The 576,716-nt window shown below is 41.6% G+C and overlaps 2 protein-coding genes and 1 non-coding gene across 4 annotated transcripts in view; 1 reads left to right on the forward strand and 2 right to left on the reverse strand.

Annotated features, from left to right (window-relative positions):
• Window positions 1-119,237: 119,237 nt before the first annotated feature.
• PID1 (phosphotyrosine interaction domain containing 1) lies at window positions 119,238-383,421 on the reverse strand. 2 transcript variants are annotated; one of them, XM_070773353.1, is made up of 4 exons: window positions 383,134-383,421; window positions 291,979-292,185; window positions 261,810-261,956; window positions 119,238-121,376 (listed from the first exon to the last, which is right to left on the reverse strand). In XM_070773353.1, exons 3-4 carry the CDS (start codon window positions 261,942-261,944, stop codon window positions 120,900-120,902), a joined length of 612 nt encoding a protein of 203 aa, XP_070629454.1. In that variant the 5' UTR covers window positions 261,945-261,956; window positions 291,979-292,185; window positions 383,134-383,421; the 3' UTR covers window positions 119,238-120,899. The 2 variants fall into 2 exon arrangements, with proteins under 2 accessions (XP_070629454.1, XP_070629451.1); XM_070773350.1 differs by lacking the exon at window positions 291,979-292,185 and having other exon boundaries at window positions 383,134-383,420.
• An 89,074-nt stretch (window positions 383,422-472,495) lies between these two features.
• DNER (delta/notch like EGF repeat containing) overlaps window positions 472,496-576,716 on the reverse strand; it is a 393,179-nt gene continuing 288,958 nt past the window's right edge. The window contains exons 8-13 of the mRNA XM_070773355.1: window positions 569,283-569,507; window positions 527,526-527,648; window positions 513,615-513,728; window positions 497,552-497,683; window positions 482,509-482,755; window positions 472,496-473,520 (exon numbers count right to left, since the gene is read on the reverse strand). Of these exons, the coding sequence (XP_070629456.1) occupies window positions 473,409-473,520; window positions 482,509-482,755; window positions 497,552-497,683; window positions 513,615-513,728; window positions 527,526-527,648; window positions 569,283-569,507 (953 nt within the window). The 3' untranslated portion in view covers window positions 472,496-473,408. The remainder of the gene's footprint in view (window positions 473,521-482,508; window positions 482,756-497,551; window positions 497,684-513,614; window positions 513,729-527,525; window positions 527,649-569,282; window positions 569,508-576,716) is intronic.
• On the forward strand, window positions 509,149-509,257 carry LOC139179017 (U6 spliceosomal RNA). Its single transcript, XR_011563454.1, has one exon. It is a non-coding gene; the product is annotated as a U6 spliceosomal RNA (small nuclear RNA).

Below are 576,716 nucleotides of genomic sequence, written 5' to 3' on the forward strand. Positions count from 1 at the left end.
AGACAGTAATGTTCTTTCCCTGTACTACTCAGGGGATGCATCAGATCTATAGCCCTATGTTAAAATCCAGTCCAGAGACACTTTATCATCCTGCATTGCACAAGAGATGATGCAGTTCATCATACTGATGATGGAATGCTGATTGAATGTGCCGAGGAGGAAGTACAAATATCCTGGCGAAACACATGCATACCAGAGAGTGGGAAATAAACCCAACGACATTTAAACAGCCTGCCACTTCAATGAAATTTCTGGGGCTCTAGAGGTTGGAGGCGAGTTGAGATACATCCTCCAAAGTTGAATATTAGATGACAAGTTGTTGCATCTAGTATCTTTTTTCACTAAGGAGGAAGCACAATATCTAAAGGACTGTTTGAATTCTGGAAGCAACATACACTCATATATAATGACTATGAAGCAAGTCCACTTACCAAGTACTCTGTAAGGCTGTTAGTTCAGATTGTTCTAATAAGGCCCAGAGTAAGAGAAGTCTTATGACAGGTCCACACGACTGTGTAAGCTGCCCAGCCATTTGCATTGTAAAACCCAGCAAATGTAATAGAACCTGACTGGCTCAACTCAAATTTTGTGAACATGATAACTAGAGAGTTGGCCTTAACTTTGGTGTATGAGATCTGTTATTTCCTTATTATAGAACTCTGGGTAAATTATGTGACCTTTCTGTGAACCTCAAGTTTCTCTTATCTAAAGAAAAACTGAAGTACTTGGCAAAAAGAAAGCTGATATGAGAATGAATATAAGATAATGCACACAAAATTTCTTATACATACTAGTCTCTCAAATTGGTAGAATTTATGGAGTCTTTGGAATAAATAAGAAATGGCCAGCATCACCATTGAGGTGGTACCAAAATGAACAATAGTTTTCCTTGTTGGTTAGGTATACATCATGGAAAATACCCAGTAAAGAACCCTGCTGCTGCTGCTGCTAAGTCGCTTCAGTCGTGTCTGGCTCTGTGTGACCCCATAGACAGCAGCCCACCAGGCTCCGCCGTCCCTGGGATTCTCCAGGCAAGAACACTGGAGTGGGTTGCCATTTCCTTCTCCAATGCATGAAAGTGAAAAGTGAAAGTGAAGTCGCTCAGTCGGGTCCAACTCCTAGCGACCCCATGGACTGCAGCCTACCAGGCTCCTCCATCCATGGGGTTTTCCAGGCAAGAGTACTGGCGGGGGGTGCCATTGCCTTCTCTGGTAAAGAACCCTAGGATGTGGAAAGCACCATATCATTACTATTAGTCCTTAGCGTGAGAGCACCAGCAGCAAGAAGAGATCCACCAGTAATCCCCAGAAGACTCAAAATGTGAGTCCAAACAAAGGGGCCCAAGCCTTTGTGGCTTACAAATACTTTACAGATAATAGTGATAATAATAATAATGCTGAAAAGAGAGATGTGTTTTAAAGCCAGAAGGTCAGTAGGGTGCCAGCAAATGGAAATTTTATTTTTTGAAAATAAAAAATTAAATGTTGAGGAAAATTCTCTTAGCATTGATACTGTACTTAGGGAGACCAAAAGCATCACTGCCCAATTTGACACTGCAGGATACACTGTGGAAAAGTTTCATGAATATGTTTTTGGTACATTCTAAAAAATTTTTTTAAGTTTGAAAAATGAAAGACAACTGATGCATTCAAATCTACTGTTAGAAAAAAACAGCTGCTGACAATTTGATAAATTATTCACCCAAGAGTTTCAATAATCTAAAACAACTTCTCCCACATATGTTGACAGGGGAAGATCTAGCAAAAATGATGAAACAGGATAATTTTAGGGTATTTCGAAAGTGATTAGAAAATCTGTTTGTCTTTTAAGCTTCCTTTGTTCTAAATTTTATACTGAAATGATTGAACATTTCTGACAAGAACTTGATGTAGCTTTAAAAAATATTTGTTATACACAAAAATACTATTTCAGCAGTACAGCAGAATTTAACATATATTGCAGTGATTTTTTGTAACAGATACAGAAAATCTGGATGACTTAGCAGAATATGATCATGATATTGCCTTAACTGACATTTAGGGGAAAAGAACTTGTGAAAGTGAAGTCACTCAGTCGTGTCCGACTCTTTGCGACCCCATGGACTGTAGCCTATCTTGTAGAAACTCAATAAACACCGAGTTTCACAGTTCAGGTCCCCTATAATGAAGGACATCCTGTCACGTCCTGAAGAAAGCCAATGGGTCCTGGCCACACCCTTCACATGCTGGCCGAGGTCCAGTGACTGACTAATGAGAAAGAATTAGAACGGCTGGGCCATTTCATCCTAACATAGGACAACCCTGACAGGCCATTTCAGCTTCAGAGCTCCCTGTAGGTTTGGCTAAGTTTATCACAGAGTATATATCCCAACTCAATTCTCCCTGGACCCAACTCCACTTCCTCCTCCTCCCTTCCAAGGATACTCCCTAATAAACATCTACATACTAAATTCCATCTTCTAATCTGCTTCCCAGCAAACAATCTGCAACAGGGAGCAAAGGGCAGAAGTGAAAAATCAACTTTTCCATCATTCAGTAACTTGACAATCACTAATTGAGTGCCAGTAATAGAGCAAATTAAATTGCAATTGTTTGCAAGGAATGAAAGGGTCCCTGCCCCAACTACTTTGCAGTCCAATGAGGATGACTGAAGTACAATGGAAACTGTGAATCACAATAAAATACGTGCTGCTGAAATCAACCCAGGCAGTCCTAAAGGAAATCAACCCTGAATGTTCATTGGAAGGACTGATGCTGAAGCTGAAGCTCCAATACTTCGGCCACGTGATGCAAAAAACACTCTGTGAAAAGATCTTGATGCTGGGAAAGATTGAAGGCAACAGGAGAAGGAGGCAGCTGAGGCTGGAATGGTTAGATAGCATCACTGACTAAATAGACATGAATGGGAGAAAACTCTGGGAGACAGTGAAGGACAGAGGAGCCTGGCATGCTGCAGTCCATAAGGGCAGCAAAGAGTCAGATATGACTGAGTGACCGCACAACAGCAACATGAAGTCTTTATGAAAAAGTCTGTCAAGAACCTCAGCTATATGTGGAAAGACCTCTAAAGAATGGACGAACTTCAAAAACATGCTAGGTGAAAAAAGCCTGACACAATAGCCTGTGGCGTATAGGATTCATTTACATGATACTTCCAAAACAGGCAGATCTATAGAGAAAGAGAGTAGATTAGTGGTTGCCTGGGGTTGAGGGAGGGTATGAGGATCAAATGCAAATAGAATTTGGGGTTTTTCTGGGATGACAGTTATGTTTGAAAATTTATTGTAACAATGGTTGTACAACTCTATAAAATTGCTAAGATTCATTGGCTCCTGCTCTTAAAATGGGTGAATTTTATGATATATAAATAGTACTTCATGGAGTTGCTTCAGGAGGGAGGAGGGTTCAGGATGGGGAACACATGTATACCTGTGGTGGATTCATTTTGATATTTGGCAAAACTAATACAATTATGTAAAGTTTAAAAATAAAATAAAATTTTAAAAATTAAAAAAAAAAAGGTGTTTGGCATTTTTTTACAGCATGATGCAGTAAGTCAGATGACTTGCAAACAATTTCTCAACTCCTTTATCCAATCCTCAAAAAATGATCAGGAGAAAAACTTATTTATTCCAAAGGATGACCTGATATGGCCATGGTCTGGGACATCTAATAAGAAAAAGAGCAAGAATTATGAATTAATTTGAAAAGTCCCTTTGCCTCAAACTTTTGAGCATGTAATTTACAGAGAGCTAATTTTCAATTAGTAGAAAATACAGCTTTAACATGGTCCAAACATGAAAACAGGCATGCTGTCCTCCCAGATTAGTTCTTGAACAGAGATTGCTTATTCATTCATTTCAGCTGCCATTTCTTTCAACATCTCATTTAAGACCACATGTACAAAAAGCCTGTGTCTTCCATGAAGAAGTTTTAAATGAAAAAATTAAACCTGAAATATTAATTCATCCCACTAGTAATCATTCAGGATTCCCTGGGTGCCTGTAATTTAAATCTAATTTAAATCCAATGATGGCTCAAAGAAGAGAGAACACTCTTGTATCTTTAGTTGTCAGACATTTTGTTACTAGACTTGAAAATAGCTTCAGGGACACAAGGATAAATTTTATCACATCAGAAAGAAATGTTCATACTATCTAGTATGTGGCTTTATCTGATAATTCTCCCTTTATCTCCCTCCCTCTCTCTCTCTTTCTTGCTCCTCCTCTACTTTTTCCCTCCCTCTCACTCATAAATACTATTTAACAGACCAGCATTGATATATTAAATTACTTCAAAATATTTACTGCATTCCTACTATATGTGAGGTCATTTAATACTGAAAACTTAACAAGATACCTCTGACTTCAAGGACTTTTCAATGTAATAATTTAAGTTTTAACCCAAACATTGCTAGAAAAGTTTCCTGGAGAATGCAGGTAAAACAAGTCAATTTGAAATGCATATTCATTGGAAAGTGATAAATGATTTTTCATGTTGCTGTACTTATAGGAAAATCCAAAGATTATATATATATATCCATGATATTTTTATTAAAAAAGTGTTTCCACTTTGTTTTGTATATATTTTATCATTAATAATATTTGACATCAGTATTACATATTTTTTTCATATTGCAAGAGGATTTAATACCACTTATATTGCAAAAGGTTTTTTTTTTTTTAATATTTTTCAGATGAAGAAGCTGAGGCTCCAGGAATTAGTGTCTAAATCCTTGTCCTTGTCCAAGGACTCTGCTGCTCTTCACTATTACATATGTTCTATGCCTTCTTCACTCTCGGTTGATGACATGAAAAATTGAAGCAATCATTTAAGCAATTGGGAAAGAATGTCGACAGATTCCACCACCACATCTGCAGGCTTTTCAGCATCTGTCCTCAAGAACTCACCATCCCTTCTGTTATCACAGATGAACTACCCATGAGCCTACTTAAAGCAAATCCCCCAACTCAGGCACTTGATTCCATCCCTTCTCGAAGTCCCAAGCATGTTGTTCTAGGAGGAGTTCTCTTAGGTATCTCATAGGAGTTTTCTATGGTATCTCTCTTTACCTCTCTACTTGATCATTCCATTAGTACTCAAACATGCTACCATTTTTTTCATTATTAAAAAAAGAAATATTTCTACTTGACTTCTTTTCCTAAATATCATTCCATTTCTCTTCTCCCCTTTGCTGCTGCTGCTGCTGCTAAGTCCCTTCGGTCGTGTTCGACTCTGTGCGACCCCATAGACTGCAGCCCATCAGGCTCCACCGTCCCTGGGATTCTCCAGGCAAGAACACTGTAGCGAGTTGCCATTTCCTTCTCCAATGCATGAAAGTGAAAAGTTAAAGTGAAGTCGCTTAGTCGTTCCCGACTCTTAGCAACCCCATGGACTGGAGCCTACCAGACTCCTCCGTCCATGGGATTTTCCAGGCAAGAGTACTGGAGTGGGGTGCCATTGCCTTTGCAGCAACCCCAAAATATAGTTAAATATCTAATACATTGGGGCTTCCTAGGTGGCGCTAGTGGTAAAGAACCCGCCTAACAATATAGGAGACATAAGGGACCCAGGTTCCACCCCTGAGTTGGGAAGATCTTCTGGAGGAGGAAATGGCAACCCACTCCAGTATTCTTGCCTGGAAAATCCCATGGACAGAGGAGACTGGAGGGCTATGGTCCATAGGGTCGCAGAATCAGACATGACAGAAGTGACTTAGATGCATCTAATATATTATTGTACATACTTCATATTCATAATACAATATACTCTATAGACTTTCTATATATTATTGTATATACTTAAATATCTAATTTTTCTATTCCAAATCACTCTTTATTGTCCTCATAGATCCACTAAAACCCCTTCAATCAAAGTCAGCAATGACATATCACTAAGCCAACAAATTCTTAGCTCGAAGCCAACTTGATCTTTTACATTTTATACAGTTGAGAAACAGCTCTTCTTGGAAGCACTTTATTTACCAGGATATCAAGGATGGACATACATTTAGTTTTCCTTCTATCCCACTGACTGTTCCTTCTATGTTTCCTTTGCCCCGATCCTCCCTAACCTCTCACATGGAGTCTCCCACGGTGTGGGGCACTCGCTACACTAACTCTTTGGTTATTTAGTTCCTGGGTCTCATCTTCAAGCTATTCTTTTATACCGGACTTTGTGATACAGAGCTTGGGATTCTGGAAACCACATTCTCCTTTGCCAGTTGGTCCCATTTAGGTTCTGCCAATGGGGGAAAGGGTCTTCCCAGGTGTCTGAGTAGTAAAGAATCTGCCTGCCAATGCAGGAGATGCAGGTTTGATCCCTGGGTCAGCAAGGTCCCCAGGAGTAAGAAATAGTAACCCACTCCAGTATTCTTGCCTTGGAAATCCCATGGATAGATGAGCCTGGCGAGCTACAGTCCACAGGGTTGCAAAGACTCAGACACGACTGAGCACACACAAACACACACACACTCACACTCTCACACACACTGACACACACACACACACACACACACACACACACACACAGTGGGGGTGTAAGAGGTAAACTGGAAAATTAGGGAGAAGAAACATGAATGGCCATGGAAGAGACAGACCCTGGAAGAACAGTTGATTCCAGCTACAGCAATTTGTCCCAGTTTTTAGAGTTCCCTCCACATCATCAGGATCAGTCCTTTCTGAAATACCAAGCAAATGATGCCACCTCCTCAGAGGTCTGAGTGCCATGGACCCCTCTTTCAAGACTTTACATTAATTATTCCCAACCTCTTCCCTTTGCATCCCCAGCAAAGGAATGGTAACTGTTTCCTGATACTGTGTCTTCTTGCTGTCATTTCAGCTCTCTAATACCTGGCTACCATTTCTTTATAATACATCTTCTTGTTAAGAACATTCATGTGGTTTCTGATTCCCAATTGAACCCTGACTTATACAGTGATCTAATCTAGTCACATAGCTTGAAATACTGCCTTTATACTGATGATTTCCAGAACTTTTTTCCAAACTCCAGACTTGTATGAAGTCCAATGATATGCCATTTTCACAGTTGAACCAGCTTGAATATCAGCAATTTCATATGATCCAATGCTAACATAAGACTAACAGGCCCCTCAATTTTAACAATTTCATAACAGAATTTCTTCCCAGTATCTTCCAGTGACTCCTTCATCTCAGTCTGATGCTGCATTTACACCTTTGATTAATCAGGCCTAAATCCTTGCCTGACCTCTTCTCTTTGTCTATACCCTGATTTCAAATTTAAAGCAAATACTGTTGGTCCTGCTCTAAAAATGCATGAAAAATCTAGTTATTTATCACTACCTCCAACCTTAGTCCAGGCTGATTCCTACTGAGAATTCCCCAGTGGTCCTGAAGTTAGGACTCTGTGCTTTCACTGCCAAGGGTGTGGGTTTGTTCTCTGGTCATGAAACTAAGATCCTGCAGGCTGTAGGGAATGTCCAAAAAAAAAAAAAATACAGACTGAGTCCTTCTCAACCCTCATCTAGTAGTTTACTGTGATAACCTCCCAACTAGGTCTATCCTTACAGCTCTTCTCATCAAAGCTGCCAGAATGATCCTTTCAAAGCAATCTCACTCCTCTGATTATAACCCTACACTGGTTTTGACTTTACCCAGAATAAAAACTTTACCACCAGCTATCTCTCAGGTATGACTTGAACATGCCAGGTACACTCCTGCTTTGCAGCCATCATGCTAAAATTAGTGAAACACTCTTCCTTAAGGTATCAACCTGAATAATTTTCTCCCATCTTTCAAGACTGAAATAACACCCTCCCAATAAGGGACCTACCCTAAGCACTCTATTAAAACAGCAATGACCTCCCTCACGTTTTGGGCAATCCATGTCCATTGACCTTGCTCTGATTTTCAATTTATTTTTCTCTTTGTAATGAATAATTTCAAACATGCTGCTGCTGCTGCTAAGTTGCTTCAGTCATGTCCAACTCTGTGCAACCCCATAGATGGCAGCCTACCAGGCTCCCCCATCCCTGGGATTCTCCAGGCAAGAACACTTGAGTGGGTTGCCATTTCCTTCTCCAATGCATGAAAGTGAAAAGTGAAAGTGAAGTCGCTCAGTCAGGTCTGACCCTCAGCGACCCCCTGGACTGCAGCCTACCAGGCTCCTCCATCCATGGGATTTTCCAGGCAAGAGTACTGGAGTGGGGTGCCATTGCCTTCTCCAATTTCAAGCATACTATGTATTTATTTTTCCCAAGACACAATGGACTGCAGTACTGCTGCTGCTACTGCTCCTAAGTCGCTTCGGTCGTGTCCGACTCTGTGCGACCCCATAGACGAGCAGCCCACCAGGCTCCCCATCCCTGGGATTCTCCAGGCAAGAACACTGAAGTATGTTGCCATTTCTTTCTCCAATGCATGAAAGTGAAAAGTGAAAGTGAAGTTGCTCAGTCATGTCCAACTCCTGGCAACCCCATGGACTGACTGCAGCCTACCAGGCTCCTCCATCCATGGGATTTTCCAGGCAAGAGTACTGGAGTGGGGTGCCGTGACCTTCTCCACCAGACTGCAGTATAAGTAAAGCCAAATGTATCTAAGAGCCAAACACAATAAATTTTCTATGTCACACATTAAACAGATCAGAGCAATATTTCTTATTAGAGGGAAGTTTTTTTTTCTTTTAATTGTAATTCAGTGGTTGGCTACTTCTATTCTGTGGTTCCATTATCTGCTAGGGACCTACTGTTTTTATGTATTCAATCAACAGAAGATAAAATATAGGAGTATATGGAAGGCTGTATCTACCTCGGCCAAGAAACGACACACATCACTTTGTATGTATCATGTAGGCAAGAATTTAGCCATATAAGCCCACTTTGCAAGGGCACCTTGCTGCCCAGGAAAGATGGATAATAGAATTCTAGTGGGCAGCTAACAGCCTCTGCCACAGCTAGCTAATTTCTTAGGTATATCGTTCAGTATTTGTTCCCCTTACTACTTGCAAGGGTTTCCCCCGTGGCTCAGACAGGAAAATAATCCACCTGTAATGCTGGACACCTGGATTAGATCCCTGGGTTGGGAAGATTCCCCTGCAGAAGGGCATGGCAACCCACTCCAGTATTCTTGCCTAGAGAATCCCCATGGACCGAGGAGCCTGGCTAGCTACAGTCCATGGGGTTGCAGAGTTGGACACAACTGAGCAACTAAGCACAGCACAGCACTAACCTGAACTATCCATGAGGGCAAGAGATTTTGTTGATTCCATTTATTGATTTATCCCATGAATATAGACTGTGCCTGACTCAGAGTAGTCACTTAAAATATTTGTGTAATGAATGAAGACAGATTGTTTCATGAGACAGAAAAAAAGAAGGGATTGTCCATAAAACTGGAGAATTTGTTCTCTTTGGGGGGTAAAACATTCCTATACATATACAAAAAAAAAAGATGAAAAGCCCAAATTGACAGTAGTCATGGGACATACTGTATCCATAAAGGTTGAGAGAGTGTACAGCCAAGGGAAAAGCCCAACTTTGGCTTGGGTCAGAAAAGGGATGTTGAACTTCGGTTTAGATTACCTGAAAAATATAAATGTTACCATGTGGTCTTCAAATTGCTCTGAAGAATTCCAGGGCTCTTAAGAGACTACTTTATAGGTTCCTAAAATAATAAAGTATTTCTATAAAATTTATTTAAAAGCTTCTGTTTCTGAGTAAGTGTTATATAAAAGAGTCTTAAATGATTTTTATATAGTACATCATTTAATCCTTAAAAAATCTTATAAAATTAGTATATTTATTTCCTTTTTACCTATGAATTTGAGAAAATAGAACTTTCAATTGCAGCCATGAAGTTCTATAATTCTCTCAATGAAGATTTGTAAGGATTTATTGCTAGATACCTCACTATTGGTATTGTAAATTAGATCTTTTTGTACAGCAGCTATATTTTAAATTCAGCTATGTAAAAGGGCATATGTGTCCTACATATGTATATTGATTTTGTATCCGGAAGCTCTTTATTCCAGTTTATGCATTATATTAATTTGGCAATATATCCTCTAACATTTTTCATGCAAATGATCATATATCACAAAAAATAACATTTTTGTCTCTTTCTAGCCAATCCTTCTATTTCATTTCAAATGCATTTCATTTCAGATATAGGATGAGAATATTCGTTAAAATATTTAATACAAATGAAAGGAGCTGGTTGTCATTCTCGATTAGTTCCTCAATGCACATTTTAAGACACTAAGAATTTTGAAGGATTAAGTTCATCATGTTAATTTCCTTTTTTCTTCCCTTTTTTTAAAGTGATTTTCATTGTTGTTACTTTTACCCAGGACTTAGAGTTGAATTTCATTCACTTCTTGCTGTAACTACTAAATTAATTTCACGTTTTCCTCTGTATGTGTTAACACTGCAGGCTATACCCAAGCCAATATCCAGGTCGACCTTGTTGTTTAGTCACTCAGTCCTGTCTGACTTATTTGCTGCCCCATGGACCGTAGCCCTCCAGGCTCCTCTGTCCTTTGGCTTCTCCAGGCAAGAATACTGGAGTGGGTTGCCATTTCCTTCTCCGGGGGATCTTCCTGACCCAGGGATGGAACCTGCACCTCTCATGATCCTGCTGTAGCAGGTGGGTTCTTTACCAGCAGTGTCACCTCCTACCATGAATTTTGATTGTTACTAAAACTATAGTAAATCTAGTATCTCTCCCAGTGGTTGATTTAAACATGGTGGAGTGATGCAACTGTAGCCAATAACACATAAAACATATTCTGCTTGGGGAACTGGCAAAAGGACATGACAGGGACTCGCCTTACTTTTCTGATTCTTAGTATTTCTACTACCATCTTGTACCTATGCAGAGAACCATCCACACATTGAATGTTGCAGAGAGAAAGGATGAGCGGAATCTGATTACAATGGTGCTCCAGAATTAACTCTGAAACTGTTCAACCTCTGGATCTCATGTTTTGTGAAATAATACTTGCTACATTTTGTTGGCTTCTTTGTTACTTGACACCAAACTCATCATGACATGTGTTGATATACTTTTCTAGGTTTCCTAATGTTAAACTTTTGTGACCCCGTGGACTGTAGCCTACCAGGCTCCTCCATCCATGGGATTCTCCAGGCAAGAATACTGGAGTGGGTTGCCATTTCCTTCTCCAGGGGATCTTCCGGACCCAGGGATCGAACCCAGGTCTCCCGCATTGCAGGCAGACACTTTAACTGCTGAGCCACCAGGGAAAGACCAATGTTAAACCTTTCTTGCATCTCAGAACACACCCTACCTGATCTTGATGTGTTTTATTTTATATCATCCAAAATTCAGGTTGACTTAACTTTATTTAAGCTTTTAAATCTATATTCCATAGTAAGATTGTCCTATACTTTCTCTTTTTATACAGTCAATATCCAAAGACACAGTAGCGTCACAAAAGGAGATGGAAAAAATCTCTCACTCACTATTTTTCGAAGAGTTTGTCGCAAACTTGAATTGCTTGTTCTGTGAACATCTGCCATAACTTGGCTTACTGTCTGGGGCTGCTGCTTCCTTTGTTTGTTCTGTTAGTAAATGTGTGTATTTTTGTGCATGCATTTCACGGGAGGAGGAATAGGTGTTGCTTTGAATGCTAATATGATTTTTAAAGGGTTATGATACTATTAGAGTTTCTATGCTCTCCTGAATCACTTGTGGTGGTAATGTATTTTAATATTTTTTAAAAAAAATATTGCTTTCTTCCAAATGCTGAATGCATTGACAAAGAATGCTCTAATAGTAAAACATTTCTCTGTTAACTCTTGTAATGTCTGTTATGTTCCTAATATTCTTAATTGTCTATAGCTCAATCTTGTCATACACTGTTGCATTTTATCCACATTTTAATACACTCACTTTGAGCTTTGCTGATCCTATTTTTTGTTTCTAATTCACTAATGTTTGCTCTTTTTTATAATTACTTTTTTCTTTTCTCCAGGGTTTTGCTGTTATTTTTTGACTTGGATTCTTAAATTATTAACTTTTAATCTTAATTTCTAATACGTAGATTGAAGACTAGAAATTTCTGCCTGCGTAGCACTTTGGATGCATCCTGCTCAATTTGATATGCAGTGCTTACATTTGCATTCATTTCTAAGCATAGTGTGTTCCACCTTCCATTATGCTATCTACTTTGACCAATAAATCACTGAGAAGTTTGATTTGTTGTTGATGTTAATATTAGATTGAGCCACTAAGTGGCAATTGGGTTTTGGACCCAAGTTTTCTGGCCCAGAGTCTGTGTTCTTAACCATCAGACATACTTCCTCTCTATCATTCTGGCTTTGCTTCTATCCTAGTCTATGAAATACTGGGCTTCTATTTCTTTCCTTGAGATGAGATTTGCAGATATTTTTGTTATAACTTATCTAACATTTCTATGTGTATGGAGTGGCAGATAAATTCCTGTTAACTCATGCACCATGGTGAACCAAACTAGAAAACTAAAATAGATTCCTACAGTGAATGAAACTAGAAAACTAGAAACTAGAACTTTCTCCCAACATATATCTTACATACTAATTTTTCTGTGGCTTGCAGAACTTACTATAGTTCTAGATGATCAAATATTGATAACACTCTATGATGCTCTTGTCTTGAGATAAATTAGACGGACTCAGTGGAAATCCTGAGGAAAACATAGAGACATTGATTCTCACCTTCCATTTTGTTTAGATTTCTCTGGAATCTAGGCTATCTTTCTGTAAATTGGTATTTCAACCTAGTGTGGTTGAAACTCAAAAAAGGAAGATGGCCTAGGTAAGTGTGTGAAGGCCCAAGGCCAGTTTTGCAGGTCAAATAAAATTTATTGGATCCACTGTTTTTTAAAAAAACATCCATAAGATTGATTTCAGATGACCATTCTTTTCTTCCAGGAAATTAAAATATGCCTACAGACCATCTCATTTCCCTTTAGAATTTTTCTGTAAGCAGGCACTTTTCCCACGTTATTTTGAAAGAATCTGAAGCTCAGTATCTTAAACCTACTCCTTGATGAAGAATCCAAGGTGCCATTTAAAATGCACCTAAATATATGGAAAGTATCATTCCAATACTGTGTTTTTTTGTTGTTTCTTTTGTTTTTTTTATAAAACAAGACATTCTTCAGAGATATGTATGTGAAGAGGCAGCATATTTTTGGAGCAAAATTTGAGCCTCCTTTGGGTTTCATTCCTTCTTCAAATAAGATGCAAGTTTAGCACAGGGCTAGAGAAATGTCTAGCCCTTTCATCCTTTCATCTCATTCTATACCATATCTTTCTGTAGTAGTTGTTTTTGTTTTTGTTTTTTTATCATGTACATTTATGTATCTATTGGCGTATAGTTGCTTTACAATGTTGTATTAGTTTCTGCTGTAAACCAGTGAGTCAGACATATGTAAGTAGTTTTAAATGACATTGTTGGTAGTCACACAGACAGAATCTAGAATGATGAATATATTTTTCCTCTTATTTTCTCTTCCATTTTTACCATGAGGATGAAATCATCTTCTGTTACAAAGAGGAGCAATTACATACTCAGAGAAAGTAGTTTCCAGGTGGCTCAGTGGTAAAAAAAAAATTCTGCCTGCCAATGCAGGAGACGCAGGAGACATTGGTTCAATACCTGAGTTGGGAAGATCCCCTGGAGAAGGAAACGGCAACCACTCCAGTATTCTTGCAGGGAAATCCCATGGATAGAGGAGCCTAGCAGGCTTCAGTCTGTGGAGCCACAGTGAGTTGGATACAGCTGAGCAGCTGAGCACACGCACAGACATACATAATGAGATAAAGTAGAATAATGGCCTATCATCATTTTCAATATAGTAAAATCTCAGTTTTATTGCCTATATGTAGAGAATTTGATAAATTGACAGTACCTAGCCTGATGTTTCTTATTCCCAATGAATCAGGAATAGTTTTCATAAATAAGATGCAAACTTTATGTGGAAATAATATTTCAAATCTGCAGGAAAGCATGCTGCTTTCAAATGCTAAACACATATATAATTGACACTCTAATTGTTAAGTTGATCAGTTCAAAATTTACTCCTTTAGAACTATGGTAGTCTGGATTTGACTTTATGGCTATATTTAGAAGCAAATAATTGGAAGTGCATTGAAATATATTATACTTCATTTGTCTTTTGAATTTTAACTGACAGTAAGTTTGTGAGCTTATATTGTATTAAACATTTTCCTTCAAAAAGTGGCTATTCCTTGACTTCTCATTGCTCAAGAGCTCATTTGGGGGAAGCTAAAGAAAGCTTGGGCCCTCACCCATTACCTTCCTCCAGCTTCTCTTCCTGTTTTCTCTCTACACAGAGTTCAGAATCAATATCTATTTAGATCTAGTCAAGTCAGCAAAACAGCAAACACATCATTTCTGCCTTCTTGCATCAAAATGACTCTAAGCACTCTGCAAAAAAATAAACCATCATCTTCTCCATTACTCTAAGGATCTGTTCCCTGAAAATCAATATCTGTAACTAAGGTCTTTATACTCATTAATCTTTTAATTACCTCTGGAATGTGTAAATACTCTTAAAATAAGATAAAAATGCTTTGCTCTTTATGTGTGAGTTTACTATGTCTCCTATGACTTCTTTTTGGCAAGACTCTGGCTTTTCAATAGAATTTCACATAAAGAACCATTTAAAAATATGAACCATTTGCAGCCTTTGCAAAGAATGCTACAAACCACAGAGCTGCTGGGATTTGGGAGGGGTATTTTATGGCACAGAGCAGAGCTTTTCATGCTAGTATAGTATTTGGACACATGGCTTATGCCAGGCAGTGCTGAATAAATAAATCAACACTATTGACAAGAGAAAGATTATTGTGACTAAAATCTCACACTAGTGAAACTGCTATACCTCAGCACAGTAGAGTCAGTCTATTCTGTAAGTATTAGTAATGTCCATATTTCAGTCTACTTGAGTATTATTCTTATAACTTCAACCACTGTTTCAGGAATTATGGAAGAAACAGTTAGTAGATGTATTTATTGATCTGCTTAGATGACTCATTAGGAGGCCATTTATAAAACAATTACAAGGAAGAAATCTCAGTCCCAGACAACAAAGATTATCAGTGCTCCACTTTGTGTTCTAATCATTTGCACAACTGTTTTCTCTGTTTAAAAATGTTTAAATGAAGTACTCCTGTTTTTTTAATTGGAGTATAATTCCTTTACGATGTTGTGTTAGTTTCTGCTGTACAACAACATGAATCAGCCATATGTATACATATCTCCCCTCTCTCTTCAACCTCCTTCCCCACACATCCCACCCTACTGGGTCATCACAGAACACTGAGCTGAGCTCCCTGCGCTAAACAGCAGCTTCCCACTAGTTTATTATACTAGTATATACATGGCATTGCTACTTTCCCAACTCTTCCCACCCTCTCTTCCTCACCCCCCAGTGTCTACATGTTCATTCTCTATGTGTGCATCTCTATTCCTGCAAATGGGTTAAATGAAGCTACTGCTTCTGCTAAGTCACTTCAGTCGTGTCTGACTCTGTGCAACCCCATAGATGGCCTCCCACCAGGCTCCCCTGTCCCTGGGATTCTCCAGGCAAAAACACTGGAGTGGGTTGCCATTTCCTTCTCCAATGCATGGAAGTGAAAACTGAAAGTGAAGTCGCTCAGTTGTGTCTGACTCAGCGATCTCATGGACTGCAGCCTACCAGGCTCCTCCATCCATGGGATTTTCCAGGCAAGAGTAGTGGAGTGGGGTGCCATTGCTAGTAAGCTCTTGATAAGTCTCTCCCCTTTTAAAACATCCACTGTCCGCATTTATCTACTGGATTTATATTCTCACTACTCAAAGAAATGCAAATCATGTGCACACTCAACCAGTGGTATTGCAAAAAGAGAAACACCGAACTTGACTCACCCAGCCAAAGTGAAGGTTGCAGTTTTCTGGAAAGTATGTATGTTTCCCAATGTATGGGTTGGGTTGCTTTTATTTGACTTTTTTAGTCTATCAAGAGTCATGGCTAGATTAAGCTATATAACTGTAGTAGAAAAAAACAAGGGAAAAATGATCTTTTGTTTCCTGTATCATAACACAAAAAATTTTGATACATTTCACATTCATCCATGGAAGAGAAAGAAGAGCCAGTTCTATATCATCGCTGGAACTACTGATACCACCAGATGAAGTCATGGAGGGCAGGGCTATTTGCTTCAGTGAACAAGTCACTCTTCCTCTGGGAAAGAAAAAAAAAAGCCACAGCATTGCATCTGTGCATAACTCCCATCCCCAACCACAGATTGATTTGGAAAGCCTATTCAAAATCATTAAAATGAAGAAGAATATAGAGGAGAAATCATATAAAGCAACGCACACACAACAAAAAAAGAAGTTGAGAAGCATTTAATGATAAATTAGATGCATTTGTTAACTGGGATGAAGAATTGAGGAGGAAGGAAAGGAGTGCCTACTGCAGGAAGAGCAGCATGGATCACCTCTTTAAAGATTGTTTCCTAGACTGTAAAGTGGGGATGACACTGGTACCTCTTCTGCTATCACTCACCCACTCCTGAATATGGCAACCACCCCCTGTCTCAGGCTTATTATGCTTTTATTCCCTACAGCATGGAATGTTTCACCCCTATATTTTCTTCAATTAATGCTCAGATCTCTCCATTTCCTGAATTCCAAATTTGTTTTTTCCATAAGATTACACATCTATTTCAGTTGCCTGTTTTCTCCACTAAAACATGAGGACCAACGGGACATAGACTTAATATACTCACTGTTGGAGCATCACATGTGTGCTTGGTACCTGTGTGCATGAATGAATGAAAGGCTAATGGGTGAATGAATGAATGAGAAGAGAGTTGTAGAAGAGGAGAGAGTAACTGCTCTGAAGCCTGAAGAAATCAAACCACACAGGCTGTGTAGACCAAGTCATGGAATTTATCTTTCATTCCCCAAAACAGAGGGATGCAATTTCCAAGGGTTGTTTGAAGATTAAGTAACAGAGGGAAAGCAATTTAGCATGGAATCAAAAACATCTTTACTAAATTCATACTGATTACTTATATATTATTAAGGAATGGCCCAATTAATTCTTTGGCCACCTGATGCGAAGAGCTGACTCATTTGAAAAGACCCTGATGCTGGGAAAGATTGAGGGCAGGAGGAGAAGGGGATGACAGAGGATGAGATGGCTGGATGGCATCATCGATTCAATGGACATGGGTTTGGGTGGACTCCGGGAGTTGGTGATGGACAGGGAGGTCTGGCGTGCTGAGGTTCACGGGGTCACAAAGAGTTGGACACGACTGAGCAACTGAACTGAACTGAACAATTAACCTGTGGCACAACAGAATCTTCATTCAAGTGTTTGTTGGAGTTGTTGCTTTCCCTCCCAGAGCTTGACAGTTTTCATAAGTAAATAGAGTATGGAATCTTCAGGTCAGTTGCCATACATAATGATTACCCAGACCCAGTCTTCTAGATCAGCTCACTGGAAAAAGAGTTTTATAAAATCTGCCATCCAGGGTGCATAAACTCTCATATGTCATGGTCAGTTAGAAGAAGGATTCTACAAACATGAAGAGACAGTCACCTTATTCTCTCTCTTGATAAAACAGAGTCTGGTGGCTTGAATACGTGAATCAGGGACCATTCATGGCTCATTTACTAAGTTTCTGCCACCATGTTAAGCATTTATATAGAGTATTTGATTAATAAACATAAGCCTTACAAAGACCCTATAAGATAAGCATTGTTTTTCTCTGCACATTAGAGATGAGGAAACCAAGGGCCAGGGAGTCTCAATGAAACAATTTGCCCATGGTGCCACAGCTGGCCATGGTACAAGGCAGACACAGGCTTTTAAGGTGGCTGTGTGTTTTAGTGCCAGCATTCACGAGTCCTCTATTATTTTGTCTCTAAGTTCAAGAAAGTGAGGATCAGAGAAGTTAAGGAAGCTATTGAAATCACACAGCTGTCAAGAGATGAAGCCTAAAATTAAGCCCAATATCCTATACCCAAGCCCATGTTGCCAAATCATCTCCTGACTATCCCTGTGTTTTTCATTAATATTTCATGATTTGGATGCATTCGTTGGCAATCCCTCCCACTTCAATGCAAATCAAGATGTGTCACCCTTCAGAGCTATACAACATGCAAATCTGTCTACAGATGGACTGTGGGGTCAGAGAGTTATGAATAAACTTTTGACTTGTATAATCTAGCAGGATTTCAAGTTCTGCCTCCTCTAACATGATACAAGGGCTTCCCAGGTGGTCCAGCAGTAAAAATCCACCTCCCAGTGCAGGAGACACAGGAGACACAGGTTAAATCCCTGGGTCAGAAAGATCCCCTGGAGAAGGAAATGGCAACCCACTCCAGTGTTCTTGCCTGGAAAGTCCCATGGACAGAGGAGCCTGGTGGGCCATATACAGTCCATAGAAACACAAAGAGTTGGACAGGACTGAGCACACACGTACATGATATAAGGCTTGGACATACATTCACAGTGCAGCTTATAAAAAACTCATTAGTGCTTCATAAGATGGGATTTCTACTTTGAATATGATAATTGCAATTAATCCTTAGCACTGTCTTACACAGCACCAATAGAGCATGAAAAAAGAAAGGAAAATGCCACTATTGAGTGACAGAAACTATTAACTTGAGTAGGTCTTTTACTCATGGAATGAGAAAACTTGAACCTTCGTGACACTTATTTAAATGAGCTACATGATAACAGCATTTGAACATTACCTTGCTAGCATGTGAAATGAGCACAACTGTGCAGTCGTCTGAGCATTCTTTGGCACTGCCCTTCTTTGGGGTTGGCATGAAAACTGACATTTTCCCGTCCTGTGGCCACTGCTGAGTTTTTCAAATTTGCTGGCATACTGAGTGCAGTACTTTAACAGCATCATCTTTTAGGAGCTGAGATAGCTCAGCTGGAATTCCATCATCTCCATGAGTCTGACACGAGTCACCAAAGAGTTGGACACGACTGAGCAACTCAACAACAACAACAACATAACAGCATTTAGGGATCTAGGATGAGAAGTCCCCTTGGAACTTATCTAGTAAAAAAGAAAAATTGCAAGGATCTAGTTTCTTCGAGAAATTTCTTAACGCGAGAATTGGCTCAAAAACATGATAATTGTGGTTCTGTCATTTCAAGCCAACAGAAATGGCTTATAATCTTAGTATCAGCTTCTCAAACACATGTGTTTTCAGCTTGCTTCACCAGCCCCATCTGGTCCCTATTGGATAAGGTATATCCAATCCCTACTGTGAAGCATCCTAGAATTACAAAAAAAAAAAAATTTTTTTTTTTAATATATATATATAAAGCCAAGAGGAAAGGATTCTGGTCATTTTTTAAATGACACATTACCTCTCCTTTTGATATAACTTTCTAGGCTCCCATCAAGGATTATTAAACTAATATCAAACCACACCAATACCTCAGAAATTTCCCAGCCATAGGCTAACAAAGAAGAACTGGTCCTCTCATTGCAAATAACTGCCATTACCTCATCCTTGTCCTAAATAGAATGTTGTCTCTTCCTTTGATTAGTGTCAAGTATCCTAGTCCAGCAGATAACACAGTCTTTTCACTGTATCAACTGAGGTAATTCTCTGCTAAAGGGAGTTTGATTTAGATTTGAAAAACTTTGATATATTTAGCCACCATTGAACCACACAGCCAAGATGCCATTTGTATTTTGAGCCACAGAGACCCTCTGTCAACCTCTCAATGTCTCAGCTTTCCCCATTACACCTTGAATACTGTGGGAGGTTCGTGGTAGCAGAAAGGAAGAGAATATGGAGGCATTCTCTATGCATTCTCTCAAACATAAGGGCATGTTTTACTGTCTTGCAAAAAAGATCTTTCCACACTCTTAAAAAGAGGAACGTGAACAAAGGAGCTGAGCTTTAATTTTTCTTTTTGGAAAAATCTGGAATTCTGGACTGTTTTTTTAAAAATGGGTATTCCATCCGCCTTAATGACTGTTGGAAATGATTCTATTGGAACTACTTGGTAATTCAATACAGAGTTTCTCTCCAGACCACCAGTTCAGAATTGGCTCCAATGAGAAAGAATTCTGAGTTATTATCAGATGGTGTCTGCCTGCCAGGATGAGTAAGATTAGGGGAATGGATCAGTCTCCATATAGGGGTGAATATGATTCAACTCCATGTGAATCAAATGTCATTAGTATCAATCCTTCATCACGCATCCCCTCCCCTCCACCTCCCACTGCCTTCAGCAGCACCAAAGCCAAGAAATGGGTTGATATAAAGACTAAATCATTATTTTTGTTTCATGTGTGGTCCTATCTTTCAGAGATGTCTTCAAGGCCAAGAGAACTAGTGTTAACAGTTATCATTGATATGTAAGTCCCAAGACTTTATTTCTGCCAAGCCAGTATATTGGTACATGGAAAGGTCAGATGTTTATATCTCTGGATCTTTAGAGAGTCTAAGAACTGAAAATTTTATGATGCCATGCACACACATAGTGATCAAAATGAAAACAGACTAAACTATTAAAGTAAAGGAAGTTTAATAAAATAAAACTGAAACATTTGTGGCTGTTCAGTCACTAAGTCATGTCTAATTCTTTACGGCCCTGTAGACTGCAGCACGCCAGGCTTCCCTGTCCTTCACCATCCCCCGGAATTCGCTCAAACTCATGTCTATTGAGTCAGTGATGCCATCCAACCATCTCACGGCCCTCTTCTCCTTCTGTCGCCCCTTCTCCTTCTGCCATCAATTTTTCTTAGTATTGGGGTCTTTTACAATAAGTTGGCTCTTCACATCAAGGAGCCAAAGTATTGGAGCTTCAGCATCAGTCAAAAATATCTATTTCCAAATATTTTTCTCATTTATGGGGGATTCCTGCTTTGCTGCTGCCTCAAACACGTACATAGACTGCCTGATGGATATTACAACAAAAGGTGTGAAACAACATACTGAGAAAGTTCAGAATACGCAGTCCAGAGAGTTGTGTTCAAGGTTTGACTCTATAGGTCAAGAAATAGGGTCCTTGGGAAGTGAATGAACTTCATGACACCTCTATTTTCCAATACCTAACCTATTGATAATATATACCTCTTAGGATGGTGGGAGTATGATGTTACTTATAGGGCACATTATTTGTATATAGTATGAAGAAGTGAAGAAGTTAAGTCGCTCAGTCATGTCTGACTCTTTGCAACCCCATGGACTGTAGCCTACCAGGCTCTTCAGTCCATGAAATTTTCCAGGCAAGAGTACTAGAGTGGGTCACCATTTCCTTCTCCAGGGGATCTTCCCAACCCAGGGATCGAACCCGGGTCTCCCTCACTACAGGCAGACACTTTGCCATCTGAGCCATAGTGCCATACAAATGTTATGTCAATATTTTAGTTAGAATATAGGGCCTTCTCTGTCTTATTTTGTAATAATTAAAAAAAAAGATTCTGTTATTTTCCTGTTCATTTAAGTATAAAATTGCAAACTATGTTCAGCCATTTTGTCAATAAACTTTTGCTAGATTCATTTTAGTATAACTCACTAATAAAATATTATTATTGAATATTATAAATATTATTAATGAAGGTTAATTTAATGTACACTCTAACACTTAGTTGACTGTGTGCTACAGAGTATTCTCAGTTTGTTACTTATGATAACTCATGTGATTCTCATGAAAACCCTACAAGGTAAATATTATAGCTTTTTTTTTTAATATAAGAAAATCAAAGTTCAAGGTGGAGCCTAAGATTATGTAACTAGTAAATGGCAGACCTTGGATTTCAAATCAAGCTACTTGTTTCAGAATATATATTAATTACTCAGTTGTACTGACTTTCCATAAAGTGTGAATTTTTTTCTTTAAAATCAAGTTAGGGAGACAATGCTATTTCATGTTTTCATTTTAATGTGTTCATCCATTTATTCAGTTTTGCATTATGCTAACACTGAAGATACACAGTCATATTATCTTTAGTGAAAGAGGCAGACTAGAAATATTAAAAAAAAAAAAAAAAAAGGGCAGCAGCAGCAGCAAGGAAACAAGAGATGTTACCAGGAAAATGAATCCAAATTAAGAGTGATTTTTTAGTAAGGAAGATGTCCTTAAGATAATGACATTTGATCCAAGGTTAGAATGCCAAGGACAAGTCCACCATGTGAAGATATGAGTATTCCAGGAAGAGAGAACTGCAAGGGCAAAGACCTTGAGTTGAGAATGAGCTTGAAAAATAATCTCCAATGTAAGTAGAAGTGATTCAGGGCTGAATGCTTGCATCCCCCCACATTTCCTGTGTTGAAAACCTAATCCCAAGTCTGATCATCCTTTGAGGTAGGGCCTTTGGGAGGGAAGCAGGTTATGAATGAGATTGTACCTTTGTGGAACAGTCTCTGAGAAACCCCGTGTCATCCACCATGTGAGGTTATAGTGAAAAGACATGGTCAGTGTTGAAGCTGGGCCTCACCAGGCAATGAATCTGCCAGTAATTTGTTCTTAGATTTTTCAGCTTCCAGAACTATGAGAAATAAGTTTCCATAGTTTACAAGTCACCTAGTTTATGACAATTTGTTATAGCAGCCTGAATGGACTAAGACAGTAGGGAAAGGAGGAAAGTAAAGGGAGATAAGGAATAAGAATATAGGCAGTGTGGCTGGAGAGTAAGAGTAAGGATAAGAAGAGGTTGTAAAGGCGGATAGCAACAGACAAGGCAGAGCCTTTAAGGCCATGACTTAAGTCCTGAAGAACAATGGATGGCCAAAGTAGAGTTCACAGTATTTAGATAATACAATCAGATATGTCTGATGTGTTTTGAAAACTTACTCTGACTGTCCAGAAGATAAACAAATGGGAATCATAAGAATGAGAGAAGGGAGAGTAGTCTGGAGACTATTTCAAACAGCAAGAGATGATTTCCGGTTTCCTTGACTAGAGTGGGCAGTGATGGGCATAGTAAAACATGGATGGATTTAAAATACATTCTGGGTTTCCCTGGTGGCTCAGCTGGTAAAGATTCTGCCTGCAGTGCAGGAGACCTAGATTTGATTCCTGAGTTGGGAAGATCCCCTGGAGAAGGGCAAAGCTACCCACTCCAGTATTCTGCCTGGAGAATTCCATGGACTGTATAGTCCATGGGGTCATAAAGAGTCAGACACTACTAAACAACTTTCACTTTCTTTTGGAGGCAAAATTGATAAGACTTTGCAGAAGTGAGAAGAAGGTATTAAAAATGACTTCCAAGTTTCTTGTTTTTATTATGCAATTCTCTGAGTATACCAAATTGGGTTGAAAAATTTTGAGTTTCACTGTGGACCTTTGAGGTCAAGAAATGTACATTACTGAAGGATAAAAACTAAAACATCTAGAGTTTGATAAATACTTGTTGAATGATTACAGTAATTTTCTCTCCAATTTTTCTGACCACAGATCATCATCATACATGCACAAGCAAAAAAAATGTTGCGGATGGAATGTCTGTGTTCCCCTCAACCTGACAATTCATATATTGGAGATTTAAGCCCCCATGTGATGGTATTTGGGGATGGGGCTTTTAAGAGATAATAAGGGTTAGAGGAGGTCATGAAGGTAGAGCCTTCATGACAGGATTGGTGCTTATATAAATATAAGAGATACAAGAGAGCTTGTTCTCCCTCTTTCTGTCCACATAGAGAAGAGATCATGTGAACTCAGAAACATGATGAAGCTAAGGGAAGAGGCCTCAAAATGAAACCTAGCTCTCTGGCACCGTAATCTTGGACTTTTGGCCCCCAGAACCATAATAATAATTTTTTGTTGCTTAAGCTACCCATCCTATGGAATTCTGTCATGGCAGCTGAAGCTGACTAAGATACGAAGATAACTTGTGAAGTGGAATTTAATGAATTGACAAACTCCAGATGCCATGTCAGTTCTGACTCATCCTCAGGTGCTTTTATTGAAGATATCATCTGAAACCCCGTGGAAGTGTCTCTACGTCCTCTCTACATGGCAATATTCAGAAAATTTCTTCTGCCAGTCTATTGGTCCCTAGCTCTGGAAATGTCTCAGAACAGAATTTGTTTCTGAAATAAGAGTGTGAGAAAGAACAAAAATTCATCGTAATGAATTAATCTCAGTTTACCCAGATAAATCTAAAGATAGATTAGCTGTAAGATACATTCCCATGTCAATTACCTCTGCTGACTCAGATTAATCAACTGCTTCTTCCTGGTCTTATTTACTAGTTACCTATTACTCAATTGAATAAGAAAATCTTTCTAATAGAAGAGCAATCAGAAAACTTTTTCTGTAAAGGACCAGAGAGTAAATATTTTTGGCTTTGTAAGCTAAACGGTCTCTATCACAGCTACTCAATCTGTTGTAGAGTAAAAGCAGCCACAGACAGTAAAGGAATGGGTGTGGCCATGTTCCAATATGACTTTACTCACTAAAACAGGCAAAGAGTTAGGTCTGGCAAACTATAGCCCATGAGCTATAGTTTGCCAATCCCTATAACTGAACTTTGTTTTGGTCACATATTATGTTTTCAGATACTTTCACAATTACTTTATACATATCATATGTACAAAGAACAAAAGCTAAAATCACAAGTGCCTTTGTAATCATTATAGGACACAGCACGTGTATATAAATATGAGACTGTCTGTTACTATCACTCCCAGAGTGTCATTTGCTATTAATCTGCCAAAAGTCCAGTCTGCCTTTGGGATACCACTCCTTTCTATTACATGGATCCTGAAGTGGTTCTCATAGTTTGCCTTCCAATAAATCATAAGCAGCCTATTAATACATAGGCTAATTAAAGCACTCCATTCTACTAGTTAAAAAAATTAGCTCAAAGACAAGAGGAAAAAAAAAAGATAAGAGCAAGTTACAAAACTTTGAGTATGTATGCATGGAGGGAGTGATAACATTGTTCTTCCTCTGAGATATGAGGCCATAAAGATGATGTAACTCGGGACTCTTTAGAATTATCTTCCAAAGCTACATGAATGAAATCATCAATAGTATCAGCAAATGAGATCAATGAAATCAAAGGACAGAACTATCCAGCATTGAAATGACAGAATCTGAGGCCCAGGATCATGCCTTCGGTTACAAAAACAATAAATCCCTCTTTTTAATATCTACGGGAAATTAGATTCCCAATGCTTGTAAACAAATGGATTTGGAAAATAAAATTTCACTGCAAATATGACAAAATCACAATGAAGTGAGGCAATTTCAAAGAGTATGACATGCCAGTATCCTAAATTGTTAACTTGATTAAGAAAGAAATAAGGAACAATTTGTGGACAGAGGCTTGCCAGAAAAATTACAGAATGTCAAGCTACTAGGAAAAAATTTCAACATGTTCTGACATTGCATCTGCATTAATATTTAAAAGCACAGAATACTTCATAAACACTGTGGATCATAGATATATGGATCATTCCATAGTGTAGTATAACTTTATGGATAGGCATAGAGTGAAAGCTTTGGAAGTATTAGTGAAGTATGTAAAACATAAAGGAAAATAAAAGTGCAAATGCATTTTAAGAATACAGAAAGATTTCAGATACCAATGTCTCCAAGGTAGCCTGATTGATTTTACTGACAGGTTTAAAAGAAGAATGTTTTAATCAATAGGGAAATATGTTAAGCCTGGGAAGCAGAGTAAATGAAAATAGCAGAGGGAAAACACTGTCAGCGTCCACTGAAGGACAGTATAGAGAAAAGGAAGATTTAACCTTGTCATGATCATGTTCAGGTCCTTTAGGCAGGCATTGCAAATAGTGAGACAATGACAAGGAGCTACAGCCCAGGGACAGTGTAAAACCACCCCTATTATGACATAATGAGATGAAGCCTAAAGTCACTGTGTACTCAGGCCATCTAATTAATTCCAATCAATCACACAAAATATTTTTCTTCTGTTTTGGCTTACTAGGGAGACTTCCAGAAAAACACAAGAGAATCCCAGAAAAACGTCTGCTTTATTGACTATAGTAAAGCCCTTGACTGTATGGATCACAACAAACTATGGAAAATTATTAAAGAGATGGGAATACAAGACCACCTTACCTGCCTCCTGAGAAATCTGTATGTAGGTCAAGAAGTAACAGTTAGAACCGGGATTGGAACAATGGACTGATTCCAAATTGGGAAAGGAGTATGTCAAGGCTGTAAACTGTCACCTTGCTTATTTAGCATATATGAAGAGTACATCATGTGAGATTCCAGGCTGGATGAAGCAAAGCTGGAATCAAGACTGCAGGGAGAAATATCAATAACCTCAGATATGCAGACTGCCCTTATGGCAGAAAGTGAAGAGGAACTAAAGAGCCTCTTGATGAAAGTGAAAGAGGAGAGTGAAAAAGCTGACTTAAAACTCAACATTGAGAAAACTAAGATCATGGCAACTGGTCCCATCACGTCATGGCAAATAGATGGGGAAACAATGGAAACAGTGACAGACTGTATTTTCTTGGGCTCCAAAATCACTGCAGATGGTGATTGCAGCCATGAAAATAAAAGACACTTGAAAAAGACACTCCCCAAAATAAAAGCTATGGCAAACCTAGATAGCATATTAAAAAGCAGAGACATTACTTTATCGACAAAGGTCTATATAGTCAAAGCTATGGTTTTTCCAGTAGTCGTTTATGGATTTGAGAGTTGGACCATAAAGAAGCCTGAGAACCAAAGAACTGATTCCTTTGGAGAAGACTCTTGAGAGTCCCTTGGACTGCAATGAAATCAAACCAGTCAATCCTAAAGGAAATCAACGTGGAATATTCTTTGGAAGGACAACTGCTGAAGCTGAACCTCCAGTACTTTGGCTACTTGATGCTAAGAGCCAACTCACTGTAAAAGACCTGATGATAGGAAAAACTGAAGGCAAAAGGAGAAAGGGGCAGCAGAGGATGAGATGGTTAGATAATATCACTAATTCAATGCACATGAATTTAAGCAAACTCCAGAAAATAGTGAAGGACAGAGGAGCCTGGTGTGCTACAGTCCACAGGGTTGCAGAGTCAGACAGGGCAGAGCGACTGAACAACAATAGCAACAATAGCATTTCTGTCAATATAATTTCTTTAAAACTTTGTGGAGGTTCTATGAATTATCTTTTGGTGTTCAAGCCACTTGAAAAAAACTTAGTATCCACAGATCTCTTTTGAGATACCTTTTGTTTTTCCACGGCCCCTCATGAAGCTGCAGTGGGATAATTTTCTTAAATTGTTTAACAGAGAGTGTGTGTAAAGTATGCCTTTAGATGCCTAGGAGTCCGAGGCTGTATGAATGGACCCCTGAGGCATTATTTTAAATCCTTTCTATAGTTTACAAAAGGTTTTACAGCCATACCATTAGCCATTAGCTTCAAGCTTACTCCAAGGCTATATTTTCCCAACAGTGCTCTGAATTTGATCTTTGCCCCCATGTCTTTTCTTTGAGAATCTTTTGTCATTTGGAGAAGCTGGGAATTAAAATCAGTTAAATTTTTCAGCCCACAAAGTCATGGGTTTTATTTTTTTGTTTGTTGTTTTGAACATTTTTACTAAATTTTGCTTGAAAACTAAATATTTCCTTTTAAACCTTATGTCTCTCTTTCCCTACATCTTATAATGTACTTAGAGAAGCAAGTTGGTAATTCTGCTTGGAAATTTCATTAGGAAACCCACCAATTTATTAGGCTTATTTTCTATTTTCTATATCACCACATGATAATTTGAATACTCAACTGTGTTGTCCAACTTTTTTTTCCAATTTCCTTAATAATTATTTTACTGACCTTTCAGCATTTGTTAATACCCTCTTTGACATCCTTCCAAATTTTCTTAGCAGAAGCTGCAAAACCCTTTCATTTTCCATTTGCAATCTCATCTCCAAGACAGTGATAAGTTTTATGTTTTTGTTACGGGAACACTCTGTTCTTGGGTGAATTCTGTTACAATTATCTATTGTGACATTAAAACCAGTCATAGAACACTGTGGTGTAAAGCAAGAACCATTTGATATGCTCACAGATTCTGCGGTCATGAATTCAGAAAGGGCAGAGAAGGGATGATTCTTTACTTCTCATGATGTCTGGGCCACAGTGGAGAATATTCAATTGACCAGGCATGATTCAAATGGCCAAGCACAAGAATCATTTGAAAGTTGCTTTAAATAGATGCCCGATACTATGCAGGAATGACCAGAAGCCTGGCCTCAGTTGCAATTGTTTACCAGAACACTTACACATGTCCTCTCCATGTGACTAAGGCTTCATGAAACAGAGAAGCTTTCAGTTCAGTTCAGTTCAGCAGTAGCTCGGTCGTGTCCTAGGTTTCAACAAGAAACTTCAAGAGAGGAAACATTTCAAGAGACCCAAATGGAAGCCCTAAGACTTTTCTGACCTAGTCTTAAGAGACATAAAGTCTTACTTCCACCATGTCCTGTTGTCCATTGTAATCTTTAGTTTAGTTCAGTTCATTCGCTCAGTCGTGTCTGACTCTTTGTGACCCCATGGATTGCGGTGCACCAGGCCTCCCTGTCCATCACCAACTTCCAGAGTTTACTCAAACTCATGTGCATTGAGTCAGTGATGCCATACAACCATCTCATCCTCTGTTGTCCCCTTCTCCTCCTGCTTTCAATCTTTCCCAGCATCAGGGTCTTTGTAAATGAGTCAGTTCTTCAATCAGGTGGCCAAAGTATTGGAGTTTCAGCTTCAGCCTCAGTCCTTCCAGTGAATATTCAGGACTGATTCCCTTTAGGATGGACTGGTTGGATCTCCTTCCAATCTTAGATCTCACATATTTTCCTGATATTTCTTTTCTGTAAATAGGATTTAAAGTGAGTTTCTGAGTTCAGTCCAATTTCAAGGGGAATGGATTTTGAGTCCACTCATTAATGCAAAAGTAGGAAGCTCTCATCACCAAAGAGGAGGTCAGATGGAGATATTTTAGATATTCTTTGGAACTATGTCATAGACCATTTAATTAAATGACTGAATAAGAAGGAAAATATGAGAAAAGTAATATAAATGCCATAAGCTTATGAAGAAAAGAAAAGCTACTATAGAAACTAAAATGAAGCTTAGCATTTTTGGAGAATCACATTCCCTACATCTTGCCACAATATTCCATCCTTAGGGAACAAAGTAAAATAACATACTAGTGCTACCACAGGATAATGTTTGATACCTCATTTCCCACAGGTCTAAATATATTTTGCCTTCAACAAGAGATAAGGAAATGTAAATTGAGCTGAGTTAACTCTCTGTTTTCTCTTCTGCTATTTGTGTGATAAGAGGACCCTGCTTTATCTTCCATTCAAATGGCACATCACATTTCAAGCAAAATCAGGATGAAGTCCTTGAAAGAAAGGAAAATTAATTTGGTTGATCAGGCACAAGTCTGGTTAAAATGCTACAGAATAAAGATAAGACAATTCAGTGGAAAGGATTGGGGAGAGTATTCCAGATGGCACTAGTGGTAAAGAACCCTTCTGCCAATGCAGGAGATGTAAGAGATATGAGTTCAATCCCTGGATCAGGAAGATCCTCTCAAGGAGGGCATGGCAACCCACGCCAGTATTCTTGCTGGGAGAATCCATGGACAGAGGAGGCTGGTAGGCTACAGTCCATGGGGTTGCAAAGAGTTGGACACGACTGAAGCCACTTATCATGCAAGGATTGGGGAAATGTTGGAAATGACCATCAGTCATGGCAACACTCAAATCTATGTGAACACATAGATATTTACATTAAAAATTGCTTATAATGCCTTCCTAGTTGGTGCTTTTAAGAGCTTTAAAGAAGCTAACCATATGGCAAATGAGTACAGAGGAAAGGCAAAAAATTCCTAGGATTGGAGAAGTTTGCCACAATGTGTCTTTTGTAACTGTAGTGTAGTGCTTACTTAATTATTCAGTTGTTTATTATTAATTATTTAGTTTCCCAACTTGGTGTTTCCACTGAGCTAAAAAGATAAAAGTTGGATTATCCATGAAGATCAGATCAGATCAGATCAGTCACTCAGTCCTGTCGACTCTTTGCGACCTCATGAATCGCAGCACACCAGGCCTCCCTGTCCATCACCAACTCCTGGGGTTCACTGAGACTCACGTCCATCGAGTAGTGATACCATCCAGCCATCTCATCCTCTGTCATCCCCTTCTCCTCCTGCCCCCAATCCCTCCCAGCATCAGAGTCTTTTCCAATGAGTCAACACTTCGCATGAGGTGGCCAAAGTATTGGAGTTTCAGCTTTAGCATCATTCCTTCCAAAGAAATCCCAGGGCTGATCTCCTTCAGAATGGACCGGTTGGATCTCCTTGCAGTCCAAGGGACTCTCAAGAGTCTTCTCCAACACCACAGTTCAAAAGCATCAATTCTTCGGTGCTCAGCCTTCTTCACAGTCCAACTGTCACATCCATACATGACCACTGGAAAAACCATAGCCTTGACTAGACGAACCTTTGTTGGCAAAGTAATGTCTCTGCTTTTGAATATGCTATCTAGGTTGGTCATAACTTTGCTTCCAAGGAGTAAGCGTCTTTTAATTTCATGGCTGCAGTCACCATCTTCAGTGATTTTGGAGCCCCCCAAAATAAAGTCTGACACTGTTTCCACTGTTTCCCCATCTATTTCCCATGAAGTGGTGGGACTGGATGCCATGATCTTTGTTTTCTGAATGTTGAGCTTTAAGCCAACTTTTTCACTCTCCTCTTTCACTTTCATCAAGAGGCCTTTGAGTTCCTCTTCACTTTCTGCCATAAGGGTGGTGTCATCTGCATATCTGAGGTTATTGATATTTCTCCCAGCAATCTTGATTCCAGTTTGTGTTTCTTCCAGTCCAGCGTTTCTCATGATGTACTCTGCATATAAGTTAAATAAACAGGATGACAATATACAGCCTTGACGAACTCCTTTTCCTGTTTGGAACCAGTCTGTTGTTCCGTGTCCAGTTCTAACTGTTGCTTCCTGATCTGCATACAAATTTCTCAAGAGGCAGATCAGGTGGTCTGGTATAAAGGCTTTGGCATAGTCAATAAAGCAGAAATAGATGGTTTTCTGGAACTCTCTTGCTTTTTCTATGATCCAGCAGATGTTGGCAATTTGATCTCTGGTTCCTCTGCCTTTTCTAAAACCAGCTTGAACATCAGGAAGTTCATGGTTCACATATTGCTGAAGCCTGGCTTGGAGAATTTTGAGCATTACTTTACTAGCGTGTGAGATGAGTGCAATTGTACGGTTGTTTGAGCATTCTTTGGCATTGCCTTTCTTTGGGATTGGAATGAAAACTGACCTTTTCCAGTCCTGTGGCCACTGCTGAGTTTTCCAGATTTGCTGAAGGTTCCTCTAAATCTAGACCTACATAATATCTGAGGAAGGAAGCTTGACCAGTCTTTTAGTCCTTGAGTTTTATGCTTAATAACTCTAAATAATGAAATCTGAACTCAAACTCATTCAGTTTCATGCCCACTTGGTCAGAACTTCCCACCAGTAACTACTTCTCCACTGTTTATCCTGCAGTATAGCTCTCACTCTACTCTTTATATTAAAAAGTTGATGACCAGAGCAATGCCACAGATGAATGAAGATTTAGCATGGAAATCTGAAATTGTATGTTTTTTGTGGATATTCACTTATATAACAAGAATTTGAAAGACACTGCTTGCCGTAATACTCTGTTTCTTTTTCCATTACATCTCTGAGATTACAATTGGGTTTTTTTGTTTGTTTTATTCTGATGCCAAAACAGAAATGCTTTACAAAAGAGCCTAGCAAAGTATGCTAGATAGATAAGTTAGCTGAGGTCACAAGTTCAACAGCACACAAGCGTGACTATGCCAAAGAAGATGTTTAAAAAATTACACAGGACTGCCCCAAAGCTATTAACCTCATAAATTTGCAGAAGATGAAAGGCATTCTCACCAATAAACTGATTATAAATAATCTGTTCTCTGTTATGAGGGAAAGAAATAGTTTGTTCCTGACAGCATCAACCAGGCATCAAGAATTTTATTAAGAAAATGGTTATTACTTCCACAAGGTACTCACTACTATTTTTAGGATGCATGTGTTTCCATATAAACACCAGTGCTCACTGGAGTAGGTTCAGATGAAAAAGAAAAAGGCATAGAAGAGTGTACTGCTATAAGGACCATAGCATTCGAGCACATATGATTGATGTAAGTCCACACAGATGGAGATACTGACCAGTGAGTTCTAGTATTCATGATCAGTTTATAAGTGCTGTCCTCCACAGATCCATCATCATTTTTGCCTTTGCTAAAAAATAGTCTCGAATGAATGTTTTAACTAAATAAATAAAATGTCTCACCTCTAAGGTAAAAATGATGGTTCGAGGTTGTTAGTATTGGCAAGGTTTCAATGGAAATGAAAAATTCTTGTCAGTTACAAACCATCTTGTTACCAAGTCACAGGTGTAAAGAATCAAAGATACAAAAGAGAAATGTCCAGAGACTCTTTTTAAAATCATGATCAAGATGATTATGTTTTCTAGATCAGATCAGATCAGATCAGTTGCTCAGTCATGTCCAACTCTTTGCGACACCATGAATCGCAGCATGCCAGGCCTCACTGTCCATCACCAACTCCCGGAGTTCACTCAGACTCATGTCCATCAAGTCAGTGATGCCATCCAGCCATCTCATCCTCTGTCGTCCCCTTCTCCTCTTGCCCCCAATCCCTCCCAGCATCAGAGTCTTTTCCAATGAGTCAACTCTTCGCATCAGGTGGCCAAAGTACTGGAGTTTCAGCTTTAGCATCATTCCTTCCAAAGAAATCCCAGGGCTGATCTCCTTCAGAATGGACTGGTTGGATCTCCTTGCAGTCCAAGGGACTCTCAAGAGTCTTCTCCAACACAACAGTTCAAAAGCATCAATTCTTCGGCGCTCAGCCTTCTTCTAGATGTATCCTTAAATACTTTTGATAAGGTAGTCCAGAAACATCAGTTTAAAAAGTTGACAAGCCTAAAGAGTAGCAAAACTTAGGGCATATCACCTATGAAAATGAGAGAGAAAATGAAAAATGAAAATGAAAAAGCAGAGAGCTAGACTATGTTGCATGGTATGTTTTAATAAAGATATGGCTTTTACTCTGGATAAAATGGAAGCATTAAACATTTTTGAGAAGAGACACTCCATAATTTATCAAGTTGTTGAAAAGATATCCTTGATATACCATGTCCTTTCCAGAGAATAAAATAGAATAAGCCATTTCCTTGGCTTTGGGAAGGACAGAAGCTGGTTGTGAGAGAAACTGGTTGGGAGGCTATGAAATAAAACAGGTAAGAAGGTAGAACTCATAGGATTTGCTGATAGATTTTATATGAGCCATGATAGAAAGAGAGAATTAAAGAATGACTCCAGAGCTTTTGGTCTAGGCAACTGGCAGGTCAGAGATACCAGCAACCATGTGAGGAAGGACATGGATGGAGCAGGTGTGAGGGGATCAGGAACCAGGAATTTAGTTTAGGGCATCTTGAGCTCCATACATTCATCAGACATTCAAGTACAGATAATGAGTAGGCTGACATTGCGTAAGGTTGAACTGTATTGTATTTTATCTTTTCATAGTTGTGTTAGTGCTCAGAAATCATAGCTCAAAATATCTTTAATGATACTTAAACTTTCTCAGGAGTAAGGAAACAGTTAACTTGGTTTGTATTCCTACTGCTGAACAAAAGCATTGGGAAACCTTATCCTAAAGCTAACATTGCTACTAACAACAATAATGGTAATAACCATGATCTTAAAAGCACACACTATGTACATTCCATAGTGAAAGTGTTAGTCACTCGACTGTGTCCAACTCTCTGCAACCCCATGGACTGCAGCCCACCAGGCTCCTCTCTCCATGGGATTTCCCAGGCAAGAATACTGGAGTGGGTAGCCTTTCCCTTCTCAGTAGATCTTCCCAACCCAGGTACACAACCTGGGTCTCCTGCATTGTAAGTGGATTCTTCACCACTGAGCCACCAGGGAAGCCCTACACTTCATAGACATCATGTCTAATTCAACAGTTCCTCAGGAAAGTATTAAGATGCAGAAAATAAGTTACTAATCTTGCTCAAAGACCCAAAACTAAATGAGTGGTCAAGCCACAGTTTGAAATGTGAAGCCATGAAACATTGTCCAAGGCCCCCAGCAGCACTGAAATATATTTGAGAAGCTTGCCTTCTAGGCCAGAATCTTCCACCACTCACTTGAGTGGTCTTGGCCAAAAGTAAACTTTTAGACACTATAAACCAAATCCTCAGCAATAGGTATAAAAATAAGTAATTCACTGATTTTTCTGGAGACTGTTTGTTAAACATAAAGAAACTGCTTTGAATTGATTTTTAGCGCTACTCATGTCCACATTACATTCACTGAACTCATTGACCTAAACAGCATTGCCTCGGGTGATGCCAACAGCAAGACACTTCTCTGTTGAAACATCTGTCTCTGCTGACACAACAGCTTTGTGTTGTAAGGAAAAAAACTTAAGAACAGCCAGAAACCTTTTTTTTTTTTTTTTTTTTCCATTTTATATAGTGAATGATGATGAATAACAAATAGAAACCAAGACAAAGTTTAGGGAAAAGAGAAAGCTTAGCAGAAAGACTGAAGACAATCTGCTGATTGAAGCATAAAATTAAGTATAAAGTAATAACCTATTTCAGGAAAAATACATTGATTTTCAGAGAAAGATTTACACCAATTTAAAAATTATCAAGAGAAATATTTAGGCTACTGAAGATTTGAAAATTAAAGGAAACTGGAGACCAAGTGTTACAAAGTTAACATACCAGAGCAAACTTAAACCCAGCGAACCAGAAGGGTGAAAGAAAAATTAAGAAAATAAAATAAAAAAATGTTTCTTAGCCTTGAAAAGACAGTCAAGAAGAAGAAAAGAGAAAGGTTTTAAGTCAAGAGATAATTTTAAAAAAGACAAAATTAGAATAATAATTAGAGGCTTCCCTGGTGTCTCAGATGGTAAAGAATCTGCCTGCAATGCAGGAGACCCAGGTTCAATCCCTGGGTTGGGAAGATCCCTGGAGATGGAAATGGCAACCCACTCCAGTATTCTTGTCTGGAGAATTCTGTGGATAGAGGAGACTGGTGGGCTACAGTCCACGGAGTCGTAAAGAGTCAGACACGACTGAGCAACTAACACAAATGACTATTTCCCAAAGCATATGTGGTAGTTTAAAACATTACTTTAAATAATGATTTAAATAATTTGCTCTTTAAACAGCTCTTAGTGTTTATCTGGTGATTCTCTTTGAAAGTACTTCAAGCATGTCCAGGGACTGTGGAAGACTTTGCTTACAAGCCTAGCTCCCACACCCATCTCCTGTGGGCACTGGACTTCTGGGTATCTGCTAAAGAGGATCCATCTGACATTTGGTTGTATGGTTTTAACATTTATTTTTTTGCTAAGTAAAATGCAAATAAATCATCTCTTGAGCATGACAGGCCTCCTAGGATAAATTTGGCCTATTATACACTTAATTGATTCAATTTGCCTTTGATTATTTGGCTGGCATTTTCACAGAAAACGAGTCTAGTGCACAGATGACCCAGTTCTAAAAAAATTCTTGCCACTTAATATAGAGCAAGCTGACAGAAGCCATGCTTTCAAAAGGCCCACATTGTGGTAAAATGGTAGAAAATTTAGAAAAGATGTTATTGTTAGCTTCACATTGTTATTCGATGATGGTTGTGATAACTTTACTAGTATCTGTTGGGTTGAACCAACCCCTTCCACCTTGCCTAATACTGTGGTGCGCAACTGCTCTTTTCTGCTTACTCATGGATGAAGTTAAATCTCAGATGTCTACAGGCATCTCTCTGAAAGGTGACTTAAGTATAGCAGGCAATTAACTTTTTTAGCAATGCTGTTATAAAAAAACAACGTCAGCACTGGCTAATTTAAACAGAAAAATAAGTTACTGAAATGCTCTCAGGATAATCTTTTAGTCAAATAGAAAGTTGTACAACTAGTTCTGGGAAAATCAGGTCCCACCCAGAGCGGCTTAGAGGTCTAAGTCTCAAAGTCTTAGGAAGAGGATGTAAACGGCCAAGACTGGGTTGTATGCCCAACTGCGGAGGGGGCTCAGGAAAGGGCACTGGTTCTGGAATGCTCCTCCAATCCGTTTCTCATTCATTGTTAGGATGTTCTTTCTCAACTGAAAATCTCATTTTATCCCTTTTTCAAACTCTCTTAAACATTCCCTACAGGGAGGTTGAAGATCAGTTTCCTTAGATAGCACAATCAGAACCTGACTAATTCTCCAGACTTGCCCTTCCTGGTATAAGACTTCATGCAGAGCTTGAAGTCTGCATTTGAATCTACTCAACATGGTTTTCTGTAGGAAAAGGAGGCTGTGTTCATTACCTAGCTAGAATTGCTCTGATGGTGGCATTCATGTGTGCTCAGTATCTTCAGCTGTGTTGAGTCTTTGCGACCCTATGGACTGTAGCTTGCCAGGTTCCTCTGTCCATGGGATTCTCCAGGCAAGAATACCGGAGTGGGCTGCCATGCCCTCCTCCAGGGGGCCCTTCCCAACCCAGGGATCGAAACTAGGTCTCCTGCATTGCAGGCGGATTTTTTACTGCTAAGCCACAAGGGAAACCTGATGGTGACATGTCCTATGAAAATCTCTAATCCATCCTGAGAATTCACACTCCCTCTGACAAGCCAGTGACGATTATGCAAACTAATCAGAGACCCATTCTCCTTTTTGGCTCCCAGACAATGCTCATCAATAGTGAAATCACCCAAATGAAAGACACAAAGGAAAAAAAAAAAAAAAGGAAAAACAAGGCATCTTAAAGATCTACTCAACACAGATTACCTGCCATACACTGTTACAAAGACAACCATGTTCTGGGACAGCTCTGAAATGGGGTTATTGAATATCACTCTAAACTCCATGCTCACAGCTGAGGCCTGGGCTTTGCTTGTCAGGAGAGATTTCCATTATCGTGGTGTTGACTGTGCTATAATTTGATTTGTGCTGTGTGAACAGGATACTTAAGTTATAGGAATTGCTTGATAAAGACTTACTGGCTAGTGACTGATACAAGCAAATAGTGTCTCATGGAAGAAGATACTCATGCCCCAAACATTACCCAAATGAGTGATATGTCTGAAACATCTTAATTTATACCATTACTGTAGTTGTTCCATCGATAAGCCATATCTGACTCTTTACGACCCCATGGACTGCAGCACGCCAGGCTTCCCTGTCCTTCACTATATCCCAGAGTTTGTTCAAATTCATGTCAATTGAGTTGGTGATGCCATCTAACTATCTCATCCTCTGCTGCTCCCTTCTCCTTTTGCTTTCAGTCTTTCCCAGCATCAGGGTCTTTTCCAATGAGTCAGCTCTTTACATCAGGTATTGGAGCTTCAGCTTTAGCATTAATCTTTCCAATGAATATTCAGGGTTGATTTCCTTTACAATTGACTGGTTTGATCTCCTTTCTTTCCAAGGGACTCTCAAGAGTCTTCCCCAGAAACCTAATTTGAAAGTATTAATTCTTCTGTGTTGAGCCTTCTTCATGGTCCAACTCTCACATCCATACAATGCTACTGGAAAAATCATAGCTTTGACTATACAGATTTATCACATATCCAATATCAAACTTATTTACAGAAAGCAAAAATTCGGTGGTATAAAGCTCCCATCCTTCATAAATGCCAAGTATACGGTTCAAGTACAATAGTTAGTCTTTGCTGGAGTCTTTTCCTCTGGGGACATTGCTTTTGCCCATCTCCAGGTTGGCGCTCTTGAGTCCTAGGGTCAGTCTTTCATCACAGGGTAGGTCCATGGCCCAGTCAAGTCTTTCTTATGACTTTCCTTAGATCAATAAGGAAAGAACTGGTCATTTTAATCTGAGATTGTATGTCAAAATTCTGCCTGATAATTAAGTCAACCAAGAGAATACCAAAAGGAAGTAGGAGAAAGGGCAATTGGTGCCATTATTTGGCTTTTGGATTCTGGCCTGACCTGAAGCCCAGGGCCTTTTCGAACTTTGCTTGAGTTCATATGAGTTGAGCTTCCTATAACTTGAAATTAGAAGTAAATATTAACTGATATATATGGATTAAATACTACTAATTATTACAGAAAAATAACATTTACTCTAAAACAGTCTCATTTTAGCTCTTATTCTTTTGTGATATGAAAGTTTCTTCTAAGCATTTAATGTATAAATTTGTCTTTAATATAAGAAGTAAATTTTTTTCAGCTCAATTCAGTTCAGTCACTCAGCAGTGTCTGACTCTTTGTGACCCCATGGACTGCAGCATGCCAGGCTTCCCTCGTCCATTACCAACTCCCAAAATTTGCTCAAACTCATGTGCATCGAGTCAGTGATGCCATTCAACCATCTCATCCTCTGCTGTCCCCTTCTCCTCTTGCCTTCAATCTTTCCCAGCATCTGGGTCTTTTCAAATGAGTCAGCTCTTCACATCAGGTGGAGCTTCAGCTTCAGCCTCAGTTCTTCCAATGAATATTCAGAATTGATCTCCTTTAGGATTGGCTGGTTTGATCTCCTTGCAGTCCAAGGGACTCTCAAGAGTCTTCTCCAACACCACAGTTCAAAAGCATCAATTCTCTGGTGCTCAGCCTTCTTCATGGTCCAACCCCTCCATCCATACATGACTATTGGAAAAACCATAGCTTTGACTAGATGGATCTCTGTCGACGAAGCAATGTTTCTGCTTCCTAATATGCTGTCTAGGTCTGTCATAGCTTTTCTCCCAAGGAGCTAGCATCTTAATTTCGTGGCTGCGCTTACCATCTGCAGTGATTTTGGAGCCCAAGAAAATAAAGTCTCTCACAGTTTCCATTGTTTCTCCATCTATTTGCCATGAAGTCATGGGAGGTGATGGAATGGTCTTTGTTTTTTGAATGTTGAGTTTTAAGCCAACTTTTTCACTGTCCTCTTTTACTTTCATCAAGAGGCATTTTAGTTCCTCTTCTGCCGGGGTCCAGCCCCAGTGGATCCAGGGACATTCGAAGGAGAGACAGCATCAGCGAATACACTGGCTTTAATTAAATATTAATTAGAGATATAAAGAGTAATAGAATAAGGATAGTTCAGTGAGAAAATTTAGTGGAGGAAAGAGGCTGAGTATCTTGGTTTACGCGGAAAACCAATAAAACTTCAAGCCAAGAAGTTTGCACCACTTACATAGGCCTCAGGCGTCCTTCCGTTCTCCCATGGGAGAGGAGACACTGAGGCCTCCCCGGTCGGATCTTAGAAGCCCAGGCAAAATTAGTAAGCTTGGCGGGCCTCCGCACTCCAGATGGAAACTCAGCCAGAGGTTGAGAGAAAGAATGACATGAGGAGACCAGTATTTCGAGGAACTGATCCCATTTTTTATTTTTCCAGGGTCTGTTTTTATACACTGAGATGTTATACAAAAGTCACGCGGGGTCAGCAGTCCTGACTTTTATTAAAGTCAGGTGCTTCATACAAATGTATACAGAGGTCTTAGGGGTGTGACATCATCTTCTGGCCAGGGGGCCTGCTGACAATTTATGACCCTCTCCTTGTGACAGCGGTCAGTCAACTAGAATACTTATTTCTCCAGGGGTGATCATTCTTAAAACAGACACCACCTTCTGAAGGTACCAGATAAAGTTACATTCCTATAGGGTGAGGGTGTAGGGGGTTTTAATTAAGGAAAGAATTTGCTTAGCCTAAGGTCTAACATGATTAATATCAAAGGTTAATACTTATTTCTTCTATATATTCATTAATGTGTATAAGGGCAGGGGATGTGGAGACTTAGCAGCAAACATTGGCTCAACAAATGAAAAACCCTTCACCAATACAATTTCTAATCAGCCCACTATACTACACTAATAATTTCCTAACTTCTTAAAAGAATCTGTTTTTAGAAAGTTTAGAGCATCTCGTGCCTCTCATGGTTGGGAGGCTGTGAGCAATCACATGTGGCCAGACAAGCCTGTCAGGCAGGCTAGAGAACCTTCAGAGGAGTTTGTAGATTGAAACACTCCTGTCACGCCCAGGAATTATTATTAACTGGAGCTCTAAGTTAATTTCTTCTCCTAAAGAGGTGGTGGGGGACAGCCCCCCGTAAAGTCAGAGGTGTAGGTGAGAGCACAAAGTAGTAAAGTAGGCAGACTCTGGTTTTGGGGGTAGATGCTCGAGAATTTCCAGAGGGACTCCTGAGGCTCAATCCCGCCTTTGTGTATGTTGAACCTCCTTCCTCATGACCTTTGCCACAGGCAGAGTTCCTCACGCTGGCTCCCGGCACTCTTCATGTTCTGGCATAAGGGTGGTGTCATCTGCATATCTGAGGTTATTTATATTTCTCCTGGCAATCTTGATTCCAGCTTGTGCTTCATCTTACCTGAAGCACAAGTTGTATAATGTACTCTGCATAGAAGTTTAATAAGCAGGGTGACCTTATTCATCCTTGATGTATTCCTTTCCCAATTCAGAACCAGTCTGTTGTTCCATGTCCAGTTCTAACTGTTGCTTCTTGACCTGTATGCAGGTTTCTCAGGGGGCAGGTCAGGTGGTCTGGTATTCCCATCTATTTCAGAATTTTCCACAGTTTATTGTGATCCACACAGTCAAAGGCTTTGGCATAGTCAATAAAGCAGAAGCAGATGTTTTTCTGGAACTCTTTTGCGTTTTTGATGATCCAATGGATGTTGGCGATTTTGATTTCTGGTTCCTCTGTGCTTTCTAAATCCAGCTTGAACATCTGCAAGTTCTCAGTTCATGTACTGCTGAAGCCTCACTTGGAGAATTTTAAGCATTAGTTTTCTAGACTGTGAGATGAGTGCAGTTGTGCAGTACTCTGAACATTTTTTGGCACTGCCTTTCTTTGGGATTGGAATACAAACTGACCTTTTCCAGTCCTGTGGCCACTTCTGAGTCTTCCGTATTTTCTGGCATATTGAGTGCAGCACTTTCACAGCATCATATTATAGGAGATGAAGTAGCTCAGCTGAAATTTCATCACCTCTACTAGTTTTGTTCATTTGTTCGTTAGTGATGCTTCCTAAGGCCCACTTGACTTCACAGTCAGGATGTCTGACTCTAGGTGAGTGATCAAACCATTGTGGTTATCTGGGTCATGAAGATCTTTTTTGCATAGTTCTTCTGTCCAATCTTTCCACTTCTTCTTAATATCTTCTGCTCCTGTTAGGTCCATACATTTTTTGTCTTTCATTGTGTCCATCTTTGCATGAAATATTCCCTTGGTATTTCTAATTTTCTTGAAGAGATCTCTAGTCTTTCCCATTCTGTTGTTTTCCTCTATCTCTTTGCATTGATAACTGAGTAAGATGATCTAATCTCTCCTTGCTATTCTTTAGAACTCTGCATTCAGATGGGTATATCTTTCCTTTTCTCCTTAGCCTTTAACTTCTCTTCTTTTCTTAGCTATTTGTAAGACCTCCTCAGACAACCATTTTGCCTTGTGACATTTCTTTTCTTTGGGGATGGTCTTGATTCCTGCCTCCTGTACAATGTTATGAACCTCCATCCATAGTTCTTCAGGCACTCTATCAGATCTAACCCCTTGAATATTTATCTCTTCCACTGTATAAGGGATTTGATATACGTCATACCTGAATGGTCTAGTGGTTTTGCCTACTTTCTTCAATTTAAGTCTGAATTTGGCAATAAGAAGTTCGTGATCTGAGCCACAGTCAGCTCTTGCTCTTGTTTTTGCTGACTGTATAGAGCTTCTCCACTTTGACTGCAAAGAATACAATCAGTCTTATTTCAATTTCGAACATTTACTTTACTGTCTCTTTTATGATCTGACACATGGAGATTTACCAGACTGCACGATCTCAGACAACTAGTCGTGTTCTGAACAACTAGTCATGTTCATTCCTTCTTGCTTTTCTCTGCCATGCAAATTTGCCTTCCAGAATGCCATCCAAACTCTGACCTCTTTCCAGAAGGTCAGCAGTCACTGCTTCATTGTGCAGTGGTGAAAATTTTCCAGTTATTCTACACTCATGTTCCACAAACAAATTCCTATAATAGTCACAGGAATGTGAAGAACTGACTCGATGGTCTCCCCAGAGTTCATTAGATCTGGGTCGAAATTCTGACTTTGCCCTTTATTAATTGCTTTATGTAAACCAATGTCTCACTTTCTTTTTCCTGAAGAAAATGCCATAAGCCTATTACCCTTCTCAAAGAGTGGTCGTGAGAGCTAAATGAGCTGAAGTGCAGAAAGCATGGTTCACACAGGGCCTGGCACACGGTAAGTGCACGGCCAATGCCACAAACAGGACAAGACTGTTTCACACCAGCACAGCCCATCTCTTAGTATGACCCACTACACCTGCTCCTATTTTGATACTTTTAGTAATCACCCCGGGCCAGCATCAACTCACTCCTTCCTGAAGTCTCCGGGTCCATTCTTCTCATCTCCATCAACTACCAAACAAAACTTGAATCGTTGTATTTGCTGGAAGAATGCCCCAGAAGTCTGCCCACCACATCCCTCAGTGTCTGCCATTGAATCCTCAGAGCTGCTAAGACAAGAAGCTTGCTCCTGAAGAGCCCATAGTGTTCCTCCTCTCATTGTTTATTATCTGAGAGTCTGTTTCTCTTTTGTCAATCACCTCACAAATATTGTATTAAATATAATCTGTTCTTGTTGTCTAGTCACTAACTTGTGTTCAACAATTTGTTGTAGCCCACCAGGCTCCTCTGTCCATGGGATTTCCCAGGCAAGAATACTGGAGTGGGACATCATTTCCTTCTGTGCTTGTATATTTCTATAAAGCAACTATATAATAATCATTATATATGAATATAATGAGTGTCGAAATAAAAATAATTTATTAAAATAGAAAATAATTATTTCATTACATAAAATATATTTTTTAAAAATAGTATTCCAAACATATGTATTTATTGATCATTCTGAAAATACTTTAAAATCTTTCATTCTCTCCTTTCCATTAATTTCTATAATTAATACCAACAGCAGTGACATATTTAAGACTGTTACTTTATTTTCCTCTGTACTTCCAAATGCTTTTAGTGAGTTTGAACTATGGACTTGGATACTATTAACATTGGTAATGAACTGCATTAGTGCATATTATGCTGACAAAGTATATATGTAATGAGAAGACTCTGAAAGATTTATGGATGTGGGTTAATGAGTAAACAAGTGAATGGATGGTCAGCTGACTGAATAAACAAACTAGTAGATAAACAAGTGAATGAATATAGTCCCCCTCTCAATAGCAGCCCTAATTAGCACAAGTTCTTCTGCCCCACGCACATGCTTAGTGAAGCCAAACAAACTGAAACATTGGTGTTTGGAGCACAGGAAGGTTTATTGCAGGACCATGCATGAAGATGGGTTGCCCATGCTCTAAAAATCCCTCCAGCTCCCCAAAGAGTTTCAGCAAAGCACTTTTAACAGCCAGGTGAGGGAAGGATTTGCAGAGTCTGTGATCAGCTCATGCACAGTCCTTTGATTGGCTGATGGTGACAGAGCGATGTCACAGGGGTTAACTTTATCAGTCCTTAGGCTCCAGGAGGCCTGGGGCTATGTACTCATGGTATCAGGTAGTTAACGTCTTCTATTTGGTGGGGGGTTTTCTCATCAGGAAATCTGCATCAGATAAAATCAGTCCTGAATATTCATTGGAAGGACAGATGCTGAAGCTGAAGCTCCAATAGTTTGGCCACCTGATGCGAAAAGTTAACTCATTCGAGAAGACCCTGCTACTGGGAAAGATTGAAGTCAGGAGGAGAATGGAATGACAGACAAAGGGATAGTTGGATGGTATCACCAACTCAACAGACATGAGTTTGAGCAAGCTCCGGGAGATGAAGGGCTAGGAAGTCTGGCATGCTGCAGTCCATGGGGTCACAGAAGTCAGACATGACTGAGTGACTGAACAACAATATGTCCATTGAGTTGGTGATGTCCAGATTCTGTTATCCCCTTCTCTTCCTGCCTTCAATCTTTCCCAGCATCAGCATCTTTTCCAGTGAGGTGGCTCTGGTTGGATGACATCACCGACTCGATACACATGAGTTTGAGTAAGCTCTGGGAGTTGGTGATGGACAAGGAAGCCTGGTGTGCTGCAAGGAAGTGTGGCTGCATGGGGCCACAGAGAGTTGGACCTGACTGAGTGACTGAGCTGAACTGAACTGTTATCTAGATTCTTCAGAGAGGAGCTAAGCAGAGAGAAGGGAGAGGTGTCTCCCCTGGGAAGGCCCCATAGGATCCTGCTCAGTTACACCCACACTAGGTGACAGTTTCTCTATTAATGACTTATGTGGATATTAACTCAATCCCTCCTCACATCAACCCTAGGAGGTGAGAAAATTTAATTGTGTCTTCTTATACAAATAACTGAACCCAGTTCATTTAGGTTACTTGTGTGAACTAAAAATGCCACCTGCCATATTAGGAAGCAAGATGTTGCAACTGTCAGTCACTACAGCCACCTCCCCACGCTCACCACCCTCATGCCAACCCCCTCCTCCAGTGACCCCTGGGGGAACTCAGGATGGAAATATAGAATCTGCCATCAAATTCTCAGCCACTACCTAAGGTTTTGTTAGCCAAATAAAACATAACTCTCAACTTTTAGGTTGTGCCTTTTTTTTCAATAGACACTTGTAAAATGTTACAGCAAGAAAATGACTTTGTTCACATGATTTATGTGACTCAAAAGTCTTTCTTTTTTCTGCCACTTTAGTGTTTTTCCCAGTGTTGAAACATGATATATATCTCCACCCCCAGTACACACACACACACCACACACACACACACACACACACATATTCCATTTCACACCAACAGAGAGTGACTATGTCTCTCAGAAACAATAGCAGAATAGCTTAATGGAACGAGCCTCAGCTTCAATTTCCTTTAAAGACTAGTTTACTTAATAATCCATGTACATTTTGCCCTATATTCCAAAATAAGAATGTATTTCATTATCTATCAAGAGAATGTGTCTTTGCTCTTGTTCTTATTTTTTCCCGGATAGTCTAATAAAAATCACCACCCCTCAAAGAAGGGCCACATTTATACTGTGCTTCTACAGAACCCTCTCACAACAGCCATACCAACCAGATGCATTCCAGGTGACGAGCATGATCACTCACCTAAAGCCAGACAACTTGAAGTGTGAAGTCAAGTGGGCCTTAGGAAGCATCACTATGAACAAATCTATGGGAGGTTATGAAATTCCATCTGAGCAATTTCAAATCCTAAAAAAAAATAATGTTGTTAAAGTGCTACACTCAATATGCCACAAATAGGGAAGACTCAACAGTGGCCACAGGACTGAAAAAGGTTGGTTTTCATTCCAATCCCAAAGGGCAATATCAAAGAATGTTCAAACTACCACATAATTGCCCTCATCTCAAATGCTAGCAAAGTAACGCTCACAATTCTCCAAGCTACTTGTAGATGTTCAAGCTGTATTTAGAAAAGGCAAAGGCACCAGAAATCAAATTGCCAACATCTGTTGGATCATAGAAAAAGCAAGAGAATTCCAGAAAAACTTCTGCTTCACTGACTATGCTAAAGACATTGACTGTGTTGATCACAACAAACTGTGGAAAATTCTGAAAGAGATGGGAGTACCAGACCACCTGACCTGTCTCCTGAGAAATTTGTATGCAGGTCAAGAAGCAACAGTTAGAACTGGAAAAGGAACAACAGACTGGCTCCAAATTGGGAAAGGAGTATGTCAAGGTTATATATCATCACCATGCTTATTTAACTTATATGCAGAGTACATCACACAAAATGCTGGGCTGGATGAAGCACAGGCTGGAATCAAGATTTCTGGGAGGAATATAAATAACCTAAGATATGCAGATGACACCACTCTTATGCCAGAATGTAAAGAGGAACTAAAGAGATTCTTGATGAAAGTGAAAGCAGAGAGTGAAAAAGTTGGCTTAAAACTCAACATTCAAAAAACAAAGATCATTCCATCACCTCCCATCACTTCATGGCAAATCGATATAGAAACAATGGAAACAGAGACTTCATTCTCTTGGGCTCCAAAATCACTGCAGATGGTGACTGCAACCACTAAATTAAGATGCTTGCTCCCTCCTTGGAAGAAAAGCTGTGACAAACCTAGAAAGCATATTAAAAAGCAGAGACATTACTTTGCCAACAAAGGTCCGTATAGTCAAAACTGTGGTTTTTCCAGTAGTTATGTATGGACATGAGAGTTGGACCGTAATGAAGGCTGAACACCAAAAAATTGAGGTTCTTGAGCTGTGGTGTTTGAGAAGACTCTTGAGAGTCCCTTGGACTGCAAGATCAAACCAGTCAATCCTAAAGGAAGTTGATACTGAATATCCATTTGGAAGGACTGATACTGAAGCTGAAGCTCCAAAACTGTGGCCATCTAATGCAAAGGAGTCAACTCATTAGAGAAGACCCTGATGCTGGGAAAGATTGAAGTCAGGAGAAAAAGGGGATGACAGAGGAAAAGATGATTGGATGGCATCACCAACTCAATGGACATGAGTTTGAGCAAGCTCTGGGAGATGGTGAAGGGCAGGGAAGCCTGGCATGCTACAATCCATGGGGTCACAAAAGTTGGGCATGACTGAGCAACTGAACAACAACATGGCCATTGAGTCAGTGTTACCATCCAATTGTCCCCTTCTATTGTCCCTTATTGTCACCTTCTATCCTCCATTGTTCCCTTATCCTCCTGCCTTCAATTTTTCCCAACATCAGCATTTTTTCCAGTGAGGTGCCTCTTCGCATGAAGAGGCCAAAATATTGGAGCTTCACCTTCAGCATCAGTCCCTTCAATGAATATTCAGAGTTGATTTCCTTTAGGATTGACTGGTTTGATCTCCTTGCTATCCAAGGAACTCTCAAAAGTCTTTTCCAGCACCACAACTGGAGGGTCTATTTTGATAAAGGGTCAAGGAATATGGCATCACTTTCCAGGGATAACTGGCCTCTGTGGGGTGCCACATTCAGGGGCTGTATATATCTAAGATACAGCCCAAGAGTCCTGATGTCCTGAATAAAATGAGAAAGCACAGAAATGGAAGACGAAAATAGCTAGTGTGTGAAATAGCTAGTATTTTTGTTGTTGTTGTTATGCCATTGGTGAGGTGTAAGGATGGGGTGTGTGAATGAAAAGTTTTGCCTCCACATCAGCAAGCAAAGGATACTGTAGCCATCAGCCATTGCTGCTGGCCCCACTGGTGAGCCCTTAGGGAACTCAGAATGGGAAAGAAGCAGGCTACTGGCCCTAGGTAGCTAAACTGCATATCAAAGGAATGATCTCAATGAGCCCAAACTCTTGCATCTTTCCATGCATAGAAAAGTGCTAAATTCATTAACTTGAGATATCTGGTTTTCTTTAATTAACAGTAATATTTTGGTGTTCTGACTACCTGGTCTTTGTTGCAAAACTCCTTTGTATCTCAGCTCTTCTTCAGCGCAGTCCCTCAGAGCTATCTGAGAGGCTGCCTCCTAGGCTTGAAGTCCTTGGAAAGTCTGCCAAATAAATCATAACTCTCAACTTTTAGGTTGTGCATCTTCTGACTGTCAACAGATAATTGCAAGAATCTCTTTCCCCCCCAAGGCCTGATGGGCCCTTCCATGCAGAGGGGCTTCCTTACCATGACATTCCCACCTCCTCCTTTCTGGAGGGAAAAAGGTTTTTACTGATGAAGTAAACAGAGGAATAGGACATGTAGAGCCCTCCACTTCCTTTCCTTTTGCTCTCTGTAACCTCTGTGCCCAGGAAGCGTGGGTTCTGGTCTGTTCTTTCATGCTATTAGTGTTACAGTGACAGTCTCATGATGTGAGGGTACCTGTGATGGTCCAGCCCTCCTGTAACTGGTAACAAACGAATGCTTTCTGAAAACTGTTCTTTTCTGGAAGTAAGCTATATGGAGAATTATTGAATTTCTCCTATAACAGTAAGTCTTAGTCATGTCCAACTCTTTATGACCCCGTGGACTATAGCCCACCAGGCTCCTCTGTCCATGGGTTTCTCCAGGCAAGGATACTGGAGTGGGTTGTCATTTCCTCCTCCAGGAGATCTTCCTGATCCAGGGATCAAACCCATTTCTCGTGTGTCTGCATTGCAGGCAGATTCTTTTATGCTTGAGCTATCAAATGGGTATACCTAATTCAGTGGTTCAGTTTGACAAAGTTCATTTCCCGCTAGGTACATGTCACATTCTTCAAAATCAACATTATTGTAAATTAAGATAGTATTTTGGTCAGCCATCTGCCTTATTCCCCAGCTGGTTCAGAACTTGGATGAGAATATGAGCGCTATTCATGGTTCCCTCCCAAGCTCTAGCTTCTTTGTGGAGAGTCAGAAACTTCAAGAAAGAAAGAATGGATTCTGTGGATCAAAATAGCACATAGAGAGATGTGGATGAGTTTGAGCCACATGGCTTTGGGCCTTGAACTTCAGTACGTCATGTATGAGTGGGATGTTTTGACTTTGCAGCTTGAGAGCCTTGTATTGGACCATTAAGTTGGTAGCAACCTGAGTTTGCAATTGACCTTTTAGTCTTGAGGTCTGATAGACGAGTACAAGTTCAGTTGTGTGTCACTTGGAATTCTTTCCTTGACAGAACACTGCAGTTTGATGGTGATTCTGTTCACAACCAAGCAGCTGTTGATAAAAAGTAAGGGCTGTGCTTGTTAAGCTGAAAGCAAGTGGTTTTTGGATCTTACCTGTTTGTGACAAATCCAAGCACTTCAATGGAGGCTCAGGCCCCAGAGACCAGGCCAGATGTTGACTAGGAAATTGACCCTTGTAAGAAATAGCCTGACTTATAAAAGTACACAAGTCTTTTCTCAAGCTTTTCTTCAGACGGCCTAGCTGAGACAAAGATTTATTGTAGAGAAGAATTTTTTCCCCTATATGAGCCTTTCAGACATTAATTGAAGAAAGAGATAGATGGACTCCAAGTTAGACAATTTACAACCACCTTCCCTTTTACATTTTCATTTAGAAACAAGGACAGAACAGGGTAAACAGCTGGACTTTGCCTCCAGTGGATACTGGCAATGGCAGGGGCAGAGCGGAGCTGAGCCCTGCCCATATAGGAGATAAGGAGACCACATATTTCTCATTCTAGATATCAAGGAGATCTTCCTTACTCAGTTCAGTTCAGTTCAGTTTAGTCACTCAGTGGTGTCCGACTCTTTGCGACCCCGTGGACTACAGCACACCAGGCTTCCCTGTCTGTCACCAACTCCTGGAGCTTGCTCAAACTCATGTCCATCGACTCGGTGATGCCATCCAACCATCTCATTCTCTGTCATCCCCTTCTCCTCCCACCTTCAATCTTGCCCAGCATCAGGGTCTTTTCTATTGAGTCAGTTCCTCACATCAAATGGGCGAAGTATTAGAACTTCGGCTTCAGCATCAGTCTTTCCAATGCATATTCAGAATTCATTTCCTTTAGGATGGACTGGTTGGAGCTCCTTGCAGTCCAAAGGACTCTCAAGAGTCTTCTCCAACACCACAGTTCGAAAGCATCAATTTTTTGGCACTCAGCTTTCTTTATGGTCCAGCTCTCACATCCATACATTACTACTGGAAAAACCATAGCTTTGACTATACAGGCCTTTGTCGGTAAAGTAATGTCTCTGCTTTTTCACATGTTAAGTTTGTCATAACTTCTCTTCCAAGGAACAAGTGTCTTTTAATTTTGTGGCTGCAGTCACCATCTGCAATGATTTTGGAGTCCAAGAAAATAAAATTCCTGACTGTACATGTCCAAAAGGCTCCTCAAGGATCAAAAAGGGAGGGGGTGCCACCCCATAGAAAGTGGTATTAACCTACCCATAAGCCTCTTCACTAGAATTCATCTTGGTTAAGAGATGGGTATGCACACAGAGGAGGACCCTGAGTTAAACCAAATATGGACCCAAAGCCAATCAAGGCAGGATGATTGGCCAGAGGGAATCTGGGAAAAATGCCCCTTGTAAGTGATTCAGATTACCATTAGGCACAGCTTTCTGAGTCCACCCATGTGTCTATCCACATGTACACTTTTTCCTCCTAATATATGCTTTCTTTGTTTCACTGCTTCCATCTCTGTGGAAACACGTCTCCCCAAAGCTGACAGGCCAGGGCCTTGTCACCAGCCACTGACCATCATGGTCTAGTGGCTAGGATTCAGCACTCTCACTATCGTAGCTGACTTCAGCTTCTGGCAAGGAACCAAAATCCTGCTTCAAGCCACTGCAGGCCGAAGCCACCCAAGATTATATTGAACAGAAAACTACGTGCTTTTTTCAAATGGCAAGGTCACCAAATACTCTGTGGCCTGTGATGCATTAGTGAGAATCAAGTTAATTTAACTCTAGGTCTAGGAGTCCCAAATTCCATTCTGCTTATAGAGTCAAGGGAAAGAATTATGGTAAGATCAACCTCAGATTCATGTGGCTTCTCCACAGGTTCAGAAATTGGGAAACACTTCAAATCAAAAGAAGCAGGTAAGGAAAACAAGGTAGTCATTCCACCAAACAACTTCTGTGCTGCAGAAGTGGGAAGGCTACCTAACCAGTGGGTTAGCTGTTACCATTTCAGCTGGATCATTCTGAAGACAGAAAAGCAGTGTGGCTGGGGGAGCTCTGAGGACCCGGCTCTGAATGTCAGGAGTATTAAGAGTGATTTCAACTCAGGAACCAGGAAGCAGCCATCCCTAGCTGAAACACAGGTGAGATTGAGGGGAAACTTCAGAGAGAGGCAGGTTTCACAGGCCTATCCTATGTGGTAGAAGGAGAAGTCTAGGACTTAAGATGCTCACTAATGGGCTGAATTTTGTTCCCCTAAAATTCATATGTCAGTGTGCTGACTCTCAGTACAGCATGATGTGACCTTACCTGAAGATAAGGTCTTTACACAGGTAATCGAGTTAAAATGAAGTCATTAGGAAGGGACTTGGTGCAATATGTGCATGTGTGCTAATTCACTTCAGTCGTGTCTGATTTTTGTGGCCCTGTGGACTGTAGCCTGCCAGGCTCCTCTAGTCTCCAGGCAAGAATCCCAGAGTGGCTGCCATGCCCTCCTCCAGGGGATATTCCCTACCCAGGGATCAAACCCCTGTCTCTTATGTCTGCTGCATTGACAAATGGGTTATTTACCACTAGCACCACATGGAAATCCCAGTTCAATATGACTAACCTTATAAAAAGAGGAAATTTAGAAAGAAAAATGCATAAGCAGAGAATACCAGGTGAACACGAAGTTGGCCATCTAGAAGTCAAGGAGAGAGACCTGGAATAGATACATCCTTCTCTCATAGTTCTCAAGAGGAACCAACTCAGCCAGTATTTTGATTTTGGACTTGTAGTCTCCAGAACTGTGAGACAATACATTTCTGTTGTTTCAGTTCAGTTCAGTTCAGTCACTCAGTCGTGTCTGACTCTTTGAGACACCATGAATCAAAGCATGCCAGGCTTCCCTGTCCATCACAAACTCCCAGAGTTCACTCAAACTCATTTCTATCAAGTCGGTAATGCCATCCAACCATCTCATCCTCTGTCGTCCCCTACTCCTCCTGCCCCCAATCCCTCCCAGCATCAGAGTCTTTGCCAACGAGTCAACTCTTTGCATGAGGTGGCCAAAGTATTGGAGTTTCAGCTTCAACATCAGCTCTTCCAATGAACACCCAGGACTGATCTCATTTAGGAATGACTGGTTGGATCTCCATGCAGTCCAAGGAACTAGCAAGAGTCTTCTCCAACACCACAGTTCAAAAGCATCAATTCTTCGGTGCTCAGCTTTCTTCACAGTCCAACTCTCACATCTATACATGACCACTGGAAAAACCATAGCCTTGACTAGACAGACCTTTGTTGGCAAAGTAATGTCTCTGCTTTTTAATATGCTATCTAGGTTGGTCATAACTTTCCTTCCAAGGAGTAAGCGTCTTTTAATTTCATGGCTGCAATCACCATCTGCAGTGATTTTGGAGCCCAGAAAAATAAAGTCAGCCACTGTTTCCACTGTTTCCCCATCTATTTCCCATGAAGTGATGGGACCAGATGCCATGATCTTCGTTTTCTGAATGTTGAGCTTTAAGCCAACTTTTTCACTCTCCTCTTTCACTTTCATCAAGAGGCTTTTTAGTTCCCCTTCACTTTCTGCCATAAGGGTGGTATCATCTCAATACCTGAGGTTATTGATATTTGTTTAGGTACCCAGTTTGTGGTACTTTGTTGCAGCACTCCTAAAGGAAATAATGACTTTACAAGGATGTATGGATATTAGGTCACTGGATCAAGCCCTTACTCCATCCAATCTTCTTGAGTGCCGAGAAATAAAAATTAAGAGATTTTGGATAAAGAAAAAATAAATAAATTCAAATTAAATCTTGTGATTGGCCCTTCCACTATTGCAAATTTCTGAGCTTTGCAAGAAGGTATCAACATTTCTAATGTGCTTTGCAAGTACACTTGTAGAGATTTCCTACTAGATAAGGTAAATGCAAAGTATCTAGTATTACCTCCTGCTGAGAAAGTACTCCCAATTCAGTTTAACTTTACAGGTCATGGAGCCTGGCTGGTCACTGGCGTAGGCTGAAAATCATCAATGGAGAAGCTAAAAACAGATTTTGTCCTTTTACCCTCATTTTATTGTTGTTCAGTCGCTACTGCTAAGTCACTTCAGTCGTGTCCAACTCTGTGCGGCCCCATAGATGGCAGCCCACCAGGCTCCCCCGTCCCTGGGATTCTCCAGGCAGGAACACTGGAGTGGGTTGCCATTTTCTTCTCCAATGCATGAAAGTGAAAAGTGAAAGGGAAGTCGCTCAGTTGTGTCCGACTCTTAGAGACCCCCTGGACTGCAGCCTACCAGGCTCCTCCGTCCATGGGATTTTCCAGGCAAGAGTACTGGAGTGGGATGCCAGTAAGTTGTGTCCAATTCTTTGTGACCCCGTGGACTGCAGCACGCCAGGCTTTCCTGTCCTTCAATATCTCCAGGAGTTTGCTCAAACTCATGTCCATTGAGTCAGTGATGCTATCTAACCGTCTCATCCTCTGCCGCTCCCTTCTCCTTTTGCCTTCAATCTTTCCAGCATCAGGGTCTTTTCCAATGAGTCAGATCTTCACATCAGGTTGCCAAAGTATTGGTGTTTCAGCTTCAGCATCAGTCCTTCCAAAGAATATTCAGCGTTGATTTCCTTTAGGATTGACTGCTTTGATCTCCTCGTTGGCCAAAGCATTCTTAAGAGTCTTCTCCTGCATCACAATTTGAAAGCATCATTTCTTCACCACTCAGCTGTCTTTACGGTCCAATTCACATCTGTACATGACTACTGGGAAAACCATGGGTTTGACTATATGGACTTCTTAGGCAAAGTGATATCTCTGCTTTTTAATATGCTATCTAATTTTGTCATAGCTTTCCTTCCAAGGAACAAGTGTCTTTCAATTTCATGGCTGCAGTCACAGTCTACAGTGATTTTAGAGCCCAAGAAAATAAAACCGGTCACTGCTTCCACTTTCCCCCTTTTTATCTGACATGAAGGGATGAGACTTTCATTTTATTCTTTAATTATTATTATTATTACTCTACCTGCGAGACAATTTAGGGTTTCCACAGGAAATTAACAAAAGTGTAAGTGAAAGTTGCTCAGTCATGCCTGACTCTTTGTGACCCCATGAACTGCATAGCCCACCAGCCTCCTCTGTTCATGAGATTCTCCAGGCAAGAATACTGGAGTGGATTGCCATTCCCTTCTCCAGGAGATCTTGCGGACCCAGGGATCGAACCCAGGACTCCATCTTGCAGGCAGATTCTTTACAGTCTAAGCCACCAGGGAATCTAAAGCTTGAGACATGTAATATTGCCACTTTAAAATTGGAATATACTTATTTCACGACTTCTTTCACAATCTCAGAGAGGTTGACTTGCCTCGATGTATTTTTGGATCAGAAGTATAATAAAGAATAAAATTTTAGCCTTGAATAACAAATGACCATAGGATTTAATCTGCTTAATACACTGCATTATCCAAAAAGTTCTGGGGTTGGGGAGAACTACACCACTCCTCACAGATCTAGGAGAGTAACAAAAAGCAGGAATTGGTATTGGGAAGGGGACTCATGGACCAGCTCACTTCTTAGACCACACTGCACTAGGAATAAGCCAGCCTTTCTAGATTATTCAAAAGGCACTATAGTATGCATTTAAAAAACAGGAACGAATTCCATTAGAAAAGATTGTCTTTAAAGTGACTCTATTACTGGGAGACAATTAGATTAGACATGCTTCTCTACGCTCTCCACAAAACAATGGCAATGGTCTTCCCAGGAAGCCAGATTGACTCTGTCAGCCTCCTGCAGGCACGGCAGCTGTTTAAATTCACAGCCAGTTTTTAAAGAAGAATTATAAGATACTCCGCATTGCCTGTGATCAATAAAGAGGGAGATGAGTCACATCTCTGGAATTACTGGGCCCAAATCGAAGCACATCGCAAGAAACATGAAACACCATTTAATGCAAAGTCAAGTGTCCCCACTGCTCACTGAAACCATTTACTTCTGGTTACAAGTGTTCATCTTAAGGAGACCTGCTGAGGTCAGCTGCAGTTCTACAAAAACTTCTGTTTGCACTGGTCGACAAGGGGGAAGATAACAATCTGTCTGAAGTGTAAAAAGTTACAAAATGGTCCCTGGATCTAAATTCGGCCAATATAGTTCAACGGAGCTACCCAGCATCCGCATGGTATGCCCATGAAGGCTTGCTGCCCCAGCACCAGTCTGTCCTCCATGGAAAAGATCGTAACTGTACAGATGTGCTGTGCATTTCAACCACCATTTTTCCCAACACAAATCAGACCAGAACATGAGTCTCAAAAACACCCAAAGTGTTGATGTTTTTGTGTCTGAACAGTGGGAAAGGTTGAAAATGGATGAAAGGAAAGATAGAAGAATAAAATGAGGCCATCAGCTTTCAGTGTGGCAAATCCAAACCCTTTCCTTAGCAGAGTAAAGCAAACATATGGGATAAAAGCAGCAAAAAAATTGCATTTCAAAAATGACTTAGAAAACAACTGCAGATATGAGGAATCCGATTATGTAACAAAAAATAATGCTGTGAAAGTGCTGCACTCAATATGCCAACAAATTTGGAAAACTCAGCAGTGGCCACAGGACTGGGAAAAGTCAGTTTTCATTCCAATCCCAAAGAAAGGCAATTCCAAAGAATGCTCAAACTTCTGCACAATTGCACTCATCTCACATGTTAGTAAGGTAATGCTTAAAATTCTCCAGGCCAGGCTTCAGCAATACGTGAACCATGAACTTCCAGATGTTCAAGCTGGTTTTAGAAAAGGCAGAGGAACCAGAGATCAAATTGCCAAGATCCGCTGGATCATTGAAAAAGCAAGAGAGTTCCATAAAAACATCTATTTCTGCTTTATTGACTATGCCAAAGCCTTTGACTGTGTGGATCACAATAAACTGTGGAAAATTCTTCAAGAGATGGGAATACCAGACCACCTGATCTGCCTCTTGAGAAAACTGTATGCAGGTCAGGAAGCAACAGTTAGAACTGGACATGGAACAACAGACTGCTTCCAAATAGGAAAAGGAGTATGTCAAGGCTGTATATTGTCACCCTGTTTATTTAACATATATGCAGAGTACATCATGAGAAACTCTGGGCTGGACAAAACGCAAGCTTGAATCAAGATTGCTGGGAGAAATATCAATAACCTCAGATATGCAGATGACACCACCCTTATGGCAGAAAGTGAAGGGGAACTAAAAAGCCTCTTGATGAAAGTGAAAGAGGAGAGTGAAAAAGTTGGCTTAAAGCTCAACATTCAGAAAACGAAGATCATGGCATCTGGTCCCATCACTTCATGGGAAATAGATGGGGAAACAGTGGAAACAGTGGCTGACTTTATTTTTCTGGGCTCCAAAATCACTGCAGATGGTGATTGCAGCCATGAAATTAAAAGACGCTTACTCCTTGGAAGGAAAGTTATGACCAACCTAGATAGCATATTAAAAAGCAGAGACATTACTTTGCCAACAAAGGTCTATCTAGTCAAGGCTATGGTTTTTCCAGTGGTCATGTATAGATGTGAGAGTTGGACTGTGAAGGAAGCTGAGCGCTGAAGAATTGATGCTTTTGAACTGTGGTGTTGGAGAAGACTCTTGAGAGTCCCTTCGACAGCAAGGAGATCCAACCAGTCATTCCTAAATGAGATCAGTCCTGGGTGTTCATTGGAAAGACTGATGTTGAAGCTGAAACTGGAAAACTTTGGCCACCTGATGTGAAATACTGACTCATTGGAAAAGACCCTGATGCTGAGAAGGATTGAGGGCAGGAGGAGAAGGGGACGACAGAGGATGAGATGGTAGGATGGCATCATTGACTCAATGGACATAGGTTTGAGTGGACTCCGGGAGTTGGTGATGGACAAGAAGGCCTGGCTTGCTGTGGTTCATGGGATGGCAAAGAGTCAGACACGACTGAGCGACTGAACTGAACTGAACAAAAAGTAAATAGGGCAAGTAAACATACATTTGACAGAGAGTGTGATGGTCATGCCAAGGTGATTCTGCAGCTGTGGTTCCAGAGCTGGTCTAATCACCTAAAAAGAAATAAAAATGATTTCACTAACCCTGAATCCTTATCTGAATTTTCTTCCAATCACTTTGATCTGCTGCTGCTGCTGCTGCTAAGTCGCTTCAGTCATGTCTGACTCTTTGAGACCCCGTAGATGGCCTCCCACCAGGCTCCCCCATCCCTGGGACTCTCCAGGCAAGAACACTGGATCAGATCAGATCAGATCAGATCAGTCGCTCAGTCGTGTCCAACTCTTTGCAACCCCATGTATCGCAGCATGCCTGTCTATCACCAACTCCCAGAGTTCACTGAGACTCCCATCTATCGAGTCAGTGATGCCATCCAGCCATCTCATCCTCTGTCGTCCCCTTCTCCTCCTGCCCCAAATCCCTCCCAGCATCAGAGTCTTTGCCAACGAGTCAACTCTTTGCATGAGGTGGCCAAAGTACTGGAGTTTCAGCTTCAACATCAGTTCTTCCAATGAACACCCAGGACTGATCTCATTTAGGAATGACTGGTTGGATCTCCATGCAGTCCAAGGAACTAGCAAGAGTCTTCTCCAATACCACAGTTCAAAAGCATCAATTCTTTGGCGCTCAGCTTCCTTCACAGTCCAACTCTCACATCCATACATGATCACTGGAAAAATCATAGCCTTGACTAGATGGACCTTTGTTGGCAAAGTAATGTCTCTGCTTTTCAATATGCTATCTAGGTTGGTCATAACTTTGCTTCCAAGGAGTAAGCGTCTTTTGATTTCATGGCTGCAGTCACCATCTGTAGTGATTTTGGAGCCCAGAAAAATAGAGTCTGACACTGTTTCCACTGTTTCCCCATCTATTTCCCATGAAGTGATGGGACCAGCTACCATGATCTTCGTTTTCTGAATGTTGAGCTTTAAACCAACTTTTTCACTCTCCTCTTTCACTTTCATCAAGAGGCTTTTGAGTTCCTCTTCACTTTCTGCCATAAGGGTGATGTCATCTGCATATCTGAGGTTATTGATATTTCTCCCAGCAATCTTGATTCCAGCTTGTGTTTCTTCCAGTACAGTGTTTCTCATGATGTACTCTGCATAGAAGTTAAATAAACAGGGTGACAATATACAGCCTTGACATACTCCTTTTCCTATTTGGAAGCAGTCTGTTGTTCCATGTCCAGTTCTAACTGTTGCTTCCTGACCTGCATACAGTTTTCTCAAGAGGCAGATCAGGTGGTCTGGTATTCCCATCTCTTGAAGAATTTTCCACAGTTTATTGTGATCCACACAGTCAAAGGCTTTGGCATAGTCAATAAAGCAGAAATAGATGCTTTTCTGAAACTCTCTTGCTTTTTCAATGATCCAGCAGATGTTGGCAATTTGATCTCTGGTTCCTCTGCCTTTTCTAAAACCAGCTTGACCATCAGGAAGTTCACAGTTCACATATTGCTGAAGCCTGGCTTGGAGAATTTTGAGCATTACTTTACTAGTGTGTTGGCTTCCCTGGTGGCTCAGATGGTAAAGCGTCTGCCCACAATGCAGGAGACCCGGGTTTGATTCCTGGGTCGGGAAGATCCCCTGGAAAAGGAAATGGCAATCCACTCCAGCACTCTTGCCTGGAAAATCCCATGGATGGAGGAGCCTGATAGGCTACAGTCCATGGGGTCGAAAAGAGTCGGACACGACTGAGCAACTTCACTTTCACTTTACTAGCGTGTGAGATGAGTGCAATTGTGCGGTAGTTTGAGCATTCTTTGGGATTGGAATGAAAATTGACCTTTTCCAGTCCTGTGGCCACTGCTGAGTTTTCCAAATTTGCTGGCATATTGAGTGCAGCCCTTTCACAGCACCATATTTCACAATTTGAAATAGCTCAACTGGAATTCCATCACCTCCACTAACTTTGTTCCTAGTGATGCTTTCTAAGGCCCACTTGACTTCACATTTCAGGATGTCTGGCTCTAGGTCAGTGATCACACCATCGTGATTATCTGGGTCATGAAGATCTTTTTTGTACAGTTCTTCTGTGTATTCTTGCCACCTCTTCTTAATATCTTCTGCTTTTGTTAGGTCCATACCATTTCTGTCCTTTATCGAGTCAAACTTTACATGAAATATTCTTTTGGTTATCTCTGATTTTCTTGAAGAGATCCCTCGTCTTTCTCATCCTGTTGTTTTCTTCTATTTCTTTCCACTGATCACTGAAGAAGGCTTTCTTATCTCTTCTTGCTATTCTTTGGAACTCTGCATTCAGATGTTTATATCTTTCCTTTTCTCCTTTGCTTTTTGCTTCTCTTTACTATTGTGGGCAGGAATCCCTCAGAAGTAATGGAGTGGCCATCATGGTCAACAAAAGAGTCTGAAATGCAGTACTTGGATGCAATCTCAAAAACGACAGAATGATCTCTGTTCATTTCCAAGGCAAACAATCAATATCACAGTAGTCCAACTCTATGCCCCAACCAGTAACGCTGAAGAAGCTGAAGTTGAAAGGTTCTATGAAGACCTACAAGACCTTTTAGAACTAACACCCAAAAAAGATGTAGTTTTCATTATAGAGGACTTGAATGCAAAAGTAGGAAGTCAAGAAACACCTGGAGTAACAGGCAAATTTGGCCTTGGAATACGGAATGAAGCAGGGCAAAGACTAATAGAGTTTTGCCAAGAAAATGCACTGGTCATAGCAAACACCCTTTTCCAACAACACAAGAGAAGACCCTACACATGGACATCACCAGATGGTCAACACTGAAATCAGATCGATTATATTCTTTGCAGCCAAAGATGGAGAAGCTCTATACAGTCAGCAAAAACAAGACTAGGAGCTGACTGTGGCTCAGACCATGAACTCCTTATTGCCAAATCCAGAGCTACCCCACGCCCCTACGCCCGAGGCCAAGGGTGGCGGCCGAGAGGAGCAACCCCATGCCCGAGGCCAGGGGCAGTGGCCGGGAGGACCAACCCCACATCCAAGGAGCCGTGGCTGCGTGGGCACAGGAGGGCCTAGAGGAGCTATCCCACGTTGAAGATCAGGAAGTGTGGTGGTGAGGAGACACCCCTCATCCAAGGTAAGGAGCAATGGCTGTGCTTTGCTGGAGCAGCCGTGAAGAGACACCCCATGCCCAAGGTAAGAGAAACCCAAGTAAGATGGTAGGTGTTGCAAGAGGGCATCAGAGGGCAAACACACTGAAACCATTCTCACGGAAAACTAGTCAATCTAATCACACTAGGACCACAGCCTTGTCTAACTCAATGAAACTAAGCCATGCCCGTGGGGCAACCCAAGACAGGCAGGTCATGGTGGAGAGACCTGACAGAATGTGGTCCACTGGAGAAGGGAATGGCAAACCACTTCAGTATTCTTGTCTTGAGAACCCCATGAACAGTATGAAAAGGCAAAATGATAGGATACTGAAAGTGAACACTGGAGTGGGTTGCCATTTCCTTTTCCAGTGCGTGAAAGTGAAAAGTGAAAAGTGAAATTGAAGTTACTCAGTCGTGTCCGACTCTTTGCGACCCCATGGACTGCAGTTTACCAGGCTCCTCCGTCCATGGGATTTTCCAGGCAAGAGTACTGGAGTGGGGTGCCATTGCCTTCTTCGACTTTGATCTGAGATGATCAAATAATTAATCACTGAGAGAAATAATTAAAAAATAAAAGGTCTAACAAATTGTCCTTTTTCTTATTTAATGAGAATGATCATGAATCATTCAATATGAACATTAAATTTTTAAAAAAGAAATACCTGGGTTTTTTTTTAATTCAAGAAAAATAAATTTAGAAAATAAAAAAAGATTCAATTTAAGTAATGGATAAACAACCTGTTTCAATAATCAGCAATTAACACTGACATAAACTTCCACTTTTTTCATATGAAGAGAAAATCTAGTGTATACGGTGTTATTTGTGTAACACACATTACCATTTGTATTTTTGCTTTTTATTTAACATTATATTATTGGTATTTTAATGTTGTCTTCCTAGCCACTATTTTTTAATAGCTACAGAGAGCATCCCTTTAATAGATATATTTAATTTCCCTCATATCATATTGACTAGCTATCTTTTCTTTCCTTATTGTTTTTCCCATTAGTATTATAGTACTATTGATAAATTTATTAGTACTATTGACATTGTACAGGAGACAGGGGTCAAGACCATCTCCATGGAAAAGAAATGCGAAAAAGCAAAATGGCTATCTGAGGAGGGCTTACAAATAGCTGTGAAAAGAAGAGAAGTGAAAAGCAAAGGAGAAAAAGAAAGATATAAGCATCTGAATGCAGAGTTCCAAAGGATAGCAAGGAGAGATAAGAAAGCCTTCCTCAGTGATCAATGCAAAGAAATAGAGGAAAACAACGGAATGGGAAAGACTAGAGATCTCTTCAAGAAAATTAGACATACCAAGGGAACATTTCATGCAATGATGGGCTCGATAAAGGACAGAAATGGTATGGACCTAACAGAAGCAGAAGATATTATGAAGAGGAGGCAAGAATACACAGAAGAACTGTACAAAAATCATTTTCATGACCCAGATAATCATGATGGTGTAATCACTGACCTAGAGCCAGACATCCTGGAATGTGAAGTCAAGTGAGCCTTAGAAAGCATTACTATGAACAAAGCTAGTGGAGGTGATGGAATTCCAGTTGAGCTATTTCAAATTGTGAAAGATGATGCTGTGAAAGGGCTGCACTCAATATGCCAGCAAATTTGGAAAACTCAGCAGTGGCCACAGGACTGGAAAAGGTCAGTTTTCATTCCAATCCCAAAGAAAGGCAATGCCAAAGAATGCTCAAACCACCGCACAATTGCACTCATCTCACACGCTAGTAAAGTAATGCTCAAAATTCTCCAAGCCAGGCCTCAGCAATACGTGAACCATGAACTTCCAGATGTTCAAGCTGGTTTTAGAAAAGGCAGAGGAACCAGAGATCAAATTGCCCACATCTGCTGGATAATGGAAAAAGCAAGAGAATTCAAAAAAAATATCTATTTCTTCTTGACCTGCCTCTTGAGAAACCTATATGCAGGTCAGGAAGCAACAGTTAGAACTGGACATGGAACAACAGACTGCTTCCATATAGGAAAAGGAGTACGTCAAGGCTGTATATTGTCACCCTGCTTATTTAACTTATATGCAGAGTACATCATGAGAAATGCTGGGCTGGCAGAAGCACAAGCTGGAATCAAGATTGCTGGGAGAAATATCAATAACCTCAGATATGCAGATGACACCACCCTTATGGCAGAAAGTGAAGGGGAACTAAAAAGCCTCTTGATGAAAGTGAAAGAGGAGAGTGAAAAAGTTGGCTTAAAGCTCAACATTCAGAAAACGAAGATCATGGCATCTGGTCCCATCACTTCATGGGAAATAGATGGGGAAACAGTGGAAACAGTGGCTGACTTTATTTTTCTGGGCTCCAAATCACTGCAGATGGTGATTGCAGCCATGAAATCAAAAGACGCTTACTCCTTGGAAGCAAAGTTATGACCAACCTAGATAGCATATTGAAAAGCAGAGACATTATTTTGCTAACAAAGGTCCATCTAGTCAAGGCTATGTTTTTTCCAGTGATCATGTATGGATGTGAGAGTTGAACTGTGAAGAAAACTGAGCGCTGAAGAATTGATGCTTTTGAACTGTCGTGTTGGAGAAGACTCTTGAGAGTCCCTTGGACTGCAAGGAGATCCAACCAGTCCATTCTAAAAGAGATCAGCCCTGGGATTTCTTTGGAAGGAATGATGGTAAAGCTGAATCTCCAGTACTTTGGCCACCTCATGTGAAGAGTTGACTCATTGGAAAAGACCCTGATGCTGGGAGGGATTGGGGGCAGGAGGAGAAGGGGACGACAGAGGATGAGATGGCTGGATGGCATCACTGACTCTATGGAGGTGAGTCTGAGTGAACTCCAGGAGTTGGTGATAGACAGGGAGGCCTGGAGGTGCTGCTATTCATGGGTTCGCAAAGAGTTGGACAGGACTGAGCAACTGAACTGAACTGATAGATAAATTTCATAATAATAAACACATATACATTTAACCCTTGAACAATCTGGGTTAGAACTGCATGAGTCCACTTATATATAAAACTTTTGCACTAAATAAGTACTATAGTACTACACAATCCAAGCTTGGTTAAAGCCATGGAGGATCAACTGTGAAGTTATGTGTAAATTTTCAACTATGTGGAGGGTCATCACCCTTCGCCCTTAAGTTTGTTGCTCATGGGTCAGCTGAATACTGATTAGTATGTGAGATACTTTTTTTATATTAATTAATTTAACCCAAGGGAGGGGACCTTGTGAAGTGGATGCTTTTATCCCCATTTTCCAGATGAAGAAACTGAGGAACAAAGCATTCTCCAGGTACTGTAGTAGAATAAGTTTTCTGATCCAGGCAATCTGGTCCTGAGTCCATGCTTTTGATCATTACTGTATACTTACTATGTGTAGAAATTATTTTTTTTAGATTATTTTTAAGATAGACTTTTCTGAGAAGCATAATAAATAGGCAAGAACGAATGAACATTTCAAAATTCTCAAAGTATGATTGCTGAATTGCTTCCTCAATTGTTACAAATATTGTACCATCATTTTCTCCTAAATCTCCATGTTGTGAAATCATGTATTCAATTTTAGAGATTCAAGACTCTGTGTGTATGCGCTCAGTCCTGTCTGACTCTTTGTGACTCCATAGATTGTAGCCACAAGGCTCCTCTGTCCACGGGATTTTCCAGTCAAGAATACTGGAGTGGGTTGCTATTTCCTACTCCAAGGGATTTTCCCTACCCAGGGATGGAATCCATGTCTCCACATCTCCTGCATTGCAGGTGGATTCTTTATAACCAGCACCACTGGGGAGATTCAAGACTATCCTATCTTTCTTGTGTTTTCCTTTGATCAACAAGAAATAACTCTTCAATTTTTCTATCAAATATTTTTCTAATAATTAACTATACTCATCTAACTTTAATGCCATCAAGTTAAATTATTTTTTGTTATTGTGTGTTTTTTTTACATTTGCCTAGTTTGTATTTGTCCAGTCTTTTACTTTAGCCCTCCAGTGTCTTTTTGTTTTTGCTTTGCCACTTATAAGCAGTAAAATATTGAATTGATTTTAAAGGTCCTACAAACTCATATTGTTTTTCCACCACTTTTATACCACTATACCTCTGATATCACTGAGGATATCATCTATGTATTTATAATTAAAATTGATGGACAAATTGATGAACTTCCTTCTAATCTTGTCATTTTGGATACCTGAGTCCTATTTCATTTTGGATATTGAGTCCCTTGGACTGCAAGGAGATCAAACCAGTCAATCCTAAAGGAAATAAGTCCTGAATATTCATTGGAAGGACTGATGCTGAAGCTGAAACTCCAATACTTTGGCCACCTGATGCGAAAAGCTAACTTATTTGAAAAGACCTTGATGCTGGGAAAGATTGAAGGCAGGAGGAGAAGGGGAGGACAGAGGATGAGATGGTTGGATGGCATTACTGACTTGATGGATATGAGTTTGAGCAAGCTCCAGGAGTTGGTGATGAACAGGGAAGCTTGGGGTGCTGCAGTCCATGGGAATGCAAAGAGTTGGACACGACTGAGTGGCTGAACTGAACTGACTGAGTTCCATTTATTTCTTAAAATTAATCTGAAAAGTTTTCTGATTTCCTATGTTCTGGGAAGTTTAAATGTCATGAGAGTAATTAACTCCCTGAGTATCTGAAAGAACTCAAAGTAAAACTTTCTGGACCTGGAAAAATTGAAGGAGAGGAGAACATAGTACATTTTTTAATAATGAGTTTTGATGTATTTCATAGTTAACGTGTCAATTCAGATTTTAAAAATTCTTCTTGAAGCAATTTTACAAATTTGTATCTTCAATAAATTGCCTATTTAACTGAAATTAAACATGCATTAACATAAAATTTAAATAATACTCTTTCATAGTGGAAAAAAAAAGATTCTCTGCATTTCTGGTTATATCTACTTTAAGATTTCTAACACAGTGTATCTATGGTTACTCATTCTACCTCTCAGTTGTTAGCCCACTGTATTGAATTTTTCAGAGCACTGGGATTTTAGTTCATATATTTCAATATTTCTTTTCTTTTATTTATTTATAAACGTCATTAATTTTTGCTTTGATCTGTGGTAATGCTACTTTTTTCTTTTTTTCTCCCTAGTAGTGTGGTACTCTTGCTTTTCTAAGCTTCTTGAATTGAAAATTCTTCTTCGTTCTTTCTTATTAAATAACAAAGCATCAGCTACATTCCACAAATATTGATGTGTTATGTGATTATAATCATTGTATTTAAAACAGTTTAATGTGGTTCTTTAAAGTACTTTCACAAACTTTGTGACACTCTCTTCAAAAGGTGGTGTCTCATTTGCCTCCTGTTAGATGTGGCTGTTCTCAGGAAGTCATTTAGAATGAATAGAATAAGGTGGCAGGGACAGGGGGTAACTTCTAGACATAGGTCATAAAAGCTTCCTATTCTCCCTCGAATACTCCCTCTCAGGGTAATCAGCAGCCATGTTGAAAGCAGCCCTGTGGAAAAGACCATGTGGCAGGAAACCAAGGCTCCTGCCAATGCCATGTGAGTGACCATCTTGAAAGTGGGTCTTTCAGGTCCAGAAAAGCCTTTGATGACAGCAACCTGGGCTCCCACCCTGACTGCAGCCTCATTAGAAACCTTTTGCTAGAACCACCTAGATAATTCTGACCCTCAAAAACTGTGAAATAATAAATCTTTAGTGTTTTAAGTCTCTAAATTGGAGGGAGGGTAAGTAATACATCAAAAATAAATCACAGTTGTCCATTTTTTTTTGACATTAAAGTTTTTCTGACATACACAGCATTGGATATATTTTTATCATGGTTCTCATTATAAGCCTTTTTCTAATGCTTTCTTGAAAAGAAAGTAAAGTTTACACAATTTCAAATATTTAACATTTATTAAGTTTTCTATCCCATGGACAGAGGAGACTGGCAGCTACAGTCCATGGGGTTGCAAGTAGTTGGACACAACTTACACTTACACTTAGCCACTGACACTTTCACTTTTCTTTTCTTTTTTTTTTATATAAACAGTTTATTTACTCTAAACAGCAACACAGACAAACGCCATATAAACACAAAGGAAGTGATGCGGAAACGCGACGCGGGCTGGCTGGGGCTCTGGGGCTCTTCTATGGCTTAATACATAATCAAATTTTGTAAATATTATGTGGATGCTGAAAAAAGTAATGTGCATCTATGTTTATGATATATTCTGATAAATTAATATGATAAATTATATTATTCAACCCCTATGGAAACTCATTTATATTTTATTTACTTCAAAAACTGAGATTGCAATGATAAATGGTATTTCATTTCATTGCATTTTGATTTTGAACAAATTTTGATCAAATTAATGTTTTTGTGAAAAAGTTTCTTAGTAGTTGTATATTCATTTTAAAATTCAATTTAAGGGAAACTTAAGGGAAACTTTTGAAAAATTAGTGTAATGAAAAGTTCCCATTGATTTTTATTATGTTTATTTCATTCTTAATATTAATGCTGTAGTACTGTACTTTTACATTTTCCTGATAAAACTTTCCTCACTTTTCACACTTAACTTTTCTATCTCTGTTTTAAAGCTGTCTCTTGTAAATATCATTTAATTACTATACTTTGATCTGAGAGTGGTTGACTTTTAATTGGGGGATTTAATCAAATCACTTTTGCTTTTATAATCATGTAGTTCTAAGCTTTCCTTTTATTTTTAATTGTTCATGGATATTTTTTCTTCTTTTTGTACATGAATCATATTTTGCCTTTGTTGCTAGCCATTTTTCTTAAATTAATCAATGTTTTTGAGGGTCTCTATGCTAGTAATAATTTAAATAGCTCCCTTTAAATGTTTCATAAGCCCTCCTTAACTTACATTTATCTAAATATCAAAGACCAAAAATAAAGTGTTCATTTTTGGTTCTCTTTATGTGAGATCAATAGTTTAGTACACTTCCACTTTCCTTCATCTATTAATCTATTTGAAGTTTTAGATCAAGAATATTATATTTGTTCCATGACATGGAACCAGACTGCACAATGAGATGAAGTTTTAAAGAGTTTTTCTCCCTTATAATGAGTGTCACTTTTTTTATAGTTTAACTTTTTGTTTTAGACTTCTGAAATTTGATCTTTTATTTTTCCCATCAAGGATTTCCTAAGAGATATTATGAAAATCTGTATTAGAGACTGCCAGTGAGAGTCCATTTCTCATTTTCAACAAAACATCTACTTAAGACTATTTCAAAACTCCTCTATTCTTCTCTATCACATCTACACTCCTTCTTAGTAGATAAAACCTTCTCTTATTTCACACACACAAGAAATCATCAGACAGGAATGCTTTCTATTTCCTGTGAATACATTAGTCTCTTTGTTTTCTTAGTTGCTTTTTATTCTATCCTTAAAATAAAGTTACATTTTCTTTATCTTCTACAAAAAAATTAAAAAGTGAATTCCTCTTGGCATACATATTATATGTGCATAGTACATATATCAAAATAATGCATTTTTAATATCCAGTATCAAACTGGATGTTTGACATGATGTTTTATTGTGTTTTGGTTTATATAATTTCATTGTAAAACGAAAAACGAATGATTCCTCTCAAATGTGAACATGGCTTGAATATTAGATAAAGTTAAGGAATTTTGCTGGAATTATGTCATTACATGTATGGTTTGCTTTAAAAGTCCTTCTCTTTTTAGACATGCATACTGAAATACTTATTAATAAAGTATATGATCTTGGATTTTTTTTTTTTTTTTTTTTACTAAATATTTGGTGTTAAAGGATAGAAGTTGGGGAGGGTGGGTTGGAATACAGAAAAAAACAAATTGGACTTAGGTTGATAATTGTTGCAGCTGAGTGATGGGTATATGGAGTTCATCATGCTATTTTTTCTTTTTTATATATACTTAAACTTTTCCAACATGATAAGTTAAAAATAATCATTTGAACAATAATTTAAACTATTATACACCTATAATTACATAAACACATACAAAATTGATTTTAAAATCACTGCCAGTTCTTTACTGTAAAACTTCTTTTCTAAGTTTCTAATCATTTGGTGAACAAGTTTGGCTCTCTGGAAAATCTTTTTCAGGAATTACTACAGGTGGTATGTTTCAGACAGGCTGGTTAACATTAATAATATTAATATTTTAATATTAGATTAAAATATTTATTAATGTTTCAGTTCATTTCAGTCTCTCAGTCGTGTCCGACTCTTTGCAACCCCACGAACTGCAGCACGCCAGGCTTCCCTGTCCATCACCAACTCCCAGAGTCCACCCAAACCCATGTCCATTGAGTCGGTGATGCCATCCAAATATCTCATCCTCTGTCATCCCCTTCTCCTCCTGCCCTCAATCTTTCCCAGCATTAGGGTCTTTTCAAATGAGTCAGCACTTCGCATCAGGTAAGCCAAATACGAAAATGTGTCTGTTGTCTTCATCATTTGATCTGGATATTCCTGAACCCAGGAAAATTTTACACTGGCATCTGGTTTACTTTTATAAAGTTACTTTTGACTTGATAAAAATCTCCTTTGATTTAGAAGTAACAGGGACAAGCTCTTGACAATTGCTTTGAACAATTGTCCCAGTCCGAATTGCTAAATCAGGTCTTATAAATCACTAAAGCATATGCATTTTGACCTAGAATAGTTGTTGGAGTTACAAAAGTGCATTTACTCCTGTTCATAATCTCTGCTTGCTGAGCTAAAGCAAGTTGACATTTTTTCCTGTGAGGCTACTAAGACTTTCCTCTGATGACCCACAAATCTCAACACTTGAGTTGACTAGACCAACACAAAGAGTGGAATAGTTTTGTGAGAAGCAACATTAGCACACTCTACTTCTTCATTATCTTATTCCATAAAATCTTAGAAACCATAAGGTTTTTATTTTTTTTCACTGTCCTATATTAGTTTTGATTTTCTAAAGAAAAGTTACAGAAGTTGCAGATGTGGGGGGGGGGGGGGTGTGTGTATGTGTGTGTATTGTTGATGGTGGCCTTATAAACCTAGTCCTAGTAGATCTGCTAGAGGAGGATAAGAAGAAAAATACCTGGACTGAGAGGTCAAGCCTGAGAAACTCATAGCCAAGAGAAGGTTAAGAAGACATAGTGACTAATTGTAATGTGGTTTCCTAAAATTGACTCCAGAACCAAAAAACAAGGTTTTGAATAAAAACTAAGGAAATCTAAATAAAGTAAATCTAAATCTTAAAAAATCTAAATAAAGATGAGTTAACAATAATGCATCAGTTTTGGTTCATTCATTGTGTCAGGAGTACCACACCAATTTAATATGCTGATAGGAACACTAAGTGCAGGGAATGTGATCCGTCCTAAATTTTTCTGTAAATTTAACACTGCTCTAAAAATAAAATTTATCTTTTAAAATGACACCTGTTTAAATAATTTTGATTCAAAAACGTAAAAATAAAAATTGCCTTACATACAAAACAAAGATGCCCTTTTAGTCTCTAGAAGTACTTTCTGCAGAATCAACAAGGAAGTTTATCTAATTTGTCAGCAGTTTTACCTCCCCTCCAAATATCTGCCTAAATATGAAACTATTATTTACCAAATAACTTTAATTTTAATAAGATAAAATGTTTCTAATGACTATATAAATACTTTATCTTCCATATACATAATTGCCTAAAATCTTTCTAAACAGAGTCTAGATAGCAATTTCATAATTGTGGTTCCCAATTCCGTGTTGGATTTCAGGCACTGCTGGCAATGTCTGCTGGTAGACCTGCCTTTCCATTTCCCAACCCCAGCACTGATGATGTTTATGACAATAATTTAGCAGGTGTGTGCATCAAGTCATGAAATAAGGTTGCTTCTTGATCAGCAACAAAATCCCGACAGTATGAATAATCATGGCATTGCTTTTAATAGTAGCATTTCCAAACAGATTTTTCCAGAAAGAAGAGAGCATGTAAAGAATTTCAACTGTTAAAGTAAAAAAGAAACCCTTTGTGAAATGCAGTCAGAAATCCAAGCTGAATACCATTACCAGACTCTCCAGGCAGGGCCTTTGTGATGCTCATTTATAGGACTTTGTTTTTTAAGAATATCATCTTATGCTTCTGGGTCAGGAAGACCCCCTGGAGAAGAAAATGGCAACCCATTCCAGTATTCTCACTTAGGAAAATCCCATGGACAGAGGAGCCTGGTGGGTTATAGTCCATGGGGTTGCAAAAGAGTAGGACAGGACTTAGTGACTAAATAACAAGAAGCAATGGTTCAAATGGTTCAAAGTCCCTTGGACTGCAAGGAGATCCAACCAGTCCATTCTGAAGGAGATCAGCCCTGGGATTTCTTTGGAAGGAATGATGCTAAAGCTGAAACTCCAGTACTTTGGCCACCTCATGTGAAGAGTTGACTCATTGGAAAAGACTCTGATGCTGGGAGGGATTGGGGGCAGGAGGAGAAGGGGACGACAGAGGATGAGATGGCTGGATGGCATCACTGACTCGATGGACGTGAGTCTGGGTGAACTCCAGGAGTTGGTGATGGACAGGGAGGCCTGGTGTGCTACGATTCATGGGGTCGCAAAGAGTCGGACACAACTGAGCGACTGATCTGATCTGATCTGAATGGTTCAAAGAGAGGACAATGCTGTCTTTACTGAAAGACAGAACTATCATGGAAAAATTCACTGCTATTTTAGGATGCTTACAGATGTTTATCACTTAAACCTACCTGTAATGCCTTCACAATCTGTGACTAAATCTCATAGAAAAGAAATCTTTACATAATCTTTTCATTCATTTGCCTGGAGATAGCAAATTCTTTTTAATGAACCATAGAGGTCACTCTCATAAGAGTTTGTAAGACCAACATCCACTACTAATTGTTAATAATTTACTTCTTGTTACTGGCAAGTATGGCTGTAGGGTATAGAGTTCTAATCTCAGTTTCTCTGTTAGGAAATGTTGTGAAAGATCTGCTCATAAACATGATCAAATTGGCTTCTTGCCACTATTTTTTAGGTCCTCAGAAGATAATCTTGCCTGTTGTTTATTTTACAAAAGCAACTTTAGATGTGCAATATCACTGGGTTGTTCCCAAAGTTCATTCTGGTCTTTTGATACTGTCTTACTGATAAACCTGCATGAACTTTTGGGCCAACTCAATATTGCCAAGTGGGCTTCCCTGCTGGCTCAGACAGTAAAAAATCTCCCTGTAATGCAGGAGACCCAGGTTTGATCCCTGGGTTGGAAAGATCCCCTGGAGAAGAAAATGGCAACTCACTTCAGCATTCTTGCCTGAAGAATTCCATGGACAGAGGAGCTTGGCGGGCTACAGTCCATGGGGTCGCAAAGAGTCGGACATGACTGAGCAAACAACACACTCACACAATATTGCCACCTGAGAGAAAAAGCTGTCTCTTCAATATATTGATTCATGAAGTTGAAACAAAATTTTGTTTCCACAAGGAATGTGAGTTATAAGAGCCTTCAGGAAATGAACTGCTCTGTTCCTCAATTTACTTGGCTGAGTTTCATTTCAAATTTCTTACCATTAACTATGGAGAAAAGAGAGTTTGGGGACCAGAAGGTAAAGAAAGAAGAGAAGGAAAGAGGGAGGAAAAATAGAAAGTAGGGGAGGGAAAAGGGAAGTGATGTAGAGAGAGGCAGGAAGGGAGAAGTGTAGACCATGGAAGGCAAGCTGAGAGGGGGTGATCATCTTAAAATTGAGAAAGTCATTTCCTAGGCAGGTTGATAAGAAGTCTAGGGGTCCCCAAGGAGAGAGGGGTCTGGAATTCCCAAGGAGGAAGAAAGGACAAAGTTTTTTTCCCTCTACATTCCTTAGGATTATGTATCCTGCTTGAGGACAGTCTCTGGATTAAACCTTCTGGCTAATCCTATTATTTTACAATGTAAATTATGGGAGTAGTTCTGGTCTTTACAAGGATTATATAACAATAATATATCCTGCCTAAGGACAGTCTCTGGATTAAACCTTCTGGCTAATTCTGTTATCTTAAAATGTAAATTATGGGAGTAGGTCTGGTGAGGTCTTTACAACCTCCAGACATTCTTTAGATTCATTGGAGAGTATATAACTCCATTGCTAACACTAGCAATGGACTGCTCTTTCTAAGCCCTTCTGATATCTATGTCAGAAGCTTTCTCTATCTCCTTTATACTTTAATAAAACTTTATTACACAAAAGCTCTGAGCGATTAAGCCTCGTCTCTGGCCCCGGATTGAATTCTTCTCCTCCCGAGGCCAAGGATCCCAGCAGCTTTGCATGGTTCAGCAACAACCTTTCAAAATCATTACCCAATAAACTTATTTGCAAAGTTATTCAAACCAAGAACTAATATTTTTGCTCATAAAATTGATCTATTTCAGCCTCAGGAATATATATGGTACCATTTACTCCTGTGGCATAAATTCTGAAAAAATGAACTTACAAGATTCCAGACACAGACTTCAGATTCAAATACTTCAGATTTCAAATGCTCTAGCTGATTCTGAATGCTTATTTATTTTTTATTTGCAAATATTTGGCCGCCATATATATAATCCTTTTTCAGGAGGATATGGGAAGGAAATCCTTGCCTTTAAAAATAGTGTTATAATTTAGAGAACTTGTCTAGATAATAGATTTAAAAAATCACCAGAGATTACATGAAATCTTTTAACTTCTCTTTCTTAAGAATGTTCACCAAGGAAATTGGTTATAAAACCTGTCCTTAATCAGATTTACAAATTCAATGAAGCTAAATGATAACTGGATAACTGACCTTTTCCAGTCCTGTGGCCATTGCTGAGTTTTCCAAATTTGCTGGCATATTGAGTGCAGCACTTTCACAGCATCATCTTTCAGGATTTGAAATAGCTCCACTGGAATTCCATCACCTCCACTAGCTTTGTTTGTAGTGATGTTTTCTAAGGCCCATTTGACTTCACATTCCAGGAAGTCTGGCTCTAGATGAGTGATCACACCATCGTGATTATCTTGGTCATGAAAATCTTTTTTGTACAGTTCCTCTGTGTATTCTTGCCATCTCTTCTTAATATCTTCCGCTTCTGTTAGGTTTATACCATTTCTGTCTTTTATCAAGCCCATCTTTGCATGAAATGTTCCCTTGGTATCTAATTTTCTTGAAGAGATCTCTAGTCTTTCCCATCCTGTTGTTTTCCTCTATTTCTTTGCATTGATTGCTATTCTTTGGAACTCTGCACTCAGATGCTTATATCTTTCCTTTTCTCCTTTGCTTTTTGCTTCTCTTCTTTTCACAGCTATTTGTAAGTCCTCCCCAGACAGTCATTTTGCTTTTTTGTTTTTCTTTTCCATGGGGATGGTCTTGATCCCTGTCTCCTGTACAACATCATGAACCTCCATCCATAGTTCATCAGGCACTCTATCATCAGATCTAGTCCCTTAAATCTATTTCTCACTTCCACTGTATAATCATAAAGAATTTGATTTAGGTCATACCTGAATGGTCTAGTGGTTTTCCCCACTTTCTTCAATTTAAGTCTGAATTTGGCAATAAGGGGTTCATGGTCTGAGCTACAGTCAGCTCCCGGTCTTATTTTTGCTGACTGTATAGAGCTTCTCCATCTTTGGCTGCAAAGAATATAATCAATCTCATTTCGGTATTGGGAAACTGGTGATGTCCATGTGTAGAGTCTTCTCTTGTGTTGTTGGAAGAGGGTGTTTGCTATGACCAGTGTGTTCTCTTGGCAAAACTGTATTAGTCTTTGCCCTGCTTCACTCAGTATTCCAAGGCCAAATTTGCCCGTTACTCCAGGTGCTTCTTGACTTCCTACTTTTGCATTCCAGTCCCCTATAATGAAAAGGACATCTTTTTGGGGTGTTAGTTCTAAAAGATCTTGTAGATCTTCACAGAACCATTCAACTTCAGCTTCTTCAGCATTACTGGTTGGGGCATAGGCTTGGATCACCGTGATTTTGAATGGTTTGCCTTGGAAGCAAACAGAGATCATTCTGTCATTTTTGAGATTGCATCCAAGTACTGCATTTCGGACTCTTTTGTTGACCATGAAGGCTACTCCATTTCTTCTAAGGGATTCCTGCCCACAGTAGTAGATATAATGGTCATCGGAGTTAAATTCACTCATCCCAGTCCATTTCAGCTTGCTGAGTCCTAGAATGTCAACGTTCACTCTTGCCATCTCCTGTTTGACCACTTCCAATTTGCCTTGATTCATGGACCTAACATTCCAGGTTCCTATGCAATATTGCTCTTTACAGCATTGGACCTTTCTTCTATCACCAGTCACATCCACAGCTGGGTACTGTTTTTGCTTTGCCTCCATCCCTTCATTCTTTCTGGAGTTATTTCTCCACTGATCTCCAGTAGCATACTGGGCACCTACCGACCTGGGGAGTTCCTCTTTCAGTATCCTATTATTTTGCCTTTTCATACTGTTCATGGGGTTCTCAAGGCAAGAATACTGAAGTGGTTTGCCATTCCCTTCTCCAGTGGACCACATTCTGTCAGACCTCTCCACCATGACCCGCCCTTCTTGGGTGGCCCCACATGGCAAGACTTAGTTTCATTGAGTTAGACAAGGCTGTGGTCCGTGTGATTAGATTGACTAGTTTTCTGTGATTGTGGTTTCAGTGTGTCTGCCCTCTGATGCCTCTTGCAACATCTCCTGTCTTATTTGGGTTTCTCTTACCTTGGACGAGGGATATCTCTTCACAGCCACCCCTCCTGACCTTGAACGTGGAGTAGCTCCTCTCGGCCCTCTTGCGCCCATGCAGCCACTGCTCCTTGAATATTGGAGCGTCCAAGTTGGCTTAAAGCTCAACATTCAGAAAACGAAGATCATGGCATCTGGTCCCATCACTTCATGGGAAATAGATGGGGAAAGAGTGGAAACAGTGTCAGACTTTATTTTTGGGGGGCTTCAAAATCACTGCAGATGGTGATTGCAGCCATGAAATTAAAAGATGCTTACTCCTTGGAAGGAAAGTTATGACCAACCTAGATAGCATATTCAAAAGCAGAGACATTACTTTGCCAACAAAGGTCTATCTAGTCAAGGCTATGGTTTTTCCAGTGGTCGTGTATGGATGTGAGAGTTAGAGTGTGAAGAAAGCTGAGCACCGAAGAATTGATGCTTTTGAACTGTGGTGTTGGAGAAGACTCTTGAGAGTCCCTTGGACTGCAAGGAGATCCAACCAGGCCATTCTGAAGGAGATCAGTCCTGGGTGTTCATTGGAAGGACTGATGCTAAAGCTGAAACTCCAATACTTTGGCCACCTCATGCGAAGAGTTGACTCACTGGAAAAGACTCTGATGCTGGGAGGGATTAGGGGCAGGAGTAGAAGGGGACAACAGAGGATGAGATGGCTGGATGGCATCACAGACTCGATGGACATGAGTTTGAGTGAACTCCGGGAGTTGGTGATGGACAGGGAGGCCTGGCGTGCTGCGATTCATGGGGTCGCAAAGAGTCAGACATGACTGAGTGACTGAACTGAACTGAACTGAAATTTTCCATTGCTATGCTACACTAGGCCTCTCCCGGTTTGCTCATTTTTAATGATATGAGCAAATTTTTAAGATGTCTGCAGTGACTGCTTGACTTTTTTTGACTTATAATCTAGTACTATAGTTTTAGAAAACACACACATACACACACTCAAGTGCATACACACACTCACACACACACATTTGAGCATCTAAGCAGCTCTCTTTGAATAGATGTTAGAAAGATTCATGTGACTCTACTCATTTGCAGTAGGTTTCTTTGTTCTCACTAAAGATTTGCTAACCCCGCCCTGTTTCCGCTCTTTCATTGACTCTATCTCTTTTTTAAACTCTTCTTGTGTTAGTGCTTTTCACTTTAATTTTACTTTCACTTTCTATATTTAAACCATTTCAAATCCTTTTAGAAATAGGCAAGATATGTGTATGTACCTGTGTGCCTGAGCAAATGAACACAAACAGGGAAGAGCAAAGATTACAACTTGTTTACAAGACTTAATTACATTTACTTTTTATTGAATGATAGTTGATTTACAATGTTGTGCTAATTTCAGATGAAGAGAAAAGTGATTCAGCTATCAGATCTGATCAGATCAGTTGCTCAGTCATGTCCGACTCTTTGCGACCCCATGAATCGCAGCACACCAGGCCTCCCTGTCCATCACCAACTCCCGGAGTTCACCCAGACTCAACGTCCATCGAGTCAGTGATGCCATCCAGCCATCTCATCCTCTGTCATCCCCTTCTCCTCCTGCCCCCAATCCCTCCCAGCATCAGAGTCTTTTCCAATGAGTCAACTCTTCCCATGAGGTGGCCAAAGTACTGGAGTTTCAGCTTTAGCATCATTCCTTACAAAGAAATCCCAGGGCTGATCTCCTTCAGAATGGCCTGGTTGGATCTCCTTGCAGTCCAAGGGACTCTCAAGAGTCTTCTCCAACACCACAGTTCAAAAGCATCAATTCTTCGGCGCTCAGCCTTCTTCACAGTCCAACTCTCACATCCATACATGACCAATGGAAAAACCATAGCCTTGACTAGACAGACCTTTGTTGGCAAAGTAATGTCTCTGCTATACATACATATTTATCTATATTTTTTCAAATTATTTTCTCGTATAGGTTATTATAAAATATTGAGTGGAGTTCCCTGTGCTGTACAGTGTGTTTTGGTTGGTTATTTTATATATGGTAGTGTTAGGTAGTTAGAATAGGAAACAGTAGTCCAGAATGGCAGTGGATAAAAGACAAGAAAGGGAAAAGCCGGTGAAAATAGAACAAAGGGAGGTCCGAGGACTGGAGTGAGGACCTCAGGTAGGACAAACAGCACTCCTGGCTAGCCCAGTTTACATAGGGCAGGTCCAGGGGGAGGAAAAGACACATAAAAAGAGGAGCCAAAGGGGGCCGGGGGTCTCTCTCTTCCGCATACGCTCTCTCTCTCTCCACCTCTTTTGGGTCGGCATGCCCTCACGCCTCGAGGATGTATTTTCCTTTTTTTTCTAAATAAAACTGATCTGTTAACCCCAAACTCCTAATTCATTCCCTTCTTTTCCCCTTTGGTAACCATAAGTTTGCGTCTGTGAGTCTATTTCTGTTTACATATAAGTTCATTTGCATCTTTTATTTTTTAGATTCCACATATAAGTGATATAATATGAAAACATCTTGTTTTAAATAATCCTTCATGCATTAGATGCATTAAATGAATCTAATTTCTCCTTTCCTAATCCACTCTAATGTTTAGTAACCCTCAATGAACTGGAAATCCTTTTTTACACATCCTATTGTATTTTTAAAAATTACATTTTTGTAAGCAGAATGTCTTTTTAAGTGTATTGGTTAGAGACTCACCTTCACTTAAAGGAAGAGCTAAGGAACATTTAAATATTTATCACATCTTCCTCCAAAGCCAGATTCTTAGTTTCAAATATTTGCAGAGAGGCTTAACTTAGAGTTAACACAACTATAAGGTGACTATATTATTCCAGGTGGTGTTAGTGGTAAATCTGCCTGCCAATGCAGCAATCCACAAAAGACATGGGTTTAGTCCATGGGTCAGGAAGATCCTCTGGAGGAAGGAATGGCAACCCACTCCAGTATTCTTGCTTGGAAAATTCCATGGACAGAGGAGCCTGGTGAGGCTATAGCCCATAGGGTCACAGAAGAGTCGGACATGACTGAGTGACTAAGCACACACTTAGTATTCAAGGGGTTTAGTTGCAAACAACAGCAATTGATATTCCATCCACATGTAGCCCAGCATTATGACTATTCCCTATGATGCATTTTTTCTTTCTTGTTTTACAGATAGAGGCATTTCCTCTCCTGAATAGCATTAAGGCTCAAAACCTCCTAGCTATAGAGTCTGTTTCTATCCTCCCATATAGCTAAGAGTGGTCATGTGACTAAATTTTCAAAGATCAAATGCAAGAACAAATGGTCTTTATAACTTCTACAGCCTATTAAAATTTTTTAAAAAATCCCTTGTCCTCCACTAATCTCCTCCCCATTCCACAGAGTGGAATGTGAATACGGTGCTGGTGATCCAGCTTCAAAGACTAAGACTATAACACTAGAGATGTGAACATCAAGACAGAATCTAATTTCCTTCAAGAGGTTGGGGAGATGAGTTGTCTGATAGTTCTGCATTACATTCATCTCAACTCACATGACAAACGTTTTTGTGGGATTTTTTTACTACAATAGCTGGTTTGCATTATATACAGTAGTTTATTCAGACATGGAAGATTGGAATTATACTGGGTAGCTCACAAAATGATTAGAAATGTTCAAAACCAAGCTTGGGAAATAGTCAGTGACCAAGAAATACAGGATATGGCCAAAACCCTACCAAGGGTGGCTGACATCATTTCTCTCTGAATACTTAAATCTGCCAACCACAAATGCTCCTTGAATATCCTCAGATTTTAAATTACACATGATTCAGTTTAGATGCTGGGCACACAAAAATGACAATGTTCTCCACAATCTTACCTTTGCATATGGAACAGTCTCACAAATCATTTTCCTCATTCTTATGCTTAAAAAATAATCTCCCACTAAAATATAGCTGATACCCATATGCTGTATATACTATATATATATGCATATATAGATATATACATTAGGTATATTCATATAATACTCATACTTACCTCCTTCCCTGTGAATTGTGCTCTTCAATATGCTATTTAAATATGTCTTTATCCATGTGGACTTTATTTTGGCATAGCTTTTCAATTTCAGGCTTTCCACAAACTCCCCTATACTCATTTAATGCAGTTTTTCCAGAATAGTCTTTGTGTTACCCAAGTGGTAGCACAGTATATGCCCATCACTGCCTTCATTACTAAGAACTGTGGTGCTGGAGAAGACTCTTGAGAGTTCCCTGGACTGCAAGGAGATCAAACTAGTCAATCCTAAAGAAAATCAACCTAGAATATTCATTGCAAGGACTGATGCTAAAGCTGAAGCTCCATAACTTGGCAACCTGATGTGAAAAGCCAACTCATTGGAAAAGACCCTGATGCTGGGAAAGATTGAGGGCAGGAGGAGAAGAGGATGACAGACCACAGGTTGGTTGGATGGCCGACTCAGTGGTCTTGAGCTCCAGGAGATGGTGAGGGACAGGGAAGCCTGGCGTGCTGCAGTCCATGGGGTTGCAAAGAGTGGGACATGACTTAGTAACTGAACAACTATATTGGTAAAAGTCTTTGTTACAAATAGAACACTTACTCTATGAATCAGCAAAGGCATATGAGAATTCTCTTTGCTGCTCAGCGTTTGTATATTTGATAATTAGAAAAATAACTCTAGGATGAGCTCAAAGATGGACATAATGTGAGACAGACTCAGGTCAAATTTCCAATTATCATCTTGACCCTTCAAATTCTGAATATGAGTGAAGTTCTTTCTGGATCTCTCTGAAACTATTAAGAAGAATGCCAAAACTCTCAGCACAGTCTTGTTGAATGGCTACAAATCCCTTTCAGGTAGATCAAGCAAAGGTCCACAGTGCATGCGTGTGATGCTGCCATGAAATCATTCTTTGCTATTGCTCTTGTTTAGTTGCTAAGTCACATCTGACTCTTTTGCAACCCCATGGAATGTGGCCCACCAGGCACCTCTGTTCATGGGATTTTCCAGGAAAGAATACTGGAATAGGTTGCCATTTCCTTCTCCTGGGGATCTTCCCAATATTGGCAGGCAGATTGTTTACCACTGAACCACATGGGAAGCCCTGTGTGTGTTAGTCAATCAGTTGTGTCCAGCTCTTTGCTATCCAGTGGACTTTAATCTGTCAGGCTCCACTAAGGTCATTCTTTACGGATCCCTAAGTATTCACTTTACAGACTATGGATCTGGGAACTGACTCATATCTAGGAATTTGATAAGAAGTTGTGCACAGGCACAGGAGGGCCTAGAGGAGCTATTCCATGTTCAAGGTCAGGAGCAGGGGCGGTGAGGAGATACCCCTCATCCAAGGTAAGGAGCAGCGGCTGCGCTTTGCTGGAGCAGCCATGAAGAGATACCCCACGTCCAAGGTAAGAGAAACCCAAGTAAGACGGCAGGTGTTGCAAGAGGGCATCAGAGGACAGACACACTGAAATCATAATCACAGAAAACTAGTCAATCTAATCACACTAGGACCACAGACTTGTCTAACTCAATGAAACTAAGCCATGCCCTGTGGGGCCACCCAAGATGGGTGGGTCACTGTGGAGAGGTCTGACAGAATGTGGTCCACTGGAGAAGGGAATGGCAAACCACTTCAGCATTCTTGCCTTGAGAATCCCATGAAGAGTATGAAAAGGCAAAATGATAGGATACTGAAAGAGGAACTCCCAGGTCAGTAGGTGCCCAATATGTTACTGGAGATCAGTGGAGAAATAACTCCAGAAAGAATGAAGGGATGGAGCCAAAGCAAAAACACTACCCAGCTGTGGATTTGACTGGTGACAGAAGCAAGGTCTGATGCTGTAAAGAGCAAAATTGCATAGGAACCTGGAATGTTAGGTCCATGAATCAAGGCAAATTGGAAGTGGTCAAACAAGAGATGACAAGAGTGAATGTCAACATTCTAGGAATCAGTGAACTGAAATGGACTGGAATGGGTGAATTTAACTCAGATGACCATTATATCTACTACTGTGGGCAGGAATCCCTTAGAAGAAATGGAGTGGCCATCATGGTCAACAAAAGAGTCTGAAATGCAGTACTTGGATGCAATTTCAAAAACGACAGAATGATCTCTGTTCATTTCCAAGGCAAACCATTCAATGTCACAGTAATCCAAGTCTATGCCCAACCAGTAACGCTGAAGAAGCTGAAGTTGAATGGTTCTATGAAGACCTATAAGACCTTTTAGAACTAACACGAAAAAAGATGTCCTTTTCATGATAGGGGACTGGAATGCAAAAGTAGGAAGTCAAGAAACACCTGGAGTAACAGGCAAATTTGGCCTTGGAATACGGAATGAAGCAGGGCAAAGACTAATAGAGTTTTGCCAAGAAAATGCACTGGTCATAGCAAACATCTTCTTTCAACAACACAAGAGAAGACTCTACATATGGACATCACCAGATGCCCAATACCGAAATGAGATTGATTATATTCTTTGCAGCCAAAGAGGGAGAGCTCTATACAGTCAACAAAAACAAGACCAGGAGCTGATTATGGCTCAGATCATGAACTCCTTATTGCCAAATTCAGACTTAAATTGAAGAAAGTAGGGAAAACCACTAGACCATTCAGGTATGACCTAAATCAAATCCCTTATGATTATACAGTGGACGTGAGAAATAGATTTAAGGGACTAGATCTGATAGACAGAGTGCCTGATGAACTATGGAATGAGGTTCATGACATTGTACAGGAGACAGGGATCAAGACCATCCCCATGGAAAAGAAATGCAAAGAAGCAAAATGGCTGTCTGAGGAGGCCTTACAAATAGCTGTGAAAAGAAGGGAAGCAAAAAGCAAAGGAGAAAAGCAAAGATATAAGCATCTGAATGCAGAGTTCCAACGAATAGCATGAAAAGATAAGAAAGCCTTCCTCAGCAATCAATGCAAAGAAATAGAGGAAAACAACAGGATGGGAAAGACTAGAGATCTCTTCAAGAAAATTAGAGATACGAAGGGAAGCTTTCATGCAAAGATGGGCTCGATAAAGGACAGAAATGGTATGGACCTAACAGAAGCAGAAGACATTAATAAGAGGTGGCAGGAATACACAGATGAACTGTACAAAAAAGATCTTCATGACCCAGAGAATCACGATGGTGTGATCACTCACCTAGAGCCAGACATCCTGGAATGCGAAGTAAAGTAGGCCTTAGAAAGCATCACTATGAACAAAGCTAGTGGAGGTGATGGAATTTCAGTTGAGCTATTTCAAGTCCTGAAAGATGATGCTGTGGAAGTGCTGCACTCAATATGCCAGCAAATTTGGAAAACTCAGCAGTGGCCACAGGACTGGAAAAGGTCAGTTTTCATTCCAATCTCAAAGAAAGGCAATGCCAAAGAATGCTCAAACTACTGCACAATTGCACTCATCTCACATGCTAGTAAAGTAATGCTCAAAATTCTCCAAGCCAGGCTTCAGCAATATGTGAACCATGAACTTCCAGATGTTCAAGCTGGTTTTAGAAAAGGCAAAGGAACCAGAGATCAAATTGCCAACATCTGCTGGATCATGGAAAAAACAAAAGAGTTCCAGAAAAACATGTATTTCTGCTTTACTGACTATGCCAAAGCCTTTGACTGTGTGAATCACAAAAAACTGTGGAAAATTCTGAAAGAGATGGGAATACCAGACCACCTGATCTGCCTCTTGAGAAACCTATATGCAGGTCAGGAAACAACAGTTAGAACTAGACATGGAACAACAGACTTGTCCCAAATAGGAAAAGGAGCACATCAAGGCTGTATATTGTCACCCTGCTTATTTAACTTATATGCAGAGTACATTGTGAGAAATGCTGGGCTGGAAGAAACACAAGCTGGAATCAAGATTGCTGGGAGAAATATGAATAACCTCAGATATGCAGATGACACCACCCTTATGGCAGAAAGTGAAGAGGAACTAAAAAGCCTCTTGATGAAAGTGAAAGAGAAGAGTGAAAAAGTTGGCTTAAAGCTCAACATTCAGAAAACGAAGATCATGGCATCTGGTCCCATCACTTCATGGGAAATAGATGGGGAAACAGTGGAAACAGTGTCAGATTTTATTTTTTGGGCTCCAAAATCACTGTAGATGGTGACTGCAGCCATGAAATTAAAAGACGCTTACTCCTTGGAAGGAAAGTTATGACCAACCTAGATAGCATATTCAAAAGCAGAGACGTTACTTTGCCAACAAAGGTTTGTCTAGTCAAGGCTATGGTTTTTCCAGTGGTCATGTATGGATGTGAGAGTTGGACTGTGAAGAAGACTGAGCACCGAAGAATTGATGCTTTTGAACTGTGGTCTTGGAGAAGACTCTTGAGAGTCCCTTGGACTGCAAGGAGATCCAACCAGTCCATTCTGAAGGAGATCAGCCCTGGGATTTCTTTGGAAGGAATGATGCTAAAGCTGAAACTCCAGTACTTTGGCCAACTCATGTGAAGAGCTGACTCATTGGAAAAGACTCTGATGCTGGGAGGGATTGGGGGCAGGAGGAGAAGGGGACGACAGAAGATGAGATGGCTGGATGGCATCATGACTTGATGCACATGAGTCTCAGTGAACTCCGGGAGTTGGTGATGGACAGGGAGGCCTGGCATGCTGTAATTCATGGGGTTGCAAAAAGTTGGACATGACTGAGTGACTGTACTGAACTGAACTGTGACTTCTAAAGAGATTTCAATTTTTTTTCTTCATATTTTGATTAAGTTAATAAATCAAACAGTTGCTTAGTGAGTTACCCTTGATTTCAGTCCCTGGGACTCCATGATCTGAAAGCAATAATCAAAGCTCAGTTAAGAGTCAGGGCACGTAGTTTACCCCTCATTCTAAATGTATGAGTGCTTCTCCCACTGTTCTTCTAGTTGTCAGATGCTATGTATTTTTGTCTGACATTCCACATACCTTCATATCATTGAAATCAGAGAGTGCATTTCAACTTCATTGGCTTTTACCAGCATCAGCTTAGTGTCAGCTTGGTGACAATAAACATTAAAATATTAAAAATCATTTAAAAAACATTAAAATATCTTTCAGAAACACTAGTATTTCCCTTCCAAATGATTTCTTATAGCCTTAGGAAGAGCAGGTCTTCTGTACCTTCCTCTACACTGTAGATAGAAAGTGAGTGGTAAGAGGATTACCCACAATACATCTACTCCAGCAGGTCTCCTCTGTTGCACAAAAGAATTCATAACATCTCTAATTACATTTAAAACCACTTCCACCACTCTGATATTTTGAATCTAGAACTTCTTGCGCCTTCCATATTTTAAAATAAAACATGGTCTGAACTGTATTTTTCATCTTCCCTTTTCTTCTGGGCTTCCCTAGTGGCTCAGACAGTAAAGAATCTGCCAGCAGTACAGGAGACCTGGTTCAGTCCCTGGGCTGGAACTATCCCCTGAAGGAGGGCATGGCAACCCATTCCAGTATTCTTGCCTGGAGAATCCCCATGGACAGAGTATCCTGGAGGGCTACAGTCCATGGGGTCTCAAAGAGTTGGACACAACTGAGAGATTAAGCACAGGACTATTTGTTCTAGCATCCTGGGAATTCATTCCCACACATATTGCTCAGACTTTCTGCTATACAACTTAACAAAGAATAAGATATTCCTTGTGTGTGAGACTTCCTCAGACACTTGATACATACTGCAATCTGACTCTGCCCATAGGTTTGGATAGAACAAGAGATAGGAGACAAGGGAATGGAGAAAATGGACATGGGGTATCTTTAAGCCAACTGAAATAATCTCTTTAGACACTGAAAATGAGTTTGTTTCAGGTGGCTCAGTAGGCTCAGCAGCCTTGTGAAGTTTGAGGAACCCTAATTCTTCCAGATGCTACCATTCAAATTCCCCGAATCCCATTCTCTCTCAATGCATGCCCTAAGAGATTTGGAAATCGTATATTTCACCAACATGGTAGTTCGACAAAGCACAAAATCTTCTCTGCATTTGTTTTCACCTTAAGGCCTCAGCACTGCAGATAAAAAACATAATAAAACAGATTATTTTAGCAGTCATAGAAAGTTCTCAGTTTTGAGTTTGAGCCTTGAGACAAGAATATAATAATTGAATTTATGGTTCTTTGTAAAGTATCCAGTGCTGTTAGTATGAATACTCCACCCTGCGTTCTTTGGATAATGCATGTCCTTATACTAATCTATAGCAGTGGTCATTAAGTGGCCATGGACATTCAATTCCACTTCACAATAGGCAATGATTTAATAAATTATGTTGAGACCATATATCATAGGCTGCCAGATCCCTATCCTTTAATACTGGAAGACACTAGATTTACATTGCTTTCAACACTTTCAGTTCTATGAAAGCCAGATAATAATCTGAGAGTCCCTAAACTCTATAAAAAAATGAAACTCACTCCCTTAATAAATCTGCACTATAAATCTTTGCATATATATATATATATATATATGTATATATTCTTTGTTACAAAAAATAGAACTAAGTTCTAATTTAAACAAAATACCTTGGCTGACAGAATATTGAGGAACCTATCCATGGTCAATTGCTTTAACGTCCTCCATTCTTCACCCTTCCTTGTAGACACAGCCTTAGCCTTTGCAGTACCCACTCTCTGTGACTTGGCAGTTCTTTCCAAAAGAGGAGGTGTCTATTTTTCAGCACCACAGATATTGGGCTTAGGCACGTGATTTAGTTGACCAATTGAATGCTAGCAGATACATTTGTTCTGTGCTTGCTCAGTTGGGCCTGCTATCTCCTTTATTGCTCTCACCTTCTCAAAGATATGCATTCAATAGCTGCCTTTCAAGTGAAGATGAGGAAAATGTAGACTAGATCTGCACTTAAGCACAGCTTGGAGTCAAGCCCCATTAATTACAGCCAAGAAGAGCCAACCTTCTATCAATAGGAGTTTGAAACAAATGTCCATGTTAAATGCCACTGTTAAATGCCAGTATTTTGGGGGTGGAGAATTGTTCTGCAGAATTACTATGGATATAGTTGATAGAAACATCATAAACTAATTATGACAAAGGAACCAAGGTTGGAGTACAGACAAGAGCAACAGGAATTTAGGAATGACCAAGACTCCACTACAAAAAAGTCTAGGCTACTACTTTACGTTCCTTTACCACTGGAGACTGGCTGCTGTCTCACTATACTCCACACTCCCCAGGAACACATGGGGAGTCCACTGTGCTGTCAATTACACCACTGCTCCAGAAAATCATCTCCAGTGACCTCTGTTCTCATTTGCTACTTTTCTGTATTCAAAACCCAACCTGGAGCATTTAGTCAGCCAGTCAGTGTCACGTATCTCCACTCTAACACCAAGAACTTGGGAGAAGGAATATCTGCTTCCTTGTGGTTTGCCCCAATCTTGTGACCCATGCCAAATAGAAAAGGTATTTAAATTCTGGGTAGCCAAAAAAAAAAAAAAGACAAATGTCCATTATATATCTTTTTACCTGAAGGCTTCCCTCCTAGCTCAGTTGGTAAAGAACCTGCCAACAATGCAGGAGACCTGGGTTCAATTCCTAGGTTGGGAAGATCCCCTGGAGAAGGAAATGGCAACTCACTCCAGTATTCTTGCCTGGGAAATCCCATGGACACAGTAGCCTGGCAGGCTATAGCCCATGGGGTCTTAAGAGTCGGACACGACTTAGCAACTAAACCACAGATGGAAATGCAGTGGAACTCACAATCCTGTCTTCAAGCCTGACCATATCTCAATACAACAGCAACAAAGATAGCTGAGATATATTAGCTAGCTGTCAACCACTGTGCTAAAAGCATGATCCATACTTTTGTCATGGATAATATATTCTGCCTATAGAAATGAGGAAAATGAGGCTCAAGAAGTTTCCATAACATATTCAAAATCATACAGCTCATAAATATGGTAAAACCAAGAGGTAAACCAGGCTGATTAGTATAGGACTCCGACTCTTAACCATTGTGGTGTACTATTCCTCAAGTATTAAAGAATCATTTCTAGGAAATAATAAGTTCTCTTGTTTTTTTAAGACTAAGAGAACTGGAGACTCCATAGCATCATCAATATCCTATCCTACGTCTTAATTCCACAACTAATTATTAGTTTTTAATTTCATCCATGCTATATTTTAAGCCAGGTTTCTTTTTCTTCTGCTTACAGAGGAAATGGGGATTAACTGGTCCTACCTGAGTATCTGAAAACCTATTACTAAGCTTTCTCTCTACTTCTTTTACCCATATTGTTACAACTTATTCCTATCTTTAAATAGATACGATGAATTATCTTTACTTGCTTTAATTAATTCTGAAGGGTTAAGTCTATAAGATTTTTCTAGCGAGAGAAATAACTTTCCATTTTCCCTAAGTCCTGAATAGTCATGGAAGTTTCTTGAGATTGGTACTCTGTGCGTGTGTGTGATTGTGAGTGTGAGTGTGTGTGTATGTGTGTGGCATGCTCTCTTGTTCTATTGCTTTTGTTATTAGTAGAATTTCTGAGAAGATTGACCATTGGTTACAATGGTTTTTTCTACTGATACATTGACAAAGTACAAAAAAATGGTTACATGATGGAGAAGGAAATGAAAAAAACAGCCTCAGTTCAGTTCAGTTCAGTAGGTCAGTCCTGTCTGACACTTTGCGACCCCATGAATCGCAGCACGCCAGGCCTCCCTGTCCATCACCAACTCCCAGAGTTCACTCAGACTCATGTCCATCGAGTCAGTGATGCCATCCAGCCATCTCATCCTCTGTCGTCCCCTTCTCCTCCTGCCCCCAATCCCTCCCAGCATCAGAGTCTTTTCCAGTGAGTCAACTCTTCGCATGAGTTAGCCAAAGTATTGGAGTTTCAGCTTTAGCATCAGTCCTTCCAATGAACACCCAGGACTGATCTCCTTTAGAATGGACTGGTTGGATCTCCTTGCAGTCCAAGGGACTCTCAAGAGTCTTCTCCAACACCACAGTTCAAAAGCATCAATTCTTTGGTGCTCAGCTTTCTTCACACTCTAACTCTCACATCCATACATGACCACTGGAAAAACCATAGCCTTGACTAGATGGACCTAGTAGACCAGATTCTCATGGCTGAAATGCTTACTTGGTCATTAATTAACTGTGTGTTATTGACAATGCATACAAGTTATGTGACCATTTATTCCATTGTTTGGATAACAGGATAAAAAGAAGTAATGCCACATGGAGCTCAGAGCTTAATGCAAGTGGACATCAGTGGCAGCAGCTATCATCAGCATTGCTATTGTTTCTATATTATTCTTGTTTTTATTGTAATGGTGGTGAAAATAGCTGTGGATATTTCAGACACACTCACTGGAGCCCATTTCTTAGAATTTCTTTTCTAATAATAGTATCAATAATAAAAAATGTCACTTTTTTCAAGAAATTAAACTTCTACTAAAAGAATAATAGTAATATTTATTCCTGAAATTTTAAACCCATTGTTTTATAGCACCATTTTCAGAGACACTTTAGGAATAGATATATATACCAATAGATGGATAGATAGATAAATAGGTATCAGTGCAATCACTATAGAGTTAGCCATGCTGTCCATTCTTATATTACCATCAAATTACTAAGCTGGTTATAACCACTAGTGACTTAACTGGGATCTAGTGAAAGCCATGTCCAGAATTAAAATATTTCTCATAATGCTCTCTATTCTTGCCTCAGCTTGCTGGTGTTTCCTACCTTAAATTGGAAATCCTATTTTGAGGAGTTCCTTATAATATAACCACTAAATATAGCACATAAGAGGCAGAAATGAGTTCACAACAGTTGGGTGAGAACATGTGAGTGGACATCAGTGAGGAAACACTACTACGTGTTGGTTGGAACTATTTTCCCACATGTTAGTTCAGCAGCTGAAGCATAAAAAATATGATAGTTTCGGGACTTGAAGTCAATGTGTTTCCAACAACACTATAAATTCTCTTTCTGACAACCCATCATATTAAATAATGGAATTACTGAGTAAATAAGGGGCCAGATGACTCAGAGTGTTTTATGGTTAGGGGACATCATGTCATATTGTGGCAGTGCAGAAAGTCAACTTTATGCAAGTTTGAGATTTCTCCTCTTTAAGATATTACCTTACACTTCGACTGCCAAGTCACAAAGAGGCAGGGAATGAGTGATGTCAATTTGAAGAACTGGGGGGTGACTTTTCTTTGAATTTCATGACCTCCTCATCAGCTGCATAAGCAGGAAGTGAGATGATTTGTATTCATGGAAACAGACAGAATTCCATGTTATAGGCAAGGAGAAAAATGACCATGGTCTGCTTTTACACTAATAAAGGTTACTAGCTACCTTGAGCCCTTTCAGAAGCAAGTAGGATATAGATCTTTAATATTTTAAGAAGCAAAATGTTTTAGATACCATAGCTAAGTAATAAATCAGTAGTAATACTAAACTTTTTGAGTGGGGTTGGGAAGGGGACAAAAATATGATTAATTATTGAATCAGAAATAAGCTAGTTTGCTAAAGAACTTCCAAAAGGGCCTAGGGGGTTCATGCCTAGGATCAAAAATAGTCAAAGAGAGAGAATTATAAATAAAAAATGTTTGTTTTTTGTTTTTTTCCTGGATAACATTTTCTGACTCTCTGTGATTCTAAGGACTATAGCCTACCAGGCTCGTCTGTTCATGGAATTCTCCAGACAAGTGTAGTGGAGTGGGTAGCCATTCCCTTCTCCAGGGGATTTTCCTGATCCAGAGATCAGCCCTGGGTTTCCTGAATTGTAGGTGGATTCTTTACTGTCTGAGTCACCAGGGAAGCCCTTAACATTTTCACTTTGACTATATGTTACTATATACCTTCTGCTTTTATTTTTTCTGTAAAGTCATATACAGTAGAAAAGATGCTCTCAGATCCCATTTGTTTGTTTCCTTTTGCAATGTTAGTAACAGAGCTGAATTTGTGCAGCAAACAAAATAATTTTCCTCCAACACACATTCCATTAGACATCTGGAAAACATTTGAGGTCACACTTCATGATCCTCAGATGAAAGAATTGATATGAATGAGAAATGATCATGTTCCTCCAAGGAATGAAGGGATTTAAAAATGAGTTTTTATCTTCTTTCCTAGATGTATTTTCCAGTCTTTATTGAAAGCCAACAAAATGGGCTCAGGAACTCAACATCAGAGAACATAAAGAAACTGGGCTTATACTTCTGCAATCAATCAAATAATCACACTTTACCAGAAACTTCAAAGTGCTCACCTTTCAGTGTTTTACTCTCAGTTCTTCTGCACAGCCTTGACAGGAAGCAGTTTTGGTACTTCCAAAACTGACCTGAATTATAGGTCCAGCTGTCAATGACCTAAACCCATTCATCCTGCTATAGCAAGAGGTATGTCAGTCAAGTTTCCCATTGCACAAGAAACACGAGGAGACGAGCGGGGCTGTTCAAGCCTGTCCATCATGGGTCTACTGCTTGCATGCTCACTACTGAAGGGTTCTCAACTCTCAGTTGACCATGAATAAAATTACATTAATTTGGATGGCACAGATTGTCTCCATCTCTTGCTAACTTCTATTCAAAGTTTAACAATTCCTCCACTTTATTTTCAATCTAAAATATCATTCTAGAAACTTCTGAAAATGAAGTGCAGTCTATTTTATTTTCTCTCCCTTTTATGTTCTCTCTCCTTTTCTCTTCATTTTTTAATCATGTAATTTCAGCCAATTCAAGGGAACCCAGCCAGTTATGAATTCAGTTCTTTTCTGTACTTTCCAAGACAATTGAAATTCCAAAGCTTCAGAGTCATGTTCATTTTAAAAACCTTTCAGTGTGAAGGCTCTTGTTGCTTAATTCAAATAAGAACATTATACTGTGGAATGGTCTTTGACTAAACTCTATCCAAATATTGATCAACACATGATTTTAAGTAGGATGTACTGGAATGCATTGTAAATATTTGCATCACTGATATGATAACATATAGCTGAACTGGTTGGTAGGAAAGGACTATTGAGCATAGAGTCACTCTAGTTGGCTAGTTACAATGTACAAGAATCTGTAAAAAAAAAAAAAATTATGATTATGACTGTGGAGGGGCATATTTTAAAGACACTGCATATCATGTACTAACATGATAAAAATCATTCTTAGAAGAGGTCAGCAGTATTCTCCAGGCTCCCCCTAAAGAATCCATGGAACAAAAGTGATTAAGAATTCGTGCTCTGATTAAGAATTCCTGCTCACAGATAGTGATTTGCTCTGTGCCTTTCTTTGGTGAGGTAACGGAAGGGCTGGTGAGGCCAAGGCTGGATCAGGGCCACCTGATGTTACATGGACATATGACAAGTGCAGTCACGACAGGACCCCAAGCTCAAAGGAGAACTTTGTGTTTGGGGCTCACGCTCTGCAGTCACCATCTTGAAACTGTGGATTTTGATTTTGTAAAAGAAGTTCATTGGGAGAATGAAGCCTACACCAAGGACTTGGAGTCTTGGCTCAACAGATATGGTCTGTTCGACACCATATCTTTATCTTCCTGCCTCCCTGAGACAGATCCTTGTCCTTCCACCCCCTCCATGCTGTCTTGTTTTTAAAACAAGAGGTATCACATTTTCATTTGTTTATGTTAGAATTTGTGTATGTATTAACACATTTTATTGAAGTATAATTTATTTACAATGTTGTATTAATTACTGCTGTACAATAAAGAGATTCAGTTATACATATAAATATTATTTTTTTATATTCTTTTCCATTGTGGTTTATCATAGGATATTGACTAGTTCTCCGTGCTATACGTAGGACTTTGTTGTTTACCCGAAGCAGAGTACATCTGCTAACTGCAGCCTCCCACTCCACCCCTTCCCTCCTCCACCACTTGGCAACCGCCAGTCTGTTCTCCAAGTCTATGATTCTGCTTCACAGATACGTTCATTTGTGCCATATTATAGGGTCCACACGTAAGTGATATTGTATGGTATTTGGTTTCCTCTTTCTGACTGACTTCACTTAGTATGATAATCTCTAGTTAAGTTCTTGTTGCCGCAAATGGCATTATTGCATTCTTTTTATGGCTGAGTAGTATTCCAATGTATATACATAGGAGGTGCCACATTTTAAATAAATATTTCATTGTAGAATAGTTTTATATTTGCAGAGAATAGTTTTATATCTGAAGGAAATGTATAAGAATGGTACAGAGAGAACCCATATATCTAATATCTAGTTAATATGTAGAGGAGTTGGTATTTGAACCCAAGATGGGGTTCAAGATTCACAGTATGGGGTCCCAAGTTATATAAATCGATGGAGTCAGCACTTTATTTCTCACTGAGGGCATTGGGAGGCCACCTATATGTTGTAGGCCACCTAATTATCATTGGGGTTCCTGTAACTCAGCTTCCTCTTCCACCTAAATCACCTAATACCACACTTCTCACATTCTTGCCTTTGTAAGTTGTGTTTTGTGTTATTTTACGCATTTACATTCATAGCAGCATAAGATATCAATACATGCAGTGGCCCTGAAAATGTGATTAGCACCTTTGGCTTTAAAAATGAGTGCTAAGTTCTCTAATGCCACTTTTTTGGAAATTCAGAAATCTCCAGCATCCATCAGAGAAGGAATGTGGAAAGTCACTTTAAAGCAGGGATAGCTCTGGGTAAACCTTTCCAGAAAAGTGATCTAGTAGTTTTCTTATTGTTGTTGCTGTTCAGTCTCTCTCATGTCCAACTCTGCGACCCCATGGAATGCATCATACTAGACTCCTATCCTTCAATATCTCCTGAAGTTTGCTCAAATTCGTGTCCATTGAGTCAGTGATGCCATCCAACCATCTCATCCTCTGTTGCCCCCTTCTCATCTAACCATCTCATCCTCTGTTGCCCCCTTCTCCTCCTGCCCTCAATCTTTCCCAATATCAGGATGTTTTCCAGTGAGTCCACATCACGTGGCCAAAGCACTAGAATTCAGCTTCAGCAGCAGTCCTTCCAATGGGTATTCAGGGCTGATTTCCTTTAAGATTGACTGGTTTGATCTCCTTGCTGTCCAAGGGACTCTACAAATATCTAACTCTCCCAATCCAACTGGTTTTCTCTGGCAAGTTCTTCTTCTTTTCCAGGCCTCCTAAGTATTTAGTAATTTGTTTTATTGCAATAAGCAGTAAGTAGTGGTCATCAGTCTCATGTTTTGTGACTAGTTGACACCTGTTTCCATTAAAAAATTATATCCAGACTCACCAGAGTCTATAACCTCTCTTGAGCTCCCACCAGTGATCAGCGGTGAGAAGCATGAACAAGGCTGTCCACAGAAGCCCAAAAGCCCTGCTTGGCCTGTCCCCCTCAAGACTGAAGTACACATCCCCTGCCATGTGTCACTGCCACATGAAGAGAACTGTAATTAAACAATATGATGAAAACTCAGTTTGGCATTCATTCTGCATCCAGGATAGAAGAATAGATATCCATCATGTTCTACCTATAGACTGGTTGGAGGAGAGTTAAAAAGCAGCCCTAAGTACAGCAGTGGAAAAGTTTCTGCTAGGTTAACCATTCATTTTTCACCTGTTGCTATGGTTGAGTAAGGCTGATCTCTCTTACAGTTAGAAAAATAGCCAAGAGAGCTCAAGATGTGAGTTTGAACCTTTCTTCTTGGAGGTTTGCTTTGAAGTCTTTCTAGCATTTCATTATCCCCCAGGGCTCTGAAATATCTTGTGTTTCTTGAAGCTGCACTGAATCTGGAATCCATTACATATTCTTTTTCTTTTTTTAATTTGGCAGAAAGTCATTTAATAACAGGTAGGATGCAAAATTAAAGCCATGTTTGCTAAGTCTGAAACACCAGAAAAAAGCAAAGGTGTCTAGTCCAGGGAAGCTATTTTAATTAAACATCTTTATCAAAATCATCCAATTTTTATTTCCCCTTTTAAATGTTTCCAAATTATTTCTTTCCCATCGTTTATATATATCTTGTTGGGAGCAATGTGGCTGAGGTCAAATGAGTGATGTGATTTCTGGGAAAGAAATGGAGACATACCGCATGAAATTTACACTTGGTGACCTTGGAATGAAAATTGGGAGAAGGTCCCAAAGCTGATATCTTCAAGAGAAACTGTTTGTTTTGATGTGCTGTTTCCATAGCATATGTGTGGCTTGACCTTGTAGCTGAAAACACCTTAGATCTTATGTTATTCTTCATTCAGTAAGAGAATAGCATCAAGCCACAAATATCACTTAATTATAAGGGAAAATCTTTATATTACTCTTCCCCTAAGGTTTCTGTCTTTTCAGAAGTTCAAGCACATGTTCAGAACATGAAGATATTCTACTCCATGAGTTGTGTTAACACTGTTGTTGTTCAGTCGCCAAGTCGTGTCTAATTCTTTGAGACCCCAGGGACTGCAGCACGCCAGGCTCTTCTGTTCTGCACTATCTCTCAAAGTTTGCTCAAATTTATGTCCATTGAGTCGATGATGCTATCTAACCATCCCATCCTCTGCTGCCCCTGTCTCCTTTTGCCTTCAATCTTTCTCAGCATCAGGATCTTTTCCAATGAGTTGGCTTTTCTTATCAGGTGACCAAAGCACTGGAGGGTCAGCTTCAGCATCAGTCCTTCCAGGGAACATTCAGGGTTGAATTCCTTTAGGATTGACTTGTTTGATCTTCTTGTAGTCCAATGGACTCTCAAGAGTCTTCTCCAGCTTCACAATTCAAAAGCATTGATCCTTTGGGGCTCAGCATTCTTTATTGTCCATCTGTCACATCCATACATGACTACTGGAAAAACCATATCTTTTACCATAGGACCTTTGTCAGCAAAGCGATGTCTTTGCTTTTTAAGATGCTGTCTGGGCTTCCCAGGTAGCGCTAGTGGGAAGAACCCACCTGACAATGTAGGAGATATAAGAGACATGAGTTCAGTCCCTGGGTCAGGATGATCCCCTGGAGGAGGGCACAGCAACCCACTCCAGTATTCTTGCCTGGAGACTCCCACGGACAGGTTACAGTCCATGGGGTTGCAAAGAGTCAGACATGACAAGTGACTTAGCACACACCTATGCTAGGTTTGCCATAGCTTTTCTTCCAATGAGTGTCTTTTAATCTAATGGCTTCAGTCACTGTCTCCAGTAATTTTGGAGCCCAAGAAAATAAAATCTGTCACTCTTCCACTTTTACCCTTATATTTGCCATGAAGTAATGGAACCAGATGCCATGATCTTAGTTTTTTGAATGTTGAGTTTCAAGCTAGTTTTTTCACTCTCCTCTTCACCCTCATCAAAAGGCTCTTTAGTTCCTCTTCACTTTCTGCCATTAGAGTAGTGTCATAACATAGGGTTTGCTAATATTAAAACAGACTCCTTGGGACTTCCCTATAGGTCCAGTGGTTAAGACTCCAGGCTTTCACTATAGGGGGCATGGGTTCAATCTCTGGCTGGGGAACTAAGATGCTGCATGCCACAGGGCATGGCAAAAAATAAATAAAAATTGATGCAAAAAAATCGGTGATGAACAAAAAATCAAAATTGGAAAAAGACAAAAAACAAAACCCAGATCCATAGTCTTATGTAAGCAATAAAGATTTGTCCTTTTGTTTCCGACTTTCTTCTTGAAAACGTCCTAAAAGTGGCAATAAAAATGAGAGAGTGAGTGTTAAGATGAAATGCAAAATCCATCATTGATGAGACAAGATAAAATTGGTAACTCTGAAACACATTATAAGTGCTGCCAGATTCGGTGAAGATCAAAAAGGCAGTAAAAGGTGTGGCTGGGTGAGAAACCTCATGGCATGAAGTTTTGAGAAGCAGGAAAGAACATACGAATGAAGAATCACCTGGTACATCAAATAATCCCAACTCTATTCACCAAGGAGACAGCTGATGGAAAGAGACAGACCTTCCCCTGTTGAGGAGCCCTGCATGAGCTCATGTCAGTGAACTGGGAAGTAGCAAAAGCTACAGTAACTCACATATACAACCTTGAAGTATGAGGAGAGCCCCCACTAGCTAATGACAGGGTCTTTTGCTCTTTTATTAATTAAATTTCATGAAATAGCTGATCAAGAATGATTGTGTCAATCAAATCTGGGTAGTGATAATCATTAGTACTATGAATCACACAGTAATATGTATGGCTCATACTATGTGGAAGCAACATGCTAGGAGCGTTATCTATATTTAATCTTCACAATGACCCTGAAGTGAAGTGCAGTCACTCAGTCATTTTGACTCTTTGTGACCCATGGACTGTAGCCTATCCAGCTCCTCTGTTTGTGCAATTCTCCAGGCAAGAATACTGGAGTGGGTTGCCATTCCGTTCTCCAGGGGATCTGTCTGATCCTTTGATAAAACCCGGATCTCCAGAATTATAGGCAGATTCTTTACTGTCTGAGCTACAAAGCAAGCCCCTACACACAACAACTCTGTAAGTTAGGTATTCCTATTATTTCCATATGAGAGACGAGGAGACTGAAGCCCAGAGAGGTTAAATGACCGAGTGTGCTGTGTGCTCAGTAGCTCAGTCGTGTCTGACTCTTTGTAACCGGATGGACTGTAGCCCACCAGATTTCTCTGTCCATGGAGATTCTCCAGGCAAGAATACTAGAATGGGTTGCCATGCTCTCCTCCAGGGGATCTTTCCAACTCAGGGATCAAACCCAGGTCTCCCGCATTGCAGATGGATTCTTTACCAGCTGAGATACCAGGGAAGCCCTAAATGACCTAGTGGGTTTAAGTAAATTTCCAAGGGTTGAGTAGCTAGAAAGGAGAAGTCAAAACGCAGACCCAGACAACCTGGCCCCAGAATCCACACTCCTAACTACACAAGTTCAGTTTAGTTCAGTCACTCAGTCCTGTCTGACTCTTTGAGACCCCATGGACTGCAGCACTCCAGGCTTCCCTGTCCATCACCAACTCCCAGAGCTTGGTCAAAACTCACGTCCATCAAGTTAGTGATGCCATCCAACCATCTCATCCTCTGTTGTCCCCTTCATCTCCAATGTTTTGGTCTCAGGACCTCATTACACTTTGAGAATTACTGAGGATCCCAAAGAGCTTTTATTTTTGTAATTCATTTAAAATGAAAAATAAGCCCATTAAATGTTATCATGAATTTTAATGCAATGTATCTATCTTTTACAAACCAAAATAAAATAATTAGTGAAAAGATGGCACTGCTTTACACTTTTAAAAATCTTTTAATATCTGGATGAAGATATCTGGATTTTAATACATGTTTCTGCATTTAATCTGGTAAGATATGTTGCTTTGGTTGCACATATGAAGAAAATCTGGCTTTACACATTATGTAATTGGAAAAGGAGCAGTTATTTTAATAAACCTTTTCAAATAATTGTGTGTCTTCTTCTTTAATACTAAAAAACTTACAAAGTTGTAGTTTCTTAAAAGGCAGTTGCAGTGTGGAATATGAAACCACAACAACGAACATTTCTTACTCTATTGTATTAAAATCCATTGATCTAACTTGCACTTTGAATGACTCCTACCCATGCATGATTTTCTAACATGATGCACTGGTCATCTGGTTCATTGAGTAAGACAGATCTTTTCAACGTTGACTCATTTCATTGTGCAATATTAAGAAATCATATTGTTAACATTACTACTAAACTCATCAGAAATATTAAGTCTTGGGAAGCTGTCAAGCTCAGAATGACACAACAAAGTTTTTCCAAACTTCTAGTTTTTGCTTGAAAATCTGACTTTTTTATCAGCAACAAACACTGTCACTTATCTTCCTTCCTGTGACAGTCTCGATTTATTTTTGAGAAAGTATCTGCCAAATGCTCAAATCTGAATAATCTTAGATTTTCTGTCAGTTATGCTTTCATGTAAAGCTGGTGTTCCATGAAAAAGGAGCTTGTTTTCTTTGAAACAACCATCAGACTTCACACTCAGCAGAAGTACTCTATGTGTAATTCTCATTTCATTGTGCAGGATATTTTAAAGACATGTATTTAAAGGATAAGATTTAACAGAATTAGCAATTATTTATGCCTCATTGAAAACATTCTTCAGTTCAGTTCAGTCGCTCAGTCGTGTCTGACTCTTTGCAACCGCATGAACCGCAGCACGCCAGGCCTCCCTGTCCATCACCAACTCCAGGAGTTCACTGAGACTCATGTCCATCGAGTCAGTGATGCCATCCAGCCATCTCATCCTCTGTCGTCCCCTTCTCCTCCTGCCCCCAATCCCTCCCAGCATCAGAGTCTTTTCCAATGAGTCAACTCTTCCCATGAGGTGGCCAAAGTACTGGAGATTCAGCTTTAGCATCATTCCTCCCAAAGAAATCCCAGGGCTGATCTCCTTCAGAATGGACTGGTTGGATCTCCATGCAGTCCAAGGGACTCTCAAGAGTCTTCTCCAACACCACAGTTCAAAAGCATCAATTCTTCGACACTCAGCTTCTTCACAGTCCAACTCTCACATCCATACATGACCACTGGAAAAACCATAGCCTTGACTAGATGAACCTTTCTTGGCAAAGTAATGTCTCTGCTTTTCAATATGCTATCTAGGTTGGTCATAACTTTCCTTCCAAGGAGTAAGCGTCTTTTAATTTCATGGCTGCAATCACCATCTGCAGTGATTTTGGAGCCCCCCAAAATAAAGTCTGACACTGTTTCCACTGTTTCCCCATCTATTTCCCATGAAGTGATGGGACCGGATGCCATGATCTTCGTTTTCTGAATGTTGAGCTTTAAGCCAACTTTTTCACTCTCCACTTTCACTTTCATCAAAAGGCTTTTGAGTTCCTCTTCACTTTCTGCCATAAGGGTGGTGTCATCTGCATATCTGAGGTTATTGTTATTTTTCCCAGCAGTCTTGATTTCAGCTTGTGCTTCTTCCAGCCCAGCGTTTCTCATGATGTACTCTGCATATAAATTTGGCCTTGGAATACAGAATGAAGCAGGGCAAAGACTAATAGAGTTTTGCCAAGGAAATGCACTGGTCATAGCAAACACCCTCTTCCAACAACACAAGAGAAGACTCTATGCATGGACATCACCAAATGGTCAACACCGAAATCAGACTGATTATATTCTTTGCAGCCAAAGATGGAGAAGCTCTATACAGTCAACAAAAACAAGACCAGGAGCTGACTGTGGCTCAGGTCATGAACTCCTTATTGCCAAATTCAGACTGAAATTGAAGAAAGTAGGGAAAACCACTAGACCATTCAGATATGACATAAATCAAATCCCTTATGATTATGCAGTGGAAGTCAGAAATAGATTTAAGGGCCTAGATCTGATAGATAGAGTGCCTGATGAACTATGGACGGAGGTTCGTGACATTGTACAGGAGACAGGGATCAAGACAATCCCCATGGAAAAGAAATGCAAAAAAGCAAAATGGCTGTCTGGGGAGGCCTTACAAATAGCTGTGAAAAGAAGAGAAGCAAAAAGCAAAGGAGAAAAGGAAAGATATAATTATCTGAATGCAGAGTTCCAAAGAATAGCAAGAAGAGATAAGAAAGCCTTCCTCAGCAATCAATGCAAAGAAATAGAGGGAAACAACAGAATGGGAAAGACTAGAGATCTCTTCAAGAAAATTAGAGATACCAAGGGAAGCTTTCATGCAAAGATGGGCTCGATAAAGGACAGAAATGGTATGGACCTAACAGAAGCAGAAGATATTAAGAAGAGGTGGCAAGAATATACAGAAGAACTGTGCAAAAAAAAAAAAAATTCTTACAGAAAGCTAAAGCTAGGAGTTTTTTAAAACTGTGAACTTATCATTGTGAAAACTACAGTGACAAGCAATACATTTTGTTGCTTTTGCTAAGGACCAACAGATTCAGCCACCATTGCTTTGGCACCATTGGTATAAATAATGAAAAAGCAAGTAAGGTTTTAGCACTGTTACCAAATAGTTTCAACCTTGCAGAACCGCTAAAAGTTTTCAGGGACCACCAAGAGTCTGAAAACCAGTTGAGAAACACTGAGGCATATTATACTCCCTATAAAGTTTAAAATGAACAGGCATAGTGTACATACAAAGTATTCCAAAAGAAAAGAAGGAAAGTGTTATGAACTAAATGTTTGTGTCCCTTCAAATTCATGTGCTGAAGCCCAACTCCCCAGTGTGATGATATTTAAAGAAGGGTCTTTGGGGAAGTAATCAGGTTTAGATGAGGTCATGAGGGTGGAGGTTTCATGATGGGATCAGTGCCCTTAGAAGAGACATCAGAGAACAATATCTCTGTCTCTGTCATATGAGGACAATGTGAGTAGGTGCCTGTCTGCGAGTCCTGAAGCAAGCTCTGGCCAGACCTGGAGCATGTCAGCACCCTCATCTCAGGCTTCCAGGCTCTAGAACTGTGAGAAAATAGATCTCTGTTGTTTAAGCCACCCCGTCTATGGTATTTTGTTATAGCAGCTTAAGCAAGGAACAGAAAAAAATGGCACATGAATATAAACTCACCAGAATTATGCTTCTAAGCAGTAGATGAATATTAATACTATAGCTAAATGTATTATCATGAATTTAAAACAGAAAAACTTAGCTATTGCCTCTACAAAACAAGAGCTGAAATCCGAGACAAAAGAATTTAGGAAAAATATAGGAAGACCAAAAAATAAATAAATAAGTAAAAGGTGAATAAAACTGAAAAAAAAAAAAAAAAAGAAACAAAACAAGAAAAGAAGAACAAAACTAATCCTAGGTCCTTTCTGTAACAATAAAAGAAAAGAGAGTAAAATATGGACAACACAAAACTGAGAAAAACTAATAAAACAATATTGAGATAGAGACAAAGTTTTAAAAGTTTGATTCCCTCAAAGAAGAAGACCAATATGGTAAAACAGAAAAAAAAAAGTGTTTAAAGATATATTTAAAGAAAAATTTTCCCAAATAAAAGAAAATGTGTCTCCACAGTTTGAACGCATATACTATGTGGCAGTAAACACTGGACTAGAAGGTCAACATTAAATTTAAGGGTATGGAGAACAAGTTATCTATCTTCTCAATAAAGAAACTTTATGAAGCCAAGAAAAAATTTCAGTCACCGTTTAAAAAGAAATTTCATGGTCCATATATTATCTCATTCTGCATCAGGGTGTAGAAGAGAATCAGTTCAAGAAGATAGTTGAATACTCTCTACAAAGTTCTCAAGGAAAGAATGCATTAAAAACAAATTTTATATGAAGACACACTGCCATCCCAGGGTAAAGGGAACAAAAAATCTGGACATGTGAGAACTCAGAAATAAAACAGCTCTTCTTTTAAAAAAAAAAAATTATTTTAATTGGAGGCTAATTACAATATTGTAGTGGTTTTTGCCATCCATTGACATGACTCAGCCATGGGTGTACATGTGTTCCCCATCCTGAACCCCTCTCCCACCTCCCTCCCATCCCATCCCTCAGGGTCATCCCAGTGTACCAGCCTTGAGTGCCCTGAGCATCGAACCTGGGCTGGAGATCTGTTTCACATATGATAATATACATGTTTCAGTGCTATTCTCTCAAATCATCCCACCCTCGCCTTCTCCCACAGAGCCCAAAAGACTATTCTTTACATCTGTGTCTCTTCTGCTGTCTCACATATAGGGTCATTATTACCATCTTTCTAAATTCCATATATATGCATTAGTATACTGTATTGGAAAACAGCTCTTCTTAAAGGAATTTCTTGATTAAAAATATTCTTAGGTAAATAATCTATTTGAAGAAAAAAGTAATAAAAAAGTGATCCAAGGTGAGCTTCAAATATTCTGAATTACAGGACTTTGTCAAAAGCGAATTATTGCTGAAGAACACTTTGTACATCATAAACTTCAACAATACAGAATTAAAATGATTAGATAGAAACAGAGAGGAAGTTGGAGAGAAGGTGGGATGGAGATTATATGAATATGCTGCTTTCCAATTAAGTTATAGTCCATGTTCAAAAAAAGAGTATTTAAAACCAAAAAATCAAGTGATAGAGATAAAAGTGTATGTTTAAAGAGGAAAAGGTAAACATTGAAGAAAATAATATATTCCATTAAAATTACATAATTTTGAAGGAGAGAGAAAAAGGAGAAGGAACCAAATATTGATAAATTTCATTATCATTCAAATTAAGGAAAAAATTATGTGCAATGAAATAGATGTTTGCATTAGATAATATATTAAGAGAGAAACCAACAGAATAAAAAATAAAAACCTATTACAAAAAAATACAAAAATAAAGAGATCAAACAAACCTATATACTCAATATCTGATAACATTTCAAATTAGTAGGATGGAACTGGAGTTAGACTGGTGGGTCAGCTAGTAGCCATAGGGGAAAAAAAAATTAACATGAATCCCTACCTCAAATCTTACACAAAAATGAAATCTACTACCAGAAAAAGTTTATGTATAAAAAATAATAGTGCTAAAAACAGCTTGGGGAACTTTTTTCTTATTATTTTGGCTCAGAATAACCTTGCAGGGAGAAATCCAAGGGAATTAGTAACTGACATCACCCTCTCCCAAGCTCCAATCTCTGGCCAGTGATCCCCATTAGCTAAAACCAGATGCTGCCAGAGGGCAAGTGAGCAGATGGATATAATCCTTCACTACAGAGAAGACTAGAGAGTGGCTAGAACAGGAAATAGTCTTGGACAAGGGTGCCAAGAATACACAATAGTGAGTGGATATTCTCTTCAACAGATGGTGTTGATTAAACTCTATATCCACATGTGAAAAAGGAAACTAAAGCCTTATCTTATACCACACATACAAATCAAGACTGAAAAGTCTAGATTAACGACTTAAATGCAAGAACCGAAACTGCAAAACTCCTAGAAGAAAACATAGGGGGAAAGCGTCATGACTTCAGTCTTGGCAATGATCGCATGAATATGAAACTCTAAGTGCAGGCGACAAAAACAAAAATAAACAAGTCAGACTACAGCAAACTAAAAGGCTTGTGAGTAGCAAAGAAAATGATCGACCAAGTGAAAAAGGCAACCAACACTGCGGAAGAAAATATTTGCTTGAAAATATATAACTGAAAAGGGTTGATCTGTAAAGTAAAACATAAGAAACTTCTGAAACTCAATGCAAATACTTAAACACAGCTTTTCCAACCCTGCTTCAGATGGATGGATGGAAGTTTCCAGGTGATTATTTATTTTTCATTTTTATGATTCTTTCTTTCTTCCTTTTTCTTCCCTTCTTCTTTTTTTCTTTTTCATTCACCACTAGTATACCTAGAGCCAAGTATTTTGAACCTACATTTAGCCAAGTGTTCAGAAGATTTTGGGACATTGAACTTATCAACTTACTTTTCCCTTATTTATTCACATATTTTGTATGTGGTATAGTTCATACCTCTGTAAGATATTAAAACCTTCAGGAAGGGAGTAGTATATAAACAAATTTTAAAAATCCACTTTGTACATTTGTCTCTAAACCAAGTCAGCCTGAACTCTGGAGCCAGACTGCCTGGGTTTGAATCTAAGCCCTATCACTTAGGATCTGGGACACCTTGGGTAGGACATGTAAGTTTCCTGGGTGGCAGTTTCCCCATCTGTAGGATGAAAGTGTGAAACTGAAAATATTAGTCTCTCAGTCATGTCTGACTCTTTGTGATTCCATAGACTATAAATAGCCTTCCAGGCTCCTCTGTCCATGGAATTCTCCAGGTAAGAATACTGGAGTAGGTTGCCTTTCCCATCTCCAGGGGTCTTCCCAACCCAGGGATGGAACCCATGTCTCCTGCAGGCATTGCAGGCAGATACTTTTACTTTTTGAGCTACCAGGGAAGCAAATAAATATTAGTATTTCCCCTAAAATCATGGTGGGGATTAAATTAGTTACTATATGTTATACAGAACTGTGTCTATCACTTACAATATGTATAATAACTAATAAAAGCACTAACTGTGGCTAATGTTGAACTTCCATATTATACTCAGCAGTCAGGGCTTTGGTTTAGAAATGATGTCCAGGAAATCACAGTTTGGGAAGAGCAGAGGGTTGGTATAGAATAACAAATGTTCTACAATTCTGATTCCCTGGTGGTTCACATGATAAAGAGTCTGCTTGTAATGCAGGAGACCCGCGTTTGATCCCTGAGTTGGGAAGATCCCCTGGAGAAGTAAATGGTAACCCATTCCAGTATTCTTGCCTGGAAAGGCCCATCGTAGGAGGAGACTGGCAGGCTATAGTCATAGAGTCGCGAAGAGTTGGACACCACTGAGCGACTTCACTTTCATGACATTTAACATGGCCCATTCTTTTCTGTGTGGGAAATTAAAGCCTGAGAGCCAAAGAGGTTAAGTGCATGCTCAGGTCACCCTCCCATCTTCTAAGTGGCAGGGCAAGCCACCCATATGAGTGAGTGGCCCAAGGCATATAAGCAGTGGCCTTGCTATCATAAGAAGCAGGAGGCTAGCCTGATGGAAAGAATTCTGGCTTCCAGCCCTGACTTCACCACTAGCCCAAGGATTGTGGGCAAGTCACTGGATTTCTCTAGATCCCCATCTAAGAACAAAGCAGTAAACCATTTTGTGTTCTCACAACTTGTAACTCCAGTCATTACTGTTCTCTTTGGGTGCATGCCTGTAACTAAACTAGAAATAGTTGCAATTAGGTAGAAATAGAGCTTCATAAAGTCAAAACAGGAGATTTAACATTTCCTACAACCAGGCTTTGACCCTGCTCTGTACTCCAGCCCAAACTTTCCCATGAAGAAATCTCTTTGAAGTCAGTTTGACTCTGTTGATTAAGGAATCAGTTGTTCTAATCCCCAGACTTTGATCCCCAGATAGTTTCAAGCAGATGAAATCTCTGTCTCACGGTCACTGACCACTCTTAAAGACAGCCAGCTAAGACTGCTGCCCCATCAGCCATGCCTCGGCTGCTTTAGTGAAGCTCGCGGTGAACCTCAGCAAGGTGGTCCAAGGCCACAGTCATCATAGTCTAAGGCCAAATCCTTTATTCATTCAGAAAGTATTTACGGGTCCCATCTAAGCAACAGGCATTGCGGTAGGCACTTAGAGAACTTACAATCTAGGGAGGAAAAGACAGCCATTATTCATAGAGTCATGCCAATAAAAGCACAATAACAACCATGATAAACGCTCAGAAGAAAATACTCATGGTGCTGCACAACTAGAGTGCAGGACTTTTGACCTTTCCTTCAAAGGCTAAAGAAGGATTCTCTGTCACAGGGGATGGGTTTAAGATTGGAGTACTGAGGACAGGTAGTGGCCCTGCTCCAGGCAATGTGAATAACATGTGCAAAGGCCATCAGCGTCTGAGGAATCAGAAGACGACCAGGACCCTGAAGCCCGGAGGACTCTGAGTCAGTTCACTGTGGGTTTATTTAAGGATAACCCTACAAAACAGATTTCTCAGTTACAATAACACTCAAGTCTCCCTCTACCCTTATTCCTGTATCGTATCCAGCACATGGAAGCAGCCACATGGTCTTGGTTCGATCTCTCTTACTTTGAAATGCATGAAGCATTTGCCAGAAAACTTAACCAAAGGTTACCCATAATAGCTCTTTCCAAGAGCTTACATTTCTTACATTTCCTACTAGGAAACTACTTTGATGATGCAATTACCAACATCTTTAACCTAGGATAACACAATCATACTGACACACATTTCCACAAATTGTTTTGTTCCAGATGGCATATTTTCCAGTAGAAATGACTTGTGTATTACCTGCTGTTAGGGAAATAGCTCACACCATATTGTGTCTTCTGGGGAAAATTTTCACCAGGGAAACGAATATTGTGCTTTGTATATTTTTCCCCTTAAAATCAAAGAATTAAAGAGCAACAGAAAAAATTCTAAGGTGAATCATATGTGAATATGATTATACATATATATGCACAAAATATATAAATATATATGTATATTTATATATGTATATGAAAGGTATTACATATTTATTAGCAAGAAAACAAGAGTAAAATTTTGGAAGGAGCATCCTTTACCTGATCACATTAACTTGAAAAATTTGATCTTGACATAATGATATATTGAGACTATCAATTCTTTTTTTCTCTGTTATAAACATGTTTTCTTAGATTATAAAATGAAGTTGTAAAAGAGAATACTACTAGATAAAGCCAGAATCTTCCTTGGAAATAACAATCTGGTTGTAAATATCAGCATTCTCTTTTAAAATTGAGAAATCAAAGATAAAATGATGAAGAGCTAACACTAGAACAAGAGAGCCTTCTCAAGATTATTTGTACAAAATGCTAATCACAGATTGATATAACAGGTCCTAAAAATTGTATTTTTTTTTCCTGGCTATGCTGTGAGACTTGTGGGATCTCAGTTCCCTGACCAATAATGAAAACAGGCCCCATAAGTGAAAGTTCTAACCAATGGACTGCCAGGGAATTCCTCCCCAATTGTATGGTTTTAAAAATTAAACAGTAACTATGATACAAACAAAGCAAGTGGAAGTGAAGGAATTCCAGTTGAGCTATTCCAAATCCTGAAAGATGATGCTGTGAAAGTGCTGCACTCAATATGCCAGCATATTTGGAAAACTCAGCAGTGGCCACAGGACTGGAAAAGGTCAGTTTTCATTCCAATCCCAAAGACAGGCAATGCCAAAGAATGCTCAAACTACCTCACAATTGCACTCATCTCACACGCTAGTAAAGTAATGCTCAAAATTCTCCAAGCCAGGCTTCAGCAATATGTGAACCGTGAACTTCCAGATGTTCAAGCTGGTTTTAGAAAAGGCAGAGGAACCAGAGATCAAATTGCCAACATCCGCTGGATCATGGAAAAAGCAAGAGAGTTCCAGAAAACCATCTATTTCTGCTTTATTGACTATCCCAAAGCCTTTGACTGTGTGGATCACAATAAACTGTGGGAAATTCTGAAAGAGATGGGAACACCAGACCACCTGATCTGCCTCTTGAGAAATTTGTATGCAGGTCAGGAAACAACAGTTAGAACTGGACACGGAACAACAGACTGGTTCCAAGTAGGAAAAGAAGTTCGTCAAGGCTGTGTATGTCACCCTGTTTATTTAACTTATATGCAGAGTACATCATAAGAAACGCTGGACTGGAAGAAACACAAGCTGGAATCAAGATTGCCGGGAGAAATATCAATAACCTCAGATATGCAGATGACACCACCCTTATGGCAGAAAGTGAAGAGGAACTCAAAAGCCTCTTGATGAAAGTGAGAGTGAAAAAGTTGGCTTAAAACTCAACATTCAGAAAACGAAGATCATGGCATCCGGTCCCACCACTTCATGGGAAATAGATGGGGAAACAGTGGAAACAGTGTGAGACTTTATTTTTCTGGGCTCCAAAATCACTACAGATGGTGACTGCAGCCATGAAATTAAAAGACGCTTACTCCTTGAAAGGAAAGTTATGACCAACCTAGATAGCGTGTTCAAAAGCAGAGACATTACTTTGCCAAGAAAGGTTCATCTAGTCAAGGCTATGGTTTTATCCTGTGGTCATGTATGGATGTGACAGTTGGACTGTGAAGAAGGCTGAGCGCCGAAGAATTGATGCTTTTGAACTGTGGTGTTGGAGAAGACTCTTGAGAGTCCCTTGGACTGCAAGGAGATCCAACCAGTCCATTCTGAAGGAGATCAGCCCTGGGATTTCTTTGGAAGGAATGATGCTAAAGCTGAAACTCCAGTACTTTGGCCACCTCAGGCGAAGAGTTGACTCATTGGAAAAGACTCTGATGCTGGGAGGGATTGGGGGCAGGAGGAGAAGGGGACGACAGAGGATGAGATGGCTGGATGGCATCACTGACTCGATGGACGTGAGTCTGAGTGAACTCCGGGAGTTGGTGATGGACAGGGAGGCCTGGCGTGCTATGATTCATGGGGTCGCAAAGAGTCAGGCATGACTGAGCGACTGATCTGATCTGATGATACAATGAACCCCATTTTTAATGAAGTCATGAATATTAGTGGCCTATTATTCAAGATTTATTAGAATAAATGATATGTTTGACTAAATAGCAGTGCAAGTCTGTGGCTGATTCATGTCAGTGTTGGCAAAAACCATCACAATATATAAAGTAATTATCCTCCAATTAAAGTAAGTTAATTAGTAAAAATAAAGAACAGTGCAAGAAATGACACATTTATAATAATGTGTGAGAAACAAAGATCCCAGTTTTAAGATCCAGCTATGCCCAGTACAGTTTCAGCTTTAGTAGTTTTTTATAGTTTAATTTTATATAGTGTTAAAGGACAATAGCACTAGAGTCCTTAATTTACAATAGATTCTGCATTTCCCTGAACTTCTTGGATGAGAAATGAAACATTTTAAGTAAAAATGAAAAGAATGATGTGTACTATAGATACCTGTAACCCCAACAATTTGTAAAACATCTTTGCCATCTTATAGAAGATCCCCTTTGTACAAAGAATTGGGAAAATGCCATTTGCACCAAGAATTGAGTGTTGGTCTAGCTTTGTGTAAAGTGGGAGAAATTATTTTATATCTCTAGATTTCAAAAAGTTTAAAACCACATGGTATTAAAATAGATAATACGGAAATGTGCCCAAGACATTGGAATATCTTTCTTCTCAATCTTCCATCCTTGAGGAATAAAGCCTTTGAAGGGGGCTCCAAGGTGTAATTTACTTCACCAGGAAGAAAGGTGTTGGCCTGATAAAAATGGCCAAGAAGAGAGCTGCTATAGAAATACCTTTGTAACTTAACTGAATGGAAGATGCCCCATGCCAAGCCCTGAGCTCAGGGTCTTTACTCACCTGAGAATCTGGAAAAGACATGGAAACTCAGGAGTCAGACCACCTCCCTAGAATGGTGACATTAACCTCTCTAAATTTAACTTCCCTCAACTATAAAATAAGGATAATCTTATACTACACTCTGCATATGGGTTTTGTGAGACATAGCACTAGAAAATGATGGCGAAAATCTTAAATCTTGATACATGGTAAGCATTCAGTAAATGCTCACTTCTATTTTTATCTCACTTAAATCTCACATGATTCAGGTTCAGGATTCAGATTCCTGATGTGCATAGAAGGAGAGGAAGACAAATGAATTTTCTGATTTGGCCAAGGAAATATATTTGGGTGTCTCAGGGAAGAGATCAAAAAGAACCATCAAAATTGTACAGGGCAAGTTAGGCACTTTGGTTTTGTGAACAGGGTCCATGTTGGTGATAAGCCACTGCGGGAGCTCGCTGGTGGCACAAGTATTGAAAGTGAGACCATGAGAAGACACTAATGACTGAAGCATCAGCAGCTGAACAGACAGAGCCACTGGGTCCTCAGGTCTGAGCATGAGGCACCTGGATCTGTAGGAAGTTTGGGACTCAATCTGGGAGATCCAAAGCTGAGGAGGTTGGACTGTGCAGTGGAAGTGACGTGAGAGGGTCCTTGGAGTATCAGTGTGTTCTGACCTCAGTCCTAAGTCTGCTTTCTAGTAGCTGTGGGCTTCAGCCAACTTGCTGAAGCATATTCAAAATACATGCTTCATACATAATAGGGGAAGAAAAATTCTCACCACCTAGGGGTTCTGTGACGGAGAAAGCAATGGCACCCCACTCCAGTAGTCTTGCCTGGAAAATCCCATAGACGGAGGGGCCTGGTGGGCTGCAGTCCATGGGGTCGCTAAGAGTCGGACATGACTGAGCAACTGCATTTTCACTTTTCACTTTCATGCATTGGAGAAGGAAATGGCAACCCACTCCAGTGTTCTTACCTGGAGAATCCCAGGGACGGGGGAGCCTGGTGGGCTGCCGTCTATGGGGTCGCACAGAGTCAGACACGACTGAAGCGACTTAGAAGCAGTAGCAGCAGCAGGGGTTCTGTGAAGATTAAATGAGATGATGCAAAGTGTTTGGCACCTCATTTATGCTCAGAAGTATCAGATCTTATTATTTCAGTTATTTCAAAGTGCTCTTCACTCTTCAAACTCCACCTTCAGCCCTGGTAGAGTCCATGGAGCTATTAGTGGACAGTGTTGAGCCTGAAGGAGGTAACTTACTAATTACCACCTGGTACCTGACCTGGTGGCTCAGACGGTAAAGCGTCTGCCTCAATGCGGGAGACCCGTGTTCAATCCCTGGGTTGTGAACATCCTCTGGAGAAGGAAATGGCAACCCACTCCAGTACTCTTGCTTGGAAATTTCCATGGATGGAGGAGCCTGGTAGGCTACAGTCGAGGGGTCGCAAAGAGTCGGACACAACTGAGCGACTTTCCTTTCCTTTCCTTTACCTGACTCTTACTCCAGCAATGTGTTCAGGAAATGCATATTTCTGTGCTTTCCTTTCCTAGGGTATTCTGAGACTAAAAAAGAAACCCTGGAATAAATTACTTCCAATCCCAGGTCCTAATGCTTAAACGTTTCCTAAGACAATCACCAACTGAGACTAGCTATTTTACAGTGTCAGCTGGATTTGCCTAAAAACAAAGAAAAACTTTAGCACAACTAAACCCATTAAGTTGGAAAGAATTGCAAGGCTCATTAAATTTGCAGAGAAAAGGAGAAAGACAAAGCTTTCCAAGTCCTCTGATCATGGCCCATTGTGGAGAAAAAGGCAATTTATAAAAAGGGATCTTTAATCAAAATATAACAAAGTCTGACCTTTAAAAGGACGAATTGAATAATCAGCCTGGAAAATAATTTTTTGTAATAAATTCTCCCAGCTGCACAGAAGTCCTTTGGTTGTTGGCCAGTGGAATACTGGTATAGGCTTATCTTAGCAGAGTGGCATTGAGGCTGCTTTTTAAATACTGGGGAAAGGTGGGGAATCTGACTCTTCAGGTGGTACAGAGCACATGCTTACAAAAAAATAGAAGGGAGGCACAACCACATGACTTGGAGCTGCAGACGCTGAAATGCACCAGAGTCCCCGAGTTACTGGCAGATCCCAAATCCTGGCCTTCAAAGTCTTCTTCTTTTTGTGATGTGGGGATTTTAGTTGGATTACACTGAGATGCCTGGAAAACACCAATTCCCAATGAAAAACACAAGGGGCTCCATGAGGGCATTGGCTTAGACCAACTTTGGCCTGTAAAACTTGGCCTTAAGAGTTGGCTAATGTTCTCACACACACAGAAAAGGCCATCCTGCCTGTTTCAGACTTTCTTATTTTTTTAGTTTTCAAACTTCTTTTCTCTCACAACCTCATTTCTCTCAGCAGACAACCAAAACCAATGATTACCAGATACTGACCTAATGAAAGAAAACAATTACAAAAAGAAATGGAAGATGGGGAAGGACAAATACAGGGAAATTTCATCTCCATGAAATGCCTGTGTATTTAAGAACCATGTTAATTTTATTTCACAAGGAAATTCAAAGCATTTAAATGAAAATATACTTCAAAGAACTGTCTGCTCCGACCTTGATAACCCAACCACAACCCTAGCTGGCCAAGAGAAACCAAGCACAAAGTGGGCTTCCCACAGGGGCAGGAGGAGGAAAAGTGTTGAATTCAAAGTAGAGCAATCCAGGTTCTTCTCCTCTGAGCCATGAACTCCAAATACGACTCAATGTTATTACCTCCCTTATCATTATGGGTTAATTGTGCCCACTCCCAAATTCATGTGTGGAAATCCTCATCCCCAGTATCTCAGAATGTGACCTTATTGGGAAATATGATCATTACATATGTAATTAGTTAAAATGAAGCCCTAATACAATATGACCAATGTTCTCATTAAAGGGGGAATTTTGGAGACAGGTAGATAAACATACTGGAGAAGGAAATGGCTGCCCACTCCAGTATTCTTGCCTGGAGAATTCCATGGACACAGAAGCCTGGTGGGCTACAGTCCATGGGGTGGCAAAGAGTCGAGTATGACTGAGCAACTAACACACACACACACACACACATACACACACAGAGGAAAAAGACCATGTCAACATGAAGACACAGAGCAAGGTGATGGAGCAGAAGCCAAGGAATGCCAAAATTGCCAGGAAACCACCAGAAGTTAGAGGAGAGGCAATGAATCAGATTTTTCCTCACAACTTCAGAAGCAACCAACCGTACTGACACCTTGACCTCAGCTTTCTAAATTTCAGATCTGTGAGACCATAGTTGTTTAAACCACCCAGTTTGTGATACTTCGGTATTACTGTCTCAGCACATAAACACATGAGACAGCAAAAGAGACACTGATGTATAGATCAGTCTTATGGACTCTGTGGGAGAGGGAGAGGGTGGGGAGATTTGGGAGAATGGCATTGAAACATGTATAAAATCATGTATGAAATGAGTCGCCAGTCCAGGTTCGATGCACGATACTGTATGCTTGGGGCTGGTGCACTGGGATGACACAGAGGGAGGGTATGGGGAGGGAGGAGGGAGGAGGGAGGAGGGTTCAGGATGGGGAACACAGGTATATCTGTGGCAGATTCATTTCTATATTTGGCAAAACTAATACAATATTGTAAAGTTTAAAAATAAAATAAAATTAAAAACAACAACAACACACTTACATACCTAATGGAGTTGTGCAAGTCTTCTGATTAATTAAACCCAATCCACAAGCCCCTCTATGTGTCAGCCACTGAGATGGGCTCTGTGGATGCAGAGGGCATCAGGCCATGGTTCTCAACCTCTTGGAATATGTGATCTCAAACAACTGTATCAGGCAGGCATGGTTATTTAGCACTTGATATGCTGCTGCTGCTGCTGCTGCTACTGCTGCTAAGTCGCTTCAGTCGTGTCCGACTCTGTGCAACCCCAGAGACAGCAGCCCACCAGGCTCCCCCATCCCTGGGATTCTCCAGGCAAGAACACTGGAGTGTGTTGCCATTTCCTTCTCCAATGCATGAAAGTGAAAAGTCAAAGTGCAGTCTCTCAGTCATGTCTGACTCTTAGCGACCCCATGGACTGCAGCCTTCCAGGCTCCTCCGTCCATGGGATTTTCCAGGCAAGAGTACTGGAGTGGGTTGCCGTTGCCTTCTCCCTTGATATACTACAGAGTGTAAATTATGTACTGAAAACCAGAGTTTTAAATAAGAATATGAAATATCTCATTAATACATTTGTATTAATTATGTGTTGAAGTAATATTTTAGATAGTTGGGTTAAGTAAAGTACATTATTGAATTAATTTATCCAATTTATTTTCAATTTTTTAGTTTGACTATGAAAATATTTTCAATTATATGTGTCATTGTCAGGATAGATCTATAGGACAGCATTGCTCTAGGAGCTCCCAGATCAAGGGGTGGAGTAAACCCAGAACCAAGTAATAGACTTGTGTCAAGGTGGTTGTGAAAATATCTTTACAAGTCTGCAGAAGCCTGGAGGAAGGAATAAATCAACACAAAGAGGGTAGCAGGGTGTGCCAAGGCCCAGGTTCTGGCCCTTTGGGAGAACTGCAAAGAACTCTTTAGGCTATCCAATAGTTCTCTGTGGAGGAGTTAGAGGTGAAAATGAAAACCCTGAAATAGTGGCATCAGCTGAACACTCATGGGGTGCCAGCATGGGGCTGAATGCTTCATACATATTTTACTAGTTTAACGCTCATTGCAGCTGTGTGCGTTAGGCGCCCATTCTCACTTTGTAGATGAGGAAACCGAGGCCTGAAGCATTAAGTTCATTGCCCAGGGCAATGCAGGACAAGGGTTTAATTCTGAGCCTGGACTAGCAGGTAAGAACCATCTTGCTCTTGAAGGAGCTGTTTATCATACTAATGTATAAAATTAAGGTAGGTGCACATGAAGGAAAGGAAAGAGTGGGGACATTCATTCATTTCTCTCGTAGACAATGAAGAGGCTACAGAAAGATTTAAAGCAAAAGTCTGGCATGAGCAGATTTGACTTTGAGAACAGTAGGAGCTCTGGAGTCTGTGAAGAGTGGTGGGACTGGAGATTCTGTGTTCACCTAAGAAGCTGGTTCTTCCTCCTAACCCAGAAATAAGGTAATCCAGAGAGCTTCCTGTTACCATGGCCTTTGAGGGATATAGTGCCCTCAGGAGGCACTTGGCAGACAGAAGACAAAGTTATCTGAGGACACAGAGCTGGTCTGACTGAGGTCAATGGCAGGCGATGCAGAGCTCTCTCCTGTCTTCCTCAGAAGCTGCTGTTCTGTGGTATCAACCATCCCTGGATGACACTTCAAGTCATGGGAAAGGCTTGTATCAAGAGTAGGATAACAGAAGAAATAAACAAGACTTCGGCTTTGGAGGTCCACCTCAGCACCAGAGTGATGCTACGTTTTACCTCCAGGTTCCAGGCCTTTTTAGCGTCCCTGGGATCCCCCAAAATGTTTTTTCCCCATTTCTGAGGCTTCCTCATGTGTGGGATGTATCACATCTTTCCTCCAGGAGTAATAAGGAAGAAATGACTCTCAGGAAGCAATGCTATTGACTCTGTAAAGCACAACTTTTCATACAGTGGTGCTTAGAATGTGACGCCTCAAAGATCACAATTGTTTTAACTGCCCCCTGGTTCTCTCTACCACAAGCTCCACTCTGTGTATTCTTACCCTCAGAACCTCAGACACCACACTGATGGGGCAAATATGATGATCAGGTAGTTTGTTGATATATCACTGCAAGTGATACACACATTCACAGATCTGGAAAAAAAAAAACTATTAAATGTTAAACTTCATATACAAACCAGATGCTAAAGATAATTGGTAATAATTGACTTTTTAATTGACTTTTTATATGATCCTGATGAGTTACTGAGCTTCTTAAGGTGATTCACCAAGACTTAGCATCTTGATAACTTAAGGGGGAAAAAACTAGTAACAGTAAATTATTAAAGATTGTGATCAGAAAATAACTTCTATTTCAATTGTTTTGATACTGATGTTTCTGCGAGACAAAAGAGTCAGTCATTTAAGGATTTTTTGAGGGGTCATGGTTAAATCAAACAATTATACTAATTAAAGGTAAAGATATATGTAAGTACTCTGTATTTTTAAAAAATAGGCATTTTATTACCATCAAGTACTCTGAATTCTAGAATTGCATTAAGTATCTGTTGCTTTGTAGAGAACCCATTTTAATAAATAGAGAAGAATAGGTTGAAACCAGCAATCAAAGCCTCACTTGCAGTCATACCAGCTTCTACTTATGCTGAAATTATGCTATGTTTAGCAAATTGTTATTTGAATATGTGGAAGCAGTGTTTTCCAAAATAGGCAAATACTCTCAAAAACGTTAATTAATCTTATTTATTTATTAAAAATAAGCATAAAACTTGAGCTTTTCAAAGCCAACACCACAGACTCCTAATTGGTTTTGCTAAATTAATGAAGTTTTACTGTGCTAATTTCTAAATGTGTGGTCTAAAGCCTAGGAAAAGCTGTTGCAATTAAAACAGAGAAAGGCAAAAGATAATTTGGTGAAAGACTTGAATTAAAGGTCTAATTCCATCCTAATCCCCCAATTAAAATGTTTTTATAACAATAATAGCATCTACATGAAGGTAAGCCAATTATGAACATAATAACATTTATTATTATACTTTTTCTATGCAAAATTGGTATCAGAACCACTGTGTTCAGGCCTGTGATGAGCCTTAGTCTTATTTAATCCCAAGTTTACATTAAAAAGTTACCTTGGAATGGAGTCAACTCTTGGCTCTTCTTTGCAAGTAGGTGTTACCTTAAACGTTTCTTTTAAGCTTTGCCCTCCAAAGACAAAAAATTCTGGAATGGTAATCAGGCCATGTAATGACAGGGTTGAAATCAAGCAGGTCCCATGTAATGTCACATTTTATTTCACAAATCTGGTAACATTTTCAAATGACTCAACATCAGTCTATTATGTATGTTTAGATAAATGGATAAAACCATTAAGAAAACAGTTGTCAAATGAAGTTATAGAAATGAAAGTATGGCCCATTATTGGAGATTTTTATGAAGGACTTGAAATTACGTGTAATACATCACTAGTTCTATTTTCAGAATACATCAGCACTTTCTTGTAGCAGCCTCTAAGTCAAGTTATTGAAAAGCAGGAACTTGAGAACATTTTTGAATGAAAATCATTAAGTTTCCTAAGCAAAAAAAACTATTCAGATTCTGCTTCAATGCCTAAATTTGGGTGCAAAAGCAAAACCCAAGCTAATCTTACGAGGACATGCCATGAGAAACAGTTCCCCAAATCTCTCTGTGAATGCCACCTTTGCTCAAGTGTACAAGAGCATGTCTTAGATTCATTTTTAATAAATATAGTTTATTTGCAAATGTCCAAATGGAGATGGTTTAGATTTTTTCTTCCTCTTAGTGATTCTCTTTACCCATCAGTTGTTTTTCTTTCTAAGTTTTGTTTATGTAATAAACATAGTTCTCTGGTGACTATTATCAGCTGGAAACTCTTTCAAAAAAAAAAAGCAAGGAAAGTTCTTAAGTTGAACAAGGCATCCCATAAAATTACTCCAAAAGCCCAACCTTGGCATCTTAAGCTTCTTAAAGATTAAAAAGATCTTTAAAAGCTTCTTAAAGATCAATAAGAATATGACAATTAGGGGACTCTTTCTCTTTACTGCAGTTTAGTCTAAGGTATATTGAAGAGATGAGAAGATATCGCATTTTTAGGAATGCCTAAGAAATACTAGGCTATGGAGAATTGTCATCATGTTCCATATGACTGGGAAAAAAAAAATAATAAAAGCAGTTTAAGATCATTGGCAGGGTCTGACAATCTTGTCAAATTTTGCATCAATGGACCATGAACCAAAACAAGTAATCTCAGATGCAGAGCATAATATATGCTCTTTCCTGCTAAAATCAGAGACAGTCTAGGATGGTGTTATGTACATAATTTAGCTGAAAGGTAAGAAAGGAGGAGGGAGAGGAGGAGGAGAGCCAAAATGGAGAAAAGCAGATAGAGAGGATAAAGAAAAAAGTATTTTCTGAAGTACAAACTTGGGGGGAAAAGTTAAATTCATATGCTTCATACTATCAGAAAATTAAAACATCCTCCCCCATCACTCTCTCTCTCTCCTGACACAGAAATAAACAAAGTCAAATGTAAGACAAGAATTCTGTAATCTATTAAATGCAGGTGCCTCGAAATACATTATCTGTCCACTTCCCTGGGATAGTGTTTGCTCTATTTCAATCATACAGCTCACATTGGACATTCTTTATCTATAAGCAGCCACAAACTTGTTCTGGAATTAGGTAAGGAATGATGTTTTTGCCTTTAGTAAAAAGCCCATTTGCTCACCTTTGAAGGACATGGGCAAGCGTTTCTAGGATTCCTTCCAGGGTTTTGTGCTGGAACTTGCAAACCAAAGCCTCATACAAAGATTTTTCCTTCTGTCTATCCCTCCCTCCATCCTGCTAACAGAAACTTACTGAGTTCCTATTAGGTGATCAGCCCTGTGATAAAGCAAGGGATAAGATGTGAATAAAAGAGAAAAAAATCCCCATCTTAAAGACATTTCCACTCCAGAGGCTTATAAAGCTATTACATAATTATACAAATAAATGTATAATTGCAAACCTCAGTGAATGTCATGAAGGGAAATTCTAGGATGCTATAGAATCCTGTAATAGAAGGATCTGATTCAAAGTTACAACATACCCTAAGAAAAACAAAGGGCTTCCCTAGTAGCTCAGTTGGTGAAGAATCTGCCTGCAGTGCAGGAGACTCGGGTTCGATCTCTGGGTCAGGAAGATCCCCTGCAGGAGGAAATGGCAACTCACTCCAGGGTTCTTGCCTGGAGAATTCCATGGACAGAGGTGCCTGGCAGGCTACAGTCCATGGGGTCCCAAGAGTCGGACACGACTTAGTGACTAAAGAGAGAGAGAGAGAAGAAAAACAAAACCAAGAGTTCATCTTCGTTCTTTAGGGTAGAGAGAGTATTTCATCCATTGACCACAGCCAATAAAACATTTATGCAAAAAATATCATGTTATTCGTGCTCAAATAAAACGTCTCGGGCCTTTGTTTGCTTTTAAAACTTTTTCTGTTGCTATAAAAAATACTTCAAAAATGAATAGCAAAGATGTTTATTTCTAGTGGCTTCGTATGCTAATTTAAAATAAGCTGGAGGGTTTTAAAAGGAATGAAAATAAAATATCCAAAATAGAGCAAATGCCCTGGATCAGAAGTTAGTGGGTCTTAGTCCCCGTTAAACATGCCCGAGCTGGGCTGCTTTGCCCAAGGTATACAGTGTCTCTGAACCTTAGTTTCTTCATCTCTATATTGAATGCCATACCCACCAATAGGATCCTTCTGAGGGGCTTACGAGTTGACACTGAGAAAAATGCTTTGTGACCACTGGTATAGAAAGTATTGTACAAAAGTGGAGGAAACAAACGGTTAAAATATAACACAAGTCTGAATCTCCCCTCTGAGGGGAATTGGTATTGGCTGTCCCAGAAGACTTCATTAGTTATTTGAAAGATGTCGTCCTGTATTTATCTCTAAATTGCTTACTAATCGCTAAGCACATGCTCATGCCCGTGTTCTCAGAGCTGATTACATAGCACGTCATACTTGGTACCCTGAGAAAAATACCAGCAAATGCCTTCTGCAATAAATAACCATATGTGCCCTTACCATCCAAATTTTACTGAGAGAGGAAAATGGCATTGTTTGGAAATATATGCTGGTTGGGTTCTTTTTTTTTTTTTCTCCCCCTCTTCAAAGCATATTCAAGGACAATAGAGTGAACCTGGAAATGAGAAAAGTTCAACTTGAAAGAAAATGCCATTTTCCTTGGAGGAGTGAGGTAGTAATTCTTCCTTGAGTTCTTCTCATTAGCAGGCACCCATATTTTCACTTTCAAAGCCTTTATATTTGTGACTGATCCCATGAAGGGCATTGCTCAAGACACACAGGCTCCAGGGCCATCTGCCTTATTTGATTAATGGGGCTATTCTGAGAAATCATGGCCTGGAGGAGACATTTTTAACCAGTTCTGTCAGAAGGAAATCACTTCGTGTTTACCTTCCACGATTTCAGTGCAGGTTCTCCCGAGAGGTACGTGAGATTTTATAAATAGCCATCATTTGCAAAATGTTCCAGAAGATTCTCCTCTGAAATAAGACTATCACACTAAGTAACTCTTTCCATTGTTGACCTCAATGAAGGGGCAGTCATTATCTATAGGTATAGTATTCAAAAATAAAGCAAGATGCTTTTAAACACCATCAAGGAATAAGTCATTGATGATCAAATTTTAACACATGTTTAGAGAGAATTCCCTATTTATTCAATTTTATATATTTATCTTTAAATTGGAGTATAATTACTTTACTATATATAATTATATATAGTATATATATATAAAATTTACTATATATAATTCCCTATTTATAATTCCCTATTTATTCAATTTAATTTTTTAAATTTATCTTTAAATTGGAGTATTTAAAGATAAATATAAAAAAAATTAAATTGAATAAATAGGGAATTCTCTCTAAACATGTGTTAAAATTGGAGTATAATTACTTTACTATATATAATTATATATAGTATATATATATATAATTTACTATATATAATTATTAACGTGGTGTTAATTTCTGCTAAACAACAATATGAATCAGCTATATGTGTACATATATCCCTTCCTCTTGAGCCTGGTGGGATGAATTGAGAGAGCATCATAAACATATACACACTACCATGTGTAAAACCCACTCCAGTGTTCTTGCCTGGAGAATCCCAGGGACAGAGCCTGGTAGGCTGCCGTCTCTGGGGTCGCACAGAGTCGGACACGACTGAAGTAACTTAGCAGCATGTGTAAAACTGGGGCTTCCCTGGTGGCTCAGATGGTAAATAATCTGCCTGCAGTGCAGGAGAGCTGGGTTCGATCCCTGGATGGGGAAGGTCCCCTGGAGAAGGGAACGGCTACCCATTTCAGTATTCCTGCCTGGAGAATTCCATGAATGGAGGAGCCTGGCAGGCTACAATCCATGGGGTCGCAAACAGGAAGACGCAATTGAGAGACTAACGCTTTTCATGTGTAAAACAGACATCTATTCAATTTGATCTGTTTTGTCCCTCAGGTTTTCTTTACTTAAAAAAGGAACGCCATATACAATATGAAACTCCTCAGGTTTTTTAATGCAAACATATTTTTTATTAAAGAATGAATGCATTTATGCTAAAGAGTAGTTTACATTTGTCGTGAAGCAGCAAGCGGATCTCCAGAAGGTGTGCTCCCCTCAATACAACTCCATGCTTATTCTACATGCCTTAAGATGGGACCCACACTCGGGGGCACACATACACACACACAAATGCATACACGGACACACAGATACACAGACCAAAACACCAACACCACTTTTCTCTGGATTCTATAAACTCTCATTTAAGGCTTCTGTAAGGTGTCCCAGGGCCCCTGACATGGTTACCAGGATTCAAAACAGACTCTCAGAAAGGAGCAGCAGCACCTGGAAAACTTCCTCTGCTCTCGGCCTTAAATGTGTGGGTTTTCACCAGTACTTTCAATGTCACTCAGTGTTGATTCTTTGCATTTATGGTATTTAAAGATCCATCAAACCAAGAAAACTCAGGCTGTCTTAGTGAAAAGTTCTCATTAGAAATACCCAACAAACTGGCAACTCTGACCCTAAGAGAGCAATCCAATTAGAAGAGAAGAAGGTCAGATTCCCCTTGCGAATGGACATAGGTTCTCTGGATAAGTCTGGTTTATAGAATCCGTTCCCTACTCGAGTGCCATGTTGAGTGATGGGTCAATGCTTCCTTAGTGATACCAGCTCAGATATGAAGCTTGCCGTGAGAGAGTCATCAGATAGGATCATCAACTAAATAAGTTACCATAAATTGCAGTTGAAGAAAGGATAGCCCACATGGGCTTTGTATACTCGATGATTGCTCATTCCCTTTTTCTGGACTTTCTGTGGTGGTGGTTTGAAGCTCCCACATTGTTTGACTGCTTCTTTCATTTCCTTGGTTATTATTGTCTTCCCTTTTGGTGTCCTGCCATGTAGGTTGAGACTGCAATCCTGGAGGGATGGTGTAGTGGATTGGAAGGGCAGAGAGGGTGGATGGGGCAGTGGCGGAAAGGGGCTATTAGTAGTTGCAAGTATTCTAAGAAAATCGATGAAGTGAATACAATAAGAACAGGGTGCTACTGGATACACTATGTAATAAAAGCATTGCCTTTAACTGTGAATTAACTGCCAACTATCAGGTTGTTAGTTATAAAGCTCAATAAAGCTGTGCTGATTTGCTTACTGAGGAGAGAATCTGAAACCAGCCAGGGGAGAGGAGCTCTGCATTGTTCCTTAAGCCCAGAGGCCTCCTCGTCAGCATTAGCACTCACCATCTCCCCCCACAACCAGGGATTCTATAGGTGCATCTGACATTTTTGTTGGGTTTCATAAGGCAAGTTGGAATGGTGCATTGAATATCAACCGCAGTATGTTTACCAAGAGTGGGGAAAATCAGCATGGAGAACTACAATGGAGGCATTGGAAAATGAGCCAAAAAAAGAAAAAGAAAAGTCTAGAACTTCCCTCCCCATCCACACTCCCACCCTCCTCATAGTCACAGCAGCAGCAGATTTCAATGTAACGTAATTACTTTAATAATACATTTCTTTAGATTTAGAACTGCTCTTCTGAATTTAAAAAGCTTGGTCGGCCAATAATTTGGCAGTCTTTTCATCCCAAATTTGAATCATTGCTTATCCGTCTATCATCTTGAATTCCTTGACCAATGCTGCCTTTGCTGAAGCTCTCTCAGTTCACTCAGCCATCATCAGATTCTAATTCCTGGGATGCTTCTTCTGAGGAGCTGTTCCTGTGGATCCGGCCATCGCTCTTCATACTGTGGAAAGTCTTCTTGAAGGCCTCCATCATGGCGTGGGCCAGCTTCTTGGCCTCCAGCTTGCTCTCGCACTCGACAGCATGGCAGTCCATCTGGTAGGACAGGTCATCATTAATCTCCCTGTAAACCCAGGCGAAGATGTTGGGGCTCACGTTGTGGTCGGCGGTGCAGTAGGCGATGCGGGCCACCTGGAAGGTATCCATGTGTACCGTGGCCTCCCCTTTGTGGTCGAGGTGATGGAGCCACACTTGGAATGGTCGGATTTCCAGGAGGGCATTAGCCGGAAAGACGTCTTCTCGGGCTAGTGTGTGCTTCTTCCAGAGCTCGATGACTGGCTTTTCTGTGCAGCCTGACAAAAACTGCATGCCTGTGGTGGGCACCTTACCCAGATAGGTCACCTGCAGACGGAAGAGAAGAAAAAAAAGAGAGAGGTCAACAGTAGGCTCTTGATTCTAGCTGTTCACTCATGTCCCCAAAGAATCACAGTTTCACTCTAGAACAATGGAGAGATATCTTTATTGCCCCTTAAAAGAAGAACTGTTGGGACTTCTCTGGTGGTCCAGTGGTTAAAAATCTGCCATCCAATGCAGGGAATGTGGGTTCGATCCCTGACTGAGGAACTAAGATCCCACATGCCACAGGACAACTAAGCCATATGCCACAATTACAGAGCCTGTGCACCGCAGCTAAGACATGATACAGCTAATAAATATGTAGATAAATATTAAAAAATAATAACTGTTGTCAAAATTTATATTTTTTTCTCCCTAACAAGTTGACCCCTTGACAAAGGTACTGAAATTTTTAAAACAGGGTTAGATTTTTAAAATTTAATTTCTAGAGGACTACTCTCCCTCCCCCAATCTCCTTTTAAACTCAGAATGAATGATTATGATCTTTTACAGGATTTGGCATTTCTTTGAAATTATAAATCCACTTGAAGTTGATTTTTGACCAAACACACACAGACTTTTATGATAAGAAAGAGTCAAAGGAATGTTGCCTCTGAAAAACAAAATCTTTATTAAACTTATCTCCTAGACAGATTCTCTTTGTAAATCTCTCAATGTTTGATTTCACTTAAGCTACTTATTTCTTAGAAAATGCCAAGGACACAAAAACTGTTCTATTTAACTGATGGTCTAAAACATGACTGTTTTCTTGCCAAGGTAATGTTTAAAAATGGAGCAATAACCAGTTGTATTTCAACCCAAACAATTGTTTGTATCGGAGTATAATTGCTTTATAATGTTGTGTTGCAAAATATATTCTGCTGTATTGCAAAATGAATCAGCTACATGTATATGTGTGTGTGTGTGTGTATCCTCTCCCTCCCCTACACCTCCCTCCCATCTCCCCATTCCACCTCTTTAGGTTATCACAGAGCAGAGCTTTCCACTAACCATTCTACCCATAGTAGTGTATACATGTAAATACTACTCTCCCAGTTTGTCCCACCTGATAAAAATGAAAGACCTACAGATAGGTTAAGATTAAAACCCAGGTTTATCAAATAGCTAAATGAGCAGTACTAAAACTACCAGGCTCCTCTGTCCATGGGATTTTCCAGGCAATAGTACTGGAGTGGATTGCCATTTCCTTCTCCAAAAACAAAGAAAAGTAATTCCAAATGATTCAAATAGTATCCTTTAAAAATTGATTTATAATATACCAAGAAAAGATGTTCACTCTCTCACTTTATTTTTCACTCATCAAGATAGACAGACCCTCTATCACCTGGCACGTGCATTATGCAAACACATAACCTGGCCTGCTGCAGTCCATGGGGTCACAAAGAGTTAGATAAAACTTAGCGACTTATTTGGCTCAAAATAAGAGGCCCAGATATATATATATAATTGGCCAGATATATATAAATAAGAGGCCCAATTATACTCTGGTCTTTTCCAAATACTTTTTGGAAGAGACTAGAAAGAGGTCCAGAGAAATGGTGAGAACTGAGCAAGGACATTTGGCCACAATGATTCTAAATCAATGTTTCTGTTAAGTGGACATTAAAGGCCACACGCAAAAGGTTCAGGACACAGACGCTGAACCCCGGTGCATGTTTTTGTGCTTCACTTCTCTCTTAAACAAGAGTCTGTACTGTCCCTTTAAAGAGATGACTTCTTAGAAAAGAAGCACAAATGCGGCCCATTCTAGAAACATTTCTTAGGAACCTATTATGCGCAATGGCAAGGTGCCAGGTGGGCATGGGAGAAGGGGAAGATGGAGAGGTCCAAAATTAACGGGCAGAAAGTAGCTGAATATTTGTTCAGAGTGGCATCTTTGAGCCCAGTGAAGTTGAAAATAAATCCTAGCTCCTCAGTTCACTGAGTGGGTAGTTCTGGAGAAACTGCCAGCCCTTTGCACACACACAGATACAGCTATGATGTGAGGCAGATGGTGGAAAGGGCAGGCAGGCGGTACCACAAAGCTTCTGTTGTTGTTAAGTCATGTCCCACTCTCTGCAACCCCATGGACTGCAGCACAACAGGCTCTTCTGTCCTCCACTATTTCCCAACTTTGTTCAAATTCATGTCCATTGAGTCGGTGATGCTCTCTAATCATCTTATCCTCTGCTGCCCCCATCTCCTTTTGCCATCAGTCTTTTCAGCATCAGGATCTTTTACAATGAGTCAGATCTTCCCAGCAGGTAGCCAAATTATTGGACTTTCAGCATCAGTCCTTCCAATGAATATTCAGGAGTGAGATATTCCTTTAGGATTGACTGGTTTGATCTTCCTGATGTCCAAGGGACTCTCAAGAGTCTTCTCCAGCACCACAGTTCAAAAGCATCAATTCTTCTGGGCTCAGCCTTCTTTATGCTCCAACTCTCACATTCATAAATGACTACTGGAAAAGCCAGAGTTTTGACTATACGGACTGAGGCAAGGTGAAATATCCACTTTTTAATATGCTGTCTAAGCTTGCCATAGCTTTCCTTCCAAGGAGCAAGTGTCTTTTAGTTTCATGGCTGCAGCTACAGTCCACAGTGATTTTGGAACCCAAGAAAATAAAATCTGTCACTGCTTCCACTTTTTCCCCATCCATTTGCCATGAAGTGATGGGACTTCACGATCCACAAAATCCATGATCTTAGTTTTTTGAATGTTGAGTTACTAGCCAGCCTTTTCACTTTCCTCTTTCACCCTCATTAAGAGGCTCTTTAGGTCCTCTTCACTTTCTGCCATTAGAGTGGTATTATCTGCATATCTGAGGTTATTGATATTTCTCCCGGCAATCTTGATCCCAGCTTGTAATTCATCCAGCCCGGCATTTCACATGATGTACTCTGAGCATTTAACAGAGCCAGTGATGGCACTCACCATGCTTAAGGAACTCCTCTGGGAAGGAGTCAATGGATTTCAAGGCAACAGGGCTTCAAAGCTCAGACAGGAGCCCAGAAACTAGACGGTGAAGGGTAGAAAGGAGCAGGAAGGTAAGTGCTGCAGTGGGGAAAGTCCTCACTTTCTTGGGCACATGGGGCACTTTGGCCTGACCACACATTTGGCCTAGGACGGCCCTGAAGAGGAAACAGACGGTCTATGACCGCTGGATAAAAACAGGCTGAACTTTGAAAAGTGGTCTTGCATACAGTCTGAGGAGTGGGGCCTTCTCTGCTCTGGATGGAATGCCACTGAGGGTCTATAGTCCAATGGGTACCTGGATATGATGGAGGCTGTGAACTTGGAAGACTTTACGGATGCCAGGAAGAAAGACAAGTCAGGGGGCTGCCTAGCAGAAGACTACTCAGGCAGGAAGTGTTGCAACAGCACAACCAGGAAGCAAGGGTGGCCTGACTTAGGAGTGGAGGTGGTGGAAAGGACAGGGGAGACAGATGGGAACGATATTCAGAGATCAAACTGAAAACCCTTGGCAATACACCAAAGCGGGGAAATGACTCAGAAAGATCCTGCAAGTGCCTGCACTCTCCATGGACATGACTGCTGAACAGCTCTTTGTCACTCTGGATTTAAGTCACATTATAAAGAGGGCTTTGTGAGGAAACGCACAACATAAGGTTCTTGACTTACTGAAACATGCTTTCTGTATATGGTATTTATGATACCTTTATTATTCTTAACAACTTCATTATTTTAATTGAGGTGAAATTCACATTACATAATGTTAACCATTTATGATTCAGTGGCATGTAGCCATCAAACTGTTATACAACCATCAGCTCTGTCTCGTTCCAGAGTATTTTTATCACCACCAAAGGAGATCCAGTATCCATTAAGCAGTCACTCTTCACTTTCCCCTTGATCCAGACCATGGAAACCATGAATATGATCTCTGTTGCTAGAGATTTACTATTCTGGAGAGTTCACACAATCGGAATCACAAAATATGTGACCTTCTGTGTCTGGCTTCTTTCACGCAGCATAATGTCTTCAAGGTTCATCTAAGATAAACCGTGTATCAATACCCCTTTATTTTCTATGACATCTTTACTTTTGAAGTAGAAAAGCAAATGGAGGAAACTAGTATGAGAGCTTGAAGTGAAAAGCATTCTTTCTTACTGTCCCCTGAGACTAGAAATAGCTATGTTTATATCTGTTATATTTGATAGAAACATTCTTCAGATGGAGACAATCTCCTTTGATGTGCTTTCATCTCTCTCTCTTCCTCTCTCTCACACACACACAATTTTTAAAAAATTATACAGTGATTTCTATCATGATATAAAGAATACATTTTTAAAACTTTGTTACAATAAGTTGTTTATGATTCCTTCCAATGAAAAGCAGTAATAGTAAAATTAGTAATAATAACATTTTGACAACTAAGGAAAAATGTATTCCTCATAAATATTCATTATTTAAAAACTAAAGGTTTGAAGGAAAATAACGTTTTATTTTTGGAAGTTTGCTTGAGAGAAGCATAGAGCTGAGGTGATTAGCTTAAAGAGTTTAATAAGACAACAATGAATGCTCTGTAATAATATGTAGACATTTCTTCAAAAAACAATTTTAAAACACTGAGGTTCAACATACACACAGATATAATCTCCTGGTACTAAACTTACCAGGAAAGTAATCTCAGCGGCCTGTTTTTACTATCACCTAAACAACATGGGGTCGCTAAGAGTCGGACACGACTGAGCGACTTCACTTTCACTTTTCACTTTCATGCATTGGAGAAGGAAATGGCAACCCACTCCAGTGTTCTTGCCTGGAGAATCCCAGGGACGGGGGAGCCTGGCGGGCTGCCGTCTATGTGGTCGCACAGAGTCGGACACGACTGAAGTGACTTAGCAGCAGCAAACAACTCACTAAGCATCAAGTCCCACATCATTGTTTACATAGGTCTGCAGCCAAATCAAGTCACACACTGAACAGTAACAAGAAATACTTGCATCACATTTTAGGCAAAAAGCACTGTGTCTACCAGATCCATCAACAGCCCTGTAGGTAAGAATGGAATTTTATTATCACTAACCTGGATTTTTTTAATTGGAATATAATTGCTTTACATTGTGTTCATATCTGCCATGAAACAAAGTGAATCAGCTATATGTATACACCTATCCCCTCCCTCTTGGGCTCCTTTCCACCCCACCCCACCCCAACTGTCTCAGCCCACTAGGTCAGCTCAGAGCGCTGAGCTGAGCTCCCTGCGCTATACAGCAACTTCCCACTAGCTATCTGTTTACACATGGAAGGGTGTAAAGGTCAATTTTAATCTCCCAACCTATATTTAAAGACAAGAACTGCAGATCAGGTGGTGGTTCCGGGTACACAGTGTATACTACAAAGTGTTGGGAATTGAGCAATATTGTGATGATCTAGGAAAGCTGCACATAAAAGACAGCCTAAAAAGACACTCGTTCAATTCTTAGACCACTTTATTATTATATGAGAATCATTTCCATGTAGCTTCACTTTTCAGCCATTTATTCATCTTTCCCATCTTGGAGCTGTAAGAGAAATTTTAACATTGTATGAACACCCTAGAAACCATGAGTCTTCCCGAAGAAAGAATCACATTCTATTGTCTGGTGCTTTTGTAAATGACACTCCCTTCCATGCCTGGGCATTTCTTAAAACTTTGTTCTCGTTTTATAACTGCAGAAAATAAGGTTCAAAAACCCAAACTTCTCAGGTAAAATGGAACACAAAAAATAAGGAAATATATATTTATATGCATCATGTAAATATACATTATATACTTTTACAGATATTTATTATATATGATCTGTTTATAGTCCATGGGATTTCCCAGGTGAGAATACTGGGGTGGGTTGCCATTTCCTTCACCAGGAAATCTTCCCAACTCAGGATCGAACTCAGTCTCCTGCATTGGCAGGCAGATTCTTTACTGAGCCACCGGGGAAGCCCATGTATATATTATCTGGTTTCTAAAACTCAAACACATATAATCTATTTACAATGAAACCAAAGATTCAAGAGGGAGGGGACATATGTACACCTATAGCTGATTCATATTGATATTTGACAGAAAACAACAAAATTCTGTAAAGTAATTATCCTTCAATTAAAAAATAAATTAATTAAAAAAAATTTTCAATCTAAAGAGTTTCAGACTTTTGGCATCTTTCCAAAAGTTTCCTGTGAACAGAGAGGCATAAACATGTTCTAACAGCACTAATCCTGAATATTCCATTAGCTTCATCTCACAAAGTATCACTAAGCCTGCAGATGGAGACGGGCTAAGAGCGGATTATGCGATGACGCCTCTCAACTGCGATATTGACAAGGGCCAACTTTCACACCAACTGTTTGCTGGGGCACTGCAACTTACATCTACTTTTAACTGGGATTTGCCACGGAGGCCAGAGGCTGCAGTGAACAGACATGCCCTTCCTCCAAGCACAGAATTAGCAAACATACATCTACAACACCAGAGAAAGGCTGATTCTCCAGTGATGGCAGCTCCAGTCCTGCTGCTTAGCAATACCAGGGTTTCGGCAAGGCTCTTAGCTGTGTCCTCTCTTTGATAAAAACGCACTGCATGTGTGTATGCTAGGTCACTTCAGTGTGTCTGACTCTGCAACTCTATGGACTGTAGCCCACCAGGCTCCTTTGTCCATAGGATTCTCCAGGCAAGAATATTGGAATGGGATGCCATGTCCTCCTCCAGAGGATCTTCCCAACCAGGGATTGAACACCTGTCTCTCACATTTTCTGCACTGGCAGGCAGGTTCTTATCACTAGTGCCACCTGGGAAGTCCCCCCAAAAAATACACTGCTGCTGCTAAGTCGCTTCAGTCGTGTCCAACTCTGTGCGACCCCACAGACGGCAGCCCACCAGGCTCCCCCGTCCCTGAGATTCTCCAGGCAAGAACACTGGAGTGGGTTGCCATTTCCTTCTCCAATGCATGAAAGTGAAAAGTGAAAGTGAAGTTGCTCAGTCGTATCCGACTCTTAGCGACCCCATGGACTGCAGCCTACCAGGCTCCTCCATCCATGGGATTTTCCAGGCAAGAGTACTGGAGTGGGGTGCCATTGCCTTCTCCCCAAAAATACACTAACCCTGCCCAAACCTTCCTAAACAGTCCCAGTAATGAGCTGCTCTCCGCTTCCTATAAGGTGTGGCCAACACAAAGCATAAATTAGGGAGTGTAACTTATGCCCTGGGTAAACCTTGGGAAGTCAATGTAACTCTACTTTGTTACCTTTGGGGAACTGATAGCTTTGTCTGAAATCCCATGAGATTACATCAATTAAAAGAATATGTTAATAATTTGCGTGTGTGCTTAGTCACTCATTGGTATCCAACTCTTCGTGACCCTTGGACTGTAGCCTGCCAGGCTCCTCTGTCCATGGGATTCTCCAGGCTTAAGAATACTGGAGTGGGTTGCCATTTCCTCCTCCAGGGTATCTTCCCAACCCAGGGATCAAACCCAGGTCTCCTGCCTTGCAGGCAAATTCTTTACCACCTGAGCGTCCCTCGAAGCTCAGACGGTTAATAATTTGGTATATCCTTAGGGCAGGGATCCCCACCCTCTGGGATCTAATGCCTGAAGATCTGAGGTGGAGCTGATGTCACAATAATAGAAATCAAGTGCACGATCAACATCATGTGTTTGAGTCATCCCTCCCCCATCCATGGAAAAACTGTCCTCCATGAAACTGGTCCTTGGTGCCAAAAATAGTTGGAGATTGCCGCCTTAAGGAAATATAGGAAAAGAATTATCTGAATGTTTCCCTAGAAATGGAATAAAAAGAATTCTCTAAGTAGAGTTTCCTTGAAAATGGAATGCAAAAATGATAAAATGAGGCATCAAGACAGTCTCCCCTCAGAACGACCCCTTTAAATCAGCCCGGCTATCATCCTAACTGGCCCGAGTTCCGGAATTCTGTCTCTGAGCCCTTTCCCCTAATATGCCAATTATTTACTACCTGCCTGCAGATTTCCTAATTCTCCTATTAAGTTCCCCAGTGTCTGGCATTCACCCATACTGTTGACTATAAGTCAGTGGAAAAAAAAAAAAAAATTCAGGCTTTAAAGTGATTTTTTCTTTAATTTTTTATATTTAGTTTAACAGAACTGTGCCTTATGGCTCTGCTTTTCAAGGGAAATAAATAAAAAGTATTTTAAAAATTAATTCTCTCAAAATACCAAAGATTTAGTGATGCTCTGCATGCAGCCGCACCCTCTTTGCTTATGGGACCACAGAGAACATGTGTCTCAATAAATAGAAACCCTGAAATATGGGGTTTTAGCCAGGTATCCTCTTATGTCAACACTCCAGCAGGGATTTACTCTAAATATACATATAGAGAGATCCCTTCTTGCCCCAGTCTTCCTCGTGTGGGAGACTTGTTTGCACACCCCTCTCCAGGCACGTCCTCCTTGTGAGCGAGAACACAGGACTCAATGTGCAAGGCTGCCTCGAGGCTTCTACCACTGACATAGCTAAGCACCGATGGCGGGTCTGTGAATGAGTACCCTGTCATCTTGGCCATCTATGAAAGAGGTGAATGTTTTCTCCATGAATAAGTCCCTTCTGAGCCTCGTTCTCAGGAGCCGCAAGCTTCCAGAGTCGCAAAGCAGATGAGAAACACAGAGTCACGAAATTGTTCCCTAAACGTCCAGAATGGTAGACAGACATTTTTCAAGATAACTTCCCGAGGTGCTGCGACAAAGGGACTTGGAAGAAGACGAGAAGATTCTTCAGGAGGAGTCACAACCCATTGGAAATAAATGCTGGAATCTTTCCCATGGTTGCAGAAACAGGCTTTGGGCAAGAAACTTATTAAGAATGAATCATTCAGAGAGAAATAAACAAACAGAGAAAAAAAAAATGAAAAGTTTTCCCCTCTGTGTCATTCAATGGCATAAACCAATGCCCAGACACAGACGTCTGTAATGCGTGTGAATAGGCTTTGCCCAGTCCCAGTTTAAGTATTTGAGGATATTCGTGGCATGCGAAAATGTGGAGAGGCCATGGAGCCAAGGGGCCCGCCAGAGTGTCTGCATCATTAAGAGTGTCAGATCAGGAGAGACCAGTGTCCTCAGAATCTCTGCTTCCCACCCATGAGTTTTCCAACACCCCAGCCAGCTCTCCATTCATGAATCACTGTTCCCACCTCTGTGGCAAAACAACCCTGGTTTCCCGATGTGCATCCTACTGGCAGAGCCGGCACCATTCCATTCCTTCCTCTTGGTGGCCTGTCTGTATTTCATTCTGGCCTGAAACCGCCTTGGTGAGGACTCAGGATCATCTCCCCTTAGATTGTACAGCCAGACGGAAAGGGTGATAACAGAGGTCCCTGAAGGACGGTAGGAGATGGATGATGACCTAAGAAACCAAGAACCTGGTTTGCTGCAGTCTTCAACCTTCAAGGCTGGATAAGCCCAACTACCTGACTTCAGAGGCTCAACTTTGGTTCACTGTACTATGTGGCTTCTCTGAGAAGACACGTCAAGAACAAAGATTCTCCAGAGGCCTTTCTTGGGATATAAAAGATCTTTTTGTCCTTCGTTGTCTGTAGGAGACTTCCTTTCCCCTGCTAACATAAAACAACATGATACAAACACAGGAAGGAGAACACGTAACTGGGAATTCTAACAGCCTGTGGGTTATAAGGCGGAAGATGAGACAAAGAGCCGCTCATACTCCTGGGCCAAATTCCAGAGCCAAGCTCTTCTGTTCTCACATTAATTCCCTTTTGCACACTTCAGAGAAAAGGTAAAGGACAAAATCCTGAGATTTATGATGCAGGCTTGAATCTACTCCTTCCTGGCTGGTCACAGAGGAGCAAGGATCCACTAGGCACTCTGAAGAGTGGGGATGCATCCAACATGCCAATGACCTAACAATTCATAATGCAAGACCAAAGTGATGCTAACTATAACCTTGAACTTGTATAACATGCTTTAAACCACGAAGACAACATCAAAGGATTAATACTGCTCACAGTGAAATCTATGAAGTTATTGTGAGAAAAATGAAAGTGATAAGCTTTGGCTTGAAAAGTAGATTTGTTTATCCTGTATGTTCATTTGATAACTATTCATTGAACACCTACCAGGAACCAGGTATAAACTGATAAAAGCCCTCTGCCTTCTTGGGGCTGACACTCCAGCTAAACAGAAGATGCTTATGACTGAGTTTATAGAACTCAAAGTTATGTAGACAAGGCCGGTATCAGGGAGGAGAACACGTATGGGCTTCTAAGAGTGCTTCTGATGAACTGGAAAACTTCTCTTGGGTTTAAAAAAGCCTTTTCACTTCATACAGCATAACTCGGACCGAAAAAGTCCTCATTTAGATTCTATTCCTTGGCGCAAGCTGTGCCACATGCAGGGTTATTAGTCTTTACATTCACTGTGGTTTGGCTTCCTGAGATGCTACTGTGGTAGAGGATCAGGCAGGCTGATGGCTTCAGAAGAGTGCCAAGGGAGAGGGGAATCAGACGGGAACTAGGAAATCAAGGACTTAGGAGATATAAGGCCTACCCTGCCTCCTGAACAAGATAGACTGGCAGCTAGAATGCCGTGGATATTTTACATTGAATGGACAGGTAGCATACCTGGCCTCACTTGACACCTGTGTTTCATTCTCAGGATGACACCTGAAACATTCTCAGGATATTTCAGGCACATCAAACTGACTTGTCTTCATTGAAATCTTATAGTAACATTTAAGTTGCTTTATTCTACTTTTCTATTCTGGTATTCTTTGCCCTCTTCTTTTATTTGAGAGATCCAAACAAGTTTTTCCAACCTACTCACAATCATTCCAATAAATTTCTAATACATAGAATACACAGAAGAACTATACAAAAAAGACCCAGATAACCACGATGATGTGGTCACTCACCTAGAGCCGGACATCCTGGAGTGCAAAGCCAAGCGGGCCTTAGGAATCATCACTGCAAACAAAGCTAGTGGAGGTGATGGAATTCCAGCTGAGTTATTTCAAATCCTAAAAGATGATGCTATGAAAGTGCTGCATGCAATATGTCAGCAAATTTGGAAAACTCAGCAGTGGCCACAGGACTGGAAAAGGTCAGTTTTCATTCCAATCCCAAAGAAAGGCAATGCCAAAGAATGTTCAAACTACCACATAATTGTACTCATCTCACATGCTAGCAAAGTAATGCTCAAAATTCTCCAAGCCAGGTTTCAGCAATACATGAGCCATGAACTTCCAGATGTTCAAGCTGGATTTAGAAAAGGCAGAGGAACCAGAGATCAAATTGCCAATATACACTGGATCATCAAAAAAAGCAAGAGAGTTTCAGAAAAACAGGTACTTCTGCTTTACTGACTATGCCAAAGCCTTTGACTGTGTGGATCACAACAAACTATGGGAAATTCTTAAAGAGATGGGAATGCCAGACCACCTGACCTACCTCCTGAGAAATCTGTATGCACATCAAGAAGCAACAGTTAGAACTGGGCATGGAAAAACAGACTAGTTCCAAATGGGGAAAGGAGTACCTCAAGGCTGTGTAATGTCACCCTGCTTACGTATCTTACATGCAGAGTACATCATGTGAAACGCTGGACTGGATGAAGCACAAGCTGGAATCAAGATTACTGGGAGAAATATAAATAACCTCAGATATACAGATGACACCACTCTTATGGCAGAAACGGAAGAGAAACTAAAGAGCCTCTTGATGAAAATGACAGAGGACAGTAAAGAGCTAGTTTAAAATCAACACTCAAAAAATGAAGATCATGGCATCCAGTCCTATCACTTCACAGAAAATAAATTGGGGAAACAATGAAAACAGTGACAGACTTTATTTTCTTGGGCTCCAAAATCACTGCAGATGGTGATTGCAGCTATGGAATTAAAAGATGTTTGCTCCTTGGAAGAAATGCTATGACAAACCTAGACAGAATATTAAAAAGCAGAGACATTACTTTGCCAACAAAGGTCTGTCTAGTCAAGGCTATGGTTTTTCCAGTGATCATGTATGGATGTGAGAGCTGGACTATAAAGAAAGCTGAGAGCTGAAGAATTGCTGCTTTTGAACTGTGGTGTTGGAGAAGACTCTTGAGAGTCCCTTGGACTGCAAGGAGATCCAACCAGTCCATCCTAAAGGAAATCAGTCCTGAATATTCATTGGAAGGACTGATGTTGAAGCTGAAGCTCCAGTTCTTTGGCCACCTGATGCAAAGAACTGACTCACTGGAGTAGACCCTGATGCTGGGAAAGATTGAAGGCAGGAGGAAAAGAGGACTATAGCAGATGAGATGGTTGGATGGCACAACTGACTCGATGAGTTTGAGCAAGTTCCAGGAGTTGGTGATGGACAGGGAAGCCTAGCATGCTTCTCCATCCTCAGCCCTTCAGTCTCCTGAGAGTCATCCCTAAGAGGCCCAGATGATTGTGGTTAAAAACTAGGGTTTAATTCTCCAAAGTAAGTCTTGGGTACCATTCTGGCACCTATTTTTGGCAGCTCTGCCTCACCCTTATCAGGATAAAAGTAGACCCGGCTATCCTATGGCTAGACAAGGATGAGGACCAATTGTGGCCATTCCCCATAATACCTGCAATGTCTTTTGCCTTATATCTATTTAGCCAGGCTTGATCAGCTGACTAAGAGGGTGAGCAAGGCTGTCTAGGGGAAGCCTGCCTCTGACTTTAACAGAGGGGCTAGTGATGACCCAGAAAGGCTTACAGACTTATTCTTAATATTTTTTCCAATAGTAGCAACAATGCTGGCAGTAGAAGGTAGATTTTATAAAACGCACACCCTCTGGGGCACATTTATGCATATGCCTTTGTTTAGTGCTATTTACTTATTTCAGTAGCTTTCCTAATGTCACACATACTGAGAATACTTTCTTGTTGTTAAGCAGTTCTTCCCAAGTATCTGCATGAGTTATGCTGATAGAATCTATAAACATATTAATAAAAATTTTACTGGGAGATACAGTTTCTTTTTATTATGTAAATTTCTGTCATGGGAAAAAAACAAATTTACTAAGACCCAATATCAAGAAACAATTATGTGCTATTTTTGTACTCTAACAAAGAGATGAACACTGCTTCAGCTGTTAAATACAGCATGTGTCGTACAATTAGAAACTTAAGTGACAGATTTATTTCTGTTATTCATATTACAACTTAGTTCCACTGATGCAGAGTGCTTTGAGATGCGGGGTCCCATCTTGCATTTATCAAGCAGTCCCAGTGTGCAATTTGCCCTGTCAGTTGGCTCTTGGATGTGTGACGCTTGGAAATATTGTCATTGTCACTGTCAAAGACAGAAGCAATTTATCTGGAAGGCACTGAAGTGTGCTTCAGAAGACAAAGTCACTTAATAAAAACGACACCACATTAAAACATACATTCCCTCATCTGGCCCCTTCTGGTAAGCTGGACCAAGGATGGTTAAACCACTGTTCTACTCAGTGGCACAAGAACAATTTATTTTGTGACAAGTCTGATAGCTCCCCTTCTGCATTCTAATCAGTGGAATATACCAGAAAGAAATTCAGTAGAGCTCTCTAGGGTCTAAAATGTTCACAATGAGAAAATTCTCTAAATGACAAATCAATATCAAGCACACTGCTTGAGGGTTATCCTGACAAATGGATCCAAGGGACAAACACTGGGGTCCTTGTAGCACTGTATCAATTCATTTTCCTTAGCACACAATTGGTTGGGAATAGACCAGAAAAGGTGCCAAAGATTTAGAAATAATAATGTTGAGGCAACATGTGACTGAATAAAATAAACATGCCAATCTACTGGCTATAAGTCTAGAGCTCTTACTAGAAGGCCAGTGGAGGCTGGAAACAAGAAAGTCACTCTGAGGTTAACCAAACATGGAATTACCAAGTATTCCAGAAAAATGAAGACTTACGTTCATATACATTCACACACACACTCCTATTTCTCATCAACGACCACTGAGACTCTGTGAGCAGTGACATGCAAGTAGCAAGGCCCACGCCTGAAACCCAAATCCTTTTGCTAAATACCATTTTCTACTGAAAGGAACCAGCCCTCCTCAGAGGGAAAAAATAGTTGATTCCATGACAGGCACATGAAAGGTATGAGAGGAACTTAAATATCATACTGTGCCAGAAAGTAGGAAGTGGTCAGTTGCTCAGCTGTGTCCAACTTTTTGTGACCTCATGGACTGCAGCTTTGTCAGGCTTCCCTGTCCATAGCCAACTCCTAGAGTTTACTCAAACTCCTGTCCATCGAGTCGGTGATGCAATCCAACCATCTCATCCTCTGTCATTCCCTTCTCCTCCCAACTTCAATCTTTCCCAGCATCAGGGTCTTTTCCAATGAGTCAGTTCTTTGCATCAGGTGGCCAAAGTATTGGAGTTTCAGTTTCAGCTTCAGTCTTTCCAATGAACACTCAGGACTGATTTCCTTTAGGATGGACTGGTTGGATCTCCTTGCAGTCCAAGGGACTCTCAATAGTCTTCCCCAACACCACAGTTCAAAAGCATCAATTCTTTGGCGCTCAGCTTTCTTTATAGAAAAAAAAAAAACAAAACAAAACAGGGCACCAGCTTTTAAAGGGGTTCCTTTTCATTCCAATCCCAAAGAAGGGCAATACCAAAAAATGTTCAAACTACATTACATGTATGTATATATATGTATATATATATGCTTATATATATGTATATATATATATATATATAAAGATATAAGGATATATAAGAATGGCTACATAAGATAAATACCCAGTTTCTGAGAACTACACCCCAAAGTATGGGGGCATCACCTCTTATTACAAAATTGGGTTGGTGGGTGTTGCATGAATGATCAAGCAAATAAGCATTTGAGAAAGATACACTTCACTTCTGGGAAGCAAAAATGAAAAATGGTTGTCTGGAGAGGCCTTACAAGTAGCTTAGAAAAGAAGAGAAGCTTAAGGCAAAGGAGAAAAGGAAAGATATATCCATTTGATAGTAGAGTTCCAAAGAATAGCAAGGAGAGATAAGAAAGCCTTCCTCAGTGATCAATGCAAAAAAATAGAGGAAAACAATAGAATGGGAAAGACTAGAGATCTCTTCAAGAAAATTAGAGACACCAAGGGAACATTTCATGCAAAGATGGGCACAATAAAGGACAGAAATGATATGGACCTAAGAGAAGAAGAAGATATTAAGAAGAGGTGACAAGAATACACAGAACTGTACCAAAAATATCTTCATGACCCAGATAACCACAATGGTGTGATCATTCACCTAGAGAAAGACATCCTAGACTGTACTGCGAAGTTAAGTAGGCCTTAGGAAGCATCACTATGAGCAAAGCTAGTGGAGGCAATGGAACTCCAGTTGAGCTATTTCAAATCCTAAAAGATGCTGTGAAAGTGCTGCACTCAATATGCCAGCAAACTTGGAAAACTCAGCAGTGGCCACAGGACTGTAAAAGGTCAGTTTTCATTCCAATCCCAAAGAAAGGCAACACCAAAGAATGTTCAAACTACCGCACAATTGTACTCATCTCACATGCTAGCAAAGTAATGCTCAAAATTCTCCAAGCCAGGCTTCAACCGTAGTCAATCCTAGTCAATCACTAGTCAATCCTAAAGGAAATCAGTCCTGAATATTCATTACAAGGACTGATGCTGAAGCTGAAGCTCCAATACTTTGGCCATCTGATGCAAAGAACTGTCTCATTGGAAAAGACCCCGATGGTGGGAAAGATTGAAGGTGAGAGAAGGGGATGACAGAGGATGAGGTGGTTGGATGGCATCACTGACTCGATGGACATGAGTTTGAGTAAGCTTCAGGAGTTAGTGATGGACAAGGAAGCCTGGTGTGCTGCAGTCCATGGGGTCACAAAGAGTTGGACACGAGTGAGTGACTGAACTGAACTGAACTAAGAGAAATACATATAGAAATAAGTTATAATAACTTCATTTTTTGTCCTAAAATTATTTCATACTAAAAATTTTAGGAACATACATGAGTACATTTGCCCCTGGCTCAATGCTAATTTAAAAGGAAAACAGAAAGATCTTTATGAGTGAGCATTTGTAGTTGACTAAGCCATGTTCATATCCTGAAGAATAAACTTGTATTAATATGTACCCACTCGGGAACCTATTTGTGATCAAGATCCACTCCCTCAAGCTGACTGGATTTATCTGTCTTAGTGCTGCTGCTTAATTGCTAAGTCAGGTCCAACTGTTTGCAGCCCCATGGACTGTGGCCCATCAGGCTCCTCTGTCCACAGGATTTTCCAGGCAAGAATACTGGAGTGGGTTGCCATTTCCTTCTCCAGGGGATCTTCCTGACCCAGGGATTGAACCCAGGTCTCATGCTTGGCAGGCAGATTCTTTACCACTGAGTCACCTGGGAAGCCTATCTATCTTAGTGATATGTGACAAATTCTACTCTAATCCTCCTGGTGCATCTAAATTCAGGTATTTAAGTGGGCATATAACAAGTTAAATTATCTTCCATAAACAAGCAATACCTTTAGTAATCAAATCTGTGATGACTCAAGAGCTTTAAACACCATGTTTACCTTCTCTTTCCAAATGGAAACCAATGCATGATGGAAAGATAACTTTTCATCACTATCACCATCACAATTGTATAGTCTTAGTTAAAACTTATCTTGGAGACATACCTTTACTGCTCTCTAATGGATGTGAGAGTTGGACTGTGAAGAAGGCTGAGCGTCAAAGAATTGATGCTTTTGAACTGCGGTGTTGGAGAAGACTCTTGAGAGTCCCTTGGACTGCAAGGAGATCCAACCAGTCCATTCTGAAGGAGATCAGCCCTGGGATTTCTTTGGAAGGAATGATGCTAAAGCTGAAACTCCAGTACTTTGGCCACCTCATGCAAAGTGTTGACTCACTGGAAAAGACTCTGATGCTGGGAGGGATTGGGGGCAGGAGGAGAAGGGGATGACAGAGGATGAGATGGCTGGATGGCATCACTGACTCGATGGATGTGAGTCTGAGTGAACTCCGGGAGTTGGTGATGGACAGGGAGGCCTGGCATGCTGCGATTCATGGGGTCTCAGAATCGGACACAACTGAGCGACTGAACTGAACTGAACTGAACCCTTTGAAAATATTGTGATTTGTCTCCATATCGAAATTATCACACTGCAAAAAAAAAATCCTATAGGATTTTGGTACTAGATTTCTTTATAAGAAAGGATATTGCTAAGTCAGGTACAACTTTCTAAACTTCTAAATACAGAAATACAGAAACAAGTATTTATAAAGGTTTATGTATTGTAGCTTTGAAGGGTTTCTGGTTAAAGTCACCTCTGATGAATATGTTCTTGAGAGGAGAAAAAAACTGAAGGAAGTTTCTCTTCAAAGGTTCAACAAATCAACAGAAAATGCAGCCTGACAACTCTAGGAGGAGACCTGTGAATAGCATCAGGACATCTGTGTGGACAGATGGGAGGACAAAGAGAATGTCCTGTGCACAATTTCTGAAACCTTTGGCAAGGGCCTTATCTGACTCTCTAGACCCTGGAGAACACATGTACATGAAGCAAATATTACAGAAACCATGCTTCACAGATTCAGGCCAGGAAAGCAGGAGACCTTTTGAAAAAGAACTTAAATTCACTGCTTGAGTATATCCTTATAGCGGTGAATGTTTTCCCTGTAAATTCACTGGATCTTACATACAGGTCTTCTCTTATTGGTTTTTTTGGTTGAACTTGCTCTATTCTTCCAGTGGCTTCTATGTGTGTCCATGTTCTCACATTCTCTCCATCACCAGTCCCACAGGGAGGCTGAAATGCTTAATGTGATGAGACCGAGAGAGACCTAAAGGTCAGTCCATATATGTGCGAGAGTACAAAGCCCGGTCACTGACAGAGCTGGTGTTGGTTCAGCTCATCCCTCCTCATTCTACCAGGAAGATGATGTGACTGTTCATTTTCTACTCAAATGGGTCCTGGAGTGTCCAGATACTGGCTCACACATTATTCTGGACATTTTGTGAGGGTCTTTCTGAAGGAGAGTAACATGTGAATCCTTAGAGTAAGCTGATGGCCCTCCCCTATGTAAGTGCCCCCACACTGAGGGACTGAATAGAAGAAAAGGTGGAGCAAAAGAGAGTCCCTTGGACTGCAAGGAGATCAAACCAGTCACTTCTAAAGGAAATCATATTGAATATTCATTGGAAGGTCTGTTGCTGAAGCTGCAATACTTTGACCATCTGATGTGAAGAGCTGACTCACTGGAAAAGACCTTGATGCTGGGAAAGACAGACGGCAAAAGGAGAATCGGGCGGCAGAGGATGAGATGCTTAGATAGCATCACTGACTCAATGGACGTGAATTTGAGCAAACTCCAGGAGACAGTGGAAGACAGAGGAACCTGGGATTCTGCAGTCCATGGGATGGCAAAGAGTCGGACATGACTTAGTGACTGAACAGCAACAACAAAAGGAGAATTTGCTCTCTTTGGCTGACTGTCTTCATGTTGGAACATTGGTCTTCTCTTGCCTTCAGACTTGGACTTAGGCTCGAACTACACCATGGGCTTTCCTGGCTCTCAGCATGCTGACTGTAACTTTTGGAAATTCTCAGCCTCCAAAGTCATATAAGTCAAACTCTTAGAATAAATCTCTTAATTTTATATATGTAATACACAGAGGATCCCCAACCTGCAACAGTTCAACTTACTTTTCTTTTTTTTTTTGACTTTACGATGTTGCAAAAATGACATGCATTTGATAGAAACTGTACTTTGAATTTTGAATTTAGCTCTTTTCCCAGACCTGCATTATAATCCTGTTTCATGATGTTGGTCAGCAGCAGTGACCACAGCACCCAATCAGCCAGACAACCATGAGGGTAAACAACTGATATGCCTACAACCATTCTGGACCCAGGTAACCATTCCATTTTTCACTTTCAATATATTACATGAGACAATACACTTAATTTTAAAATAGTCTTTGTGTTAGATGATTTTGCCCAACTTCAGGCTAATGTCAGTGTTCTTAGCACATCTAAGGTCTGTAAGAATAAATGATGATGTTTAGTAGGTTTGGTGTATTGACCAATTGACCATTTTTGACTGACAACATTTTCAATTCACGATGGGTTTTTCAAGATGTAATCCCACTGTAGGGCATCCAGGTGGCTCAGTGCTAAAGGATCTACCTGCTCGTGCAACAGACACAAGACACATAGATTCAATCCCTGGGTTGGGAAGATCCCTTGGAGTAGGAAATGGCAACCTGCTCCAGTATTCTTGCCTAGCAAATTCCATGGAGAGAAGAACCTGGTAGGCTACAGTCTGTAGGGTCAAAGAGTCAGACACAACTGGGAGATTTAGCATGAACACAACTGCATTGTAAGTCAAGGAAGACCTTTATATAGATGAGTCTATTCATTACTCTATACCTGCTACATTCCAAAGGCCAGCTGGGTCCTGAGAGAAGACCACTGTGACTGACTCTGGGGGATGCTGGGATGAGCACAGCAGTCTTCAGTGTCATCACAGCCTAACCTATAATCCCTCTCCATGCTCCCTATGGATTCTTAGCTGGTGGTCCAAATCTTTCATGCCATGACAAGTTCTGAAGAAACAATCTGGATTGTAATAGATAAATAGTCTCTCTCCAAGGGTTGGGTAAATAGATCATGTGATCTAGATCTAGATCTATCTATCCACACACATACACACACAAACACATTCTACTGGTGCAATTTCTCTTGAGGACCCCAGTAAATAAAGTTAGGATTCACCAATTGACCACCATCTATCTGTTCTCTCTTTCTTGCTCACACCCTACAATTCTGCTACTCATTATCCCTTCTCTTTAGAGACAGCCCTGAATGTTCCTCAATTACTTCCAATTATTGTATCTCATTGAAACATCCCCCTAATGGATATAAGTCGTGGAGAGTCTCCTGACCAAAGGGTCTCTTTGGAATAGCACTATGAACATATCCCAACCCTCTTTACCACCAAGCTCAGTTCCTACTCATGTGGTCTTGCCAACTCTTTCTTGGCCCCGATGGCAGGCACTTGCTTAAGGGGACAGGTCTCTCAGTTGCAAAGAGGAATCAGATTCATCTTAGGCTGGCATGTGTTTATTCTCCCCCATAAATACCTCTTGAAGTAGGAAGGAAGAGGGAAGGGCACAAACTTTATAAGGACATGCCATAAACTGATTAGAACCAAATAAGTCCAAAATGGGCTTTCCAGGTGACTCAGTGGTAAAGAATCTGCCTGTCAATGCAAGAAGTGCAAGAGACTCGCATTAGGTCCCTGGGTCAAGAAGATCCCCTGGAGTAAGGAATGGCAACCCACTCCAGTATTCTTGCCTGGAAAATCTCATAGATAGAGGAATCTGGCGGGCTATAGTCCCTGGGGCTGCAAAGAGTTGGACACGACTAAGCTACTGAGCACATACACAGGTCTGAGATGGTGGACAAGCCAACTTCCACTAGATCTTGATCCTCAATATACACTCATTGTAACACATCAGCAAGCTAAATGACACAATCACAGGCGCCATGACTACTTCAAGGCTGACCACCAACGACCAAAAAGTGGATGGTGACCCAGTTCCTAGAAATCTCCACCCTTTCTCCAAAATAGTTGGACTAATCCTCCCACTCATTAGCCTATGAAATTACTCAGTCCATAAAAGCTGACCACACCATATTTTGATGGCACTCTCTCCTTCCAAGATGGCCCATGTTGTCTGTGAATTATGTTTCTCTCTAAATAAATCCACTTCTTACCTATCACTTTGTCTCTCACTGAATTCTTTCTGTGATGAGACATCAAGAACCTGAGCTTCATTAAATCCTGAAACCAGGTTTGTGGTCTCAGTTGGAAAACTATGGGTTTTGAGTTCTGGTCGAGGGGTTAAAGTCCCTATCTGAGTTACACATTTTCATCTTTGGTAGAAAGGAAAAGTGAAAGTGAAGTTGCTCAGTCATATTCAACTATTTGCGACACCATGGACTACAGCCTCCCAGGCTCCTCTGTCCATGAGATGTTCCAGGCAAGAGTACTGAAGTGGGTTGCCATTTCCTTCTCCAGAAAAGAGGAGACAAAACAAAACTTGCAACTCCAAGGCCTTAGCCAGAAGAGAGAAGCAACTCAATGACTGATCCTGAAAGTTCCACTCAGGGGTGCTAACCAGGGCAGGAAGGGGCTGAAATCCCACCAGTTCTGTGGAGTCAAAGGGAAGATCAGAAGCAGCAGCGGCTGATGACATAAGTTAAAAGGATAATTTGTGCTATGCTACATTTTAACTTTTATAAATGTAAATCTTTTAATTTTCTACATGAAATATACTTTAACATGAATTCTCACAGATTTTGTTTTATGGATTTCTTTATAATTTTCTAAAGTAACAGTATTTTGGTGTTGCTGTTGTTCTAGGCGCTAAGTCTTGTCTGACTCTTCTGGGATCCCATGGACTGTAGCCCGCCAGGCTTCTCTGTCCATGGGGTTCTCCAGGCAAGAATACTGGAGGGAATAGCCATTTCCTTCTCCAGGGGATCTTCCTGACCCAGGAATTGAACCCTGGTCTCCTGAACTGCAGGCAAATTCTTTATGACTGAGCCAACAGGAAAAGTCCTTTTTACATGTTACACAAATTAATATTGTCATAGACGGTAGTGCAACTTTGCTGGAGTTTGGCATTCACCACATGACCTGAGGAATTAAATGCAAACTTGATTGTACATTTGCATTTTTCCAAGAGAGGAGTCATCACTTTAATCAGATTCTCAAAGGGATTAGCAATGCAAAGGAAGACACTTTGCCTATAGTAAATTCCTAGAAGTAGAACTAAGGCAGCAATGAATATGAACACTTTTAAGGTTCTGATGTAATTTTAAAATGCCTTTCAGAAACATTTTGCCAAGTTTTATTCCTAATAGCTGTGTATGCAACTCTTTACACATACCAGACATTTCTCAACAACGGTGATGATCATCTCTAGCATTTTTGCCAATTTAACAGATGAAAAATATTATCCTGTTTTTTGCAAATAAGATTAATTTTTATATGTTTATTTCTTCCTTGATAAATGACATGTTCAATTTGTTGGCCCCTTTTTGCCTCTGCAGAGGGCCATCTTCTTTTCAATATTTGTATCTCACCTTGTTTTACATCGGGCTTCCCCGCTGGCTCAGATGGTAAAGAATCTGCCTAGAATGCAGGAGACCTGGGTTCAATCCCTGGGTCAGGGTGATCTCCTAGAGAAGGAATTAGCAACCCACTTCAGTATTCGTGCCTGGAAAATCCCATAGACAGAGGGGCCCGGCAGGCTACAGTCCATGGGGCTGCAAAGAGTTGGATATAACTGAGCGACTACACTACACTGCTGGTTTTACATCTCACTCCACTGGCCAATCTGTTTGGAACAATAATAGTAATACTGATGACAGTGGCAATCCTTGTCATTTATTTAAAATGCAAGACAATTCCAGAACACTAGAAACATACCCATGAGCAAATACAAGCAGCCAAAGGCATGTCAACAACTTCTGTGTTACCTAGTGAGCCATTATCAGTAACTCATACAATTGATAACCAAGAGTTACTACACTATAAGATGATACAAGAGACATCTTCTAATTTCTTTCCCAACTTTAACATCTCAAAAAACCTGAAATTCATTTTCTAGCACTCAGAAGATGAGAAAAAGCTTTCTGACTGTATACATTCTATTTTAAAATTCCATCAGAGTAGGGCTTCCCTGACAGTTCAGTTGGTAAAGAATCCACCTGCAATGCAGGAGACCCCGGTTCAATTCCCTGGGTTGGGAAGATCTGCTAGAGCAGGGATAGGCTACATGCTCCAGTATTCTTGGGCTTCCCTTATGATTCAGCTGGTAAAGAATCTGCCTGCACTGCAGGAGACCTGGGTTCGATCTCTGGGTTGGGAAGATCCCCTGGAGAAGAGGAAGGCTACCCACTCCAATATTCTGACCTGGAGAATTCCATGGACTGTATAGTCCATGCGGTCACAAAGAGTCGGACTCAACTGAGGGACTTTCACTTTCACATTCAGCAGAAAACAGTAAAAGTCATCCACAAAGAACACACAAAACTGTAGGAACAACCTGTTTCATTATAGGGACTTTCTATTGAATGGTGTTTTCCCAGAAGCACATAATTCTCTAACAGTGTAGCTTACCATGCTCTTAGGATAAAATCTGTGCACCAAGGTATCAGTATGAACACATATACATTCATATCTACATGTACACATGATGTGTAATTAAACTCGTGAGTCAAAATCCTATCAATATTCATTACAGAAGAGGGAAAATATGAAAGAATGCCAAAATAAGAAGTCATTTGGCTACAGAACTTTTCCAAGATAACAGCTCCTGTTTCTTTAGTTATCTTTTTTTGAGTCTCCAACAGAAGTGCATTCCCTGAAGTGAGACAAGAGATTGTTAGAACCAGCCTACCGTACAAAAGATCCTGCAGCCCTATCTGTGAAATTGCCCAATGGAGCACGTGGTCATTAGCTCCCAGTCTCCCACCCCCACTACAGTGCAGGATGAGGGCCATGACTGATGAAAACCTTTGTGATTTCTCTAGCTGTCAAAATGCAGAGCTTCTCCAGCAGAGTTCTAAAATGGCAATAATTCTAAACTGGGAAATCAAGGACTCAGAACTGCTGAAGCAACAAATCCATTATCCTGAGGTTAGACCGACTATATACATATAGAGTTTTTGATTCAGCTGAATCAAGTCACTGGTCCTTAATATTTTCTTCTAAAAAGTCCATCTTGGGACTTTACTAGAGGTACAGTGGTTAGGACTTCGCCTTCCAATGCAGGGAGTGTGGATTCGATCCCTAGTGGGAAAGCTAAGATCCCACAGGCCTTGGGGCCAAAAAACTCAAACTCAAAACAGAAGCAATACTGTAACAAATTCAGCAAAGACTTTAAAAATGGTTCATATCCAAAAAAGAAAAAAAAATCTTGCAAAAAGAAAAAGTCTGCCTTCTCAAATATTTACATAAACACACTTTCAGCGTACAGTATGGTAATTACCAAATAACAGTGGGTTTGGAAGAGTCCCATGAAGCCGTGGCCACACTACTTAAGTGCTGTGTGGATACTGGTGAATGTGCACAGTATCTCTGTACAGGACACTTACAGAGAAACATACCTGTCCCATCCCTAAGCCCATCAATGCCCCTACCTCAAACAAGAGTGAAGTTGCCGTTAAGCCACTGAAAGCTCTCTATGGAATAAGCCTCAATACCATGAGAAGCTGGGCAGTGGTCTAAGGGTTGTAACATAAAACCAAAAGAAATCACATTCTTAAGTGTCAATCACTGTGTTTTGAGGATCTCCTAATACTTCCTATGAAGAAAATAACCATTGGCTATGCAGAATAGATTAGAAAACCATCAGACTGGCTGGCAGTGCATATAATATGGGAGAAAAGACTTGAACAGAAACTAGGCAGGAAAGCCAAGTGAAACAGCAGTCTGATCCCAGTGTTCCTGGATTTCTAATTTTCTTTTAAGGTTCTCTACAGACACTCAATAATCACCAAGATTCCTGGGCTCTGTAGGAACTCTAGTCCAACTTAATGACTATTTGATGTGCAAACTATTTTTCCTTTCCATTTTCCTCTTACATGGAGGAAATAAATTCAAACTGTCTGTAAAATTTTATAAAAAGTAAAGGAAAAAAAAGGAAACACAGAAATTTATATTCCATTTAAGCTTCCTTGCTGGCTCAGAAGGTAATCTGCCTGCAATGCGGGAACAATCCTTGGGTCAGGAAGATCCCTCTGGAGAAGGAAATGGCAACCCACTCTAGTATTTTTGCCTGAAGAATTCCATGGACAGAGGAGGCTGGTAGGCTACAGTCCATGGAGTCGCAAAGAGTTGCACACAACTCAGTGACTAACAACATTTTATCCAAAAAAAGAAAAAGGAACAATAGCTTTTGGACCCTAAGATATTTGAATCCTTACTGTCATCTGAATCATGGATTTTATAGCAAGTAATTGGGCTAATTAACTGATGCACAGTCTTTAAAAACTGAAAATTACTCAACCTTGGTTTCATCACCTACAAAATGAGGATTAATTTAGCAAATGTTTACATGTTTATGCTGTCAGAGGTTGAGAATGCATCAATGGAAAAAAAGACAACTGAAGTTAACAATCATTTGTGGAATAAAAGAAATAATAATACCTATAATATAGGATTATGACAAGGAGGAAATTAAATGAGATGATGTGAATAAATGTACTACTGCTACTGCTGCTAAGTCACTTCAGTCGTGTCCGACTCTGTGCAACCCCATAGACGGCAGCCCACCAGGCTCCCTCGTCCCTGGGATTCTCCAGGCAAGAACACTGGAGTGGGTTGCCATTTCCTTCTCCAATGCATGAAAGTGAAAAGTGAAAGTGAAGTCGCTCAGTCGTGTCCGACCCTCAGTGACCCCATGGACTGCAGTCTTCCAGGCTCCTCCATCCATGGGATTTTCCAGGCAAGAGTACTGGAGTGGGGTGCCATTGCCTTCTCCGGAATAAATGTACAGTGCACTGTAAACTCTCAGTAAAAAAAAAAAAAAAAAAAAAAAAAAAGCAGGGCTAGAAGAGGTTGTCTTTATGACTGTTACAAACTGATGGGGCTTACTGGGCCAGCCTGGATTCTCCTCTAGTTCCCAAATTCTCTTTTTTCCTCCTTTCTAGGCCACTGGTAGGTAACATTTCCCTCCTGTAATACTGGCCTAAATCCTTCCCATGTTGTCTACAGACAGACTTGGACTAAATAACTTCCTTCAGAAAAGCTCTAGCTGTCTAGTGATAGGTTAAGAGCATCCTTCAGTTTTCCAGCTCAATGGAAGGACAGAGAAATGTATGGACTCAGAGTCCCTCAAAAATATGGAACCTTCCTGGCTTAGGCTCCCATTGCTGATCATGTCTGGAGGACACTGGTTCTCTAGAACAGTGTAGAGGTTCTCTGCAGTTCCTGCCCTCTGCAGCCATTGCTGCTGCTGCTGCTACGTTGCATCAGTCATGTCCGACTCTGTGCGACCCCATGGACTATAGCCTACCAGGCTCCTCAGTCCATGGGATTCTCCAGGCAAGAGTACTGGAGTGGGTTGCCATTGCCTTCTCCATCTGTAGCCATTAGCAAAGGATAATTTTGCTAGAGCAATTTGACAATATTATAATGTCAAAACACTCAGTAATAGAAATTAACCTAATGTAGAACTGTTAACACCTGTGGCTCCCAAGGTTACAATGGCCCAGAAAAATGTACACACAGGAAATCATCTTCTCAAGGCTACTGGGAGGGGGGAAATCACATAAAAAATATACATCTATGTGTGAGAGTGTTCATGTATGAGTGTTCCTGTCCAAGAAGTTTTAGACTTTTTTGTGATGCTGGATATGGGGAGAAAATCTCCAGTTAAATTTTCTATTTTAAATATTTTGTTGTTGTTCAGTTGCTAAGTCATGTCTGACTGTTTATTGACCCCATGGACTACAGCACACCAGGCTTCCCTGTCCTTCATTATCTCCCAGAGTTTGCTCAAATTCATGTCCATTGAGTAAGTGATGCCCTCCAACCATCTCATCCTCTGTCATCCCCTTCTCCTCCTGCCCTCAATCTTTTCCAGCATCAGAGTCTATTCCAATGACTCAGTTCTTCGAATCAGGTAGCCAAAGTATTGAAGCTTCAGCTTCAGCATCTGTCCTTCCAGTGAATATTCAGGTTTGATTTCCTTTAGGATTGACTGGTTTATTCTCCTTGCAGTCCAAGGGACTCTCAAGAGTCTTCTGCAGTACCACAGTTCGAAAATTTCAATTCTTTGGTGCTCAGCCTTCTTTATGGTCCAACTCTCATATCCATGCATGACTACTGAAAGATAATCCTATTTTAATGAACACGTTTAGCCACAAGATTCCATAATAAGTTCCTATTTCAACTTGATTAACCATTAAGACTTGATTAACCATTAATCAAGTTAATTAACCATTGACTTTAATTAAACATTAATTAATCAACTCAATTATTTAACCATTAATCAAGTTAATTCTTGATTAACCATTTCTACTTGCTACCAAAGGCATTCCATGGCTGGAATTTGACTTTGAGAGCCTCTTTTTCAACAAAGAGAAATCAATAAAGCATTTGCTACTTTGAAGATAGATTTATGTGTTGGGCCATTTTCTCCTCCAGAAACCCTCCTGCTGCTGCTGCTGCTGCTGCTAAGTTGCTTCAGTCGTGTCCAACTCTGTGCGATCCCAGAGACAGCAGCCCACCAGGCTCCCCTGTCCCTGGGATTCTCAAGGCAAGAACCCTGGAGTGGGTTGCCATTTCCTTCTCCAAGAAACCCTCCTAAAGGAAATATATTTATTTGGCTATCTATTCTCTAATTTGTCCTGTGGGAGATGCTTATCTCAAACAGGAAGAAAAAAAAAAAACTGAATTTAAAACTCCCTGGAGGTTACTTGGCATTTAGTTAATATGAAGGAAAAAAGAACTGATAATAATTTCAGGAGCTGGCACCATGAGAAGACTGATGGACTGCATGAACTAGAAAGGGCTTCACTGGGGGCTTGGTGGTAAAGAATCCTCCTGCAAATGCAGGAGATTTGGGTTCAATCCCTGGGTCAGGAAAATCCCCTGGAGAAGGGAATGGCAACCCACTGCACTATTCTTGCATGGGAAATCCCATGGATAGAGGAGCCTGGCAGGCTACAGTCCATGGGGTCACGAAAGAGTCGGACACAACTTAGCGACTAGAACAACAATGCTCTAGGAATAAGAAATCAGTAGAACTTTAAGCAAAATGAAAGTTTTCTTTATAAGTAGGAATTGTATTGGAGAAGGCAATGGCACCCCACTCCAGTACTCTTGCCTGGAAAATCCCATGGACGGAGGAGCCTGGTAGGCTGCAGTCCATGGGGTCGCTAAGAGTCGGACACGACTGAGCAACTTCACTTTCAGTTTTCACTTTCCACTTTCATGCATTGGAGAAGGAAATGGCAACCCACTCCAGTGTTCTTGCCTGGAGAATCCCAGGGACGGGGGAGCCTGGTGGGCTGCCGTCTATGGGGTCGCACAGAATCGGACACGACTGAAGTGACTTAGCAGCAGCAGGAACTGTATTTATTGGGATGGCCAAGAAGTTCATTCAGGTTTTTCCATAAGATAGAATAGAAAAGCCTGAACGAACTTCTTGGCTAACCCAATAACAAAGGGCTCTAAGACTAAAACACATCTTTGTCTCACACAACTTACATTTCTGGGTACCAAAAATAATCTTTGTAAAAATGTTCTTTCAATAAGTTAATGATTTTAAATGGCATTTTAGTCAACCATGATTTGAAGCAACAAAAACTTGTGCCACAAAAATCTAACAGGACATTTGTAAACACATATGTAATATGATCATTTCTAGGAAGAAAATAGATTTCTATCAATGAAAACATCTGTGAGGCATATAAATGTATATAAATGTGTAATATTTGCCATATTTTGGTCCAAATTGTCTTTTTCTTACTGGACATTTCTCATAAAACTGAGCTTCTTATTTGATTTTCTAAATCTATTAAGGGAAATAGTTTGAACACCACCAAAACGGGCTTCCCAGGTGGCACTAGTGGTAAAGAATCCATCTTCCAATGCAGGAGATGCAAGAGACAAGGGTTTGATCCCAGGTCAGGACAATCCTCTAGAGGAGGAAATGGCAACCCACTCCAGTACTCTTGCCTAGAAAATTCCATGGATAAGGAGACCGGAGGGCTATACAGTCCATAGGGTTGCAAAGAGTGGGACACAACTGAGCAACTGAGCACACATTAAGGGAAACATTTTGAACACCACCTGAAGAGAATTTTCAAAAACTGTAAAGTCAGAAACGACAAATACATTATACTGATTAGAAAATGAAAAACAAGCATTTTTTCACTCAAAAACAAATATTTCCTAAACATCTAAACTATGCCAGATGCTCCTGTAGGCATGTAGAGACAGAAGTGAATAACAGACAAAATCTCTGCCTTCAGGAAGGAAGAGAAAAATCACCTTCTTTCATCTCAGTTCAGTTTAGTTCAGTTGTTCAGTCATGTCCAACTCTTTGTGACCCCATGGACAGCAGCACGCCAGGCTTCCCTGTCCATCACCAACTCCTGGAGCTTACTCAAACTCATGTCCATTGAGTTGGTGATGTCATCTAACCATCTCATCCTCTGATGTCCCCTTCTCTTCCTGCCTTCAAGCTTGCCCAGCATCAGGGTCTTTTCAAATGAGTCAGCTCTTTGCATCAGGTGGCCAAAGTATTGGAGCTTCAGTTTCAGCTTTAGTCTTTTCAATGAATATTCAGGACTGATCTCCTTTAGGATGGACAGGTTTTATCTCCTTGCAGTCCAAGGGACTCTCAAGAGTCTTCTCCAAGACCACAGTTCAAAAGCATCAATTCTTCCACGCTCAGCTTTCTTTATGGTCCAACTCTCACATCCATACATGACTACTGGAAAAACCATAGCTTTGACTAGAAGGACCTTTGTTGGCAAAATAATGTCTCTGCTTTTTAATGTGCTGTCTAGGTTTGGCATATCTTTTCTTCCAAGGAGCAAGCATCTTTTAATTTCATGGCTGTAGTCGCCATCTACAGTGATTTTGGAGCCCCCCAAAATAGTCTTTCACTGTTTCCATTGTTTCCCCATCTATTTGCCATGAAGTGATGGGACCAGATGTCATGATCCTAGTGTTTTGAATGTTTAGTTTTAAGCCAGCTTTTAAATCATACAAATGGATGGTAACCAAAATCAATAAGTATATAATGGGGGGTTTAAATGCTCATAAGAGGCAAGGTGAGGTGTGACCAAAAAAATTTAAAAAATCCCAGAGTTTTCATACAATGAGGTACCACCTCAGACCAGTCAGAATGGCCAGCATTAAAAAGTCTTCAAATGATAAATGCTGGAGAAGGTGTGGAGAAAAGGGAACCGTTTTACACTGTTGGTGGGAATGTAAACTGGTATATCCACTATAGAAAGCAGTATGTGCTGTGCTATGCTTAGTCATTCAGTCGTGTCTGACTCTTTGGAACCCATGGACTGCAGCCTGCCAGGCTCCTTTATCCATGGGGATTCTCCAGGCAAGAATACTGGAGTAGGTTTCCATGCCCTCTTCCAGGGAATCTTCCCAACCCAGGGATTGGACCCAAATCTCCCACACTGCTGGTAGATTCATTCTGAGCCACCTGGGAAGCCCAGAAAGCAGTATCTAGGTCCCTCAAAAAACTGAAAGTAGAGTTGCTATAAGATCCATCAATCCTACTCCTGGGCACATCCCCAGACAAAATTACAATTCAAAAATATACATGCATCCTGATGTTCGTAGGAGCACTATTTATAATAGCCAAGATGTGCAAACAACCTAAATGTCCACTGACATACGAATATATAAAGAAGATGTGGAATACCTACAATGGAATACCACTCAGACACGTGTAAGAACGAAATAATGCCATTTGCAAGAACATGAATGGACCTGGAGATTATCATACCAAATGAAATAAGTCAGAAAGAAAAAGATACATATCATATGATATCACAGATATGTGAACCTAAAATGTGGCACAAGCGAGCATATCTATGAAATAGAAACAGACTCACAGATACACAGAACAGACTTGTGGTTGCCAAAGGAAGGGGAAGCGACTTAGGAAAGAGCTGGAAGTTTGGGGCTAGGGGATACAAACTAGCATATGCATACTATGAATAAACAGTGGGGTTTTACTATATAGAACAGGAAAATACATTCAATATCCTCTGATAAACCATAACGTAAAAGAATATAAAAAAGAGTACCTATGTGTGTGTGTGTGTAAAATATATGCTGAATTACTTTGCTGTACAGCAGAAATGCGGAGAAGGCAATGACACCCCACTCCAGTACTCTTGCCTGGAAAATCCCATGGATGGAGGAGCATGGTAGGCTGTAGTCCATGGGGTTGCTAAGAGTCGGACACGACTGAGCGATTTCACTTTCACTTTTCACTTTCATGCATTGGAGAAGGAAATGGCAACCTACTCCAGTGTTCTTGCCTGGAGAATCCCAGGGACGGGGGAGCCTGGTGGGCTGCCGTCTGTGGGGTCGCTCAGAGTCAGACACGACTGAAGCAACTTAACGGTAGCAGCAGCAGCACAGCAGAAATGAACACATTGTAAATCAACTATACTTCAGTAAGATTTTTTTTTAAAGTTTTCAATCAAGTTGGAATCAACAAACATGAAGTGATCACTGATAATACAAAACAAAAGGTAATTAAGTGATGGATTGTTATAATCTATCCATCCCACATGGGTCATAAGAGGCGAGATTTAATGAGGTTGAGGTAAGCTGACCTTGAACAAAGGGTTGAGTAGGTTTAAAAGGAGAGAATTCAGCAGAAAGTTTGGCTGAGGAATTAAACGTGAGCACATGTCGAGGGCAGAAGGTTGTCTGGCTAAAGTAGGGCTTGTGTTTTTGAGAAAAGCGGGGTGCAGTGCTGGAAATGTAAGAGATTATGAAAGAACTTGATGACCAGTAAGATAGATAGAACCAATGTTAGGAAGCCATAGAAAATTTGGCTGGGGTGAGTCAAATAATGAGAGCACTGCTCATGGAAGTTTAATCTGGTGGATGGGGTCAAAGTCAACCACAATGCGACCAACCAGTCAGAGAGAAAAATGCTGTGCCTCAGTGGAAAACTATGCACTGTCTAGACTCTCAAGAACAGAACTGGAGTTACCAGATTCTGGTACTGTGGGAGTCTTTTACAATTCTGAGTTTAAGTGATAGCAATGCAGAATAATTCTTGCATAAATTCTGTCCTGTTCAGAAGCAATCTGAGCTACTTCTATGCCCTCTGGGGGTGGCGGGAGGCAGGGGCGGGGAGCGGATTTTGCCTCCATTTGTACATTCATTTCAATATTCCTGATCTGTCAGTAAGCCTATTCTTCAGATTCTCTTTGAATTGGCTGTAACTTCTGCCTGGTCCCCTCACTGATTGATGAATATCATAAATTCTGAACACATGTTCATTTTATGCCCATATGAAAGTCAGCATTTTGCCTTTCTGGAAACCTATCCTGAAGAGTAAAGTCATAGCACAGGACAGAGGTGAGTATCACTGCAAATGGAGAGAAGGAGAGAAACAGACTTCAAAGAAAATGATGGACAAGGCATGGTGACTCAATAGAGACTGCGAGTAATTCCCCACTTCTCACTGTGGTCTTATCATTCATGATTGGCACTCATGACTACAAAATTTACAAATCCTCAACAAACTGTGAGACTCGGCACAGGTGTCAATACACCGAGAAGAGAGACAAAGCATTTTAAGCGCCTGGCATTTGTTACTTTTTGCAAGTCCTCCCCAGTTCCTCCCAGGTCCTCAAGAACAGCTACCCTCCTGAGACTGATGCCAAACACCAGTTTACCTATGACTTATCTCTTTGCTTCAACCTTCCCTGAGGTGGAAGAAGGAGAAATAAACAAGGGTAATTTAACATGTTTAAAAGGTTTTCCTTGTTTCCAGCTAAGACACAACTGGAAAGAGGGAATTAAAAAATAAGCAGAGGATAAATATTGTCGGGAAACAGGAAAAAGATAAGAGGTTAAGTTTGCCTCAGATATCTTCACATTTGATTAATCTGTATGGGGATAATTAGAAACTGACCATAACCACAGTTTCTCCTGCCCATAGACACAAACTAGAAGAAAACCAATTACTGGTGTCTTTTAAGTTTTCTATATATACTTAAAACATGTTTAATTCAATACACAAAGTACATCATGTGATAAATTGAAGACAACACCATGCTTATAGCTAAACAAGTAAACTCACCAACATATCTACACATTGTTTTAAAATCCAGGATAGGTTCTGAGAATATAGCCATAAATGCTGGATTAGAACTTTTACAAAAACACAGCCTGGTTTCAATAATGATAACTCACTTGTAACATTCTGAAACTGTGCAAAGTTTTTCCATATAGATTAATAGACAACTTTAACCTGTAAGTCAAAGTTCCCAGTTCACAAATGAGCAAGTTGAGGCTGAGAGGTTGGGTGACTTGCTCAAGTGGACACAATTTGTTAAGAGCTGGAATTCAAATCCAGAAAAACCTTAAATTCCAGCGAACTCCTTATTAACCACCAAAGGCACATTATCTGTGCTCTGTACACAGTCTGTTATTTTGAGTAATGAAGCATATCTATTCAGGAATACTATTCCTCACTCCCAGTGAAATCTCAAGGGCTGCTCTCAGGAATCCTTTTCATAATTCTTGAATCCAGATTAACCAAAGAATAAGAATATTATGGGAGTATGGAAGTCACAGAGAAAGAGTCAGCTTTTAGGAGACTGACTGATTCACGGTCCCAAGTAATAGCCAAACCCTTGGTCATGTATGACCACAATATTGCTGTTTAGCTACTGAGTTTGGTGAGATTTGTTACGCAGCAACACTGTGCAGCCATAGATAACTAATACACTCTGTCTTCCCTTAGGTACACTACCTTCCTGGCTTTGACCCCTGAATATATCTCTTTAAGAAGAAAGAATAAGTTGAACAATTAATTGATCTCTCTTTAGGAAACTGGACTCTGAAATGGTAAATGTAGCATATTAATATGGTTTCAGCAAAATATCATATAAATGAATCTTCTTAAAAAATAAAAATTTATCTCTGATTATAGCCCAGAATCAGAGAAGGCAATGGCAACCCAGTCCAGTACTCTTGCTTGGAAAATCCCATGGACAGAGGAGCCTGGTAGGCTGCAGTCCATGGGGTCGCTAAGAGTCAGACACGACTGAGCAACTTCACTTTCACTTTTCACTTTTCACTTTCATGCATTGGAGGAGGAAATGGCAACCTACTCCAGTGTTCTTGCCTGGAGAATCCCAGGGACAGCGGGGCCTGGCGGGCTGCCGTCTATGGGGTCTCACAGAGTCGGACACGACTAAAGTGACTTAGCAGCAGCAACAGCAGCATAGTCCAGAATTAATCTGTTTCACCTGATTTGCTTCTTTGTTTCCTCCTCAAGACAAGGACCAAGCAATACAACAGTCGAAGATGCTCACATGCCTCTTGCTCAAATCAATTTCCAAGGTAATAAATTGCATTGCCTGCATGATTAAAACAAATTCACATCAGTGACCCTAGTGGTCCATCCTCTAACATACTCCAGTACTAGAGACCCTTATTTCCTGAATGTTTATGACCTGAAGTAAAGAAAAGAGAAGCAGAATCATCTGTGTACCAGAAGAGGAGCTATTCTTTCCTTTGTAGGAAGAGGAGGCAAAATTGTGTATTTGGCCAAAGAATCACTGGCTTCACAGGACATGGTATTTTTCCAGGATGTTTTTTCCAAGTGGTAAGTAATATTAACATAACAGACAGAAATTATTATTTTTACTGACCTCAAGATGTGCTGAATACCACTGAGGCAAAACCAGAAACAAACAAAAACAACCAGCATGCAAAAAAATAATAAAAAAGACCCATTTTTTATCTTTGGTTCTGTTGATTGTTCCTTCCTTTTGCAAGCAAGCCTTTTTTTTTTTTTTTCCTTGCTTCATCAAAATAAACACTGAAAACAGAATTAATTTAAGGGAGAAAATGTCCTACACCATGATAACTAAAATTATCTATGCAAATATCAGGACTTAACAAGTAAATTACTAAATATGTTATAAATATCACTAGTGAATGACAGTCTGGTTAAAATTATATTTCAGCTCCATTAGTCAGTAGAACAGCTCAACCTTAAGGACTAACTATGCTTTTGTTTCAATGTTCCAGAGAGGCTGAGAAGGCACTTGAGAATTGACACGTATTAACAGAAAAATGCTCATCTCAAAACTATGGCACAGAGAATGGACACAGCATTTTCTACTCATATTCATCGAAAGCTGGAAAGGAGCAGAAGATATTTAAAATCAGTATTCAGTACGCACTGAAAATGGGACAGTGATATTGTGCTGACCTAAATGTTTACAAAAGAATTAAAAGGCAATTAGAAACGCAAAGCCTTTCTTCCTCCAAGGGAGGATACAATTATCAAGGTCAGTTATGCCATGATCAAAGGCTGTGTGTCCCCTTAGTAAAGAGTGGCCAGAATAAATATAATCCCCATGGGCTTGCCCAGGGCTTTGCTACCTGGACACCTGGACACCAGAGAACTCTCCCAAACCTATTTTCCATCAACCATCTCAGGAGAGTTACAATAAAATATTGCTGAATATCTTCTTGGGAAATCAATAAAAACACCTCCAGCATGTTTACCCACCACCTTCAGAGGATTCAGATCTGCTAGTGGAAAACACCACATTCTAAAAAAAGAGAAAAAGATGAGTTCACAGCAGGCGCTCTTCAATGGTCTCCCTTTATCCCTTCACTTGTTTGGGTTTCTCTTTAGCGGCTGTTTGTCTTCCAGCAAAGAAGGTACCAAGCCATATTACTAGTGATTGCAACTCAGTGAGAGCTAGTGGGAGAAAAAGGAATCTCCTCTGGCTAAATGAACGTTCACATCTATAAACTGGTTATACTGTGACGATGCCTAGACGTCAGACCCTCCTGCTGAACCACATCTGGAATTCTCCCGGTGGTTTTCCTGAGGGCGAGCTGCAGAACTCCAGCTCTTTGCCAGCCACTCATTTCCATTCAACCTCAGTGTTACTGCACCTTCCAAGAGACTCGACAAACATGCCAAGTCAATAAATGTGTTTTTGATCACATCCATTAAGTTAAATTGAGAGTAAGCTTTTAAAAAAAAAAAAGGAGGTAGACCTCCATGAGAACAGAGACTGAATCTGGTTTTTTCTACCATTGATTTGTATCATGTCCTTAAGGTATGTTTGTCAACCATGACACAAGACTACAGAGAAAAAAAAAAAATCCATTCCCACAGCTTCAAAAATCCGTGAAAAGTGATGTAGCCAAAAACGAAGAAGTGACAATACTTCAAAAAGGAGCCGCCTGTGAAATGACCTGTAAGTATATAACACTGGCTTTCTTCAGTGTCAATATAGTTTTTAAAATATAAATTTGAAGTTATTTCAAGATTCTTTAGCTCAAAACACAACAAAGGTAACTTAGAAACCTCTTCTTGTGGCTAAACTGAGCATTTTCTACAGATAAGAAAGGAGAAATGAATAAGAAATGAGGCAATGGATGAGAAACAGTAGAACTGATGAATATGGCGAGTGTGTGTGTGTGTGTGTGTGCATAGTTAATTTGGTTAAAGTTGTATTCATTTTTAAAGTAAAGAAGGACATAAAGGATAAGTAAATTATATCACTCACAATGATTGAATTCATGTAATAAATATTGAAGCATCTTGAGCAGAATGAAATGTCAGCATCTCTAGCTCTTACTCATGGAAATACATGAAGTTAACATGTATGGAGTACATACTATGTAGTCAGTGTCAAGCTAGGTGTTTGCACATGTGATCATACATGTACACTTCAGGATCATTTCACCTCAGAGAAGGAAAGTGAGTCTCAGAGAGGTCAATTAATTTGTCCAGTCCCCTACGGTCTTGAACCTAAGCATTTTCTGAATCCAATTTCAGTGTACTTTCCTCTAACCATGCTAAAAGGATGTAGGAACTGAACGCTAAATCAGACCAAGTGATCTCAGCTAACAAGTTTACTATGTAAGTGCCACGATACCTTCCCTTCACATGAGGATATCTAGCAAATACAATTCAGTAAACCAGTTGTAAAGTCTACTGAATGACACTTTTATCTCACCTTGTAACATCTCCCCAAAATGGAATTTCCTTCATTCAACAAGTATTTACTGAGTGAATACCATGCGCCAAGCATTTTTCTAGGTTCTAGGGATTTCACAAGGAGCAGATTTCCCTGTTTTCATGGAGTTTACAGTCCAGTGGATGATAGAGAGATAAGCATCCCCTTCCAATCAGTGTGCTGGGTGCTGTGTTCCAGGAAATACAAGATGCCCTGAGGCTCAGAGAAGAGCTTCAAACCCAAACTTGGGGGAACAGAGAAGCATCGCAGAGGAAAGGATTCAAAGCTGAGATCTAAAGAACTGGAAGAAGGGGAAGGACACATTGAGGCTGGAGAAGAAATTGGTGTGTATAGTCATATGGAGACATTTTCACTCTGTCTTGACCTCAATGGAGGAGGAAAGGGCAACCTCCTCCAGTATTCTTGCCTGGAGAATTCCACGGACAGAGGAATCTGTCAGGCTATACCATCCATGGGGACAAAAGAGTTGGACGCGACTGAGCGACTGACACATTTTTTACCTCAATGGTGTGGCCATTCAAGAGTTTTAAGCAGCCAAAAGGCACTCACAGATTTTCTTGTTTGAGAAGGATTCTTTCTATCATGATGGGATGAATGGATTTAAGGACTGGCAGTGGGCAGGCAAGTTAAAAGGCTACAGCAATAGTTAGAGAAAAAGAAGGTGGTGGTTTAATTGGGTGGAGAGGGGCTAAGAAGTTAGTGGAAGTAAAGTCAAGCTGATCATGACTGACTAGCTGTTGGTGATCATGAGGGTGAAGACAGTGAGTTATTCAAGTAGTGGGGGAGGGGGGCTAGTGTCACGCCCAGAAGAAAAAACAACTTGGCAAGAGAAACGGTGAATTACGTTTTGAATAAGCTGAGTTTGTGTATCTATCAGGCAGTCTAGAGGAGAGGGTATGGTCTGGGCTGCCTATAAATTATGGTTTTTAGGAAACTCTCTTGAATACCGTCTATGGGGTTGCACAGAGTTGGACACGACTGAAGCGACTTAGCAGCAGCAGCAGCAGCAGCAGCAAGCAATGAACTTTCTTTCGGCTTCCTTAAAGCATAACTAAATGCTTCCTTAAAGCAAAACTTCCATAAAGCAGAACTAAATCTCTGAATCTGTAAAAAGAGCTTACGTGTCTCGAGTTTTTGAAGAGCCACAGGGCACCTACCTACAACCATTAAAGGCTTACAATTATTTAAGCTGTGGCCATTCTCCCTTTGCTGAAGAGAAATTTTAGAAAGTCATGATCATAAGACATGATCATATTAGAAGCTTTCATTCTAATTTTTCACTTCTGGGACTCAAAACATAATTAAAGGGAAATACAAGTGACTTTACTCAGATGCTGATTCCAACAGCAGCCTTATAATAAGGTAAGCTTTATAAAGCCAGCATAATGGAGCTGGCAGGAGTCATGGAAGGGTATAGTGAGTCCGCGCTGCACACAGATGGTGACTAGGAAAACCGTGAAATGTACAGAACCTAGAGTAGCCTTTTAAGTGGACCAGACTCCAGAGAGCAGTAACCAGATCACTGGCCCCATATTGACAGTTTGCATTTTATTTTAACAGTCCTCACAGATGGACAACACATTCTCAAGATATTTGGAAAGAAAGATCTTGGCTGAGTGGTAAGCACCCGAGATGTTCAGAAACTGTTTTCAACTTAAACTACTCATTCAAGTACCCCAAGGGGAACTCTTCTGACCTCCAGCAAGTATCCAGGATTCCAGAATCATCCTCCTTTGGCAAATAATGTTAAGTTCTAGAACAGTCTTTAGTGAAATAGGAAAAAAAAATTTTTCCCCCCCAAAGCAGACTAGATGTAACATACACAATAAGCAAAGTTGGTGGCTGTTTTCCCCTTTCGTGACCAATTAGGTCTTCAACAGAGACTCCGTAAATAGTAGAAATGCTTGGCACGGTTGCGTGCTAGAGGTTTCTGCTGTCATAAGGAACAGGAGTTCCACTGGTACTACAATTTCATAAATCCTTCTCCACTCTACAACATCGGCTATTTAAGTAAAACACAAATACTTGCATGCAAAGCACACACACACACAAATGCATGCATATCAATCCTTCAATTCAGAGAATGAAAACTGTAAGTGTACTTTTCCAAGGTTTATTGAGATCATAATTTCCTCTTGCGAAAAGATTTGTTTTCACTGTATCTTTTTAAACTAAAGTTACAAATGGGCTTTTTGTGGTTTTAAAAAAATAAATAATAGCAAAAGTTAGAAAAATAAGAGAATTTTCTAAGACACTGGCCTGGATGGCAAATCCAGCAGACTGCAGCTACTGTCTTGACCTCTCAAAGTCTCTCCCAACACATTTCCAAGGGTTCCGCCCCAGTGGTCACATATATTAGCCCATGGTTGATGAAAGTAATTTGGGTGTTTGACAGTAAACTATTAATGTAAGCGCTGGCCTCAACTGAAATATTTCATGAGTACAAACACAGTATAATTTTCACTTTTTCATGTAGCCCAAGGAAATGCACATGATTCATAGACAACCATACTACCTCTAACTGTATTACAGCTGAAGGAAATCAAGCATTTAGAACTATGTTTTAAGTCTAGTGGCTCAGACAGTAAAAAATCTGCCTGTAATACAGGAGACCTGGGTTTAATCCCTAGGTCAGGAAGATCCCCTGGAAAAGGGAATGGCTACCCACTCCAGTATTCTTGCCTAGAGAATTCCATGGACAGAGGAGCCTGGAGGGCTACAGTCTATGGGGTCGCAAAAAGTTGGACAGGACTAAGCAATTAACTTTCATTTTTAAGCCATACACACAAGGGGAAAAAAAATCATAAAAAGAACTAAAGTGACAAAATGATCACAATAAGAGACAGCATCTGGTAGAAACCAAGATTCTGTGCATTCATTCATTTATCGAATGCTAGGCACTAAGTTTCCATTGTTTCCCCATCTACTTGCCATGAAGTGATGGAACCGGATGCCATGACCTTAGTTTTCTGAATGTTGAGTTTTAAGCCAACTTTTTCACTCTCCTCTTTCTCTTTGGTGACTGCAGCCATGAAATTAAAAGATGCTTGCTCCTTCGAAGAAAAGCTATGACAAACCTAGACAGCATATTAAAAAATAGAGACATTGCCAACAAAGGTCCATCTAGTCAAAGCTATAGCTTTTCCAGTAGTCATGTATGGATGGGAGGGTTGGACTATAAAGAAAGCTGAGTGCTGAAGAATTGCTGCTTTTGAACTGTGGTGTTGGAGAAGACTCTTGACAGTCCCTTGGACAGCAAGGAGATCCAACCAGTCCTAGGTCCTAAAGGAAATCAGTCCTGAATATTCACTGGAAAGACTGATGCTGAAGCTGAAACTCCAATACTTTGGCCATCTGATGCGAAGAACCGACTCAGTGGAAAAGACCCTGATGCTAGGAAAAGACTGAAAGCGAGAGGAGAAGGGGATGACGGAGGATGAAATGGTTGGATGGCATCACCGATGCGATGGACATGAGTTTGAGTAAACTCCAGAAGTTGGTGATGGACAGAGAAGCCTGGCGTGCTGCTGTCCATGGGGTGGCAAAGAGTCAGACATGACTGAGCAACTGAACTGAACTGGGGCACTAAATGACAAAAGCTCAAAACTCAAGAAGTCCCTGACTTCAAAGACCTCATGATCAATCAGGAAGACAATTCAATTTTCCAAGTGTTATGGGACAGAGGGGAAGTATTTCAGAGGGACTGCAGGGATCAAAGGAAGCCAATCAGAGGATATCACACCTGAGTTGCAATTTGAAGCCTACCCAGAAGCTACCTAAGGACTTAGAACAGTCACTTCTTGAAAATCACTCTTGTTTTTATATATAAAATGATGAACTAAAACAGCGGCAAAATAGCAGTGCCCTTGGTATCCTGGCTGAAGTCAGAGCCTGGTTCATGATGCTGAGCTCTTTTCTCCAAGTGTGAGGACACTTGGGCTAGATTTGAATATATTCAGAATTTTCCTCCCTGATTCACTGGTCCTTCGGAGACAGACTTTCGGAAAAGAGCAAGTTTCTATTTGGGGATATATTACATGCATACTGAAGACTCCTTTCTGAACACTATAAACCCCTCTGCACTGTGTAATCAGATGGCTACAGCTTCATTGCAGCAAGCCAATGGGGACATCGCTGTCCTAACACTCAGTGTGGTCTGCTCACCCACCCAAATAAGGCTCATTAGTCCCCACAAATATCTCCACAGGCTTTCTTCTAACGCCACAGGAACTGATGATAACCAATTCATTAATGTGTTCTATAATTACCTTTTGGGCTTCTCAGGTGGCGCTAGTGGTAAAGAATCCGCCTGCCAATGCAGGAGACACAAGAGACGTGGGGTGGATACCTGGGGCCTGGGTCAGGAAAATCCCGAGTAGAAAATGGCACCTTACTCTATTCTTGCCTTGAAAATCCCAGAGACAGAGGAGCCTGGTGGGCAACAGTCCATAGACCACAAAGACTTGGACGTGACTAAAGAAAAGGAAAGTGAAGTCGCTCATTCGTGTCTGACTCTCTGTGACCCCATGTACTGTAGCCCACCAGGCTCCTCCATCAGTGGGATTTTCCAGGCAAAAGTACTGGAGTGGGGTGCCATTTCCTTCTTCAGGAGATTGTCCTGACCCAGGGATCAAACCTGGGTCTCCCGCATTGCTAAGCACACACAAAATTACCTATAAATAACTCTTTTGCTTTTTTGGTTTCAAGTCATTGCAGGAAGGTCAGGCTTATCAAAGACCTGCAAGGGTTTGAATCTGTTATGTCAGGTAACAGAAGAGGAGGGATGGAGGGAAGGCATGTCAATTTCAGACTCAGTTGCTCATTTGTCAAACTGAGGCCACCCCCTTCCGGCCGCTGGAGCAAAAACAACCCTCTCTGCTCCCACTGCCCTACTCCAGGCCCTCGACATCCCTCACATGGGCGACAGCACTCGTTTACTAACTGGTCACTGGTCTCCTGGCTCCTTCCAGCTGCACCCCTTCCCTCGTGAATCCCCCATGAAGTCACCAGTGAGAGAGATTTCCAATGCCTCCTACCTACAGGATGAAGTCTAAGCTCCCAGCAATGGCAAATCAGACCTTTCCTCTCCATCCATAGCCTGCATCCGTCTCCCTCCAGGCTGTGGTCTCACACTGGAAGCTGGGTGATGCTCCCCTAACCCACCCTCATACGCTGTGCTGATCCCATCCTCAGGGGCTTTGATCAAGCTGTTCCACCTCCCGAAGCAGCCTCCTCCACTTTGTGCAACAAGCTCTCTCCATTCATCCTCCTGAAACAGAGGTCAATTCCAGAGCCTTCCCTGAAATCCCCAACAGGACTCAGTTCTCTGTGCCCTGGTAACTCCCCAGATTGTAGGTTTCCTCTGCACTCAGCCCAACCTGTGGACCATCTCTGCCTAGGCGCACTGCTCTCACATCTTACTGGGAACATTTAGATGGCAGAGTCAGGCCTTTGTCAGCTGAGAAGCACCCAGATCGACGACCACCATGCCTTGGGTTCTGACAGAGCCAAGCTGCCTGCTGGCTGGCATTGAGAAGGGGAGCAGAGTCGGAGACGGCTTCCTTCTAGGGAAGGGAGTGTGAGTGAGGAGGGAAGAGATGCAGACTGTCAAGAGAAAGTAACTCCAGGGTCGGGAAAATGCCGCCGCAGGGTCAGGAGCTGGAGGGCTTCAGGGCTTGTCTTCAGTGCTGGGGTGAGAGGCTTATCTCCCCTTTCACTTTGACTCCTCAGAGCAGCACAAAGCAAAAAAAAAAAAAAAAGATATTTTTCCAAATTACACTGTCCAGCTGTATTGACAACAGCACCATGGCTTCAATTCTCGAAGGACAAGTGTCCTTTATGAAAAAATTGACAAGCAACTGAATCAGGGTGTCATTTCCCTTCTGCTAGGTAATTTTTTCGGTTATAGGAATTTAGACAGAAAGTGTGTTTTTTGTCTCTCTTTCATCGGTGGGGAAACCGAGCAAAAGCTTTCTGACTTAGTTGAGGTTAAAAGCATGTCTGGGTCTGACCATGAGCTCAACCCACGATGTCAGGCCCTGAAGGGGTGACAATAGCTATGTTCTGTGGACACAGAGACCTGCTCGGACAGACAGGCTGCTGGCAGAAGACTCTGAAAATGGATTTTGTAGGCAACAACCATTTTTCTCCTCAGAACAATATTGCAGGTAAGAATTAGTGTCTCCTTGCAGTAGAGGAAAAGAGAGAGATCCACAGAATCTCAGTAACTTGCCGGCAGGAGGGCCCACTACTTCCAGGAAAATAAAGGCTGGGACTCCACCCCAGGTCTAACCATCTGCTTCTGAAATCTAAATACTCTTCACTGTGGCAGCCGGTACCAGCACCACCCTCTCAGAAATCCTCCTGGAAGCCTCATCTTCTGCCCTTTATCTCTTCAAGGAAAAATATCTTTCTCACACTAGCCAACCTTACCTCCAGTTTTAAAATGTCTTTTAAAGTTTATTTCCTAAACAACCATCATCAAAATTTCTCTCCTTTTTTTAATGAGAGGGACTGAGATGAGATGATTATGGAGAGGGATGTAGGGTGAGGCAGAGAAATTACATAATCTTCTCCCATATCCCATCTTTTTTTAAAAACAAAGGATTTTCAGGTAAGTTTATATAAAATGAAGCTGAATGCATTTGAAAAAATCTTTCCTTCAAAGGATAGCAAGCTTGGGGTTCCAATATCTCTTCATTCAATAGTAAGGCAGTGCGGTGGTGGCACAGCAGAGGGTATGGCCATGGATGTGATGCTGATGACCGGGAATGAGTCACGGTCCTAGAATTTACTACCCAAGAAATTTTAGGGAATGGAGAAAATAGTCCTACCTTCCCATCAGGACTGGAATCAATACGCATAAAGTAAATGGAACAGGATTACATCTGGTTGCTTGTTTAGTCACACAGCTGTGTCCGACTCTTCTGTGACCCCATGGACTATAGCCCGCCAGGCTCCTCTGTCCATGGTATCTTCCATGCAAGAATACTGGCATGGGTTGCCATTTCCTTTCTGCAGGGGATCTTCTCAATTCAGGGATAGAACGCACCGCTCCTGCATTGGCAGGCAGATTCTTCACTGCTAAGCCACGGCTGAGCTGGTGGCTATTTCCTTAAGGTAAAATCTATGCATTTCAGACATAGTTTGATAGTTATTGATCAATTAAAACAACATTTACTGAGAAATGCCCATGTGTGAAGGTCTGTTAGTGCAGTATGTTACAGAATTAAAGGAAAGGTTGGCTTTGAAATCTCAGAACTCACAACCTGGATGGGAAATTATATGCATATACAAAGAGGTGTCATTCCAGCTACCTGTAATACAAGCCACCATGGACGTACCAAGCATGAAAAGATCATTACTGCTTTATCAGGCAAATGACATATTCCTTCAGGTATGAAATGTTTTCAATTATCTGTTCTGTTATTCAAACTTAACTTTTCCTGAGGACATTTGACCCATAAGCACAAATCAATGATTTCACAAGAGAAGTCATGCGGAAAACAGAAACAACCAGAAGACTGAAACCTGCTGCTGCTGCTGCTGCTAAGTCACTTCAGTCGTGCCCAACTCTGTGCGACCCCATAGACGGCAGCCCACCAGGCTCCTCTGTCCCTGCACTCATTTCTAAATGCTAGCATATATTTCATTTCAAGAAACATCTGTGGGTCGTCTGCGAGGCACAGGACCCATGTCTGCTCAGGAGGAAAAGAGCTAGTTAAACCGGGTCCTGCCCTCAGGATATGAGGATTTCCTCAAGACCACGATAGGCATAGAGATTTGGATGTGTGCTGTCGTCTTTTTTAAAGATGTGAGGGCTGAAAAGAGGAAATGCAAGGATGACTTCCTCAATAAAGTACTTTGTGAAAACTGCATACTAGGTTTATCTGAAAGGGAAGATGACACAGTACTGAGGCACTGAACCCACACCGTCTGATCCCAACTTGGCCATTTACTAATTATCCGACCTGGGATTGTTATTTAATCTTCCTGGGCCTCAGTTTTGTCACTGAAAACTGGAAAATAAGGATCAAATAACTATAGTGAAGATTAAATGAGATCACTAATCCCTGTAAAGGATTCCTACTCAGCAGAAGGAAATAATAGAATAATAATAAAGTCCTTCTGAGAATATTTAGAACATACGGATAACATACACTGCAGATAAGAAGCTCTGATAATAAACTTTTTTTTCTATGTTGTGGTCATTCTGCAGGAAGAGGGTAAACCGCCACCCAGATCTGGTGAGAATGCTGAGACTGAAGATGCCACACAAGAACCAGGAGGGTATGAAACAGCCTCGCTGGGAGGGTAGGGCAGCTTTCAAAAGCAGGTTCAACAGCAGCCTGAGAAGGCAAGGAAGGGCACTGGCGAGAGGTTTCCATAATGGCGAGGGGCGGGGGTAAGCGGGTGAGGTTTCTGCATGTGGTTTCCTGTCTACACCAAAAGAGGGAGCACCTGGGCTTCCTTATCAGCTTTCCCAGATGCCAGAGAAGACTGAAAACTGTCAGGAGTCACACATCAAAAACTGTAGTCAGACTCTTCATTACAGGTATATACAAACCTTCCAGAACAACCCATATATAGCTCAATGAAAAGAATTCTGCAACCTACTACATGCTGCATACACTGTGATTTTCAGAAATCTACATCTATTTTGGAGAAGGAAATGACAACCCACTCCAGTGTTCTTGCCTAGAGAATCCCATGGACAGAGGAGCCTGATGAGCTACAGTCCACGGGGTCGCCGAGTCAGACTTGATTTAGCAACTAAACATCTATTTTGGACTCGTCTGTTCCATCGAGGAAGTCAATGTGGATATTTAATATTTCATTGCCTTGGGTTCATTTCTTGGAGAACAAGTAAATATTACTAAAACTAATGAACAGAAGAAAATTATATTATTTACATGTATATTCACTATGATTTTAAAAAAGAAAAAAAAAACCACAAACCTGAGAGTAAGAGGTATGTCTGAATTGAGGAGTTTTATCCATTGACTTGTAGATGGATTGTCTCTAAACTGACCAGGAGGGAAGTTACCATTCCTCCCTGCAAAATCCATTCTATTCCTTCAGAGCTCTTTAAGCAACATAACAATGAGGTGACAGGAGCACACAGGCTGCAGTGAGGATGCTTTTCGTTGTTGAGGTTTCATCCTTGTTGTTTTTGTTGCTTTTACTGTAGTTATAATTATTTAATACTTTCTGAGCATGTGCTAATTACCACTCTGCTAATGACTCTACATTCCTCAGTCATTTAATAGCAACCCTATGAGGTAGATGATATTATTATCCCATTTTACAGACGGCGAAAAACTGAGAACAGATGGAGTCCAACTGACCATTCTTTAATAGCTTCTATATATGTAACCGGAGATGTCTTTTTTTTTTTTTTTTTTAACTTTACAATATTGTATTGGTTTTGCCATATATCAACATGAATCCTCCACAGGTATACACGTGTTCCCCATCCTGAACCCTCCTCCCTCCCCAAACCATCCCTCTGGGTTTTTTTTTTTTTTTTTAAACATCTTCCTGTCACATATGGATTTATAGGCATGCCATCTTCCCTGGTAGCTCAGCTGATAAAGAATCTGCCTGCAATGCGGGAGACCTGGGTTCGATCCCTGGGTTGGGAAGATCCCCTGGAGGAGGGAACAGCTACCCACTCCAGTAGAATTGCCTGGAGAATTCCATGGACAGAGAAGTCTGGCAGGCTGCAGTCCATGGGGTCATAAATAGTCAGACACGACTGAGCAACTTTCACTTTCACTTCACTTATCAATAAGTTTTATTAGATGTGATTAACACCCCCCAGGAGGAATCTATAATTCTGACTTGGAAAGTACAAAGCGAGAAAAAAAAGAGGGTACTGAGGAAAAGCTACAGCACGAGAAAACCACAGTATCTCTTAGTTTATAACCACATCCAACTTTTTCAAATGATTAAAATCTATGGGGCAAAGGCTCATTGTTGAAGAATAAGTAACCACCCATTATAGGAAGCCCCTGTTTAATTTCTAAACATCATTTCTCAATAAATGGAAACATTTTCCACTGCACCCTTACAAAAGGCAATTTAATTTCTCTAACAGCCATAATATTGAAATTTTTAATTTGATATTCTCAAATGGCTAGATCACTCTTTATAGTTCTGAAGCCCCTGGGATGATACACCAGCCAATGCAAATAACAGTTACAATCTTCTCTTGACAGCTGAATTTGCCTTTTCAAAGGCACATATGTCTATCAATCTAGCACTAGAAATGTCAAGGAATCAAATAATATAGCTCACTATTTCATTATAAACCAAACATTTTTCTGTACTTTTAAAAAGTCTGTAAACAATAACAGGATAAAATAATACATAATTGGAAATGGTAGTTAATCTTACAAGTTGTACTATTATAATTTTAATATCCAGGTGTCTACTAACTTTGTATAAAGCTATAAATGTACACCTCAAATGTAGGGTGATAGACATTCAGGTTGTGGCTGTGGCTTTAAAGTTGCCACCTTAAAAATGTATTCTGCTTCTCTCTTTTCAAGCCAATATATTCACAAACTTGATGTAGGTTTTGAACAACCATGAACACTGAGACAGTAGTTTAAACAGGTGGGAAAGATGGAAAGAGGGTGCAAAAAGATCTTTTGGGGAAATAAGGGGTTTCTAAAAGGTATCAGAGTGCTTGCAAAATTGGAAACCAAGCTTTAAAGATCTCTTCGCCATGCCAGTGCTGTCATATGGACAGCACTATTCAGCAAGATGCTTAAACTGTAAGACTTAAATGGGGCTATCTTCACAAATTGAGTAATTGGGGCCATCTTCAAACTGGCATTTGACCAAATAATTATTGTCAGCTTAAAAGACAACTTATTGCAAAACGAAGCTTTATCCAAAAATGAGATAATTAGGTCATGCTTTCATGCATTGTCCCGCTCTATTTATTGATGGAGTTTGGAGCAAACATGTCTTCTTGCAAGATCAATACTCTCCTGTCTTCAGTAAATTTAACACCATCCCTTTAAGTAGGTACATGACTTGCTCTGTCCTGACTTGTAAATATTCAATAGGAAGTCTAGACAGCATGTGATATCACAGAACTGGAATCACCTTTTAAATAAATCAACAAACATTACTGCAGACCCAAACAAGTTTCTACTGGACTTAAGCAAAACTGAAGTTAGGATAAATTGTTCCAAGTTAATGAATAAATTTTTATTATTTAAGGTAATTTTGAAGGAAGTCAGAACATCTGGGTTCTTAAAGGCTTTGGCTATTGGGAATAGAGCTGAAAGAATAGAAGTTTTTTGTTTTTTTTAATAAAAACAAACTTTATTTTATTATTTTAGGGGCTGCAAAATGACCCAGAGAAATTAGTATGCATAAGTCCATATGCTGATGTTGATGCTGCTAAGTCGCTTCAGTCGTGTCTGACTCTGTGTGACCCCATAGACGGCAGCCCACCAGGCTCCCCTGTCCCTGGGATTCTCCAGGCAAGAACACTGGAGTGGGTTGCCATTTCCTTCTCCAATGCATTAAAGTGAAAAGTGAAAGTGAAGTCGCTTAGTCGTGTCTGACTCTCAGTGACCCCATGGACTGCAGCCTACCAGGCTCCTCCATCCATGGGATTTTCCAGGCAAGAGTATTGGAGTGGGGTGCCATTGCCTTCTCTGGTAAGTCCATATAAACCATATAATTTCCATGCTATTGTAAGAGAGCCGGATTCCCCTATAAGGCAGCTACATGCTCTTTCTGCATCATGCAAATTCAACACATTGTTCTTAAAGCTCCTCCAAAACAGGCATCATTAAAGCACAAATCAAGGGCTTACAGACTGAAAAACTAAGATCTATATCTGGGTCTTATAGGGCTTGTAAATGCCATGCACATAGATGGATACCAAGGGTTACATGGCATTTCTCTACTTTTAATTATTTAAGGTAGAAATAACTTGATTAAGACTTCCCTGGTAGCTCAGATGGTAAATAATTTGCCTGCAATACAGGAGATCTGGGTTCGATCCTTGGGTTGGGAAAATACCCTGGAGAAGGGAATGGCAACCCAACCCAGGGATTGAACCCAGGTCACATGCAACGCAGGAGGATTCTTTACCAGCTCAGTCACAAGGGAAGCCCAAGAACACTGGAGTGGGTAGCTGATCCCTTCTCCAGTAGATCTTCCTGGCCAAGGAATCAAATTGGGGTCTCCTGCGTTGCAGGTGGATTCTTTACCAACTGAACTATCAGGGAAGCCCAACAGACTATAATAGATGGCAAAATACACAATAAAATTTCATGATGATTTGAACTTGTTCCAGAGGAAATCTAAGAAAAAACAGGAATAAAACTAGTTCAACCATTACTTGTTATTTTCATTTTTTTTTCTCTCCATGTAGCTAAAAGCCTAGATTTTATAATTATATAATATATATGCATTGGGAGATTTTATCTATATTATTATTCTAGTAAAATATGCTAGTATAATATTTAGTTACTCATGTTTTTCACAAAAGCCTGGCCCATCTGTTATGCCATCACATATTAGTAAACACTGACAGATTTATAGATGGATGCTTTTATACAAAAAAAATCTCATTTTAAATGTTTGAATTTTGAAGCATAAATGCTATGAGACACTAAAAAGTGACTTGAATCATGTCTGCAATCAAGATATCCACATGGTTGTGCAAAAGGTACAAAAAAGAAGAATAAATGTCTTCTACGTACAAAGTCATAAAGACAACAATCACAGGGAAGTGCACCATTCGCTGCACTTTTTTCACATTTTCCTTCATTCACCTGGCACCCAAACTAGATGCCCAACACTCACTAAAAATCAGCTCCTAAGTTCTTCTTTTCCCAAGATATAACTTGAGGATGCTACTCTCATACATGTTCCTTTCCTTGCTGGTATATCCCTTGTCTTCCACCACTGGCACCTCTTTGAGTGTAAATCAGAATCTCTTCCCCCAGGGTGGTAACTACATCACCTCGCTGTTATTTCTCCCCACTGCTTTGTCTCTTGCCTTCCTTTCCCTGCTTCACTTCCAAAAAAATTATCAAGATACACTGGTTGGCCCTGCAGTAGTATTTCTCAAAAAGTGGTCAGCAGACCACCTAAAATTCAGAATCAGGAGGAATGCTTAGCTTAAAATGCAGGCCTATTAACCCATGCCAGACTTCCTGAATCAGACTTTCCTTGGATAAGGCCCAGGAACCTATATTTTTAACAAGCTTCCTGGAGTTCTTAAGTAAATTTTCAGTACCACTGTTCTCTTTCCTCAACACCCAGCCTCTCCTTAATCCTCCCAGGAATGGCTTCTATGCCTGAAAATCCTTTGGCTCTTTTCTTCAATCCTCAGTAACTTCCCCATGGCCAAGCCCTTAGCCTTTTTTTTCATTAACTCTCCTGGACTGCTCTGCTGAGCCTCATGTAATGAACTCTCTCTTGTTCTTATTTTTACAGAAGGCACCATCCTTGTTTTACTTCTCTTGTTCTGCCTTTGCTCCCACTCTGGGTGGTCTCTGTGGCTGAATTTTGCTTTTTCTTCATCTCTTTCACATCCTTTTTTGTCATTGCAACCTTCTCTCTTAAATAATTCCTCCCCTCAAGACTTCAAAGATTTTCACGTTGTCAACTCACAAAGATACATCTCTAATACATGCATATCTTTCCCTTAAACTCTAGCTCAGATGCCAAATGATCTGTGTGATCTTTGCTTGCCCCTGTTTAATCTGTTGTTCCCTCCTACTTTCTATGATCAAAATGTACTGTAACTCTTTTCTTCCTCAAGCTATTTCTTTCTCCCAAGTAACTGAGAAATCTACATATGCAACGCTAGGAAAATACATCTGTGAATTTCTCAAAGCAGTATCCCTGAGAAACTACTGGACCCAGAGCACCATGCTGACTGCAATCAGCTACCCAAAGAACCTTAAATCTTGTCCTTGAAGACCTAAGGTTAGAACAGGAGATAAGCTAAGCTATATAGATAATGGTACATACACTTAAGAAAGAAAGAAAGAAAGTGAAGTAGCTCAGTCCTGTCCGACTCTTTGCAACCCTGTGGACTGTAGCCTACCAGGCTCTTCCCTCCATGGGATTCTCCAGCAAGAGTATTGGAGTGGGTTGCCATTTCCTTCTCCAGGGGATCTTTCCAACCTAGGGATCAAACCCCAGACTCCTGCATTGCAGGCAGATGCTTTAACCTCTGAGCCACCAGGGACTTTACTAGTGCAAACTCTACTCTAGAGGCAAAATAAAGATCCAATCAAATAGTCCTCAATCCTGTAGCACAATAGCAAAAGGATTAATACCAAACCCAACTTTTTCCAAGGAAATAAAAAAAAAATCCTTCTTACTGGCTGGTTCCTATTAAATGTATTGGTATCAGGTCATAAGGAATTTTTACTCTTGTTCCCCAACTTTTTTGCAAAGAACAAAGTATCACTTTGCAGAGGATAATGAGGAAAACTGGATAAAATGCTGAGGTAAGTGTAGTTTGAATTAAAATGCTTTTATAATATTGATTAAAGAAAAGAAGCAATGTTAAGTTTCCCAGGTAGAACTGTTTGCAATATCAAGTACCTGTGGGAACACTAGTTTAAACTACAGAGGGAGAAACTAAATTGAAAATAACCGAGAACAGTGTATTTAAAAGCTGTCCTTCTGTTTTTATAGTTAAGTTACTATAAAACAGAAACCAAAGCACATTTGTAAATCAAAGCCCAAGCTGAGCCTGAGATTAAGTGAGGGGGAACAGGACTGGCCCCGAGATTGCTTTAGCTCAAGAAAAGCCTCAATGGGACATTTCTCATTTGCCGTGATTGTCATACAGCTTGTTTTATTCAAAATATTTATTCATTGCTTTTATTTTTCCCTATATAACAAGACTTTTCAAGGATTTGAGAGTGTTTTTCTTTTCAATTAAAAAAGAAAAGTCTATTAAGTTGTTTTCCAACTTACCAAGAACATATCCTCTGAGGAACAAAAGATGAGGAAGTGCTAAAAGGTTTCATGAAACCACTTCCTTTGAATCTTTTTCCTTTTGTTACTATACTACCCAACGTCTTATTTTCTCTAGTTCCGTTTGACTTTTATAATTTGTTCTCACTCAAGCACTGGTGCTTATTGAGTGCCTAAGGCACTCAAGTCATAGGAAAGAAGGTTGAGTGTTAAATGTTTCCTATCCTTCCCTTATGTTCAAGAACTGGATTTTTAGCACCTCAAGTTGTTCCATTTGAGGAGATAAAACAGTGGCGTGTAAAGATTAGACAAATCTTTCTCTGTGTTCTTTTAAGAATCAATAAATCCAGAAGTTGAAAGAATAGAGCCTTGGATCAAGTGATTGAATCTATCAAGCATTTATGGTTCCCCAAATGTACTTGGAGGGGGGAAAAGAAGATTTTGAAGCAGAAATTGCATCAGATAGTTAAGAATGGGCAGTGAGGTTGAAGCCATAAGGAAGCAAAGAGGAAGGTGACAGGTAAGGAGCCATCAGCACAGGTCCCAGTGGGAGGCTTGCCTAGGATTCTGCTGCTAGAGGGAGGAGGGTGTGGGGGCTGAGATCCAGGTGGCTGTGCAGACCCCCAGACAGGCAAAGGCAAGGCAGGGTCAGCCCTCTCCTGTCTCCACCACCTCCAGCCCATTCTGTGAGGGCTCCAAGGAGCACAGGTGCCTCCAGCAGGCTGTCTGGCCAGGAGGAAGACTCTGGCACATTCTCATCTTCTCCTGGCTCATGTGAAAGAATAAAGACAGTGAAATACTAATCTCATCATGTTACTTCCTGAAAAACCCTTTCATCGGTGCTCACTGTCTACCTGGCAAAGTTCAAAGCATTTGAGGCTTTTTCTGACCCATCCTCCACTTACCCTTACAGTCTTATTTTCATCCGTGGCTCTCACAAATTAGGCACATTACATGGATGGTACCACACCCTAACACACACAGCCTTATGCTTTCACACCTCCTGTGTTCTCCTCCCCAAATGGTTCCCCCATCTCCAGTCCTAGCTCCGAGGTTCATGCTGTGATGCCCTCTCATCCTAAGACACATTCAAAATCATCACCTCCTCCAAGTGCTTATCCAGCCTTATCCTATCTCATCAAGCAGAATAAAGTGCTTCGACTTCTGTGCTCATACATCACGCATACCTCGATTAGAACTCTTGTCAGAGAATTATGGAATCCGTGTCTTTCTCCAGGAAGCCAGGATCTTCTCAAGGTCAGATGTCACCTCTATTCATCTTGCATCTTTCTGTCATTAGCACAGTGCAGGAACATGGTGGGGACTCAATAGATAAAGTTTATGAAATAAACTATGGATCAGTGGTGGGTCAGTGATAAAGAATTCCTCATAATGCAGGAGATGTGGGTTTGATCCCTGGGTCTGGTCTCTGGGTCAGGAAGATCCCCTGGATAAGGAAATGGCAACCTAGTCCAGTATTCTTGCCTGGGAAATGCCATGGATACAGGAGCCTGGCAGGTTACAGTCCATAGGGTTACAAAAGAGTTGGACACAACTTAGCAACTAAACAACAGCAACAGTATATTCAAATCAGTTCAGCCAATGTTTACTGAGTACTTACCACATGGCAGCCCTATGCAAACCCGGAAGTTATAAAGGGGGGTAAGATATGGTTACTGCTTCCCAGGTGTTGCTAGTAGTAAAGAACTCACCTGACGATGCAGGAGACCTGAGACTCAGGTTAGATCCCTGGGTTTGGAAGATCCCCTGGAGGAGGGCATGGCAACCCACTCCAGTATTTATGCCTGAAGTATCCCATGAACAGAGGAGCCTGGTAGGCTACAGTCCGAAGAGTCTCAAAGAGTTGGACACGACTGAAGCGACTTAGCACACATGCATGTGGTTATTATATTTAAGAAGCTTAGAGTCTTGCAGGAAAGAAAAAGTATGTAAAACATAATTATAATGCAACATAAGATATATGGCACTAAGGTATATATTAGATTCAGAAGTAGTACATGGGAGAAAATATTAAGATAGAACTCAAGTAGAGCAAAGGCTTTAATATAGAAAACAGAGAAAAATAAATTTGTCCAGGAGGTACTGAGCCGGTTTAGCAACCAGCAGAGAGCCACTGCAGAGCTTGGGAGAGGAATGGCATGCTGATGCAAATGATATTTTAAGAAGAACCATTTGAGGCAGCAGGAAGAAATCACTGCAGCAAGGAGAAGGTGCAATGTGAGATCCCCTAAGCCTCCTTGTCCTGAATTACAAAATAAGACTTTCCACTTTATAAATCCACCTTAGTTTCTGCCGGGAAAAGTGTTCATTTCAGCGAGGGAAGGCAAGAAGTTCACGCTTCTCTCAGTTAAACACTGGGCAAACAAGAGGTGTGATGTACGCAGAAGACGGTGTATTTTACTGGGCATGACATTTACTACATGGCATTTACTGGGCCATGTAGTTAAAAGCACAAAAACTTGCCAAATAGCTCAGGAAAAATAGCATAGAATTCTCAAAGCCAGGAGAGTTCAGTGGGAGGAAACTGTACCAAGAAGCACTTTGGTACTTCCAGCTGGTTTTTCAAAGAAACTGTTTCATCTCAAGCAGTACTCAAATCAATTGAGGAAAACACAAAATTATAAGCTCAACCTCACAGAAAATACACAGAAAACCTCAGGATTCTTTCTTACGTCTCAAAATTGTACTTCCAAGTCTAGAGCTGCCAGAGTCAGGACCCACGAGTTCCTGAAATGTTGCCATGACATAATTAACTGCTTATGTCTATAAGAGATTCAGAGCATCTTTTAGACTCTGGAGGCAAAGAGGATGAGGCTGAAATGCAGACTGTGATGCTGAAAAGGATGAACAATATTGTGAAGAGGAATGCACAACCCTGCCAGTGAGTTAAAAGGAAAAACACACCCTTCTTTGCAGTGAATCTGGTATTTATTCCCCTTCACCTACCGTGGTTCAGCAGGATTCTAAGATGAATCCTCTAATTTTACTCCCTGGTGCTATTCCAGTGATTATGTTACATTACAGGATAAATGGGATTGTGCCAATGTCATTAATGTGACATATCAGTTGACCGTAAGGGAAATTAACCAGGTGGGTCTAATCATGTGAGTCCTTTTACACAGGATTTTCTTCCACTGTGACAGGGGGGAAGTCAGAGAGATTTGAAGCATGAGGAGCATCCCAATCCTGCTGCTGGTTTGAAGATGGAACGGGGTTTAATGAGAAGGAATGTAGGCAACCTCTAGGAGCAGACAGTGACCCCTGGCTAACAGCCAGAGAAGCAACAAGGACCTCAGTCCTACAAACACAAGGAATTGAATTTCGATTGAATAACCGTGAAGTGGGTTAACTGTCAAGACTTCCAGATGAGACAGCAGCTCAGGTGATATCTTGATTTTAGGTTTATAGACCCTAAGCAGAGAGCCCAGCCAAGCTCACCAGAATTTCAAATTGACAGTCTGTGAGATAATAAATGGGTATTATTTTAAGCCACAAAGTCTGTGGTAATTTGTTGGAGCAGTTACAGAAAACTAATAGTTCTTCCAATAAGTACTATTCAATTAATACATACATTAATTGATGTACATGAAGTTCCTGAATCTGAATAGAGACTTCATCCTAATTTCATAAGCAAGGCACAGGAAGTAAAAAATCAGAAGAGCACTGATGACGGCAAATTTGGAAACAGTACTGATGGGGAAATGTGGCCCCCACAGGTACAGTTTCTACTCTGCTGTTCAGAGAACCCATTCCTTCTGTAATCCAATTTGACATCTTATTTTCTGATAACATAGGCCCCATCTAGTCAACCATTCATTCTTTCAATATGCATTTGACCCAGTGATGGAGTGACCACCATACCCAGACCAAGAATGCTTGGTCATAGTAGGTAACTCTGCTATGCTACAATCATCATTGCCTATGCTACATAAAGAAAAATGAGACCCAGTGCTACCAGCAAAAAAAAAAAAAAAAAAGAGTTAAATTAGGTAAAGAAAGGGAGTCCTAGAGCATCTGCCCGAAAGCTGAATCAATTTGTTCACAGAAACACTAGTATGAAGGTGAAGAACTTGAGGCAATTAAAATTAACCTGAAAACAAAAAGGTTTATCATTTAAAATAGGTGTAAAACATGATACTAGCAAAAAAAAAATTGATTGATTCAGAACCATCTCTCTGGTTAAGCAATCAAAATATGCGGGAGTTGTTTTTTCTTTTTTTCATCCCTCGGGGATTGTCAGAAATGATCCTACTACAAAAAGATTTCTTGGTCCAATGAAAGTGAAATAGACCCAGGGAAGCTATTGGGACCTAAAGTTTTATCTGTTCAGAGCTAACATGTTTATTTCAAGTACAATCACTGTTTAAAAACCCAAGCAAGCAGTCAGAGGCAATTCAGATTGCAACACTCTAGGTCATATGCATTAGCTCTAAAAAAGCCAGCACCACATGGGACCTGCCATGGGAGCAACCCTCAAGGCAGAAAGATGTGAGTGAAAGGCTGGCTGAATACTGAAGAAGTAGCCAAGGAATTCAAGATGGCCAGATTTTACATTCCTTGTGTTCTCTTAGCCAGACAGTGAAGTTCAATACCCTACTACATGCTGTCTGTATAATAGGAAACATTTACTTCAGTGAATGATTATAAACAGAAGGCTCTTAAAACAGCTCACAGCCCATTGGATCCTTTAAATATTTACATTCTGCTGGCTGACACAGACCCCGTGTTTATTACTGTGGTTGCTTCAAGCAAGCTCTAAACAATATCTACACACACTGAGTGTATCTGGCTTCTCAGGTCATGCCATTGACTATCTGGGGGGCACAAGGTCAGAACTGAAAGCCAAAGAATGCTCATCTTCCTGCAATCGGCCCCTCCTGTGTTATTTTCTTATTGTTATTATTTATTCAATGCCCACATATAAAGTGCAAATATTCTCTTGGCACACGTTTATGGGATATTTCACTGTTCATCATGACAATAAGTGGTAAAAAACAAAACCTTTTCTTTCTACATGGTAATGGTGTTGACAGTTCTTCGTTTTGCCTCCAGGTTAACCCAAAATGATTGAGCTGGCGATAATGATTTGACTCAGCTGGTAGGTTTATAACCATGTGAATTGGTACTGTCTCATCTAGCCTGCCATGATAAATGATTTATTTTTCTTGCTTCAAACATAATTATGTTCTTGATTAATAACAAATGTGAAGACACAGACTCTGAAGCAAGGCTAAGGCAATCTATTCTTAACCACTATATTTGTTTTATAATCATTAAAAAAAAAAAAGGTTCACCAAACTCAGAGCAGAGATGGCAAACCTCTCAAGAACAAAGAGCAAGAACAGGGCTTTGTGGCAAACTCTAATATAGCATCGCACATTAGACGAAATACCGGGCATTAACTCGCACGTCACTTGAGAAAAGCAGTTTTTTCTCTAGTGCATTAAAGCTGCATAATTCACACTAGCGAGCAGTTCATTTCTCTCCTAGGATATGGCCCAAGAAAAATATTGCTTTATTTTCCTTAGTAGTTCAAAGGAGAGGGTTAGTGCCAGTAGGAAATCAAGTCACCTCTTTTTAAAAAGATGTTTTCTTCTTCCATTTTGCTCTTTCCTTGTATTTTCTGGATTCTGAATCTCTCTTTAAAGAATTTAAGACAAAGCTCCCTAACTAGCAAAATGAAATAATGTACCAAATATTCTCTGTGAATAAGCTCCCATGATTGATCTATTTTATTGTGATTATTTTCATTATACAGACAGTTTAGAATCACCATAATAATTCTACTGCATCCACAGCTCTCTTACCCTCACACTATATATCCTAGTGGAAAACAAAGAGTAAGTATTGTCTTTATGCAAATACCCCAGGCTCAGAATGTGATTTCCACAGTCCTTCAGGAAGTTCATGAAAGATCTTGGGGATTGATCCTAGACTTCTCTGATTGCCACAAGGGCATAAGTCTTTAAAGGCAGGATAACTGTCTCCCTGATCTTTGCATTCATGCCTGGTACTTTGAAGAGGTGTTTAATGAAGCTGTGTTAGACTGAATTGAACAGACAGCTGACTGGCCAACCAACTAAGGCATTCAGGTTCTGGAACATCTAGAAGCTTTAGGATGATATGATTAACTATTGTGGAAACATCAGCTAAATGGTAGTTAGAAGATATCCACGAAGAAACATTGCTTTAAAAATATATATTTGTGATGTCTTCCTAACACATGGAACCAGTGACATAAACGGAAAAGCAAATTTTGCCAATCAAGCAAGCTCTTTTGTCCTTCAGTTAGCCAATGAGATACAGTTTATCAGACCACAAAACTCAGTTAATTCCAGTTGATCCTATTATACTAAATCCTATTAATCCTTATGATACTGTGAATTGGGCAAACTTGAAATTACTGGTTGCATGAGCAGGTCTTCAAAAGAGAACTGATGAAAACTTAGAAACATTGATCTAGGGAGAATTTGACTTTTATTTTAAAAAATGATACATTTTTTTCAGACCAACAATATTAAAAAATAAGAGCCAATATTTCATAGATTCTATAATCCACACACTTTTCTTGAGCTGCTTAATTATATTCAAATTCTGGATATGCTCAAAAATATAGTGAACAATAAAAACCAATATATCTTTATTTTTAAAAGGTCATTCCCTTGGGATGATTTCTGATAGCATTTTCTATAAGCTGAAATTTCTATACTTTTAGAGGTTTTGTCAAAGTAAAGCAGAGGGAATTTAAATGACATAAATGCTAACCCAGCAGAAAGTTAGGTTTTATAAGAAACTTAACCAAGGCCTCACTGGGAGTGAGACAGAAGTCCAGGTAACAGTGAAAAAAGATACAAAAGCTAAAGGTGCCAATTAAAGGCTTCTAGTGAGACACAGTGATTTATGAACACAGTATTTGCAGAGTTTATTCTTTTAAACAGAAACAGCATCTTTCATGGTAGCAGACCTCATATTTGCAGAGCGTACATGTCCACATGACATTCTTTCCATCACACCATCGTTACACACATACACTCACACACACAAACACACACCAAGAAGGCAGCCAATGACTACCACGCAGTTTCCAACCACAAACCACTGTCAGAATGTTTACTGCATTTTAGCTTTTCAAATAACTAGAAGCAATGCCAGATTAAGTGAAGAAGACAGCTGATGCATTTAAGGGCTCACAGTTTAGGGCACCACAGTACATTCAATGTTGATCAAATTTACTGCATAACTAACTGCTCATCAAATTACACTAGGAGTTCCTCCCGCACAGTGGAAAAATCTAGTTATCACAGCAAAATTGGATTCCAAAAAAAAAATCTATCATGATTGAGAGAATGCATGCATTCTTCAAATCAGGTGCTGTGGAATCTAGCACAAGTTTTTAAGAGTCACTGTTAAGGATATGATGTTCAATACAGGAAACCAGACCGGAAAAAGTACTTGGTGTGCGGTTCCAAGTAAATGTAGTTCAAAAGATGAACACCTCCATCTGCGCTATTACAAACCAGGATACGCCTGCCTTCAGGAGGTAGTGACTAGAGGTGATAAAAAGGAGCATGAAACAGTGATGGTCATAATGGTCCGTTTCTTGATCCCAGGGATGGTTGCATAAGTGTGTTCACTTTGTAAAAATTCATCCGGCTGTCGGTTTTCCACTTCCATACTTTTCAGTATGTACATCATGCATCAGTAAATGTGTGTGCACACATGCACACACAGAGACACACACACAACATCAGGATGTCCTCCTAGTTGAGCAAAGACTAAAGCAAGTGAATATAAAGAAGTCTTGTCCTTTACACCCTGATTCTCAATTGGCTCATGACCTTCAAAAGTGACAACGAAGATACATTCAAAAGTTGAGTTTTCACTCCTTATTTACATTTTAAATCTGTCGTAAGAATAGTTGTGCAGCCACAGAAGGTGGAGTCGGGAAGGTGAGGAACGTGGCCACGGTCTCATAGCTAAGGGAAGGATGGAGATTTGTATCTCAAGTAATCCTGACCTCAAGTCCAGCCGTCTGCTTTGTAGCATTTTACTGGCCAGCCCACTGGAAGCGCAGGGTCAGGATAAGGCTGCCACATGGCAGAGAGATGCGGAATTCTAAGGCTGTTGGTGGAGACTCGCTCTGTACAGGAATCCCAGAGTAGAAGTTGCTATGGAGTCCTCTCCTTCCAGGAGGTCCATGAGAACATCCAGAAACAGGAACTGAACCCCAAGAGATGGAACCCAGTTCTTCTCACTAACAGCTCTTACCAACAGTTCTGGGAGTTCTAAACATCATCTACAGTAAGTTCTCCACATACTAACAAGTTCTGTTCAGAGACCACATTCATAAGGCCACTTTGTTCCCAAGTCCACCAATTTAGTCGAGGCACCCAACTCACACAATTGGCTATATGGTACTATACTGTAAAGTGAAAGTGAAGTCACTCAGTCATGCCAACTCTTTGCAATCCCGAGGACTACAGGCCACCAGGCTCCTCCGCCAATGGGATTTCCCAGGCAAGAATACCAAGTGGGTTGCCATTTCCTTCTGCAGGGGATCTTCCGGACCCAGGGATCAAACCCCAGTCTCCCACATTGCAGGCAGACTCTTTACCCTTTGAGCTACTAGGTAATCCCAAGGGTGTGTTGTGAATATTGAGACACCTTTATCACTTAGGAAAGTCCAAAGGTTTTAGGAGCTCAGTGCCAGAAAGGGGGACAACTGGACTGTAACAGGTTTATAATACTTTCCACACAAATAATATATAAAAAATGACACAAAAAGTAAACATTTTTAACATACAGTATAGTACAACAGCTGGCACATAGAGCCTGGCAAGAGTGAACAGGCAAGAAGGCTTACTGACTGGCAGAGGGATAGGAGATGGAAGACAGTAGAGCTGAAGGATCGTCGGCAATAGGAGATGGAGGGCAAGCTGCAATTTCACTCACGCCTGACATTGATGACACAGGTTCCAGTTCTTTGCTGGATTCAATTCTGTCTACTCTCTTTAAAAAATGGTCCAGTGATGTCTGGGTAGTGGCTCTTTTTTCTCATCATGATGACACGGTAGCACCCGACCGAATTCTGAACAGCTGCTACAACCTTCATGTACCGTTCCATGTCCGAGTTCTGTGCCTCAGACACTAAGGCTGCCTCTTCAGATAAATAAAACCCCTTTGCCATTTGCTACCTTGTGAATTTCTTCAGTTCTGCACTTACTTCTTCTTGTCTCTCTTCGTCCTTCCTCTGGGTTTTCAGTTCCTGGTGCTTCTTAGCAGTGCCAACTACATCACTGCTGCTTTTATACTTCCTTCTAGACACCCTGGGCTTGAAGTGAAAATACCAAGCTCCTGCCCACCACACTGCACTGTACAGTCAAGTACACAAAAGCGCAAGCACTTGCAGAGGATGCACGCACACAACAATGTCCTCCAGACACGTGAACTAACAGCATGACTGGACATGAGAACGCACGCTTGCATCTTTGAAAGTTTGAAACTTTATAGTGCATATATAAGGCACTTACTATATTCTGTAGGTTATAAAGATGCTTAATGAAAGAGGTGGGTGGGTCCGTATAAGAGAAAAGCCATCTGGGGAAGATGAGCAATGACTTTTTTTCCTCTTATACACACCTTTATTTTGAAATGTTTCTTGAGCAACTACTGTATACCAGGTCCTGAGGATACAATGTGGAGGCAATGATGGAGGCAATACCCTGGCCCCAAGGATTTCTGCCGAGTAAGCAGAGTACAGGAATGTAAGGGAAAAAGGCAACAGAGTATTAGTGAGGAAATAAAATGTGGACAGAGTACATCCTTCTAGGAGAAAGGAAAAGACACTATCCTTCTCAACTTTCCATCATTAAAGGAAGAAACCTTGTACCATGGAGCTGAAGTGGAGCCTAAATACATATAGTGTCAGCAGTTGAATACACAGGAATTTGACCACAGTTTTTAAAATCACATTAAGCTCTTAATTCCAATTGTGTTTTATTATCATAGACTACAAAATAATTTTTTATAAAGGGCAACAAAAACACTGGAACTCTGTGCTTCTGCCCTCCTGAGTAATTATCAAAAGCCAGTTCACTATTTTCCGTGAAAACTGCCTGAGATTTCATTCTTGTCATTGCAGGAATTTATCTTTGTCCAGATTCTCTTCTGTTGACTCTCCAGGCAAGAATACTGGAGTGAGTATCCATTCCCTTCTCCAGGGGATCTTCCCAACCCAGGCATCAAACCGGGTTTCCTGCACTGTGGGCAGATTCTTTACCATCTGAACCACCAGGGAAGCCTATTTATAAGCCATATGGTAGATTATAAAGTTAGAACCATCCAAATGAATTATTTTGCCTTTAGGATCAAAGAATTGTTGGCAATAGCGACTCCAATGAGTTTCCCAGGAGACTCTTAACCTTTCCTCTTGAAAGCTCATTTGACATTTTAATTCTAACTTCAAGTTGGCATACAGAAGATGGATAGGAAAAAGAGCCTTGGTTTTCATACTTGAGGGAATGAGCACTCACATTTCATACTGTAAGACATTCAAAAGTAAACAAAGGCATGAAGGACAGAGAGAGAAGAGATTTCCTAGTTCTTCATTCAGTTTTATTCCATCAGTAGCCATAACTGCTCATCAATGGCTCTTTCCCTGGTTATTTGCCTGCAGCCATTATATTGGAGAAGGAAATGGCAACCCACTCCAGTATTCTTGCCTGGAGAATCCCAGGGACAGAGGAGCCTAGTGGGCTGCCATCTATGGGGTCACACAGAGTCGGACACGACTGAAGTGACTTAGCATTACTAGGCTGATACCAGTAACATATTAGAGACTTCCACTGTGGTCCTGATGCTGGGAAAGATTGAAAGCAGGAGAAGAAGGGGACAACAGAGGATAGGATGATTGGATGGCATCACCGACTAGATGGACATGAGTTTGAGCAAGCTCCAGGAGTTGGTGACGGACAGGGAAGCCTGGGGTGCTGCAGTCCATGGGATTGTGAAGAGTTGGGCATGACTGAGGAACCGAACAGAACTGAACTGGTGGTCCAGTGGCTAAGACTCTGCACTCCCGCTACAGGGGCCCAGGTTCAATCCCTGGTCAGACAACTAGATCCTACATGCCAGTAAGGCTCTGTAAAGCATCTATTTAAAGATGACTGAAAGCACTAGCTTCTTGATACACTTTGAGAGGCACTGAATAAAATGTATTTTTGTATCTCCTGTTCCTCAAAATTCCACTTAGTCCTCAATCACTTAAACCCTATGGGTTAATCTCTATTAAGATTTTAGTTGTATCAACCTTGGAAAAAAGACTGAACTCCTTTAGAAAGAAAAGGTAATAATCAAGCCATTGGAATAGCCTTGATCCCTAGACTCTGGCATTTCCCTTGAGTGAGCCAGTCTTATTGTCACCCTAATTAAGTCAAAACATAAAGGCTTTCCCAATGCTTTACACGAGGGAACTCTTCCAGCAGATTGTATTTTATGACATCTGTAAAATGCTAGGGGGCATATTAATTAATAGCTGCAATGTTAAACATTCATGGAATACATAATCAATTTCCAAATATCATAGCACTTTATAGTCGAAATACTAGAGAGCCGATTCACAGTCATTTGCCTAGGAAAGGAGCTTTTGTTTCTAAAGAAAAGCAATAAAGATTTGTGCAGTGGTGATTTCTGTTTTGCCAGCTGGAAAATATCTATTATCAGCAACTAAAAGGTTTATTTCTGTGCGGACTGCTGTAAAGCACTCCATGGTGGATAAGCAGGGGAAGAGGGTGGAAAGAAGGAAAATAAAGGAGAGCTGGAGGCTAAAATAGAGATTTGATTGTGGTTCTCTAGGTAAGTAAAAGATGCATTTGGTTGAAATAGCTTCGGATCCCAAATATGCCACATACATGAGCAATTCCTCCTGCCTTTTCCTGGTCAAAGGTTGTTATTTAATTCATCCCAGTTAAATCTGATCTCAACTTTAATTACCGTGCAAAGCTCAAACTCGATCCAGACGCTTTGGTTCAAATCACTCTAAAATAAAAACAATGACCACAAACAATTTTCTCATGTGGTTCCCAATCAGAATACCTAAATATCAGCCTCCTAGTCATGTATTTCTTCTTGCTATTTTACATCTAATAAAATTAATCAACTTAGAAATTAAAGAACAGGGTCGATAAAAACATTCAAATAAGACAAACCAGGAATCAATGAAGCATGTATAAAACTAAGAAAACAGTAGAAGGGGAAAAACTAGAGATCTCTCCAGGAAAATTGGAAATATCAAGGGAGCATTTTGCCCAAAGATGGGCACAATAAAGGACAGAAACGGTAGAGACCTAGTAGATGCTGGAGAGATCAAGAAGAGATAGAAAGAATACACGAAAGAACTGTACAAAAAAGATCTTAATCAACCAGATTACTACAATGGTCCGGTCAGTCACCCAGAGCCAGACATTCTGGAAAGCGAAGTCAAGTGGGCCTTAGGAAGCACTGCTGTTAGTAAAGCTAGTGGATACAATGGAATTCCAGTAGAACTATTCAAAACCCTAAAGAATGATGCCATCAAGGTGTTGCATTCAATATGTCAGCAAATCTGGAAGACCCAGCAGTGGCCACAGGACTAGAAAAGGTTAGTTCTCATCCCTATTTTCCAAGAAGGATAGTACTAAAGAATGTGCTAACCATCAGACAGTCGCAATCATCTCCCACGCTATTAAGGTCATGCTTAAAATCTTGCATGCTAGGGTCTAGCATTATATGAACTAGGGATTTCCAGATGTCTAAGCTGGGTTTAGAAAAGGAAGAGGAACCAGAGATCAAATTGCCAAGATTTGCTGGATCACAGAGAAAGCTAGAGGATTCCAGAAAAACATCTACCTCTGTTTTATCGTCCATGCCAAAGCCTTTGACTGTGTGGATCACAGTGAACTGAGGAACGCTCTTAAAGGGACAGGAATCCTGGACCCTCTTACCTGTCTCCTGAGAAACATGTATGCGGGTCAGGAAGCAACAGTTAGAACCCTGTATGGAACAACTGATTGGTTCAAGATTGAGAAAGAGTATGAGAGGGCTGTCTGCTGTCACCCTGTTTGTCTAACCTATAATCTGAGCACATCATGGAAAATGCCGGATTGGATGAGTTACAAGCTGGAATCAAGACAGGTGGGAGAAACATCAACAATCTCAGATATGTGGATGATACCATTCTAATGGTAGAAAGTGAAGAGGAACTAAAGAGCCCCTTGATGAGGGTGAAGGAAGAAAGTGAAAGAGCCAGCTTAAAACTAAATATTAAAAAAAAAAAAAAACTAAGATCATGGCATCCACCCCATTACCATGGCAAATAGAGGGGGGAAAGGTGACAGTGGCACCCACTCCAGTACTCTTGCCTGGAAAATCCCAGGGATGGAGGAGCCTGGTAGGCTTCAGTCCATGGGGTCGCTCAGAGTCAGACACGACTGAGCGACTTCACTTTCACTTTTCACTTTCATGCATTGGAGAAGGAAATGGCAACCCACTCCAGCGTTCTTGCCTGGAGAATCCCAGGGACGGGGGAGCCTGGTGGGCTGCCGTCTATGGGGTCGCACAGAGTTGGACACGACTGAAGCGACTTAGCAGCAGCAGCAACAGATTTCCACTTCTTGGGCTCTAAAATTACTCAGGATGGTGACTGCAGCCATGAAATCAGAAAATGACTGCTTCTTGGCAGGAAAGCTATGACAAACTTAGTGTGTTGAAAAGCAGAGACATTATACTGTGACAAAGGTCCGTATAGTCAAGGCTATGGTCTTTCCAGGGGTCACATAACAATTTTGAGAGCCATAAAGAAGGCAGAGTGCTGGAGAAGACTCTTGAGAGTCCCTTGGACAGCAAGGAGATCAAACCAGTCAATCTTAAGGGAAATCAACCCCAAATACTAATTGAAAAGACTGATGCTGAAAGTGAAGCTCTAGTATTTTGGTCATCTGATGGAAACAACTGACTCATTGGAAAAGTCCCTGATACTGGAAAAGACTGAGGAGAGAAGGAAAAGACGGCATCAGAGGATGAGATGGCTGGATGGCATCACTGATGCAATGGACATGAACTTGGGCAAACTCCAGGAGATGGTCAGGGACAGGGAGGCCCAGTGTGCTGCAGTCCATGGGGTCACAAACAGTTGTACACAGCTGGGTGACTGAACAACAACAACAAGTCAGGTATTTGTCCTTGCTATTTTATATCTCGGAGCAGGCAATGGCACCCCACTCCAGTACTCTTGCCTGTTAAATCCATGGACAGAGGAGCCTGGTAGGCTGCAGTCCATGGGGTCGCTAAGAGTCGGACACGACTGAGCGACTACACTTTCATTTTTCTCTTTCCTGCACTGGAGAAGGAAATGGCAACCCACTCCAGTATTCTTGCCTGGAGAATCCCAGGGACGGCGGAGACTGGTGGGCTGCTGTCTATGGGATCACACAGAGTTGGACACGACTGAAGTGACTTAGCATTAGCATTTTATATCTAATTAAATTAGTCAACTTAGAAATTAAAGAAAAGGGTCAATAAAAAAACATTCAAGTAAGGCAAACCAGGAATCTGTAGAATAACTAATTAAATTCATTTTTGTTGCTGTTGTTTAGTTGCTAAGTCATGTCTGACTCTTTTGCAATCCCATGGCCTGTAGCCCACCAGGCTCCTCTGTTCATAGGACTTCCCAGGCAAGAACACTGGAGTTAACTGTCATTTCCTTCTCCAGGTGATCTTCCCAACCCAGGGATCGAACCCATGTCACCTGCATTGGCAGGTGGATTCTTTACCACTGAGCCACCCGGGAAGCCCAACTTTTATTGAATTCTTGAACACACTGAAGGCAATGAGTCAGGCATCCATGAGCATTAGGTCCTAGCACTTTCTACCCTCTCATGGCACCTGGAAGAAAGGTGGAGATCATGGCCCAGCTTCTTTAACCGTGTCTCTTATTTATCTCCACTTCATGGGAGGCAGGTGGTTGTCAAGAGGCAGTTACACTGTCAGTGGCTTATAGCTTCCAGCTTCCTGATCTTAGATCAGTGTTCTTGAACTCAACAGTGCCAGGGGCCTCCTGAATCCCACTCCTTCAATCCTTCCAGTACTTCATCCCCTGTATTAGATCGTTTTCCACTTTCGTTTTCTGCAGTTAATCCTTCTGAGTGGCCCAGTGCTACATGTTGGTAAACCAGGGCCGAAGTGGGAGAAAAATCACTTGATGGGTTGTCATCACTGATTCTGATTCGTGCATGCATGCATTCATTACAGGATCCACCCATACAAGAATTTATCAAGTATGTACTACATGCCAGGCAGTATGTTACCGCTAAATAACTTTGACCTTTCAAGCAATCAGGGTAGTGGTGGGAGTAAAAGAGAGAGCTGATAACATCCATTAATGTCAAACCCTCTTGCAAAGGTCCCTTTACAATGTCCCAGGTTTGAAAGCTCTGATAACTGGTTAGTATGCCTTCATCTCTGTATCATTTACCCATTCTCTCTATTATCTGCTACAGTTCCTCCTGTAAAACATTGTACACAGATGAAAGCCCTGTGCAGGACTTTCCAGAATTATTTCTCTTCTACATTGAGTATCTTTAAATAATTATTTTTATTAGACATCTTACAATACAAGAAGAAGCATACTCCCAGTTAGACACAATTAATATGACTTGTTAGGAATAAAGTATACTCTTTCATTCTAGAATATAAGAATTAAATTATTTTTTTAAAAGCGTGTACTAAAATCCATACAAATGTTAACTAGCAAAAAGGGCATTCAATTGCCTTTAAAAAGAGCCAGGTGTTTAGACTGCCACGACTAAGTGTAAGAGAATCTACTGTAAGTAAGAATCACAAAAACTCCCTGTGGTTAAAATAGAACCTTCCTGGTGATACAGTGGATAAGAATCCATCTGCCAGTGAAGGTGACATGGGTTCCAACCCTGGTCTGGGAAGATTCCATATGCCATGGGCAACTAAAGCCCGAGAGCCACAGCTAATGAACCCCTTTGCCACAACTACTGAGCCCATGTGGTGCAACTCCTGAAGCTGAGTCAATTCCCAGGCAGGTTGATAAGAAGTCCGGGGTCTCCAAGGAGAAAGGGGTCTGGGGCTCTTGAGGAGACGGGGGTCTAGAATTCTCAAGGAGGAGAAAAGGACAAACTTTTTTCCTACATTCCTTAGTAAGGATTGTATAACAACAATGTATCCTGCTTGAGGACAGTTTCTCTTTCTTGAAAACCTTCTAGCTAATCCTGTTATCTTAAAATGTATATTATGGCAGTGGGTCTGGTAAGATCTTTCTAATGTTAGTTCTAATCCTGTTACTTAAAATGTAAATTGTGGGAGTGGGTCTGCTAAAATTTTTACAACCTTGAGACATTCTTTTTTGAGTTATTGTAATAACCATTTTAAAAAGTATATAACTCCCTTGCTTAGACTAGCAAGGGGGGCACTCTCCGATCCCCTTCTGATGTCTATGTCAGAAGCTTTCTCTGTCTGTTTTTATACTTTAATAAAACTCTGCCACAAAAAGCTCTTGCGTGATCAAGCCTGGTCCCTGGTCACGAAGTTAAACCTTCTTCAGAGATCATGAACCCAACATCCTTCACCGTAAGCTATCAAAGCCTTGTGCCTCAAGCCTGCGCTCCACAACAAACAGATGCCTCCATAATGAGAAGTTTGCACGTCGCAATGAAGAGTAGCCCCAGCTCACAGCAACTAGAGAAAGCCTGCTCACAGCAACCAAGATCCAGAGCAACTAAAAACAAATAAATAAATTATTTCTAAAAATAAAGGAAAGACATATTCATGAAGTTGGTTTAGTTTAAAAAAAAAAAGTTGAGTTACATTTTCAAGAAACACCAACCAACTCTCTTTAATTTATCAGATAGTTATATTAATCAGACAACCTATACATAAGCCTAATATTCACAGTGAGTGACAATGGTAACCTTTTGCATTTTTATTGGCACATGTCAGTAGCAAGGACTTGCTTTGTCCTTCATGGACCTGGTACAAACAAATACTAAAGACGCATAATGTCCACTGCATGTGCAGCTACTTATATCTAACCTTGAAAGCCCCAAGCGCATCCAACTTGCTTAGAGTAATTCCCTGTTACCCCAGCGTATACTGATTTCTTGTCATTACAAATGTCTGTTGCTTCACAGACAGATTGATCAGACAAGTTTATCAGTAAGTTGTTTCCTACTGATTTCAAGGGTGGGTTTATAATTCTCAACCTCATGTCTTAATATTTAGGTATTTATTTAGTGCTTAGTCATCAAAGGGTTTCTGCTGCAAGCTGATGTTCAGTTCAGTTCAGTTGCTCAGTCGTGTCCCATTCTTTGTGACCCCATGGACTGCAGCACACCAGGCCTCCCTATCCATCACCAACTCCCAGAGTTCACCCAAACTCCCGTCCATCGAGTCGGTGATGCCATCCAGCCATCTCATCCTCTGTCGTCCCCTTCTCCTCCTGCCCCCAATCCCTCTCAGCTGATGGTACAAGGATGGAAAAACAGAGAACCGTGACTTTAGAGATGCATGAGTGAGTGAAAGTTCCACAGTTGTGTCCAACTCTTTGCAACACCATGGGCTGTAGCCTGCCAGGCTCCTCTGTCCATGGAATTCTCAAGGCAGGAATACTGAAGTGGGTAGCCATCCCCTTCTCCACAGGGTTTTCCCAACCCAGGGATCAAACCTGGGTGTCCTGCACTGCAGGTAGTCTCTTTACAACCTGAGCCAGCAGGGAAACCTGAAGAGATGCATAGTGACCATTTATTTTGAATCAAGTGCTATTCTGTCCACATTTCATTACATATATTGTTTGATAAAATCCCCACCACACTGATGCTGTGATGATAGCAACATCCTACTGATAAAGGCAATAATGACTGAGTGATTAAGTCACATGTGAAAGACACACAGCTAGTGAGTCCCAGAGCTATGAGTCCCTCCCATTTCTGACATCAAAGGTGAGTGAAGCTACTCTCCAGTGTCCTTCCCTGATCCCTCAATCACACAAGCCCAGAAAGACTTTGGTTTCCCCTATAGAGAAAGAAAGAAGGGAAATATTTCAGAAGATACAGATATTATCAATTTGGTATATTACCTCTGTCTTAGGTTTCTGCACCTTAAGGCCAAGGTGAGAGAAAAAGGCTTAACACAAAGAGATGAACTTTCCAATTCTCTAATGGTACAATTCAAAGCAAACTGAGGTTTCCATGTTGTGGTAGGTAAGCCTCCCTCAAATTACAGCATTTAGGGAAAATTGCCATCTTGCATTTTTTTAGACAAAGGTTACATGTCTTCATTTTTTTACTGCACAAATTTGGAGCAATTTCTGATTGACAAATTCCTTTTAAAATGCTTTCTATGCATGGTCTTTCAGAAATCCAATTACAATTCCATTATTGGGAGGCTCAAATCACAAAGTGAAGACATGCTTGCATAAAATTAACATACCAATGGTTTTTCTTGCATTGATAAGCAAATTTCTTTTCATATCAGAAATGATTCATACAAAGATGCTCATTATAGACATTAGAATCTGTCAGTACATCACACTCTGTACACCCCAATCATGCTGCACCCAACATTTGCCCAATGCAAATAGATTTATAAAATGTCTTTTACTAAAAAATGCTCCTTCAGGATATGGGCATAGTCAGGAAAAGTCTTTCATTTGTAGCCATAAAGTTCCCCTCACCCTTAAATGTGTAATAATCACAGGATTTTTCTGATCTACTTGGTTCTACTTGATTTGATTTCCAAGCGTTGAGGTGAAGAAGAGATAAGAGAAAGAAAATTATATGAGCTTTATCTTACAGGTGACTTTTACAGGGGAAATCTGTAACTACATCAAATGATGTTGGAGAACGGTCATAGGAGTAATAGAGCAATGTCCACAAGCAAAGTCTATAATTTTGTCTATAAGCAAAGTAGCCATATTTGTATTAGAATTACTCTTACAAGTTTAAGCAGACATTCACTTGGAGGCTAGATCTAAGGAAATACCAGGCTTTTCCTTCTTTCGCTTTGGGGGAAAAAAAAAAAAAGTGAATAATTTGAATTAGGAAAGGAAATCACAGTTCTAGCACTTGCTAATACATTCCTTCATATGACCCATTTTATTGAGTAAAAGGGGATGGCACTTTCTGGACAGAGTCAGCATTAGTCTAAATAATTTGTTTTGGCAGCAATATCCTTGCTAAATGGAGTGAAGACAATTTGGAGCCTTCACTCAAAAGAAAGACTCTTCACTCAGCGGTTTTTCCTTAACACATCATCAATAAAGACATCACAATTTCACCCACTTGAGGTCCATGTCATAGGGTAATTTCACTAAAATTGACCACATGACATAAAGAAGAGAGCTTGACAATTATACATCTTACTTAGGACTGCCTTACAGTTCTTAACTTTAGCTTTAGAATTCTCTTTCCCACCTAGGGGATCAACTGAAAGACAGCGATGTGAGGCTCTCTAAGGAGAATCAGACAGGTAATATCAAAAGCACTGTGGAGTCCTAAGTACTCAATGCTTTCAGAAACTCGAGTCTGGGTTATATCTCCATGGGAAGAAAAACACCATGCATGTGTTTGGTCAGAAAAGAAAACAATTTCTGAACCGTGCCTCTTAACCCCTCACTAAGGATCCCTGTAATGTGCCTTTGTACTAATAACCCCACAGTTGGATCTCAAGAAGAGAGTTCTGCTTACAAGAAGGCATTCAGATGTGTCATGAAAAATAAACAAGTCAAAAGGGGAGGGCAAAGTAAGAACATATGAAACACACCATAAACCTTCAACACTGGGAACTCAGCTGTGAAAATAGCTTGTTAAAATCACATCAGATTTGGTTAAAAAAACAAAACATTTCTACAAAAACAGCCACATTTGAAGTCCAACCACTGCTACAAGATAAAATGTAGCCTATAAGGAACTTTCAAGATAGAAATACATGAAGTGCTTAGGAAAACAAAGCTCTGCTGATCTTATGGGTGAGATCACACTTTAGCCCATCTATAAGTGTCTTACTGAAAACCTCAAGTTGACTTGGTGGGAAATCATCATAGAAGAGACACATGTCCTCTGTCCAATATTCCCCACCACAAATGGCCATGCTGAGTTTTGAATACACTGAAGAAAGTCAGGAGAGATATAAATCATGGTCTAGAGAATTTTGACTAAAACTCTGAGCATAGCAGACTTGCCTGCAGTACAGGGGTTAAGACTTAACCTTTCAATGCCAAGGTGCAGATTTGATCTGGGGTTGGGTAGCTAATATTCCACATGGCTGGTGGCCAAAAAAATAAAACATAAAACAGAAACAACATTGTAACAAATTCAATAAAGACTTTAAAAATGATTCACATTGAGAAGAAAAAAAAAGTCTAAAGAAGAAAAAAAAAAAAAAACTCTGAGCATATTAACTTGGGAAATCATTGCTAACATAGCTGTCTTGGGTTGCTTGGCAGTTATAAGGGAAATATATGTCTTTAATTAGAAGTCACTAACTTTTTTTCTTTGCCAATTATCTCCATCTAAAGCACGAGAATCAGATAACACATGAACCCCAGATTTTCTGTCTAAAAGGATTCTTTAGTTGGCAACATCAAATACAGTTCTTCTGAAAAAATAAAACGTTATTTTAAAGAGGCAAGCATAATTAGGAATAGATTTCAACTAATCGTAATGGCTACTTAGGCTCTCTTAAGCCATTCTGTAGAAGAACCTTCTAATCAAATTTTCTCCTGTAAGTAACATTTATAAATTCCTCTTTCCTTTCTCAACCTAACAAGCCTAAAGCTGTCCATTCTATCTGTACTGAAGAAAATGGAACTTGCATTGAGACCACAATGGTCCGAATCTACACAAAAGAGAAACAATGGGAAGTTCTCAGATTTGCTTTCAATAAACAAAACCTCTGCTGCAAGTTAGATGGAATGTGGGATTCATCAGAATCGTTCTGAAATGTGAACTAGGAATTCTGTGAGGTCAATCTCTTCTTACACTGCCACAGTCTCTTGGGTCTCTTACCACAGACATGAGCTTGAAGTCCCACAAAAATGCAAAACCACTCTTCCAGGGGCCGATGGAAGGATGAGTCTATACTGCATGTCACCATGAGTGCTCCTGCTGTGGGCTGGGCACTTATCAATCTCAGAGGCCAACAGCTAACAATGGTCAAGTTTTGTCCAAAATACTGGGATTCTAATCTCACTCAGTCCTTGCAGAATAGGGAACCTTGGACAATTACATGCTGTTGCTGTTCAGTCGCTCTGTTGTGTCCAACTCTTTGCAACCCTATGGACTGCAGCACATCAAGCTTCCCTGTCCTTCACCATCTCCCAGAGCTTGCTCAAACACACGTCCATGGAGTCAATGATTCCATCCAATTGTCTCATCCTCTGTCTCCCCCTTCTCCTCCTGCCCTCAATCTTTCCCAGCATCAGGGTCTTTTCCAATGAGTCAGCTCTTTGCATCAGGTGGCCAAAGCACTGGAGCTTCAGCATCAGTCCTTCCCATGAAGATTCAGAGTGGATTTCCTTTAGGATTGACTGGATATTCTGACCCATATCTTCATTTATAATATGAAAACTATAGATAAGCATTCCTTCTGAATTTGCTTTGCCAAATAATGCCTCTGTAAAAAGGAAAAGCCAAAAGAAGGGGAAAGATCTATTGTGGTTAAATAAATTTAGAAAACACTGTAAAGGAGAAACATTCTTTAGGACTGGACTTCTCAGAGCCTTTAACTGAAGTCTACTTGTCCAATGTATTAGGATCTAAACCATCATTAAACATTCAAGGAGTTTCTATTTGTTAAAGTTGTAGGTGCCCAATACTTCAGTTCAGTTCAGTTCAGTTCAGTCGCTCAGTCATGTCCGATTCTTTGCAACTCCATGAATCGCAGCATGCCAGGCCTCCCTGTCCATCACCAACTCCCGGAGTTCACCCAAACTCATGTGCATCAAGTCGGTGATGCCATCCAGCCATCTCATCCTCTGTCGTCCCCTTCGCCTCCTGCCCCCAATCCCTCGCAGCATCAGGGTCTTTTCCAATGAGCCAACTCTTTGCATGAGGTGGCCAAAGTATTGGAGTTTCAGCTTCAGCATCAGCCTTCCAATGAACACCCAGGACTGGTCTCCTTCAGGATGGACTGGTTGGATCTCCTTGCAGTCCAAGGGACTCTCAAGAGTTTTCTCCAACACCACAGTTCAAAAGCATCAATTCTTCGGTGCTCAGCTTTCTTCACAGTCCAACTCTCATATTCATACATGACCACTGGAAAAACTATAGCCTTGACTAGACAGACCTTTGTTGGCAAAGTAATGTCTCTGCTTTTGAATATGCTATCTAGGTTGGTCATAACTTTCCTTCCAAGGAGTAAGCATCTTTTAATTTCATGGCTGAAATCACCATCTGCAGTGATTCTGGAGCCCAGAAAAATAAAGTCTGACACTGTTTCCACTGTTTCCCCATCTATTTCCCATGAAGTGATGGGACCAGATGCCATGATCTTAGTTTTCTGAATGTTCAGCTTTAAGCCAACTTTTTCACTCTCCTCTTTCACTTTCATCAAGAGGCTTTTTAGTTCCTCTTCACTTTCTGCCATAAGGGTGGTGTCATCTGCATATCCAAGGTTAATGTTATTTCTCCCGGCAATCTCGATTCCAGCTTGTGCTTCTTCCAGCCCAGAGCTTCTTATGATGTACTCTGCATAGAAGTTAAATAAGCAGGGTGACAATATACAGCCTGACGTACTCCTTTTCTTATTTGGAACCAGTCTGTTGTTCCATGTCCAGTTCTAACTGTTGCTACCTCACCTGCATACAGATTTCTCAAGAGGCAGGTCAGGTGGTCTGGTATTCCTGTCTCTTTCAGAATTTTCCACAGTTTATTGTTATCCATACAGTCAAAGGCTTTGGCATAGTCAATAAAGCATAAATACATGTTTTTCTGGAACTCTCTGGCTTTTTCGATGATCCAGCGGATGTTGGCAATTTGGTCTCTGGTTCCTCTGCCTTTTCTAAGACCAGCTTGAACATCTGGAAGTTCACGGTTCACGTATTGCTGAAGCCTGGCTTGAAGAATTTTGAGCATTACTTTACTAGCGTGTGAGATGAGTGCAACTGTGCAGTAGTTTGAGCATTCTTTGGCATTGCCTTTCTTTGGGATTGGAATGAAAACTGACCTTTTCCAGTCCTGTGGCCACTGCCGAGTTTTCCAAATTTGCTGGCATATTGAGTGCAGCACTTTCACAACATCATCTTTCAGGATTTGGAATAGCTCAACTGGAATTCCATCACCTCCACTAGCTTTGTTCGTAGTGATGCTTTCTAAGGCCCACTTTACTTCACATTCCAGGATGTCTGGCTCTAGATGAGTGATCACACCATCGTGATTATCTTGGTCGTGAAGCTCTTTTTTGTACAGTTCTTCTGTGTATTCCTGCCACCTCTTCTTAATATCTTCTGCTTCTGTTAGGTCCATACCATTTCTGTCCTTTATCGAGCCCATCTTGGCATGAAGTGTTCCCTTGGTATCTCTAATTTTCTTGAAGAGATCCCTAGTCTTCCCCATTCTGTTGTTTTCCTCTATTTCTTTGCATTGATCACTGAGGAAGGCTTTCTTATCTCTCCTTGCTATTCTGTGGAACTCTGCATTCAGATGGGTATGTCTTTCCTTTTCACCTTTGCTTTTCACAGCTATTTGTAAGGCCTCCCCAGACAGCCATTTTGCTTTTTGCATTTCTTTTCCATGGGGATGGTCTTGATCCCTGTCTCCTATACAATGTCATGAACCTCCGTCCATAGTTCATCAGGCACTCTGTCTATAAGATCTAGTCCCTTAAATCTATTTCTCACTTCCACTGCATAATCATAAGGGATTTGATTTAGGTCATGCCTGAATGGTCTAGTGGTTTTCCCTACTTTCTTCAATTTAAGTCTGAATTTGGCAATAAGGGGTTCATGATCTGAGCCACAGTCAGCTCCCAGTCTTATTTTTGCTGACTGTTTTTTAGGGTGTAGGAGGGCCGCGAGGAGCTACTCCACATTCAAGGTCAGGAGGGGCAACCTCATCCAAGGTGCCCAAGTGCCCTGAATTTTCTTTTCCTCTCACAAGAACATCTTCTTTATGTTAACATCTCCTTTAAACACAGGGAGCTCAGCTCAGTGCTCTGTGATGACCTAGAGGGGTGGGATGGGGTTGGAGGTCCAAGAGGGAGAGTATATATGTATTGCATTTAGCTGAGTCACTTTGTTGTTCAGGAACAACTAATACAACATTGTAAAGCATGTACAATCCAATAAAAATTAATTAAATTAAAAAAATTTTTAAACATATAGTAAATGCTATTTCCTACAGTTGGTGGAGCAGAAATTGGGATTGTAATGAAGACTAAGTGAAATTTCACCTGGAATAGTAATATCCTCATTTCCACTCATTATCAGCTCCTACAGCCACGTCCTCAATCTCATAATTCTCTCGTGTTAGGAGATCAAGTTCACCTGCCTTTCCAAAGCTGACTTCTCCATTCTGTAATAGAGCAGCCCTCCTGCTTTGGGCACCAGGTTTCCTATTCAAAGTGAGTTAGGAGTTAACAGGCTATTTTCTTTGGCAGCCTGGGGCAATTTGCTCTCACCATGTTGATGATTTTTTTCCACTTTTCTTCCTCTTTCCAACTGAATCTCCATCATCAGTTTTTGGCTTTCTGCTCCACTGCATTTCTCTGATGCTAAAAGGATGCCGAGGTTTTTCTTTCTGCCAGAGCAAACAGGGAAAGGACTAGTTCCTGCCCAGGGCACTGTGGCCATGCTGGGGAAACTCGCTGATGCCTGGGAACTCTCAGGACTCAGAACTCTGTCTCTACAATTTATGCATCATCATTCAACCATGGGCAGGTACCATTTAAAAATCAGCCTTCCCGTTTCAATGCCCACCTACCCACTCCCCAAATCCTGATGTATAAAATCAGTATGTTAGAAGCCAGGTGGGGAATTCTTAAAATATATGTTTGCAAGAGAAGAAAATTTTAATTTTAATTCAACGAGAAGTAACCAAGCAGATAGGTTGGGAAAGGGTGGGCAGAAACAGAGAACTGGCCCCTACTTGATTCCCTGTTTTCCCACATGTTAGGCAGCAGATGCTGTTCATGTAAACCATGTTACATGGGCAGATTTGCACCCAGTGGTTTTGACATGGCCATTCTGAGGCAGGAAATTCAACAGCAGAAGGCAGGGCACCGGTAGCTTAACTTATTGCAGGATTCCATGAATGTTGAACTAAACAGGCCAAAAACTAAAAATAAGAAGAAGAAATTTAGAGAAGTTCAAGAGAGTTTGTTCCATTAGAAACCTGGAGTAAGCACATTAATGTAAAATTTAAATCCTGTTTTAGAATGACATTCTGATTGAATGTGACTGTCCAACAGTGCGTTTAAATTCAGCCCAAGAAGAAGTGGCATGAAAAGGCATACCATCTGATCAAACCTTAAAATTTGGGGTTCCTTTTTAGAAGACCTGCCTCTTGGTCAAGATATCCTCTCATTGCATAAAAGAATCAAACTGAAAGAAGTGTAAAATAATTGGGGAAAAGACTTAATTGAGCTCACCTCCTTTAACTAGAATATTATACTCTTCTAATTATACTCCAAACTCAGTTTCAATAGGATTGTGATAGTTTTGTAAGTTTCAATAATAATAATAATTTAGTAAGAGCATATATTTAACAGTTTAATAAAATGTTTATATGTAGTTGTTTACAATTTAAAAGTTTATTTTTTTAATTGTTTTAATCATATCAAACAACATTTTGTTTAAAGGGAATGAGAAACTATAAAGGAAATGATGCCTCCCTAATGATCCAGTGTATCTCTTTCCAAAGAATAAAAAGCAGGCTTCTCACATATAACAGTGCAACTCAGGTTAAAACAAAACAAAACAATTGCCTCCTTGCTTCTGGCACAAGCAACAATAATATTTAAAGACACACACATACACAACCACACACACACACACACACACGGCCAGGTTCCCTCCTCTTCCATCAGTGATTACATTGGGCTCACTTGGATAAGTCAGAATAATCTTCCTCTTTTAAGGTTAGATGATTAGCTATTTGTAAATCCAAAACCTGTGAATATATTACATTACATGGCAGAGGGGAGTTAACACATGGAATAATTATGTACCAGATAACCAGAGTCAAGACTGATGCTCGGTGGGCAGAACCAGGTGCAGAGCATTCTGGGAGGATGCAAGCCACCAAAACTGATTTCCATGTGCCATGCAGCCAGGAACACAGAATGGCTTTCAGGGCAACCTTGATTAAGGAATTGGCAGAAATGCCGTCTCTCAGGAAGTAGATCCTTTGGGTTCCTGGTAGGTGTAGCAGAGATGTTATCCAGTCCCTAGGCACCAACAAACCCAGTGAAAAGGGGGGTTACCTCAGTGTTCAAACTGCAGGTCAAACAGGCAGGGGAAGATAAACCTGTTCATCAGATATGTTCACAGAGCTTAATCTCTTTAAGGCAGAGATTCTTTACTTTTCATCATAAAAGGATGCAAGAGTACATGCTATGGAAATGGTAGATGTCTACTAAAAACAAAAAACAACTCTTAAGTGCAGAGAGACTTCAGTGCCTAGCAACATCAGGGTCCGGTCTTGGACCTGAGCCCTCTGCTAGAGGACAGTCCCCAGCCCCCTGTAGCAATGTGTGTTCATAATGCTGATGCAAGTCACCTTTAGGAGGACACACAGGATCCACATTCTCCCCTCCTTTGTCAACCAGATGCAAAGGATGCAGGGAAGAAAGCCAAGGACTCTGGGCGTGGTAAGTCAGCAACCAGATGACAAGAGCTGAGACCCTAGACCTTGGAGAAGAGTTCCTCTCGGACAATCCATACTGGATTTTCCTGAAGCAAGAAACAAAGGCTCATTGTGTCAAACTACCAGAGTTTCAAGGTAGTACTCTGGACTAATATGCTGGACTTTTACAAACCAAGGAATTCTTACCAGATTGATGAATCAGCAGCTGCTAAAAATATTACCCACCCTGGCATCACAAAAAAACAGCAATATGCTTTCCTATATGAGACTGATATTTCTTATTAGGCTTGTTACTTCCCTGTTCAAGAAACTCTACCTTAACTGGCTTATTTATGTTTTCTGCAAGACACTGAATTCCTCAAGGTAGCTGGTTAATTTATCCTTCCGCTTCCTCCTCTGAAGCAATGGTACCAAATGAGTTGGACTCCATCTGTGACGAAGGAATGAAAGAATACGCATCCTCTGCCAATGTCACTCACTTATTTGGTCCAGCCTATGTTACAGACAACATTTCACTAGATATCCCCTGAACTGCCTTTGCATATGCTGCTGTGTACCACCATTAATTAGCCTGACCAAACTAGAGATATGTGTCTTCAAGAAATGTTTAATGTGAGCAGCATTAATGACAATATAACTAAGAAGAGACTAAGAGTTGACTTTGTGGTAGAAAATAAAGAGGGTTGTGAAGCGGTGAGTAGCCAACTGTATGTTTTATCTGATTTTTAAAAATGCCGTAGACTTTGCTAAAGGCAAAGGAGAAAAGGAAAGATATACCCATTTGAATGCAGAGTTCCAAAGAATAGCAAGGAGAGATAAGAAAGCCTTCCTCAGTGATCAAGGCAAAGAAATAGGGGAAAACAATAGAATGGGAAAGACTAGCAATCTCTTCAACAAAATTAGAGATACCAAGGGAACATTTCATGTAAAGATGGGCTTGATAAAGGACAGAAATGGTATGGACCTAACAGAAGCAGAAGATATTAAGAAGAGGTGGCAGGAATACACAGAACTATACAAAAAAGATCTTCATGACCCAGATAATCATGGTGAGTGATTGGTGTGATCACTCACCTAGAGCCAGACATCCTGGAATGTGAAGTCAAGTGGGCCTTAGGAAGCATCACCATGAACAAAGCTAATGCAGGTGATGGAATTCCATTTAAGCTATTTCAAATCCTAAAAGATGATGCTGTGAAAGTGCTGCACGCAATATGCCAGCAAATTTGGAAAACTCAGCAGTGGCCACAGGACTGGAAAAGGTCAGTTTTCATTCCAATCCCAAAGAAAGGCAATGCCAAAGAATGCTCAAACTACCACATAATTGTACTCATCTCACATGCTAGCAAAGTAATGCTCAAAATTCTCCAAGCCAGGTTTCAGCAATACATGAACCATGAACTTTAGAAAAGGCAGAGGAACCAGAGATCAAATTGCCAATATACACTGGATCATCAAAAAAAGCAAGAGAGTTTCAGAAAAACATGTATTTCTGCTTTACTGACTATGCCAAAGCCTTTGACTGTGTGGATCACAACAAACTATGGGAAATTATTCAAGAGATGGGAATACCAGACCACCTGACCTACCTCCTAAGGAATCTGTATGCACATCAAGAAGCAACAGTTAGAACTGGGCATGGACCAACAGACTAGTTCCAAATAGGAAAAGGAGTACGTCAAGGATGTATATTGTCACCCTGCTTATTTAACTTATATGCAGAGTACATTATGCAAAATGCTGGACTGGATGAAGCACAGGCTGGAATCAAGATTGCCAGTAGAAATATCAATGCCCTCAGATATGCAGAGGACACCACTCTTATAGCAGAAAATGAGGAACTAAAGAGCCTCTTGATGAAAGGCAAAGAAAGAGGAGAGTGAAAAACTTGGCTTAAAACTCAACATTCAGAAAACAAAGATCATGGCATCTGGTCCCATCATTTCATGGTAAATAGATGGGGAAACAATGGAAACAGTGAGAGACTTTATTTTGGGGGGCTCCAAAATCACTGCAGATGATGACTGTAGCCATTAAATTAAAAGACGCTTTTTCCTTGGAAGAAAAACTATGACCAACCTAGACAGCATATTAAAAAGCAGAGACATTACTTTGCCAACAAAGGTCTGTCTAGTCAAGGCTATGGTTTTTCCAGTAGTTATGTATGGATGTGAGAAATGAACTATAAAGAAAGCTGAGTGCAGAAGGATTGATGCTTTTGAACTGTGATGTTGGAGAAGACTCTTGAGAGTCTCTTGGACAGCAAGGAGATCCAACCAGTCAATCCTAAAGGAAATCAGTCCTGAATACTCATTGGAAGGACTGATGCTGAAACTCCAGTACTTTGGCCACCTGATGTGAAGACCTGACTCACTGGAAAAGACCCTGATGCTGGGAAAGATTGAAGGCAGGAGGAGAAGGGGATGACAGAGGATGAGGTGGTTGTATGGCATCACCTACTCGATGGACATGAGTCTGAGTAAGCCCCAGGAGTTTGTCATGGACAGAGAAGCCTGGCATGCTTCAGTCCATGGGGTGGCAAAGAGTCAGACATGACTGAGTGACTGAACTGAACTGAACTACACTTAAGTTAGTCTGAATTCATACAGAAATTATTGATTGTTTCACTCATTAGAGGAGTTAATCGTATGCTGTCCTATGACACTTCCCCTGTGGATTTGAACTCAGGAAATTGTTAATTATCACAGTGAACTTCCTACTTAGATAAATCCAATACAGGTTGTGCTCATTCAGAAATGCCCTGCTGAGATTCTTAGGTTTTCAACTTGCCTCTATCGCTTCCTAGGTATTGAGCCTGGAAGAAATGTCTTACAAGTAAAATGGGTATAATATTAGTGCTTTCTCATAGGGGTGGGATGAAATGAAGCATTTCACATTCCACCTGACTAAAGGAGGCCATCCACAAATGCCAGCTGTAAATATCATGGGCGTGAGGTTTTAGGTGGATCCCCAACTCTCTATAAACTTGAATTTCTTCATCTAGAAAAATAGACAGGTATAGATACAAATGTGTCTGGAATCACAGAACCAACTGCACTGCTCTAAGCTCCCAAAGAGTAAACAAAACTTGTGGAGTCACCAGGGCCCACAGAACAGTCATGTTCTGGGTACAATTTTTAATTGGTCAGTAATCTTCTTTTTTTTATTTATCTATTTTTAGTTGGAGGATATTGCTTTACAATATTGTGTTGGTTTTTGCCATACATCAATATGAATCAGCCTTCCTCTTGAACCTCCCTCCCATCTCCCACTCTATCCCACCTCTCTAGGTTGTTACAGAGCACTGGGTTGAGCTCCCTGCATCATATAGCAAATTCCCACTGCTGCTGCTGCTGCTAAGTCGCTTCAGTTGTGTCTGACTCTGTGCAATCCCATAGACGGCAGCCCACCAGGCTCCCCCGTCCCTGGGATTCTCCAGGCAAGAACACTGGGTGGGTTGCCATTTCCTTCTCCAATGCATGAAAGTGAGATTCCCACTAGCTATCTATTTTATATATAAATCAACCCTGAATATTCATTGAAAGGGCTGATGCTGAAGCTGAAGCCCCAGTACTCTGGCCATCTGATGTGAAAAAGACCCTGATGCTGGGAAAGACTGAAGACTAACGGAAAAGGAGGCAACAGAGGATGAGATGGATTGACAGCATCACTGATTCAGTGGACATGAATCTGAGCAAACTCCAGGAGATACCAGAGGACGGGGCAGTCTGGGTGCAGTCCATGGGGTTACAAAGAGTTGGACACGACCTAGTGACTGAACGACAGCAAACAAGCTTTTGATATCTCTTTGTGCAAAAAAGCCCACAGCGTTGAACCATATCATTGTTTTGTTTATCTCAGTTTTAGAATAATAGGAAGGAATTTCCATGAGCCGGGGAGATGGGGACATTTCCTTTAGCCTGGAATCCAATCTGATTTGGGCACACTTCACTCAAACAGTTTCCCGCCCTCCCAAGGGGAGATTCAATCAGCAACAAAGGTCTTCCTTCTGGCTGCAGGCTGTTAAAAGCTGAATAACCAATTCAGCCAGGCAGAATCTGATCTGTCCCCTCAGGACAGAAGGAAATAGTCCATTTGAACACAGATTAGGACACATCTCCTGAGATAGCATCTATGGAAAGGAAAAAAGAGTTCTTTTATCAGTGTGTGAGAGAGGAGGGCCCAGGAGCTTGGGCTCTGGGAAGTGAATGCTCACCAGCTACTGTAATTGTTCAAGTGCCACTAGTCACACGGCTACAAGGACTGCTGTTCCCCAAGTCACCCAGAATCACACTCATGTCCAGGACCCAGCAGAATGCCTGGGAAGGAGGCCAGACCCTGAGCTAAATGCTTTATGTCCATTACTTATACCATTCCTCAAAAAAGCCCAGCCATGTACACTATACATACACATACACAGACACACACACACACATGAAGAAGCCCAGCCTTGTGAATATCATCCCAGTTACAGACAAGGAAACTGTGACCCAGAGAATGCAAGGGAACAGATGGAGCTGGCACTTGCCGATAGTGAACATCACCTTTGAAAACACACCTTGTCCATTATACATCCAGCCTGGCAATGAGAATGCTTAGTAAACATCAGTTTCAGAAGAAAAAAAAAAAGCACCTCTTTTCAAGAAAAAGACAGGCGTAGTTGGAATCAAAAGAAAGATCGTCTAGGCTCTTAGCGTATCTTCAGAGGGAAATTCCATTGAGGGCTGCCTACTCTTCCCATTTTGACATAATTATCAATAAGTGTAAGCTCTTCCCTTCCTGTGGCATTTTATGTTTTATAATATACTGCATTATCAGTATCATATTCAACTCTTATCAGTAACATTGTGAAGTTGTTAAAGCCAATGGCATCGTCCATTTTGTGGGTATGGAAAAGTGATTCGCCATGGACACTGGGCCGATTCTTAGTCTGTACATTAGAATCAGCTGGGAACTCTGCATGCACACCCAGACCAGGGCTGTACTCCAGACCAAGTGAATCAGAATCACTATGGATTGTACCCATAAATAAAGTAATATGTCACATTAATAATTTTGATCACATGTTGAAAAAATATTTTTGAATATATTGGGTTAAATAAAATACATTGGGAGAAGGCAATGGCACCCCACTCCAGTACTCTTGCCTGGAAAATCCCATGGATGGAGGAGCCTGGTAGGCTGCAGTCCATGGGGTCGCTAAGAGTCAGACACGACTGAGCGACTTCACTTTCACTTTCCACTTTCATGCATTGGAGGAGGAAATGGCAACCCACTCCAGTGTTCTTGCCTGGAGAATCCCAGGGACGGGGGAGCCTGGTGGGCTGCCGTCTATGGGGTCACACAGAGTCAGACACGACTGAAGTGACTTAGCAGCAGCAGCAAGATCATTTTCACCTGATTATTTTTGCTTTTTAATGAGTCCATCCTGTTTGTATTGGATAGAGCTACCTTAGGGTAAGTCTGTATTTACCATTTCACATGTGTTTTCTTATTTAACCACCCCATCCACTTACTTTCCACCCTATAATGTGGAGACTCTAAACAGCCCCATTTGACAAATGAGATAACTGAGGCACAGAAGGTAGAAGTTATGTGCTCCAAACCACAGAGCTGGTGAGAAGTGGAGCCCAGATGCGCTCCAGACAGACAGACACAGCCCAGTTTACTCAAAAGCACCACATTGTACAATGCCTTCCCTCTTTTTTGTGCAATGAAATTTGTGTAGGTTGGATAAGTGAGGAAGAACCTAAAGAAAAAAAGGTGTCCATTATTTTGCCAAAGGATCTACTTTGCTGTTTTGTTGTTTTAGTCGCTAAGTTGTGTCTGACCCTTTTGTAACCCCATTGATTGTAGCCCATCAGATTCCTCTGTCCATTGGATTTCCCAGGCAAGAATATTGGAGTGGGTTACCATTTCCTTCTCCAGGGGATCTTCGCCACTTAAGGACTGAACCCTACTGCAGGGGAATTCTTTACCGCTGAGCCACCAGGGAAGCCCAGAGGATCTACTGCTGCTGCTGCCGCTAAGTCGCTTCAGTCGTATCCGACTCTGTTCGACCCCATAGACGGCAGCCCACCAGGCTCCCCCGTCCCTGGGATTCTCCAGGCAAGAACACTAGAGTGGGTTGCCATTTACTACCTACATATAAATTCAACTTCATGTGTTAGGACCAAAATAATTTGAAAACCCGAGGTAGCACATTTTTTTGGTGATGAAATATTTCAGCAATAGTAAGTCTGGCACAAGATACATATTCTCATCTTTAAAGGCAGCTACTTAAAACCACTTGAATCTGGTTAATTTCTCATTGTCCACCAGCAAAGAGACTGTATATTCCTTTCTGTGGACACAATTAGAGTCTTGGAATCCTATCTACGCAATGATATTGGTTTCTGGAAAATCTGAATTTAACTGATTCCAGATCCTGAAAGGAAGCCTGAAAGAAAAGAGCTAAATCCTAAGGGCCATCTGGGACTCCGAATATCTAAATACAGTGAAACAACCTACAAAGCAGTAAGCACCTTGCTCTCCATGTATTTTCTCTGTGTTAACTCATTTATTAACTAGCCATTGTTTTGAAAGACAGGACAAATTCCCTCCTCTCTGATGGCAAACAGCTGAACAACTCATTAACATCTTCAGGAGACTTTATAGAAATGATACAATTGTCTTTTGTTTTTTTCCATCCACTATCTTATTCCCTGAAACTAGTTGATGAGGGAGGAAGGTGGTGAAATATGAAACTTACTTTATGCAAGGAGAATAATTCATCATGTTCTATGTGATTCACTGGCAACTGAGAAGCTGTGTAGATGCTGAATTTTTGATCAACTGAATGATCTTTTTCAACTACCTTAGAAATACTTCACCTTCACATTAATCAACATTGACTTCTAAATTTGTATTGTTATCTAAGTAATTAACGAATGACAAATCAAGACTTCTTACAGGCACTAATAATCCATATTCTTGAAAAATGTCTTCATGCTTTTTGGAATGAGATACAGCAAAAAATAATAGAATAGATCAGTAGACAGCCAGCTGGATAGTTAGGTAGCTTGATCAGTGGCCAGTCAGGAAGGGAGAATAAAAAGGGAAAAAACAGGCTTGTACAGAGGTAGAGAAACAGATCAGGGGAAAAGGAAGAAACAAACAAACAAACAGAGGCCAGTTATCTAAAAGAAAGCTTACAGATGAAGGAATTCATCTGCTGAATGCTATTGTAATAGCATTAAATGACAGGTATCTCATAGATGCAACGATTAAATGAATGCTTTTAAAAAGTTCTTTGCACAAGCTCTGCCACATATAAAAATCTAATACCTGTTGGTTGCTATTTCTTTAATTATCATTATAATTATTTGGAGGGTTGGAACAAAAGTGTTAGCATCTTCCAATCCCCTCCTCCAATACATGGATACAAAGCACCTCCCACTCTGCTCTGCCCTCGAGAAGAAAATGGTGAAGCCACTTCAGTATTCTTGCCTGGAGAGTCCCATGGACAGAGAAGCCTGATGGGCTATAGTCCATGGGGTCGCAAAAAGTCGGACAGAAAAAAAAAAAAAAACAGGAAAAAAAAAAAAAAAGTCGGACAGGACTTAGCGACTAAATAACAACTCTGCTCTGCACAGAATAGAATATCTGCATGTATTATTCTCTCACACCAACCTTCACATCCTGATTTCACAATGGATTCAGGAAACTAGGGTGCAGTGGATTGAACAGTATCTCCTCAAAGTGAAAGTTAGCCACTCAGCTGTGTCTGACTCTTTGCAATCCCAATGGACTATAGCCCACCAGGCTCCTCTGTCCATGGGATACTCCACAGAAGAATACTAGAGTGAGATGTCATTCCCTTTTCCAGGGGATCTTCCTGACCCAGGGATCAAACCTGAGTCTCCTGAATTGCAGGCAGATTCTTTCCTGTCTGAGCCACTAGGGTCTCCCCAAAAGACATGTCCAAGCCCCAGTCCTCAATATCAGTGAAATGTGATCTTTCTTGAAAACAGGGTCTTTGCAGAGGTATCAATGACATGACCTAGTGACATCCTGGATTCAGGGTGTATCCTAAATCCAATGACTGGTGTCTTCATAAGAGACACACAGAGAGGAAGGCCACGTGAAGATGGAAACAGAGACTGTAGTGATGTATCCATAAGCTGAGGAATTCCCAGAACCCCCAGAAGTTTGAAGAGGAAAAGAAGCACTCTCTCCTGAAGACTTTGTGGGGAACATGGCCTCATGGCTCCACAGACACCTTGACTTTGACTCCAGCCTTCCAGAACTGTGAGAAAGAAAAACTTCTGTTGCTTAGAGCCACCAAATTTGTGGTACTTTGTTAGGACAGCTCTAAAAAATGAATATACAAGGGTTTTCTGAAACATCTGGATTCCAGGATCTTCTCCTATGAGAATATTCTATTCCTCACCCAATAGAAATGGGATAGTAAATCAGTTTGGTGAATGCCACAAAATGACCAGCTAACTCGCAGTAAAATTTTACTAGAGAGAAGGGGGAGATGTGTTTCCTCTCAGTCTAAACCCAACCACCAGGAAAAAGAGCTGAAAGTCATCAGGACACGGCCTGTCTTGTTTATGTGACAAAAGCTTGCCTAGACACCCTGTGCGGGCTCAGAGAGACAAAACGTGTTTTGCTCAGGTTTCTTATAATCAGATCATCTCTGGTGCTTTTTTACTTGAGCATTTTGAAACAGAAGGAAACAATTTTGCTTTAAAAGTCCCACCAGATGAAAATACTGAACCATCCTCTGAATGCTACTGCCTGGTACTCTAAATGCGGTCCACGGGCTGCTAGCACTAACGTTCCCTGAGAGCTTGTTACAAATGCACAACGGCAGGCCTCATGCCAGATCTACTGAGTCCAAATCTGCATTCTTAATAAAAGCCCCAGGTGTCTGGTTGGCACATGAAAATTTGAGATGCCCTCTACTGCAGTATTTACTTGACAACTTTTTCAATGACCATGAAATTATGCCATCTTAAAATAAGAATGGCTGGAAATCCATGAAAGATGCACACCCACTCACATATGCTTCACCCTTCTCAGCCCTTTTGACTGTGGCAAAAGAACAGCATACAATCTTGAAATTTGAAAAAAATAAGAAAGAAAAAAATGCAAAAGAATAATTTATGTGTTTCACTCTGTTTATTGAATGTAATATTTCTAAATGGGTTAGACTCCTAGAAAAGAGTTAGACCCAGAAATCCAAGGGATCAGAAGAAGCATGTTTTTAAATTACCTTTTCAGCTGTGGCTTTGATCTATTATTAATTCAGCTTATTAGAAGAGCCCCAAGGCTCCCATGACAGCTCAGCTGGTGACCACCCTCTCAGGCCACCACCTATGAGCACACTGCCCTGGGTGAGAGATGACACCAAGCCACTGGTGACAAACGATGACTCCACCCTGCACAGAGCGGAGGAAACAGACATGGTCAATTTCAGCAATGGAGAGGCAAGTGCTAACACAGAAAGGGCATCCCAGGGCTCACCTGGGGGAGCCAGGGAACACTTAATGGAGGAAGAGGAGTCTACACAGAGCCTTAAGGAATGAGTTGGAGGAATCTTGGCAAAGAAGGTAGGAAAAGGCAGTCAGGGGGAGGGAAGAGCATAAGCAAAGACATGGAGGCATGAAGGAATCTACTTAGTGACTAAACAACAACAACCAGGGAGGACAAAATAGGAGTCAGAGAGTGATGGAAATGAAGCTGGACAGGCATTAGAGGCCAGTCTGTGGAGATAATTGTGTGGTCCAGGCTTAAGTGCGACAGAGGGCATTGCTATACGATTGATGGGCAGTCCATCTTCCTGCTACTGACGGTGGGAAATAAAAAGCCTGAACCCTTTCTTTCTGGAGAATCCACAAATCAGACTCAATAATGGAGAAATGAAACTGTGATTATCCTTACTACAACATTATAAAATAAAATGGGAAATTCTAAAAGAAACACTTCTATCAATTAAATTTTATGACGACACAGTATATTGGAAATTTTCGGTCCTATCACAGGGTTAATTCAGTGCCATAATATTAATAATAATTCATGTAATAAAATGCTATGATAAGAGGCTCACTAAGACTTACAGGTCTTGGTGATTCAATAGGGATAAATGTACACAATGGATCTCTATCCTCAAAATCATTTTCTGCTAAAAAAAAAATCATGAAATTTATTGCAGTAATTTGGCAGCCAAATCACCTATTCGAGGTGATCTGTGGGCTTTCTTTAGATAAGGCGCTGGAGGCCTTTGCGGGCACGTACAAGCTTCTTTGGTCTTCCCAGGTGGTGCTAGCGGAAAAGACCTCATCAACCAATGCAGGAGACTCAAAAGATTTGAGTTCAATCCCTGGATTGGGAAGATCTCCCGGAGGAGGGTATGGCAACCCACTCCAGTATTCTTGCCTGGAGAACCCCATGGACAGAGGAGCCATAACGTTGCAGAGAGTCAGACATGACTGAAGTGACTTGGCACGCATGCAAAAGCTTCTTCAGGCTGCAGAAACCTCTGAATTCTAATACAGTCTGTACTTGTGTGTTTGTGGCCAAGAGTCAGAAAAATAACATGGAATTTTCCAGGCAATCAGGGAGGCAGAAAACCCTGTGTGTCAGCCACACACTACTTGGCATGTTAATGAACTAGAGGCAGTGGTGCTGAATCCCATGTGCACCAGTCCGTAGTCACAAACTGCATCCTTACCTCCCACTGGTAATCCTGCAAGTGCACTGTCCCCATCCTAGGAGGCATCAGGCGAGAGCTGGTGGGCAGTTCAGGACCTCCATCCATACCACCCCCAAAATCACCACCGAGGGAGAGTTACTGAGGGAATTGTGAGTGGCATAATCCTCATGAACAGAAAAGTGAAGAACTATCTAATTTTATAATTATTTGACATAATCATATTTTATATGTTTCATCAAAGTATGTGCATCCAAAGAACACAGATGCAGTATCTGGAATCTACTACATCATGGCAAGGCTTGGTGTCTGGGGGTCTAAGAGAGGAGCAAAGCAAGTCCAACCGATCTGTATCTGGTGAGTAAACAGCAGCTGCAGAGATGGTCTGGCCAGGACTGAGACACATGGGGGAAAGCAGATTCACTACAGCTGCCCTATGTTATAAAGCAAATTTTTTTTAATAACCAAGCTGTTTAAAGTACTCCACCTCATCATGCAAAACACATTAACAAGAACTCCAATTAGTTGCCCTGTAACTGGAGGAGATGCTCTACCTGTTTGTACTCCCTGGAAGGACCTGGGGGACTGTCTGCCTCCTCTGTTGGGCAGGAGCCCAGATTCTCACCCTGCAAGACACGCTCAGACCCGCTGCCTTGGGGACACAGCAACACTCTTAGGCCAACTTTAAAGGTTCTGTAACAACAGCAGCAAGATTCCTTGGTGTTCTGTGCTCTGCATCCTTGTTCTTTGTCCTACGGCATGAGCCAGGGATGCTCCAGCACCTTCATGGCCAGGAGCGTGAATCGGGACTCAGCAGTCTTGGAGACCCTGGAGACAGAGTTGGGTGTGGGAGTGATGATGGCCCACCCACTGCTGGGAAAGATAAGCCACCAGAGCCAAACTTGGGAGAGGTTAGGACAAGGATGACAGTCCCATCTGACCAGCAGGGTCTGTGCCAGAGGAAGGCAAGGTTAAGTGAGGGAGGAGGAGACAGAACCAAGGAGCAGTTCCCAGGCAACCGCAGTGGGGAGGGCATTCTCAAGGGGCAGAGACATGGAGGAAGAGTCCCGCCACTGGGAAAAGCCAGAAGAACTGAAATCAAAAAGTTGAGACAGTCGAGGAAGGAGAGGGTGGGACAAATAGAGAGGGTAGCACTGAAACATGTACATTACCACATGCAAAATTAGATGGCCAGTGGGAATTTGCTGTGTGACGCAGGGGGCTCAAATCTGATGTTCTGTTTCAACCTAGAGGGTTGGGATGGGGTGGGAAGTGGCAGAGAGGTTCAAGACATAGGGCAAGTATGCACACCTATGGCTGATTCATGCTGATGTATGGCAGAGACCAATACAATATTGTAAAGCAATTTTCCTTCAATTAAAAATAAATAAATTTAAATTTTAAAAGTTGAGAAATTTTTTAAAAATCAGAGATGACAACAGAAAAAAAAATCATTAACTCTATGGGATGAATAAGGAAAACTACATCTATTAATGAAAATGATTATATAATATCACAAGTACTATCGACAATATATAATGATAATAATATATATGTAACATTAAACAGACAAATAAGGCCACTGATCATTTTCATAGGGGTTGATCTTTCAACTTACCTCCCCCAAATTTCTTAACTATTATATCTTATTTATATTCCCTGAGAAGTGAAGAAACAAACAAACAAACAAAACCCTTAAATACAGAGTAGCCTATCACATCCCATGGGCAGAGAAGCCTGGTAGGCTGCAGTCCATGGGGTCGCTAAGGGTCGGACATGACTGAGCATCTTCACTTTCACTTTTCAATTCCATGCATTGGAGAAGGAAATGGCAACCCACTCCAGTATTCTTGCCTGGAGAATCCCAGGGACGGGGAAGCCTGATGGGCTGCCATCTATGGGATCACACAGAGTCGGACACGACTGAAGCGACTCAGCAGCAGCAGCAGCAGCCTATCACATTCTGGGAAAGGTCTAGGCGTGCTGGGGTATGAGAACACCAATGAGGCAGTGGGGATAGATGGTCCATGCCTTCAGCCTCCTCCTCCTCTCTGCATCCCCTCCAACCTCTTCGCCGCCTGGACTCACCTGGACAGTCAAGAGGGAGCTAGACACAGCGAGGAAAGATGGTGGAGCAGCATGGACCAGCAGTGGGGCAGAGCCAACCCTTTCAGATATTGGCACAGAAAGGCTTCAAGTGGACAAAAAGTTTCAAATAAAAGTACTGAGGTGTCTCCCATGGGTCTCCATTATAAAACTGACATCCGACTAGACTGGAATTTTTATTGTCTCAGAAATTAAATCATAAGAAGATATAGTAATAGAGTGATATCTTCTGACCCAGAAAATCTTCAGTTAATGTGTTGTTTATTTATTTGAAATATGCTTTTTAAAAAACATTAAAAGGATGGAGGAAAGATAGGGGATTAAGGCCAAGGAATTAAAACTGGGCCACTACTGACTCCCTACACCCCCGCTTAAATAACAGAAAATTAATTCCTTTTTCTGATCTTTTTTTCTGCACAGACTGAATACTCCATGTCCATGTCAAGGAAACAACAGAAATAATATTCCAAAATGAGACAGAGGATTAAAATTTTTAATGGACTTATTTTAAATCCCTTTAAGCCGTTTAATAAGGAATATATTGACGAGAAGTAAAACAGATTTAAAACAGCCTGTCCAAGGGCAGCAGTGAGCCTGAAGTCTTGATGATATGATACATTCAATGACATCAAAATAAGAATGAAAAGTAATTTGAAATAACTTGGAAATTATCTTCCTCAAAATTGTCTCAAAATGTCAGAGACAAAATTCTAGGGAGCTTAGCAAGAAAAGAGAAAAGTTGACCAAAAGCTTCAAAGATGAATATTATGCTCAAATAGCTGTGATTGAGAGAGAAGATTAGAGTTTGAAGTCCTAAAATCTTTAGAGTCGTATGACAGTGAATTGCACATTGCTCCAACCATTGGATGGCATGCGACAACTAATTCAAAAATGTGCACTAGCCCTGTTAAGAGCTTCACATCTATCATTTCAATGCTAAAACTTATTTCCTCCATACAAAGCTCTCAGTTCACCTTGGTCCACATACACTTTTGACAAAACAGAATTAAACCAAAATTTCACCCTCGGCAGGTAAGGAAGGGAATGATAAAAAGTTTTGAGTCTATTAGTCATTTTCCCAGGTTTTCTCCCAACAAAAAACGCTTCTGATGATTCATTTTTCCATTAGTGTTAGGTTTCACAAGTAAAACTTCTAAACCTCCTGAGTAATATACTCAGTGTATCAATGCACCTCACATCTAGAAACACGTGTCTCAAAGAGAAGGGGAAAAGTGTTTCTAACATCTTTTTAGAAAAATGAGTCATTCTATCTCTGACAGCCTCACACCAGAGGAGAGCAATGGGTCCCTAAAATCAGCTCACAGATGCCACCATTGCACATGAAACCTTCCTGCTCAGAATTGGTTGATTCAGCCCCATAACATGAATAATTTTTCCCCTTGTCTGTGGTACTGGAAGATTCTATCTCCATATCAAAGATCTCTGCCACATGCAAATCTAATACTGTATGTTAATATCTGACTTCCCAGCAGAACCTAGTTGAGGGGTTTTTTAAGAAGAACTTTCTAGCATGTTCCAGGCATAATTTAAGCTATAGAAATTTGGTTTTGTGCACTTTGCTGAGTATTGCTACTGCACAGCATGGCATTCTGACATGACAGCGAGGGATCATTTCTTTGTATGAATTAAGCAAGTCACCCGACCGCCTCATGCATCAAATAAATGTGCTGATGCAGATAACAAAGGAACCTCGTGGAGCTAAAATGTTAGGATCTTAGAGTGAATTAGGCAACATCCATTCTTAACTTTGTGGCAAAAAAAGAATAAAATTATTTGGTTCAAAGCTATACTGGATCTTAGATGTACCTAGTCCAATATTGTAATTTTGTATGAGAAAAATGGGAAAGGATACAGAAATTGAAAGCAATTTGCCTATGATCACCTCAAAAGTCTTTTTTTCAATGTGATGGTTAATCTTACGTGTCAACTTGGCTGGGCCATGGTATCCAGATATTTGATCAAATATTGTCCTGGATGTTTCTGTGAAGGGATTTATACACATATTTTAAACTTTGTATTTTATACTGGAGTATAGCCAATAAAAAATGTTGTGACAGTTTCAGGTGGACACCAAAGGAACTCAGCCATATATACAAACATCCATTCTCTTCCAAACTCCCCTCCCATTCAGGCTGCCACATAACACTGAGCAAAGTTCCCTGTGCTATACAGTAAGTCATTACTGGTAATCCATTTGAAATTTATCATGGTATTCATGTCGACCCTAAACTCCCCAATTATCCTAAAGGGATTGCTAGTGGTAAAGAATCTGCCTGCCAATACATGAGATGCGAGACGCAGGTTCGATCCCTGGATCCATAAGGTCCACTGGAGAAGGGAATGGCAACTCACTCCAGTATTCTCGCCTATAAAATCTCATGGACAGAGAAGCCTGGTGTGCTATAATCCACAGGGTCACAAAAGAGTCCAGCATGACTGAGAGACTGAGTACATGTGCAACATTTAAATCGGCAGACTTTGAATAAAGCAGATTACCCTCCCTGATGTGGATGGGCTTCATTAAGTCAGTGGCAGGTCTGAATAGAAAAAAGGCTGGCCTTTCTGAGCAGGAAGGAATTCTGCCAGGAGAATTCGAACCTTTGGACTCGAACTTGCTATATCACCACATCCCTGGGTCTCCAGCCTATCGGCCCACCCTACTTGCCAGCCTCCAAAACTATGTCAGCCAATTCCTTGAAATAAATTTCTCTCTCTTCTCTGGAGAACTCTAAAAGTTATGAACTTGAGTTTATAACCCGGGTCTTTGTGTCTCACTTCTTAGGGATGCTTTTGTGAGGCACAGCCATCTTTTCACTGCTCATTTTCTCTTTACTGCATCTTGGTACTGAACCTGGACCAATGCAGTAGCATCGTTTTCAGTCCCCCTACCTCTAGACCGGCTCCCCACTCGAACCCTTGTCACAGATGACCTTCCATGATGCATAAATTACCTACTAAGCAACTGCGTGAAGCCCTTCAATAGCTCCTTAACTTGGCCTGCAGGTCCTTCAGAATCTGGGTCCTCTCTACCTTGACATCCTCCTCCATTCCCCTGGATGCAACTTAGTGCTAAACCTGCCAAATGACCCCTTCCTCTGAGTCTTTACTCTTCATGCTGACTCTTCAGTGTGACTCAGCTCACACTGTTACATCCTCTGCAAATCCTTCCCTACACCATCCCAGACTCCTCCTCTGAGTTCCTAAAAGCCACCTTTGTGACAGAAATTACCTCCTTGTTTTATAATCATTTGCATTGTCTTATTTAAATGTGAAGTCCCTGAAATCAGGACTTATGTCTTGAGAATCTCTAAGAATTTGCACAATGTATTTCCCATAAATTTTTCTTGGCGCTATAGACACCAAGTCTCCCGATTCTTAGTCAATGATAGACTTAACTTCACTTGAAATGTAAAATTTAGTTATCTCCTTCCTTTATTTACTGTTCACATGTTATTATTGAGAGATTAAAAAATCCGAGTTTAGATTTGTACTCATCTTAATTCTTTGAAAGAGTAATAGATGTCTGAAATTTCTATCCAACAGAGAATCTAGTCCTGTATTGTACGAACTCAACCAATCAACCACAACAAGCAGCTACACTGTTCATGAAACTGTGCAGCCCTTAAGATGGGGGTTCTATAAAATCAAACTCAAATTTGAGTATTTTCAAAAATTTACTGTAAGCTACTCATTTCAAAGTAGAATTTAAGGAGAAGAAATACATAGTATGAATTCTTCAAGTAGTTGCATTTCCTAATCTGTATTTTAAATAATCTTTCATTTAAATCTTGTTCTCTATTTTATTTTTTCATTCATTGGCTGCACCACATGGCATGTGAGATCTTAGTTCTCTGACTGGGGATGGAACCCACGCCCCCCGCAGTGGAAATGTGGAGTCTTAACCAGTAGACACTAGAGAAGTCTCTAAATCTTGTTTTTCAGACTCTGCCCTATTCATAGGCAGGTCTCAAATATCTATCAGGAAACCATGGGAACATCAGTTCACAGCAAAGACATATCAGGCATGCCCCAGTGATACTGGAAAAGCTATTTTCAATATTTTATTTTGTCAAGGTCTTCAATTTAATAATCCAAAACAGCATTTATACAAAGTTACCGCATGGATTTTCTGCTGGCCCCGAATCCAGAAGCAAATCAACCGAGTTCAGTTGTTAATCGCTTCATGTGTTTCACTTTACCTTCCAACTGGCTTCCAAGTGAAACTCAAAAAAAATAAATCATTTTAATCATTAGAAATATTCAGTAGGGGGAATTCTACATAGTTGAGAAATGAGACATTGCGATCCTAGAGAAAAGTCAGATCCTGAGTCTTCCAATTTACTGCTCAAGCCAGCTTGAGCCGGGTTATCCACTCCCCCATGTCCTGCCCCTGTCAGCAGCATCTCACACCCCTTCCTTTGCCTTCCACAACATCACTTCCTCTTGGCTTTGTGCCCGCTTGCCACCATGGTTGCTTGTTCTCATATCCTCTGTGAGGTTCTTGTCCTGATCTCTAAACAGTGCCTACAACTCTGCCCCACCTACCCTAATCTTTACTGGACGTGATCAGTTGTCACGGCACATCTTAACACAGCAAGCATCCATTCCTTGGGGCATGACTTGCACCCTCCTCTTTTCTCACTTGGTGTTTCTCTTTGATGACCTCATCCCTTACCTGGTTTTATATACCATCTCTACATACACAGCTCAGCTATGTACATTTTCAATCTAGTTCTCTGTTTTGAGACCTGGGTCAATAAAGCCAAGAGTAATGCCTATTTTAGTGGCTCACATATCAATCTTAGTTCTTCAGAAAGATAATTTATGTTGCTGCCCCACCACAGAAAAAAAAATTTTCTTACAGCCATCCTTTTATCAGTAAATGGAATCATGTCATACCCCCAAGCCTTCAATGCCCCAGTCCAAGGAGTCATCACCAAAATGTTTCCTCTCCTTTAGGCCTCACCTCCAATCAAGGCTGCCTTCAGATCTATCATATCACTCTCCATCCCCAGTCAAAGCCAACAATACTCCTCCCTGGGATTACTGCCAAAATCTCCTAACAGGTCTCTATACAGCTATGCCTTCCCTGATCCTTCATTTCTCTGGAGCCAGAGTGTTGATGCTCATCTGCTCAGAGCTTCTAAATAATTTCCCAGTGCTCTATAACAGAGGTCAAAATCTTCTGCATCAACACCAAGGCTGTTACAAAACCAAATATCATTAGTGGCTTTTACCTGCTTATCACTATCAACTCCCTCCTCCTGTCTTCTCATTTCAACCTCTGTGTGTCTTAAATATGTCAAGACATTTGCTGTCTCAGCATCTTTGCTCATCTTCTTGTCTTTGCTTGTTCTCGCCCTCTCTGCCACCAAGCCTCCACCACCTGCCACCTCCTACCTAGAGGAGTCTTGGCTGATGGCATTTCTTTAGGAGACTTCCTGAACTCCCATGCTCAGCTGAGATTCTCTGCCATGGTGACTCATGGCACCCCGCATTTTCCTTTCAAGCATTTTTTCTCATTGCAATCATAGTTAATGACCCACTGCCAACCTGTCAATAGACTGGAAGTTCTAGGAGGCTAGAGCAGTTCCTGTTTTCTTTAGCCTTGTATTTTCAGTGACTTAAACAGAGCCTGGCACACAGCAAGCACTCAAGAAGTACTTGCTGAGAAAATAAATACATGGACAGTTCAATGGGAAAGAGATGTGATTTGCTCACTTTCTTTTTCTATTTCCTTTCGCATTCACATCACCCATCTCTTTCAGTCCTCCCCATGTATACACTGTTTAACAAAAGAAAAAAAAAAGGACATATATGAAAAGTCTCCCTCACTCAGGATTGGTGGCAATACACAGTATTACTTTAGAGGAGCACTAGAATATTTTTAATTAATCTATTTATTTTAATTGGAGGATAATTACTTTACATATTGTGGTGGTTGTTGCCATACATCAACATGAATCAGTCACAGGTACACGTGTCCCCCCATCCTGAACCCCTAATCCCACCTCCCTCCCACCCCATCCCTCTGGGTTGTCCCAGAACACCGGCTTTGAGTGCCCTACATCATGCATCAAACTTGCACTGGTCATCTGTTTTACATATGGTAACATACATGTTTCAATGCTATTCTCTCAAATCATCCCACCCTCACCTTCTCCCACATAGACCAAGAGTCTGTTCTTTACCTCTGGGTCTCTTTTGCTGCCTTGCATATAGAATTGCCATTACCATCTTTCTAAATTCTATATATAGGCATTAATATACAGTATTGGTGTTTCTCTTTCTGACTTACTTCACTCTGTATAATAGGCTCCAGTTTCATCCACACATTAGAACTGACTCAAATGCACTCTTTTTCGTAGCTGAGTTAATATGCCATTGTGTACACATACCACAACCTCCTTATCCATTCATCTGCTGATGGACATCTAGGTTGCTTCCAAGTCCTAGCTATTGTGTTGCAATGAACACTGGGGTACACGTGTCTCTTTCAATTCTGGTTTCCTTGGTGTGTATGCCCAGCAGTGGGATTGCTGGGTCATATGGCAGTTCTATTTCCAGTTTTTTAAGGAGTCTCCACACTGTTCTCCATAGTGGCTGTACCAGTTTGCAATCCCACCAACAGTGTAAGAGAGTTCCCTTTTCGAGGAGCACTAGAATATTATTCTCCATTTCTCTAGGCTTAACAAAGAATCCTTATATCTACTATTCACAAACGTATATAATGAGCGGAATGCCAAAAGTTAGTCACGAGTACCATAACAGAGAAGGAAAAAAATCCTAGCTCTGTTAATTGCCAGCTTTGAGACTAAGGGTAAGTCATTTAGTAGCTCCACATCCCAATCTTACTTCTATGAAGGGGAAATGCAATCCTACTAATCCCATATTTTGAGATGCTATGATGGCAATACTTTGGAACAGCAAAAGGAACAAGAAAGAGAAACCATTATCTGATCCACACAAATGAGAAAGCAATCAAAAGCCACCCATGCATTTATTGGCCTATTCAAACAATGTTAACATGCTGTTTCTTCGCAGGAAAGTATTAAACATAAAAGGATTCAAAATAAAATATATCCAAAAGGCAAATGTGTCAGTCCTACTGAGAAGGGTAGGATCTCTGCCAATGGAATATTGTTTTTTTGAGTCAGTAAAAACCAAGATCTTGACCAGTGTAAATATGAAAAGAAATCTGGTGCATTTCAGTAGCAAGAGAGTCTTGAACACAGGTATTTAGTCAATTTGATGAAACTCCACTTCCATGCTCAAAAGAAAATCCAACTGGGGCAGACTATTTCTCAAGTTGCTTTCTAATTTATTATACATAATTTTATTTCTTTACCTGGACCACCTTTTTCACTCCAGGGGGAATATCATTTTCAGAGTCTCAGCTACTAAAAGCAATGCCTTGGACAGGAGGTTTGGGGAATTCATGAAGTCATTTTCTAAAGAAATAAAACTACCATAAAAGTCTGCGCTGTGGCCATGGTGATAGTATTTCAACAGAGCATTCTATAACAAACCTTTTACCTATAGTACCACTTATTTCTCATGACCCTATAGAGTGGGGCTTCCTTGGTGTCTCAGTGGAAAAGAATCGGCCTGCAATGCAGGAGACATGGGTCCAGTCCCTGGGTGGGGAAGATCCTCTGGAGGAGGAAATGGCAACCCACTTCAGTATTCTTGCCTGGGAAATTCCACGGACAGAGGAGCCTGGCAGTCTACAGTCCATGAGGTCACAAAGAGTCAGACACAACTTAGTGACTAAACAACAGCAAGAATAAGAAGCCAGACACTGATCAAGGTACCAGGGACAGGACGGCAAAAAAGATATAAAGGGTCCTGCTCTAATGAGGCTTCCATTCTATGGAGAATATAAACAATATAGAAGTAAATACAGCAGAAAACAGGGAGCAATTATGACTATAGAGAAAACAGGGAGTAATTATGACTATAGAGAAAACAATGGATATGGATAGAGAGTAACAGGGACCCCACAGATTTTGACAGGTGATCAGGGAATGAGACTGCAAAAATGTCCCATGAAGAAGAGGCCTGAATGAAGCTGATGAAGGAGCTGGACTGTTGTTTCTTAAGAAATGCAATTTTCATAAACATTTACAAGAGAACTGGTATTTGCTTTCCTTATACAGTAAATTATTACTGAGATAATAGTTTCTATATCTGAAAAGTCAGTGAAAAAGTTTACATAATTGATAACAATCCAGGTCTCTCTCACACAGCATGGAAGAAAGATGACTTATATACAATTTTAATGACGTCAACAAAACTTATTCTGTGTCTGTGATATTTAAATAAATGTAGTCCATTTACTTGTAGGCTTAAAGGTTTAAATAGCCATATCTATGTATGTCTCTGCTAGAGAAAATTCTAACAGCATTAGACAGAGTCTGCAAAGGCACACAGTGATGGCTGAATGGTTTTCCACTGGGATTCCAAGCAGAAAGTTATTCTTCCTTCTAAATGAGTTTTGCAATTCCTTTCTCCAAGGCCACTGTGCCTGGAGTTTGGGTCACCCTACCATGAAACCAAGACCCAGCCTGAAGGCACTCAGATTAGAGAAAGCTCTAGGTAGTTCCACCATCACACTGCCAGTTGTGGTCACTGGTAAAGCAGGCAGTCAGTACTTGTAGAGAATATTAAAAGAAAGCAAATCTACCAAGGTCATGATTAGAAAGCAGGTTTGAGGGCTTCCCAGGCGGCGCTAGTGGTAAAGAAGCCACTTGCCAATACAGAAAATGTAAGAGATGCAGATTCGGTCCCTGGGCTGGGAAGATCCCCTGGAGAAGGGCATGGTAACCCACTCCATTATTCCTGCCTGGAAAATTTCATGGACAGAGGAGCCTGGACGGCTATCGTCCATAGGGTGACAAAGACTTGGACAAGACTGAAGTGACTTGGCACACACGCACACTGTACTTCATCAAAGAAGTTCATTAGCAAATATTATGAACATGCAGCCAGCCTTCTGTCCTGAAGCAGGTGAGACACCTCAGTGTGAACCATGTGTAACGGAAAGGGCGAGGTGCTTAGAAAGGAATTACTGAAACAGCCACGAGCCGTTACCAATTTTTTTGTAGACAACTTTGAACCAGAACTTGGAACCCACTGTAGAGCATTATAAATTACTGAGCCAGCAGACCCTCCCAGGCAGGGTTATATTTCAGTACTGGAGCTGGACAAAATTATTTTAAAAATAGAAATAGTTGTATTGAGATATAATTCACATATCATACAATTCACTCATTTAAAAAGTAGAGCTCAGTGCTTTGGTATATTCACAGAGTTGTCCAAACATCACCACAATCTAATTTAGAACATTTTCTTCACTCCAAAAAAGAAACCTTGTACCTATAAGCAGTCATTCCCCACTACCTGCCCACCCTTGCCCAACTCTAGGCAAACACTAATCTATTATGTGTCTCATAGATTTGCCCATTAGCACATTTTATATAAATAGAATTGTATAACATATGGTCTTTTGTGACTGGCTACTTTCACTTAGCTGGATCTTTTCAAGGTTCATCTATGATGTATCAGGTATCAGTGCTTCATCTCTTTGTACAGCATAATAATGTTCCATTTTATGGGTATAACACATCTTGTTTATCCATTCATCAGTTGATGAATATTTCGGTTATTTGCATTTTTTGACTGTTGTGAATAATGCTACTATGAACATTTGTGTACCAGTTTTTCTAGGGCCATACATTTTCATTTCTTTTGGGATTCTTGCTCTTGGGTATTGTTTTCTAAGAATGAAATCACTGCTGGGTGAAAAACTAACTCTACTTTAACTTTTTAAGGTGATAGTGTGGATCACAATAAACTGTGGAAAATTCTGAAAGAGATGGGAACACCAGACCACCTGATTTGCCTCTCGATAAATCTGTATGCAGGTCAGGAAGCAACAGATAGAACTGGACACGGAACAACAGACTGGTTCCAAATAGGAAAAGGAGTACGTCAAGGCTGTATATTGTCACCCTGTTTATTTAACTTCTATGCAGAGTACATCATGAGAAACACTGGACTGGAAGAAACACAAGCTGGAATCAAGATTGCTGGGAGAAATATCAATAACCTCAGATATGAAGATGACACCACCCTTATGGCAGAAAGTGAAGAGGAACTCAAAAGCCTCTTGATGAAAGTGAAAGTGGAGAGTGAAAAAGTTGGCTTAAAGCTCAACATTTAGAAAACTAAGATCATGGCATCCGGTCCCATCACTTCATGGGAAATAGATGGGGAAACAGTGGAAACAGGGTCAGACTATTTTTCTGGGCTCCAAAATCACTACAGATGGTGACTGCAGCCATGAAATTAAAAGACGCTTACTCCTTGGAAGGAAAGTTATGACCAACCTAGATAGCATATTCAAAAGCAGAGACATTACTTTGCCAACAAAGATCCATCTAGTCAAGGCTATGGTTTTCCCTGTGGTCATGTATGGATGTGAGAGTTGGACTGTGAAGAAGGCTGAGCACCTAAGAATTGATGCTTTTGAACTGTAGTGTTGGAGAAGACTCTTGAGAGTCCCTTGGACTGCAAGGAGATCCAACCGGTCCATTCTGAAGGAGATCAGCCCTGGGATTTCTTTGGAAGGAATGATGCTAAAGCTGAAACTCCAGTACTTTGGCCACCTCATGTGAAGAGTTGACTCATTGGAAAAGACTCTGATGCTGGGAGGGACTGGGGGCAGGAGGAGAAAGGGACAACAGAGGATGAGATGGCTGGATGGCATCACTGACTCGATGGATGTGAGTCTCAGTGAACTCTGGGAGTTGGTGATGGACAGGGAGGCCTGGAGTGCTGCGATTCATGGGGTCACAAAGAGTCGGACACAACTGAGCGACTGAACAGAACTGAACAACTCTAGTTTAACCACTTAAGGGACTGTCCATGTTTTCCAAGGTGGCAGTGACATTTTATATTCCCACTAGCAGTGGAGAAGGAAATGGCAGCCTACTCCAGTGTTCTTGCCTGGAGAATCCCAGGGACGGGGGAGCCTGGTGGGCTGCCGTCTATGGGGTCACACAGAGTCAGACATGACTGAAGTGACTTAGCAACAGCAGCAGTGTATAAGGTTTTCACTTTCCCTAAATCCTCATCAACACTGGTTATCATCTGTCTTTTTGATTCTAACCATTCCAGTGGATGTGATAGGTGTTTTAGGTATAACAGTTTTGGTTTTCATTTCCCTAGCATTGAAAGACTGTGAGCATCTTCTCATGTACATATTGACCCTTTGTATACATTCTTGGGAGAAATGGCTAGTTAAATCATCTACTCATTTTAAAAATTGTGTATTTGTTTCTTTTATTAGGGTTGTAAGATTTCTTTATATATTTTGGCTGCTGCTGCTGCTGCTAAGTTGCTTCAGTCATGTCCAACTCTGTGCAACCCTATAGACAGCGGCCCACCAGGTTCCCCTGTCCCTGGGATTCTCCAGGCAAGAACACTGGAGTGGGTTGCCATTTCCTTCTCCAATGCATGAAAGTGAAAAGTGAAAGAGAAGTCGCTCAGTCGTGTCCGACTACAAATCCCTTATTGGTTATCTGATTTGCAAATATTTTCTCTCTGATGCTAGTGAACAAAGCAGATCAATGCCAGGCAATCTACTGCCCTTTGGGGACGCTACCTTGGCAGGTCATATTTCTCTCAGGCTCTGTTACAGGATAAATAAAACACAGAAATACTTGAGAATAGCACAAGAGACTTTCTGTGTATGTGTTTGTTAAGTTAAAATCTGGGGCAAAGACAAAATAAAATGAAATGTTTATTCTTCAGACATCATGCTGAGTTAATTTTATTATTTTCTTTTCAACCTAATGAGGAGTTTCAAAAGAGAAATCTGGACTTTTGTTTTTTTTGGTGGGCGCAGTAGTTGGATATTAGGCAATCTATTTTCCTATCATAATCTGTCCATCTGTCCTGGGATGGCTCTGTTTTATAGTTGTGGAGTTCCTATTGACTTCTCCCAGGCAACTGACATTTTACTTACTTGAGGTAAAGAATTTTTTTTTTTTTAACTATAACAAAAGAAGAAAAAATTGATTAAAGATTATCTTAATTCTCTAAACAGTTTTGAATATGAAAGAACTGAGGTTATATCTGGCAGTAAATCTGATAGCATCACCTTTAATTCTCCATAATTAGATGTTAAAGTCCTTTTCTTATGCTTCATATTGTCTTTATTCTGTTTAATAGACTCTGAAAATGATACTTGTGACTATGTCTCACATCTGTGGACACATTTCCCACTGATATTTGACCTACCGTTTAGAAAAAAAAGAAAAGAAAAGAAAATTCAAAATTTAGTCTGATTTGCAATAATTTATTTTTTAAAAAGAGATGACTACACTAAATGTTCCCAGTTCAGAGATTATACTGTGCTAGCTCACAACTGAGTTTCAGGTGGAGGAATAGCCCCTAAAACTAAATGCTTTTCCACCACCTGTTGACTAAAGATACATATGCAATGGAATCATTTCAGTTCAGTGCCTCACTTGTGTCTGACTCCTCGTGATCCCCTGGACTGCAGCACACCAAGTTTCCCTGTCCATCACCAACTCCTGGAGCTTGCTCAAATTCATGTCCATCGAGTCAGTGATGCCATGTAACCATCTCATCCTCTGTTGTCCCCTTCTCCTCCTGCCTTCAATCTTTCCCAGAATCAGCATCTTTTCCATTGAGTCAGTTCTTCGCATCAGGTGGTCAAAGTATTGGAGTTTCAGCATCAGTCCTTCCAATGAATGTTCAGGACCAATTTCCTTTGCAATCGAATACTACTCAACTATAGAAAAGAATGAAATTTTGCCATTTGCAGCAACATGGATGGACTTGGAGGATATTCTACTCAGTGAAGTAAGTCATACAGAGAAAGATAAACACTGCATGATACCTTTGTCATCTGAGCCACCAGGGAAGCCTGTATGATATCACTTATATGCAAAATCTAGAACACAGAACAAACTAGCAAATATAACAAAAAAGTAGCAGACCTAAAAAACTAGTGGTTAGCAGTGGGGAGAGGAAAGGGGGAGAGGGCAACATACAGATTAAGAGGTACAAACTATTATGTATAAAATAAGCTATAAGGATGTATTATACAACATGAGGAATATAGCTAGTATTTTACAATAATAACTAAAATTGAATATAACCTTTAAAAATTGTGAATCATTATATTGTACTATTGTAACTCATAAAATATTGCACAGCAACTATACTTTAATAAATTAAAAAAAAAAAAAAAAAAAGACTCCTGAGTTGGAAGAAGTAACTGTATGTCTCCTATTCTGAATAGTATTTCTAAAATTGCCCCTCATGAGACTTTTTCCTTTGGCCTTGGGGGCCAATTTCATAATTGGCTTAAGGTTAAATGTCTATTTATGTCAATGTGTCTGTCAGGGTGGAACTGTGGAAAAAGTATTACCACTATTTGCTGCTATCCAGTTTCTGCTTCTAGTATTCAGGACATTTGCCTTCCCTTGTCTCTCTGAGGTTAGTTTTGGCTATAAGACTTGCTCTGGCCAATAAAACTGAGCAAAAGTGATGTGTGTCTGTCTGTCGCTGAAGCACTGAAGAACGCATGTGTTGTTCCCCATGCTCTCTTGCCCATTACTGAGACCTGTGAAATTCTATGTGCAGGAGCCTCCAGCAGCTGGGGCTTCAGACTACAGGTGTCATGAATCAGAGCCCTCCACCAGTGGCTATGTGCTATAAGAAAGAAAACTGCACAGTTTTGGTCACTGACACTTGAGGAATGTTTGTCATCAGAGTATAATGTCCCATCCTGACTAATGCAGGCAGGGGAAAAAAAAAAAAAAAGCAGCTTTCATTTTTGGTCCAGTCCTTCCTCCACACACTTAAACATTCTCTATCAATTATTGAGGCAAGTGACAAAGCAAATCAAACTGGATCTGACCTTCTTCTGCCTCTTGGAACTCGAAGAAACACCAAAGGAAAAACTGCCTAGAATACTGAAACATATAAGCAGCTCTTCCTTTCCTTCTCCCCTCATACCCTAAAAACAGACCTTGGAGCCTCATCTCCATGAAAATGAAGGATGAGAACAGACAATTCAGCTGAAATCATCCCATTTCTTAAATACTTAAGTATGGGCCACTGAGCATTTACCATCCTTGCTATGACACCCCGAGCTCACTTCCCCATGTGCACCGTATGCCTGTGGGAGGCTGGTCTTCAGACGGGCAGCTGGTGGACCGCTAGAGGCTTTCTCCATCGAAGTATGTGGAGCAAGCATATTGAGCAAAATGTGAACCTTCTGTCTCTCAGCAACAAAGTTCCTGCTATGTTCCGAGATGGCCAGGGGCTGCACAATCTTTGGGTGCTATTTAGGGAACAGCAGAGGATTATCTGACTCTAATGTGTTTACCAGGACAATTTCTTGCATAGTTACAAAAGCTGATTTCTCCTTACAGCCGTCCCACAAAAATCTTAAAATGTGACTTACATCATGAGTTTGAAAGACTCTCAAAAAGAGCCACACCATGTGCCAGATGCAACAGCAAATCTCTACCTCGAGAAAAAAAAAGAAGACAACAACAACAAAAGTTTTCATAAAAAGACGCTTCTGCTCAAAGTTTCTATGAAACAATGATGATGCAGTCTCAAAGGATGTAAGATTTTAGAAAGAGAAAATTTAAAAAAAAGAATGCATCTGAAGTCAAAGCACTGAGTTTTTCCCATTGCGCTACATAAAGACGATGAGTCTGGAGGCAATTTAACAAGTTTAAATTACAACTTGGAAAGTAATAAGCTTTGGCTCCTGAGATGCACAACCAACTGGGAATGGTCTGGCAAAAAAATCTTTATATTCCACATTTCTCAGCGAAATCCCAGACTCATATGCAACACTTAGCATTTAGGAGATAATATGAGAATTTAGCAATCTTCGAGCAGGACTTAGGAACCTGAAATCACTAAAACGACGGCCTGAGATATAAATAAGCTTTTCATCCACTGTGTAAAATACTGATAAAGAGGTCTTAACAGATACTTTGATTTTAAAACACGATTCCGAAGACAGCATGACAAATACAAACATCAGCATCTCCGAAAATGTCATTCCCTTTGAATGTCTGCACATCTGGCTGAGCTGAATTTCTCCACAGTCCCAGAAAGACGGCTACAAGCCAGGTGCCCCCTCATGTTGGCGTTTGTCTATTTCACTGTATTATTAGTCAGAGCAAGCTAATAACTTCTGTAACCAACATTTTGGAGGCTTAACAAAATAAAGGTTTCACTTGTGTCCCAGCAACTCTCCAGGGCTGAGCTTCCTAGTCAGACAGCTGTCCTCCAAGCAGCAGGGCCCTCCCACAGCCTGTGGCTTTACCTTCCTCCTGGAATCTGGAGCCTGTCCATCCAGATGGCAGGAGGAGAATGAAGGAACGCTGCACATTTCATCGGCCAGGCTTGGACAAGGAATACATCTCTTCTGCCCGCATTTCAGGGGTCAGGACTCAGTTATATGGGACGCCTACCTGCCAAGGAGACTGGGAAAGGTCATCTAGCTGTGCGTCCAGGAGGAAAAGGAAAGGATTTGGTGATGCTTTTGTCCCCTTGCTGGCTAAGATGTAACCTCTCTGTCTTCTGTTCTATTAAACAGGCATAGAAATTGTATCTGTTTATTATACTATTCTACCTCCATTTTTCCCCAAGTTTCGAAAACTGACCAGACTCAGAACTGACTTGAATTTTAAGAAACTTATGAATGAGCAAGACTGGCAGCTTATTTCTATTGGAGGCTAGAACTTATCAGTTACCAGCTAGGACACCCCTGTTAGGGACTGAATGTTTGTACTCCCCCCAAAATTTTTATGTTGAAATCAGGTCCCTAAAGTGATGGCATACAGAGGTGGGGGATTTGGAAGATAATGAGGTCATGAGGTTGGGGCTCTCATCAATAGACTAGTGCCCTTATAAGAAGAGACCAGACAGCTGGCTCACTCTTTGGACCAGGTGAGGACACAGCAAGAAGGCAGTCACCTGCAACCAGGAAAAGAACCCTCATCAGATGCCATATCAAACCAGCACCTTAATCTTGGATTTCTCAGCCTCCAAAACTATGAGAAATGCATTTCTCTTGTGGATAAACCACTCGATTTATGGCATTTTTCTACAGCAGTGCAAGCCTAGACAACTTCCTTCTCCAGTTAAGGTGTCTCAAATTCAAAGCAAGGCATCAGAAAGTGACATTCTAAGCAGAGGTAAGGGAGGACATGGGCCAGTCTGAAGGTGTGCTTTTTCCTACACCAAGTATTTCTCACCCTGGCACTATGGACTTTTTGGATTGGATAGTTCTTTGATGCAGGGCTGTTCCACACATGTGAGGCTGTCACACAACATCACTGGCTTCTCTTTGGACCAGGTGAGGCCATTAACGCCTCTCCAGTCGTGAAGACCAAAAATGACTCCAGACACTGCCAAGTGTCCCTAGAGAACAAATCTGCACCCTTTAGCTTTGGGAACCAGTGTTCTCAATCATAAGAATGTGAAATGAATTAATATCACTCCTATACGCCAGAGGCAGTACTTGTCTGTCTGTATTTCTTTTTTTTTAATTTAAACTTTTTATTTTATATTGGGGTGCAGCTGATTAACAATGCTGTGAGAGTCTAGGGTGAAAAGCAAAGGGACTCAGCCACACATACACATGTACCCATTCTCCCCCAAACCCCTCTCCCATCCAGGCTGCCACATAACATTGAGCAGAGTTCCCTGTGCTGTACAGGAGGTCCTTGTTGGCTATCCATTTTAAATGTAGCAGTGTGTACATGCCCATCCCAAACTCCCTAAATATCCCTCCCCCCCTGTTTCTCTGTCTTTCTTTCTCTCTCTCTCTCTCAAAGTCTTGGAAAACACTGTCAGATACATCCTCTTTGGCTTTGTCTAGCCTCCGTGCAATTCATCTTTCTCAAAGGATACTTCCTTCAGATGTGTTGGCTCAATCAGTGAGATTACGTTTGTCCTCTATGGTGAGAGCTGTCAGGGGTTCTGTCTGTCTCCCATTTCCCCATGACATCAGTGTTACACATCTTGTTAGGGACTAAATGACTAAACAAGCTTCCAACCACAGGTAAATGAATTGGAACTTTTACACCCAAGTCTCCCCACCAAATGTCTTTCACTGATTCTCAACAGCCAAAGTGGTTTCCAACTAGGCAATAAAGAAACTCAACATCTATAACCTCATTGTAGGACCCTTATAAAAAGCAAAATCCAGTTTAGGGAAATGCATTCCTATAAAGGCTTCCTTGGTGGCTCAGTGAAAAAAAATCCACTTGACAATGCAGGAGACATGGGTTTGATCTCTGGATCAGGAAGATCCCCCAGAAAAGGAAATGGCAACCCACTCCAGTATTCTTGTCTGGGAAATCCCATGGACAGAAGGAGTCAAGCAGGTCACAGTCAATGGGGCCTCTAAAGAGTCAGACACAACTTAACGACTAAACAACAACAATTTCTTTAAATTTCCTCTAAAACCTCAAGTTTAAAAATATTTTTAAATCTTGGTTCAAATAGTGTTTCATTGCCTCCCTTCAATTAGCTGTTGTATCACAGCAATTAGGGAAAGACTCTCCGATGCTGGTATAACTGTACAAAGTCCCAATATTTCAAGTTGAAATGTGCAAAGGGACTTATTTATTACTTTCATTGCTCAAAGGAGAATCTTTGATAAGGAAAAAAAACGTTCAAAGCCAAGGAATGCTTTTATTTGAATAGAGTGGACTTATTCTAGGATGATAACGCTTGGAAAATCTAAGCTATTTAATGAATATTTCATGAACACTGCAGGTAAAGAACTGTGAGCTTTCCTTCACTTCAATTTATTTTTAAACTAAAAACAAAACAAAATAATAATAATAATAATCACCACCATTCATAGTGCCTATCATTCCCCAGGCCTCTCTATTCATTATCTCTGATGCTTACAAACACCCGGTAGGTAGTTATTTATATCATATTTTCAGAAGATGAACAAATTGAGGCTTAGAGAAAGCAACTGATTGGTCCAGGAATGCATAGCTTGGTAAGTACAGAACTGAGACTTGAAGACAAGTCCCCCGACTGCAAAACCCTCTGTGTTTATACTATTTCCACCAAGGTATGATGGCTCTATAGGCAGTTCATCTGTTGAAAACCCCATATTGGCAATCACAGGTGCATCTGCACACCAAAATTTAAATGTCACCATGGCAATCGATATTTAAATTTTCATTTTCTTACCCAGCGGTTCTCAACTAGATATGTTACTTTCCGCATAAGTAGATTAAATTGCATCCCAGCTATTTTGAAAGAGTTCTTTCATTACTATCTTGGGATAGTAGTTTATGCAGAGTATTATTAACAAGCACGTTTCTAACAGCAATCTGATTTATCTGCAAAATGCTTCTCTTTCTCATCTGCCTCCCAACCCTCCCCTGCTCTAACTCCTACTCCCCAAACCCCCTTGCAGTGACCTCATGAGCTAACGAGGGAGGCGGCTACTCAGAAGAGCAGCACCCACGGTTGGGCCCTCGTGTTCACACTCATTATAATGAAAATCTGTCCTCCTGCCCAGTGGGCTCAAGTCACCATGGCAACCTACCAGCAACATCACTCACACAAATTAGAGCAAAGAAGCAAAGACAGGCTCCACCCGGACACTGAAGCAGTCGCACAAAGAAGGAAATATTTCTCAAGGACACTCTGCTCTTAAGTAGCCATTGGCAATCCTGCATCTGCTCAGCTTTATCACCAAAATAAACGTCCGTTGCTTTTTACTGAATGGTGTTCAAAGTCATTAAATAAAATACACTTGAGCCTTCAATGTGACTGAACTACGAATTGAAACTCTGAATAACTATGTCATGAAGGGCAGGATAAGAAGTCATCTCAGCAGCTTTAGAGCCCAAGCCCATCTGGGATGCTGTAGACCCACATCCATCCTCACTGCCCAAGGCGGCAGAACTTTCCCTACAGAGTGTGCAGGTCCCAGCCATGTATCCGTGAAAGGAGAAGTGTGCGACCACAAAGGACAGGGGCAAAGTGATGCCTCTGTGATGCTGAGGCAAGAAGGAAACTCGGTCCTTGTGGAAAGTCATTATTTTCTTCCTTACTTAAATACACACATACACAGAGTACTCACTCAGCCACATCCAGCTCTTTGCGACCCCATGGACTGTAGCCCGCCAGGCTCCTCTGTCCCCAGGATTTCCCAGGCAAGAATACTGGAGTGAGTTGCCATTCCCTTCTCCAGAGGATCTTCCCAACCCAGGGATTGAACCTGGGGCTCCTGCTTTCACAGGCTGCCTGAGAAGACCCCAGACCCACAGTACCCCCCTCAGGACATGGACAGTATGTTAGGGGGCAGGAATGGGGTGGGGTGGAGGGGCAGGATGGTTGCCTCCTCCCCAGTAAAGCCATTTCATCCTTTGCAGTTGGGGACAAAATAAGGCCTGCTTCCTTGTCTGCCAAAAAAGGAGCCCCAGGACCAATCCCTGGGTTGGGAAGATCCTCTGGAGAAGGGAATGGCAACCCTTCAAGTGAAAGAGGAGAGTGAAAAAGTTGGCTTAAAGCTCAACATTCAGAAAACAAAGATCATGGCATCTGGTCCCATCACTTCATGGCAAATAGATGGGGAAACAGTGGAAACAGTGGCTGACTTTATTTTGGGGGCTCCAAAATCACTGCAGATGGTGATTGCAGCCATGAAATTAATAGACACTTACTCCTTGGAAGGAAAGTTATGACCAACCTAGACAGCATATTAAAAAGCAGAGACATTACTTTGTCCACAAAGGTCCGTCTAGTCAAGGCTATGGTTTTTCCAGTGGTCATGTATGGATGTGAGAGTTGGACTGTGGAGAAAGCTGAGTGCCGAAGAATTGATGCTTTTGAACTGTGGTGTTGGAGAAGACTCTTGAGAGTCCCTTACACCACAAGGAGATCCAACCAGTCCATTCTAAAGGAGATCAGTCCTGGGTATTCATTGAAAGGACTGGTGTTGAAGCTGAAACTCCAATACTTGGCCACCTGATGAGAATAACTGACTCATTTGAAAAGACCCTGATGCTGGGAAAGATTGAGGGCAGGAGGAGAAGGGGAAGACAGAGGATGAGATGGTTGGATGGCATCATCGACTCGATGGATGTGGGTTTGGGTAGACTCTGGCCATTGGTGATGGACAGGGAGGCCTGGCATGCTGTGGTTCATGGGGTTGCAAAGAGTTGGACACAACTGAGTGACTGCACTGAACTGATTGAGATGTCTGCAAAAATTATAATCCTCAAGAAAGATGAGAGGCAGTAGAAAGTGCTTTTCTACTAGAGTAAAGTGGAGATGAGATGAGGAGAGCAGATCATCACTGAATCGTCACTGTGCAGTGTGGTTGAGTAAGTCATTTAGGGGACTAGTAGCTTCTGAGGCAATTTCATGGGTCCATTCAAGTTGGTGACTATGGGACCATTCAAGTTGGGTCCATTCACAGGCACATCAAACTCCCCAGGTCCTGCCCACCTCTCTCAGGAGACTGGGCTCCTGGAAAGCTTAATTCTCTCTGTGTCACAAGCAGCTAGCTCAACTCTAGCACAAAGAACTTGCTCATAAAAGGCAGCAGAACTCAACTAAAAATGACAATGGTCCTACCATCTAGGGCGTTAGTTTCCTGGGGCTGCCGTAACGAAGCACCATGGACTGAGTGGCTTAAACTACAGAATTTACTCTTCCACTGTTCAAGAGACTGGAGTCCAGTCTTGTCAGCAGAACTTGTCAGCAGGACCGTGCCAGGAAAGGGTCTGTTGCAGATCTCCAGCCTGGGTTCTGGAATTTCCTTGGCTTGTGGCAGGATAACAGTTATCCTGTTATCCATAACAGTTATGCCTGTTACGGCGTTCTTCTCGTGTGCATGTCTGTGCCCAAAGTTTCCACCTTTTTATAAGGTCAGTAGTCACATCTGATGAGGATCTCCCGGCTCCAATATACCCTCTCTTCAACTAACTACCCTTAACCACTCCCCTGTTTCTAAATAAAGTCACATTCAGAGGTTCTGGGTAAATAGGACTTCCACATATTAGTTTAGAAGGGACACAATTCAACCTCTAACATCTGAGCATAAATAAACTGTAAATAAAGACCAGATTGCTCTATGCAAAAGAAAAGAGTAAAGAATTCCCCTCACACATAAAAATGACCATGGCAGCTAGACTTTGGAAGGGATTTAATTTCCTGTAAGACTACATAGCGCAGGCAAAATGTCCATTCCCCCAAGAGGCACCACAAAATACTCAGGCAAGACATGAATTCCACTAATTAATCCTACTTAGCAATTAAGAACCAAGATCTCAGGTGTCAGCACAGTTCTGAATAAATCACGAAGGTCAGTCAGTCAAAATTCAGTTCTTGAAGGGTCTTCACATTTTCTGAAAGAGGAAACAAGACTCAGTCTGGGTTGAAAGGAGTACGAAATATTTCTCTAACTCAGAATCAATCACTGTTAAGCAATTTCAAGGAAACAGTGCGGAGAAGCTGGTAATGATGAGTAATGTTATCTTGAGATCTGGGAGCAAACCTTCTTTGGAGGGGCGTTAAGCAATCTTAGAAAACAATAGAGACACTGACATCTGTATTGTTCTTGGAATCAATCTCTGAGTATTCTGTGTTTCCCAGGAATCCAGATGGTGGCTTGTTTTTCATTTACTTACCGATACCTAGTAGGATCATCTCGTGTACACTACTCACTTCTGGGAGAAAGAAAGATTAAAATTGGCTATAGGAACAGAAGGCTACACTTAGAGAGTAAAGGAACAGAAGATGAACATGGTCCTTTCCCATCTTCTTAAATCACATCTCCAGTAACTCTCTGAGGACCACAAGCCCCCATTTCCCAAGCAACAACTTCGAGAAGAGGGAGTCCCTTTCACACACTGGCCCCTCTGGGCTCATGTGACAAGCAGTCCCCTCCCAGAGAAATCGAGTGAACAGTCATCATGATAAAACTGGCTTTTAAACCCACAGCGCAGAATAAGTAAATCAACACGAGAAATTCAGCTTTTGGTTGTCATTATCACTCTATGCTTTTCTGGACTTGAAACCTGTCACAAATTCTCAGGTCTACTATCAGTATATATTGCTAAAACTTTGAAACAAAATGCTAGAAATTCTTGGTATCTCCCCAATACATACTCATTTTGAATTTTGTACAAATGAGCTCTAGATTCAAGTTACAAATTAATTTGAGCTCATGATGTAATTAAATGTTTGATTAGGAGCAAGAATTAACATATTACACAGAGGCATATAATTTTATGAGACAAACTAGTTAATTTCAGTAAAGAGATTCACCATGGTAACAAATTATCTGACCCATACAATTCAATATATACTTCAAAATAATTTTTCAAGTTATCTAAAAATGTAGTTATTAAAGAGATATATCAAAATATATGCACTACACTGTAGAATTTCTTAAAATACTTGGGTAAAAGATGAGGAGATTTAAAACTATACATACAGAGAGTAAAGCTCAAAGCCAAAAATTTGGAAAAAAGGGATGAAATGTTGACAACTTTTTGCAGCAAACATTGCATGTTTTAATTTCTTTATTTTAAACTTGTTGATATTTGGAAATGGTACATTTAATGCATTTTTTAACCTTTCTGGTTATCTTCCTAAAAGGGAACTGCCTGGTAGCATTCAAACTGGAGATGGATTTGTTTTAACTGCCAGATACAATTTCTAGTAATCAATCTGAGGTCTTCAAGTACAATTTCGTTTGCTACTTCAGGAGCTGGATGGCATTCAATTGCTCACAGCTGTTTCTAATTACAGCTTGATCCAATAATAACTAAATATTGTTTAACACTCTGGCAGTAACTACTTAAGAAGATGCGGAGATCAATAATTGAAAGTAACACTTCCAGGCATCAACCTGCATAAATTAGAACCTGTCGAAAACACAAACACAATTCAGTAGGTGGCACTATTCCCTCAGCCAGAATTTTCTTTCATTATGCATGACTTGAGGACTCTCTATGTGGCAGCTCCCTTTATTCCTTGCTTCCATGGAATTCTGTGACCTAAGCAAGTATCAACATGCTAACCTCAAATATACTGCCAGGCTTCTTCTCTAGGAGATACACATCCAGATTAAAAAAAAAAAAAAATCATACAGACAACAAGTGTAAGAGAAAAGAGTTCATCTCAAGTCCTTAAATAATGAGGTCAGTGGAGTGTTACTCCATTGCCTTCTATGCAATTAATTCTTAACATCCACTAAAGACAACCCAAGTGATGACTTTTTCTACAGATACGATCCAATGAGCTAATGTAAAATATTTGAACTAACCAATGAGCAGGTTTCTCTTCTTCAGCCCTACTGACATGTGGGCTGGGTAATTCTTTGTTGGTGAGGAAGTAGGGGAAGGACGCCCTGTGCACTTAGAATGTTTAGCTAACAACTGGATTCCACTAGCACCTCCCCAGTTGTGTTGTGACAGCCAAAGATGCCTCCAGATACCGTCAAATAGTCCTGGAGACAAAATCATCCCATCTCAAAGCCTTCATTCAAGGAACGCTGCTCCTTTATACTAAAGACGGATCTCTGGCTTCATGGCCCAGAATGGAGTTATTCCACTAGCTACATTCAGGACCAAAGTTCATTATCCTTCTGTGGTTGTTCAGTCACTCATCATGTTCCACTTCGTGATCCCATAGACTGCAGCATGCCTGGCCTCCCTGTCCTTCACTGTCTCCCAGAGTTTGCTCAAATTCATGTCCACTGAGTAGATGATTTTATCCATCCATTTCATCCTCTGTCAACCCCTTCTCCTGCTCTCAATACTTCCCAGCATTGGGGTCTTTTCAAATGAGTGAGCTCTTCATATCAGGTGGCCAAAGCATTGGATCTTGAGCTTCAGAATCGGTCCTTCCAGTGAATATTCACTGGAATATTGATTTCTTTTCGGATTAACTGGTTTGATGTCCTTGCTGTCCAAGGGACTCTAAAGAGTCTGCTCCAGCACAACAATGTGAAAGCATCAGTTCTTCAGTGCTCAGCCTTCTTTATGGTCCTTTTTTATTCTTTTATATCTGATTTGTTATTATCCTTTTTTTATCTGATTCCAAAGGGTGATTCATATACTTTGTTGAAAATTCTGAAGACAAGAAAACCACAAAGAGGAAAAATAAAAGCACCAGTAATTGCCCTATATTATGATATAATGATGGTTCCAATTGTATGACCTTAATTTTTCCTAGAAAATGCACATAGATTATGTGCACTAATCATTTGGTGTGTTAAAAATCTGGGAGACGTACAGCAGCACTATTTTGTACAAACAAGGTCATTTTATCTCTAAATATATGATTTGTCAGTGCTTCTCGAGTGGCTCAGTGGTGAAGAATCTTTCTACCAATGTAGAAGAACTGGGTTCTATCCCTGGGTCAGGAAGATCCCCTGAAGAAGGAAATGGTAACCCACTCCAGTATTCTTACCTGAAAAAATTCCCATGGACAGAGGAGCCTGGCAGGCTACAGTCCATGGGGTTGCAAAGAGTCAGACACAACTTAGCAACTGAACACACACACACGCACACATATATTCTGCCATTAAATACTCAATGAAGCATAATTTTTCATGGCTATATTCTTTTCAAGTGATAAATGTGATTTTTTTTTTTTAAACCAAGCTCTTGTATTAAACTTTTTTTCTGATCCCAGAGGTTAATGTTAATTACTTTTACTATGCTCTAGGGATAGATCTCCAGCAACAGAATTTTTTAGTATAACCTATTTTAGTTCTACCTTTATAGAAAGATAACAAAAGAGGGAAATGAAGAAACAAAGAAAGGGAGAAAATGAAGAGGGGAGAATCAAGAGCAAAAGGAAGGAAGGGAAGGAGGGAGGAAGACAGGATAGGAGGAGGGGGTTGGGAAAGGAAGAAAGGGGTGAAGAGATGCAAGAGAGCAAAGCAGGGGAAGATGGAGGGAAGTGTATCAAGGGAAGAGAAGTCATTTCTATAGATGCTGATGTACAAATGAATTTGCTGGCATCCTTCACACTGTTCTTTTCTCTCTTTGTTTCAATGGTTCCTATGGGCTCATCCTGCTATTAAAATGACCCTGCTCTTGCCCAGCATTCAGAGAGCACACATGTTGAATTATTTTCCCCTCATATACAGGATACATTGGTGAAATGGCTACAGGAGATAAAACTGAGAAACCTTGAAAACATGATGCTAAGTGAAAGATGCCAGACACAAAAGGCCACATACTGTATGATTCCATTCATGTGAAATATGCAGCCAAGGCAAATTCATGGAGACAGAAGGTAGATTAGTGACTGCCAGGGGCTGGGGTATAGGGGACTGAGAGTGATGGATTAACTGGCAGGAGACATCCTTTGGGGTCATGATGATGTTCTGGAATTAGTCACAACAGGGTGAACATACTAAATACCACTGAAAGTTATGCTTTAAAATGGTGAAAGTGATAAACTGGACAATGTGCATTTAAAACAAAAGTCATGAATGAAAAAAATAATAAAAGAATCTCTCAAAGTATTTGAGCTAAGTTGAGAGGATTTTAAAAATAAATAAAAATAAAAGCAAGAAAGAAATAGCTGTTTTATTTGCCATCTGCTATTACTGTCTCTGATTTTAAAAAAAAAATTTTTTAAATACACAGTTTTATTGCATTCTAACATGATAATTTATTTTAGCATTTTAGTTGGTAAGAAAAAATATCCTTCAACTGTAAGGAAGGTGTTTTTATTTATTTTTTATGTTTTAGAATTTTATTAATTCTAAAAATTACTTTACAATGTTGTGGTTTATGCCATACAACAATGTGAATCAGTCATAAATACACATATGTTCCCTCCCTCTTGAACCTTCGTCCCACCTCCCACCCGTTCCCATCCCTCAAGGCTGAAGGTTGTCACAAAGCACCATGTTGAACTCCCTGTGTTATACAGAATCTTTCCACTAGCTATCTATTTTACATATGGTAATGTATACATTTCAACATTACTCTCAATTTGTTCCACCCTCTCCTTCCCTGGCTGTGTCTACAAGTTTGTTAATTTTTTATACAAATTTTAAAGGTGACATTCCATTTACAGTTGTTATAAAATATTGCCTATATTCCCCACGTTGAACAATATACCTGTCACTATCTTATTTGACCTTCACAGCAACCTTCCCAGGTGAGTATTAGTCCCATTTTACAGATGATGTAAGAGAGACTAAGATGATTATGTTGATTCAGATACGCAACTCCTAAGAGGTGGAATCAGAATCTGCTTCCCACTTCAAAATCCATTCACCAGGAGAAAAGCCCAGGTTAACTACATGGCTTGACTGCGGCCTTAGAAAAAAAGTGTCCCTAAGTCATGTCCAACTCTTTGTGACCCCATGGACTGCAGCCCACCAGGCTCTCTGTCCATGGGATTTCCCAGACAAGAATACTAGAATGGGTTGCCATTTCCTTCTCCAGGGGATCTTCCTGACCCAGGGATCAAATCTGGGTCTTCTGCTTGGCAAGTGGATTGTTTACCATTGAGCCACCAGGGATGGATTTACACATACACTAACCTAGTGATTTCAGTTCAGTTCAGTTCAGTTCAGTTTCTCAGTCATGTCCGACTCTTTGCAACCCCATGAACTGTAGCATGCCAGGCCTCCCTGTCCATCACCAACTCCCAGAGTCTACCCAAACCCATGTCCATCAACTCGATGATGCCATCCAACCATTTCATCCCCTGCCGTTCCCTTTTCCTTCTGACCTCAATCCTTCCCAGCATCAGGGTCTTGTCCAATGAGTCAGCTCTTCACATCATGTGGCCAAAGTATTGGAGTTTCAGCTTCAAAATCAGTCCTTCCAATGAACACCCAGGACTGATCTCCTTTAGGATGGATTGGTTGGATCCCCTTGCAATCCAAGGGTCTCTGAAGAGTCTTTCCAACACCACAGTTCAAAAGCATCAATTCTTCGGTGCTCAGATTTCTTTATAGTCCAACTCTCACATCCATATATGACCACTGGAAAAACCATAGCCTTGACTAGATGGACCTTTGTTGGCAAAGTAATGTCTCTGCTTTTGAATATGCTGTCTAGATCGGTCATAACTTTCCGTCCAAGGAGTAAGCGTTTTTTAATTTCATGGCTGCAATCACCATCTGCAGTGATTTTGGAGCCCCCCAAAAATAAAGTCAGCCACTGTTTCCACTGTTTCCCCATCTATCTGCCATGAAGTGATGGGACTAGATGCCATGATCTTAGTTTTCTGAATGTTGAACTTTAAGCCAACTTTTTCACTCTCTTTCACTTTCATCAAGAGGCTTTTTAGTTCCTCTTCACTTTCTGCCATAAGGGTAGTGTCATCCGCATATCTGAGGTTATTGATATTTCTCATGGCAATCTTGATTCCAGCTTGTGCTTCCTCCAGCCCAGTGTTTCTCATGATGTACTCTGCATAGAAGTTAAATAAGCAGGGTGACAATATACAGCCTTGACACACTCCTTTTCTTATTTGGAACCAGTCTGTTGTTCCAGGTCCAGTTCTAACTGTTGCTTCCTGACCTGCATACAGGTTTCTCAAGAGGCAGGTCAGGGGGTCTGGTATACCCATCTCTTTCAGAATTTTCCACAGTTTGTTGTGATCCACACAGTCAAAGACTTTGGCATAGTCAATAATGCAGAAATAGATGTTTTTCTGGAACTCTCTTGCTTTTTCAATGATGTTGAAAAAGCGGATGTTGGCAATTTGATCTCTGGTTCCTCTGCCTTTTCTAAAACCAGCTTGAACATCTGGAAGTTCACGGTTTACATATTGCTGAAGCCTGGCTTGGAGAATTTTAAGCATTACTTTACTAGCGTGTGAGATGAGTGCAATTGTGCAGTAGTTTGAGCATTCTTTGGCATTGCCTTTCTTTGGGATTGGAATGAAAACTGACCTTTTCCAGTCCTGTGGCCACTGCTGAGTTTTCCAAATTTGCTGGCATATTGAGGGCAGCACTTTCACAGTGTCATCTTTCTAGCAATTTACCTGGACACAAATCATCCATATTGTCATTTAGGAAAGGAGAAAAGCCCTGACTCCAATGACCTCATTGAAATGCCCATCTTAAAGGAGGCACTCTTTCTCAGCAGAAATAAACAGGAGGAAAACACAGAACAGAGAAATCTCAATCCTTTGTCCACAAACATCTCATGGGCAAAGTAAAGACTTAATCTCTTACTTTTGCCAAATAAGTCAAATTCAACCAAATTCACTAGCTAGATCACTGAGGCCAGGAGGGAATACCACACGAAAAGATAGATTTATGCATATATGACTAACTTCAGAAATCATATTTTCTTTTTTCCCAGCTTTACTGTGATATAATTGCAACAGTGTGTAAGTTTCAGGTGTACAATGTGGTGATTTGATACAGGTATATATTGTGAAATATTTACCACAATAAGGTGAGTTAACACATCCTTCATCTCACATAATTACCACTGTGCTATTGCTGTTGTGATGGTGAGAACATTTAACATCTCTTCTCATAGCAACTTTCAAGTATAAATACAGTATTATTAACTAAAGTCACCATGCTGTACATTATATCCCTGAAATTTACTCACTTTATAGCTAAAAATCTGTACTCTTTGGCCAGCATCTTCCCATTTCTTATGCCCTCAATCCCCAATAACTATCAATCATTCTTCTCTTTGCTTCTATGAATCTATGAGTCTGCTCTTTCCTTCTCACTTTTATGAGATTCCACGTATAAATGAGACAATACACTATTTGTCTTTCTCTGATTTATTTCACTTAGCATTATGCCCTCAAGGTTCATTCATGCTATCACAAGTAGAGAACCTCCTTGTTTTTTTGTGGCTAAAAATATTTCATTTGTGTAGATATCACATTCTATGTATTCATCTGTCAGTCAACACATAGGTGGTTTCCACATGTTGGTCATTGTGAATGATGCTGTAATTGACATGGGAGTGTAAATGTCTCTTCAAGGTAATGAAGAAATCATGTATTTTCATGACGGGGCTTCCCTGGTGACTCAGACGTTAAAGAATCCACCTGTAATGTGGGTGACCTGCGTTCAATTCCTGGGTTGGGAAGATCCCCTGGAGGAGGACATGGCAACCCATGTTAGCTAACAAAGTATTAGCTAACAAAGAGTCAGCACTTTGCTCAATTGCCTACTTTTTGTCTTTGATACACAGAAAAAGAGATCTAGCTGATACTGTCAGCAATGACTAGCTAGTCCCATATACACCAATATCTACTTCTCATGATCTGGACAGGGCTCTCCAATGTGGTTCCTGTTGGGTTTGGTCAATCCTAAAATACACCAGCACCTCCCTCCAACCCTGGTGGAAGCTTCACTTTCCAAAAAACCACAGTACTTCATAGCTTCAGATTGTGAGCTCTGTGGTCTGCAAACGAATAGTACAATGGACTGTCTTATGAAGAGGTGGCACCCTCCTTGGTGGCACCTGATGCAGAAGTTCTATACAAAAATGCTTAGGGTGTAATTACAGCAAAATCTATGGCCACAGAAAAACCAGCAGGTCTCCAGCAGGTCTAGCTTCTCAAAGCAACACTGAACAGGGAGGGAGTCAAAGGAGCGGTGCAGGGAATTGAAAGCATCTCATTGAATCAAGAAGGAATTTCAGCCGCAAAGAAAGCATCTCATTTTTATTTTGTTTTTTGTTTTTACTCCAGTGGACATGAGTTTGAGCAAACTTCACTGGGAGATAGTGCAGGACGGGGAAGGTTCGCATGCTGCAGTCTATGGGGGTCACAAAGAGTCGGACACAACAATTGAACGACAACGATAGCAATTAAATTAATTACTGTTCAGAAAATAAGGAAACTCAAGCAGCAAAGAGCCGAAGCTAAGGAGAGGTTTGTTTTAAAGCACGAAGAGTAATTATGTGAAATGCAGAACTCAGATGATTAGACAGTAAACAGCAAGCCCAATTTATTCTTGTTGATTAATGGGATAAGGTCTGAAAAGTAGTCAGAGATGTGGTAGTAGTTTCTAAGAGGGCCTCCAAGGATCCTCACTTCCTAGTATTCAGTCTCCGCTTGAGTGTCGACCGGATCTAGTTGTGACTGGCTTCTAAATACCTCTTCCGAGTTTGTTACAAAAAGACGCTGTCTTGTATCTTGCTCGTCCCCCTGGCTCTCTCGCTTACTCACTATGGCGGAAGCCAGCCGCCATATTGGAGAGCTGCCCTATGGAGAGGCTCTTGTGGCCCTCAGTCCAGCCACCTGGAAGGAACTGAATCCCGCTGATGACCACCCCAGTGCACTTGAAAGGGGACGCTCTCTCAGCTGAGCGTTGAGACCACATTGCAGGCCAGCCAGCAGCTCCACTGAAGGCAGCCACAGGGGAGACTAGAGGCAGAAACAGTCAGCCAAGCTGCACTCAGATCCCGGAACCTCAGAAACTGTGAGATAATAAATGTTTGCTGCTTTAAGCCACTCATTTGGGAGTAATTTTTATGCAGCAATGGGATAACTAGTTTAACAGAGTTTTCTGATATTTCACTGGTTAATAAAGAGAATCATTTCATAAATCTAATATTTCTCACTCTTGGACTTGGCCATATATTAATGCTCCCAAATCTATTTCCTTCCTATGAAAATAGCTTCTTCTACTTCATTATGTGAATTAAGGATAATGGACTATTTACCCTCCACTAAAATAAAAATCAATGAAGTATTGGCACTTTCTCTTTGATTTAAATCTAGTAGCTGATTATTCTGAACTTCAGGGACATAAATTGACTAAGAAAATGACTGGTACTGTTTGACCTCTTAGAAAATTTAGATAAATATTCACCCAACATAATGAACCCTACCTTAACCTAAAACTACACACTGCAGAGATGAAAAACTTCAAATAGAAGGTTCATACATCCTATGGCAGATCTTATCATGTATCTTTATGGTAAACATGTTTTTCTTAGAGAAATGAGCCACAAACTAAAGTCTATGCAGCAGAAAAATTCAACTCCCTTAAGACAAATGGCTATTTCCTACCGCTAAGCTGTGCTCAGAACAGCGAAGGAAAACTGCAAGTGGAAGACGAGGGATTATTTTTCACATGTAAGAGCTTTAATAAATTAAGTTCATGATCCTTTTCCTTTAATCACAAACCTTTCCATATGTCATCAATTTCAAGTAAAATAAACTTCAGAAGGCTGTGCCCTTTTTTGAATCCTCATAAGTAGTTGCTCCATTTAATACATATAAGAAAGTCTCAGAAACAAAAGAGTAGAGGAAATTAAATGATTTCTATCAAACATGCCACACAGATTTGTATGGCAAAGTAGCTTAATTGTGACATATGTGCTTTAGTGAAAAGAACTGGGGGCCCTGAGAGTGGAAAATAAAGCATCATCACTTATTTTTTTATCATTCTTTCCCATAAAACATATTTAAGTTAACTTCTAACAGTTAAGATGATATTTATCTCTTACCAGAAGACTGAATTTCAAATCAAGGACACTAAATTCAGTCTGATGTATCCCATTAGATGTTAATGACTTAAATATAATATTTTCTGAATGAAGGCATAGAAATGAACAAAAGCTTGCACTCGATACACTGTAAAGTAAATCAACTTTCAAGTGCTGAAAGACAGAAATGAACAAAATAACTGTAAAGACGCCCAGATACTTCTACACAGGGATGAATGAAACAGGTGGACTTGGGCATAATGCAAGTGCATCAGTTACACAGGTAACTGAATCTCCATAGACCAGAACCAAGAGTTATGCTTTCTATAAATAAAGCACCTTGCTTAGGTAACTTATAAATATATACACATCAAAGCTATTGAAAGTTCCATGGAACAGGCTCTCCACTGTTCTGTTTGAGAAACTGGAAGAAAGCAAAGGAGAGAATTCGATGGATCACAAGAAAACACATCAGCCTTTCTCTGAGGACACCAGACAAAGCTCTTCCTTTGTGCAGACACCCAGAGACAAAGGGACACGGGTCTCCTTCACACCACACCCTGCAGAAAACATTGAACGCTCAGGCGCTGAAAATGAGAAATCACGTGTTTGGAGAAAAGCAAACAAGTTCTTGGAAACCTAGAGAATAACGACAGCAAGTGGCCTTTTGCCTCCACTGTCAAGTCAGAGCAGAAAGCAGTCCCCATCCCTGTCCACTCCCCGTGCTCTCCTGGACCCTCAGAAGGAAGCAGGAAATAGGAGTGATGCTCACATCACAGGTGCAGACTAGAGCAGTGGGTACACAAGTTGTCTTCTAAAAATGCTCAGCCCTTTTAAACATGTTGTTAAGCATGTTTTAGCTTTATTGAAGTAGAATTGACAAATGAAAACTGCATATATGGGGTTAGCCAAAATGTTCATTTGAGTTTTCCTATTAGATTTTATGGGATATATTTAAGGTATATGCAATTTGAGGCTTTGATAGATGGATACAATATGAAATGACCACTACAACAATGCTAATCAGCATATTCATCACCTCATGTAGGTTATCTTATGGGGGGTGGTGAGAACACTTCCCTAGGGGCACAGTGGTAAAGAATCGGCCTGCCAATGCAGGAGACATGGGTTCAATTCCTGGGTCAGGAAAATCCCCTAGAGAAGGAAATGGCAACCCACTCCAGTATTCTTTCCTAGGAAACCCCATGGACAGAGAAGCCTGGTGGGCTACAGTCCATGGGGTCATAAAGAGTTGGATCCGACTTAGCAACTAAACAACAACAAGAACTCTTAGCATTTACCCTCTATGCAAATTCTAGGCAATACAATCCAATATTATTAACTACAGATAACCACTGTGTGCTAAGTCGCTTCAGTCATGTCTGACTTTTTGCGACCCCAGGATTGCAGCCCACCAGGCTCTTCTGTCCATGGGGTTCTTCAGGCAAGAATACTGGAGTGGGTTGCCATGTCCTTCCCTAGGGTATCTTCCCGACCCAGGGATTGAACCCATGTCTCTTAGGTTTTTTGCATTGACAGGCTGGTTCTTTACCCCTAGTGCCACCTAGAAAGCCCAGAGATAACCATTAGATCCCTAGAATTTACTCATCTTGCAAAAGTGAAACTTTGTACCCTCTAACCAATATCTCCTCATGACCCCCACCACTTCCCAACTCTGGAAACCACCGTTCGACTCTTTGATGAGTTTGACTAGTTTAGATGTTACTGATAAGTAAGAACATGCAGTATTGGCCTTTGTGTCTGACTTCTAATCACTTAGCATAACATCTGCCAGGTCACTCATGTCCTTCTAAATTTCTCAGGATTTCTCATGCAGTTTTTCTTCCCTATCTGTCCATCATGAGAACCCAGTTGAAATCCATACTCTTCAAAATAGTTCCAAGAGCCTCTTTCTTGCTAATCTCCCTGAATCATATCCAAATTTCACTAAAATACTCACTTGACTATTAGGTGATCACTGAACCCAAACTGGAGCAGAAACAAGACAACCGTGGCCTAAGATCTAAGGTTCTACATCATTTCATCATGTATAACGGTACAAAGGATGCTATTTGCTGTAGACATAGATCTATCGTGGCATACTGTCCATTTCCCCTTTCCACAGTGCTAATGTACCCGAATTCCCTTTGGAAGTCCAGGTAGTCTGAGTTAAGCTCCATAACAGAAGAAAGTTCCCAGTCTGGTACCTTCCATCCCTAGACCAAAGGGATTTGCTTGGGCTGAGAAGGTGATGTGAACCTATCAAATCAGAGGCCCTTCTGGTGCATCTTCTGGACAAATGAGTTCCAGGGTATAGGAGGAAGAAAGAAGCAGGAAGGTGGGTTGTGGGAAAAAGGAAGCAAGTGATAACAGAGAAACGGGACTGAAGGAAAGGATGGAGTAAAGAAAACAGAGAAAAACAAGGGCAAGAAAAAGAGGGAAAAAGAAAAGACAGCTTCTTTATACCAAAAGAAAGTGAAAGTGAAATCGCTCAGTTGTGTCAGACTCTTTGCAACTCCATGGACTGTAGCCCACCAGGCTCCTCCGTACATGGGATTTTCCAGGCAAAAGTACTGGAGTGGGTTGCCATTTCCTTCTCCGGGAGATCATTCCTACCCAAGGATCAAACCTGGGTCTCCTACACTGCAGGCAGATGCTTTACTGTCTGAGCCACCAGGGAAGCTCTCTTTCAACCAAACATACCCTCATAATACATGGATTCTTAACCTAGCTTCAACATTATTGTCAAGGCACTTAACCTACCTTTATTCACAATTAAAAATAAAAAGGATGCAATGTCCGCAAACCACCTTATTCACAGTCACAGTGTAATCATTAGTTAATAAGTCAAATACTGAAACCTACAGAATGCAGTCAAACCACTATGGATGAGCTAGGTGAAGAACCCATCTATTCTGCAAATACAATGAAAATAACATTATGCTTCTTTCACAGAATCCTGAATTTTCTGCATTTTAGATAGTGCTGATCTTAGCACCTTTCTATTCCAAAAACCTGTGTTGTGATCTATTGCACAAGAACAAAATACTCCCAAGTCTAAACACCTCATCACTGAGAAAGTCTCTTCTACTTTCTGCAAAGACATCTTGATCCACAAATGTCAAGTTTGCCCTAGCTAATGAACTTCTTGGTTATAATAACTGCCTGCTAGCTGTCAATAAATTTCAGAGCTTGGCCAAAGCAAGATGAGCTTGCGTTTCATTGGATGCCTTTAACATCCACATGAGTGATGATGACTTCTTTTCTTATCTCCCCCATGATACAGTAAGGAGGAGCAGTGTCACTGGATTGGTCCAGAAATGAAGAAAATGAAATGGTAATTCTGATTTTCCACCCCTTTGTTAAGAACATCACTCAGCCTGATGGGTCTAGACTTTCTCATCTGCTACATGGACCCCAAGAAGGCACTGGTCTGAATCTAAGTATCTGACACCAGCCTATCACTTTTTCCTCCTGAAACAGCAGCAAATATCAATGAATGATCCTGGCATGGTCTCCTGCAAAGCCAAGAAGCAGCCTCAAGGTCTTTACCACTGTTCTCTAGGTCCTTTGTCTCCAAAGTACACCCTGGGAAGTGTGAATTGAATCCCCCAGGTTAGGGATGTTATGTTAGAATTTCTATTTAGAGTTATTTTATCTTCAAAAATGTTAAATAAACTCACCACAGCTCGTGTTTAATATACAAATGGACCCTAGCACCTCTGGCCAGTGCATATCTCAGATGACCAGTGTCACATGCAAAACTCAAAGTCTCCAAAGGAGACTACCATGGAAAAGGAGTTGACGAGCCATCTCGCTGTTATGATCACTCAGAATATTACTGTTTACATTTGCTCTTCTCAATGGATTTATGGGTTTCATAACCTGGTTTTAACAAAGCCCAGCTGAGATTCCTGCCAATAAACACCAGACTGAAGATATAAAAAGAATACACACAAAACAAAGGGGCAGAGCTGATACATGCCCTTCTGTCGTGGGATCTTTTCTACCTCATTCTGGGGTGAAAACTGATGATCTGATTAGATGTGAAAGATCAGTGAAACAGTACTGAAGTCATCAAAGCCCTCTGAAATTTGGTTTTACATTTAGTATAATTAAAGAAAGTGCAAGTATTAATTGTTCAGTCCTATCTGACTCTGTGCGACCCCATGGACTGTAGGCCACCAGGCTCCTCTGTCCGTGAAATTTCCTAGACAAGAATACTAGAGTGGGTTGCCATTTCCTCCTCCAGAGGATGTTCCCAACCTAGGGATCAAACCCACGTCTACTGCTTGGCAGGAAGATTCTTTACCACTGAGCCACCAAGCCTACTGCAGTTGTCCCCTAACCCCCAAAGTTCCCTGTAAGCCAGGCCCCTTGGAGGATGTGGCTTAAAGGAAGAGAAAAAGAATTAAAGGATTTTAGGTCACTTTGGAATGAGAATGAGGAAGAGAGAGCAGAGTAGGGACTAGGACATAAGCAAGGTGAACTCTGGGTGAACTGGCAAGCTATCCAAGGAGAAAAGTAGACTCCTGCTTTGTACCATACCATGAACAGTAGAGCAAGAGACATAGATTCGATCTATGGGTCAAATCCCCTGGAGTAGGGAATGGCAACCTACTCCAGTATTCCTGCCTGTAAAATCCCACAGACAGAGAAGCCTGGTGAGCCTCAGCCCATGGGATCACAGAGTCGGACATGACCAAGCACACACCAAACAAAACAAACGAACAGACTAATAGTAAGATGTCTCTATGATAGTAGACAGCACTTTTCCTGCCCTACCACATACTATAGCTAAGCTAGATGGTGACAATTGAGACTTCTAACACTGCTCATAAGTGTCACACACACAAGTTTTTGAAGACAGTGGAGTCATCCATCAATGGTGGGGGGAAAACTTCATTTCAGTAAGATCATTAGCTCACAAGGTAACTTTCCTGTTTCCCAGGATGATAAACTTCATTTATCCCCATTACTTCCTGAGTAAATTATTTTATAATTCCTGGATTTGGCTTATGAAGATGACTGGTGACTCATAAACGCCAATCTGACTAATGCCTCACTTAGAGAACTCAGTATGCACGGAAGCCTAGACATCATTTCTCCTGCCAAGAAATGAATGTATAATATTTTCAGTAAAAACAAAGAAATGAACACCCAGCACACCAAGGAACACATCTGCACCTGCTGTCACAGTGGTTTTTATAATTTACTTGCTGATAATTGGGAGTTGAAATACTCAGAGATGTAATAAGAAATAGCTGTTCCTATTTAAGAGCACAGTTTATGACCTTTCTATAATTCGGGTAATTTATTGCCACTTTAACATCTTTTCCTCATTTGCCACCATTTTGTCTGTAGTTCATTGACCTTTTCATTCAAATCAAGGGGAGCTCTATTTGAATAACAATGCTACTTTATTTATACAGCCCTGCTCTTTGGAAAAGTTCAAAGTACTTTATAAATACCTCTTTAAACCTAAAAGTAAGCTAAGAATCACCCTTTCTATTTTAGATAAAAATATAAAATAAGAAAAGTTTAAACAGTGAAACTTAGCAATTTAGAGAGGGTTTAACAATTCAGAGAGGATTTCGAGATAAAGATGGTGGGATAGGCGTTGAATATTTATGTCATTTCCAAACTACACTAAATTGATCATAATGAACATTTTAAGTCATAAGAACAAAATGAATGGGGGAGAATAGAATAAGATACCAGAGGTTCCAGCAAGATTTAAAAACTTTAGAAAACCCAGTGAACCTATATATCCAAACTCCATCCTTCCAAGCAAGTTTTATAAAACTGATATTTTCATCTAATCTACCTATATTATTTCTTATTTCTCAAATGGTTCTAAAACTAAGAGAGGAAATAGAAATTTTACTTAAGTAAAAGAGTCTCCAAATTGAAAAGAAATACGAGTCTCCAAATTGTAAAGACCCACCACCTTCCAATTAAATGATTTGGGGGGTGGACATTTTACACCAAGACACAGAAGACAGCAGAATAAATGGACAGTGCCTTCACAATCTAAATCTAAAATTATTTCTAATTTATTTTTCTATATCCAGTCAAATTTTCCAAAAGGTGAGGGCGGAATAAAAAAAATTTCAGACATACAAGGCACACAATTTTTATTTCTTAGTATGTGCTCTAGAAAAGCAAAGGTATCATTTCTTAAAAGCAGGGGAGAAAACAGAAGAGTATCTGCCACAGAAGAGAGAAGTCCCAGATTTATAGCAAGAAGACTGCCCAGAAACAAATAGTCTAGTCTAATGTAAGACAAGGACTCTGGGTGAGACTCCTAGGAGAAGATTAAAAAGATTTACAGAACCTCTATAATTACTAGTTGAGTAACATATTGATAAGTATATGCCAAATCTGACACAGCATTTAGCGAAAATTAGGTATAAATGTATATCAAATTATGTGTGTATACTCAGTTGCTCAGTTGCGTTCTACTCTGTGCAACCCCATAGCCTGTAGTCCGCCAGACTCCTCTGTCCATGGGATTTCTCAGACAAGAATACTGCAGACGGTTACCATTTCCTCCTCCACTGACCCAGGGATCAAACCCGCTACTCCTGTGTCTCCTGCATTGGCAGGTGGATTCTTTACCACTGGGCCACTTGGGAAGCCCATATTGAACTATGCTAACTCTAAACTTGTAAATGTTTAATTTAAAGAAAAATGAGCAAAAATGAATAGATGCATATGTATAACTGAATCACTTTGCTTTACATTTGAAACTAACACAACTGTACTTCAATATAAGATTTTTTTTAATGTATTAAATACAATCAGGGTATAATGATGGGTGTTTTAGTTATTATGCACCTATTTGAATAAACTAAAATTTCAGGAGTAATTATATTAGGAAGATGGAGGAAGGAAAGTTGGCAGGGTTATTAGAGCCTAGAATTTTACCTTCCTAAACAGACAGAAGATATCTAAAATGGGTGAAAACATAGTATGTAAAATATGAAGGTAAAAAAAAGAACAAAGCGCTGAAATAATTATCATTTTCCTTTAAGCAGGACTAGGGTGCGAGGGAAGGATAAAGAAGTCAATTAAAAATATTTTATGTTCCATTTTCATCATTATCTAAGGTTTTATCTGTATAGATAATGCTTTGATAAAAATTTTTAATTTAAGGCAAAAAAATCACTAACAAAGAAATTTCAGGCTTTATGAGATTATATTCACAGTCTATATAGTCTGGGTGGTAGTTAGGTCACTAAGTCGTGTCTAACTCTTGCGACCCCATGGACTGTAGCCCATCAGGCTCCTCTGTCCAGGGGATTTCCTAGACAAGAAGACTGGAGTGGGGAGCCATTTCCTTCTCCAGGGCATATCCCCGACCCAGGGATTAAACTCAAATCTGCTGCATCGTAAGTAGATTCTGTACCACTGAGCCACCAGGGAAGTCCTATATAGTCTAATGCTTCCTTATTTAATGCTCATTTTCCATTTAACAAACAATTAAACTAATCCTAGACTATCAGGCTGACTATTGCTGTAACATTTCATTTCCTCATTAGAGACACCTCGAATGTAAAAGGTGAATAAAACACTAGGGGGAAAATGTATATAAATGTATATAAATATATATAATGATGAGAACATATTTTAAACATTAACTACTTATACTTGAGCATTATATTTGTATAAAGTAGATTTTACTTTTGAAATTATCATAACCTTGCAACCATCTCTAATAAGTACTACAGCTCTGCAGGAAAGAAACCATAAAACATATTATTAATGAGTTTTTGTCAACTTAATTGGTTTTCTGTGTGGTGCTTCTGTATTTTGCCTTAACAGATGAAGTCTACCACAGAGGAACTATATTTTATCCACAGAATTAATCCAAGGAAACATGGAGAATAATTAAAATGTTTTCTGATTAAATGAACCCTATATTCACATAATGATTAAGCTAAATTTTCAGAACTAAACCAACAAATTGTTTCAAAGACAAACCATCTAATGAGGAAACCATGAGGGAAAAAATAACTTCATAACAAGATACTTCTCTCAGACACACACATTATACTGATGATAGCTTCTGAATCATTTTCAAAATTATCCTTAAAACTTTGTTGGGAGTGGAGGGAAAACAGTGTTCTCACTCCCTGTGGCAGAATCATGGGCTTTTTTTTTTTTAAACAAACAATGTTTAACATACTCACAACACTGAACCATAACAAATTACAAATGCTCACAAGTTTCTGTAAAAAATCTTATTTCATTTAAATGTTAAGACATCTCTTCTTTTTCAGAAATATTGATTAAGGAAGTAAAATCATCAAAGAAATGTGGCCCAATATAGGAGTAACTCTCTTCATCTCTCTATTTTTTAACTAGCTTTCTGAATTTCAATGAAAGAGTCTTCTTAGGCCCAACAGAGAATAAAGTTAACCTAAACAACTTACAACTTTGAACATTGCATGTTTGCCTGTAAGTTCCTACACTTCTAAAATTCCCCATTTATAAGGGAGGAATCTATAGTGGTGCTAGTGGTGAAGAATCCACCTGCCAATGCAGGAGAGGCAAGAGACATGGGTTTGATATCTAGGTTGGGAAGATCCCCTAGAGTAGGAAATGACAACCCACTCCTGTATTCTTCCCTGGAAAAATTCCACAGAGGAGCCCGGTGGGCTACAGTCCAAGTGGCCACAAAGATTCAAACATGACTGAGTGAGCACACACAAAGATATTTAGGTCCTCATCTCTAGAACCTGTAAATGTTACTTTAAAAGGAAAAAGAGTCTACAGATTTGAATACATTAAGAATCTTGAAATGCGGGGGCGGGGGGGGGGAGGGTGATCCTGAATGGTCTTGTGGGTTTTACTTCTGACCACATATGTCTTTATAAGGTAGAGGAAGATTTGATACAGGCAGAAGAGGAGAAGGCAGTGTTGCCATGGAGGCAGAGACTGGAGTGATGTGGCCACAAGCCAAGGAATGCCTGTTGCCATCATAAATTGGGAGAGGCAAGGAGTGGATTTTCCCGGAGAGCCTCCACAGGGAGCATGGAATTGCTAACACAGTGGTTTCTCCCCAGTGATGCTGATTGTGAACTTCTGACCTCCAGAACTGTGAAGAATAAATTTCTGCAGTTTCAGGTACTAAGACTGCTACACAGCAGCTCTGAGGAAACCAAGCACTCCATCCTTGCAAATGCATATGAGCAGGACTTATAATTATTATGCCAAACACACCAGACTAGTCTGCCACTGGAGAATTTACACGTTAGATGGAAAAATGTCACTTACCCTGAAGCTAAGGAAATTCTGACTTGGGCAAAGAAAAGAAACTAATGTCTAAGTTGGTGACTAGAGGGAACTCTTTTCCAAATGCTCCAAGGAGAATGGAGTTGCTTAAAGATAATTTTCCAGGTGACCTTCTCACCCAATTAATTACTTTTATTTAATTGTTTAATTAAATAAATTAACAATTTAAATTGTTAAAATAATTATTAATTTAATTTAATAACTACACTTAAAAACCAATAACAAAAGCAATATTTATTGAACACTGAAAATTTATAAAATGCAAAAAATAAGAAAATCAAAAGTTTTACCTATAATCTGACTATCCAGGGATCATTTCTGTTCATATTTTAGTGTGATCCATTATGAATATTTGAATATAATTATTTTATTTTTACTTTATTTTACTAAAATAGGATCTAAAAACAATTTTAAACCTTTTAAATTCATTTAATACATTATGAGCATTTTTCTCACCAGGACAATTTCTACAAAAATTTTTTAATAGCCACATGTTTTACATAGTATTGTAGAGCAAAAATATTATAATTTCTTTCAATGTAGATTATTTTCCCATTTTTCACTAATACATCTTTGCTGATTTCCCAAGAGTTTTTAAAGGCAAGAAGTAAAGCAGGCAGCAACATTACAAATTCAGAAATATAGGAAGATACCATCTTTGACATTAAACAAAGGTTAAGCTGCAATGTCAAATCTGGTTCCCTAGAGTAAAATGGTCATTTTTAGCCACAGCTCTCAGTGTGGGAGGCAGCAGGAAATAAATAGTTTGAAGGTATAAGGATCCCCAGAGAAGCCCTTAATGGGACAAATCAATCATGGGAAAGAAGAACCTCATAAAGAAGTCTGCCATTCTACTCAACAGGCATTCATGCAGAACGAGAATCTATATCCTCAACACTTTCATTAGCGCAAGCAAAGGTACTTTCCAGCCTGAAAAGATTTTAGTCACCGTATAACAAAAGTGAGCTCATGAAGGATAGAGAACTTTGTTAAAGTCACCACAGTTGTCACTGGGAAGACCAAAGTACAGAATTCAAAGTCATAAGTTGGGACTTGTGGTCAAAAAGTGTACATTAAAACCACAAATGAAATATCCCTCCATACTAAGTATCACAGCATAAGTAGCCTGTATCTTGAACATATGTAAAGAGACCAACCCTAAAACAACATACAGGGGCTTCAGCTGTTACCAGAGCTATATCCATTTTTCTTTCTGATGTATCTGAGAGCTGAACAAGGTGGGGAGCAGAGTGCCTGGGAGGTGTGTGCAGGATGAAGTGAGGAAAAGGCTGAAGAGGAGTCGGTGCCCGGTGGGGAGGAGAGTATCCTCTTGTGTTCCTGGCGCTCCTTTCCCAGTGATTCTTCTTTCTCTCCTGCATCCTTAAACTGTGTGATTATACAACAGTCCCTACTCATTGGATACTTGTGAAGATGAAACGTGTTAATCATGAAAAGCACTCAGAACAGTGCTGGGTCCACCCAGTCATGCACAATGTGTTATTATTGTTCCTGGTGCTTATATATTTAATCCAGTCTAAGGTAGCTGTTGCTTTTCATGTTTTAAAAACCCGAAAGATGAACATGTATTAGTGCCAATGGCATCATACACTGATTAGTGGCAGCATTTTTCTTTTTTGGTGGTATAACTGGTAGTGTCTTTGATTCAATAAATTCAACATGAGACCCTCTCCTGCACATTGCATGCTGAGAGGTCTGAAATAGTGGGTTTAAGCCCAAAAGAGTGTGTGCATAAAGACAGGAACACCATACCGATTCTGCCAAAGAATAGTCATGGAATAAATACTCTCTTCAGTCAAAAAAAAAAAAACAAGCGTGATGATGTGTGTAAGTTTGTACTTCCGCATGCCTGTCTCACTCCTTCGTCTTCTCCCATCCCCATTCTCCGTAACGACGCCCTCAGGGCACCCACGGAGCTCCACACCCACTTAATATAGCACCCTTTGGGTGTTGCCACTTGTGATCCCACAGAAACCCCAAATTCCAGAAGCTTGGACCCATGATCACTTTTGAAATCCTGACTCTCTTTCTCTTGTCTAACCTTGACTAATGGGCTGCCAAAATTAGAAACCCAGACTAAAAAGGGGGATGCAGAGTTTCTCCAGTGAATGAAAACACCCTCCCCACCAGCAAGATGAAAGCCTCTCAGTGCAGAAGGCCAACCACGTGGCAGCTGATGGCCATTTATGACTGCTGGCGAGAGAAGCCCAAGAGAGTAGCCTGTACTCTTACTGAGGCTCATCCTATCTACAAAGAAACATCCTCCATTAGAAACCAAGGAAATAAAACGGGCTATAACATGGAGGAAAAAGCAGCCTTTAGTCGGCAACCTGAGGACTCGGCCTTTATCATCAACCGCCGCCACCCCTCCTGCAGAGTATCTGTACCTCCTTGCAGGTCATTAACCCTGGGTAACTTTTTGCAGAGGACACTTTTGTTCCCTCTCTAGCATCTCCTGCCTTCTTCCTTTCTTCTGGAACTTGCAGATTCCAAAGCAAATCAATGTCAATGAATCAAGTCAATTCGGATTACATTTCCTGTTATTTTAGCATGAAGCTTCTAATACCATTGTTTATCTTTGTGTCCCTATGAATACACAGAACATCCTGAGGGTGTGCAATATATTCTTATGGATGAAGGAAGAAATGAGAGAAGAAAATAAGGAAGGAAGGAAGGGAGGAGGGGAGAAGGGAGGGAGGGAAGGAGAAAGTCAGAAAATTTACAAATCAACAAAAGTAAAAATCACAGGAAAACCAACAACTATAACCTCCTATCAACTTTTACCTTTCTCCATTTGGAGAGACAAGCAGAAGTAACTGAGCTTTGATTTGCTTACAGGGAACTATGAGAAAGAATGAAGAGAAAATAAATCAGACTTAGATATCATCCACTCTGAATATGGAGGGAAAAAACCCATGAAGACCAACAGCCCGATTCTCACTTCCTATACCACTATTCTTTATTTTATTTGTATTCTACCTTCATATCTCAATCAGAAACTTATTTTGCAGAAAGAAAGTCTGTATAATTGACATATTTAGGTTCCCATGTCCAAAATTACCTATACCAAAATAAGGCTACAACATGCATTTGATGAAGATAATAATATAATCAATGTTTTTCCCTTCTGTTAATGTGTAAAGTGAGAAAATATGACTATATTTCTAATGAAATACATAACTGATCCAATAAATACAAAATATGTGTAGAAAGTAGATACACTATAATGCTAATTTTAAATATATTTAAACTCAAGTTAGGAGAGGAGCCTGGCAGGCTACAGCCCACGGGGTCACAAAGAGTTGGACACAACTGAGCACCGAAGCACAGCACAGCACAGCGTAAGATAAGCAGGACAGCTCGAGTCCACTTCTCAAACTGGCCGTTTCACAAGTGCACAAAATGGTAGGAGTTGAGGTTGAGGACTTCCTGCCAAGCCCTCAGTTCAGAAACTCTCCTCCCTGTCCCATGAAACTATAAATCAATCACATGCTTTCTTAGAGCCAAGGGACTACCATTGACACTCCAGAACACAGAAATCTCAGTGGGTAAAGTAAAAACAGTCATAGTTTATGAATCACTAATTCCTTCCTGGAGACTAGTTTGTTTCTGCTCTCATAATTGAGAAGATGTCAGGCCAAGTGCCTCATTCAGGAGGTCGCAAGATTTGGAAAACAAAGCACCACCTGGAGAGCAGACCCAGGTGAGATGTTGGCAGGGCCTACGGTGAAGAATAAAGGGATGGGGCAGCTGGACAGCTACCAAGCTGCAGAATGAAGTCAAGGGTGCCCTCAGCGTTAACAACAGGGGATGGAAAGGGAGGGAGTGGAAAGAAACACATGCTCAACCAGCTCTGTTCACTAGCAACTCCCAAAGGCCACATGTGGCCAAGAAGAGCATCCCCTCGGGAGACCATCTCTCAAGACCTAGCTCAGGACCTTGGCTCCTTCCTGAGATGCTGAGGGGGTATAGAATAAGATAACCAGGTAAATCCAGAACAAAGGCAGACAGTGCATTCATGCTCAGTCACTTCAGTGATGGCTGACTCTTTGCTACCCTATGGGCTGTTGCCCACCAGGCTCCTCTGTCCATGGGATTCTCCAGGCAAGAATACTGGAGTGGGTTACCATGACCTCCTCCAAGGGATCTTCCCGACCCAGGGATCGAACACACGTCTCCTAAGTCTCCTGCCTTGCATGTGGATTCTTTATCCACTGAGCCACCTGGGAAACCCAAAGGCAGACAGATCCAGACCCAAACAGGAGCCCTATGTAAATAACTTCTAATTTTCCTGCTTTTCCTTCTTGCATCTTTCCCAATATATCTTCTCTTGCTATTTCTCTTCCATGCTCTTTCCTTTCTTAGAAATGACCACCAATCACATAGTTTATAAAACATTTTAAATAAAAGATAAATGTTATTAGATGTGCTAAACTGCTCCCATTTCCCCACCTCTTCCACCTCCCCACTGCATCTCCATTCACTTAGTTGCTGTAATCACATCCTTCTCTGTGGTTCAGGTCTTCAAGCTCAAAGCACGTCCAATCACCACTTTCATGTAAATTGCACGGTCTATTCTAAAGTGCAGGCTCCTGCTCCCCACCAGTAAGCTGAGTGCCCAAATCAAACTCTTCGGAAAGATGGTTCAGAAATCTACCATCCAGGGGTTTCTGACATACTCATAAGTACTGGAAGCACTCGCAATTTATTCAGGCATTCATCTTATTCCTTCTGCTTGACTATAAATTGCTTTGTGCAATTTAATAATTTAAATGTGTGTGTGAGTGCTTAGTCATTCAGTCATGCCTGACTCTTTGCAACCCCATGGACTGTAGTCCGCCAGGCTCCTCTGTCCGTGGGATTTTCCAGGCAAGAATGATGGAGTGGGTTGACATTCCCTCCTCCAGGGAATCTTCCTGGACCCAGGGATCAGGAAGACAGATTGGCAGGTGGATTCTTTACCCCTGAGCCACCTACTCACTCACAACACATACTTTGACTCCTTTCTCCACAATTCCATGCACACAGTAGGTTTCCAATGACTATTAATTAAATAAATGTTTGCTGACAAGCCAAAGCCATCTAGGATCCCCCTGTTTAGACAGGCAAAGGCAGGCAAGATAAGCCATTGTCTCCGCTGCAAAATCAAACACAAGCATCTGACACTCGGAACAGTTCCAATAAGCATCCTAATGGTATGCAGTGGATCGTACAGTTAAATAACTTCACTCCAAAAAGAAAAAAAAAAGTGGCAGCAAGGGAGGAGAATACACAAAGACCCAGCTGCCCGCAACATGAATAGCCTGGCAGGGTCATCCCGCCAAGGACCCACGGAGAATACAGATCAGAGGGAATGGGAAATCTGAGAAGAGCCAGGGCCTTGACCTCACTCACCAGAATCCCTCTGCAACTCCCCTTTCCTTTGCTTCCTCCTGCTTCTTTTCCTCCCCAAACCTAAAGTTATGCAGGCACAACTTGAGAGCTGTAAGGCAAAAAGAACCAGCACTGTGCGGAGGAAGGAGGGTCCGGGCTCTGCAGCTGGGCCCTGGCTACATTGTGCTCATTATGCCTGGCAGGCTGGAGCCCGGGAGGGAGATCCTTCTGCAGCTGGCATTTTGGGAGCTAAGTTAGTCGCAAGAATTAGAGAGGAAACACTACAGTTTGTTCCTGGGGATGATCTGAAAAATAAAAATAAAATAAAATAAATAGGGGAGATCTGAAGATTTTAAATCAAAATTTCAAGGCTCAAAAATCTAACTTTGTTTCGTTGTTTTGGAACCAAAGACTATGACTCTGAACACAAAGGTGACATTGTCCCTGAGAATGAAAGGCTGAGACTCCAGTATATTTGCAGCTAAAATTTAAATATGTAAAGTGGATTCAAGTGCGCAGTCTACAGAAGGATACATTAGAGGTTTTCATCCCTGAAACAGAATAAAAAAGCTGGAAAGTACCTCAAGAGGTGTTGGCCCAGATGCCCGATTCTAGGATTATGATTATCTGCACCTGGAATCTCCTCTTCAAGATTTCTAGGGCTGGAGAGGTCATAAATTTTTTATAGCCCGGTGGAACGTGGTTTTCACCTTGAATGTGTAAGTTCTTCCCTGCATCCAGCTGAAATCACGGCTGACTGCTCTTTGTCTAAATAGCCCCACAGACCAATGCCTGGGCAAGTCTCACTCTTTTTGACATGCTCTTCTCAATTCCTTCTATGTCTTTTTCAACATCCCTCTAGAAGTAAAATAAATGAACATGATCTAAAGAATGCATAGAAAGAAAAATTACTCCGTGAATCTGGAATTCTATATTTCTTATTAGAAATGTTATATTATCCTAGCAAATATTCCTCCTTCTCCCTCCCCCCACCACACACACACACACACACACACACACACACATACCCCTCTTTTGTATCTGGGACTGCATTGTTAGGTCTTTTTATTCTGTAGCTGCATTTTCCCTTCCATTTAAACATGCCCTGCAGACTTTACCAAACTCCTCCTTACACTTGTTCCTACTGATTTCCTCATGCTTTTGAGGGACCACTGTCCCCAACAGGAACAGAATTCAAAAAGACTTCAGGAAATCTCTAAAGGAAATATAACCTAATTTGATTTCTTATCACTTCACAATTTAATGAGTAGTTTTAAAATTCCTTCACATCATCAATTCACCAAAAGCACTGCATACAAGAGGACCAAAGGCGGTTCTCTCCCCTGCTGAAGCAGGGCCACTGGCCACTGCTTTTGAGAAGCTAGATGCTCACCTTAGCAGAGTTATCGTTTAAATTTATTTTTTCCCAAATGGAGTCATTTAACTCGTTTGCCTGAATCTCTCTGCTACTTCTCTCTAGAAATTAAAACCAAATCTAAACTCCTTGCCATAGTATCAAAGCTCCCTATGCCTGGACCCCCACTGGACTCCACTACAAACCATAACTCTGTCACCTTCCCACATTCACCAGTCCATTCTTTTCTGTCTAAAATGCACAAGATCAGGGAATTCGCTCTCCTTCTCCCTCTAACAGATACTTCCACAAGTTCTTCACAGACTGACATTCTCATGAGTCAATGTTTTGTTCATCTGTACTTTTCCCTCTCTCCTCCTCTAAGGAACAGTTAAGCCGCATAAAGATGCTGGGGTTGGGTAGGGGCTCTGGTTCTCACTATCTCCATTGCCAGGCAGTCACTGAGCACACCCAGAGTATTTGTGCGATGAATGGACATGTGTGAGGTTTTGTGCAAATACCATCACTCAGGCTTGCTCCAATCTGACCACAACTATGCAAGCACTGGGGAGGGGATGGAATATTCTGGTGAGAAAGATCAATGGATCTTTGCTTCCCTAACCCAGAAAGCAATAAGGGAAAGAGTATACTACGAGGTTATAAAAGAAATCCACAAGCAAACATGCATTTCCCTGCCCCTTAATTTACTTTCAGGACTCAAAACAAATTCCTGATGACAAAATATGCATGAGACATATTTTCTTTGTTACCTCTAAGGCGATGACTATATTCATCAACACATGTAAAAAAGAATACTATGTGAGAAAGAAGCCAAAAACTTACCAAAATTATGTATTTCGTTTCTAGTTCTCTTTCCAAGTCAGCATTATGGTTTACATAAATGAAAAACACTTTTTAAATGGATTCTGAGGCATGAATACTAGAATAAATTTTAAGAGCTACAGCAAAACGAAAATGTAAATTTACCCCCAAAGGATTCAGAGAGTACAACTATTGAGAAACTTGTTTTGTTCTTTGGTCTTTAAGACATATCTTGTTCAGACTGCAAATACAAAGGGGGGAATTATCTTTAAGGACATAATTTTTCTTGTCAAACCCAACATTCCATAGGGCTGCAGAAAATATGGGGCAATTACTATTTCATTCACATGTGGTATAACTCATGTCTTTAGTGTGTACCACCATATGATGAAGAGTGTTATATCACCAAGAAACATAAAGCGGGGTATAAATTCATACTACCATCACTCAGTGAGCTTATTCTGGTAGTCGTCTGACATCTTCACTCTTTACAAAAGTTATCACTATGAAACAAGTGCCTTAAGGCTATGCATCCTGTTGTCTGTCCCACCAACAGGTTCCCTGCTGGCCATGAGCCCCCTACCTTGCAGCCACTCTGAGTCCTGGTCTTCATCAGGGGCGTGGTCGTGCACAGCTCGATGGCCTCTGGCTCATGGAAGATGACCGCTGGCAGAGGTTCCTTTTTCAGTGTTAGGACATTCAACTTAGACTTCAGCATGGTCTGAAAGTGCTGAAAAGCAGCAAAAAACAAAAAGGCCAAACAGAGTGAAATCATTTGGAATTGTACAAGGTGCCACTGTACAGCAAACTCAGGAGCAAACTTTTTATTTTATTAACTCCATTTTTACTAGGGCAGGCCAAAAGGTTTGAGTACAATGGAAGGAAAAATCTGTCAGGATACTACCAAAATGAAACTATGGGAGACAGCCAATACCCACTCTCCTATGCCATGGAAATATGGGGCAGTGGCAGCCTTGCCAGAACTTTGTTCTCAGAGGTTCTTCCAAAGTGATATGTATGGATGAGATTCTAGATGTGTAATCTATGCTAAAATCAGCTAAAAAAGTGAAGATGTTATAGGAGCTATTTGAAGGAAAGTCTAGAGATAATGAAAAAGAACCGATGAAAAACATACATACTTGACCTTTGTTGTGTCTGCCTTTTTCCTTTGTGTCATACCTTGGCCGTAGAACTTAAGAAAATTAGCTGCTTCTCAACAGACCATTTTATCTGCTGTCTAGGCCAGGACTCTAAATAAACATCTAGTCTACATTCAATTCTTATTGGCACTAACCACATTTAATCACCATTGTTTTTCTATATGTACAGTTAAGGCACCACCTTTGTTTGGTCTATTATAGCAGCTTCCAATCTAGTCCTGCCACTTCCAACCTTGCCACACAGCAGCCTAAGGGAATCCTTCTAAAATCTAATCAGCTGTCACCCTTCTGCCAAAAGATCCCCAAGTCTTCCCCTATTCTCATCAAAAAATTCTAAGTCCTTACTCTGTACTTTAAGCCCACGCATGCTTCAGGAACCCAAAGCAGCTCTAATCTCATTTCCTACCCATTATCCTCTCATTTACTTGAGCCCAGTAAATGATGAATGACAAATTCATGTTAATAATTTGAAAGTTAATTTTTCTTTAAACTTAGAACACCATTAAACAGCAAGCTTTAAAAAGAAAAACCACCATAATTATTCCAAAGAGAGATTCATGGAAGAAAAGAAAAAAAACTTTATTTTTAGTATTTTTAATGGCACTTTTTTCTACTTTTTGAATGGAGGACATTGATTTTCATTTTGCATTGAGCCACACAGATTATGGAGCTAAGCTTGGTACACATAAATCCTCAAAACTATTTCCTTCCCCTGTTTTATTATCACTACTTATCATTACTATGAAATGTGTTTTATTACCATCTACTAGACTACTACTACTACCATCTACTACTATTCCATCACCATCCACTAGAATATAAGCACCATATAAGTAGAAACTGTTTTAATTAATGAAGTCTCCCAAGTACCTAAAACATCAACTGAAACCTAACAGATGTCCCACAAGTATGTGTGGAAGGTAACTCAGGCAATAAAAAGAAAAAAAAAAATTCACAGCTCAAATATAAAAATAATGATCTCTACCAGGGATCATGGAATATACCAGCTCACAACTTCATCCAACTTGACATTTCTGAATATGTTATGGACTGTGAAATAAACACAGGACTGAAAGACATAAATACACAAGTTGTTGTTATTGTTATTTAGCTGTTAAGCCATGTCCAACTATTTTTGCAACTCCATGTACTGTAGCCCACCAGGTTCCTCTGTGGGATTTCCCAGGCAAGAATACTGGAGTAGGTTGCCATTTCCTTCCCCAGGGGATCTTCCTGACCCCGGGATCAAATCCACATCTCCTACATTAGCAGGCAGATTCTTTACCATTGAGCCACCAGGGAAGCCTATATATGCAAGTGCATTCACCTGAACATAAATTGCCAAAACCATTTTCCATATAATTCAATATAAAGGAAGTAGAAGTTTTGAAATCTGTATCAGAACAAGGCCTTCACTTTAAAATGCAAAAGAGGCTTTCACTCAATTTTCCCAAGGAGTATTGATGTCCAGTTTTTTTAATGTAAGGATATCTTCCTGATAACTGCATAAATCACAAATCTTTGTATTAATCTGAAGTTTCCATCTTTGCTCCTTATTGATTCCCAGCCAATAGAAGGTATGGATTTGGGGTTGCAAGGTGGTCTGGGAAGAGAAACAAAGATCACTGAGAGTGACAGCTGAAGTTGGTTTGCCTCTGTGGACAACTAACTGGAGCCATGGGATGAAGACTGTAAAGGGAGGGGGCTCAGAAGATGGGATAATGAGCAAGTGGGGACACTCTACCCTGGCCGCCATTTTGCTGGGACTCCATGAGAGGTACATGAAGCTGCAGCTCAACTCAGCTTGACTTCTGACACACAGGAAGGTCCTGAAGATGGTACTAATGGCCCTATTCTTATGTGGGTTGGACAACCACATTGCACAGAAGTTCTGAGACTGTCTTTCTTTCCCCACTGGCATTACTATCAGAACCAAATGGTTCAATCACTAGGCACAAGAGAGACTGGAAGTCGCAGTTACATGTACATCCCCCTTGATTACTTGCCTGGGAGCCAAGCAGAAGAAATAAACATTAAAAAATAAATAAATAAATAAGAAACTTTCAAATGTGAATACAAAAATGATGGAGTTCAAATTCCAAATGCAACACAATGTTGTTGTTTAACTTCCACCATCCACCTTTACTTAATACTCCCACTCAGCCAGCACTGTGAGAGGCATAGCTGGAACAGAAATAAAATGAGAGCCTCTTCTTGAAAGGTTTTTCACAATCAGTAGGGACTGTTAAATCAAATGACAACTACAATTCTACATGAGAAGTTTCTTAGAAGAGCTAAAGAAAAAGGCTAAGACAATATTTGAAAGTAAAATAGAGAAAATGATTCCTATTTTTTAAAGTGTTTTTTTTTTTCACTTTGATGGCATTGTCTTTTGTGTCCACTGTGAAAGGATGAAGGTAAAGAGAGAAATAAAATCTGGATTACATGATGAATCATTGAGTCTACCACTTTTACAGAAAACTAACATTTGTATATAATTCTGAGTCTATCTGGTAAACTTTCATCTGTAGAAATGCGATAGCTAAAGATGCGTCTGATAAGAACACTCTTCTGCCCCTCCCTTGGGAAAAACTCCACAACTATATGCTGCTTTGTGAAATGGGACTGCCAATCACAATCCCCCACCCCCTAACATTGAGAAAGAATATGTAACACAGGTTGACTATCTGAGTACCCCATGTCCCTGGCCAAAGGCATTGGTTAAGAGGAAACTTAAGACTGGCTGAACAGAATCTTCTGGAAGGTTGATATGTAGGGCTGCTAAACTGGAGTAAAGAGTCCAGAGCTGCAGCTGACCTTCTTTCCTCCCAAGGTCAGGCTGTGAATGATAATACCACACAGAGACAAGGAAAACTCAGAAATGGAGAGTCACAGACTTGACAAGGCTGAACCCCTGGATCCAGCTGCATCTGGACTCAGATCTAGTGACGGACTTACTGATAGTGTAAACCAAAACACTGCCTTTTATGCTTAAATGAGCTTGAGTTACACATCTGATCCCCAGAACTCAAGAGTCTCAGCAATAAAAGTTACTTTTTAATAAAAAAAAATCATCTGCAAAAATAAAAAGGAGATACGAAAATTTAAAAAGGACTTCATAAATGTTAACCTGCATAAATGAATAGCAACATTCTCTCTTAAAATATAATGAATCTTGCAGTTACTTATTTGAATAGACTGAGCCTTAATGATCAAGCACCAATAACAATCCAAAGAAGGTATTATAGTCCTCAGGTTATTCATGTCTAAGATAAAGCCCTTTGAGCTGCCAAAATAACATGAATCCCAACTATCAAGAGACAGTGAAATACTGTGCATGCAATGATATCCAGTTCTTGCTGGGTAGACAAGACCCATGTGCCATCCCTAGCTCTGGTAGAACTGCATGATCTTGTACCTCCTGGGCCTCCATTTTCTCATTCTTTAACTTTAAAATGCTTGTTATAAGTCAAATATGATATCGCTTGTTCTTTGCATAGATAAACAAGTGTAATAAAGATAATGCAACCTCAAATAACATAATCCAGTAGCATCATAAAAAGGCACCACAAGAGCGATCTAATAGAGTAGTTCAGAAAAGCTATGGTTCCCACATGACGGATGCACAAGGTTCCATAAAGAAAATGTGTTATTCATCCTTAAAGAAGGGAAGTGAACAGTGTTCTAGAAAATTAGGGCACTGCCCAGGACAAACTCAACAAAGCTCTGCTTTCTACATTTGGTGCTTTATGTGGGATCCTAAAATAGAGCCTCTAAATCAAGCCCCATTATGCAGATGGGGTAATCGCCATGCCCTGTATAATTTTACAGTTGGCGCTTCCTACTCCTATTCAGACATTAATCTCTGGCAGTTTAGCAGGCAGGGATTTACATATTTTACCAATTCAAATCCAGGGTATCTCACCTTTGTATTGATTCTGTATCCAAAATACAAAACTTATTTGGAAGGCAAATCCTGCCTTTTCATTTTTCTAAGATAACTGGAATACTATCTTCACTCAAATTAGAGGGAAGACATTAAAAGTTTTAATCCCTGGTTCATCTTTGCATTTTGAAGGCTGACTACAATGGTCAGTTTTAACTTGCAAATTACTGACTCAGTAATTCCCTAATAAAGCTTCAAAAATATTGCAAATGTTCTCAAGAGAACTACAAGGAACAAGTGGGTGAATGGAATTAATGGAAAAACTCAATAAACCAAACAAATGTTAATTTGTACAAGTATACAAAAATCAGTAGGGCTTTGACATTCCACGCATAATCACATTTCATCATTTCATTTTAATACTTTAGGGTTCTGTAAGAATTATTGGAACTCATTTGTAGTGTCCTTACACTGTATACCACTCGTCTCAAAAAAAAAAAAGTGTAGCCAGGCCCCACATATGAATTATGGAAAAAGTGAAATAATCTTTTGTGTCCTTTAATACAATCTAATGGAAAGTTATGACCAATCTAGATAGCATATTAAAAAGCAAAGACATTACTTTGCCAACAAAGGTCCGTCTAGTCAAGGCTATGGTTTTTCCAGTGGTCATGTATGGATGTGAGAGTTGGACTGTGAAGAAAGCTGAGTGCTGAAGAATTGATGCTTTTGAACTGTGGTGTTGGAGAAGACTCTTGAGAGTCCCTTGGACTGCAAGGAGATCCAACCAGTCCATTCTAAAGGAGATCAGTCCTGGGTGCTCATTGGAAGAAATGATGCTGAAGCTGAAACTCCAGTACTTTGGCCACCTCATGCGAAGAATTGACTCACTGGAAAAGACCCTGATACCGGGAGGGATTGAGGGCAGGAGGAGAAGGGGACGACAGAGGATCAGATGGCTGGATGGCATCACCGACTCGATGGACATGAGCTTGCATAAACTCAGGGAGTTGGTGATGGACAGGGAGGCCTGGCATGCTGCGATTCATGGGGTCGCAAAGGGTCGGACACGACTGAGTGACTGAACTGAACTGAACTGAATAATCTTTTATTTATTTTTAATGTATAGTCTTAGATTACTGCTTTTAAATATTCTAGCACTTTCACACACAAAAAAAAAAAAAACCCACAAAAGTAAGAAAAATATTTTGTTAGTTAAACAGCAAATGATTTGTTAGATAATTAAGAGATAATATGAGTGAATAAAAGATAATTTTACTTAAATTCAACTTTCATTTAAACACATTTTAGTGCAAAGGTCTTCTTTATTATTTTTTGTGCTTTTTAAAAGTAAAGCAGGATTGGAAAATCTCATCAAATATAATAGGCATACACAAAATTGTTTTACTTCAAGAATTTGTAATGCAATTTGTGTTAATCTGGTATTTTAAGAAAAGAAAGACATACATCAATTTGGCATGAACTTTCTCACTGCAAATTTTCCTGGTGACTGCCATATTCAAAAAATATTACAGCTTAAAGGCCTCCATCCAGATATTCATAAATTTGTCTGTCTCTATTAAAGTGATAGCTATTATTAAACTAACTGAAAATACTCATGTTCACACACCCATATTTATTCATGCAGTTTTTAATTATAGAAGCATTTCTTTTACACATCACAGATTTTCTCAAGAGATTATGTGGGAGAAACATAAAAATAACTTCATGCTCCAGAGTATGCGGAAAGTCCCCAAAACTTGTGAAAGACTTAACTCAGGGGAGTGTGTGTATGTGTATTCACTTATTTACTTTGTTATTGATCTGAAATACATACACACAAATACACATGTGCTGTATCCCTGGCTTAAGTAGTTTCTGCAATTTTCTAAACTATTTTTCTATATGTAAACAGTTAAACAATTTACTGTTGAACACAGGTTGCAAGCTCGCAGCCCAAAGGCATGTTTGGCCTATAAATAAGCTTTATTTGATTCACACACTGTTTTATGATTAAAATTTGAAGTAGTATTCAAAAATTGAGCTGTATATGATGAAAATTTGCATTTCCGCTTCTCTTAAAAGATCAGAAGATCAACAAAAGCAACTTGCATTCCCTCAGGGCAACAATTAACTCCAGCTGGTTGTTGCAAATGCCCTTATTTACTCAAGCATTTTCCTCTACAATTCACCATGTCCCCTCTTCCCCCAATACCAGCTTTCTCTTCTATACTAAATACCAGAGACTATTTATGTCTTACCAGCTTCACTCCTACATTTGACTTGTGTGTGTGTGCTCAGTCGTGTCCGACTCTTTGCGACTCCATGGACTGTAACCTGCCAGGCTTCTCTGTCCAAGGAGTTTTCCAGGCAAAAATACTGGAGTGGGTTGCCATTTCCTACTCCAGGACATTTGACTTGCTTGACCCTTCTAGACATTTGAATTTGCAAATCCTGATGGAAAAATGACAAATGCTAGGAGCATAGAACAAAAATTCCACCCACTCAAGAAAAAAATTCAAGTATAGCTGAATTAACTCTTTCTTCCCTAGTAGCTCAGACAATAACAATGCAGGAGACCCGAGTTCGATCGTTGGGTTGGAAAGAACCCCTGGAGAAGGAAATGGCAACCCACTCCAGTATCCTTGCCTGGAAAATCCCATGGACAGAAGAGCCTGGCAGGCTGTACAGACCATGGGGTCACAAAGAGTTGGACACGACTGAGCGACTAACACACACACACATACTTAAATTAGGAATACTGAACAGAGTGTAAGTATGTGATAGAGAGAAGTAATAAAATAAATGAGTCAAACTGTCTGTCTGTGACATAAACAGATGGAGAGATATCCCATGTTTCTGGGTAGGAAGAATCAATATTGTGAAAATGACTATACTACCAAATGCAATCTACAGATTCAATGCAATCCCTATCAAATTGCCAATGGCATTTTTCATAGAACTAGAACAAAAAATTTCACAATTCATATGAAAACACAAAAAACCCTGAATAGCCAAAGCAGTTTTAAGAAAGAAGAATGGAGCTGGAGGAATCAACCTTCCTGACTTCAGACTATACTTTAAAATTACGGTCATCAAGATAGAATGGTACTGGTACAAAAACAGAAATATAGACCAATGGAACAAGACAGAGAGCCCAGAGATAAATCCACGTACCTATGGGTACCTTATTTTTGACAAAGGAAGCAAGAATATACAATGGTCAAAGATAGCCTCCTTAATAAGTGGTTCTGGGAAAACTGAATAGCTACATGCAAAAGAATGAAATTAGAACACTTCCTAATGCCATATACAAAGACAAACTCAAAATGGATTGAAGACCTAAATGTAAGACCAGAAACTATAAAACTCTTATAGGAAAACATAGAACACTCAATGACATAAATCAAAGTGAGAGAGTCAGTTCCTAGGCAGGTTGATAGGGAGTCTAGGGGTCCCCAAGGAGAGAGGGGTCTGGAATTCTCAAGGAGGAAGAAAGGACAAATTTTTTTCCTTTCTCCACATTCCTTAGGATTATATAACAATAATGTATCCTGCCTGAGGACAGTCTTTGGATTAAACCTTCTGGCTAATTCTGTTATCTTAAAATGTAAATTATGGGAGTAGGTCTGATGAGGTCTTTACAACCTCCAGACATTCTTTGGAATATATAACTTCATTGTTAACACTAGCAAGCGGGTACTCTTTCTGCCCCCTTCTGATGCCTATGTCAGAAGCTTTCTCTATCTCCTTTATACTTTAATAAAACTTTATTACACAGAAGCTCTGAGCGATCAAGCCTCGTCTCTGGCCCCGGATTGAATTCTTCTCCTCCGGGGGCCAAGAATCCCGGTGTCTTTGTGTGATTCAACAACAACCTTTCAAAAGCAAGATCCTCTATGACCGACCTGCTAGAAAAATGGAAATAAAAACAAAAATAAACAACGGGGACCTCATCAAACTTAAAAGCTTTTGCACAGCAAAGGAAACTACAAACAAGGTGAAAAGAAAACCCTCAGATGGGAGAAAATAATAGCAAATGAAACAATTGACAAAGAATTAATTTCCAAAATATTCAAGCAGCTCATACAACTCAATACCACAAAAACAAACAACCCAATCAAAAAATGGGAAAAAGACCTAAACAGACATTTCTCCAAAGAAGACATACAGATGGCTAACAAACACATGAAAAGATGTTCAACATCACTCATTATTACAGAAATGCAAATCAAAATTACAATGAGATACCACCTCACACCAGTCAGAATGGCCATCATCAAAAAGTCTACAAACAATAAATGCTGGAGAGGGTGTGGAGAAAAGAAAACTGTCTAGGATTGCTGGTGGGAATGTAAATTGATACAGCCACTATGGAAGACGATAAGGAGATTCATTAAAAAGCTAGGAATGAAATCATCATATCACCCAACAAGCCCACTCCCAGGAATATACCCTGAAGAAATCAAAATTGAAAAAGACTCATATATCCCAGTGTTCATTGTAGCACTATTTACAATAGCTAGAACATGGCAGCAACCTAGATGTCCATCAACAGATAAATGGATAAGGAAGCTGTGGTACATACAGTGTAATACTGCTGCTGCTGCTAAGTTGCTTCAGTTGTATCTGACTCTGTGCGACACCATAGACGGCAGCCCATCAGGCTACTCAGCCATAAAAAGGAACACATTTAAGTCAGTTTTAATGAGGTGGACAAACCTAGAGCCTATCATACAGAGTGAAGTAAGTCAGAAAGAGAAATATAAACATTGTATACTGATGCAAATCCTTGAAATCTAGAAAGATTGTACTGATGAATTAATTTTCAAGGTGCAATGGAGAAACAGGCGTAGAGAACAGACTTATGGACATAGGGAGGAGAAAAGGAGGAAGAGGGTGAGATGTATGGAGAGAGTAAAATGGAAATACAATCTAGAAGGCTGGGATGGGGAGAGAAATAGGAGGGAGGTCCCGGAGGGAGGGGACATGGGTGTACCTATGGATGATTCTTGCTGATGTATGACAGAAAACCACAAAATTCTGTAAAGCAACTATCCTTCAATTAAAAAAAACTTTAAAAAGCTAAAAAAAAAATTGGTCATTCCACATAATAAGTATGACACAAGAATAAGCATTTAGAAATCTGTTCTTCTCTAAGTTATTACCATAAATATGGTGGTATGAATATGTTAGTGCACTAAATTCAATTAAAGTGCTAAAGAACAATATTTTTACTTCTTTTACAATCAAGCGACAGGAATCAAATAGTCTATGCCACTAAAAACAACCGAATAAACCAGGAAAAAATATGAAACAACAGTTTGTGAGACACTGGATATCTGGCTATGGAGGACAGTGATCCCTGAAAGATGTGAACCAAATGAGATACATTATACAATTGTCCAGCTTACTACCTTTAGGGAGTTTGCAGGCTGCCATGCAGGGAGGAGGAAAACAGAGCCCAGCAGAGTCCCTGATAAGTTGACACAGATGCAAGTTCAAGGAGACAAAAAAAAAGGAAAAATCTTCACACAGAGATAACTTTGGAAATCTGCAGAGCATCCCCTTAAATAGTTAAGTATTATTCAGAATATATATGAAAGGAAAGTAACGAAAGGAAATAAATCTCTGGAAAGAACTAGAGATTAACGAGCTGGTGCTCACACAGTTAGCAATATTGTCTGTTTCCACCAATGAATGGAAAAACGTGTGAGTCACAGGGCAGCAGGTAGAGTACTCAATGTCTAATTTCAGTGGCAGGAAATAATCAGCACTAGACTAAATACCACTCTGATTCCACCGTAAATCTTTAAAAGATGCTCCAAAACAGTCAAAGTACTTCGGAGTGATTTAACTGAATTCCAGAAAAATAGCTAAAAATATTTATAGAAATACAAAAATATCCAGCAACCAACAAGGTAAAATTCAAAATGTCTAATATCCAAACAAAAATCACCAGGTACACAAAAAGGCAGGAAAACAGAACCCATAATAGAGACAAATAAATTAATAAAAATAAACCAAAAATGGCACGGATGTTATAGTGATCAGATAAAGACATTAAAACTGTATATTAAATATTCTAAAAGTTAAGCGGAGATAAAGATATAAAAAATCCAAATTATTCATTGCCAGTGAGCCTTTTCTATAAGAAATGTTAAAAAAAGTCAAGCAAAAGAAAAGATGAAACTATAGATCAAAGGAAATGAATGCACAGAAGAGGGTAACTATACAGAAAAATAAGTTTCTTTCTTACAATTTAGAATTCATTCAAAGATAATTGATAACTTAATTAAATATGTAATATTATAAACATATTTGTTATATATATCCATTATATTATATAATAGGTATATAATATTTTAAACAATTTAATTTAAAATAATAGCAATGTGGAATGGGATTTCATCATACATAACAGTAAGATGTATTGCCACACTAGTACAAAGGTCAGAAAAAGTAAAAATGGAAGTATACTATTTTAAGGATCCAACAGTATATATGACATGGTTTAACATCATTTGAAGGTAACAAACACCCTCTTCCAACAACACAAGAGAAGACTCTATACATGGACATCACCAGATGGTCAACACCGAAATCAGATTGATTATATTCTTTGCAGCCAAAGATGGAGAAGCTCTATTCAGTCAGCAAAAACAAGAGCAGGTGCTGACTGTGGCTCAGACCATGAACTCCTTATTGTCAAATTCAGACTGAAATTGAAGAAAGTAGGGAAAACCACTAGACCATTCAGGTATGACCTAAATCAAATCCCTTATGATTATACAGTGGAAGTGAGAAATAGATTTAAGGGCCTAGATCTGACAGATAGAGTGCCTGATGAGCTATGGAATGAGGTTTGTGACATTGTACAGGAGACAGGGATCAAGACTATTCCCATAGAAAAGAAATGCAAAAAAGCAAAATGGCTGTCTGGGGAGGCCTTATGAATAGCTGTGAAAAGAAGAGAAGCGAAAAGCAAAGGAGAAAAGGAAAGATATAAGCATCTGAATGCAGAGTTCCAAAGAATAGCAAGAAGAGATAAGAAAGCCTTCTTCAGAGATCAATGCAAAGAAATAGAGGAAAACAAGAGAATGGGAAAGACTAGGGATCTCTTCAAGAAAATCAGAGATACCCAAGGAACATTTCATGCAAAGATGAGCTCGATAAAGGACAGAAATGGTATGGACCTAACAGAAGCAGAAGATACTAAGAAGCGATGGCAAGAATACACAGAAGAACTGTACAAAAAAGATCTTCACGACCCAGATAATCACAATGGTGTGATCACTGACCTAGAGCCAGACATCCTGGAATGTGAAGTCAAGTGAGCCTTAGAAAGCATCACTAGGAACAAAGCTAGTGGAGGTAAAGGAATTCCAGTTGAGCTATTCCAAATCCTGAAAGATGATGCTGTGAAAGTGCTGCACTCAATATGCCAGCAAATTTGGAAAACTCAGCAGTGGCCACAGGACTGGAAAAGGTCAGTTTTCATTCCAATCCCAAAGAAAGGCAATGCCAAAGAATGCTCAAACTACCACACAATTGCACTCATCTCACACACTAGTAAAGTAATGCTCAAAATTCTCCAAGCCAGGCTTCAGCAATATGTAAACCGTGAACTTCCAGATGTTCAAGCTGGTTTTAGAAAAGGCAGAGGAACCAGAGATCAAATTGCCAACATCCACTGGGTCATAGAAAAAGCAAGAGAGTTCCAGAAAAACATCTATTTCTGCTTTATTGACTATGCCAAAGCATTTGACTGTGTGGATCACAATAAACTGTGGAAAATTATGAAAGAGATGGGAATACCAGACCACCTGATCTGCCTCTTGAGAAACTTGTATGCAGGTCAGGAAGCAACAGTTAGAACTGGACATGGAACAACAGACTGGTTCCAAATAGGAAAAGGAGTTCGTCAAGGCTGTATATTGTCACCCTGTTTATTTAACTTATATGCAGTGTACATCATGAGAAACGCTGGACTGGAAGAAACACAAGCTGGAATCAAGATTGCCGGGAGAAATATCAATAACCTCAGATATGCAGATGACACCACCCTTATGGCAGAAAGTGAAGAGGAACTCAAAAGCCTCTTGATGAAAGTGAAAGTGGAGAGTGAAAAAGTTGGCTTAAAGCTCAACATTCAGAAAACGAAGATCATGGCATCTGGTCCCACCACTTCATGGGAAATAGATGCGGAAACAGTGGAAACAGTTTATTTTTCTGGGCTCCAAAATCACTACAGATGGTGACTGCAGCCATGAAATTAAAAGACACTTACTCCTTGGAAGGAAAGTTATGACCAACCTAGATAGCATATTCAAAAGCAGAGACATTACTTTGCCAACAGAGGCCCGTCTAGTCAAGGCTATGGTTTTTCCTGTGGTCATGTATGGATGTGAGAGTTGGACTGTGAAGAAGGCTGAGCACTGAAGAATTGACGCTTTTGAACTTTGGTGTTGGAGAAGACTCTTGAGAGTCCCTTGGACTGCAAGGAGATCCAACCAGTCCATTCTGAAGGAGATCAGCCCTGGGATTTCTTTGGAAGGAATGATGCTAAAGCTGAAACTCCAGTACTTTGGCCACCTCATGCGAAGAGTTGATTCACTGGAAAAGACCCTGATGCTGGGATGGATTGGGGGCAGGAGGAGCAGGGGACAACAGAGGATGAGATGGTTGGATGGCATCACTGACTCGATGGACGTGAGTCTGGGTGAACTCCGGGAGTTGGTGATGGACAGGGAGGCCTAGTGTGCTGCGATTCATGGGGTCACAAAGAGTCAGACACGACTGAGCAACTGATCTGATCTGTGGTAAGTTAAATATATGTACTATAAACCATGAAGCAATGAGTAAAATAAAGAGCCAAAGAGTTATATATAATAATAAAGAAGATAAATCATAAAAAGAAAGCATAGAGAAAAGAGTTAACCAAAAAAAAAGATAAGACAAATAGAAAACAAATAACATGATAGGTTTAAAATTAAACAATTACATAAAATCTTCTAAATACTCCAAATAAAAGATATAGCTAGTTCAGTCACTAAGTCTTCTCCAGCTCTTTGCCACCCCATGGACTGTAGCACACCAGGCTCCTCTGTCCTCCACTGTCTCCCAGAACGTGCTGCAACTCATGTCCATCGAGTCAGTGATGCCATCCAACTATCTCATCCTCTGCCGCCCCCTTCTCCTTTTGCCTTCAATCTTTCCCAGCATTAGGGACTGTTCCAATTAGTTGGCTCTTTGCATCAGGTGACCATGCATCAACCTAATTGGCTGAACCACTTTCTCATTTTTGCCTGTTTCAGGCTTGCTTTTCAGGGAACATCAGGTTACTGAGTTTTCTTTTAGGCCTTTAAGTCTATAGCAGTTCAGTTCACTCACTCAGTCGTGTCTGATTCTTTGTGACCCCATGGTCTACAGCACACCAGGCTTCAGGAAGTCCAACACCAACTCCTGGAGTTGCCCAAACTCATGTCCATCGAGTCAGTGATGCTATCCAACCATCTCATCTTCAGTCGTCCCTTTTTCCTCCTGCCTTCAATCTTTCCCAGCACAGAGATATATATATATATAGATATATATATATATATATATATATATATATAAAATAGTGAGATTAAATAAAAACAAGACCCAACCCTATTGCTGCCTATAAGAAATTCACTCTAAATATAAAGAAGCAAATAAAAACCATAGACCACCAGGATATAAAACACAAATATGTTTGGTAATTTCAATATAGATAAAAACCACAAATCTGATTGGTAATTTCAATACCTCTCCCTCTAAAATTGATAGAATAAGTAGAAAGAAAACCTGTAAAGATATAGAAATTTTCAATAACAGCATCAACAAACCTGACATAATTTATAATTATAAACCACTTCACCAAAAATCAATGTAATTCAAGTGTACATGAAACATTTACCAAGGCAGACAAAATTCTGAACTACAAAGTAAAAACTCCACAAATTTAGAATTCAAGTTATCCCAAGAAATAACAGAAAAATCTCTGCACATTTTCCAAATATATGGAAACTAAATATTATACTTCTAAATAACCCATCGATTAAAGAATAAATCAAAAGGCCAAGTAGAAATTATTTTGAACTGAATGAAAATGAAAATATAACATATCAAAAATTCTGGCATGCCACTAAAATAGTCCTTAAAAGAAATTTTATAGCACAAATGCCCATACTAGAAATATAGAAATAGTAATAGATTAGAAATGCAAAAGAAAGTTTTCTATTCAATAAATTCATCTTCAACCTTAAGAGAAAAGAAAAAAGGAAGAATAAATGAAACCCAAAAGTGAGTAAAACAAACAAACAAACAAATAATAAAGATGAGAGGAAAAATCAATGAAATACAACACAGAAAATCAATATAGTCAAGATGATAGCCTGTCTTCATGTTCCCTTATACTTCTGCTGGCTGTGTTGAGTCTACTGATGAGCTCGTTAAAGGCCCTCTTCAACTCTCTCACTGTGCTGCTGTTTTTGTTCCTGTCCTTGTTTTCCTTAACAATTCCATCTGATTCTTCCTTACAGTTTCTCTTTGCTGAAATTCCCCATACATTCTTGTGTGTTCTTCACTTTTCTCTCTAGAGCCTGCAGTATACTAATCAGAGTTTTTTTTTTTTTAATTTTTCAAGAAGTTCCAAAGCAGGTCAGAAAGCTATAGTGGATGGGATCAGCAGCAGACCACCAAAAGGTGACCGTGACCCTTTTTTTGATGCAAGTTTGGCTTTGGTAAGTGCTTTGGAGCTTCTTCTCGGTCCAAACACTGAGTTTGTCATCACCAGCTGTCCGTATAAAATTCACTTTTTCATCACACATCATAATCTGATCACAAAATAGTTTGTTGTTTTTGCGTACAATAAGAGAAGACTACACTTCAAAATGATTTTTTTGATTTGCGGTCAGCTCATGAGGCACCTACTTATCAAGTTTTTTCACCTTTCCGATTTGCTTCAAATGCCAACTGACGGTAGAAAGGTTGACACTGAGATCTTCGACAACTTCTGGTGTAGCTCTAAGAGGATCAACCTCGATGACCCTCTCAACTGGTTGCTGTTAACTTCTGATATCCAGCCACTATGTTCCTCATTTTCAAGAGTCTCTCCTCCTTTGCAAAACTTCTTGAGCCACCAGTGCTGTACATTCATTAGCAGTTCCTGGGCCAAATGCATTGCTGATGTTGCAAACTGTCTCTGCTGCTTTAAGACCCATTTTGAACTGGTATTAAAAAATTGCTAGAATTTGCTTGTTGTCTAGCATCATTTCTATGAATCTGAAAGTGTCAGTCGCTTAGTAGTGTCTGACTCTTTTTAATCCCATGGACTGTAGCCTGCCAGGCTCCTCTGTCCATGAAATTCTCCAGGCAAGAATACTGGAGTGGGTTGTCATTCCCTTCTCCAGGGGACTATCCCGACTCAGAGATCCAACCTGTGTCTCTTATGTCTCCTGCACTGGCATGCAGATTCTTTACCACTGTGCCACCTGGAAAGCCACACAAATGTTATGAAGTGCATATTAGGTTTATCTCTCATTTCCAAAGGTCCTTTCCTCCCTCCCTGTTTATTTTCAGCTCTGATATTTATGGTTTCACCAATGCCAAAAACTATCTAATTGTTGTTGGTTTCCTATCTCCCTCCTCAGACACCTTTTCTTACAGATATATTGGTTCTATCCTCCCTCATAAACAAATGTAGGAAGATGAACCAGAAACTCTGTGGGAGGAACTAGCCAGCAACACACATTATTCCTTCCAGATGAACTAAATCAGCTCCCTGATTTCACTGATGAAGAAAACAAAGCCCAGGGAAGTGAAGTAACTCCTCCAAGGTCGCCCTGAGCTACAGGCTTCAAAGACAACCAGCCTCGAAGTCCAGTCATCTGATGACTAGTTGAGTTCTCAACCCAGCATGTCATTCCAGATCAGTTCTGCACCCCGGCACCCCTGCCCTTCTGTCCAGAGCTGACAAGATAGCTACCAATTCATCTTTCAGAACTGCATAATAGCCTAAATTTTGTAATAGACAGTATAAGGCACAAAGTAAAAGGAAGGTTTTAGAATCAGAAACTCCTAGCTTTAATCATGATCCTAAATACATGATGGGCTTCCCTGGTGGCTCAGATGGTAAAGAATCTGCCTGCAATGCGGGAGACCTGGGTTCAATCCCTGGATTGGAAAGGTCCCCTGGAGAAGGGAACAGCAACTTACTCCAGTATTCTTGCCTGGAGAATCCCATGGACAGAGGATCCTGTTGGGCTACATTCCATGGGGTCAGAAAGACATGACTGAGTGACTTTCATTTTCACTAAATATATGACACAAATTATCTTTATTTTTCCCTCATTTTCTGCCGTTTATAGTTAGAAAATCATTTTTAATTAATTTTTTTTAAATTTTTTGGTCACATCATGCGGTATGTGGGATCTTAGTTCCCTGACCAGGAATCGAACCCACAACTCCTGCAGTGAAAGTGCAGAGTCCTGACCAGTGGACCGCCAAGGAAGTCCCATAGACAACCACTTTTAAATATCTGGAAGCATATATACAAAAGTATTAAGTAGCCATTTCTAGGTTGCTGAATTGCATGTAATTGCCTTCTCTTTCCTTTCTCTAAGTTAATTTGTATATTTTCTACCACTTGAAAAGTCAATGTGCATTAATCTTAAGTAACATCTAATGTAAGTTATTGGTAATTAACTTACACAGGTGAGGCAGAGATCAAGTGGCTGCCTTCTCAGATCACTCTGACACACACATGTACGTGGGGGAAACAAAAGGCAGCCTTTACAAACCTGACCAGAGCAAGTGCACAGCCAGAAACATCCATGAGGGCTTATCTTCCTCCCAGGCAACAAATGAGGGCACAGAGCAGAGCATAAAAACAAAACAGCATAAACACGCTTTTAAAAGAATGAAAAGAAGTCAGACAAAACAACCTAAGATTTGGAAACCAAACCAAATGTTATAAGTTAAGATTCCAATAACTGTTTGTCATACTCCCCCACCAAGGGACTTCATTCAGTCCCTGACTGTGGCCCCTGGGGCACTCACACATTCCCATCTGAAATGCTTGGCTTTCTGGTGTCATGAACCCCATTCCTCAGGTCATGACAGGTAAATGTTCTGAACACACACACATTTTTGTCCATATGCATTTGGTTTTATTTTCACTTCATTTTTGCTAGACAAAGTTCCTCTGCAGGACAATGTTGCTTTGGTTGCTGTTGGATTGAACATTATCTCGGCAGGTTGGAAGGAAACTAAAAATAATTTTGTTCCCAGGCTTCAAATCATCAGGAAGGTGACATGCCAGAGCTTTGGCAAGCCCAGAGTTCGCTTTGATCAGGGTGCAGGAGAGAGCACCATGCTGCAGAGTCATCTACAGAGAATAGAGAATCCATTTGCTAAACATGATACCTTCAGCAGAGTTTTTTTTTAAGACTAAAAATTAATCCACATCAAGGGAGTGTGTGTTAGCATTATCTATCATTTCCAAAGGTCCTTTCCTCCCACCCTATTCCTTTCCAGCTCAGATACGTATGGTTTCATATTTCAGCAACTCTAATATTTTGTTGACCATTCTTGCAACTATCATCACTTCCAGAGGCTTTTTGGACACCCCTTACCTCCCAGCTCAGGTAGAACTGACCTCTCTACCTGCTTTATGCCTGAACCATACATTGTACAATAGGACTTTCATCATACCACCTATAATGCCAGAATGTAAGTACATTTATAAGGTTGCTTCTTCTTTGTAACCCTCATCTCTTGCAAAGCACCTGACAAAAAGCAGTGATGAAATGACTATTTAATGAATAAATGAACGATTAAGTGAGTAAGAAAAACAACATAACTAGAATTAAAAAACAAAGCCATCAAAGTACACACATGACCAAATCAGCCTGTTCTCATCTCCCTTCACTCCCTTCCACTCCTTGACTCCACACCACCAACTACCATGAGCTAGACTACCATGTTCTGAAGATCACCCCAGCGATCAGCTCGGGTTCAGGTCCACAACCAGACAACCTCCAGCCTCACGTGGAGAACGCTGACAACTCCCAGCCACAGGGACCATAACTGGGGGCCACACTTGGGTCACCGAAATCACACAAACTTCCTCAGGAAGGAAGGGCTCCTTGCCTTCAGCCCCTTGAGAAGCAACATGTAGGAGATCCCAGCCATCTCTCAGGCCAGTCTCACCAAACGACAGCAGCACAAAAGGCTCATCTCCACCCAGTTCTGGTAGAGATGGCAAAACATTTCAATGAGGAAAGTGACTTCCCCCTGAGTAACAGCCAACAGGTCCAAACACTGAAGACGGGGTTTGTTTTGTTTGTTTTTTTGCTGTCCTCCAAATGGTGTGGGAATGGAATGTCTTTCCTTACCCCTGGGAATTCACAGGCAAATGTCAACAATCAATGCAGCATACTTAATGCAAGCAAAGGGTAGGAAGAAGAGAGGGAGGGAGAGTCTTTATTATTCAGGAAAGTCTTTATTAAAAAAAAAAAAGAAAAGAAAGTATACTAAAGTATACTACTTCTGTAGGGCTGCCATAAAAAAGTACCAAAAACTATCGTGACTTGAAACAACAGAAATGTACTGTCAAACAACTCTAGAGTCAAGAGCCCCAAATCAAGGCATCGCCAAAGCTGTATCTCTTTGGTGGCTGGGTATGTCTGTCTCCAAGTCCAAATTTCCCTTTTTTGGAAGGACACCGTATCGGATTAGGTGCCATCCTAATGACCACATTTTAACTGGATGACCTCTGCAAAGACCTTGTTTCTAAATATGGTCACATTCTGAGGCAATGGGGATTAAGACTTCCACATGTCTTTTCTGAGGGAATGAGGGACACAGTTCGGCCCATAACCGACAGAGAAGGTCCTTAGCATTTGGACTCTCCATTGTTCCAAGCTTCTCTGAACACAGATATTTCACTAGCTGCTGCCAGTCACTGTTACAGTGAGTCCCCCTCTATGTGAACCTTCAGATTGGGAACTTTCAAAGATGCAAACATGTGTCCGAATGTCCAATCACGTCAGTTAGTTCATGTATCTGGTGTACACTGTCACGTGCATGCATCCTCTACACGTGATTATACTTGTGTGTACTTTAAAGTACGGTATAGACTGAGTACAGCATCTTTATTTCAAGCCCAGGCTGTCTGGAAGCCAGCATGAAAGCAGCAGTAAATAGCTGATTGTAAGAAACAGCTGGGTACCTAGGCAAAGTTTGTTGGACTTACGAACAAATTGGAGCTCTTGGAACTTGCTTGTATGCAGTGGACTTACTGTACTTGCTTACACGGCACCAGAACCAAAGATAATGCTAAATGCCTTAGGACAAGACAAAAAAAATGGGCAAGACCTGTACTGGGCTTATCTGAGTTCAGTGGATTTGAATCTTGAGTCTAAGCTACATAGTCATGATAATGTCACTGGTTCTATAAGCAGCCCTAGCTACCACCAGAAGCAATTCTACCCTGTGGTCAGTCCGCTTTCTAAGAGTCCTTGAAAGCAAACCACACCTGACATTTGTCAGCTTTCATTACCACCTCATGCCTTACCTGCTCTGACCTCCCTGGAACTGGGACACAATAAAGAACACACCTTTTTAAACCTGGTGCTGGTTTATTCAGCCACTTATTCATTAATCCTATTTGCTGAATCAGAGACTCTGCTGGGTACACAGTGGTGAGTTAGACAGGCATGTTTCTTGTATTCCCTTCAACCAGGGAGATTGACATTGAGAAAGTAAGAGTTCCTCCATTCCAAACAAAATCATCTGTCCCCTTTCTTTTTACTGTTTCAGTCACCAAGTGCTAAGACAGCCTACACCTTTAGCTCTCAGGCCTCCCATGTCTGGGAGCCCCCATGACGCCCCCATGGGTTCCTGCTTCTCCCTGCCGGGGGCTTTTCCCGAAGCCAAAGAAGCAAGAGCAGTGGATGAGCATCCCTGAGATTCCGCAATCAATGAATGATGAAAGCTAGAGTATAAATACCCCAAATCCCCATCCTTAAAAGTGATTTAAACTCTGAATTGCAGGTACTTTTTTGTTTCAGTTTAGTCTTAGGCTTGGAGTTTTTGTTTATTTTCTTTAATAGTTCTGAGAATTTTCCTGCAGGATTAAGCTCACACGTGATAACTGGCTTGATGGCACAGTTCACTGCCTCCTCTTTATCCCTGCCCTACCTCCCTGCTCCCCACCAATGTTTCCTGAACTTTCCAAAGATTATATGCCCTTAAAGCTCAGGGTCTATTTCTGGAAGAATCCAAACTATTATAAAACCTAATTTCCCCTTAGTCCATTTTTATTAATTCACTAAATGCTGATTGTTGTTGTTTAGTCACTGCTGCTGCTGCTGCTAAGTCGCTTCAGTCGTGTCTGACTCTGTGTGACCCCATAGACAGCAGCCCATCAGGCTTCCCCATCCCTGGGATTCTCAAGGCAAGAACAATGAGTGGGTTGCCATTTCCTTCTCCAGCGGGTCTTCCAAGGATCTCGTAAAGATTGAATTCAAGTCTCTTGCACTGGCAGGTGGATTCTTTACCATTACACGCATTCTACTGGTACATGATCATATGCATGGAAGAAGTTCATAGTTAGGTAAGGGAGAAAAAGCTTAAAAACAGCCAGCTTAAATACATGCATACACACAAATAAAATGTCTATAAGTATATCAAAAGGGAACAATTAAGTTTTTTTAGGATTGGGTTAGGATATGCTCCATAAAAGAGAGGATAACAAATTTGGGCTGAAAGTAAAGCTGTGTTTCTCAAAGTTTTTCATAATCACCCACCTAGGGACTTGCCTGGAAGTCCAGTGGTTAAGACTTTATCTTCCAAAGCAAGAGGTGTGGGTTTGATCCCTGGTCTGGGAGCTTAGATCCCACATGCCTCACAGCCAAAAAACCAGAACATAAAACAGAAGCAATACTGTAACAAATTCAATAAAGACTGTCAAAATGGTTCACTTAAAAAAAAAAAAAAACTTAAAAATATAGTTTCCCACCTAAGGAGTCCTTTTCAGACTTTGATCTCTCTACTGGCTTCTCTCACTCCCATGAAATTTTGTAGCACAGGGATACTGGGCATCTGTTTATGTTCTGTGGTACAGATATTCCCATTACAAATATCTAAGTTTTTTCCCCATTTCTAGAACCAATTTTGGCCCTCATTGAAAATACATGAAATAAAAAGAAAGGGAGGACAATACAGGTAGGGAAACACCTTGAGAAGTGCCAAAAGATATGAACATGCATAGCTTACAGAGCCAGAGCTAAGTAGTCTGTGGTAAATTAAAAATGGCTGTAGATTCTTTAACACCTCTCACCTCAAGAGGAAGGGTCTATGTCCTTCCAGTTCAACCTTTAAGAGATTGGCAGCTTCCAGCTGCTGCCTGTTCACCAGTAGGTCTTGGAACCCAGCCACAATGCTCTGAGGAAGCTCAAACAGCCTCAAGGAGAGAAACGCATAGAGAGGAAACAGCATGACCTAGCTCTGCTCCTAGCCAACAACTAGCACCAACTTGCCAGCCACATGAATAAGCCATCTTGAAGTGAATCCTTTAGCCTAGTTGACCTGCCTCAGCTGACTCCACAAAGCTATGCCTAAATCACAGATTTGTAAGCAAAATAATTGGTTACTATTGCTTTACACAGCTAATTTTGGAAATAATATATTACATAGCAACACAGAACTGGGGCTTCTCTGGTAGCTCAGTCAGTAGAGAATCTGCCTGCAATGCAGGAGACCAGGATTCAATCCCTGGGTTGGGAAGATCCCCTGGAGAAAGAAATGGCAACCCACTCTAATATTCTTGCCTGGAGAATCCAATGGACAGAGGAGCCTGGTGGGCTACAGTCCATAGGCTCGCAAGAGTTGGACACAACTGAGCGACTAAACCACCACCACCACCACATAACTGGAACACTGTGCTGGTAAACACTACTCCAAGCTCCCAAATGCCACATCAAAGTCACTGCACAGGCCCCCACCACAATCTTAACCAGGCTTTTGTTCATTGCTTTTGACTGGGCTGCACACTGAAAAAGTCAAGCAAACGCTGGGTAAACAAGTTACGTAAATAAGCTTAAGTGACTGACTCATTAATACGGTTACAGGTCGTACTTTACTTGTCAATATATAATTTTTTTTATTTTAAGTAAGGTTGTTCTTGTTTATGAGTCGATTAGCTTGTCAGTAGAAACCATCACAAGTCTCTGTGAACAACATCACTGTATTTCCAAAAATCAGGAAGACAATACATACTTTCAAGTAATAAAGAAAATAAACCACCAGCTCTGAAAGAGTAGTTCAGAACAGACAGAATCAAGTGGAACATATTTTCAGTTACACATGGCAGGCAAATTGTTCCCAACCTCATTCTGGAGGACAACAGAATGAGGGATGAAGGAAAGGAATAAATAAATGATCCCAATCCACTCTCACTCTCCTGGTACCCTAATCCCTCTCGGAGGGCTGCTGGTCCTAAATAACCTTTTGGTCTAAAACAATTAAGACCATTTCTTATCATTGCCTCCTTTTATCACCTTCAATCAAATACTAAACACAGGACATTCAATATTATGATTCAGAGTTATTAGAAAAGGTATTTTCACAGGACCAACATGAATAATCATGGTATCACAATTGCCTGATACAAATGACACACATGTCATCCATTTCCTCTCTCAAGAAACAGATCCAACTGGGCTTTCTATGTTTCACAGCCAAAAGGTGAGGTTGGGAAAGATTTTTCTCTCATAAAATCTCGTGCTGATGCCAACTGGACTTTTAGGGGGAGACAGAAATTCAGTGATTGCTTAAGATGGCTTTTACTACCCCATGCTCACTGCCTTCCATCACGCCCCTCAAATATAACACAGCTCCCTGCACTTACTTCAAAAAATAATGTCCATCAAAGCTACAAATTCAAAGCAGGTACATATTTAGCATACAAGTTTAGAACTCATTTTCTGAGTTTCATTCAGCCTGCTCATAAAAATCTAGATTTTTGTACGTCAGGCCAAAGTTCCTACAACCTTTTTTAAGGACAATTTGAAAATTAAATTATAAACAAGAAGGATAAAGAAACTTGACTCCCACCAGTGAACTGGCTTGGTAAACACCCTTAGGTCCACAGCCAAGGTACACTAATTGGTTCCATTTGGCTCAGAGCTCCCCTTAGCTCATAGTCACACGCTCAGTAGACTCTGACTGAGGGACATATGCTTTTTAGTTCCTGGATTCAGTACACATTTTCAATACACCTTGTGCTACATCTTATTTCTATTAGGTAAGCAGGTCCCCAAATTCAAAAGCCTACTTTTTGGCAAGTTTCAAAAACTGTAGTTGACACTTATAATATTGATGATGCTGACACAAGATCTTTCTTATAACATATAGTCTACAGATGAGCCATGGATGACTCCAATAATCCTTGAAGGATGTCTATATCTGTTGCTCACTCAGTCTTGTTCAACTTTTTGCAACCCAATGAACTGCAGCATGCCAGGTTTCCCTGTCCTTAATCATCTCCCAGAGTTTGCTCAAATTCATGTCCACTGAGTCAGTGATGCCATCTAACTATCTCATCCTCTGTCACTCCCTTCTCCTTTTACCTTCAGTCTCTTCCAGCATCAGGGTCTTTTCCAGTGAGTCAGCTCTTCGCATCAGGTGGCCAAAGCATTTGGAGCTTCAGCTTCAGCATCAGTCCTTCCAATGAATATTCAGGGTTGATTTCCTTTAGGATTGACTGGTTTATCTCCTTGCAGTCCAAGGAACTCTCAAGAGTCTTAATCAGCATTACAATTTGAAAGCATCAATTCTTCAGTGCACAGCCTTCTTCATGGTCCAACTCTCACATCCATACATGATTACTAGAAATACAATAGCTTTGACTACATGGACCTTTGTTGGCAAGGTGATGTCTATATGCAGTATTTCACCAACTAATGTTTTACTCAACCCTACTGTGAAAAGGGGGCTTCCCAGGTGGTACAGTGGTAAAAGAATCCATCTGCCAATGCAGGAGACACAAGAAATAGGGGTTCAATCCCTTGATTGGGAAGATCTGCTGGAGAAGGAACTGGCAAGCTACTCCAGTATTCTTACCTGGGAAATCCCATGGACAGAGGAGCCCGGTGGGCTACAGTCCATGGAGTCGCAATGGATTGGACACAACTGATCATGCACAACCATGAAAAAGAGAGAGGAACTGTAGAAGCCTTACATACCTAAATATTTTTCTGGTAAAACAGGTATTTTCATATGCTTTCTTCCTATTAGCAAAAGGAAGTAAAATAACTTAATGTGAGCTAGGAAGAATGTGCCAGTAGGTCAAGAATGCATTGAAGAAGCTTCACTTCTGCACCGGTGAGGTTCACTTGAATTTGAATGCTGGTCCCACCTCTTCTTAGATATGTGAACCTGAGAGTTCACATAACCTTCCAAGATGCAAGCTGCTCGTCTGCAGATGGGGACATGCATAGTGCCAATGCTTCATAGGGCACAGGTCCTGACTCAGAGTGAGAGCTGGGAAGTTAGCCATAACTGCAATGCAAATCAATAGATAATTATTGACATTCATTACCAGAATTATCTTCTTCTTTCCTTCCTTTGATTTTGGTTTGGTTTTGGTTTTTCTCATTCTCTTAATTCTTTATGACATTACTTTCCTTTCCCTAGTTCACTGATTTCAACATCTCTTCTTTTCATCTGTCTGAAAAACCAAGTGACCTGTTTCCATGAGACCTATTTACTGATGGGTGAATTCTGCAGATTGCTAATGTTGACCTCTGACAAACACAAGATTAGTATGAAAAGATGTTGATCAGACAGGCCAGGGAAAATGACTACCCAATTAAAGCCCTGACATCTTAGATCATCATCTTGTCTGACATTTACTGAACTGTGTTGCAGGTGTTATTTGAGGTGTAATGACTTAGAAAATGCTTATATCCACTTTTCAGAATTCACAACTAAGGAATGAAGAGGTTCAATAATTTATCCTACGTGTAGCCAAAGTCAAAACACCCAAAACTGGGCTACTTGTCTTCTCCACGGTCCTCCAGGAAACTTCTCCTCTCTTCAGGGTACCCATCTCAGCCCCACCACCAACAAAGGGGTCAAAGTCAGAGACCAGGACTGCATTCTAACTTCTCTCTTTTTCTCAAACTGCACATCCATTGAATCAGACTCTCCAACCAGTTCTGTGTATCAAATCTGTCCACTAGTATGCTTTTATATTCTCAGAAGCCAAGGCAGAAAGGCAGAACCTCTCCTACTTAAGGTGATCTTCAGTTTATGGGTGTGATTTTCCCCCTCAGATTCTCTATCCTTGGGCTTCCCTGGTGACTCAGATGATAAAAAAAAAATCTGCCTTCAATGCAGAAGACCCAGGTTTGATCCCTGGGCTAGGAAGATCCTTTGGAGAAGGGAATGGTGACCCACACCAATAATCTTGCCTGGAGAATTCCATGGACAGAGGAGCCTGACAGGTTACAGTCCATGGAGTCGCAAAGAGTTGGACACAACTGAATGACTAATGCTTTTTTTTTTCTTTGCTCTAACCTCAGCAGAATGACTACAACATCACAGTGGGGAAGGCCAGGCATGTGGCTGCTCACAACAGGGCCATCTTCTGTGTCCTGCTCCTTCCAGCAGTCATTAATTCTTATCCAGCCTAAACTGGTGAGCTATAATCTCAAACAGCATCTTGATTAACAGCAGTATATCTCACACACTAGTAAAGTAATGCTCAAAATTCTCCAAGCCAGGCTTCAGCAATTCGTGAACCATGAACTTCCAGATGTTCAAGCTGGTTTTAGAAAAGGCAGAGGAACCAGAGATCATATTGCCAACATCTGCTGGATCATCGAAAAAGCAAGAGAGTTCCAGAAGAACATCTATTTCTGCTTTATTGACTATGCCAAAGTCTTTGACTGTGTAGATCACAATAAACTGTGGAAAATTCTTCAAGAGATGGGAATACCAGACCATCTGACCTGTCTCTTGAGAAACCTGTATGCAGGTCAGGAAGCAACAGTTAAAACTGGACATGGACGTGGAACAACAGACTGGTTCCAAATAGGAAAAGGAGTACGTCAAGGCTGTATATTGTCACCCTGCTTATTTAACTTATACGCAGAGTACATCATGAAAAATGCTGGGCTGGAAGAAGCACAAGCTGGAATCAAGATTGCCGGGAGAAATATCAATAACCTCAGATATGCGGATGACACCACCCTTATGGCAGAAAGTGAAGAGGAACTAAAAAGCCTCTTGGTGAAAGTGAAGGAGGAGAGTGAAAAAGTTGACTTAAAGCTCAACATTTAGAAAACTAAGATCATGGCATCTGGTCCCATCACTTCATGGGAAATAGATGGGGAAACAGTGAAAACAGTGTCAGACTTTATTTGGGGGGCTCCAAAATCACTGCAGATGGTGACTGCAGCCATGAAATTAAAAGACACTTACTCCTTAGAAGGAAAGTTATGACCAACCTAGATAGCATATTCAAAAGCAGAGACATTACTTTGCCAACAAAGGTCCATCTAGTCAAGGCTATGGTTTTTCCAGTAGTCACATATGGATGTGAGAGTTGGATGGTGAAGAAAGCTGAGTGCCAAAGAACTGATGCTTTTGAACTGTAGTGTTGGAGAAGACTCTTGAGAGTCCCTTGAACTGCAAGGAGATTCAACCAATCCATCCTAAAGGAGATCAGTCCTGGGTGTTCATTGGAAGGAATGATGCTAAAGCTGAAACTCCAATACTTTGGCCACCTCATGCGAAGAGTTGACTCATTGGAAAATACCCTAATGCTGGGAAGGATTGGGTGCAGGAGGAGAAGGGGACGACAGAGGATGAGATGGCTGGATGGCATCACCAACTCAATGGACATGGGTTTGGGTAGACTCTGGGAGTTAGTGATGGACAGTGAGGCCTGGCATGCTGAGATTCATGGGGTAGCAAAGAGTCAGACATGACTGAGCGACTGAACTGAACTGATCAAGGTTTTAGCATATGTGCTTCATTTCATTTTTTAATGAAAAAAGGTAGTAATTCTTTTGTTGATTATTCTGTTTTCTCATCTTTAATTTCTACTGTCTACCCATCTTTCTCAGCTACTCAAATCCTCCTTGAAATCATGCCTTCAGCTCCATGGTTCATCTTTTGTAACTGGCCAGGATGAAAATATCCCATTCATTTTGTGTATATGTTTATTAATTATACTCAAATAAATGTACTTTATCACTTACAAAGCCATTTTGAATAGCCCAAATTGAAATTAATCTTTACCATTTTGGTTTCAAATAAAACCAAACTATGTGGTCAAGATTATTTGTTGTTGTTTAGTTGCTCAGTCCTGTGCAACTCTTTGTGACCTCATGGGGACTGTAGCCCTCCAGGTTCCTCTGTCTATGGGATTTCCCAGGCAAGAATAAAATGGAGATGGAAATGGCAACCCACTCCAGTATTCTTGCCTGGAGAATCCTACGGACAGGGGAGCCTGGCGGGTTACAGTCCATGGGGTTGCAAGAGTCAAACACAACTTAACGACTAAACCACCACCAGGCAAGAATACTAGAGCAGGTTGCCATTTTCTTCTCCAGGGGATTTTCCCGACCCAGAGATCAAACCTGCATCTCCTGCCTGGTGGGAAGTTTCTTTACCATATGAGCCATCAGGGAAGCCCTGGTCAAGGCTATACATGCTTTAAAAATTCAGAAGAAGGAAGAATGTCTTATGGTCTGGCAGCATCAGAGAAGGATGTGCAAGGGAAGTGGAACCATTTATGTGTATTGGGCATGAGTCAGTAGGGAGAGGAACAGCAGGACATGTGCATTGACCACACTAAGAGCCAAGTCAACGCATGGTGAGGCTCAATTACATTTTACACAGACTAAGGCCCCAACTCCAAGCCAGACCCTATCTGTAAAAGTCAGATGCAAAAACTCTGCCCAAGGAAACTGCATGTCATCTCTTTAACCACTGGCTCATTCACACACTCACCCCTCTGGCTTATACAGTTTGGAAAGAAAGAGTGAAATTCACTTCCCATTTAGTCCCAAGACCTTCAGTAACTCTTGCCCTGAGCTCAATTCTGCCTGTCCTCAGCCTAAGGCTCTGAGTTCCCACCCTGTTCACATGGGAAAGGAGCACCAGGCTGAAGCTTCCCACAACCCAAAGCAAAGCAGGGAGTGGAGTGGAAGACTGACCAAAGAACGGGTGGTCCTCAAAGACAGAACCTGCCAAGTGGGACCCCTCAGAGCTCCGATCAGCCCAGTGGGGCCCTGAGCAACAGAACTCGTTCACTTCCATCTCTTCTAATACATAAGCGGAAGTTCGGGCTCCTCACCCTGCTGATCTTACAGCTCATGCGGAAAAAGCTTCTCACTCTAAGTTTAAAGTCAATAGAGTGATGAATAGGAAACACCAAAGGTAAGTTGGGAGAGACACATATGTGTAGAATCTAAAAAAATGATACAGATGAACCTATTTGGAGGACAGGAATAGAGAAGCAAGCGTAGAGAAGGGATGTGTGGACACAGGGTCGAAGCGGGGCAGAACGAATTGGAAGATTAGTACTGACATACATACACTGTCATGTGTAAACCAGATAGCTAGTGCGAACCTGCTGTAAAGCACAGGAAGCTCAGCTCAGTGCTGTGTGATGACCTAGAGGGGTGGCAATGGGGTAGGGGCGGGAAGGAGGTCCAGGAGGGAGGAGATATATGGACACATATGGCTGATTCACTTCACTGAACAGCAGAAACCAACACAACATGGTAAAACAATTATACTCCAATAAAAAAAGCAGATGAAAGCCAAAGACACCCTTAAATTTCTACACCATTTACGTGCAGATGATAGCAATCCCTTCTCATTACTAATCTATTAAAATGATATTTTCTCTTTAATGCAACATTATTATAAAACTCAATCATGCAAGATTCTCAGCTTTTTTAACTCTCCTAAAAGCAAAGGTCACTAGCTACAGAGTAAATGCCAGATTTTATCTGGCTGTATGAGAGCACCGTCTGGTGAGCTGATTTCAGCAAAGGCAGCTGTGCGGAGGTCATTTGTTTGTCCTGGACTTAGCCCTAGCATGGAGCAGCACAAAAGCTACAGAACAGGCTGACTCCTGCTTGACCACAAGGACCTTTGCTCAGAAAGAGCCCACACTGCCTAGACTCACCTTGTCCCTCTTCTCCTCAAGACATCCTCTCACAGAACCTGCCCTGCCCATCTCTCCGCCTAGCACAAGCCCAAATCTGCACCAGGTCAAACACAAGAGCCAGGTCAAAGAGTCTGGCTAAACCTCCTGTAGTTCTAATAAATGACATTAATTACATCCACATGCACTTAGTATACAGGTTCCAAATCTGAACTCTGCTTCCTCATTGAAATCTCTGCTTTATCAGCTTCTACAGAAAGTTCAAATGATCGCATTTTTTTTTCTGGAGTACCACAAAATTATGATTGACATTTATAAGGATACACCTTAGGCAAAGCATCAAATGAAGCAGAGATGCCAGTTGACTCATCTAAGATTCAACTATGTTCAGTATGATTTTGAGTATTGTAAACATCGTGGTTTATTGGAAATGAGTAATTTTTTGGAAATGAGTAATCCTTCTAAGTGGTGCTAGTGATAAAGAACCCACCTGCCAATGTAGAAGATGTGAGAGACTTGGGTTCAATCCCTGGGTGGGGAAGATCCCCTGGAGGAAGAAATGGCAACCCACTCTAGTATTCTTGCCTGGAGAATCCCATGGACAGAGGAGCCTGGTGGGCTATGACTCATAGGGTTGCAAAGAGTCAGACACAACTGAAGCGACTCAGCATAGCACAGTCTTTCCAACCTGCAAAATCTGTGTGCATAGAAAAGACATTAGGACATTAGACGAATAATCACTGTTGAGTTACTATGTGCTAATATTATGTTTGCAGTGTGACAGAAGAAAGCTTTAGTAGAAAAAAAAAAAAATGTCAACATAACTAAAAAAGACTTCGGCATGGTGGTTCTCAAAGTATACGTTCCAGACCAAGCATCTGCCTCACTTGGGAACTCACTGGAACCACAGATTCCTGTGCCCCAACTCTGGGGCTGAGGCCAGGTAATCTACCTTCTAGCAACTTCTCCAGGTGATTCTGACATGCACTAATGTCTGAGAATCACAAGACTCAAGGGAAGCTGCAGTAAAAAAAGCATCCTCTGATCAGGGCCTTGAAAGTCAAGTGAGCAAATAAGATATCAACAGACCCAAGGAAGGAAGAGAAAAAACCCAGAGGCAGAAAGGAAATCTTGTGTATTTAGAAACTAGCAGATGGTCTTGTTTGACTGGAATATGTGGTACAAAAAGGTGAACAGAAGATGATGCTGCAAAAAGCAAATATGTGGCAGGTGAAGAAAGACTACCTACTGGATTCTGCCGTCCATGAGGAGTCGATGAGAGCCTGATGGGAGGGTCTAACAAGACCAAAGATCCCATCAGGAAATACCTTTGGGAGTCATATTTGCTATCACATTATAAAATAACAAAAGATGACAGGGAAGCCAAGAACTTAGACTGATGTCTTATCTCCAAATATTCCTCGGAGGAAAACAGCTCCATGGATAATCAAAGGATTCCAATTCATAAACTACAATATCCTTAGCATCTTAATTTTGCATTTAGAATTCCTGAACCATTGAACTGCAATAGATCAGCTCAGACATGACACTCTGCTTCATTTCTCTTTGTAGACTTTACCAGAGATTTTCTTCCCTAACTGATGAAGGCAAGAAATAGAGCAAGTGTCAGCTGTATGAACAGATTACTTATTGTAATGAAAATGAATAACCCTCCAAATTTGCCTAGGGCAAGGAGACTGAACACCACAGTTAAAAGTAATACAAGAGGCTCCCTAGGACAAGGGATAGGTGATTTTAGGAAATGTATTTAAAATCTTAGGTTCTTAAAGGCCACCAGCCCACAGTTCCATTTTGAGCATCCAAGTCTGTGACCATGATCTCTTATTAGTATCTGTGACTCTCAGCATCTTCAACTAGACAGGAAGTTCAACCCACTCATCTGTCACCTGTCCCCCCTGATCCACTTTCTCATGTCTTCTCAGTTCTCCTTACAGCTTAATATTCAAGGTCATTCATTATAACAATTCCCTTCTATACACCTTTAATGACCACTTTATCAAATTCCCTTGGAAAACCAACTCTGGTAAAATACCAGCTTTCTTTTCAAGTCAAGGCTGCATACACAGAGATGCACATGGCTGGGAAAACCCACGTATCCATGCTGGCTGGTCTCGCAAGGAGCCCATGACTGTGAACCACAAGCAGATACTTTGAACTGCTCAGCACTCTCTGCAATTCATTAATCATTGACTTTCCCACTCACTCTCTGTTTTTAAAAGTATTTCTCATATAGTATTTGCTCTTTTCTTATTTTTTTAATTTTTTTAATTAATTTTATTTTATTTTTAAACTTTACATAATTGTATTACTTTTGCCAAATATCAAAATGAATCCACCACAGGTATACATGTGTTCCCCATCCTGAACCCTCCTCCCTCCTCCCTCCCCATACCATCCCTCTGGGTGGTGGCTGTACCATGTGACATGCAGGATCTTAGTTCCCCAACCAGGGATCAAACCCATGCCCCTTGCACTGTAAGTGCAGAGCCTTAACCACTGGACTACCAGGCAAGTCCATATTTACCCACTCTCTCATCCGACTATTTTAACCTCCCCTTTTCCCTGTCTTCACCCTCAGCTGAGTGTCTTGCCTCCTACTGTGAGCTGAATTGTGCCCTCCAAAAGCTATTCTTGAAGTTCTAACCTCTGGAACTTGTGGATGTGACCTCATTTGGAAACAGAGTCTTTGCACATATAATCAAATTCAAATGAGGTTATTCTGGAAGCCTGGAATGCTGCAGTCCATGGGGTCACAAAGTGTGGGACATGACTGAGTGACTGAACAACAACAATTATGGATTAGGTGACCCCTAAACCAGTGACTGGTGTTCTAAGACGGAATTCAAACAGAGACACACATGAGACTATTGCATGTAATAATGAAGGCAGAGTTTGGAGTGCTGTGTACAAGCCGAGGCACACCAAGGATTGCCAGCAACCCTTGAAGCCAGGAATCAAAGAGGTCTGGAGCAGACACCCCCTCAGAACCACTGGAAGGAATCTGACCCTGCTAACACCCAGATTTCAGACTTCTAGCTTCCAGAACTGTGAGAGAATGAATTGTTACTGTTTTAAGCCTCTGTGGTAGTTAATCTTATGTATCAACGTGACTGGGCCATGACGTGACCAGATATCTGGTCCAACAAGATTCTTGATGGTTCCGTGGAGAGAGGAACATTGAAATTGGTGGACTGAGTAGAACACATTGTTTCCCCAATGTGGATGGGCAGCACCCGATCAGGTGAAGGCCTGATTAGAACCAAAAGGCTGACCCTTCCTGGAGTAAGAGGGAATTCCTCCTGCCTGATGGATCTTGAGCTAAGACATCCAACTTTACCTGTGTTTGAGCAACAAACTAAAACTCTTCTTGGGTCTCCAGCCTTTCAGCTTTCAGACTTGAACTCGCACTCAGCCTTCCTGGTTCTCAGACTCGACTCAGCACTCAGGCTGGAGCTACAACATGGACTCTTCCGGGTCTCCAGCAGGCTGTCCAAAGGTCTTGGAGCTTTTCGGCCTCCACAATTGTGTAAGTCAATTCCTTACAGTAACTCTCTTTCTCTATATACATGCTCTTAGCTCTGGTTCTCTAGGGAACTAGTTTCTAACTTCACTTGGTCCCTGGAACCTTGTTACAGTAGCCCTATGAAGCTAACACACTTCCTCTATCTCTAGAAAGCTGATGCAGAGAGAAGGAAGCATCTCTAAGCATCTGTCCTGTGAGACCCTGCCTTGCCTCCAGTTGCCATAGATACCCACCTACTCTTAGGTGTTGGTCGCTAATCAGTCCACTTGCTCACTGATCCTATCTTCTCCTATCCACTCAGACACATTAGACTCTTTCTTTCCTTACATCACTTATGTTTTTCTTTCTACAGGATCATTTCCATAAGCAGAAAAAAAAATACTGTAGATTTCTCCAGCTTAAAAAAAAAAAAAAAAATCCTCTTTGAACCTACCTCTCCTGGCCCTACTCCCAATGGCTACTTTCCCATTTCTCCCAATCTGAAGAAAAACTGAGCTTTCTAAGTTTGTTTACCCTCTTTTCCAGTTTCCCTCCTTCCACACTCTCTTAAACCCACTCTAATCAGGCGTCTGCCGCATCCTTCCTGTGAACTGGCTAAACAAATATTTGCTGAACAACAGGCTGGTACTGCTCCATCCATGGGAATATTCTTACCCTTCACATTCCTATTCCTATGATTCCTAAAACCACACCTACCTCATACACAGTACATACATCATAAAACATACAGGATCATAACCCACAAGCAGTGTGCTGGAGATAAGTCAATCATTCTCTCCAGATTTCTCCATCTTTAAAAAAGAAATGCTAAGAGTTGACTCTGAACCCTTCCTGATTTGACTTTCTATGACCACCTTCCATTCATTCCCTGGTGGGCAGCTATGCTTTACCCATGCCTGACTCATGGGGAAAATAGTCCCACGATTGGAGACTTTCTTCCCTGAAAGAAAGAGGAGGGAGTAGTAGAGATGCAGATGGATGAGAGGAGAAGGAATAAGGAAAGGAAGAAGAGGAGGGCAGTACCACTCAGAAGACTCTTCTGTTAAAGAGATATTCATTTTTATATCCTTATCCTAGAGCAGAGTCCCTTGGACTGCAAGGAGATAAAACCCATCAATCCTAAAGGAAATCAACCCTGAATATTCATTGGAAGGACTGATGCTGAAGTTCCAATACTTTGGCCACCTGATGTGAAGAGTCAACTCATTGGAAAAGATCCTGATGCTGGGAAAGATTGAAGGCAGGAGGAGAAGGTAGTGACAGAGGATGAGATGGTCGGATGGCATCACGGATTCAATGGACATGAATTTGAGCAAACTCTGGGAGATAGTGAAGGACCAGGAAGCCTGACATGCTGCAGTTCATGGGGTTGCAAAGAATCAGACATAACAGAGTGACTGAACAGCAATCAATGCTAGAATAAGAGATGATCATATAAAATAACTGCTCCTCAAACCTTTTGGTCTTTAGTAAGCATTCCTTTAAACATTTATGTAAAGTCTATTTTCTTCTATGTTCAGTTTCTCTCAATGACAATTACTGGTAACTTCTTCTTAAGCGCTCCTCAGAACAAAGAATATATCTAAGGCACATGGGACAAGATTGACTTTCTCCGCTTACCCCTAAATCTTGAAAGAACCTGCAAAAATCCTCTCCATATCTATGAACCCACATGTCCTCGACCTTGATACAGAGCAGCCAGGTGTGGCTGGGTAGGTTACTCTTGCACCACAGTACCCTCAGCCAAGGGAGGGTGGAGGCAGAAATCCACTTGAAGGTCTGTTGATCAAGCACACGCCCAGGGAGTGGGACCCAACCCTGCTTCACATGAACTTGACCTATGGACTACCTGGGACCACATACGGTCAGTGAGCACACGTCTTCATTCAGTCATTCAAGTGACAGATAAACACAGAGCTGCTGCTCCGTGCACACCAGGCATGGTGCTTGGTCCTAGGAACGCAAAGGGAAGTAAGAAACCTCAGTTGGTTCTAGAGGACTGTTGATGACACCCCATGGAGTAGACGGTCAAGGGGCAGAAATGGAAAAGGCACAGAACTATGGGGACTTAGTCGGACCAGTGTTCCCAAAATGTAGGGGAGACCCCTGGAGTCCATGAGATGATTTTAGGTAGCACACAGACACAGCATTACCTAGCATTCAATCACCTTGTGAGACAGTTAGGCCCACTTCAACTCTCTCTCAAACAACATCAGGGAGAAAGTCTTGGTTTGGTGCCAGTGTATCCCGAACATCTTTTTTCCACACTAATCTTCCTTTTTTAGCCCAAAGGGTACCAGCTCCCAGCTCAGAAGCTTCAGAAAGCATTATCACCTCATTAATTTTTCCCACTTTAATTTTTATTGTTCCAAATATTTACAACAGTGCTCTTGGTTCCCCATGTAAAGCGATGACATAAATGTCTTAAAATAAATGTGTTACCTAAAAAGGTGTGTCAATTTAATGACAATAGAGAGTATATATTTCAGTTAGCACAGTTATGTAAAAACTGCAGGAATGGCATACGGTATCAAAATTCTGTTGATTGTATCATACAAATGACAACTGGATGAGCACCAGGCACCAGCCCCGGCTGCAGGAGCAGGAGGTCTGTGTCTGTCTGCCCCCGTGGCACTCCCAGCGCTTGGCACACTGCCAGACATCTATCAGATGGCACTTAGCATGGCTAGAATGGACAAAGGAAAGCAGAGATGCCCACTCATTGTCCAACTCCAGGAGAGACGGGCACGTAGAGAGAACTGAAGGTGAAGTTCCTGTCTGTAGATTGTTTGTATGAAGGGAAACTTGGGGGCCTTTTCCCCATTTCAAGGAGACAGAGAAAGTGGGGCTCTGTTTGGTGAACCTTCCTACAAGTCATAGATGACTGTTGATGATACTGCATTGAGCAGATGTTTTGCTTCTAATATGGGGTCGCACAGAGTCAGACATGACTGAAGCGACTTAGCAGCAGCAGCAGCATTCCCATTAATTTCCTAGTCATACTGACTTTTGTTTGTTTTGCTTGGCATTGTTCTATTTTATTCGAGAATTAATTGTGAACTGGGTTCTTTACAAGCCTCTCTGTTCCCAAGGTGGTCCACTAGGCCAGGCACTCTCAATGGAAACATATCACCTCCAAAGGGGCAAAAACTAGTTTTGGTGGTTGAAAAGAACACTTATTCTTTTTATGTGTAAAGCAAAGATGTGACTATAGTGTGTGTATGCATGCACAGTCCTGTCTGACTCTTTGCAACCTGATGGACTGCAGCCCACCAGGCTCCTTTGTCCATGGGATTATCAGGGCAAGAATGCTGGAGTGGGTTCCTTCTCCAGGGGATCTTCCTGACCCAAGGATTGAACCTGCATCTCCTGTGTCTCCTTCATTGGTAGGCAGATTCTTTACCACTGAGCCACCTGGGAAGTCCTGGGACTACAGTAGATAAACTATTATAAAGTACAATATATTGAAATTCATTGGGGAGGGTGTAATTAGGGGAAGATGTCTAGAAAGGCTTCTTAGGGAGAAATAATAAAAAAATAGAGTTGAGAAAACCTACTCCACTTTCTCAAGCTCAGCATTGTTGGCAAGTGGTACTGTGGGGCACGCCCTGGAGTTGTGGGATGTTTGGCAGGATCCTTCTACCCAATGGATAACTGTTGCATCTCCTAGCTGTTTTCAGACATTGCCAAGTATCTCTCGGGGAGAAGGCAAAACTACCCCCATTACAGAACAGCTGAGCTACAGGAAACTGTCTACAGGTATCAAATGCAGGTAAGTAGTAAGTCAGCCACCTGACCTAGGCCTCTGAGAAGAGGGATCTTCCAAGAATGTGAACGTTTTCTCTCAAGAGAATGAAAGGAAAGTCTTATGCATCCGAGTTCCTCCTCCAGGGCTAATTTGGCACAGTGCAGTCCAGCAGTCCCCACTAAATCACACAAAATATTCCCTAGTGACTCTAAGAGATCTTCATCAAAAATAAATGTGAGCCCAACCGATCATACACACCCTGTAACCTAAGGCCTCAAAGGCTTAGGGGTATTTTTCAATCCACTCAGCAAGTTCATTCATGAGCTTATATTTAGACCCTCTTAATACTTCAACCAAAATGAACAGGTTCAGAGCACCCTGCAGTAAGTGAATCAGCACTCTTAAATTGGATTAAGATTTTTAAAAGAATTGGTAAATCAAATGAAAGTAAAATAAATCTCATCAACTAAAGAGCAGGCTTATAAGAGATAGTGAGGCATTTTATACAGCAGAAAGAAGGATTTAGAAGATAAATTCAAAATCCAGTCCCATCTTTTACTAACTCTGTGGCTTTGAAAAACCAAAATAATCTCCAAAATTTAAATGCTAAACGTTTTACAATTTAAACCCGAAACAGCATATGTGCTACGCTAACAGCTCGGGTGCTAGAACCTAGCAGAATGCCTGACAAGTTACACAGGGAATATTAGTGCTTTTCTTTCCCTGCTTCCTTCCTCCCTCCAATGCATGTGAACACATACTCTTTGTAACTACAAGCATAAAAATGAAGAAAAATTATTAAAACAAAATAGGAGATTAAAAAAAAACATTTTAACATGTTGGGGCAATTTATATTTTACTATTAATTAAAATGAAGACATTTTTCTTTTATACACAAGACAGCTCACCAACTGTCACTGAAGTACCTTTTTTAACCTCTGCCAAGATCCACTGGATCGCAAGGAGATCCAACCAGTCCCTTCTGAAGGAGATCAGCCCTGGGATTTCTTTGGAAGGAATGATGCTAACGCTGAAACTCCAGTACTTTGGCCACCTCATGCGAAGAGTTGACTCATTGGAAAAGACCCTGATGCTGGGAGGGATTGGGGGCAGGAGGAGAAGGGGACGGCAGAGGATGAGATGGCTGGATGGCACCACTGACTCGATGGACGTGAGTCTGAGCGAACTCCAGGAGTTGGTGATGGACAGGAAGGCCTGGCGTGCTGCGATTCATGGAGTCGTGAAGAGTCGGACACGACTGAGCGACTGAACAACTGAACTGAACTGAACTGAAGGTCCATCTTGATAGACTGTGCATATGGCAACTGCTGTAACCGGTATGCTTCACTTGTAAGGTCTACCCCACACTTTCAAGTGTGACTTCCTTACAACATGACTGAAGACCAAAAGAGTGACCTTTTGCCATTTCTAGTTCTTTTGTTCCAGTATATAAGCAGTATGGGGATACACTGCACTAAAGACTCTGGCATTCCCTTTCCACCACTGATTTTACCTTACAACTCTGAAATTTACTTTGGTACAATAAAAAAGAAATTCTTCACCTCTCACTAATAGGATATTAATTTGCAGGTGATGATTTGAAGAATCTTAGAAACAGGACAATAGAACACTAGAGGTTAAAAAGTATATTTTATAGAGGATATATGAGCAGCTTCCTGATTTCCTGAAATCTATTTTACCTTCCATAAACTGGCATTAATAATAAAATAATAATAATACCTCTAATTTACAGAATCACTGTGGGAAACAAATTAAACAATGCATTAAAACACCGAGTTCCGTTTCAGTGTCCTGTATAATAGCATTCAGGAAGTACTTGCTTTTATTACACTGAGGCTTACTATTCTTATTGTTGTTATTGTTTAGTTGCTCAGTCGTGTCTGACTCTTTGTGACTTCATGGACAGCGGCACACCAGGCCTCCCTGTCCATCACCATCTCCCAGAGTTTGCTCAGATTCATGTCCATTGAGCTGGTGATGCTATTTAACCATCTCATCTTCTGCTGCCCCCTTCTCCTCCTCCTCTCAATCTTTACCAGCATCAGGGTCTTTTCCAAAGAGCTGGCTCTTCACATCCGGTAGCCAAAGAATTGGAGCTTCAGCTTCAGCATCAGCCCTTCTAATGAATATTTAGGGTTGATTTCCTTTAGGATTGACTGGTTTGATCTCTTTGCAGTCCAAGGGACCCTCAACAATACTAATTGTTTTTATTGTTGAAAAACAACCATTTTTATTGTTATTATTTTACAATTCTCCTTTTTATATCCCCAAATAGTAAAGTTCAAAGAGATCAATTTGCTCATAGTTACACAAGTTATTAGGAACAAAATTAGAATTTAGACTTTCACATCCCAGGTCCTTCCACACTGCTTCCTCAATAGACTATTTATTCATCACATTTAAACTCCATTTAAGAGATTAATGTACATATTCTAATCTGGTTATCTTTTACTGCATAACAAATTACTCCAAAATTTAGTGGTTTAAAACAACATCCTTTTTTATTTTTTAATAAATCTCATAATTTGATTGATCAGGAATTTGTGCAGGGTTCAGCTAGGTGATTCTTCTGCTCCACCTGATGCTAAAATGGCTTAGTGATACTCAGCTGGTGGACAGGTTGATCAGAAAGGCTTCAATCACTTGCCTTATGCCTTGGTAAGGATGGCTAGAAGGCTGGCTTCAAGTAGAATAGTTGGCTAGAACTGTTGCACGTGACTTCTCCAGGATGAACTCAAAGTAGTCAGACATCTTACCTGGTGACTCAGAGTTCCTAAAGAGATTGTTCAGAAAGTCCTGGGCAGAAGCTGCTGTTGGAAAGCTTATTCTGACCCAGCCCCAAAAGTCTCAGAAAGTCATTTCTGCCACATTCTATTGATGAAATCACTAAAGCCAACTCAGATTCAAAGATGGAATTAGACTCCACCTCCCAATCTCCCAATGGAGAAACAGCAGCATCTGTAGCCATTGTTGGTCTCCCTCACAGGCTCCATGTAAACACGAATAATAATGTTACTGCTCTTGTGAGTCAGGTCTCTGGAGTGTACAAACAAGGGTTTTGTTTTGTTATGTCTCACATCATGTGTGAATAGGTGTGTGTGTGTATGAGAACTTAATTAACATGTAATAAATAAATACAATGCACTTAATAAAATTATATTATAATTTTATTGGAAAATGACCTTTCAGAGTCATTCTTCCAGAAATAAAAACAAGTAAAATTGATGTCAAGTACAATTTGCTCTCCCAGCCAAATTAAACACGGGTTTCACACAATGAAAGGGAAGCCATATGTTATTTTCAAAATGGCCTCCCAAGAGAGCAGGCAATAATGTGAAGAGGCATTGAAGTTGCGAAATGGAAAGACACTGTCAAAAAGGACTTATTACCTCCGAGCATAACAAGAATAATCTCCAGTCCCTTGCCTCTGAGCTATGGTCCAGAAAACCTAATGAAAATTCTAAGAGGGAATTAAATTTAATTTGTTGCTCTGGGCTTCAGGAAGACCCACAGCTATTCCAAGGGTATATTGAACTTTCTGAGTTTTCAAAACATAATTTCAAAATGGCTAGTTAATCTCAGGGTCAGAAGAAGTAAAAAAAAAAAAAAAAAAAAAGGACACACATACAAGCTAAGTAATTGAATTAAAGCAAGAAAAGACCAAAGATGATTTATTACTAACTCAATCTTTATGATTTAGACATTTTTCTTAAAAAAGAAACCCACACAGAACCTTTCAAAGATATTCTGGAACAAGAGAAAGAGAATGTCATTCTAAAAACTTGATGAAGTTCTTAGAGGTGGAGCAGAAGAATCACCTAGCTTTCACACATTGTTTGCTATAGAAATTTGAAGAAAATTTTAGAAAACCATTTTGCAAGTTCAATAGCATATATGATAACATCACCTCTAAGAAACAAGGAAATTAAAAACTAAAAAGTATGAATTTTGCAATGAAATGAAAATAGGATTACATTAAATACAGAAATATTTCCAATTCTAATTTAGGATTATAAGGCTTATATTTAATTCTTAGAATGCATATTTACTAAAATCTTGGTTCCTTAAGGAGATGAACGTAATCGGTAATTTGGTTCATTTTATGATACTCATAGAATGTGCTGTGCTTAGTCGCTCAGTTGTATCCGACTCTTTGAGACTCCATGGACTGTAGCCCACCAGGCTATTCTGTCCATGGGATTCTCCAGGCAAAATACTGGAGCGGGTTGCCATGCCTTCCTCCTGGGGATCTTTCCCACCCAGGGATCAAACCCAGGTCTATTCTATTCTACACACAGAATAGATACAATAAAGTATAATATATATACTACTATTTGTGTATTAATATATGTTGAGTGTGACTGAACACACAAGATAAATGAGTAATAAAGTATAGGATACTGTGCAATAAGAAATATTAGAAAAATGATTATTCATACCTGTTTTATGAATATATACATATACATGTATACTTAATGTAAAAATATGTGTATATATTATACATATAAATATATACATGGAATCAGCTCAGAATAACAATGCCAATATAACTACTATAACAATATCAGTAAAATATATGATTAATAAAACATTTTAATGTATCTTTGCAGATTTCTTTTTGTTCTTTTTGGCTATATCTCACTAGTGATGGACAGAAAGATGAAAATATTTTATAATCATTTGAAGTAATTCTTCTCCATGAAGTTAAATCACCAACTTGATACAGTTACACCTCATTGTTTAAATTTACCTTTAGTTTTTAGAAAATACATATTTTATTCTGCTTTAATCTTATCTATAATTATGTAAAATATTTATATAGTTCTACAAACTTTTTCTATATTTAGAAAATTCTAGTTTCTATTCCTAGCTCCTCCACCCTGACCCTCCTTTCTCTCTAGTAACCTCAGTTTTTAGTTCTTTCATTTACACAAATAATTTGCTTTTGTGTGTTGTACTCAGACAACATATATAAACACACAGACGTAATACATACTATATACACATATATTCATATTTCTTCATTCCTTCCTTAAACAATAGGATACTTCATGTAGTCTTCTCCACATTATTATTTTTAGCTTATAAATAGGTACTAGAGATAATTTTTAACTTCTTTTCATAACTGAATTGGGCTTCCCTTGTGGCTCAGCTGGTAAAGAATCCACCTGCAATGCAGGTGACCTGGATTCGATCCCTGGGTTGGGACAATCCCCTGGAGAAGGGAAAAGCTACTCACTCCAGTATTCTGGCCTGGAGAATTCCACGGACTGTATAGTCCACGGGGTTGCAAAGAGTCAGACACGACTGAGCAATTTTCACTTCATAACTGAATAGTACTCAGAGCATGGGTGTTCCATAGTTTATTAATCTGGTCCCCTCCTTACTGATTTTGAGATACCAGGCTCTTGCTACCACAATGTAGCAATGAAACAGCTGATCATGTCTTTTTCTATTTTCCGCCAGAGCAATATAGAATTTTGATAAAAACAATGAAAAATCCATTAAAGACTGCAAGTGCTTAGAATATAGTTCATCAACATTTCCTTCTTCTCTTAGAAATGCACCAAAAGATGCAAACTGAGAGAAGCACCAAAATTAAGAATCCAAGGACAGACAAACAAAAAGATATATGATAAGAATGTGGCACCACTTAACAATAGTAATTAGAAATTATGCTTTAACCCATGTTATGTAATTGTATACTATAAACCAATTTTGTTGTTCAGTCACTAAGTCATGTCTGACTCTTTGAGACTCCATAAGCTGCAGTCTTCCCTATCCTTCACTATTTCCTGGAGTTTGCTCAAACTCATGTCCACCGGGTCGGTGATGCCATCCAAACATCTCATCTGTCATCCCCTTCTCCTTTAAATCATACTTCTTTTTTCAAGGTACAAGTGAAACAAATTTGCCACTATATGTCATATAAAACATAATTAAAATTATAGAAACAATTCACATTAAATGTGAAATACATTGTCTTGGATGGTAAACAATTACAAGCCGGTACCATGACAAGGTAAAAATTTATCATAATAGAGTACAGCTAATATAATTCATTTTGCTTTTATTTCTGAGTTTCATAAAGTGGGAAAATGAGGACACCTCCAATGTCTTGTCTATAGCCTAAGCTGTACATCTTTTTGGAATCCTTCATATAAAGGAATATTGATATCTATTGAATCATTTCTCCTTTTATGACTGTTTCACTAGTATTTCAAATTCATTTCCTTCTTTTATATAAAACAAAAAGAACTCTGTAAAACTCAATCAACTCAGCATCTAGTATTCTGGCTCAAAATCCAAGGTTATAAAGTGGTGGTAGCACTGAACAGCTAAAATGAAATTTTTTCTGAGTTCTTGGTCCAAATCCAACCAGTGACAAAAATGCTGATAGCTTTCAGGTTTAAAGTAACAAGAGGCTATAAAATGCTGGCACACTAAGAAAGCAATCTCCGCTTTTCAAGCAAACATTTCTTGGCAACTATATGCACAGATCCTCTTCAAAATGTGTTATCCTTCCCATGGTACTTCTGTTGCTGATGTTTTGTCCCTAAGTCGTGTCCTACTCTTTGTGACCCCCTGGATATAGCCTGCCAGGCTCCTATGTCCATGGGATTTCCCAAGCCAAGACTACTGGAGTAGGTTACCATTTACTTCTCCAGGGGATCTTCCCCACTCAGGGATCAAACCCATGTCTCCTGCATGGCAGGTGGATTTTCGTACCACTGAAGCCCCTGGGAAGTCCCAATGCAAATACACTAGGAAAATACAAAACATAAGACACATGAGGTTTTTGCCTGAATTTTTCATAATTTATTAGGGAACTATTTATGCAACATATACCTGAGCACTGAAGAATTGATGCTTTTGAACTGTGGTGTTGGAGAAGACTCTTGAGAGTCCCTTGGGCTGCAAGGAGATCCAACCAGTCCATCCTAAAGGAAATCAGTCCTGAATATTCATTGGAAGGGCTGATGCTGAAGCTGAAGCTCCAATACTTTGGCCACCTGATGCGAAGAACTGACCCATTGGAAAAGAAGCTGGTGCTGGGAAAGACTGAAGGTAGGAGGTTAAGGGGATGACAGAAGATAAGATGGTTGGATGGCATCACTGGCTCGATGCACATGAGTTTAAGTAAGTTCCGGGAGTTGGTGATGGACAGGAAAGTCTGGCGTGCTGCAGTCCATAGGGTCACAAAGAGTCAGACACGACGAAGCGACTGAACTGACTATGTAGCATAAAGAGCTTTCAGACATTCACAGAGTGTAAGATAATAATCTGTTTCAGCATCTGTCCTTAGCAGCAGTTATATGGTAGCACATGTCAGGGTCTAGTATAGGAGAAGCCAGCAAGGAAGCATTGTTCTCAGACCATCTCTCTGCTCACACTCTCTCCTAGGTAACACCACTCTACCCGGTGGTTTTAAACTCCAGCTGTATTCCAATAGGGCTTGGTGGTTCAGTGGTAAAGAATCCACGTGTAATGCAGGAGATACCGAGATGGGGGTTCAATCTCTCAGTAAGATCTCCTGGAGGAAGAAATGGCAACCTACTCCAGTATTCTTGCCTGGAGAATCCCATGAACAGAAGAGCCTGGCGGGCTACAGTCCACAGGGTCGCAAAAGAGTTGAACATGACTGAGCGACAAAACAATGACATATTCCAATAACTCTCAATATATGCCTAGACAAGACCTTTCCTCTGTGGTCCAGATTTGTATATACACTTACCTTCTCAGTATCCTTGGTATCTGAACCAGTACCTCAGAATTAATATGGCCAAAACAATACACAGTTTTTCCCCCAAAGAGAAATTTGCCACCATCTCTTTCCTCCCATCTCAGTGAATTTGCCTATCTGTTTAAACTAAAATCTTAGGGGACAATTTCTCTCTTTCTCCAAGAGTCTACTCTTATCTATTGATAATTCTATTGTAGCTATACTCAAAATTGATCCTATATGCAACCCTTGCTCACCATCTCCCTTGAAAAAGCATCATGTCTTCTCCAGACTTAGTACAACAGTCTCATAACTGGCCTCTCTGCCTCCACATTTGTTTGCCACAACCCATTCTCCAAAACAATGCTCTTCTGCAAGAGCAGATCATCTGTCAACTCTCTGTTTAAGGTCCACCACAAGCTTCCCATCACTCATGTGATAAAATCCAAACTGCCTACTATGGCAAATAGGTCTAACTCCTCACTATTTTTCCAACCTCACAATGTTCTAAACACTGTGACCAAGATTGCTTCCAACCTGAAGTCTTAGTAGGTGTTGTTTCTTCCTTCTACGATATACCTCCCCCAAATATTAATGAGACCACTTCCTTTTTATTATTTGTTTCAAAGAGGCCTCCCATCTCTTCCTGAGCTAAACCTGGCTCCTACCAAGTATCACATTACCTCATTTCATTTTCCTGATGTTCAGTTCAGTTCAGTCGCTCAATCATGTCCAACTCTTTGCGACCCCATGGACTGCAGCACGCCGGGCCTCCCTGTCCATCACCAACTCCCGGAGTTTACTCAAACTCATGTCCATCGTGTTGGTGATGCCATCCAACCATCTCATCCTCTGTCATCCCCTTCTCCTCCTGCCTTCAATCTTTCCCAGCATCAGGGTCTTTTCAAATGAGTCAGCTCTTTGCATCAGGTGTTAGGTTATATTATTGCACTATGTTAATTTACATTTTCATTTTTGTTAGTATGCATACCACTACATGTCTCCCACTATGGGAGCAGCAGTTCCTGGGAAGCAAGAACTCTGGCTTTCCATCACAATTGTATTGGTACCATTGTTCTGGTTCCTACGGCAGGGCCTGGCTCATAGAAGACTTTTAATAAATACACATTTGTGGGGTTGGCTATAAAACAATGAAATTAATGTTTTCAAAAGATAAAGACACAGATCATAAAGTATAGCTGAGGTTAATTAGCATATGCTTCCACAAGGAAGCTTGGGATTTACAAAATCTATAAAACCATCTCCACAACTGAGTTTGAGAGAATCTGCTTAATGTTCCATGGAATATACCCCTTTAAGTTGAAGGGGAAATTTCTAATTTAAAAAATTAATGTGAAAAATGAGAATATCATTCCACCAAAGCCAATCGATTCTAACAGTATTCCAACAGTATTTCAGTATTTTGCAAGTCAGAGCTTGACTGTATAATGAAACACATGTCATAATCAAAGAAATTTAACTTTGCAATCAAATAGCAAAATGTCCCTACATATGGTTACACACACATACATTCAAATATAATTTCCATCATCAACACTTTTAGGAAGTCAACTTGAATCCCATGCTTACTTGACCTCATTCCGGCAGGAAGCACAGATCCCACCACAAGGAGGAACTTGGAGAAGGGAATTTGATTTATTTGCAAATCTATTGAACTGAATGGTAACTCCACTGCTTCATTCTCTCAACTCATGCTGGGTCCAGTGCAAAGAGAGGCCCTGGCCAGGTATGAAACTATCAATATTATAATTTCTTCTTAATTAAGCAAAATAGCCTGCCCCTCCCTTCTTTACTGGGGCCAACCTAGTGAAGACGTACAGAGAGCTGTTCCCAGCAAGTGTATCACAAAGCTTTATTTTTTTCCCTTTTATTAAACAGGCTCTGAGAAAAGAGCAGATGGCTGAACTAACATCAGCATGGCTTTGTACATACAAATGTTACAAAGGCACTCTACCCTGTCTGAAGCCTTATAACTGGTGAGTGTTAACTGGTGAGAAGTTGATCCTCTGTAAATTGTATATTTCTTTTCTATTATTATTAATTTTTACTGTAGTATGGTGGCTCAGATGGTAAAGAATCTGCCTCAATGCAGAAGACTCTGGTTTGATTCCTGAGTTGGGAAGATCCCCTGGAGAAGGGATAGGCTGCCCACTCCAGTATTCTTGGACTTCCCTGGTAGCTCAGATGATAAAAAATCCACCTGAAATGCAGGAGACCTGGGTTCAATCCATGGGTTGGGAAGATCCCCTGAAGGAGGGCATGGCAACCTACTCCAGTATTCTTGCCTGGAAAATCCCCATATACAGAGGAACCTGGCAGGCGACAGTCTAAGGAGTCGCAAAAAGTTAGATGACTGAAGCAACTTAGCCCGCACACACACAATGATAAATCATACACCTGTCAGCTTCAATAGCAGTTTTTCTGACTCTGAGGATGATAGATTTTTCCTGTCTTAAGCAGCCAAAGCCACATTACTGCAGCTCCTTACTACAGTATCTTTAGGCCTGTGCTTCCTCTCTGCCACCTGCCATTATGTAAAGAGACACAGAAAGGAAGCTGGTAGTTAAATTATTTGTATCTTCACTCACAGAGAGCACCCTGATAATTTCAGGGAACAATCATCAAATATTTCTTTAAAAGTGCACCTAATCCCTAAAGAAAAACTACCTATCAATTTGACTGTCTGGAAGCAGAGAAAACATGTGTAAAGACTATGAGGGTCTTATCACCATTCTGCAAAAAGTCCTCATTACCAAGAAGTCTTAGAGAACTGACGAAGCCATGAATCCAGAGCAGGCATCAATTTGGCTTTTAGTCACTTCTCTCTTTCAACCTCAAAGTGGAATTTTTCTTAGAATTCAAGTCAATTACTTTGATAACATGATTGTTACATCTACACAAACACTATCTCTGCTCTGAGTTAGTAATGCCTTTTTACTATTCTACTCCTGTGAAAAATGAATGAGGTGTTTGCCATGAACTCAAAACTTCCAGGGGCAGTAGGATGGGGTGGCCAATTGACTGAAGGGGGTTTCAGGTTGCCTGTTCTACTAAAGGAATGTAAGGTATCTGCACAGTCCATCTCACCTGGCTCAGGTAAGGTATAAAAAATAATGTACTTTCGCATCTATAACATCAGCTGATCTTTCCTGGTCATCAACTAAATGTCACCTGGTCATCAACTATTATTACATTTTAAGTGCTATTGACAAAGTACATAAAGTAGTATTCCAGAAGTAGTCCTTTTTTTGGTTTGAAAGTAAAATGGTTTCTTGCTACAGTTTTCTCATTATAGTATGATTTCATCTCACTGCCTATGAATTCCATCCATTTACTGTCCAAGCTCAAATGGTAACAAGTGCAAGGTTACAATTAATGGCCTTCATTTCAGTCACAAGAACAAAAGCTTATAAACTCTTTTTGGATTTCAGACTTCTTTGAAAATCTAAGTAAAACTCTGGATCTTGTCCCCAGAAAAATGACAAAATCCAAATCTAGAAAACCATTTCAGAGGTTTGTTGATTATCCATCTATAGACTTCACGCACAGAGCCCATTCTACATCAGCATCCTTTGGGATGCTAGTTACAATAGATTTCTGAGTAGGAGAAAGGCATCTCCATTTTTAATGAAAGCCCCTGGTGATTCTAATACTTCAGATTATTGTCCTAGAGGATGACAGACTTGAGGTCGATAGAATGAGGTGAAAATTTTCTGATACAGAAGGTGGAGCCACAGGTGGTGGAATGGGTTTGTAACTTTCTGCAGAATTAGTCTTATTATAATCACATCTGTCAATCGGATAGGGAAAGGAAATTCTAAATCTAAGATATATGAATATAAGAGAAACAAATCATATAACCACAAATGCTTTCTATACCAGAGACATTATGCTATACTACTAAAATTTAGTACTTCTAGTGAAGGGTTCTTACCTTGAAGTGGTTAACATGTTAACATTCAATGGATGGAAATGTGAGCAGTGGAAATGAAGGAGCCTGCACACAGGTGAACCCTGATCACAACTTACACATGAATGGACGTACCCAGTTCCCCGAGTATCCCACCCAGCACTCACACCTCTTTACCTTGCCAAGCATGTGAACAATGCCTTGTCAACCACAGACGCTCAACACATCCCCTTTGGATTTAATATGTCTCTGCTAACAACTCCATTCCAAATCTAACCGTGTGCCACATAACAGACTGTACTGAGGTCCATTACAGCTGAAAATTTGACAACTCGTGTTCTTCTCTTAACTCTGAAAGAGCCCTGATCAATACCCACTTGTCTCTTCTCAATCCCTTCTAAGATGATGAACTTCACAGTGGTCAGAGAGGTCAAGTCTATGTATTTGCTGCATGTTACCCAAGCTGCAAGTTTGGGACAGAGTATAATTTACACAGAGGGTAAATTACTAGAGAGGAATGAGAGCAACTCACAAATGAACAGGGAGCACATGTTTATCCACTCCAGTATGAGCAGACATGCACTAAATTAATGATTTGGTATACAGATAAATGATCTTTGGGGTGATCATGGACCCTTTGAAGAATCAGATAAACTGCATTTATGCTAAGGAGTTCTCTGATACCTAGAAGCCCACTGGTGCCCACCCTTTTGATTTAACAGCATTTGATAAGTTCATCCATGACAGTTCTGACAGCAATACAGAGGGGAGAGAGGGACATGGGGACAGAGGCTACATGAATTTTGATCCTGTGATACAACAGAAAGAACATGAGATCTGGACTCAAATAACCCTGCGTTGAGACTTGACACCATAGCTTTATAACCACAGAATAGCTAGGACTGCTCTAAGGATCAAGGGAATTCATCATTATGGATGTTCTCTGGCTAGCAAATGCAAATAGATGTCACTTTCATGAAACAAGTATGATACATTCGTTTTATTATATAGGAGCCTAGGTGTTAAAATCATTTAGGTCATGTTTGTGGTATGAAACTTCCCAGATTGCAATCCGAAGTTTCTAAAAAGTTACCTTGGTATTTAAGTTAAGATCCTTTGAACACAAGTTCTATCCCAAAGCAAAAAGAAGAAATTAATCTTTTTTAATGTAAATAGAATAACAGTTAAGTTTAAATTTCTTTTTAAGAGAAGGCCAACATCATCATTCATAAAAAGTAGATGTTTAAAAAGTAGCTAAAAAAAAATTTTAAAAAAATAAATAAATAAAAAGTAGCTAACATACACATCATTAAATTATATCACAAACATTTATACTGCAAGCCACACACACACACACACACCATCACATAAACACACTATACATACACACATATATATATCAGTCTATGTGTATGTATATGAATCATTATATAATCTTGATTCACTTTTCATTTCCTAAACTTTGCCTGGCAATAACTGACTTTCATCTACCAATTAAAATCTACTCCAAATTCATGTCTTCAACAGATTAACATGTTTTTCGAAAAAGAACATGTAATCTGGTGACAGGATGGGGGTGGTGGTGGTAGTGGTGGAAAGATTTTGTTCAATGACAGGTTAAAACAAATCATTATTTTCTCAAACTATTTTACCAGAAATAAATTATATTCAATCCTTAAAAGATACACTTTCTTTGCGCTATATCAGGAAAATTTAGAGTTACAAGATCAGCAATTGCAAGCCCAGGATTTTGTAAGGTAAATGCCACCATTTCGCATCCCAAAGTCAATTCACAGTGGCGATTTAAGAGATGCAAAAGGCCTGGCAAGAGTATTTATTTCCTCCAAGAATCCTCTGCAAGCAAACTGTGCATTCAGCAATTCTGCAGGCCACTGTTTCACCATGCGACAGGCCCACTTATTCACAAACAAATCATTAACATTCTTGACATAAATCCATACTGGACCATTAATCCCAGCTATGATAATGTTTTAGTACATTTGCTCTGCCCATCATGAATGGCAGTGTTGTTTCCCAGAACCCATCCTTGACAAATAAGAGACAAATTATGCCCCGTGAGAAAACTTGGAGAATGAACGGCTTACACACCAATTACTGTCTCATTATCAGGCTGATGCGGAAATAGATCCTCTGTGCTTTGGATGAAATGCAGATTTTTCTTACTCAGACCAAATATACAAATACATACAAAACTATTTGTTAAAGTGATTTTTATTGCTCAGATTCCTCTGTAAGCCACACTCTGGGGACATTCCTCATGAAAACAAATTAAAAATTATTGCCTACAGAAATAAATATTGCTAACAAGTGATTACTTACATAACCACCAATACCAAGATCTTAACAACTCTAATAAGAGATGACTAATATGGCCTTTTAGCATTTCAGTGTTTATCATATTCTGCCTAAGAGTCATCAGGAAAGCAATATAAGTAATAGAGAAACAATAATCAGGGCAAAATACAATTATTTCAGTTAAATAGACTTTGCATCCTGACAAGTCTCTTAAATCCAGTTCTCCCAGCAAAACTTAAACAATAAAACTCTTTATGATCAAAAAGCACTGGATACACACTCATACATAAGAAGCACTCTGCTATATGTTTTGATGTTCCAAGGTAAATGGATCCAATTCTAGAACTTTACCTCTAACATTGTAAGTTTAATAAATATACTGACAGCTCTACAAAAGCAACCAAATCAAACATCTCATTTTCCATTTCAGTACCATTAGTTCGACCTACAAACCATCTCCAGGGTTTAACCCCAGGCTTCTGCTCTGTCAACCATCACTTCTCACATTTGTGATGACAGACGACAAGCCTGTTTATTTCTCTGTAAGGTATCTGGTTTCCAGCAACTGTTGAGTATTTCTCAAACTTTATGTGCACAGACATTCCTGGAGATCTTGTTAAAACACAGATGCTGGGTCAACACTTGTGCAGTGGTACCTGATAATAGTCTGGCTTTCTATCAAGCTCCCAGGTGACACTGACGCTGCATCCTTGGCCCATCCTTTGAGAAGCAAGGTGAGAAATGACTACCTTTTGATAAAGGCTTGAGAGATCAATAGCTTGGTTCCCCTTAGACATGAAATGGAAACACTTCTATTTAATTTTGCTTTTCCTATTCCTTATGTAATTATTGACTTAATAAATAGAAACATTTAAATCATGTTTTACATCATTCAATTTAGAGTAAGATTTAAAGGGAAGAAATCTCGAGAAACACCTGTATGGCATTGGTATGAGGTCACCCTACTGATGACCTGATTTTGAATTTTACTCTACTCTGCCATTAAACAAAACCATGGGGGCATAAATGCGGCACTGAACTTCCCTTAGCCTCAGTATCCTGCTCTGCAAAGTAGGACTGATACACACACACTATCATGTGTAAAACAGATAACTAGTGGGAAGCTGCTGTGTAACACAGGGAGCCCAGCCTGACTCTTTGTGATGACCTAGAAGGGTGGAATGGGAGCGGGCAGGGAGGCTCCAGAGAGAGGGAAGATATATATATACTGCAAATCATATATATATGTAATAATTATAACTGATTTGCATTGTTATACGGCAGAAACCAACACAATATTGTAAAGCAGTTATCTTCCAATTAAAAATATTTTTTAAATGTGAATGGAAAATACTCACCTTGCAGTGTGAGCACAGGATGAAATAAAAACATATGAACACTACTTTAGCACAGGAGATGCTCAACAATGAGTTTCTTTTTTTCTTTTTTGTGCTGTCTTTGATTATTATCAAACCTTATTAAACCTGTCAAACAGTCAGGGAACCCTAGCTTCAGCAGATGAACTCAATCTAGAGCAAAAGATGCAGCCGGGTTTGGACCTGGATCTGCTATTGACGTGCTGTGCATCCTTAGGCAAATCACTTCACCCAGCGGTTCTCAGATGTGGACTGTGAGACCTGCACCAACCTGGCCGTATAATAATTACTTGATAAAAATTCAGGGTTCTCTGCCTCCTCCCAGCTAGGCAGTTGTTTTCATGCAAGTCTGAGATAAAACCTTGGATTTGGTATTATTCAATACTTCTGCAGTGATTCGGATCTGTAGCTGTCTTCAATCTTTAGAGCCTCAGGTGCCTTGATTACCATGCCTGACCACCTATCACCGGGTTTTTAAAACAGGCCTTACTCAGGAAACAGTAAGCTGTTATGGCTGTGACTGTGTGGTCATTACTACCCTCATCTATAGGCTCAGAAGAGGAACTCACGGGAACCCCCTCGCCTCTCTGAAAGCATCCCCACTTCACAGCTCTAGCTGCACCTGCATCAGAGGCAATCGCAAGCTTCAGTTCCTGACGTTTTCCTCTTTTAAATCCCAACACCAGCTGGGTTGTGATGGAGACGGCTTCCTTGAGTCCTCCTGCTCCTGAGTTCAGTGCGCGAGCCCTGCCAGGTGTCCTTGGACTCTAGCTTTCTCTACCACTGCTTTGCAAAGTAGAAAGACAAGCACCCCACCACTACCCAGTCACTCGCCTCTCTAGAGCAGGGTCTCATAAATTCCCACGAAGAGACTCCAGTTCAGACAGGAAGGTTTTCTCTTGGCTCACTGCTATGTCTCCTCTCTTTTACCACTTCCCACCTGTGCCTATAATTGGTCCTAGTAACAACTGTCACAAGAAGAAACATTTATTTCTCCACACTAGTTTTAGAGGGTGAAGATCCCATTTCCTATTGCAAATCTTAAATAGAATAGAAAAGGGCTTATAAAACACATGTATGCAGAATGCAGCTCGGTGTTCATGCCGAGACGTAGAAGAGTTTTCTTTTTGCTTCTCCAAAATCATAGAATGCATTCCCTTCACTGTTTCCTTCATTTCTCTTCCTCCCCCTTCTCCCTCCCTTTCTTCCTTCCTCTTAACAGTATTTGCAAGTCTATAAACTCACTGAAACCATTCTGAACCAAACAGAGTACTATTTGTTAGACCTATGGCTCAGAAGGTAAAGAATCTGCCTGCCATGCAGGAAACCCAGGTTCAACCCTGGGTCGGGAAGATCCCCTGGAGAAGGAAATGGCTACCCACTCCAGTATTCTTGCCTGAAACATCCTGTGGGCAGAGGAGCCTGGCAGGGTACAGTCCACGGGGTCATAAAGAGTCAGACACAACCAAGCTACTAACACACATACACATTTAAGTTATAGGTGAGTGTCGCCTATAATCCATCTGGTGTAATGAAAGCGATAGAGAAAGAAAAATAGGGAAATATATGTAGATGACAGGTAGTAGGTAGGCAGATAAATAAGCAGACAAATAGGTGTTAGAAGAGAAACAGAGGGGCTGATAGGGAGAGACCAAGACAGAGTTTGGGGCTGGGAATCAGTGCTCTGCTTTCCAGTCGTGGAGTGATGCAGGGATTAGAGAAGCAGGCCTGCTATAAGAAGATAAGTGGAAATCAGGGCTTGGCTTTCTTAGGGTACAACAGAGAGTGGCCAGAACTTTGCAAAGGAAACAACGCAAGCCCACTCTATAGCAGAGCCCCCACTCAACTCTAGACAAGAATGAAGCAAGAATATAGGTAAACACTGCCAGAGAATCAAATTTTCCAAGAAGAGTCTGAAGCCCAGATATTCATACGAAATCTCCTGGTCTTTGGGTGTTTGCTGCGGTTTAAAACTTCTACAAGTACCATGTGTGCCAAAGGAAATACATCAGCAAGGCCAAGGTGGCTTACTGGCTGGTCACTTTCAAACCTTCACCTAGATAGCCTCTGTAACCCAGGTGCTGGTTATCATTAGAGTCTGTTTTTCCTCCTTCCTGGGCGCTTGGTTGGACCATGTCCCTCCACATCCTTGGAATTAGGAATGAACTGATGGTTGAGTTTCAGCCAATAGAACGTGAGCAGAAAGGATACATGCCTCTTCTTCTTTTTTTTTTTTTGACTTCTTTTTCTAAAATATTTATTCCTTTTTTATTTTATTTTAATATTTATTTTATTTATTCACTTATTTGGCCATGCCAGGTCCCAGCTGCAGAACATGGAATCCTTGATCCTCATCATGGTCCGTGGAACCCTCCAGTTGCAGCATGTCTGGGATCCAGCTCCCTGACCAGGGACTGAACTCAGACCCCCTGCACTGGGAGCATAAAGCCCCAGCCACTAGACCACCAGGGAAGTCTCCTGACACAGGTCTCTTACAAGCAAAGACCCTAAAGAAGCAGCTGTGTCTCTTTGTGCTATCTTTCCACTTCTACAAACAACAAAAGCCCTAAGGGCAGTGGAACCCAAGCATGGAAGAGGCCTGGGTCCCTGAATCACCACATGGAAGAGAGCCACTAACTGTCCAGGAACATGGCTTTGGACTGTGAGCTGGAAAAACAAACATCAACAGTGCTTTATACATTTTCTATCTTAGGGTTTTTTAGTTACTGCATCCTAACCTAACGTGGGCTTTCCTGGTGGCTGAGATGGTAAAGAATCGCCTGCAATGCAAGAAACACGGGTTCAATCCCTGGGTCAGGAAGATCCCCTGGAGGAGGAAATGGCAACCCACTTCAGTATTCTTGCCTGGTGAATTCCGTGGACAGGTGAGCCTGGTGAGCTACAGTCCGTGGGGTCACAGAGAGTCGGACATGACTAAACGACCAACTAACACACATATACACAGCCTAATTTATTTAATACAGTCTCTAGGATTCTTCACCTTTAACTTGGAAAAACAACAACCCTTTATTCTCCTTGAAATGGTCTACTTCTTCTGTCCCTTCAACTGTGAGTGGAATGCTTTCATTTTGCCCTTCTAGATACACTTATCTTTAAATCTGATTTATGATAGGTCATCCAGACTATTCAGATGAGTTCAGTTTTTATTTATCAATTGCTTAAGGGCAAAAGTTATGACTTTTCCAGAACCCTCAGAATCAGATCAGATTTAGAAACAAGATTATCATAACATTTCTATTAAGGAAAAGTTGCTACAGAGCAAAATGTACAAACATCCTGAAAATCTTCTCATGTTAACACTTTTTTTTCAAGCCATAAAATATTTCCCAAGAACAAAGTGATACTTTTGAGTCTCCTTCCCTAAATTTTTGTTTATTGCCCTTTCTCTCACTTGAGATGACCCTGCCCCAGAAAGTCTAGTATCAGAAACGGAATAAATTATCTTTTTAAAAATATTTCAAATATGGGCTTCCCTATTGGCTTAGAAGGTAAAGAATCCACCTGTAATGAGGGAAGACCTGAATTCTATCCCTGGGTCAGGAAGATCCCTTGGAGAAGGGAATGGCAACCCACTCCAATACTCTTGCCTGGAGAAATCCAGGGACAGAGCAGTGTGGCAGGCTACACAACCCATGGGTCCAAGAGAGTCAGGCACTACTGAGCAACTAACACTTTCACTTTCACACTTTCAACATGGAAAGAGATTGGGAAAATAGACATTGATAGATATAGAAAGAAGAGTTTGCCAAAAAAAAACTCCAGAATGGGGAAGTCAGAAGGCTTCAAGGTACTTTTACCAACACCTTTTGCTAAATCAGTTCAGTCACTGAGTCGTGTTCGACTCTTTGCAACCCCATGAACCACAGCACACCAGGACTCCTGTCCATCACCAACTGCCAGAGTCCACCCAAACCCATGTCCATTGAGTCAGTAATGCCATCCAACCATCTCATCCTCTGTCGTCCCCTTCTCCTCCTGCCCTCAATCTTTCCCAGCATCAGGGTCTTTTCCAATGAGTCAGCTCTTCGCATCAGGTGGCCAAAGTATTGGAGTTTCAGCTTCAACATCAGTCCTTCCAATGAACTCTCAGGACTGATCTCCTTTAGAATGGACTGGCTGGATCTCCTTGCAGTCCAAGGGACTCTCAAGAGTCTTCTCCAACACCACAGTTCAAAAACATCAATTCTTTGGCACTCAGCTTTCTTTATAGTCCAACTCTCACATCTATACATGACTACTAGAAAAACCTTAGCCTTGACTAGATGGACCTTTGTTGACAAAGTAATGTCTCTGCTTTTTAATATGCTGTCTGCTGCTGCTGCTGCTGCTGCTGCTGCTAAGTCACTTCAGTCATGTCCGACTCTGTGTGACCCCATGGACTGTAGCCTACCAGGCTTCTCCGTCCATGGGATTCTCCAGGCAAGAACACTGGAGTGGGTTGCCATTTCCTTCTCCAATGCATGAAAGTGGAAAGTGAAAGTGAAAGTGAAGTTGCTCAGTCGTGTCTGACTCTTAGCGACGCCATGGACTGCAGCCTACCAGGCTCCTCCATCCATGGGATTTTCCGGGCAACAGTACTGGAGTGGGGTGCCATTGCCTTCTCCCAATATGCTGTCTAGGTTGGTCATAACTTTCCTTCCAAGGAATAAGCGTCTTTTAATTTCATGACTGCAGTCACCATCTGTAGTGATTTTAAATAAAATTCAAAGAATGCTGCTTTTTGTCTTATAATTTTATTTACGTGCAGATAATTTGTCGGGAAAGTGAGAAAAAATGTCTGGACGCCATGGGCCAATATGGCGCTAGAAGACAGCAGTGAACCACACCGTGGTAGGTCAGGAAATAAGATCCATCCTTCCACACAGGCTTTGTATCTGCCAGGCAGTCCCCTCCAGGCAGGGCATCTAAAGGCTTTGGTGAAAATAGTTAAAGAGGATTAATAACTTTTTCCATTTATTTTCAGCCAATACGATTTAATTAAGTATATTTTAATTAAAATTTAATCATGCTTTTTGTGGCCACAGACAGCCTTCGCTGAAAATTTCATTAACTAGTATTTTCTAAAACCCCTTTCCAAATAAGGCTGCCAATAATGAACTGTTTATTGTGGTGATGTTGTATTCTCTCCTCAAAAGTAGGGTAAGCAGTTGAGGGAGTAGTGATAGGATTATATAAAAGAGATTATACAACCAAATGTGTGGTTTGCGGAAAAGTCATCCACAATTCTGAGGGTTAAACAAAGAAGCATTTTCTAGATTCAAAATTACAGTAACACTTCATTCACGTAAGTACTCAGAAATGAAGTTTCTGCATAATCAAATGTCTGTTTTTCTTCCACCCTTCACTCATTTAGTTGTTCACTTATGAGAACAGTGGTCTAAATACAAAGCTGATGTTTCCGAGTGCCAAGTGTAATGACTGTGATGATCAAAGCATCTTTATCTGCATACTTGAGATTTTCTTAAAGTACGTAAGTGAAATGCAGTTGTTTATGGATTATGTTTACTTCTGATACGGACATAAATGGTACTACTCAGCTTAAGTAGAGAAATGTTCTCATGGATTATTGAGAAATGTATGATTCTCTATTCCTAAGCCACATCCTTATCCTTATTCGTGCTAAGTTGTTTCTGACTCCTTTGCAATCCCATGGACTGTAGCCTGCCAGGCTCCAATGTCCAGGTAATTTTCCAAGCCAGAATACTGGAGTGGGTTGCCATTTCCTACTCCAGAGGATCTTCCCAACACAAGAATCAAACCCGTATCTCTTGCATCCCCTGCATTGGCAGACAGATTCTTTCCCAGCTGCGCCACCAGGGAAGCCCCTAAGCCACATGGTACCAAGCTATATTTTCAATATACGTGTCTATGCTATCACTTCCACAGAGTACGAAGCATGGGCTTTGAGGCAGGAGGCCACTAGAGCTTTCTCATATGCTTCTGGCCACACTCTCCTAGTAGGGTTTGGGATGGGTGAGGTTGTCAGAAAAGTAACTTTTTAAGAAGGAGGGCACCATAAGGCAGCTTTATTCATACCTTCCAATAGCATCGGAATGAAATGTGTGACCCTATTACCACATTTTGGTTAATCAGAATTTTTAAGAAAATTATACATTCTAATAAAATGAATATCTTTCTCGACTTGAGGTTGAATACAATTTTTAAAAAAAAACTGAAGATTTCTCTAACAAGTAAGAAACTTAGGGAGTTTCAAGGTCACACTTTTGAACCAATTTTAATTTCAATTTCTCAAATATAGAAGGTGTCTGATTAGCTTAGTGTGCAACAACCTGAGAAGAACTAAATCTGTGTTTTAAAGCCAGGCCTTTACCATAATCTCTTTTTTTTAGAATAAGCATTTTATGGGGGAAAAAATAGAAAACAAAGAGGAAATATCAAGAGTTCTACCTATTTTTGTTTTTCTTTTTCTGTACCAGTGTGCTTCCTAAGTTATGTTTAAAATAGATTTGTCCTCAATGCCCTTGAATCAGATGTCCAGAAGTTTCTTTTGGAGAAATTTCTAATTCCCTTTCAAAAGGCAACTTTTTGAAGTTCACCTAGTGGTACCCCACTCCCGCACTCTTGCCTGGAGAATCCCATGGACGGAGGAGCCTGCTAGGCTGCAGCCCATGAGGTCGCTGAGAGTCGGACACGACTGAGCGACTTCACTTTCACTTTTCACTTTCATGCGTTGGAGAAGGAAATGGCAGCCTACTCCAGTGTTCTTGCCTGGAGAATCCCAGGTACGAGGGAGCCTGGTGGGCTGCCGTCTCTGGGGTCACACAGAGTCGGACACGACTGACTCGACTTAGCAGCAGCAGAGATTAAGTAGTCAGCCATCACAGAGAGATGTTTTATTGCTGTCACATGCTATGTGACTCCGTTATTTTTTCCTCCTCTGTCCAAAGAAATACAGCCCAGGTTCCCATATGGCAGAAAGAGGTAATTCCTGGGGAAACATCACCAAGAACTGGAGGCAAGCAAGCCTTACGCAGCTCTCTGAGTTCTACCTGCCACTGGAAAGAGGGCTAAACTTGGAGAAGTGTGCTTTCCAACAGGCTACTTTATACCTATTTCCATGCAAAGATGACCCTATAAAAATGATAATAGGAACAGGCCACAGAGATATTCCAGAAGGTTTCTCTTCAAAGGCTGGACCTCAGGGCTACTGCCGCCATTGAAGGTTTATTAGGCAGAGTAAGGGGACTTTCCTTGGTGGCTCAGCAGTAAAGAATCCACCTCAGTGCAGGAGATGCAGGAGACACAGGTTCAATCCCTGGGTCAGGAAGATCCCCTAGAAAAGGAAATGGTGACCGACTCCAGTATTCTTGCTCAGAGAATCCCATGGCCAGAGGATACAACCCATAGGGTCGCAAAGAGTCAGACAGGACTGAAGTGATTGCGCACGCATGCAGGCGGAGTAGGGTGCACATGCATTTGGCCAAAAACCATGTGAGACATTTTATAGGCTTTTGCCATTTACTTTTCACATAAACCCTGCTAGACAGGTAATATAGTTTTTTGCTGTTGTTGTTTACATACGAGAAAACAGACAGTTACTGATTCAAAGTAGAGCAAGGCACATGAGACAGAAGCAGGATATCTAACCTCCACATCCCATTCCCCTTGCCTGTGTGTCTCAGCTGACCCACCAGTAAATACACATCTCCCCTCACCCCTGTCCCATGACCCTGAGCTCCTTTCCCAAACTCGCTCTCAAGTCTAATTCCCTTTGTAACCAACAACACAAATTAATGACGCCAGGGGAAGAGATTAAGTACCTACTCTGCAGTTCTTCAAATAAAGAAGTTAACCAAGGAGACTAGAGGGAGAGAGAAAAATGCCCATGAGTTAAGGAGCAGGTAAGACCTGGACTCCATACAATCCAGGCTCTGTGAGTCACCGACTTTGTAACTTTGGACAAGAAAACCAATCCCCTCTAAGTCTCCACTCTTCATGGGAAAGATGCCCAGGTTCCAGGATATCTGTGAGAACTGAGTGAAATGAATAAGCCAAGCCAGGGAGACCAACACACACAGGGCAGCCTCCAGCCCACGCGCAACACCTGACCCAAGCACAGCCCTTGTTCAGCTCATTAGGCTCCCAGGCCATCTCAAGGGATATGTCTGTCTACAGCAGCCATCCGCCTCCAGGCTTGGCATTTTTTAATTAGGAAAATTAAATTCAGAGGATATGAGCCAAACACAAAGGCAAAACTTAGAATTCAAAACGGCAGAGAAAGCGTTGGTTCAGAGAAAGGCAATTTCCCATCTTAAGCTCCAGGATTCCTCAAAAGAATAACAAATCACTCACAATTGTCCTCCACCCAGTTTCTCAATCAAGAAACATGTTGACTGACATAGTTCATTTTATGGGCAGCCACTCCCCCCCAAATTATACAAGTCATATGTCCCCACACCTCTCAGAGGTAGACATTATATCTTCTTTCCATTCTTAGTCCTCAATACAACACATTCTCAACACTACCAAATACAGAATATATATGATTTTTATCAGTGTGTGTGGGGGGGGGGGGGGGGGAGGGGAACCTGTAAGTCATGTAATGTGCCAATCACTTAAGCTAGCCAAAGAGCTTTGATCAAAAAAGTCAAGCCAGTAAAATTACTGTCAAACACCACAACAGCTATATACAACCTTAAGCCATGTAGGATTTAATAAAGAGTAAGGGTTTCCCTGGTGGCTCAGGCAGTAAAGAATCCGCCTGCAATGCAGGAGACCCTGGTTCAATCCCTGGGTTGGGACGATTCCCTGGAGAAGGAAATGGCAACCCACTCTAGTATTCTTGCCCGGAAAAATCCCATAAACAGAGGAGTCTGGCAGGGTACAGTCCATGGGGTCACAAAGAGTCGGACACAACTGAGCAACTTCACTTTCACTTTCAATAATATCTGATGTGATGACAACTATTTTCCAGACTTCCTTCTAAGTGTTTTAAAAGTAAGTGGCATGTCTTGCAGTTGGTATTATTTTTTTCCAGCATTATTCAGATACAATTAATAGCCCCATTTCACAGATGCAGAACAGAGACTGAAAGAGGCTAAATAATCTGCCCAGTGACATATCTCTAGCAGCTGGTAGAGCCAAGTCAAACCCAACTCACCTGACTCAGAGTCCACTTCCATGACCATGGCTCTTGACTGAGAACCCACAGAGTGGATTCCTCCACCCAGGGGACGAGCTGGGTGTTCTCACACCCCAACCAATCCTGTGGTAGAGAGCCCAGTGAGCCCTCAGGATAAGTCATTCAAAACGTAATCACTTCTTGAGAAGTAAGTATATCTTAAGGCTATGGAGTGCTTAGTCTTCAGGTGTGTCCCACTGAAAGGTTGTTGCTGAATGAAAAGACGCCGGGATTCTTGGCCTCCGGAGGAGAAGAATTCGGTCTGGGGCCAGAGACGAGGCTTGATCGCTCAGAGCTTTTGTGTAATAAAGTTTTATTAAAGTATAAAGGAGATAGAGAAAGCTTCTGACATAGGCATCAGAAGGGGGCAGAAAGAGTACCCCCCTGCTAGTCTTCAGCTGGATGTTATACAGTCACTAGTAGTCTGTTAACGAAAGAAAGGAATGTCTTAAAACTCAGAATGGCACCAGGCCCCTCGCCCATAAGATGCATTTTGGCACCAGACTATTCATCCCGGGCCATAAAATGATTAACTTGAATCTTATAGAAGGACAGATTACCATACAAATAGTTTCCTTTACATAGATTAGGGAAACAATATCTGAGTATAACATACTGGTTTGTCAAGTAGGTTCTGAGCCATTAGGCAGAACTAACTTGAAGACAGAGTTTGGGGTAAATGCATAGCACATTAGCATAGCTTAAGACAAACATTTCCATAAGAGAAATGCATTGGTTTTCCCAAGGTTTGAGAATAGTTAACTTCAGGTGAAACCAGGTGTCATTATGGCAACACAGTATTTTAAGAGAAATCTCCTTTTAAATGTGTATAGAGAAGGAAAAAAATGTCGATAGTTTGTTTCCTCCTGCCACTTAAGAGAGATAAAAATGTCTGACACTTACAAGCTATTTCTTCCATTTGGAGACCCCCGGCCTTCCTGCCTGTTACCCTCTCACCACTCTTTGCAACCCTTTGGACTGTAGCCCACCAGGCTCCTCTGTCCATGGGATTTTCCAGGCAAGTATACTGGAATGGATTGCCATTTCCTCCTGGAGGAGGAGATCTTCCCAAAAGAGGAATCAAACCCGGAATCAAACCCAGTGTCTCCTGCATTGCAAGCAGATTTTTTACCCACTGAGCCTTGGAAGCCTTGGTCAACTGAAAAAAAAAAAAAAAAATCTACAAGTATTTAGAGTCTTGCTGCTGCTGCTGCTGCTGCTAAGTCGCTTCAGTCGTGTCTGACTCTGTGCGACCCCATAGACAGCAGCCCACCAGGCTCCGCTGTCCCTGGTATTCTCCAGGCAAGAACATTGGAGTGGGTTGCCATTTCCTTCTCCAATGCATGAAAGTGAAAAGTGAAAGTGAAGTCGCTCAGTCATGTCTGACTCTTTGTGACCCCATGGACTGCAGCCTAGCAGGCTCCTCCGTCCATGGGATTTTCCAGGCAAGAATACTAAAAAAATATAATTCTAGGACCAAATATGAGGAAGGATTAGGGCATTATTAGAAAATGGCTGGGGCTTCCCAGGTAGTACAAGTGGTAAAGAACCTGCCTGCCAGTGTAGGAGGCATACGAGACGTGGGTTTGATCCCTAGGTTGGGAAGATTCCTTAGAGGAAGGCATGGTAACCCACTCCAGTATTCTTGCCTGGAGAATCCCTTAGACAGAAGAGGCTGGCGGGCTACAGTCCATGGGGTTGCAGAAGAGTTGGACATGACTGAAGCGATTTAGCACACAGAGAATGACTGAGAAATAATGGAGGACTTTTTATTAGTTTTCCAATCACTAAAGATACCAGCATGCCCAGTGTAAAAAAGGAAATTGAATTAACACAGAAGGGCAGATAGAGAAATATAAAAGACCCCTCCTCCTTCTCTGAACTTTAATGTCAAATTCCAGAGTCAGTCACTATCAGCAGGGTTTTTATTGTTGTCTTACATTTTGTGTTTTCTTTTGGAGCTCTTTCCAGAAATGTTCAAGGCAGTTAAAACATAACATTTTCCTTTTCTGTTTCTTTTTTAATATAAATGTGATAATTGAACTGAACTGAACTGTTCTATAGCTTACTTTTTCCTCTGGCTATATAGGGAACATTTTCCCATAACAGCAGCACACAGCACATCCAATCACTCTCTGTCCTTCCCCCAACTCCCTTCACCTCCCCTCCCTCTCTCCCTCTCTTTCTCTTTCTCCTGTTCTCTTTTATTCTTCCAAGCTTTACAGTGTTCCATTCAATCATGGTTCCATAATTTCACTCATCATATTTGGATACTGAAGTTGTTTCTCGCAGATTGGGAAGGTCATTGTTACTATCACAATCAATGTAGAGAAAGACACATATTAAGAGACCGTGAAATCAATTTATGGAAGGGAACCCATTATTGTCAAAAGACCGTGCCTCATTTTTCCAGACACATCATCCAAACCCTCCAAAAAAATCACAGCAGCAATTTACAGTCATACAGGTAGCAGTGGGGTCTGAAAGTGACCAGCGTCCCCTGCTCTAAGAGCATTGGGTTTTATTTTTCTTTGTAACCGCTATCTACTGACCCTTGGGTGGGGGAGATCTGACTATTGCTACATTGTCTGGTTCTTTAACTAAATGAGCTGACCATCTTCTTGCATGTTTATTGCAAATTATACTTTCTGTGACCCTAAATATTTAAGTCTTTTGACCATTTTTCTACTGGATTGCTTGTCTTTTATTGATCATGAAAGTGCTTTGAACTGAACAAAACAGACTGCTGGTCGAATGATCTGCACTACATTTTCCCCAGTGAGTTATTTATGCTTTGGTGGTGTTCAGAGTAACTCTGCCTTAGAGTCTGAAATGCTTATTTAATCAATATACTAGATGACAGCACGTCTCTTTATTCTCACAAAATCACTTGACCATGAGCAGAGCAAGGACCAGGCAGGGGCACCTGGGCCCTGTTGGCATGTAACCCAGCAGTCAATCATGTCACCACCAGGTGTTCCCATGACAAGGTCATGTGTACAGACAGGTGCAGGCTTGAATTATAAAACGAACTATGGAGAGCTGACATCCAGCCAGGGGTGCATTTTATCCTAAGTCCAAATACGTGCACAGACATGAGAGGAGAAATTTTACTGTAAAATCAGAAAAGTCTAAACTAAAAAGTTGAACCTGCAGTCTCCAATTAACATACCGGTGGTCTGCAACCTGTTAAAATATTTACAGCCCATTCACACGGCCTTGTTACTACAACTTCTAAGCAGTGAAAATACATCCTGAACCACCTCTGCTGGCGTAGTTAGGAAATCACTGAGCACCAGGAAGAGGCCAGCAAACATCCCTTTATCCTGTGGAAGACAGTGTGCCCCCTTCGTGAACAGGTTTTTCTCAGTTTTGATGGCCAGTGAGTGTGTGCATGCTCAATGGCTTCAGTTGTGTCCGACTCTTTGGGACCCCATGGACTATAGCCCTCCAGACTCCTCTGTCCATAGGATTCTCCAGGCAAGAACATGGGAGTGGGTTGCCATGCCCTCCTCCAAGGGATCCTCCCAACCAAGGGATCAAACCCGAGTCTCCTGCATCTCCTGTACTGCAGGCAGATTCTTTACCACTGAGCCACCAGGAAGTCACTTGACAGCCAGACACATGGCTTTTAGAAGAAGAGCTCTTGAAAGGTGAAACCTTTCAAACTTGTCCTTGTGACCCAGCCTGTAGGATCCTAAGCACTAGCAGAATAAAATATAAAGATCACTTGTAAAAATGGCTAACAGCAAATGTGTTGCCTGTCATGTGGTCCAATTCCCAGGGGCCATGCACACAAGCACCTGTAGGAACAGCAGACACTCGTATTCACCTGATGGTTTCTCCTCCAAGTTCAAAGCATGATACTGCCAGGCCACTTCTCGACCCAAATCACCTTACTTCTCAACCCCAACCACCTTATTTCTCAAACTCAATCAGCCTCCTTTCAGCCACAACCACTTTGCTTCTCAACTCCAGCCAGTAGCGCCTTTGTCTTTTGTGAGTTCCTGTGGCTTTAGCTCCAAAATGATGGTGTGAAAAAAGCAACACAGGGACTCAAGGTAGAAGACTATCCCACACCAAGATGGTCAGCCTCTAAACAACCACACAACCCAGAGAAAAGGTCAGACAACTGATGGAAATCCTATCAACTAAGGAGGAAGGTCTTCGATTTTGATCTTTCCAAAAAACGTGTGGGTAGTCCTCAAGTTGTCAAGTCCTCAAACTTGAATAAATATAACTCTTGTTGCTGTGATATTTGAATTGTTCTTTTACAAAGTATTTATTAAATAGTATTTCACTGTGAAGGAAAAATCAACCAGAAGCAAGACCCAAAAGAAAAACCTAGCATGCCATAATTCAAAGGAGGAAACTTGATACACACACACAAACAGAAAAGAAGAAACTGACCCAGAGCCACAAATGATATTATTCTTGTCACTGTCCCTTTGATTTTCAAGATCTTCTGAAAAAGACAGCTCAAATTCATGTTTTTTTAATTTTAAAGAAAAACATATATTTTTTTTAAGTTAGAATTTGTACTGAGATATAACTAACATACAGTGAAATGTATAGATCTCAAGTACAAACAGACTGAACTTTTCAACAGGCAAATGGACTTTCTTGGCAGCTCAGTGGTAAAGAATCTGCCTCCCAAGCAGGATACCTGGGTTCAATCCCTGGGTCGGGAAGATCCCCTAGAGAAGGAAACAGTAATCCATTCCAGTATTCTTGCCTGAAGAAACCCATGCACAGAAGAGCCTGGCAGGCTACAGTCCATGGGGTCCCAAAGGATTCAGACATGATTTAGTGATTAAACAGACAACTGAGCGACTTCACTTTCACTTTGTCCTAGGAGACTGGGATATGGACATTTGGGCTGTGGTTGTATAAGAAAAGAAAGTGAAGTTGCTCAGTCATGTCCAACTCTTTGCAACCCCATGAACTGTAGCCTACCAGCCTCCTCCATCCATGGGATTTTCCAGGCAAGAGTACCATTTCCTTCTACAGTAGATCTTCCCAACCCAGGGATTGAACCCCAGTCTCCCCCATTGTAAGCAGACATTCTACCATCTGAGCCACCAGGGAAGTCCAGGGAAGTGGTTGCATAGTTGCTGTGGTTTGTTGTTGTTTAATCACTAAATCACGTCCGACTCCTTTGGGACCTCCTGAGACAGGCTGGCCACAAATGTCCTTCACTTCCCATCAGCCTCTCTGCTGGAGCAGCCTTCTGGGGACACAGCTCATTCCTATCCAGCAATCCAAGATCTACAGGGCGACTCATCAGAGCTCTGAGATGACTTCAGAAAACTCTATTCCAGGCAGTAATGCAAAGTGTGGAACACTCCATCAAAAGGAATGTCTGCACTAAGTAAGCTACAAATTTCATTTCTTTTATGCTGATGAGGTTGAGGGGGTCTTTGAAAATAGGAAGCTCAGCTGTTTAGGATTTGCTTTGTTTGTTTTGCTCTCATTAACGATAGTGCCTTCTGGAAAGAAAACCAGTACTAAGAAACACAGTCAGAACTGATCTGTTCAAAGCCTCTCCTTTGGCCGTGGCTCTGAAGAGAACAAGATTCATTAATCTCCCTTGGAGACAGAGAGACAGGGGCGAAGGCAATAGGTGTCTCCACCTGTACACAGGGAGACTGCTAGAGAAAACAGGAGACCCAGCTCGAGTGCCAGGACAGTTGGAGAAGGTCAAGGCATGGCTGGCAGCTTGTGGAGAGGAGCCAGGATGACCATGACCGATATGATCAACAAGACCTCCAAAAGCTTCTGATACTGAAAAACCCAATACAACACTCTCAGTGGTTATTTTCCAAGCTCTTCACAGTCAAATCCCATCAACTTAGACTTAACTTATTCAGATTTTGCAATAATTCCCTGTCACCACCAGACTCTCTCCTTATTCCAGCATTCCATGGCCCTTCTAAACCTGCTCCAGCCGTTTCACAGTTTCATCTTCTACCTCTCCTCGTGAACCCTCCAGTCACCTCACACCTGTCCTTTTGTTCCTGTTCATCCCAGGGCCACACAGGGTCAAGTTGTATGAGTTATAATCACTGGGTAAGTCTTGCTGCACATACTTTTGAGATCAATAGAGGAAACAAGCTGAAGCCTGGGCAGTGACAGAACAGGGCAGGATAGCAGCCAAGGTCACTGTGAGTAATTACCTAGAGAGCAGATATGTTGCCCAAAGGCAGGACAGTGCAGACAGGTCCTGGAGGACAGCGGAGCAGACAGACTGGATATCCAGGATCTGGGACAGAGGGGATGGCCCCACCCAGATCCAGATTTCAAGCCTGGAGTCCTGAGATTCAGGGGAGAACAGACTGGACAGACAGCCAAGGTCCAAAGCACAGAGGACCAGAAGAAGCAGGGGAGAAGGAGCTACAGTAACCATTAGAAAGATGGGTAGCAGGTATACAGGAGCTGCTGCTGCTGCTGCTAAATCGCTTCAGTCGTGTCCGACTCTGTGCGACCCCATAGACAGCAGCCCACCAGGCTCCCCTGTCCCTGGGATTCTCCAGGCAAGAACACTGGAGTGGGTTGCCATTTCCTTCTCCAATGCATGAAAGTGAAAAGTGAAAGTGAAGTCGCTCAGTCGTGTCCGACTCTTAGCGACCCCATGGACTGCAGCCCACCAGGCTCCTCCGTCCATGGGATTTTCCAGGCAAGAGTACTGGAGTGGGGTGCCATTGCCTTCTCCAGGTATACAGGAGAAAAGCCCCCAATTTGCCAAATTTATTGATTTGCTAAACAGAAGCTCTCTGTGCAAATCTTACTAGAGTTTGATAAACTAATCTGATCCATACTCCCACCTTTGTAGCTTTCTTGAAGTCCTCCTTCCCTCAACTACATTCTCATTTTCAAATGTTAGGATGTGTTACACTGAAACTTTCCCTTGAAGTCAGTCTCTCAAGGCAGTACATAAACAAACAACTATTCACCTCAGCACAAGCTTCAAACAGCACTAAGAAAAGTGAATTGATTCAAGAACTGGGAAGGACACCACAGATCATCCAGCTCAGTTTTTGTTTTTTAAAGTTAAGGACATGGTGAGAGAATTGTATAAGGGAAATGGCAACCCACTCCAGTACTCTTGCCTGGAAAATCCAATGGACGGAGGAGCCTGGCAGCATATAGTCCAAGGGATCGCAAAGAGTCGGACACGACTGAATGACTTCACTTCACTTCTTCATGTAGTTAACACATAAGTGATTGGGTCATGTTGTGTTAGTCGCTCAGTCATGTCTGACTTTTTGTGACCCCATGAACTGTAGCCCATCAGGCTCTTCTGCCCATGGAATTCTCCAGAAAAGAATATTAGAGTAGGTAGCCATCCCCTTCTCCAGGGAATCTTCCTGACCCAGGAATTGCTACCAATAGTAAATAGCACAGTGCCCAGTTGCTCATTCGTGTCTGACTCTTGAGATGCCATAGATGTAGTCTGCCAAGCTCCTCTGTGCATGAGATTCTCCAGGTAAGAACACTGGAATGGGTTGCCATTTCCTTCTCCAGGGGATCTTCTCAAACCAGGAATTGAATCCAGGTCTCCTGCTTTGCAGGCAGATTCTTTACTGACTGAGCTACAAGAGAAGCCAGGCACCACACTAATCGCTTAATATATGTGATCGACTCTGAACCACCCACACAGCGTCTTGCAACCTCTTTTCCAGAGAAAGCTGAGGCCCAGAAATTTCACATTGTTGTACAGACCTCAGTGTACGCTCAATCAGTCATGCCCAACTCTTTGCGGACATAACTGCAGCCCACCGGTTTCCTCTGTCCCTGGGATTTTTCAGGAAATACCACTGGAATAGGTTGTAATTTTCTCCTTCAGGGGATCTTCCTGGATCAGAACTCATGTCTCTTGCATTGGCAAGGGGATTCTTTACCATTGAGCCACCTGGGAAGCCTGTACAGACCTAGTCAGTGGCAAGGAGCCAGGTGAAAGAACCCCAGACAGAGGAGTAGCTTTGCTTCACAAACCTTCTACTTAATGTCAACAAAACAATTGTACAAGGAATGAGGAAAAGGAGTCCTAGAGAACCAGAAGTTGACCCCAAGCCTACAGGGTTTGGAAAACAGGAGTCCAATGGCCCATGCTCTCCAAGGAATCAGCTAAGCAGTGAGACTGGGGAGCCCTAAAAAGACTGGGGATCTGGAACTCCATTACCCAGGAGGTGGCAGCAATCAGGACCCAGTCCAGAGAAAAGTGATTCTATATATACCATCAGCTCCACTAGAAGATGACTTAGGGCTTTTCTAGGACTAAGGGTCTACAGGCTTCCCTGGCAGCTCAGTAGTAAAGAACTCTTCTCCTGCCAATACAGGAGACACATTCTATTCCTGGGTCAGGAAGATCCCCTGGAGAAGGAAACGGCAACCCACTCCAGTATTCTTCCCTGGGAAATTTCATGGACAAAGGAGCCTGGGGGGGCTACAGTCTACGGGGTCTCAAAAGAGTCAGACACAACTTGGCACCTCAACAACAACAACAGGCCAGAGGTTCTACGAGCCCTCTGTCTTGAAACTCAGCGCTTTTACTTAACAAACAGCATACCGCTTTCCCATTAATGCAAATTAATGAGGTGTGGTTATAGGTTTTTATTCCCTGTAGTGTCAAATTAAAACTAAATAAATAAAACAGTAATTGGAAAACTTAAATGAGGAAACCATTTAGTGTAAAATTATCAATGTTTACATCAGCGCTTTCCTTTCTACGATTTTATTGTGCCACTCTGACTCGATTTTTTTTTTTAACTAAAAATTTAAGAGAAAAACAACTTCTTTTTCCCTGAATTTCTCCAGATTGCTTCAACCCAAAAATATTTTCAAAAATATTCCCAAACTCTCTTCTCCATCCCACTAAATTGGCAGCTCAACCTAGCCTTGCTCCCTTGTGGTGCTACTCAACTGAACTAAGTATATGTATCTGGTGTCCTCGCCCAGCTTCACTTGCTCTTAGAGAACAGACATTTTAGCTGACACATTTTTGTGTAAGTTGGGTGGCCAACTTGTCCTGATTGGTCTGGGAGTTTCCCAATTGGAGCACTGAAATTTCTGCATCCTGGGAATGCTGCACCCCCGCCCTTCCACCCCCTACTGACAGTCCCAGGAAACTCTAATTCTGAGCCTTTTAAAGTCTGACATACTTTCAAGTCATGAATCTGGGTTCTGCCACCACCCTTTCCCCTCTCCATGCTTGACTATAACCTGTTCTGTCCAAAATTCAACGACCTAACTAAAAGCCTCCAATGAAGCTTCAGTCTTCTGAACCCGAAGCTCTGCTTAGTCCCACCATCCACTCACTTCTTAGGATGCTGAAAGTGAAAGTGCTAGTCACTCAGTTGTATCTGACTCTTTTGGAGCCCATGGACTATAGCTCACCAGGCTCCTCTGTCCATGGCATTCTCCAGGCAACCATACTAGAGTGGGTAGCCATTCCCTTCTCTAGGGGATCTTCCCGACCCAGGTCTCCTGCATCCCAGGCAGATTCTTTACCCTCTGAGCCATCAGGGAAGCCCAAGACTCTGTACCTGTTCTATTTCCACATAGATCTCCAACTGCTCCTTCTCTGACGGCTTCCTCCACCCCTCTTGCTATCCATCTCTAGACCTCGGACCTTTCCAGGGTTCTGTCCACAGCCATCCTCCTCCCTCCTCACACCAACCATCCCCAGACATCCTCCACTCTCCCTATGGCAACTATGCCCACGAACCTACCTGCACAGGCTCCACCACCAACCCTTCCCTCTCTCCCGAGGATAAGATGTGTATCCCCACTGTCCGATAGCTGTACGGCAGGACACCTCAGGATGACTATCTTCCCAGCACCTTCAAAAGGGAACCAGCATCTTGCCTCTGTTCCCACTCCTCTTAACAGCATCCCCTCCCAAGCTAAGCAGGCAGCATCCTCTGTCTCCTCTCTCCCCCACATCCCACATCTGAGCACTTGACAAATTTCTCCATCCCCTTCCTGCCCTGCCTGCTGGAGGCTCTCATGACCTCCTACCCAGGCCTTCTTAAGTGCCTCCCTCCCACTCTGAAGCTGTCGGTGCTTAACAGAGTTCCCCAAACAGATTCAGTTATGACCTTTTCAATGGCTTTCCAATGCCTCTAAGGAGCAAGCTCAAACTTTTTAAGATGGTATCTGAAATATTCCCCAAGTTGGCTTCCACTTACCTATTCAGCTTAATCTTAGGACACTTCCATTTCGCACACCTAGATCTCCACGTGCAGATGTAAACATTTCATGTGTTCACTGGTCTCACGTGAGCCTTTAACCTCTCCATCATGTTACATCCATTATTTTTGTTTTCCTGTGTTTATTCTCAATGCTAATTCCTATATGGACTTAATTGCAGTTAAAGGCACAGAACAAACAGGTTTTCATTCCTTAACATCATAGTACATTTATATTACTGTATAGCTGCCATAGTTAATTTGGTGGCTGTGTAGACCCATAATTTACTGAAATTCTTCCCTGTTTTACAATCTTTAGGTGGCTTCCAATTTTTTTGCTAATATAAACATTACTGCAATGATTTTGTTTTTTTACACATGGCTTTCATTGTCTTTTTAATAATTGCCTGAAGATAAATTCCCAGGAGTGGGATTGCTGGGTCAAAGGGTGTGGAAATTTTATGATTCTTTATAATTGTTGCCAAACTGCTTTTTCAAAGAAGCCATATAAATTCCACAGCCACTAAACCAACAATCTCATAATTTTCCTAGCTTTGGTCTTAAAAAACAAAAACAAACAAACAAAAACTACTATTCATTTGAAGCATGTAAAATACAACCTCATTATTATTTTAATGTGCATTTATTACTAATAAGCTTCATTTTTTCTGCAAATTTGTTTACTAAGCACATTCTAACGTGTTAATTCTAATTCATATTCTTCACCCACTTATCTGCATGGTGTTTCTTAGGCGCCAGTTAAAATATCTGTTATAAAATATAACCTTCTGACAGTCATGTGTGATGCAAATATTTTCCCAGTTGGTTTTATTGTTGGCTTGCAGCTACATTATTGTTCATTTCATAGGGATATAACAGGTTTTCTAGAAAGTAGTAGTAGGGAAAGTCACTCAGTCATGTCCAACTCTTTGCAACCCCATGGAATTGCAAACCCCGTGGAATTGCAAACCCATGGAATTCTCCAGGTCAGAATACTGGAATTGGTAGCCTTTACCTTCTCCAGGGGATCTTAACTGATGAGCAAACCTATATTTGAAGGGTAAAATTGGAAGCAGTGACAGATTTTATTTTCTTGGGCTCCAAAATCACTGCAGACGGTAACTGCAGCCATGAAATTAAGACGTTTGCTCCTTGGAAGAAAAGCTATGACAAATCTAGACAGTATTAAAAAGCAGAGAAATCACTTTGCCAACAAAGGTCTATATAGTCAAAGCTATAGATTTTCCAGTAGTCATGTTCAAATGTGATAAATGGACCATAAAGAAGGTTGAGCATCAAAGAATTGACACTTTTGAATTGTGGTGCTGGAGAAGACTCTTGTGAGTCCCTTGAACTGCAAGGAGATCAAACCAGTCAATCCTACAGGATATCAGTCCTGAATATTCATTGGAAGGACTGATGCTGAAGCTGAAGCTCCAATACTTTGGCCACCTGATGTGAAGAGCTGACTCATTGGAAAAGACCTTGATGCTGGGAAAGACTGAAGGTGAAAGGAGAAGAGGGTAGCAAAGGATGAGATGGTTAGATAGCATCACCAACTCAATGGATATGAATTTGAGCAAACTCCGGGAGATAGTGAAGGACAGGGAAGCCTGGCTTGCTGCAGTCTAAGAGACAGCAAAGAATCAGACACGACTTAGCGACTAAACAACAACAGACTCCTAGTCCTCCAAGGATTGCAGGTCTGACACTTACGAGTCAGTGTCTACATCCCAGCGAGAAGGGTGGCTCAGTCAAAAAATAAGCACTTTTCATGCTTCTCAACTTTCTCAGGGCTTCCCTGATAGCTCAGTTGGTAAAGAATCTGCCAGTCTTCTGTTCCTGGGTTGGGAAGATCCCCTGAAGAAGGGGTAGGCTACCCACTCTACTATTCTTGGGCTTCCCTTGTGTCTCAGCTGTTAAAGAATCCGCCTGCAATGCGGGAAACCTTGGTTTGATCCCTGGGTTGGGAAGATCCCCTGGAGAAGGGAAAGGCTACCCACTCCAGTATTCTGGCCTGGAGAATTCCATGGACTGCAACTTTCTAAAATGTTTAATGGTTGCTTTAAGGGCATGGAATTTCATGTCAGAGACTGTTATCACTCTGTTCTGACTATAAGAGAAAGCAAAGGATGCACTGCTGTTAAACCTAAAGGCTAGTGAACATTCTAAGCTAGAGGCTAAGCTGACATGTTGCTGTCCTCTCTCCCGCCAAGACTGAGCACGGATGACACCGCCTCCATCCGCGTGACCTGACCAAGATGTTAGACCTCTGAGCTCTAGCGATGTTTCTCATTAGCGTATCTGAGGTCTGTACTCTTCCAGCTTGGACGTGTTCTCTCATCAGAGCTTTGGCCAAAGAGCGCTGCCAGAACCTCCACCAACACCCACGGCTACGAAGGAATCAGAACCGGGAGGAATCCCAATGCTGAAAACTCCCTGGTCTCCTCTAATCCTTCTTTCTCATGAAACTTGCCAGGAAAAAATTAAATCCAAAATAAACTCACACATTTCAGAAGTTGGGACCATTTTATGGGGGCAAACTACACTTTCAGGTAATACAAGAGCAGACAATAAGGAGCCAAACTGTTAGGAAGACCCCCCCATAAGGATCATTTTGTTCCACTCTTACTGCCATAGTGCTGACATGGATAAAAACAGGGTGTTTATTTTTTTTAATTTGCAGTGGTGTCGTATTTTTTAACTATAAAAAGGCAATCTCCAGAACAGAAATTTTCTTTCAAAGAAATCTATGCTAAGTCAGAGAAACTGATCTTCGGGCTAACTTTATAAAGCAAAAATAAATAAATGTAAAATAAAGACAAACACATGGAGAAATAATCACTTTGCAATATGTAATTTTATAAAATCACACTTAACCACAGAAGGGCTTGATCTTTTAAATGTCAACACTGCTCCTCAAAATTATTCAAATAAGTCTAATGAACAAACTGTGTTACCTAACACAGCAGCCGCTAGTCAAGCAACATACTACTATTCAAATTTATCAGAGTTCAACACAATTTAAAAACCAGCCTCTTCATCACAATAGCCACATGTCAAGTGCTCGACAGCCACATGTGGATAAAAACTACTATACTGGACAGCACAGATTACTGAATATTTTCATCACCCCAGGAAGTTCTGCTGGAGAGCACTGAGTCAAACTACTTCGTGCCACGTTCTATGCACAGGTACATTTTCGCTGATGGCAGATCAGTAGCAGCAACTGCCATGTATTGAGGCTGCAGACCTGTGGGTGGCAGCAATTATCCATCCACCTCTACCATAGCATTCCTCTTCAGAGGCTGGATATAGACTTGGCAGGCTCGGGATACAATGGCCCGCCAATAAGATATAAAGAGAAGTCTATTTGGGACTGCTGGCAAACCTTGCATTTTCCTCATAAAGGTACTGAACTTTGCTACTTCTTCATTTTTGAATGTAAACATGATGACTGGAGTTGCAGCAGCCATCTTGCAACCAAGAGGCAAATGCAGAAGGATGAAGGGCAAAACACCCAATTCAATAGAAAAGGAAGACAGAAAAAACATGCAATTGTGAAGGCATAGTTGAGGAGCTAATCAAACCAATAGCACCAATCACTCACCTCTACACTTGTTACATGAGGAATTGTATCCCAATTTAAGCCACTATTGGGCTTCCCTGATAGCTCCATTGGTAAAGAATCCACCTGCAATGTAGGAGATCCCAGTTCGATTCCTGGATAGGGAAGATTTGCTGGAGAAAGGTTAGGCTACCCATTCCAGTATTCTTGGGCTTCCCTTGTGGCTCAGCTAGTAAAGAATCTGCCTGCAATGCGGGAGACTTGGGTTCAATCCGTGGGCTGAGAAGATCCCCTGGAGAAGGGAAAGGCTACCCACTCCAGTATTCTGGCCTGGAGAATTCCATGGACTGTATAGTCCATGGGGTCGCAAAGAGTCAGACACAAGTGAGCGACTTTCACTTCTTCTACTTCTATATATTGCAAACATGGGGTCATATTTTAAAGTACAATGGAAAATTATAGATCAAATAGCAATACACTGGAGCTTTAACAAATATCTTTGAACTCAAGTATATGGACACATTTTCTGTTTTAAAAATGCTCTTTAATGAACATATACTCCCTTTCTGTGTATATACATACAATTTATAAACCTGCAGGAAACATATGTGGATGGAGATTTTCACTCTTTCATATTTAAACAAAAAGGGATCTGTTAAAACCATGTTGGTAGTGTTTTCCTGAAATGATCTTAGAGTTTAACTGAAAGATCCCTTTATAAATAGAAATACCATGTGTCGGTGCCTTAAATCTCATCATCATAAATATCTTGGCTTAAGCAGAACAGGAGTTTTGAAGCCTGTTAAAAACACAATTTTCTTTTAGGAGAGGATATATCTCTTATTTGGTTGTTTATATTACATGGTTCGGAAATACACCTTATCTCAAAGAAACACTAGAATGTCACTCTGCAGGACTTGGCTTGGAGTCTCATCAAAGTAGAATAACGGAGAAAGGTTGGCTGACTCCCCTTGTCATCCTCGTCCCAGTGTCGCCTGGTATGGCCTAGGGTCATCACTAAACTTCTATGTATAGGAAAACTGAGACTCACGGTGGAAGCTGAGGAATGAATGAATGAATGACCCATAATAAAACCCAACTTTTGCCCCGGAACACAAAATTTCTCCAACACCCCTAGTCTCAGAAGGCTGCCAGCAAGCTACCCTTGAAGGCACTGAGGTCTCCGAGACTTCATGCTGCATTCTCTGCAGCCGTGCATCATGTTTATTTTCACGCCAACGTGATGGGATAGCCTTACAGTGTCCTAAACACAAGAAATGTTTAAAGGCAACATTATGGCCAAATCATGGTGATAAGTAAACCATGGCATGAAAGTAAAAGTTGCTCAGTCTTGTCCGACTCTTTGTGACCCCATGGAGCATTATAGTCCATGGAATTCTCCAGGCCAGAATACTGGAGTGGGTAGCGTTTCCCTTCTCCAGGGGGTCTTCCCAACCCAGGAATCATACCCAGGTCTCCACATTGCAGGCAGATTCTTTACCAGCTGAGCCACAAGGGAAGCCCAAATTACTGCATAATTTTCCTCATATCAAAACGTTCTACCATACAGACAACTCAAATACACGACATGCACACATTTTCGGGGAGGAGCTCTTATCTCCCACCTGTTGTTATTGTAGCTAAGTCATGTCCAGTGATATGCAAACCCATGGACTGCAGCACAACAGGCTTCCCTGTCCTCCACCATCTCTCAGAGTCTGCTCAGATTCCACTGAGTCAGTGATATCATCCAACCATCTCATCCTCTGCCTTCCTCCACCAGACTTCTCCTCTATGTGCCTTCTTTCCTGGCGGAACAACCCCCTACCTTTAAATTTTCAGAAGTAAGAAGCCCTCTTTTGTTTCAGGTGCTCTATCGTGACATGCTGATTCTACAAAGAGCACATCTGAACTAGGCTGAAGGCAGATGTTTTAGTCCAGAACTTCACCCAGGTGAAGGTTTATGTGAGCTCTTCTATTTACACATGTGGTACATATTAAGACTTTTATAAAGACACAGGGCATACTGAGAGAAGGTTCTGCTAGGACTTTATGAAGTAAAACAACTGCCTCCATGCACCCAATCATTGGATCTTTTTCCAGCACTTCAATTTACTGCTCATACTCTTCAAGTAATTGCAGTGTTTAACCCTGGTCTGGGAAAGGCTGCCAACCTAAAAGAGAATAATCATTTCTAATATACAGTAAAGGAGCTTTTGACGAATCCACAGGTATAGAAAGGTGTTTGGAATTATAATGTGGTGCTAAAAACTGCTACTATATTGCACTCCAGTATCACAAAGAAAGGAGAGAGAAAAAGAGAGGAGGTGGGAGAGGGAGGAAGAATGAAAGAAAGATAAAAATAATAAACCTTGGTCAGTGAAGCAGAGATTACTGATGTTTTAAAGTGCTGAAATTCTGCAGTAAGCCCTGTGTTTTGCAATATGAACCCTTCCTGGCTCTCACCGCACACTCCGATTAAACAGCACTCAGATCCAAAGCTTGTTTATCTCTTTTACAATTGGAAGGTTTTCTGTGAATAACTTCTCTAACCCCTTTGGTATAAAGCCCCCTGAATCGTCTGGTTTGTCAGCTGTACAATTTCAACATTTGTCTCACAAGCTTGGACCCTAATGGGATTTAAATCAGCAAGAGGAATTTATTGCTGTCTCTGGGGCTTTGGTAATATTTGTTTGTGAAGGCGTGTATGTTACTGGGCATGAAGAAAGTTAATTTTTCTTCATTTTTTATATCCAATCAAAGCCTCCTTTTCAAAAGAGAGCACACTGTAATTTCTAGAGGGGTATACCCTCCATGTATAAACATACACTCTCTAGAAACATAAATAAATATATATGCAGGCCCTCATGTGCATATGGACATACATATATATTAAGCTATCAATCCTCTTGATTTGTTTCTCTCTGTTCCATGTAACACTAAGAAATGTTTATTAAGCTGAAAAGTCTCATCAGCACCTCCTCATAAGACAACACTAGAAATAAGTAAACTCTTCTTAGCTTTTTAACTATGAGGACTGCCTGGCAATGGGAACATCACAGCTGTGTGAGGCACTGTGTGCTCAGCCCAACCAACGTCCCAGAAGAAACCCAAGCCCGGAGTGTCAAGAACAACACAGGACATCTGCACCTGAGTTCATCTGTGTGGCTAGAAAGGACTCGAGGGCTTTGCAGATCATGGCAAACTCTCGCAGTCCAGGAGCAGCCAATGAGGCCAAACCATGAGCAGACCAGATCTATTCCAATAAACCACACAGTCTCTCATCAGTAAACAGATCCAAGCTATCCCACTGGTCTATAGGGAACTGTCCTCTAAGCCCCACATGTGGGCCTCTTCTGTAATTTTCACATTCCAGTGTTCATGTCCTCCTTAAAGTAGATCCCTTTGCTCATCAAGTCATCCTGGGATACACCATCACACAAATATGACACACCAAATGATGTCTGCCAATTACTTAATAGCCATCATGGAGCAGGTAGGGCTTCCCAGGTGGCGCTAGTGGTAAAGACCCTGCCTGTCAATGCAGGAGATGCGAGAGACTTGAGTTCAATCGATCCCTAGGTCGGGAAGATCCTTTGGAGGAGGAAATGGCAACCCACTCCAGAATTCTTACCTGGAAAATTCCACAAAAGAGTTTGGTGGGCTGAAGTCCATGGGGTCACAAAGAGTTGAACACAACTGAGGACATGGAGCAGATATGTCACAGTCTTTCTAACCCTTCAAGGTGGGCACTAGCCACTGCCTTTTTTTTTTTCTGTTTATTTTATATTAAGGTATAGCTGATTAACAATGTGACAGCTTCAGGTGCACAGCAAAGGGACTCAGCCATATATATAGATGTTTCCATTCTCCCTCAAGCTCCCTTCCCATCCAGGCTGCCACATAACACTGAGCAGAGTTCTCTGTGCTATACAATAGGTCCTTGTTGGTTATCCATTTTAAATATAGCAGTGTGTATCTGTCAATCCCAAGCTGCCTGATTATCCATTCCCCCATCCTTCCCCCAGCAGCCCCATGTTGCAGGTGAAGGCAGTGGAGCTCAGACACTCTGTGAAACCTGCCCGAGATCAACAGAGAGCCAGAAATGAACCCAAATGCGTGTGGCTCCAAAGTTAACATACTGTCAGCTGAGTTCCTGAACATGTGTCAGTTCTTTCCCATAATTGTAACAGAGGAAGAACAGAACTAACACCATGCTGGAACTGCTTCCCTCATTCTCTAGCTGATATGTTCTATTACTCTAGCCCTGTTTGCATGCGTGCTCAGACATGTCCGACTCTTTGCAACCCTATGGGCTGTAGCTTGCCAGGTTCCTCTGTCTATAAAGAGTTAAACATTAGAGAAATGTTGCTCATGCACAAATAGCTCATTAAGTTCCCTGAAAGAGTTCCTGTCCCACAGTTCCAAGCTAGTTATGGCTATTACTTGCTATAGATGAGTTTGCTTTCGGCCCAGAAACCTTGCTAACAAGCAGTAAAAAGAATGGTGGAGCAAAAATGACTACTGACAATTTGACGTTTTTGCAGGAGATTTGGGATTCAGCCTACATGCGCAGGCAGGACAACAAAGAAATGTGTTGTGCTTCCCTTGTAGGTCAGTTATCTCCAAAAGTCTGCACTCCACTTCTATCCTTTAATCCTGAACTCTCCTGCTTCCCCTTCCGCTTAACAGAAAAGAAGCCTGAATTTTATTCTGAGATGATTCTTTAAGACACTTAGTGCCACTTCAGTGTGTTGATTTTCTGAACAAAGTTGCTCTTCCTTGTCCCAACACCTTGTCTCTTGACTTACTGACCCATCGTTCAGTGAGCAGGACAAGCTTGGACTCAGTCACATAATCAAGTCTTCATAATGCAAGCTGCCACCAATGTGTCTCAATGTTCCAGATGTGGGGTGTCATTTTATGTAACCCACTTATGTATAGTCCACTTCCCTCTGCTGTTTTGTTTTTTTTTTTTTTTTTTTTTTGGTTGCATCATGTGGCATGCAGTATCTTAGTTCCCTGACCAGGGATTGAACCCAGGCCCCCTGTAGTGGAAGCACAGAGTCTTAACCACTGAACCACCAGGGAAGTCCGCCACATCTCTTCTTTAAACTCCTTCTTTAACCATGTGCATGGGAACAAAAGTCAAAACTTAGCCCCTCCCACCCTCTCCCATCTATACTCCACCAAAAATATGCAAGTGTGCATGTATATACTCATACACACATGTGTATGCATCTACTCACAGTCATGATGACAGGAAAGAAAGTATGGGAAATACGAAATGCAAACTAAAGCATCAGAAAATCACTCTGAATCAAGAGTGGAGGGTATACTCATTAAGTCCTTTTTAATAGCATCACATGGCCACTAAAAGAAACGTGTGCCCTACATACCCATAAGTTGTAAGAGTTTAGATGGGAAATGTCAAGATACTCTTATGAACAAGTAAGGCAAGAGAAGACAGTGGATTTCTTCACAAACCACAATCCTTCAGTATAAATTTTTAAAATAAAATTTCTTATAAAAAAAAAAAAAACTAGAATGGTTAATACTGCCTATCAGTTTTTCATAATATATTATGGGTTATTCTAATAAGATTACTTGTTCAAAGCTGGAAGGAGAGATTTTTAGATATGCAGGAAGAATGAGAAGATGAGAATAATAAATTGTGTAATACGGGAAAACTCAGAGGGTGACACTCTGGCCAGCATGCCATTAAAAGGGTGTCTGAACCAGTTACTGGTTCTAGATGTACATGGGCAGGGTGGGTGTGGGGATAACAGAGATGGGGTTGAAGATGGAAAAGAGTTAGAGAAATGGAAGGTCTTAGTAACCAAAAATACCTCTTCTCTGAGATTCGTAATGACTACTGTGCAATGAGGAAACCTGTACTACTAAGCATATGTCTCAATTATTTTTATAGAATTAATTTCAGTTAGTCACTCAGCACACATGCATTTAGTATGAACTATGCCATATTGTGTTGGAAGATCCAGAAAAATGTCTTTACTCTCAAGAAGCATATACTTTGAAAGGCTAACACTTATGCAAGAAATATCCAGAAAATAAGGCATGATATCTCATTAATAAGCTTAACACCATATGTCAAAGATTACAAATGCTATGGTAAAAATCAGCCAACTATCCAGAACTGCCAGAGCTTCATGGAAAAGATGTAACTTGAATTTAACTTTGAACGATGAGGAAAAATTCAAGACCTTGAGACAAGACAGGCGATCTTGCAGGTAATTAAGAGAAGATAGCAAGAGCACACCACCTTAAGGGCTCTCAAAGAAATACAAGGAGATTGGCTAGACTTCAGGTACAGAATCCAAAATTGTATAGGTGAGCTCTGACTGCTAGATTTTAAAGCTGAACTTTGGGCTTGCAAGAGGGATGAAAGAAAGCCACTGGAGTTTCTTAAGTTGAATGAGAAGCCATGTTTGTCACTTAACACCTTCCTTTCCACCACATCTTTCTGTTTCCAACTAGAAAATGTCCCCTACTTTTAAGCTTTCTTTTGATTCAGCTGGACCCATATGGATGATCCAGGACAATCTCCCTGTTTTAAGATTCATAACTCTGATGCTGGGGAAGATTGAAGGCAAAAGGACAAGAGGGCGGCAGAGGATGAGATGGTTAGAAAGCAACACAGACTCAGTGGACATGAACTTAAGCAAACTCCAGGGGACAGTGGAGGACAGTGGAGGCGTGCTGCAGTCCGTGAGTTCATAAAGTCAGACATGACTTAGCAGCTGAACAACAACCTTAATTACATCTGAGGGTCAGAGGGATGCAACACGAGAAGGTCTTGGCCAGCTTTGAAGACAGAAAGGAGTCACGAGCCAAGGGGAGTCTGAAGACACTGGAAAAGGCAAGGAAACATATTCTCCCCTTGAGCCTCCAGAAGAAATTCATCCCTACGCATTGTTTTGAGCCCATGGCTGCATGCGTGCTAAGTTGCTTCAGTCGTGTCCAACTCTTTGTGACCCCATGGACTGTAGCCTGGCAGGCTACTCTCCAGGCAGGGATTCTCCAGGCAAGAATACTGGAGTGGGTTGCCATACCTTCCTCTAGGGGATCTTCCTGACCCAGAAATCAAACCATGCCTTTTACGTTTCCTGCATTAGCAGGTGGGTCCTTTACTACTAGCAGAACATGGGGAGCCCCTATTTGAGCCCAGTGAGATCCATTTTAGACAGTAAGATAATAACTCTGTGTTTCATGCCAATAAGTGCACGACAACCTATTCCAACAGGAAGAGGGAACGAACACATATAGCATTCGCAACTTTCAGGTATTAAAATGTAGACATTTCGAGACGCAGGGAGGGCAGCAGTGGTCTACAGGTGCGTGCTCATCTCTTTTACTGAATAGCAAACTAACAGCACCAGCAAGGCAACCCTGGAATTTCTGAAGGCCATGTTATTGGCCTATTTTGAAAGGTCATTCTATTATAACAGATTTGGGCACTTTTGAGCCAGCATGGGTTCTGACCCATAACAACCCTCCATAAACATTAATAGTCATTTCTACATTTCCATTGACTGCAAGCCCAGTTTTCAGGATCCTGGTTATCTGATACGCCATGCTTTATGTGAAGTACTGAAATGCTTGTCATGATACTGTTATTTCATAGTGATCAACAGCTTCCCAGGCCCCCACATCTGACCCTCTCCAGGTTTTCCTCCTCCCTCCCATCCTCAACAAGCTTTCTCTGCTTTGCTTTACCACTCACTCCACAGGTACAGTTCTCTATCCCCAACCTCTTGACATCAAAAGATTTACCCTGGTGGCAGGAGAAGCCCTTGGAAGCAGCAAACCTCTCCAATGGATGAACGGAAAAGACCACGTTAAGGAGGAGAAGTAAAACAGCCACTGCTTTACTCAAAGAAGCGGCAGGCAGAGCAGAGGAGCTGCCCAGAGGTTGTGGTCCTGAAAGTTACACTCAGGGGAGCAATACTGCAGAAAGTCCTGAAGTCTGCTGTCCAAGATCCCCAAAGACGGCAGCTTCCATGGAGACAGCATAGGAGACAACGATGCAGGATAGCCACCAGCAGGCAGATGGACGTTTTCTAATAAGTCCACAATTCTTTTTAATTTGATGTTTCAGATTTATCTTCACTGACCATCGCTAATTTTTGAGCACTTCTTTTTCTTAAATGCTGATATTCACCCATGAACTAGCCACTGGGACCCTGGCATCATCATCTTCCTGCAATATCTCAATAACTGACCCATATTAGCCTTGTTCTTTAGCAAGGGGATAAGGTCACGACCGTGATGCTGTAATCCTATCAGGTACTCCACGTGGATGGGCCAGAGGAATGAGGGATTAAAATCATTCGAGGGGAAACTCACTGATAGTGAGTGCACTGGGGACACCTAGGCCAGAAGGACGTCCATGGAAACAGAGTCAAGGTGAAGACAAACGGGCATGTGGGGAGCAAGACAAAAGGGGTTCGTGGAGCAAGACAAAAAGCCGTAGATTCTCAATGGAATGAAACCAAAGCCTGTATTTTGGAGGGAAAAGCTTAAATATCCTCTTAAAACAAGACTCCATGAGAGCTGGTGGCAATACATCACTGAAAAGATGACCTGTACAAGGCTGCAGACAATTTGCTGTATGGACATAGTAGTAAAGTGTGTCCGCTTTTAAGAAACCCATGTACATGTAAATAGTCACTGAAGGGGTCATTTCAGAGGTAAACTTAGAAGAAAGAGGCCCTCTTTTATGAACAGAGGCCTCTCTGACATAAACTCACCCCAAAGCAAGGCAAGTAACAGGAGAAAGAGAAGGGAGAAAAAGGAAGCATTTCATGATGGTAGGTCCAAAACTTCTCGAGGATTGGGAGGGGCAAGGGAAGCCACTTCAGATGGAGCAATGAGTCAGAGATTCCTGGAGATGCTTCTCTGATAAGCCTTGTTGTGTCAAGGAGCAAAACCACTGTTCCCCTATCCTTACCAAGAAACAGCCCCCTTTATCTGAGAAGATTAACCCTTTTCTACTGCGAGTGCAACTTCAGGAGGGACCTTCCTGGGATGCTAAGAGAGGAAGGAGAAACTGATAGAACAACTGACTAAACCTTGGTTATCAGTGGGGAAGAGAGGCTCCAGCCAGGTCACTGTCACACCTAGGAAACTTCAAGAAGCAGCCTTCTCCTTGAACACATAAGAAAGCATGCTAAGGGAACTTCCCTGGTGGTTCTGGGCTTCTTTAGTGGCTCAGCAGGTAAAGAATCTGCCTGTAATGCAGGAGACCAGGTTTGATCCCTGGGTTGGGAAGATTCCCTGGAGAAGGAAATTGGCAATGCACTCCAGTATTACTGCCTGGGAAATCCCATGGACAGAGAAGCCTGGTGGACTATAGTCCATAGGGTCGCAAGAGTTGGAACACCATAATTAAACCACCACCTGGTGATCTAATAGTTAAGAATATGCCTTCCAATGCAGGGGGGCACAGGTGGGATCCCTGCTCAGGGAACTAAGATTCCACATGCTGTACGGAAATTAAGCCTGTGCACTCTAGAACTTGTACACCATAACGAAAGATCCCATGTGCTACAAATAAGACCAGATGCAGTCGAAATAAATAATCTCTTTCAAAACAGAAATCATGCTAAAGTGAGGCAGACAGCTTGAACAAAGAGAGAGAAGAAGGAAAACAGAACATCCTCTTCGAGTAGAAGGTAAGGAAGAAGGTAATAGGTTAAAGGGAGAAGACCAAGTCATAGAGGCCAGATAACCTAGAGCTCTTACTATAGAGTAGGGATCAGCAAATTACCATCCAGAACAAAACAACCCACCATTTGCTGTTATACATAAAGTTTTCTTGAAACACAGTCCTATCCATTTGTTTGCTGTGTGCTGTGCTGAGTCGCTCAGTTGCATCTGACTCTTTGCAACCCCATGGACTGTAGCCCTCCAGGCTCCTCTGTCCATGGGGATTCTCCAGGCAAGAATACTGGAGTGTTGCCATGCCCTTCTCCAGGGGGATCTTCCCAATCCATGAATTGAACTGTTGTCTACTGTATGGCAGGTAGATTCTTCACCAGCTGAGCTACCAGGGAAGCCCATCAATTTGTTTACTGTCTATGGTTATCTTCATACTGAAATCTCAGAGTATTTATAGCAGATTATAGTCCACCAAGCCCCAAATACTTAATGCCTGTCCCTCTGCAAGCACACACACAAGTTGCTGACCCCCAATACAGACGATGATCTAAATGTTTTTGAAATATTATAAAATCTCCCCCTAATATGAATAAATTAAAACACACAGAAGAACTCACTTGTAGGTCTTGTGTAAGAAAGAAAATTATCCATTGTGGGAACTTAGAACACCTTCACATCCATAAAACAGAACTGGAAACTGAATTCAAACTCAGTGAATATGTGAAAGGGCTTAGGAGAAAATACACAATCATCAATAGTAGTCAGCGTTATGGAAAGAGCAGGCACCCCATGAAAAGAGCACTACAGGTCTGAATAACATGGATGGAAAAGAAGAAGAGTAATCAAATGTGATATGAACACTTCCACTTACCATTTTTATTCACGTTAAGAGTGTCCCCTAAAAACATTAACATAGCAAACTGCCCTAACAAGCATTATCATATAGATAGTACACAGTTGTGACTGGAGACATAGCAATAATTTGCAATGACCTATTATATGGTTTTTCCTGTGGTCATGTATGGATGTGAGAGTTGGACTGTGAAGAAAGCTGAGCACCGAAGAATTGATGCTTTTGAACTGTCATGTTGGAGAAGACTCTTGAGAGTCCCTTGGACTGCAAGGAGATCCAACCAGTTCATTCTGAAGGAAATCAGCCCTGGGATTGCTTTGGAAGGAATGATGCTGAAGCTGAAACTCCAGTACTTTGGCCACCTCATGTGAAGAGTTGACTCATTGGAAAAGACTCTGATGCTGGGAGGGATTGGGGGCAGGAGGAGAAGGGGACGACAGAGAATGAGATAGCTGGATGGCATCACTGACTCGATGGACGTGCGTCTGAGTGAACTTCGGGAGTTGGTGACGGACAGGGAGGCCTGGCGTGCTGTGATTCATGGGGTCGCAAAGAGTCGGACACGACAGCGACTGAAATGAACTATGCAATAGGGAAAAAAAAAAAGAACAGTCTTTGAATCTCAGACAAGAGCAAAGCTGGTCATTTGTTTCAACCTATATGTGGTATGAGAAAGAGAGGAGAACAGATGTAGGTACAGCTGAAGGGGACAAGGAGAAACTTAACATTCTCAACACATTTTTTGCCTAAAATTAAAGGCTGTGTGTGTGTGTGTTAGTCGCTTAGTCATGTCCAATTCTTTGCGACCCCCATGGACTGCAGCCCACCAGGCTCCTCTGTCCATGGAATTCTCCAGTCAAGAATACTGGAGTGGGTTGCCATTCCCTTCTCCAGGGGATCTTCCCTACCCAGGGATTGAACCCAGGTCTCTGGCATTGCAGGCAGATTCCTTATCATCTAAACCACCAGAAAATGAAGTGAAAGTGAAAGTCTCTCGGTCGTGTCTGACTCTTTGCAACCCCATGGACTAATTCTCCAGGCCAGAATACTGGAGTGGGTAGCCTTTCCCTTCTCCAGGGGATCTTCCCAACCCAGAGATCAAACCCAGGTGTTCTGCATTGCAGGCAGATTCTTTACCAATTGAGCTATCAGGTAAGCCATCAGGGAATCCCTAAAATTAAAGGATACCCTAGTATAAATAAAAGTTTGAATTAAATGACATTTCTTGACTCACTATACATTTTTGTGCCCCTCAATACCCACTCCCTCCCCACATACACAAAAGTATTTCTGAATTTTAGGAACGTCTGATAAATTCTCAATTACTGAAGCAAACCATGGAAAGGAAGTCTATGGAATTAACACTGGAGTTAATTTATACTTACACTAGAATTAATTTATTCTGACTTACACATAATAAAATTAATCATTCCAATTTTAATTAATGTCCTTCTTTCAGACTCCTCGACCAAATGGAATCTACATGGTGGGAGGGGTGGAAGCTAGCATCAAATTAATTAGTAACTTTGAAGGTTCATTTAAGTTTCTACTTTCATATTAAAAATGGTGACATTAACTTTCAATTTAGGGAGCCCTTTCTTTCCATTTAAAATGGTTTTGTCTTATTTCTTTAAAACACTCTATTTCCTTGCTGGTCCAGGAAGCAAAAATATCTTGGAGGTAAAATAAATCCCTCAATTACCAGGAATGGAATTTGAAAGCCTGCCTCTAATCATCCAATAAAGTTTTTTTAAAGGGGGAAAACCATAACTCAGCAGGATAAGACTTCATTCAAGCATTAATTGCTTTCAAAATCATCCAGCTTGATACTGCATTAACTGTTTAAATTGCCAAACCACAGCATTGCTCAGTTGATCTTGGAAAGCTTCAAAAACCACAAACTAGAGCCCAAAGATAAAAGGTCAGTGAATTAGTTACTTCCAGAATGAGATAAACTTTTGAAAGAAAACAGGCTATAAAAATGTGTTTGCACAGAACATAAAGTATGACATTCACTCTACTTGATCAAAGTGGCTTTGGATATTAACTTGGGAGAGGGGGTAAGTCAGAGATGAGTAAGACAGGCACAAGCATGCAAAGACAAGAACTCTGGCTCCCCTTTCTGCATTTACAAATAGATCTCCAGCCTCACGAGGACATACAGGCAGAGATGGGAGGAGAGGGGCAATGTCCGAAGTCTCAGATACTATTACTAAGTGGGTCAAGACATTGTTGCTAGAACTAGTCTGACCAGCATAACCCTGGCTGTCCTACTAAATACCTTGAACTTGGCCAGCTTTTTCCCTGAACTATCTACTCACTATAAAAGCAATCACATTAGTTGGATTACAGGAATATTGTGAGAATTAATTGAGATAAAGCAAGCAGAGGATTTGACCTGAAGAAAAATATGCTGTAAAAATTAGGTTCTGCTATTTCTTTGTGAATACTACTAATTGTTGTTATTGGTATTATTTAGAATATTCCACTTGATTTGAAAGGGGATCAACGAACACTCTGCCCCAACCATCAGGAGGGTCTGTTTTTATTGATTTCTATTTCTCTTGGCTATATGCTACATTTTCCTGCCAGAACTTTTTATCTTACAATGAATGTGGTGGATGACATATTTTAAGACTCTGGATTCTATTTTCATTCTATCTTAACAGGAATGTTGATTTTTGCTTTAAAACTCAGTTAAGTTACTAGCTAATAGCCTTGAACTTGTGGAGGCTTGGTTTTCACACTGCGGCATGTTGGGCCTGTTTCAGTTCTGCCCTCAGACCAAGGGATAAAAATGTGTTTTACCTAGGTAAAAAAGACTAAATAAGTACCTGTGACTGTTTACCTAGTCACAGGAAATCTGAGTGTTGCACAAATAGAAAGAAAGGCTTCTTCAGGCAAACCCAGGTTTTCAAGGTGTCCAATTCTTCCATTATAATCCTGGAAGATACTCACACTACATACCTTTCTAAAGAGTTGGTGAACTTTTAAGTAGTACAAAACTCACAGCATGCATAAATCAGGCTGTATCTCCCCTATATGGGCAGAAAAGTTTCAATAACCAATGTGAATGACTAAATAAGAACCAATATACCTTACAATTTATCTGCTACAGTTAAAATAGAATCCTTGTTTTATTTCTTAAACAATTTTTTCCAAAAGTTATCATTTTTTCAAGAATCAAATACAAGAATATGCTTACATGTATTCCACACCCGATTTGATTCCATCTTCACTACTTTTGGAAAATTTCTTCACCTCTATAAGCATATTCCCTCACCTGTAAAAATTCATAACAGGTACCCCTTGAGCCAAGAGTCAGACAACTGAAGCGACTTGGCATGCACGAACACACCTCTTGAGCACAACAGCAGGTACAGAGCTACTGCTCAGTAAATGCTCTTTTTAAAGGCAGAGACTTCTGCATTTGGGGTGCAAGTGGGGGGGGGAATTGAATCCAACAACTAAAATGTGATTTTCCTGCTCTGCCTAATTAGAGACCAGCTCAAATCAAAACTCACAGCACTTGCTATGACTCAGCACACTCCACAGAACAACCAGAAACGGCATGCCCACAAGCTGAAATATTTAGTTACAGGTGGGAAAGGAAAACTCGTGACGCTGCCCCCACCCTAACCCACTGCTACCTGAAATCTGTTCCTCCTACAACAGAACCGGTCTGGCTCCATATGCCGCTCGACCTTCTACTCAGCCACCCAGGCTAGGAACCTGAATATCACCCTTCACATTCCCTCCTCCTCACCTCCAAGAGTCACTGTTTTACATGATATTTTCATGCCACTTTTTTCTGCACCATTTCCAATAGTGTCCTCATTTCCTTGTTTTTTAATGCTTTTGCTATACCACAACCAGAATAACATTCCTAAGACCTATATATCCGAGTCCTTTGTCTCCTATTAGCCACCAAGCGGTTTCCCACTGCCTAAAGGTTAGAACCTCCTATGCTCATAAATATCCCATACAAGGCCCTTCCCAATGGAGCCTGAGCTACACCTTGGCTTCTTCATTCCTTTACCCCAGTCCCTCTCCCACTCCCCAGCCTCACAAGATGTGCTCACACTGTTGTCCAGACAAGCCTGAGTTCACAGCTCTGTACACAGTCTTCCCTATGCCTAGGGTAATCTTCTTGACCTAGCAAATGCCTATTCTTTCTTGCACAGCTTACATCCCATCCTCTGTGAAGCATTCCTGTCTAGGACAGGGTTCATAACTGCCTTCTCTCTGTATTTACAGTAGGTATTCACTGTACTGTAACTGACATGTTTGTATGTCTATTGCATTCTCAAGACAATGAGCTCAGTGTATTATCTGGCTCATAGTAGATGTTCAATAAACATCTGTTGCACTAATAAATGAATATCATCTTTTCATTTCTATAGCTGGCATTCTACAGATATGTGGCATTGGAATATTAAAGTTGAGAGACAAAAAAACAAGAATGCAACAAAATATTTCCCTGACAGCAAATCCTCCCACCCAAAGACCACAATTAAGAAAAAAACAAGAAACAGGGAGACTTAGATTAATCACAATCATTTTTATCTGCATTTCTCCAATACCAAGAGGAAAGAAAACCTCTTCTTTTACAAAATCAAAGTTATAGCTATACTGGTCAAAAGTCCAGTTTAGTAACTCTTAACTTTTCCAAGCTCTTAGACATTTTAGTTATAATGCTTTCTTTTCAGATCATGTAAAGCTTTAAAAAAAAATCCTAATTTCATTTTTGTCAAGCAAAGATTAACGGTAGATACTTTAATCATGAAAGTCATGTCTGGCACTGGAATTTGGCAGAAAGCCCCACGTGTACTTTCTCTGGGACTAAATTGCTCATTTCTAATACAAACATAATATAAAGCAAAAACAGCATTGTGTAAACAAAATATGTTACTTTTTAGTTCTCAACTAATTGAAAATTAGTGCAACTTTATTTAACCACTAATTCAATGCAACTTGGGATTTTAATGTAAGGGAGGGAATCAAGCATTCAGTGAAGTCCAAGGGCACTTCAACCTTTGTAGCCTTTTTCCAGTCACACTTGTAAGCAGTTTGGCATCAATTTTTCCAAAGACACAACCAAATACCCCTGATTCTTCTATCACCCAAACAACTGCAGCCAGCTGTGAAAACTAGAACTAGGGATGAAGTCTGCCTGCAGGGAGCCCCTCAAAACTACCAAGCGTGACTGTTTCCTCAACAAACATTTATGACCCTCTTTCCCGAAATTTCAACTTCACAGACCACCTCATTAAAAAAAAAAAAAAAAAACTCAATCCTTCAAAATTCTTTAACACAATCAAAATTTTGTCTTCAACCTCTTCTAAGAAGCCCAATTATCTTCTCCACCATTTGGCATATAGTTTATATTCCCGAATAATGTGTTTATCACAAACACAGAATCTCTCTTTCCATCCTCAGAATCTCATAGTGTTATCTAATCAGCAAAAGCAATTTCCATTTTTTTTAAAGTAAAGCTATATACTCTTCCTTTCTCACTTCCTCTGAACAGCCTCACATTCCCATCAGAGGGTCCCTACAAAACCCTCCCCAACCCATGCTTTGCTTCTGGCCATAGGTATGATATCATTAGTCACTCTGGTGCTTAGAGAAATAGGAAAATCATCCAGGCAAATTTCAAAGTTCCTTAACCAGAAAGTGAAAGTCTCTCAGTCTTGTCCGACTCTTTGCGACCCCATGCACTATACAGTCCACGGAATTCTCCAGGCCAGAATACTGGAGTGGGTAGCCTTTCCCTTCTCCAGGGGATCTTCCCAACCCAGGGATCCATAACCAGAAGCTCTGGGTAATTTAAATGGAGGGTTACTTGCTTCTCAATTGTTTAAGATCAAAATCCCACATATAGGTCTGTCATGTAACAAAGCCTTCTATGCCAATAAGCATGTTTTTCTTGGCACTTAAAAGATTGGTCCAAACTAATTATGGCATTTGTATCTTGTCCTGTTGAAAGTGTTAGTTGTTCAGTAGCATCCCATTCTTTGCAACCTTGTGGGCAGTAGCCCACCAAGCTCCTCTGTCCATAGAATTCTCCTGGAAAGAACACTGGAGTGGGTTGTCCTTCACTTCTCCAGGGGATCTTCCCGACCCAGGTACAGAACCCGGGTCTCCTGCAGAGCAGGCAGATTCTTTACGGTCTGAGTCATCAGGGAAACCTGTATTTGCTCCTGGATGTATTTAAAAACCCACCTGTTGTTCAAAACCCTTTTGCATGACCAAGTCTCTTGCACTACGCTTTTTCTGTTTTCTGAACACACAAATTCGTAAAGCCTCTCTCTTGGACAAAGCTTTCTCTCTGTTCCAAGCAAGGCCAAGGTGAATATGATGCTCCTGTAATGCCCCAAGCCTCCTGGTGAATGCCATAGATGTTGCTACATGCTTAAGTGCAAGGGCAAAAGGAGATGCGTTTTACTTTGCCAAATTTCCATCTCATAAGGTTTTCACCGGCAGAAACAATCCTGAAGATATGGAAATGCTACTTGTCTTAATCAGAATATAATTTTGCCCATTACATAAAAGTTCTGACAATTACTGTTACCTAGAGCACAAACTGGGCTTCCCTGGTGGCTCAGTGGTAAAGAATCTGCCTGCCAATGCAGGAGACTCAGGTTCAATCCCTGGGTCAGAAAGATCTCCTGGAGAAGGAAATGGCAACCCACTCAAGTATTCTTGCCTGGGAAATCCCATGGACAGAGGAGCCTAGCGGGCTACAGTCCACGGGGTCACAAAAGAGTTGGACATGACTTAGCAACTAAACAACAATGGAGAACAAACTGCAGCGCTCCACGCCAGGAAAATCAGCTCTGCAGGCCGTCGGGAGGACAAACCGCTGCTGTAAGCTGACTCCTAAAAAGTATCAATACTTGAACATATGTCACAGTTTACAAAGCACTTTTACATATCCCATCTCACTTCACCTTCAGAAGAACGCTTTCATTAAGTTCATTTTACTGAATAGGGAAATTGAGCCTCAGAAGTTTACATACTTCCCCAAGGTCATATGCAAAGTACTGACAGGGGCTGAAATTTACAGGAAAAATCCTAAATGTGCCCTGTTCCCATCAGAGGAGGCTCATTTAAGCTAGCAGAATATTTAAGCTATTCTTATCTTGCACCCCTCTACATTTTGGCTTCAGGGTTTTGAGTAGTTGTTTCCTTCAGTGTTTTGTTTGCTTTCTTTTGCAGACCAAAATGTGCTAGAAATAAGTTCTTTTTTTTTTTTTTTCCTGTAGAAATAAAATAAAATTTTGCATACAACAGCAATCACTGATTCTTATCTAGGTTACTGGAAGTTCAAAGAGCTGGAAGACCTTGACCATGGCATATTAGGGCACCAGTAGGTGGCCCAGGGTAAAGAATCCATCTGCCAATGCAGGAGATGCAAGAGAGGCAGGTTTGTGAGTGGGGAAGATCCCCTGGAGAAGGAAATGGCAACCCACTCCAGTATTCTTGCCTGGAGAATCCCATGGACAGAGGAGCCTGGCGGGCTACAGTCCATGGGATCACAAAGAGTCAGACATGACTGAGCAACTGAGCATGAGAGAGAGAGCACCAGTAATCAATCCTACCCATGAGAAGGAAAGGATGCTGCAAATTACAGAGCCACCAGATCATGAAATAACATTATTATGGGAACTGCTCAAGTAAATGTAAGCAAATCACGCATGTAAAACTTTACAATAAATACTTTAAAGGAAAGAACTGAACACCATGAAATATCGCTACAGGATTCATTTTCAAGTTCCTGAATTTCAATGCACAGAAACACACCTATGCATAATTCAGGTGTTAAGCCCCATTGCTTACATACCAGTTGAACAATAAACAAGCTGAAACTCAGGCCCTCTATTTTCGCTGGGCTGTGGGCACACACACCCATCTATTATCTATGCGAATGAAGGCACCAGAGACCTTAGTGGCAATAAAGAGCTGCAAAGGAAGAACTGTCCACCGAACAAGTAATAACATGAGTGGATTCCAAAAAGCACAAAGATTTGCTAAACAAAACTCACCAGGCAGAAGGAGCACTTAAAAAAATCTGTTCCGAATCCTTCCACTGAAGTAAAATGTTTTTGGCAACTGGAAACAGTTAAAATTTCCTTTTTTTTTCCCCGATTCTGTCAAGTTCTTACCTCGGCACATCCGGTCTCCAGCTGGGTCTGTCAGGACAAGAGATCTCCTAGGAGAGTCAATCCCTCAGGATCAATCTTTTCAGATCAACCGAGCAATTTGCAAAACAGAGGTTTGTCACGAGGGAGGAAAAAGGAGGGTGTCCTCAACATTGAAAAGTACCCCAAACCCCAGATACTCAAAGACAAAAAGAGAATCCCTATGACAATCAGAAAAATCCCTCTCAGGGAAAACAGGAAGAAAAAGAAAAAAAAAAAAAGGCCAGAGAATTTCTCTAATGAATATGTCTACGGGACAAACTGAATACAGATCTCCACAGAGGAACACAAATTCAATAGCGATGATTTTTAGAAAGTACAGTGTATCATTTAGGATTTGCTCCAGCTGCAAATGAAAGAAAAAGCAAAAGAGCAGTGGTTTAAAGACAGACGCTTACTCCTCTCTCACATAAATGAGGTCTGGAGGAAGAAGCCCCGGGCTAGCACAGAGCTCCCTGGCATCAAGGGTCCTAGACGCTTCTCTTTCTGTTCCACCATCCTTAGCACGGGGCTCCCCTAAGATGGTCTGAAAGGGCCTCTCAACACCCAGCCAGGACATCCAGATTCCCACCAGAACAGAGAAGAAGGAGCAGAGAAGCAGGTGTCCTCCCTTTAAGATCCCTTTGCTGGGACTTCCCTACTGGTCCAGTGGTTAAGAATCCACCTTGGAGTGCAGGAGACGCAGGTTCGATCCCTGGTGAGGGAAGTAAGATCCCACATTCCTTGGAGCACCTAAAGCCGACACAGCAACTACTGAGCCTGACACAGCCAAATAAGTAACTTTTTTTTAAAGTAATGGTAGTTTTAAATAAGAAGATCCTTTTTGCTTACAACCCACTGGCTACTACAACTAACTTGTTACAAGACGATAACCAGCCGCAAAGGAACCTAAAAATAGCAAAATACATGTGCAAAGATCCAGATTCCACAGCTCGAGGGAATTCCAGGCCCTGGGGTACAAGCAGCCACCAAACAGATATTTCTGACCTGCCTACCTCTGCCAGACTCTGCACCAGGTGTGCAGTAAGAAGCAGAGCAGGACAGCCTCTGACCTAAGGCTTCAGATATTCAGGGACCACTGCTCCCCAAAGTCACTAAAAATAACATTCATGTACTCATCTACATACACGTTTTTATGTAGCAGTGTTATCAAGAATCACTTAATAATGGTTTGCTCCATTCTGGATGACACAAACTTTGAGATTTGTTTGAGGTGGTGTCCTGATTTCTCTTCTGAAAAATTACATTTTCTCTTTTTCAAATGATAATCTGTGAGGAGATCTTTGAGACTATGTAAACATCCTATTCCATATCAGACATCCATCAACTAGTTTCAATATTCACTAATGATGGTTGCCTGCACCAGTGATTACTATGCTGGCTGCAAAATGGTGATTTTTCTAACTCTAACATTACTGCTTTATTTATTAGTTGATACTCTAAGGAAGAACTTTCCTTCCTCGCTTATTTAGTTATTTGTTTGTTTGCTTGTTTGTTTGCATCAGAATGCCCTCAGAGAGTGTAATTTTATTCAGGGACATGATCCACAACAATCGTTAATTATTTTGAGGCTCAACACGTACCATATTTGGCCAATGGAAGCCAAGCTGAATTCTATGCTTCTGTGTCCTTTGCAAAAAAGCTTTTTGAGAACTTCCTACCAAACAAGTAAATGCTTAGCAATCTTGGAGACCTCCAGGTATCTTAATGATGCCCAACTGGAATTCACTGTTGGTTCCATAAAGAAAATCAATCAACCTGAAAATTTTCCCCATCTATAACTATGATCAATTACCAAGAAATAGATGTAATGCTAAACAAGACAGTTTTTACACTTTATATTTTCAACTAATTATCATTTACTATGAATAGCCCTGACTGTTGACTTGCATTCCAGAGATTAAATATAACAAAGATAATATCCTGAAAGTAAGCAGGCAATAACTCAGGTACAAGATAGATACAACATATGATATATTTTGACTTAAATGTCAAAAACTAAAAAGGATATACAATATCGACCAAATGACAGTTTCCCAAATAAAAAATTAGCCAAATAGCATCTGTTCAAACAAACATTAAACTTTTAACATCAAAACACTCAGATGTGATTTTTATTTTACTCACAAAGTCTTCCTTTCTTAGTATTCTTGGCAATTCTCAGCACATGCCATTGGGCAAAACATTGTTATTGAAAGACGGGCTAGAAAACCATCTGATACTATATTAGACCAGCATCAACTGACCATTCAAGCCAGAGGATTGTGTGGACTTCATTGGGATTGCACCAAACCTCTGGGCTTCCCAGGTGGCACTAGTGGTAAAGAATCTGCCTGTCAATATAGGAGATCCGAGAGGCAGGTTCGATAATCCCTGGTTCAGGAAGATCCCCTGAAGCAGAAGTGGCAACCCACTCTAGTATTCTTGCCTAGAAAATTCCATGGACAGAGAAGGCTGGCAGGCCACAGTCCATGGGGCCTCAGAGTCAATCATGACTAAGCAACGGAACACACACCAAACCATGGGGAAGAAAAGCATAAAAGTTCTAAGGAAAACAAAAAAGGAACAGAATCTGGGGATCCCATACCATCCACATCTGCTGTTAGTTTAAACTTAGTACCTGTGGTAGAGATGGGGCACTGCTCACCATAATTCCCTCTGGCCACAGTAACAGAACTCCAACTCCCCTGGACAGCAAGGAGATCCAACCAGTCAATTCTAAAGGAAATCAACCCTAAATATTCACTGGAAGGACTGATGGCTGAAGCTGAAGCACTAATACTCTGGCCACCTCATGTGAAGAGCCAACTCATTGGAAAAGACCCTGATGCTGGGAAAGATTGAAAGAAGGAGGAGAAAGGGACGACAGAGGATGAGATGGTTGGACGGCATCACCGATGCAATTGACATGAGTTTGAGCAAACTCTGGGAGACAGTGAAGGACAGGGAAGCCTGGCATGCTGCAATCCATGGAGTCACAAAGAGTCAGACACTACTTAGCAACTGAACAAGAACAACTCAATTTGGGGCAAAAATGTGCCCAGTGAAAATATCTGCTCTCTCAAGCAACAGATAACCATGTGCCACAGTCCCCATCCCTGAGATGTTAGAATCCTCCTGAGTAGGACTTGAAGGAATACACTCATGTTTCTAATATATACAAAAAAAAAAAAACACAACAGATTACTAAAGCCCTCATCTTTTGCCTTTCACAGCATCTTAGGGTAGAAGTTCCCATATGATTACAGTCTACTTTCTATCTAACTGATTACAACCTTCTTGAGCACAGGACCAGTTTTTAGACCCACCTTAAAAATTAACACGGCTCCTTACCCTTGAATAAAAGGTTAATAAACACTCATTGAGGGTTTCCCAGGAGCTCAGTGGCACAGAATCCCCCTGCCAATGCCAGAGACATAGGAGACACAGGTTCAATCCCTGGGTCGGGAAGATCCCCCGGAGGAGGGCATGGCAACCTACTCCTATATTCTTGCCTGGAGAACCCCATGGAGAGAGAAGCCTGGCGGGCTAGAGTCCATGAAGTAACAAAAGAGTCGGACACAACTTAGCGACTAAACAACTACGACAAAATACTTGTTGGAAGTAAAGTCTGTAAGAAAGGGACATTCAGGCAAAGCACTGACAAGTCTCAGCCGGCCAGGGCATTTTTACCTTGGTATTTGGTATGCGTGAAATCTACAGTGCCCACCTCTTTCAAGTATCACAATCCTTTTTAAATCCAAAATGCTGCTGACTCACACATAGAACTTTGGTACCCAGCCTTGTAGGCTGCAGTCCATGGGGTTGCTAAGAGTAGGACACAACTGAGCGACTTCACTTTCACTTTTCACTTTTCTGCATTGGAGAAGGAAATGGCAACCCACTCCAGTGTTCTTGCCTGGAGAATCCCAGGGACGGGGGAGCCTGGTGGGCTGCCATCTCTGGGGTCGCACAGAGTTGGACACGACTGAAGCGACTTAGCAGCAGCAGCAGCAACAGAAAAGAAACATAAAGTCCAAGAGCCACTATGAATCAATAATGTATTTCTAATAAATAATTTCTTTAAATACAACAGACAGGATTTGAAAAGCAGTTGATGTTTGGCAAGGTATATTTTTGGAGGCTATAGGAAATGTATAAAGGACACCAGGTTCAAAGATATCTTAAAATTCCACGACCCTCTTGAGTCCCAAGGTCCACAGGTCAAGAATTATTCATCCATAATAAAAACATTTTGCTGCTGCTGCTGTTGTTGTTCAGTTGCTAAGTCTTGTCCGACTCTTTGCAATCCCATGGACTGACTGCAGCACATTAGGCTTCCCAGTCCTCCACTATCTCAAGGACGGAGTTTGCTCAAGTTCATGTCTATTGAGTTGGTGATGCTATCTAACCATCTCATCCTCTGCCGCCCTATTCTACTCTTGCCTTCAATCTTTCCCAGTACCAGGGTCTTTTCCAATGAGAGCATTTTAGTTGTATCTATTGCACCGTCCAACCACTATTCAGAACCCCAAGGATGTGAGCTGTAATACAGTCATAGCTTTGCTTCTGCTTTGACCAACCTTAATCCAAAATCACTGCAGATGGTGACTGCAGCCATGAAATTAAAAGACGCTTACTCCTTGAAAGAAAAGTTATGACCGACCTAGATAGCATACTGAAAAGCAGAGACATTACTTTGCCAACAAAGGTCCATCTAGTCAAGGCTATGGTTTTTCCTGTGGTCATGTATGGATGTGAGAGTTGGACTGTGAAGAAGGCTGAGCGCCGAAGAATTGATGCTTTTCAACTGTGGTGTTGGAGAAGACTCTTGAGAGTCCCTTGGACTGCAAGGAGATCCAACCAGTCCATTCTGAAGATCAGCCCTGGGATTTCTCTGGAAGGAATGATGCTGAAGCTGAAACTCCAATAGTTTGGCCACCTCGTGCGAAGAGTTGACTCATTGGAAAAGACTCTGATGCTGGGAGGGATTGGGGGCAGGAGGAGAAGGGGATGACAGAGGATGAGATGGCTGGATGGCATCACTGACTCGATGGATGTGGGTCTGAGTGAACTCCAGGAGTTGGTGATGGACAGGGAGGCCTGGCGTGCTGCGATTCATGGGGTTGCATGAAGAGTCAGACACGACTGAGCGACTGAACTGAACTGAACTGAATCTAGTTTTCAAATTTCTGAAGCAGGCTTCTGCTCCTATTTATAATGTGAAGTTTAAAAAAAAAAATGCTAACACATAAAAAAATTGTTATGCTATATTAAAAATACTCCTGAGTCTGATATGCCCACAGAAATGCAAGAGATGAAGAGTAATTTTCTCCAGCACACATTTTGTTATTTGCCATAATGCATTAACAGCTTCAAATGAAAGTTACATTTCCTATTTAGAGGGGCTAATCATTGAAATTAAAAAGATAAATAGCTTCAGTTCTTTAGCATAACAAAGGCAGGCATCTGCTCAGTTCCATGATAGACTTTTTAGTGCATTTTACAAAAACCAACAATGTATCAATTTCTCCCAGTCAAAACGAATCAATTTGTTCTTTGCATTCACAACCCAAGAAACTAGTTTGATGACTATCTAATGCAAAGATAATATCCTCTTAACCATAAGCCAAAAAAGAAAGGAAGGGAAGAAAAAAGAAAGGAAAAAAATTTCCCCCCAAAAAGCAAGGTCTTTGAAGCCACAGCCAAATTTCTTTCTGTCCAATTCAGCTGTGACTTCCAGCCCACCGAGAGCCTTCAGTCACTGAAACAGGAAGATCTGAGAAAAGATAGGTGATGTCCCCCCACCCCGGGAAAGCTATAAAAAGTGTCTAAAGACTCAGCAGTTAGCAAGAGAGTTAAAAAGAATTCAGGAATGGAAAGAACTTCATTCCTATTAATTGTGAGGAAAGGAGGAAGAGAAAAGCAAGAAAAGAAGGTCAAAAAAGAAAGAGAGTAAACAGATAAGGCCCCAAATCGCAGAGCAGGCCTACCTCATGTGTGAAGTTAAGATCCCTGCAAATTAAGTTTTATTTCCAAAAGACTTCCTCCAAGTTTTCATTGAATGCTTGCCCTGCTCGTAGGTACCCTGCCAGCACACAGCCCCTCCTCTTCAGAGCACACACATATCTCACGGGTCAGCCTCTGTTCAACAAGGGCATTCAACTATACGATGAAGAAAAACACCAGTTCTCTGGGCCAACGAGTACAGAAATCAGCCTCAAGCCTGTGCTATTTACCATGAACACAGCAGAGAGCAGGGCACATCAATTAGTAGGCTTTTTAGACTGTTTTCTTCATTCTCCAGACCGCTTTACTTCCAGAAAACCATTGAGCTTTACCATTCAGACAGTCTGTCAACATCCTAAAACAGCTATTGGCTGTTTAATGAATATTTAAATATAATTTCAGTCTCCCCAAGCAGATTCCCACAGGGGGAATGCCGATTTGAATTTTCCTTGGTTGTACCACACTCTCCCAAATTTGCACTTTTGCAAAGCCATTCATTTTCTACAAAGCATCAAGCTCCTAGAGAAAAGACAAGGGGGTGGGGTGGGGAAGGGGGCGGGGCCTGCCCAAGCTAACTGATGCCAGATGAACTTTTCCTGGATCCCCAGAGCTTTGTTTTGAAGATTTCCGCCTTGTATTAAATCAAAGTGGCAAAGCAGATCCTGAAAACTAGGGAACTATATTCTCTACTCAGAAAGTCAGGACTGCCAAAGTTGGAGGTATTTAACTTTCTGGGCTCAAGAATCCACATTGTCCTAGAGTGAACTTACCATTCACATTTTTAACCAACAATTACAAATGTTTCTCAAGAACAGAGACTCAGACAGCCTGAGACCATGTCTTTTTGGTTCTTTTGGCCAAAATAGCTGTTTGTGTCCCCGACACCATTTCTACCCCAGACTCGGAGACAAGAGGGATTCACTTTATGATGTGTACAAAATTCCTTTATTTGTTTTGGATGCAGTAAAAGCATCATTACTTATCATGACACTCTGCTTTTTCAGTGCAGGGATTTGGCAAGAAGGTGAAAATGACATCCGAGTTATAAAAACCTTAAGATTTATAGCAGATGCCAATAGCAGGGCTATACTCTTATAAACAAAGACAAAAACCTTTTCCCAGTGATGGGCCAGAACATGGAAGCTGTGGACCAGGACTAAAGCATAATTAGGATTATTTAGTAAGTGCCACTTTATCACCGACTCAATGGACATGAGTCTGAACAAACTCAGGGAGACAGTGAAGGACAGGGAAGCCTGGTGTGCTGCAGTTCATGATGTTGCAAAGAGTCGGACCCAACTGAGCGACCGAATGACAACAACTTACTAAAGCAGGGGTACACGCATAAGAAATTCTGGGGTGGGGGGATATTTGCATCCATTCTTCATCAAGCAAGTGCAACTTTTACAAAGAAGGTGTACCCATAAGGAGGCACGCGTGTGCACCCTTGGGCTTCTAGTTGGTATCCTGGAGATCCTTCAAACATGCATGGCTCCCTCCCTTTTCTCCACACACAAGCTCTGTTCGACACGTCACCTTCTGTGAAACGGATTTTGAAGACTTAAAGTCCATGGGTTCAAGAAAAAAATCTACCTGTATATCAGAGTTTTGTGGTTGCAACTGATCCGCCAGAAAAAAATAATAAATAATTGGGTAACACTGGATTAAAAGAAGTATGGAAGGAGCAAGCTCAGAAAGGATAGGTATCAAGGGGTCCCCAGGGTCCATGCTGGAGGACAACAGAGTTTCTGCTGATCATCGTGGACAGAATTATCAGTGTTGGCTGCTTTCAGCCTTTCTACCACCCTGCTCTGGATTCCCACTCCTGGGAGAGATTAATTGATCTAGACATTAGGGGTACACATCAACCCCACAGTGAAAGGAGGGCACATTGACTGACAGGCTTCTCTAAACTGAATGAGTCCCCTCCATTGGACCAGGGGAAGAACAATTCCCAAAAGCAAAATCAGGGTGCTGTTATCAGCAGATGAGAAATTAAGATGGGCAGAAAAAACACAGACGTGCACTTCTACAGAAACAGTCAGCATTCCTACGGAACTGCTTACTTTTTCAGCTTCTAAGGACAACTTGAGAGTCCCTTGGACTGCAAGGAGATCCAATCAGTCCATACTAAAGGAGATCAGCCTGAGTGTTCACTGGAAGGACTGATGTTGAAGCTGAAACTCCAATACTCTGGCCACCTGATGTGAAGAGCTGACTCACTGGAAAAGACCCTGATGCAGGGAAAGATTGAAGGCAGGAGGAGAAGGGGACAACAGAGGATAAGATGGTTGGATGGCATGACTGACTCAATGGACATGAGTCTGAACATGAGTTTGGGTAAATTCTGGGAGTTGGTGATGGACAGGGAGGCCTGGTGTGCTGCGGTCCATGGGGTCGCAAAGAGTCGGACACAACTGAGAAAATGAACTGAACTGAACTGAAGGACAACGTCGGCAAAAGTTACAAATAATGTTATTGTCCAATAGTCTGTGTTATGATGGCCTGCATGGTAATTTCCAGGGTCTTCGATTAAAAAAATAAAAGTCTGGGGCTCCAGATGAGCTGATGTACGTTCTGTTGTAACAGGTAATGAGGGTCAAGTAGTTTATCATGTTTCTTTTCTTACTTGGGCTGCCAGGAGGCTCAGAGCCAGGAGTTTCAGGCTATTGGCAGTAGCTATCCTTAGGCTAGGTTTTCAGGTACAACTAACTCTCTCCCTTCATGACAGGACTGGTATTTGAGGGTAGTTTCACTTAGTCTTATTTCAATGTTTCAAAGGTACAACTATGTTTTATTAAACAGTGTCTCAAGGACTTTCCTGGCAGTCCAGTGGTTAAGATTCCTCGCTTCCAACCCAAGAGGTGAGGGTCCGATGCCTGGTCAGGGAGCTAAGATCCTACATGACTCATGGCCAAAAATACCAAAACATAAAAAAGAAGCAATATTGTACGAAATTCAATAAAGACTTTTAAAATGGTCTCCATAAATATATATGCTGCTGCTAAGTCACTTCAGTCGTGTCTGACTCTGTGCGACCCCATAGACGGCAGCCCACCAGGCTCCCCCGGCCCTGGGATTCTCCAGGCAAGAACACTGGAGTGGGTTGCCATTTCCTTCTCCAATGCATGAAAGTGAAAAGTGAAAGGGAAGTCGCTCAGTCGTGTCCGACTCTTCGCGACCCCATGGACTGCAGCCCACCAGGCTCCTCCGTCCATGGGATTTTCCAGGCAAGAGTACTGGAGTGGGGTGCCATCACCTTCTCCATAAATAGGGAGGAAAATATCCAAATGCTTTTGATGTGTGTGTGTGTACATCAAAAGCATTTGGATATTTTCCTCCCTAGCTAAAAGTCAGCCTTTTCAGAACAATATAAGTATTTCATGTGTAATTACATTTTCTGAGCTTGTAGATTGTCCAGGACTCCTGTATTCTGCAGCCAAAATCATTCTTTTCTTTTGCTAGATTCAATTAGAATAGATTAAATTAGAAGGACAGCTAGTTAACTAGACAGACAGAAAGATCTAACTCTGGGTCTGACTGGAGTGTGCAATAATTTTTAGAATAGTTATCAATAAAGTTCATAAACTTTATTGAACTCTCTCCAACCTATAATTAGACTGCCTAACCCAGAGAGACAAATGATGTAAAGCTGGAGAACCAGGAAGCATAGGGCATCTATGACTTCATGAGCCAACTAGAGTCTTGATTTAGAGGGGGGGTCTAATTCATTGTTTTCTAGCTCAAGCCCTGGTCTGAGTTAATTTCAGGTACTTTTCATACTAAAATATCAGAATCCCTTATCACTGCAGGAAAGGGGAAGAGTTAAGTCGAACAGTGGTAATCCCGGAAGGTAAGGGGAAACAGCAGCAGATCTGGCCCCAGGATGTTCAGAAAACACCTGCAAGGTGCTCTGGGGTGTCTTTTTGGTGCAAAGGGAGCTCTTAATTAGAAAGGTGTTGCCACCCTTAGGGATGTCTTTCAATTTGCGTTTCCTAAAACAGCATTTGAAAGGTTCTTTGTAGAGTGATAATCTGTGATGAAAATGTGGAAATCCACTCAATGCGAAACTACTCTCCACCCTCTAAATTTACCCTTTTTTTCTGGAGGCAATCTGCTTCAGCAGTAAAAACGCCCCTCAAGAGCCAATACCACAACAATGAGGGATCTGAGTTGCCAGGCCTGAGATGTAGGAAAGGTGATTGGTGTTTAGTTAGAAGTGGGAGAGGGCAGAAAATGGGAGGAGCAGGGGCGCTTTCTGAGCGGACGGTGGGCTCCTAGAGTGACGAGTGGAGTCACTTCAGTCACTTCAGTCTTGTCCGACCCTTTGCCACCCTAGTAGCCCACCAGGCTCCTCTGTCCCTGGGATTTGCCAGGCAAGAATATTGGAGTGGGTTGTCACTTCCTCCTCCAGGGCATCTTCCCGACCCAGGGATCAAAACCCACGTCTCTTAACCTCTCCTGCTCTGGCAGGCAGGTTCTTTATCACTAGCACCACCTAGGAAGCCCTGTAAAGAAAAGTGGATGTTAAACAAATGAACTTAGTCACATAGTTATTTACTACCTTGGCCTTTGAGAGTCAGGAGACCAAGGATCTGGTCCTGAGTCCAACACTAGGTGAATTTGGCATTCAATTCTCCCATTGGTCAAATGAAGTTGCTAAGTTGGATTGGGGTCCCCAACCCCAGTACCTGCAAGACCCAGCAGGCAATGTGAATTAGCTAGGCGTGCTCCCTAAGGCCTGGGTGGAGCTGGAGGCCAGAGAGCAGCAGCTGGTCAGTGGTCACTATGGGAGCATCCTGGCCCAGCATGGTTGGACCGTCCCAGCTTTTGAGAGAATCAGAAAGCCTAGCTTTCTATATAAATTCCTATGATTTTTCAATCCTGGAGACTAATTTGTAAAATTTTTATATACACTGAAGGGGCCAAAGGAAACATTTTTGTAAGCTAGAGCCAAACCTCAGGCCCACAGTTTGTCAACTTCAAGTTCAAGTTCTGTATTGAAGTGCCCTAGAAGCTGAGTGCTCCTATGCAGAGGCATCACCTTTTCCTCTTCTATGGAAATTCACCAGGCAGTGACATCTGAAAGGCCACAAGAAGTCCTGGAGCAAACCAGACCCCCTCTGCTTCACCTAGCATCTCCAAACCTATCCAGAGACTGAACCCTTTGTGGCAAGACTCATATGAGCAGCTCGCTGAGCGTCTGCTTCATGGAACACACTTTCAGTTCAGTTCAGTCACTCAGTCATATCTGACTCTTTTCGACCCCATGAATTGCAGCACGCCAGGCCTTCCTGTCCATCACCAACTCCCGGAGTCCATCCAAACCCATGTCCATTGAGTCAGTGATGTCATCCAACCATCTCATCTTCTGTTGTCCCCTTCTCCTCCTGCCCTCAATCTTTCCCAGCATCAGGGTCTTTTCAAATGAGTCAGCTCTTTGCATCAGGTGGCCAAAGTATTGGAGTTTCAGCTTCAACATCAGTCCTTCCAATGAACACCCAGGACTGATCTCCTTTAGGATGGACTGGTTAGATCTCCTTGCAGTCCAAGGAACTCTCAAGAGTCTTCTCCAACACCACAGTTCAAAAGCATCAATTCTTCGGCACTCAGCTTTCTTTATAGTCCAACTCTCACATCCATACATGACCACTGGAAAAACCATAGCCTTGACCAGACGGACCTTTGTTGACAAAGTAATGTCTCTGCTTTTGAATATGCTGTCTAGGTTGGTCATAACTTTCCTTCCAAGGAATAAGTGTCTTTTAATGGGACACACTTAGGGAAACACCAAACTTACCTGCCCAGTTCCAAAATGCTACACTGCTATTCATAGTACCCCCTTGGATCGGAAGCAGGGAAAGAAATTAGTATCCACCAATTCCCAGTAACATGCCAGATACCATGTATTCTATATCTCAGGTGACAGCCAGGAGCTGAATGTTGTTATCCCATTTTAAAGTTGAAAAAAGTATAAATCAGAAGCTGTGAGGTAATCCCTAATAAATGAAGCAGCCAAGATTTGTATCCATGGGTCTGTGATTAAAAACCCTATAGTGAAAGTCTCTCAGTTGTGTCTGACTCTTTGCAACCCCATGGACTATAAAGTCCATGGAATTCTCCAGGCCAGAATACTGGAGTGGGTAGCCTTTCCCTTCTCCAGGGGATCTTCCCAACCCAGAGATCAAACCCAGGTCTACTGCATTGCAGGCAGATTCTTTACCAGCTGAGTCACAAGGGAAGCCCAAAATCCCTATCTATAGTCTTTCCACTATTTAATAGTTGTAGGTGTCAGAGGAAGACTGACCCATAGCCTAAAGAAATACAGTTGCCATCTGTATCTTTTGGTTCAGCATCCACAGACACACAGGGTCTGTTATACTGTGCCAACTTATATAAGGGCCTTGAGCATCCATGGATTTTGGTACCCACAAGAGATCCTGGAACAAACACCCTCACATGTACCAAGGGACAACTTTACTCTCTCACGCCCTCCCATTTCTCCCTAAACTCCCACCCTTGTGGCTTTGGATCTAGCTTCTTCCCTACTGAAAAGCTTCCAGGAAAGCTTTTCCAAGGAAGCCAGATAATCCACCAAAATATATGGCATCCCTGAGCCAGTGTGAGCATCTGATGCCTCTGCTAAAAGGAACAACGTATCAAAGCCAACAGCTGCACCAAACCCAGGACAGATGGCTAACCTTTGTGGTGGACACACATGTGCCAGGGACACGAGCCTCCCTGCCTGTGTGACCCTCCCCTTCCCTTTCCTCCATGTTTTGTGTCTGCAGACCCTTTTTCCCCTCAATTCCCCATCTCCCCTCTGCCTGGTTTTCTCACCCACCCGCCATCCCTCACCAACCCAGTTCATTTCTTTCCTTCATCCCAAAGTGATCACAGGAACAGAAGAAATCTGCCATTTTACCTGTCACATTCAGGAGTGACCACCCATCCTGGTTTGCCAGGAGCCTGGTGTTTCTGTTAATTATAAATAGCCCCCTCCCATCACTTCAACAGGACCACAGATTGGACAAAAGGCCTCATGATCTCATTGTATATTTATTAAACAAAGTCTTATATTCTTTGCCCTTTACTTTAGGAGATTAAATCAAATTGCTCAAATTTTCTCCCCTGAAGGGAAAAACATTTCCTAAAGTTTTTCCCTGAATGTTTCTCAAGAGCTTTTTTTTTTTTTAAACTAAAGTTAGGTGGCTTTTGGTAAAGTTTTTGCATCTTATCCAAATTTTTTTGGTTGCCATCTTCTTGAGAAAAATGAATTATCCAATAAGAAATCCAGACCCTATATTTGCTAGGCATATGACATCCACCAACTAGAGTCAAAACACACTAACAGTTTTGCAGGATGTATTCTCCCTGTGTTTTCTATCAGGAGAGGAAGAATGGCAAGAAGGTGGCCCAGCCAACAGCAGGACCCACCATCCCAGAAATTCACCCTTTTAACAGTAAAATCTCCTGAGTCTACTGGCCCCTAGATCAGGAGCCAGGTGCCAAGATACAGTGCTAAAAAGGGCCCATAAGACGGGGACAGCTGAAAAAGTCAGCTGGAGAACCAACATGCTAGAAAGAAGTAAGAAATACATCTCTGGTGGGATGGAGGCTAAAGGGCCATCCAGAATGAGGAAGATTCAGCAAGGCATCACCTTGAACGTTTTACCTTCCAGTCTGGATTTCTTCTCTTGCTCAACTACCGGTTTCTCTCAGATCCTTGGGCAAATTGAGTCTGATGGAAAATGTCATTTCAAGAACTCAAGGAACAAATGTTTCAAAAGGAGAGGACTGAACTCTAAGAAAATTACAGAGTTCATTAATAATGTTATGGGCTAGAATGTTAATATCCAGTTAAAAGCAAACAAAAACTACAGACAATTTGCAGAGGTGAGAGCAGAAACTATATATTATTTAGTTCCCAACACCTAGAACTGTGCCTGGCATACAATGAAAATTTCACATTGACGTTAACAGCTTTGGGTAGGTGTAAACGACAGGTAATAAACTATACAAGTTCCTAAGTTTTGACATATGTATAAGCCCATGAACCATCACTGTAATCAAAACACTGAGCACATTCATCACCTTTAAAAGCTTTTTCCAGCCTTCTTCTAATCCCCTCCTCCCATCCCAGGCTCAGGCAGCTATAATTCTGCTTTCAATCATGCTATATCCCCACCAGCAAAGCATGAGAGGTCCAATTCCTCCATACCCTCACCAACATTTAGCTTGGTTGAAGCTTTTTTAATTTTAGCTATTCTACAGTTGTAGAGTGTTACCTCATTATGCTTTTAATTTGCATTTTCCTAGTGACTTTTTATGTGTTCTGTCTTTTCATGTGTTGATTTCCTATCCATATAACTTTTTTGTTCAAATCATTTGCTCATTTTCTTTAATTGAGTTGTTTATCTTATTACAGTATTGAGTTTTGAGAGTTCTTTATATATCCTGGATACAAACCCTTTATTTTAAATATATGATTTGCAAGTGTCTTCTCCCAGTTTGCATCTTATCTTTTCATTCTCTTACAAACATCTTTTAAAGAAAGAAGCCTTCAATTCTGATGAAGTTCAATTCACCCAACTTTTAACTGAATGGGTTTTTGTTATTGTTCTAGGAAATCTTTGCCCAATCCAAAGAAACTTCGGGTGTGATGAATCTGGTCATTATCTTGATTGTAGTACTGTCTACACAGATGTATACAAAGTCACAAAGATTTTCTGCCGATTCTGTCTAGAAGTTTTATGGGTTTATGGTACAGGTAGGTCTATGATTCATTTCAGGTGAATTTTTGTATACAATCTGCTGAGGTATGGATTGAAATTTTGGATTTGTTGCTGATGATGATTTTGCTGTTTTGCATACAGATTGTTTCACATAATTTGTTGAAAAGACTATCCTTGCTCTAGGAAACTATTTCTTTGTACTTTTGTTAAAATCACATAAACTTCTGATCAAAAAGCAGAACTCTCATAAAAGGCCCTCTTTGACAGTTGCTAAGATTTAAAACACACAGCCTCTTTGATTCAGCAACTCCATTCTTAGCAGTTCTGTCTAAAGAAATATAAGCACAAGGACAGCATGCAGATCCTTATAACAATATTATTTATGGGAGAAAAAACAACATGGATGCCACCCAATTATTCCCTGATATAGGAAGGACTGAATAAATAATAATCCAGCTCCATCACAAAATTCTATGCAAGGAGGAAAAGGAATGGGTTGGAGCTACATGGACTAACCAAAAGAGATACCCAAGAGATATTCTGTAAAGTGAAAACAATTACAGAGTTTTATATGTATAATGACTATATTATTTAAACACATGTGGAAAAAAACTAAATATTGGTTGGCCACAAAGTCCATTTGAGTAAAATCTACCATCTTACAGAAAAGTCTGAATGGCCTTTTTGGCCAACCCAAAATATATTTGCATGTGTTTGGAAAACTCAGCAGTGACCACAGGACTGGAAAAGGTCAGTTTTCATTCCAATCCCAAAGAAAGGCAATGCCAAAGAATGCTCAAACTACCACACAATTGCACTCATCTCACACGCTAGTAAAGTCATGCTCAAAATCCTCCAAGCCAGGCTTCAGCAATTCGTGAACCATGAACTTCCAGATGTTAAAGCTGGTTTTAGAAAAGGCAGAGGAAACCAGAGATCAAATTGCCAACATCCACTGGATCATGGAAAAAGCAAGAGAGTTCCAGAAAAATATCTATTTCTGTTTTATTGACTATGCCAAAGCCTTTGACTGTGTGGATCACAATAAACTGTGGAAAATTCTGAAAGAGATGGGAATACCAGACCACCTGACCTGCCTCTTGAGAAACCTATATACAGGTCAGGAAGCAACAGTTAGAACTGGACATGGACGTGGAACAACAGACTGTTTCCAAATAGGAAAAGGAGTACATCAAGGCTGTATATTGTTACCCTGCTTATTTAACTTATACGCAGAGTACATCATGAGAAACGCTGGGCTGGAGGAAGCACAAGCTGGAATCAAGATTGCTGGGAGAAATATCAATAACGTCAAATATGCAGATGACACCACCCTTATGGCAGAAAGTGAAGAGGAACTAAAAAGCCTCTTGATGAAAGTGAAAGAGGAGAGTGAAAAAGTTGGCTTAAAGCTCAACATTCAGAAAATTAAGATCATGGCATCTGGTCCCATCACTTCATGGGAAATAGATGGGGAAACAGTGGAAACAGTGTCAGACTTTATTTCTGGGGGCTTCAAAATCACTGCAGATGGTGATTGAAGCCATGAAATTAAAAGACGCTTACTCCTTGGAAGGAAAGTTATGACCAACCTAGACAGCATATTCAAAAGCAGAAACATTACTTTGCCAACAAAGGTCCGTCTAGTCAAGGCTATGGTTTTTCCAGTGGTCATGTATGGATGTGAAAGTTGGACTGTGAAGAAAGTTGAGTGCCAAAGAATTGATGCTTTTGAACTGTGGTGTTGGAGAAGACTCTTGAGAGTCCCTTGGACTGCAAGGAGATCCAACCAGTCCATCCTAAAGGAGATCAGTCCTGGGTGTTCTTTGGAAGGACTGATGCTAAAGCTGAAACTCCAATACTTTGGCCACCTCATGTGAAGAGTTGACTCATTGGAAAAGACTCTGATTCTAGGAGGGATTGGGGGCAGGAGGAGAAGAGGACAACAGAGGATGAGATGGCTGGATGGCATCACCGACTCGATGGACATGAGTTTGAGTGAACTCCGGGAGTTGATGATGGACAGGGAGGCCTGGCGTGCTGCAAATCATGGGGTCACAAAGAGTCGGACATGACTGAGCGACTGAACTGAATTGATAAAACCTAAGAAAATTTTGGGAAAATAACTACCAGACAGATCACATGAGTCTGCTTCATGAGTAGAATTCCCAGCTGGCACAGTGGTACAGAATCCATTTCCAATGCAGGAGACCCAAGAGACCCAGGTTTGATCCCTGGGTCCAGAAGATCCCCTGAAGAAGGAAATGGCAACCTACTCCACTATACCTGCCTGGAGAATTCCATAGACAGAGGAGTCTGTCTGGAATGGCACGGTCCATGGAATGTCAAAGAATCAGACATAACCGAGCACAAAGGAACAAGATTACACTTCACACTCTTCTATGGTATGTTAGCTCATTACCCTAAGTAGATATTAGTTTGCAATTTTTAATCATATCAAGTCTAAAATAGTAGTCATGACTTTGACACATAGAAGATGTGGATTCTACTCTATCACACATCTGTACCACTGCTTGGAAATAAAACCTTTTTTTTTTTTTTTGGTGGTTGATTCAAGTAGGGAGAAATATTTCAGTTCATAAAGAGGACTCCAAAAATAAATTCCACAAATTGTGTCCCTCCATAGGTAGAAGTTCTATCACCGAGTAGTTCAGAATGTGATCTTATTTGGAAATAGCATCAGTACAGATATAAATAGTTAAGCTAGAATGAGATCATACTGGATTAGGGTGGGCCCTCAATCCAATGTGATCAGTGTCTTTATTAAAAAAGGAAATTTGGACATGGAGACAAACACACAGAGAGAACGCAATGCAAAGCCTGGAGAGATGCGGCCACAAGCCAAGAAATGGGAAAGATGGCCAGCAGACCACCAGAAGCTGGGAAGGAGGCATCAAAAAGATTCTTCCTCATAGCCCTCAGAAGAAATCAATGCTTCCCACACTCTGATTTGAGACATCCATCTCCTAGAACTCTGAGACTGTACGTTTCGGCTGTATAAGCTGTCTGGCTTGTGGTACTTTGTTACAGCAGCCCTGAGAAACTAATAACTAAGGGACCAAGAGACCTCCCTGGTGGTGACCTCCCTGGTGGTCCAGTGGTTAAGACTTCACCTTCCAGTGCAAGGGTTGCAGGTTTGATCCCTGGGCAGGGAGCTTCCCTGGTGGCTCAGACAGAATCCGCCTATAATGTGGCAATGAAAGTGAAAGTGAAAGTCACTCAGTCGCGTCTCTTTGTGACCCCACAGACTATTCAGTCCATGAAATTCTCCAGGCCAGAATACTGGAGTGGGTAGCCTTTCCCTTCTCCAGGGGATCTTCCCAACCCAAGGACTGAACCCAGGTCTTCTGCATTGCAGGTGTATTCTTTACCAGCTGAGCCACAAGGGAAGCCCAAGAATATTGGAGTGGGTAGCCTATCCCTTCTCCAGCGGATCTTCCCAACCCAGGAAGCAAACTGGGGTCTCCTGCATTCAGGAGGATTCTTTACCAGCTGAGCTATCAGGGACCCAGGTTCAGTCCCTGGGTCGGGAAGATATCCTGGAGAAAAGAACTGGTGACCCACTCCAGTATTCTTGCCTGGTAAATTCCATGGACAGAGGAGCCTAATGGGCTACAGTCCATGGGGTCACAAAGAGGCAGACACGACTGAGCAAATACACACACACAAGGTATCAAGAAGTTAAGTCCAAGCGAAAAAAAAAAAAAAAAAACACAGCCTCTCAGCCTTACCATGGTCCCCCAGCCCCCAGTCCCGTGCCCAGGGAGCATCCTCAGAAGACACAGAAGGTAAACAGCAGTTTCTGCTGCATCATAGGTGACTTGAACACCAGGACGCTACACACACCTAAGGAAGCTGGTTTCTGGTGTAAACACATCAAAGCACGCAGTGGGCAGAAGAGTCTACAGAATCTGTGTGTTCATCCTCAGACCCACAATTACAGAGAAACCATGAGGAAGGGCTTGTCATGAAAGGATTAGGACGGATGTACCGTGAAGAAAGGATAACGATTAAGGAGTCCCTTTCTCCTGGCACGTCTCTCTCCCTGCACACACAGGCAGCAGCCGTCATGGCTACTAGATGAAAAAGAAGAGGTGGCACAGGAAGTCAAGGGTGATGACTCCTAATGTCATTTAGTGTCAGTCCCTCCCTTGTGTCTGACTCTTTGCCACCTCATCAACTATACAACCACTAGGCTCCTCTGTCCATGGGATTCTCCAGGCAAGGATACTGGAGTGGGTTGCCATTCCCTTCTCCTGGGCATTGGCCCAACCCAGGGATCGAACCCAGGTCTCTTGCATCTCCTTCAGTGACAGGCGGATTCTTCACCTCTGAGCCACATGGGAAGCCTACATTATCCTAGTTGGGAAGAGGCAAATCCCAGAGGCTGGCTATCCAACCAGGGACATCACAGAGACGAACAACATGGATTATTTTGAGAATAAAACCCTGGGCCTCCCTTGGTTCCAGCTGTCTGAAAAACCGTCACTGAGATCTACCCTGAAGGGACTGTCTTCCACATCCCAGCCCAAGATCTTAAGTACCAGAGTGAACTATCTCTTGAAGCACAGTTACTGCCAAGAGGCCCTCCCTCAAGGCACACGGTCTTCTTGGCGTGTGCGTCATTTTCCTAGGATGTTGACCAGAAGTAGAAGAGAAGAAGTGGGAAGAAAGGAGCGGGCATTTAACTGTTCCTCTAATGCCTGTGTTCATTATCTTCCAAATCCACCATAAACAGATTCAAACTCTGCACAAAAAGAAAATGGTATACAGACACAGTGATTTCATCCCAGGATATGAAAGTCAGGCACATCTCAGCCTCAGGAAGTACAGAGACAGACACAGACAAAGGCTGCAGGCTTGGACTTCCCTGCTGGCACAGTGGATAGGAATCTTCCTGCCAATGCAGGGGACACGGGGGTTCGATCCCTGGTAGAGGAAGATCCCACCTGGCACAGAGCAACTAAGCGCATGGGCCACAACTACTAAGCCGGCGCTCTAGAGCCCAGGAACTGCAACTCCTGAACCCCCAGTGCCCAGAGACTACTCTCTGTAACAAGAAAAGCCGCCACAGTAAGAAGCCTGAGGACGACTAGAGAGCAGCCCCCGGCTCTCCACAACTAGAAAGCCCAAGTGCAGCAACGAAGGTCCAGGGCAGCCAAAAATAAACAAATAAAAAGACAGCAGGTTTCATGTCATGAGTGTACTAGTGTGTTAGTTTCCTTCCTGTTGCTGCTGTTGTTGTTGCTGTTTTACTCACTGAGTCGTGTCTGACTCTTTGCAATTCCATGGATTATAGCCTGCCAGCCTCCTCTGTCCATGAGATTTTCCAGGCAAGAATACTGGAGTGGGTTACCATTTCTTCCTCCAGGGGAGCTCCCGAACCAGGGATCAAAATTTTGTCTCCTGCATTGGCAGGTGGATTCTTCACCACTGAGCCACCAGGGAAGCCCTAAACAAATAAATAAAAAGGCAGCAGGTTTCACGAGTGTACTGGCACATTAGACACCTTGGGCTGCTGTAACAGGTCACCACAGATTGGACGGCTTAAAACCACAAAAACGTCCTCTCTGGCAGTTCTGGAGGCTGGAAATTGAAAGCCAAGAGGTTGGTAGGGCCATCCTCCCTCCAAAGGCTCTGGGAAGGAATCTTTGCTTGACTCTTATGGCCTCCGGTGGTTGCCAGCCATCCTTGGCTTTCCTTGGCTTGTTATTGCTGTTGTTCAGCCACTAAGCTGTTTCCAACTCTTTGGGACCCCATGGACTGCAGCACGCCAGGATTCCCTGTCCTTCACCATCTCCCAGAGCTTGCACAAACTCATATCCATTGAGTCGGTGATGCGGTCCAACCATCTCATCCTTTGCCACCCCTTTCCCTCCTCAGTCTTTCCCAGTATCAGGGTCTTTTCCAATGAGTCAGCTCTTCACATCAGGTGGCCAAAGTATTGGAACTTTGGCTCCAGCATCAGTCTTTTCAGTGAAGATTCAGGGTTGATTTCCTTTAGGATGGACTGGTTTGATCACTGGCTTGCAGTACCACAACTCCATCCTCTGCCTCCATCTTCACTTGGCCCTCTCTGTCGAGTCTCCTCTGTGTCTTCAAATCTCTCCTTATACAGACATCGAGTGTAGGGCTCACCCTAACCCAGTATGACCTCACCTTTACTCAGTTACATCTGCACAATCCCAATTTCCAAATAAGGCTATACTCACAGGTCCCAGGGTTAGGATTTCAACATGTCTTGATGGGAAGGGAAGAGATTCTACCCATCACGATGAGTAAGACACAGAGACCAGGGGTTAATCTGAATCTTGGTCCCTAAGTAGCCATGTCAGGTGGATACAAGTAATAAAAAATCTAACTAACAAAAACGAACTAACTTCAAAACGCAGGAGGTGGTAATTTTTTCACCACTAGAACCTCCCTTATCAAATTAAGACCTCAGTTACAACAAATGAGGGGAGGAAGAGGAGATCGAGGCTGCTAGACGTGGAAGAGCAAGAGGAAGGACCCAGTAGCAGCAGAACGGACTGAGTGAGAGGGCTCACTGTGACTTTGGTAGCACTGAAACAGGCCAAATGCACACAGCAAGTCTGTGCTTTATCCTTAACAGCATCCTTTTCCAGTTCTTGGCCTGAGGGTTTGGACCTGGTGAATGCACGGATGCTTTATCACTGGAGAGCAGCTAAATTGGGATCACAACTTTTTTTTCTGTTTTTTAAGTTAACATAAAATGATGGTAATGGATTCTACTAGTCTCTAAGGAGGTCTTGGGACAAACATCTCAACTATTTCTTCTTGCTCTACTTATATAAAGCCTCAGTTTAGATTTGTGCCCCAGGGGGTGGGGAGGGGGGCACAGCTGAGCAGAAGCACACTGCAGCTATTGAGTGCTTCTGAATTGGTTTTATTTGCTGACCACTAAGGAGTCCCTAAACTGCTGCTATTCGAGGAGTCAGATAGCCCTGCGCAAGGGAGCCTGATCGCCTTTAGCCGTGGGGCTGGCCAGCGCCAGCTGTTTCAGGATCCGATCTACAAGATGAATTCATTTTATGGAATGGAGTCAGTGCAAGCGAAGAGGGAGGAGAGGGACAATCTGGAACATCAAACAAAGTGCAAAATATTGCCTAATGCTCCAAGATAACCCAGGACAGTCAACATCAAACAGCCCATTAGGCAACAGGTAACCAAAGGGCAGAGAGGTTTTTTGTTTTTGTTTTTTTTTAATTTTCCAAGGCAAGCATTTTGCAAGTCACTTGGTAGAGATTATGCTCTTGAACTCTCCACCTCCTCCCTCCATTCCCCACAGTTCTGGTCTAAACGGGGAACAACTGCAGACGTGATCAGGCTTTATCACCTGCTTTCAAGGTCTCGAGTCTGTCAAAACTCTGAGAAAGACCTAACGCTGTAAGATAACATTTTACTTCCGCAAGACCTCAGATTGATGAGAAGGCCAAGTTTTCTTTAGGAAGGATAAGGCCAGATGCTCTGCGCTTTCTCAACTATGAGGGTTGAAAAGAATAGCAAAACGTAGGATCGATTTAGTGAGAAACCTGTGAGTCCGTAAGAGCAGCTATTGCTTATTTCTAAGCAATTGCTCTTGAACTCTCCGAACTCCCCCCTCCCTTCTCCACGTTTTTGGCTTCAGTGGAGAATGACTGCAGACGTGATCAGGCTTTATTGCCAGCTTTCTAGGTCTCTAGTTTGGATAAATGCCATGTGCTCCAGCTCAAGAGACTCTTAAATGGCATTTGGGAATTACAGCTTGAGGACAATACACACAGCTTATTCCCCACCAGAGATCTGGGCCACCAAAAATGGGGTAACCTTTGGTCAACACAGGCAACCACACCAATTCAACAAGAGATATGAAAGTGGCCTCTCACAGCCAACGAGACCACCACTCATTCTACTGATTAATAACAAGAGCACCCACACAAGTAAGCATCATACTCCACCTTATCCTTCCAAATAATAATAATAATAACTGCTTAAGAAGATCCAGAGCTAAACCTCCTGGTTCAAATTCCAGTTCAGTTCACGCCTGGCTTCCGGACTCTGGCCAGATCATTTGAACTCTCTGGCTTTCAGTTTCTTTATCTATAAAATGGGGATAAAGGCAGTTATGGGAAGCAGATGAGCTCGATAATTCAAATAAAACTCTTTAACGCTGTGCCACACACCCAGCACGTGCACCATAAAAGTGCTTATTGTCATGACCCACCTTGCTCTGGTTTCCCCCTGTCAATTTGCTCTGCCTGGAAAAAGGTCAGATTTACCAAGGTTTTCTCTCTGCCTGATGGGCCTGGTCAAATGGGCTCCAGCTGATACTTTAGAAGGGTCCCCTGTCTACTTTCTCCGGGAAAAAGTGGAAATGATAACCACAGAGAAATAAGTCGAGAACAATTGAAGATCCACACCAAGGCAAGATCAGCCCGATATGACAAGGCACAGAAAGGGCAGGAAGATCCTATGGGAAAAGCACTCTGATTTCCTGTAATTGCCAAGTGGTATTTAGGCACAAACACCAACCTTTCTATCGGCCAAAAGTTGAGCAAGAAGTCAAAGGAAAAAGTTCTTCAGGATCTGGTTTCCTCCCTACCCTTCCTCATTTCACACTTTTGGAGGTTCTAAGTTACAGCCACTGATCAAAATGTGAATGAAAATAAATAAATGAACAAAATGGTGAGAGGGAGACAACAGCCAACTTTATCAATGAAAGTTCTGTATTTTCTGGATCTGCCATGGTGGGTTAGTCGCTAAGTCGTGTCCAACTCTTGCAACCCCATGGACTGCAGCCCACCAGGCTCCTCTGTCCATGGGCTTCTAAAGGCAAGAATACTGGAGTGGATTGCCATTTCCTACTCCAGGGGATCTTCCCTACCCAGGAGTCAAACCCGGGTCTCCTGCCTTGCAGGCAGATTCTTTATGGACTGAACTATGAGGAAATCTGCCATGAAGACAGTTTAAGATCAGCCAAAACAGGAAAACTATTGGAACCTTTATAGACTGCCTCATAAGAAGACGGTCACACACAGACTCCACAATTAGAATCTGCTAGAACTTTTTCCCATACCTTTCTACTACCACATCCCACTCTGTCCTTGTAATAACTACACCACAGGCGAGGATGCCCTGGTCTCCTTCATTCCAAACTCAGTCTCCAGTCATCTTTCTCCTGCTCTCCACCTTTCCAGGGCTCCCAAAAGTGTGTCTGGTAGTGCACAGAAGTCAGATGTTCTGAGGAAAGACACACTCCTTATGGCTGAGTCCACACTCCTGCGTGGACAGTGAGTCTGTCACTGCTCACGCATCTGCCTGGCCCAACAATGAAGATAATCAGGCAACCCCGGCAAACTGTAATATATCGAGGCCCAAAGTCATCTCATCTCTGTTTTTAAAAAACCAATACTTAGCCTTTTTCTACTGGAAAGTCCCCTTTCACTTTTTTGAGAAGAGCCTGTTTCAAATCAGCTTCTTTAAAAATTCATAATTCTCCTGAGTCCTTCTAAAAAAAAAAGTCTGCAAAGGAGAAGGTAAAAAGGGAAGAATTCATATTTATTCATTTCTAAAAGTTGAGGTGGTGATTTAAATCTTCACATCCCCTTTGATCCTATTATAATTTTAATGGCAGAATCTCCCAGCGAGGGCTCCAGTGGGATGTTAACAGAAGTTTTAACATTCAGGGGAGCAGATGAACTGTGTGACTGAATGAGAAATTCCCCAGCTCAGCCCTGCTAGAAGCAACAGGTCCCTTTGCCTGTCCTGGATTTGGGTCAAATAGCGAAGCCTCAAATCAGAAAGTAGCAGCATTATTTTGTTTGGCAAAGGAGCAGGGTTTGATAACGGTGATCCACTCTGATTAGGGATGCTATTTCCTGAGCAAGAGAGCTGGTTACTGGACTCGAATTAGTTGGAGGGTGACCCTCTAGCTTAAATAAAGTCCAGCCACACTCCCTGGACCACAAACCCTTTGAACGGGCATCAACCTATAGGGACTAATCAAGTCAATTCACTGAGATGTCCTTTTCTTCCCTCACCTCTTCCGTTTCCAGGTGTCAGTACAAGAAATTGACTCCTTAGTCCTGATAGGAAGCCCTGGGAGCACTTCCTTGAAGCAGTTTCTTCACTCAAGCTCATCTAAATTAGAATGTTTGCATTAAGAATTAATGAGGGAAAAATTCATGAGGTTATATGAGACAGTTAAAAAGATTTGTGTAAGGAGGGTGGGGTTTCGACTCCACTAACAACTGGGATTCATCATCATTTCCCCATTGAACAGCTTTCCCTCGCCATCACCATGGCCACAACATCTGGTCATGGAAAACATCCCATTCACTGAAGAATCAGAAACCAACGTTCCTATATGGTGGTGCCTTGAAGGATGAAATAAAAAAAAGCGGGGGCAGGGGGGAATCCCAGACAGCAAACAGAGCCCATGACAAAAATAAACACAAAGAATGTAAATAAAATATTATTACAAGCAACTCACTCACCACCTCACCCTCAACAACTCTCTCCCCCAGAAGCAAAAAGCAAAAATATCCAAATTCTGTTCTAAAGAACAGCAGAACTGCTATTGGGAAGAAGCTATGAATACGAAGGTTTTTCTCCACTTTTATAATGTCAAGGTTTGAGACATACTTTTATAAAGAGGACCAGGCCTGGTGAATCATTTAAATTTGGGGAGCAGGAAGTTAAGCCCTGTGTTGATAAGTACCTTCCAGGGGTGACCTGATCTTAGTGACAAGCCATGTTTAACCTGAGCTTTCAAATGTGGAACCCCCCTGCTCTTTCAATCTGACACTTGAAGAGGAAAACAAGAATGCACTGCGAATGCACACTGTTAATAAACCAGGTTCACGCCAAATGCACGTGTGTACATTTCACAGAAGAGCCAGAAGGCCCTTTCTAGAGAGGAACAACTGCCATGCAGAACGCAAGCCAGAGCTAGCCCCTGCCAAGGGTCACGTGCTGCGGAGCACACAGGAGTCCCTACATGAAAGACGCCAATAGAAATAACTTCAAGAGGCAAAAATCCACAAACTCCGCAGAGGCATGGATTCCCCAGGCCATAAAAGCCACCGGTAGGAATTCTAGCCTCATCTCTCCAAGAGCTCCACTCCTCACTCAGATGGGAAAACCCTCCACCTCCGCTCAGTCACTCCTTCCTTTAAGCATAAATTCACTGCCCTGAACGAAAGGAAAAACGCACATGTACAACTGGCAGCTGATGCCAGTCCCGAAATACACTTACATCACCTCTGGCCAATGGCTCAGAGCCCGATGTTGACTCTCGGAGTTAGGAGGCCAGTCAACCACCTCCCCATCTTCAAGGCTAAAGATCTCTTTCCTTGCTCAGTGGGTTGGAGACCCTTGGGGATTGGCCTGGGGTCTCAAGCTCTTACTATGAAACCCCCTCCCCAAAACGACGAGCCCAGGGAGGCTCAGAAAGGGGTCTTGGGGCATCTATTTCTGCTCAAAGCAATGCCCTCTGCAGGTTAATCCTCAGCATGAGAACCCACAGGCAAAGGTTAGTTAGCTTCTCCTAGCATCTCAGAGACAGTCTGGCCCTTCAAATTTTCATTGAAAACCTCCGAAGCCAGCCAGGGCTCCTGGCCTCCCTGTCCCAAGACTTCAAATACATTCGGCATCCAACCGTGCTGTATTTTACCACTTAAACACTTCTTCAAAGTTTACTACGAAACAATGTGGCTCTGAGCCTGCCAAAAGTTTAACTGCAGGATTCAGTAGATTTTATCTGGCAGGGTAGCTGCCCTTCCTCCGCAGAATATTTTCCAGGGAAAGCAGTCATCAGACCTTACAGTCGGGGTGATTTGGGGGTTCCGAGTGTCACTGAATGAGCCCCTCTCAGAAACAACGCCCCACTTTCTCACTTTGACCACCCCGCCCCTTCCCAACTCCCTGGCTCCTGAATCCAAATTAAAGGCAGTTAGACATTTCAGCAGACAGCAGCGGAAAAAAAATTTTAAAGAGATGACCCCAGGGCATAACTATTCCTGGCTGAACTTCACTTTTGATTTTCAAATATCTGGGGGAGCCTGGGTTCAGGGGAGATGAGGCGAGAGGGCCAACAAATAAGAAAAAATAGAATAAGTAGCATACCATGACCAAGCCAAACCAAGCTTGAGGATTTCCAAATTATATTGGCAAACAAATGCTTTCACAAATCATTTGTTCTGTCTTTCCCGGAGACAAAAAATAACAACAACAACAATAATAATAATAATCTGGATGCAAAAATCCTAACCCCAGACCAGTAAACTGTGTCAGTGGAAACCAATCTAAAATTGCTGGTCAGAAAGTCCAATCTTATATAAATCTCCAGGCGCACTAGCCCCCAAGGCAAAAGTTGTGATGCCCAGAGCTAAGCCTTCTTCAATTTCATCACCCCCAGCTCCCCGACCGGGTATCTGGCAGCTGGGTGAAACCGACAGCATCAGGTTCTAATCTTTGTGTCTTTCATGACCGCTTCAGGCAAACCCTTGCAAGAGGTGCTCTGGTCCTCGGGTCCGAGCACCTCCTCCTCCACGCTGGCCCCCAGCCCCCCGCGACCCCTTACCTGCAGGCGCTCCGTGGCCGGCTGCCACATCTTCCAGCCGCGGGGTTGGGCACTGGAGACGCTGGCAAGACTCTGTCGATGGGCGCCGGCAGGGTGGGAGGCGGCAGGGGCTGCGGTTCCGCTTCACATCTGGGGTGGGCGTCCGCGGGAGGTGCGTCCCGGAGCCGGCGACCGCCGCGGGGTGGGCTCTCGGGTCTGCGAGCGCGAGGAGGCGGCGCGGCGCTCGGCGGCCGGCAACTTGTGGGCACGGCGGCGCGCCGGCTGTCCTGGCGCAGCTGCGAGAGGACTGCGCAGCTCCGCCCGGGCCCGCGAGCGCACGGCGGCGGCGGCCGCTCCCTCCTCCCCCGCCGCCGCCGCCGCCGCCCGGACCTGCGCGCTCTGAGCATGCCCGGGGCCGGCGCCCGCCCGGGGGGCCCGCATACCCTGCCGCGGGGGACCCCGCATCCCGGCGCGGAGGGTGTGGGCAGGCCAGAACCCACAGCCTGCCCCCGCCCCCCGACCCTCGAGGAAGCCCCGGGTGGGATAGGATCTGGGAGACTGAAGAGCCTGCAGAAGGGGGCTTCCTGAAGCCAGAACTCACGTCGCCCCCACTGGGGGTCCCAGGCTTTCGGTCGGTCAGCAGGGATCTCTGAACCGGCCTGGGTCTTGACTGGCACTGTACCCACAGAATCCCATTCATGCCTCCCCCTGGAGTTAACTGAGCATCTGTTAGGCTCCAGCCCCTGTGCTAGATTCTGAGAATACAGTGGCGCAAAATAGAAGACTCCCGAGCTCCGTTCTAGTTGGAGAAGATGGTCAACGACAGAGAACACCCCTGAAAGGTATTTTCTTCCCAACATGTTTCACTCAGCATCTGAAAGGGCGCTCCTCGGTCAGATGCTGAGTGAAACATGTTGGGAAGAAAAGAAAACGGGGCTGATGGATGAAGAAAGGGAGAGGAGAGCGTCTTGCGGGAGGGGAGGGTGGGTCTGGGGGGGGGGTCGTCTGGAGTAATAGGGAAAGATGGGCGCACCAAGTGAGGGATGGCATGAAAGGCAGAGGACTGGGGCGCCTGTAACCTGGAGGAGGAAGGTGGCCCGAAGTCCCCCATCCTGCATCCATTCTGAGATCTGCCAGGTCCCTCAGGAAGCTCTGTGAACCCAAACATAAGCCAAGGGTCACCCAGGGTGTGGAGGGTGGTGTTGGCCTCCGTGAAATAACTCCCTTTCCTAAGGAAACCCAGCCCCTCCGATGCCCTTGACAACTGGCTGAGACAAACATGAACATTCCCATCACTTGGATGAAACAATCGAGGCTCACAGAGTGTAGGTGACCATTCAAGTCATACAGCCAGTGAGTGGCTTCCAGGTGGCTTGAAGGCTGGAGTGCTTACTGGCTCCTGCTCTGACCAGGGAAATACCGTGGGAGAAGGGCAACCTGCGGGGGCTGGAGGTTAGCAGAGCTGAACAGGATGGGGAAGCTAAGTGGAATCTGGAAACTGATGAAGAGGGTGGGAGGAGAAGTGGTAGGAGATGCTTGAGAACAGAAGCAACAGAGAGAGGGGAAGGACCAGGAGATGTTTGGGGAGGGGGGCGGCCAAAGCTGAGAGGCGAGTCCCATGAGGCAGCGAGGGCTGGCAGGAGAAGGGTCTTGAGAGCATATTGTACTGTAGATGCACAGCCTGGGCCCTGAGCTGCTCCGGCACCGTCCAAACTAACACCCACGTCTGGAAGGATCTGCCCATCATCATGCATTGTTGTTGTTGTTCAGGCGCTAAGTGGTGTCCCACTGTCTGCGACCCCATGGACCGCAGCACACCAGGCTCCTCTTTCCTTCACCATCTCCCAGAGTTTGCTCAAGTTCATTTCCATCGAGTCAGTGATGCCATCCAACCATCTCATCCTCTGCCGTCCCCTTCTCCTCGTGCCTTCAATCTTTCCCAGCATCAGGGTCATGCATGCTGCTGCTGCTGCTAAGGCGCTTCAGTCTTGTCCGACTCTGTGCGACCCCACAGATGGCAGCCCACCAGGCTCCATATATTAGAACACTCAGTTCACCAGACCCTCCCAGGACTCTCTAAGGGAGACAAACACACATCTCCCTGGCTTTGGGGAACACGAGATTCACAGAGTCACCCAGAGGAGAGTCACACAGAGGCAGTGCCTATCTAGGACTCTTCTCCAGGGCTCCAGAGAGCTCCTTCCAAACCACACACTTGCTGGTTGATGCCACCCACCCAGGAAGACCCTCAATGCCCTAAGAGCCAGCAGAGCCACAGAGATGCTTCTCAAAGGCTGGTCTCCGTCTCCACCATGACCACAGGACCTCCCACTCCTGCCTGACAACCACAAAGACTTTCTCAGCTACTTCCCCAGTCCCTGCTACCTGCTCTGGATCTACCAATAGCTCCTTTCTGATGAGGTGTTGGAATGTCAGCCCTACATGGAAATACATCTCAGATGCTTGGTCATGTGCTCTCTGTTTGGAGATGATATTTTTACTTTTCCAATAACTCATCCAACACACTTCCCACACCTAGAAATTTCCTGCTGCAAATAATAGACCTCCCCAGCCTCCTAATTCTTTTTTTATAAAAATCCCAAAGCAGAGAAAGAGGCACTTCATTACGAAAATCTAGAAAATCCAAATGTGCATGTTAAACCTCTCAGGAAGCTAAAACAGAACCACTCAGTTGCCAGGGATGTTTTCCGACTTCAGCTTTGAAACCATCCTTGGTCGCAGATGCTCCCGTGGAAAAGTGATTTTGTTTTAAATAGCAGTGGGATGAGATAACGGCCTACATTCAAATTGCATTATAGCGTTAAATCCTGTCTTCTCACCTCCGAGTGTAATTAATTGTTATGACTCAGTAATACAGCTTTTAGTTCAGAGTACGATGCTATTTAAGGAGAAAAGGCTTCGGGGCTCTGTTGATTTGGTTTTCAGTTGCCAGTTCCACTTTGCAAGCAGGTTTGGTAAAGTAGCGTTTAAACTCAGAGGACACCCCTAGTTTTAATGACCTTTTTGTCAGGAATCAGGAATCTGGGGCCGGGGCATGAGAGTGCAGGTGGAGCCTGGTAGGTGGCAAAAGGAATAGGACAACTCTCCCACCATCAGTTCTGCTCCCAAGCCTTTCCATTCAGGAGGAACCTGCAATAGAGGGTGAATGAAACAGAGACACCTACTGGCCAGAGCCAGGATGTGCATCCATATCTCTCCCAGCCCCTTTCTGGGAGAAGTCACCTCAACCTCCTGGTGAGTCTGAAAATAAAAACAGGGTGGTTCTGAGCAAGGAGTCATTCCTGAAATAAGCAGGATTTGTTTTGGTGGCATGAGTAGAAATATTAGGCACCCAGGTATGTGTGTAATTTCATGTACTTACTCTCCTGTAATTATCTAAACAGGTCTAATCTTATTAATAATTACCATTTCAAGGAAAAGGACCACACCAAAAAAAAAAAAAAAAAAATTGGCAAGGCCAAGATGAATTATAAACACAATGTTTTGTCCAGGAAAAGAATTCCAACCACATCCAGAAATTCTTATAAACCAGATTTAGTGTAGTTCATGATTCTGAGCCCTAAGGTAAGCAATCTAGATGTTTTTCCATCAGAAGGATGTTGAATTAAGCTGTGACCCAGCAAATCATAAAAATATTAAAATATTATGCAGCCATTGAGGAAAATTATGAATCTACATTGCAGCTTTAAAATGCTTATGCTGTGATAATAGATTTGTTGAAAGTAAGCTACATTGTGTATAATTTTAATACAAGTAGAAAATATGTATCAATTTCAGTAAGTATTGGAGAGAACCTAGGACAATAAGGCCTGAATCTTAGCCTTTGAACTACCTTGGGGAGAACTTTTGGCAAGTCACTGGCCTTGCTGAACCTCAGCCTTCTCATCTATAACAAGGATGGTGGTACTTGAGAGTTATTGGAGGCCATGCATGAGTGAATGTGTGCGACATGCCGTGTACATAGTACATGTGCAGAAAACTTTAGTTTTCATCCCTCTTTTTATTACTGAATGATCAAATTCTCACAAGGTGGCAAAGTGGCCCATGTTTCCTGTGATCCAGTCATTTCCACTTGGAATGTTTGTGGACTTCAATTGTTTGATTTAGTTTTTCCCATGAAAGAGATATGCCATATTAAAGCTCACTTCCATTTCTAATTTAATCATATGGCCAGAGATATTTATTATGTTTAGCAGAGCAAGCATTGGAAAGTCCTTCTGGTATCATTAACTTGATTTCAAAATCACCAAAAGAGCTGTAGATGAGCAATATAAAAAAAAAACTCATTAAAACATTTAAACCTGCCTATAGGGATGGAGCCACTAGCCCTTATGTACTTATAAGGGTGTTTATATAACCCTTTCTCTCCCTTAAAAGGAAACCTTCACAGTAGTTTTTGCAAACTAGGCTAAAAGGCAAATGGTACAGGACTAGTGAGTACCTGGTATGTGTGTTCTCATTTCTCTGCTCAGGATCTCCTCATACTCTGACCAGACTTAGAAGAGCAGCGGATTATTGAGAGTTCCCTGGTGGTTTAGTGGTTAAGACTCCGTTGCTCTCACTGTCAAGGACCTGGGTTCAATCCCCGGTTGGGTAACTAAGATCTCACAAGCCACGTGGTGTGGCAAAAATAAATAAATAAATTAAAAAAATAAATATAAAAAGGTGGTGGATTATTTTCAAAGACAGTCACAGTCATTTCACTCCCCTTGGAAGTCATGCCCTTTGCAGTGTGGGGTGCTCATCATGAGATTGAATTTACCTGCACCTTCTGAATTTGCGTTGGATGTGTGACCTGCTTTGATCAGTACAATTCAGCAGAAGTGACACTATGGCACGTCTAAGCTTGGGTCACAAAACACCTTGCAGCTCCCACTGTTACCCTCTTGAGACCTGAGATCATGGCAGGAAGAAACCAGACTAGCATCCTTGAAATGATGACCTTGTAGAGGGAAGCCAAGCCAAGCCAAAGCAACAGCATCGGAGGGAGCCGATGGCTCAACCACACCACACGAAGACAGCAGCCACGTGGGTGCCTCAGGTGAGACCAGCAGAAGAACCACTCAGCTGAGACCAGCCCAAATTGCTGACCCTCAGAATCGTGAAAAAATAACATGGCTGTTTTTTTAAGCCTTAAGTTTTGGAGTGGCTTGTTAGGTAGGGGTAGATAATTGATTCAGAAAGCATCACTAATACCTGTTAGTCTTTCCGGGCAAACCTCGCATCTTTCTCAGTCTCTCCTAACAACCGATTTATCAGAGTTGGTATAAAAATGAAACCTCATAGTCTAACATAAGGACCTTTCCTAGGGCATCCCTGGCAGTCCAGTGGTTAAGACTCCATGCTTCCACTACAAAGGGCTCACGTTCAATCCCAGGTCAGGGAACAAAGATCCCGCACACGATTTGTGGCAAAACGATAGGGGAAAAAAAAGACTTATTTCCTTTCTTGTTCTTTTACTCTTGCTTTCGCAATTCCCTCGTGCACAGCTAGGTCCTGTTATCAGAGTCTGTGACCCATGCTGCCGAACCCTACTAATTTTTCTAGTCTTTCTGACAGGAAGACAGGAATCGGGCTGTGCTCCAATCATATAATGATCTGAGGAGATTCCTTCAAGCACAGTTTTCAGTGAACATGAAGGTACTTGCTTTTTCACCGTCCTCCTCCTTCTTTCTGAGACACAGCTCGGTCAATAATATCCTGCCCGTCTTTGTAGATGAAGAGTGAATACGGTTCCTTTTCCAACTAGCATGCACATAAGATGGATCCAGAAGCATCCTTCTTTTCATGAACGTTCTTTTCTAGGCTGGGGAGGCTGAGAAGGGCATGGAAGACGGGGTTCAGATCTGTTTCTACCACCTTTAGCCCGGAAACAGGCAACTCTCCTTGTCCTTTGTGGCCTGGTTTCTGAGGGTCCCTGTTGCCCTGGACCACAGTCCTGCCTCAGTGATTAGCAGTGTACACTTTCATCGGGACTGCTGCTGCTGCTGCTGCGTCACTTCAGTCGTGTCCGACTCTGTGTGACCCCATAGACGGCAGCCCACCAGCCTCCCCCACCCCTGAGATTCTCCAGGCAAGAACACTGGAGTGGGTTGCCATTTCCTTCTCTAATGCATGAAAGTGAAGTCGCTTAGTCGTGTCCAACCCTCAGCGACCCCATGGACTGCAGCCTACCAGGCTCCTCTGTCCATGGGATTTTCCAGGCAGGAGTACTGGAGTGGGGTGCCATTGCCTTCTCCACTCATCGGGACTGGGCTGAAGCCATAGCTTACACTGTCTTCCCACCTCATCACTTCTCCACCTAAGCTCATTTCACACCAAACCAGTCTTTCTCTGCTTCTATTTTTTCTCTCTTTCTTCCCACTTTCATCATCAAAGCCAAGAACTGCTGTCCTCAAACCTATAGGAAACGTGCCGGCCATAACTTGTAGAAATTAGGTTATCTAGAAGAGAATATTCATGAAAAGAAAGATGCTTCTGGATCCATCTTATGTGCGTGCTGAGTTACTTCAGTCGTATGTGTGTCCCTGTGAACTGTAGCCTGCCAGGCTCCTCTGTCAATTGATTCTCCAGGTAAGACTACTGGAGTGGGTTGCCATTTCCTTCTCCAGGCGATCTTCCCGACCCAGGGATCAAACACATGTCTCTTATGTCTCCTGCATTGGCAGGCAGGTTCTTTACCACTCGTGTCACCTGGGAAACCCCGGATCCATCTTGACCTTTGCTTAACTCAAAGCCCAGGTGGACTTCTGCAAATAAAACCCTCTCTGATGGATGAGGCAGCCCTTCCTGCAGAGGTTCAGAGATCATCAGGGAGTGGCAGAGATCAAGCCAGTGATCTTATGGATGGAGAATTGGGAGAGAGATAAAGAGGAACCTGAATCTTCACCTTTAACAAACTACCTGGAATCGCAGGTAGTGCAGCAGAAACCATGGCTCTGTGTTCTGTTTTTATTGGTCATTTGTAGGTGGCAGAGAAAAGGAGCAGGAAATCATCAGTGACCTCTCTGAAGTGCAGACAACATTTGGGAATGATTGGTTAGGAATGATGTAGTGGGGATTCTAATGTGCCATCCAGACCCCTCCTCACTTCAAGATCACTGTGTTGATGGTCTCGGCAGCAAGGAGGGTGGGCCAAGGTTGAGGGTATGAGCCAATGGTCCACAGCTGAGTCCCTCTTGACATTGCCTTTAACCAAAGGGAGCCAATTTGCCCAATACGTTCCTCCCTACAGGCAGCCCACTTCCAGTGACCGGTCAATGTGGAGTTCGCATTGACCTCCAGCAGGGGACGATTGCAGAGAGCCATTCCAGCACCTCCTGTTGGATCAGCCAAAGCCTTGGTTGCAGCTGCCTCAAGTTCAAGATCTCTTCTTGTCCAGACCTGTTCCCCTCACTTGCTTGCAGACTCTACAGTGGGGATTTGGGTGCCAAACCACCCCCTGGATGGCAATAGACAGAGTGCTGATCATCCCTGGGCACTATTGCTGAGTGGTTGTTAACACAACTTGGAGGGAATGGAACAAGATACATATGAAAGGGAATGTGCTGAGGGCTGCAGTGTCTTAGAGGGTATTAGAGGGTTTTAGGGGAAACAGTAATTCCCAGGATTATGGAATCAAATGGTCATTGTTGAGTGCTGTGGATGCATTGGAGAAAGACAAAGAAATACAGCTAGTGATTATGGCCAGGGGGCTTCCTTCCCGGCATATTTAGGGATGCACACCTGCTGCAACTAAGTAATGGAGAAAGCTGAAGATCAGACCCAGGAATGAGCCCTGTGGAGAGTGAAGCTCCAAGGAGTTTGAACTCTCCAAAAAGTGCTATAGTTCACAACTCTGATTGGGAGGGAGTGAGCCCCTGATGCTTGAGATGAGAATACAAATCAATGCCTTTGGAAATCTTGAATTCTCAGATTCTGTGACCCCAAAGTGCTGCCCTCCTTGCTCAAGATGTATTGAACTCTGCAAAGTAACTATTTTAACGTAATTGACTTTTATAGGATAGTGTATGCCACAAATGCAGAATATACATTTTCTTTAAGTACTGATGAATATTCACCCAGTTAGACAGACCATATACTCATAAACTGCTCCATAACATAAGCCTCAGTAATTTAAAAGAATTGAAATAGTATAGAATATGGTCTCTGGCTGCAACAGAATTAATTTGGAAATAATAACAGAGAAATGCCTGGAAAATCCACAGATATTTGGAAATTAAGCTATACAGTGTTAAATAATGTGTGTTTCTCAAAGATGAAATCACAGAGGACTTCTTAAAATATTTTAATTAAAGGACAATGAACATGAGCCAATCAAAATTGTTGCATAACCAATGCCGCCTTAAGAGAGGAATATAAAGACCTAGAGGCTTTTATTTAGAAAAGAAAATATGTCTAGATCAATTATCTTAGCTTCTACCTTAAGAATCTGGGGGGGAAAGTAGAGTCACATAAACTCTCCAACATTTCTGCTGGGGATATAAAATGGCACAACCATTTTAGAAAACAGTTTGACAATTTCTTATAAAGTTGAACATGCGTTTATTGTGTGACCCAGCAATTCTTCAGTGTATATATATATATATATATATATTCAAGAAAATAAAGACCTACGTCCACACAAAAACTTGTACCGAAGTGTTCACAGCAGCTTTATCTATCCTAAGTCAAACCAGAAACAACCAAATATCAATCAACAGGTAAACAATTGAACATATCATGGTTTATCCTCATAATGAGCTACTTCCCAGCAGCAAAAAGCAACACATGACTAGAACATGTAGCAACATGGAGGCTTTTAACAATGTTCACTGACTTAAAGAATAAACACACACTGCTATTTTTAAAATGGATAACCAATAAGGACCTATGGTATAGCACAGGAAACTCAGCTCAATGTTATATGGCAGCCTGGATGGGAAGGGAGTTTGGGAGAGAATGGATACACATATATGTATGGCTGAGTCCCTTCCCTGTTCATGTAACTATCATGGCATTGTTTGCTAATCAGCTATGCCCCAATACAAAATAAAAAGTTTTAAAAAAATGTTCTTCAGACCAAAAGAAGCCACACACCAGACACCATTATATCATAAAGGCAAAGTTTGTATTAAGACAAATAATGACAGTAGAAAATCAGTAGTTTCCTAGTTGGGGGTGGGGGATCCGTAATTGAAATCAAATGGTATGAGGGGAATTTCTTGCAGGAAATATTCTATTTCTTGACTGTGGTGGTGATGAATCAAAACTGTATACTTAATACAAGCTGTATTCTTAACACATGTGCATTTAATTCTATGTAAATTAGACCTCAAAAGAGTTTATTTAACTTTTTAATGTAAGTGATAGCCAATTAGTGTTAAGTGTCCAATTACTTGTGATGCCATATGCCCAGAAATCAGCAGTCAGTCAAAGGCAGGATTTACTCTGCTTCGGAAGAAATTGCGGAGAAGGCACTGGCACCCGACTCCAGTACTCTTGCCTGGAAAATCCATGGACGGAGGAGCCTGGTGGTCTGCAGTCCATGGGGTTGCAAAGAGTCAGACACAACTGAGTGACTTCACTTTCACTTTTCACTTTTCTGCATTGGAGAAGGAAATGGCAACCCACTCCACTGTTCTTGCCTGGAGAATCCCAGGGACAGGGGAGCCTGGTGGGCTGCCGTCTATGGGGTTACATAGAGTCAGACACGATTGAAGCGACTTAGCAGCAGCAGCAGCATGCATATGGGGGCAGAGAGGAATAGATCTTGGCACCCATGTGATACACAGGGGTGTCTCTGAGATCTCTGCCCAATTTTAAGAGTGAATAGCTAAACGCTGCAGTCATGTTCCCACTAAGATTGTCATAGCAGTCATGCTTGCTTCTCTCGGACCACTTACAGTGAGTCAACTTTTTCATCTTCCTTCTCTGATATCTAATTTTTCAATGGAGCTAAAAATCAGATTTTAGAACCTTGCATTGAATTAAGGGATATAGTGGTAACGTTCCTATGGTTTCAGTCTGTAGTGAGCTTTTCAATACTAAGCTTTAGGGCTGATATCCATCACTCCACAATTTTGAAATATTTTCCTGGAGAGGTTCATTAATAATGGCAAGAGCATGTAAAAAGAGAGTCCCTACATTTTTTCCTTCAATATATTCCATTAATTCATACATTTCATATACATTTGTAACTCCTTCTATAATTAGAACACTATGATGTCATCGTGAAATTTAGGAAAGCTTAAGGTCTTCAGACATCCATACCAATGTGTGTAGGGTCCACTGCCACTGAGTGACTTGGAAAAAGTCACTTCAGCTCTCCTAGATTCATTTCTCCTATCTGTAAAATAAATTATTTGGCTTAGTTTACCTCTAAGCTTTGTTCCAGCTTTAAAAATTTATTATTCTCTTCTTTGGCTAATGATCCCATTAAAGTATATAATGTGGTACATCAATAACACTAATGGAATTCTTTAAGACTATGACTGTTTCAGATTTTTTCATCATCATTCAAATCTATTTTTAGAGCAGGAGTAGCCACATCATTTGCCATTTAGGGATCTCCACCTCCAAATGAGGTACATAGGGGTGGGACAGGGTGGGAAGGGTAAATGGAGTGAGATTAAAGGTATTTTAGTTGCAATATGTTGGCGTAGTGCAGATGGGGTATTAAAACAGGCAACCTCATCCCATAAAATGATGACTCGGTGCTAAGAGTATGATGTTCTACTACTAGCAGTGTTAGTATCAGTTACAAGTTTCCTTAGGACTGCCTCATTCCAAACACATGGTCCCACTGCAAAGTAATTCCACCTGATCATTTTAATTCGTGAGCCCATTTCCATTTATTCTGTCAATTCAGTTCGGTCACTCAGTCATGTCCAACTCTTTGTGACCCCATGAATCGCAGCACACCAGGCCTCCCTGTCCATCACCAACTCCCGGAGTTCACTCAGACTCACGTGCATCGAGTCAGTGAAGCCATCCAGCCACCTCATCCTCTGTCGTCCCCTTCTCCTCCTGCCCCATAGCCATCATGATCAACAAAAGAGTTCGAAATGCAGTACTTGGATGCAATCTCAAAAATGACAGAAGATCTCTGTTTGTTTCCAAGGCAAACCATTCAGTATCACAGTAATCCAAGCCTATGCCCCAACCAGTAACGCTGAAGAAGCTGAATGGTTCTATGAAGACCTACAAGACCTTTTAGAACTAACACCCAAAAAAGATGTCCTTTTCATTATAGGGGACTGGAATGCAAAAGTAGGAAGTCAAGAAACACCTGGAGTAACAGGCAAATCTGGCCATGGAATACAGAATGAAGCAGGGCAAAGAATAATAGAGTTTTGCAAAGAAAAGGCACTAGTCATAACAAACACCGTCTTCCAACAACACAAGAGAAGACTCTATATATGGACGTCACCAGATGGTCAACACCGAAATCAGATTGATTATATTCTTTGCAGCCAAAGATGGAGAAGCTCTATTCAGTCAGCAAAAACAAGACTAGGAGCTGACTGTGGCTCAGATCATGAACTCCTTATTGCCAAATTCAGACTTAAATTGAAGAAAGTAGGGAAAACCACTAGACCATTCAGGTATGACCTAAATCAAATCCCTTATGATTATACAGTGGAAGTGAGAAATAGATTTAAGGGACTAGATCTGATAGATAGAGTGCCTGATGAACTATGGAATGAGGTTTGTGACATTGTACACGAGACAGAGATCAAGACCATCCCCATGGAAAAGAAATGCAAAAAAAGCAAAATGGCTGTCTGGGGAGGCCTTACAAATAGCTGTGAAAAGAAGAGAAATGAAAAGCAAAGAAGGAAAGGAAAGATATAAGCATCTGAATGCAGAGTTCCAAAGAATAGCAAGAAGAGATAAGAAAGCCTTCCTCAGCGATCAATGCAAAGAAATAGAGGAAAACAACAGAATGGGAAAGACTAGAGATCTCTTCAGGAAAATTTAAGATACCAAGGGAAAATTTCATGCAAAGATGGGCTCGATAAAGGACAGAAATGGTATGGACCTAACAGAAGCAGGAGATATTAAGAAGAGGTGGCAGGAATACACAGAAGAACTGTACAAAAAAGATCTTCATGACCCAGATAATCATGATGGTGTGATCACTCACCGAGAGCCAGACATCCTGGAATGTGAAGTCAAGTGGGCCTTAGAAAGCATCACTATGAACAAAGCTAGTGGAGGTGATGGAATTCCAGTTGAGCTATTTCAAATCCCGAAAGATGATGCTGTGAAAGTGCTGCACTCAATATGCCAGCAAATTTGGAAAACTCAGCAGTGGCCACAGGACTGGAAAAGGTCAGTTTTCATTCCAATCCCAAAGAAAGGCAATGCCAAAGAATGTTCAAACCACCACACAATTTATTCTGTAGTATTTCCTAAAGAATATTATTACACTTGACCACACTGATGGTTGACATCCTTCAGCCTCTGGAATGATCATTAAGAACAGTAGTTTTATTTTTTGAGCCAAAAATCAAAGTACATGAGGGTTGTTTAGAATTCTAAACCTACCTAGTAGCTAGAAATTTAGATATAAAATATTTGAATCTCCACCACAAATTATAGATTCACATGGGCAATGGATGGAATATTTGAAATGAGAATGCTTACTATAATTCTAATGTCCCTACCAATGCCAAAACGAAAACAAAGCGACAGCAGGATTCGAACCACGTTAGAACCATAATAACAAGACTCACATTCTTTCGAAGCCTTAGCTTTGCCAGCGATCCTTCTAGGCACCTTGAATCCAACATCTCTCAGGATATTCACAACAATTCTGTGAGGTAGGTGCTTTTGTTAGCCCCATTTTATAAGTGAGAAACTGAGTCACAGAAGGCTAAAATATTATGCCCCCGATCACATTGCTAGAAATAGATACATGTTTAGTCGCTCAGTCGTGTCCAACTCTTTGCAACCCTTTGGACTGTAGCCCACCAGGCTCTTCTGTCCATGGGATTTTTCAGGCAAGAATGCTGGAATGGGTTGTCATTTCCTTCTCCAGAGGATCTTTCCGATCTAGGCATCAAACCACTGTCTCCTGTGTCTCCTGCGTTTCAGGCAGATTCTTTACTGCCTGAGCCATCAGGGAAGCCCAAAAATAGACATAGCTGCTATTTATACCTAGGTGTATCTGACTCCCGTAGTTTAAGCTCTTTGGCACCAGGCTACAAAAAACTGTCTCATAAATAGAGTTTAAAGCTGGAGGGACCTAAGAGATCATCTAATCTAGCCCAGCTCTCTGACAGATTAACTGATGTGTCCAAACTACCAGCTAGCAACATGCGAGGACCAGATCTCCAGAATCTTCAGCAGACGTATCACAACAAATAAAAACCAAGATATACTTCATGATCAGAATGTGCCAGGGACGGAGCTGGGCATGTCTGAATTATATTGTTATCTTATTCGTCAATACTCCAGGCACTGTTTTTAATCTCTACTTTAAGAAAGAGAACACTGGGGCACAGCGCATTTACACAGAGTCCCACAGCTGATTAGCCAGATTCAAACCTGTCTCTAAAGCATATGCTCATGACTACCACCTACAAGGGCTTCCCTGGAGGCTCAGATAGTAAAGAATCCACCTGCAATGTAGGAGATTTGGGTTCAAACCCTGGGTTGGGAAGATTCCCTGGAAAAGGGAATGACTACCCACTCTAGTGGCCACCCTGGTGCAAAGGGGATGACAGAGGATGAGATGGTTGGATGGCATCACTGACTCAATGGACATGAGTTTGAGTAAACTCCGGGAGTTGGTGATAGACACAGAGGCCTGGTATGCTGCAGTCCGTGGGGTTGCAAAGAGTTGGACACAACTGAGCAACCGAACTGAACTGAACTTACCCACTCTAGTACTCTTGCCTGGAGAATTCCATGGACAGAGAACCCTTGTGGGCTACAGTTGATGGGGTCACAAAGAGTCGGATATGACTGAGCAACTAATGCTTTCACTACCTACAAACTCTGAGAAGGCCATCAGTCCATTTTGGTGATTCTAAGGGTCTTCAACATTCAAAAAACTAAGATCACAGCAGTCAATGCCACCATTTCATGGCAAATAGATGGGAAAAAATGGAAAAAGTGACAGACTTTATTTTCTTGGGCTCCAAAATCACTGCAGACAATGACTGCAGCCTTGAAATTAAAAGATGCTTGATCCTTGGAAGGAAAGCTATAACAAAACTAGACAGCATATTAAAAAGCACAGACATCACTTTGCCAACAAAAGTTCATATTGTCAAAGCTATGGTTTTTCCAGTAGTCAGGTATGGATGTGAGAGTTTGACCATAAAGAAGGCTGAACACCAAAGAACTGATGCTTTTGAACTGTGGTGTTGGAGAAGACTCTTGAGGGTCTCTTGGACTGCAAGGAGACTATTGGACTAAATTATTGGACTTCAATCCTAAAGGAAATCAACCCTGAATATTCATTGGAAGGACTGAAGCTCCAATACTTTGGCCACCTGATGTAAGGAGCTGACTCATTGGAAAAGATCGTGATGCTAGCAAAGACTGAGGGCAGAAGGAGAAGGGGGCGACAGAGGATAAGAGGGTTGGATGGCATCATTGACTCAATGGACATGAGTTTGAGCAAATTCTGGGAGAGGGTGAAGACTGGAGTGCTGCAGTTGTAAAGTGGGATCGCAAAGAATCAGACAGGACTGAACAGCTGAACAACAACAAAGGCTGCTCTACCCCTAGGACTGCATACCACATCTCTCAGTTGGCTTTGGCAACAACCATTCTCTCATCACGATCTGATCTCATTTTCTTTCTGTGGTTTGTCACTGACCTCAGACTGTCCTCTGAGCCAGTTCCTGAGTGACTGTCCAGGATCTCTTTTCCGCTTAAGAAATTTTTAAAACAGACTTGACGTAAATGCAAGAAAGAGTGCGATGATCATCCCTCAATTTCCCAACATGTTTTAATCTTAGGAAATATTTCCTGAATGAGAATTACGTTAAAGATATGAATACTTTTATCACTCAATACTTATTGCCAAATTGTCTCAAAAAAGCATTGCGCAAAAACATAGTCAATAACAAGGTATGAGAATATCATATCATTAGCATTGGGTATTTCCGTTAAGCTCTTTCTATTAGCAACTTAAAAACAAACAGAAAAACTTTATTATTGTTTGCATTTCTTTAGTTACAAGTGAGGCTGATCATTTTTCTCTTTTAAAGCAGTTATATTCTTCCTTTGTAAGTTATCTATTAATATGCTTTTCTCATATTATTGCCTGCTTCATATACATTTCAAAATTTATCACTAAACTTGGCATATATTAAGGCTTCAACCTTTATTTGCTGATCCGTTGCCAGATTTTCTATGCATTCCATACATTTTTGTCAGGAATACTCTTCATGATTATATAAAAATATAAATAAGAAAACCTTTTGGGGTTTACAAATTGTCAAGATATCTAAAGCTTATATTATTTTTTCCTTTTTAATTTTGTTACATTCAGAAAATATTATAAAATTGTATCTTGAAAATGCTCTATACTTTATAAAAATATAGTCTTCTACTGGGAGTACAATGTTTAATATGCCTTTTAACCTTACTTTGCAAATTATTCAACTTCTACATTTCCTTATTTTATCTTCCAGGATGACTTTTATAATCAAAATATCCCATTTCTATAATGTTTATGTCATTTTTTCTCCTTATATTTCAAACAATTTATAAGGCATAAATTTGCTGCTATATTGTTTAAAGATAGTTTCAGTGTTATTGTTCTTCATATTTATTTACTACTTATTCTAATTTTACAAATATAAAATAATTCTCTTTTTAAGTTATTTTGTTTATTTCTATTTGATGCTACTTATATTAATTTCATACTTTTATTACTTAAAGTTCAGTGATATATTGCACACTGTTAATGTTAATATTTCAGTATCATTTTCATTTCTTTGCTTTTTCCTTTAACCTAAAATAAATCACTGCAGATGGTGACTGCAGCCATGAAATTAAAAGACCCTTACTGATAAATAAAGAGAAAGAGTCTAGCATTTCTGAGTACAATGGCACCCCACTCCAGTACTTTTGCCTGGAAAATCCCATGGATGGAGGCTGCAGTCCATGGGGTCGCTAAGAGTCAGACACGACTGAGCGACTTTGCTTTCACTTTTCACTTTCATGCATTGGAGAAGGAAATGGCAACCCACTCTAGTGTTCTTGCCTGGAGAATCCCAGGGACGGGGGAGCCTGGTGGCTGCCGTCTATGGGGTCGCACAGAGTTGGACACGACTGAAGTGACTTAGCATAGCATGGCATAGCGTACAGAGTATACACATGGTAAACACACAGTTAATGTGGCTAAGTGTTTTTCAAGTACTTCAGCTAATAAATGAAGAAGGAACTATCGAATATTACCATTCTGCAATTCTTACCGAAATCATTGATCTGGGAAAACAATTAGTCTCTGTTCAAGCAGACAGGTTTCCTTGGTGGCTCAGATGGTAAAGAATTTGCCCGTAATGCAGGAGACCCGGGTTTGACCCCTGGGTTGGGAAGATCCCCTGGAGAAGGGAATGGTAACCCACTCCAGTATTCTTGCCTGGAGAACTCCATGGACAAGAGTTCTGGTAGGCTCCAGTTCATGGGGTTGCAAAGAGTTGGACACAATTGAGCAACTTTCACTTTCGAACTTTTCTGCTCATTCAGTAAAAAGCTGATGAGGGGAATATAGCTAATATTTTATAATAAGTACTAATGGAGTTTAACCTATAAAAATTTTGAATCACTATTTTGTCCACCTGACTATGGTGTGCTGTGTTTAGTCACTGAGTCATATCTGACTCTTGGCAACCCCATGGACCATAGCCCGCCAGGCTCCTCTATCTATAGGATTTCCCAGGCAAGAATATTAGAGTGGGTTGCCATTTCCTCCTCCAGGGGAATCTTCCCGACCCAGGGATTGAACCCAAGTATCCTGCATTGCAGGGAGATTATTTTATCATTTAAGCCACCAGGGAAGCTCAGTAGAAACATTAGATACATGATTTTTAAGCATCTGAAATGTGGCTTTTTTTTTATACTATAAATAAATTCAAAATATACATGGGATTTTGAAGACAGTATGAAAAATAAAATATTTCAGTAATAAAATTTGGATATATGTTGAAGTGATATTTTGGATGAATTGACTTAAGTGAAGTATATAAAAATTATTTTGACTTGCTGCTGATGGGAATGTCAAATGGTGCAGCTACTTTGGAAACAGTCTATGTGTTTCTTAAAAAGTTAAACAAACACCCACCACACGATGCAGTCATTCCACTCCTAGAAATGTACCCAAGGGAAAGGAAAGTGTGTGTCTAGAAAAGACTTGTACACAAAAGTTCACAGCAGCTATATTTGAAATAGCTAAAACAATGTTCTACATTTTTGTTTTCTTTAATTTTTGGCTGTGCTGGGTTTTCGTTGCGGCTTGCGGGTTTTCTCTAGTTGCAGCTAGTGGAGGCCCCTCTTCCATTTCGGTGCGTGGGCTTCTCGTGGCAGGGGCTTCTCCTGTGGTGGCGTGTGGACTCCAGGCACACAGGTTTCAGTCGGCACAACACGTGGACTCTGTAGTTGTGGCACATGGGCTTAGTTGCTCCAAAGCATGTGGGATTTTTCCAGACCAGGGGTCAAACCCATGTCCCCTGTATTGGTCAGCAGATTCTTAACCACTGAACCACCAAGGGTGTCCACAAATAGCTAAAAATTTGAAACAACTCAAATGTTCATCAGTAAGTTAATGGATAAACAAGTTGCTATATATCAGTATATTCATACAATGGACTAATAACCAAGAAAATGGAACAAATTGTTGATAAATGCATCAACACACATGATCCTCAAAATAAGTATAAGTGAAAAAAGATAGATAAAAATGAATACATATTATATGACTTGATTTATATATAAAATCCTGAAAAATGCAAGCTAATCTACAGAGACAGAAAACAGCTCAATCATTGCCTGTGAATATGGAAACCTGGATGAAAGAAATTACCGAGTGATATGAGAAAGTTTTACTGTGCTGTGCTTAGTGGCTCAGTCATGTCCTCCAGGCTCCTCTGTCCCTGGGGATTCTCCAGTCAAGAATACTGGAGTGGGTTACCATGCCCTCCTCCAGTTGATCTTCCCACCCCAGGGATCAAATCCAGATCTCCCACATTCCAGGTGGATTCTTTACATCTGAGCCACCATGGAAGCCCAAGAATACTGGAGTGGGTAGCCTATCCCTTCTCCAGGGGATCTTTCCATGAGAAAGCTTTGGGCAATGACAAACATGTTGACTATCTTAATCATGGTGATGGTTTCAAACTGTACACTTTACGTAGAGTTTGCTGCTGCTCAGAGTTTGCTAGAGTTTGCTGTGTCAGACTCTTTTCAATCCCATGGACTGTACACTGCTAGGCTCTTCTGTTCATGAAGTTTTCCAGGCAACAGTGTTGGAGTGGGTTGCCATTTCCTTCTGCGGGGGACCTTCCTGACCTAGGGATCAAACCTGCATCTCCTGTGTCTCCTGCGTTGGCAGATGAATTCTTTACCTTTGAGCTATCTGAGAAGCCCTAAGTAGAATTTATTATATGTCAGTTATCCTGAATAAGAGCTTCCCTGATGGCTCGGTGGGTAAAGAATTCACCTGCAATGCAGGAGACATAGGAGACACTGGTTCGATCCCTGGGTCAGAAAGATCCCCTGGAGGAGGAAATGACAGCACACTCCAGTATCCTAGCCTGAAAAATCACATGGAAAGAGTAGCCTGGCAGGCTACAGTCCAAAAGGTCCCAAAGAGTCAGACACGACTGAGCACAAGTGCAAGAATATCCTGAATAATGTTATAAAATTAATTTAATCTGTTTCTTTTTATTGTTTCAGGCGACCATTTGAAATTTTCAAATTACATATGTGACTCACATCCCCTTTCTGTTGGATAGTGCTGCTCTAGATCTAACCACCATTTTGCAGGAAATATGAGGAACAAGGAAACATGTCAAGCAACACAACTGAGCTTCAGTCAGCACAATCCAGAATGTGGAAACTGTAGGACAAATGACCAGGTTTCCTCTGTATCTACAGGACAAGAAAATCTACAGATATAAAGAAACATGAAGATTAGCAAGGAAACGCAACCTAAGACTTTTTTAGACCCTGATTTGAACACTTAAACCAGATAGGAAATGTGGTCCCTGACTAGTTATTTTTATGCCCTTAAGAAATCACTGTTCATTTTGCCAAATGTGCTGGTGCCTGAGGCTTCTCTGACCTCAGCCCACCAGGGACGACTGCTCCCCACAACTTCCACAAGTGAGCACTTTCAACTTCAGCATCATAGGTGTCTGATTCTTCATCCTCCAGAGATGCACAAAGGCTGCTCAGTGAGTGCTGGGGGAAGGAAACACCGTCAGCCACAACCATCGAGCTCAAATAAACTCTAGGAGTCACGGGGAGATTACCAGAGATTGGGCTAGTATTATGCTGAGATTTAAAAACAACTTCCTGGTCACATCCCACTTTCTTTTTCTTCTTCTCTTCCTCCTCTTTCTTTTTCTGAACTCTCCAAGTACGGATCTTGTTCTCTTTCACTGCAACCATTTTCCATTATTCCTCCCATAATTCCTTCCTTGGCTCTTGTATCATAAAACTTTGGTATCCAATGTTTTTTCCATCTTAGAAAAAAATGAGCCCATACATTTTTTTCTAAGCAAGCCTTCCTCCCCTCCCTTACCAGTAACATAAGAAATACAAACAGACATTAAAATTTTTAATGGAGAAAGACATGAGGTTACAAGAAGCAAATATGAAACACTGAACTATCCCTCATCTTTTTGTAAAAAGTGAATAAGCCTGCATTTATTCCTTTATTGATATAGGTTCACTGCTTCTCCAAGTATGGTCTGAGAACAGACAAGTCCAGAAATTGAAAGCAAGTACTTAGGTAGTCATGGAGTATGTTGGCTGAGTAATTTTACATTCTTTAAGTCTAATATTAATAGCAAAAAAATGAAATTAGTATTTTATATGCTTTATTTTTAAATTTTATTTTTCTAGTAATTCACTTTACTTATACTGGTCCATGAAGGACTGGAAAATTTTTAAATAGTTTTGTTTATCATAGTTTGAAAAACGCCATTCCAAAAAATAGCAAATATTTTTAACTCTAGTGGACAGTATTTGTCAAAATTGGACCGGTAGACCTGTTCCTGAAACAGGTAATTGTTTAAATTGTTAGGCAACACCCCTCCCCACCCCCAGGGCTTACTGAGAATGAAATTTGAGAATCTGTACTTTTAACAAGATTCCCAGGCAATCCTTATGCATAGTGACATGTAAACCCCGATGTTCAAGAGCAGCGCTGTTCAATGGGACTTTCTGCAGTGATGGAAACATTTTATATCTACACCATCCAGTAGAGAGACCATCGGTGGATATTAGACACTTGGAATGTGGCTAGTGTGACAGAGGAGCTGAACTTGACATTTTTGTGAACTTTAATCATTTGAATTTAAATGACTCCATGTGCCCAGCACAGTCCTGGAGCCCTCGCTCTTTCTAGTAACTACAGATTCTAGGGGAGCGGGGGCCTGAGAACTGGAGAAGCTCCTGGGCCAGGGCCTGGGAGGTCCTCGTGGTTGGAGGTGACCCTTGTCTGGGCACCATTCATCAGGCCAGCTGAAGCCAATGTTTCTCCTCACGTGAAAAACCGCTCCTTAGGTGATTCTCCAAGAGTAATTTCCCAGAGTTTTTGATCTTGGAGCTGAAGTGAACATTGTTGGATTCATAGTGAGACACACATTCTAAATGCTTTCCTGTGGGCTCACCTTGTCCGCAGTACAGTTCGGAGTTTTTGTTAGTTGCTGACTCACATGGAAACCAGGAGATAAATGATAACTTGAAGTATGTACTGAATTTGTCTGAATTTGAAGTGATTGGCTTAGGTGGCCAACTCTCCAACTTGTTTAGGATGGGTGGGGAGCGGCAACTTGGCTTGGATCACCAATGTGCATGTGACTCCAACCCAGAAAAGATCTTCACGGGTGGATGTCAGCATGTGTCAATTATTTCTGTAGTTATGGAGCCATAGGACAATACGAGGGCTTCCCAGGTGGCACTGAGGTAAAGAACCCGCCTGCCGATGCAGGTAGACCTAACAGACACAGGATCAATCCCTGAGTCAGGAAGCTCCCTGGAGGAGAGCATGGCAACGCACTCCAGTATTCTTGCCTGGAGAATCCCATGGACAGAGGAGCCTAGCGGATTACAGTCCATAGGGTAACAAAGAGTCGGACATGACTGAAGCAACTTAACATGCACGCACGGGATGATACAACTCCAAGTACAGTGACAGAGAACCTGAGGTATAAAAAGACTGTATTTCCAAGCACTGAAACTTAAATGTGAAACGGATGAATGTGAAAATAACAGCCCTTACTCATTGCAGGCTGCAAAGATTAATATATATTTATAATATCACATATACAATATAAAATTATATATACATAAGTCTATATACATATATATTTCAAGCTATTCCCATACTGAAAAATTAACCTTCTGATATGCAAGAAATTATTCATTATTCATGGTTTTTGTTCTATCCCAGTGGTTTTCAAGGTGAAAAAGGAAGAGGCATGGAACTGATTCCCAGAGTGGTCTATTATGGAGAAATTCTTTTCCTGATGAAAAGGGAAAGAATGTGAGAATTAATATATTAAGGAAAAGTTTTTAAAGTAATGCTAGTAATACTAGAAATAGTATTGTTGAAGTTTCTGAAAGCTTTCACATCTAACCTTCTTATACTAACCTTTCTTTCTTCACCCTGAGATTGCTTTTACTTCTGCAAAAAGAATTTGAGGAGGCAGAAAAGAAGTGAGAAGGTCAAGGCAGAAAGGAACTTCTGGAACATTTTATTTGATGTCATTTATGCACATCGCCTCATTGAATTGTCCTGACAACCCTTCGAGGTAGGTATTCCTAGCCCTGGTAGTGATTTAAATTTAATCGATATTACTATTTCAGCCAAAGAAATCCCTTGTAGACCAGACAGACACACTCAAAAGACGAGTGCGCAACTTTTTAAGGTGTGAGTGCAGAAATGCACATCGATATACTGCTTTCTTCACTGAAGTTTTCGTTTTTTTTAATGTAGATCATTTTTTTAGTCTTTAGTAAATTTGTTATAATATTGTTTCTGTTTTGTATCTTGGGACTCCGAGGCATTCGGGATCTTAGCGTCCCCATCAAGGATCACACCCTCACCCCCTTGCACTGGAAGGTGAAGTCTTAACCACTGGACCACTAGGGAAGTCCCTCAAGTCTTACTATGAAAAAAAGGTCCTATGAACTGAACGGTGTGCTGAGAGATGTGATCTATTTACAATCTCCTTACCTCACCCAGAATTGAACAAGCGGTTCCCAGAAGAGCAGGCTTTGCTGCAGTGACACTCTGAGGAGCACACTGAAGAAGCAGGATGCTATGAATCAGAGCACAGCTTCTGGCATTAAGGTCCCTATATGTGTATGTGTATAATATGTATGTGTGTATATACATATTATATGTATGTATAGGCTTCCTAGGTGGCTCAGGGGTAAAGAATCCCCCTGCCAAGCAGGAGAGAGAAAAGTGAATGTGTTAGTTGCTCAGTCACGTCCAACTCTTTGAGACCCCATGGTCTGTCCATGGGATTCTGCAATGCCTGGAGAATCCCATGGACAGAGGAGCCTGGCAGGCTACATACAGTCCATGCGGTTGCAAAGAGTTGGACATGACTGAGCACGCAAAAAAAGGTGGGGGGTGGGGTGAAGAACAGATGGAGCTTGCCGACCTCAACATTCCTAAATTGCACATAATTATTTAGAAAAGTGAATTCCCCATCCAAGGTTAAAAAAAAAAAAAAAAAGCCAAGTAAGAAAAAAAGATATAAGGCCTTGCCTGGGCCAAATGTCCCATCAGTGTTACAAGACTTGGCTGACACGTGACACAGGGCTATCATAGTGATGAGCAACCCGGTGAGGAGGACTCACTGTATTTCACACACTGTGTTCTAGCTGGAGGTGACATTGTTATATGCATGATTTTTGCAAAAAAATGCTACATTGAAATGTCAAATTTCCATCCTATTTCTGCTTTTTTGAAATCTTTTTTTTTTAATCTCTATTTCTGCTTTTTCTAAATCTCTGTTTCACACCACAAGCCTTGAGTTTATTTTAACCAAAATAGAAGCAAACAACTTGAAAAACAAGCTCTCAATATTTTTCACATCTTTTATTTTGTCGTCAAAAAAGGTCAGTGTTTTACATATTCCATTCTTTCTCTTCAGACACTGGTAATGCGGCTCCAACATTCCATTTCTAGAATTAGCTGCAATTTACATGTGATCTGTCTTGCTTGAAATGCAGGCTGGCTGTGTACTTTTCTTTGATTCAAATAACAGCAATTTGTTTCCCTTAAAAAGCATATTTCTCTTTTTCAATGTTTTCTTTCATTACACTGGACAAAATACTGGTTAAGGGGAATGTTTCAAAGTGTGGTTTGAGGACACTCTGTCCAGGCTGATGTCTTCGCAAATAGACTCTGCTTTCTCTGAGGAGGTCCCCTGTGTGGTTTTGCATCCCGAGTTCCCAGAAGAAAGCAGTGGGGCTCAGAGAGTCACAAAGGTAAGATGCTCATACTGACATGTGAAAAAGGGATCACTAAGACCTCCAAATGAAGTCTTGGTGATGCTTCTTTAAGGGACATCCTGACAGGTTTCTGGCAAACATTTGCAAGCTTTTGTTGTCACCTCAACTACATTCCCACAATTCCATGTCACCAGGTACTCTGCGTCACCCCTCCTGTTGTGCCCAAAATAAAAGGGTTCACGTTCCCCTTGATTCACTGGAAAACTGGAAGGGGTAGAATACAGGAAGAGAATTTAGAGAATGCATCTTCCTCATTCTGAATACAAATATTTGGGGAGATACGTCTTCAACCAACTCAAACAAGGATCTGAGGCTTCCTGGAGGGTTAAACAAGTGTTGGGGTGACAGAGATCCTGGGCCAATGGCCTTGGGGTGGACTTAACCCTCAGATCTCAATGGCCTCATCAATAAAAATGAGAGGAGAGAATGAAATTGCTTCCCAATATTTCTCTCCAAAGGTCATTTTTATTTGCCTGTCTCCAGAGGAATATTTATTTGAAAAATATTCTTGCACCAAAACAACTGCCTATAAAATAGCAGCTCTATTGTCCTTTCATATCTTTATTCAAATACTTATATACAACCCAGTTGGCCTTCCAAATCCACAGGTTCCACATTGGCAGGTTGGTTGGATCCATGGATGCGAAACTGTCAGATACAGAGGGCCAACTGTACCACGTCATCTTGCTCTCTAAGGGACTCTAACATCCTCCAATTTTGTTATCCACACACGGTCCTGGAACCAGTCCCCTGAGGATACCTTAGGACAGACAGTTGTAACTGCTCACTGGGGCTTGCAATCAGCAAACATGAGCAAGGTTAGCCAAGCAAACTGATAAATGCTTGTCCAAAGCAAATAAGCTTATTTCAGTTGGCCTGCATGATCTTATCATAAAAAATGACATGGTTTCTATGTTCTCAGAAAAAAAGTGAAATCAGCTTAGGAACTCCTTTCACTATGCAGGCAGACTCTGAAGCTGGGAGACTTTGGGACAGCAGATTCTCATGTTTTACCACCAATGATGACTACTGCAGTTCTGTGATTCCTCTATTCTTGCCAAATTGGGCAAGATAAACAAATGGAGAATTTGTTTCATGCTACAGTAGAGAGAAATCTATGAAACCATTCTTTTCTTCTAATGATCCGGAAGGATAATCTTTATTAGGGATTGGCACCCAATCATGTTTTTGTAGAACGTTCAATGTTAAAAGTACTAACTTGACTCAGAGTTTTAATAAGTTTTGTTGTATCTATTTTCTTTTACATACTAAAGGACAGCCCAGAGAGAAACATTAGCTTCCAGATACCCCTTGGGCTTATCCTTGGCTAATCCTTGCTAAACCAATCACATAAAACAAATCATCAAAAATAAGATGTCAAGAAAAATAGTGTGTTCCTGCAAGATACAAGGCTGAGTTCCATTCAACTCAAGTTTTAGAATGTAACTCTTTTACCTGCTGGAAGCTGATTGTGTGTGCTAAGTCACTTCAGTTGTGCCCAACTCTGTTACACTACGAACTGTAGCCCACCGGGCTCCTCTGTCCATAGGATTCAACAAGCGAGAATACTGGAGCGGGTTGCCATTTCTTTCTCCAGCAGATCTTGCCAACCCAGGGATTGAATCTGTGTCTCTTATGTCTCTTTCATCTCCTGCGATGGCGGTTCTTTACCACTAGAGCCACCTGGGAAGCCCCGAATCTGATTAACCAAGACAAAATCTTCCCGTGCTCCTTGGCCCACCCTATCTGTCCTCAAAACCTCAACAATTAAGATGAAATCCAAACTTGATCTGTCAATCAAATCTCTACAGTCTAACTTCAGTCCATATCTTCAATCATACCTCCTCTGCTCGGTTCAACTGAACAAACATTCTCAAGTACCTTCTATTTGCCAAACGCCATGATGGAAAACAGAGATACAAAGATAAATTAAAACACAATCCTACCCACCCACAAGATGCTCACAGCCTCTTATCTGAAGAGAGAGGCTATTGACAGAGATTTAACAGAAAACACAGGAGTGCCTGCCTTGGTGAAATATAGTGAGAATGAAATGATACCACATACATAAAAGGTTTAGCATGGTTTATAAAAGATTTAGCTAGGCATAGAGTGATGGCTGGCTAAAATGGTGTAATCAGATGTGGCAGGTCTCTTTTGGGTGGCTTAGGCTTCCCCAGTCTCCTCTTCTGCTCACACACTCACATAGACACACACACACACACACACACACACACACACACACACACCATCATAAGGTCAACAGCCTATTGTCCCATCTTCCAGACAGATCCAACCACTTTGTATGTTGGCAAATAATTTAGATTTTACTGAAGATTTCACAAAGAGATAGGGAAGGGACTTTTAAAACAAAATATAATAAAATTCTTCATTAGACACTCCCCTGCTTCCTCTTGAAAATTTCCTCTCCAAGTCTTGCCAATGCATCTCTCTACTCACTCCCTTTGCAGTCACCTGAGATAAAATCCACCTTATTGCTCTGAGCTCCAGCTTCCCAACTAAGGAAGAAAAAAGATCCTGAGAGCTGATAGTTTAGGGGCTTCTCCCTTTAGAAACCATTTGAACTTTGCTATTGTTCTTGGGGGTAGTAGTGGTGGAGAGGCTTCGTTCCCTTATCAAATTTTTCACCCAACCAAAAAGCAGATATCTTATAGGGAAGGGAGACTTGTATTGCCCTTCTAAGGAAATAAGATTTTCTCCACACTTTAGGAGTGAAAAACAATAACCACCAAATTTGCTTGAATCTGAAAGTCTCACCAGACAATCTCTAATGAAATGGCAACCAAGCTCTGAGGGCCCAAAAAGTGTCAGGTGAAAGGGAATTCCCCTTCCTAGACTGCCAGCCTTAAATTTTTCCTTGAATATTGCTCCTAGGAGCGAGAGCCCAGTCTTGCCACCTTACCCAGAGGTCCTCTCTCTGAGCCGTCCTGACCCCTCAGGCAATTCTTGGAAGCATCCGGCTTTCCCCAGACTTCATTCCATGGTTTGTGGTGCCGCCGAGCAGAGTTGCTTAGAGCAGAAGAGAGGCTGGTGTTCCTGGAGGTACCTTGTCATTTTCTCCTGCAGCCACTTACTCCGCTTTCTCTTTCCTTCCATCTTGTAGAACCAGGAAGGTACACCTGCAGCTAGCTGAAACCCAGCAGCACCCTCCTCTGCCAAGTACACCTATCTCCATGAGTCTAGCCATGAAGCTCTTGGATCCTTTCACAACATCCTCAGCAGAGAAAGGGTTAAACCACGTGAATACCACACCAAGTGTTAAGGCTTTGCTTCATGCTCTTGCATTGAGTATAATTGCATTTGTTCTTAGAGTTTTGCTGTGAACAGTATGTAGCAGTAAAATAACTAATAACGTGTCATTTTGCAACATTTGCCTAGATTTGGCCATTGGTATATTCAGAATAGGAAAGGTCACTTCGTTGTGATTTAGAATAAATCTCTCTCCAAAATGGACCTCTCATCGTTTGGATTCCAACTGTTTAGATTTGGGGGAAAGTAGAAGGGAGCAATCCAGATGGGCTACTGGCCCTAGTCCCAAAGAAGGCAAAAATATTCGACCACAGGAACAAATGTGCGTGCGTGCTAAGTCACTTCAGTCTTGTCCAAGTCTTTGTGACCCTATGGACTGTAGCTCACCAGGCTCCTCTGTCCGTGGGCTTCTCCAGGCAAGAATACTGGAGTGGGTTGCCATTTCCTCCTCCAGGGGATCTTCCTGACCCAGGGATGGAACCCATCTCCTGTGGCTCCTGCATTGCAGGCGGATTCTTTATCACCGAAGTACCAGGGAAGTAAGTTAGTCTCACTTAAAAGCCTCATAAAGACAGAATGTGGTCACCATTATCCTTGGGAGCTTTTGAAAACACAGTCATCCTAAGGAAAGAGCTGGTTTTGTCCTAAAGGACATGGATTCATGTTCTAGCACCTAGAACCTCTCAGGGCTTCTGCCGTGTCATCATCTCCTGGGAAATTCAGCTAAAACCCAAACAGTGATGAGCGGTTCTCCCACGTGTCTGGCAGCTTGGAGCTCTCTGTCTGTCCACACAGATGCTTCGCTTGGCACCCAAGCAGAGCTGGGTCCATTTCTCTCATACTATCAAGATGTTCCTTGTTTCTGATAGTGACTGTTGATAATAACATTTACACAAACAAGCCTTTCATTGAGCCAAGAGATCTCTAATGCTTTAGAACCTGTGTGCCACAAATTCAGGGCCAGAGTGGAGCATCCAGAGGGCTCCTCAAGAGGAGCCAACAGATATCTCATAGAGAGAACAGAGCAGAAAGGAACACTTTGTGTCCACAAGACAATGTGAGTGGACCGGCTCCAGTTGGAAAAGCCCCAAGGAACACTGTAGGGATACGCACAAGCTAAAACTGCAATGCTCCAAGACAACACTCCTGGTAAAGAAGCTGCGGTGGCTTTGGGCTGCCACTCTTCCTCTCCACCTGCTCTTGAAATTTGCATTCTGACCATCTCTGGGAAGACGGACTCCACTTTACTGAACCTAGCTGGATGGAACACTTACTCCAGGTGCCTTGCCCTCTCCAGCCAGGGAGAGAGCAGGGGACCCCATACAGGTCAGAGGCCCAGTCCCTTCCTAACTAGAATCATATAAGGGGGATGAAGACACTTTTGCTGGTTGCAACTCATTACTTCCAGCAGCAAAGTCTAACAAAACCCAAATAGTTCCTGCTACCAAGACTCTTCACTGTTGACTGTTTTTTCTTCTCTTTTTTCCTTTGTCTGGTTGCTGTTTGTTCATGTGCTTTGGTTTGTGCCATTTTGTTGTTTAATCTTGTGACCTCTTTAAAACTTTTCTGTTTTTTAATTATTTATCTCTCCCCTGGCTTAGCTAGACTGCGTTTGCACCAAACATCTCTAACTGATATCATTACATGCTTTCAGAAACACTCGAGAGATATTTTATTCTTACTTACTTGGGAATGTATTGATGTAATACAGTGTGCAGTTAGAAGCTGGGATGAACATGCAGTTGGTGGAGGGAGCAGTTTCAGAAGTGTAAGGTCACCCGTGTTAGGTGACTATGTGCAGGAAATGGTGCCTAATGTCACCAGACCTGCAGCTGGTTGACCACTGCAGAGAAACCTCCTTGGGCTTCACTCCCCTTTAAACACATGCTAATCAAAAGAAAAATCAGACAGTAAAACTGAACTTCACAATTTACTTGGAGTACACGTGACTTTCAACCCCGGGCTTGAACTACATGGCTTAAGACCTTGGAGATAAGAGAAGCGGTGATTCAATGCACTGACTTCCACTGATGCTGGATATTCCCCCATTGGCCTGTTCCAACCACACTGATGGCTTGTAATGGCTCTCCTCAGCCACTCTGAACCAGAACATTTTAAACAGCAGATTGTCTGGCTGATAGAAGTAGAAAGCTGACCAATTCTAGGTGTATGTACAGTAAACAGGGCTTCCCTGGTGGCTCAGCTGGTAAAGAACCCATCTGCAATGCAGGAGACCTGGGTTCAATCCCTGGGTTGGGAAGATCCCCTGGAGAAGGCAAAGGCTACCCACTCCAGTATTCTGGCCTGGAGAATTCCATGGACTGTATAGTCCATGGCGTTGCAGAGTCAGACATGACTGAGCAACTTTCATACAGTAAACTAACCCCATAAAACAAGGAACACTGGTGTTACCAACTTCTAATATCACTATCAGCAAATGCTCCCTGTTTCAAATGAGGAATTTTGATTCTTCATTAAAGGAAATGTGTAGAGGTAGAATCAAAGCTTTGCTTCATTGAAAATGAGCATCTTCATCCCTGTCTTATAACTGAAAAGTCTTTCCTATCAGTTGCTTAGAGTAAATACGATCTCTAGTCCAAAATTTTTAGTTCCTTCTGGGTATGGAAATTCACCCTGGTCTACATTTGTTTCTTACTTATCATAATTCAATGCATCGTAGTTGATGGATAAGACCAATTGAAAGCTGATATGGGTAGTGTATTAGTTTGTTAGGAAAGCCGTAACAAAATATCACAAACTGAGTGGCTTAAAGCACAGGAATTTATTTTCTCACAGTTAGGAGTCCAAGACCAAAATGTTGGCAGGTTTGAGTCCTTCTGAGACCTTTCTTCTTGGCTCGAAAAAAGATTTCTTGTGTGTCCTCGTATGGTCTTTTTCTCTCTGTGCTCACAGATCTCTGCTGTCTGTGTTCTAATCCCCTCTTCTTATAAGGACACTAGTCAGATTGGATCAGATTGGATCTCTGCTGTCTGTGTTCTAATCCCCTCTTCTTATAAGGACACTAGTCAGATTGGATCAGGGCTAACACTCATTTCAACTTAAATAACTCTTCGAAGCCTCTGCCTCCAAATACAGTCCTTTTCTGAGCTACTGAAGGTCGGAATTTCAACATATGAATTTGGGGGACGTGCATGCGTGTGTGCTGTCGCTTCAGTTGTGTCCAACTCTGTGAGACCCTGTGGATGATAGTCTGCCAGGCTCCTCTGTCCATAGGATTCTCCAGGCAAGAATACTAGATGGATTGCCCTGCCCTCCTCCAGGGGATCTTCCCAACCCACGGATCAAACGCACATCTCTTACGTCTCCTGCAGGAGAGTTGGCAGGAGAGTTCTTGACCACTAGCGCCACCTGGGAAGCCCTGGGGGTCGGGGGGTTATAACACTTAAACCCATAACAACATATGAAACATTAAAAGAATTCAGTATCATGAAGTAAAGTCTAGGACCCTGCAATTCAAACTTTTGTCTAAATAAAAAAGTTTGAACTATCATTCAAGGATCAATCACATTAATATATTGTTCAGTTGTAATAAACATGTAAATGGTCCACATGAAAAATTCTGTAGATCTTGTCATCCATCACTGACAAACTCCTTGGGTTACTCTAAAGTCCAAAGAAACTTTAGTCGTTATGAAAATCAAATGAAATTAAAGCCAATTTTTTAAGTGAGCCTAGAGTTCTGCATATAAAAACTCCTCTCTGCCTTAGATTACACATTTAAACTATTAAACTATATCCTTTAAAGGCATTTATGAGCTATTTGGTCCTTATAACTTTATTTTTAATATTCTGAAAGGCAGAGGGGAAAGGTATTTTGAATTAGTTTCCGTTTGAATGGAGTTTCTTCTGTTTAGCTTATGCAAAATAATAACCTGATAATTTTTAACAGCCATCTGTGGCTCTTCATAGCGATTCTTTATTAAAGAATTTATATAACAGGATTTTGTGATTATATTCAGTTACTGATCAGCCCTCTACCCCCGATTTTGTCTTCTAAAATCAGGCCTAATTCAGTGCCTGAAGAAATACCTGAACTAAGAAAAACAAATAAACAAAATTTTACTCATCCTAATAAAAGAAAAAAGAAATAGAAAATATACATCCTTTGATTTAGCAAAATTGAGAAGACAATCAGAGATGATGTTCCAGTACATGGCAACCAAAAATGGAGACCAAGCAGGTTCAGGGAGAGAAATTTTCAAGCTAATCTGGCCTGCCTAGGATTGTAATTTACCCAATTCACGTGAAAATTACAGTGACAGAGAAGTCAATATTAATCATCAGAAATAAGGAACCCACATTATCTATTCACTTTATTACATTTTTGCAAGGGTTATAGTATATCAACTTTGGAAGTAGCATTCTACACATTTAACTTTTAGTTGCTGTTACCAGAGACATCCACATATATTCACTATATTAATAAATACCCACCCACAAGGAAACTGGAGTTCTGACAGATGCATACATCTTGGGCAGTGTCTCTCAACTGCAGTGGTAAAGAAAGAAGTCACTCAGGTTATATGTCATTAGGGGACAGTTTGGTGACAAATTTCCAAATTTCTACAAGCAAAAGCACAGAGGAAGAGCTACAGATTGACAAGCAAGTGTAATTGTGAGGGTTTATACATCATTTGGGTTTTGTCACTTCCCCTTCTGGTAAGTTAGAACAGTCCTCAGAAGGTAAACCAGGGATAAGGGTGGGATGGTGTTATTATTTGTGCTCCTGGCCTTCTGCATCCATCTACTCTAACCAAACTAAGATAATTCTCACTGCTGTTTCCTCTGTCCTCCTTGTACACCTCCCTATGTGGTCCATACATGTGATTGACCCAGGGATTAAACCCAGCTCTCCTGTATTACAGGCAGATTCTTTACCAACGGAGCCACCAGGGAAGCCCAATGTTAGAAAGGGCTGGATCAAATATGTCCAAGACATCTTTTGAGTAGTTTTGACTTCTTAGCTAGAATTACCAGGGATACAGTAATGTGCTTTTCTATGTTTTTAATTTGATTTGGCTGCTGTGAGGTTTATTTGATTTTATTGAACTTTTTATTTTGTTCTGGGGTAAAACTGATCAGGGCTTCCTGAGTGGCTCAGACAGTAAAGAATCCACCTGCAGTGCCGGAGACCCAGATCTTAGAGACTTTGATCTCTAAGATGGGAAGGTCCCCTGGAGGAGAGAATGGCTATCCACTCCAGTGTACTTGCCTGGAGAATTCCATGGACAGAGGACCCTGGCAGGCTACAGTCCAGGGGGTCACACAGAGCTGGACACGACCGAGCAACTAACACACAGAGCCAGTTAACAATGCTGTAACAGTTTCAGATGAACTGCTGTGAGATTTATGATGTGTCTTTTCCCAGATATAGAAAGTATCATGTTTTAATGTTGACATTTCTGTGGCACTAACAAGTCCTCTCGGAAGTTTTGGAGAATGGTGGTGAAGAGAGACAAATACCAAGTCATTCCTCTTTCTTATGTCTTACACTTTAACAGGACAAAGTAAGAGTTATTGCTATGGGGATAGTCTCTTTTCTTCATTGCATCATTGCGTATCTGGTACCTCTATCTGATTCTTCTCAGTTCAGTTCAGTTCAGTTGCTCAGTCGTGTCCGACTCTTTGTGACCCCATGAATCACAGCACGCCAGGCCTCCTTGTCCATCACCAACTCCCGGCGTTCACTCAGACTCATTTCCATCGAGTCAGTGATGCCATCCAGCCATCTCATCCTCTGTCGTCCCCTTCTCCTCTTGCCCCAAATCCCTCCTAGCATCAAAGTTTTTTCCAATGAGTCAACTCTTCGCATGAGGTGGCCAAAGTACTGGAGTTTCAGCTTTAGCATCATTCCTTCCAAAGAAATCCCAGGGTTGATCTCCTTCAGAATGGACTGGTTGGATCTCTACTAAGCCTCTATTTGATTCTTCTACTAAATGTGGTTTTTCTAAACCTAACTGCAATAAACGGATACTCTGAGAACTTCTTACTGATTAATGAGTATTGCTGTAATCAACCATGAAATCAGAAAATTAAACAAGATGCTTCTCTATCAATTTGGTGAAGATAAGGGGAAGCCTAGCAAACTGATAAGCCAAGATATGCATGGACAAGAAACTGAGTCAGCTCTCCACAGAAATTAAAACTAATTTTAGTGGCTTTTCTACACACAAATTCTTATTTTTTGTGGCACCCAGCCCAATAGAGATGGGTTTCATCAAAGTCTTTGTTGCCAAAAAAATTAGAAAGCAATTTCCTTAAGCACAAAAATTTGCAGAACTTGAAAATATTTATTTGTGACATTTACCCGCCCCCAGGGATCATGAGAGCAGCAGAGCTGTGGATACCAATTAGGGAAGTGAACTGGAGAACTGGCTGTATTTCCACTCCGAAAGGAGAAATGGCAAGATTACTCATGCAGTCAGTCTCTGTCTCGCCTCCAAATGTTTTGACAGTTCGAGGGACCAGCCTAGAGTTCACTGATCACACTGCATAGGTTCAGAGGAGTACTAGGTAAAAGATCCAACAAAATTCTGAAGTAATAGTGGGAATGGAAATAAGCTAGGCCAAGGGCTTCTGGAAACCAAGCTCATAGACCCATAACAACCAATACACGAAGTCTTGGCTGATTGCACTACAGGATTAATACAGAAGAGTCAACAAGAAGTCAAAAGGTTTGGGGGGCTTCTCAGCTGGTGATAGTGGTAAAGAACTCACATGCCAATGCAGGAGACATAAGAAATTTGGGTTCAATCCCTGGGTTGGGAAGATCCCGTGAAGGAGGCCATGGCAACCCATACCAGATTCTTGCTGGTAGAATTCCATGGACAGAGAAATCTGGAGGGCTACAGTCCATAGGGCACACAGAGTCGGACATGACTGAAGCAACTTTGCACACAGGCATAAAGGTTCTTGGGTATTTTCTCCTACCACTTATTCCATCACAGGTGGATGGAAAGCTATATACAATTCTCTTCCTCATATATTCATGATGGAACCAGGAAGTGTGGCTTGCTCTGCATTCTCCATGGTGGTCATCACTGACTACAAACTTATAGAGCAAAGACTCAATAAACGTGTTGAATGAATAAAGTAGAAATACAACTGAACATTAGACAATAGGATAAAAGAGAATTGGTCTCAAAGCGGCTAATAAATTTTTAATAAAAAGGCAAAATGGCATCCACAGTGATCATTCAGTTGAGTTCAGTCACTCAGTCGTGTCCGAATCTTTGCAACCCCATGAACCACAGCTCGCCAGGCCTGCCTGTCCATCACCAACTGTGGAAGTCCACCCAAACCCATGTCCATTGAGTCAGTGATGCTATCCAACCATCTCATCCTCTGTCATCCCCTTCTTCTCCTGCCTTCAATCTTTCCCAGCATCAGGGTCTTTTCAAATGAGTCAGTTCTTTGCATCAGGTGGCCAAAGAACTGGAGTTTCAGCTTCAGCATCAGTTCTTCCAATGAATACCCAGGACTGATCTCCTTTAGGAGGGACTGATTGGATCTCCTTACTGTCCATGGGACTCTGAAGAGTCTTCTCCAACACCACAGTTCAAAAGCATCAATTCTTTGGCACTCAGCTTTCTTTGTAGTCCAACTTTCACATCCATACATGACCACTGGAAAAGCCATAGCCTTGACTAGACGGACCTTTGTTGATAAAGTAATGTCTTTGCTTTTTAATATGCTGTCTAGGTTGGTCGTAACTTTCCTTCCAAGGAGTAAACGTCTTTTAATTTCATGGCTGCAATCATCTGCAGTGATTTTGGAGCCCCCCAAAATAAAGTCAGCCACTGTTTCCACTGTTTCCCCATCTATTTTCCATGAAGTAATGAGACTGGATGCCATGATCTTCGTTTTCTGAATGTTGAGCTTTAAGCCAACTCTTTCACTCTCCTCTTTCACTTTCATCAAGAGGCTCTTTAGTTCTTCATTTTCTGCCATAAGGGTGGTATCATCTCCATATCTGAGGTTACTGATATTTCTCCCGGCAATCTTGATTCCAGCTTGTGCTTCCTCCAGCCCAGCATTTCTCATGATGTACTCTGCATATAATTTAAATAAGCAGGGTGACAATACATAGCCTTGATGTACTCCTTTTCCTATTAGGAGCAACAATCTATTGGAACAACAGTCTGTTGTTCCATGTCCAGTTCTAACTATTGCTTCCTGACCTGCATACAGGTTTCTCAAGAGGCAGGTCAGGTGATCTGGTATTGCCATCTCTTTCAGAATTTTCCACAGTTTATTGTGATCCACACAGTCAAAGGCTTTGGCATAGTCAATAAAGGAGAAATAGATGTTTTTCTGGAACTCTCTTGCTTTTTCCATGATCCAGTGAATGTTGGCAATTTGATCTCTGGTTCCTCTGCCTTTTCTAAAACCAGCTTGAACATGGAAGTTCACGGTTCACGTATTGCTGAAGCCTGGCTTGGAGAATTTTAAGCATTACTTTTCTAGCATGTGAGATGAGTGCAATTGTGGGGTAGTTTGAGCCTTCTTTGGCATTGCCTTTCTTTGGGATTGGAATGAAAACTGACCTTTTCCAGTCCTGTGGCCACAAAAAGGTGCAAATTCCATGTCTTATTTCTTTATAATCAGAACCTCCAGATTCTGAAGGCAAGTGGCAGGGAAATCAGTACATGTGGAATGCCTTCTTGTTACTACCCCTTTGCTGTGCCCACTCTGTGCTATCTCACTTCATTCTAAACATTGATTTGGGCTCTGAGAGACAGAGGAAAGGGAAAAAGAGATGAATTGCAAAGAGAAGCATACAATGAAGAAAAGAGAGGGAAAGGAATGGGAGAGGTCAACTTTACCAGTCAATGTTTAGGGAAGCAAAATGTTAAGTGTTTTAAAGAGAACAGTTGTTTGATTCTTTCTCCTTCTGAGCCTTCAGCAGTGGCACTCCTTCATAATCAGCACAATGTCCCTGAGAACAGTGTTGCCATATGCATTTGCCAGTTGGCTTTCCAAATCCTATTTCTCCATTTCTCCTTTTCCCAAACTCCCTATGGTTTGGTAAAGACAAAGCTAGAGATTGGATCTGTGATCCCAGATCCAGATAGCCACTCTATTCCACTGGTCTGGCCGCTTTGACAAAGGCCATCCAGCAAGAGTATTATTAGGACTTTGGCTGGACATTTTTAGGAAAGAACTTAAAAGTCATCCAGAGAGTATGAAAAGTCACCCCCATCCTGATGTGAGGTCACTTGACTCAAGCTTCTAACAACATAGAGACAACAATTCAGGGGACTCTCATAGCAAGTTCTTCCAGACATTAAATTAAACTCAATTTCTTGTGAATTTCTTACCTTGGTCTTAAGTTTGCCCTCAGAAAAACATGAAAGAAGCCTGTTCTACTTTTCTCCCTCAACCTAGCGCTCTCTTTCCGTGCTAAATATCCCCACATCCTCAGAGGTTTCCACACATGACATGCTCTCCAGAACCGTTCTCCATCCGGAGTTTGTCTCTGCTTCAAAGTTCATCTTAATTAGTACACATCTCCAAGATATTTTTGTTAGTTGCTATTGTTGTTCAGTCACTAAACAATGTCAAAGTCTTTGCAACCCCATGGACTGCACTACATCAGGCTTCCCTTTCTTTAACTATCCCAGAGTTTGCCTAAACTCATGTCTATTGAGTCAGTGATGCCATTCAACCAATTCATCCTCTGTCACCCCCTTCTCTTCTTGCCTTCAATCTTTCCCAGCATCAGGGTCTTTTCCAGTGAGTTGGCTCTTTGCATCAGGTGGCCAAAGTATTGGAGCTTCAGCTTCAGTATCAGTCCTTCTGATGAATATTCAGGATTTGTTTCCTTTAGGATTGACTGGTTTGATCTCCTTACTGTCCAAGGGACTCTCAAGAGTCTTCTGCAATACTAACAAAGAACAGTGACTAGGTCTCTATAATTCTGCTACTGGCATGTATTGGAGCAGCCCCTATTCAATATTAGCACATACCTCCACTCAGGCTTGACATATCCCTGAGTCCAGTCAAGTAACAGACTGTGATGACAGTGGTGTGAATACAATTAATCAATCAATCACAGTCCCTGATCTTCAAAAGAAAAATAATGGAGTGGAAGGAAGGGTAAGTGGAATAAAAAAAGGAAATGAAGAGGAGGGGAAAAAATAGGAAAACATAGCTGAAGATCTGAGGGGATTTTCTTCCATCAAAAGCATATGTTCTTTACGAATATTCCATTTCTCACTCTAATAACATTGTCTGTCTTATATGTAAACAACTGTGAGCACACACACACACAAACACACACACATTTCCCTCATCTCATCCTTTACCTCTTTTCAACTACTGTCCCATCATTCTCTTTCCTTTATTCAAGAGTGATTCTCACCATCTTCATTTCTCCAAACCTCTTCCCTCTTAACCTTTAGCAATTTTCCTTCTCTTCTTTCTCCCTGAGAAGCTACATTTGCCAGTTATTGATGGTCTAGCTTTTGATAAATCCAATGAAGTGTTTTATGTCTTTTATCCTATTTGACATTTTAGCAGTATTTAGCACTGCTGGTCAGTCTCTCCTCCTGTAAACAGTCCACATCTTTGCCTTTTTTTTTTTTTTTTTTTTAATTCTTGGCTGCATTGGGTCTTCATTCTTTGCAGTCCACAGGCTTTCTCAACTTCCAATGAGCAAGAACTGCTTTCTTGTTTCTGAGCTTGGGCTCAGTTGCCCCACGGAGGCATCTTAGTTCCCAAATCAGGGATCAAATTCATGTTCCCTGCATTGGCAGGTGGATTCTTAACCACTGGACCACAGGGAAGTCCCCATCTTTAGCTTCTGTGATATCAACTTTCTTGGTGGACCTCCTGCCTTGCTGGCTGCCTTTCCTTTTCTCTTGCAGTCTGCCTTTCTCCAACCACTACTGTCCTGGTTTCCTTCAGACTTCAGCTCTTAGCTCTCTTCTTCATTTACTCTATACCTGCTTCTGTGAGACCATAGTCATTTCTTCAGTTTCAACTTCAACCTCAGTTCAGTTCAGTCGCTCAGTTGTGTCTGAGTCTTTGCAACCCCATGGACTTCAGTATGCCAGGCTTCCCTGTCCATCACCAACTCCCAAAGTTTACTCAAGCTCACGTCCACTGAGTCGGTGATGCCATCCAACCATCTCATCCTCTGTCATCCCCTTTTCCTCCTGCCTTCAATCTTTCCCAGCATCAGGGTCTTTTCCAATGAGTCAGTTCTTCACATCAGGTGGCCAAAGGAATTGGAATTTCAGCTTCAGCATCAGTCCTTCTAATGAATATTCAGGACTGATTTCCTTTAGGATGTACTGGTTGGATCACCTTGCAGTCCAAGGGACTCTCAAGAGTCTTCTCCAACACCACAGTTCAAAAGCATCAATTCTGGTGGATTCATGTTGATGTATGGCAAAACCAATACAATATTTTGTAAAGTAATTAGCCTCCAATTAAAGTAAATAAATTTATATTTTAAAAAAGCATCAATTCTTCAGTGCTTAGCTTTCTTTATAAACCAACTCTCACATCCATACATGACTACTGGAAAAACCATAGCTTTGACTAGACAGACTTTTTAGTTGTTTTTATGCTTTGGAACTGAAACTATATTTCTAGCCAGTCAATGAGAACAAAGAGCTAGAGATGCATTCAAATCTTATAGCAGGCTCCGAAAGTAACTTTTTTAAAAAACTAATTTTATTGCTGTATAGTTGCTTTATAGTTTTGTGTTATTTTCTGCTGTGTAGCAGGGTGAATCAGCTGTGTGTATGCATATATCCCCTGTTTGGGGAGTTTTCTTCCCATTTAGGTCACCACAGAGCATTGAGTAGAGTTCCCTGTGCCATAGAATAGGCGCTCATTAGTTGCCTATTTTATGCTTAGTAGTGTAAATATGTCAGTCCCAATCTCCCAATTCATCTCATCCCATCCCAAATTTCTTCACTTGGTATCCATACATTTGTTCTCTACATCTGTGTCTTTATTTCTCCTTTGCAGATCCTGGACATATACCCAGAGAAAACTATAATTCCAAAAGATACACACACCCCAATGTTTATTGCACCACTGTTCACAATAAGCCAGGACATGGAAGCAACCTAAATGTCCATCAACAAAGGAATGGAGAAAGAAGATGTGGCACATACATATAATGGAATATTACTCATCCCTAAAAGGGAAAAAAATTGTGCCATATGCAGAGAGACTGGCATACGGGGTGAAGTAAGCCAGTAAGAGAAAAACAAATGGTGTATATTAACACATATGTGGAATCAACCTTAGAAGTAACTTTTGCAAACAAAAGCCCAGACAGAATGTAAGGACAAGGATTAAAGCAGGGCTGGTGCAGAGTGGTTGGTGAGCTTCATAACATCAACTATCATGAAGACCTATGCAGGCAACTGTTGAGCAGCTGATTCAAGGACAAAGCCAAAGAGAGACTGAAGGGTAAGTCCATGGCATCTGGGATGGCAGGAAGGGACTCAGTTACTGTGAACATTGTGTATAAGTAAGAATTGCAATAATAACTTCAGAGCTAGTCAAATAGCAAGGCTGGAAATATAGATAAAAGCTTCCTTATCTTCCTACCTAAGGCCAAAGAAATTCAGGGGACATGCTAGTGAGTATAACAGCAGACACCTGGATCCTGTAGTCAGAGCCTGAGGGGTCTGAAATTTGGGCAGGTCATTATCATTATGTACTCATGAAATTCTAAGTATAGGATTTTACATTTGCCCTTGTTAAATTTCATCTCATTGGCTTCCGCCTGGAGTTCTAGATGTCAAAATCATTTAGAACCTCAATTCTTGCATCTGTCAGTTTAGCTCATTTTTTTGTCACTCAGCTTTGTATCATCTGCAAATTTTATGCAGCCTTCTGTGTCCTGAGCCAGGCAATTGATGGAATGTTGAAGTCAGCCAAGAATCAAGCCATATGATATTCCTCCTCAGCATTTCCTCCTATTGATATCAACCTATTAATCAACAGTTTTTAGAGGTTCTTATCCAGCCAGCCACAATTCCACCTGACTGTCCCAACACCCAACTAACAGCCCACGACTGTGTATACCACTCTCTCGGGAGAGTCTTTGGCAAATGTTCTTTTGAAATTAAGACAGGCTTTTCTAAAGGTTTCCCCAAGTGTTTCCTGTTCCACCAATCTAAGAGTGTATGTAATAACAATGATTTTTTTAAAAAAGGAGAATGATTATGAGTTTGGCATGACTTTCCCTAGTGAGTCACTGCTTCCTCTTCTCTGTGCTCACAAGCCATCTGTTTAATATTCTATTTTAGAAGCTTTCCCTGGAATAAAATCAGATTTGCTGGTGTGTCATTTGCAGAATTCCTCTTTTTCAAAAACTGGCAGGAGCATTACTTTCATCACTAATCTCCTGGTCCTGCTGTCATCCTCTGGGGTCAGGTGGTGCCGAGAGTCCTGGTAGTGACTCTGAGCTCACATACAGGTTTGTTTATTTTAGTCCTGATAAAGTGAAGTCATCTGAAATTCCTAAACACTCAGTATTTTCCTGCTTACCTTAAACTTTTCTTGCCATCTTATGATGGGATTATAAAACAAACCACTTTTATTATCATCCCTCATCAGTTAGAATTTCATCATTGGCCCCAAGCAAATGGATTTTGTCCATCTTATTGGCTTGGAGTATAACACATCCACCCTCTATCCTTACTCATTTTCTTGGATCACTACTAATTTTGAGCTTTCATCTCCTGACAGTATTCTTACCATATTCTGGTTGCTCCATCTATTCACAAACAAGCTCTTTTTAAGAATGATTTTGTTTCAAGGCTTCTTGTGTAGCCAAACCAGTCTGCACTTCTCCACTATTCTGAAAGCCATAAATCCCTCTTTAAAAATCTCTTTTTTCCCTAAAATAGCATCATAGCATTAACTTACTACCCAGATATTTTTATCCTCTTGGATCCCATCCAAAGAGATGGCCAGGTAAGCCAGGAATTCGCTGAGCTTACCTATGCTGGTGAGTGACAAGATACATAAATAGCAGGCATGTACCTGCCCCCGATGCTCTTCAGTAGAAAGGAATATTCCTTTCATTTCCAATCTAAATCCTTTCCCATTGTCTCTTCTCAAACCCCTTCTAAATTTACCCCAAATCCTACCTCTAAAGTGGAAACTTGCGGGATTGTTGTTTTATTCCTATTTTGTAATTCATTTGCAGGTGGCTTTGCTCATGGTAAATCATTAGCCTGAGGCAAGAACTCCACTTTTGGGCAACAAGGACATTGTTTTTTCATTGAGATGTCTGACCACGTGTTCTGACTCAAACTAAGTTCCTGGCTGGCGTGTATGCTGTGATCTTTAGGAACACAGAATCTTGACAGTCACTGTTTTTCTAGCCCTTGTCGTCACATACCTTACTGACCCGCACATGTTCTTCTAAATCTGCACATTAAGTACATTCTGCTTTCTCCTAAATCAATCTGTAGAATGGTCTCAAGTTTATGTAAAAACTTTGATTTAGCTTTGTAAGTCTTCCAAACAAATAATTTTTATATAATTTAATATATTTCCTCTTACAATTTGATAGCTTTTTCTATCCTATCCTTCATATCAAGCTTAAACCAGATTGGGAGCCAGATTCTCTGAGAGAATATGTTCTCTAGAATGTTCTTTCTTAAAAAAGAAACTTTTTATTTTCCTGAAAAAAAAGGTTTTATATTTGATTGTAAGTAGCCGCCTTTGTATTTATTCCCAAGTCACCCTACTGCAAGTAAGAAAATGAAGCTATCTTACCTGGCATATCAATTGGATTTCAACATTATCTCTCCTTGTCTGTCCTACAGATTTTGGACTTGCCAGCCCGAAAAATATATTTAAGCACACATACACACACACACACACACACACATCTCCTATTGTCTCTGTTTCTTGGGGAACCCTGACTGATACAGATTTTGATACAGTCATAGCTCCAGATCCTTAGTGAAAAGATTTTTCTCTGTCTGTGAAAACAATCCATCTCTGAAGAATTAAAATGTCTTATTTTCTGTTAGATGATGGTCCAAAGCTACACACTAGTACAAGGCTTGTTGGGACTTCAGAGGTGAGAGGAGACAAGAGTGACCACTAGAGAGAACCACCAGCTGTGCATGAAACATCTACTTTGAGCTGGGTTGGGATCCATTCGGGGTGGTAGGGAAAGGAGTGGTGGACCTTCCAAGATGTGACCTAGCAAAAGGCTGAGCAATCCACACACATCAAAGTAAGAGTCTCACCAGGTGATTTGAGGGGAGCAGGGCAGGGCTGTGGTCAGAGCTGAAGTAGAGTAGAAACAAAACCGCAGAAGTGACCTCAGGGCAGACCAGCCTCCACAGTGAGGGGCCAGGAGGTAGCCAGCTGGGGACCTAGAGCTAGCGTTGCCACTGAGCAGGACCCTGCAGGGATTCTAGGCACAGAAGCCTTTCTGTGTCCCCTTTATCTTGATTACAGGAAATAGGCATCATTCAGCTTCCATGACCTTCCCTGAGTTCCAAAGGGCAGATCAAGAGAAGGGAGAAGATGTGGAGAGAGGGGAGGAATAGTCAAAAAACAACAGTGCAGCCTTGGGGCAGGGTCCTGGCAACCCCTCAAGGGATACACACAGAAACATCTTTGAGCTGTTTTGCAGATATTGAAACCTCTACCAGGTGGGAGATGTATGTCACCCACAGGCATATAGACCCCAGACTGGTTGGAACCAGAAGACTAATGATGCTGCCTCCCACATAACCAATCAGAAGAATGTCCACAAGGTGATCACCTCCTCTCTGAACCATTACTGTAAAACTCCTCACTACCGCCTCCAAGTTGGGACACACAGTTTTTTGAGGGCTTTAGCCGCTGTGGCCTCCTTTGCTTGGCAAAGCAATAAAGCTATTCTTTTCTACTTCACTCAAGACTCTCCCTCCGCGATTTGATTCAGTGTTCAAATAAAAAGGCTGGATTAGACTCTGGTGTGGGCATTATGAAACAGGCTAGGAGACTATCTTTGAATCTATAGACACTCTCTCTAACCCTACCTTACTTCTTGATCCTTTAGCAAAGGAGATACTAAACCAATACAGGCCAGATCCTCAGTGGTTCAGACTAGTCAGGCCTGAACCTGCTGGTAGCAAGTTATCTTACCTGGAGCTGAGTGAAGCTGGGGCAGGATTTAGGGGAGCTAAAGGATGCTTCTCATTGTGCATATTTAATCAAAATTTCCAATTTGTGCAATAATGAAACAATTTGAGATGGCATGTTTTTAGAAACATCTTGCAGTTCACAATTACAATAAAATTAAATATCACACGATTTAGCTTTTGGGTTTTGAATAAACTAACTTCAATGCCTTTGTTTATTGAATTATTATGCCAATAACTCTATTTACTCAAGCTTTTTCATTTTCATTTGAAAAGCTCTATAAATATACTTACAATTTTTTATTCTACTTTCTCCTAAAGATTTTTAAATGAGCTTCCCAGGCAGCACTAGAGGTAAAGAACCTGCCTGCAATTCAGGAGACTTGCAGGAGATGCGGGTTCAACCCCTAGGTCAAATTAAATACATTTACATTTTCTTGACTCTCTGCTTTAACAGTTGAGAGATTTCTTACTCAAATATTTACTTACTTGTACCTACATTTAGGAACTGCTTACTGGTCCCAGACACTGCATCTGGTATTGAAAGTGACTTCTCCGACATTGCAGACATCATCTTTCCCAAACAGATTAGATGCTATTTATCATGTCCCAATCTACTTATTAAAATGTAGTTTAAAAGGCATTTCTCTTTAATCCTTAGGAAATGTGGATATCAGCTGGCTTTGAATCAGCTTATCCCTACTCTTATAGAAACACATTTGTTAAAATCTCTAACAAAGATGCCATATAATCAGTAGGCATCGTGTGGGTATAGCTGTATTGAAACTGACCACATCAAGAGACTATTCATTGTACTTCCTCTTTCTTTCATCTTTTATCATTTGACTGTTGTATTAGCCTTTTAATGGGTCTTTCTTACACCTTGATATCCCCCCAGATTTTTTTTACCACTTTCCTCCCCGGCTTATTCTCTGTTGAATTATATTGAATATGACTCTCCCTCACTTTTTTTTTTTAAGTCTTTACTGAATTTGTTACAATACTGTTTCTGTTTTATGCTTTGGTTTTTTTGGCCACGAGCACGGGGGTCTTAGCTCCCCAACCAGGGAACGGTCAAACCCACAGCCTCTGCATGGAAGGCGAGGTGTTAACCATGGGACCACCAGGGAAGTCCCTCTCCATCACTTATGAATTGAAGCTGCTTTCCGCTTTTGTTAGTATTACATGTGGCCACCCACGTCATTGTTCAGTCTACCCACCGCCTTCTGCTAGTGATTATCCTGGACTCTACTGGGGACCTGGTCTCTCACTGATATGACCCCAATTTCCTACCTCTCACTGATACGACCCCCAAGTCAAAAGCCAGACTCCAGCACAGGTGGATGCTTCGCCACCTTCACGGTGGCCCCCAAGCTGCCTTCCCTGGGAAGGACCTTCTCTTCTTCTAGCCAGTGAGGCCACGTGGCCACCCCAACCCATTTGGTGAGCCCCCACCTTCTATGAAGGAGGTCTCCAAGTAGCCTGCCTTTCCCGGGGCGTTTACTGCCTCAATGTTCTCTGTGCTTCATTCTGCCAGCCAGCCTTCCTAGTTTGGGGGCAATAAATGCTTGCAAGAATTTTTATAGTCTAAATTCACTGTGGTTAAAGAGTCTGCAGAAGTGGGCAATACTTATTTTACTGCAGGCTTTGTCATTTCCCTTTTTTGTTAAATTTCATGACCATTCTTTAACAAAGGCAGGTTTTGCCCTCCAGGGAGCCTGCCACACTTGGCAGTGACCCCATCTGGTTCAGGAGCAAGCGTCCTCAGCCGGACGCTTGTTCAACAGTAGATGCGGGTTTCGCAGTAAACCTCTCATCCCTTCTGTTGTCAGAAAGAGTTTAAGAGACCCCAGAGCCTTCCCCTCGCCCTTCTGGTTCCCATTTTCTGAGAAACTCCTCCAGCCTTATTTGTCGCTTGTATTTGGTATGACCTTGGGTTTGTTTCTCATTCTTAGTTATTTTAACCACATTTTATACTCTCTGTACTTTGATATGTGTGTGCTCAGTCACGTCAGTCACGTCCAACTCTTTGCAACTCTGTGGACTATATAGCCCACCAGGCTCCTCCGTCCATGGGATTCTCTAGGCAAGAATACTGGAGTGGGTTGCCATGCCCTCCTCTAGAAGATCTTCCATGACCCAGGGATCGAGCCTGCGTCTCCTGTGTCTCCTGCTTTGGCAGGCGGGTTCTTTACCCACTGAGTTACCTGGGAAGTCCCCTGTATATCTATGGGTAAAACTCCACAATCACAGGGCACAATATCTGTCAGAGGGCTCATGGGACCTTATCTGACTTACAGTTTGGTGATTGGAGTCCTCAGATGGTCAAATTCCAGGAAGGAAACTTAAATATCAGCTCCATTGAAAGCCTTTTCATTTTTAACGTAGACACATGTTTTCTAATATATCTTTTAACCTCAGCTACTTGTGCAATTTCATGTTAGCCAAAAATATTTTATTTGAAGTATTTTTTCAGTTCTTTAGCTTTGTCATTTTCTTAATCATTCATCCTTGTTTCTCTTTACAGTCTTTCTCATCTCTATGGTATGCTGCTTTCTGGATCCATGTTTCTGAGTTTGAATCCTATCTCAGACTCTTACCAGCTTGCAACCCAGGGTGACCTATGTGCCTCAACTTTTCCATCTATAAAATGGGGATCACAATAGTACCTACCTCAGTTCAATTCAGTCACTCAGTCATGTCCGACTCTTTGAAACCCCATGAACCACAGCACACCAGGCCTCCCTATCCATCATCAACTCCCGGAGTCCACCCAAACCCATGTCCATTGTGTTGGTGATGCCATCCAACCATCTCATCCTCTGTCGTCCCCTTCTCCTCCTTCCCTCAATCTTCCCAGCATCAGGGTCTTTTCAAATGAGTAGCTTTTCACATCAGGTGGCCAAAGTATTGGAGTTTCAGCTTCAAAATGTCTTACCAATGAACACCCAGGACTGATCTCCTTCAGGATGGACTGGTTGGATCTCCTTGCAGTCCAAGGGACTCTCAAGTCTTCTCCAACACCACAGTTCAAACCCTAACCTACCTCAAGTAGAGCCTTTATTGTTGTTGTTATTTAGTCACTCAGTCATGTCCAACTCTTTGTAACCCCATGGATTATATAGCCCACCAGGCTCCTCTGTCCTTGAAATTTTCCAGGCAAGAATACTGGAGTGAGTTGCCATTTCCTTCTCCTGGGGATATTCCCAATCTAGGGATCAAACCTGTGATTCCTATACGGCAGGCAGATTCTTTACCACTGAGCCACTAGGGAAGCCCCTTTAGGAGAGCATTTAGGAAGATGAAAGGAATAAGTGTATGTACGTAAAGCACTTCAAACAATAAGTGTAAAATGCTTTTGTATGTCAGTTGCTACAGTTATTAGTTTCAATATCTCATAACTACTCAATGCACTAAAGGCTAACTATAGCTCATGTGCCTTTATTTAAAAGCCTTTGAATTATTGTTTCATGTGCAGAGCAGTCTTCATATTTCTGAAATCCCCAAAAATATTACAAGCAGAAATAAATAATTGATATTAAGCAGTCTGTAAAATACAACTTCTTTCTTTATGTTTCATAAGTAAGGTCGACACATTTATGCAAAGCATGCAGTCTCTACAGTTTAGCATCTTTCTCTGTCTTTATATAAGTAGTTATGTCAGTATTTTATGTAAGTCCTTAAATAAATCTTTATATAAGCATACAGAACCACCATAAATGTTGGAGACACCCATAATTTAAGAAAGTGAAACTCTAACCTTGTGGGTTGACCTCAAGAAGGATCTCATGAAGCCCAAGAATTCATCGTCTGTCCTACTGTGAGAGACAGGATGCTGAGATGATAGTAGATTTAATCCAGATGGGCAACCCTTGTTTTCTTATGCCATCTGATTATGTCTTATAAAGAAAGATAGTTTCATACTGCTTTCTTACATAAATCCTTCTAATATTTAAAATTATCAGCAGTTTTGTCACCTCCTTCTATCATTTCTTATATAATTCCCACCACCTCCAAAGTATCTTTCTCTTGAAGCTTGAGAATAAGAATCTATTTCCACTACAAACTCTTTCTTTCACTTCATCTTACAGATCTGTTTACTAACTTCGTGTTCAACACCCTCCACTTGATATCCAACACCAGGCATCTTCCAACCAGTATTCTCAAGATTTCACACACCTTTTATATGTGGGAGAAAAAAATATAAGATGAAAGCCTTATGTATCCAACTTCTTTTTACTCTTTAAATCAGGTTTTTTTATAAAGTTAGGAATCAACCATGGGGTTTGTTAGTGCAGGTTCTTGGGCCTGTTGCAGCTTGGGAGTCTGCTAACTTTCTTCAGCAATGCAGGTGAACTCGAGGCAGAGGTGAGTCATGACCACACACTTTAACAAACTCTGCCTTAGGTAAATAGTCTAATCTGACCTATGCTTACAGATGTTATGTTGTAGTTTGAAGACCCAACTCTGACTTTTCCTCAGAGAAGTAGATTCATCTGTCTCCATACAGAGTTCCCACAAACCGCTCAAACACTGTACACTCAATGCTGAACTCTCTCTCTTGCTCCTCGGATTACTCTTCTGAGTTGTCCATCTCAGCGGGAATCGCAACCATGCTTGGCTATCCAAGCTAAACTTCTGGATGTTGTCCACACTTTTCCATGTCCCTCTCCTCTAAATATCAAATCAAGCACCTAGGCCCATTCATTTTAGCTGCTGAACTCCTCTTGAATCTGTACTCTCTTCTGCTTCTCCACGGAGGTCCCAGGTCTGCCTCACTCTCTCTGATTTATTGCAGTTTTACCTGATTAATTTCAATAGACAGCTGAGTGCATATAAGCACCTTAAAATTTTCCACTGATGGCAGTGATCTTCCTATAATCCAAATTTGATCATGTAAGCTGCATTGCTTTCAGGTAATCTAAAGTCTAAATATGGCATTAAGAGCTTTCTAGGAGCTGGTCACTCCAAATGTCTTTCACCTAGTTTCCTGTCAATATTTCCCAAAGACCGATGTTAACACCATCTCTTTCAGACCAACAGAAATTTGGAAAGAAGAAGGAGCTCCAGAAATGGGAAATATATGAATAAATATAAATAATTTTTATCATTTTAAGTTATTTAAAATATGTTAAACTGTTTAAACTATATATATATATGGTTTAAGTGAAAGTATTAGTTGCTCAGTTGTGTCCTGCTCCTTACAACTCCATGGACTATAGCTGGCTAGGCTCCTCTGTCCAGGCAAGAATACTGGAGTGGATTTCCATTCTCTTCTCTAGGGGATCTTCCTGACCCAAGGCTCGAACCTGGATGTCCTATATTGAAGGCATATTCTTTACCATTTGAGCCAAAAAGGAGTCCCTATATATATATATATATATATATATATATATATATATATATGGCTTATATACATATTTATTTATATAAAATATAATATATAATTTGGAGGCTTAAACATATATAGAAACAAAATGTATAATAGCACCAGTTATGAGAGGAGGAATCAGAAATACATTGTAAGTCTTTTTTTGAAGCAAAGTAATATAACATATTTAAGGTAGACTATGACTTCAAGGACTGGAAAAGGTCAGTTTTCATTCCAGTCCCAAAGAAAGGCAATGCCAAAGAACGCTCAAACTACCACACAATTGCACTCATCTCACATGCTAGTAAAGTAATGCTCAAAATTCTCCAAGCCAGGCTTCAGCAATATGTGAACCATGAACTTCCTGATGTTCAAGCTGGTTTTAGAAAAGGCAGAGGAACCAGAGATCAAATTGCCAACATCCGCTGGATCATGGAAAAAGCAAGAGAGTTCCAGAAAAACATCTATTTCTGCTTTATTGACTATGCCAAAGCCTTTGACTGTGTGGATCACAATAAACTGTGGAAAATTATGAAAGAGATGGGAATACCAGACCACCTGACCTGCCTCTTGAGAAATTTATATGCAGGTCAGGAAGCAACAGTTAGAACTGGGCATGGAACAACAGACTGGTTCCAAATAGGACAAGGAGTTCGTCAAGGCTGAATATTGACAGCCTGTTTATTTAACTTCTATGCAGCGTACATCATGAGAAACGCTGGACTGGAAGAAACACAAGCTGGAATCAAGATTGCTGGGAGAAATATCAATAGCCTCAGATATGCAGATGACACCACCCTTATGGCAGAAAGTGAAGAGGAACTAAAAAGCCTCTTGATGAAAGTGAAAGCAGAGAGTGAAAAAGTTGGCTTAAAGCTCAACATTCAGAAAACGAAGATCATGGCATCCGGTCCCACCACTTCATGGGAAATAGATGGGGAAACAGGGGAAACAGTGGCAGACTATTTTTCTGGGTTCCAAAATCACTACAGATGGTGACTGCAGCCATGAAATTAAAAGACGCTTACTCCTTGGAAGGAAAATTATGACCAACCTAGATAGCATATTCAAAAGCAGAGACATTACTTTGCCAACAAAGGTCCGTCTAGTCAAGGCTATGGTTTTTCCAGTGGTCATGTATGGATGTGAGAGTTGGACTGTGAAGAAGACTGAGCGCTGAAGAATTGATGCTTTTGAACTGTGGTGTTGGAGAAGACTCTTGAGAGTCCCTTGGACTGCAAGGAGATCCAACCAGTCCATTCTGAAGGAGATCAGCCCTGGGATTTCTCTGGAAGGAATGATGCTAAAGCTGAAACTCCAATACTTTGGCCACCTGATGCGCAGAGTTGACTCATTGGAAAAGACTCTGATGCTGGGAGGGATTGGGGGCAGGAGGAGAAGGGGACAACAGAGGATGAGATGGCTGGATGGCATCACTGACTCGATGGAGGTGAGTCTGAGTGAACTCTGGGAGTTGGTGATGGACAGGGAGGCCTGGCGTGCTGTGATTCATGGGGTCACAAAGAGTCGGATACGACTGAGTGACTGATCTCTGATCTGATGACTTCAAGAGACAATGACAAACCTTAAAATAAAACAAAAATATTAGTGTAAGCCAGTGGAGGAGACAAAATGGAATATGAAAAAATAAATCAGGCGAAAGCCAAAAAGGGATAAATTAGACAAGTATAAAACAAATAGCAAAACGGTAAATATCAACACAACTTAACTGATAATTACGTTGACTACAAATGATTGAAGCACTATAATTAAGCAATAGTGTCAAAATGAACAAAACCAAGACCCAAATATATACTTTCTAGGAACTCAGCTAAACTATAATTACATAGATAAGTAAAAGGAAAAGGGTGGGAATAGATATATGATGAAAACACCAATAAAAAGAAAGCTAGAGTGACAATATCAATAGTGAACAAAGTAAGCTATAAAGAATATTATCAGGAGTAATTATGGTTTCATAATGATAACAGAATCAATCTGTCAAACAGACATAACAATCCTAGGAATGTATATATCTAATTAAAATGATGTAATATTAATAAAGCAAAGGCTGATGTAAATGGAGTAGAGAAATCCACAACTATAGCTGGAAATTTCAATACTTCGCTCCCTGTAACTGAAAGAACAAATAACCAGAAAATCAGTAAGCACAATCTTATCAGGCTAGTTGACCTAACTGACATTTACTGAATACTCCATCCAGTGATAGCAGAATATATATTCTTTTCAATTGCCTAAAGAAAATTCATCAATATAGACAATATACTGAAGCATTAAACATTGCTGAACAAATTTAAAACTATTAAAATCAAAAGATTTTATTATGTGACCACAAAGGACTTAAATTAGAAGTAAATAATAGAAAGCTTTCTGGAAAACTAACCTCAAAGTATATGAAGATTTAAAAGTGTCAGGAAAAAAAAATAACACAAATTTAGAAAATATTTTGAATTAAGTAAAAATATAAGCAAATTGTATCATTATGTGTATTATGGGCTATAGTTAAAGCAGTACTTATAATATACACCTGTAAAGGTTTACATTAGAAAGGAACAGAGGTCTAAAATCAATGATCTTAGCCTCAGTTCAGGTGAGTCACTCAGTCGTGTCTGACTCTTTGCAACCCCATGAATTGCAGCACGCCAGGCCTCCCTGTCCATCACCGACGCTCGGAGTTCACTCAAACTCACATCCATCAAGTTGGTGATGCCATCCAGTCATCTCATCCTCTGTCGTCCCCTTCTCCTCCTGCCCCTAATCCCTCCCAGCATCAGAGTCTTTTCCAATGAGTCAGCTTTTCACATCAGGTGGCCAAAGTATTGGAGTTTCAGCTTTAGCATCAGTCTTTCCAAAGAACACCCAGGACTCATCTCCTTTAGAATGGACTGGTTGAAAAAAAAAAAAAATTAGAATGGACTGGTTGGATCGCCTTGCAGTCCAAGGGACTCTCAAAAGTCTTCTCCAACACCACAATTCAGAAGCATCAATTCTTCAGCGCTCAGTCTTCTTCACAGTCCAACTCTCACATCCATACATGACCACTAGAAAAACCATAGCCTTGACTAGACGGACCTTTGTTGGCAAAGTAATGTCTCTGCTTTTGAATATGCTATCTAGGTTGGTCATAACTTTCTTTCCAAATTTAGAACATATTTTGAATTAAGAAAAAATGTAAGTAAATTATATCATTATGTGTATTGTGGACTATAGTTAAAGCAGTACTTATAATATACACCTGTAAAGGTTTACATTAGAAAGGAATAGAGGTCTAAAATCAATCATCTTAGCCTACACTTCATTAAAAAGATAGAAAATGAAGAGCAGATTAAACACAAATAAAAGGAGAAAGAAAGAAGGAGAAAGGAAGGAAGGAAGAATAGGATTAGAGCAGAAGCTGATGAAACAGGAAGTGGAAAAATGATAGAGAAATTCAATTAATCAAAAAATGTTTAAAAATAAAAAATTGATAAACTTCTTCCTAAAGCAGTGGCTCCCTAACCTGGTGTGCACTAGAATCACCAGGAATACCTGTTAAAACAGATTGTTGAGCTTTGACCCCAGTTCCTAACTTTGCATATGTGAAGTACAGCCCAAGAATGCTCATTTCTAGCAAGCATCTAGGTGACTCTAATGTTTCTGGAGATTTCATTAAAAAAGCCAAAAACTACACTGATCAAGAAAAAGATGGAAAATACAAATTGCTAATAAGAGAAATAAGAAAGGGGACATCACCATAAATCCTACAAATATAATAAGATAATAATATGAACAACTTTTTGACAGAAATTTGACAATTTAGATGATTATTGTTATGTGATTATGAGTATAGAAAATAATTTCACATCTTCAAGAGAGTTACTCGCACTAATAAGCAAACTTAACAAAGATGCAGGTGAAAAATTTACGTAAAAGTAAATTATCTTTCTATTTTACCACAAAAAATAGTTGAAAAATGAAATTTAAAACATACATAAGTATCAAAACATGAAATAATCACAGACAAATTTAATAAAACATGTAAAATTCTATACTCTAAAAACTACCTAAAATGCTTAGAGAATTAAAGACCATTAAAAAGTAGAAAGATACTCTATGTTCATGTACATGAAGTTTCATTAACATACCATTTTGTTAACGATCAGTATTGTTGAGAGACCATTTCTCCTGAAACTGACTTACATATTTAATGCAATCCCAATCAAACTCCCAAAACTTTTTTATTTTTTTGAAAATTGCAAGTTGATTCTAAAATGTATCTGGAAATAAAAGGACCTACACTGGCATTCATCACATAACATTCATAATAATATTGAAAGAAAAGGACAGAGTTGTAGAATCTACACTATCTGATTCCAAAACAGTATTAAACTACAGTAAAAAGATAATGTGGTATTGATGTATCGATGGACATATAGAACAATGAAACAGAATGAAATCAGAAAGAAAATTGACTCACATATAGTAAACTGATTTTTGACAAAGATATCAAGCTGTTCAAAAGAATTTTCTTTCCAACAATTGGAACTGTATATCCATTTATTAAAATCAATAAAAATTAACTCTTATTTCACACCATTTGCAAAAGTTAACCCAATTATAAAATTCTTGACCTAGATGTAAAAGCTAATCTATAAAAATATCTGCAAAGAAACACAAGAAAAATCTTCATGATTTGGGTATAGGCAAGGATTTCTTACATAAGACACAGAGCATGAAAATCATAAAAGAAAAAATTTATATTGAACTACGAAGGAAAGTTATGACCAACCTAGACAGCATATTAAAAAGCAGAGATATTACTTTGCCAACAAAGGTCCATCTAGTCGAGGCTATGGTTTTTCCATGGTCATGTATGGATGTGAGAGTTGGACTGTGAAGAAGGCTGAGCGCCGAAGAATTGATGCTTCTGAACTGTGGTGTTGGAGAAGACTCTTGAGAGTCCCTTGGACTGCAAGGAGATCTGACCAGTCCATTCTGAAGGAGATCAGCCCTGAGATTTCTTTAGAAGGAATGATGCTAAAGCTGAAACTCCAATACTTTGGCCACCTCATGTGAAGAGTTGACTCATTGGAAAAGACTCTGATGCTGGGAGGGATTGGGGGCAGGAGGAGAAGGGGACGACAGAGGATGAGATGGCTGGATGGCATCACTGACTCGATGGACATGAGTCTGAGTGAACTCCGGGAGCTGGTGATGGACAGGGAGGCCTGGCGTGCTGCGATTTATGGGGTCACAAAGAGTCAGACACGACTGAGCAACTGAACAGAATAGGACGGACATCAAAAATAAGAACTCTGCTCTTCAAAAAATAGCATGAAGAAAATTAAAAGGTGGATCAGAGATTGGGAGAAATATCTGAAAAACAGATCAGTAACAAAGTACTTGTGCCCAGGATAGATATAGATAGATAGATAGATAGATAGATAGATAGATATAAAGAAATTCTACATATAATAAAAAGTTAAGCAACTCAATTTTTAAAACAAAGATTTGATCAGACATGTCACAAAACACAATATATACAAATGACCAATAAATAGGAAAAGATGCTCAATGTCATTAGCCAAATTAAAATAGTAATGAGATACCAGTTGTATATTGGATATACAGTTGTATATCCAATAGAATGGCTACAATTAAAAGAACTAGCGACACCAAATTTTGGAAAGGATGTAAAACAACTGGAACTCCTCTTCGTTTCTTGTGGGAATGCGAAATTGTGCAACTTCTTTGGAAAACAATTTGGCAGTTTCTCATAAGGTTAAATACACACCACAGAGTTCAACAATTTCACTTCTAAGTTTTTACTCAAGAGAAATAAAAACATATTTCTACATAAAGTCTTGTACACATACAATTATAGCATCTTTTGGAATAGTCAAAAAGGAGAAATGTCCATTTGTAAGTGAATGGGTATACAAATTATAGTACATCTGTTCAATGAAATTACATCTCATGAATAGATTCATAAGCACAAAAGAATATATCCAGTATGATCCCATTTGTACAGTATAGAAAAGGTAAATTCAAACTAGAATGACCCAATGCAGATCAGTGAGTGCCTGGAAAGAGAGCTGGGGTGATACTGACTAGGAAAGAGAATAAGGAAACTTTTTAGATGATGGCTACAGTCTACATCTTGATTGAGTCGGTTGAAAGGGTTCAAACTTTGTTAACATTCATCAAACTGTGCTCTAAAAATGGGTGTATCTTCACTGTATACAGACATTGTATGTCATTCAAATTGATTTCTTTTCAAAAAAATAAAAATAAAAAAGATGGGCGTTAAATTATAAAGAGTGTCAGGCTGGGAACTTCTAGAAGGATGGCCAGTAAGGAATCCCCATGATGAGATGGCTGAAAGTCCTTTAAAGACAGGACAGTATAATATTACATTGTTGTTCTTGATTCACCAGATTGAAGGCTGAGTGAAGTCGTGCTGTCATGTCTGACTCTTTGTGATCCCATGGACTGTAGCCTGTCAGGCTCCTCCATCCATGGGATTTTCCAGGCAAGAATACTGGAGTGGGTTGCCGTTTCCTTCTCCAGAGGATATTCCCCACCGAGAGATCGAACCCCCATCACTTGCATTGCAGGCAGATTCTTTAACACTGAGCCACCAGGGAAGCTCCTCAATATTACTTTATGAATCATTTAAGTGTAAAACCCAGGACTGCATACCTTCATTAAAATCAGTTGCATCTGCATTTGCTTTATGGGGAGATCTGATGTGTGTACCAGTAGCCACATGAGAATTTTATAGGCAATGTCCCTTCTGCCTGGTAGTATCATTCCTATTCTTCTGTGTCCATCTCTGTACCATTATTTTTTTTTAATACTCCCCCCAGCACATGTGAAATACTTTTGTAGAAAAAGGGTGAGTTCCGTATCTAGGTCAGAGTGCAGCAGAGAAAAGAAGAGCTGTAGAAAGTAAGACACACAGTGTCTCTCAAATTTGATATCTTGCAGGTTCTCAAGAGTCAGAAGGAACCATGAACCCATGAGAGTCTGGAAATTGATGGAAATTTTGGAGAAGGTGCTGACTGTTCCCTAATCATGAGCTAGGAGACTGGCATCTATTTTATTTAAATTTCAAAGGACCGCTGTCTTGCCAGCTGCACCTCCATGGACTCCAAGAGCTATGAGATCACTCTCTGTTTCTAAAGCTCCTGGGACTTGTATAGAGGCCAGGGGTTGAATCTACTGCTCTGAATGTACTGGGCACGTTGGAGACAGTCCCTAGGACTAGGCAGTGAACTTGAGGTCTAGTGAGTCTCTATATTCTCAGTACCTTGCAGAGGACATGGCACAGAGGAGTCATTCCACAAATGCTTGTTGAAATAACCTTTTGGTTCTTAACACAACTAGGACTTCTCTTCATTGATCCTGTCGTGAATCTATTTAACCACCATCAGCCCCCAGATCAGGGTATGTTTCAATGCTTCCTCCTCCTGCCTTCCGCATTTCTTTATTTTTTTCACTTACAGATGGTTCTGTGGTTTCACTTCCTACTTGGTTTCTGAACTCCAAGCACAAGTCCTGGAAAGGAGGAACCCTTTCACTTCAGCTTTTGGAAGCTTTTCTGGGGCTGATGATCCCAGGCTGGCACGGCACAGTTGCTGTGTGGGCACTTGGAACTTCCCCATGGGAGCTTTGCTGAGAGCCACTGTCCTATTCTGGCCCATGAAGAGAGAGCCAGGGCAGAGGCCTGGATTACTAGTGCCACGTGTGAAGTCCTGACTTTCTGTGTGTCGTTAAAGGAGAAAGCTGAGACCTAAATGAGACTAAATTTGATTCTGAGAAACTCATGTGGCATTTTTGTACTGAGCACTGAGAAGAAAGTGTTGCACTTTTCACACTTGAGTCCATGAGAATCATGGCCTCACTCTCAAGAGCTTGTGTTTGCATTTTTTCCACAAGACCACACAGGTAGAGATCCCTCTGCAAGGGAGGACCATTTCCTGTCCTCTGTGTGGGTCCGCTCTGGCCCAGGGGTCCATCTTAGTGGGAAGGCTCTCCCAGCACCTGAAGCACTTCTGCCATTCTTTATTTTTATTTTTATATTAATTTATTTATTTTAATTGGAGGCTAATTACTTTACAATATTGTAACAGTTTTTGCCATACATTCACATGAATCAGCCATGGGTGTACATGTGTTCCCCATCCTGAACCCTCCTCCCACCTCCCTCCCCATCCCATCCCTCAGGGTTGTCCCAGTGCACCAGCCCTGAGTGCCCTGTCTCATGCAACGAACCTGGACTGGCAATCCATTTCGCATATGGTAATATACATGTTTCAATGCTATTCTCTCAAACCATCCCACCCTCGCCTTCTCCCACAGAGTCCAAAAGTCTGTTCTTTACATCTTTGTCTCTTCTGCTGTCTTGCATATAGGGTCATCGTTACCATCTTTCTAAATTCCATATATATATATATATATATATATATATTAATATACTGTATCAGTGTTTTTCTTTCTGACTTACTTCTGCCATTCTTGTCCTTGATGTGGAAAGACAAGATGTGCTAACCTGTACACTGGTTGTCATGACCATCTTTCTGGCACCTCCTATGTGTCTGTCCTCTAGACATTTCCTTCTCCTGAAACAAGAGTGGTTAGGGGCAGTTCAGTCAAGTTCAGTCGCTCAGTCATGTCCGACTCTTCACGACCCCATGGACCACAGCATGCCAGGCCTCCTTGTCCATCTCCAATTCCTGGAGTTTACTCAAACTCATGTCCATTGAGTCGGTGATGCCATCCAACCATCTCATCCTCTGTCATCCCCTTCTCCTGCCCTCAGTCTTTCCCAGCATCAGGGTCTTTTCCAATGAGTCAACTCTTCATATCAGGTGGGCAAAGTATTGGAGTTTCAGCTTCAGCATCAGTCCTTCTAATGAATACCCAGGACTGGTCTCCTTTAGGATGGACTGGTTGGATCTCCTTGCAGTCCAAGGGACTCTCAAGAGTCTTCTCCAACACCACAGTTCAAAGGCATCAATACTTCTGTTCTCGGCTTTGTTCACAGTCCAACTCTCACCTCCGTACATGACTACTGGAAAAACCATAGCGTTGATGAGATGGGCCTTTGTTGGTAAAGTAATATCTCTGCTTTTTAATATGCTGTCTAGGTTGGTCATAACTTTCCTTCCAAGGAGCAAGCGTCTTTTAATTTCATGGCTGCAGTCACCATCTGCAGTGATTTTGGAGCCAGTGGGGAACACAAGTGTCCGCATCAACTGTAGCTCCTACACAGGCATGTACCTGGTTGTAGTAATATCTTTCTCTTTTCTTGGCCACGTCATGTGGTCTGTGGGATCTTATTTCCCTAATCAGGGATTGAATCTGAAACCCGTGCATCAGGGCTTAACCACTGTACTCTCAGGGAAGTCCCTAACTGTATCCTTATGGAAAGCTTAGTTCTCTAACCAGCAAGAGACCTCTCTTTTCCTCTAGTTTCAATCTTCTTAAAAGGCAAATTCAGTCAGAGAGGAACTCTTTGGCTTATACATAGGATGGGAAACCTCAGTATACATAGTCTCAGAGTAGTGGAGACTGTTTACTCAACTAGCAGTTTTTGTTGGTGGTGCTTGGCCTGCTGTTACTTTTAAATAAGTCAGATTCATTTCAAGAAGTAATGGGAAATGGGTCCCATGTTCCCTCAGGCTCTGTGCCAAGTGTTTCAGACACTCATGAATGTCATTAGATAATTACCATATTTACTGTCAATAACACTCATTAATCTCATGTTCTCCTCTGAAGAGAAGCCCTTCAGAGCATAATTAGTGAGGGTGAAGCATCTCTAGGGCTTCCCAGGTAGCAAGCACTAGTGGTACAGAACTCACCTGCCAATGCAGGAGACATAAGAGATGCAGGTACGATCCTTGGGTTGGGAAGTTCCCTGGGAGGAGGGCGTGGCAACCCACTCCAGTATTCATGCCTGGAGAATCCTAGAGAGAAAGGAGCCTGGTAGGCTATAGTCCCCAGGGTCACGGAGAGTCGGGCATGACTGAAGCGACTTAGCATGCATGCATGAAGTGTCCCTAGGACATCTTTACCCCCTTAGGAAGCGATACCATGAAATCTGCCCCTTGGGACGGGTGAAAATACAACCTGTATGCTTCTTTGGCACCATCCTCTGCAGCCCCTCAAAGTTCACAACTCTACTGCCTTCCCCCAAAGCAATGGAAAGTGAAAGTCCCTCAGTCACGTTCCACTCTTGTGATCCCATGGACTACAGAGTTCATGGAATTTTCCAGGCTAGAATACTAGAGTGGGTAGCCTTTCCTGTCTCCAGGGGATCTTCCAATCCAGGGATCAAACCCAGGTCTCCTGCTTTGCAGGAAGATTCTTTACCAGCTGAACCACAAGGAAAGCCCAAGAATACTGGGGTAGGTAGCCTATCCCTTCTCCAGTGGATCTTCCTGACTCAGGAATCAAACTGGGGTCTCCTGCATTGCAGGCGGATTCTTTACCAACTGAGCTATCAGGGAAGCTAAAGCAATAGCAAGTCTCCTTCAATTGCCCTCAACCAACTTTACTGAGCTCCCTCTGTGTGTTGAATACTGTGCTAGGGAGAGAAAGAGAGATGAACTCTGAATCATGGTTTCATGATGCAGATAGAAAGACAAGCAAATGATGCTGACTGTGGGTGCCATGTGCAGCGGTAGAAAGAGGTACAGATGTGGCTCAGGAAAGGGAAAGAAGATCAAAAGATGTCACAGGGATGACAATGCCTGGGTTTTGAAGGATGAATAGGAATCAAGCATGCAGATATATCAGCAAAAAAGTACTGCTACATGAAGATCTATTTTCTCTCCTCCTTCCCATCCCACCCTGCTCTAGTGGGAAGATCTAGGGGGTGGGGTAGGTGGAAAATAGAAAGAGAGAGTAGCTGAGGAATTTCACTTTGGGAAGGAAGGCACTATTAATCACTTTGGGAAAGAAAAGAAAAGTGAAAGTGAAGTCACTCAGTCGAGTCCAACTCTTTGTGACCCCATGTACTGTAGCCTATCAGGCTCCTCCGTCCATGGGATTTTCCATGCAAGAGTACTGGAGTGGGTTGCCATTTCCTTCTCCAGGGGATCTTCCCGACCCAGGGATCGAACCTGGGTCTCCCGCATTGTAGGCAGACACTTACCGTCTGAGCCACCTTTGGGAAGGGAGGCACTATTAACTAATGAAAAGTGTGGATTAGGGGAAGGTCAAATCAGTAATGAGAATATAAAACACAGTAAACAACTATCTAGTACTTTTTACGAGTCAGGCATAGTTCTTAGTACTTTACGTGTATCACCTCATCTCAACTTTGTCCCTATTTTATAAATGTGAAAATAGACTAAGTAACTTACCCAGGAGCACACAGCTACAAATGGGAAAGTGGAGCCTGAAACCTGGGCAGGCTTTTCCCTAGATTGAGAACCGTGAAACTACAAAGTCAAGGGATTATCAGGCCAAGTTTGGGGAATGCTTTCACTGGGAGGTGGGTGTGAGAAAGAAGAGATGAAATCCAAGTGAAAGATACTGATAGGGACGAGAGTACCAAGAGGGAATTTTAAAGGGAACCTTGTTTTGTCTTTGTCCAAATCCCCACCCCCACCCCATCACACCCAGCCCCAGCTTTAGGTATGGGCTATCCCAAAGATTATGATTGCCTTTTATGATCTTGCTTTCTTCTTCTCCTCATTTTTTTTTTTAAGCAAACAACACCCAGGGACCTGATCTCTATTTATTTTTCAAAACTGTATTTATTTATTTTGCATTTTGTCTTTTCATACTGTTAAAATGTAAAATAAATAAATACAACTGTGGTGTTGGAGAAGACTCTTGAGAGTCCCTGGGACTGCAAAGAGATCCATCCAGTCAGTCCTAAAGGAAATCAATCCTGAATATTCATTGGAAGGACTGATGCTGACGCTGAAGCTCCAATATTTGGCCACCTGATGTGAAGAATTGGAAAAGACCCTGATGCTAGGAAACATTGAAGGCAGGAGGAGAAGGGGACGACAGAGGACGAGATGGATGGATGGCATCACCAACTCGATGGACATGAATTTGAGCAAGCTCCAGGAGATGGTGAAGGACAGGGAAGCTTGGCATGTTGCAGTCCATGGGGTTGCAAACAGTCTGACATGACTGAACAACTGAACAACAAATTTTACATTTTGGCTGAGTGACAAGAGGGATCTTAGTTCTCTGTCCAGCAGTTGAACGCTCGCCCCCTCCAACGGAAATGCGGAGTGTTAACCACTGGACCACCAGGCAAATCCCCATCATGATCTTATTTTCTGATGGGCTACTTTTTCTTTAAATGTGACTCCTTGTTGAGATTCATGCTGGCTGGAAGCCAAGTATTATGAGGATAATGTGAACCTTTCAGACAGAGGTGGCCAGATTGAGGCGAAAGTGATGAGAAGAAGGCTCAGCGTGTTCTGATGATCGGGGCAGCTTGTGCATGGACTTGGAAACAGCCTGGTGTCTGGGGAACTCAACTGTAATGAATGATGCTGAATTGATTTTACTGGCAGTCTTTTCCAGATTTAGCTCATCAACTCACTGTCCTAATAAAATCCCGTCAGGTACTCACAAGGGGCGAGGACTTGAAGATGCCCCCAGCGCACCGTCTCCATTTCAGTGGCTCTGTTCTCTGCACAGAGCCTTGATTCCTACAATAAGATTCCCTTCATTAGTTTCCCTTTCATGCTTTAAAAAGCATGGCTCATTCCCGGGCAATAAACCAGGGGACAACAGATATTTATTTTGTGGAGGCACAGGGGTGGGCCCGGATCGGGAGGGGGGTGCACAACTTATTTATATTAAAAGAGCATTTAAGTTTAAATGAAGAACATTCAGATCATAAGCCATGGATAAAAATAAACCCTGCAGACTCAGGGAGACCAGTGGCCCTCCATGTGGGGGTCCATTCAGTTTTCCAAGTGTCCTGAGTGACTGGTCATTCCTGGGATCTGTGTTTCTTCCACAGTTCTGTTTACACTCTGGTGTCTGGCAAGCATGCTGTGTTTGCATGCGATCTTTGGTAAAATGCAGACATCACCTCATTGGGTCTCATCAAAAGCAGAACTTGTCCTCCCATTCATCTTTGTCAAACCAGCAGGAGCAGCCAGGCTGGGTCATCTGGGGCCACGGTTTCTCTCCTAGTGGAGGCAAAGATTTCATCCTTCATTCTGCTAATTAGACACGGGTACAGTGTCACTCTATTAGCTGGTATCGTTCATTTAAACCCCAGCGTCTTTCTTTGCACCACTTTTCCCTGGGATCAGGGAATCATATGAGCCACTGGGGTAAGTCTGGAGTTGGCTCTGGCAGGAGAGCTCTGGGGAGTCAAAGGATATAGCCATGGGATCCTTTGTGACAGTCCATTACACTGTTTGAAGACCCCTCTTCTGTTCTGAAAAGTGAGGTTCCTGCCAGAGATTCAGGCTTAAAGATTTCCTGATCCCACACTGCGATTCTGTCTACCATTCTCTACCTCTCCCATCGGATGGGTTATAAGGTATTAAAATGTCCAGGGAAAGAATCCAGTGGGGCTGCTTCCAGTTTGCCAGTCAGGGGAGAACTGTTTATCCTATCAGCAAAACCAGCAGAGCTTTGCTAGGTCCTCCACTGAAAATGGAGGCACTCATTTTCAACTCCCTGCTCCAGGCACTGAGCAGGCTATGACAGACTCTTTCGGAAACAGCTAGAAGAAGGGATCCGTTCAATATTATTTACAGTTCAGTAAACCATAGCATTTCCCTGATCTAGCCAGTTTCCTCACTGACCAGACCAAACTCTGCAAAGTTTTTCTACCACTCAGCAAATACGGGCAGCTCACGAAAGGGCTGACTCTACTCCAGCCGGGCATGGGAGCCACAGGACCCAGGCACCACAGCTCCGAGTGACAAGCATAAATCTGCAGCTACACACAGCACTGATCCCGTGGGGACAGACTAGGAGGGACGTGCCCTCCCAGACAGGCTGATGTGAAAGCTGAGACCAGCGGGGCTCAAAGAAACCGCTGGAACAAATATATACGGCTGACTTCACATACTGCAGAGAAATGGCACAGGCGCTGGAAATTTACATGGATTAAAATAATGGTTACAACAAACAGTCTATGGATAGCACATCTTAGAAATACCTTTTCCAAAAAGGTTAATTTCATTCATGTGCTGCAAGAATAATACATAGTAATTGTGACACTTGGAGCAACCCATGGTGGTTAAAAACAGTGCTTCTCAAAATCGAATGTGCATTTGAAATACTTGAGGATCTTGTTCAACAACGAATTCCAACCGGGAGGTTTGTTTAGGGCGGGGCCTAAGACTCTGCATTGCAACCAGCTCCAGGCGATGATGGAGCTACAGAGAGTCTAGTAAATTTGGCCCTGGTAAATGTAATAAAAAACTTCCCAGGTGGCTCATATGGTAAAGAATCTGCTTGCCAATGCAGGAGATGCGGGTTCAATCCCTTGGTGGGGAAGATCCCCTGGAGAAGGAAATGGCAACCCATTCCAGTATTCTTGCCAGGGAAATCCAATAGACAGAGAAGCCTGGCAGGCTACAGTCCATGGGATCACAAAATCCCACAAGACTTAGTGACTAAACAATAACAACAACATTGGACTTTAATATTTCCTGAAATTCTTATTTGATTTCATATTGTGTCTACGGTTACCAGATCTAACAAATAAAAGTACAGAAGGCTTAGTTAAACTTGAATTTCACATAACCAGTAAAATTTTTAGCATAAGTATATCCCAAATACTACATAAGACATACTTATACTAAAGATATATTATTCTAAATTCAGTTTTATCTGGCCACCCTAGTACAGCCAAGTTTGAGAGCTGAGCTTTAAGGAAAGTCTCTGACTGTAAGAATTCCCTTCCAGGTCAAGGTGCCAAGTTCCGTGCACTGGCTGGCAACCCTCAATTCCAAATTTGTCCAGTTTTCAGACAGGATCCACCAGGAGACAGTCAGGTGACATCTTTTGGCTCGTCAGAGCCCTGGGCCTGACCCTTATGACTTCCATTGTCAATTTGAAGAGTGAAATAAGATGTTATTTATTTAAAGCAAGTGAAGTAGGTGGTAGGCATGCCCAGTTCCTAAAGCTCGGCTGTGTGCAGCTCATGGTTTTCCAAAACATTCTTTCATCTGGCTCTGCACACATATATACACAGGATAAACAGTTGAGCCCTTGACGAGACCCTGACAAAAGCTTAAGTGCTCCCAGTAATAGCAAGTTCCTTTCCATAAACACCAATTTCCTTCACTCAGGCCCAGGAGAAGCTTGGTATCTTCTGAAGCGATAGATGGGCTCCTGCTGCGGCAACCCCCCTCGCCCCCTTTCTCCCTCTAGCTGCTTTCCCTCTAACTGGTGATCAGGAAGCTGTGAAACCCTTTCCACTTCTGCAAAAATCCCTTGGAATTTAAAATTCACACAAACCAGCCCGAATATACCAGTCTCTACAGCAGACACCAAAATGATGAGAAAAGAAAGACCAGCCTTAGGGCCCGGTTTGCCTTCATCCTGGGTCAAGAGGTCTGCGTGCCAGCTGGAATGCTGACAGGTGGCCCTGGAGGATCCTTGATCAGCAGCTGCCCGTTGGTGGCTGGATTTCAGCCCAAGACATGCAGAAAGGGTCTCAGGACGTTATCCACTAAGTCTGACCTCTCAGGGCTCAAAACCTCAAGACCCACCTGTGATGTGTTAACTAGGGACTTACTACAGAGACTGCTTCCTGGGAGCTGCCCAGGCTGTAAAAGTGCTAATGTCCTATAACCCAGCCTCACGGTTCCACAAGCAGATGGTCCTTCCCAACACACCTTTTCCTATTCAGCTACTTGCTCTCTTTGATTTCTAACCCATAAATGGTACTCATGGAAAATAAGGAGCTCTGTTCTAATGTTCATGGAGTTAGTTAAACCAAGGCCAACTCCCATTCAAACAGACCCCAAATCCAAGACAAGCAATGTATGGGCGAGGGGAGAAAAAAGTGATGATGGGGATTTTCGGAAGAGCACACGGGAAGGAAGTGGCAAGGAGTCTGGCTTTCTTCTGCCTTAGGAGTGAGCGGCTGCCTCACCAGCCAGGAGTTCAGCCAGCCCTGGGCAATTTCAGCCTCCCACCAGAGACACACACAACCAATTAGCTCTTGTCTGGCCTCCCTTCTGGGCACTCTAGATGGCCTCTGCCGAGATGCTCCTGTGGTCTTGCTCCGAACATAATCGATTACAGCTCAGAAAACTCTTGAAGGCATTTGTCACCTCTGTGGTTAAGACTATGAAATCCCATTTCTTCACTCAGGTCCCCCACTCTGATCCTCGGAATCCACAAAATGCTTCCTGGGGCAAAGAGCCCATTTCATTAGGCTGCCTGAGCTCCTTGGTGGTTCTCAGTGGCCACAGTGACTCAATGGCAGCCGTCCACCCACAGGCTTCTGTGGGGGAGGAGACCATCTGGCCACCAGGCACGGTTCTCACGGCACCAGGCCACCAGGCCCCGACGCTCCTGCAGGACCTAGGAGACGGGAACCGAGTGCCATGGGGCACGAGTCTCCTCTGTCTCCATGGGTTGCTTAGTTGGTTCACTGTCTGAACATGTTTTGAGCTCCTGATACATTCCAAAGTCATTCTGGACCCTGGACCCAACAACAGGGTACCAAACAATTGAGTCTCTGCCTTAAGAGACAACTCCATGGTGAGAATCTTCATCATCTTACCTGCAATTCCACATCCTGTGATCTGACCAGAGGGACTCTTTAGTGAAATGAATGAAGATTTATGTACAGAGATAGTCATCGGCCTAAACAGACAAGAATAAAAAGTTGGAAGTCCCTTGGATGTCCAGTGGTAAACATACATTAAAATTTTAGAGAGTACAAAGAGGTATCTATCTGTGTTTCCATGTTCACTGCAGCAATATTCATAATGGTCAAGATATGAAAATAACCTTAAGGTCCTTCAGTCCATGGTAGGATAAAGAAAATGAAGCATCATGCCCTCCTCCAGGGGATCTTTCCGACCCAGGGATCAACATGTGTCTCTTGTGGCTCCTGTATTGGCAGATGGGTTCTTTACCACCAGCACCGTGTAGGAAGCCTGCATATTCACACCAAGGAATATTATTCAGTCATAAAAAAAGAAGGAACTCCTGTCACCCAAGGCAACAGGGATGGGATTTGATGGCATTAAGCAAAGTGAAATGGGCCACATAGAGAAGGATAAATTCTCTATGGTATCCCATGGGTGTGCAGCTGGGGTAGGGTGGCAAGGGGAGATGTGGATGGAAGGTCATATAAACTTTCAGTCATAAGATGAAGGAGTTCTAAGGATCTAATATACAGTGTGGTGCTTGCTTGCATGTTAAGCCACTTCAGTTGTGTCTGACTCTTTGTGACCTTATGGACCGTAGCCTACCAGGCTCCTCTGTCCATAGGATTCTCCAGGAAGGAATACTGGAGTGGGTTGCCACGTGCTTCTCCAGGGGATATTCCTGACCCAGAGATCAAACCCTGAGTCTCCTGCCTTGCAGGCAGATTCTTTACTGCTGAGCCAGCAGAAAGTGAAAGTGAAGTCGCTCAGTCGTGTCCGACTCTTTTTGACCCCATGGACTGTAGCCTATCAGGTTCCTCCATCCATGGGATTTTCCAGGCAAGAGTGCTGGAGTGGATTTCCATTTCCTCCTCCAGGGGATCTTCCCAACCCAGGAATCGAACCTGGGTGTCCTGCATTGCGGGCAGACGCTTTACCATCTGAGCCACCAGGGAAGCCTGCTAATTGACTTACTCCGATACAAAATAAAAAGTTAAAAAAAAAAAAAAAAAAACTATTCCAAAAAATGTAAATGAATCTGATGCTTCATTTATTTTGTCGAGTTTCATAGTTGTTTAAAGCAAGATAGTTAATTCAGTGCCGGTTATTCAGTGAGGATTAGAAACAGAAATCTTAGAATTTTAACCTAGAATTCTGCTCAAAATATAGGAGAATATTATATGGGAAATGTGACTGTTCTCATTTTCCAATTACAAAAGTGCAGAAATGTTGATTAGAATAAAGGAAATAGGTTTTTTTTTTTACTATAAAACTGTTGGAAATAGTTTTTTACTATTTACAATAGTATGTAAGTAGATAAATATCAATATTCTATAAACAAGTCAAAAAATCAAATAAACGTTTTGGTTGAATAAACTGATATTGTTTTGTAAAAGAAAATAGTAAAACAGATTAAAAGCCAGGTGTGGCTGGGCTTCCTGTCATGTTCTTCAAGTACGCATGCACCACACAGACATATGCACACACTGAACTAAAGCCTGGCAGAGTGGGGACTGACCCTCCACACGCCCACCCTCCAGTCCCTCCACGCCATCTGTCTCCCTAACACCGAATGTATCCTCTCCATCCTCTGGTCTCTCTGCAGACATCATACCTGGTTGGAGTGTGCTCTAGGCTGGCTTTCTTCTTTACGGGGCCAAGGAGTGTCTAAGGCCTTCCTCCCGTCAACATTCTTCAATCTGGCTGATTGATGTACCATCCTCAGTCTTGGGCACAAGCCAACTAAACCAAACTCCACAGAGAGTTTCCAAAAGCCCTGTCCTCCCCTTCCAGACCCCTCCATCAGGCAGTGGCCCTTCCCAAGACAGTTTCAGAGTTGTGCTGCTCCCCACATGTAGGAAAGGAAGCACTTTATAACTCCTGTGACGTCCCCATCGCATTTTGTACTCGGCTATTTTTCTAAGAGGAAAGTGGCACTTCATTGCTGTTTTAGCTTGTCTTAGCTATTCCCTTACAAATGAATTGGAATTCCTTTCCCTCTTCAGTTTAGTTCAGTCGCTCAGTCGTGTCCGACTCTTTGCGACCCCATGAATCGCAGCACACCAGGTCTCCCTGTCCAACACCAACTCCCGGAGTTCACTGAGACTCAGGTCCATCGAGTCCATGCCATCCAGCCATCTCATCCTCTGTCGTCCCCTTCTCCTCCTTTCCCCAATCCCTCCCAGCATCAGAGTCTTTTCCAATGAGTCAACTCTTTGCATGAGGTGGCCAAAGTATTGGATCTTCAGCTTTAGCATCATTCCTTCCAAAGAAATCCCAGGGCTGATCTCTTTTAGAATGGACTGGTTGGATCTCCTTCTAGTCCAAGGGACTCTCAAGAGTCTTCTCCAACACCACAGTTCAAAAGCATCAATTCTTCGGTGCTCAGCTTTCTTCACATCTGTATTTCTTCTGTAAATCATTCATATTCTTTCCCCAGTACTCTAGTGAACTTTAGGACTTTTCATATTGACTTTTTCTAAGCTTTTTATAGAAAAAGAATATTATCAATGCTTTAAGGATGTTTGAGAAGACAGACTAGGGAAGAAGGCATGAAGGGAATGATGATGTATTTGTGTAAACCATGAAATCTTCTGCATCTTTTTGAAAAGCCACCTAACAGTTGAAATGCACATCAATTTGAAAAACATATCCATTGAACACAATTCTTTTCAAGCACTTCTGCATCAACTGGAGATGGGAAGGGAATTTCTGGATATTTGGGACAATAAATGAAAAACAGATCCTAGAACCCAAGGACCTGGAAGGACTCTAAGAATCAGGGAGGCAATTTGTCTGGCCCTGGACCACACGGCAGGGGAGTGACAGTTCATAGGGACAATGACCATGACCTCTCCTTGATGAATGAAATTAAATACCCTGAAGAAGAGGAAGTGGCCCAATAGTAGCTTCTGCATTCTACACACTCTGAAAGTGAAAGTGAAAGTCACTCAGCCACGCCTGACTCTTTGTGACCCCATGAACTATACAGTCCTTGGAATTCTCCAGGCCAGAATACTGGAGTGGGTAGCCTTTCCCTTCTCCAGAGGATCTTCCCAACCCAGGGTTTGAACCCAGGTCTCCCATATTGCAGGCAGATTCGTTACCAGCTGAACCACAAGGTAAGCCCCTCTACACAGCCTCAAAACAGGATGCTCTGTCCACAGTGGATCAAAATGCCTGCATTGTTACCACAGTGGAAATCACATGGGGAAAATCTTGCAACTTCAGGTAGGCCAAGCAGAGGGGACTTGTATGGACCAAGAGCTTTTGGGAGCTTTCTGTTCCCTTTTGGGAATAGATGGGCTGCTCAGCAGAAGGATGTTGTGTGGACACAGAGGATAAGCTCAGGACCAAAGTCCTTATCAAGGACCTTCAGACAAATTTCAAGCTCTGGACATGGTGAGGGGTGTGTACATCTGGACTTGGGGATAGGAAGGCTTTTAAATACCTTAGTGTAGCTTAATAATATGAATCAGAGAAAAGTTCAGCTCCCTGGAGAAACTGGGTGTTTGGGTAAGTTAGAACTCACCCGCTTCTCAGGTGGCACTAGTGGTAAAGAACCCACCTGCCAATGCAGGAGACATGAGACATGGGTTCCATCCCCGGGTCACGAAGATGCCTTGGAGAAGGAAATGGCAACCCATTCCAGTATTCTTGCCTGGGAATCCTGTGAACAGAGGAGCCTGGCGGGCTATATTCCATGGGGTCGCAGAGTCAGATGTGACTGATGCGACTTAGCACACACAGCACACCCAGAGCTCACTGACTAGCTTGAAAAATTACCTCCCTGCAAAGTCACCTTTAGTTTGGGGCATTCTCTGGCGATACCTCTGAATGCACGGGATCTTTCTGAGGGCACACTGCTTGCCCAGTTTTCATCACCATTTAGGAAGGAGGAAATATGCTCCTGAATCTAAGAACAAAAGTGTGGAGCAAAAGCAAGATGGAAGTCAAAGTTCAGAGCAGCATATCTAAAACTGCCAAGATACGGAAGCAACCTAAGCATCCATCAACAGATGAATGGATAAAGAAGACATGGTCTATATACACATAACAGGGCTTCCCAGGGGGTGCTAGTGGTAAAGAACCTGCCGACCAATGCAGGAGAAGCAAGAGACTTGAATTAGATCTCTGGGTCAGGAAGATCCCCTGGAGTAGGAAATAGCAACCTACTCTAGTATTCTTGCCTCGAAAATTCCATGGACAGAAGAGCCTGGTGGGCCACAGTCCATGGGGTCTCAAAGAGTCAGACACAACTGAGCACAGGACACACATATGCACGTGGAATACTACTCAGCCATGAAAAAGAACAAAGTGTGCCATGTGCTGCAGCATAATGGACTTGGAGTGCATTATGCTAAAGTGAAATCAGTCAGGCAGAGAGAGACAAATACTGTATGGTATCACTTGCATGTAGAATCTAAAAAATAGAGCAAACTAGGGAATGAAACAAAAAGAAGCAGGCCCACAGATACAGAGAACAAACTAGTGGTTACCAGTGGGGAGAAGGAAGGGGGAAGGACAATACTGGAAAAGGGGCAAAAAGGGGTTATTATGGGACTATATGAAATTGTGCATATGAAACTTCAATATTGCAAAGCATTATAGGATTTAAAGAATCTTTCACTTACTTAAAAAAAAAAGCAATATAGTAGAGCAATGGCCTCCAGCAACTTTTGTTTAATAAGTAGCTTACAATTGACCCACTCCTGTTGCAAGGCTCAGAGAAGCCAAGTGGAATGGAGTTTGCAGCACACCTGATTGCCAGATCCCCCCTCCTCAATCCTCATGTCCACAGACTGAGCAGTCTGTTATAATCACTGAGTTGCACCCTCAAAACTGATAACAATAGACCCACCGCAAGCAGCCTTGCTTCTGTCAATTTCCCTAGATTCTTTTCCTCGGTGTGGTGGGATCTGAGATTAGCTCTTTCAGTCTGAGAGCATTTTGAACAGAAAGATCTGTTCTTTCAGGCACATAAATTAAAGGTACAAATTATAGATTAAAATGCTGATATTTTTGGAACCTGGGAGATCAGAGTTACTTTCTATCACAACTAGACTTAAATGTGCAACTGTGCTGAACAAATGTCTCTATCTTGTCAAGTCCTGCCTGGGCCATTTGCAAGTTCACTTCCAGTGAAAGAGAACCTTTGAAAGTGTGCGGAGGGCCCCAGCCCCTGAGGGTGAATTGCTTAGCACGAATTCCTGTGCTGATTGAATGGCAATGACCAAACTAATGAGCAGAGTTGAATGAGAACAACCAGGGCTGGAGCAGAAATAACCAGTGGTTATCTGGTTTATTACCCTCTCCCCCCAAATTGTGGGCTTTCCTGGTGGCTCAGATGGTAAAGAATCTGCCTGCAGTGCAGGAGACCCAGGTGCGTGCGATCCCTGGGTCAGGAAGATCTCCTGGAGAAGGAAATGGCAACCCATTCCAGTATTCTTGCCTGGAGAATCCCATGGACAGAGGAGCCTGGCAGGTCCCAGTCCATGGGTTCCCAAAGAGTCAGACACAACTGCGTGACTAACACACACACTAAGACTGAATTCTTCCTATTCTGATTTGACCCAAAGGCCCAGCCCTGAGTCCACAGAAAGCTGTGGCTGGTCCTTCTACATCCTATAACCCGTATCCACCTCCTTCCCAAAGCTTTCAATACACCCTTTCCCCAACTGCGGTGTCTGGCAGAAATCCACCTGAATCAACCTGCTAGGACCTCTCCAGCGTTTAGCCCAAGGCAGGCCCAGCACAGAGGTCTGTTGCTCATTCTCTACTGGAGAAGGTCTTAAAGTCTGTTATTCTCAGAAGCCATGCTAGTGATGTCCATAATCAGGCCAGTTTGGGAAATTCTGATTCAATGTAAACACATTTGTTTGGTGTCATGGAAAAAAAGGAGTTAGTATGAGAACATGGGAAGCTGGGAAGAGTTCACTGATGCTCTTCAACCATTGCCCCAATATGAGAGGGCAAGAGAGGCACAGGATGGGGAGTGCAAACTTAACTGTTCAATGACTGATGGACAAGGATAAAAGAGTTTCACCCAAAAGGACCATACAGTCCAGGTGCATAAATGCCTAAACAAAACAGAAAGGGCTGAAGGAAAAGCTGGTGCCTTGAAAACAATGGAGCTTGGAATCTGCAAAAGAGAAAATAGCTGGAAACTGGTCCTGTCTGTGTGCCAAGTGGTGCTTGCCTGCAAGGGAGGTACCATGGAGTAATGGCATGGAGATCACCCTTCCTCTACGGAGGAGATGCAAATAGCTGTAGGCTTTCAAGAAAGGTTGACTCTGTTGAACCCTGAAAATAAGGACTTGAAAAGCAACACACACACTTGTACAATAACCTTCAGCTTAACCTCAGTTTACCTTAGGATTAACAACGAACTCCAAATTATATGATTCCACATTGGAAACAGAAGGGGCTGAAGGAAAAGCTGGTGCCTTGAAAACAATGGAGCTGGGAATCTGCAAATGAGTCCTCTGTGGAAAAAAATAGCTGGAAACTGGTCCTCTCTGTCTGCTAAGTGGTGCTTGTGGGGAGAAACATCAATAACCTTAGATATGCAGATGACACCGCCCTTATGGCAGGAAGTGAAGAAGAACTAAAGAGCCTCTTGATGAAAGTGAAAGAGGAGAGTGAAAAAGTTGGCTTAAAGCTCAACATTCAGAAAACAGAGATCATGGCATCTGGTCCCATAGATGGGGAAACAGTGGAAACAGTGGCTGACTTTATTTTTCTGGGCTCCAAAATCACTGCAGATGGTGATTGCAGCCATGAAATTAAAAGACGCTTATTCTTTGGAAGGAAAGTTATGACCAACCTAGACAGCATATTAAAAAGCAGATTTCAACCTTTCTTGAAAGCCTACAGCTATTTGTATCTCCTCCGTAGAGGGAGGGTGATCTCCACGCCATTACTCCATGGTACCTCCCTTGCAGGCAAGCACCACTTAGCACACAGACAGGACCAGTTTCCAGCTATTTTCTTCCATGGAGGACTCATTCGCAGATTCCCATATTAAAAAACCTTGTCAACAAAGGTCCGTCTAGTCAAGGCTATGGTTTTTCCAGTAGTCATGTATGGACGTGAGAGTTGGACTGTGAAGAAAGCTGAGCACCAAATAATTGATGCTTTTGAACTGTGGTGCTGGAGAAGACTCTTTAGAGTTCCTTGGACTGCAAGGAGATCCAACCAGTCTATCCTACAGGAGAGCAGTCCTGGGTGTTCATTGGTAGGACTGATGTTGAGGCTGAAACTCCAATACTTTGGCCACCTGATGCAAAGAGCTGACTCATTTGAAAAGACCCTGATGCTGGGAAAGATTAAAGGTGGGAGGAGAAGGGGATGACAGAGGATGAGATGGTTGGATGGCATCACTGACTCAATGGACATGAGTCTGGGTGAACTCCAGAGTTAGTGATGGACAGGGAGGTCTGGTGTGCTGTGGTTCATGGGGCCACAAAGAGTCGGACACAACTGAGCAACTAAACTGAACTGAAGATTGAAAACTGTTCAGATGGCAGTTCTTATTCTATTACATAAGCGTTTCTCATCACTAGCATCGAAGCTTATTGAAGAATTAATGCTAATCCATTTGCAGCACACCTGACAAGTCATATAAAGAACAAAGTGCATGAGTCACTGACTGTTCTGAGTCAAAAAGCATTTTCACACACATATTAGCCTGTTTGGAAAGTTTTCTGCACTTCAGGCCCCAAGTTCATAGCTGAAGCGCTGGTGAATCATCTGTAAGTGAGTCGTACTAACATGTCCATGTGGTAAACAGTTATGTAAAGCGGCCTGTCCTGAAGCCAGTCCCTCATATCTTCATGTATGTACCACTTCTTGTCTTCTGAGCGCACAGCTGAACTGATGGCCAATGCAGACCAGGGCTCATTAGGAGTAATAATGAGTTACTAAGTATGCAGTGTGTCCCACACGCCAGGGAAAGTGCCGCTCATCCTTCTACATGAACCCATCTTTTGCTTTTTCACAGCACTTATTTCCCCTGATCTTGGGAAAGTCATCTTTCAGTCCTCTTGGTTCTCACTTGGCTCAAGTGTAAAGTGAGGGTTAAATGGAGTAATTTCCAAACACCATTCACCTCTTAAACACAGGAGCCTGAGTCAGTAGGCAGCGCATGGCTGTCTCTTTGACAGTTCTGTCATATCCACTGCCCAGAGTCATCGGCCAGGAGTAGCCTAGGAGGGCAAATGAGAAGACAACAGCAAAGATCCTATGTCAACCCGCCCCAGGGGAAGCCTCCCTCCCAAGCACAAAACTCAGAGCCAACTCCTTTCCTTCGTCTTCTGAACTGAGACTCGAAGGTAGCTTCCCTGCCCCCACTACCATGAAAAGATAGACACAGCATCCTTGGTGAAGTTCATGATATGCAGGATTGTGAGCGATTCCTGGCCCATCTGCTGCCATGGTGCTCCCCTCCTTTCCTCACAAAGAAAACTTGAAAAGCTGCTAGGGAAGAGCTTACTGGCATGTAATAGGCATTTAATAAATACTTGCTGAATTTGTGAATTAATGAAGGTCTAATGAATTAATTGTGGGTAGGCAGGTAGGTGGAAAGTTATGACCAGCCTAGATAGCATATTCAAAAGCAGAGACATTACTTTGCCAACAAAGGTCCATCTGGTCAAGGCTATGGTTTTTCCAGTAGTCATGTATGGATGTGAGAGTTGGACTATAAAGAAAGCTGAGTGCTGAAGAATTGATGCTTTTGAACTGTGGTGTTGGAGAAGATTCTTGAGAGTCCCTTGGACTGTAAGGAGTCCAACCAGTCCATCCTACAGGAGATCAGTCCTGGGTGTTCATTGGAAGGACTGATGCTAAAGCTGAAGATTCAATACTTTGGCCACCTCATGCAAAGAGTTGACTCATTGGAAAAGACCCTGATGCTGGGAGGGATTGGGGGCAGGAGTAGAAGGGGACGACAGAGGATGAGATGGCCGGATGGCATCACCAACTCGATGGACATGAGTCTGAGTGAACTCCAGGAGTTGGTGATGGACAGGGAGGCCTGGCGTGCTGCAATTCATGGGCTTGCAAAGAGTTCAACATGACTGAGTGACTGAACTGAACTGAACTGAGGTAGGTGGAGGGAGGAAGAGATGGATGGATGGATGGATGGATGGATGGAGATTATGAACAGAAGCTCTGGCTCCATGTCTTAAAAACTGTGGGACTTTTAGAAAGCTATTTAAACTCTCTTGGACCTAGTTTCTGCACCTTTAAATGAAAGGTACAAAGTTCATACTTCATTGGATTGTTTTCAGGGTTAAAGATAATTTGCACAAACTGATCAGCACTTTGGCCAGCTTTTTTTTATTGGAAAATTGAGTACACATTATCTTATTGCAAAGAAAACTTTGGACCACCCTAAATCAAGAAAAAAAAAGACATTAATACTTTATAATTAGTAGCATTTTGTTGCCTCTGCACCCCTAGGCTGATCACGAGACACTGGGTCAGGAGAGAGTGTCTGGAAGACAACGTGCACAACACACAGGGCTTCTTGGAGAACACTTGTAACACGAGTGGATGGACTGGACTGAATGAGTGAGAGAATGAATGGACAGATGTGAAAATGGAAAGGAATGACAGATTGTCTAGTTCAATAGTCCTCAACCAAGCATGAGTTTTGTCCTCTGGGGATATTTGACAATATCTGGAGACATTTTTGTTTGTCACAACTAGATGTTACTAGCATCTAGTGGGTAGAAGTCAGAGATGCTGGTAAACACTCTACAACACACAGGATATCCCCACACCAAAGAATAATCCAGACCAAAACATGAATAGTGTGGAGTTCGAGAAACCCCTGTCAGCGTCATTGTATTTCCAAACTCTGCTCCTCCATAGAATGTCACTGTCTGTATCTTTCTGTGTGTGTGTGTGTGTGTGTGTGTGTGTGTATTCGAGTAGTCTGCCTAAAAGTCAGTTTGATCTAAGGACCATTTTGACGTTTATTATACCCTTTATGTCCTGGAGAAGGAAATGGCAATCCATTCCAGCACTCATGCCTGGAAAATCCCATGGATGGAGGAGCCTGATAGGCTACAGTCCATGGGGTCGCAAAGAGTTGGACAGGACTGAGCAACTGCACTTCACTTTATGTCCTGAAGGGATGTACACCCACCTCTCTGCAAGAAAGATCATGCTATAATGAGTTAAATTGAAATTTCCCATGGAAGTCACATTTCTGAAAGACTGCAGGAGACACTTGGCTCCAACATAAGGAAACCACAATATCAGAATTTCAAATTCTGAAGGGGCCTTTTGACTTGGGAAAAATAGGAAATCACCTTATTAAAAGATAATTTGGCCATGGAGTATTTTCCACATGGACTAGTTTAATAATAAAAGGATTTCAATTTTGTGGACATCCCCTGGAGCAATTTGGAGATTTTCAAGTAAACCAACAGAAAGATGACAACAACTGGTGGTCTATTGGTCTGGGACTGCATCCGTGGGTTAAGTTTTAATCTGTGGATTAGAAAACTATAATAACTAACATAGACATTCATCCAAGCCAAGCCTACATTACAAAATCATGGAGCTACTGATGCAATCCAGAAACTGAGGTTGGTGATGCTCTAACTGAATTTCACTTCTGCTGAAGCCCCCAAAGCTGTGTCATCCTCCCCCACCAACACGTGATCTCTGCTTCCTGCCTGTCCTGGCACAAAACATCATTATCCCCCTACCCTAGAAGTCTTTTGATCTCTGTCCACCTCTCCATCTTCAATCTAGCCACTCTCCTTTACGCACTTTTTTTTTTAAGACATTTTTTTTTCTTTTTAAATGTATTGCTTTTAAAATTTTATATACAATAAATTGCACAGATCTTAAGTGTATAGTCTGATGACCTCTGACAATTGTATACACTTTTGTTGTTGTTCATTCATTAAGTCGTGCCTGACTCTTATTGATCCATAGACTGCAGCATGCCAGGCCCCCCTGTCCTTCACTATCTCCCGGAGTTTGCTCAAACTCATGTCCATTGAGCCAGTGATGCCATCCAGCCCTCTCCTCTTTTGCTACTCTTCTGTAATTCTTTTTGTTGCTGCTGCTGCTGCTGTGTCACTTCAGTCGTGTCCGACTCTGTGTGACCCCATAGACGGCAGCCCACCAGGCTCCCCCGTCCCTGGGATTCTCCAGGCAAGAACACTGGAGTGGGCTGCCATTTCCTTCTCCAATGCATAAAAGTGAAAAGTGAAAGTGAAGTCGCTCAGTTGTGTCCGACTCTTAGTGACCCCATGGACTGCAGCCTACCAGGCTCCTGCATCCATGGGATTTTCCAGGCAAGAGTACTGGAGTGGGGTGCCATTGCCTTCTCCGATTCTTTTTGTTAGTGTCCCTCAAATCAAGACGTAGACTGTTTCCGTATCTCAGACACATCATTCTGGTCCCTTCCCAATCCGTCCCCCATCCCCTATACCCAGAGGAAACTGCTCTTCAGATTTCTAGCACCATAAATGGGTTTTACCTGATCTGGAGTCTCACATAAACAGAATCACACACTATGTCCTCTGGTGTGTCTGGCCTTTTTGGCTCAACATTTATGCCTACAAGATTCTGACGTATTGCTGCATGTTTCCTTTTTATTTTTTGGTGCCATCCTATTGCATTGAGGACTATGGTGAATAAAGTTGGTATAAACATTCTTGTAGAAAACATTTCTTAGCACATGTTTTTGTTGCTCTTGGATACTTTACCCAGGAGTAAAATTGTTGGGTCATAGAGAAACCCATGCTTATCCTGACCAGAGCATTGATGCTCTGGCCTGACTCAATTTTTTTAGCTCTTCGGAAGTGCCTACTCTCATTTTTTTGACTTCACACACCTTCTCTTCACCTGGGTAATTCTTAACTACCCTTCCAACCCTGATTTAGATGATAAATGCCAAGGTGTCTTCCCTGACTTCTACAGAAAAGTATCAGCTTCTCCCTGCTAGGAGCTCTGATAAATCCTGGTATTGGAATCTGATGCAAAGATGTATTTCAAATCTCTGTCTTCCTTCAAAACCTTTAAGATCCATGGGGTCAGGCATATATATGGAGAAAACTCTAATTCAAAAAGATATGTTCACTCCAGTGTTCATTGCAGCACTACCCACAATAGCCAAAACATAGAAGCAACCTAAATGTCCATCAACAGATGAATGGATAAAAAAGATGTATATTTATGCAGTGGCATATTACTCAGCCATAAAAGAATGAAATAATGCCATTTGCAGCAACATGGATGCACCCAGAGATCATCAGACCAAGTGATGTAAGTCAGATGGAGAAAGACAAATATCAAGTGGTATCACTTATATATGGAAATCTTAAGAAAGAAATGATACAAATGAACTTATACAAAAGACAGAAATAGACCCATAGACAAAGAAAAAGATTTATGGTTACCAAAGGGGAAAGAAGTAGGCAGAGAGAGTTTGGGATTAACAGATATACACTGCTATATATAAAATGGATAATCAAGGACCTGCTACATAGCACAGGGAATTATACTCAGTATTTCGTAGTAATCTATGAAAACATTCTACGGGATGAGTATTATGTCTCTGTGGTCTGCAGCTAATAATTATATCTGACTCACTCACCAGCCTCATGTATGCTCATATATAAAATCCTCTTTTTTTGAATTTCCTTCCCATTTAGGTCACCACAGAGCATTGAGTAGCACTGAGTAGCATTGAGTAGTAATATAGCATTGTGCTATAGAGTAGGTTCTCATCAGTTATCTGCTTTATACCTAGTATCAATAGTGTATATATGTGAATCTACCTCTGAGATAGATGGGGAGGTGAAGAGTCTTGAAGATGGATTAATCCAGTCCAGTGATTTTCAGACTGTCTTCTCCGGGATTCTTCTGTGTTCTCCTATGATCTTGGAGAACACTGGGGTGGAAGGTAGTGAGTACATGGGGCCAAAGAGGCTAGGGACCAGAGGACCTCAACCAAGTTGAATCGGATCATCTGGCTTATTTTCATCTGATTTATATATCACACTTCCATGTAATATTTCACTGAAAGACAAGAATACCTTTTTAAAAAACAACTTTTAAAATCACCGATCTAGTCTTGTGTTCCCAAACATATCCCCACGGGACAGGAAAATAATGTAACTAAGTCAACTCAGCAGGTGGTTTTGCATAACAAACACAGACAAATAGCCTTAAACAACAACACAAGGAATTATGCTCACATTTTCCTTGAAATACACAGCCCACTCAATACATTCACTTTCTTTCACTTTCACTTTCATTTTAGTTTCAGCCCCTTGCTGTCATGTGGTAGTATGTGTGTGGGTGTGTGCATGTGAGAGACAGAGACAGGCTTTCCTTACTTTTAGTTTTTTATTTTGAGATTTTTATTGGAATATAGTTGGTTTGCAATGTTGTGTTAGTTTCTGCTATACAGCAAAATGAATCAGCTATATGTAAACATATATCTCCTCTTTTTTGGATTTCCTTCCCATTTAGGTCACCACAGAGCAATGAGTGGAGTTCTCTGTGCTATAGAGTAGGTTCCCATTCAGTTCAGTTCAGTCACTCAGTCATGACCAACTCCTTGCAACCCCATGGGCTGCAGCATGCCAGGCTTCCCTGTCCATCACCAACCCTTGGAATTTACTCAAATTCATATCCATTGAGTTGGTGATGCCATCCGACCATCTCATCCTCTGTCGTCCCCTTCTCCTCCTGCCTTCTATCTTTTCCAGCATCAGGGTCTTTTCCAATGAGTCAGTTCTTCGCAGCAGGTGACCAAAGTACTGGAGTTTCAGCTTCAACATCAGTCCTACCAATGAACACCCAGGACTGATCTCCTTTAGGATGGACTGGTTGAATCTCCTTGCAGTCCAAGGGACTCTCAAGAGTCTTCTCTAACACCACAGTTCAAAAGCATCAATTCTTCAGCACTCAGTTTTCTTTATACTCCAACTTTCACATCCACATATGACTACTAGAAAAAACATGGCTTTGACTAGATGGACTTTTGTCGGCAAAGTAATGTCTCTGCTTTTTAATATGCTGTCTAGGTTGGTCATAACTTTTCTTCCAAGGAGCAAGTATCTTTTAATTTCATGGCTGCAGTCACCATCTTCAGTGATTTTGGAGCCCAAAAAAATAAAGTCTGTCACTGTTTCCATTGTTTCCCCCTCTATTTGCCATGAAGTGATGGGACCAGATGCCACGATCTTAGTTTTTTGAATGTTGAGCTTTAAGTCAGCCTTTTCACTCTCCTCTTTCACTTTCATCAAGAGGTCTTTAGTTCTTCTTCACTTTCTGCCATAAGGGTATCTGCATCTGCATATCTAAGGTTATTGATATTTCTCCTGGCAATCTTGATTCCAGCTTGTGCTTCCTCCAGCCCAGCATTTCTCATAATGTACTCTGCATATAAGTTAAATAAGCAGGGTGACAATATACAGCCTTGACATACTGTTTTTCCTATTTGGAACCAGTCTGTTGTTCCATGTCCAGTTCTAACTGTTGCTTCCTGCTGCATACAGATTTCTCAAGAGGCAAGTCAGGTGGTCTGGTATTCCCATCTCTTTCAGAATTTTCCACAGTTTATTGTGATCCACACAGTCAAAGGCTTTGGCATAGTCAATAAAGCAGAAATAGATATTTTTCTGGAACACTCTTGCTTTTTCGATGATCCACAGGATGTTGGCAATTTGGTCTCTGGTTCCTCTGCCTTTTCTAAAACCAGCTTGAACATCTGGAAGTTCACGGTTCATGTATTGCTGAAGCTTGGCTTGGAGAATTTTGAGCATCACTTTACTAGAGTGTGAGATGAGTGCAATTGTGTGGCACTTTGAGCATTCTCTGGGATTGCCTTTCTTTGGGACTGGAATGAAACTGACCTTTTCCAGTCCAGTGGCTGCTGCTGAGTTTTCCAAACTTCAAGATTCTTTGGTATCGCCTTTCTTATTAGTTACCTATTTTATACATAGTACCAATAGTGCATATATATCACCCCCAATCTCCCAACTCATCCCCTCTCTCCCTCCCCCCTTGGTGTTCATATGTTTATTTTTTAGGTCTGGGTCTAGTTTTGCTTTGTAAATACTAAGATCATCTACACCAATTTTTTCAGATTTTGGTTTACACACACAGTATAGCACAACCTCGGACTTTCCTGGTGGATCTAATGATAAAGAGTCTGCCTGTAATGCAGGAGACCTGGGTTTGATCCCTGGGTTGGCAAGATCCCCTGGAGAAAGGAATGGTTAACCAATCCAGTATTCTTGCCTGGAGAATTCCATGGACAGAGGAGCCTGGCAGGCTACATACAGTCCATGGGGTCACAAAGAGTTGGACACTACTGAGTGACTAACTCTTTCACTGTCATAGGACAAAGAAAAACACATCTGTGGATCAAATCATACATATGAAAGTCAAGATGTAGCCTCTGAAACTGCTCCAACTGCTCAATATCAAAAATGACAAAGCACCATCCCAGAGAGGTGACATGACTCACCCAGTTCCATCAGCTTGTTACAGCAAGTTAAGAGAAGAATCCAAGCTTGTAAACTCCCAGCCTAATGCTTCCTCAATTTCCCACTCACTCATCACTCCTTTATTTATATGTAGACATAGAGGACATTTCTGGCAGCCTCCTAGTACCATTCTCACCCTTCCTCATTGTAAAGGGACTGTGATTTTGTTTGGGGGCTTCTCCCACCCCACCACTCACTGTATATTCCCTGTGTTCAAAGAGGTGAGGAGCTCTTTTTCCAGTTCTAAGACAATGCCATGCCCTTCAACAGTGATGGGTTCAGAAACTGGGACCTTCACCAATGACTGTATACCACACAGAGTTATTTGGCAGCAAAGAAGCCTGCTGAACATACTTCAGCCCGGTGGTCAAGTTCATGTCAGTGGTGATAAGCCATATTGGTAGTTTACAGACATGACATGATGTGATGACAATGGCACTCTATCTCAGTGGACTTCCTCTCCAGAACCTATAACCCCAGTCTGATCTTGAAAAAACAATCAATAGAAAAATTGCTATAGAGGATCAGTCTATGAAATACTTGGCCAGTACCCTTCAAAACTGTCAAAGTCATCAGAAACAAGGGAAGTCTGAGGAAGTGTCATAGCTAAAAGTTGCCTCAGGAGACATGGTGACCAAATGCAATGCAGAGATCCTGGGACAGAAAAAACACATTAAGTAAAAATATATATATATAAGGAAATTTGAATTAAGTATGGACTTTAATAATGATACATCAACAATGGTTTATGAGTTGTTACAAATGTGTTGTACTAATGTAGGATGTTAATAAAAATGAAAATTATGGTATGTTATGTCTGCATGCTCAGTTGTGTCTGACTCTTTGCAACTCCGTGGACTATAGCCCACCAGGCTCCTCTATCCATGGGATTATCTCGGTCAAGAATACTGGAGCGGGTTGCCATTTCCTCCTCCAGAGGATCTTCCCGACCCAGGGATTGAACCCGTGTCTCCTGAGGCTCCTGCATTGGCTGGTGAATTCTTTACCACTGAGTCACCTGTGTGGTATAAATACAAACCCCTTGTAATACCTTCACAACTTTCCCATAAATCAAAATCTATTCTAAAATAAAAATCTCATTAAAACATACACAGTCACTTTTGGCTGTAGAACAGGCTGTACAAAAACAAGCTTTGGGCATGTTTGGACTGTGGCCCATAGCATACTAACCCCTGCTCTAAATTAGCTACTTTCATTCCTGTTTGGTAGCTGAAGACACTGAGCTGGAAGAGTAATTCAAATCTTATCAGAGGTCACTGAACCCTGTTATGAACAATTTCAAAGTCTGTGCTCTTTCTATCTGCAGCATTATAAGATTCTTCTTTCCCAGCTCAAAGCCATTCATGACTCTTCACGGACTCTAGGAAAATTCTAGACTACATAGGCTGATCATTCAGCCAGGCTGAATGATGTCCACGCCAGGCTCTCACTAGCCCTCTAAGTCCCTCTCCTCTTCCTTCCCACAGCCCCTGACTCAGATCTTTAAAAGAATGACTAGTAAAATAATTCTTGCCCTGTGACTCATTGGGTGATTAACACATATACAGCACAATTTCAAAAGCAGTTTACCTTGCTTTAGACTGCAAAGATTAAGAGTACCCAATTTTAAATGACTTAAAACAATAAACACACTTATCTAGATCAGCACTGTCCACTAGAACTCTCTGTGATGATGGACTTGTTCACGATGGGGCTGGCCTACATGGCAACCACTCAGTACATACAGCTCCTGAGCCCTTGCACTGTGGCTAGTGCAATGGGGAAGCTGAAATTTTTAAATTTTATTTGTGTGCTAAGTCGCTTCAGTCATCTCCAACTCTTTGTGATCCCATGAACTGTAGCCTGCCAGGCTCCTCTGTCCATGTGATTTTCCAGGCAAGAACACTGGAGTGGGGTTCCATGCCCTTCTCCAGGGAATCTTCCCAACCCAGGGATCTAACCCGCATCTCTTACCTTTCCTGCACTGGCAAGCAGGTTCTTACCACTGCTGCTGCTGCTGCTAAGTCGCTTCAGTTGTGTCCGACTCTGTGCGACCCCATAGACGGCAGCCCACCAGGCTCCCCCATCCCTGGGATTCTCCAGGCAAAAACGCTGGAGTGAGTTGCCATTTCCTTCTCCAGTGCATGAAAGGGAAAAGTGAAAGTGAAGTCGCTCAGTTGTGTCCGACTCTTCTCGACCCCATGGACTGCAGCCCACCAGGCTCCTCCATCCATGGGATTTTCCAGGCAAGAGTACTGGAGTGGGGTGCCATTGCCTTCTCCAGTGCATGAAAGGGAAAAGTGAAAGTGAAGTCGCTCAGTTGTGTCCGACTCTTCGCTACCCCATGGACTGCAGCCTACCAGGCTCCTCCATCCAATGGGATTTTCCAGGCAAGAGTACTGGAGTGGGGTGCCATTGCCTTCTCCACTAGCGCTACCCAAAAGTTTAAATGTAGTTAACCATATATGGCTAGTGAAGCTGACAGAGCACCTCAGAACTCTTAGGAGATCTAGTATCAAAAAGACAACAACTGCAAATGCTGGCAAGGAAATTCTTGTCCACTGTTGGTGGGACTGTAAACTGATACAACTACTATAGAAAACAGTATCAAGCTTCCTCAAGAAAATGAAAGTAAAACTATTATATGATCCAGCAATCCCAAAGGAAACAGAGCGACCGAAAGGAAACATAAACCCAAAGGAAACAAAATGGTTATCTTGAAAAGATTATCTGTACTGTCATGTTCATTGCACTGTAACGTAATTCACAACAGCCAAGTTGTGACAACTTGTGTCTATCAATGGATAAATGGATAAAGAAGATGTTTCCTTCCTTAAAAAGGAAGGAAATCCGGTCATTTGCAACAACATGGATGCACCTGGAAGGCATTAACCTAAGTGAAACAAGCCAGACAGAGGAAAACAAATGCCTCATGTCATTTATATGTGTGACTCGAAAAAATTCAAACGCACAGAAAATTGAGTTTTCTAAGGAGGAGCCTGGTAGGCTGCAGACCATGGGGTCGAGAAGAGTCGGACACGACTGAGGGACTTTACTTTCACTTTTCACTTTCATGCATTGGAGAGGGAAATGGCAACCCACTCCAGTGTTCTTGCCTGGAGAATCCCAGGGACAGGGGAGCCTGGTGAGCTGCCGTCTATGGGGTTGCACAGAGTCGGACACGACTGAAGCGACTTAACAACAACAAAGAGAGTAGAAAATTGGTTGCCATGGACTGGGGGAAGTAGGTTGGGAGGTGGAGAGAGATTGGTAAAAGGCTGAACAAAGTTTCGGCCATTAGCTGAATAAGGTCTGAGTATCTAAAGTAAAACATGGTGACTATGGTGGTGGCTCAGACGGTAAAGAATCCGCCTGCAATGCAGGAGACTCAGATTTGATCCCTGAGTCGGGAAGATCCTCTAAAGAAGGAAATGGCTCCCCACTTTAGTATTCATGCCTGGAGAATCCTCATGGACAGAGGAGCCTGGTGGACTACAGTCCATGAGGTCGCAAAGAGTAGGACATGAATGAGCAACTAACACTTTCATTTTCACTTCACATGGTTGATAACACCACACTGTAAAATTGAAATTTGCGAAAAGTAGGATTTAAACGTTCTCTCTCTCTCACTCACACACACACACACACACACACACACACACACACACAAGATACAGATATGTTAACTAACTCTATGGGGGAAATCCTTTCACAATGTATAGGTATATCAGATCATCATGCTGTACATGAAATATCTTGCAATTGTATTTGTCAATTACACTTCAATAAAGCTCAGAAAAAATAAAGCCCTATTTTAAACCCTCCCCAAAGCTCCATTTCATCACTAAGCACCAGCTCTCTCCTTTATCTTCTGCCATCCTCAGAATTGCACAGCATCCTCTCATGGATGAGAGGAGTTTGCAGTCCTTACAAGCCTTTGGTCTTGACAGAAAAGCACCCAAAAGCAGGAAGTAATGGGCAGCAAGAAGTCTGTGCTCCATCTTATCTCTCTTATCAGGGAGGAAATTCATTTTAGGGAGTCCAGTGAGATTTCCTCGAAGGTCCCAGCCACCAACACTGAGCCACACATTCACCCTAAAAGCAAAGGCAACTGGGGTAGTGCATTCCTGGCATCTCCACCCCACGGCGGATTGAAAGAGGAATAGAGAAATGGCAGCTGTGGAGGCATCAACAGGGTCTCCGAGGGTTGTTGTCAGTGGTTCCTTACAATTTTATAGTTACTTCATGCACATCTTAATGACCATAAAGGAGGCTGAGAACCAAAGAATTGAAGCTTTTGAATTGTGGCGCTGCAGAAAACTCTTGAGAGCTCCTTGGACTGCAAGGAGATCAAACCGGTCAATCCTAAAGGAAATCACATTAGAAGGACTGATACTAAAGCTGAAGATCCAATACTTTGGCCACTCATAGCCGACTCATTGGAAAAGACCCTGATGCTGGGAGAGATTGAGGGCAGGAGGAGAAGGGGATGACAGAGGACAAGATGGTTGGATGGCATCACTGCCTCAATGGACATGAGTTTGAGCAGATTCCAGGAGATAGTGAAGGACAGGGAAGCCTGGCATGCTGAAGTCCGTGGGTTCACAAAGAATCAGATACAATTTAGCAACTGAACAACAACAAATGTACATCTTTCTTACGGCTTTTCTGTTTCCCCCAAGAAGTAACCTGTAAAATCCTTTAACTGTAAAACTATGCCTTAAACTTATTTAAACCTGAAAAGGTTTTCAAGTGTTGTTTTACACTCCACCTACAACATTGTTTAGAAATAAAATCAATTCAGGCTCCTAGCCATCCTTCAGTTCCTGGAGACAACCACAGTGTTCAAATAATTATAGTCCCATGAAATGAAGAAGCAGAAGCCATTAGAGTAGGGGTTGGTGATCCAAGGCCAGCTGGACAGTACCAAGTAGAGACCTTGGTACAAGTGTCAAAGAAATCAGCTTTCGGAAATTAAATTTAAACTGCTTGTAAATGATTTATCTGTGTATGCCATGCCCTTGCAATTCTGGAAAAAAACACTAAATGATCTGGAGATAGAGCTGGATCATTTATAGGCGGTGATGCTCTGCTGTGCTCAGTTTTGTCCGACCCTTTGTGACCCCATGTGGCCCATCAAGCTCGTCTGCCCATGGGATTTTCCAAGCAAGAATACTGGAGGGGGTTGCCATTTCCTTCTCCAGGGGATCCTCCCAACCCAGGGATCAAACCCATGTCTCTTGCGTCTCCTGTACTGGCAGGCAGATTCTGTACCACTGAGCCATCTGGGAATCCCTAGTGGGTGAGGATCCCTGTTCTTAGAAACAGTTACCCTGTCTTGTGAGAATCCACACGTGAGAACAGGGCTAATTTCAGCTCCTCTACATTGTGAGACTATCACCAGTTCAACAAGTCCTGGGCAGCAGTTTACTCTTGCTTACTAAATGCTTCTTTCTTCACAAATACAGAAAATAAAAAGTTAAACAAGATGGCAGAGTGTTTGATGCACTGAGAAGAAGGGCACCTATCTTTCTCATAACTCCTCCACCATCCACAATTCACGAGCTGCAGATCACAGACATTAACCTTATTAACCTCCTTTGCGATAAGATCTGCGTCTAAAATAAGAACAAAAGCGGCAACAGTAATTGTTCAAGTGCTAAATGCTTAATGTGTACTGGAAGTGGGCTAAGTGATTTACATATATTCTGGTGTTTAATCCTCACAGTGACCCTCACTGCCCTGAGAAGGATATGGCAATCCACTCCAGTATTCTTGCCTAGCAAATCCCTTAGACAGAAGCATCTGGCAGGCTACAGTCTATGGGATTGGAAAGAGCTGGATACGACTTAGCAACTAAACGACAATGACAAATACTCCAATAAAGAAAGAAATTGCTTCATCACTAACTCACCATTAATAAAATACAAAGTTTTCGAAAAAACAAAAGAGTTCATCTTCCCCCAACTGCAAAAACAAAACAAAACAAAACAAACCAGGATAGGCTCAGAGTCATGCGTTCAAAGTTGTTAGTAAGGAAATAGGTGAAGCACGATTCCAATCCACTCTGCTACAAATAAACTGCCAAATAGCCGTGTTTACCTTTCCTTCACCAGGCCCTGCTAAGTGTGATTCTGTGCTTGCTTATTAGATGAAGGTATGATTCAAAACAAGCTGTGATCTCAGGAGCCAGAATCCTTCTGGGAAGCCCTTGTTCCTTACCATCTGCCTGACACAGAACAAGTGCCCAGTGAGAGGTATTGAGTCTGCAAATGAATAAGCGCAGGTCTTTAAATGGGTTTGGGGTTGGCCACAGACCCTCAGGCAGTCATGTCAGCTTACAACCTGAACAAATGGCTGTTAAATTGCTTTAAAAAGAAAAATGATCACTTATAAAAGACCATTTAGTTTCCAAACAAGTCCTTGAAGGGTATCATACCTAATGAATTTGGTATCATATATTAACAACATATGGAACTTCCCTGGTGGCTCAGATGGTAAAGAATCTGCCTGCAATGCTGGAGACCCAGCTTCGATCCCTGGGTCAGGAAGAGCCCCTGGAAAAAGGATTGGCTACTCACGCCAATATCTTGCCTGGAGAATTCCATGGACAGAGGAGCCTAGCAGGCTACAGTTGACAGGGTCAGAAAGAATCAGACACAACTGAATGACTAATACACTATATATGGAATCTAGAAAAATGGTACAGATGATCTTATTTGCAGGGCAGATGTAGAGAACGAACGTATGGACACAGTGGGGGAAAGGGAGGTGGGATGAACTGGCAGAGTAGCATCGACATACATGCACTGCTATATGTGAAACAGGGAGCTAATGGGAAGCTTCTGTACAGCACAGGAAGCTCCGCTTGGTGCCCTCTGATGACATAAAGGGGTGGAATGGGGGGAGGGTGGTGAGAGAGAGGTCCGAGAGGAAGGGGATATTTGTATACTTATAGCTGATTCACTGGAGAAGGCAATGTCACCCCACCCCAGTACTCTTGCCTGGAAAATCCTATGGACAGAGGAGCCTGGTAGGCTGCAGTCCATGGGGTCACTAGGAGTTGGACACGACTGAGTGACTTCACTTTCTCTTTTCACTTTCATGCATTGGAGAAGGAAATGGCAACCCACACCAGCGTTCTTGCCTGGAGAATCCCAGGGACGGGGGAGCCTGGTGGGCTGCCATCTATGGGGTCACATAGAGTCTGACATGACTGAAGAGACTTAGCAGTAGCAGCAGCAGCTGATTCACCTTGTTGTACAGCAGAAACCAACATGATATAGTAAAGCAATCATCCTCCAAATAAAAAATAAATTTTCAAAAAAGTAAAAAAAATAGAATTTGGAAGATTAAAAATTATTTGAGAGACTGTGAGGGAAGCAGCTTCAGATGAAGGTCACGGCAGCACTTGACCATTCCCTTGGGAGACCACAGGAGATTGGTGGTTTCCAGGCCGTCTCCTGGGGATGGAGGTGTCTGCGCCCTGCGCAACCGAGTCTTCTCCGAGAAGACGGAAGTAAAACGCCTGCCTGTGTTCCATGGATGCTAATCAGCCCTGCTCAGATTTTGTTCTTACTTCACTTCCAAACACTCAAACTAAAAATATTACCCTATTGCACTGTATCATTTAATAATCAGAGTGTGAGTGTATCGCTATATCACTTGTAGGATTAGGGACAGATGTTCTAAGAGAAGAGAAAGAAGGAAAAGCATCGTAAATGCTTCTTTTTGCCTAAAGCCTTCCCTTGCACCTAATTTCAGGGCTTCTCTTGGTCTCACCAAATGTTCCCATGTGAAGATGAAGCAGTTTTTTGTTTTTTTTTTTAAAGCCCGTGGGACTTCAGTGCCACATTTAGATGCAAAATGGAATTGAACACAGGGTGACTGTAAGCTGCCTTCCAGCTTTAAGGACCCAGGTGCTGCTTGCTGATTTCATTTGACACCCCCAGGAGAGCAGCCTTTGTAAGATGTTTCTTAAAGCTGTAGGTTCTCTGCACATCACGTCCAGAAGCGTTTCTGGATTTCAATGTACCTCAGTAGTCATACATGCTACATTTCACGGACAAATTCTGATGCAAGAGTTACAATGAGAATTTTTGTTATTTTTTTCACCTTATAAGACAGTAGGGATGGTTCACGGACAATTAGGAGGTCAGAAGGGCTTCTGGAAGGAACAGGGAATGACTCCAGCAGCCACAAAAATGTACTCCTTGGACTATTTAAAATGTAAAAAAAAAAAATTTAAGTAAGATTTTTTTGTTTGATGTGTGTGTATCAGTTGCTCAGTCATATCCGACTCTGCGACGCTGTGAACTGTAGCCAGCCAGGCTCCTCTGTCCCTGGAGTTCTCCAGGCAAGAATACTGGAGTGGGTTGCCATTCCCTTCTCCAGGGGATCTTCCCAACCCAGGGACTGAACCCGGGGCTTCCTGTATTGCAGGTGGATTCTTTACCATATGAAAACCAAATGTTTTCTATAATTTAAAAAAAGAGAGAGACAAGTGCGTCCTTGACTTGGTAACATTTATTCAATATTTTTTTGAAATTAGCAAGAATCAGAAGAAGCACATATCAATCAAATACAGCCACAAAAATGTCCTGGATATAAATAAAGATGCACTATGAGATATACTCACTACTGAAGGAATCGGTACGCTCTTACAGTTACTACCTCTTAGCAAGGAACAACTCCAACATAAATTTAATTTACTCACAATACAAAAACCTTGACTTGTAGAGGAAAATACAGATTCAATTCGATCACAATTTGCCTCACTAGACCCTGTCATCATGTATGTTTTCAAGGCCTAGCTTGATGACTGTTACGAAAACGACAGGAAAACAAACAAACTCAAGAGAATGTTTCCGGTTTCCGTAAGATTCAACAAAACAGTGCAGAAATAAGTTACTTACCCATGCACAGAATAAGGCAAAGGCTAATTTCATTCAGGTTAGGAATAGTACATTTAACTAGTTTTTCACAGAACAAACATTTCAGACTTCTTTTTAAGTTAATGGGTATACTGCATTATAGTTCATACTACATGTGTTTCCTAACTCTACTCAAAAAGTCAGCACTCACACGTCAAATACAAACTTGACCTTGATTAGACTTACTCTGTAACCACTGCTGAAGTCAATCTGGTTCATGAGAATATCTACTGTGGAAGGTACGCACACGAGTCGAAGCCTACCGTTTAGAGAGCAGAAAGTACATGAAAACGTAGTCTACGGATTTCACAAATTCCGTTTTTAAAATATTTTTTTCAAACTAAAAGCTGCAGAAAATTAGTTCTTAAATAGTCTACTGAAAACTTTTGAGCAGCTAACATCTTAAATTTCTTAAGCTTTTCCTTTTCTTAAAAATATTTAAACGAATGTAGTAGCCCATCTTTTGGAAAAATAATCCCCCAAAAAGATTACAAATCTTTTGTTTTAATCAGTGTGACCAAGGGCTTATCATCAGGGCTGTAATCCTCATAGGCGATGGGGGTCACGTCATACATCGCAGGCCGGGATTTCTTTCCAAACCTGAAATTGCACAGAGAGAGGACTCTGGTTAGAGAAATAGTGGCTTCTCAAGTCCTATTAAAGGTAAACGGTGACAATAACTTACATTCAAGAATCAAACGGAACTATAAAATACTCTAAGATATCCTCTCTAGCAAGTAGACATTTAAGTCTTCCTGATCTATGGTTTTTCCAGTGGTCATGTACGGATGTGAGAGGTGGACTGTGAAGAAAGCTGAGCACTGAAGAATTGATGCTTTTGAACTGTGGTATTGGAGAAGACTCCTGAGAGTCCCTTTGACTGCAAGGAGATCCAACCAGTCCATTCTAAAGGAGATCAGCCCTGGGTGTTCCTTGGAAGGAATGATGCTAAAGCTGAAACTCCAATACTTTGGCCACCTCATGCAAAGAGTTGACTCATTGGAAAAGCCTCTGATGCTGGGAGGGATTGGGGGCAGGAAGAAAAGGGGACGACAGAGGATGAGATGGCTGGATGGCATCACCGACTCGATGGACGTGAGTTTGAGTGAACTCCAGGAGTTGATGATGGACAGGGAGGCCTGACGTGCTGCGATTCATGGGGTCACAAAGAGTCAGACACGGCTGAGCGACTGAACTGAACTGAACTGATCTTAATATTGAGTGAGTATAAACATTAGCTTTCGCCATGGGAGGCAAAAAATGGATTTCACACAAGGTACAGTCCAAATTAATATTGAAGCTTGTAGGTTAAATCTTAGGAAAACAGTCAGGCGTGAGGGCTCTTCAATAGGTTTTGAGAAAACGTGTATCGATTGTTTTTTTTTTTTTTTTTTCTCAGACCCAGAGCGGTTTGGAGAGGTGAGTTTATTTTATATCCACTCTGATGCCTGGAATGTGGAATGGCTGGGTGGGCTTCCCTGATGGTATAGACTAACCCCTGGGACTTGCAGGAGGGCTGGTGAGGGCTCAGAGGCAACCTGAGGTCCCAAGACCAGGAGAAAGGGAGAGGGAGGAAATGATTTCCAATAATGAGGTGTTGGTCCAGGATCTGTGTGGGCCCCCCATCCCATCCCACCCACCTATCACTCCCCAATCCCCAAGGACACACAGGCCATTGTTTCTTTGAGCACAAAACCTCTGTCCCAACAGATTTGTGTGTATCAAACACCCCTTGACAGCAGGCCTGATGCGCAGAAGCCCAAGAGTGTCAAAATCCAATTTCAGGACCTCCCGCTAAGCTAGTGTTGAAATGGCGATTATTAAAACAAAGTCAATTCAACTTCTGGGTGGTCTCTTCCCATTCAGGACTTCACCTTCCATAAAGGTCCCTGGAGTGCAATGGGATTTAAACAATCTTCCCCACTAGCCCACCAACTCTCCTCTTTTTTATAAACAAACATTTTTTTAACCATTTCAAGTCCAGTGAAGTCTATTAAAAAAGAAATTTTAAAGGAATCTCAAATTTTAAGAGGATTGCCAGGATGGGCCCTCAAGGATTTCTTGGGACTTGTTTACCGTGGCTTTAAACCCATCTCTCCACCTTTCCTGTCTCTTCTTTTTATATCTTGGAAAGTCTGTCTTCTCACATACTGAGATGAGAAGTAGAATCCAGTGGGAAGTGAGAAAACGTTACATTCTTCATATGATCATTTATTTTTAAACATTCATCCATCTTGTAATTCCAATTCACTCAAGACTTACTGACCTTCAGGAGAGCAAAGGCACAAACATGCTAGATGGGCACCAGGCAAAGCACAAAGACAGAGAAATGGGGACTTCCTTGGTGGTCCAGTGGCTAAGATTCCTTGCTCCCAGTGTGGGTTCAATCCCTGGTGGGGGAACTAGATCCCACACGTTGCCTCTAAGAGTGTCCATGCCACAGTGAAGATCCCGTGTGCCACAACGAAGACACAACACAGCCAAATAAATAAATAAATAATAAATATTTTTTAAAAAAGAGTTATAGCATTTTGCCACTAAGAAACCACAGCTCTTGGAGGCAATATTAAAAAGACTTCAAGAATCTCATGCCTAAAAGGTTAGCCTCACTGAAAGTCCAGAGTTGTGTGGGCATAAGTGTGGGTTGGATTCCAGCCTGAGATGTATTTATCTAAATTGACTGAGGTCTGCACAATCTGAGAACAAGAAAGAAGCAACAATGTCAAAGCCAATCGGCTCTTAACACTTTCTCTCAAGTCTGAACATTTCAGAAGCTACTTTATGGAGCAAGCATTTTGACAAGATATTTCTCATAAAATACCTCAATACATCAGTAACAATATACCACTAATGATATTAATCTGATTAATTTTGAAAATCAGGAAATCCCAGTGTAAAGCTCTCTGTATTCAAACATGGCAGCCATGGGATGGTTTCCCGCCAGAACTCCAAGAGGGTCAGTGAATTATACGTTGCCTATGTCTACAATGCGGGAGACCCGGGTTCGATCCCTGGGTCAGGAAGATCCCCTGGAGAAGGAAATGGTAATCTACTCCAGTACTATTGCCTGGAAAATCCCATGGACAGAGGAGCCTGGTAGGCGACAGTCCTATCAGGGTCGCAAAGAGTCGGACACGACTGAGCGACTTCACTTTCACTTTCATGAATCAACTGACTGGCCAAGAGGAAACATCCGAGCAACTTAATAGGTTGAATATAGGTTTACAATATCCATTTTTGTTTTATATGTGATTCCAGTTTGAAGAATAATCTGTTTCCTCCAAATCTAGAAAATTCAATGTCTCCATGTTAGGCAATCCATCCACAAGCTATAGTTTAAAGGGCTGTGACCTTAAATTATTGTCATGGAGCTGGATACTGACAAGACAGGTTTGAGGTTGAGTGTTCCAGACCCACTGAGCATGAAGGCAGTTAAGAGCTGCCATGAATCCACTGTACACATGCAAAGTCAACTGAAGGACAAGGAGGCACTGCTTTGTGTCTGCATGGGAAGCTCAGCTGTGTGCATCAGTGCTAATGGGGTCACCAAGTATAATGCTGGTAACGAGGGTAATCTGGTTAAAGTACAACTAACGCTGCAGCAGGAGCAGCAACACCCCAGCACCACTGGAACTGGATTCCTTGCACTATGACCTAATTAGCTGCTGAGAAGCCTCCTAATTCCTTAGGTGAGACATTCAGGTCTCCACCCAAAGCACAGTGTCTACCATATGGGGGCTAAGATGGTTTATAAAACACAGTAAAGAGAAATAGGACTCTCCTTCAGTCTCCCACACCTATCACAGTGGTGAGTACCAAACAAATGTGCATTCTTACTTAAATTTCCCATGCTAACAGCTCTGCATATTTCCTTTGTGTCTCAGAACTGGGTGGATGCTAAGGAATCAGCCAACACCTATAGAATTCCATTTTAAACTGTCAGGCATTAAACCAATGTCAGAGCTTGCCTATGTTATGGCAGGAGTTTTCATGCAACTGTTCTTTTTAAGAACAATGCATTGTTTTTCCTTATCCTAAAGAGACATATTAATTATTAAAACAATTTTCAAAAGGTGGAAGCCAAAGAAAATTACAATGTAGGCCTAGGATTAGCAAACTACAGTCTGCAAGCCAGTAATAGCCTGCTGCCTGTTTTTTAAAATAAAGTTTTATTGGAACACAGTTGTGCCCATTAATAATGCCTCTGGTGCTTTTACAGGACAAAGGCAGAGTTGGTCACAGAGCTGGGCCATCTGTGAATGGCCCACAGATTCTAAGATGTTTTACAGGCCATTGATAAAGACTATAAGAATCACCCTATTAGGGCTCAATAAAGGACAGAAATGGTATGGACCTAACAGAAGCAGAAGATATTAAGAAGAGGTGGCAGGAATACACAGAAGAACTGTACAAAAAAGATCTTCACGAACAAGATAATCACGATGGTGTGATCACTCACCTAGAGCCAGACATCCTAGAATGTGAAGTCAAGTGGGCCTTAGAAAGCATCACTATGAACAAAGCTAGTGGAGGTGATGGAACTCCAGTTGAGCTATTTCAAATCCTGGAAGATGATGCTGTGAAAGTGCTGCACTCAATATGCCAGCAAATTTGGAAAACTCAGCAGCAGCCACAGGACTGGAAAAGGTCAGTTTTCATTCCAATCCCAAAGAAAGGCAATGCCAAAGAATGCTCAAACTACTGCACAATTGTGCTCATCTCACACACTAGTAAAGTGATGCTCAAAACTCTCCAAGCCAGGCTTCAGCAATACGTGAACCATGAACTTCCAGATGTTCAAGCTGGTTTTAGAAAAGGCAGAGGAACCAGAGATCAAATTGCCAACACCCGCTGGATCATCAAAAAAGCAAGAGAGTTCCAGAAAAACATCTATTTCTGCTTTATTGACTATGCCAAAGCCTTTGACTGTGTGGATCACAATAAACTGTGGAAAATTCTGAAAGAGATGGGAATACCAGACCATCTGACCTGCCTCTTGAGAAACCTGTATGCAGGTCAGGAAGCAACAGTTAGAACTGGACATGGAACAACAGACTGGTTCCAAATAGGAAAAGGAGTACGTCAAGGCTATATATTGTCACCCTGCTTATTTAACTTCTATGCAGAGTACATCATGAGAAATGCTGGGCTGAAAGAAGCACAAGCTGGAATCAAGATTGCTGGGAGAAATATCAATAACCTCAGATATGCAGATGACACCACCCCTATGGCAGAAAGTGAAGAGGAACTCAAAAGCCTCTTGATGAAAGTGAAAGAGGAGAGTGAAAAGGCTGATTTAAAGCTCAACATTCAGAAAACTAAGATCATGGCATCTGGTCCCATCACTTCATGGGAAATAGATGGGGAAAGAGTGGAAACAGTGTCAGACTTTATCTTTTTGGGCTCCAAATCACTGCAGATGGTGACTGCAGCCATGAAATTAAAAGACGCTTACCCCTTGGAAGGAAAATTATGACCAACCTAGATAGCATATTGAAAAGCAGAGACATTACTTTGCCAACAAAGGTCCATCTAGTCAAGGCTATGGTTTTTCCAGTGGTCATGTATGGATATGAGAGTTGGACTGAAGAAGGCTGAGCACCAGAGAATTGATGCTTTTGAACTGTGGGGTTGGAGAAGACTCTTGAAAGTCCCTTGGAATGCAAGGAGAGCCAACCAGTCCATTCTGAAGGAGGTCAGCCCTGGGATTTCTTTGGAAGGAATGATGCTAAAGCTGAAACTCCAGTACTTTGGCCACGTCATGTGAAGAGTTGACTCATTGGAAAAGACTCTGATGTTGGAAGGGATTAGGGGCAGGAGGAGAAGGGGATGACAGAGGATGAGATGGCTGGATGGTATCACTGACTCGACAGACATGAGTTTGGGTGAACTCCGGGAGTTGGTGATGGACAGGGAGGCCTGGCGTGCTGCGATTCATGGGGTCGAAAAGAGTCAGACACGACTGAGCTGAACTGAACTGAACTGATAAGCATCACCCACGGTTCTGTCTCCAAAGGACTCAGCACTGTGTCTGGCCATGTTACCACTGTAGAAGCACTAACAGCAGCTGTGCAGAGTGGTATAAAAGTAACTGACACTCAAACATTACAACTGGTGACCAGTCCTGTGTTTACTAAAGAAACAAAATACACCAAAACTAGTGTCGAAGGAGTCAAAGTATATACATTCTTCTAGTTCATATTCTCCTGGAAATAGATAGCTAGTCAACACCTTGGAGAAGAGCAGGTGGATGTAAGCTTTAAAAAGGCCACATCAAGGGACTTCTCTGGCCATCCAGTGGCTAAGCCTCTGAGCTCCCAATGCAGGGGGCACAGGTTCGATCCCTGGTTAGGGAACTAGATCCTTTGTGTCCCAACTAAAGATGTCACATGTCACAATTAAGATCCAGTGCAGCCAAATGGGGCTTCCCAGGTGGTGCTAGTGGTAAAGAACCTGCTTGCCAGTGCAGGAGATGTAAGAGATGCCAGTTTGATCCCTGGATTGGGAAGATCCCCTGAATGAGGGCATGGAAACCCACCCCAGTATTCTTGTCTGCAGAATCACATGGACAGAGGAGCCTGGTGCACTACAGTTCAAAGGGTCGCAATGAGTCAGACATGACTGAAGTGACCTAGCATGCATGCAGCCAAATATATATTTTTCTTTTTTAAAGGCCCACATTGGGAGATGCTCTTTGAGAAAGAGTGACTTTGTCCTTTCCCAGCTCTCTGCTTTGTTTCCCATAATCGGTGGTCAGCCTCCGAGTGTGACCTCAGATACAGACCTTGGAGAGTCATGACTTCCCTCCTGCCAGTCGGTTACAAAGTCTTTGCAGCCTGAGCATAAGCAAAACAGCTGAGAAGCAGATGAGTCTTAGGGTAAGGCAGAGTAGAGGGGCACTGCTTCTCAGCCCATCATCAGCACCAACAGACTGACTGCTGAGGTCAGAATCACCAGACGCTTCCTGGGGAAAAGGGGAACACCACCAATGACCCAGACAGTGTTCGTCCTGCGCAGCTGCTGAGCCTCACTCATTCTGAGCCAACGTCACCTCCAGCATAGTAGCAGGGAGAACGCCATGAAATAGACACGTTAGCCATAGGCTGTTGCTCAAAACTAGGAAGTGCGGAATATCAAAAGGACTCTGTTTTTGTCAGTGCCTTTCCAGGGTTTCCAGGAAAAGGGAGCAAAAGGGCCAACCTGCCAGAGACCCAGGTAGAGCCTCTGGATAACCAGGCTGTGGAAACTCCTGGTCATAGCTAAATAAATGTTTAGACGGGAATGTTCTCAGATATATGTGGGAAGGCACTGTAATGTCAAAGATTTTATCTGCAGTCACTGGTGCATCCAGGAGTTTGTTGGTTAGGAATTCTGCAGTAAATATTTTTGATAAAAATCAGTATCAAATAAGAACCAGGTTTGTAAATGCTTTCAAGTTTCTCCTTTCCTTCCAAGGGTATTCAGTTAAATATCTTCCCAGTGGGCTGTACAAGCAGGAAGCCCAGAAGAATCTATCTTAACTTATTCCAGGGCTGAGACAGAACACTCTTCCTCTTGGATGCAAAAGGACCTTAGCCAGAGATTCCTTTCAGTGGAGGGGTGGGGAGGGAATCTGATTTCCTTGGGTCTCCCAATACATCCCCATATAGAACCATGGATTTTGTTCTTTCCGGGTGAACTAAGCCCTTCTGGGAAGAATTCTGAGTCACAAAAGATTTTGCCTAGTCTCTACTTTTAGGGCTTCCCAGATGGTAAAGAATACCCCTGCCGGTGAGAAGACACAAGAGATGTGTGTTCAATCCCCGGGTCAGGAGGATCCCCTGGAGATGAAATGGCTATCCACTCCAGTATTCTTGCCTGGAAAATTCCAAGGACAGAGGAGCCTGGCAGACTACAGTCCATGGGGCCACAAAGAGTTGGATAAGACTGAGCGACTGAGCACAGCAACCATAGCCTATTCTTTTTACATTTTCACTGCTCATACAATAATTTCGAGATACTCCAAGTACTCCTGCAAGCTGGTACAACTGACTACGCTGGTGGCCTGTGATGAATCTATTTCTCAGGCAGATCAAGACATCCTGTGCCAACCCCTCACCGAGAATCATCCATTCATTTCAGACCTTACATTTTAGTGAGGTCTACCACGTGCCAGGACCCACTGGACATACAGTAATAAATCCCACTGCCCTTTGTGCAAGAGGAAAGATTAACTAAACTAGAAGAGATCTGCAGGGATTCATTTCAGGGTTTCCCAGAAGCTGTGTTGCTGAGTAGATTCTAAAATGAGGTCCGTGACAAAGGCTGATGTGTGGAGCCTGATGTGGAAGAGGGTTGAATCCTCCTTTCTCTCTCAAAGTTACAGAAATGGGGATAGTGCTGCTCCTACAAAGAAGTTGCCTTTGGCTTTGGGACAGATGCCCTAAGTCCCCCAACTTCTCTCTTTCCCTGGAACCCAGGTTCTGGTTTTTATTTCCACTGGACTCATCCTAAAAGATGTGAGCCCTGGGTTTGGAGGTTTCCTTTTGAAGAAGGCTAACTTTCTGACTCCGGGAGTTGGTGATGGACAGAGAGGCCTGGAGTGCTGCAGTCCACGGGGTCGCAAAGAATTGGACACAACTGAGCAACTGAACTGCACTGAACTGAAACTTCTGACCTTCTGAACTTCTATTGCATTCAGACAGAATTTGGATCTGCTTGTTCCTCGAACAATATCGGTCACAACATCCCAACAAAGATTATACAGGTAATAGTTCCCTGGAGGTCCAATCTTAAGACACCGAGCTCAGCCCTCTTTTTGCTATAGCACATTGACTTTCTGAATCAGGTGCTTTAGATTGTTCTACCAGTTAAAGGAAAAGATGGTGTTTTAACATTCAGTATCACTATCATTTTGATAGTAAATATTCCTGACCAAAATCAACAAAATTAGATGATTTTTTTCACATGCTGTAATACATTGGAGAAGTAAATACAGCATTATCTGTTTATACAATCCTTTACTATCTATAATTTGATTGTCATAACTCTTTAAGGAGGTAGTTCTCCCTTCCTACAGTTGAAGGAACTGTATTTGTGGAAGGTTGAATCATCTACCTAAACTATAATCAGGTAATGGAGCAGTTGGACTTAATGTCAGATGTCTGACAGCCTGACTCAGGCTATTTCTATACCACACTAACTCCTGTCTCTCCAGGAATCTTTCCCCCAGACACTATTTTATACAATAAGAACTCTAACAGAATGACTACTAATGTGACTTTCTTTAACTAAGCCCTTAAATTAGATGTGATCATTTATAGTCACACTGAAGAACAACACAGCTAAACACATTTCAAAAAGAAATAATCAAAACCTGTTTCAAATGTTTATAGCAGAGATAAACACAAATCAAACGAATGAATGTATTCAATGAAAACAGAAAGTTAGCAGCAAATTAAAGGGGTTTGTTTATAAGGCAGTCTAATTATCTGGTCCCCCCAATGCTACCTCGAATCTATGCTTTATTCTTTGAAATCCCCCTTGCAGACGTGAAGTCCCGTCCATAATACAAGCCTGGTACCCAGCATGCTGACTCACGCCACTCACCTGGCATGCCGGATGGAGGCGATGGCGTTGCTGAACTCGCTGTCGATGCTGCGGCAGTTGTAGAAGTCCTCATAAGCCGGCCGGGCAGAGCCCTGGTACTCAATGCGGCTGATGCGGCAAATCCCCACAATCAAGATGATGAGCATCAGGATGAAGGCAACGCAGAGGGCGCCGATGATGATGTAGAGAGAGTGCCGAGGCATGTTGGTTAGACTCTCTGCCATGTGCCCGGACTTCCACTGGAGGTCTGAAGGTGAAAACAAGCAAATGCCTGTGTATCAGCTGGGGCCTTTTGAAGGGGAAGGACTTCCCTGTCCTCACACTAGGAACATAAAATATAAGAGCTGTCCAAACTGCAAAGGATTATTTTCTATGGATAATCCAGATGGCAACCCACTCCAGTATTCTTGCCTGGGAAACCCCATGGACAGAGGAGCCTGGTGGGCTACAGGATATTTATTAACATCCTTAATATATAAAGACCTCTTACAAATCACTAAGAAAAACCAGGAACATGTCATAGAAAAATGGGTAAAGAATATAAAAAGGAATTCACCAAGGAAATATAAGTAGAAAATTGCTTGGCTTCATAATTTTTTTTAACTATGCAAGTCCTACATCAGTTCCCAAATATTATCTTAAAATTTTGATAACCACAGTAGACAAGGGTGCAGAAATACGGACTGTGTGAACTGATATACAACTCCTGTGTGGAGCATCCTTTGACCCAGAAATTCCAATTTTCAGAATTTTTGCTGAGAAAATGGTCCTAAAAAATGTATAAAGCCCTGTGTACAAAGATGTTCATCTCAGAAGCACAATTTTCAAATGTTAGATTATCAACTATCACACATTTAGAAAATAAGTTCAGAAAATAAGCACAGACCCAGATGTATTCCCTGCTCAAAGTTAACATATGTTCATATTTTACCTTCTTTGCTTTAAATGTTTACGTTTTTTTTTTAAATAAATGAAATGTTACAAATAAAATCTAGTGTAACTGCTGAAATGCTAAAAAAAATTATCTTAGTGATTTAAAACAATTTTTGAATGAGGCTTGAAACTTCTAATCCAATTCTGAGAATATAAAAAAATACCATGCTGTAAAAAAACAAAAACAAAAAACAGGAAATTAACAAATGATACAGTATTATTAACTAATATATAGATTTTGTTCAAATTTCACAAAATTTTATGCTAGTGTCTATTATTTGTTTTCATCTCTTATTCAAGACTCCACATGGTATTTAATTCCACTGAGCAACTTCAGCTGCATGCAACTAATTCTGGTAAATTCTCTTTTCATTTTTACTCTATTACAAATATTTTCTAATTTTCCTTGTGATGACTTCTTAGATACACCCAATATTTAAAAGTGGACATTTAACTTACAAATACATGGGATTCTATTTAAAGCATCTTTAATATTAATTTCTCATTTTGATACTAATTTTTCATTTAAATGCTTTCTTCTCTGCAATCACCCTCTGTGTTTTTTTTCAGTCTAACTTTATTGAGACTTTCAATGGCTAAGTCGAAGATCTCTACATCACACTGTACTTAAAAATATGTGGGTTATTTTCAAATACCTTTTGACACTGATTTCTAACATAATTCCACAGTGATAAGAGAACAGAGTCTGGATGATTTCAGTACCTTTAGACCATGAAATTTCTGCATCTGGTGTTATCCCTTGATATGCTTTAGTGTCTTCTAGTTTATAGTCTAGGGCTTCCCAGGTGGCACTAGTGGTAAAGATGTAATAGACCCAGGTTTGATCTCTGGGTTGGAAAGATCCCCTGGAGGAAGAAATGGCACCCCATTCCAGCATCCTTGCCTGGAGAATCCCATAGACAGAGGAGCCTGGCAGGCTACAGTCCACAGGGTTGCAAAGAGTCAGACACGACTGAAGTTGACTTCACACACACGCAGTTTACGGTCTATGGGAACCTGAATAGAATTTGTATCCTACTGTTGTGTGAAAACTGTATAAATCTTATGTTGAATTGGTTCACAGTGCTTTGCAGGTTTAATATATCTTTCTACTTCCCTGTAGAGTCATTCTATTAATTTTGAGAGTTCGATATTGAAACCCCAACTAAGAATCTTAATTTATCTACTTAAAAAAATAATTGTAATATATAGTGCAACTGTATATAACCTTGTCCTGTATTTTTAAACTCCTGTAAATGTGTTACCATACTTTCATAATTAAAAAAAATAAAAATTAAAAAAATATTACAGATATAGCTAGAGTTCCTCAATCCCATATCCTCTCTCCACCCCAACAGACAACACAATTCATAAACATGGAAAAATAGGAAACAACCTAAATATTCAACTCTTAGTGAGATGGTTTTATTGTTGTGTTTAGTCTCTAAGTTGTGTCTCACTCTTTGTGACCCCGTGGACTATAGCCCATCAGCCTCCTTTGTCCAGGGGATTTCCCAGGCAAGAATACTGGAGAGGGTTGCCATTTCATTCTCCAAGGGATCTTCCTGTTCCAGGGATCAAACACACGTCTCCTGCATTGCAGATGGATTCTTTACTGCTGAGCTGCCAGAGAAGGCCTAGTGAGATGGAGAGCTACTCATCAAGTAGCAAAAGAATAAAAAAAGGTTACCAAACAGAACCTAGTGGTATACTACAATCACATATGAGCTTCCAAAAATGAAGTCGCTCAGTCATGTCCGACTCTTTGCAACCCCAGGGACTATAGCCCACCAGGCTCCTCCGTCCGTGGGATTTTCCAGGCACGAATACTAGAGTGGGTTTCCATTTCCTTCCCGATCCAGAGATTGAACCAGGGTCTCCCGCATTATAGGCAGACGCTTTACCATCTGAGTGACCAGGGAAGTTTCAGATGAGCTTCCAAAGTCTATCTATATACAGAAAAGCTCAGGATGGAGCAATGATAGTGATGAACCTATGTTGTGTTCTTACTATGCTAAGCTTTTTGAAAACATCTCATTTGATCAGCGCAACCACGAGAAAATATATCATTCTTTCTCCCCATTGCTATAGATAAAGCTTAGAAACTGACACCACTTCCTGGGTGAGAGTGTTGACTGTAACTCCAGGTCCAACTTCTCAGCCTCTGCCTCACACAGCAGGGTGCTAACAACAGTGATCTCTGAAAAGCATGATTACATGTGATTTTAACATCCTTTATATGTCTCAGTCTTCAGCTTTTTAAAAAAAGAATATAGTCTCTTTATAATAAAAAATAAGTGATAAGCCATTTGAAGAAAACACCCATGAGATTATCTTCTAGCATAACTAGTGGAAGGTATGTGAGCTTTGGGATTACACTAACCTTGCTTTCATCACAGCTGCAGTATTTTTTAAACATTTTACGTATTTATTATTTTTGGTTGCACTGGGTCTTCATTGCTGCATGCGGGCTTTCTCTAGTTGCAATGAACGGAGACTACTCTCTAGTTGCCGTGTGAGGGCTTCTCATTGGAGGGCTTTTCACTATAGTGGCTTCTCTTGCTGCAGAGCATGGGCCCCATGGTGTGTGCACTTCAATAGTTGTGACATGCAGGCCCTAGAGCTGGAGCTCTGTAGTTGTGGCTCATGGGCTTATTAACTGCTCTGAGGCATGTGGGATCTTCGTGGACTAGGAATCGAACCCATGTCTCTGGCATTGGCGTGTGGATTCTTAACCACTGAACCACCAGGGACAGTCCCCAGCTTCAACACTGGCTTGACCTCCCTGAACGTCAGTTTCTTCATTTATAAGACAACAATTATAACATATACCCTATGGACATGTTGGGAGAATAAGTTAGAAAACATGTAAAGAAAAGGAAGTCCACTGCCAGGCATGTGATGGGTGGTGGTGGTCCTGGTGGTGGTGGAAAAAGGAAGGATACCGAGGAGGAGGATGGTGTCCTCAGGGCACACTCTGAGCTGAAGATTACTGAGCACTGCCCTGTGCCCATTCAAAAAACACCAACCTGGACAGGCAAGAAAAAAGTAGATGGATGGGGCATAGTCTCTGTGTCTGGCACAGGTCAAGAGTGTCAAATTATGTCCTGTTTACAAACTTGCAAACAAATGGAATGATCCAGATACCATGACCAGGATTTAAAAGGAAGTCACGAAGGTGAAAAGGGGCTAGGTTAAGACCAAACAGAAGCTAAACTTCCATGGGAAAAGGGTTGTCTTTTCTACTTTACTTACTCTACCACTTCCACCAGCACCCTTTCCAGGCCATCATTTCCATATTAGGACTCTGGGTGCTTGGAAATGAGATTCAAGGTATGCGTGAAAATAGGTCTGTCTTCCTGTGAATGGCAACCCCCTCCAGTATTCTTGCTTGGAAAATCCCATAGACAAAGGAGCCTGGCAGGCTACAGTCCACAGAGTCACAAAGAGTCAGACGTGACTGAGCAACTTCACCTTACACTTTGCTGCTGCTGCTAAGTCGCTTCAGTTGTGTCCGATTCTGTGCAACCCCATAGACGGCAGCCCACCAGGCTCCCCCGTCTCTGGGATTCTCCAGGCAAGAACACTGGAGTCGGTTGCCATTTCCTTCTCCAATGCATGAAAGTGAAGTTGCTCAGTTGGGTCCAACTCTTCGAGACCCCATGCACTGCAGCCCACCAGGCTCCTCCATCCATGGGATTTTCCAGGCAAGAGTACTAGAGTGGGTTGCCATTGCCTTCTTCACTTTACACTTTACTTCCTGTGAAATCCTCAGGCCTCTTTCCACTGTTCTCTTTTAGGTGAAAGTATCTGTGACCTCTGAGTCCTCATACTCTCATCCCAGGGACATCTTCAGGGACACTGGAGTCTCAGAATCAGCTATTCTTTCCCTTGAAAAGTTACAGCCTTCAGAAGAGCACAAGTAAACAGCCAAACAAGGATCCGAGTGTGCAGACCATTTTCCAAGAAGCCTAATGGGAAACTGACTCGTGCCCTGAGCCTGCGTGGTTCCTGAGAGCTTGAGAAGACCGGGGTGAATGAAGTGACTTCTGAGTTTGTGTCCAGATCGTCTGGCTCCTGAGTTTTTCACCACGGCCCTTGAAGACTGGTTTTGCCATTTGAGTCTGTCTACCCAAGCTCACACAGCCCGTGGAACAAGAAGACTGCCCGTTTGTGCATTCACCGTGCTGTGTGAGCCAACTCACACACAGGCAGACAGAAAGGACATAAATCACTGCAAATAAATGCTCGCAATGGAAGAGAGGAGGTGTTTTGTGAAACCAAGACTCGATCCCGACTGGCAGCCGTTTCATTTGGCAATACCTGGTGCACATGGAGAGAGACAAGTCATCGTTCTGGCTGAAAACGAACATGACTCACTTGATTTCCAAGTATTTCAACATTCTCTGAAAAATCCAGTTGTAGGCTGCAGTCCAGGGCTCATGGAGTGTGCTATAACACTCACTGAGCATCATCACAAGGGCAGCCAATACTGTTTCTACTCCAGCCTGGTGGAGCGCTCAGATCTGATTGCTATGGCTGCCACGGGAATTCTCGATGCACACCTTCATGAAAATGGCTCACGCATCACACTGATGGCATATACACAGCCAGTGCACAATTGCACAGGGCCACTCTCGCAGGAAAACAAACAACTGTGCTAGGTTTTGTGCTGGGCTCACTGCCCCAGGCCTGATGGGCTGTCTAAACCGTTTGTATTTCTGACCATCTGTTCTATTTCCCCAAACTCTGAATTCCAAGCTGTTTAGACTTTTGAAAAAAATATCCCCAGATTTCTCCTGAAACCTCTGTTTCTCCCCCTCTTCTCTTTCTCTTTGCTCTTTCCGCCTTAAACTGTCATCTAAAACTTGTCTGATAAGTGAATATGGCTGCTTTGCACAGTAATTGGGTTAGTAGCCAGGCTGAATCTTAATAAATTCAACATTTGGTCTGCGAGGCAGAGGATATGTCAGCAGCAGGTGGCTGCAGCTGCCACTCCCAGATCGCTGCACCACATCCCAGGAGTCCCAAGGCAGGAATCATTTACTATGTCGGCTACTGCAGAGCTCAGGGAAGAACCATGCAGCAGAACACACTGGACGGCATGACCTCACCAGCCCCGGCAGGTACATGACCAGGAACGCACACACACAAGCTATTCAGGGAAAATGTCACACTCCTTCCTGGGTCTCAGGGAGCATTTGCATTTCAGCATAAACTCAATTTGCTTGAGGTTTGTTATTTCCTGAAGTGCTGTCGCCTTTAAGATTTCAATGGGTCCTAAAGTAGGAGCTACGTAGGAGCTGGACTCAGAGCCTCTGCTCAAGGTAAAAACACAGTCAGCCACCAAGCTGACCCACTGACCATCTCTCCTCCACCAAAAAGAGACCTCGATCGATTGGTAAATTTAATTCTAAAATACATAACCTGTATCTGTGTTTCTTTCACTTACCTGGGTGAGTCTAGTCAAATTATTTGTCTACCTCTGTATTTAAAACCCCTTCATGGATCACAGCCTTGTCTTGGCGAAGAGGCTTGTCTAACTCAATGAAGCTATGAGCCACGCCGTGCAGGGTCACCCAAGATAGATGGGTCACAGTGAAGAGTTCTGACAAAACGTGGTCTACTGGAGGAGGGAATGGCAAACCACTCCAGTATTCCTGCCGCAAGAATCCCATGAACAGTATGAAAAGTCAAAAAGATTTAACACCAGAAGATGAGACCCCCAGGTTGGAAGGTGTCCAATATGCTACTGGGAAAGAGGGGAGGGCAATTGCTAATAGCTCCAGAAGGAATGAAGAGGCTGGGCCAATGTAGAAACAACGCTCAATTGTGGATGTATCTGGTGGTGAAATTAAAGTCCGACATCGTAAAGAACAATACTGCATAGGAACCTGGAATGTGAGGTCCATGAATCAAGGTAAATTGTATGTGGTCAAGAAGGAGATGCCCTGGAGAAGGAAACAGCAACCCACTCCAGTATTCTGTCCTGGAGAATCCCACAGACAGATGAGCATGGTGGGCTGCAGTCCATGGGGTCGCAAAGAGTCAAACATGACTGAGCAACTAATCACAAGAAGGAGATGGTAAGAGTGAACATCAGCATCTTAGGAAAACAGTGAACTAAAATGGACTGGAATGGGTGAATTTAATTCAGATGACCATTATATCTACTACTGTGGGCAAAAATCCCTTAGAAGAAATGCCGTAGCCTTCATAGTCAACAAAAGAGTCCGAAATGCAGTATTTGGGCACAATCTCAAAATAGAATGATCTCAGTTCCTTCCCAAGGCAAAGCATTCAACATTAGAATAATCCAAGTCTATGCCCCAATCATACTTTAAAAAAGTTTGAAAGCGAGTAAAAGTCTATGGTTTTTCCAGTAATCATGTATGGATGCGAGAGTTGGACTGAAGAAAGCTGAGCACTGAAGAATTGATGCTTTTGAACTGTGGTATTGGAGAAGACTCTTGAGAGTCCCTTGGACTGCAAGGAAACCCAACCAGTCCATTCTAAAGGAGATCGGTCCTGGGTGTTCTTTGGAAGGAATGACGCTAAAGCTGAATCTCCAGTACTTTGGCCACCTCATGTGAAGAGTTGACTCATTGGAAAAGACTCTGATGCTGGGAGGGATTGGGGGCAGGAGGAGAAGGGGACGACAGAGGATGAGATGGCTGGATGGCATCACTGACTCGATGGACATGAGTTTGAGTGAACTCCTGGAGTTGGTGATGGACAGGGAGGCCTGGAGTACTGCAATTCAGGGGTCGCAGAGTTGGACACGACTGAGTGACTAAACTGAACTGAAAAATGTCTTTTAGGTAGATGTCACTTAGATAGCTAGAGAATTTTGGAACCATCTATTGCCTAGGATAACTGTGAGGAGGGATTTCAAATTTCTTTATATTTTCTGTAGCTAAAAGTTAGCTTGACAACCAAAGTAGTCAATGAGACTGGGAAAAGTGAACACCCTTGTTAACCTTCAGAAGAGGCAGGAGGGGAGGGAACAGAAGGCAGAGCTTGAATCCCTCATAGTGATCCTATTACTGAACAAGTATCAGTAAGCAACTACTATGTACTATATGGACTGATGCTGAAGTGCCAATACTTTAGTCACCTAATTCAAAGAGCCAGCTCATTGGAAAAGACCCTGATGCTGGGAAAGATTGAGGGCAAGAGCAGAAGGGGCAGGCAGACAATGAGATAGTTAAACAGCATCACTGACTCAATGGTCATGAGTTTGAGCAAACTCTGGGAGATGGCAAAGGACAGGAAAGCCTGGCGTGCTGCAATCCATGGGGTCACAAAGAGTCAGACACGACTTAGGGACTGAACAACAACAGCATGTACTATGTGCCAGGCCTCATGCTGGATGCCTGGGATAAGGAGCAAGGCAAAACTTAGAGAATAGCGTGCACATGGATCCCCTAGTCTTTTCAGAGATGTGGAGGCGAAAGCATGCTAAGCCACGAGGGACCAAGGCGACAATGCCTCGGGAGGGGACAAAAGCTGTGCCATCTAACTGGGGAATGAGGAGAGCTTTCATGGTGGGGCCCACAGCAAGCAAGGCTCTAAGGGGGAGTACATATGAGCAGGGGATGGAGGGGGCAGAAGGGAAGGCTGACCCAGGCAAAGACCTGGGAGGAGTGGAGAGCAGAGTGAGGGACTGGAAGGAGGACAGGGTGGCTGCTTGCCCCCAGGTAGCGAAGCGGAGAGTGGCCGAGTGAGGAGGGGGCACCTCCCCTCAGTGCAGGGGCAGTCCTACAGCTTCCACCAGGCGATAGCATGGCCTTTGGTCTTTAGTCATTAATGTATTTCAATAGCAGCTTGCTGTGAAAAGGATGGAAACAATGGTGGGAAGGAGGGTCTGAGGGATTTAGATTTGCATCTTTGAAAAGATGCCCCTTCCATTTACAACCTCATAGATGAACTGGAGGACATTCTGCTGAGTGAAACAGACCAGACACAGAAAGATAAATATTGTATGATGTCAGTTACATGCGCAACATAAAGGAAAAAAACCCAAAGTGGAATGGTAGTTACTAGAGGCTGGAGTGGGAGGTAGGTGACGGAAGGAAGGAAGAAACAAAAAAAAAAGGGAGAAAGGAAGAAAACAAGAAGGAAGGAAAGTAGGTAGTTGACTGCCAGGGGCCAGGGGAGGAAGTATGGGGAGTTACTGTTTTGCAAGATGAAAAGAGTTCTGAAGAAGGATGATGGTGATGGTTGCAAGACCACATCTAGCCACAATTGCTCCCCAGAGGTCAGTGGTGTTCAAAGTATTTAATAAAGTAATTATGGATTAAGTGGGATTTGCAAATCAACCTCAGACCCCAACACCATTGCTGCCAAGAGGACAAGTTTTATTTGCAAAGAGTCAATTTATAAATAAACACTTGTGAAAAATCCAAGGACCCCTTCATTTGACTATTCCATTTTTGAGAATTTATCCTACTAATACTCTGATATTCTCACAAAAGTAAATACATATATAAGAATTTTTACTCTACTATTCTTTTTAATACCAAAAACTTGAAAAGTTATTTGTCAATCAACAGGGGTCTTATTAAATAAATTATAGAGCATTTAAGAAACATTGTGTGATGTTAAAAATTGAGGAAAATATGTACTAAGTCAGTATGGATAAGCATTCAAGATATATTAAGGATAAATGCAAGATGCTGAACAGTGTGTATGAAAGTGAAAGTGTTAGTTGCTCGGTCGTGTCTGACTCTTTGCAACCCAATGGACTGCAGCCCACCAGGCTCCCTTGTCCGTGGAATTCTCCAGGCAAGAAGACTGGAGTGGGTTGCCATTTCCTTTTCCAGGGGAACTTTCTGACCCAGGGATTGAACCCAGGTCTCCTGCATTTCAGGCAGATTCTTTACCAGCTGAGCTACCATAAAATGGGATTTATACAGTGACTAAAATTATCTGAAGGAATCCATAATAAATGCATAACACTTGTTACCTTTGGGGAGTGAAGTGGGGGTGTATTGATGGGGAGGAAGATTAATTCATTTTATTTTGTTTTCTTATTGCAGTATAGTTGATTTACAATGCTGTGCTAGTTCCAGGTGTACAGCACCATGAACAGGCTCCTCTGTCCATGGGATTTCCCAGGCAAGAATAATGGAGGGGATTGCCATTTCCTTTTCTGGGGGATCTTCCCAACCCAGGGATCGAACCCACATCTCCTCTATTGGCAGGTAGATTCTTCAGCCACTAGGGAAGCCCATATATAGTAGTGTATATATGTTAATCCTAAACCAGTTTTGTTTTTTAAGAATCCTAGTTTATAAAAATGGGAACCAAAGAACTGAATCTATCTGTACAATAAAGACTGCTCATATTACTGTTTGATGGGTTTCTTTAACCATTATTAAATTCCATGCATTTGGGGACAAGGAAGCCCCAGACATCCAACCTTGCTCTTTGCCTGGGCACCTGGAGCTGCCTGAGCGAAGTCTTATACAGCGACTCCCATCACATATGAGGATCGACCCTTGGATAATGATATCCTGAAGGCAAGGGCTGCTTCATTAACCTTTATATTCTGGGCACTATGCATGACTGAACAACAACAGCAATGTTGCGACTGAACAACAACGATGCCTGACCCTTGACAATAGGAGGCCCTGGATTATTCACTAAATGCATAAATCCAAGATACCTTGTTCCCCTACTTCTCAACCGCAGAATGTTATTAAATCAATGGCTTAACAATAGATTCAACTGCTCAATATACGTTGCTGTTGTTGTTGTTGTTCAGTCACTAAGTCGTGTCCAACTCTTTGCAACCCCATGGACTGCAGCACTCCAGGCTTCTCTGTTCTTCACTATCTCCTGGAGTTAACTCAAATTCATTTCCGTTGAGTTGGTGATGCTATGCAACCATCTCATCCTCTGCTGCCCTCTTCTTTTGCCTTCGATCTTTCCCAGAATCAGGGTCTTTTCCAACGGGTCAGATCTTTGTATCAAGTGGCCAAAGTATTGGAACTTCAGCTTTAGCATCAGTCCTTCCAACGAATATTCAGGGTTTATTTCCTTTAGGATTGACTCGGTGTATAGAACTGGCCAATTCTCAATCAGCAGGACTGTCTGTAACTCTAACAGCACCATTGTTCTCCTTCTGAGAGTTCCTGTTGAGATTTACCAACCTGACCTTGTATCTTTCAGGCACCCTCCTCCTGGTTTCCAGCCAATTCAGAAAATCACAGATGTTCCAGGTTAGAAAGAAACTCAGAGACCATGGGTTCCATGGCTCATAGAGGACTAGAGACCTCATATCATCTCTGCCCACTCATGGCCCAAACTTTCCTTTCACTCCTGGCCCTTAGATCTGTTCTTTTGATTCAGGTCCATTTATCTCAGCACTGGTCACTAGCTCCACCTGTGTGTCATCACAAATCTTACACATTCATTCTCCATTCTTACAATCAGGTCAAGGATGGAAGCAACCAACACTGAGATGTGACGGAGCCTTATCTGTGATAACATTTATTTTTAACACCTTTGACTGAATGGAGAGGTGCAAGTGAGACCATCAAATGGAAAGTGCTATTCTGGGAGAACAGGGAACCCTGTGTGTACTGGGATGTGCCCAACACATCCACACACTCAGAGTGGCCTGTGCTCTGGGCATATATCATCTAAAAACACGATTGTCAAAGGCAAGTCCTCGCCAGCTGGCTCAAGGTATAAGAGCTACAGTACCATAGAAAGAAACAGAAAAGGCAACTAGCATCTATTTAAGTGTCTACTGCTGCACACCAGAGATCTGCACAAAGGATCCTTAATTTTAATCCTCCCAGCAACTTTTCTATCACCATTTTACAAGTGAAAAAGATGAGGCTGAGATATAGTTATTTGTCCAGGTCACAGAGCTAGAATATGATGTCACTAGAACATGAAGTCACCTTTCATCCTGATTATTCCATCCATGTATATCTTTTGCCTATAATATCATCACCAGAAAGAAGTAAAATTTAGATTTTTTTTTTAATAATGATACAATTTTACTTCAAAACTTCTCAAGGGCATCCTTTGTGTTTCTGAGTTCTTATCCATACTCTCCTCTCCTATATATTTATTTTCACAACTAGAAATTTAAAATTATACATAGATCTGCCATGCTGCTGCTGCTGCTGCTGCTAAGTCACTTCAGTTGTGTCCAACTCTGTGCGACCCCATAGACGGCAGCCCACCAGGCTCCTCTGTCTCTGGGATTCTCCAGACAAGAACACTGGAGTGGGTTGCCATTTCCTGCTCCAATGCATGAAAGTGAAAAGTGAAAGTGAAGTCGCTCAGTCATGTCCTGCAGGGAGCGAGCTCCGCCCCTGGCAAAGGTCATGAGGAAGGAGGCTTGGCATACACGCAAAGGCGGGATCAAGCCTCAGGAGTCTCCCTGGAAATTCTTGAGCAATCTACCCCCAAAACCAGAGTCTGCCTACTTTCTGCTTTGTGCTTTCACCTACACCTCTGACTTTACGGGGGGCTGTCCCCCACTACCTCTCTGAAAAAAGAGTTAGCTTACAGCTCCAGTTAATAATTCCTGGGTGTGACAGTGTTTCAACCTACAAACTCCCTTGGAAGTCCTCTAGCCTGCCTGAATAGGTTTTTCCGGCCACATGTGATTGCTCAGAGCCTCCAAACTGAGAGGCATGAGATGTTCTAAACTGTCTAAATACAGATTCCTTTGAGCAGTTAAAAGATTGATTAGAAATTGTATTGGTGAAGGGATTTTCACTTGTTGGGCCAATGTTTGCTGCTAAGTCTCCATATCCCCTACCTGCTGTGTCCCTGGCAGTGTATTGATTAATATAATTGGTGTAAATAGTAGCTTTAATGTTTGTAACCTGGGACCCTTGAGTTAATTCTTTTTCTTGTTATAGCCCACCACACCTTTGCTCTGTAGGAATGCAACTTTATCTAATGCTTTTTGGAGGCTGGGGCCTGACTTTAGAATAATCACCTTTAGAGAAAAAGGCCTCCAGGCCAGAAGATGATGCAAATCACCTAAACTTTTGCATATGATAAGTTTGCAGGAAGAAAGCCTGGCTTACTGCATGACTCTACCCCTTCCCCCATTATCCTCTATGCATAACTTAAGGTATAAAAACTACTTTGGAAAATAAAGTGTGGGCCTTGTTCACCGAAACTTGGTCTCACCATGTCGTTCTTTCTCTTACCTTCTGGCTGAATTATTTCAGCCTCTTTTCTCCACTGAATTTCCTCACTGAGCTATCCTCATTCTATTACTCTTTATATCCTTAATTAACGTTTAATTAAGCAATTGTTTCCTGATCTTCGACTACGCCGTCTCTCCTTCGAATACCCTGGATCAGCCGGGGCTGGTCCCCGGCAATGTCCAACTCTTCGTGACCCCATGGACTACAGCCTACCAGGCTCTTCCATCCATGGGATTTTCCAGGCAAGAGTACTGGAGTAGGTTGCCATTTCCTTCTCCAAGATCTGCCATGAGGCATGAAATTTGTCATTTCACAGAATTACCAAATTTTAGAATGAAAATGGGTCCCATTTTCATAAGTACTCTGAATAAGTACTTATGTACTTATCAGTACTGGATAAGTACTCTGAGGCTCAGCATAACTAACACAAGAAGTGCCACAGCCAGGGCGAGAACCAAGGTCCTGCTGGCCCAAATCTGGGATCCTTTCCTTTAACAGATCTCACTGCTGCTGCTGCTGCTAAGCCACTTCAGTCGTGTCCGACTCTGTGTGACCCCATAGATGGCAGCCCACCAGGCTCCCCTGTCCCTGGGATTCTCCAGGCAAGAACACTGGAGTGGGTTGCCATTTCCTTCATCCCGGACCTACTTTAGTTTTAATACCCTGCATTGAATCATAGCCCTTAGCATTTGTACCACTGGAATCTCTTTCCTTCCCTTTCCTCAACAACAGAATGTTTCTCACCTATTGTGACCAAGGATCCCTAAGACCATTCTGTATATGGGTATTTGAAAAGATTGAGGATGAGTATTTGAAAAGATTGAAGGGGGAATCCTAAAAAGAATTCATCTCTTCCTCTCTCAAGCCCTGAGCCAAGATGAGAGACAAAGAGTGAGTAGCTAGGAACGCAAATACCTTTACTGGCCAAGTTGATGCTGAAGAATATGGTCCATATTTGTGGATAAAAAGGTTTCTGGAAACTGACCACACCCCCACTTCAGACACACACAAAGAATTAGCAGACAAGCCTGCGCTGAACCACCAGTGAGGGGTCTGTTCTTGCAACACTACAACCTGGAGGAGAAGCGGCAGCAGGCAGGCCAGCCCAGGAGGGAGACTGACATACAGGGCTATGTCTACATAACTGCCTCTTTCCAAACTCACATAGCAGAGTCTTTGCCTGATGAAGAGGAGGCGAGAAGGCCCTGGAGAAATATGCAAACTCAACTACCCTGCCTAATTTAAATGAGAAGAAAAACACCATTCAAAGTTGAGTTTTTAGTGATTGACAAAATAACAACAATCCAATTCCAGTGCAGTTCTCATTTTCACTTCGATCCTAGAAGCTACCAGACTTTCATATGAACATATATAGTCCTGATTCTGACACTGTCGAACTTCTGTGCGTCCATCTGTAGAGAACACCTCACTCTAAGCAGCTCAAAATGTTTTTCAGGTTTTGTGTGATGCCCATCCTCCCTGGACTTCTCTCCGGGCAACTGATGGAACCTAATACATTTGAAGACACAAATGCGAAGTGAATTTACATTCTTTGTGTGTGTGTGTGTGTTTTTAATTTATGCTTTCAACACAAAGATTCTCTTTTTGGATCGGATTCTAATGCTTCTCTGCTAAGCACATTTTTGGCTGTCTTGCAGCCGTGAACTCGGGATGACATCGGCGCATTCTCATCCCAGTGGGAAGGCTGGATTCAGGCTCAGAAATGATGGGGAGCAGCATAAAGCAGTGAGCAAAAATATTTAACCAGGACCCAGGAAGCACAGGGGGCTCAGGGTAACACTCTGGGCCTTACTGCCTCTTCTAAGAGTGACGTGGGGCTGGCTGGACACAGTCAGCCTCTTCTTCTCATTGAATGAAAGTGGAATGGAAAATCACAGGGGCTGAGCTGCAGGAATACTCACGGATTTCACAGTTTGCTCCCACCCAGCCATGTGGGCAGTGGCAGGTGTAACCATTGGGCTGGTCCAGGCAGGTGCCGGCGTGATGGCAGGGGTTACTGTCACATTCATTGATGTCGATGTCACACTCTTCCCCTAAGGAGATAAAGGAAAGCAGCAGTGAGCCAGCTAGCTGTCCCAGTGGCTCTGACCCCTGTCACTTCTCTGGCTCAGCAAAGATCTAAGGCTAGGTTCAAGCTCTCCATGGACTTCCCAGGTGGCGCTAGTAGTAAAGAACCCGCCTGCCAATGCAGGAGACATAAGAGATGTGGGTTTGATCCCTGAGTTGGGAAGATCTCCTGGAGGAGTGTAGGGCAACCCACTCCAGTATTTTTGCCTGGAGAATCCCATGGACAGAAGAGCCTGGTGGGCTACAGTTCATAGGGTCGCACAGAGTTGGACACTACTGATGTGACTGAGCACACGTGCTCGCCTGCATTGCAGCCCAACTGGCTGTTTGCATAAAGTTGCAGAAGTCTCCCAGAATTCCAGACAAGACATTCTTTACTCAAGTAAAACTTAAAAAAGGAAAAGAAATGGTGCCAGTAAAAAGAATCTCCTTTAATCTATCAAATTCGTGATCTGAAGCTGATTCCCATGTCTGAATAATCCTTTCATGGTTTATGGGAGAAACAAACCTGGGTTCCTGATTTTATTAAAGAAATCATTTTGTTTTAGACGGAATCAGCTGGATTTTCTTATTTGTTTTTCTGAAGCTCTGGAAAGCCAAAAAACTCACAGTTTATGATTTTTTGGGGAGCCAAGTATTTGAATGTGCATGTCTGGACATCTGACTATTTTCTGGATAATTCTAGGGTGCAGCTGCGTGCCTAGCCTGAGTCAGTAATACAAATGCAATCTCCTTTCCAAACCCCGGGATATGCTTCAGGGAGAGCATCAAGCCCACCTAAGGAAAGACAGCTGTGATCTCTCGGGGGAGCCCAGGCTTTAACCCATCTTCCCTGGGAACAGTGCCCGAGGGGAGCTCACCACTGCTTGGGTCCATCCATAATGAAAATTGTGACCTGGGCTCCTCACGTTGCCACTCCCAACATCTGGGGGCATCCTTGCCCCTCTCAGAGAAAGCCTGGTTTAAACTAACAAGCCAGAACGGGGGCTGATGTCACTGTGGTCAAAAGGCCAACTCACAAGCAATAGCTTGTTATTAGAAGTTACCAATATGAAGCCATCTCTGTGTGTGATTTAAAGCCAAACTATGAGTCAACACTAAATGAGTACATGTCTAAAAGAGGTGACATCAGGACCGAATACAGGCTACTTCAGATTGAGGTAGTCACTTACAAGTTTGAAAATGAGAAAAGCCAAGCTCTTTTTAGAAACCTCTTGCTATCTTTTCTCAAAAAACATTTTATTTTGTATTGAAGTATAGCCGATTAACAATGCTGTGACAGTTTCAGGTGGATAGCAAAGGGACTCACCCATACATATACATATATCCATTCTTTCCCAAACTCCCCTCCCATCCAGATTGACACACAACATTGCACAGAGTTCCTTGTGCTGTATATATAGTAGGTTCCTGTTGGTTATTCATTTTAAACATAGCAGTGTGTACATGTCAATCCCAAGCTCCCTAAATATACCTCCATTTGTTGAGATAAATGAAAAAGGTGACATTAAAAAAAAAAAATCTCTGAGCACTGCTATCATCATAATTAAAGCAAAGGAGCAAAATCAAATATTTTGTCAATCTTCAAAGGCAATGTCTCAGCATGTATTTGGGTAATTGTTTCCAGGCTTATTTAATTGGTGTTAAAGTGCTTTTCTATCTGCCACGGGTTTACCTTGCATTTATAAAACCACCATATGTCACTCACAGACCATTTTAGAGGCAGAATCTCAAACCAAAATAGTTCATGTCTGTTTCATTTCACACTTTTTTCACACCTGGCATCTATTTTTAAAGTAAAATCTGTCAAATGAAACATTTACTACGTCCAGGTCCTACTAGGTTGATTATAATTCAGCAGTGTCTAAGTGAATTTGTTTCCTGCAATAAATAGTCATTTATGTCAATAGGAAAGACATGAAATTGATTGCCTCTTACTAACCTATTTCAAAGGTTGTCTTGCTATGAATGGGGCAATCACTCTGACTGGAAAAGCACATAGACTAAACTATTACAAATGGCATTACTTGGTATAGACTAGTTGAAGAGACATATAAACAAGAACGTGCTGAGAAACAATAAAAGGATGAAATCAAAGGCCCTGACGAATATACACATCAGTACTGCTTTCCATCCATTTAGCAAGACAAGCTTAATTGAGGTATTTATTAAACAATAGCTCTTTCCCCGGCTATCTGATTACAGCAAATTCTGAAATAAGATGTTTGGCCACCTTTGCACCAATGGCTACAGAAATGACCTGACTTCTCCCTACTTCCACAGCCTGAAAGTGAGTGTCAGTCGATCAGTCCTGTCCAATGACCCCATGGTCTGTAACCCACCAGGGCCCTCTGTCTGTGGGATTCTCCATGAGAGAACACTGGAATGGTTTCTAGCCTAGCAAAACTCAAAAGCCCACTCTGCTCCAGAAGTTTAACATCAGTGTCAGACCCTTCTAATCCCCTAAGTTCTGGGCAGTCCTAGAGCTGTCAGTCCAGTCCCGCTCAGATCCAGAGCTTTCCTGGGGAGATAAATGCCAAGTGCAGGTCCAGAGCAGCCCTAATGCATGTCTTGGCTCTTGGAGCTCCAAGTGGCTCTAAAATAGTTGAGAAAAGTCCAAGATCCTCAGATTTATCTCTTCTTGGCACTCACTAATTTGGAAGGACTTGGTAGGAAGAGAGAATGGCAGGGGAAAATAGGGTCAACTTATTCTACAGACATTTATCAACTCTCTAAGACCCAGGAACCAGAGAGCCAGGACCCAGAGAGAATTCCAAACCTGTCCCAATCTGGTTTCCATCACCACCGTGTTCTTAGAGCTATATTTGGGGTTCAGTGACAGTTTCGGAGAAGGCGATGGCACCCCACTCCAGTACTCTTGCCTGGAAAATCCCATGGATGGAGGAGCCTGGTAGGCTGCAGTCCATGGGGTCACTAAGAGTCAGACACGACTGAGTGACTTCACTTTCACTTTTCACTTTCATGCATCGGAGAAGGAAATGGCAACCCACTCCAGTGTTCTTGCCTGGAGAATCCCAGGGACGGGGGAGCCTGGTGGGAGGCCGTCTATGGGGTCGCACAGAGTTGGACACGACTGAAGCGACTTAGCAGCAGCAGCAGCAGCAGCAGCAGCAGACATTAGTTTATGATAAAGCTCCATGCCAGTCAGGAGCCCAAATAGCCAGCAGCTATTTCCACAGCATAGGTACTCAGGAAGAATCTCAGAGCAGTTCACAGTTCAAAGATACCTTTAGATTGACTCCACTGGCCTATTTTACATGAACATGCCAACATTTCTACTTGAATTGTTATCCCTTAATTGCTACACCTGATGTCTTCATAGTGTTGCATGCTTGGGGTAGGAATATGTGGTGATTCTGATGGTGGAGCCACTCAAGGAAAATTTCACGCAGGAGAAATTCAAAGATGACTGCTCTTTTTGCCTCAGAGTAATAATGCACTTTGTTATTAGTCTTATGCAAAGTATGTGAAGATTTATTACAAATAATGGGCTTCCCAGGGTGGTGCTGGTGGTTAAGAATCCGCCTGCCAATACAGGAGACACAAGAGACATGGGTGAGATCCCTGGGTCTGGAAGATGCCCTGGAGGAGGGCATGGCACCCTGCTCCAGTATTCTTGCCTGGAGAATTCCATGGGCAGAGGAGCCTGGTGGGCTACGGTCCATGGGGCCACAAAGAGTCAGACATGACTGAGCAACTGAGCACATAGGGAGTAAATTGGGTTTCATTCATGTTTCTTTGTATTAGGAGTACTATATTTTTATGTACATTTCAACACCTCACCATTTGATCTCCAAGCAATATGCATTCTAACTTATTTTAGTAGAAGAGTCTTCAGTACATTATATCATCTTTCTCTACTCATAGTTTACTTAATAAATCTTTATGCTTTTGCTGCCTTGAGCCAGATTACTTTTTTCTTGAGTTGCTTACTTTTTTTATTTGAGTGGGGAAAATCAATTACTTTTAAATCATCATTGTGCTTGAATAACATTTGCAAAGAGAATATGAAATGAAATTTCTACTTGACTAAGGCTGGAAATCAGAGCCTGAGCTTTAAATCTTTTCCAATTGCTTTTCAATCTACTACTTTATAAGAGGCAATCTGTATAGTAGGTATTACTTTTGCTAGTATTTATGCAAATTTACAAGTGTATTATTTAATTCTGTATGCTTCCCTTGGATAAATTAAAATGAGAAAGATAAGTATTCAAAAGTCACTGCTGTCAGTAAATCCCTGGGTTAATAGAGCCTCCACTGAATGATATCAATGAAAGTTATTATAATCATAATATCTAGTAGTATAAAATTTCAGCCTACTATGTGCCAGGCACTGGAATGGGTGCTTTAACTATAACTCCTTCATACTTGCTGCTGCTAAGTCACTTCAGTCGTGTTCGACTCTGTGCGACCCCATAGACAGCAGCCCACCAGGCTCCCCTGCCCCTGGGATTCTCCAGGCAAGAACACTGGAATGGGTTGCCATTTTCTTCTCCAATGCATGAAAGTGAAAAGTGAAAGTGAAGTCGCTCAGTCGTGTCTGACTCTTAGCAAGCCCATGGACTGCAGCCTACCAGGCTCCTCTGCCCATGGAATTTTCCAGGCAAGAGTACTGGAGTGGGGTGCCATTGCCTTCTCCACCTTCATACTTTACAAGCATTTTATTTCAGATGAAATGAATCTAAATAATTACTTGGAACTTCTACAATGATGGAGTAACTGGAACCTGACTTGCCTTCCCACTGTAAATAATTAAACAAGTGAACAAAACATATATATATATGTTTTAAAAACCTTTAAAACATTAGACAACAGGCAGTGCCTAACTGATTGCTGAGAGAGAGAAAGAAAACAGCGGAGTACCAACACCATCCTGGCTTTCTGCCTGGAACCAATTTAGAACACAGTGGTTTTGCTGAACTGAGGGGCATAATTGGAATTTGGAGCAGCTCAGCCTTCACAGGTGGTACTAGTGGTAAAGAACCCACCTGCCAATGCAGGAGGCATACGAGACATGGGTTCAACTCCTAGGCTGGGAGATCCCCTGGAGAAGCGCATGGCAACCCACTCCAGTATTCTTGCCTGGAGAATCCCATGGCCAGAGGAGCCTGGTGGGCTACAGCCCACAGGGTCACAAAGAGTTGGACATGACTGAAAGGACTTAGCACACAGGTAGAGAGTCCCTTGGACGGCAACGAGATCCAATCAGTCCATCCTAAAGTCCATCAGTCCTGGGTGTTCATTGGTAAGACTAATGTTGAAGCTGAAACTCCAATACTTTGGCCACCTGATGTGAAGAGCTGACTCATTTGAAAAGACCCTGATGCTGGGAAAGATTGAGGGCAGGAGGAGAAGGGGACGACAGAGGATGAGATGGTTGGATGGTATCACCGACTCAATGGACATGGGTTTGGTTGAACTCCGGGAGTTGGTGATGGACAGGGAGGCCTGGCGTGCTGTGGTTCATGGGGTCGCAAGGAGTCGGACACAACTGAGCGACTGAACTGACTGAGCTATCATTTGTAGGACAGACCACCATAGAAGATAGAGCCACATAGTAAAGGAGCACCCGAGATGCGCTGCACCCCTTGAGTTTGTTGTTGAGTACCGTGCCTGAGTCGGTTGGAACGCCACAGGCAGAGCAAAGCGGGGGAAAGATGGACACTGCCCACAGCTCACAGAGGACTGGGAAGTATTTAAACTTTCACAAGTTGGAATACACATTTCACTGGCCTCCCCGCCACCCTCGGCCTGGGCATTCACAGAGGAAAAGGTCACATCTAAGTAGCAGGATAGAATTATCTCTACTGTAAATGCTACTAGAGTTTCACCTTCCAAAATACAAAACAAAACTTGAAAGAATCAATCAGGTCAGCAAGTAACTTACCTACTTACCACAAAGAAGGCCTGTACTTTTTAAAGAAATTCAATTACTCAAAAACTTAACTCACAATGACCAGTAGTCAGACAAAAAAATACCAGATGTGCAAAAAAAGCAGGAATATGGGATCCATACCCAGAAGGAAAGTCAGTCAAAATTCAGAGATCCAGAAATATCAGCAACAGATGATGGTGAATAAATAAGAAATTTGTTGAAAACGTGAAGGGAAATAATGGGGAAGATGAGGATAAAAATGGAAGATATAAAAAAAAGTGAATGGAACTTCTAAATATAAAAATGTCAAAGACAATATTAATAAAAAGAAAAAACTACAAATATGCCTCATGAATATGGGCACAAAAATTCTGAACAAAATATTAAAGGACAGGATTCAGCTATATAGAAAAGAATTGTACACTATGACAAAATGGTGTTTATTCCAGAGAGACAAGAAATTAATTCAGTATTTGAGAATCAATCAATATAATCCATCATATTAATAGGTTAAAGAAGAAAAATCATATGATAACATCAATTGATGCAAAAAAAGCATTTGGAAAAATTCAATAGCTATTCATAACTAAAGTTACCAGCAAAGAAGGAATAGAGAGTAACTGCCTCAACTTGATAGAAATAAATCTAAAAAGTCTATAGCTAACATAGTGATAAAGAATCCACCTGCCAATCCAAGAGACATGGGCTTGATCTCTGGGTCAAGAAGATCCCCTGAAGAAGGAAATGGCAACCCATTCCAGTATTCTTGCCTGGGAAATTCCATGGGCAGTGGAGCCGGGCAGGCTTCAGTCCATGGGGCTACAAAGAGTTGGACATGACTGAGTGATGGAGCATGCACGGTAATAAAGTTGGAGTTGTAATGGCAGAGGAATGGAGACATAGATCAATGAAACAGAAGGGAGAATTCACACAAATATGGCCAACTGATTTCTGACAAAGGTTTAGAAGCAGTTCTATTTAGGAAAGGCAGCCTTTTCAAAACATGGTGCTTGAGAACTGTACTTCTATACGAAAAATAAAAGCAAGCCCTCTAGTTGGAAGATGCCAGAAAAGAATGCAGACTGTGAAGAAAATAATCCAAGAGTATTTACAAATGCATGACACAAAGCTCACTGAGGGGTGAGGGGCAGTGCTGACCTGAGTAACCTTGCAATGGGCAGAGTTGGTAGGACCAAAGGCAAAAGGAGCCGGACACCAGCACTGTACTCTCTAGCGTCCCACAAGGACACAAGTTTAAGAACTCTGAGTCCAGGTTCGATGCACGATACTGGATGCTTGGGGCTAGTGCACTGGGACGACCCAGAGGGATGGTATGGGGAGGGAGGAGGGTTCAGGATGGGGAACACATGTATACCTGTGGTGGATTCATTTTGATATTTGGCAAAACTAATACAATTATGTAAAGTTTAAAAATAAAATAAAATTTTAAAAAAATAAATAAAAAATTAAAAATAAATAAATAAGTAAAGTGATATGAGATAAAAAAAAAAAAAAAGAACTCTGATACTGCTCTACATGAACACAGGAATTAAACAAGTAAAACAACGTTGGATGGTACTAGCTAGGAATCTTGCTGTTGGTGTGGGAATTTCCAGATAAACAAGAGAGAAGACTGGAATGATCCATGTAGTAATGCAGTAGAGTTGGAGAAATTAGTGTAAATTCATGCTTAGCTTAATTCAGATATAGATGGCTATGCAAAACTCAGCAGTGGCCACAGGACTGGAAAAGGTCAGTTTTCATTCCAATCCCAAAGAAAGGCAATGCCAAAGAATGCTCAAACTACCGCACAATTGCGTTCATCTCACACGCTAGTAAAGTGATGCTCAAAATTCTCCAAGCCAGGCTTCAGCAATACGTGAACCGTGAACTTCCAGATATTCAAGCTGGTTTTAGAAAAGGCAGAGGAACCAGAGATCAAATTGCCAACATCCGCTGGATCATCAAAAAAGCAAGAGAGTTCCAGAAAAACATCTATTTCTGCTTTATTGACTATGCCAAAGCCTTTGACTGTGTGGATCACAATAAACTGTGGAAAATTCTGAAAGAGATGGGAATACCAGACCATATGACCTGCCTCTTGAGAAACCTGTATGCAGGTCAGGAAGCAACAGTTAGAACTGGACATGGAACAACAGACTGTTGTTCCAACAGACTGTTTCTAATAGGAAAAGGAGTACGTCAAGGCTGTATATTGTCACCTTGCTTATTTAACTTCTATGCAGAGTACATCATGAGAAACGCTGGGCTGAAAGAAGCACAAGCTGGAATCAAGATTGCTGGGAGAAATATCAATAACCTCAGATATGCAGATGATACCACCCTTATGGCAGAAAGTGAAGAAGAACTAAAGAGCCTCTTGATGAAAGTGAAAGAGGAGAGTGAAAAAGTTGGCTTAAAGCTCAACATTCAGAAAACGAAGATCACGGCATCTGGTCCCATCACTTCATGGGAAATAGATGGGGAAACAGTGGAAACAGTGGCTGACTTTATTTTTGGGGGGCTCCAAAATCACTGTAGATGGTGATTGCAGCCATGAAATTAAAAGATGCTTACTCCTTGGAAGGAAAGTTATGACCAACCTAGACAGCATATTAAAAAGCAGAGACATTATTTTGCCAACAAAGGTACATCTAGTCAAGGCTATGGTTTTTCCAGTGGTCATGTATGGATGTGATAGTTGGACTATAAAGAAAGCTGAGCACCGAAGAATTGAGGCTTTTGAACTGTGGGGTTGGAGAAGACTCTTGAGAGTCCCTTGGACTGCAAGGAGATCCAACCGGTCCATCCTAAAGGAGATCAGTCCTGGGTGTTCATTGGAAGGACTGATGTTGAAGCTGAAATTCCAATACTTTGGCCACCTGATGTGAAGAGCTGACTCGTTTGAAAAGACCCTGATGCTGGGAAAGATTGAGGGCAGGAGGAGAAGGGGACGACAGAGGATGAGATGGTTGGATGGTATCACTGACTCAATGGACATGAATTTGGGTGAACTCCAGGAGTTGGTGATGGACAGGGAGGCCTGGTGTTCTGCGGTTCATGGGGTTGCAAAGAGTCGGACACAACTGAGTGACTGAACTGAGCTGAACTAAACTAAATATTGCAATGGCAATATTTATAAATACATGGGTTAGTATACAGACACATTTGCTTGCTATGTCAGCTGAGAAGATTAGAAGCAAAGGCGTGCCTGGAATATCGAGCACAGTTTGAGGCCAGATCTTGGTTTCTAGTACCATTCTGCAATAAAAGGAACCATTCTCCTTGGAGAGATGGCTGATTCTAAGACAGGAGCAAGAAATATATAAGATAAGACTGGGATATCTTCAGTGCCAGAAAGCATATAAAACACACACACACAACCACCACCAACACAACAACGGAGTGTGTTCATTGTCCGGGGACAATAGGAGCCAAATGAAAGAATTCCCAATGTCCAAATCTGGAACATTCTGAGCAACAAAATAAATAAAAATCTTCTGACTAAAGCTGAAACTCCAGTACTTTGGCCACCTCATGTGAAGAGTTGACTCATTGGAAAAGACTCTGATGCTGGGAGGGATTGGGGGCAGGAGGAGAAGGGGAAGACAGAGGATGAGATGGCTGGATGGACGTGAGTCTGAGTGAACTCTGGGAGTTGGTGAGGGACAGGGAGGCCTGGCGGGCTGCGATTCATGGGGTCACAAAGAGTCGGACATGACTGAGCGACTGATCTGATATGATCTGATAAAATAAATATCCATAACATCACACTGATACAAACAAATGTGTCAAAACAGACAAATCTCTTCTACAGAAGAATTTCACATGGTTTATGTAGCAACTTTTCCTCCAAAGAGATGGGTATAACTCCCCATTCCTTCAGTGTGGTCCTTTCAAAGAGTAAAATATGCAAAGAGGGGGAAACAAAAACATTACCGGGGAAAAACTCAATAAACACTATCTAAGTGATCAAGGTCAACGTCAGTGGTCAGGAATAGTATGTAGCCTTGATATGTGGGATGTGATTAGAAAGTCAGCAAAGGACATGCAGGGATACTTGGCCAAAGAGTAAGTGTAGATGTAAAATAATCACACGAAAAGGTGTCCAACATCATTTATCATTCGTGTTTGCATCAGTCACTCAGTTTGCAATCCCACAGACTGTGGCCTGCCAGGATCCTCTGTCCATGGGAGAGTTCAGGAAAGAATAGTGGAGTGGGATGCCATTTTCCTACTCCAGGGGATCTTCCTGACCCAGGGATCAAACCCATTTCCTGTGTCTCCTGCACTGTAGGCAGATTCTTTATCTGCTGAGCCATCAGGGAAGCCCATCTTTATCATTAGGGAAGTTCAAATTAAAACCACAAAACATCACTAAACACATACCAAAATGGCTAAAATAAAAAAATGAAGACAATATTAAATGCTGGCAAGGAGAGAGATAAACTGGATTATTATGCATGGTTAATGGGAAGTAAAAAATGGTTAAGCCACTCTGGAAATATTCTGACATCTTTTTTTTTTGAAAAGTCCACATCAAGTACTTAATGACCCAGCACTTGAATTCCTTGGCAAATGTTACAGAAAAAAATGAAAACTTATATTCACACACAAAAAACTGTAAATGAAGATTTACAGCAGCTTTCTTTGTAATAGCTCAAAATTGGAAAGAACCCAGATTTCTTTCAACAGGTGAATAACTAAACAAACCATGGAGTATTCATACCATAGAAGGCAGATCAGCAATAAAAAGGAAGACACTTGATACACGCAGTGATCTGGATGAATTGCCAGAGAATTATGCTGAGTGAAAAAAACTTGAAAGGTTACATGCTATATGATTCCATGTATAAAATATTTTTGAAATACCAAAGTTATAAAGATGCGGAACAGATTAGCACTTTCCAGGGATTAAGGAAATTTTCCTGTAGTGGACAAGAAAGGGGCGTGGCTATCGAAGGACAGCATAAGGAATCCTTGTGATGGAAATGGTCTGGAACTTGACTGTGTGAATGTCAGTAATCAGGGAAAGACACTGTACTGTAGTTCTACAGCATGTTGTCACTGAGGGTAAACTGCACGCTGGATCCCTCTCTATTATTTACTGAAACTGTTCACGAAGTCTGAAGTTTCAATTATCTCAAAATAAAAACTTTGATTTTGAAAAAACAGCCAGAGGGATAAAAAAAGACATACAGATAGTCAATCATTTCCTTAAAAAAAATGTGCTAATGAATTCCGTTAGTTAAGTTGCTAGGATAACTTCGTACTCATATGGGGAAAAAATAAACTTCCATCCTTAAGTCACACCATACACACAAAAAATTAACTCGAGACCTAAACCTAAAAGCAAAATCTATTTTTAAGAATTCTAGAAGAAAACATTGGGCAAAATGTCATCATCATAAGGTAGGTAAAGAAAGAATAAACCAAAAGAGAAAAAAATTGATGAATTAGAGATTACCAAAAAAAAAAAAGCACTTGCTCCCCACACACATACACACACACAAAAACATTAAAAATGTATGGAAGGTACTCACTTTGGCAGCACATATAGTAAAAAATTAGACCGATACAGAGAAAATTAGCATGGCTCCTGAGCAAGGATGACATGCAAATTCATAAAGTGTTTCATATTTTTGCTGTATGGCTCAGGAAACTCAAACAGGGGCTCTGTATCAACCTAGAGGGTTGGGACGGGGAGGGAGATGGGAGGGAGGTTCAAAAGGGAGGAGATATATGTATACCTATGGCTGATTCATGTTGAGGTTTGACAGAAAACAGCAAAATTCTGTAAAGCAATTATCCTTCAACAAAAAATAAATTAATTTAAAAAAAGAATATATGGTTGGATGTACTGCTGGGAAAAAAATAAAGAATGAATGGACAAGCCAAATATTTATCTGACAAAGGATTTGTATCTAGAATATGCAAATTACCCTAACAACTCAATGATATGACAAAAATTCAATTTTTAAAAACTGGGCAAAAAATTGAAAAGACCTTTCCCAAGGGAAGACATATGAAAGTAAAAAAGTGAAAGTAGTTTCTCAGTTGTGTCCGACTCTTTGTGACCCCATGGATTGTAGCCCGCCAGGCTCCTCTGTCCATGGGATTCTCCAGGCAAGAATACTGGAGTGGGAGAATTCCTTCTCCAGGGGATCTTCCCAACCCAGGTATTGAATCCACGTCTCCTGAACTGCAGGCAGATTCTTTATCATCTGAGCCACCAGGGAAGCCCAAAGACATCCGAAGGATCAGTAATTACATGAAAGATGCTCAACATCAAAGAAAGTCAAATTAAAATCTCAATGAGAATAAAGCACTGATGACATTTGCCTGTGAAAATGAGCTGGAACTTACAGAATGTTCTCCTGTGAACTGAAAGACAAATACTGAAAGGTAGCTGAAAAATGTTGAAGAATGACCACGGCTGAGTAAAAACGGGCATTTGTTATTTTCAAAGACCAGTTAGAGTGATGTTCGAGCCTGCTTCAATTGGAAGAGTCCTCCTGCTTGCTGCGATCACAGTAAGAATGATAAGAAAGGCCTGCTGCTGCTGCTGCTAAGTCGCTTCAGTCGTGTCCAACTCTGTGCGACCCCATAGACGGCCTCCCACCAGGCTCCCCCGTCCCTGGGATTCTCCAGGCAAGAACCCTGGAGTGGGTTGCCATTTCCTTCTCCAATGCATGAAAGTGAAAAGGGAAAGAGAAGTTGCTTAGTCATGTCCTACTCTTAGCAACCTCATGGACTGCAGCCTACCAGGCTTCTCCATCCATGGGATTTTCCAGGCAAGAGTATTGGAGTGGGGTGCCATTGCCTTCTCCGAAGGCCTAGGGGTGGAATTTTCACCTAGAACGTGAGTTGGACAAGATATAGCAACTAAACAACAACCAAAAGGTGTATGGCCAGTGGGGGAGGCAGAGGGGATTGAGAGGCGGGAGACACACAGGAAGAACATAACTGAGAAGAAGAGCATGCACTGCTGTTCGGGAATCAAGCAGGCAAAGAGGGCCCAGGACAAGCCTGGGAAGACTGGATGCAGCCAAACCTCCCAGGTCTTGATGATCCAGTTAAAAGTCTTAAAGACAATGATATGCCAGTAGGTGATTTTAAGTAGGGAGAGACAAGATTAGATTCTCATTTAAAAGGTCTCTTCAGAGCTCCCCTGCTGGCTCAGTGGAAAAACAATCCACCTGCCAACACAGGAGATGCAGGTTTGATCCCTGGGTTGGGAAGAATCCCTGGAGAAGGAAATGGCAATTCACTCCAGTATTCTTGCCTGAAAAAAAAAATCCCATGGACAGAGGAGCCTGGCAGGCTACACTCCATGGGATCACAAAGACTTGGACACTACTTAGTGACTAACATTTTCACTTTCAAGGAAATAAAAGCTTCTTTGCACTCAGGATAGAAGTAAATATTGGTACAAGGTTTCTTCCTGGAGAGCAATATGGAAATAAGTATGTATTCTCCTGGATCCTGGGATTCCATTCCTAGGAAATTAGCTCAAAGAAATAATCATACAAGTTCACAAAGACATGCATGCAAGAATATTCACTGTAATATTGTTTACAATAGGAAAAAGTTCCATCTCTCCAAAAGCTGAATTGAGCATGGGTTAAAAAAAGAATCCTGACATATCATGGAATTGATGACAGGACAGCCAATAAAAATGATAAACAGAAGCATATTCCTTAATGTGAAAGTGCCATTTATGAAATACACATATCTTTAAGTGAAAAATAGTATGAACAGTATGATTTCTTTTATGTTCAAATATATGCATTTACGGGCTTCCTCGGTGGCTCTGCAGTAAAAAAAAAAAAAAAATGTAGGAACTGCAGGAGATGTGGGTTTGATCCCTGGGTCAGGAAGATTCCCTGGAGGAGGGTGTGGCAACCCACTCCAGTATTCTTGCCTGGAGAATCTCATGGACAGAGGATCCTGGTGGGCCACAGTCGATAGGGTCGAAAAGAGTTGGATATGACTGAAGCAACTTAGCAGGCACGAACATATGCATTTACACTACACACTGTATCTTAAACACAAACAGACCTTCAGGAAAACCCCTGGATAAGTGTAACAAAATGTTAACAACAGCTGTCTCCTAGTAGCACAGTTTTAAGTGGTGTTTTTTTTTTTTTTTTTTTTCTCTATGGCACTATATTTTCTTATTTTTCTTCCAAGCTTTTTATTATATGTGGGATATAAATGTCTAGGGGGAAAAATGGAGTGCTTCCCCAATATTATCTTTGCATTTATTGATGAGAACAAATGTCCTTGCGTGTTTATAAACTGGTCAGAAACAAAACCACCTGCAGATAATTTTCTGAGTAAGCCTGCTTCTCAGTCCCAGGAAAAGCCAAAAGGAAAACAAAGGATGTGACACAGATAAACAGAAGGAAGATCAGGGTCGCTCCTCCTGATCTTGACTGTTGGCATCTTCCCCAGAAGCACGAATGAGGCTCCCCAGGGATGGACTGGGGGTCCAGGTTCTGTGGAATTCTTCAGGGTTGGGGAGGTGGCCTCTGTGGCTTAGCAGGGAGAACTGAGCATGCAATGCACTCTCCAGCCAATGATAATGTATTTCCAGAAACTTTAGTGCCCACCTTCTTCTGTCAGCACCCTGTATATTAACCTTTCCCAACCTGCAAGCCAGAGTGACCCTGACGCTATTGTTGGCTGAGCAAGTGCTCAAAACAGAGACCTGACCTACGCTCTACATCTCCGCACTCCTGTGCTCAGTTAACAAAGCAAAAGATGGAATCTCCGCTACCCAAGTGGTTCCTAATTTCTTTTGAGAATCTGATGAAAATTTAAGAACTTCCCCCTCAGTATTTACACATGCATATGACACTTCACATCTGTTTGGGGTGTTCACAACCCGCTGAGATCTTTGAGGGGTGACTTCAAAGGAGCCCTTGTTAGGCTCATTCCCCTTGCCCACAGTGACTTTTCCCACTCAGAGCCCAGGGGCCTCCAAGGCTCCTCTTGAACCCAGCCCTGTCCTCCCGACCTGTTCTTCCATCAGATATTTTCTCCCCCATCCACTCCCTCTGCCCACACCTCTCCTGTCCTCACCTTCACTACTAATCCAAGGTCTCCCTCTCATCGCCCCCACCATCTCTCCATTATGCAAAATCCAGATGTTAATATACAATATTTGCCTTTCTCTTTCTGACTTACTTCACTCTGTATAAGAGGCTCTAGGTTCATCCACTTCACTAGAACTGACTCAAATGCGTAGGGCAGTAAAGGGGACGCAGACATAAAGAGCAGACTTTTGGACTCAGAGGGTGAAGGAAAAGCTGGGATGATTTCAGAGAATAGCACTGAAACATATACCTTACCATATGCAAAACAGATAACCAGTGGGAGTTTGATGTTCGATACAGGGCACCCAAAGCCGGTGCTCTGTGACAAGCTGGAGGAATGGGGTGGGGAGGGAGGTGCAAGGGGGATTCAGGATGGAGGGGACACATGTATGCCTGTGGCCGATTCATACTGATTGAGTCATATTGATGTATGGCAAAAACCATCACAAGGTAGTAATTATCCCTCAATTAAAATAAATAAGTAAATCCAGACACTGCCGTTATCTTTCAATAGAAATAAACCTGGTGGTGAAATGCAGTTTCTGCAGAAGACACATTTGACCCTTCCATTCTCCTTCTCGCCTCCATTAGCACTGACACTTTATCAGGTGTGAGTGTAATGGCTCATGTCTCACGTTTCAAAGCTACAAGTCAGAAAACGTACATAGTAAGGGCAGTCTCAGCAAGTCTTCGAACCAAATGCTGATCTGAGAGCCTCACTTAATGACAACACGGTAAATTGCTTTAAAACTGGTCTCCATCCAAGCGATCCCTGCTTACCTTCTGCAGTGCAATTCATATTTTGCAATAATGTATGCATAGAGGTTTCTGGGTTTTTTTCACAGCTACAATCTCAGGGATTTTGCAGTAATTCGAAAACTCAGTTTCTGGGTCACTTGCCTGTAAATCCTGGTGTGCAGACACACGTGCCATTGAGACCTTCGCTGTCACAGGTGCCTCCGTTCAGACAGCTGACATTAGCGCATGGGTCCTTGTAGGATTCACAGTGGATTCCTGCAGAGACACAGATGCAAAAAGGGTAACTTGCTAAGGTCTCCAGCTCCCATGGCCTTGGAAAGGAAAGTGTTTGAATAGATTTGAACAGTGTGAACGCTGATTCCCAGAGGGGTGCGTGTGTGTGTGCATGAACACGCATGTGTGCACACATGTATATGTATTCATGTGCCCACCCTTGACTTTTGCTGTTGTTTAGTTGCTCAAGTCATGTCCGATTCTGCGTCTCTGTGGACTATAGCCCACCAGGCTCCTCTGTCCATGGAACGCTCCAGGCAAGAATACTGGAGTGAATTGCCATTTCCTTCTCCAGGGGATCTTCCCAACCTAGGAATCGAACCCACATCTCCAGCTTTGGCAGGCAAATTCTTTACCATTGAGGCACCAGGGAAGCCCACCCTTGACTTTAAGTTGTAAAAACACACCTTACTAGAAAGTATCAAATTCAGTACCTGATCATAAGTCCCACCATAAAGTCTTCTCTGTATTTTCTCTGACCCCACACCCCAAAGTCTGGGCAACAGAAAGTTAAAACATTGAAAGATTAAATTTATCAGTGACACATGGTTTCTAAGTCTCCAAAAGAAACAGAACGTAGCCAGACAGTCTACAAAAAAATGTCAATATAACTGATAAACAGTATCCTGAAGGTAAAGATTTGGAGTCAGATATTTAAACGAGCTCCAGTTGTAGTTTTGGAAAACTGCAGGGGAGAGGAGGTCCTTAGACTTCATCCCCAAAGATCAAACCAGTTCACCACAGATGAAAGGCAACGTGTTGCACACATACTGTGTTCCAGATCCTTCTGCTGTGCTTTATGTATAAGGTGATCCTCGAGTCAACACTAGGAGACAAACATCCAAATGCAAGGTCACCAAGCTGGCAGAGAGGGACCCAAAGATGATGGTCACTTGAATGTGATCCTATGCTCGCTGAACAGTTCATGAGATGGAGCTCTGACTGCCATGGAAACATACAGAGTCTATGGAACTCTGCACCCATTCAACAACAAACAAAAGAGGCACTGAAAAACAGTCTTTATAACAAAAACAGTTTCCCTTGGCGTTAAAAAGTAGTCTATGTGTATATGTATGTACGCAAAGGCTTGAAGCTGAACTGAGAGAAAAATGAATTTCTTTGAATGTCACTTTGTATATCTCTACATTGTTAGAATTTTTCACAATGACTATATGGCATTTTCATCATTTTATTTTTTAAAAGAACTTTAAAAATCCAATGCTCTTTGAAAGGTAGAATTTCTGGTATTTCACTGGAAGGTCAGATGGATGAATAGACTAATCTCTCTCTTTGTTCCCCTCCCCTTTGGAGAGGAAGATAAATTATATTCTGGGTAAGAAACTATATAATGAAACTTATCCTTTCTGACAGTCTCAAGAAAACATAAGCATAAATCAAATAATAAAAGGATATTTATTTAATTTCCACTTCCTTACTTCACTCATATCGTACAAAAGACTGCCACACCCAGTGACTCATTTTGACACTGAAATTATTCTTGCTGGGACTTTTTTCTCTCCTTTCTGTTCTAATTTTCAATGTCTTAAGAAGCAAGGTTCAGGAAATGGGATGTGGGGGGGGGGGGGGGGGGTGGGTGTGGAATGCAAGAGAAAAAGAAAACAGAATTCCCTGTCTGTAGTCACACTAATGATTTATTGGAGCGTGGTAAAGGGAAGAGGAACTAAAGAGCCTCTTGATGAAGGTGGAAGAGGAGAGGGAAAAGCCTTAAAACTCAACATTCAGAAAATTAAGATCATGGCATTCAGTCCTGTCATTTCATGGCAAATAGATGGGGGAAAGAATGGACACAGTGACAGACTTTATTTTCTTGGGCTCCAAAATCACTGCAGACAGTGACTGCAGCCATGAAATTAAAAGGTGCTTGTTTCTTGGGGAAAAAAAGCTGTGACAAACTTAGACAGCATATTAAAAAGCAAAGACATCACTTAACTGACAAAGATCTGTATAGTCAAAGCTATGGTTTTTCCAGTAGTCATGTACTGATATGAGAGCTGAACCATAAAGAAGGCTGAGCACCAAAGAATTGATGCTTTTGAACTGTGGTGTAGGAGAAGACTCTTGAGAGTCCCTTGGACTGCAAGGAGATCAAACCAGTCAATCCTAAAGGAAATCAATCCTGAATATTCCTTGGAAGGACTGATGCTGAAGCTAAAGCTCCAATCCTTTGGCCACCTGATGTGAAGAGCCAACTCATTATAAAAGACTCTGAAGCTGGGAAAGATTGAGGGCAGGAGGAGAAGTGGACGACAAAGGATAAGATGGTTGGATGGCATCAGTGACTCAATGACATGAGTTTTGGCAAACTCTAGGAGATGGTGAAGGACAGGGAAGCCTGGTGTGCTGCAGTCACAAAGAGTCAGACACAACTTAGACACTGAGCAATGAACAAAGCATTTTAGAATGGATGCGTTTTCATTTCTTTTTATCCTTTGCCATCATATCCAACTTGTGAACAATATTTTACCACATATTTTTCCAAAGTGCCTTTCATATCTTTGCCTGACTTTTCTCCCTGCAACCACCACCCTAAGCCCACTGCCTCATGCCTGGTGGGAAGCACTCCCAGCCCCCAAATATCTCCTAGCTCCCTCTCTGCCTCCAAAGACTGGATGGCACCTCCCTGACTCATCCTTAACAAACCCACGACTCACAGTAAATATTCAAGGTCAAACTAATTTAAAGATTGGACTACCCTGGCAGTTGAGTAGTTAGGAGTCTGCCTGCCAATGCAGGGGACATGGGCTCAATCCCTGGTCCAGGAAGATTCCACATGCTGCAGGGCAACTAAGCCCTCATGCCACAACTACTGAGCCTGCGCACTAGAAGCCATTGCAATGGGAAACCTGCATATCTCAACAAAGAGCAGCCCCTGTTTGCTGTAGGCAGAGAAAAGCCCATGGGCAGTAATGAAGACCCAGTGCAGCCAAATAATTAATTAATTTAAAAAACTAATTTAGAGATTAAAGTATAAAACTGGTAATTGCTCGTTGCTTGAGTGTGTACAGTCTCTTCACCCAGGAGTCTCTATTTTCATCTTTCCAGTGATACCCAAGTAGCACAGGCTGAACTGAAACAGTAAAATGCAAAAGAGCATTTTCTGCTTCCAAGTGTTATGAAAAACAAGAATTCACATATTTCCAAGTTCAGGGAAGCCTGATGTGCTGCAGTTCATGGGGTTGCAAATAGTTAGACATGACTTAGCGACTGAACAAGAAGAAGTTCCTAGGAGGCTGATCACTGGGAACCAGGTGACAAACGAGGCTTTCCATTATAACAGGAAATACAGCCACACCAAAGTTCAGAAGTGTTCTGAAATCTAAGAGCAAAAGTATCCGTTAGACCTAAAGTAAGAGCAGTCAAGGTCATGTTTTTCTGGATTTTTAGTAATACCTTTGCCAACCTAATCTTAAAATATTCATATAACTAATACATTAACACACAAATTACCACATTCCTCAAATAAGGCCGAAAAGCACGTTCTAGGCTGAGTGTTTAAGCATCTCAGCTTTAAAAGCCTTCAGTAAGGTACATTTGATGAAAACACTCAAGATAATAAGCAACTTCAATCTTTTGCGTGTTTGGGCAATGATTTTATCCTTTGTTATTTCTCTTTTTCAAAAGATAAGATATTCAGTCACTTGAGGTTCATTGAGAGTTTTCTGGCAGCAAGATGAGACAAAAACTAATCTTCACAGCAAGAGGATAACTTCGAAGCAAGACGGTCTCAAACGTCCCCAGAGAGCACTTTGCTGACTCATGTTTCTATAAGCTGAGCCTCGCTAAGCCCTTTGCAAGAAACACGTGCCATGCTGTTCAGTTTGTTGGTCAGAACTGAACCACTATGAGCTAGAAATCTTAAACGCAGAGAAGAGAAAGTCATGAACACCACTGAGATGACCAGATACATCCCCTTCAACTCTGCTCTTCAGGGTCCCTGGTTTCCCCTCATCTGCACCCCCAGAGCCCCCATTCCCTTGCACAACACTAAATGTCAGGCATCCTGTGTCCTCTGACCATGACGCTTTCCTTCGCCCTCCCTCCTGAAGTTGACTCTCCCAAGGCAGGACTTTGTTCTTCTGCCACATTGAGGGCGTGTGGAGATCCCATGATTCCAGAGTTCACAGTGTTAAATCACCACTTATGTGTTTTGCTGTCTGATTCCCCCATGTATCTCTGAGGGCCTTTAGAGCAGAGGCTGTATCAGACCACGGGGAAGAAATGATGGCTATACCACCAGCATCCTGTCCTTCCAGGAGGGGCGACAGTCTGTGTACTTTGGCCGATACACAGGTAGGGTTGCCAGAGGAGTGAGACACTATTCCAAATCTGCCTGTTCTGTCAGGGAAAGCCAGGTCCACACTTCAGACTAAGTCTGCAGAATGACGCACGCATCACCCACTGGCAAGGGACGCAGCACGCACTATTACGCAACTTATGTTTAGTCTCAAGCGAAAATAAACTGTAAATCAGTCAAAACTAATGAAAAATCATACTTTTTATATTAAGGCATAGAGCAGCAATGTTTCAGAAGAGATCTTTATTTCAACAGGGCTCTTTCTGGCAGCTAATTTTAGAATTAAAATGAGCAAAAATTCAAAGAGTCGTGCTCCAATTATAAACCTCTGTTGTCATCACAATTTTCGGCCGTGATTGATATTTTCACAACTGAAAAATTTTTATTTTATCTCCAAGAAAATTAAGTCAGGTAAAGAAAATTAGCTTGAAGTGTTCTTTGAACTTCCTATTCATTTGAAGACATCATCTTACTTTATTCAAACTGCTTTCCGCCAAGAAAACTTTTCCAGGGTTTCAACCTCACAGAGCTCAACCTTTTCTAATCTGTTTTAGAAATTACAACTGACACCTCGACCTTCGCCTCCTTATTTCTTGTGTGTGCCAGTCTCAGTCTGCTCTTCTGGTTAAACAATAAGCTGATAAAGGAAGAAACCCAGAGTTATCCATTTTTCTATCAATCACAGTACTTGAGAATGGCTAGGTATACAATCCAGAAATTCTTGTCCACTGGTTACACAGAGGAAATAATTCTAGCCAACAGAGTTTTCATCTTTTCAATTATACATTTTTCTGGACTTTAAAAATCAACAACTAGGTGCGATGTGATCAAACTCACAACCCAATACACTTATTTCTGAGACTCTATCCCTCCAAAAAAAAAATCCAGAAAATATGAAAATTATATGAATAAATATGTTCATTCCAGAATTATTATAGTAGCCTCACATCAGATGTGTCAGGGAATATATCACCATTTAAAATAAAGCTAGTGCATTACTGACACTATGTATAAAATAGATAACTAGAGAAAACCCACGGCTTAGCACAGGGAACCCTACTTAATGAACTGTGGTGACCTAAGTGGGAAGGACATCCAAAAGGGAGGGGGGACAGATGTATATGATGGCTGATTCACTCTGTGTACAGTACTAACACACACTATAAAGCAACAATACTCCAATAAAGATTAATTTAAAAATCAAGTAAAACTAGTAAAACTTGCTAACAATTTCTAAATCAAACACAAATAACAGTATTCATTTTCATAAATTATTTTCATTATTCATAATCATATTTTCATTCTTTAAAATTGGAGTACTTTCTAACTTCTATCACCAAAAATTCCAAGTGTGTATAGTTTTGACCATTAAATTTGTTCTGCTACAAATAATAATTCAGCATAATGTGGGTCTGTAACTTGATGTTTTGGCAACATAAGGTTGATAAATGCTAACCAAAGTCCCATGGTGAATTCGCTGTGAACTAGTTTTAAAGAAGTATCAGCTTTTCAGTATATCTGAAGAGAGATCACTCTGAGTCCCTCCGTGTATTTTGTTTCTATGGGCAAAAAGCTCAAGCTGCTTTGGTTTATTTTACTAGTGTGTTAAGCAGTAGTTTCCATTCAAGTACAGATAGCTATGGAGTGTTTACTTTGAGTAAGCCGCCGTACCAAGAGCAGATGATAAGTTAAAAAAAGAAGAAGAAAAGAAAAAAAAAGAGGGACCTCCCTGGTGGTCCAGTGGTTAAGAGTCTGCTCTTCTTCATGAGTTCAATACTGGGTCAGGGAAGTTCCACATGCCACGCAGTACAGCAAAAAAAAAAAAAAAAAAAAAACATTAATTAACAACAACCGAAAAAAAGCCTGTGTAGTCACTGCCATTCAGGAGATTATAATTAAGTGTCCATGAAAGGAAAGTCTGGAGCCAGAAAGAACTGACTACAAGGCGGATCCTAACTGTCATACCAAATATCAAGAAAATGCTTGGAAAGTTTAGGAAGGAGAAATCATGCCCTTTCGGAGATCAATATTTCAGTTAGTGGATACAATCGCGGGACTGAATGATGGCAAAGGGCCAAGAAGTGAAGCCTGCAAACAACCTGCATCCGTGGTGTTCAGGGGACAAGGATTCTTTTCAAAAGACCTGAGGGAAGACTATGGTTGGGGGTGGGATGGGGAGAGGAACAGGGCTGTGGAGGCTAAAGCAGGTGAGTTTCATGAGGAAACCTGTGATCATAGGGTGATGGGGCAGGAATGTGGAGTTGGAAGCTTTGGGATTTCAGTCTTTAATTAGGTCACTGGACAGCAAGGAGATCAAACCAGTCAATCCTAAAGGAAATCAACCCTGCTTATTCACTGGAAGGACTGGTGCTGAAGCTGAAGCTCCAGTATTTTTGCCACCTGATGCAAGCAGCCAACTCATTGGAAAAGACCCTGATGCTGGGAAGGATTGAGGGTGGGAGGAGAAGCGGGTGACAGAGGATCAGATGGTTGGATGGCAGCATGGACTCAGTGGACATGAGTTTGAGCAAGCTCCAGGAGATGGTGAAGGACAGGGAAGCCTGGAGTGTTGCAGTCCATGGAGTCAAAAAGAGTTTGATAGGACTGGGTGACTGAACCACAAATCCATTTAGCAGAATGAGATCCAAACTGTGAAAGGATATGAAAAGAAAATTAAAGGAAATAGAGGTGTCATCTATACCAATGCTAAGGAAATTTGGTTGTAAAAGACACAGGAAGAAGGGAGGAAGTAAGCAGATGAGGATGCAAAGTCAAATAAGAGTCAGACTTTTTTTTTTCAAATTCACAAGGAACTTATTTAGAAGTGTGTGCAGGGACATTTCTTTTTTTTCTGTTTAGCAACTCAATTTTTTTTTTAGCACAACTTCTTAAGAAAGAATTCCCTTCCCATTCATAGCAATTCTTTGTTAAGTGTCATATATTATTATAGATGAGGGTTTCTAGGCCATTATTCAATTTTGGTTAGCTGTCCATTCTCACACCCATTACATGGGAATGCAATAATAACTGCAGCATTATAATGGGTTTCAACATCTGGCAGAAGTTCCCCCTCAATGCCTTCTTTTTTCAAAATGTTCTTAGCTATACTTGCCTGACCTTATTGCACTCATTCTTTTCAGGAAGTTATATTCACTTATTTACACTTTTTAAAAACAGAAAAGATTAAAAATCACCATGCAAAAAGCACATATGTAAAGTAAGAAGTTAAAGTACCAATCTTCCCCTCAACATATCACTTACCCAAGGTCTAACTGCAGAGGTGAGTGCTAGTTAAGAACTAGTGTTCTCTCATCTGATAGTTTTCTAAGTTTATACAGACTTCTCATATGTAAATACATGTTGGGAAAAATGCCTCCAAAGAAGGACAGGAAAGACAGGTCCAGGGTCTTGTGACCTTCCTCTGGGTTGAGGGCATAAATTGGCCCCTTCTGCTTTTCTTTTAATCCCTTCTACCCCACACCTCAACACCTGCCCATCACTCTAAGGTTTGAAGTTCTTTCATTTATTGCTACTTTGCTAAGGTTTACATGCCTGTTTAAACCCAAACCTAAAGGTCTCTATAAATACCTCAAAATGAAATAATCACTTTATCTGCCCATTGAGATGAGATCTCTAATACATCTGTGTGCCTTCCAATCATTCCCAAACACCCACCAACTCATGTGGTGACATACGCTAGGGTGACCCTCCTCAATAAGTTAGACCCATGTATAATTCCCTCCCCTTGAATGAGAACCAACCAATGGCATTCAGCAATGGTTAAGAAAGTCTGAAGATGCAAAATCTAATCAGTTGACTTCGAGTTAACCTTGGGTGGGCCTGACCTAACTAGGTGAGAGCTTTAAGAGGGTTCAGGCCTCTCTTGAAGTAAGAGCCTTGAAACAGCAGAGGTTCTCTCTCATCACTTTCAAGAAGCTGTCAACAATTCTCCAGCTACAAGGATATGAACTCTACCAACAACTTGAGGGGACTTTGAATCTGATCCTTCCCTATTTAAACCTCAGATGAGCATTCAGCCCAGCCAAGACCTTGATTCCAGCTTTGGATACCAGACCTTGAACAAGGAATCCATTAATCCATGCCTGAATGTAGGAAATTGTTAGCTAATAAAAGGGTATTGTGTTAAGCCACTACCTTACAATAATTCACTATGCAGCAATAATATTAATAATTAATACAGTATGCACATCTATTCTCTCAAGAGACATATCTTCACCACTAAATTAGCATTCACATGAATGCCATCTTTTTTTTTTAATTTTATTTTATTTTTAAACTTTACACTATTGTATTAGTTTTGCCAAATATCGAAATGAATCCGCCACAGGTATACCCGCATTCCCCATCCTGAACCCTCCTCCCTCCTCCCTCCCCGTACCCTCCCTCTGGGTCGTCCCAGTGCACCAGCCCCACACATCCAGTACCATGCACGAACCTGGACTGGTGACTCGTTTCATACATGATATTATACATGTTTCAATGCTATTCTCCCAAATCTCCCCACCCTCTCCCTCTCCCACAGAGTCCATAAGACTGATCTACATCGGTGTCTCTTTTGCTGTCTCGTACACAGGGTTATTGTTACCATCTTTCTAAATTCCATATATATGCGTTAGTATACTGTATTGGTGTTTTCTTTCTGGCTTACTTCACTCTGTATAATAGGTTCCAGTTTCATCCATCTCATTAGAACTGATTCAAATGTATTCTTTTTAATGGCTGAGTAATACTCCATTGTGTATATGTACCACAGCTTTCTTATCCATTCATCTGCTGATGGGCATCTAGGTTGCTTCCATGTCCTGGCTATTATAAACAGTGCTGCGATGCCATCTATTTAGGTTTATCACCATAAGTAAAGAAGTCTGCTCAATCTCCTTCCTCTTATTGTCTATTGCCCCCTATCTGGTTATCTTTGTTCTGATTTAGTTCCAATTTGATGAGTATACCTTGTAAAATAATTTTCTTAGAGAGGGTACATGGGGTTCCTTAAGTGTAGAAAATGTCTTTCTTTATCCCTCAAATATAAATGAACCTTTAACTACCAGACTTTTTCTATGAAAAATATAAAACACTCTTCACTGTTTAGTCTCATTTTATTTTTTTAAATATTGATTTATTTTGTGGCATCAGGTCCCGTTGCAGCACACAGGATCTTCATTACAGCACACACACGTCTCTAGTTGGGGACACAGGCTCCAGAGCACATGGGCTCAGTAGTTGCAGTACGAGGGCTTAGTTACCCTGAGGCATGTGGGATCTTAGGTCCCCGACCAGGGATCGAACCCATGCCTCCTGCACTGGAAGGCAGATTCTTAAGCACTGGACCACCAGCTTCATTTTAGAGAAGAGCAGTTCAATGCTGATTTGCCTTTCTTTTGAGTGTAACTTGTACTCCCTATGAAGAATCTTGCAAAAAATATTCTCTGTAGTCTTGGATTTGGAAACTCTACCAGGAAATCACAAATTATATATCATCTCCTTCATTAATCCTCTGGCACTCTGTAAGCCGATTCTACGTGAAAATTTCAGTTTTATTTATCTCATAGCCTTCTCCTTCTAGTAGCTGTTTGTTTCCGGTTTATTTCTGTGTCTTCTTTCTTCTTCCCCAGCATCCATCATTCAGATGAAACATTATATCTTGGATCTTTTCTCCGTATTTCATGTCTTTTCACTCACGGTTTCCATTTCCTCATATTTTTACTTCTACCATGACATAGTTCCTCCTTTTGCTTTTCCAGACCTAAATTCAATTTTGAGGGACATACCTTACGTTTTTCACTTCCCTTTTTGAGTGTTTAGAGTTGTGGGTTTTGCTGCAATTTTGTTTTTACTTCCTAGATACTTTTTCCCTCATCGAGTTGCTGGTACAGGCTCCCTGGACTGGCCAGGCTTGAGGTTGGCAATGAGAGAGATGATACTGGAGATTCTCCTCCAGTGCTGGACAGGCCAGTCAAGCCAGCCCTGTCTACGAGGGGCAGAGGCTTCCCAGTTTGTGCTTTTCAAGGTTCTCCAGGTGTGAGCAGGGGCCCATTCTCTTTATTTCTCTTTTTCAAATACACACTCACACGTACACACAAGGACCAGCTCAGTCTACCTGCAGTCTTCTTTTTTTTTTGATTAGCGATTATTTTATTTATTTATTTTTGGCTGCACCAGGTCTACATTGCTACCTGTGGACTTCCTGTAGTTGCGGTGTGAGGGCTTCTCATGGTGGTGGCTTCTCTTGCTGTGGCACTCAGGCTCTAGATTGCGTGGGCTTCAGTAGTTGTGGCATATGGGCTTAGTTGCTCCGTGGCATATGGAACCTTCCCGGACCAGGGATGGAACCTGAGTCCCCTGCATTGGCAGGTGGATTCTTAACCACTGGACCACCAAGGAAGTCCAGCAGTCCTTTTACAGAACAGCCAGGATCCATGAGATAGGGAGCCCTTTGTCTCATAGGGTCACGTGCCATAGTACGTATTTCCTCTCTATAAGCTGAGGGGTCTTTATGGCTCAGCTGGTCTTTGAGTCCTCTGTTCTCCCAAGAACTCTATATCCTAACCCTGTGGTACATAAAGGCTCCTGGCACTGCACCCTTTTCTTGAAAACCCACACCCTCAAATGCAACTGAGATCCCCTCCAGGATCTTGAGTCATCTCAAGTCAACTCTATCCTCTTGAGTCATCCACGGCAGGGCATCTGTAACTGATGGAGGAAGGTCACATAAAAATAGAAGGGGTGGAATGAGGAACATATACGGAAGGATTAGCCTTGAGCAGAATGGGGAGCACTTGACAGTTAATAGGGAGGACAATCAAATTTGAGCAGTTGTGATTGCAGATGAGTTGTAGGGTGGGGCTTCTCAAAGGGAAGCAAGAATCAGCATATCGGTATCATCTGAGAACTTACCAGAAATTCAAATTATTGGACCCTACCCCAGATATGGGACTTCCTTGGTGGCTCAGACAGTTAAGCGTCTGTCTACAACGTGGGAGACCCGGGTTCAATCCCTGGGTCGGGAAGTTCCCTGGAGAAGGAAATGGCAATCCACTCCAGTACTATTGCCTGGAAAATCCCATGGACAGAGGAGTCTGGTAGGCTACAGTCCATGGGGTCACAAAGAGTCGGACACGACTGAGCAATCTTCACATCTTCACTGTAACCCCAGATATATTGAATCAGGAACTCAAGGGTTGGGGCCCAGCAGACTAAGTTTTAGGAAGTTCACCAGCAGATTCTAACACATGCTCAAGTTTGAGAACCACTGCTGTAGGATGTGGAAAACTAGGGAAATTTAAAAATGTCTCTAAATGATAAGCTCTTTTTCATTCCATGAAGGTGAATGAGTGATTTAATATAAGGCTTGAGAGAAGCAGCAAAATTTGGGAACACCCATTGAGAAAAATGGATTAAAAAAATTAAAAAAGCCAGGCTCACAGTCCATGAATTTGTGGAGTCACTAGCAGGTCATCATACACAATTTCACTTTTTATTTCTTGGTCATGATATCATGAGCACTGCTTCCAAGCCAGGAACACAAGAAGCAAATTTGGAGTACACCCCATTAATAATTTTGTCATTTATAAAGATGAAACTTACTCTATAAGATTCTATCATAAACTAAAGAATTCTGGGATTTAAATTTTTGAAGCACATCTACCACTACTAATGTTGTCATGAAGAATCTCAAAATCTCTCAATCTCAAGTCAGTTGAAGAGGTTTATCCAGGGTCATCTGTATGCCAACGGCACAGTGAGGTCGAGCTACCTAGGTCTCCAAGTTCATTGCTCTTTTATTCTTTCCAGACTTGAGAGGATGTCCTATTTCCTGATACTGAGATCCACCTAGAACTTAAATCCATATGAATGAAGCCAGAACACCTGTCCATGTAGATGAAGCCAGAATGCCTGTCCTCATGGGAGTTGGCAGAGTTCAGCTCTAAGTGGGCATCATACTCCACGAAAAACATCAGATCTGCTGACCATACAGAAAAGATGGGGTCCATCTTCAGCCCTTCCACCCAGGGGCTAGATCAGGTTCATCTATGTGCCCCACAAACCCTCAAGGCTCATCAGAAAGACCTCTAAATAAATGTGGGTCCATCCAAAGAGAAGCAACATCAGCTACAAAGCAAGGTCACTAGCAGATCAATGGTATCAAGCAGGCTGTGGTGTGGGCAAAAGGTTACGTGAAATGGATTTAAATAGAGCCCTCAAAGGTATTACAAAAGTCTACACCAGCGCTGAAGTCATGACTTAGAGAAACACATGCAGAGCAGCTGACGACCAGGTCCCTGACACAGTGCTGGCTGAGGGTGCTGAGGCTCCAATGAAGCCACACCAGTGAGCCCACAGGGGAGGCAGATGGAGGGGCTTCTGAAGGCTGACACTACGTCCTCTTGAGTTACTCTCAGGTCTTTTTTATGAGTTTACCCATGTAAAGACTTAGAACAGGGTGTGTGTGTGTTAGCTGTTGAGTCGTATCTAACTCTTTGCAAACCCATGGACCACTGTAACCCGCCAGGCTCTTCTGTCCATGGAATTTTCTAGGCAAGAATACTGGAGTGGGTGGCCATTTCCTTCTCCAGGGGATCTTCCTGACCCAGGGATGGAATCCAGGTCTCCCTCACTGCAGGGAGATTCTTTACCATCTGAGCCACCAGGGAAGCAGAACAGGGTTTGGATGCTATTAAAAAAAAAAGTGACAATGTTAGTCACTCAGTTGTGTCCAACTCTTCGTGACCCATGGACTGTAGCCCACCAGGCTCCTCTGTCCATGGCAAGAATTATGGAGGCAAGAATACTAGAATGGGTTGCCATGTCCTTCTCCAGGGGGTTTTCTCAACCCAGGGATGGAAGCTGTGTCTCTTGAGTTTCCGACACAAACAGGAGGAGTCTTCACCACCACCACCACCTGAGAACGTTATAAACTCTTCATCAACATCCGCCGTTTTTCCAGAGTGACTTTGACACAAATTCACTCAAATGAACTAACACTTGCCTCCCCTTTAACGACTCATTTAACGAGAATGAATTTTTTCTGCCAACGTGTGAGACTCCACCCGCCTCCTCCCACTGAAAAGCACAGCACCGTCTCCTTGCCCAGAGAGCACTTCAGAACAGATGCTCTCCTCCCCCAGTGCCACAGCTGCATCCTCTGACCTGAGCCTGAGAGTCCATTTCACATTCCTTTTTATCCTCAGTTTTTTACATAAGAGAGCAGAAGAGAAGAAGGATGAGAAGAACAAAAGGACAGGAGAAAGATGCTTCAGTTTACCAAGAGGAAACCAGGGATGTGCACACTGCTCTCCTTGGCCCCCATAAATCATTCCACTGCCAGCATTTGATTCTTATTCTAAACAGTTTCACGCTCCAGTCAGAGGGCTACACGCATGCGTGGAGAAATTCATGACGTCACGGAGAGCCACGCTGGCACACGTCCACCCCGCAATGCTCACCTTTGTACTCTGCCAGGCACACGCACTCATAGCCGTTGACGAGGTCCCTGCAGGTGGCAGCATTCAGGCACGGGGCGGAGACACACTCGTCGTACTCCTCCTCACAGTAGAGGCCATGATAGCCTGAGGGACGGAAGGAAAGATCTGACGTCAAACCAGACCATCTAAACGCACGCTGGGTCAGCCTGCCAGGAAGGCAGTGGGTGTTCAAGGGAAAGTCAGGCACAAATAGATGGGACTGAAGGAGCTGGGTCTCTCAGGATACACTGAAATATAGATTTCCAGGAAGGTTATGAAGAATCTGTTCTTACCACTTTTTGTCATGAGCCCAACCACTGCCATGATCCACAAATGACCCCATTATGTCACGTCCACTGGTACTGTGACCAGGAGACATAGGCTATGGAATGCATCTGCTGTGATCACGCAGGAGGTAGCACTAGGTACAGGACTTAACAGCCAAACAGCTCCTTTCAAGGATGTGGACTCCATATTTCCTCCAATCAATTAGAAAAATAGACCTAGCTAGAGAGAGTTTTATTCCAGAAGAAAAGGATCCATAATTTCCTTTGTTTTTCAAGTCAAGAACGAAGCTCAGCTAACAAGGGCTTAACTGAACTTCCTGATGAAATGTGGGATGATTTTTTATTTAAAATGACAAATATCTAAATTATAATATGGGACTCTGTGCTTAAAGTTTTTAACTCTTAAAAATAGAATAATAGCAACGAAGAAAAAGAAAGCAACAATTTCTCAAGAAAGATGGCTCTTACTCTCTTTTTTTGCAAAACAGGTGTTTATTCTAACGGACAAGAAGACAACATTCTTTGAGATTCACTCACGAGTGTTAGGCTGTTTTTAACTTTTAAAAACATGTGTTCTTGCCAATGTGCAGTGAAACCAGGCCATTTTTTGTCTGGCCCTGTCTAAACAAAGAGAAACATGTGAGCACTTTCAGAAATCACTCTGCCTGTGTTGGTTCTGAATTCAGATAAGCAGAAAAAATAAACGCTTGCTCAAGTGGGCACTGGAACCTCCAGCTAGTTTCCAGCAGCTCAGAGCCAGCCCTGGAGCTCAGACTATCCCGTTAGCACAGGCGAATGTGTTGAATTGTTCTGTTTTTGGTGCCTATCACTAAAGTAGGTTAAGCTGACATTTGCATTATTTATGGAGCACTTTTTGTGACATTGTACAGGGGACAGGGATCAAGACCATCCCCATGGAAAAGAAATGCAAAAAAGCAAAATGGCTGTCTGGGGAGGCCTTACAAATAGCTGTGAAAAGAAGAGAAGCGAAAAGCAAAGGAGAAAGGGAAAGATATAAGCATCTGAATGCAGACTTCCAAAGAATAGCAAGAAGAGATAAGAAAGCCTTCCTCAGTGATCAGTGCAAAGAAATAGAGGAAAACAACAGAATGGGAAAGACTAGAGATCTCTTCAGAAAATTAGAGATACCAAGGGAACATTTCATGCAAAGATGGGCTCAATAAAGGACAGAAATGGTATGGACCTAACAGAAGCAGAAGATATTAAGAAGAGGTGGCAAGAATACACAGAAGAACTGTACAAAAAAGAGCTTCACGACCCAGATAATCACAATGGTGTGATCACTCACCTAGAGCCAGACATCCTGGAATGTGAAGTCAAGTGGGCCTTAGAAAGCATCACTACGAACAAAGCTAGTGGAGGTGATGGAATTCCAGTTGAGCTATTTCAAATTCTGAAAAATGATGTTGTGAAAGTGCTGCACTCAATATGCCAGCAAATTTGGAAAACTCAGCAGTGGCCACAGGACTGGAAAAGGTCAGTTTTCATTCCAATCCCAAAGAAAGGCAATGCCAAAGAATGCTCAAACTACCGCACAATTGCACTCATCTCACACGCTAGTAAAGTAATGCTCAAAACTCTCCAAGCCAGGCTTCAGCAATGTGTGAACCGTGAACTTCCAGATGTTCAAGCTGGTTTTAGAAGAGGCAGAGGAACCAGAGATCAAATTGCCAACATCCGCTGGATCATCAAAAAAGCAAGAGAGTTCCAGAAAAACATCTATTTCTGCTTTATTGACTATGCCAAAGCCTTTGACTGTATGGATCACAATAAACTGTGGAAAATTCTGAAAGAGATGGGAATACCAGACCACCTGACCTGCCTCTAGAGAAACCTATATGCAGGTCAGGAAGCAATAATTAGAACTGGACATGGAACAACAGACTGGTTCCAAATAGGAAAAGGAGTATGTCAAGGCTATATATTGTCACCCTGCTTATTTAACTTATATGCAGAGTACATCACGAGAAATGCTGGGCTGGAGGAAGCACAAGCTGGAATCAAGATTGCCAAGAGAAATATCAATAACCTCAGATATGCAGATGACACCACCCTTATGGCAGAAAGTGAAGAGGAACTAAAAAGCCTCTTGATGAAAGTGAAAGAGGAGAGTGAAAAAGTTAGCTTAAAGCTCAACATTCAGAAAACGAAGATCATGGCATCTGGCCCATCATTTCATGGGAAATAGATGGGGAAACAGTGTCAGACTTTATTTTTCTGGGCTCCTAAATCACTGCAGATGGTGATTGCGGCCATGAAATTAAAAGACGCTTACTCCTTGGAAGAAAAGTTATGACCAACCTAGATAGCATATTGAAAAGCAGAGACATTACTTTGCCAACAAAGGTCCGTCTAGTTAAGGCTATGGTTTTTCCAGTGGTCATGTATGGATATGAGAGTTGGACTGTGAAGAAAGCTGAGCACCAAAGAATTGATGCTTTTGAACTGTGGTGTTGGAGAAGACTCTTGAGAGTCCCTTGGACTGCAAGGAGATCCAGCCAGTCCATTCTAAAGGAGATCAGTCCTGGGTGTTCTTTGGAAGGAATGATGCTAAAGCTGAAACTCCAGTACTTTGGCCACCTGATGCGAAGAGTTGACTCATTGGAATAGACTCTGATGCTGGGAGGGATTGGGGCCAGGAGGAAAAGGGGACAACAGAGGATGAGATGGCTGGATGGCATCACCGACTTGATGGACGTGAGTTTGAGTGAATTCCGGGAGTTGGTGATGGACAGGGAGGCCTGGCATGCTGCGATTCATGGGGTCGCAAAGAGTCAGACACAACTGAGCAACTGAACTGAACTGAACTTTCAAGTAAGTTGCCATTTCAGACCTTTTTGAATTCTTTTCCATCTTTCGACAGTGATAGTGGCTCCTTTAAGGGGACCTTGACCTCCCTGAGACAAATACCCTATGGATTTCCATTCTTCTATCTCTCCAGGCTTCTTGCAGCTTTACAGAAATATTTCTTATTACCCTTTATCAGATCATTTTAATCATCTAGATCAGAGTTTCTCAACCAACAGCAATTTTTCCCCTCAGAAGATATCTGGCAATGTTTGGAGATATTTTGAGTTGTCACAACAAGGGTGGATAGGAGGGGATTACTTTTGGCTTCTGGTCTAAGGATCCTGCAAACCATCCTATAATGCACAGAACAGCCCCCAACAAAAACCCACCCAGCCTAACAGTGAAAGAGACAGACGCAGAAACCCAGCTCTAGATTAAGGATCAGCAAATTGTGGTCCATAGGCCAAATTCATCCCTGTTTTTATAAATGATGTTTTATTGAGACACAGTCACACCCATCCACATATATATTGTCTATGGCTGATTTCATACAATGATAGATTGAGTAGCTCCATGTGGCTTGGAAAGTCCAAAATCTTTAGTCTCTGATCGCTTATAGCACAAGTCATGAATTTAGATTTCTGATCTACATTCAACAGAAAATCTTTCTTCTTACAAGAGTTTTGTAAAAAGTTTAACAATTTATTAAAGATAGACTGTGCAAACAGTGTCTCCCACTCTGAAGTCTGCCTTTGACTCTGTTGACTCTGTTGACTCCCTTTGCTGAATAGAAGCATTCAGTTTGATATAGTCCTACTTTATGTTTGCTTTTGGTGCCTGTACTTTTGGTCTCATATCCAAAAATCAATGCCAAGATCAATTTTATGAAGGTTTTCCCCTAAGTTTTCTTTCAGGAGTTTTATAGTTTCGGGTTCTTAGGTTTAAGTCTTTAATTCAGTTTGTGTTGTTTTTGGTGAACTGTGTAAGATACATGGCCAACAGGTATACAAAAAAGTGTTCAACATCACTAATCATCGGGGAAGTGGAAATCAAAAGAAGTATCACCTCATCCCAGTTAAGCTGGCCATGAGAAAACAAAGCAAACAGAAAATAACAAGTGTTGTCAAGGATGCGGAAAGATGGGAACTCCCATACACTGTTAGTGGGAATGTAAAAGACTGCAGTTGCTATATAAAACAAAAAATACAGAGATTCCTCAAAGATGAAAAATAGAATTACCATATATCTATAACTTCACTTCTAGTTATTTATTCAGAAGAGTTGAAAATAAGATCTTGCAGATACATTTGCATTGCCATGTTCAGTGTGGCATGCTTCACGATAGCCGAGAGGCAGAAACAACCTAAATGTGCATCAACAGGTGAATGGTTACAGGAAATGTGACCCCATATATACATACAGCGAAATACTATCCAGTCTTGAAAAAGAAGGAAATCCTGTCATATGTTACAACATGGATGAACCATGAGGCCATGTGCTAAGTAGAATAAACCAGTCACAGAAGGAAAAACCCTTCATGATTCCACTCAAATGTGGAATCTAAAGTAGTCAGACTCAAAGGGGTAGAAGAGAATGATAGTTGCTGGGGTGGAGGAGAGGGGAAACAGGGAGTTGCAGCGGAAAGGATATAGAGTTTCAGTTATGCAAAATGAAAATGTTCCAGAACTCTGCTATACAACGAGTATGTAGGTAACAATACTGCACTGGGCACTTAAAGTTCTGTTTAATAGGATAGATGTCATAGTATCTGATTTTTTTTCACAGTTTTTAGAACTTACACATCTAAAGAGTTGTCTCTTTCGCCTTCTTCTCAGTGTGGAGTAACGACCACCAGCAGCATCTTTCTGCTCGTATTTGCCCTTCCAGCAGATCTTTCAAAAATCAACTTGCAAGGATAACACATAATCCTACAAGCATCTTTGACCTCTGAATTGTGGTATTATTTATACAGGTGAAAATCAAAAGAAAATTTCTTGAAATCCTCCAGAATTGTTTCTGTTTTTTGAAAACAGTATCATCATCTTTTTCCACTAGCAACATGAAGAGCAAATGAGGAAGTTATTTTACAGAGATAATTAAGCTGGTGATGTTTTTCTTCCTTGGGGGAAAAAAAAAATAAAGATTTCACATTCTAAAACTGTTTCTTTAGAGAAGGTAACATTTAAAAGTCTTTATGGAAATGTCAAGACACCCTTTGCACTGTCAAAGTACCTAAATCGGACTGTTTGAAGAAAAAGGCATCTCTTCCAAAACAGAAGGATTCTATGAAAAAGAGACTGCCACCCTCTGCTGGTAATTAATTTGGGCAAACAAATTAGCTCAGGGCAGTATGCCCAAGGTCTAGAACAGTTAGGTTAGTGCAGAATTTAAAATAAAATAAAATTGAAGATCAGAAGGGTGGGATAAGAGTAGCCTCTTCCGGGGCACTGTTTTTCATACCCAGTGATCTGATCTTTGCAGGACTTGATCCAGAATATTCAGTTCCAATCACTCCCTGAGACTTGAGAAAACAGATTAACCAACTGGATGTGGGAGTGACAAAGAGAGGTTAAGACAGCTGCCATGTCTAGGATGTGTGAGTGGATGATGTTGCTCTGAACGCAACAGTTATGACAAAAGCAATAAGAAGTTTTAGAGGAAGTTGACCAGTTGAATTCTAGACATGTTTAACTCAGAGCTCACTTAACCAGGTCCACGTGGCAGTTGGGGAAATCAGCCAAAAAAAGCATAAGAACAGCACTTTGGGTGCAAGATGCCAGGAAGATGTGTTCAAGTTTTCATCAAAGAAGAACATGAAGAGGAAAAAAGAAGAGATCAAGGTTGTATCTACATGGATGGGCAGGTGGAGAGCAAGAAGCTAAAGAGAGATGAGAAGAGATGGGGGAAGAAGAGGGGAAAACCCCAAGGGGTGTGGGCATGGAAGCCAAGAGAGAATTGGGAGCCAGGGAGGGTTGGTTAACAATGTCAAAGACCCCAAGAGCAAGAATAACAACTGGCTAGGAGATCAGGAGGCCACTGCAGACCCTCAAAACTCTGGCTCACAACGGGGGCCATATTGCCTTTTAGAAGCTATTTTGGAAATTGGGGAGTGGGAGGTACTGTTTATCACAATGACTGTAGGGTTTTACTAGAATTTGATCAAAAGTGAACATGAAAGTTTTAGTCACTCAGTCATGTCTGACTCTTTGTGACCCCATGGACTGTAGCCTACCAGGCTCCTCTGTCCATGGAGTTCTCCCGGCAAGAATACTGAAGTGGGTTGTCATTCCCTTCTCTAGGGATTGAACCTGGGTCTCCCACACTGCAGGCAGATTTTTTTTTTTTTTTTACCATCTGAGCCACTGATAAGAATTTGACTAAACACCTTGAAATATCTGGGATTCTCCTGCACAGCCAGTGGTGGTCTGGCACCCTTCACAACTTTAGACCATCCCACTGGACATTCCCAGAGGTGAAAACCCTGTTTACAGCTTTAAAGGCCTAGAATCTGACTGCTTTACATGTACAATGGTTTTTTAAGAGATACTGAGTTTTCCTGGAATGTATTATACCAGTATATATATATGTGTGTGTGTGTGTGTGTACATATATATAGACAGATAGATACAGTAGATAAATCAAGAGAAGATGTACTAACAGTTATTCCCCATTTTGGAATATCACTTCATAAGAGCAATATCTCTTAAAGAATTTATGTCACCAATAAAACACACCTATATCAGCAAACAAACAAAAAAAAAAACAGAGTAAAAATCGCTTCTTTGGATAATTTTTCAAAACACTATCCAAAGCAGCGTCCCCCGCCAATTCCTCATTACAACACTCAACTGATATCCATCAGAATACTTCCAGTTATCTGAAATCGTATTAACCTTGTTTTTTATCAATTGCTATTTCTCTTCCTCCATTGGAATATAAGTTTGAAGGTACAGGCTGTGATGGCAGAGTTCACAGCTATGCCTGCAGGATCTGGTACAGAAAGAAAGCTTAAAAAACAGCTTTTAAATGGGGACCTAAAATGCCATTGATTAAATCAACATAAGGATTGACATACACACATTACCATGTGTAAAAGAGACAGCTAGTGGGAACTTGCTGTATAGCACAGCACTCTGTGATCACCTAGATGAGTGGGATGGGGGTGGTGGAAGGGAGGTTCAGTAGGGAGGAGATGTATGCATACATGTAGCTGATAATGGTTTTTCCAGGAGTCATGTACGGATGTGAGAGTTGGACCATAAAGAAGGCTGAATGCCTAAAAACTGATGCTTTCAAACTGTGAAGAAGACTCTTAACAGTCCTTTGGACTGCAAGGAGATCAAACCAGTCAATTCTAAAGGAAATCAATCCTGAATAGTCATCAGAAGGACTGATGCTGAAGCTGAAGCTCCAATACTTTGGCCACCTGATGTGAAGAGCCAACTTACTGGAAAAGACCCTGATGCTGGGAAAGATTGAGGGCAGAAGGAGAAGAGGATGGCAAAAGGATGAGAGGATTAGGTAGCATCACTGACTCAATGGACAGGAGTTTGAGCAAACTCCAGGAGATACCAAAAGACAAAGGAGCCTGGTGTACTAAGTCCATGGAAATGCACAGCCAGATGAGACTTAGCGACTGAATAACAATAGCTGATTCACTTCATTGTACCGTGGAAACCAATACAATATTGTAAAGCAATTATACCCAATTAAAAAAAAATCGCAGCACTGTTTATAATAGCCAGGACATGGAAGCAACCTAGATGTCCATCAGCAGATGAATGGATAAGAAAGCTATGCTACATATACACAGTGGAGTATTACTCAGCCATTAAAAAGAATACATTTGAATCAGTTCTAATGAGGTGGATGAAACTGGAGCCTATTATACAGAGTGAAGTAAGCCAGAAGGAAAAACACCAATACAGTATACTAACGCATATATATGGAATTTAGAAAGAGGGTAACAATAACCCTGTGTATGAGACAGCAAAAGTGACGCTGATGTATAGAACAGTCTTATGGACTCTGTGGGAGAGGGAGAGGGTGGGAAGATTTGGGAGAATGGCATTGAAACATGTAAAATATCATGTATGAAACGAGATGCCAGTCCAGGTTCGATGCACGATACTGGATGCTTGGGGCTAGTGCACTGGGATGACCCAGAGGGATGGTATGGAGAGGGAGGAGGGAGGAGGATTCAGGATGGGGAACACATGTATACCTGTGGTGGATTCATTTCGATATTTGGCAAAACTAATACAATTATGTAAAGTTTAAAAATAAAATAAAATTTAAAAAAATATTAATAAAAAAATAAAAATTAAAAAAATTAAAAAAAATTAAATAAACAGAAAAAAAAAATAAATAAATTAAAAAAAATCAACACACATCTAAGATGTGCCTGTGATATGCCAGAAACTTCCAGATGCTGTCACCACACAACTAAATGGCAAGGTCTCCACCCACAAGGGGTTTTTGTCCAGTAGCACGTGAGTGGCCTCTGCTTCCTTACTGACCCTTTACCTGTGTTAACTGTTTAAACCTCATGACATCCCAAATGATGAGCATGACGAGTCCCAGCTGAAAGATGAGGGACGAAGAGTCAGAGAGGTACAGAAACTCACTCTAAGGCCACCCGCTCAATGCTATGTGATCTGCCTACTTTCCTAGGTTGTTGCAAAAAGTAAATTACAGTCTATAGGGCAGCCATAGTACAAGAACACAGACTGGGTGACTTAAACAACAGAAATGTCTTCTCTCAGAGTGCTGGAGGCAGGAAGTCCTAGATCAAGGTGTCAGCAAGTTTGGTGTCTCCTGAGGCCGCTCTCCTTGCCTTGCAGACACTGCTTTCTCACTGTGTCCTCGAGTGACCTTTCCTCCATGGCCACACCTCTCCATGTCTCGTCCCCATCTTATATGGTCAGATGACACCAGTCATAGCGGATTGGAGCCCTGTTCTGATAACCTCATAGAACCTTAATTACCTCTTTAAAGGCCCTGTCTCTGAACACAGTTATACTGGGGGACTAGGGTTTCCACTTACAAAAGAGGGAGGGGACACTTCAGTCTATGACACCCAGAATCAGGATTTCTTAACTGTGACACTATCGACATTTTGGACCAGGTCACTACTATTGGGAGCTCCGTACAATGCTGAGCAGCCTCTCTGGCCTCAGAATTCTCCCACCAGATTCCTGCAGTATCACCCTTCTCTCCCTCCTTGTGACAAACAACAAACATCTCCAGATACTGCCGTCTGTCTCCCAGAGAACAAAAAAACCCCTTTGGAGAACCACTGTCCTAGATCTTCTTTATAACATGACTGCAACTTAAGGAGTTTTAAAGATGTGCAGGTTTGAAACTCTGGTTGGGCAGAGTAAGAGTGAATTCATCAAGAAAAAAGAGTGGGAGGCAGAATCACGTGGTCAGCTTGCAATCGTGGATCTAAGGTAATACCAGTCGGTGGGGTGACTCTGTGAAGCGTGACGCGAACAGGCACTCCATTCACTGGGCTGGAAACATGCTAGACCCGATGGGATAAAGAGAGGAGAGACGACGGGGATCCCCGCCTGGTGATTATTAGGCTGCCGAGAATCCTGTCAAATGTTCTGCTGGTGGGGTGGGACTCCTCTGTGTCTTCCTGAGAAGACCGAGGTCCACCAGGATCAACTGACTCAGCGAAGGCACAGTGAACCAGATTCCACCCCCAGGTCTGAACTGTACAGACACGACGGCCGCCTCCAGGTTTTTAAGAGGTGCTTGCTTCCCACTCTCCCCACTGAAAGCCCTCTGCCACCTTTTCTTTGTCTTCTCTCTCCTCACCATCCCAAAACAGAATCTTCCTACCAGCAGGGGACAGGCTCCTGGTCCCACACTGCGTTTCCTCTAGAGCTCTTTGCCTCCCACCCCCACTGCCCAGGACATCCCACTTGGAAAAATCCGAGACTATTTGAGTCCAGTTGTAACCAGATGGTTTCACACTTTGTGTAACAAGTTGCAACCACTCCTCCCTTTGTATCATCCCTGGAGAGCTATCTGTGCCCCCTGCTGCCTCAGGAAAAAAGAAGGCTAACTGGACCTTCAAAGCTCTTGGGTGAGGACCTCCCTGGTGGTCTAGTACAAGGACTTCCCTGGCGGTCCAGTGGTTAAGTCTCCACAAATTTCACTGCTGGGGATTCAGGTCAGATCCCTGGTCAGGGAACTAAGATCCCACATGCCACACAGCAAAAAAAAAAAAGAAAGAAAGAAAATGAAATAAAATGGCTTGAACTGAATAAAAACAAAAATATAACATATCAACTTAAAAAAACTATATGGGAAAAGGAACAACAACAGGGGCTTTCCAGGTGACGCTAGTGGTAAAGAACCCGTCTGCCAACACAGGAGACTTAAGACATGCCAGTCTGATCCCTTCACCCCCTACCGTCCCTGGTCCCCGCTGGTTCAGGCCAAGCTCAAGGTCAGAGTGAATTTGAAGTGTCTGGGGGGTTTTTGTTTGATTTTTTTGTTTTGCTTTCAGCTCAGACCTGAGCGACTTCCCTTTCACTTTTCACTTTCATGCATTGGAGAAGGAAATGGCAACCCACTCCAGTGTTCTTGCCTGGAGAATCCGAGGGACGGGGGAGCCTGGTGGGTTGCCGTCTATGGGGTTGCACAGAGTCAGACATGACTGAAGCGACTTAGCAGCAGCAGGCCAAAGTGAGCAGAGAGACAGGGAGAGATTCCTCTCTTTAGAGGTGTCGTGTTGGATTCAAAGGCTGTCTCCTCTGCATTTCAGATGGAACAGAGAAAATGTGAAAACCCAACGCCCCCTGATTCAAGTCTAGGCCAGTCCCCAGGAGATCAAATTTCCAAACATCTCACCCACAGTAGTTAAAGATGTGGGCAAAGAAAACAATAATCCTATTCTTTTAAGATGACTGTCTGTGAGCTTTCAAATTGTGGCTAAACTCATTCATTGTCATAGAGTCAGCCCCTCGGCACTGCGTTGGGTCAGGCAATGCATTCACTTCACTGAGAACTTTGTTTCAAGGGAAACTGTGTGTGTGCCCATGTGTATGTGTGTGTGTGATTCTCTCTCTCTTTGCTGGTATATTCACAGTAGGAATCTTGAAAACAGAAAAACATAGGCAAGACTCTCTGCTTGCACTAATCCTATCAAAAGGTGAAATGCTCTGTTCTGAATCTAAACAGACCTGCGGTATTGCTATTTTACAGATCTCCATGGAGTAATTATGCTCCTGGTACACACACACACACACACACACACAAGAAAATATCAGTGAACATGCAGGAAGCTGAATAAGTAAATACAGAGCATTAGTTGGCTGTGGAGATCAGTGGTGCTGATGTTGCTTCTTTCTTATACACCTTAATTTCTTACCCTTTCATTGCTAGGGGCTCCTGGGCCAGACAGAAAATTGATGTGAAAAGATGCAGATCAGTCAATATTTCCATCGTTGTGGTTCTTACTGATACAAACATTCAATTGGAAAGGACGATAGAGACTAAGTTGAAGTGTTAAGATTCACCAGCCTCCCTAGTATTTATGTTATTGAGCCATCTACAAATTTCCACCTCCTTCCCCGTCTTCTGAAAGAATGGATAATCAAAAGCGAGCTGTAAGTCATTTCCTGACTGTTCATGTGGTGAGTCTATATTCTCCATCACTGCAAAGGCCTTCTGCCTTTAGCAGGCATGTGGTGAAGGTCAGTGATTCTCTGAGGCTCTTGTCTCCTCCATCAATTCATTCTTTAATTCAAGAAATAGTTATTAAATGCCTACTATGTGCCAGGGCTCTGTGACTTGGTGAAAACAGACAATCTCTCTCTACCAGGGTCATTTAAAGGGGAAAGACACCAAACAGGAATCTGAATACATGTAAAATAATTGAGTGAGTGTAAACAGTGAGGGGCTTAGGATGCCAGGAAGAAGAAGAACAGCAGAGCTGACCTTGGCTGAGCTCCAGGGGGCTGCCCTCTGAGGAAGAGAAAGCGGGCTGAGAGGTCAGGGGTGTGTCACATCAGTGAGGTGGGAGGGGTGATGAGAAATTCAAGGAGGCAACCTGTGTGTGTGGAAGTCCCATAGTACAGGGAGCATGGCTCGGGGCTCCTTCTGAAGATGGGAAAAACCCACTGAAGAGCAAAGGGCAGAGAAGAAACAAGAGGCAGGCAGGTTCCAGATCAGGTAGGACCTCTAATGAAGTGTGTGAGTGGGAGTGAGTGAGCATATATGTGTATGTGTGTGTTGGGTTGAGTGGTGTTAAATGACAAAATCCGATTTGCATTTCAGAACGATTACTCCAGTCACCTTTTGGAAAATGGAGAGACCTGCAAGAATGTAGGTTGAGAAACCAAGTAAGAGGTTATTTCTGTAGTCCCCAGAAAAATATGGCTGGAATGAGGGCGGTGGCAGCACCAGCTAGAGAATGAATGTCAAGAGCCATTTAAAAAGTAAAACAGGGACTTTCTAACTCTGGTAGTCCAGTGGTTAAGATTCTGTGCTTCCAACACAGAGGACACAGGTTTGATCCCTGGTCGGGGAACTAAGATCTCACAAGTGGCACAGCACAGTCAAAAAAAGAAAGAAAGAAAACATGTAGTTTTGAAAGTAAAACAACAATATTTGGTAATGAATATCATGTGAAGAATGAGAAAGAGGGAGAGGTTGAGGATGAGCCTAGATTGCTGGCTTGTTTTACCCAGAGATGTTACAATACCTTTAAGAAGGAATTGAGGAACTGACAGTTACTGAGTCGCTTTCTATGGACCAACTTCTATTCTAGGCATGTTCAAATACAACAGAACCCCATTAACAGGAACAGGGTAGGGATAGGGGATGGGATGTTTGTTCTTGCTACCTCAACTACAGCAGGGGCCCCAATTAAGACTTGCATGAATTTCTTGTCTGACCTCTAGTCAATTTCTATTGATTGGGGAAGGTGAAGGACCCTAGTCAGTATAAGCTTGATTACCCCGAGTTACCACTTCACATGCGCGGCAAAGACCACTTCCTGGAAAAACACCAGTAGCATCAGCCCTGCAGTCTCATGATTGATGAGCCCAGCTCCCACCAAAAGTCAAAGTGAAAGTTGCTCCGTTGTGTCTGACTCTTGGCGACCCCATGGACTATACAGTCCATGGAGTTCTCCTGGCCAGAATACTGGAGAAGGTAAGCCATTCCCTTCTCCAGGGGATCTTCCCAATCCAGGGATCGAACCCAGGTCTCCCACACTGCAGGCGGATTCTTTACCAGCTAGGTCAGCAGGGAAGCCCAGTTTTCACCAATCAGGAGCTCAAATGCCTGAATTTTCCCACATATGAGACCCAGTTTGTTTATCTTGGGCTTTTAGAAGACCTCCTCTTTTCCCTTTCTTCAGCCTCACCCCTGAGATAACCCTCTGTGCTGGATCCAGTGTCCTGCTTGGCAGTCACACTCTGAAACTCTGCTCAATCTTTGATCCCAACTGTGTTTTCCCTTTAACAACTGTCTGATCTCATGTCCTCGGCACACAGGTGGGTGAAGACAGGAGGTGCTGAGTCACAGTGGGTGAGTTGAATTTGCCAGGAAAGTGGCATCATCGAGCAAAATAACCTTTGACACAGAAATACAAAAAGTGGTTCTTTTCTTTATAAATGCCTGATTTGTACAAATGCAATAAAAAATTGCCAAATTGACAGTGGGTTTTGTTAGGCAGTGAAACTGAGGGGATTCTTTTTCATATTTCAGATATGCATGCTCATGTTTTCTAATTTTCCATAATGGAAATATGTTACCAATACTTGTGTAATGCAAAGGGATAATATGATAGATACTTTATAGGTATTTTCTGGGTAGAATCACAACTCCAAGACAGGTGGCCAATACCCAAGGGAAATGACAACCGTGACTGGACAGCAAGGGTACTTGTCATATCAGGAAAAGACTGACTTTATTAAAGGTACTTTTTAGGTGGAAGCGAAGGAGGTGGGGGCAATTATCATAGTGTATAGAGGGGGAAATTCAGTCTTATTAGAAGAGGAGACTTTTTAAGACGTAAGGATCAGCCATCACATATGGATACCGAGGGGGAAAGGGAGGAAGGGATGAATTGGGAGATTGGGATTGACATATACACACTGCCATGTATAAAACAGACAACAGTGAGAACCCATTGTACAGCCCAGGGACCTCTACTCAACGCTATGCGGTGACCCAAATCGAACAGAAATCCAAAAGAGAGGGAATATAAGTATAACTGATTCACTTGGCTGTACAATAGAAACTAACACATAATTGCAAAGCAACTGTACTCCAATAAAAATTATTAAAAAGTTATAAACATAATTGGTAAGTATATGACAGAAAAGCAAACAACCACTACTCTGAGTTAGTCCTTACAAAAATCAATAGTTAGCATTCTCCTTTGAAAACTATTTAAGAACAAATGAAAGAACGTATTTTAGGTGATACAGCTGACTTGGGACTTATGAAGGGCCTCAGAAGTCCAGAGAACTCAGCAATGAACACACTTAAACAGAAGCACTTGCAAATCTAAAGGCATTTGAATCTTAAAATTGTCCGTTATCTTGGGAATTATTTTAACCATGTGGATCTAAACATTTCTAGAAGCTTCCTCTTGAATCTGCCTTCAGAATTAGGTCACAAACTTGTCACATGAAAAAAAATCAATCTCTTCCTAACTTTTTAGTCCAGTCTTATAAAAGTCTTTTTTTTTTTTTTTTTCATGATGCTTTTGGCCACTAGAGGGTGGATTTTACCTATGATCTATATCAGCTAAAACGAAAAAAATGTCACCAAGGATTTTAACAAAAAGGGAGCGATGTAAAGATATGTTTTACAAAAGGGAGATGTATGCATGAAAGGAAGCAAATTTTTAAAGAAGAAATACTGTTTCCCTTAATAATAAATTTTAATATTCATCTATTTCTCTTATAGTTTACAAATCCATCGATACATCCTCTAAGCATACAGTGTGTGTGTGCATGCTAAGTCTCTCAGTTGTGTCCAACTCTTTGCCACCCCATGGACTGCAGCCTGCCAGGCTCCTCTGTCCATGGGATTCTCCAGGCAAGAATACTGGAGTGGGTTTCCATACCCTTCTCCAGGGGATCTTCCCAACCCAGGGATAGAATCCAGGTCTCCTGTGTCGCCTACACTGGCAGGCAGCTTGTTTACCACTAGTGCTGCCTGGGAAGCCCAAACATACAGTAGCTACAGTTAAAACCATCCATGATAAAGCGGTCTATTTTTCTTAGTGATTCTCTATAAAAATTATTTTTTAAAAAATTCAAATGCTTGTAACACCATGACAAAGCTCCAGGGTTCAAGATTAAGTATAACGACAAGAGAGTATCTTCAACTTCATTTTAAAGATAATTGTCGTATGTGTATTTAACTATGAGCAGTAAGTAAAGTATTTGAATGGGATAATCTCATAACTTCAATTGATCATCTAGGATGTTTATAAATACACGTAAAATAACTTGGTTTGTAGTTGAGGTGATGATAAGGAGATTTGGACAAGAAAAGGTAGGCATAAAGCCTTCAGGTTCTAGAGGTTTTCAGTATAAAACAAACACACCAAGCTGGATGTGGGGCCCAGCACAGACAACAGATAGGTGGCAGGGCAAAATCAAAGATCAAGGTTCTAATAGGCACTTTGGAGAGAAAATAAAACCTAGATGACTATTCTCATGTAAATATGTATGTGAACAAGTATGTATGTGAACCAAGAGGAATTTTAAAAGGCTAAAGTCATGACCAACCTAGACAGCATGTTAAAAAGCAGAGACATTACTTTGCCAACAAAGGTCCATCTAGTCAAGGCCACAGTTTTTCCAGTGGTCACGTATGGATGTGAGAGTTGGACTGTGAAGAAAGCTGAGCGCCAAAGAATTGATGCTTTTGAACTGTGGTGTTGGAGAAGACTCTTAAAAGAGTCCCTTGGACTGCAAGGAGATCCAACCAGTCCATCCTAAAGGAAATCAGTCCTGAATATTCTTTGGAAGGACTGATGCTGAAGCTGGAACTCCAACAGCTTGGCCACCTGATGGGAAGAACTGACTCATTTGAAAAGACCCTGATGCTGGGAAAGATTGAAGGCAGGAGGAGAAGGGACAATAGAGGATGAGATGGTTGGATGGCATCACTGACTCAATGGACATGAGTTTGAGTAAATTCCGGGAGTTGATGATGGACAGGGAGGCCTGGCATGCTGCAGTCCATGTGGTTGCAAAGAGTCAGACATGACTGAGCTACTGAACTGAACTGAAAGTACAGGAAAATTCTTTAAATGTTTCATTTCTTTTCATTTATTTTATAAACTATTGGTTAAAATTGATTTTAACTTGCTACCCACCCAGTGATCACAATATATTCTCTTGAGCTGTTTGCCCTCATGGGGACTTGTATCTGTATTCATCACACTAAACCAGTAGTCCCCACAGTATGGTCCCCAGACCAGCAGCATCAGCACCTGGGAACTTGTTAGAAATGCAAGTTTTCAGGTCCCACCTTAGACTTGCTGAATCAGAAACTCTGCAGGTAGGGCCCAGAAATCTGAGATCTAAATAAGCCTTCTACCTGATTCTGATCACACACTTAAGTTTGAGAATCCCTGAGTTTCAGAATAGCAAGGTACCCATCTCCCACCAACTTCTAATTCTCAAAAATGTGCGGCTAGATACAGCAGAGCAATGCTTTGTAATAGCCTTGGCGTCCCCTCAGCATGTCAGTAAACCGACCACAAAACACACAGTCAGAACACGCACCAGTGACAGGCATACAAACAAACCAACAGGGAAACGTGCAGTCAGATAACCTACCAGCCTTAGACGTGGGGACTAAGCGAAATGACACTCCTTTGCGGAGTGTCACTCTTTTGCTTCAGGGAAGAAAGCAGTGCAAAGAAATCCCAAACCAACAGCAGATGCCACATTTGAAAAGGAAGACCAAAATAAGGGAAGGCAATAAGGATGTTGCAAACATTTATGATTTCTCACTGTGTGACTAGGAGTCACATATACCTATTCAGAAGGAGAAGAAGTCTAAATTCAGATTAGTGAGCACAATTTTTTCTTAAATCTGCTGTTGCAGCTTCCTTAACCCATGGGAAAAACATTTTAGCTGAAAAGAACACTATCAGAAAATGGCAGATGAACTCATAGAAACAGAGAGGAGAATGGTGGTTGCCAGGGGCTGGGGGTGAGGGAAATTGGAAGAGACTGGTCCAAGGGTATAAACTTCCATTTATAAGATGGAAACATCTGAGCACCTAATGTATAGCTGAGCGCCAAAGAATTGATGCTTTTGAACTGTGGTGTTGGAGAAGACTCTTGAGAGTCCCTTGGACTACAAGGAGATCAAACCAGTCAATGCTAAAGGAAATCAACCCTGAATACTCACTGGAGAGACTGATTCTGAGGCTGAAGCTCCAATCCTTTGGCCACCTGATACAAAGAGCTGACTCATTGGAAAAGACCCTGATGCTGGGAAAGATTGAAGGCAGGAGGAGAATGGGATGACAGAGGATGAGATGGTTGGATGGCATCACTGACTCAGTGGACATGAGTTTAAGTAAATTCTGGGAGATAGTGAAGGACAGGGAAGCCTGGCGTGCTGCAGTCCACAGGGTGCAAAGAGTCGGATACGACTGAGCGACTGAACAATGACAACAATGTGTAGCATGGCGATTAAAGTTAATAATACTATACTATACACCTCAACGGAGAAGGCAATGGCACCCCACTCCAGTACTCTTGCCTGACCAAGGAGCCTGGTGGGTTGCAGTCCATGGGGTCGCTAGGAGTCGGACATGACTGAGTGACTTCACTTTCACTTTTCACTTTCATGCGTTGGAGAGGGAAATGGCAACCCACTCCAGTGTTTTTGCCTGGAGAATCCCAGGGACAGGGGAGCCTGGTGGGCTGCCATCTATGGGTTCACACAGAGTCGGACACTACTGAAGTGACTTAGCAGCAGCAGCAGCATACACCTCAAAGCTGCTGAGAGTGTGGACCTTAAATGTTCTCACCACAAATAAGGAAACAGTAATTAGAGAGGTGTTACCTGACACTCTGGTGGTCCTGCAATACACACATGCAGCTCATCCGCATGCTGTACACCTTAAACACGTTGCTACTGCTAAGTCGCTTCAGTCGTGTCTGACTCCGTGGGACCCCATCGACGGCAGCCCACCAGGCTCCCCTGTCCCTTGGATTCTCCAGGCAAGAACACTGGAGTGGGTTGCCATTTCCTTCTCCAATGCATGAAAGTGAAAAGTGAAAGTGAAGTCACTCAGTAGTGTCTGACTCTTAGCGACCCCATGGACTGAAGCCTACCAGGCTCCTCCGTCCATGGGATTTTCCAGGCAAGAGTACTGGAGTGGGGTGCCATTGCCTTCTACATATCAGGTAAATTTCAATAAAGCTAAAACAATTTTTAATTTAAAATTTTTAAGGAAATGGCCATCTACCATGATTTTCATGAACCAAAAATTGGGGAATGTGATCTGACAAAGTTGTGCCATTTCTAGTGAGAAAACGCAGTTTCATGGAAATACCGCTTGGTACCAACGTGTTTGTGTGATGGATGACAAAACTTGTGATTGGGACTTTTCAAGAAAATTCCAGTGCTTGGACTCTGCAATGCAGAATGTAGATATTGTCCCTGCTGGGTATACTTACTTTCACTCCCATATCACTAGGGACATTCAAAGAGACAATGCAAAGATACAGTCCTCTAACTTCCCATTAGTCACTGTCATTCTCAAGTAAACATGCTGAATACTAAAGATTGTTAAACTCTATGGAGATGCATCATAGTCATTCAAGAATATTTTTAGAAGCACACACCTCCCTCCCACTTGGCGGCCATCCCCAAGGGCTGTAAACTCATAAGGGCTGAAGCTGACTCTCAGAGTAAGGACTTCAGCTAAGGAACTTCATGGAGATTAATCCCCCAAACTGTATCTCAAGGCAACTAGATTACAAAAAACATTTTAAAATGGAAATAAATTGGAGTCAGAACTCAATGATTTCAGTAAATCCTAATCCTATTCCTAACACCTCTACTGAATAAATGTTAAGGATGTCTAATAATAAGGCATTTATTCATTTAGGAAATGATAAAGCAGTGGAACATCAAAAGTGTGGGTTTTATTTGGTGTCTTAAGAGACTAGAAGAATATGTACATTAATAACCTAAAGTGGAAAATGAAACTTTGTTGCAGTAAAGCAGGAATAAAGCTCAATTTACACAGAATTGTGAAGAAAAGAAGTTGTCTCCTAGACATTCCTTATCAATGAGTAGGCAAATGCAGTGGGGCCTTAACTGTGCTGTAAGCAATCAGTGACTACATACTGGTTTTGTTTCTCTACCTTCCTTCTCTTCAAATCAGCATTACATACACACACACGTGCACACATACATATATATATATATATATATATATATATATATACATATATATATATATATAAACACACACATATATATGTGTGCTAAGTCGCTTCAGTCATGTCTGACTCTTTGGGACCCCATGGACCATTAGCCTCCAGGCTCCTCTGTCCATGGGATTCTCTAGGCAAGAATACTACAGTGGGTGGCCATGCCCTGCTCCAGGGGATCTTCCTGACCCAGGAATCGAAACCATTCACATTTTGAAATGTTCTTTGTAATCCAGTTGCCTTGAGGTACAGTTCGGGTGATTAGCCTTCTCCATGAAGTAGCTGAAGTCCTAACTCTAACATCACTTACGTCTCCTGCCTTGGCAGGCAGGTTCTTTACCACTAGTGCTACCTGGGAAGCCCCACTCGTGTGCACACAACACACATATATATGACTCATTCACATTTGTCACATCTGTAGGTTAAGACTGTGATAGATTGCAACAACAACAACAACAAAAGCTACAAATTCTTTGTAGCTTCTCCCATCACAAAATCAAGTCTATGGGCTTGGTCCTGTGATTTGCTTGTGCCAATCAGACATTAGCAAACATAACAGAAAAAGAATCTCACCCTGCAATTCCACAGTTGAGCATATGACCTGAGAAAAATATAGTCCAAAAGGAAACATGAGGCCCAACGTTCACTGCAGCACTACTTACAACAGCCAAGACATGGAAGCAACCTAGATGTCCACTGAAAGAGAAACGGATAAAGAAGATACTGTACACATATGTAATAGAATATTATTCAGCCATTAAAAAGAATGAGATAATACCATTTGCAGCAACATAAATGGACCTAGTGGAGAAGGCAGTGGCACCCCACTCCAGTACTCTTGCCTGGAAAATCCCATGGATGGAGGAGCCTGGTAGGCTGCAGTCCATGGGGTCAAAAAGAGTCGGACACGACTGAGTGACTTCACTTTCACTTTTCACTTTCATGCATGGGAGAAGGAAATGGCTACCCACTCCATTGTTCTTGCCTGGAGAATCCCAGGGACGGCGGAGCCTGGTGGGCTGCCATCTATGGGGTGGCACAAAGTTGGACACGACTGAAGCAACTTAGCAGCAGCAGCAGCAGCAAATGGACCTAGAGAGTGTCATACGGAGTAAAGTCAGTCAGACAGAGGAGGAGGAATATCTATGACATCCCTTATAGGCAGAACCTAAAAAGAAAGGCTACAAATGAACTTATTTACAAAACCAGAAAAAGACTCACAAACTTAGGTAACAAACTTCATTGCTGGGGGGGGAGGGTGGGGAGAAGGGAAAATAAGGGAGTTGGGGATTGACATGTACAAACTGCTATATTTAAAATGCAAAACTAATACAATTATGTAAAGTTTAAAAATAAAATAAAATTAAAAACATAAAATAAAATAAAATGAATAACCAACAAGAACCTACTTATAGCACAGGTAACTCTCTGCTCAATGTTATGTGGTAGCCTGGAGGGGAGGGGCATTTGGGGGAGAATGGATACATGTATGTGCATGTCTGAGTCCCTTTACTGTCCACCTGAAACTATCATGACAGTATTAATCAGCTAAACTGCAATACAAAACAGAAAGTTAAAAAAAAGAAAAAGTGTGCAGTGGGCTTTGTCGTTGCTTGCAGCTTTTGGGACCCAAATGCCAAACTGCCATGTGAAAAGGTCCAGACTGGTCTGCTGGGTGATGAGAAATGTGTAGCCTGGCTGCTGCCATCACTCCAGCCAGCTGCCAGACATGTGAGTGATGTTGTCCAGGACCAGCGAAGTCCAGCTGATCTGCCAGATGACCACAAAAGCAGAAGTGAATACATCTGCAACCACATGGAGCAGAGAAGACATATCCTAGTTGTTGTTATTCAGTCGGCCAGCTGTGCCTAACTCTTTGTGACCCTATGGACTGAAGCATGCGAGGCCCCCCTGTCCCTCACCATCTTCTGGAGTTTGCCCAAGTTCATGTTCATTGCATCAGAGACATCCTAGTTAAGCCTGCCCAAATTATCAACCACAGAATTATAAGCAATAAATGTTGCACTGAACTATTAAGTTTTTGGAGTGGTAGACAACATATTGAAAAGCAGAAACATTACTTCGCCAACAAAGGTCCGTCTAGTCAAGGCTATGGTTTTTCCAGTGGTCATGTATGGATGTGAGAGTTGGACTGTGAAGAAAGCTGAGCGCCGAAGAATTGATGATTTTGAACTGTAGTGCTGGAGAAGTTTTGAGAGTCCCTTGGACTGCAAGGAGATCCAACCAGTCCTTTCTGAAGATCAGTCCTGAGTGTTCATTGGAAGGACTGATGTTGAAGCTGAAACTCCAATAGTTTGGCCACCTGATGCAAACAGCTGACTCATTTGTAAAGACTCTGATGCTGGGAAAGATTGAAGGCAGGAGGAGAAGGGGACGACTGAGGATGAGATGGTTGGATGGCATCACCGACTCAATGGACATGAGTTTGGGTAAACTTCAGGAGTTGGTGATGGACAGGGAGACCTGGCGTGCTGTGGTCCATGTGGTTGCAAAGAGTTGGACATGACTGAGCGATTGAACTGAACTGAACTTGTTACTCAACAGTACCTAACTTATACTAAGGTTTAATTAGTGGGAACAGTGCCTAACTTGAAGAAATAAAACTACAGACATGAACTTTTAGGCATCAGAGAGCTGGTAGGAAAGGTATTTTCAGGGGAACATGGATGAAGGGGGGTCATACCATCAGGCTCTATCTATTCCTTAGTTCAGACTTCCTTTCAGTTGGGTTTATCCAACCTAAAAGAAACACTTTTACTAATGAATTAGACCTGGGACATTCACTTTGATCTGTACCATCAAAAAACCACGTTAGACTGTTTACAAGAGCAAAGACTTGGCAGCAACCTCAGTGTTCATTGACAGAGGGATGGATAAAAAAGATGCAGTACCTATACATAATGGAATATTACTCAGCCAATAAAAAGAATGAAATAATGCCATTTGCAGCAACATAATTGGACACAGAGAGTGTCATACTGAGTGAAGTAAGTCAGAGAAGGAGAAATATGACACCCCTTATATGTGGAATCTAAAAGTAATAACACAAATGAACTTACAAAACAGAAAGAGACACAGACTTAGAAAACGAATTTATGGTTGTCCATGGAAAGGGATAGGTAAGGAGCATGGGAGGGTCATGTACAGTTCACTTCAGTTTGGTCACTCAGTCATATCCAACTCTTTGCGACCCCAAGGACTGCAGCACTACAGGCCTCCCTGTCCCTTGCCAGCTCCCGGAGCTTACTCAAACTCATGTCCTTGAGTCCGTGATACCATCCAGCCATTTCATCCTCTGTCATCCCCTGCTCCTCCCACCTTCAATCTTTCCCAGCATCAGTGTCTTTTCAAATGAGTCAGCTCTTCACATCAGGTGGCCAAAGTAATGGAGTTTCAGCTTCAACATCAGTCCTTCCAATCAACACCCAGGACCAATCTCCTTTAGGATGGACTGGTTGGATCTCCTTGCAGTCCAAGGGACTCTCAAGAGTCTTCTCCAACACCACAGTTCAAAAGCATCAGTTCTTTGGTGCTCAGCTTTCTTTATAGTCTAACTCTCACATCCATGACTACTGGAAAAACCACAGCCTTGACTAGATGGACCTTTGTTGGCAAAGTAATGTCTCTGCTTTTTAATAAGCTATCCAGGTTGATCATAACTTTTCTTCCAAGGAGTAAGCATCCTTTAATTTCATGGCTGCGATCACCATCTGCAGTGATTTCAGAGCCCAAAAAACTAAAGTCTGCCACTGTTTCCACTGTTTCCCCATCTATTTTCCATGAAGTGATGGGACCAGGTGCCATGATCTTAGTTTTATGAATATTGAGCTTTAAGCCAACTTTTTCACTCTCTTCTTTCACTTTCAACAAGAGGCTCTTTAGTTACTATTTACTTTCTGCTATAAGGGTGATGTCATTTGCATATCTGAGGTTATTGATATTTCACCCGGCAATCTTGATTCCAGCTTGTGCTTCTTCCAGCCCAGGGTTTCTCATGATGTACTCTGCATATAAGTTAAATAAGCAGTGTGACAATATACAGCCTTGATGTACTCCTTTTCCTATCTGGAACCAGTCTGTTGTTCCATGTTCAGTTCTAACTGTTGCTTCCTGACCTGCATACAGGCTTCTCAAAAGGCAGGTCTGGTATTCCCATTTCTTGAAGAATTTTCCACAGTTTATTGTGATCCACACAGTCAAAGGCTTTGGCATAGTCAATAATGCAGAAATAGATGTTTTTCTGGAACTCTCTTGCTTTTTCCATGATCCAGCGGATGTTGGCAATTTGGTCTCTGGTTTTTCTGCCTTTTCTAAAACCAGCTTGAACATCTGGAAGTTCACAATTCATGTATTGTTGAAGCCTGGCTTAGAGAATTTTGAGCATTACTTTACTAGAGTGTGAGATGAGTACAATTGTGCAGTATTTTGAGCATTCTTTGTCATTGCCTTTCTTTGGGATTGGAATGAAAACTGACCTTTTCCAGTCCTGTGGCCACTGCTGAGTTTTCCAAATTTGCTGGCATATTGAGTGCAGCACTTTCACAGCATCATCTTTCAGGATTTGAAAGAGCTCAACTGGAATTCCATCACCTCCACTAACTCTGTTTGTAGTGATGCTTTCTAAGGCCCACTTGACTTCACATTCCAGGATGTCTAGCTGTAGGTGAGTGTTCACATCATCGTGATTATCTTGGTCATGAAGCTCGTTTTTGTACAGTTTTTCTGTGTATTCTTGCCATCTCTTCTTAATATCTTCTGCTTCTTTTAGGTCCATACCATTTCTGTCCTTTATCGAGCCCATCTTTGCATGAAATCTTCCCTTGGTATCTCTAATTTTCTTGAAGAGAGCTCTAGTCTTTCCCATTCTATTGTTTTCCTCTATTTCTTTGCATTGATCACTGAGGAAGGCTTTCTAATCTCTCCTTGCTATTCTTTGGAACTCTGCATTCAGATGGGTATATCTTTCCTTTTCTCCTTTGCTTTTTGCTATTCTTCTTTTCACAGCTATTTGTAAGGCCTCCTCAGACAGACATTTTGCTTTTTTGCATTTCTTTTCCATGGGGATGGTCTTGATCCCTGTCTCCTGTACAATGTCATGAACCTCCATCCATAGTTCATCAGGCACTCTGTCTATCAGATCTAGTCCCTTAAATCTATTTCTCACTTCCACTGTAGAATCATAAGGGATTTGATTTAGGTCATACCTAAATGGTCTAGTGGTTTTCCCAGTTTCTTCAATTTAAGTCTGAATTTGGCAAAAAGGAGTTCATGATCTGAGCCACAGTCAGCTCCCGGTCTTATTTTTGCTGACTGTATAGAGCTTCTCCATCTTTGGCTGCAAAGAATAGAATCAATCTGATTTCTGTGTTGACCATCTGGTGATGTCCATGTATAGAGTCTTCTTTTGTGTTGTTGGAAGAGGGTGTTTGCTATGACCAGTGCATTCTCTTGGCAAAACTCTATTAGCCTTTGCCCTGCTTCATTCTGTACTCCAAGGCCAAATTTGCCTGTCACTCCAGGTGTTTCTTGACTTCCTACTTTTGCATTCTACACACTGCTATATTCAAAATGGATAACCAACAAGGACGTGTTGTATAGAACTTGGAACTCTGTTCAGTGTTATGTGCCAGCCTGGATGGGATGCAGGTCTGGAGGAGAATGGACACATGTGTGTGTGTGGCTGAGCCCCTTTGCTGTTCACCTGAAACTACCACAACATTGTTAATTGGCTCTGCTCCAATACAAAAGGTTTAAAGTTTGGGGAAAAAAAAAAAAAAACCTATGTCCTAGAGAAATAAATAAACTGTGATCCTGGTAATCATTAGCATCTCATTAAAATTTCAGTCCAAACAGTTAAGGACCTCTCTAGGCAACCCTCTGAAGCCAAATGGGATTTTAAACGGAGCAGCATGGCATTGCATAAGGAAGCACTTGGGTGACATGGGAGGGGACACGCTGTTCTGAAAAATCAGTAAGTGCCTGAGTTGATCATGTGCTGGACTGAAAAGGAGGTCATGTATCCATCTGCTTCAGGCAGGCAAACATGAGAGCTCTGAAGCATCATTAAAACTGAAGCAATTCTGTAAAAAGTACTCAGTACAGGCAGCAACTTTCATTGTGTGCTTTCAAACTGAAAACCCAAGGCTATGATACAGAAACAATGGAAGAAATGCAGGGCCTTGTCCCCAGGTTTTTATCCAAGTCCAAATCAGCAGAGAATTTAAAAGCACACTGAAGGCTAGAAGGCCAGAAAAAAGTGGAACATGCAGACGAATCTCCATATTGGTGGTCTAATTGGGACTCAGGCTGTAGGCCACCATCAGTCACTCCATACGTCAGATATCGCCAACAGTGATGCATTGTCGGAGGGTTTAGAGCCCTGGGGTTCTGGGGCTCAGCAGACGCTCCATCACTGACAGCGACAGCCGATCACTGCCACTGAGGCTAGCTTGTGGGAGGTTCTAGACGTCAGTGCTATCGCAGGCAGAGAACTAAAAGAACAGAAGTCAAATACAAGGAGGATATAAGAGATGACAGGGCCAGGTGACCAGAAACAGCATCAAAAGCATCCATGAATACAATAATCAGCACAGGAGACTTCCAGAAATTCAAGCGGTAAGGAAAAAAGATTAAAGAGCTACTAGACGTTGGAGACTCCAGAAGTGAGAAACACCCATCAAGAGAGACTACCTAAGCTCAAGGGTGACTCATCTGTCATATGGCTATGCCACTATGCCTGTACTTTCCATTTGAGTCATAGGAAGACCATTTTTTTTTTTTTTAATGAAGGAAGGAAATAGGGAATGAATGAGTTTTTATTACACTGCAGATTTTTGACTTTCTTTTGCACGCTTAAAAAAAAATTTGCATGCACACCACTGACATCAGTAAATGGATGCATCATGAATGTTGTAGCTTCTGTATCTCCTACTGGTGCTAGAAACCAAATGAGACAAAAACACTGGTTGTTAAAAGGCATCGTAAACAGTATCGCTCCACAATAGTGTTAGTTGTTGCTGTCATTAGCTCAAAGTTATAAGAAGGAACAACGGCTTCTCATCGTTAAATTAGTCCTGAGATCCCAGTATTTATAAACTGGAATACTACTGTTCTACGCTCACCCATTCAACTATGTTTTTTAGCTAGCAAAGTCTTTTAATTTTAAAAAATCTTTATCTACCACTGGTATATCCTGAACTCTGGGAGTTGGTGATGGACAGGGAGGCGGGCCTGCTGCGATTCATGGGGTCGCAAGGAGTCGGACACGACTGAGCGACTGAACTGAACTGAATATCTTTTGGAGTCCAGATTGGGTGTTCTGAACCCTGGCATGTTACTACACTGCCTCTCCTTCAGAAATACATAAATATTTGAAACCATTACTATAAAAAGAGGGCTTCCCTGGTGGCTCAGATGGTAAAGAATCTGCCTGCCAATGCAGGAGATGTGGGTTCAATCCCTGGGTCAGGAATATCCCCTGGAGAAAGGAATGGCAACCTATTCCAATATTCTTGCTGGAAAATTCCACGAAGAGAGGAGCCTGGTGGGCTACAGTCCACAGGGTTGAAGAGAGTCAGACATGACTGAGCAACTAACACTTTCACATTCACCACAGAAAGAATAAAGAGACAAAACAGTCCAAGACAGTAATTTAAAAAAATTCTTTGAGATTACTTGCACCTCTGTTCTGTTTTGAAGCAAACACAAATTTTGTGATTTTTTTTCTATTAGGAAATTTGATATTTTCAAACATATAAAAGCAGTGCAAGAGCAGTTTCTTTAATTAGGTGCACCGAGCAGATATCATGTCAAATGAACTCATAAGTCTCAGTCTCAGGTAACTCTCAGCATCAACCGTGAAGCTGCTGAATCTACAGTGAAACAAAGCAGAAGAGGCTCATCTTCCTGGGAGAGGCTCAGCTTCCTTGGAAGTCAAAGTTGTGTTTCTCTGTGTTGGTCATTCACTGGACCAAACATAGCTTTGTGGTGTTCTCTTAGAGCCTCATCTCATGAGTCTAGAAGCTTGTTCTTGCAGTGGCATCCCGCATAAAGTGAGTGCTCACGTTCACACATACTGGGTTGGCCAAAAAATTCATTCAATTTTTTTCTGTAAGATGTTAATTTACAAGGCACAGCTGGGTTGCTGCAAAGTCTAGCCTCTTGGTCAAGAACTTCATGTCAGGCAAATTTATGCTAAATCTAAGTTTCTATCACTTCTACCTCTTGTTGTTTAAACACTCAATATCTCAGTTTACTCATCCTCAAATTAAAAAATAGGAATACTGGACTTCCCTGGCAGTCCACTGTTAAGACTCCACACTTTCGCAGCAGGGGGCCTGTGTGCAATTGCTAGTCAGGGAACTAAGATCCCGCATGCCACCAAAAAAAAAAATGGAATACTATAATACTATAACCAGGAGTGAAATAAGAGAATATTTAAGTGCTCAGCTGAGTCTCAGTGCAGTAATTCTCAGAGATAGAAGCTCCTCTGGGCAAAGCCAGTATCAAGAAAACACATCATCTGGGTCAGCAGAGCTGAATCAATGTCCTGACAAACACCAACTTAATGTGCTCATTTGAGGTAACTATTAAGACAACTACCACTTAAAAATCTGGTTAAAGGTTTCATTTTCTCAACCAGTTATTTACCCCGAGTGAATCAGGATCACAGCTTGACCCCATTTCCTGTTTACTCTGAGATGATAGAGGCTGCTGGTGCCAATCTCAGTCTCATCCTTCATTAGGGCAGAGAAATGGCAACCACCTGGGGCCCACTTCATAAGGACTGTGGGGACTCAAGAAGCTACTAAGTTCAATAGCTTTGCCCAGCCCCCGGCACTTAAATCTTTATCAGTGCAGCCACCAAGAGCCGAAGCAGCAAGCAATCCCTTAATTCCACACAAAGCTGGAGCTAACCCATCATTCACAGATGCCTACCAAGGCCACAAAAATTGATTCCATCTCTGGTCTGACTCCTTGGAAGAAAAACTATGACAAACCTAGACAGCATATTAAAAAGCAGAGACATTACTTTGCAGACAAAGGTCCATTTAGTCAAAGCTATGGTTTTTACAGTAGTCATGTATGGATGGGAGAGCTGAACCACAAAGAAGGCTGAGCGCCGAAGAATGATGCTTTTGAACTGTGGTGTTGGAGAAGACTCTTGAGTCCCTTGGACTGCAAGGAGATCAAACCAGTCAATCCTAAAGGAAATCAACCCTGAATATTCATTGCAAGGACTGGTGTTGAAGCTGAAGCTCCAATCCTTTGGCCACTTGATACAAAGAGTCGACTCACTGGAAAAGACCCTGATGGCTGGGAAAGATTGAAGGCAGGAGAGGGGGGCAACAGAGTATTAGACGGTTGGATGACATCACTGACTCAATGGACATAAGTTTGAGCAAGTTCTGGGAAACAGTGAAAGACAGGGAAGCCTGGCGTGCTGCAGTCCATGGGGTCACAAAGAGTTGGACACAACTGAGTGACTGAACAACAACTAGTCTGATTCCAACCCTGAACCTCCTAGGAAAAGAAGCAGGGCACAGATTGAATACTGTCCTCAGCAGTCTTCCCCAGGACACAGAATATCCCACACTGGCACTACTTGTACCACTGCTCCATCATCTGCATTATCTCACTGGAGCTTCCTTCTGTTTAACCCCATTTCATTTTAAAGAAGAGACAAGGAAGGCAAACAGGCCAATGGTACAGCTGTTCAGTGATAAAGCTGGAACTGAAATTCTGTTCTACTCAGTTCTAAGCCCAGAGCCCTTTCCATCACACCTGGTAAGAGACGTGAGGCATGCCAAATGTCAATTCTAAATTCCAGATTCCCAGACATTCTCAGCAAGCCCACAAAACATTAGCAATAACAGATCATAACAACTTCCAATCGCAAAGCAAGAGTCAATGGCTCAGTTACAAAATAGCTTAAAATGAGTCCCCATCTGACCTCCATGGCCACAAACTTGAAGAGAATTTCCTGAAATTATATGTTGGCAGTTCTTCAAATAGAACAATTCTCGGAAAAGCACTGGTTCATGACGTAGCTGTTATCAGCTGCCATTTCTGACTTTCATTCCAGGTAAGAAGATGTAAAATGCTTTCTGCTGGCCTCGCAGTCTATGCTAACTCCTACCACCAGAAGGTAAATCCCACCCAATAGTTCAGTCAGGAATAAATTCTGAATGACCTGAACTTGAAGGGGAGTTGTGGGAGCAGAAATCCCTCCTAATTAAAGGCCAGTTCATTAGCACTTTCATACATATGGATTAGCCATTTAAAGTGAAGTTAAAGAGATTGGGGAAAGATTTTTAATGTCAAGAATCTCATCAAAATTCCTTACGCAGCACCAGCAAGTGCCCTTCATTCATTAACGCTGTCCTTCCTGCCCTCGTATTAATCCCTCAGGTCACTCATCCAAAGAAGGCAAATGTCACAAAGTCCCCCTGAACACGCCCCCAAATTAGAATCAAAACAAAATGGAGATGAAGAATGGCTGTGGTGGTAACTGTGAACACCATTAGGACAGCGCCTTCCTGACAGGGCCCGTCTGGCCATCCTGGCAAATCTAACCCAGCTCCTCGCCCCTGGGCAGTCTTCCCTCCGTCATCCTCCCCTCTCATGAACTTCCAGGGCTCTGCCCTCTCCAAAGGGCCCTGCCGCCCCACACCACCTCTTCAACCTCTTCTGCTGCTGCCTCTAGCTCTCACCTCAGTACAGAACCCCCTAATGCTCTCACCAGTGCTTCCCCTTTCCATTTTTACTCTCGCCCCATCAATCTTGAGAGTTCCCTTGACTTTCTCCAGAACCCACACACCAGGAACTCCATCCTCATCTCTCTGTTAGCAGCCTAAAGACCAGTCCCAGCCTCAAAGAACAACTCTTCACTGGCACATCTGCTTGGTTGGCCTGTCATTGCAAAAAGGCTTCTGCACATTCCCTGTTTCTTTGAGTTTCTCAAGTCACAGCCTCAGGGACACCTTTGACTCGACTCTCACCTCTGTTCCAAGCATTCAGCTGACACCCAAACTTGGATGACTCCACTCCTCAAACAGATTTCAGGTCCCCCTTCCATTTCCACCTCCATACGAGCAAGACCTCACTTCCACTCACCTGAGCTTTCTGACTGATCTCCTTGCCTCACCATCTTTTCTTTACTGTAATATCTAATTCCATCAGAATAATCTTTATGAAAGTCACACAGTCCTTCTAGTCATCCCCTAACTGTACCAAAGTCATCTTGGTAAAACAAAGATCAGTTCACATATGCAGCTAGTGCAAAATGCTTCCAAGTCTTCCTTTTCCAAATGCCTCAGCACCTAGATCTCCCCAATCTGGCCCAATCACTTCCAGGCTTACTTACTGTCCATCACTGCATCCAGAGGATCTTATCCCACAGCCAATTGGATCTCCTGTTCTCTGAACTTCTCCTGCTCCACCCCATCTTTTGTTCCATAGAGATGTTCCCCATCTTCCTCACCCAAACAATACTTCAATGTCCAACTCACTGGAAATTCTTGTTGAACTATCATTAATATGAAAATTCAATCCATTGGAACCCTCAGTATTTTGAGAAGCTTAATCAATTAAGTCCCACCAATGCTGTCACACCAAAGGCCACTGGGGACAAGACTGTAGTTGAGATAGTTGGGTTGCTTACTCCTCACAGCGAGGGAACACACACACAGTGGGAAATCTTGGGGTGTCTCAGTCAGAGGGTGCTGTGCTGTGTTGGTTGTTCAGTCGTGTCCAACTTTTGGGGACCCCATGGACTGTAGCTCACCAGGCTCCTCTGTCTGTGGGGATTCTCCAGGCAAGGATACTGAAGTGGGTTGCCATGCCTTCGTCCAGGGGATCTTCCCCACCCAGGGATCGAACCCAGGTCTCCCACATTACAGGTGGATTCTTTACCATCTGAACCACTAGGAAAAGCCCATTAATACTGGAGTGGGTAGCCTATTGCTTCTCCAGGAGATCTTCCTGATCCAGGAATCGAACCAGGGTCTCCTGCATTGCAGGTGGATTCTTTACCAGCTGAGCTACTAGAGGGTGTTAGATGGGGCTTCTTATAGGATTCACTCTACATGCTGTTGGAAAACAGGAGCAATTCTATGATTACATCAATAAATCTTGTCTATGGGTGGGAGCAGAGGCGAGCAAGGCTAAAGTCATAGCTCGTGAAAAAGCAGCTGGCCCTCATTTTATCTGCAGTAAAAAGAGGATGTTTCATATTTTGTGGGTTGTATGGTGACCTTGTTTTTCTCTGAACTTAGACAAAGTTATGAAATGGTCTTGTTTGTCTCATTTTAAGTCGGACGTGACTTGGCGACTACACAAGAACGAGTGATCACATCTAAGGGCTGTGTTCTGTGTATTTATGTCCTTATGTCCAACAGGAGACACCACGGCCCAGCTGTGAGCACCAGGCCGGCTCCTAACAACTCCAAGACCTGCTGCTTTGAAGTGTCCAACAAGCTTCCAGATGTCAGGCACTGCTCCTCTCTTTCTCAATTCTTAGTGTTATCATGACGTCAATGTAGAGCCTGAGACATTGTCTGAGGTAGAGGACAGATTAGGAAAACAAGACAAGCTGCAGCTAGGTAGACAAGATCCTACCTGGGAGCCCAGTGGTGAGAGCACTTATCATATTTCACAATATAACAGAAGAAGGGCCTGATAACAGGATTAAGAATTGGGGAAAAGGACAACATATTCTGTAAAAGCAACAGCTCTCAAGAATAATGCGGTATCCAAACCAGGCCCCTCCTACAGCATGTTAAACCCAAGAAATGTCTTCATCGTAGTCAGTCTGATCATGTTTTCTGGTTAATAAAGACGAAAGTTGTCCACTGTACATATCCAAGAATCTTAATGCAATTAGCCATTCATTATCAAGCTAAATGTGTTCATATTGTTATATGTGAACATTTTCCTTTATGGCTATTAAAGTCCTGATCATTAAGTCTTATCTTAGATTCTGTTTCCAGCAGACACTATTAGAGTGCTGATACTGCCAAATCTGAGTTTAATAGAACAAAGCGATGCCAATTGTGTCTTTCAGGCTCATCCAGACCAGAAATGCAGCTCACATGTTAGGTGTATGAGAAAAATAGAAAAAACAGTATCTGAAATTCTTATAACTTCCTTTAAAACGACTTCATTTGGGGGACTTCCCTGATTGTACAGTGGATGAGAATCAGCCTGCCAATGCAAGCGACATGGGTTCAATCCCTGGTCTGGGAAGATTTCACAGGCCACAGAGCAACTACACCTGCATACTGCAACTACCGAAGCTCATGTGCCTAGAGCCTGTGCTCGGCAACAGGAGAAGTCCATGCAGCACAGCAAAGAGTAGCACTCACTCACTGCGACTGGACAAAGCCCGTGCGTAACAACTGAGACCAGCGCAAACAAACAAAAATTCATCTGGAAAAAGTCTGCACATCCTTTCTTTTATGGTCTAGACAGTCTGCGTGGCCAACCCTATGACAGAAGAATCAGCAGATACATGAACAGCAACTCTTTCCAGATCTAGCCTGTGACAATTAATGAGCATCTGAGGTTATTCCTAAAAGACAATGCTGTTAAAGTGCTGCACTCAATATGCCAGCAAATTTGGAAAACTCAGCAGTGGCCACAGGACTGGAAAAGGTCAGTTTTCATTCCAATCCCAAAGAAAGGCAATGCCAAAGAATGCTCAAACTGCTGCACAATTGCACTCATCTCATACACCAGCAGAGTAATGCTCAAAATTCTCCGAGTGAGGCTTTAACAGTACATAAACCAAGAAATTCCAGATGCCCAAGCTGGATTTAGAAAAGGCAGAGGAACCAGAGATCAAATTGCCAACACCTGTTGGATCACAGAAAAAACAAGAGAGGTCCAGAAAAACATCTACATATGCTTTATTGACTACACCAAAGCCTTTGCCTGTGTAGATCACAACAAACTGTGGGAAATTCTTCAAGAAATGGGAATACCAGACAGCCTTACCTGGCTCCTGAGAAATCTGTATGCAAGTCAAGAAGCAGCAGTTAGAAACAGATATGGAACAACGGACTGGCTCCAAATTGGGAAAGGAGTACGTCAAGGCTGCATATTGTCACCCTGCTTATTTAACTTCTATGCAGAGCACATCATGCAAAATGCCAGACTGGGTGAAGCACAAGCTGGAATCAAGATTGCCAAGAGAAATATCAATAACCTCAGATATGCAGATAACACCACTCTTATGGCAGAAAGTGAAGAGGAACTGAAGAGCCTCTTGATGAAGGTGAAAGAGGAAGTGAAAAAGCTGGCTTAAAATTCAGCGTTCAAAAAACTAAGATCATGGGATCCGGTCCCATCACTTCATGGGAAATAGATGGGTAAACAACGGAAACAGTGACAGACTTTATTTTCTTGGGCTCCAAAATCATTGCAGATGGTGACTGCAGTCATGAAATTAAAAGACGCTTGCTCCTTGGAAAAAAAGCTGTGACCAACCTAGCCAGCATATTAAAAAGCAGATACATTACTCTGCAGGCAAAAAGTCCATCTAGTCAAAGCTATGGTTTTTCCAGTAGTCATGTATGGATGTGAGAGTTGGACCATAAAGAAAGCTGAGCACCGAAACACTGATGTTTTTGAACTGTGGTGTTGGAGAAGACTCTTGAGAGTTCCCTTGGACTGCAAGGAGATCCAACCAATCCATCCTAAAGGAAATCAGTCCTGAATATTCATTGGAAGGACTGATGCTGAAGCTGAAGCTCCAATAATTTGGCCACCTGATGTGAAGAACTGACTCACTGGAAAAGACCCTGATGTTGGAAAGATTGAAGGTAGGAGGAGAAGGGGCTGACAGAGGATGAGATAGTTTGATAGCATCACTAACTCGATGGATATGAATTTGAGTGAGCTCCGGGAGTTGGTGATGGACAGGGAAGCCTGGTGTTGCTGCAGTCCATGGGGGTCACAAAGAGTCGAACAAGACTGAACAACTGAACTGAATTAAGGTTATTCATGGGAAAGAAAAAAACCTGTTATTTTTATTTCCATGTAGAAATCCTCAGGCTTTCCAGGTGGGACTACTGGTAAAGAACCTGCCTGCCAATGAGGGAGATGTAAGAGAAGCAGATCTGATCTCCAGGTCAGGAAGATTCCCTGGAGGATAGCATGGCAACCCACTCCAGCATTCTTGCCTGGAGAATCCCATGGACAGAGGAGCCTGGCGGGATACAGTCCATAGGATAGCACAGAGTCAGACACAACTGAAGTGATTTAGCATACATGCAGCACACATGTTGACACATTTACACTACTATATGTAAAACAGATAGCTAGTGGGAAGCTGCTGTAGAACACAGGGAGCTCAGCTTGGTGATGGCCTAGATGGATAGGATGGGAGCGGAAGGCAGGAGGTTCCAGAAGGAGGGGATATATGTATACATATATCTGATTCACTTCAATGTAAAGCAGACACTAACACAACATTATAAAGCAATTATACTCCAATTTAAAAAAACAAAACAAAACAAGACTGGAGTAATAACTCAAGTGTATCAGGCAGGGGCCAAGATCAGTGAACTCAGGCAAACCACGTTCCCTCTTAGCAAGGATTCCTTCTCGCACTGGTCACCATCCAAAAGGCATTTCCAGACCCCACTACTGCTTAGAGATCACACTAGATATCACCTGCCACCTGTAAGGGTCATGGCAGGTCCTTGGCAACTCCATGCATGGTGGCCCTGCTCCCCACGATGTCCATTATACTCCATGCTCTCACTTTCTCCATCCTTGGGAAATTTCAATTTGTGATTTTCTTAGAGAACACGTGGCCTATCACTTAACACTGTCCCTGAAAGATAACTTTTCCATGATTGCTCACTGCTGACATTTTATTATTTAATACTAAAATCCCATCAGAGCTCCCTAGCCTGATAAGCTAAAAATGAAGTCTGAAAATAAAGCACCTGGCAAATCTGATTTGCAGTCATATCCAAATGGCATTTTGTCAGATGGGAGCTAATTATCAACCTGACATGATTTCAATCTGCTTCCATTTTATGAAACGGGGTCTGCGTGCTCTCTACAAAGAGGATCAGCCTTGCCTCTCTTCAGCTTGACACCCAATTTCACCTAGTCTCATGAGATTCTTCTATTATGCAAACTATTGGTAAAGCAATTACATGCTCCGAAAGATTAAGACTAGAAATTTAGCATTCAGAGAATTGTCATTTTCACCTCTTAAAATGTAAATTCTTGCCAGATGTTAAGATGCCTTTTTTACTTTACACAATGTCACCTAATGATCTGAGGAAGCCACACCTCCAAAAGCGATTTCATCTCCCCAGTTTGACGAGAGCATTGACTGAACTCCAAGGCTCTATCCTGGAGGACTGCCTAATGAGTGCAGGCATCCAGAAACAGGACACTTGTTTCTTCAGGCTTTTCAAGGCTCCTTAGAGGCCAGGCATTGGCCTTATCAAGCGAAAGGCTACAAATGGACACAAATGAAGGCTGGGCAGAGAATAGCAGGTGGGAAAAGAGGAACTTCACAGGAGACACTTCACCCTTTTGACTTGAGGAAAAGTGCTGGAATCTCCATGGATGGAAAGCAACTGCATAGCCCTTACTGCTCTTGCCAGGAAGCATGCTCTGTGTCTCTCATCTAACACCCTTACACACAACAGAAGATCATGGTCAACAGAAGGACATGGAATGAAGTTCCTTCTGTCTAAGTACAGGAACATCCCTGGTGGTCCAGTGGCTAAGACTCTGCTCCAAGTGCAGGTGAAACAGAGCAGGTCCTTGGCCTACCCACCCACCTCAGTGTTCTCTGCCTGTGGAAAATTTTAGTCAAAGAAAAAATTTAATCAGAGAAGTGAGAAATGGGGAAACGAAGGGAAACAGTCACAGGAGACTAAATAATACTAACGGAGTCATTAAGCATAGTCAAGGATCTTTAGTTCTTTCTCAAGGGATGTAGATAATATTCTGAGCCATATCCTGTGAGCTGTCTTAAAGATACTGAAATACTAGGTGGAGAATTTAACTACATGATGACCAGACTGTACCCAGAACATGAGCTGCCACAATTCAGAGAATTAGCTTCAAAGAAATGATAACAAACGGACTCTGGAACTGAAGATTAACTGTACCTAAAACAACCAAGATGACGCTGGTCAGAGCACCGATGACTGTCAGCTGGTCAGAGCACCGATGACAAGTCTGAAGATGACTGTCAGGGCTGGCTGTTGTTTCTACATGTAGTATTCCCCCACTCTGTCTATAAAAGATCTTATCCCACTGGCTGCCAGTGGTGGGGGGTCGACCTTTGGACAGACGTCTGCCACCCACTCCCCCACCAATTGCTGACATTTGAAATAAAGCCAAATTTCTTTCCCACCAACCTGGCCTGTTTATTGGCTTTTGAGCAGCAAGCAGCCAGACCCCTCACTCTTTCGATAACACAGGAGGCGCAGGCTCAATCCCTGGGAACTAGATCCCACATACTGTAACTAGGAGTTCGCATGCTGCAACTAAAGATCCTGCATGCAGCACTGAAGACCAAAGATCCTGCAACCAAGACTTGAAGCAGCCAAATAAATAAGTAAATGACAACAACCAAAAAAAAAAAAAAAAGAATAAAAGCTAGAAGGGTGAGATCAGTAAATTGTCCCAGGTCCAGTCTGTGGATCTGCAGCTGCAACTGCAGCTGAACTGATGAGCATCTAAGACGTTATGTGTGAAAAGGGAAACCAAGGCCCCGAAATGGCCTGTAAAGTCCTACAGGGATAGTCAACAAGTGGAGGGTCTCATGAGTCCTTTCTCCCACTCCTCCTTGTGTGAACAGAGAGATACCAGGAAGCATATTTTCTATTTAGGATCATGTAAGCCTCCCACCAGGGGTTTCCCTGGTGGCTCAGACGGTAAAGCGTCTGCCTGCAACACGGGAGACCCGGGTTCGGTCCCTGGGTTGGGAAAGATCCCCTGGAGTAGGAAATGGCAACGCACTCCAGTATTCTTGCCTAGGAAATCCCATGGGAAGAGGAGCCTGGTAGGCTATAGTTCATGGGGTCGCAGAGTCAGACAGGACTTAGCGACTAAACAACAAACAAGCCTCCCACCAGGGGCTTCCCTGGTGGCTCAGACGGTAAAGCATCTGCCTGCAACACGGGAGACCAGGGTTTGATCCCTGGGTTGGGAAAGATCCCCTGGAGTAGGAAATGGCAACCCACTCCAGTATTCTTGCCTGAGAAATCCCATGGGCAGAGGAGCCTGGCAGACTACAGTCCATGGGGTCACAAAGAGTTGGACACGACAGCACACAAGCCTTAACACACACGTTGACAGATATTACTAAAAAGCAGCAGGTACTTCTACATAACTACATCCTCACTTCAAGTTGTCAAAATACACCAACTAAATATGAGGGTAAGGTGAGTATGTTTGAGAACAGAAGTCAGAGGAGAACGGGAGGAGAAACAAAACCGCCTTCTGGTCCTGTGACGTGTGATTTTCTCCGTGGAGCTCACAGAAGAAACGGGGACTCTTGGGAGACTTGTGTGGAGGATGCTCTGAGGTTCTTCTCTGGATCCTGGCCCGGGGAATTATCACTACCCCCTGTGTTGGGAGCAGTGGGCTCCTGAGTCGTGACATGAGAAGGATAGATGAAGCTTTCTTCATCTGCAAACACCAACGCTCCCGGGGCCCCATGTTCCAAACAGGTAAGGGCACTGCGCTGCACACCTCCTCCTTCACCTTGAAGGTACCATGGCATGTGCCTGCCAGGGGAAGAACACTGGCCCCCAAGAGGAAGCGGCTCCCACCTCCACACGGCTCTGACAGGGGAGGACGAGTATACTCACAGAAAAGTGTCCCCGTCATATGTAGACTACAGAAACGCCTTTACCACGAGGCTCACATTGTTTTGCTGTTTAGTCACCAAGTGGTGTCTGACTCTTTGCAACCCCATGGACTGTAGCCTGCTGGGTGCCTCTGTCCATGGGATTTCTGAGGCAAGAATACTGGAGTGGGTTGCCACTTCTCAAGGATCAAATCTGGATCTCCTGCACTGTAGGTGGATGCCTTACCACTGCAGCACCAGGGAAGCCCACGAGGTTTATGAAAAACCCCAAAAATGTTACTGGGATAGTTCACTTCACATGTCAGCTCAGCTAAGCCACAGGACCCAAATGTCTGGTCAGACATTAGGCTAGATGTTCTTGTGAAGGTATTCTTTAGATAAAATGAGTATTTACAACAGTAGGCTTTGAGTAAATCATTACCCTCCCAGAAAGTGGGTGGACTTCATCCAATCAGTTGAAAGTCTTAGGAGCAAAGACTGAGGTTTGCTGAGGCAGGAGGAATTTGAGCTCAAAAGTGTAACATAGAAATCCTGCCTAAGTTGACAACCTGCCAGCTTGTACCACATTTTGAACTTGCCAGTCCTCACAACTGCATGAGTCAGCTCCTTAAAATTGAGCAATGGTTTCTTTTTCTGTCTCTCCCTCTCTCTCTTCTGTTTGTCTGGAAAATCCTACTCACGCAGTTACCAGGCAGACTAACCAGGTCCATTCCCTCTACATTTTAGAGGATTGGGGCCCTTGGCAAAACATCAATCCCATGACTGTTTAGAAAACCAGAGAAGTAGAAGTCTACATGAAAGAGGCTTTTCAATACCCTTCAAAGGCTCAATTGTATTTCCTACTCGCTCCTTAGGTGATGAATGAGTAGGAGCTGTGCCCCTGGAAAGTTCCAGACCAGGCATAGCACAGGGGAACCGGGGCACCTGGGCTGGAACCGGGACTCAGCCTCTGGGGGGGTGAATGGCCACCGACACGTGACTAAATCAGGAATAAGGCATTTCATACCTTGGTGGAAGCACACTTCCACCACATCCATCCGGCAGGGAGGGAACATAAAAGGACCAGAGACGTAAAGCACCCAGCTCAGGACCGAGCAAGACTAAGCTCACTAAATCGTACCTTGTTGTTAGACAAAAGATACTAAAAAACACACTTCATTCTACTCCCATCCCTAAGAGAGGAGAGAAACACATCCAAGGATAATTTTTGTTTGTTTTGGTTTGGTTTTTGCCTTTTTTGTTGGCGTATAATTGCTTTACAATGTTGTTAGTTTCTGCTGTACAGTGAAGAGAAGCAGCTACCAGTAGACACGTATCTCCTCCCTCTTGGACCTCCCTTCCCCTATCGCACTCCTCTAGGTCATCACAGAGCACCAAACTGAGCCGTCTGTGCTGCACAGCAGGTTCCCACCAGCTATCTATTTTACACATAGTAGTGTGTATACGGGACTTCCATGGTGGATCAGTGGTAAAGAACCAGTCTGCCAATGGAAGAGACACAGACGGGTTCGATCCCGGGGTCAAGAAGATCCCCGGAGAAGGAAACAGCAACCCACCCCAGTATTCTTGCCTAGGAAATCCCATGGACACAGAAGCCTGGTGGGCTACATTATATGGGGTCACAAAGAGTCGGACTCAACTTAACAACTAAACACGTGTATATATGTCAATCCTAAGCTCTCAGCTCTTACCACTCTTCTGTCCCTTGCTGTGTCTACATGTCCATCCTCTACATCCAAGTCTCTATTCCTGCCCTGGAAATAGGTTCATCTCTACCATTTTTCTAGATTCTACATATGCCTGCCTGTCTACTTAGTTGCTCAGTTGTGTCTGACTCTTTAGCAACCCCATGGACTGTAGCTCACCAGGCTTCTCAGTCCATGGAATTTTCCAGGCAAGAATACTGGAGAGCGTTGTTATTTCCTAACTCCAGGGGATCTTCCTGAACCAGGTATCAAACCCATGTATCCTGTGTCTCCTACATTGCAAGCAGATTCTTTACCCATCAGGGAAGCACTCTATAGAGTCCACATATATATGTTAATAAAAACATACAAGGATACTTAATATAGAGCTTCAAATACCAAGAAAGGAATACTGTGGGTGACTGTGGGAACTTGAAGGAAAGCTGATTCAACCTCAGAAGGGGAAGTTTGCAGGCGAGATGTGGTGACACGGGAGCAGGCACTCCAGGCAGAGGGCACTGCATAGCAGAACCAGGAGTGGAGCCAACCAGGGGACTTGTCGGCCATGTACATGGGCCAGAGAAGTGGGACAGGGATCACTGGGCTGGGAAGCATTCTAAAGAGCCAGCTCGTGCAAGGATGCAGACGTGGGGAGAATATAAATCAGAGGAAAGACAGAGCTGCCGGTGTGCGTTCTTTTCAGAGCCGTGCGGACACAAACTTTCACTAGTAACTACTCCGACTTCTCAGTCTCAAAACTTTCACAGTTGACAATCAGCAATACAAATGCAGAAGACATCCGGAAAATAAATGATGGAACTTGTGAACGTTTACACAGGAAGCCAAAAAAGTCCTCTAACATGAACTGTGCCCCAAGTAAGAATTTTAAATGATGATAAAATGCTGAATGGACTGCATTCTGCTTTGTGTGCATGTGAAAATGAAAAACATTCCATTAACCTCAGAACCCAGTAATAAAAGATATATAATGCAGGAAAGGCTCTGAAGTGACCTATAGTCAATTGTCCAAAATAATTAAGCTATTATCAGTCCACAGGGTCTCAAAAAGAGTCGGACATGACTTAGGGGCTAAACAACAACAAAAAGATTAAGCCTGGTTTTCATTTTCTTCATTTTGCTGACTTATATTTCTTCTTTTCTATAATGACTGTGGAATGCTCATGAAAAGAGGAAAGGGTATTTTTCAAAGCCTGCCTAAAGGGAGTTTAAAAAGAAAGGGTGTTATAGTTCTCAGGCAGCATTAGTGGTAAAGAATCTGCCTGCCAGTGCAGGGGACTTAAAAGATGAGGGCTGGATTCCTGGGTTGGGAAGATCCCCTGGAAGAGGGCAGGGCGGCCCACTCCAGTATTCTTGCCTGGAGAATCCCATGGACAGAGGAGCCTGGTGGGCTACAGCCCACATGGCTGCAAAGAGTCAGACACAACTGAAGCGACTGAAGACACACACACACACACACACATATACACACACACACACACACACTCACACAAGTGGGGTCCACTTGGATGGACAAGCAAACCCCTGCAGCGGGCCAACCTGTGCTCAGATGCAAAAGAAAAGTTAAAGATTGGGGAAGGAAGGAGAGGACTTCCCAGCCCGGCCATGGTACCCACCTGGGTCACAGAGGCACTTGTAGCTGGTGCCCACACTGCGGCACGTGCCGTGGGCGCAGGGGCTGAGCGCACAGAAGTCCACGAGCTGCGCACACGCTGGGCCCGTGAAACCCGCACTGCAGCTGCAGCCGAAGTGCAGCCCATCAGCATAGCAGGTCCCGTTGTTCTGGCAGGGCGCCGAGGCGCACGGGTCCACCTTCTCCTCGCAGGTGGAGCCCAGGTAGCCTGCGGAAAGATGCAGAAGGGCGGAGGGGTAAAAAGAAACATCACATTCCACTTAATCACCGAGAAACTCGGGCTGCTGTTCAGAACTCTGCTTCATCGTCAACTGATGAATACCGCACCACCCAACCAGGCGGGTTTTCTTTGCTTTGGTAACCAAGGTATTTCCATTTTGGTGGAAATATAAAATGTATGATTGCTTAGGTGTAGCAATGGCAACCCACTCCAGTACTCTTGCCTGGAAAATCCCATGGACGGAGGAGCCTGGAAGGCTGCAGTCCATGGGGTCTCGAAGAGTCGGATATGACTGAGCGACTTCATTTTCACTTTTCACTTTCATGCATTGGAGAAGGCAATGGCAGCCCACTCCAGTGTTCTTGCCTGGAGAATCCCAGGGACGGAGAAGCCTGGTGGGAGGCTGTCTATGGGGTCGCACAGAGTCGAACACGGCTGACGCGACTTAGCAGCAGCAGCAGCAGTGAGATACAGGGAGATAGATACACTGGGTTGGCTGAAAAGTTCATTTGATGGGTAACACCCTCTGGAAAACCCGAACAAACTTTTCTGGCCAACATGATATGTATATCTATGTATGTACAAAGTAGAAAGATGGCAAAAATAAATTAATGGTGATTGATTTTAGGAAGCTGGGACTGGGATCAGTGGAGAGATTTCATCTCTTATTTAATACACATTGCTGGAGGAAGATGTTCCTTACTTTGTTTTAATAGATGAAGAATAATCCTGAATTTAAAACCTTAAATCCATATAAAACAGGAAATGTGAAAAATATCATTTCCCACCTTTATTCCTTTGTTCCTCACTCCTTTCTCTAGAATAACCCACTGTTAGCAGTTTCTTGAATATATAATTTTTAACAATTTGGTCATTGCAATGGAAAAACAAACTGGGTGTATGCATACAATGGAACACTATTATGCAACAAAGAGGAAATAAATGTTCTGCCGCGTGTGCCAACATCATTGTTGGTTAGTCGCTAAGTCCTGTCTGACTCTGCGACCCCATGGACTGTAGCCCACCAGGCTACTCTGCCCATGGGATTTCCTAGGCAAGAATCCTGTGGGTTGCCATTTCCTTCTCCAGGGGATCTTCCAGGGATCGAACCTGTGTCTCCTGCATTGGCAGGCAGGTTCTTTATCACTGAGCCACCTGGGAAGCCCTGTGCCAATGTGGATGAACCTAAAGGACATACGTTAAGTGAAAGAAGCTAGATACAAAACACCACCTGTTGTATAATCTCATTTATAAGGAATGTCCAGACAAAATAAATCTACAGGTAAAATAAATCTCTATATAAAGTAGATGAGTGGTTGCCTCGGGCTGGGGTGGGAAGAGGGGCTGACAGCAGATGGCATGAGGAGGCTATTGAGGTTGATGTAAATGCTCTAATGGATTGCAGATTGTGGTGATAGCTGCACAACTCTGTATATTTACTAAAAAGCACTGAATTGTACTTTAAAAATGAATGAAATTTATGACACGTAAATTGTACTTCAATTAACCTTTAACTTTTTTTCATTTTAAATGTATTTCTTGGGCATATGATTTTTATGTTGTGTGTTTCAGTATTTCTCAATTAAAAAAAATTACATATCCTTTTACTATATAGCACAGGGAACATATTAAATATCTTGTAGTGAACTAAAATGGAATCCGAAAATATACAACTAAATCACTTTTCTGTACACCAGAAAATAACATGACATTGTAAATCAACTCTACTTCAATTAAAAACCTTTTTTTAATTATGTTTATGTGAATCTGTAGGTCTGTGTGTCCAAGTAGGTCTTTAATAATACTTGAGTAAAACCTATTCTTCTAATATTTTAAGAGCAGTTTGGAAATAAAGTGAAGACTATTCAGTTTTAGAAACAAATTTAAATAACTTTACTCATATACAGTTTTTATTTCAATATTCTATTTCACTTTTCTTATCTAGATTTAAATTTATATTAACCATCTTCACACAGAACACTCAGCAATATTGGCAACCTTTGTTGTTAAGGACACAGTGAATATATAAACCAAACAAAATTAGTTTCCACACTTTAAACCATCACTCATAAATTGGCAGTATCAACTTGAAATTTTTCTCTACAAAAATAGAAAATTCAAAAAACTTCCATTGCTATTCAACATTTTATAAACTTCCCTATAGCTTTTAAATTTTAAATATCATACTAAAAGTGTACCACATGATCGGTATTGATAACACTTGAATTCTCCAAAGAGCCCCTCTGCAGCCAAAAGTGGAATGTAACTCCATTCTTCGTGAGATACATTCCATTTTATTCTGAACGAAAAGAATATACTTAAATATGCATCATATGGAAAATTCAACAACGAAGGTAGTCCTGACCTCTCTCATTTTCTACCCCAAGAACAAGGCTGAAATTATTTTCTTCATCAAGTTGTTGTGGGTTCTAAAATGATAATAGCAAAATTTCTAGAACAGTTTCCATTCCAGTGCTGAATGAATGAAAAATGGTAAAAATAACAGTCACAACTGACATCCACTCATGGCTGAGACATACCAGACACTTCTAAGCCTTCACATGCAGTAGTTCACTTAACCCTGGAGTAACTGCATGATGCAAGAACTATTAATAGCCTTATTTTTAAAAAGAGAAAATGGTGACCCAGAAATGTGAAGCATCCTGTTCAAGTCTACCAAGCTAGTGAGACAGACTAGACAAAGATTTTACAATAACATAACACTGTCAAGCCAGAGACCAATTGATGGTGGAAGAACTGAAGGGTGGGCAGGGCCTAAGGACACAATGCAACAATAGTCAAAAATTCAAATGCCAGCAGGAGTCCGGCAGACTGTGTTGATGAAGGAAGTGGGCCAGTTATAAAGCAGTGGGGAATGGCAGGGACAGTGGCTAACTACAGAAGGCATGGCCTTCCAAACAGGGTGGCCACGATCCCCCTGAAGCCAACAGCTGCCATTGGAATGTTAGACCATTTACCATACCTTCTGAATTTTCAAGGAGTATTTGAAATCCAGATTCTTGTGTGAACCCTTACAATTTTACAATGTTGATAAGTCATTTCTCTGGGTCCTGTATATGGGTTTCTCAGTCTGACAAAATGTTAAGCACAGGCTTTGGAGTCAAAAGAAATTGGATTCAAAAACCATCTCTGCCCACTAAACTGGGACTGTGAGCAAGGACTTAATCACCCTCATCTGTTTCATGGAATGGAGACAGCAATGCCTATAGCATATGGTTTTTATGAAGCTTAAATGCAAAAACCTACACAAACATTTGGTATGATGACTGATAAGTAGTGTTCAATAAGAAGCAGCTAAAATTATAATCCCCTTCATGGATCATAACCTTGTCATGCCAAAGGGGCTTGCATAATGCAATGAAGCTATGAGTCGTGCCATGCAGGGCCACCCAAGATGCACAGGTTATAGTGAAGAATTCTGACAAAACGTGGTCCACTGGAGGAAGCAGTGACAAACCTCTCCAGTATTCTTGTCACGAGAACCCCATGAACAGGCAACAAGAAACGACACCAGAAGATGAGCCCCCCTCCCCCCCAGGTCAGAAGTGTCCAATATGCTCAGCTCCAGAAAGAATGAAGCGGCTGGGCGAGAGTGGAAATGATGCTCAACTGTGGATGTGTCACATAATCACAAAATTATGTGATTCCCAGGTTTTCCAGATGAGAACAATGTGGATTATTACCAACTGCAATGGAAAATACAGGAAGAGATTCCCAGGGGAAGCTTATGATTCCCAGGGGAAGAAAAGACAAGCAGAGGGACAGATGGATGGATAGACAAACGGATGGATAAATTTTAAGAAAAGAAAGTGAAAGTGAAAGTCACTCAGTCGTGTCCGACTCTTTGCGACTTCATGGACTATACGGTCCATGGAATTCTCCAGGCCAGAATACTGGAGTGGGTAGCCCTTCCATACTCCAGGGATCTTCCGAACCCAGGGATCGAACCCAGATCGAATCCCGTACTGCAGGTGGATTCTTTACCAGTTGAGCCACAAGAAATGCCCAAGAATACTGGAGTGGGTAGCCTATCTCTTCTCCAGGGGATCTTCCTGACCCAGGAATCGAACTGGGGTCTCCTGCATTGCAAGTGGATACTTTACCAACTGAGCTATGAGAAAAGATCAGAAAAGTGAACATCGAAAGGAGAGCTGCCTGAAATGTCACTGAACCCTGTCTAAAAGCCAGGTGGGCTGGCCCAGACCACCCCACTAGAGGACAGGAGACCCCATGGAGCAAAGCATCCAGCCCAGTGAAGCCACCCCAGACCAGTTAGCCAGCCTGTGGCCCTCTGAAATCCAGCCCAAACTGCCAACCCCACAATCATCATGAGCTAAATAAATAATTGTTGTCTTAACCACTAAGTTTTGAGGTGGTTTGTTATGCCGCAAAAGCTGATTGACACAGGAACAGGAGACACAGCACTGTATCTAAACAGGATCTAAATAGGAATGGAAGCCAGAGGGAGGCCTTTGTTTTGTTTGCTTTATGTAAAAAGACTTAAAAGACAATTGAGGGACTTCCCTGGTGGTCCAGTGGTTGAGACTTTGCCTTCCAATACAGAGGGTGCCAGTTCGATCCCTGGTCAGGGAGATATAATCCCATGTGCCTCTTGGTCAGAAAACCAAAACATAAAACAGAAGCAATATTGTAAAAAATTCAGTAAAGACTTTAAAATGGTCCACATTGAAAAAAATATTTTTCAAAAAAGGAGGAATTGATTATGTACTAGAAGAAAATTTAACTAAAAAAAGGATCAATAAATGTTCGTTGAATATCTAAAAGATTCACTGCTATTGAATCAGGAATCCTTCATTTTATTATTATAAATAAATAATAATTTCTTTTCCTTTTTCTTACCAGTTCAAGAAAATATAAAAACAAGATGAGAATGCATAATGTTTTATACTTTCAGAGGATCTTAATATACCTCAGGAAATATTGAAGACAGAAGATCCTTTTAACATATTATCCTAGTCTGAAAGAAAGATAATGTAATCTAAAATGTCATTCTGTTATAAAGGATGATGACAAAGCAAAAATGAATTCAAGCTGTATCTCAATACACTTGATGGAAATGTATGTGATTTAGGGCAATTATGGAATAATTTCCCTGGCTTACAAGATCATTAATGAACACTACATGCTAAGTTGCTTCAGTCATGTATGACTCTTTGCGACCTCATGGACTGTGGCCCACCAGGCTCCCCTTACCATGGGATTGTCCAGGCAAGAATACTGGAGAGGGTTGCCATTTCCTCCTCCAGGGGATCTTCCCAACCCAGGATCCTCTCTTATGTCCCCTATATTGGCAGGTGAGTTCTTTACCATTAGTGCCACCTGGGAAATCCAATGAACATTAGAAAAGGAACTGATTCACAGATTCAGTGCTGAGCCAATTTTCAAAATGCCATTTGTTATAGGCCAAATGTTTAGGTCCCCTCAAAATTAATATACTGAAGCCTTATCCCCACAATGTGATGACATGAGGAGGTGGGGCCTTGGAAAATCATTAGGATTAGATAAGGGTGGAGCCCCCATGATGGGATTAGGGGCCCTGTAACAAGAAGAAGGTGTAATCACCCTTATGGCAGAAGGCAGAGAAGAACTAAAGAGCCTCTTGATGAAAGTGAAAGAGGAAAGTGAAAAAGTTGGTTCAAAACTCAACATTCACAAAACTAAGATCATGGGATCCAGTCCCATCACTTCACAGCAAATAGATGGGGAAACAATGGAAACAGTGAGAGACTTTATTTTCTTGGGCTCCAAAATCACTGTAGATGGTGACTGCAGCCATGAAATTAAAAGACACTTGCTCCTTGGAAGAAAAGCTATGACCAACCTAGACAGCATATTAAAAGGCAGAGACATTACTTTGTCAACAAACATCCATCTAGTCAAAGCTATGGTTTTTCCAGCAGCGTATGGATGTGAGAGTTGGACTATAAAGAAAGCTGAGGGCTGAAGAACTGATGCTTTTGAACAGTGGTGTTGGAGAAGACTCTTGAGAGTCCCTTGTACTGCAAGAAGAGCCAACCAGTCAATCCTAAAGGAAATCAGTCCAGAATATTCATTGGAAGGATGGATGCTAAAGCTGAAACTCCCATACTTTGGCCACCTAATGCGAAGAACTGACTTACTGGAAAAGACCCTGATGCTGGGTAAGATTGAAGGTGGGAGGAGAAGGGGATGACAGAGGATGAGATGGTTGGATGGCATCACCAACTCAATGGACATGAGTCTGAGCAAGCTCTGGGAGTTGGTGATGGCCAGGGAAGCCTGGTGTGCTGCAGTCCATGGGGTCACAAAGAGTCGGACATGACTGACTGACTCAACAACAAGAAGAAGAGGAAGACACACCAGAGTTTTCTCTGCCATGTGAGGACATAGCAAGGAGGCAGCCATCTGCAAACGAGGAAGAAAGCCCTCACTAGAACCTGACCCTGCTGGCATCCTCATCTCCGACTTTTTCATGACACAAAGAATTCAGAGCTGGGAAGCCAAAGCTTGAATCTTACTTGTGTATGATCATGTTCATGAATTGGAAGGCTTGATATTATTAATATGCAAATTGATTCGTTGCAATTACCAATCAAAATCTCAGATGTCTTTTTAAAAATAAATTAACAAGGTGACTCTATAATTTATATCAATACACAAGGGACCTACTACCCAAAAAATATTGAAAAACAGGACAAATTTGGAGGATTTACACTGGCTTCAAAACTTAGTTTAAAGCTACATTAATTAAATCATGATTATTGGGTGTCTACTATTTGCAATTCAATAAATCAAATTCTGATTGATAAACCATATTGGCACAATCAAATAGCTAGTTCTTGCATGTCTTAGCATCCTCATTTGTTAAGAATTAGATTATAGAAGAGACTATAGCTGTATATATCAAGTAGTTACAGTTGTGTTAGCAGAGAGAAAGAGACAAATTCTGGTGTTAATAGTAATAGCAAATACTGAGTTCTTTTTTTTTCTGAGTTCTTATATATCAGATACTATGCTAAGGAATTGGTATCTATCTTTTATTTATCACAACCACTAACTCAATTAGGGTCTACCATTATGGGGTTGCAAAGAGTCAGGCACATCTGAGCAACTGAACTGAACTGATTATCCACTTTTATAGAAGAAGGCCTAGAGACTTGATATTAGGGAACTAGT

Source organism: Bos indicus, chromosome 2, assembly GCF_029378745.1.
Source record: "Bos indicus isolate NIAB-ARS_2022 breed Sahiwal x Tharparkar chromosome 2, NIAB-ARS_B.indTharparkar_mat_pri_1.0, whole genome shotgun sequence".
NCBI lineage: Eukaryota > Metazoa > Chordata > Mammalia > Artiodactyla > Bovidae > Bos > Bos indicus.

Bases quoted from the DNA above. Each gene is read 5' to 3' on its own strand.
- PID1 (XM_070773350.1), bottom strand. From the start codon at position 383,163: ATGTGGCAGCCGGCCACGGAGCGCCTGCAG. The intron at 261,957-383,133 runs GTAAGGGGTCGC...GCTGCTTTTCAG, and splicing joins CGGCCACGGAGCGCCTGCAG to CACTTTCAGACCATGCTGAA. The intron at 121,377-261,809 runs GTAGGGGGCTCA...TTCCGTCTGCAG, and splicing joins GGACTCAGAGTGGCTGCAAG to GTGACCTATCTGGGTAAGGT.